At 43.9% G+C, this 448,863-nt stretch overlaps 1 protein-coding gene across 1 annotated transcript; it reads right to left on the bottom strand.

Moving 5' to 3' along the window:
• Positions 1 to 13,154: 13,154 nt before the first annotated feature.
• LOC126334757 (protein singed) lies at positions 13,155 to 344,448 on the bottom strand. The gene is made up of 8 exons (XM_049997327.1): positions 344,239 to 344,448; positions 157,046 to 157,219; positions 153,758 to 154,048; positions 102,265 to 102,679; positions 24,454 to 24,610; positions 19,703 to 19,864; positions 16,094 to 16,230; positions 13,155 to 15,910 (listed from the first exon to the last, which is right to left on the bottom strand). Exons 2-8 carry the CDS (start codon positions 157,208 to 157,210, stop codon positions 15,708 to 15,710), a joined length of 1,530 nt encoding a protein of 509 aa, XP_049853284.1. The 5' UTR covers positions 157,211 to 157,219; positions 344,239 to 344,448; the 3' UTR covers positions 13,155 to 15,707.
• Positions 344,449 to 448,863: the final 104,415 nt, after the last annotated feature.

Raw genomic sequence — 448,863 nt, 5'->3', positions numbered from 1 at the left:
TACTGAAACATAACATTATAGAATAAATTACATTAATGTAAGAGCAGAATTCAGGATTCATATATCTACTACAGATATAGAATCAAATGCATGTTTGTCTGCTATCTTCTCCTGAAACAGTGGATATATTCTGATCGGATTTTGAACACAACATATTGCAATTTCTCTGTAGAATTTAAGGCTTATTCCTACACTGTGTTTCTGTTAAGGGGTAGAATTTTTCTTTGGAGGACTGTGCTGAGAAACAACAATTCTTGCTACACAAGGGCATTTAAAAAATAGTGTGGAATTCGTACAATAGAACCTCGCTAATCTGACCTAGGATTGCCTGACTCCCAGCTTACACCGATGATCCTGTTTTTGGTGTGTGTTTGCATACTCAGGTCACTGCAATAGATAAGTCAGTTTTATTATGAAATAACTTGTTTCTAACTTGATCATTAAGTGTTACTGTGCATGCATTTGTTTTAAAAATTAGTTACAGTGTTGTTCTTACATATTAAAGTGTGTAAAACTAAATTGTGGTACCAAGTAAAGGTAAACATATAACGCTAACAACAGAACATTGAGCCCAGTGATGTAAGTGAGTCGTTACAGCTGATGTTGACTGCACTGTGGAAGCAGGATTTAACTGCCAACCAAATAATTTACACTATAATTCTAAGAAACAATGAGCACGAGAAAGATGGCGACAATGAAGACAACAAACCTGTCGCTCGGGTATCGCATACAAATGCTAAAAATTAAGTATAGCACTTCATTATATTGAGCAAAGCTCTACGGCTACACCAATAGACATTTTATGGATTAAGAAATGGTGGAACATGCAGCAGAATCAAGGTTGTCATCTGCTAAGCAAAAGAAAATTACAGACTTCTTGTGTTCTGTTAAAGAGCAGAACATGTTTTACCGTGTGGTTCCATGTGTTTTAAACAGTTACAGGCAAACCAGTTGCTTCAATGATTACTGTAATAAGGTATGTACAGGTGTTAAATTTTCACTCACAGTTACAATATCTTCTGTATGATACACACTTATTTCACACTACAGGCACTACTGTGGATTACATTTGTGTAAGATTTTTCAGTGTTCTAATATTTTCTATTCTTGGTCAATAAGAGTCCTTACCGTACCTATTTTGTGTTTCGACCATCCTCCCAGTCCCTTAAACAGATTAGCAAGGTTACACTGTAATTTCACATGTAGTATTAGTTGGCTTTGCATGACCACCCCCCCCCCCCTCCCCTATGAACCATGAACCTTGCCGTTGGTGGGGAGGCTTGCGTGCCTCAACGATACAGATAGCCGTACCGTAGGTGCAACCACAACGGAGGGGTATCTGTTGAGAGGCCAGACAACCAAGTGGTTCCTGAAGAGGGGCAGCAGCCTTTTCAGTAGTTGCAGGGGCAACAGTCTGGATGATTGACTGATCTGGCCCTGTAACACTAACCAAAACGGCCTTGCTGTTTTGGTACTGCGAACGGCTGAAAGCAAGGGGGAAACTACAGCTGTAATTTTTCCCGAGGGCATGCAGCTTTACTGTATGACTAAATGATGATGACGTCCTCTTGGGTAAAATATTCCGGAGGTAAAATAGTGCCCCATTCGGACCTCCGGGTGGGGACTACTCAGGACGACGACGTTACCAGGAGAAAGAAAACTGGCGTTCTACGGATTGGAGCGTGGAATGTCAGATCCCTTAATCGGGCAGGTAGGTTAGAAAATTTAAAAAGGGAAATGGATAGGTTAAAGTTAGATATAGTGGGAATTAGTGAAGTTCGGTGGCAGGAGGAACAAGACTTCTGGTCAGGTGAATACAGGGTTATAAATACAAAATCAAATAGGGGTAATGCAGGAGTAGGTTTAATAATGAATAAAAAAATAGGTGTGCGGGTACGCTACTACAAACAGCATAGTGAACGTATTATTGTGGCCAAGATAGACATGAAGCCCATGCCTACTACAGTAGTACAAGTTTATATGCCAACTAGCTCTGCAGATGACGAATAAATTGAAGAAATGTATGATGAGACAAAAGAAATTATTCAGGTAGTGAAGGGAGACGAAAATTTGATAGTCATGGGTGACTGGAATTCGACAGTAGGAAAAGGGAGAGAAGGAAACATAGTAGGTGAATATGGATTGGGGCTAAGAAATGAAAGAGGAAGCCATCTGGTAGAATTTTGCACAGAGCATAACTTAATCATAGCTAACACTTGGTTCAAGAATCATAAAAGAAGGCTGTATACATGGAAGAATCCTGGAAATACTAGAAGGTATCAGATAGATTATATAATGGTAAGACAGATATTGATGAATCAGGTTTTAAATTGTAGGACATTTCCAGGGGCAGATGTGGACTCTGACCACAATCTATTGGTTATGTACTGTAGATTAAAACTGAAGAAACTGCAAAAAGGTGGGAATTGAAGGAGATGGGACCTGGATAAACTGAAAGAACCAGAGGTTGTAGAGTGTTTCAGGGAGAGCATAAGGGAACAATTGACAGGAATGGGGGGGGGGGATACAGTAGAAGAAGAATGGGTAGCTCTGAGGGAGGAAGTAGTGAAGGTAGCAGAGGACCAAGTAGGTAAAAAGACAAGGGCTAGTAGAAATCCTTGGGTAACAGAAAAAATATTGAATTTAATTGATGAAAGGAGAAAATATAAAAATGCAGTAAATAAAGCAGCAAAAAGGAATACAAACGTCTCAAAAATGAGATCGACAGGAAGTGCAAAATGGCTAAGCAGGCATGGCTAGAGGACAAATATAAGGATGTAGAGGCTTATCTCACTAGGGGTAAGATAGATACTGCCTACAGGAAAATTAAAGAGACCTTTGGAGAAAAGAGAGCCACTTGTATGAATATCAGGAGCTCAGATGGAAACCCAGTTCTAAGCAAAGGGGGGAAAGCAGAAAGGTGGAAGGAGTATATAGAGGGTCTATACAAAGGCGATGTACTTGAGGACAATATTATGGAAATGGAAGAGGATGTAGATAAAGATGAAATGGGAGATACGATACTGCGTGAAGAGTTTGACAGAGCACTGAAAGACCTGAGTCGAAACAAGGCCCCTGGAGTAGACAACACTCCATTGGAACTACTGACGGCCTTGGGAGAGCCAGTCCTGACAAAACTCTACCATCTGGCGAGCAAGATGTATGAGACAGGCGAAATACCCTCAGACTTCAAGAAGAATATAATAATTCTAATCCCAAAGAAAGCAGGTGTTGACAGATGTGAAAATTACCGAACTATCAGTTTAATAAGTCACAGCTGCAAAATACTAACGCGAGTTCTTTACAGACGAATAGAAATACTGGTAGAAGCCGACCTCGGGGAAGATCAGTTTGGATTCCATAGAAATATTGGAACATGTGAGGCAATACCGACCTTACGACTTATCTTAGAAGAAAGATTAAGGAAAGGCAAACCTACGTTTCTAGCATTTGTTGACTTAGAGAAAGCTTTTGACAGTGTTGACTGGAATACCCACTTTCAAATTCTAGGGGTAAAATACAGGGAGCGAAAGGCTATTTACAATTTGTACAGAAACCAGATGGCAGTTATAAGAGTCGGGGGACATCAGAGGGAAGCAGTGGTTCGGAAAGGAGTGAGACAGGGTTGTATCCTCTCCCCAATGTTATTCAATCTGTATATTGAGCAAGCAGTAAAGGAAACAAAAGAAAAATTTGGAGTAGGTATTAAAATCCAGGGAGAAGAAATAAAAACTTTGACAGAATTACAATGTCGTCGGCGAACCTCAGAGACTGCAAAGGACTTGGAAGAGCAGTTGAACGGAATGGGCAGTGTCTTGAAAGGAGGGTATAAGATGAACATCAACAAAAGCAAAACAAGGATAATGCGATGTAGTCGAATTAATTCGGGTGATGCTGAGGGAATTAGATTAGGAAATGAGACACTTAAAGTAGGAAAGGAGTTTTGCTATTTGGGGAGCAAAATAACTGATGATGGTCGAAGTAGAAAGGATATAAAATGTAGACCGGCAATGGCAAGGAAAGCGTTTCTGAAGAAGAGAAATTTCTTAACATTGAGTATAGATTTAAGTGTTAGGAAGTCATTTCTCAAAAGTATTTGTATGGAGTGTAGCCATGTATGGAAGTGAAACATGGACAATAAATAGTTTGGACAAGAAGAGAATAGAAGCTTTTGAGATGTGGTGCTACAGAAGAATGTTGAAGATTAGGTGGGTAGATCACGTAACGAATGAGGAAGTATTGAATAGGATTGGGGACAAGAGAAGTTTGTGGCACAACTTAACTAGAAGAAGGGATCACAAATTTAGCATTGGAGGGCAGTGTGGAGGGTAAAAATCGTAGAGGGAGACCAAGAGATGAATACACTAAGCAGATTCAGAAGAATGTAGGTTGCAGTAGGTACTGGGAGATGAAGGAGCTTGCACAGGATAGATTAGCATGGAGAGCTGCATCAAACCAGTCCCAGGACTGAAGACCACCACCACAACAACAACAACAACAACAACAACATGCACGACTTTATCATTGCATTGGTAAGCATATCAGGTATGTATCTGTACGACATTGGGCACTTTGGATATTTAGTATTTTGTCATAAAGTTACAAATGTTTTTGTAGTAACGAAAGTTATTTATTTTGTATGAAAATAGATCAGAGAATTTGTATGAAATTCTGCTATAAGAACAGAATAAAGTGCATCAAAGTTTAAGGAATGTGAAATATTGCTTTTGGTAGTCTGCTGTGAGTAAAACAAGTCATATAAGCATTTCAGACAAGGCCGAAGACACTGAAGAAACTGTGCAAAAAATGTAAGAAATGACTATGAAGGGTAGCTGAATCACAATCGAAGTAGTAGCTGATGATTTTGGCATATCAAGTTGGCTCATGTTGTGACATTGTTTTGGATAAATTTGTTCCAAAATTGTTGAATTCTGAACAAAAGCAAGGGCAAGTATATAAGTTGCTCAGGAATTAGAAGGTGAAGTCAACAATGGTTGACCTGTTTCAGTATTCCTATTACAGGGGATGAAACTTGAGTTGATGGATATGATAACGACTCTAGGGCTTAGTCGTCCTAGTGGAAGCGTTCTGGATAGTCATAACCGAAAGTCACTCAGATATGAAGGTTATGTCAGTGCTCTTAGATTTAAACATTATAGTGACCCATGAATTCTTGCTAGCAGGTGAAATGGACAATGAGTAATACTTAGAAGTTAAATGCAGGTTGCATGAAGCAATCCAGGGAAAACACATCTTGGATTTGTGGCGAAGCAACTCATGGTCTTCGTACTGTGATAACACACCTTCTTGCACTTCATTGCCTGTTTGTGAATTTCTTGCTAAAAATAATACTGTAATGATGCCCTAGCCTCCATGTAAGCTCCTTGTGACTATTTTTCAAAAGATAAAGGACAATCTTTTTGAAGGATAAATGAGAGATCTCAAAGCTGTCCCAGAGATAAATTTCCAGAAGCCTTTCGGGAACTGGAAAAGTGCTGGCAGAAGTGTGTAAAATGTAATGGTCTGACATTTTTCTAAGAGTAACGTTGTCCACCCAAGCTTCATCAAGATAAACTTTCTGCTTTGATCGCTTAATTACCTTGTTTGAATGAATTATTTGCACCACCAGTCAATTACGTCGGTTCCCTCTACCTGAATCTTTCCTTTATTCACATATTTCCCCAGATGAATCCGACTTCACAGTGGCCTGGGCAAAACATCTTTCTGCCATTAAAAATGAGTTTTGTTTTGCACTAAGTTTAAGTTATGTAAAAGTCCACCATTTTTGTGAACGTACTATTTTTGTAAATCTGTCTATGATGATGGGTTTCCTCCCAAAATTCTTAGTGCTCTTAATTGGTGATTCCAGTAAACCATGTGGTTTATTTTCTAATGTGTCCTGTTGTAAAGCTGACTTTTGTATAATTATCCTGTGTGTTTGGGGCTGGCAACATTAGCCACAGGTTATTTTTTTTGTCGACTTTTTTAATACAAGCTGTAATTACATTAGAGATGACTGAATGCTCTTGACTCTGCAAAAAACCCTCTTCTTTGTATTGTGCACATTTTGGTAGGATGTAGTACACTTATCCATCACTTCGGAATTATTAGTTATATCACAAAATATACAAACTGAATTGACTGATTCTGGTAACTAAAATCACATGAACAGAATTGATATAAATCACCACATGCTGCACAATACTGCTGGACAGGAAACAGGCAACTATTTTTCATGCACCTGGAGGGCAGTTGCAGGGCTGTTCCAGTGAAAATCAGACCGAAAAGGACTTCGTGATAGGTGCCATATATCATGAGAGAAACATCAAGCTAATTATTGACACAGGAACACAGACCTCAATGTGGTGTTTCATAGATAAAGGGGTAAATTGAAACCACCACTATTAAAAGTGCAAGGTTTAAACGGAGGAAAGCTACGTAACTATGGAGAAGTTGACGTAGTAGAATTAATTCTTGGTCAAGGCCAAAATGAAGGTGAAAATAAAGATAAATACACAGCAAGGGTGCAAGTAGTTTCAAATAACAAAACACGCTATCACAGTGTACTTGGATTTGATTTCTTGTCCGCTAATGAGGCAGAGATATTTGTCACAAAGAAAGATCAGACTAGGTCGTAGTAACTACATCCTAGGAAATGGTTCTTCAGATTGTACTCAAAGGAGCAGCAATACTGACTTCGTGGGAATGGACAGCCCATACAATGCATTAGTTCAAACCGTCCAAGTCATTGTTCAAATTGATCAGCCTCAGCAAATTCCAAAGGGAGTAGGAAAGACAATCTACATTGAAGTTAAGTTACTCTGATGCAAGGAAGGAACTTTATTAATTGAGCAGTCAGAGAAAAGTGAGTTATTGGACACAATGCATTGTTATGTTGCAGTGTAGGTGTCGCTACAATGGTGAGACAGAATGTCGCAAATGTCCTGGTTACAGAATGGATATGAGCGATGAGGATGTTGTTTTGGTATGAGGAACGAAAGTCGCTGAAGTGTCGAGCGTAAGTAAAAATGATGCAATGCAGATTCCAGATGAGGTAACAAATGTTGCAGTTATAAAAACAGATTTTTGTAACAGTACCTCAAAATTGCAACGAGGAGACGAAGTTAATAATGAACAAAGTGCAAGATTTGGGAAAAGATAGAACATTTAACAGTTTATGCAGATTTATTCCGAGTACATGCAAATTTACCTGCTACTTACTTAGTTCAGCATCGTATTCATACAGGGAATGCTGCCCCAATCACACAGAAACCTTACCAAATACCATTTAGTCAAAGAGAGTTGGTAGAAGACATGGTTAAAGAACAATCAGAAGCTGGAATTATAAAGCCAAGAGATGCTTCAGACCCACCGTGGTGTTCGCATGTTGTAATTGTAAAGAATAAATCAATTTCAGGAGAACCACAATTCCATTTTTGTATTGGTTACTGATCTTTGAATGCTGTGACCACATCAGACATTTACCCTTCATTTACCAAATTTAGTGGAAACCTTGGATTACTTGGGGCAGATGTTGAATTTTTTCAGTATGTGATTTAACAAGTGGTTAGCACCAGTTAACAGTGCATCCAGGTGATCGAGCAAAAACTTCATTTGTAACAGCAACAGGAGAATACAAGTATCTTCGTATGCCGTTTGGACTTCATGATGCTCCAACTACATTTCAACGCCTGATGGATTCAGTTTTACGAGGGTTCACCCCAACACAAGCACTTGTTTACATTGATGATGTAATAAATTTTGGTGAAAACATGAATCAGCATAATGAGAGATTACAAGCTGTTTTTGAGCGTATAAGAAGTGCAAATCTGTCTTTATCAATAGATAAATGTCATTTTGCACAGAGTAAAGTTAACTACCTTGGTCATGTTATAACCAGTGAAGGTGTTTGACCCGATCCAAAATTAATTAAACATGTAAAGAATTTTCCTGAACCACAGAATTTGAAAGAACTACAATCATTCTTGGGGTTGTTGTATCAAGAAGTTGATGGTCATGAACATCCAATCTCATTTGCTTCCAGACAATTAAACAAAGCAGAATGTAACTATACTACTACTGAGAACGAGCTTTGTGCTTTGGTTTTTGGTATAACACATAACAGATGTTTCTTTACAGGAAGAGAATTTACAGTTATTACAGATCATACCGCACTTAAATGGTTATTGAGCTTAAACGATCCAAGTTCCAGATTAACAATATGGGCATTAAGACAGAGAGTACCAATTTAAGGTTATTCACTGACCTGGTAAACAACATGTGAATGCTGATGCAATGAGTTAAAAAGTCAATGTTTGTGTTACAATGAGTTGAGAAGAAGAGTTAAAGGCAGCTCAGGAAGAAGATCCACAATGCAAATTATGGAAAAATGATCAATGTTTTGTCAAAATAGGTGGATTATTGTACAAAATCACTAATAAAGGAAACCGCCTAGTTATTCCAGAAAGCATGAAAGAGCAAATCATGAAGAGCGCAACATGATTCTTTATTATCAGAACATTCCAGTAAATAAGCAACAAACATTAAAATAGCTCAAATGTTTTGGTGGCCGAGTCACAAAGCTGACATTTTCGAGTTTGTTTCACAATGTGATTCCTGTAACAGACGGAACAATGTAGGAAAAAGTAGAGTGTCATTGCAAGAACTACCAGAAACAAGTGAACCACTTTAACGAGTAGGACTAGATGCCGTAGGGCTGTTGCCTAAGACTAAAGATGGAAACAAATACATGTTGACAATGTTAAATCATTTCTCTAGATACCTTCTCATGATACCAATACCTGATCAGAGCGCTGCTACTATAGCTAAGTTTTTCTAAAAGGATGGATTCTTAAGTTTGGATCACCATTAAGCATAATTAGTGATCAAGGAACGAATTTTATAAGTGAAATACTTAAACAGACTTGTAAGCTCATGCAAATAACTCAGTTAAGGACTACACCAGCACACACTGAAGGAAATGGAAGAGTTGAGTGAGCCTACAGAACAATTATTAAAATGGTTAGCCATTTGTGAGCAGCAAACACGGCAATTGGGATGTCTGTTTATAGTACTTGGTAAGTTGTTACAATGCCAAAAGGCACAGCTCAACTCGCCAAAGTCCATATGAGATCGTCTACAGAAGAATAATGCATTCACCCTTGGCCTTTGCACGATTGACTGCCGGAATCAGCAATGGACACGTAAGGGTTCTAGCACGCAAGCTAAAGGAAGCATGGACGGGAGTGAAACAGCGGAATCATCAATCCTTTCGTCAGCAAGCAAGACAACACGACCACCAAGCAGCAGTGCCACAGTATCAAGTTTGAGATCTTGTGTATCTGAACAACTTGGTGTTAAAGAAGAGTCAAGTCAAAAAGTTTAAGAAGTTTTGGAAAGGACCATGTCCAATCTTGGAGGTGTTGTCGCCAGTCACTCTTAAGCTCCAACTGCCCTTTCATTTGATTTTTATTCACGTCAAACATGTAAAGCCATTTCTGGGTAGAATTCCTGTAGTATCGTAAGACAACGAGGACCGACCGAGAGGAAGACCTGCTGTTCTCAAACCCAGGAAGTGAGAATTGTGAGGTCACAGTCCAGACTTCGAGGCAGAGGCATAGTCACGTTCCAAGCGATCCTGTTCCAGACACCACTACCATCTGTGTAAATGTGTGTAGAGTGTGAGAGTGCAATGCGTGTGTTTATTCCAGCCATTTGTTTATGTGAATGTGTTGTGAAAATTAGTATTGAAGTTATTGTACGAGTGCACAAGTGAAACTAAACCTTTTATTCCACAGGTTACCCCAAGAAAGTAATTTATTTTATGTTCATTTTTCAAAACAATGGTTCAAATGGCTCTGGGCATTACGAGACTTAACTCCTGATGTCATCGCTCCCCTGTTCATTTTTATTGTAATGCTTGCTATGATAGCATATTCTGCTAATGCTGTACCAAAGAGTACAGGTGTTTTGTTTGAACCATGATCAGACATGGTAGTTTCAACAAGTAATACAAAACTTTTCCTCAAGTACAATCTGAGTGAAATTCAGCAACAGTTCAATTCTGTAAAGAAGCAAATTGACCTAATTTGTTCTGTTAAGGGTAATGATACAATTTTGGAAATGGGTACATCTTGGTATAGTAACTGAATCACAACCAAAATGCAGGTAGAGTCTACATTTGCTAATTATGAACAAGAGATTTACTCTTTTTTTAAAGCTTTTGCCACATAAAACTTTAATTAGGCATAAACAAGCCTGGTTTGATTTTGGAGGGAGTATCCTTCGAATTGTATTTGGTACTTTAACTAGTTTAGACTCACTGGAAGTTAAAGGCAAAATATTAGCTCTTGCACAACAGTCCAGTACGGATTCAACTAACCTCTCTAATGAAATTATAGTATTAAAGAGTATGCATAGAACCATTACTAACCACACAGTTTTCATTGAACAGATTGTAAAGCTATTTATCTCACATTTGCATGTACTTCGTAAAGAAACGAATGCAAATATCCAAGAACTATTCCAAGTATTAAATGCCGTGAGTGCACACTTAGATTTAAACACTCTCTTGTTAAGGATTACTGATAGTTTATCAAATGCTAGAATTGTTGCCCTTAACTTAAAAACAGCCTTATAAAGTAGTTCAAATGATTGTCTGAGCACCGTACTACTACATCCAGAACAATTTTTACACAACCTACTACCAATTGAACGAAAGCTAGATGCAACATATACCACGATTTACCCTGTTAACTCTTACAATTTATATGCTTACAATAAGTTAACCACCACACACTCCTTAATGACTGAAGATGAATTCACTGTTATTGTTTCTACCCCCTTTGCTAGACCAAACCATAATTTTGAAATATATAAAATTTATACGTACCCTGTGAAATGGAGACAGGCAGGCATTCACGTAAAGTACATACTGAATGATTATCTGCTGATAAGCAAGGATCGAAGATATTTTGTGTCCCTAAATGAAAATGATTTGTGTATGTGTAATGTAGTCATAAGTTAATTTGCCCTGCATTGGCAGAATTCTTAGACTGTAGAGTGTACAGCTGTGAGAAAGAATTGTTTATGAATTTTAACGCATCTTTATCATCCATTTCTTAAATGACGTACTGAATGTATAATTTTCTCATTTAACTCCACCCTTGATGTCACATTTACATGTAAAAACTGTGATACACCTGAGCTACCCTTTACACTAAAATTGAACAATAGTGGATTAATCTTGAAGGCCACACATTGTGATTTATCATGTGAACTAATTGACATGCCTAGTGTGTTGCCAACTACATGTCATGGCAACTGGACATTTGCCATTAACTAGAATGTTATCTGTCTATTACAATGATTCATACATACTAACATATGGAAAGCATTCCTTATCAAGACAATAATTTGATTAATGACATCCACGAAAAAGTAATCTCTTCAAATAATGAGCTAAATTTCATTGAAGCAGCATATAGAATTAAGTCCTTCGATTCATCCAGCCAGTATTGTGTTTTTATTACTTTCATTAATTTGTCTTTATCAACAGCATTTGTCATGTATGAAACTGTCATCTTGAAGGCACGCTTCTCTGTACCAAACGTTACTGTGTCTGCAAATTAAATACATGTTGCAATGCCTTCTGATGCCACAAATGGTGAAATAGATTCATAACGCCCAGGAGGTCGTTTTGAGCCACCTATGGTTGCTCTTTTTCTCTGGGGAGATTGATGTAAGGGTCTACGGGTTGCACGCAGCTGTGCAGTACGTTAACACACACTCACCGGCCTACCTGTTGGAATGCTGATGATTCACTTGGTCAGTAGACGCACGTCCGGTTGCACTGCGACTGGGAGTACGCCACTGGCCACCATCTGCAGGTGGCAGCATTAACTAGCGTGGCCTCGGGTGCGAATACGTCTCTTTTTCTTAGCTCACCATGGAGCCTTATGATACGACTGTAATTAGCTGGTGTTAGGATGTCAGACACAGTGACGATGGGTGTGCATTGTGTGTGTGTTTTATAATCTGCCTTTGTTCATAAAACTGTTTAAACTTACTTATTGTGTTTGCGTATTGCTGTACCTCAAGGACCCACCGCTTACAAATCCTGACAAAATATTTGTGTAATCATCATCCGGGGCAGCAACACAGACTAATCCCCTTAAATATTTAAAATCTTTCCAATTTTTGTTTTTCAATCCTGCCTGCCTTACCTTTTGTACTTATCACAGTAACATTATTGCTTAGTTCTTCCTTTGTTTGTAGTTTTGTGTGTGTTTAGTAACATGAGCTGCAATTGAATTAACAGCTGGAACTGGAATTTAGATCCTCGCTACAGGAAGCACTGTTAAAATGACAGTTATTCTAGGACAGTTGCTTTGCTTGCCCTGTATTACATTTTCTGTCTGAAATATACTTTCCTTTGCAACATCCAATAAGGGCAATCAATTAAGACACAAAATAAAATAATCAATCATCTAAGAACATGCTTTAGCATTATATCTGTAAGGAGAGGGGCTGAAGCCAGAAAAAAAGTTGGTTTGTATAGTGGTGCAGTAGGGAGACGTTACTGTGTGCCAAACAAAAGATGTAAGTACGTGGTTCAAAACTGAAAGTGAAGCACAATAGAGGAGGGTTGTATAGGGTGCTCATCTAAACTGAACATGAAGGAGTAGGCATGTATCAGTACTGTTATACATTAGTGAAGAGGTGACTTAAAGACATTTTCTGCAGGGAGATAGATCCTGAGAAAAGGGTTGTTGTCTTGTGAGATTCATTAGACAGAGCACTGTCCAGCTGCCTATGCTTTTTATTATTACTCATAAGAAATGATGCAAAACAAATGCTGCAGCTGCAAATGTGCATAGGTAATAATTCACTGTACTGATTAAAATGTCTTAACCTTCAATTTTAAATCTTCTTAGAGTGAGGACAGTTAAGTGAAAGATTACAATAAAGAGAATGGATTACGGTGAACAGTGAAATATGTATGTCAATAGCATAATGCTTCAAAATAGAAACAGGGAGAGACACTGATTAGACACATGATTAGTTCACGTGAAGTTAGTAGAACACACATTGTCACATGGAGCCCTAGTAACTTTAACATTATAAAGTTGGTATTTTAAATAAAACAAAATCAATGAGCTTAATTTTGAACATACGTTCATTTTGTTTTCTTTTGCTACAAATATATTACAGTGATAAATAAGTCATTTCTTTACATCAGGAATAACATAAAGTATCTACTTAGACAAATATACTGATATAAAAGGTATTCAGTACAAATTAATAAATAAGATGGAAAACTGTCAGTGTAGGTTGTTACCTGCTACACCGTCTAAATATCAAAGCCATATGACAAGACATTACAAATATATTTCATGGAAATATTAAGATAATTTTTGTTGTGTAACTTTGACATTAACAGTTCATAGTGAAACTCATTTATTGCTGGCAACAGTAACAAAATAGTAATTTCATGGAGTCTCTTATTTTATATTCTATGAATCTGGGACAATGCAAGTCAAACAAGACAGTCTTTCAAGAATGAAAAATAAACAGTCAATTTTTCTTGTACATAAAGCACATTTTACATTACTGTTTTGGAACATGTTAAAGATTAAATTTAGCACACAGCTAATAAAACATAGAATGTATCAAATCTGGAATGCTATTTCAGAATGCAGTAGTACAAGCATACTCTTACATCTCAGAAGATTACAGAAATGGGAGCTTTATCACAGAGTGATATTTAGCCCTTTTATGATATTTAAATGCATGTTCTGGTAAAGTGCAATTTTTCCACTCCCTTCTGTTGTAAATATACATGACTATCATTTAATACTTAGTTGTTAACATAATGCTGATACCTCACTTACATACTAACAGTCCTTATTTTATTTTTTTTAAATATTTTCTACATTTTACTGTAAAGACTTAGCACTTTATGTCTTACAGCAGGGCTGTTTAAAAGGGAGAGTGCTTCATATGTGAAATAATTTAAACCCTAAGCTGAAAAATAGTTCAAACAAATTAATATTACTTTAAAATTGCTAACATTTTCAAAACTGCAAACTTTTTAAATAATGAAACAAATTGTGAATATCCACACAGTTTCAAATAAGTTAGCACATGTCATTGTGGTAACATTATGTTCAAAGACAATATGTTGTCATCACGTCAAGCTGTAACACTGCTGTGTGAATATGCAATTAAAAGACTAGAAGAAATTAAAAATTTCTGTATCCTACAGTGACATAACTAAATTTCACAAGTATAAAATATATCCCATTAAGTTCAGAGGAAGCCCATCGTCTCCCTCAAATACAGCTAGTGCTTCAATGCTTCTCAAATCCCAAGTCTTGACAGTATAATAAGCACGTCACACATACTATTGTTTTTTGGGTATGTACAGGCTTTGGAAAACCATAAAAATTGATGCTTTGTTACATTTTAATATACAGTTTCAATTTAACATTTACTCTCATAATACACTTATATAAAAGACAGTGCAAAGTATAAAAATGCCCTTTTTAATTAGAGCACATGATATAAAAACTGCCAACTATGTCACTATATGCCTGAAATAAATCATTAGTTACTCAACAGCTTTCTTCCACAAAAGCCACACAATATGTGGATCTGTAGAAATTTGGTCATCATCTGCACATTGTAAATCTGATCATTTACCCTGTAATGTATGTTTGTAACTGTAGTCAAATATTAAGGATACTATTTAGCACACTTCAACCTGACCAGCACACCGCACACACCGAGTATTTAGTGGCATCTGCATAGAACTGAAAATCTGGTTAAGTCTAATTAGCATAAACACACATTACACACATTCTTATGGAACAAATGGTAATGGCAGTGTTCATTTGATATCCATAGTGAAAATTTACTCTGTCATTACTTTGTGTACAAATATATTTTTGCATGATTCTACTGCTCCATTAAGTGAATAGTTATATGTGAAACATGCTTCACAATTTCAGTAAATGTCAGTGGTTTGTGCTACATGGAATTAAGATCTGCATCCAATGAATGAATGGTCTACAACCCCTATTCATTACATCAAGAATTATAAACACACACATCCCTACATTATGCGAGGGCATTTCTTCCAAATACAACTTTATAGCCTGGGTTGACCACTTGCAAATACTGACAAATAAAAGATATATTCCTATTCACATTTTAAAAATGTGTGTGTGAATGACATTGTTGTATTATTTTTTAATTTGTGCTGGTAATTTTTTTTTCAACCAAACTTTCCAGGTAGTTTAATTTACTACAATTTCACAGATACCATGAAGTGTGTCATTGGATGGTTATGCATTTTATTCCTACATTCCAAAACGCTAGCGAAGGAAAAAAAATATCTTCTGCCAATAGTAGTAGTAGTAGTAGTAGTAGTAGTAGTAGTAGTATTTGTTAATCTAATTACATATTCCCAGACATTTTATCCAGGAAAGTCATGTGCAGCCCTCAGATCATTGTGACAGATACAATTTATCTGATATAAAAGTTCTTACATTTGGTGTATACTTCACAATACAAATAATTTGAATATGCTAATCAGCCAAGTAGCAATATTGCATAAACACATAAATACCTTTGCTTAAGAATCATTAAGTTAATATTAAGGGAAATTTATATCCCCCAGTACACCAGATTAAAATAGTTGGTGACTAGTATTCCCATTTGGTTGCATTCTCGTAGTCTGATTCCCCAAGACGAAATGCTCCATTTTTGCCAGCAACAAGGTATTCACCACTAGTGCTTTTTATACAAACATGTGTTGGATCACGGAGTTCAATGAAGAAACCTTCTGGTGCATCTGAATCAGCAGTTACAGATTCACCATCTACATGCCAGTATTTTCCGTTCTGACCTGAAACAGAAGTTCATCAAATGTTACTTATTGTTTTATTGGGTTTGGAATGGCATATTTGTCATTGCCTTCCTACTGGGAAAAAATCAATACTAAATAATTTACACAATCATATTTCTCAGTGACAGTATGATCCAATGAATACAGTCATAATGCATGTTTTGTATTATAGAGAATGATTACCTTTAAAGAAAACAACACCCTTTTCGCTTCGTTCAACCAGTATAGTCTCATATGAAGCTTTGTTGCATTCTAGTTTTGGAGACGAGTTGCTCTTGTAGCCAACAAAACCTTGCTCACATTTCAAGACAAGTATCGGCCTGTAAGAAAAACCAAAATTAATTCTAACTCTTATCACAGAAGACACAGATTTTCTTTGTGGTGAGTTTGCCAACTTATGTGGCTGTTCATGAGCTATGGTACCACCGCAGAAACCAGAGTAACTAGTATCTGTTGTCAGGAGGATATATATTTGGTTAATTCAAATATAAACCATCAAATATTTCCCATTTATAGTTTCCAAGACACAAAAATACTTTATTTAGAAAAACTTTTCTACCAGAATTAGCATGCAACAGATTTTCACTTTACTGTTCTGAGGAGAAATATGAAATGGACAGTTGCAAGTAAGAGTAATGACACTGCAGTAATTGTCAAGATATTTAATGTTCAGCCCAGCTTCACTGGTATGCAGATATACTACAGTTTTTACTCCACTGCCCGTAAGTGCAGCAGTATTAGACAAAGTATCTTCAAAGCACCCTAAATCTTTTCCTGGAAAATGCAGTGGGTGTCCAACAGTTTTCTGTCAATAGGACATCAACCAAACCCATATTACCAAGAAAAGTAGGCTCTCTAATACCACCACCTTAGTTAATATACTACTACTACTACTACTACTACTACTACTAGATAAAGTGAGGATTAATTTACTTTAAATACAGTACTTCTCCGAAGCTTTACCAAGCAGGCACTGGCTAAAATTCTGTGTGGCCTTTCAGAACATTTTGTGCTTCTAACACATCTGGAGCACAATTATGGAATACATATTGTATACATACTGTATTGTTAATACTGAATAAATTACAGCAACGACTCTTCAATACATGATACTTAGAAGCTCTCTTCCAGCACTCATGAACACACACAGAGTAGCTCTGTTGACAGTCTTACATTCTTTATTTCTTCAGTTGCGCATTAGACATCCAAAGTGAGTCCATTTTTAAATTGTTGTTTTGTACAGTCCTTTGGGTTAAAATTAAAGAATCCAAAATGACTTATGAACAAAAAAAAGCTTGTGGTGACTACGGATCAGAAACTATGTGCTGTAATGTGACTGGATTCTGGGGTAGCAGCAAAAACTGTTGCTTTGGAGTTAGGAATAGGGAAAAGTACTGCTGGAGACTGGAAGAAAAATCAGATAGAAACTGAAAGCTGTTATGCTTCCCAAGCTAGTGAAAGTAGAATTAATGAAAGGCAATGTTGAAAGGTAAGCATAAAGAAGTTGAGGAACTTTTATTTTTCTGGCACAAACATTTAAGAGGAAAAGACTTGCCTATAACTGTGCCAATATTGAAGCAAAATGTATTGCAGTTTCAATGGGAAACAGAAGAAGATTCAGAATTTACTGCCAGTGATGGGTGGTTGCATTGGTGGAGAAATTATTTAGTTTTCACCAGATTACCTTTAGTGGAGAGGCTTTATCTGCTGACACAATGTGGCATTGTTTAAAGACACTCTTTTGAAGTTAATTGATGACAATGGAATTTCTGGTGAACAGTTCTACAATTGCAATGAGAGTGGCTTAAATTGGAAGGTGCTTCCTACAAAGAATGCTCGCTTCAAAAAAGGAAGCTGCAGCACCCAGATACAAGAAAAGTAAGGTACAAGTTACCATATTGGCTTCCAATAATGCAACTGGCAATCACAAGCTTATGCTTACAGTATTAGGGAAATCACAGAAACCAAGAGCTTTCAAAAACCTGAAAAATAAGGAATCATTCCACAAACTTACATTCATCAAAAGCATAGATGAATTCAGAAATCTTTAAAACCTGACTCGAAAATAAATTCATACCAGCTGTAGATAAATATCAGAAAGACCTCCACAACCTCCTATTGACTAACTCAAAGATGGAGATACCAAAGCATTATTTTTACCACCAAATGTGACTGCTCTTTGTCAGCAATTGACCAGGGCATCCTTGAAACGCTAAAATAGTAGTATTAGCGCCATCTTTTCAGTTCACTGGTATCAGCAATTGACAATAATGAAGACTGTGTAACCACTCTGAAGAGGATTGACTTGCTAGATGTTATAATGTGGTTAGCCGAATCTTGGGAATAGATTCTGAACCACTATAGGGTCTTCAAAAATTCTTTTAGTCCATGGAAGTGGACATTTTTATATTGGAACTGAAATGATGATCTCTGCCCAGTAAATTTTTGAGGAACAAGACGAGGACGTCACAGAATAGATGGCAAATGTTGAAGTTGGTGACCTAAGTGGCAAAAATATTATGGAAATGGTGACGCAGGGGAAGTAACCAAGAGGAGAAGACAAACTTAGATACAGGATAATCCTTGTCTCACATTTGAAAATGTTCAAGAGTATTGACACAGCTGATGTCCTCTATTGATGTAAGTGAATGGATACTGCAGCATGGAAGAGGGCTAAAGAAGGGCAGGAGTTATCTATCAAAGACTTTTTTTTAAAACCTCAAACCTGTGTTCCCTGCCAGGTAGTGTCCATTTCCATGTGTGCCAAAAAGGGGGAAAAATGAAGGGTAAAGTCATGCTGTTGTAGCCTATCTTGGGGCTTCATTTAATGCACATTCTGCATCTTGTAGGGACACCGGTGGAAAATGCACAACTGTTGACCAGGGGAGAAAGAATTCCTGTGACACAGTTCAAGTGCTGGCTGCAGAATCTGAGGCATGTACTGCACCATCAGCTATAGCTACAGCAACAACTGTCATGGGAATGGGCTACCTCCCTCTCCCTGATGCACTACCCAATTCCAAATTGCTCTGTAAATCTGTGAACAGTTCTCTTATCCTCCTTACACAGAAAACTGAACTGTGCTCTTAATGATATGGGAGACCAACTGCTGTGCAAGGGATTTATGATAAATATTAGCTAGGAAAATCGCTAATTCCAAATAGTATTCAATATCAGTTTCAATGAGGATTCTGCCTGGGGCTACTTCTTTATTCACTTTGAGTAGTGCACCTGGCAATGACGGCAACACTATGTCATGTTCACTGCAGTGACAGACAGAGGAAACTACTCAGTCAGAACAGAAAATTGTGCATTATTCTTTTTTGTGAAGATGGTATACATATGAGTAAGCAACAAAGGCATTTTTAGATGACTGAAAACACTGAAGAAATAAGTTATCAATTTAAAACAATTTGTACATGTGCATACATTAATTCTAAATGGATTATTTCATTCTTGCTACTTCAAGCCTTGTTCTGTTGTGTGCATGGAGTTCTATTTATTGAGTGTATTTGACTCAACTGACCATGTTGTTCACTCCAACAACACTAAGTTGCTAATGTGCCAATATCACATCACATTCACTTCAGTTTACCTTGTTGGGCTGTACACACTATAGAATAATAATCATAACAACAAACGTACTGCTACACACCTTTGTTAATAGAATGCTGCATTTGTGCAGAAAGAAAAACATCATGATTATGCTAATTAATCTATTTACATAAGTAATAATTTTAATTACACTATCAACAAAGTTAACTGTAATGAAAGCTGAGAATTTGAGCTTACCTGTTTATAAGGTAAAAGAAATATTTAGCAGTGTCATCAACAGCATCACTGTTGGCATAGAGGTGCCCCGAACGCTTCGTTGTAATGAATTTACCATTATTAGCTCTGAAGCCAACTGATCCATCTCCTTGCCATACTAAATCAAAAAGCGCATTAGAGGACCTGAAATGAGGAAGGACAAAGCACTTATTATACCTTGTTTCTCATACAGATCATAATATAAATTGAGCTAAACACGTTTAGTCCTTTCACTTATCATATAAGCTGTTGTTAATGTAACTTCTGGAGTATCCCATTTGATCATATATATTATCTGAATATCAGAGCACATTATGTATATTTATTATTAAAAGTAGTTACAACTATGAAACAGTTTGTCATGTTTGATGCTGCTCAATAATGGAAAACAAGCCATTTTACTATTATCATTATTACTTGGGAGATTTGTATCAAAAGGAAAATCCATTCAAGAAAACTATAAAAAGTACGAGACAGAATTGCTGGCCAACACTTATCTTCAGCAAGCAAAATAGTTATTATTGACACACACAAAAGAAAACTATCCTCGCTTTCAAAACTCATTTTCCTTCATCTTCAAAGTGGCTGGAACATGTCTCATCATAAGTTCTGAGTGACCTGGCTTTCCTATTTCACCTTCCCCAACTTATACCTCTCTCTCTCCTTGAGGAAGAACTAATAGTTCTGAATGTTAGGATGGTGTTGTGTATATCTATTGCCAATAATAGATATTTCCCCTCCTGAAAGTGATACTGGGCAGCATTTCTGTCTACCAATTACTTCCACTTTAATGACAGGTTCTATTATCTCAAAAGTAGCAACAAATGAGATTATCAAAAACATGAAAGTTCAATCTTTGTTTGTCATTTTACAACTCTAGAGCAGTAACTCAGTGTCAAATGCCCAAGTATGTCTTTTCTCTTCTCTTGCACTTGTATATCATCTAATTTTGTGTGTTATATGTGAATTTCAGTGTTTCATAGATAGTTCATTATTGCAATTAGTATGAAGGTACTTCGACATTTTGAAAAAATAATTTAGCTATGAAAAGGTCAGTGATGAGAAAATTGTCATACTCTCAAAGCCAAATCTACTTGTCCTCGTAAGACATGATAAAGCAAACATATCTCATCTCTTTACAAGTTTTCTCAATGTATCTCTGAATCCTTGGCAGTACTGTACTGAATCTTGTTAGTGATTTGCTGTTCACACTAGATGTTCTAAACATCCAGCATTCATTTTATTCTTTCCAGTTTGATTATGATCTTTAAATTTTCATCAGTACCTCTATTACAGAAAGTGGGTTCCTTAGGAAGCATATTGAGTAAACATTTTTTTTTTCCTCCTATGGTTCTAAAATTTGTGTGTTTAATATAGAAGAGAAATTTGTTAACATCGAATATAGATTTATGTATCAGGAAGTCGTTTCTGAAAGTATTTGTTTGGAGTGTAGCCATGTATGGAAGTGAAACATGGACGATAAATAGTTTGGACAAGAAGAGAATAGAAGCTTTCGAAATGTGGTGCTACAGAAGAATACTGAAGATAAGGTGGATAGATCACGTAACTAATGAGGAGGTATTGAATAGGATTGGGGAGAAGAGAAGTTTGTGGCACAACTTGACTAGAAGAAGGGATCGGTTGGTAGGACATGTTTTGAGGCATCAAGGGATCACAAATTTAGCATTGGAGGGCAGCGTGGAGGGTAAAAATCGTAGAGGGAGACCGAGAGATAAGTACACTAAGCAGATTCAGAAGGATGTAGGTTGCAGTAGGTACTGGGAGATGAAGCAGCTTGCACAGGATAGAGTAGCATGGAGAGCTGCATCAAACCAGTCTCAGGACTGAAGACAACAACAACAACAATATATAATTACACACTTATTACCTTTCAAGAGTTATGTAGTGTAAAATAAGAAAGGTTAAGTGTAATTACACTCTGCCTTTCTTCAAGTGCAGCATTTTACTACTTTGAAATATTTCTTTTAACAAAAAAACCTAAATATTGCATTACGGTATCTTTTAAGAATTTAAAAGATAAGGAAGCCAATATGAAATTCAAACAACTATATCAGGGGTCTTCTAAAGTGTGGATGATAATTCTAATAGCTTCTTTGAAAATAATAAGCTTCATCCTCAAAAGCATCCCTATGTTGTGACAGTCTTTTCTCCATTCCTCCAGCAGTGTTTCTGTTTAATAGAGAGAGAGTAACAGAACTGATGGCAGGTTATGAGTTAGCTCAGTTGGTATGATTATTTCTTCTGAATGACGAAATTTTGGATCTGAATTGTGATGACACACAGTTTTAATCTGTTAGAAAAGGTTAAAACACAAATTCTTCAGCAGAGTGGAAAATTCATTCTATAAAGAGTGGCAATTGTCTCTGCTTCACTTCAAATGCCCCTTTGCCCACATTATCATAGCCCATCCAACTACATGGGAACTGATTCACAAAAAAGCATAAGGTAGAAGAAGTGAAGAAGTTACAGTTGTTTGTGCCATCTGGTTTCTGTACAAGTTGTAAATAGCCTTTTGCTCCCTGTATTTTACCCTTGCCACCTTCAGGATTTGAAAGATAGTATTCCAGACGACATTGTCAAAAGCTTTCTCTAAGTCTAAAAATGCTAGAGATATACATTTGCCTTTCCTTAATCTATCATCTAAGATAAGGGTTTATATTCCAAAATAAGGGTTAGTATTGCCTCTATGTTCCAGCACTTCTAGAGAATCCAAACTGATCTTCCCTGAGATTGGTTTCTACCGGTTTTTCCATTTGTCTGTAAAGAATTAGTGTTAGAAATTTCTAGCCAGCACTTATTAAACTGAGAGTTCAGTAATTTTCACACCTATCAACACCTGCTTCCTTTTTGGCTGGAATTATTATATTCTTCTTGAAGTCTGAGGGTATTTCACCTATCTCTTACATCTTGCCCACCAGATGGTAGAGTTTTGTCGTGGCTGGCTCTCCCAAGGCTATCAAGTCTAATGAATTGTTGTTTACTCCCAGGGGCATTTTTGACTTAGGTCTTTCATGTCAAATTCTTCATGCAGTATCGTATCTCCCATTTCATCTTCATTGACGTCCTCTTCAATTTCCGTAATATTGCCCTTAAGTACATCACCCTTGTATAGAGCCTCTATATACTCCTTCCACCTTTCTGCTTTCCATTCTTTGCGTAAGACTGGTTTTCCCCCGGAGATCTTGATATTCATACAGGTGATTCTCTTTCCTCCATAGATCTCTCTAATTTTTCTGTAGGCAGTATCTACCTTACCTTCTAGTGATAAGTGCTTCTACATCCTTACATTTGTCCTCTATTCATCTCTGCTTAGCTATTTTGCACTTCCTGTCAATCTCATTTTCGAAACATTTGTATTCCTTTTCACCGTCTTCATTTATGTGATTTTTATATGTTGTTCTTTCATCAAATAAATTCAATATTTCTTCTGGTACCCAAGGATTTCTACTAGCCCTCATCTTTTTACCTACTTGATCCTCTGCTGCCTTCACTATTTCATCTCTCAGAGCGACCCATTCTTCTTCTACTGTATTTCTTTCCCATGTTCTTGTCAACCGTTGTCTAATGCTCTCTCTGAAACTCACTACAACCTCTGGTCCTTTCTGTTTATCAAGGTCCCATCTCCTTAAATTCCTACCTTTTTGTAGTTTCTTCAGTTTTAGTCTACCGTTCATAACCAATAAATTGTGCTCAGAGTCTATATCTGCCCCTGGAAATGTCTCAATTTAAAACCTGGTTCCTAAATCTCCGTCTTACTGTTATATAATCTATCTGAAATCTTCCAGTGTTCCACCCCTCTTCCACATATACAACCTTCTTTTATGATTCTTGAACCAAGTGTTAGCTATGATTAATTTATGCTCTGCACAAAATTCTACAAGGCGGCTTTCTCTTTCATTCCTTAATATCGAATTCCAGTCCCCCATGTCTATAAAATTTTCGTCTCCCTTTAACTATCTGAATAGTTTCTTTTATCACACCATACACATCTTCACTCTCTTCATCACCTGTGGAGCTAGATGACATATAGACTTATACTACTGTGGTAGGTGTGGGCTTCATGTCTATCTTGGCTACAATAATGCATTCACTATGCTGTTCATAGTAACTTATCCGCACTCCTATTTTTTAATTCAATATTAAACCTACTCCTACATTACCCCTATTTGACTTTTTAATTATAACCCTGTATACACCTGACCAGAAGTCTTGTTCCTCTACCACCGAACTTCACTAATTCCCACTGTATCTACCTTTAATCTATCCATTTCCTTTTTTAAATTTTCCAACCTACCTGCTCAATTAAGGGACCTGACATTCCATGCTCCAATTCGTAGAATCGGAGTTTTCTTTCTCCTGATAATGACATGCGCCTGAGCAGTCCCCACCCAGAGATCTGAATGGAGGACTATTTTACCTCTGGAATATTTTACCCAAGAGGATACCATCATCATTTACCCATACAGTAAAGATGCATCCCCTTGGGAAAAATTATGGCTGTAGTTTGGCCTTGTTTTCAGCAGTTTGCAGTAACAGCACAGCAAGGCTAGGTCAATGTCTGCTGGTTCCCAACTGTGAATGTAAGTGTGACTAAGGTGGTGTAACTATACATGTCTTCTACATATTTTCTTCCACAGGTTGATGTAATTTTTGATAAATCTATACAGGAAATAGAAAATGTTAATAACATCACAATACATTTATGTACTTACTTTTTGTCACTGCTTGCCTGAATACCGCCACCAGTCTCCAAAGTCCAGTAACGATCTTGCATGGTACGAATGTACCAGCGTTTGGTGGCAGCATCATATTCCAGCTGGAAAGTCTCGTGGTCTGAGATTTCATCTTGGTTGGCTGTTACATCTACACCTGTGGGTACAAGAAAAGAAAAATGTAAATGAATAACTTTTTCTTATATAATTGTCTTGAAATGTTACAAAGGTATCTGAAGTGACATCCAATTTTAAATAATAGTGTAGAAAGTTAACTACAAGGGTTGGGACTTAAATAGTGGCAACTATTTATTCACATCCGATACAAAAGAGTTACATGTTTTCACCTGTTACTGCCCTTCAAAGTAGTCACCAGTATTGTGTAGAACGTGCCGCCAACAATGAAAAGGTGTAGTATACCATTAGCAGAGCCCATTCTGTTGATGGAGCGAATGGAGTGGTCTAAAATTATGGTGATTCTTGTGTACGACTGTGATGGTGTTATCCTAATGCATTACGTTCCTCCATGGCAGACCGTCAATGCACAGTATTACTGTTTGTTTTTGGAGCATCACCTGTGACCAGCTTTGCGAAAGAAGCGGCAATGTGCGGGTGCATACAGTGCAAGCTGTGGCTGCTCTGTTCGGTCCATGCGACTGGGAAGTACTGTACCATCCACCATACTCCCTGGACTTAAGTCCTTGTGACTGATTTGATTCCAAAGATAAAGGAACCACGTCGTGGCATTCACTTCAGAACTATTCCAGAGATTCGACAGGCAGTAGACCGCTCCATTAGCACCAGCAACAGAACAGGCCCTGCTAACAGTATACTACACCTTCCACATCACTGGCAACGGGTTGTACAGAATGCTGGTGACTGCTTTGAAGGACAGTAACAGGTGCAAAACTGTAACTTTTTTGTATCAGCTGTGAATAAATAGTTGCCACTATTTAAGTTCCAACCCTCATACATTTGTTATTTCAGAACAATGTTGATAGAACAGTATTGATGTACTGCACACAAAAGCAAATTAAGAGACCAATAATACATCTCGAACCTTTTTTGTTTCTTGAGTGATATGTGCAACTTATTAAGCTGACGTGGGTTTGTCTGGTGGTTATGTAAGTTGCATCAGTGGTTCTCATTGTGAGATTGTTGCCTCCTGGTGGGGTGTTACACTTCTTGAGGAGAGAATGCAGCAGCTGGGCAGAGGGGTTGTTTTAACATAAAGGAGGCAGCAATGGTGAGTGTTCTGTGGCCACTTTTATTTTATTGTTCTTTTAGTTACTAACACAAAAAATTACCTGAATTTAGTTTCTGAAATATTGGTACTATACTTCATGACAGCTAAAACCAATACTACTGACTAAATTGTTGTTTCTATTAACAGTTGGTTAACGGAATTCCTTTGTCAGATCTATGCCTGCATCTCGAGTCTGAGGTTGTCCACTTCATGCAGACTTACTGTATACAAGATAGAAAACTTTCTGACAATACTGTTACCTGTGGAAGTCATTATTTCAACAGCTTTTAAATACCTTTTTATCTTGTTTTCAAGTTCTTCTGGTATAATTCTTAACTGACTCTGTAACGAAGACTTCTTCAGCAGCAGTGAAGCACAAGTATACACATTGCTTAAGCTGTGTGTATATTGTGGTACCTGTGTTTGGTGGAGCAATATGAAAATCTGTTCAGTCACGTCAGTGTTTGAAATGAGACGTTTTGAAAGCATATTTTCTTAAAACGGTCACATGAATATCTGAAATATGCATTCACCCACCCTACAAATGGACAATTAACGTATGTGAAAAGAAATTTTCAAATTAAGCTACGAGCTTTCTGGACCAAGTGCTGATCCTGGAAAATTTCACTCTGACAAAGTGAGTACATCTGTTTTATTTTTCCAAGCTTTAAAAACAAAGGCTGAGAAACGTAATTGTTTAAAAATTCTACTGTCACTGACAAAGGCCTCCTAGCTTCCTATAAAATGTATCTATAATAGCAAAAACTGAGAACTTCTACACTACTGGGGAAACATTTGTATTACTCACGATCAAGTCTGATGCATGTGCCATAATCACATCAATTCCATCAAGTAATGACTCATAATCAATGAGATGGTTTTTCATGTTGAAGTAAAGGTCTGCACTGTGTTTAAGGACACAGAATTTGTAACACATATTAATGAATCAATAGCTATAGACAATGAAGCATTGTTGCTAGTTCAAAGCGTTCATTAACGAAATCTGCCACCAAAACCTACACGAGTAACCCATTGACCCCCCCCCCCTTTTTTCCAACTAAAAACAAAAGAACACACACATTTCTTTAGCAAATATACTTGCATGTGTAACTGAGGCACCTGCAACCATGGTTGGCCTACATCACAGACTTTTAGCCCATTTAAAATCCACCATACCTGACTATTTCAATCCATCTTTTTCATACCACTTTCCCCATTTTTCTTCAGTCTATTGTATTGTATTGTATTGAAACGTCAAGAAATTGCACATAAGGCCAGAGACATGCTTGCAAAAACAGGCTTAAGAGGCTTTTTACTCAAAAAGAAAAAAAAGCCAGAGAAAATGAGTTCAGTGAGCTCCATTATGTATTTAGATATGAATGCTCACTGACAAATTGTGCTCAAAGAGTGCATTAATGGAAAAGGCTTCAACTTCTACTATAGTTTTAGGAATCTCACCATTAATTAATTGTCACCTAATACTGTTCGCCGCTTCATCAAAGCAATCAATAATAGGGTAGTCAGGTAAGAAATAGCTAATAAATAAGACAATACCTGTCATCATACTCAAGCTACAAGTGTTTTTACCAAGCAACATGTTGTAGTGGTAAAGATAATGTGGTGGTCATGTTAGAGGTACGGGTTCCAGATCATTTTCTGGCCACTCTAATATGGGTTTTCTCTATGGTTTCTCTAAATCACTTCAAGCAAATAACAGTTGTTAAATAATCATGATCTTTTTTTCCTCTGATCGCTGTGTAACTGAGCTGGTGCTTCTGCGTTATGGCCTTGATGACATTGAGATGTTGCTTTTCTTAAATTTAGTGATAGCCTTGTCAGTTGCAAAATGTTTGCATGATATATTATAAAGCCATTCATCTGTACCTATGCACACTTCACGAATTTAATTATTAATTAATTCTTGCAAAAATAGCATGTTTCAAACATGAGTGCCTTAATCATTAGCCATTGTCATTTCAAAATTTTTGCGACTACAGCTGAAATTGTGAAAAGCAGGAAATTCTCTCTTTCAGAATGTTCCTTTCACTTGTTACTCAGTATTTACTTATTAATCAATCTGAAACTTTGTAAGGTAGTTTGAAGTACCCTGCATTTTAGCTGAATGAGCAGACGTATCCTGAAAACACCCCTACAAACTTAACCACCACTGAGAGTATCAATATTAGAGAGGGATTTTTTTTTATGAGGGTGCCATGAAGTATAATTCAAACTGACCAGAATGGATACTTTTACCACTTATTACCAGTTCTGTGTTGTTCACTCACAGTGGTTGAATAGACTGAATCAAAAATGACAAAAAAATTTAAAAACTGAAGCATTTTACTGCAGATACATTTTATCTAGAATTGACATTTTAGTTATCTGACAGATTAACTAGTTTTGCAGAAAGTGCAGTAAATACATTCACTTTCCTCCCAGTAAAAACATTCCTAGATCGAGTGTAGTGGATGTAGTTAAAATCTTCTGGGTTATTAGGCCGTATCATGTTTCTTCTAAAATGATCGACGTTTCGACCCCTCTGCTGAGATCTCCCTCAGGATCTTCTGGTGTCCACTACTGCTAGAAGATCCTGAGGAAGATCCCAGCAGAGGGGTTAAAATGTCGATCATTTTAGAAGAAACACGATGCGGCTTAATAACCCAGAAGATTTTAATTTCAATGACAACGGCCACAAAAGCCTGCAGACTTACGTAGTGGATGTAGTTTTAGTCTCTTGAATATTTTTTTCCTTGAACCTCTCCAGTGGCAGGACATGCACTTCCATGGGTAGTGGTCTGAACATTCTCAGGGCCATTGTTGGAAAGCTATTTCTGATTCTAGGCAGTCTAAAGGATTGGTACATTTATGTTCTCTTTCTTGAGGGTGTTGTGGTTGTGTATCTTGTACCCCTTGCTAAAGAAAGCTGATATGGAACAGGCACAAAAATACATAATGGCTGTAAACAGTCATTATTCCCAAGTTTGTAAATAATGACCTGCAGTGCTCCTTTCCCCTACTGAATCTAATAATTCCTGCTACCTTCTTTTGCAGTAATAGTATCTCCTTGCAGACTAATAAATGACCCCAGAGCTGTAATCCATTTGTAATATGGCTATCAAACAGGACATGATATAATAATGTAATCGAGATTTTTATAATCTCCTAGAAAGTATACTACACTTGACAGTGTCTTTGCATACCTGCTCAATGTATCCATTCCATGTGATTTCAAAGTCCACACAAAAACCCATTAGTTTCACAGTTTCTACATTTTCCAGTTACGTGTTTTTGCTGAGGCTGCATACCATACACTGAGTTCTCTCTGCATTTATTTTCGTCTTATTTGAAGTGAACCTTCCTTGATTTTTTTAAAAAAATAGCGCTTCTGATTCCAGGACTCCTAGGACCAGTTTTTTCAATTCGTGATAAATAACAGTATCATCAACAGATTGTAGTGTGTTACCATGGTAACTCATTTGCAAAATGAGGATGAGGGGGATGGGGGGGTGGGCTATGACGAAATCTTGTGGTACGCTGTGTTCTGACTTCTACTCCCATGGTGCTGCTCCTTTGCCATCTGTTTTCTAAGTAGCACTCAAGGTTAGCAAGAACAGCACCTCCCACACCACAGTATTTTACTTTTTTGATTGTACTGTGAATGTAGTCAAATACTTTGCTCAAATTGCACAGTAACCATCTCTCTCTCCCCTCCTCCCTCCAAATGCCATCTTAATACTTTTTAATACTAGTTGTCAAATTTCCCTTTTGAAAACTATGTTGTGTATCATGGAAGAGATCATTTTCTTCAAAGTAATTCAAAAACTAATGCATCATAATATATTCAATAATTTTAGGTAAGTCTAGAATGACTTGAATTGGCCTATATCTTGGTTCTTGACTGGTTCTCCATTTGTTTTATTCTGTTATTGTCTGTGACTGTTTCAAAAGGTCTGAGAAGGCTTCACTAGAGCCTTTTCTATAATTTTCTGTCCCTAGTCAATATCAGACAGTGGAGCTTTTAATGCATCTCGTTTTCCCTTTGGTCCACCTCTCCTAACACACAATACCTGTATATGAATTTCTGAATAAGTAATATACAGTGTGTATGTGGTTGGGTTACTTTCATTGAATTTTACTGTAGTTTAAGATAAAAGTAGAAATCCCATTCTGTTAATGATTATAGCCATGTTTTCAGAGAAAATTAACTTCTATGTAAATGCACTGATACTTTCCCTGGTAGAATAGTGAACGTCCCCTAACAAGATCCTTGGGATATGCACATAATTAACATGATGGCTGTTGTTTGGCGAGTGGTAGTTCGGTAGCACTGTGCTGTTCAGGGGGCCCGTTAGCCGCTTCCTTCGCCGACCGGTTCCCGACTCCAGGTGTGCTCTGGCATTTCCTCCACGTGCACTTCAGTAGTTAATACGCACGACCTTCTTATTACAGATGATGCTTCTGAGTAGTCTCAACTTGGCGCCGAGCGCTACGGGGAACAGTTATACGACTTCGCTCATTTCTAGTAGGATTATCTTCCATTGCGAAAGTATACCTATAACAGCTAACACTGTCAAAGCCGATTCACACTGGGCAGAGCGGCAGGCGATGTCATCGTCAAATGGTGGTGTGATCACATAAGACGAAACGTCATTTCGAATAACTCAGTGCCACGCGTAAAAGTGAATGATGATATACCTTACGTGACACGAAAATTCGGAAGGAAAAACAATGAACAAGTTTATCTACGGTCAAAGGAAACTTCATAACTTATGTTCTTGACAAATTTTGCACTATAAACTGCTTCGAAATGAAAAAATAGAAAAAAAATGTAGTCCAAACTTTTTAAAATATCGATATTTATGTGCTAGGAAAAATGTATATAAACGAACAAATTTAGGTCTCTCTCTACCTTATCCATTGTGGTTTTTTTTCTTCTTCTTCTTCTGAGTACCAAATTACAACAGAAACAATTATACACTGTGCCTTCAACACAGCTTACTATTTCATAGTTAAAAAGATTTAATTAATACTGCTTCATAAATTGAAATTCTTCTTTATCCATTTCAGACCCTCTGGTTACAACTGTGAACATTAACTTTTACTGTGTCTTAGCTGCAACAGTCGTACATTTTCCCAATCGAAACCTCAGGTACACGTTTTTGAATGTTCAACCTTTTCATCACGCGCAAGTGATGCCAACTGTTTGTCATAATGAAAATAGCAAGTCAATGCAGCAGTGAGCAGCAGCTCGTGTCCCTCAGAATACACTGAGAACAGAGCCTATCTGATTTTTATACATGTTTCAAATTTAATTTAAATTTCTGTTCGTAAAAATGTTTTATATGGTTTCACTTGGATGAGGAGAAAAAACACTCAGCGAAGGTAGACGTTTAATCATCAAATTAGATGGAACACAAATGGTCATTCAGTTTTATTTTCCAAATTCAAAACAAACATGGAAATATGATTTCCACACCTCACATTTTCAACATATATGGAGACACCTGAAATACACAAGAGGGTTGACTGAAGAGTAATGCCTCCACCTTCGCAACTCTTCAACAGTTGGCAGCATTGGTATGCGGCAGGTACTGGCTTGTTCCGTATCCTCTTCTCTACAGCTACATTAAATTGTTGTGTTGTTGCAGTGTGTAGTATGGAACCCCGCGCAGACGGTCGGTCAATGCCAGGAACTCCTCTCGCGTTACGGGAATGAAGGTGACACCTTTCTCCATTCAGTTGTGACAGGAGACGAAACGTGTGTACACCGGAGACTCACCCCAGAAAAATAAATAAGACGCAGCCAGCCGGAAAAATCATGGCCACAGTGTTCTGGGACGCAGATGGTGTTATCCATGTTGGTTTCCTTGATCGTGGGACAAAAATAAATTCAGAGCGTTACGTCACAACGCTGCGAATTCTGAAACGACGGCTAACAAGGGTCCGAAAGGAAAAGGGAAATGCCAAACCACACAGTTCACGTGCCACCATAGCAGAACTTCAGAGACTGAATCTCACCACCGTACGGCATCCTCCATACAGTCCCGATTTAGCACTGTCTGACTTCCATCTGTTCCCGATAATGAAAGACGATATGCGGGGACATCACTATGCTTCTGATGAAGAAGTTGAGAGAACTGTGAGACTGTGGTTGCAGTAACAGAGTGTCGACATCTTCCGTGACAGCTTCAGAAAACTTTTTCATCGTTGGCAGAAGTGTATCCAATTAATTGGCTGGTGATTATATGGAAAAGAGAATGTGATCTTTAATTACCAATATTCAAAGGACTATTTCTGCATTTTTTATTAAAATATTCCCATTCAAACCCAATTAACGAAGGTGGAGAGATTGCTTTTCTTTCAACCCTCGTAGTTGGTTCGCTATATTCCAGTGTATAACTGAATACATGGTAATTACTGAATTATCATTTTACGATTTATTACAATAGAGAATATTTTGTAATTAGTTATTTAGTCCATCAAATGAAGCCAATTGTACAAAGTTTGTTTTGAAACGGTGCACATTTTTGTATAAATCTTGTCTCTAAAATCATTAAAAAGCAGCTAAGAGCAATACCAAATAAAGAAAAATTTTCCGTCTTCCAGAAGGTCACGCAGGCCTGTTATAAAACGTCATTTTCGGGTATCTGGTCTCTCTTGTGAAAGAACAGTCTTGGAAAAATGCCCTAATCATCATACAACATTTATGATATGTCATAAAAGGACGAGATCTGCTGTTGTAACATAAGTGAAGGGGAAGAGCATTTGTGGATTACTGGTACAGAGTTTTAATTCATTACAGAATTGTGATATACTTCTAGACTTTATTTCCAGAGATTCCGCTAAACCTCTGTTTTAGCCAAAAAAAAATGGTAATTGCAGAGTCGTTTGACAAGACTAATGTTCTAAACAAAAATTTAGTTTTTCTACTGTTTGACAATGGAAGACGCTGTTCATTACGTCTATGCACTCTTCGTCTATTTTAATGCACATCGAATCTTCATATGCTATCCAGCACTGTTAACGCAACTTCAGAACTGTTCGTCTCTTGTCCATGCGTTGAAGTTACCAGCCACATCCGCCAAAGCGACGCAACAGAGAATTTAATTTTCGTCGCTTTCATCATCATTCATGAAAGTGGCAAGATTGGACTCAGCAAAGGTTGATAATTTGTCCGGGCGCTGATAACCGCGCAGTTGAGAGCTTCCACAAACCAATCATCATCATCATCAATTTTCGACGCTTGAAAAATTGCTAAATTTAGATGCTATACAGGATCACGAAAACCGAGAAGACATAACAGTTCCTGGCTATTGGAATTTTCAGGCCAGGCATGTTGCAACGTGTTCGTGCAAACTGACAGCAAGGTGTCCTTTGAATATCTTCCTCTTCCTGATCAGTATCAACATTTTACAAAAATAGAAAATTTAAACTAATGGTATTTCAAAGAATGGGAGTCCTTTAGTTGTTGGTCGTCTTTGTTTAAATATTCCGTGGCTTCCCCAGTCTTACTATGGTGGCTCCATGACAACAATATATGATTTGATTCGTAATTCACTTTCTTTGTGACGTAAGATCCAACACGATATTGTTTTAAAAAATAAACATTAAAGTCAGTTGCGATTTTTTGTCTTTTATACGTTCTCTCCCTTCGAGAATTATTCTTAGACGTACAAATATGACCAAGTATTTTGAGCTACGTGCTATCTACGAGCAACTATTGACCATATTGGGCTGTGGCGTTGCACACAGCTAGAGAATGCTGTCGCGGCTGCAGTCTCCATTGTTCCTTATCACATAGAGGCCATTGTGTGCAACCTGGAAACACGTCATGACGTCACCGGAAATAGCCCCGCTGCAACTGGTCTCCAGCCTTCGCAGGCAAACGCACACACGCGCGCGCGCACGCGAACACACACACACACACACACACACACACACACACACACACACACACACACACACACACACACACACGTGTGCGCCGTAGCTAGGACAGGCTTTTCACCTGTAATACGTCATACATGACTTTTCTCGAGATTTGTTAAAATCTCTCTTTAAAAAAAACTAAAATCTTCTGTAAAACCATTTCTTTCGGTAGATATGGATTTGGTACGGGGTTATACCACGCCATCTGGGTCCAAAGGAGCATTAGTTATTGGCCTACTTATCAATTACTGTGTGTGTGTGTGTGTGTGTTTTACGCATTTACCAAAGGAAGTGTTCTCTTCAAATACGTTATATCAAGTAATATAAGCGTCATATACAAAATATCTTTTTTTGCGAGAGCATTTGTCAAAACATATTGCGATTTTGAGCACCTGCCCCCCAACCCGCACCGTGACAAAGTTCCGCCAAAAAAAAAAAATTATTAGAGCTGGGCAAACGATAGTCGCGGTAGAGAGGGCCCAAGATTTCTCCATATGCTGCACGGCTCGGCTCGGTATCAAACGCTGCTCGAACAACCACGTTATGTATGACTCGCGCGAGTGCAAGCGATCCAGCTGAAACTACGACAACAAGCTTAATATCTCACATTGTAGTGGAACAGAAGAGGATGTACAATTAAACGTGTTATACGGTAAGATTTAAAGCCATTCCTTCACTTGTGTTGGCTTTGTGCAGAATAGAAGAGAGTTCATTTTAATGTTCCAATTTCTAAAATATTTAAGATATATTTTAAGGAATTCAGTTATCAGAATTTATAATAATTTCAGTTTTGCTGTAACTGGACATTCTGATGCTTATCCATACAGTAGAATAACGTGTCAAGAATGTTACAACTCTTAATCAGTCTAAAAACAATGTGTGAACACTCAGGTAAAACAAGGAAGAAATTAAATTTAAAATTCCATGTCTAATAAACGTTGAAAATCTGACTGAATCTTAACTAATGTGGAACTTCGTCTCCATAGTTGGAGCAAACATGTCTCGCTACTACACGGAGGATGCAGGTTCGATCCCCAGTGCTAGAATGATGTTTTTCCTTACAAGAAGAACTGGAATGGGGTCCACTTACTTTCCTGAGAACAACTGACGAGGTATCTAAAGGAGACCACTTCGAAAGCCGACATTCCGATTCTGATATGAGTGTTACGGAGACTAAACAGCAAATATGATTATCCTATTAACTCCCCAGGACAGAATAAGTGTACCTAATATGTCTGCGTATAGAGTGTCCAAGTATGATAAAGTGTTCTAAACGGTAGCGTAGCGTGTCTTTAAGGCGGAATATTGAGTCCGGTATTCACCTAGTGGGATAAGGGAAATCGCCTAAGAACCACATCCAGGCTGGTCGGCGTATCTCCCTGTCCCGGAAATGGTCGCGTTAAAACGCGCGGCTATCCTGGAGAAGCCGACGTTAACGGCCGAGACTGCTATGTGCTTCCATTCACATTATATTCTAACAAAGTGGTCGTCACACTGCGGCTCGGATTAAGTATTTATGAGGTCTGCGGTTCACAGACATAACAATTTGTATGTCGCAACTAATAATCGAATCCAAAAACTTCAACTAACGTTAAGAGCTTCTTAAGACTATAATTTTCCTGTTGAGTAAGACACAAAACATGTACAAAGACAATAATATTTTAAGAAGTGCTTAATTTTAATTGATGTTGGTGAATTAGGCCGTGAGATAAGTGAAGCTGCCCGCTTCTCTCAGGGGCAGAGTAAACACGGCCACTACGGGGATAGAGGATGTGGGAGAGGGTACGTTTCCTTGCTTGTCTTGCAGCACTATCAACTCACGGACGTTGGACACTCGCACCAATCAGATGATATGGGATACATTTCAGACGAAAGTAACATGGATTTGTGAATATGCATTAGAGAGGATCGGTCTTCTTCAAACGCGGTACATACTTGTGGCAAGGAACATGAAATCAAATTAAGGATAATGTTATACAACGTAGTAACGGAAGAAAACTAATGCATAAAATATTTAGAAAACAATTGTAATCGTGTTTCATACTGCGTAATGCATTTCAATACAGGTACAGTTATTCAGTTACTGTCATTAATCAATACATCATGCGCTCACGCAGACAACACCAGTTGGTCAGGCAATTACAGGGTCACAACTTTGGGCCGCTAAGGGTGGCAGAACCTAAAATAGAAGACAATCGACACGAAGTGTTCCGAATGGTGCTGACTTTCAATCTGGGGATCATCGGCCAACTTATCGCGCCCTTACTATGTCCTGTCTATGAGGGGGGGGGGGGGGCGGAGCTCATAACATATCAATTTATGTACGTTATCAATTAATAATAAGATCGATATACATGCGGTTCGAAGTGCCGCCCTGCAATGCCAGTACTGGCTCCTGAGCAAAAACGTTTGACGAGCACTGCTCTAACACAACTGTTAACTGTGCTAATAAGTGAGATTTTCCGTAATAACCTCTTTTTTTTCCAATTTTCCTCAACAGCTTGTTCAATCGTAAGTTGCCTTTCATGACAGCTAGATTCCTCAGCGCTGTAGATAGATGCAAGACTGTATCATGCCTTACAAGAAGCAAAGTAGGTTTTCCCTTCAACTGACACCCTCTTCCCTCCCCCCTTTTTTTTTGCTTCTGCGGCGTAATGGTTCCCACTTTCTCACGAATGAAGTCTTTGTCAGTGGTTGTGCCGCAAGAACTATGTAAATCTGTTGCACACAGCGAAACTAAGCCCCCTATTCTCCACTTCCACCTCACTAGAATCTAGCTACAAGTAGCACTAAGTTCTACAAATGGCCACGTCCGTTTCAGACAGGGGAATAAACGTACCGGCGGAGGTTCGAGTCCTCCCTCGGGCATATGAGTGTTTGTTTGTCCTTAGGATAATTTAGGTTAAGTAGTGTGTAAGCTTAGGGACTGATGACTTTAGCAGTTAAGTCCTATAAGATTTAAAGAATAACAAAAAATTAACCTCCGAAAAACACATGGCAACTGCCGACCACAGAAATCCAGTGTGACAGGACACGCAAATTGTAAGGCATTTCGCAAACTGTTTAGATCGTCTAATGTACGCTAAGCCTTCACTGAGTAAGACATGCGGAAAAAAGGGGACAGCGTTCATACAAGTTGGCGCACAGTTATGAAACTGCGATCCCCGGTCTCGTAACAATGTCTGAACGAATTCTCGTATTTCGTTAGAGCTGTCTGAATATGTGTTACTACTCTAGGTCCTGTTAATTATGCATTACTGAAGATGACATAGCTGATTTAACCTCGTTTAGTTCTAACGGTGTGCTACCGTATTCCTTCGTTCCTTCGCACTTAGCACGCGCTCATGACTTTGTACTTCATGCAAAATATATTTTCTTATTTGTCTGACCGTTGATGGTCTAAATCTATATATTCCTACTTCATGCTTATATCTTTTATCAGATCTGCACTTTTGAAATCTGCGTTGATGTTACATACTTAAGCGTTCGCTTTTAAGAACATGACTTTCATTTACTTGTCGTGCCAACGGTGTCTTGTAGACGGAGCACTACTTTATTTTCAGTCAGATGTTCGTAAGGTTTTAAGGCGACGCGTAGACAGACAACTTGTTTCAAATGTTCAGTAATGAGAGATTTTTCGCTTCAAAAAACACAAAACGGGGTATCCTATGCTTACAATATCAAAGAATCACAGTTGGAGTATGACTACTATATCAAAGGGTCAACTCACACAAATACCCAGATGTAACAATTTCCAAGGATGTGAAATGGAATGATCAAATAGACTCAGTCTTCGGTAAGACAGTTAAAAGACTCCGGCTCGTTGGTAAGATGTCGGGAAAATGCCATGAGTCTACAGAGGGAATTCTTTAAAAAACCAGTAGAACAGTGCTCAAATATGTGGAAGTCATGCCAACGGGGAATATGTGGGGATGCAAAGAATACAAAGAAGGGCCACACGAATGGTCACAGATGTGTGTGATCTAATGGAGAGCGTCAGCGATATGCCGAAAAACCTCAGCTGGCAGGCGCCTGAAGACAGACGTTATCTATTCCGGGAAATGCTACTTACAAAGTTTCCAGAAAAAGCGAACCTAGGAATGTATTGAAGTCCTTTAACGTATAGCTCCTGTAGGGAAAGTGAAGACAAGATTAAACTAATCATATTGCACATAGAAGCATTTAAGCAATCATTCTCCTCGCAATCAATAAGCGAATGGACTAGGGGAAAGCAGTGATACGTACGTATTAAAATGAAAAGCACCCTCTGCACGCACGTCACTGTGATTTTCAGGTTGTAGAGGTGGTTTTCCTGTTTTTTGTTTTTTTGTGGTGGTGGTGGTGGTGGCGGTGGCGGCGGCGGTGGTGGCGGGAGGACAATCCACAATCCAGTGCACAAAGAGCGACAAATCGGGACGCTGCACTCTATTCTTACGCAATCCGTGCAAAGCCACATTTTGAAATGTAACAAGGAATACCACAATGCGTACTAGTATTCACTTGCTATACCTCATTTCCAGGGAGTCTTTTTTCTTTTTTTATCTCTCTCTAAAATATGCTCGCACAATTTCTAGTGCTTTGGCTCTCATATCCTTTTTCATCGGTATGAAACAAGGGGGGCAGCGAGAAACGTCGAAAATCAGCCCAAAGCGGATATATCATACAAAGCCTTACACAATATTTTTTCAGTTTTCCGCCGTTCCTTGGTTGCTTCAAAATTCATGGAGATTTGTTCCGTCTTTGCAACTAAATGAAAGTCAGTTTGTTTTTTGCCAAACGCGTTTCGCTTCTCTTATTTATGAAGCATCTTCAGTGGCCTGTAAGTCAAGTCTCTTTCCCTACATATAATAAATGTATTATGTGGGTGGAAAAAAAAAAGCGGAAATCGGCCAGGTAGGGTATGGGGTATTAACCGAATGAACACCTCCAGGACCACATTAACTTCACGAAACTTTTGTCACTAAAGTTGTTTCTAATCCGAAAAAATGAGAAAACATGACACAGTAACATATTTGTAGCTACAAACTAATACATATTTATGTATAAAAGGCCATGTCCTGATTGGCTGACTGATTGACTAATCATCGCGCAGCCGAACCCGCTAAGGACAGAAACTTGAAGTTTGGAGAGAGTGTGAATCTTATACTGTAGGGTCGTTTAAGACGGGATTGTCCGAAAACGAAAACTGGTATTTGGTTTTTCAGTCAGAAAATAAAAGTATGCAATTCAGTATTTTTGGGAAGTCAGCCACTAAGGAAATAAAACAGTGGGTGAAAGGTGTTTGCCGGCCGTTGTGGCCGAGCGGTTCTAGGCACTTCAGTCGGGAACCGTGCTGCTACGGTCGCAGGTTCGAATCCTGCCTCGGGCATGGATGTGTGTGATGTCCTTAGGTTACTTAGGTTTTAGTGTTCTTAGTCTAGTAGGGGACTGATGACCCCAGATGTTAAGTCCCATAGTGCTCAGAGCCATTTTTTGAAAGGTGTTTAGAATATAAACAATTACTAAGGAACTACTAAAGGATTTTTAAGGCTACATCTACGAAAAATTATTTGACTTCTTGGTTAGAAATAAAAAGATGTGTGTTTCAGTTTCTGTAAAGGAAGAGTTGCTAAGGGAGTGCAATAGGGAACGAAAATTTTGAAGAAAATATTTCGTTACATTATAAAAATCTGTAACCTAAATTTATGAGAACTGGTACTTCACATCTCGTTTCGATATAAGGAAATATTTGCTAGGGGATGAAAGTTGCTATGGAAATATCTCCACAAGGAAGCAAAAGGCATGATTAACAAAAACTATTGACTCTTACCAAAATCCCTTTTAGGTCAGAAGTACATTGGGAAACGACCATGCTTATTTGGCCTTAATTAGCGTGAAAAGCTTAGAATGTGTTGCAGTTTGTGAACAACATAAAATTCGACTAAATAAAAACAAAAGAAGTCCCTGCAGCGGTCGCTAAGCTGGTTTGTTATAAAATAAAAATAAACATGTATTACGTAGAAAAATGTGTGTGGAAAAAGCAAGGTGCCTTTCACTTAATTGTAAAAACGGAACATATTTCCATGAAGAAATGTTCGAATGTGTGTGAAATCTTATGGGACTTAACTGTTAATGTCTCAGTCCCTAAGCTTACACACTACTTAACCTAAATTATCCTAAGGACAAACACACACACCCATGCCCGAGGGTGGACTCGAACCTCCCCCGGGACCAGCCGCACAGTCCATGACTGTAGCGTCTGAGACCGTTCGGCTAAACCCGTGCGGCTTTCCATGAAAAAATCTTGTGCATGTTTCGGATGTCCGTACAGAAAAGAATTAGAAAAGGCATCTACACATCAGTTTACTAAGTGTTCAGGTGCCCAGTAAGATACTTCCACAATCGTGGATGTGTTAATCCATAATCGTTGTGTGTTAACAAGAGTGCTACAAAAATGCCACGAATGTTTTGACTATTACACGCGACGTTAGCCGTTAGTTCAATTCTGAGTGAGCGGCGAGCAAAGTTCACGGCCGCGGAGGGCAGAGCTCGCAAACACAGACACACAGACGGGGACCACAACAGCAGCGCTTCTGGGAAAGCGACAATAGCTAGCGGCGAGCGGCGGCCCATTGTGAGCAGGCAGCCATTACAGCGGGACCGCCACGAGCTGACGACACAGTCACGACGCCACTTCACCGTGCAGCAGGGGCCACGTCACGGCCGCGATACTCGCACTTCTTGCGGGCGGCGAAACCGCACGTTATTCCACGACACTACGTCTCCACACTGACCGTCTCTGGGCATTCTTGTCATTCTCTTCGCGTTTTGAGATTTTCACATGATATATTGCGAACCATGGATGAAGGGTATCAGACGGATGCCATATTCCTTGACTTCCGGAAAGCGTTTGACTCGGTGCCCCACTGCAGGCTCCTAACTAAGCTACGAGCATATGGGATTGGTTCCCAAATATAATAGTGGCTCGAAGACTTTTTAAGTAACAGAACCCAGTACGTTGTCCTCGATGGTGAGTGTTAATCGGAAGTGAGGGTATCATCTGGAGTGCCCCAGGGAAGTGTGGAAGGTCCGCTGTTGTTTTCCATCTACATAAATGATCTTTTGGATAGGGTGGATAGCAATGTGCGGCTGTTTGCTGATGATGCTGTGGTGTACGGGAAGGTGTCGCCGTTGAGTGACTGTAGGAGGATACAAGATAACTTGGACAGGATTTGTGATTGGTGTAAAGAATAGCAGCTTACTCTAAATATGGATAAATGTAAATTAATGCTGATGAATAGGAAAAAGAATCCTGTAATGTTTGAATACTCCATTAATAGAGTAGCGCTTGACGCAGTCACGTCGATTAAATATTTGGGCGTAACATTGCATAGCGATATGAAGTGAGACAAGCATGTAATGGCAGTTGTGGGGAAGGCGGATAGTCGTCTTCGGTTCATTGGTAGAATTTTGGGAAGATGTGGTCCATGTGTAAAGGAGACCGCTTATAAAACACTAATACGACCTATTCTTGAGCGTTTGGGATCCGTATCAGGTCGGATTGAGGGAGGACATAGAAGCAATTCAGAGGCGGGCTGCTAGATCTGTTACTGGTACGTTTGATCATCACGCGAGTGTTACGGAAATGCTTCAGGAACTCGTGTGGGAGTCTCTAGAGGAAAGGAGGCGTTCTTTTCGTGAATCGCTACTGAGGAAATTTAGAGAGCCAGTATTTGACGCTGACTGCAGTACAATTTTACTGCCGCCAACTTATATTTCGCGGAAAGACCACAAAGATAATGTTAAGATAGATTAGGGCTCGTACAGAGGCATATAGGCGGTCATTTTTCCCTCTTTCTGTTTGGGAGTGGAACAGGGAGAGAAGATGTTAGTTGTGGTACGAGGTACCCTCCGTCACGCACCGTATGGTGGATTGCGGAGTAGGTATGTACAGGGTGTTTCAAAAATGACCGGTATATTTGAAACGGCAATACAAACTAAACGAGCAGCGATAGAAATACACCGTTTGTTGCAATATGCTTGGGACAACAGTACATTTTCAGGCGGACAAACTTTCGAAATTACAGTAGTTACAATTTTCAACAACAGATGGCGCTGCAAGTGATGTGAAAGATATAGAAGACAACGCAGTCTGTGGGTGCGCCATTCTGTACGTCGTCTTTCTGCTGTAAGCGTGTGCTGTTCACAACGTGCAAGTGTGCTGTTGACAACATGGTTTATTCCTTAGAACTGAGGATTTTTCTGGTGTTGGAATTCCACCGCCTAGAACACAGTGTTGTTGCAACAAGACGAAGTTTTCAACGGAGGTTTAATGTAACCAAAGGACCGAAAAGCGATACAATAAAGGATCTGTTTGAAAAATTTCAACAGATTAGGAACGTGACGGATGAACGTGCTGGAAAGGTAGGGCAACTGCGTACGGCAACCACAGAGGGCAACGCGCAGCTGGTGCAGCAGGTGATCCAACAGCGGCCTCGGGTTTCCGTTCGCCGTGTTGCAGCTGCGGTCCAAATGACGCCAACGTCCACGTATCGTCTCATGGGCACGAGTTTACACCTCTATTAATACAAAATAGAAACGCGGCAACCCCTCAGCGCCGCTACCATAGCTGCACGAGAGACATTCGCTAACGATATAGTGCACAGGATTGATGACGGCGATATGCATGTGGGCAGCATTTGGTTTACTGACTAAGCTTATTTTTACCTGGACGGCTTCGTCAATAAACAGAACTGGCGCATATGGGGAACCGAAAAGCCCCATGTTGCAGTCCCATCGTCCCTGCATTCTCAAAAAGTACTGGTCTGGGCTGCCATTTCTTCCAAAGGAATCATTGGCCCATTTTTCAGATCCGAAACGATTACTGAATCGCGCTATCTAGACATTCTTCGTGAATTTGTGGCGGTACAAACTGCCTTAGACGACACTGCGAACGCCTCGTGGTTTATGCAAGATGGTGCCCGGCCACATCGCACGGCCGACGTCTTTAATTTCCTGAATGAATATTTCGATAATCGTGTGATTGCTTTGGGCTATCCGAAACATACAGGAGGCGGCGTGGATTGGCCTCCCTATTCGCCAGACATGAACCCCTGTGACTTCTTTCTGTGGGGACACTTGAAAGACCAGGTGTACCGCCAGAATCCAGAAACAATTGAACAGCTGAAGCAGTACATCTCATCTGCATGTGAAGCCACTTCGCCAGACACGTCGTCAAAGGTTTCGGGTAATTTCATTCAGAGACTACGCCATATTATTGCTACGCATGGTGGATATGTGGAAAATATCGTACTATAGAGTTTCCCAGACCGCAGCGCCATCTGTTGTTGAAAATTGTAACTACTGTAATTTCGAAAGTTTGTCTGCCTGAAAATGTACTGTTGTCCCAAGCATATTGCAACAAACTGTGTATTTCTATCGCTGCTCGTTTAGTTTGTATTGCCGTTTCAAATATACCGGTCATTTTTGAAACACCCTGTAGATGTAGACGTTCGTACTTGTTCCACAATACGATCACATTACAGTTTAGAATGCAGCAAACTCGTCGAAATCTTATCTATAACTTCAAGTAATAGAAACGTGACAAACTGGGTGGCGCACGAAGCTGAGTGATCAGCGCGACAGAATGTCAATCCTAAGGACCCGGGTTCGATACCCGACAGGGTCCAAGATTTTTCCGCTCACGGACTGGTTGTTGTGTTGTCCTAATCATCATAATTTCATCCCCATCGACGCGCAAGTCGCCGAAGTGGCGTCAAATCGAAAGACTTGCACCCGGCGAACGGTCTATCCGACGGGAGGCCCTAGTCACACGACAACCACCCAACCGGCGCACGAAAAACGCCCCCACCCCACAGTACTATAATGCTCATTGTCGTCCGCCAATTGTGAATCTTTCAGTAATTTCACGCACAGTTGACCCCCAACGATCATATGTATGATCTCTTTGAAAAGGACGGGGCGGCCTGTCACACTTCAAGCGAGTCAGTCTCACAAGTTTATGAAAGATGCAGAGACCAAAGGAACGTGAGTCAAGAAATGTGACCGTCGCTTTCGCCGAGTCTAACCCCTTGCGACTTATCTGTGGGGCAGTCGAAAGGGAAAAGCGTTAGCAAACAGCCGAATGACGTTAAAAGACTTTAGGGACAATATTCGTAATGAAATTTTGAGAATGTAAGCGGCAGAGTTGCGTAAGGTGTATATTAACATGTTAGGGCGGACGCATATGTGCACTGAAGCACAAGGCGATCATTTTCAGCACCTAACATAATGTAAAAAACAAGATCAATTCAGTAAAAATAAACCTTTGCATTAGCTTATTTGTACTTCTTTATTATCTAATTATTATGTCTCGCGGCGGGCAACAATTAGTGCCTAACTTGTGAGCAATCTGTGCTCGGCACAGCACCGGTTTTTCGCGCACCGCCCTGTATTATGGCAGACAGTTACTGAGTATGGTGAACGTTGATGTTTCTAAGTGGTTTCAGGCGGCACGAAAGTACTTCGCTTCCATCCGGTCTCGCAGTTTCTCCCTCTTCCGTAAACTATGCCTGAAGTCAAATAGCACAAAGTGTCTCCTTTTACTTAATGAGCGCAGTTATTCGTCAACAAACTATATAACAGCCGAAACTTGCGCCACCGTTCTCAAACAATGGGCATCTGTGCATAATTATGCAACATTACATGAGAAGCAATCGCTCACTACCCTACGTAACGGGCCACGTAACAGGCCACGCAGAGTGTTCCCATCTGGTGCTACACGCCACAGAGACGCTCTGCTCACATTTTGGATATTTTGACAAGTTATTCATACTAGCGATTTTGTGGTGGTTAATACTGTCTCATGTTGCAAGAACCAATTACAGTCAAAGTATAAGCTGAAGATCTAAATCTGTACTTTGCAAACCAACGTGAGGTGTATGGCAGAGGGACCATCCCATTCCCTTGTGGAATGGCCGCTCGGTTTGAGGCACAATGTCACGGATTTCGCGGCCTGTCCCGCCAGAGGTTCTAGTCGTCCTTGGTGTGTGTGTGTGTGTGTGTGTGTGTGTGTGTGTGTTCTTAACGTAAGTTAAAGTAGTGTGTAAGTCTAGGGACCGATGACCTCAGCAGTTTGGTCCCTTAGGAGAAAAAAAATAATAAAAAACCAATCGCATTGTACCAGATATTAGGGTTTCTTCCTGTTCCATTCATGTATCGAGCGCTGAAAGAATGATAGTTTGAATTCCTCTATGCATGCTGTAATTATTCTAATTTTATCCTCACGATCCCTTTGTGAGTGATATGTAGAGGGTTGTATTGTTTTCCTACAGTAATAATTTAAAGCCGGTTCTTGAAACTTAGATAATAGATTTTCTCGGGGTAGCCTACGTCTATCTTGAAGAGTCTGCCAATTCAGTTTCTTCAGTGTTTCTGTGGCACTCTCAAAAAATGTTCAAATGTGTGTTAAATCTTATGGGACTTAACTGCTAAGGTCATCAGTCCCTAAGCTTACACACTACTTAACCTAAAGTATCCTAAGAACACACACACACACACACACACACACACACACACACACACACACACACACACACACACACACACACACACGCCCGAGGGAGGACTCGAAGCTCCGCCGGGACCAGCCGCACAGTCCATGACTGCAGCGCCCTACACCGCTCGGCTAATCCCGCGCGGCTGCGGCACTCTCCCCGGGATTAAACAAACCCGTGACCGTTCGTGCTGCCCTTCTCTGTAATATCCCTATCTAGTCCTATCTAGTACAGGTCCCATATACTTGAGCAATATTCTAGGATGGGTCGCACGAGTGATGTATAAGCAATCTCCTTTGTAGACTGATTGCACTTCCCCAGAATTCTACCAATAAACGGAAGTCAACCTCCCGCTTTACCCACAACAGAGGCTATGCAATCATTACATTTCATATCCCCACAAAGTGTTACACCAACTATTTGTATGGGTTGGTCGATTCCAAAAGCGGCTCACTGATATTTATAGTCATAGGATACCACGTTTTTTCGTTTTGTGATGTACAAACTTTTACATTTCTGAACATTTAGAGCGAGCTGCCAATCTCTGCGCCATGTTGAAATCTTATCAAGATGGGATTGAATATTTATGCAATTTCTCTCAGATAGTACTTAATTATAGATAACTGCGGTTTCCGCAAACAGTCTGATTTTACAAATATTATTGTCTACAAGGTCATTAATATACAGCATGAACAGCAATGATTCCAACACACTTCTCTGGGGTACTCGCGAAGTTATTTCTGTTATTTCTGTATCTGATGGCGACTCTCCATCCAAGATAACATGCTGTGTCCTCTCTATCAAAACGTCCTCAATCCAGTCAAATTTCACTCGATACCCCAATATGATCGTACCTTTGATAGTAACCGTAGGTGGGTACTGAGTCAAATGCTTTTCGGAAATTAAGAAACACTGCACCTACTGGTTGCATTGATCCAAAGCTTTCAGTATGTCATGTGAAAAAAGTGCGGGTTGGGTTTCACATGATCGATGTTTTCAAAATCGATGCTGGCTGACACTGAGGTGGTCATTCTGTTCGAGATACCTCACTACATTTGAGCTCAGAATATGTTCTAAGATTCTAGAACAAATCGTTGTCAAGGATATTAGACTGTAGGTTTGTAAATCACTTCTTCTACCCTTCTTGTAGTTGGGTGTGACCTGCGCCTTTTTCCAACACTCGGCAGATTGTCATTGGTCTCGTAGTTGCTGGATTATACTGCTATCAAGACTACTACAATTTGTAGCGAACATATAAACAAAATGCTCAGACTGGGATTCGAAGCAGACCCTCCTGAACATAGACTACCGTTACGCCATTATGCACTCTAAACAATGAAAAGTGTGAAGTCGTCCACACGAGTACTACAGCTAAATTTCTGTTAGCCAACACGATCAATCATACAAATCAAAAGGCTATCAATTCAGCAAAATACTTGGGAATTACAATTACGAATAAATTAAATTGGAATGAACACAAAACAAAAGACTACGATTTATTGGCAGAACACACAAAATGCAACGCTTCTTTGGCGTACTGCTGTGCACTGTAAGATCCACATCAGATAGCGTTGACTGAGTACATCGAGAAACTTCAATGACGGACAGCTGATTTTGTATTACGCGAAACAGGGACGAGAATACCACGGATTGATACGCGAACTGGGGTGGCAATCATTAAAAAGAGACGCTATTTCGGCGGGATCTTCTCATGAAATTTCAATCGCCAACTTTCTCATGCGAATGAGAAAGCATTTTGCTGGCGCCCACTTACATTTTGGAGTAATGATCATGGCAATAAAATAAGAGAAATCAGAGTTCGCACGGAAAGATTTAAGTGTTCGTTTTCCCTGCGCGCTGTTCGAGGATGGAACCTCTGTCCGACATTTAATTGTGAATTGCAAAGTAATTATGTAGATGCAGATCGTACGGTCTTTTACATGATGCTCAGTCAAAATAAAATACAACAGTAGCGGGAGGAGGGGGGGGGGGGCGGGGGATGCTTTTTGTCGAAGTCGTTCATGTCACTCAGCTGTTCCATTTGCGACCCGTATCGTCACTAGAAACATTCGCCAAACGTCTGCTCTCAGCTCCTTTTTCACTTTCCTTATCGCGTCACGTGCCCACACCACCACCAGGGGGGAGGGTGGGGGGGATTTAATCTCTGAATGAATAACAAAGGGGTGAATTACTAACTAGCCAGCGTACTTGTCGGCTAGTTTATATGTATACCACACAGCTGTGTATGAACCAATTGTTCACTCGTTCGTCCGTTGTGCTGTGATGCAGGTCGTCATGTCTGCGCGGTAGGTGTTACGTTTGGGGACGGAAACCTCGGTCATCCAGTGCAGGGAGGGCAGAGAGAAAATGACGCAGCCAGCGTTCTTCCGGGGACTACAGCTGTTTGTTTGCGCGGCAGCGACGAAGACCAGGCGCAGCTGTGGCTTCGCTTCCTGTGAGCCTGCTTTGCGTCGCCTAGCGCCCGTATAGCGGAGCCGGCAACCGCGGTCGACCTGCGCAGCATACCGTCCACCGATGCTCCCGAACAAAAATACCGAATCAAGAATGCAAAGGGAAAAATTCTCGATCCGGTACAGTGATGACACTGATACCAACCAATGTTTTAACATATTGTTAAGAAGTTTAAGCCGAGCGTCAAGCCGGCCGGTGTGGCCGTGCGGTTCTAGGCGCTGGAACCGTGTGACCGCTACGGTCGCAGGTTCGAATCCTGCCTCGGGCATGGATGTGTGTGATGTCCTTAGGTTAGTTAGGTTTAAGTAGTTCTAAGTTCTAGGGGGCTGATGACCACAGATGTTAAGTCCCATAGTGCTCAGAGCCATTTGAACCATTTTGAACCGAGCCTCAACTTGTCCTGAAGGACAGGTCTATACGGCTTTCTAAGGCAGTCGCGCTCTGTTAGTCTCGTTCGGATGGAACAATCGGTGTACTGTGCCGACGTGAAATTCTTTCTTTCGTGGGGTTTATCGCCAACAGAGATTAACCAAAGTTGGTGAATGTCTAAATTGAGTCTGCTCCTACGTACTCAATAGTTAACAAATGGGGAGATGAATACACAGATTTCAATAATTTTAGCAAAATGTATTCTATACGAGGGCAAGATGCACGAGGTTAGTTTACTACATAAACTGTACTTTGACACATGATTAGAAGAATTTGGTACAACTTTTAGGCCTGTGCAGAATGTCTGACTTGATTCCTAAACTATGAAGGGACAGGATTTAATGTGTTACGACAGTGGCTGGATCATCCTGGATTCGTTTTTATTATTTTTAAAAAAATGATCGGGCAACTACATTTTTCTGAGCCGTATTTCAATAAATCAGTTACTAATTTTACGTTCTGCATGGTTGTAGGTAGGTGAATTTGAGTGAGAATAGGAGGGAGTGATTGTAGTTTAAGTGAATAAGTATTTTTTGCAGATGAGCATACAGTCAATTAATACAAAAGTCACAATCCCATCCATGATCGAGGAAGAAATCTAAACCCTCTACGACTAGATTATGTTCTCATCTTACAACAAAGTTTAACACGTTATATCAGTAGTTAAAATGGTTCAAATGCCTCTGAGCACTAAAAATGGTTCAAATGCCTCTGAACACTATGGGACTTAGCTTCTGAGGTCGTCAGTCTCCTTGAACTTAGAACTACTTAAACCTAACTAACCTAAGGACATCACACACATCCATGCCCGAGGCAGGATCCGAACCTGCGACCGTAGCAGTCGCACGGTTCCGGGCTGAAGCGCCTAGAACAGCTCGGTGACAGCGGCCGGATTTATCAGTAGTTATAAAGCAAAACACTTTTTTTTTATAAAGCTACCCATTTTTGGCTGACGTAAGAAAACATCGCGATTTTAACTTATAAATACGTTGCTGTGCTGAAACATATTTCACTCCTTCACACTCTAAATGACATAAAACAGCATATCAGTGGCGATCGGATTTTCTAAATTTCAGTGTTTCTGATTACTGGTGTTGGTAGACCACGATAATTAACACGGAAAGTAACAACTTCCAACTCTGACTAAAGGAAGACTAGAGCAAGGAGTCTTTCACCGTTTAAACACCACTCCCTCTTGTAGTGAGATGGTTTTCCGATCATCCGGCGCTCTGGCTATCTGGATTCTCTTATTCTTAGATGTAGAAGGTATCATGTGATCCACTTCACGGAAGAAAAAGGCAGCAGCTGGAAACAGATAAGCGACGTATCGTAAATTCTGACGGACAGAAAGTTAAGAAGATACTTTGTCATATGCCGTTAAGCGACGTCGCCTAACGATATATCGAGTACGTGGGCTGTGTACGCTGGGAACGTTTATTATCAGCAACATGCTAGAAATGGGGCGGTATACAAAAACAATAGGACCAAACGTGGTTCGCCGTACACGATCGGACACGTTTAATTGTGAGCTGGGCGCGGATAGGCGCGCCCAATTATTAGGACCACTTGTGCTAATCGAGGACTGATTGCCCAGCACGCATTCCCACGCCCGCCATGTCTGCCGCGCCGGCTCACAGTTTCGAGAGTTTGTGCGAAAAGGGCCTATATACAGTGTCTCAAATATTCGGCTAATCATATGTCACCATTCCTTAAAATAACTGTGCTCCACCTTTTGCGACGTCTTATGCCGATAAGGACATTAACGTAGAACTGTCTCACTGCTACAAAAGTGCCACCCACGAAATATTCGTGGCAGAGGAGACGTTTAGCCATGTACAAGGTAATGGAAACACATTCGACACTGTGCGTGAAACAGCAGCATTTTTGATGGATAATGGAAAAAAAATGTAAGCTACGAGAAATAGCAGAGAAATGTACATTCCACACAGACGGACTGGAAGAAAATGTTGAGCTTTGCAAAAATCTATTTTAGTTGATACCTTAAGTAGAGTTGTGCTCAAATCCCGTGATATAGTATGTGTCTGAGGCATTACTCACGAAGAACTGCGAATCTTCAGAAGCAGCAGTGTGTCGTATAGCAATGTATGTCTTTGACTTGGATGAGCTTATATATATCAATATTTCTTGTCGAAACACGAATCAGTGAGTTTCTTAAACGTGTAATTCCAATCTTTGCGCTTACTCAGTGTTTTTAACGTTTTAGTCTTGCTTAAAACTGCCACAACGCACCATTTAATTACAGTTTATAGAGAGCATTTTATTATTTAAGTGCAATTGTATAACCGTAATTATGTGTGTTGTAGTTTGCGAACGAATAACTTGTACTGCAATGAATGTATCACTTTCAATTCAATTCTTTGATCCGTGTTACAATAAGCTCCATTGTATTGAAAAAGCTCTGTTTCTGACGCACTGTCTTCGCTTGTAATGTACGAAAATTGTTGCGAAATACGTTGATCACAGTTAACACGAACGATAAGATATTTATTTTGATCGTAAAAAGACTAGTGATAAAATGGACTACAACTAATCTCGTACGTAATGGTTCGACTGCCAACAGTCTCCTAATACATAACAAGATTACAAACACGTACCGGTACACAATATTGAAGTCCTAAAGTAAGCGCTTACAGCACTCGTTGATTTTTGCTCAAATGAAGCTGGTCAGTGTCAAGATAAGACGAACGTGATATCTAACGTACATCGGTACTCCGCTGTACACATTCATTCTAGCCTGCGTGCGACACGGCTCACAAGCGAAACGCGGTGCAGACCATAACCTGCGCGAGCGCATGAAGCTTCCGGCAGGTCCAGCTAGACGAGATAAGTCGAGCAGCGCGGGTAACGAACGCCTCGCCGCGCTGTCCTTATCTGCGTGCCTGCATACTCAAGCTCCATCTCGTTCCGGCCCGTGGCCATTCATTCGTTGTTCTTATGAGCAGGCGGGATCTGGCAAAGGAAAGCCAATTAAAATTTAACTATCTTATCTGACTTCATGTACATAGTAATCAGTCCTAGGGATCTAATGCTAGCACCCATTCAGTGTAGTACGACGAGTGTTTCTTTTTCCTTTTTTTCAAAGTAAGTACTCTTTTATATTAAACCAAAATGCATTTTAAAACAATTTTAATTAATAAATGAACGCCTTTATCTTACTAAATTTTCCAACGTATTTTCCACAAATATTAAGGCTCATGTCGAACAACAAACTACTGAATTTCATTCTCAGAAAAATCTGGCGGCTGATTGCTAACCACTGCTGAACAACCATTTTGACGTCACCGCTGATGTGGTGAAGCTGACTACTTTTTTTTCAGGTGGAGTAACAAGTGGTAATCAAAGGGCTAGAGGTTTATGAAGAGGTTTACAGCCATATGATGCAATGAGATCTTCTCCTCTTGAAGCTGTACATCGGTGGGCATTGTAATGAAGCACAAAGATCCATTTACTGAAGTTCTCACATATTTTGCTTTGGATTTCCTTACACAGTAAGGCTTGGCATTTCTGACTGTGTTCCTTCGAGAACAAAATTTCGCAAGCAACGCCTTCTATCACTAAACAAATCGCACATTATTTTTCAGCCTGAAATGGCTTATTTGAAGTTCACTTTCTGATGGTTTTGAATGGTTCCGATTTATATACAGTTGTTTCGATTCTGATGTATGAGACCCCTAATTTCGTCGCCAGTGACAACTCTACTTGAAAATTCATCGCCTTCACTACTTAACGCTCAAGGACATTCAAAGCACAAGGTATTCGATTGGTTTTTGTGCACACAAGTCAATTCCGCTAAATTTCACGAGATTCTAACCTACAACCTTGTACAAGTGAGGTTTGTACGCCAACTATAGCGCTCGGCTACAACGCTGGGTTTCGTTTGTTACACACTGGTGTTCAAAATTAAAGCAACAAACGGAAATTTTGTAAGGTTGCGTTTATTTTGGTACAGAATAGTATAAACAGGGGATGGTAGAGTAGAAAAAATATAACGAATACAAAACGTAAACAATTGCAACATGCATAACGGTAGACAAAAATGTTCTTCGTTTATTCCAACGTAACGGATTTTCACATATTCCGACAACTGGTTAATGTGCTCAGTATGGGATGTGACCACCTATGGCAGCATCACAGGTCTCGCAAAGACGAGATATGTTGTGAATGATGTCATCAGTCTCATGTTGAGGCAGCAATGCCCTTTCTTCTTGTAGAACTGCTCGCAGTCTTTGAGAGTGGTTGATGAATGCTGACGTGATGAAAGCCGTCTCCCTAGTGCATCCCAGACATACTTTATGGGGTTCAAATCTGGAGAGCTAGCAGGCCACGCCATGCGTGCAGTATCTTTCGTTTCAAAGAAAACATAAATAACCCGTGCTCTATGAGGTCGAGCATTATCGTCCAGCAATACAAAGTCTGGGCCCACAGCACCTCGCAACAATAGCAAATAACGTCCCAAGATCTCGTCACGACACCTGAGAACAGTTAAAGCTTGCCGATTCTTCCGTACAATTTCACAAAGTAGTGAACATAACCTCTGCCCACATAATTAGGGATCCTGCTCGACATTGATCTCTTTCCACAATGTTTGGGTCCCAAAATCGTGTTCCACGTTCTCTCCAGATACGAATCCATCGAGGATTACTCTCCAGACTAAATACGAACTCATCTGCGAAAATAACATTGGCCCACTGTTCGACCGTCCAGATGGCATGTTGCTGACGCCACTCTAGACGTTCCCTTCTGTGAAGAGACGTCAGACGCAGAAGTACAGCAGGTCTCCGACAATAATAGCCGCTCAGCCGAAGCGTTCTGCACACCGTGTGCCTCGATAACACGTCCAGCGGATTCTGCGAGCTCACAGGCCAACTGCTGTGCAGTACTAAGGCGGTACTGTCGTGCCTTACAACCAAATAACGGTCCTCTCTTCTGAAGTCACACGTAGTCGGTTCTGCGCTGGTCTTCGGGGTACAGTTTCGGTCTCTATACACTGTCGCCACATCCGAGAAACAATAGAACGATTGACACTAAGCCATCGGGCCAGTCAGTTTGCGACTGACCTGCTTCCTTTTATTCTCTGGCCCTACACCGCAGTCTGGCAGTCATGTTCTCTGTGCCATCCTGCCTGTGACTGTACACAGCGATTGTGAAGGTGGGGCTATTCGGCAAACACAGCCTCGTTTCGTAGGTGCCCTGACGCCATCGTTGGCATGGTTGTCCATTGAAAGGAGTGTAATTTTCCGTGCACAACACGATCGTGCGGACATCCGGTTGATAGTTATATCGTGAATTAGACACTGGACGTGGAAATAGCGGTTTGTTGACTTACATTTGGACACCAGTATATTTATGGTTGCGGTGACCCAGTCGCAACGATGAACTACAGCCATAAAAAATACAGCTTCACGTATTATTGCGAGAAGCTTATATAATGTAAGCCGAACTCTGTGATTATGACAACTGTATATGCGACGCTGAATCGCGTCTTGGGCGAGAGTGTCTGGTAGTATTTGGTTAGTGCTGTCTATGAAAGGTGTGTCTATGTGGAGGGGTTACCATATGTGATGAAATTCGAAACAGAAGTGCCAGACCCATGATTTGGGATCCAAACATACCACGAAAGAATACCGGACACGGAACTGGAAATCAACTGACCAACTGTAGTGGCAGTGTTCGGAAACAGAACGGTTTGGGCGCGATGTTGAGCACTCTGGAGAAAACCAGGTCCAACGCGTGAACTGTAACGTATCAAGTAATTTTAATCGGACTACAGCTTTCAGTGTGGATATACACAAGGAAATCAACAACACTACGTATGCTATACGCCGAAATTGCTTCTCTATCTCTGAAGATGCACCATCCCGTCGACACTAGTTAAGATGATGTATTTTAATGCTGAGTAGAGGATGTAGTAGCGAACAGACACTGTCGATTGGGAAACCTGCAGTAGGCGTAGACACTAATCCGCGTTCGATAGTAATGCAATACAAGAGCGCGTTATTTCAAGAATCTTGTTAAGACAGTCGGCGTGGGCAGCTGTGGTACTATTCGTACTGCGGAGGCAAGCAGCCGGCAGCCCAAGTTGCGCGTGGGGGCAGCAGTAGCGACAGGAAGTTATTACCTGGCGCACGTGCCGTGTCCGATGGACGGAAATATCGCCTGCGCACGACTCTGCGCTCAAGCCGGTCAATGCCGCACTGCCTGCGCTCGCTGGGCCACACAGTATGCCCACGAATTAGAAGTGGCTTTCTGTACAACATATTTGACGCTTTCGTTTTGTACTCTTGTTCGTGCATGGCTTGTAAGAGAATTAAGTGACTCACACTCTTTCTTAAAGCCCCCGAATGCCTCTACGGAAGTTCTCTTTTTGAGCGGCTTTAACTTTGCCTGTCTGAGCTTACTGGATATCCAAAATATACTCAAGCAGACCTCTCTTCAATCGCAGGATTTCTGGTCTGGCAAGAGTTAGATCTCTTGAGCGCAACAGAAGTCTGAGTTCTCTTCAGGTTTCGTCTGTTAAAAATTCTTCTCGTAATCGGTGGGTTTACCTACTTTGCATAGCATCACCTTAAGCTCCCATGCTCCCTTTAACTGCTTAAACTGTTTTCAGGGGACTTACCACAACACCTCAGTACTATACTGGGATCGCAATTAGTGACTGATGAAAGTGAAGGTGGGCAACTTCGTCTTCAAATGAGACACCTGATATCGTGTTCATCTTGCGGAAGTGTCGAGGGTACACGTGTGTGTGTGTGTGTGTGTGTGTGTGTGTGTGTGAGAGAGAGAGAGGGGGGGGGGGGCTTAAAAGAGAGTTGCACCAACGACCTTTATCGTTGTTGAAAATTCGTCACAAAGCTGTCATTTATCGGATGTGTTGCTCCGTAGATAATGCCCAAATGGTTTCGGGGGTGAATTACATTCTCGTAAATATTTTCCAATGAATCACAGCCTAGAACATATGTCTGCTTTTTCATGTGGTCATTTCACTTTAGCTAGTTGCGCGCAGTTACTGCTAGGTGTTTTACGTTTGTCACTGTGTCCTCCGCTACATCGCGTGTAGTGTAACCGAACAATACTGAATCTCTCCGTCTACTTAATGCTCAACACGTTACAGTTACTTATGTTGGGGTGAAGCTTCACATCCCGGCACAAAGCGTCAATTCTCTCGAGTCTTCTTACAGTTCGCTGTAGCTTTCTGGCGAAAAAACCTTCCTGAAGGCAGCAACATAGTCCAGGAAAGACTCTTAGCCATTTCCAAGCCTTAATCAGTACCAAAATAGAAGTTGATATGTCTCCGTAAATTAGCCCAAATTTTTCCTCGCAAGGCTCAGTCATTCAACCGCGGGAAAATCTTTGGTGATTCCAGGAACAGATTCCGGCCTGGTTCATGTGCTAGCGAGTCAAGTCAGGTTACGAGGCGTAAGATGCTGAGTAAAAATGGTGGGCAATTAAAGCAAAACAATGTTAGCCTGACAACCACGGAACAAGGTAAACAGCCTGATGCAGTATAGCATCACTTCGCGTAAGCGTCTGCCTGACTTTTACACCAACGTTTATTAACTGTACTACGATAATACGGCATGTCAAACGACATTTGTAACTGGACTGACGGTTGCTTGCTAGGAAAGACGGAGCGTATTATACTGGATGATGCGTCATCGACAGATGTATAAGTATCTGCTGGTGCGCCCAGTGAATTGTGTGTTGGGCTGCTTGCTCTCAATGCTGTATATGGCTGACCTGGCAGACAAAATTAATAGTAACCACAGACTTTTGCAGATGATGTAGTTATCTACAATAACGTACTGTATGGAAAAAGCAGCATAAATATCCAGTCAAATCTTGATTGGGCAACGTGGTGCAAAGATTAACATTTGTTTTAAATGAATGAAAATCTAAAATTGTGCACTTCACGAAGCTAAAAAATTTAGTATACCGTGACTACATCACAGCTGGAATCAGACAACTCAAATCGCTGGGTGCCCAAATGGAATGATCACACAGGCTCAGTCGTAGGTAAAATAGGTGGTTGGCTTCAGTTCCTCGATTGGCTACTGTGAAAATTAAATGAATCGGCCAAAGAGGTTAGTTTACAAAACACCCTTTCATCCCATCTTAAAATAATGCACAAATATGGGGGATCCATACCAAATAGGACTAAAAGCGGATAATGAAAGTACACGATAAATAGTACAATTCGCAAGGCTGTCAATTCAACTAAGTACCTGGGTGTTAAAATTAGGAACAACTTCAGTTAGAAAGACGACATAGATAATATTGTGAGGAAGACGAGCCAAAGGTTGCGTTTCATTGGCAGGACACTTAGAAGATGCAGCAAGTCCACTAAAGAGACAGCTTACACTACACTCGTTCGTCCTCTGTTAGAATATTGCTGTGCGGCGTGGGATCCTTACCAGGTGGGATTGACGGAGGACAACGAAAGGGTGCAAAAAAGGGCAGCTCGTTTTGTATTATCACGTAACAGGGGAGAGAGTGTGGCAGATATGATACGCGAGTTGGGATGGAAGTCACTTAAGCAAAGACGTTTTTCGTCGCGGCGAGATCTATTTACGAAATTTCAGTCACCAAGTTTCTCTTCCGAATGCGAAAATATTTTGTTGAGCCCAACCTACATAGGTAGGAATGATCATCAAAATAAAATAAGAGAAATCAGAGCTCGAACAGAAAGGTTTAGGTGTTCGTTTTTCCCGCGCGCTGTTCGGGAGTGGAATGGTAGGGAGATAGTATGATTGTGGTTCGATGAACCCTCTGCCAAGCACTTAAATGTGAATGCAGAGTAATCATGTAGATGTACACAAAGGGCGGCGCGAATGGCCACAGGTTTTTTTGGTTAACGGGAGAGCCTCACCTAAATTGTGAGACGCTTGAAGATAGCAAACTTCTGAAGCTTTAAGAACCACTTTTAAACGAGAACTGCACTACAGTCACTACGGCTCGCTCCTGCAGGGCCCAAAAATACACAATTAGAAGAATTACAGCGCTAGCGGTACTTAAACAATCATTCATTCTGCGCTCCATACGTGAATGCATCGTGGTGAAATCCTAATGTGTGTGTGTGTGTGTGTGTGTGTGTGTGTATCAAATGGGAATAAGCCTCTGCAATGAACTTCAAAATGGTTTTTCGAAGTATTCATGTAGATTGTAGATCGTCTAAAGTAACGAACGGTACTCCTTCAGGAGAAGCCTATATAAAGGCGTCTATGTACACGCTCAGCGGGCAGCGTGTGCCAGCAGGGCAGACGCATGCGCGTGCAGGCGGAATGCGCCGTGAGTCAACGCGTGTGCAGGGGCGCCGTGCCCTTGACTGCTGCTGCGGCCCCTGTCCTTGGCGGCAGCAGCAGCGGCGGTCAGGGACGAGGCTGGAGGGGCCGGGACCACGTGACACCGCCGCCACGCCCGTCTGCCTACTCCCTCACCTACCAGTCCGGTCACCTGCGCCAACTATACAGATTAGCCGCGATACGGGATTGAACAAAACAAGGCCAACACCTTGGCAAAGATAACTAATTTTTGGTGCACTGATGTTGCCGTCTGTTTTTCCCCTTCTTCATCGGTACATGGCAAACCATCGCGCAGAGCGTGATGGAGAGTACATAATGTACCAGTCCACCCCACCCTCACCCCCAGCTTCATAAGCCCACTGTGAAACTGATACGCGTCTTGAGAACACATTGTCAACAGGAACAGTGGTCCGGGCACACTTTAAACAGAACTTCATAGTAAAGCCGCTACTGTTTCTTTGTATTTTTCCATATTACAACTGATAGGGATAGGAGGTTGGGTTGGGTTGTTTGGGGGAAGAGACCAAACACTTAGGTCATCGATCTCATCGGATTAGAGAAGACGGGGAAGGAAGTCGGCCGTGCCCTTTCGAAGGAACCACCCCGGTATTTACCTGGAGCGGTTTAGGGAAATCGCGGGAAACCTAAATCAGGGTGGCTGGACGCTGAATTGAACCGTCGTCCTCCCGAATGCGAGCAGCTACTGCCAAAATTTTTAAATACTAACTGCAAAGAAGTTTCAGACTTCCAAAAAGGGTAAAAACCTACCAGTCAAGCACTTGCCTCCTTGTACAAACCATTTCTCGTCAGATCATCGAAGTTAAGTCAACCTCGTGTTTGGTCGTTACTTGGATGAGTAAAGGCGTGTGTTATCAGCTGCTTTCCCTTTCCGGTGGATAGGGCAGTGGCGTTAAGTCCTAGGATTAAATTCCAAACCTCACCGCTGTGTCATGTGGTGAAGGCATGAGCAATGCTGATGGCGATACGTCTGTCGGATGGCAATGTTAAGCTCGGCGATCCCCTTGGTGCTATGAGATAGGAGTAGGCTCTGTGCCGGCACCCCGTTTCACCCGTCCTTTCTCTCATCACCACCACCCAATACAAACATGACACCACACTACACATAGCCATTAGTCACGTACACGTACCAGATACAAACACAAAGCTCTCACGCTTCACGAAGGGAAGGTGCCCTTGTGCGGGAAGAGCACAAAACAATTACGCAGTTGAACCCGCCCTTCGAGGTCTTCTAGCCAACAATGGCATATGACTTAGTTTTTTACCAGAACTGCCACCCAGCAATACATTGTCCGCTGGCGTATGATATATTTAGGATACGGGGAACACTACAGGAAGAATACATTCTGGTTTCTCAGAACTGTAAAGCAAAGTGGAGGCCGGCAGCGGTGGTCTCGCGGTTCTAGGCGCGCAGTCCGGAACCGTGCGACTGCTACGGTCGCAGGTTCGAATCCTGCCTCGGCCATGGATGTGTGTGATGTCCTTAGGTTAGTTAGTTTTAAGTAGTTCTAAGTTCTAGGGGACTGATGACCACAGCAGTTGAGTCCCATAGTGCTCAGAGCCATTTGAACCATTTGACTAAGCATATAGGAGAAAGCTATATTACTACCTCACGTATCTTCATTAATGTACCTTTTCGTAATTTGTTACGATACTTAAGTAAGGGGAAAAATTTATTTAATGATGCACGAAGATCACTTACCCCCAAATCTATCTGCACTTTTCGTCCTTCAGGGGCTGGTCCAAAAGAAAATGCACGCGTTTGTAAGTGTTACACGCATTTTTTTCTGCATTCCCTCTAAAGAGTAAAACGATGCTACGTGAAAGTGTCATTTCAACAGTGCGCATTCGCTTATCCAGGGGAACTAATAAACGGGAAAGCAACTCCAGAACTACCGAATCGTGTGGCTTGTGTGCACTAGAAGGGATAAAAATTAAAATTTAACGCCCCGACTTCGACGAAGTCATTAGAGAAGAGCCAAAACTTATTGCCGAAGTAAATCTGCCATACACTTTCAAAGGATCCATCCCGTCATTTGCCATAAACGAGTTAGGGAAACCGCGGAAAATCTAAATCTTGATGGTCGGACGGCGATGTGAACCGCTATCTACCGCATAACGAATCCACTGTCTTAGCACTGAGTCTTAACCCTCGCCGAGTGCTCTGGAGAAGCAGCGGAAAGTACAGATCAGTTTCCCTGGATCCAGATCAGTAGACTTCCTAAATACTGGTATGGCATGCGTAATTGCAAACTTGTGGTCTCGAATTACATTCCGCGACGACACGAAGACATTAGACCGCATGCAATACAGGGGTTCTACAAAAAATGTGGGTAGTTTACGGAAAGATTGATCTTGTATGTTGTGCTGTGCGCTTTCCTGAGAAATGGGAACTTCTTGTCCATTTAACAACAGGATATAGGTAGAACGTGGAAAGGGATTTTCGTCCCGCAACACCGGAGGATGACTACCTCCACGATGTCCGCGGATAGCAGCCACCACAAGTCGCCACTCCGACACATCGCTTTATGCCTGCCTGTCGCGCACGCTTCAGTAATTAAACACTTCTCCGCCGTTTTACACCACGGTGAAGTAAATTTTGTGCGCACGAGTATAACCACTGAGCTCCATTTTCCAAGTGTAATTTCCATCCTGCATATGGCACAATTTAGCAGAGGCTGATCTGTAAAATTTCAGCTAATCCGACGGTCCCCTAACTATTTATCAGATGTCAATTCTTTTATATTAGGTTGGTTCATAAGCTCGTAGCGTGCTTCCATAAGTCATCAGTAATTTGTTTTCCTTCACTTTCTACAATAGTCTGCCAACGATGGGGTAACTTTCCTAATCCGCGACTGTAGAAATCAGATGGTTTTGAGGCGAAGAACTCGTCGAACAACGGTCGGAGCACATTTTCATCCAGAAAGTTTATTGAAGGATGTTCGATAGAGTGTCGAAAAGGTGAAAATATGAGGGAGCATAATCTGGTGAATAAGGTGGGTGCGAAATGTATTCCCAAATCCTGTATAGATTCTTTTTTTTTTAGGTCTAGCAAGAAGCGGGCGTGCATTATCGTGGAGCAGCAAAACCTCACGCAGTCTTCCGGCTCATAGCTGTTGACAGTAAATGTCAGCAGTAATGGTCACACCTCGGCGAAGCAATTCGTAGTATATCGCATCGTCGCTGTTCCGCCAGATGCATCACACTATCTTTTGTGGACACGCGCAGGTCTTACCGTTCTGTTAGGGTTGAACCATTCCTTTCTTTCCCTTATGTTAACATTAAGCGACCATTTCTCGTTTCCAGTAACGACACACTGATAGGAATGGTCGGCACTGTTCATATACAAACTAATGACGATCAAGCTACGGCCACCCGCTGATGTTTGTCAGTTTGGTTTACAGCATGCGATTTTTTAAAACCTTCCCAGTTGCATTCAAAAGTCGCATGTTGATGGAATGATCACTATTCACCACACTGCCAGTTCTGGAGTATACTGACGGGGAGCACTGTGGATTAATGCGTTTAAACGATCTTCATCAAACTTCGAAGGTCTTCCTGAATGTGGATTATCAATAATATCAAAACAATCCTCCGTAAAATGAAAAAAAAAAAAAACATTTTCTTGCCGTGCTCCCTCCAATAACTTTACCCCCACCACGGTGCAAATGTTTCTGGCTGCCTGCGCTGCTTCAACCTTCTACTGAAGTCAAACAGAAGAAAATGCCGAAAAATGCATTAAATTTATGGACAACCATCAGCTATATAAGCGAATGACAATTAAAATTTGTGCCAGACCGGGACTCGAACCCGGATTTCCCGCTTATCGCGAGCTGTAGTCGCCTCAGTGTGTGTTCCTTCCGACATGCATTCATGCCCGAAAGAACATTGCATCATAATTGACAATAACACAGGTACTGCAATATCATATGTCAGAAACGCTCCTATATCCCCACTTGGAATTCCATTTTCTGATGTCCACACACACACTACCTTCAAATGGCAAGACGATCGTACGTAAACTAATAACAGTGAAGTACAAATAAAAAAGACAATAGGTAATAATCGAAATACGAACATGCAAAAAACATACTGAGAAATTACGCATCAAACTAATATATTTGAGTTCATTAACGCATATGCCTTCGGCCTCCGTTGCTGTTAATTTAAGTAGTCACCTTGATTTAATGGTTTACTAGAAATGCTATAGTTGCTCCAACTAGCTTATTTATGAATTTAATAGGAGAAATTAAAGATAGATTGGACTCGCCCGGTTGGCCGTGTGGTCTAACGCACGGCTTTCCTGGCGGGAAGGAGCGCCGGTCCCCCGGCACGAATCCGCCCGGGGGATTTATGTCGAGGTCCGGTGAGCCGGCCAGTCTGTGGATGATTTTTAGGCGGATTTCCACCTGCCTCGGCAAAAGCGGACTGGTTCCCCTTTTCCGCTGCAGCTACACTATGTCGGCGATTGCTGCGCAAACACGTTCTCCACGTACGCGTACACCACCATTACTCTACCAAGCAAACATACGGGTTACACTCGTCTGGTGTGAGACGTTTCCTTGGGGAGGAGAGGGGGGGGGGTCCACCGAGGGCCGAACCGCACAGTAACCCTGGATTCGGTGTGGGGCGGTGGAGGGGTGAAGTGGACTGCGGTAGCCGTCGTGGGGTTGCGAACCACTGCGGCTGTGGCGGGGACGGAGCCTCTCCGTCGTTTCTAGGTCCCCGGTTAACATAACATAGACTGACGAAGATTTCTACAATGGAGAACACAGCGTGATATGGTCGCATGTTAAATAATGGCGTTTGAGGAGCGGCAATATCAAGATGTGCGTCTCTGCAGCGTGACGAACGAGGATCGGTTTCAATAGGACAGTTGGGCAACGCTATGAGGTAAGGCGGCACGATACGGTGCCGAGATGATTCCTAGAAAGTGACTTAACGCTTGCTGTAATGCTCATACGCCTACGAATCCGCGGTCTTGCGATGTGTCCACCGGCGGCCGTTTCCTACGGCGCTCAACATTACTTTTTGCTGGCCAGCGCCCCAGGGCCCGCTGGGAATGGCCTGACCTTTCCTACCAGACGCGGGACAGCGACGAGTAGTATGGCCACGCACAGGCAAAGAGTTAAATGCCACATCCACGCCATTAAAGGCCATTGCTTTCTTCTCCTCCTACGCCGTGCAAAATTATAATGAAGCATTGTCTTACCGCGAGACCCCGCTTATTCGGTTCAGAGTATTCCACAGCTAACTTATTTTATACGTGCTACTAGCTTTAGTAAGGCTTTAGCCACTTTCACCATGTCCCTTGAAGGAAGGAGATCAGCTCAGTGTGGAAGTACCAATCTACAATAGTTTTACTTCCCTCTCTTGCAGCATTTCTTATACAGTGTTCCACGGATCGCTGGGTTTCCCGAAACTAACGTGTCGTTCTTTCATAACATTAGAAGAAGCAATAAAATTAACCCATCTAACAAATTAAATAAACCAGTAAACCTCGCGCTCACTAATTTGCATAGTCTGAACGAAAGGGTCACCGACGGCGAATACGGCTGTTATCAGACGACACAATAACCTTGCTGTCTACAAGCTCAACAATGAGGAAAAAAACTGCTCAAATTGTAAGAGTAAGGTGAGCTCTATAATTACTTCATTCAAGAAATACGGGGAAGATCACTGTCTACATAGTATTTCGAAATTAATTAGCGTCTGAGGAATATAGATTCATTTTAAGAATTGAATATCCTCAATCGACACAAAAGGTCGTGCGATAAATAGAGAGGCTGGACAAAAATAAGGAAAGTTTGCGAAAAATGTATGCTTGAACATAAATGCAGCAGCGCGGGATTAGCCGAGCGGTCTTAAGCGCAGCAGTCAAGGACTGTGCGGCTGGTCCTGGAGGAGGTTCGAGTCCTCCCTCGGGCATGGGTGTGTGTGTTCGTCCTTAGGATAATTTAGGTTAAGTAGTGTGTAAGCTTAGGGACTGATGACCTTAGGAGTTAAGTCCCATAAGATTTCACACACATTTGAACATTTTTGAACATAAATGCAGATGCTAGCCACACAGCCGCTTACACTGTCGTATTTGACCAGGATCAGCACCTGTGAAATGTCCTAGGGACGTTGGAAGTGTCAGCCGTGGTCAGAACAGTGTTCTGTGTAGTTGTGAGTCGGAGGTAACAGAATACGAACATGGGCAAATTATTGGTAGTCGTACGGTGAGTGTTCCCGTAACCATCGCAGGCGAAGTGTTCTGTGTTTCAACAGGCACTGAATACACGGAAAGTGGAAAAAAAAACGTCATCCGCTAAATCAACGCGAACGAAGGAGTGTGTTGAGTAATCGTGACAGAGGGTTTTTTGAAGAGGACAGCGATGAGAAATAAGACGACGAAAGCTGTATAGGTCACTGGAGAACTGAATCGGCATTCGTTAACCCTGTCAGCAGTAGAACACAAAGGTAGTTCCGTATGCGAAGAACTGCAGGGCGAGCTAGAATTACAAAACCGTTCATCAGTGATTCACTTGACCGTAACATGAAAACGTGGTGCCGAAGCCATAAAACATGCACTACGGAGCAATGGAGACTGTCATTTGTTCAAATGGTTCAAATGGCTCTGAGCACTATGGGACTTAACTTCTGAGGTCACCAGTCCCCTAGAACTTAGAACTACTTAAACCTAACTAACCTAAGGACATCACACACATCCATGCCCGAGGCAGGATTCGAACCTGCGACCGTAGCGGTGTCGTTTGTTCGCACGAATCTTGGTTCATATTGTTTGCAACTTTTTGTTGAGTTTACTTTTGGCGTATGTCGTCCCAAGATTGGTTACCGCCAAGAGTCATACATGACGGTCGTTCGGCGGTTATTGGGACAGCCATATCGCGGTATTCCTTGGCCCCATAGTTACTCTGCAACGGCGCATTACTGCCAAAGATTGAGTGCCAATTTGGCTGATCAAGTTCATCACATGGTACGGTGTTTCTTCGCCAGATTGGTTTTCTAAACAAGACGATAGATTGTCGCATCTGCCCTTGCCATCACAGTCACCAGATCTCATTATTACTGAGCCTTTGTGGTCGAGATCGAGATCCACTTCCATTATCGTTAACTGAAGTTGCCACTATTTTGCAGAAACGGCGGTATGAGACTCCTTTGAAAACCCTACAGGACCTGTGTTAACCCATTCCGAGATGACTGGAAGCTGTTTTGAATGTCAAAGGATTTCCTGCGTCGTATGCATGGTAATGAGCTCTGTTTTTTGTGTTCCCATACTTTTGTCCAATCCTGTATACAATGCACGTGTGTGTGTGTGTGTGTGTGTGTGTGTGTGTGTGTGTGTCCTGTGGCGACTAGACTGGAGAAACTGGCAGGAAGTCTTGCAGTGTGTGTTCAGGGCCTTCGCTGAGCGGCAGCTCAGCAGGGTACGGACGCGGGCGGATGAGAGCAGCTGTTCGGGGGAAGCCCCTAGGAGGGTGATGCCACACTGCACGCAGCTGTGCAGTCGAGTCGATCTACGTGTCACGCGTAAGGAGGGTGGGTGGACGACCCAAAAGCACGGGAAGTTCGCAGTGTGTTATCCTTCTGTATGTGGATACAGCCTCTTAAAACAAGCGGAAACTACTAGAGGCTCACAGTAAAACTTATCACCCGTGTGCGAACCACGCTTCTGATTTCTGAGTCACTACTTTCGTCCTAATTTCAATGCGCGAATGGTCAACTACTATTTGCAGCGGGTGCTGTAGGGAGGACGCGTGCCATTTCCTGTCCTGATATCATCGGAATTAATTTCTGTGCGAACTACGAAAGTGACGAGATTTGTAAGGTGATAACGCTTGCTCACATACCGCTGTTGTAATCGAACACACTCTACAATAGTCAACATGTTGCCTTGACCTGCTTGGTCACAAGATCTGTTTCCAGTCGAGCACGTGTGGGACATCATCGGACGACAACTCCTGCGTCATCCACAAACAGCATAAAGTGTCCCCGTACTGACAGGCCAAGTGCAACAGGTATGGAACTCCATCCCACAAACTGACATCCGGCTCATATAAGCCACAATGCATGCATGTTTGCATTCAACGTTTTGCGGTTACGCCGGTTATTAATGATCCAGAATTTCACATTTACAATTGCTTTTCTTGCGCTCACATTAAACTGTGCACTAGCTAAGTTAATCATTCAAGTATTTACTGGACAAATGTATTCCTGAAATTACATTACTCCACATTACTTCAGTTTCTACTCAAGACATTTCTTTTCTTTGCTTTACTGCTCGCTCAATGTACAGACTGAATAACATCGGGGATAGGCTACAACCCTGTCTCACTCCCTTTTCAACCACTCCTCCTCTTCCATGCCCCTCGATTCTGATAGCTGCTGTCTGGTTTATGTAAAAGTAATAAAATAAGATTTTGCTCCCTATATTTTACCTCTACTACCCTCAGAATTTCGAAAGGAGTGCTCCAATCAACAGTGTCAAAAGTTTTTCTCCAAGTCTCCAAATGTTATAAACGTATGTTTGCCTTTCCTTAACCTGTCTTTTATGAGAAGTCGTAGGGTCAGTAACGCCTCACGCGTTCCCACATTTCTCCGGAATCCTGACTGATCTTTCCCGATGTCAGCTTCTACCAGTTTTCACATTCTACTATGAAGAAACCGTTTTAGTACTTTGCAACTGTGAATTACTGAAGTAATAGTTCGGCAATATTCACACATGTCAACACCCCCTTTCTTTGGAATCGGCATTATTATATTCTTTTTCAAGTCTGAGGTATTTATCCTGTCTCATACATATCGCACACCAGATGGAAGAGTTTTGTCATGGCTGGCTCTCCCAAGGCCGTCTGTTGTTCTGACGCAATGTCATCTACTCCAAGGGCCTTGTTTCGAATAAGAACTTTCAGTGATCTGTCAAATTCTTCTCGCAGTATAATATCTACCATCTCACCTTCATCTACGTCCACTTCCCTTTCTGTAATAATGCTTTCAATTTCATCTCCCTTTTATGGACGTTCTATGTACTCCTTCCACCTGTCAGCTTTTCTTTCTTTGCTTATGACAGTTTTTCCCAGCTAAGCTCTTGATATTCATACAAGTGGTTCTCTTTCCTCCAAAGACCTCTTTATTTTAATGTAGGCTATATCTGCATTTTCCCTAGTGATACATGCATCTAAATCCTTTAGCTATTCCTGCTTACCTAGTTTGCTCTTCCTGTCAATTTTGTTTCTTAGACGTTTCGTTCAAATTGCTATGGGACTTAACATCTTAGACGTTTGTATTCCCTTTCGCCTGCTGCATTTATTGCATTTTTAAGTTTTCTCTTTTCATGAGTTAAAAACAATATATCTTGTGTTACCCAAGAATTTCTACTAGGTCTCTTCTTTTTACCTAATTTATCCTCTGCTGCCTTCACTATTTCATCTTCTTCTAATGTATTCCTCTTCCCTGTTCTTGTCAATCGTTTCCTAATGCTCTCTATGAAACTCGCAACGAGCCTTCAGTTTATCCAGGTCACAGCCCCTTAATTTCCTAGCTACAGTAGCATATCGAAACGATAAGCACCAACTGAAATCATCTCTCCGTATCATATGTCATCAACAAAAATACGTAACACGTACTCCGGCAAATACCACAATTTGAGCGACAGTGTTGTGGCGTGGATGTCGTGCATTGTGTAGTCGAGGCGTTTCCACGGCCCCGGCGTGTCCCGAGACGTGGACGCCCCAACGGTGAGAGTGCGTGAAGCCCCTGGTGGGTTTTTGTGGCGGGGCGGCCGCCGCTGCGGGGGAGACGCAGACGCGTGCGACGCACGTGCTGAGGGGCCGCGGCTGCACACCGCCTGTCTGCATGGGGCACAAACCTGCCGTCTGCCGCCGCCAAACACGTCGCCAGATTTTCAGCACGGGGGAGACGCCGAATGGCTGCAAACCTCACGAAGCTATTAGGCCAGTGCCCCTAAGTACGTAGCGTTTTTCTAACTTTAATATAAATACAACAGATACGCATAGAAGAGACTTTAGTCACATCATCATGACGAATGCTAGGTGAGAGGGTACTCCGGTGCCTCTACTCCTGATGCTTGACACACTAATGTCGTCATCAGTGCTATGTGAGAGGGACCTCCAGTGCACTATTCCTAGAGCCTGGCGCACAAGTGTCCTAGTAACTGCTGGGTGAGAGGGGCCCTGATGCCTCTGTTCCTCGTGCTTGTTGCGCTAGCATCATCATCACTGCTGGTTGGAGGGGCCTCCAGTGCATTTATTCCTGATCTTTAGTCACAAATAATATATTCTTCTTCACCATTTACAACAGTCTGCCAACGCTGGGGTAACTTTTCGAATCCGCGACTGTACAAATCTCATGGTTCTGAAACGGAGAACTCGTCGAACGATGGTCGGAGCACATTTTCATCCGGAAAGAAAGTTTCTTGAAGGCTGTTCCTATTTAGATTTTTTTGAAGTCTAACAACATGCGGGCGAGCGTTATTGTGGAGTAGCATCACTTCACGTACGCTTCCGAGTTTTAGTTGTTGACAATAAATGGTTCAAAAATGGCTCTGAGCACTATGGGACTCAACATCTGAGGTCATCAGTCCCATAGACTTAGAACTACTTAAGCCTAAGGACATCACCCACATCCATGCCCGAGGCAGGATTCGAACCTGCGACCATAAGCAGCAGCGCGGTTCCGGACTGCAGCGCCTAGAACCGCTTAGCCACCGCGGCCAGCTTGACAATAAATGACAGCAGTAATGGTTGTGGATACCTGCAGTTGAAGTTGCTGCTTTTTTTTGGGATGAACCATTCATTTCCTTACGTCAGCATAAAGAGACCATTTCTCGTCACCAGCAACAATACATGATAGGAATGTTGTTCAGGGCCGGTCGGAGTGGCCGAGCGGTTCTAGGCGCTACAGTCTGGAACCGAGCGACCTGCCTCGGGCATGGATGTGTGTGATGTCCTTAGGTTAGTTAGGTTTAAGTAGTTCTAAGTTCTAGGGCATTGATGACCTCAGAAGTTTAGTCCCATAGTGCTCAGAGGCATTTGAAACATTTGTTGTTCAGGATACAAGTGATGACGAGCAAGCACAGGTGCACGTATGTCCACCTGCTGATTCTTGTGATTTTGGCTTGGATCATGCGGTACCCATACACCCGATTTTTGAGCCTTCCCCATCGTATGCAAATGTTGCACGATGATGGAATGATTACAGTTCACCACATTTGCCAGTTCTCGAGTTCAGTGATGTTGATCCTTGTGGATTAACGTGTTTAAACGATCTTCACCAAACCATGAAGGTCTTCCTGAACATGGAGAGTCAGTAATGTCGAAACTATCCTCCTCAAGACAAGAAAACCATTGTCTTCCCGTGCTCTCTCCGATAGCATTATACCCAACACGGTATGATTCTGGCTGACTCCGCTACTGTCACTGCTCTACTGATCTCAAACAGAAGAATATGTCTGAAGTGTTCCGATTTCTCTACTTGGCGCTCCATTTCATCCAAATGACAAATTGACGATATGTAAACTCAAATAACAACAGTGAATTACAAATAAAAATGACAATCGATAAATAAACCCCATAGCAACCGGAATACCAACATGCAAAACAAAAACGCTAAGAATTATGCACCAACATAATACTTAGGCAACGAAAGAAACGGTAGAGTTTCTAAGTATCGCCTTAGGTACTGATCATTCCTACGATCCCAGAAGAAGTTCTCTGATAATTTTTCAGTGTGCGCCAAGCATCCCTCGGTCACATAGGGGGATCCTATCTCTAAAACAGAATTTAATGTAATCCGTCTACTATCTTTTCAATTATATTTTTACTTCACTAATGTACAATTCCAGATTATCGCTTCATTATTCAGACTTCACTCCACGTAAGTTCCTTCAAAAATTCTGAATAATTCTGAATATATTCCATCACAATTTCGCAAACTGCAATCGAGAACGCACTGTAGCTCCCGGCGTGTTGACATCGCAATGAATGTTCTTACGTGAGCGAACGTGGATAATGACAACGCACAGGTTTTAAGCTGCATTACAGAAGCAACTTCGCAAGCTGATGCAATGGCCCCAATGCAACACATTCTAAACAAGCCGCAACTTAAGGTAACGAGGAGACTTCAGCTGGGCTGGACACTTCCCGTAATAACGTTGTAAATCAGCAACTGGGGAGAGAAAATTTTTGCGATTTAAAGTTATTAGGGTTACATTTTAGAAATATTCCAGAATTTGAGTAACAACGAAGAAAACCTATACAAAAGCTGCAAGCAGATTTCAACAGCGTCAGCAATTAACTTTCTTTAATCACCGGATTCGAACCTTTGCGAGATGCCTCATCACCGCACCAAGTCAAGCGCTGACATACTGATTTCTGTTTTTTTTTCTGCTATGAAACTGTTCATTATCAAATGTTTTTTAAAAATAAAAAATTCAACGAAAGATGTTTTGGAAAAATAGAATAAAGAGGAAAACTCTTTGTTCATAAGCTGTGAATGCTTAATACATCTAAATCATGTACTGACGCATTATAGGATCACCACAGAAGTAACTTCTAAAATTATACAGCCGGTACGGAAATCGTTTGGCACTATATTCATTTACTTTTCTTACCGTGGACTTGAGGCGATTGCATGTACAGTTTCTGTTGCACTAACTTGATGAAGCTTGCAATTTAAGACAACAATTAAATGAGAATCACTAAAATAAAAATGTTCCGACAAAATAATACCGCCACTTTTTCCTCGTTCCTACTTTACAGCTGCTCTCGTGTTACTGTAGCCTTAGTCTCACGAGATGTCACGATGTTCGTGTTTCCATCACTCTAAAATACGGGCTGCGAGCAACAGGGAAAATCGACAAATAACTCGGAGCCCCAAATTTTCAAACGGTTCAAATGGCTGAGCACTATGGGACTTAACGTCTGAGGTCATCAGTCGCCTAGAACTTAGAACTAATTAAACCTAACTAACCTAAGGACATCACACACATCCATGCCCGAGGCAGGATTCGAACCTGCGACCGTAACGGTCGCTCGGTTCCAGACTGTAGTGCCTAGAAAATGTTCAAATGTGTGCGAATTCCTAAGGGACCAAACTGCTGAGGTCAGCGATCCCTAGACTTACACACTACTTAAACAAACAAACTAATTTATGATAAGAACAACACACGCACCCCTGCTCGAGGTAGGAATCGAACCTCCGGCGGGAGGGACCGCGCAATCCGTGCAGGGCGCCTTAAACCGTGTGGCCACTCCGCGCGGCTCGCAGCCCCAGGACATGCTGAATGTAGCGCCATACAACACACAACCGTTGTCATAAATGATTGGGTTGTCTGTTCTAAAAGAATAAGCTTATAATTTTCTTTACACGCTTTTGTTGACTAGGGAACTTCACGAAAGTATATTTTTTTAACAAGAAATAAAAACATCTCCAGTAACAGGAACGCATTCGCAGAACATTCAAATTGATCACGGGCAAAAATACAAGAGTGAATTAAATACAGGAATTTCCTGGCTGAGCAAAGAGTAAATAAATTAGACGTTTTAATCTGAAGTTGCAACGGCCCGCTGTAGTATAATCTCGCATCAACTTTCTATGTCTACGTCTATACTCTGCGAACCTCTGAAGTACAAATCACAGCGTACTTCTCACTGTATTAGTTACTGCGGCTTCTTGCCTTCCATTCCCCTACGGAGCGCAGGAAGAACGATTGCTCAGATGCCTCTGCGTGCATTGAAACTATTTTTGACCTCACAACTCCCAAGGAGCGATGCGAACTGAGTTATTTCTAAAGTTGGTTCTTGAAACTTTAGAAACAGGATTTCACGGGATAGTTTTTGTCTATTTTTACGCGAATACCAATTAAGTTTCCGCAGCATTTTCATGACGGTCTCCCATGGATCCAAAAACCGGTAACCATTCGTGCTGCACTTCTTTCTGTACGTTCATTATCCTCTCTTACTCCAATCTGGTACGGGTCCCACACACTGAAGCAATATTCTACGATGGGTCACACGAGTGTTTTGTAAGCAATCTCCTTTGTAGACTGATCGCTTTATCTTAGTATTCTAGCAATGAACCGAAGTCTGCTACCTGCTTTATCTACTACTGGGACTATGTAAGCGTTCCATTTCATATCCCTGCAAATTGTTACATCGAGGTATTCGTAAGAGTTGACCGATTCCATTTGTGACTCGTTGATACTGTAATTATAGAATATAATACGTTTTCGTTTAGTGAAGTGCACAGATTTAAGTTTCTGAACGCTTAAAGAAAATTTCCGACCTCTGCACCACTTTTAACTCTTACCAAAGTGCGAAGGAGTATTTCCATGCAGAAAAAAATCCAAGAGTTGGATTGCATAACTGGAGCGACCAGGTAATGTGGGAACCTGACCTTGTTTCAGACATTTTTATATACTGAGAGATTGGTTTGTAACTGATGTTCGTTGTCACTAAGTTATCAGATTTAAGTGAGGACATTTCGTTACTTGTATCTCAAGAGCATTAGTCCAAACGTGGCCGTCCGGGTGAAACACCACAATGTACTACAGGGAAACAGAGCCTATACATGAAGACGGTAAACAGGTAGTAAGAATATGCAGTCGCGGAAAAACAGTACTGGTCGATACAGTTTTTACATGTTGACTCGACGAGTGGTCCCAGTGTGAGATACACCCAGTGGGGCAGGGTCTCGCTGCCAGTACAGTACGCAGCAGAGGAACAAAAAGCAACAGCGGAAGACAAGTTTTGACAGTGAGATAGGAGCGGGGGCGCAAGCCGCAAGCCAGGCAGGCACGATGGACGTGCCCAGAATACGAGAGAGAGAGAGAGAGAGAGAGAGAGAGAGAGAGAGAGAGAGGGAGGGAGAGGAGGGGGGGGGGGGGAGGACAGAAGCGAAACGCTGAAACAATCCGACTGCGGCGGCGGGCGGCAGCCACAAAAACTGGCAGCTGGCGACTAGCGAGTGACAACGGCGAGATTAAATGGCGCAAGTAATTAGGGCGCGAGATGAAGGCAAGGACGCAGGCGCGCCGTCGCAGCCAGGACTTCATTAAGAGTGTCCGACCGACCGCTAGCATTCCAGGAACGGCCCACAATGAAGAGGCGGCGGCAGCAGTCTAGAATGGTCCGCCATGGCCCAACCATCATCCACGCAAAGCCACTGGGTTTCCGTCACATCCATTAACCACTCGGAGCTTTCATTTACACCACGTGGTTCGCATCTGCATGTATCTCACGGTGTCCAGAAAAATGACGACTTACAGTAAGACAGTAACTTTGACGAATGGGACGAAAAAGACATGGACGGAATGTGTGTAACTTTTTGGTTTCAGTGGAGATGTGGAATATGCGATAGTAGACTTCGTACTTTCCTGGAAATCTACTCTTTTCTTTCTTGGAACTGATTTTTATAAGGACACCACCCCTACGGCTACCATGCAGCGTTATAATGGCTTGACACAAACGAAACGAGTTTGCCCGCATCACTAAGAACTAAAGTCACAGAACAAAATATTAGCCTCCCCTTAGAAGCAAACAGACTGGTAGCTTTGCAGCGCTACAACCACTTCTGAAGTGTCACGATAATGAAGAGGTGTGGCCGTCAATTGTATGGAATTAGCGAATTAAAACGGGTCGACGTCTAGATATGGCAGGAGGGCAAAATTAAGCCATTCTGTCTGGACGTGCCGATCACCACATCGTGAATGAAATTTGTCCGAATTGGGACTATCCAAAGTGTCAACAACGAATGGATGTACGACTCAGCCTAGTAACAAGGAGGAAGAATGGTGGTCGTAAAAAGACGCTAACCGACAGGGACCGGAACCAGACGATGGCTGCCACGCCTTTCAATGACAATGTTTACAATAAATTGACGGTGTTCCGAATGCTGCAGAGCGGGCTGTATACATCGCAGGGCTCTGAAACATAAGTATGTTCATTAATTGGTGTGTTCTCGGTATGCGTGCTGAAAAAGTAACTACCACTTTCTGCCACCAGGTGAAAATATGGCGCTGTAAGCAGTCACAATGTAAAATGTTTCCTGTTTTGACGTCAATATGCTCTTTATTGCTTGGCGAGACGTGTTGATTTCTTTTGTGGTGTGACTGTGTAAATGACTAAGAAGGTTGAACTTTTCTGCAGTGGCTATTGAGAAGCAAGACCGTGCACTGCTGCTAAAATTGTTTTATCAGTACGGCAGCAGTAACAGCACTGCATTTTGCGGCAATATCGCCGACACAAACAGCTGCTAAAAGGCCCCTTTCCAATAAATGGGCTAAGAAACAGGTGAATTCAGTGGTGCAGCAGGGAGACGATGGCGGCCGACTCCCATGGCAGTTCTCTAGGTACAGCCGATCGTGCATCACACGTCAAAGTCTGCAGCCATTGCTCGACCTATGTCACGGGAATTGTCTCTCCCCTGCGCAGCAGTTCAAAAGATTTTGCAGCGCATTTTGCAATGGTATCCCTACGAGATTCAGAGTGTGCACCAAATGAAGCCCCAAGATATGCTAAAACTCAGTGAGTTTCCCGTTCACTTTTTGGCCCCCTTGGAAATGGATGACGTGTGGCAGTGAAATATTCTTGGGCGGACGATATACATTTTACTCTGCACGGTACCGTGATTACACAAACTGTCGCATATGGGTTTCTACTCAGACATACACCGTACTCAGCATGTGTAACAATGTGGTGTGGTTTCACAAGCTCCTTCATTCCCGGTCCGTTTTTCTTCGAAGAGGTGATATCTTGCGTGAATGTTAGGTGTACAGTAACATCTGCTGGTTACCTCCTCGTGCAACACGTGACTCCAGCATTGTTGTGTCCATACCACTATTTTCATTCAAGGTGGGGCGACACCACGTGTCGCTCGCCAGGTGAAAGATTTGCTTCAAGAAACCTACGGTAACTACAACATTATCTCCAGGCAATTTCATGGCGTGTGGCCTTCCAGATCCCCCAACCTAAATTCATGTGACTTCTAGTTGTGGGGATACCTGAAAAATCGTGTCTATCAGGGATGTTCCCGGACTCTGCCTGATCTGAAGGACAGCATACGATGACACATTGCTGTCATTGCAGCGGATATGCTGCGAGCAACTATCGACCGTGCAATGTTGCGGAAGCAGCATTGTTGCGGAAGCAGCATTGTTGCTGAGTCAGGAGACCACATTCACCACATGTTGCAACTTGTGACCATACCCTAATGAAAGTACCATAATCACCGTTATCGTGTTTCTGATCGTTCCTCCTCTTTTCCTTGCAGCGCCATATTTCACCTGGTGGCAGAAAGTGGAACTTTCTTTTCAGCGTACTTCACGAAACCACCACCGATTAGTGAACATAGCTACTATTTTTCAACGGCGTGCGATGTGTACACGGCAGCACACTGCACACCGTCAGTGTAATTACAACCACACGAACACCACGACGGGTTTCCAAACGAACATCACTAAGAGAACTACACGCAAGGGGCATTTGGAGTAGTGTGTGTGTCACAAATGGTCGTTGCTCACAGTGACACCACGCTGCACGGCCTGAACTATCCAAACAACAAAGAAACTGGGTGGAGGCGACTGGAAACGTATAGTGCAGTCTCAATTTTGCCTCTTTAATAATGATGCAAGGCATTGACTGCATCGAAGGCACAGTGTGGCGTTTAACCCGTATTGTGTGGAAGGGTGGTTCTGTGATGTTTTGAGCGTGTTTTTGATACAATCACTTGGATCTAGTTATAGCACTTACCATGAACATGAACAAGGCTGATTAGTTTAAAATTCTCGGTGACCAAGTCTTGCCCTTTCTTCTAAATCCTCATGATGAGTATGCCGTAGGCATTCACATCTTCCAGGATGATAACACCCCTGTTCACAGGGCCGCATTCATACGTTTCTAGTCTGCTGAAGGCTCATGCACCCGATCTTGATCGCAAAGAAAACGAGCAGTCATCACCCGCGCAATTTGGTAGCTCTACGGCAGTTGGTCAGTAATGGGTGACGTTAGCTCAATATTGCATACCTGAAGAAACTTACTGATTCAATTTCTTGCCAAATTGATACCATGTTCAAGCGTAGAGGCTGTGCTACCCATTATTAGTCTAATGTTTACCAGAGCAATTAATTTTTCTGTGCTGTGTGCTTGTTTGAAGTGGTGTACGTGTGTACTATTATTTTTCGGTTGTTTTTCTACCTCACATTTACAGTATGCCCTTAAGCTGTGATCAAAATCGTTGCACTGAGTAGCAGTGGGCATGTAGTTTCATAAAGATGTTTTTAGTGTCTGCAATAGGCAAAATCGACGAATCTCCAGTTCAGCCTCCGGGCAAACGACACGCCCGAGCTTCGTAGGAGACTGCTACTAGCTGGGAATACTAGCTAAGTATAAAAATTTACAGCATCAGTCCAACGTTTTTTTCGTAAGACCTCGTACACATTTTCGGCTGCAGACCAACGAAACGTCTGCAATACAATGTACGTCTAGTGGCACTGATTTGATAGGTTTTCATGACGCTTGTTACAGTTTGGAATTCCAGTTCAAGGTCGAAAACCAGTCGCACACTCACAATGGCAAATAATACAGTATCAAAACGAGCAGTTACACACCTTTAGTCTCACGACAGTTTTACGTAACCAGGACAGTTGCCAATCGTAACAAAACTTCGTTTTGGTTCAACAGCTTGAAAAGTCTCTATCATCATCAGCAGGTAAGTCAAATGAAAGCCCAACGATCACCACTGACTAGATCGAGGCGGTGAAATGGCACTGATGACCGGGGGTCCCCATTGAGGTAGTTGCGGTGAGAGGAAACTTCTAGGCTCACGAGCTCCACTTCCTCACCAAATCGACGACCTTTTTTCGATTCAGACTGAAATTTTCATGTAAAGAATTGGATTCCATCGCTACAAAATGGGACAAGTCTACAAGTCAGATCATAAGGCAAACTTAATTATCTCTTTAGTTGATACTTAGAAATTTATTATTATTATTATTGCCGTTAAAGAATATAATATACATAAAAAACGACAGTCACTGACACACTCGCGCAGCCTGCATTGGCGGCCCTTTCAGAGTCCGTACAGTCGATAACGTTCAGAGTAACTTCTCCTTCCTTTTCCGAATGGGCGTGGCAGTGAAATTACTCAGATTGCAAATCTGATGTTCCAATCTGGTTATCACCAGAGCTCCAACGCTAATGCACAATTTGTCGTTAACGGTCACATCACGATGGATTCGAAATATTATGTCAGCTAACAGGTGTTCTGCTGTCTAAAAAATGTTCCAACAACTTCGTCTCTTTCGTACTATCCGAACATTGATTATATTACGATTAACTACGAAGGTTAGTGCGAATAGACAAAACGGCAATATTAATGGGATGAGTGGATCGCTTTGTCGAATGACCGGCGCGAAGCAAGAAAGATCAACGTCAGCTTCTATCGCATACACCCGGGTAACAACTGTGTATTCTGACAATTGTATTGTACCGATATCTAGTAAGCAGAGCGCATGCGTGACGCTATGCGGGGTAGTGTCAGGGTGCAGGCGTACGGGGTTATAGTTTTAAATAATTTCCTTGTTTTATTATACTTGGAACAGGAAATGTAATTTAAAAAAAGTGTTCAAATGTGTGTGCAATCTTATGAGACTTAACTGCTATGGTCATCAGTCCCTAAGCTTACACACTACTTAACCTAAATTATCCTTAGGACAAACACACACACCCATGCCCGAGGGAGGACTCGAACCTCCGCCGGGACCAGACGCAGTCCACGACTGCAGCGCCTTGGACCGCTCGGCTAATCCCGCGCGGCGGAAGTGTAGCTAGTTGTGGCTTTTTTCAGGCGTTGCCAGATAACACAAGTGTTAGCGTGCATGCACGACGAATAGCGGAGCGCTCGATGAATCGATATGTCGCCGTAAGCAGCGCACACGTGGCTTGTGTCACAGCTTTAAAGGGACGAGCGCATTTTTCTGAACGTTATACGCTTCAAGAGAAATGCAACGTGCTTGTGCAACTGCGGTTGTAAACGAATTTTTAACAGCTTATTGAGGACTGCCATACCCGTAATATTATGGGCGTGGCAGTCCTCATTAATATACTGTGCCCGATACATTACAGGCATGGTATTCTCTCCAACATCGAAGGCAATATTATATTAGGAGCATGTTACTGTAAGTGTTAATATCAACACGTTTGTTCTTAAACGTAATTCTAGCTTTTTGGACCTACAGTTTAACATGGAGTCCGAACTACGGAATAGCTTGCAATTTTTCCACTTACACTAATCACTTCCGCAGGCAAAAGAAATAATAAAGGACACGAGAAGTTCTAAGTCTGACAGAGGATTCAGCGCCGAACCTCTATATATGTACTTCGATACCAAGTTAACCACCGAACCATGTATTAATAAACAGCTTTGTTTTTTTTTTCTCGATATTCGTTATCTGCTTCGTAAGAGATCAGCCACTCTTATGACTTCAGCTCTAATGTGCTCGTAGAAAAGTAGGAGCTCCGCCTGTACACTGCAGTCAGTCTCGGACGCTCCCAGAGTAACTAGTGTGGGACGCACGTGTGAGCCTGTGGCTCCCCCTTGAGTACCAGGAACAGCGGACGGCCGGCAGCAGTAAAGCTGTCTGCGCCCTTAGGGTACGCCTGCAGCCTGCCTCTTTCTTGGGTGATTGTTTGTTTTCAGTTCGGAGTCAACTCAAAAGTTTCTGAATCATCTCTAAATATTACTTAAAACGATGCCGTGAAAGCTTTTGCGCCTCCCCCCACAAGACAAAGCTGTTCAAGAGGAATGATACGTTATTTCGTGGAGTATGGTGGTTAAAGTTTACAGAGACGTTTCCGCAAATTACCCATAGGTGGCAGTCGAATTACATGGAAAAATCACTTTCTTGCCACTTGTTTAACAACTTATTTATTTTTGCAACCTAGATTTCGGGTTATTAGTCCGTCGTCTAACACAACTGACAAAGATATTGTTATGAGAAATGACACAAACAGAAACATCGAAGATTTGCAATAATCAAATAAGTTAATTGCTTTTACTAAAACTCACAAAATAACACCCTCGCTATCACAGAACACTAAAATATATAGCTGGCAAATCTATCTAACAAAACTGGATTAGGCGACCAGTCAGCTTTGCCAGTATATCAAGAAAAGAAGAGTTACTGATGTTAGTTTGTTTATCCAGTAGCTGTGGTTCTTCTGGTGCTTTCTGACATCCAGTATTACAAGCAGTGGCAGGTTCTGCTACTATCACAAGTTTGTGTATTTAGTAATAACAATTAACTTTTTAGATAATTGTAAATTCGTTGTGGTTCCTGTTTATGCCATTATGCACATCATTATCATTTTAGGTTTTGCTTGACAAACTGCTAATAATTCGGAACCCATGTCGCAAAAAAATTTGTAAAACAAGCGTAAGGACGAAAGAAGATGTTTTTTTCCAGTAATAATATTTTACGAAGTACCCACAGTGAAATCAACGGAAATTGATAGTCCTATTAATTCTGCTCACTGTTCAATTCTATGTAACGCATTTCGTCCCCACAGGTGACACCTGCGACGTGCAGTCTCAGAAACAAGGTTACGTGTCGGCGATTACTAATTCCTCTTCTGCCTCCTCCCCCCCCCCCCCCTCACCCCCCACCCCTGCCCGTAACAATATAAAATCAACACCGCAATGCATTCTATTTCTTGTTATCCACGGGATAACACACACGCGTCGGACAGTTATTCACACAGATAGTTCTCAATGACCAGAATGGATATGATCGCCTGACTTTCAGTAGAACTTAACGGTCTTTCAATGCCAGATGCCTTCAACTATTTTCTTCTTTCCACTCGCACGTGACATGCTGGCTAAAACCGCAGTCGTTAACAACAAGAACTGTCCACTACACGGACATACACTAAGTGGGGCATAAAACGTGACAACGACATTGGAACGCTAGAGAAGCAGATTGATTCGTGAGGCACCTGAGAATGCTCCTTTCAAGCAATGGTTGAAACAAAAACGTCTACAAATTAACAGGCACGACGAACCGGAAATCATGTGGTATGCTTAGAAGCGCCCGGATCTCTGTTTACGATAAAAAGTAGAGTTGCTGCGGTTGGCCGCAAAGAAACCGTCTAAATGGCTGCCAATGGGACGTCAGCAGCAGCGGTCTGCCTCGGGAGCGACGTGTGTACCAAGAAATGACTTGGTGGCTACCGCAATCTGGACCAATCTCTCTCTAATCAAAGTGTGGCAGAATTGCGCTACCGACGGCAAATCGGCCAGCGTCACGGCTCCGGCTGCAGACCATCTGAGATGTTCGCCTTTGCGGAACAGACGAGGATCAAGGTCGATGTCCCTGCAGCCGAGGCAGCGGCAGCCGATCCTAGATCAAAGAGTCGGCGGCGCTGGCAATGGCGAGCTAATGGCCACCGTATCAGCTGTCCCGCTACGCGGCACAGTGTTTGATGCCAGCCCCTGGCCCTAACTGTACACGCTGAGCCGAGGTCGGGCTCTCTGGAACACAGTCCACAGTCCCAAGAGTCCACGGCGCAATTTCCTTACGCCGAGCAACTTATCAGACATTCCATCACTGTAAGGCCACGAGCATGCACGTACTGGGCAGTGGTCTGCCCGTCAATCCAATTTAAAGGAGCTGGCATTTGACAGTCAGCGGACCAGACTGCTCCCGCTATTGATACACCAATGGCACCATGGCATTTACGGCTGCCGCCGTGTTGCCACGTCTTAACACTCTGCAATGCATTGTGCCCGCCAATTCTCACGTTGGGAAGTGTTCCGGACGCATTATTTTCCCCTTTATCAAGAACAAAACGTGACTGCAGCTCTGATTAGAATGAAGCACGTATTTTTGTCATGCTTAAAGACGCTATAGAAAATGCTGTTTTGTCGAAAACTGACTTGTTGGGATAGTAAGTGGTAAAACAGGTTAATTCTTACAATAAAGTAAAAACAGCAACCAGGCGACTACGTCGACTTTCCGGCCTTTCATTCAAACCAGTTTTAAGTTGTACTCTTAGGTTCTTGTCTAACTACAGTCTAGGAAATCGTGACATATTCGAAGAAAAAAAATCGTGACATATTCGAAGAAAATAAAAGCCGGAATACCAATGTCATTAGAACTAGCCGGCCGCTACAGTCTGGAACCGCGCGACCGCTACGGTCGCAGGTTCGAATTCTGCCTCGGGCATGGATGTGTGTGATGTTCTTAGGTGAGTTAGGTTTAACTAGTTCTAAGTTCTAGGGGACTGATGACCTCAGCAGTTAAGTGCCATAGTGCTCAGGGCCATTTTTTTTCATTAGAACTCATTTCATTCGTTTCTTAATTCGACTAAAAATAAAAAAGCCATTAAACGTGCCTACATGATAAGTGCATATGGAGTCCTAATCCTGAATAAAATGTGACGATAAGTACTTATTACAAAACCGTTGGGAAAGCCACGGTAACAGTAGCAGTTTTGCGGGATCGTATTTCCTACTAGAGCCTCCCAACTATTGCAGCTTCTTACGACGGTCGGAAAAGCAGTCACTAAAACATCCGCCGAAGGAAACGCCGCAGAGCCCACCGTGGAAATGTCCACGACGCCATACAGCCACAATTAAGAATGAAATTTACGATGTACAAATAGCACCTTTACCGGTTTCGAATCGACAACCGCTGTTCACGTTAAAAAATTGATATAGCTTATGCCTTATGTGTGATGCGGGCTGATTTTTATTCTGAGGGAAGTTCCTTGGGGTGCTAGTGCCATAAAAGGACCCAAAAGTATCTGTTTAGGAAAACGATGAAAATTCTAATTCCATATACTCCGGATGTGTTTGAACAGTGTCGTCCTCAATGAGGGTCCCATGTTTCAACTATTGCGCCACCTCACGCGACAGCAAACCAACAAGCGCGGCGATGCTCTTCTCACTGTCCAGTTCGTGATACACCTCTTAACAGAGACACGCCAAGTTCGGACTAAGTGAGCAGGTAACTAATGGTACCGTGCTTCATTAAACAATACTTCTGTACTTGGTGAACCCCAACTAGTTCCGAGTACGCATTTTGCCAATGTGCTAGTCACAGATGGGTAATGGCCATTTATTTCTAAGGGTATTTCGTTAAGCCAATAACGAGGGACCCGAGAGATCCATCATTAAGTATCAGTTTACAAGGCGAATATTTCAGGTTCGATCTTCTTTATTCTGGCGATCAATGTGCTCTGCGTATGTGAAACACCAAAGCTGCGCCTCAGTTAGTGACCCATAGTAAAATCCATCAACTGTTCCAACCACTAACTGAGTGACCCTGTTCACATGGTCCACGTAGCCAAGAGCATGATCGTTTCCCATAGAAACAACGAAATTACATTCGAGACTGGCGGAATTAACTCCATCGAGCCATTTACATAAGGGTAGTTAAACTTTTTCATCTACCGCCCACTTTTGTAGCTCTCTTAGTAGCAACTCAGTCTTCGTAATTGGTCAGTGTTCTTCCCGAAATAATTTTGCCAAAGTAAACTAAAAATTCTTCAGTAAACAAAAACGAACAGTCCTATTTCTTCTGGAAACAATAATATGTAATTGAATACTAATATTTCTCATTTCAACCCACTTTGTGAAGAACGTTATTTTCTTTCGAAAATCATTTCGTAGAAGTCTTGATACGATGATTTTGAACTTCACAACAACTACTACTTTTTGACTGCGTCGGTTTGCAATTTTTTGCGTTCCTCTGTCTATTGGACATTTATGTAAGAGCACCCCTTCGACGTTGACATTATGACATTTTTTTAAGGCTACAGTTTACACCACTAATGTACTGTAGAAAATATTAGGTGAATACGGCACAATATTTCAATGATAGCTGCCGATGGGTATCGTAACATGTACTGTAATAGGTCATTCGTCTGTACAAGAAATGTAAATAACGTATTGCTTTTTGCTTTTATCTGGATGATGATTGACAAAAATAAATGTGTAAAATTCAATACAGTAAAGTTAACACGCATTTTCTAAAGCTACATTATGGCCTGGAATTGCAAAATAATAGTCTTACAAATTTCAGTAACTCCCCAAAATAATTCTTTATTATGCTAAGGTTTGAAATAAGGTGTCCATTTTCGATGCGCCGAAAGCTTTTTAAAGGCAAAGACGTCTTTTTTGTTTACGGATTTTGTGGAATTTTGTCATTAATCAAAGATTTTACTGTCCCCCTCCTTTACATACTTTCTAGACAAATTCTGTCTAGTCTGCTGCTTTTCCCGGGCCGGAACATCAGTTAATGTTATACAGTGAAAGTGCTTTAATTTGACGCTAAACTCAGATGTCCTGGATTTAAAATATTTTTTGTCACGTATATCGTGTTTGTTCTAATTTCATCCATCTAATTTTGGTGTGTCTCTGATAACCACCTTAAAATCCCGAAAATTTTGACCGGACATTTACGTCATTAACTTGGAACGAGCCTTGGTTGTGCGTTCTCTGCTTCATTTCTGAAAAGTCTAAGAAAAGCCGAATGGGCTAGACAGGGTGATTCAAAAAGAAAGTACAGGTTTCGACTGCTTATTACGGACAAACCATGAAAGAAACACATTGCGCATGTCACTGGATAGAGGAATATTCGAAGTTTTATGTTCGCACATATACTCCGCATGAGCACCATGCATTGCTCGAGAAACAACGAAACGGTATTCAGTTTCAAACCATTCACTAATAAACAAGTCCCTGAATTGACAACTTCAACAATTCTGTTTCTCAGCTCTCGATGAGTAGTTGCAATAGGTGGGACAGACTCTCTCTGTCGTGTACCAACACAAAAAAAAAAAAAAATCACAAGGTGTGAGGTCTGGTGACCAAGGAGGCCAAATGCAATGAACAAGATGATCTCTCCCTCTTCCAGTCCAACGCTGAGGGATGGTTGTGTAAAGACAACGCCATACCTCAAGAAGAAAGTGAGACGGGGCGGCGTCATGCATAAAAATGGTATCATTGAAATCTTCGTGAAGTTGAGGAAACAACTAATTTTTGTAGCATGTCCAGGTATAACGCGCCTGTCACAGTTACCTCTGCAAAGAAAGAAAGCTCCATAAACATTGCGAACAGAAACGGTACAAAACACATTCAGTTTCGGTGAGTCTCTTCTGTTCGACGACGACGTAAGGACTTTGTGACCCCCAAATTCTTACGTTTACTTTACGCGACAGATTCGTCCGAAAATACGAGAAGTTTGGGAAAAGTATCCTCTGCCACATCCTCGAGAATTGAAACGTAAAATTCGTACCTTCCGTTATGGTCGACGGGACGTAATTGCTGCAGTAATTAACTGCAACTTGTAAGGCTTCAGATGCAGGCGTCGTTTCAGAACATGCCACACCGGTGTGAGGAAATTTTAAGTTCTTGGCCTGCCCGTCTTGTGGACTTCTGAGAGCTCCGTGTGAACGCATCTCGGATACGCTAGACATATGTATCACACGTGCGTCGTCGACCAGTGCTCTCCCCTTTGCATACGCACCCAACCCCCAAGAGTTTTTTACGTCAGTCATAAATCTGCTTGTGCAGAGGCGGGTTCTCTCTGAAATGACGGCGGAATGCAAGTTGCACTTGAACAATGGATTGACTTCGTGCAAATCCCAACACACAAAACTATTTCTCTTGTGGTGCAGTCGCTATGTTCTTCCAAACATCAACAGCGTAGCCTGGAGCCTTCCTCCGTCCAGTACCATGCGCAGTAAGGTTCTATCTTTTATAGTTTGTCTCTAATAAACAACTGAAATCTGTTCTTTGTTTTATTTCTTCATCGCTCGGTACATTCGGCAGGGTACAACAATAAAAAGCGAGACATGTCCACCTAAAACCGGACGGCTGGCAACCCTACCGGCGGTCAACTATTGCGGCCAGCAGTGTAGCTGCTGTGATCCGTATTCCTCGTGTGCTTCGTTTCTGTGTGCCGATAAGAAACAATGTCTGATGTTTGCAGCAGATGTGAGTACAAAAGTGATAATTCAGTTAACGGGGAAACGTACGTGTGTGTGTGTGTGTGTGTGTGTGTGTGTGTGTGTGTGTGTGTGTGTGTGTGTCAGGGGAGGGGAGGGGAGGGGAGGGGAGACTGAGTACAAAACCTTACAGCTGTTTCTGCCGCAAGCATACTGGGCGCGCGGAAACTGGCAAAACTTTTTTCCAGTACCGTCACACCCATACTTCGTTCGCCGAAAGAAAGCCTTGGTAGCAGACAGCGCTGTTGCCAGCATTCAATTGGGAAGCGAAAAGGTTGCTGGCGAAAACAATAGTCGGCTATGTTGTTGTAGTGGTCTTCAGTCCTGAGACTGGTTTGATGCAGCTCTCCATGCTACTCTATCCTGTGCAAGCTTCTTCATCTCCCAGTACTTACTGCAACCTACATCCTTCTGAATCGGCTTAGTGTATTCATCTCTTGGTCTCCCTCTACGATTTTTACCCTCCACGCTGTCCTCTAATGCTAAATTTGTCATCCCTTGATGCCTCAGAACATGTCCTACCAACCGGTCCCTTCTTGTCAAATTGTGCCACAAACTCATCTTCTCCCCAATTCTATTCAGTACCTCCTCATTAGTTATATGATCTGCCCATCTAATCTTCAGCATTCTTCTGTAGCACCACATTTCGAAAGCTTCTATTCTCTTCTTGTTTAAACTATTTATCGTCCAGGCTTCACTTCCATACATGGCTACACTCCATACAAATACTTTCAGAAACGACTTCCTCACACTTAAATCTATACTCTATGTTAACAAATTTCTCTTCTTCAGGAACGTTTTCCTTGCCACTGCCAGTCTACATTTTATATCCTCTCTACTTCGGCTATCATCAGTTATTTTGGTCCCCAAACAGCAACACTCATTTACTACTTTAAGTGTCTCATTTCGTAATCTAATTCCCTCAACATCACCCGATTTAATTTGACTACATTCCATTATCCCCCTTTAGCTTTTGTTGATGTTCATCTTATATGCTCCTTTCAAGACACTGTCCATTCCGTTCAACTGCTCTTCCAGGTCCTTTGCTGTCTCTGACAGAATTACAATGTCATCGGCGAACCTCAAAGTTTTTATTTCTTCTCCATGGATTTTAATACCTACTCCGAATTTTTCTTTTGTTTCCTTCACTGCTTGCTCAATATACAGCCTGAACAACACCGGGGAGAGGCTACAACCCTGTCTCACTCCATTCCCAACCACTGCTTCCCTTTCGTGGCCCTCGACTCTTATAAATGCCATCTGGTTTCTGTACAAATTGTAAATAGCCTTTCGCTCCCTGTATTTTACCGCTGCCACCTTTAGAGTCCGCTGTAGAGATGTGAAAACACTGAGGCGTTGCCACAGAGACGTGAACAACATCGCTTTATGTGACCGGTCGTGATAATTGCGCGTAGCAGCCGCATCAAACCTACTTTAACTGTCAAGGTAGTTTTCCAACCGTAAGGACTTCAGATAAATACTGAGAGAAGCGTGGCAGTCTTCGTGCTGGCGGCCGCTGTGTTTTTTACGTGGGCTAATTACGCGGTGATCACCGCCCGAAGGCGCGCAGGCACGTGGCAGTCGGACACGACCCGTTAGTCGCTCGCTGTCAGGAGGATCAATAATGCATTAGAAGCAGCCGGAACCAGCGTAGCGGGCTGGATAACGATGACGAACGAGGTGTCCTCCGGCCGAGCCAGCGTATATAACAGGCAGTCAGCGGTGCCAAGTCCGAACACCGTCCGACGAACCGGCAGCTTCAGACGGGCAACTGCAACTAAGTTTGTGCGTTTCTATACCTGTCTGGCACGCACTGCAAAAAATAACGATCGTTGTTAACGATTAACGTACCGTCTGGAGCAACGCCATCAGAATGGAGCATCCGCACAGTTTGAACAACGATGCGGGAGATTTGGTCTCAGAATTCGTCGAAAATCAGTTCCGAAATCCTCACGAAACGTAAATTAGGTGGTTCGAACGGAGTTGTTGCTCCGCTCTTCCAGGAAGGATTGCAAGTGACCATTTACTTTAAGACTAACTGCTTCCAGTAACTGTAGAATAGATTATTCTGTAAGGGGATCTGAGATTACTGTTACAGGGGAGAATAATTTCTGCTTTACTTCATTAATAGAATGCTTTCCCCTTCTCGGTTCCAAAATCTACTGGTTCTCCGAATTCTGCAATTTTACTTCTGACTGTTTATACCTAGGTCTAGTGGAACTGTTCTAAGCCTAATATTTATTAAGTTTTGAAATTATCTACGAAGGAAATACAGTTTTGTGCTTCAAGGTAATAAGTGGCAGAATAAAAGCACAGTTGGAGACAGAATCGGCGAGGATAATGGCCGTAGCATATTTACGGAAAGATCCAGATATTGCCCTGGAGAGATTTTCAAACAGGGTTATGAATATGGTTACTTCTGTAATACGTGCGCAGCGGCGTACAAATCGCGCAACCAAGCTTCTCGAAATTCTATAAAAGGTTCATCACAAAATAGCCCTGAGCACTATGGGCCTTAACTTCTGAGGTCATCAGTCCCCTAGAACTAGGAACTACTTAAAGCTAACTAACCTAAGGACATCACACACATCCATGCCCGAGGCAGGATTCGAACCTGCGACAGTAGCGGTCGCGCGGTTCCAGACTGTAGAGCCTAGAACAGCTCGGTCACTTCGGCCGGCTGGTTCATCACACCTAAGTGGGACATAACGCCGTTCTTTCCACTGTCATGTATGTTACCTGCTCGTATTCTCATTCGATCGTGAGACATATCAGGGAGGAACCTCATCTGACATCACATTTTCAGTTTTTAGGCGGTAGACGAAACCATTAGAATAGCTGATCCCTAACATCACTGTGCTGACATTCTGAAGATAATTTGTAGGTTTTTTACACCCAAATGCAAACGCCTCAAAACCTCCTCACGTGTATGTCAGATAGCACATTAAGCAATGTAATACCCCGGTAAGTGGGTTGTGCTTACAAATGGCTTCAGACTGTTCTTACTGGTCGCAACTGGTCAGCAACTGGTATGTTTACTTTGTCCATGTTGATGGTGAAGTATTCTTGTTATACGGCGAACCAGAAATCCACAGACAAATTTTCAGAGAATGGACACAAAAAGAGTCCCTAAAAACATGTGCCCTAATGCGTATCTTAAAGACTTATAAGCACTTGTTCATCATTTTCGCTACTTTGAAACACATCTCTTCTACTGAAGAAGCCTTGGCGACGGTCTTCTGGGACTCTGGAGCGGTTATTCAGCTTGATGTCCTCCCTCATAGTGTAACGATCGACTCTGAAGTGTACTGTGCAACCCTCAGGAAATTGCAGGAACGACTTCAGCGTGTCCGTCGCCACAGAAATGCAAACGAAATTCTCCTTCTCCGTGTCAACCCAAGGTCTCACATAAGTCTGCCCACCCAAGAGCAGCTCACAACACTTCAACTGACTGTTGCTCTTCATCCAGTTTACAGCACGGATGTCGCATCTTCCGATTTCCATCTGTTTGGGAAGCACCGTGGGAAGCATTACGTGGATGAAGGGTAGTTTTCTTTTTTTTTTTTTTATACAGAAAGACGTTGGCTCCGAACGTCAACCAGAAGAGTGGTACCACGGGGGCGTACAGGCCCTCCCAGCAATGCGGTGCAAGGCCGTCGCACTGAGCAGAGATTATTTTCAAAGATAGGGTTTTGTAGCCAACAGGGTGGGAAATAATATAGGGAATTGGAATGCTAAATAAAACCAACCTACTGTCAGAAAAAAAATGTTTTACGTTACTTACGGAGAGCCTCTAAAATAACGGCCGTTCCGTAGCGCGCCTTTTCAACGAGTGGTAACGAAGTGCTCAGGCACACTTGGGACTGCATTTTCCCCTAAATATTTTAACTACACTACTGGCCATTAAAACTGCTACACCACGAAGAAATGCAGATGATAAACGGGTATTCATTGGACAAATATATTATACTAGAACCGACATGTGATTACATTTTCACGCAATTTCGGAGCGTAGATCCTGAGAAATCTGTACCCAGAACAACCACCTCTGGCCGTTATAACGGTCTTGATACGCCTGGGCATTGAGTCAAACAGAGCTTGGATGGCGTGTACAGGTACAGCTGCCGATGCAGCTTCAGCACGATACCACATTTCATGAAGAGTAGTGACTGGCGTATTGTGACGAGCCTGTTGCTCGGGCACCAATGACTAGATGTTTTCAGTTGGTGAGAGATCTGGAGAATGTACTGGCCACGGCAGCAGTCGAACATTTTCTGTATCCAGAAAGGCCCGTACATGGCCTGCAACATGCGGTCGTACATTATCCTGCTTAGGTAGGGTTTCACAGGGATCGAATGAAGGGTAGAGCTCGGGTCGTAACATATCTGAAATGTAACGTCCACTGTTCAAAGCGCCGTCAATGCGAACAAGAGGTGACCGAAACGTGTAACCAATGCCACCCCATATCATCACGCCGAATGATACGCCAGTATGGCGATGACTAATACACGCTTCCAATGTGCGTTCACCGCGATGTCGCCAAACACAGATGCGATGACGTTTTGCCATTCGTGCACCCAGATTCGTCGTTGACTACACCATCGCAGGGGCTCCTGTCTGTGATGCAGCGTCAAGGGTAACCGCAGCCACGGTCTCCGAGCTGATAGTCCATGCTGCTGCAAACGTAGAACTGTTCGTGCAGATGGTTTTTGTGTTGCAAACTTCCCCATCTGTTGAGTCAGGGATCGAGACGTCGCTTGCCGATCCGTTACAGCCACGCGGATAAGATGCCTGTCATCTCGACTGCTAGTGATACGAGGCCGTTGGGATCCAGCACGGCGTTCCGTATTACCCTCCTGAACCCACCGATTCCACATTCTGCTAGCAGTCATTGGATCTCGACCAACACGAGCAGCAATGTCGCGATACGATAAACCGCAATCGCGATAGGCAACAATCCGACCTTTATCAAAGTCGGAAATGTGATGGTACGCATTTATCCTCCTTACACGAGGCATCACATCAACGTTTCATCAGGCAACGCCGGTCAACTGCTGTTTGTGTATGAGAAATCGGTTCGAAACTTTCCTCGCGTCAGCACTTTGTATGCGTTTCCACCGGCGCCAACCTTGTGTGAATACTCTGAAAAGCTAATCATTTGCATATCACAGCATCTTCCTCCTGTCGGTTAAATTTCGCGTCTGTAGCATGTCATCTCCGTGGTGTAGCAATTTAAATGGCCAGTAGTGTATATATGGAATGAACAAATTACTAACTAACCGAAGGTACGCCTTTGAGAAGAAGGCGTGACCAAGTTCAGTCTCTGCTTGGTGTTTTGCTAGCCGTCCTCTATACAAGTAAATGACAATCACTTTGTTATTTTGCTCCAAGTACAAACACCGTGCATTGAAGGATGTTCACTATACGTATAACTTCAGGTACGGAATCTCCCACTCGTCTGGAGAGCTGTGCCATGTCCCGTTCCAGCTTAGCAAGCCAGTGAACGGAACATCTATTTGGTGACGCGGCTTCATCGTAAATGTCTGAGAAACACATGGTTCCTTTTAGGTGCTGATACTAAAAGCACCCAGGATGACGCAGACGCGGTGTTTCTGCCGCTGGACGGGCCCTAAATCCGGCCAGCGGCCACCTGAGGTAGAAACCTGAGAGCACGGTCTGAGTGGCGGCGGATTTACGAGGTAATTAGCGTGAGCCGGCGCGGCCGGAAGCCGCCCCGCGACGCCGGGAGGGAGGAACCGCCTCTGTATTCGGCAGGCGCTGCGCTGCCCCGCCGGCTCCCCTTGACGCACGGCAGAGCGCGCCGCGAATACTGAGCCGGCGCATCCGCTCTCCCCACCTACCTTACAGACGGGCGGCGGTTCTGCGGCCCAGAAGCTAGGGGGGTCGCTTCATGCTCCGACGATATGCTTCATTATTACGTGGACATCCCGCGACATTGTAATACAGGGTGAATCGAAAAGGTTTTTGCAACTTTGACATGATATAGAAATTTACTGAGATACTTTAAAGACTCGGTAGACGTGTCATTTTGGAGCAAACAACCTCACGTTTGGTCCAAGTAGTCCATCAGTACCCCAGTCCTCCAGCAGGAGAGCAAGTATGGTCCACAGTTAAAATGGTTACCTTCATTAGTGCGGAGCGTGCTAGTTGTGTGTTTTGGTTTCATGAAAGGTTAGGTTAGATTAGATTAGTACTTGTTCCATAGATCATGATTACGACACTTCGTTATGATGTGGAAAGTGTCAGGTTAATAAAAGGTGTCTATGCAAGATATTACATTACACAAAATATTACACGACACTTAATATTTTTTTGGGGAGGTTGGGGAAATTACCCACTTACTATATAACACATAAGGTACTGAAACATATACAGCGTTGTAGAATTAGATTCTGAACGTTTATTACAGAATGACTTGTGTTTGTTTGAGTAGATTTCTCATTATTTCTTTACCGTGAGTAAAGACATCCTCGTGCTTCAGGTAGGTAGGACGCTTATATTTGTTACGACAATGGCGACGAGAGATGTGAAGCAGCGAACAAGGCACTGACTTCACGTTCGGAAGGAGTAGGGACCAGTTCCCAGTTCTGTCACCCAGTATTTTTGACATAAAGGAATGCTGATATTCTTACGGCATAAATCTCTTCTAATGTTTCTTCGTGTGGCCAAAGGAACTCTGAAATAACTGTACGGCGTGTATTTCGCACAGAATACGGTAATGAACCTCCAAGTAGGCCTACAATTTACTCTTGGCATAGAACTTTGTTGAAACGGGTTGTTGACAGCGATCTGAAAAATCACCAGCTCGCCCGCGTGTTGATGATTATGTCGAACTGGTTAGGGAGACCTTAGCCCGCAGTAAAAAATAAATAAAAAATAAAAAAATAAGAAATGGCACAGCACATTAGTCATACGGATAATGTTGTTCGAGGGGAAATCTGCGCGGAAACGTTGCATTGGACAGGGGACGACGAGACAAACCTCACTTAATTTCAGCTACGACAGCCTCTCAGGTACACGTCGCTGTTGGTGTAACAGCCGCTATAGTGGCTACGGCGGTTTGTACTGCACAACTCTCCAAAATGTACACTTGGACCAAGATTCCGTAGGATACAATTGGCCTATGAATACAATTTCTGGACGACAGGTCATATTGCACAAGAATTCACACTAATCTAACTTAAAATGACACCTGGATCTCATTTAATAAAAGGTATTCTGCAAAAAACAGCTGAGGTTGTACATATACCGCCGCGCGGGATTAGCCGTGCGGTCTACGGCGCTGCAGTCATGGACTGTGCGGCTGATCCCGGCGGAGGTTCGAGTCCTCCCTCGGGCATACGTGTGTGTGTGTGTGTGTGTGTGTGTGTGTGTGTGTGTGTGTGTGTGTGTGTGTGTTTTTGTCCTTAGGATAATTTAGGTTAAGTAGTGTGTAAGCTTAGGGACTGATGACCTTAGCAGGTAAGTCCCATAAGATTTCACACACATTTGAATATTTTTGTACATATATCTTTTGTGTGTACAGCCTATGGTGTTTTTGTAAAATAACTCATTATTCATGAAGGATGTCAGCGACTGCTGCCAGGAAACTTTTATTTGCATGGCAGATTGAAATGGCGAATGGCAAGCGACTGTGACGTGGTCCCGGGATATCGCTATCGACCAGGCAACGGGTGTTCACAATATCATTGTAAAATCTGGTAATTTGCAAAAGCAAAGTCGTACCATTTCTTCACCATTCTCCTGAACCAGTACCGCAACAAGACTACGCCTCGTAGCTAGTTGTTTGCAATGCTAAAGTTGTTTTCATAGAAAGCCGTCCGTATGGTCGCCCTTGCCTGTCTTTTGACAACAGCTGTAAGGTAAAGCGTTATTTGGAATGGCTGATCTGGGAATTGTTTGATCACCTGCCATAAGCCTAGAATTTTCTCCCTCTGAGTTCCACCACAGTCTATAAAGACAACATTTTCGCACAGACAACGTGCTGCAGATCAGCGAAGAAAATTGGCAGAAAGGGCAAGCTGCTGTCTTCTATGACGAGGGTATTGGGAAGTTGGTACAAAGCTACGACAGGTATCTAAATCGGGGTACCTAGAAGGTGTAGCTAACTTGTAAATAAAACATTTTTTTTAATTTTCACTGTGGTTTCCATATCGCTACCGATCGGACCTTACTTTCCGAAAAGCCCTCTTAAACCTTTATTGTGGCAACGTAGCTATTTTGATTCTTCTACCTCTAATTTGAGTAGGCTTTGTCAAGTGCGCGCCAGTGCTATCAATTTATTGAACATTCACTGATGGTGGTGTTTTTTTCTCCCTGTGTACAAAGGTGATCTACTTCAACAACTGTTATCACATGTCGCCATCGTTACCATGCCCTTTCTTCCTATTACGCATACGCCGGTCATCCACTGTGCGCGAGCAGTATCCATGTATTCTCCAAACTTGACACAGACTAAAAATCAATCAGAACAAGAAATTAAGCTGGATACTGGATCAACATCCACCAAACCGCTTTTTGTTAACGTATTACCTGTAAACCAACAAAAGGAAATTTCTCTATGCATCAGCTTCTCTATGTAAAAGGTACTTTTGTCGGTGGCAAAGTTTGTCCGAGCACTATCTGAAGCGGAAAACCTAATTTTCGAGGCTGCATCTTCAGAGGGGCAGAGAAGTTTATAAAAAGGAGAAGGTGAAATCTGTATCGTGTAGTTTTCTGAAATGCTCACTGAAAAAAGTGCTTACAGTGGATGTGCGGCACCCGCAGTTCGCTTGCCAATTCTCTTCACGTACGTTAAGGGCATACCTCGCAGACTACAGAGAATTTACTTTGCCACAGTTTAGTGATTTGGGTGCTATTTAAGACTCGGGTCAAATATCGGTAATAGTGACAGTACTTTGCTACTGTACACTGCCCCACCGAACGACCAGCTGCTTCATCCATTTAATAAGTGCCGGGCCATCAATTCCGCACAAACGCTCTCCGTTGGCTTTATAAAATAAGCAATTACTCTTCCTTCAAGTATCTTCTGACTTAAAAAGTAGTATTGTGTTTTTGGTGCACTTGAGAGTACTGCAAACATATTAGTCTCCAACAGGCTGTAGAGTTGGAGTGTGCGGAATCTGCACTCGGCAGAAGGCCTCGAGTGGCTGGTGTGTGAAGAAGCAACAGAGACTGAGTGGCTGTCGCGCAGAGTTCTCCAACGCAGTGCTGTGACGAGCACGGCCGAAAAGGGGACCCCTGGGCGCCGGTGAGTCACGACCGCGGCGCCGCGGCCTTGGCCTTGGTGGGTGGGTGGAAGGCGACGCCGGCTCTGCGTTACGCGACGCGACGTGACGTGACGCGACGCGACGCTACGGGGGATCGGGTGGCACATGCCAAGCGGCGCACCTCTGTACCAGCCAACACGCACATACTAAGTGGCGTGTCAACACTCAGCGAAGCACTCTCCCAAAACAGCACGGGGAAGGTGCAGATTTATAGCTCCGCACAGCAAGTCTCAATTTTTTCGGTATTAGCCGGATCAGAACCTTCAGGCCCATTCAGACTCCTCACATTTTACATGATAGGAATACGAATATTTCACTTAATAACTAATGGAAATTCCTGAGGAGTTTATAGCCGATTTACGCTATAACTGACGAGAAAAAAAGGAAAGAAAAATCGAGGAAAGTGCTATAAACGAATTTAGGCTTTTAGTAACAGGTTAAGAGATATTATAACTTGGTCGCCAACGATTAATCTGCTCTCATTAAGCCTCAATAGTGGTGTCGGTGAGGTAATTTTATTCGTCTCACCTCTCCACCTGTTATACCTACTCCAACCGGGGTCTTTGCAAGATCAGGAACGTTATAATCGACAGGTTCAACTATGTACACTACTTGTCATAAAAATTGCTACACCAAGAACAAATGCAGGTCATAAACGGGTATTCATTGGACGAATATATTATACTAGAACTGACATGTGACGACATTTTCACGCAATTTGTGTGCATGGATCCTGAGAAATCAGTACCCAGAACAACCACCTCTGGTCGTAATAACGGCCTTGATACGCCTGGGCATTGAGTCAAACAGAGCTTGAATGGCGTGTACAGGTACAGCTGCCCATGCAGCTTCAGCACGATACCACATTTCATGAAGAGTAGTGACTGGCGTATTGTGACGAGCCTGTTGCTCGGGCACCATTGACCAGACGTTTTCAGTTGGCGAGTGATCTGGAGAATGTGCTGGCCAGGGCAGCAGTCGAACATTTTCTGTGTCCAGAAAGACCAGTACAGGACCTGCAACACGCGGTCGTGCATTATCCTGCTGAAATGTAGGGTTTCGCAGGGATCGAATGAAGGGTAGAGCCACGGGTCGTAACACGTCTGAAATGTAACGCCCACTGTTTAAAGTGCCGTCAGTGCGAACAAGAGGTGACAGACGTGTAACCAATGGCATCCTATATCATCATGCCGGGTGATACGCAGTATGGCGATGACGAATACACGCTTCCAATGTGTGTTCACCGCAACGTCGCCAAACACGGATGCTATCATCATGATGCTGTACACAAAACCTGGATTCATCCGAAAAAATGACGTTTTGCCATTCGTGCACCCAGGTTTGTCGTTCAGTACACCATCGCAGGCACTCCTGTCTGTGATGCAGCGTCAAGGGTAACCGCAGCCATGGTCTCTAAGCTGATAGTCCATGCTTCTTCAAACCTCGTCGAACTGTTCGTGCAGAGCGTTGTCGTCTCGCAAACGTCCCCATCCGTTGACTCAAGGATCGAGACGTGGCGGCACGATCCGTTACAGCCATGCGGTTAAGATGCCTATCATCTCGACTGCTAGTGATACGAGGCCGTTGGGATCCAGCACGGCGTTCCGTGTTACCCTCCTGAAGCCACCGATTCCATATTCTGCTAACAGTGATTGGATCTCGACCAACGCGAGCAGCAATGTCGCGATACGATAAACCGCAATCGCGATAGGCAACAATCCAACCTTTATGAAATTCGGGAACGTGATGGTACGCATTTCTCCTCCGTACACGAGTCATCACATCAACGTTTCACCAGGCAACGCCGGTCAACTGCTGTTTGTGCATGAGTAATTGGTTGGAAACTTTCCTCATGTTAACACGTAGTAGGTGTCGCCACCGGCGCCAACCTTGTGTGAATGCTCTGAAAAGCTAATCATTTGCATATCACAGCATCTTCTTCCTGTCGGTTAAATTTCGTGTCTGCAGCACGTCGTCTTCGTGGTGTAGCAATTGTAATGTCCAGTAGTGTAAGAAGTAGTAATAGGTGCCGGACTCCTCTCGGAATGCAGGTTTCGCCCTTTCATGAAGCGCAGTCTCTTTGTCTCAGTCCCTCTCATTGCAGCCTCTCTTACATTTTCAGCCTTTACTAAGCCAACATTAATTGTAACCTCCTGGCAGATTACAACTGTGTGCTGTGTGAGAGATCGTGACTCGAACCTGGAAACTCGCATTTCGCAGGCATTGCTTTTACCAATTAGCTATCCAGGCAAGCCTCGGAGCTTCACTTTCGCCCGTACCTCTCCTCCTGTACAAGGTTCTGGGTTCGAGTCCCAGTGCACCACAAGGTTTTAAACTCCCAGGAGGCCTCAAAACTGCGCACACCCCACTGGAGAGCTAAATATTTCGCAGTGCTTCTTTGGATTTTATTTAAGGATCATATGTGGAAGAATACTCAAGTTTTGGTATGACGAATTTCGTAAGCTAACTCTTGCACAGATGAACCTTTCGTTCATGGTATTAAGATTGCAATGTACAATGGCGCCCGGGTGAATGCCATCTTACTTGACTTCCAGAGAGCATTCGATACAGTCCGTACTATCGCTTATTACTCAGTATCAGACAGAATGTTGATTCCACACCAGATCTCCTACTGATGTAAAAGAAACTTAGTATGTCCCCCACAGCTTTTGTGATTCATAGAGCCATTACTATTTACTGTATGTATAGGCCTACGCTAGCCAATCGAAAGTATCTGGACACCACCATGTAATGCGGTCGTCGCGAGAGCTATAGCCACCAGTAGGAAAGGAGGCGGAGTATCGAGCTCTCAGTGGAGATGCAGTAACACCAGAATGGTTCGCTCAAGAGAGCTCGCTGTCTTCGAATGTCGATTAGCCAATGGATGTCACGTAGGTAACGAATCCATTTTGGGCATTTTAACCGTTCTAAAGCGTGCGTTGGTTTCGAACCAGCTACCGTTTAAGTCTGCCCTCTACTATGTTTGGGAAGTTCGTATTACAAGAAAATCTGACAGACATAGCCATGGAATTTTAGTATGTAGCAAACAAAAATGACAAAATACGCTACTTTTAATCTAGTCTCTCTGACTTATAATTGACCACATTACACAACCGAAACGTAAATATTTCTGAACCAATCCACTTGTCCTAGATTTATGAATATGCGCCTCTACAAACTTTTCGAATTTCAGCAAGAGAGACGAGTCGAAAATCTAATCTGTATCCTTTAATGCCAGCTGCAGCTTTCCCTGTATTTCAGCTTTTGTGTTTCTACTTAAAACGAACGAGAAGCTTTGCGAAAAGAAGAAGGGACGCCGTTTAAAATTTCTGGCACAATATACCTTAACACATACGAATTAGGTAAAACAATGTGTTACGCAGGTAAGCGCTGCAGGATGGTCTGTACCTGCCTGAATATTTATCATCATCGCTCGCACAGGCAGGGCAATTTCAGTACGTATCTACCGGGCACATGCAAGTACAAACATCGTATCTACATACGTACGTTACAAGAGGACCGGTGAGCGTGTTACGATCTCCGCGCCAGGAGAAGCCGCAGTGTCTTTTACGCTGTCATCAGGCGCGTACACTGCAGCCTGGATTACCAACACTAATGTCGTGTGGCTAGGGCCTCCCGTCGGGTAGACCGTTCGCCTGGTGCAGGTCTTTCGAGTCGATGCCACTTCGGCGACCTGCGCGTCGATGGGGATGAAATAATGATGATTATGACAACACAACACCCAGCCCCTGAGCAGAGAAAATCTCCGACCCACCCGGGAATCGGACCCGGGCCCTTAGGATTCACATTCTGACGCTGACCACTCAGTTACCAGGGGCGGACATTACCAATACTGATGTGCTAACACTGTTCCACATAACACACAACTACTACAGTGCAGCGACACGATTTGCCTCTGGGACTTCTGTACCTGCGCAACGCTTTCGACAAGGCACTTGGATTTCCGTGCCCCACCCATACGACAGTGCACACCTCGTGGAGCGATCAGAGTAAGTCGGAAAATCCAGGTGTCGACCTCGACGGGAAGGAACTTGAAACGTTGAGAATATGGAACGTTCAGCCTCTACTGCGCTGCCCCTGCACTTCCGCCACTTTTTTTTAAACGGCGCTGCCGCTTCCTGTAGCGTCCCCATTTCCGCGGTGAATTCTGCAAGCCGTGGGAGTTTTCCCAGAGGTGGGAAACCGGCAGTAGCTCTTAGCCGCGCCGGCGGCAGCCTGCGGTAGGATCCGAACAGGAGTCTTACTGTGCCGTCGCAAACTGAAATACATTACGGGTACAAATCATCATAAATCAAGAGTTGTGTGGATCTCTATAGAGATATGTAAACCTGCAACATCGCTCTTTTCTGATTTTATTCATCCAGAAAAATCTCTGTTTAGCCTCACGCTACTTTTGTAACCACAAATTCCTCCATTAAATTAGCATTTATCAAATTTATGAGCAAAAAGAAAAATCAGTTTCGCCATTACGGCTGCGAAAACTATTTCTCCTTTGGAGTACAATCGTTTCTGCACGAAGCATACCGATTTCCGCAGCAAGTCAGCGCCAATTTAGGGGATTAAGGAAAAACACGTCTAGAGGGAACATCTGATTATAGAAATATCTGTCACTGGCCAAGGACACAAATGCGCCCTAGTGACGCGGCGTTCAATAGGGAAATAATTGGTTCGATTATTGGTAGCGGGTGACGTGATGGTAAACAATTCCTCTTTGAAAGACCATACTCTAATGTCTTGAACCGATCCTTAGAACTCTTCGCAGTGACTCGTGCAATGAGGGCGTATGACAGCTAATTGGCGTCGTTAATGGGACGAAGACATTAAACACGGCTGTTCACGTAGGAGAGCTGAGAGAAGGGTTTGCACGCAGATTCACCTTCTGTCATCGCCATCGCGAACACAAGTTAGATAACATATTCTAAAACGTACTCATCACAATTTCTGTTCAATAAAATTCTCCTGCGTAGACCGCATTTTCAATGTGTAAAAGTTTTTGACGGGTTGGCCACAATCGCAGTTACAAATACACACAGAGGAAGGCCATTTGCAACAGTGACCGAAACACCGGAGAATTTCATACATTGTCAATATGGTCACGTACCCACAAGAATTTTATTCACTGTGACAACGACCGCGGAAACCTACGCTAACATATATTTTCTGTTGTTTTCTAAGCCACTTCAGGCGAAACATAGTTCCCACAACACCACAAGGGTAATTCTTTCCCCTACCCCTCTACTGAGCTGTTCTCTGTCTGTGACTTTGCTGTACACTACATGAACACACTACATTCCTTCCGTGTCACGAACACCACAAAGAATGTATGGCACACTGGCGACGGCCGATGTTGCTAATACGTAACGACTGTTGATTATGAAATACAGGTAGATGTTCGAAGTCGATAACAGTGGTATCTTAGTAGGTCATATGAAATATTGCGACTATTGGGTTTTTATATGAAATGTCTTCTACCGTCAAGTAGGCAGTTTGGGATGTTAAGAGATTCCACAACAATTTATATTCACTGCCTAGATCACGCTTATAGCAACATTTCTGCGGAAGCTTAATCCTAATTATTCAAACGCAAGAAATGTTGCATCCGCAGAGATTTGCAGAAACTTCAAATGCTCTACCTTCACTCACGGATACTGAGGTCGTCTTTCTTTAACGTTGCAGGACGTGAGTATGGAGCTGTCTACTGCAGTCGTTAACCGCAATGACGACTTCTAGGAAGCGGAGCTAACTTTAGAGTGTCTCACTCGCTAGCCTGTGACTGCGTTCTGGTGCCAGCACCCTTCTAAAAGAGCATGTACGGTTGTACTCACAGCACAAACAACGTGGCCCTCCAATTACGTGAGTTCGTACACACATGTGCAGCTGATAAGCTTTCTTATAGCCCAATAAACAACAGAAAAGTCAAATAAACACAAAATAATCATTGTGTAACATATAGTAACCATTTATTCAGATGATGTAACGGCTTCCGTGGATCATACAGAAGTGTAACTTGCTTCTCTCCTATTACGGTACCAACACTCGCACAGGAGTTCATTCTGTTAAAGTATGCTATAGACGAGAAAATTTAACGACTAAACTGGACACATCTTCGTGTTTATGCGTTGCACGTGACTCACCTGTATTCACAATCGCCGTTGGTGTCACGCAGAAAGATTTCATTTAACATTAACTGAATTTTCCGTAGGTCATTGGCAGAACAAGACAGCAGAAAAGGAAAAACTTCATTGATAGTTCGAAAAGCAAAGTGTGTTCGTTCCACTGAAGAAGCGCTAGTGTTACTGCTTGGTTTCTCTAGATAAACGGTGAGCTAGCTATTTCGCTACTGCAGCCGGTTGACATTCGCCTACTTGGCAGGACGGGACTCCACGGCGCCAATCATGATGTTCGCCACATAAGAAGTACTGTCCCCATAGTTAAAAGCCGTTTTCATTCATTTTAAAAACTCAGATAAGTCACTTCCGTAATTCATGATATCCGTACACTAAGTTAATTACAGGACGTACCGGGTGATCAAAAAGTCAGTATAAATTTGAAAACGGAATAAATCACGGAATTGTGTAGATAGAGAGGTATAAATTGACACACATGCTTGGAACGACGTGGGGTTATATTAGAACCAAAAAAATACAAAAGTTCAAAAAATGTCCTACAGATGGCGCTTCAGCTGATCAGAATAGTAATAATTAGCATAACAAAGTAAGACAAAGCAAAGATGTTCTTTACAGGAAATGCTCAATATGTCCACCATCATTCCTCAACAATAGCTGTAGTCGAGGAATAATGTCGTGAATAGCACTAAATCATGTCCGGAGTTATGGTGAGGCATTGGCATCGGATGTTGTCTTTCAGCATCCCTAGAGATGTCGGTCAATCACGATACACTTGCGCCTTCAGGTAACCCCAAAGCCAATACTCGCACGGACTGAGGTCTGGGGACCTGGGAGGCCAAGCATGACGAAAGTGGGGTCTGAGCACACGATCATCACCACCAAACGATGCGCGCAAGAGATCTTTCACGCGTCTAGCAATACGGGGTGGAGCGCCATCCTGCATAAACATCGTAGGTTCCAGCAGCTGTTTATCAGCCAGGCTGGGGATGATGCGATTCTGTAACATATAGGCGTACCTCTCACTCTTCACGATAGCAGTATTGCTGTCCAGCGCCATCTGTCGGACATTCTGTGAACTTTGTTTTTTGTTCTAATAAAACCCCATGTCATTCCAAGCATGTGTGCCAAATTTTACCTCTCTCTACATTATTCCGTGGTTTATTAAGTTTTCAAATTTATACTGACTTTTTAATCTCCCGGTATATATAGTAATTTCGGTTGCACAAAATTTTTGTCAACTGACCACGGTTTCGACTGCACTAGGGCAATCTTCATCAGAATAAAAAGTTACGTGGAATACATGTAATCACACCATGGTTTAAAACGTCTGAGCAAAAGTGCTCTCCTGAAATAGAAATTTCATGGGAATAAAAACTAAAATATAAAAGAATAACATAACTGTCAACCAGATAAAATTCTCTGAGGAATATAATTACTTTTAGATCGTGTGTGTTATGATCCTTTAGTTGTCTCAGACTCCTAGTTAATTATGTCCCTCCATGCATTCCTGGACGTTGTTTTGGTCCCAGTTCTTCCGGGACCATTTCAGTGCTTTCTTTGATGTCCACTATACAACTTCTACTTAGTTTTCTACTTCGTATTTGTCCTATTATATCGAGTATTACAACTTTTTCTGACAAATCTTCCGCTCTCACCGTATGCCCACAGTACCTTAATTTCACATGGAGTATAGTGAAAAAAAAAATCTTCAGGATCGTTCACCAAACCCACATTCCAAAAGAATCTATTTTCTTGAGATCCACTTCTTTCATTGTCCATAACTCACATCCACACAAAACCATGGAAAAAAATCAGAGTTTCAGCCATTTTCATTTTAGTCAGTAGCGACAGTTTCTTTTCGCTTAATTTAATTGTAGCAGTTTTCACAAGTTGTGCCCTTCTTTTTATTTTCTCAGTCAGGAGTGGCTATTTGTTATCATACATCCTGCAAGGTATATATTTACCAATTTTCAGAGTGATTTCTCAGTCTATCACAACGTGAGTCTTCATTTCTGTTAACATTTTTTGTTTTCTTCAAATGTAGCCGTAGAACAACTTTTTCACCTTTCCGTATTTTTAATGTTTTCTCCACTACATGCCATAAATGTTGGGTGATCAGTACATGTTGATTAAAATGCGTCCTTTTCCAGTTTTTAATTTCTGTTTCCGTATCTGTTAGAACATTAGTTGTTATGTATTAAATACACGAACTGAAAAAAGATACATTCCAGCCCGATTCCTTTCCCTTTCTCGAAAGTTCTTGCTATATTTTTACTGTGATTCTTCGTTTGCCACCACATTTCGTATAATATTAAACACTTGTCCAGCTATGACCAATGCAACAACCGTTATTGCCGAAGAAACCCGTAAGCGACAACGGCGAGATGGAACTTACCTTGCTTGACGGAGACGTATCTGGCGTTGAGGCCGGCGACGAAAGAGGCCTGCGGCAGCGAGTCCTCTAGTGAGAAGAGCTCGTCCTTGGTGACGGTGTTGGAGCGCGACTTGAGAACCGCCTTGGAGCCGATGGGTGCGAGGTAAGCGCCGGTGCAGTCTCGCAGCGCCAGCTGGCCCTGGTGGTACTCGGCCGAGAAGAGGCAGTTGGGGTTGAGCGTCTCGACCAGCTTGCCCTCGCGGGACAGGTAGCGGTTGGTGCACGTGTGCAGCGCGTAGCGGCCGCCCTCGTCGGCGCGGAACTCCAGCGTGAACAACGTGTCCTCGCCCCACGGCACGTTCGCGTCCACGTGGATCTCGTCCAGGGACTCTGACAGGTGTGCAAACCTCTTGCGGCCCACGGAGCGCAGGTTCACCTGCAACAACAAGTTCTTCAGCTGAGCGGCGTAACCTCGTTTGGAAAGTCGTGGGAAAAATCTTAATTTACACATACGAGAGAGAGAGGAAATAGCGATTGTTGTAGGCATGAGAATTAGTTCGTGAAGGGGTGAGGCAAACGGCCACCAAGGGTGTAGTCACAGAAAGAGGGTGACCGAAAAATACAGATCGGAAAAACAGACGATTAGAAAGTGATCAGTGAGAGCGCCAACAGAAACCCAATGGCAGCTCTTGGCTTGGAAAGCACTTGCGTTAGAGGGGCAATTTTAAAGACTACGTGTAGCGCCGCCAGCTATCTAACTTCATGAAACTATAGGGGCTGAAGTGGAAATATTCCGTGTAGTCTCAAAAAAATTTCCGCATTTTTTCAACCGAAATTGGATGAGGAAAAAAAGTGTTGCATTAATTATTGAACGCCATTCGTGCATATCGGCTATTGATCCACCGTCCAACATAGCAAGAATGGATGCATCTAAGTTGCTGTAAACTGTTGCTATTCTAGCGTGAATGAAAGACAGATATACCGTAACATACCCAAAGCCTTAAATTTCTTTGCGTATCACTCTGCTGAAGACCTAGCCCTTGTAGATCTCATATCAAATGTCACTCGACAGTCAGTTCAGCTGCGCTTCATTTTTATTAAACCTACTTACCAGATTTTAACATTTGGTTAATCTGTGTACAAAAAATTGCAGAAAGCTTAGGAAATTTTGCAAGGGGCGCAGAATCACCTCGGTACAACTTTGCGCATTAGACTTTTAAGAATTTTTTGTCGAAGGTAATAATGGAATCGTACGTACTTAAAAAGGAAGGATGGAATTCAGGAGCTCGTTAAAGCGAGGGAATCGAGATCTTGAGAAGAAGAGTACAGTGGTATCAATCTTGTTACATTCTGTGGTGAATCTTTTCGCTAAGACAGACGGACTGACCTAACTTTGCCGGCAGTACAACCGCGATGCCCACTGCGGATCCGTGAGCGCGTGGGTGGGAATTGGATGGTAATGACGCTCCCTCTCTCAAAACATTTAACTAAAAGCATTCATATTTTCACATACACCAATTCTAAATTTCTCAGTTAACTTTCGGCGAATAAAGTAATATGAAAAGTACAGAGGCAAGAAATCCTAAAAAATTTCAAGTTATGTTTAGCGTAGGGTACTTTTTATTTAATTGCCTGAGGGCTGCCCACGTGGATGGACTTATGCTCCAACCGGATACAAGTGGCATTCAAGCCCGGTACAGGCATCCACTCGCAGGTTCATCATACCTGCTGCCAACACGAAGTCAGACAAGATTCCTAGAAACACAGGTGGAACCGGCAGCAAGCTACAGTAGGTGTGTAAGGCAAGACAGAAAGAGACTATTCCACCAAGAAAATTTGGCAGCCTGCCCCAGTCGCAGACGAAAAGAGACACCATTCCCAACACATATACGCTCGAATGAATAGTCTAGTTTGCTAACCTGTCTTCACAATCAAAGTGCTAAGTGAAATAATGACAATGATGAATGCACGCTTCCAGTATATACTGTGTCAATTACACTACTGGCCATTAAAACTGTTGTGATGCCTCTTGTAAGGAGGAGAAATGCGTACCATCACGTTTCCGACTTTGATAAAGGTCGGATTGTTGCCTATCGCGATTGCCGGCCGCGGCGGTCTCGCGGTTCTAGGCGCGCAGTCCGGAACCGTGCGACTTCTACGGTCGCATGTTCGAATACTGCCTCGGGCATGGATGTGTGTGATGTCCTTAGATTAGTTAGGTTTAAGTAGTTCTAAGTTCTAGGGGACTGATGACCACAGCAGTTGAGTCCCATAGTGCTCAGAGCCATTTGAACCTATTGCGATTGCGGTTTATCGTATCGCGACATTGCTGCTCGCGTTGGTCGAGATCCAATGACTGTTACCAGAATATGGAATCGGTGGCTTCAGGAGGGTAATACGGAACGCCGTGCTGGATCCCAACGGCCTCGTATCACTAGCAGTCGAGATGATAGGCATCTTATCCGCATGGCTATAACGGATCGTACAGCCACGTCTCGACCCCCGAGTCAACAGATGGTGACGTTTGCAAGACAACAACCATCTGCACGAACAGTTCCGTTTGCAGCAGCATGGACTATCAGCTCGGAGACCATGGCTGTGGTTACCCTTGACGCTGCATCACAGACAGTAGCGCCTGCGATGGTATACTCAAAGACGAACCTGGGTGCACGAATGCAAAACGTCATTTTTTTTCGGACGAATCCAGGTTCTGTTTACACCATCAAGACGGTCGCATCCGTGTTTGGCGATATCGCGGTGAACGCACATTGGAAGCATGTATTCGTCATTGTCATACTGGCGTATCACCCGGCGTGATGGTATGGTGTGCCATTGGTTACACGTCTCGGTCACCACTTGTTCGCATTGACGGCACTTTGAACAGTGGACGTTACATTTCAGATGTGTTACAACCCGTGGCTCCACCCTTCATTCGATCCCTGCGAAACCCTACATTTCAGCAGGATAATGCACGACCGCATGTCGCAGGTCCTGTACGGGCATTTCTGGATACAGTAAATGTTCGGTTGCTGCCCTTGCCAGCACATTCTCCAGATCTCTCCCCAACTGAAAACGTCTGGTCAATGGTGGCCGAGCAACAGGCTCGTCACAATACGCCATTCACTACTCTTGATGAACTGTGATATCGTGTTGAAGCTGCATGGGCAACTGTACCTGTACACACCATTCAAGCTCTGTTTGACTCAATGCCCATGCGAATCAAGGCCGTTATTACGGCCGGAGGTGGTTGTTCTGGGTACTGACTGCTCAGGATCTATGCGCCCAAACTGCGTGAAAATATAATCACATGTCAGTTCTAATATAATATATTTGTCCAATGAATATCCGTTTATCTTCTGCATTTTTCTTGGTGTAGCAATTTTAATGGCCAGTAGTGTATGATGTTGTCGAAGTTGTGACAGTGTTGTTGTTATAGATGTTAAATCAGCTGCACGACTCATATACTCTAATTTTCGAGTGAATGCTTTTGAAACGATGTAATTCATTTACTTCTCTGAACTGCAATTTCTCGGAACTTATGCTAAGGTGAAGTATGAAGATTTTACGTAAATAAATTATTACTACAATATTTTTTGTAATTTATTACTAATATTATTAAAATCTTGGGCATCTGTGGCACATCAGTAGCTGTAAGGACAAAACGTTATATTAGGATTGTGAGGAGTGGACAGTAACAAACTGTGAATCGCCTCCCCCAGAACGGAACGCTGTATCCACCCCGCACTGCCGAGTAAAAAGATCAAAGGCGTTGTTCCTGGCCAGCCAAGTCCGGCAGTGCTTTTAGTACATCTAAACCTCTACTGATAAAAACTACAAATGTTAAACAGTTGCAAGAAGACTATTCCTTTTGTGTATTCTCGCTCACCCAAGTCCTTGTTTGAACATCTCTAGCAATTTACGAAACATTAATGGTGTCCAAGTTACGTACAACATCGCGTAGACACGATTCTGATGGTAAGTGTACTTATAGAAAAAGTTAACGCATGTGTAAGAACAATTAGCTTTGCTGACACATTAGTGGCAGAATCATTGTTTTTGACAACTACGAGTATGTCGTGAAAATGAAGCAAGCGCTCATAATCCAGTTGAGCAAAAGGAAGGATTTTTGCAACAAGTTCTCCCTGTGAATCAACACGGCCGTATTTTCTTACTGAGACATCACTTACTTCCGGTGCATTAAATGAACTAACATTTCCTCGTGGCCTGTCCCATACAGCAAAAATACCAAGAGTTTGGATACTTAAACGTATAAAACCTTGTAGGCTGAGGGACTGACCGTGTCTTTAATCCTGCAGCCCAAAAGGTTGCGTCTCGAAACAAGCCGACGCGAGTCTACTCGAATTCAAGACGAGGTTAACTGTTACCATCAATCAAATATTTTTTGAACCACCACAATTACTGTTCCACTGCGATATTTAGATTCTCGTACTGAGGAGAGCAAAAGTGCAACATAGATGGCACAGTATGAGGTTTTCCGGCGTCAATGTGCGGTACATGCTGTATGCCATAATATAAGGCTGCATGGACTGTGCGGCTAGTCCCGGCGGCGGTTCGAGTCCTGTGTGTGTGTGTGTGTGTGTGTGTGTGTGTGTCCTTAGGATAATTTAGGCTAAGTAGTGTATAAGCTTAGGCAACGATGACCTTGGCAGTCAAGTCCCATAGGATTTCACACACATTTGAACATTATCAGGCTGCGGTTTGAAGACTACATTCTAACATCGCAACACGTGGTCCAGTCTGCTAACATAAACAGAACAGTTCAGTTGAACCACCAGTCATCAATGACAACGCAAAAAAAGAAAAAGCATTCGTCGCATCAGGCAGACGGAACGTAGGGGAATAAAGATCACAACCCCTGCTGCGGCAGTTCTTTTCACATCTTCTTCCTGTTGTCATGCTTGATCTGTGTTCAGTTTTTGACGGGCTATCCACTGGGCCATCTTACCACTAAATCTGAAGGGGGTGCAACGGGGGTGTTTCTCTTGTGAGCGCTATTTGCTCGCCAGTTCTAGGACGAAAACATTCCGAACAGATGGATCGGCAGAGACAGTCAAGCATTATGGCCACGACGTTCACCAGAAATAACCCCTCTTGACTTTTTTGTGGAGTTACGTTAGCAAACTCTTGCGAAACGAATACAAAAAGCTGCACAGCAGGTGACAGAAAGACGTGTTCGCTAAGACAAGGGGAGAAATTGAATATCGCGTAGACATTCTACGGGCGACAAACGGAACACATCTGAAAGCGTATACATAAAAAAACACTACGAGTAAAGCTACCATTTGCAACAAATCAATAGATTTATCTATTGTAGCACGGTTCCCTGTAATTTTTTAGTCAGGAAATGACTTTTTGATCACCCTGTATTACGGATATCCATTTTTCCAGTTTCTGTCGGAGGCTAACTGGAGCATAACGGCGTCGTTCACGGGTTTCGGATGCTTGTCGATAAGCGACGTAATTAACATTTACATCACGAAGCAGCAGTGAAGCGAGGACCAATATGAAATGCGCGCGGCGGGAGATACAGGAGGGGCAATTACAGTGGACATAAAAATATTAGTGGACGTTTTATGGGCGGGGGCCGGGCAACAGATAACCCGGGCCTTTGTGCTGCCGGCGCCGCAGCCGCGGCAGTCGTAAACACAGCGCGGGGGTGGCGGCGTGGGCAACGCAGGGAACCTAGCTGGCTGGCTTCCCTCTGCTGAAACAGGCGGCATCTGTGTGCGCGGGCTCGTGCCCATCTGCCGTCGCCTGATGAGTCTAATTGACGTGCGAACAACGCTAAACTAAATGGCCAGCATGAATGCACACCAACCACAGAATGTGTCGTCTGCTAAACATGGAATTATATTTTAGGATTGCCCTTGTCAGTCACCTGCAGGAGGAAAATAAAATAAACAAATAAAACTGTTGAAAATACCGGTGTTTCAATAGCTTCAGAGCCTTCTAAACGCGGTGTTCTGCAGTCTCCATACATATTAATGATTTTTTTTTTTTAGTTCTGTTACTTCTATCTTTTCCACAGGCCATAATTTTACTTACTTTATACACACACACACACACACACACACACACACACACACACACACACACACACACACACACACGGCGAACCGTGTAAAACTTGCACCGCAAGCATTGCGGAAATGGAAAGTGCTATTGATGTGCGGTGGTCACAGAATGTGTTGGTAGTCTGGGGCCTGTAAATTTAGCCACTAACCAGACAGTAATAATACTTAGAAATTTTATTTTGTGCAAACATACACTTTTTTTAAACGGAACATTCCTGTTGACATTAACAAACTAAAAATTAGGACAAATTAGAATGTCAGTGGTGTTTGTTACCGGATTCTAGCTGGAGTCATTAACGAGATATCATATTTTGAAAATGGTTCAAATGGCTCTGAGCACTATGGGACTTAACATCTTAGGTCATCAGTCCCCTATAACGCACAACTACTTAAACCTAACTAACCTAAGAACATCACATACACCCATGCCCGAGGCAGGATTCGAACCTGCGACCGTAGCGGTCGCGCGTTTCCAGACTGTAGCGCTTAGAACCGCTCGGCCACTGCGCCCGGCGATTTGGAAACAATTCATGAAGACCTGCTGTACTACTTCGTGCACTATGGGCTGGAGAGCCATTATGCTGGTGTCATAGGTTCCTCCAAGTCTGCAGGGAAGCGTCTTACTGCACTCTTGGAAGATGGTCTGTTAGGAGGCTGCGATACTTATGCTCGTTCAATATTCTGTCTATGGGAAACAGTCCTATCAGCTCATGGTTCACTATCCCACACCACACCTTTACAATCCATGAACGCTGACGTTTAACCTGACGAAGCCAACGGGGATTGTCAACAGACCCATAGAGCACATTTAGGCGGTTTACCTGCCAATGATTGGTAAATGTGGCTTCATCACTAAACAAGATACATGCTACATTTAGCGTATCATGTCTTAATGACCACGTCGATGCGGAATGCAAAGGACACTTGCCTGACTCATGCCACTTCCTCGTGCGACTGCAAGGGAGCTAACGTGCAGATCAACAGTAGCAGAAGGAAGGACATTCCGGACGGAGAAGGATAAATGTATCAATTTGAGGAAAAGGGCCCTGGACCGGAAACGAACGAGTCAAAAGTTACAAGCGAAGATCGTTCTGATGCCTCTGACAATGGAATACATGTACCAGTACCGTTGTTGCTAAGACTGTAGGATAGACAATTTTCAGAGGTGGTAATATGGACCAAAACAAGAAAACGTGTCCAGTAATCGTGGGCTCTAAACTCCGTACTTTAAGAGCTGAGTACTTTTTCAATAGAGGAGATATGTTTCAGAGTTCTCATTTCGTAGTCTGAACTATGTCTGTTCTGCGAAGATTCCCCAGGAACACATGTTAGTAGTTTCTTCAGAATGTCTGGCTATGTTAACGCAAACATGCGGTTCGTGTCTTCCAATTCTTTTAAAGTCACACTGCCTCTTATGCGGGTGACTGACTACTTAAAAACAAGGGTCAAACCATCCACTCGGAGTTACTGACTTTCTCTCCCTCACACTTTACGCTGGAGACCTGACACTTCACAAAATGTTAAAATTACATGTCGCCAGCCGTAGAGAGACTTGCCCTAATGTTGTTGTTGTTGTTGTCTTCAGTCCTGAGACTGGTTTGATGCAGCTCTCCATGCTACTCTATCCTGTGCAAGCTGCTTCATCTCCCAGTACCTACTGCAACCTACATCCTTCTGAATCTGCTTAGTGTACTCATCTCTCGGTCTCCCTCTACGATTCCTACCCTCCACGCTGCCCTCCAATGCTAAATTTGTGATCCCTTGATGCCTCAAAACATGTCCTACCAACCGATCCCTTCTTCTAGTCAAGTTGTGCCACAAACTTCTCTTCTCCCCAATCCTATTCAATACCTCCTCATTAGTTACGTGATCTATCCACCTTATCTTCAGTATTCTTCTGTAGCACCACATTTCGAAAGCTTCTATTCTCTTCTTGTCCAAACTAGTTATCGTCCATGTTTCACTTCCATACATGGCCACACTCCAAACAAATACTTTCAGAAACGACTTCCTGATACATAAATCTATATTCGATGTTAACAAATTTCTCTTCTTCAGAAACGCTTTCCTTGCCCTAATGTTATCATATGAAATACATGAAATATATTTATCGAAAGTTGTGTTTCACAGTCTTCTTCACATATTGGATGATCTCACCGGAGAAGGAAACTAAGCGTCAGTGATCGATGGCCTATTTTTAAACAAGTGTGTACCACAATGTTCCATCGGTATGTGTGTGGCGTGACGTTCGCCACTCCTGAGAGATCGAAGTTTGTTTACCATTCCTAACCATCACCGTTCGTATTCCCACAGACGCATGACCGTTCTGTCCGACAATTAGGTGACAGCGTGAGGAGGCAGTACACGAGTACCCAATGACGGAGGATGAACTGAGCTGAGCGCAGAGGGTCCGCTGGGTCCCGAGGTAGGCGCGGTGTGCAGGCACCGAACACCGGAGCGGAGTGCAGCCGGCACGGTCTTATCACGCGGATGTCCGCCAGCTGCGTGACGCACGGCGGAACACCGGGTGCCCGCTTCTTGTTGACCACCACGCAAGTTCCGTCACTTGTGACACAGATAAAGCCAGATATATGTTGCATAAATACTCTAGGAGATGTCGCGGTCATTTCATTGCACTACAAAAACACTATTTGTGCTGCCCACATTATTTTATTGACTTTATTATACGTGTTCCGACGTTACACCATTTTCAAAGGATTTGCGATAAAATGGGTTTAATCAGCCAGATACATATGATACCATCCTGAATAGTAAGTACACCATGACAGAGCGAATGAAACTTGACACTTAACGAAAAATACACTACAATCTAAGAGACCAAAAATGACGCACCACGAAGGAATTATCCGAATGAGGCGGAATTCTGTAGATCTGATGTACAGGTACCAAAAACAAATAACTACAATTTCAGAAAAAATGGATGTTTTATTCAACTGAAAGAGCTTCAAAAATTTAACAAGTCAATAACGCATTGGTGCACCTCCGGTCCCTACACAAGCAGTTATTCACTGGCATTGACTGACAGAATTGTTGGACGTCGTCCTGAGGGATATCGTGCCAAATTCTTTCCAACTGGTGTCCTAGTCGTCCAAATCCCGAGATGGTTCGACGGCCTTGCCTACACCGTTCCAAACGTTCTCAGTTGGGGAGAGATCCCTTGGTTCATGAAATACTGCCTTGTGAATGAATAGCTTAACCATGACAAGAAATTTTCACAAATCACCTTTCCGAACATAATCTAGATGTTTAAGAACCTCACACAGTTGTTAGCCGCAACAACGTTCGCAAAAAGGTAGCATCGAAGTAGAATAAGCATTTACAGTATACCATTGTAACAGTTTTCGCTTTCAAACACCGCCTCGCAGCGACACAAGAGCGTATGTCAGATCTACTGACTTATTGCTCATGAATACCACTCATTGCATGTTGTATCACCGTACAGCGAGACCTTCAGAGGTGGCGGTCCAGATTGCTGTGCACACCGGTACCTGTAATATCCAGTAGCACGTCCTCTTGCATTGATGCATGCCTGTATTCGTCGTGGCATACTATCCACAAGTTCATCAAGACACTGTTGGTGCAGATTGTCCCACTCCTCAACGGCGATTCGGCGTAGATTCCTCAGAGTGGTTGGTGGGTCACGTCGTCCATAAACAGCCCTTTTCGATCTATAACAGGCATGTTCAATAGCGTTCATGTCTGGAGAACACGCTGGCCACACTAGTCGAGCGATGTCGTTATCCTAAAGGAATTCATTCACAAGTTGCGCACGATGGGGCTCGAATTGTCGTCCATGAAAACGAATGCCTCGCCAATATGCTGCTGATATGGTTGCATTGTCGGTCGAAGGATGGCATTCGCGTACCGTATAGCCGTTATGGCGCCTTCCGTGACCACCAGCGGCGTACGTTGCTCCACATAATGCCACAACGAAACAGCAGGGAATCTCTACCTTGCTGTACTCGCTGGACAGTCTGTCTAAGGCGTTCATATTGATCGGGTTGCCTCCAAACACGTCTCCGAGGATTGTCTGGTTGAAGGCATATGCGACACTCATCGGTGAAGAGAACGTGATGCCAACTCTGAACGGTCCATTCGGCATTTTATGGGGCCCATCTGCATCGCGCTTCATGGTGTTGTGGTTGCAAAGATGGACCTCGCCGTGGACGTCGGGGGTGAAGTTGGGCATCATGCAGCCTATTGCGCACAGTTTGAGTCTTAACACGACGTCCTGTGGCTGCATGAAAAGCATTATTCAACATGCTGGCGTTGCTGTCAGGGTTCCTCCGAGCCATAATCCGTAGGTAGCGGTCATCCACTGCATTAGTAGCCCTTGGGCGGCCTGTGCGAGGCATGTCATCGACAGTTCGTGTCTCTCTGTATCTCCTCCATATCCGAACAACATCGCTTTGGTTCACTCCGAGACGCCTGGACACTTCCCTTGTTGAGAGCCCTTCCTGACTGGCTCAAATGACTCTCAGCACTAAGGGACTTAACATCTGAGGTCATCAGTCCCCTAGAACTTAGAACTACTTAAACCTAACTAACCTAATGACATCACACACATCCATGCCCGAAGTAGGACTCGAACCTGCGACCGTAGCGTTCGCGCGGTTTCAGACTGTAGCGCCTACAACCGCTCAGCCGCTCCTGGCGCAAAGTAACAATGCTGACCTGATCGAACCGTGCTATTGACCGTCTAGGCATGGTTGAACTACAGACAGCACAAGCCGTGTACCTCCTCAGTAGTGGAATGAGTCGAGCTGATCGGCTGTTGGACCCTCTCCGTGTAATAGGCGCTGCTCATTCATGGTTGTTTACATCTTTGGGCGGGCTTAGTGACATGTCTGTAACAGTCAAAGGGACTGTGTGTGTGCTACAATATCTACAGTCAACGTCTATCTTCAGGAGTTCTGGAAACCGGGGTGATGCATAACTTCTTTTGAGGCGTGTATAATACTCCGAAGGTAGTACAATTTTCCGGAAGTGAATGGCCAACGCTCCTAATACTTTTACCGAATGTTACCGCCTACCGCCTTGAAAGTTCTGCCGCAGAGACGGCATTCCTACGAGCAGCAGACGCATCGCCGCACTTGGCGGGAAGCAGTGAGCGCCGCGAGATGGGCCCGCCGTGGGGGAGGCGACGCGCACGACTGCCGGCAAAGAAATAGGCTGGTGAATAACGCGGGCGCCGACCCGGCGGCGAAGCAGGCGAACCGCCACTTCTCGCTCGGCCCGCCGTACTCACTAAGTCGACCGAGTACGGACGAGAAACTGACACTCGTACTTAATAGGCGGCTGTGCTGCGGCTTAGGGTTACACTCTGGATGCACGTCCAAAACAATAACTACAATAAACATCTGAATGTGAATCCAGGATGCCAACCCCTGGAGAGCACCCGGCTATGAGCAGTGACGTCACATCATGGGTGATACTTTAAAATGCAAAACATACGGTTTCGAATACGAGACTTTACTTCTTTGGTGGAAAAAAAAGTTCGATTAAAACTATGATAATTGTATGTAAATAAAAGGAATACACCTTGGACACAAAATGGATCGAATATCCTAAAAACAAGTTCTACAGCAGTTAACGACATCAAGACACACAGTGCAAACTAGTAAATTACTTGCCCGAGAAAGGCAAAGGTCCCGAGTTCGAGTCTCGGTCCGGCACACAGTTTTAATCCGCCAGGAAGTTTCATATCAGCGCACACTCCGCTGCAGAGTGAAAAATCTCATTCTAGTAAGTTACTTATTGTAAACAAATCTTTATTAGTATCGGAAAATACACTTAAGTTAACTGGAGACTGCGACACGCAGTTTCCAATCCATGTACTTTTCAGGAAAAAAACGAATCGAGCATCGTAAAAAAAGCTCTTCGGCTATATAGCATAGCTCGATGCACACTATGAAGTAAAAATAAAATATGTATCGGAAACAAATACAAGCTAGTATTGGAAAATATCATTAGGTATCTAGCACAGTTTCGAATGCACAAAACGTAATCGGTAACTTTACAGCGTTCCACAGTCGTGTAGGCAATGCGGGGCACTGCTGTCTATCAAGCAGGGAAGTAACCTCGGACTAGCTTACAAAACCACGTAAGCCACAGATCATACGCTCCGCGTGAGGTCTTCAATATACTCTCGCTGTCTTAAAGCCACTAACTTAGACAGCTGTTTCGTTAATATTATTAAATTAGACCTTCCTGACAGGGTAATGAAAGAAGAAAGACCTCGGAAAACGTTAAGAAGGCGTTACTTATTTTTACAGTTCTATATAAAATTAATCCTTAGAAGTACAGTACTTCCGTTAGTAGGAGGCCAGACAAACAAAAGTATTTGTTATTTCATGCTCTCAAAACTCAAAATATTTTGAGATAAAATTTACACGACAGTAAATTTTACATTTAGGAAGTACAAGAAAAATAGGTTTCTAAATATTGAAGGAAGATTTTAACCAAAATCTCGTGCGGCTCTCATATGCTGTGGCTTGAGTTGTTTCTGTGGACCAATAGCTGTTCCGAGTTGATACTGTCCTGAATCAAACTGTTTGTCTCGACTTGACCTGCAGCGCTGTGATACGTTGTAAATAGCTATTGCGTTCTCCATATACAAGGGTTGGAACTTAGATAGTGACAACTATCTATTCACAACCAATACAAAAGAGATACATGTCTGCACCTGTTACTGTCCTTCAAAGTAGTCACCAGCATTGTGTAGAATCCGTTGCCAGCGATGTGGAAGGCGTAGTAAACAGGTAACAGAGTCTGTTCTGTTGATGGTGCGAATGGAGCGGTCTACTGCCTGTCGAATCTCTGGAACAGTGCTGAAGTGAATGCCACGAAGCGGTTCCTTTATCTTCGGAAACAAATGAAATTCACAAGGACCTAAGTCTTGGGAGCATGTTTGTTGGTACAGTAATCCCCAGTCCCATTTACAGAACAGCCCAGGCGTTCCTCCAGGATGCGAAGCACAGTCGCATGCGCTAATCCGGTTTCGTGGGCGAGCTCACGAATAGTATGGCGTCGATCACTGTCCATTAACGCGGCAACAGCATGCACTTCTTCAGAGGCTCTAGGGCGACCTGCCCGATTCATGTCTGCCACAGTTTGTCGACCTTCGTTGAAGGCTTTTACCCAGCGTTCCACTGTTCTACACGGCAATGCCGATTCCCCGCACGCCTCTTGAAGACCTTGATGACACTGTCGTGTTGTGTGATCGCTGGAACATTCAATCTTGATCCAACTCCGTTGTTCCTGTTTCGAAAACACAGTAACACCGTTACGTTAGACCGCTCGCTCACAAGTGTGTTTCCCTCGACTGTGCGCACGCGCCGGTGACGTGGGACGGATGAGTCCATTCGATCGGACGTAAGGTGGGTATGTCAACAAAGCGTGCTACCAGCGACAATCCATTGCATAGTGTCTCCACAGCAGTGTTGACACTAAGTTCCACACACAATATATACGGGTATATTGTGTGTTAGTAGAAAGTGTAAAAGAACAGCGATGTATTGACAATAACACCAATCGAGCATCGTTAAAAAAGAGGCCATAGGTGCATTGTGGAAGACAGACAGTGCGAACTCCAAAATATATTTATCGCAAAGAAAAATAAAATCCGGATACTTGTGAGTAGAGCTCCCGCACCGAGAGTCCCACACAAACTTAATTATATGTATAAATAGTTCTTCTATCCCGGGAATTAAGAACCTTGACGATTTTTGTCAGTTATCGATATCGGTACTGTAAGGTAACAGTCTCAGAAATTCCTAGACTTTCGAAAATTCCAAGACTTTCGAGAACGACAAAAAAATGTTTTTCGTGTGATGCAATAATTATTCAACAATTCTCGGATTTTTTCCTTTACTTGTAACCTTGCTTGCTGCCAAATTTCAAATATTGTACGCGAACGGAAATTACACCATGGGGTTTGATTTATAAGTTTGTGAGTATCAAAATGTGTGACATAAATGGCCTTATCTTTTGATTACATTGAGTTAGAAGCTTCATTTTTTTACATCGCCTAGGGACCGTAGACCCCACCGTGAGACAAGAATTGGAGCTTGGCAAGTCAACCCGTTCGTGGGAAAAAGGGATCTTCCAGTCGGTCGGACAACAAACTGAGCCTGCAACAGTTTTGTTTTTGCCGATTGAGGTAGGCAACCCTAAAAAAAGGCTGATAACTCAAATATTATGTATGGAACCCTAAAAAAGGCTGATAACTCAATTACATATTATATTTCCATCTGAAACCGAAAGAAATAGTATTTTGTTTACGATACGCAACAAAGACTAAAAATAAAGCTCGAAAACAACGACAAAATGATAGAAATAGCGCTGTAAAGAAATGAAATTCAAAATCCGCACCAATTAGTGACGTGGTAACCACCACCACCACCACCACCACTTGTGGGCGGCTAGCATCGCCAAACACTCTTGACGCCAAACATTATATACCTGCTTGTTTGAAGGGAATACATCTTTCCCTTTGCTCCTGCAGTGCTAAGAAAGATGACAAAACTGTGTCGCCTTAGTTTCCGCTGTAACTTACGTACACCACGCCATGTCCCATGTGTCGTTTATGTTCCAGTAATAGACCACAGGCAGCTGCAGTCCATGCGGCTTCAGCAGTTCTGTCATCGGACGGGGCGCGGATAAGATGTATTGCGATCCGCAGTCCAGCCCGGCATGGGAATAGCTGTTGCTCAGCAACGGACGAGACAACTGAGCGATTGTTGTACGAACGAGATTAATAAATGGCTCGAGTATAAACAAACAAACGGTTGTATTTAATAGTCATAAACAACCACACGTTAAATAAAATTCAGACTGGCAACAGCATGAAAGTGTTCCTGAAAAAATAAATCTTCTAACCTCTAACATAAATTTATATTGTTAGGAAGTCTTTTCTGCAGGCATTTGTTCCGATTGCAGTTTTGTACGGAAGTTACGTGGACGACAGCGATTCAGACAAGAATAGAAGCTTTTGAAATGTGGTGCTACAGAAGAATGGTGAAGGCAAGATGCGTAGCTCGAACAATTTAAGAGAAAGCACTGTGTCGAGCAGGGTCAAAATGAAATGTATTGCCTAACTTGATTAAAAGAAGGGATCTGTTGCTAAGACACGGCAAGGCACAGTCCATTTGGTAGTAGAAGGGAAGAGTGGGAGGCAAAAATTGCAGAGGAAGACCAAGGAAAGAATAAAAAGCAGGTGCACATGGATGTATGTTGCAGTAGTTATTCGGAGATCAAGAGGCTTGTCCAATATATAGTAGTATGGAGAACTCCTTCGAACTCAAGACACCACCACCACCAACAGAACAACACAGAGCAACAATGCTCAAATGCCAAAGTGCGGGTAGGAGCCCAGAGAGAGCAAGGCAGAGACTAAAGAATCGAACTTGCCTGAGGTCCGTCTAAGGAACGATTCAGAACGTCAAGGGAGTGCCATACAGCTGAAATACCAGGTGTAGCCAGCGAACCTGTGTCGCCCCATATATGCTGGCTAGTAACAGGGCGGTGCATGCAAGCGTGGATGGACATGTGTAGCGAGAAGTCCATCCAGAACCAAATGGCGTATTATATACGAACAACTCAGCTGACATGCAATTCAACAAGACACAGATAGGCTAAAGTCTACAAAAATACACTCTGTCACAACGGATATTCGCTAACAGTCTTCGTAAATAATAACCATAAATTGGCAGAAATGAGCCGGCGTCATAGCTGAAAACGCTGAATTGCCTAACGAAACCTCGAAAGGTACATGTTGGAATACTACACCTATCAGTCGAACACAACGAACTCGCCGAGATAAGATTTATTGACTAAGCTGCTCATCTCGCACGGATGTCTTCCTTACTACGCCGCGGGCGCAGCTACGTAATTATGTGCCCGTTGACGTGGATACAGCGGCACGACTCATCTTCGACCTTTGGAATGACGAGTACGGTTTCAATGTTCGTTTGAAAACGAACGTCATACATTACTGTGTGCTGTACGCACTTTATTTGTAAGCTTTATATATAAAATACTCATTATAATATCCAGCATTCAACAAGCTGACTTTGGAATACATATTACTCAACTTCCAAAGTTTATTCACTAATTTTTTCTCGCAAAGAGCTCCTGTATATCTCTAATACAAATATCGCATATCTCTTTCGATTCCTGCCCGACATTAGGCGGATGTTTCACATGACTAACGATGGCACTAGCACAATATCCCACTGTGATTATTTACTAATCACATGTGTATGACAACACGTAAAGGTATTACAATAAAAGCTGAAAAAAGACTGACAATAAACATATCACCAAACTGAAGGAAGTGTAGTTACAAATGACATACAGGTTGTACCATTTACCTTGACTACCCCAAATAACTTCGTCGAGAAGCAACACAAAAAATGGATCAAGCAACTAATGATGAGCTATTGCGGGAGCACTAACCAGCATAATTGCCTTTCTTGTAACATCGTTGGTCACCAAGACAGGAACAGAAATACATCTTTTTTTTAAAAACAGCACGAGTATTTTTTATTCGGTACTGTCCTTCCTTTCTCCAAGAATGTTCAAAAACATATCGTAGTGCACATATACGCAAATATGACGGTATGTATAACTTAACACAAAACAGAGTGACTTTCCTGCAGCAGCACGCTGTGCAGGTAATCAGGTTATCGTAACTCGTCCGTTTGGAGATGACTGGAAACAAACGGAAACACAAGGAAAATGAACATGTCATTCAGCCGACAGTCTTCCGTTGAAGGCACTAACGAAGACGAAGAGACGATGCAATGGGAATGCGTCGGAGACTGTACTACAGGAATGTCCCAGATGTACCCGTATTATACGTAAGGAAACGTTATTGCACTCCCTGTTATATTAACTTAAATCAACATAGATGAGTAGCACTTACACCATCTCTTCGTTGATGTACACTGTATGAGCACAAATCTCCAACTGAATACGGATGAGAGTGTGACCAATCTGCATTTCCATTTCTCTATTGTCAGCTCCAGCAATTAGACGAGTTACATTCCCCGGGTGTGCAAGCTGAGTATTAAATAGAAGAGATTCTAAGTGAATTTTGTATTACGTTTTTAATAAAATGATTTTTACGTCAATGACACGCTGTGCTACGTTTTTGAACAGGCCTTCAGGAAATAAAGGAGGCTAACGAATAAAAAACAAAGGACGCTATTGAAAAAGAATTACAGCTTTTCATATCTTAGTAACGAATCAAGTTACAAGAAAGATAGTCGTGCTGGTTAATATCCCCTTGGCAATTAAACAGCATTTGATTGATTCATTTATTTTGCTTCCCAGCAAAAAAGTGGTTTGGAATGGTCAAGATAAATGAAACACCCTGTTTATGTATAAACAGTTTAACATACGAAATCCTCGCAACGGCAGAGCGCCTTGCCATTCGTCTGAAACGACTCAGGGAACCTAAATATAAACTTCAGGACACGAATTTGAACCCCATTCCTAACAACAACGACTACACTTGTTCCGTGGCCTCATCAAGACGTACTGCGTGCCTGGTTGGGTGAGGGCCCTGTCCTTAAGAATCCATACGGCCGTCCAATTGAAGTCAGCGACGGAATACCTAAACCACCACGATGTGACTGAGATCCAATCTCTCTCTCTCTCTCTCTCTCTCTCTCTCTCTCTCTCTCTCTCTCTCTCTCTCCCTCCCCCTCTCTGCAGACATCGAGTTATAATTTTCTTCCAAAGTCATCTTTGTCAGTGTATGATTTTGTGAGAGGTCTGTGTGAATACATGTACTGCCGTTTTGTTACCGCAATGCTGTGTAGTGCAGAGAATCGGGTCAACAGAAGCTTCCGATTCCACCCGTTTGCTTTGACCCGTGACGTTATGGATATGTACGTGACGTTATGGATGTATTTTTAGTCGGTTGTGTTTGTAAATGTCATGTTGTTATAGTTGAGGGTGCCCTCTGATGTGGACGTGCTGAGTTTAACGTGTGGTATTGGGTTCATTTGAGTTTTGATTGTCATCGTGCTAACGTAGTTTTCAGTTTAGGTAGTTGGCGCGGTAACGTGGGTGTTTGTGTGCGCTTTGCGTGCGTGCGTGCGTGCGTGCGTACGTGTGGTGGCCGACCTAGGTGGTACTGCCATAGGCTTTTGTTGGCAACTAATGTTTGCTTTGTTTTATTCTATAGTAACTGTGATGTTTTGTCTGTTGTATATTTATGGCACGTTGGTTGTGTTTTAATTCTTGCTGTTAATACTGGGTATTTGGGTTTCTGAGTTGTTGGGGTTTCGGTTCCACTTTGCGGAGTTGCAGGTGGTGTTTTTTGGTATCAATAGTTGCGATTGAGCTATATAGGTCAAGGAAAATGTACGATTCTACTTTACTGGGTTGTGGGTGTTGGTTCTTTTGTACGGACAGTTGCAGCTGAGCTATATAGGTCAAGGGAAATGTCTGATCCTGTGGTTTTGTTGGTGGAGTAGAATGGTGTAACTTAAATTTTTTATATTATTTGTTTTAGGATGGTGCGGTGTTTATATTGTATATTTAGCTCGTCCCCGCCCTAAACCCTAAATTTTCCGCTGTTGTCCCGATAGTTTCATTTTAAATTAGAAGTGAGAAATTGTGTCATTTTTATTTTTGTTCGTGTTTGTTGGCGTGCATATGTTCGTGACTTCATTGTCGCCATTATATAAGCTAGAACTAGCCGTTTCCGCCATATTGATGAAGTCATATGTCAAAGCAAACGGGTGGAATCGAACGCTTCGTTAACCTCGTATGCTCGCCTGCTCGACGTCTTTGTGGTGCAGATTTACTCCGTCGGGTTTTTCTTCGCGAAACTTTACGACAGGTATGAAAAAGTGTCCTCAAGTAGGGACAGTGAGTCCTTGTAAGATCGGTGATATCACGTCGTAGTCCTTTCTACGGAGTAGAAATCTCACAGCTCTAAAATTTTTTGTCAAATTAAACTTAATGTCATGTAGACACGACTAGACACGAGTGCATTGTGGAAATTACGAAAATATCATTACAGGATGCCATGTGCTCTTTGATCATCGGCTGAAGTATATCACAGTGTCAACAGCAGATAATTGTTTGATGAGATACCTATCTCCATGCAGAGGCGACTATGTACCGTCCAGTCCGTAACAATGTAATCTAGATAAGACAGGACTTAGCGTGCTAATACTGCTCGGTTGCCCCCCTGCTTCGTTGTTTGCCTCCCTATCTACTCTCCTCATGTAAAACTGCACTTAACAACAACAACAATAATAATAATAACAATAATAATAATATCATTAGTAGCAGAAATAATGACAATAAAATGCGCAATTATTAAGATGCTTTCTACAACTTATGAGAGTTGTTTTTGAGGTAGGGTTTCCCTCTTTTTCAACCATCTGCCGTGTCAATGTCCTCTTCCTTAAAAGTTCCACATCTTCTTAGCTGTCCCCTTGTTTCTAAATTTCTAATTGCGTCGTACGTTTTCTATTCGTTGTCTCACGCCTAACATCTTTTTGCGACCTCCGATAGAACTTATTCTCATTTCCGAGGTTTGCAACTTTAATCTTTATAATATCATTATAGCTGTTTACCTCCAAGCCTTTGCTCTTTAGCATTTCGTACTACTTTTCCTTGGTACTGCGTTCTTTAATATGACAGTTGACAATGATACCAGCAAAAAAGCGACCTCTGACGCGCTTCGGATAACAGTTAAAAAACCTGCAGAGGCGATATCCCAGCTGCATTATTACTTGATCTCAAGTGCCAGTCATTAATCTTGTGAAATATGCCATATTCCCTATTTCCGTACTCTGTGGAGAATTCCTTTGAAACCTCTTAGCACTTACCGCCTCGTCGGTAACATATTTATTACAAGACAATCTTTGGCTTTGGGCAGTTCCTCGGACAAAGGAACAGAGAAACAATGGCAAAATTAATACGATGCAAATTTCTTCCCTTGACACGAGTAGCTTCAGCGACAATAATATGTTACGCTACTCTTCACTTTTGGTGCGCTTGTTATTTAGCTAGCCTCTTAGCCGTTCACAACTTTAAGGCCACTTGCCGCTGTGACGCAGAGGTTCTGAAATGGCAAGGACGGAAGGCGTACCGAGCAACCCTGCCATACTACAAAACGAAATGCTGAAGTTTATCAATATGTTCACCTTGGGCAAGCTGTCAAGAGGAACCAGGAAATTTCTAAATGTTAACTTGGTTCTTCCTCTTCTGCAGAGGACGTAATAAACACCTGAAAAAACCCATGAAGAAGAAACAGGTATTTTAACCAAAGGTAGTTAAAAGCCTCAGAAGTGGTGTATTTTCTGGCATCGTGGAGTTTGTTCTGAAGGTCTCGGTCTTTGGGTATCTTCAAATGATATTTCCTTATGGCATCGGATGTCTTAAGTTTGTATTATGGAACTAGAACAGTATTTTCAAGGCATTGTCGTGACGCACCTAAAACAGAATCGCATTTTACCGACTTATATAACTGCAAGAGGATTTCATGCAGTTACGGGGCTATAAACAAGAGACTGGGTGGCAATTTTTTAATATTTAATCATTTACAGTGGATCGAATATATCAAATGCATCGTCAAACCGTAGTAGCTGTGTCAACCTTCAATACCAAGTGAGGTGGCCTGCTCGTTAAGACCACCATTCGCGAGGACAGCCATTCGAATTCCCGTCCGAATATCTACATTTAAGTTTTCTATGGTCTGCCTAAATCGTTCATGACAAGCCACGATGATTTCTGTGAAAAGAGCAAGGTCGATATGCTGGCTTGTGGTCCGCCCCTACAACCACAATCGAGAACCAGTGAGATATGCATCTTACGCCGTAAATGTTAGTGAATTATGCAGCGTAATTCTGTGTTTCGGACAAGATCGTTAAGTGCCCTGGGAACAACTGGATTTATTCTTGCTTTGGCAGTTTCTTTTTAATTTGACTGACCTATACTGCTACTGTTCTCTCTTTCGACAAAGGAAAACATGAATTATCTGGTCGACACAAAGTTTTTCATGTCATTTAAAAAAAAATTCTTTTGATTGCAGAACGAATTTTCTTACGACGGCAGGTCTGGGTAAAACCTCAGGCAGCGATCATCATCATCATCATCATCATCATCATCGTCGTCGTCGTCGTCGTCGTCGTCAGGAGAGACTGACGAAGACGGTAGGAGCTGATTATCAAAAGCTGGAGGTTTTACTAAGTTTTGATAGAATTTTCTCATTTTCAGAATACTGAAGAAGCGATCAGCTTTGCTTGCTAAAAACATTCAACAGCCTAGATCGCATAAATATTTCTCATTTAAGACAACCAGTTTCGACAGACGTTGCCGTCATCTTCATGACTGTAACAAAGTGCACACACATGGAATAAGTCTCGTAATATTCGTTAAGACGTGATATTTGATATAAAAGTTTTAGTTTGGCATTACAAAAAACAGAAGTCGAACTGTATATTTACATATCTCAAAAATATTTGTTTTGAAACGTGTTCATTTTACGCTGGACTTCACGCCAACTGTCATGTGGATAAAAATCAGCACGTTATAAAAGCTTTGTCATAACTAAAATATTTAAAAACATAAAGCACCTTGTGTTAATCGCCACGTCCACATTATATATCACTCACAGATATTGTATTCGCATCACAAAAGTACAGTACACAGCAGCACTTCTAAACACGACTTTACACGACCTGTAATGTACAAGTAACAGGTGGTATTGAAAAGATAACATTTATATAGCGTGTTACTGCTACTAGATGGATCTTACATCGGTACCAAGTAACAGACCGTAAATAATTCTCTTTTCCCCATTTAAAATTAACTGGTTTAGTGAGTGGCCTTTAAGAATAGTAACATTTACAGAGCTGTACTGTACTTGCAACTAACACACATTTTTAATTCTCGCAATACCTTTCAAACGTTCTTACTGCTGGACGCATGATAGGAAAATTAAGATCTTTACTCTGCAATAGTTTACTTCTTTGTTGTGGCGCGTGCATGCCACAAATGTGACAGGCGTACAAGTTCGCAGGTTATGTTATCGAAAATGTTTTTCACACTTCTTTCATTTGTGTGTGATCAACTGCTATCTTTTTTTTTTGCCTTGTTTCATTAGCGTTTTTTCAGCTCTGTCAACAAAGAAAACCTCTGTAGTAAAACGAAATGTTTGTATATGCTGGTGGCAGATAAGTAGAGAAATTAAGAAGGTAGGTGTCTGAGAGCTTGGTTACTCCCTCTCGGTTAATCCTCTACGCTTCCGCGCTACAGTACCGCATTAGCCTCTAGCTATTTGAGCTCTCGGGCGGTAGTCGCGCCGCTGTTTGCCGAGTGACGCCCGGAGCGCGTGGCCTGCCAGAAGCCAGAGCCAACACAGATAGGCGGCTCAAACATTTGGGCAGGCGGCCGGCGGCGGCAGGGAGGAAGTGCGGCTAGGGGTCAGCTGCCCCCGCGCTGCGCAGATAGCCCTTATCGCTGCGACCCCGGCCGCCAGCACCCACACAACCCCGTGTGCGCCTTTCCGTCTCTGCCCGTGGCCCGCAGGCGAATCGTCTACCCCTCCATTCTTATAATATTTTTAATAGTCTCCCCTTTTAAGAGCACGCTGCGCATTTACTAGGACTTCTGCTCCCCACGCACATTTACACAGTACTAGCCGCCCTACGACGTGCGGCAGAAGGTACGTCTTACAAGTCGTTTCCCTCTTTCTTGAGCCGGCCGCTGTGGCCGAGCGGTTCTAGGCGCTTCAGTCCGGAACTGCGCTGCTGCTACGGTCGCAGGTTCGAATCCAGACGTTGGATATAGGCGGAGGTCACAACGTGACTCGATCGTGCATGCATATTGTGCAAAATGTGTTCCTGTAACAGTCCTTTTAGGTACTTCCACACCCCTCTCTTCTCGAAATATTTCTCTCCACGAAGTAATAGACGCTATTGCTAATTGGTACGAATTTTTCAATCCAGTAAAAAGTTTGTCTGATATTCCATCCTCTAGTATTTTGTTCATTGGACAACAATGCGGAACTGTATCGATCATCATCTGGAAGGCATGGAAAAAAGAGACATGACCAAACGAGTTGTTGTTTACTGGAGGACCAACAGCCAGAGCTGAGTTTCGCACAGTCTCTGCGAAATATATGTTGATATTCAAAAAGGAGATTTTCGGTCTCCAGAAATGTCACAGAAAAAGGTAGCACTGACATGTTATTCATCATAACGCAGTATTTAATACCTTTGCATGCTACCAACATTGTTCGTCCCATTTCATGTTCCATTCAGAAACAGGGAAAGCGCTAAATGGTAATGAGTTTAAGCGCGCAAATAGTTTTCAGCCGTGTAATCAAGATATGTTGAAGGCAGCACAATCGTTAAAAGGTTATCTTTATTACAATGTTTAATATTAAAAAAAGGTCAAATGTGTATGAAATCATATGGTACTTAACTGCTAAGGTCATCAGTTCCTAAGCTTACACACTACTTAACCTAAATTATGCTAAGGACAAACACACACACCCATGCCCGAGGGAGGACTCGAACCTCCGCCGGCACCAGCCGCACAGTCCATGACTGCAGCGCCAAGACCGCTCGGCTAATCCCGCGCGGCGTTTAATCTGGACAGCGAATATTTTCATTTTTTTTATAAAAAATGGTTTGCTTTCCGCCGTTGTTCATTATGAGATCCACTACAACTAAACAAAATCCCCAATTCAATAAGAAAATAGCTCTTCTCTCGAAAGTAGACACTAGTCTTCCTTAGCTTGGTACTGACTACAGGCGTGATTTCGAGTAGACCAATAAGTTCCGCCTCTGAGTTGATTTATATCCCGTGCTTCGTAGAGATCGCAAGTACAAGTTGCGACGTAAATCCCAATGTGAAACTGTACGTGCTAAGTACTTCCGTGTGTGTTTCTAACCACTCTGGCAAACCGCGCGCGAAAGTTAATGAATGCAGTGCTATCCTTGAGTGGGCATGCACGCACGCGCAGTTCACATACAGTAAGATGCTTTACTTACTGGTCTGCCTATGTTACTTTAAACATTTTCTTCTAGTCCAAGTGTTGAGTCGTATTGACAAGTGATTTCAGATTGTTTCCGTATTTATACATTTCCAGAAGGTTTTTGACACTGTAAATCACAAGCGGTTTGTAATCAAATTACGGGCTTATGGAATATCGTCTGAATTCGTGGTTCGTAGTAACTGACGGTAAGTCATCGAGTAAAATGGAAGTGATTCCTGGCATTCCCCAAGATAGTGTTATAGGCCCTCATCTACATAAGCGTTTTAGAAGATAATCTGAGCACCCGTCCTGGGCTGCTTGCAGATTATCGTCTAGTAAAGTCATCAGAGGAACAAACCAAATTGCACAACGATTTAGAAAAGATATCTGCACGGTGCGAAAATTGGCAACTGACTCTAAATAATGAAAAATGTGAGGTCATCTACACGAGTGTTAAAATACCCAGGAATCACAATTCCGAACAACTTAAATTGAACAGAGCGCACAGAAAACTAGTGAAGAAGGCAAACCCAAGACTGCGATTTATTGGTGGAACAGTTAGGAGATGCAACAGACCTACTACAGAGACTGCCTGCACTACGCTTTGTCCGTCCTCTTTTGGGAGTGTCACTGCACCATGATGGATCCTTACCACATAGGATTAAAGTAGTACATGGAGACAGTTCAAAGAAGAGCAAAGAAATAGGCGAGAGAGTGTCACGGACATGATACAGTATTTTGGGTGGTCACCATTAAAACAAATGCGTTTTCCGTTGCGGCGGGAGCTTCTCACGAAATTCTCACCAAATTTTTCCGCTGCATGCGAAAATATTTTGTTGATGCCGACCTACATAGGGCGAAATGATTATCAAAATAAAATAGGGAAATCAGAGCTCGCACGGAAAGATATAGCTGTTCGTTTTTCCCGTGCGCTGTTCGAGAGTGGAATAATAGGGAATTGTTGTGAACCCTCTGCAAGGCATTAAGTGCGCTTTGCAGAGTACCCACGTAGATCTAGATGTAGAAGATCCTTATTTTGTTCAAACAGCAAGAGTAGCACTCGCGAAAACCAAGTCTCTGGGACTGACCGACCCGACACACCGTTTTAGCTTGTCCCAACTACTTAACGCAACGTTAACTCCAATAAAGAGTGAAAATATTTTATTTCTGGTACATTAATCTGAAGAGTTACTTTTGATCACTCACTCTAATTTTGCGCCTTCCGCTCTACTGTATCCAGCTGGAAAGTTTCTCTTATCAACCGAGTGCCACTACCCCTCTGCTCAATAGCAGTCTATTTAAATGCACCATATGTGCCGCAAAATACGTTACGATATATTTGAGACGAGGAGAAAAAAGATAATTATTTTTGAAAAATCAAGTTAGCCAAAATCGCTAGCAATTCTTTTTATTACTATGGCCGGTTTCGACAGTCCTACGCAGCCATCATCGGACCTTGCAACATTATTAGTTTTATATGCTTGTTACAATACTTTAACAAATCATACAATGATGATGATGCGTCAAATAAAAAGTGGCTGCGGACATCAGCATGTCACATATAAAATAGCACATAATTAAAACATACAACCGTATGTCAGACAACCCGATACTGACAGCGTAGATATGTCGAAACCGCCCACTGCAATAAAAAGGAGGGGAGCAGAGAAAGAAAGAGAGAGAAAACACGGCGGATGCATCACCTACCGCAACATCCGTTCCTTCGGCACGGTGTTTATCTGGGCTAACTGCGCACAAACATGTCTGATGTGTGGACGATGGCTATGCAGCCGATTTAAAACTCAAAAGGCTTAGTCTGGCGACTTCAAACAGAGGGAATCATCTCCGATAAATAAACAGCTGCACGGTTTATAAGATGCTGTTCCGGCGGTACGTTTTCCAGATGCCTTCCACATGCCGCACTGGATGTAACATTTTATTTTCACGCCAAACAGTACTACGACAACCAGTAAACACCGAAGATAAATGGTTCAAATGGCTCTGAGCACTATGGGACTCAACTGCTGTGGTTATTAGTCCCCTAGAACTTAGAACTACTTAAACCTAACTAACCTAAGGACATCACACACATCCATGCCCGAGGCAGGATTCGAACCTGCGACCGTAGCACACCGAAGATAACCGTTACAGATAGCGTGTGTATATTTTACATGTAACTGTTGAAGATGTAGCTAAGACTAACTTACAGGCCCAGCGTAGACCGGTGGCTCCACCACCAGTGATCTTAAGGCCAATAGTGGCAACCTAACGATGCAATTCTGGGAGCTAAGACCAGAAGCGACACTACAGATCGCTCCTAAATTCTTCATTTCAAATCTTAGCGACAAGAGACAGTAGACTCTGAATTTCGCAGTTCAATAGTCGGACACTTAAATTCTGAGGCACCCTATGGAGCCGACATATGCCAGCGATTGATAAGACAAACTATAATATAAAGCATATGGGGTTCCTTGAGTAGTGGCAATAACGCGAAAATTTACAGGTAAAGTTCCACTTCTGGCCTACATCTGAAAGTAGTCCCAGTTGTCTGAAGTAGTTCCTCAATGGCTACAAGCTCACCGTGGAAGTGCTATGCTAGTGTTCAACACAAATCCTAGAGGACAGTTTCGAGATTGGCCAACTTCATAAACATCGTATTACAGCTTCCAAAATACGGATCTGCGAGCTTATTTCAGGTAGAGTAAGGCTCTGTTCTTTAAGCCTTTTAACACATTCATTTTTCTTACAAGACAGACTATTTCTATGTGACTAAATTCGATGTTCGCAATGTTCTTCCATGCTGTCTGCTGGCGATGGAGTCGCTGAAAGAGTCCGTCGTTAACCGTGTAACGTGCCACAGCGTAGATCAAGCATGAGAAGCATCAGCAACATAACGTCTCATTTCCTGGTAGTGCCTGTGTGCCCCTCCGGCCTTTGTCTTACGACAGAGTCATGTTCTAAGAGGAGGGGGGTTTCTTCAGCATGGAGCGGATGGGCCGGTCTTTCCCCAATCCTCCTAAATGGGTTGTGGTGGGAGACTAAATGGCTGGCTCACAGGGAGAGAACTTTCCCCATGATGGTTGTTGCAGAAACACGTCTTAAAGCCCTACCAAGAGGCAACACCTTAAAGAAGGGCTGTAAGTAGCACACAATGGCCAATGAAAATGCCTACATTTAACTCCTGATGCTTATTGGGTGACAGAACTAAGTAAATAATTTGCTGGAGGGTTTGTGGAGCTCGGAAATCGAGAAGTTGGGCCGATAGCCCACATGAGATGTACAAGTGGTGCGTACCCTCTGGGTTACATATGGTATACAGTTCGTATTTCTAGAGTCGGGTTAGGCGAGCCTTCGTGGTCATGCAAGTTACTGAGTGCAGTAAGGAAAACAAAGAATATGAAGTGCGTTCCCAGGTACGGGCGTGGAATTCTGCTTAGGCACTTTCCTGTGTTTTCTCAGCGAATGTTGCGGATTAGGCAACGCGGACATGTTCCGTGATGGTAGACACTCCAGAGGAGAGTGTGAAGGCATAATGTAGACGGAGGTGTTGAATAAAAGTGAGGACTTTGCTAGGGTTATTCAATCACAGTAATTTCATTTGTTTCCACGCAAATTCGAAAGTGATGTTTCTGTGTGTTTTTTCCCTACTGATTCCGTGCTGTAATCCTGTTTTGTTGTGGTTATCGGTGAGAATTGCTAGTGAGCAGTTGGAGGAGCTTTATGACCTGAAAGTAGTTGGATTGCACAGGGCTTTAATTGGCTTTGGAGTAGTGAGCAGTTTAACCCCGTCTCGCCATTCAAAGCGAGGCTAACGACCCTTCTTTAAAATGACTGGTAGTGTAGCGGAGCAGAGATTTAATACAGGGCTACCAAAAGACGTTTCCGCAGTGAGTCGCGCAATTAGTCTCGGACGCTGCACATCGCCAAGGGTACGTCTATTCTGGCTGTGCGGCCACATCGGTGTCCTGCCACTCTCGAGAATAACACAGCTTACTGGAGCCACATCAATATAATGAATATACTAATTATCTAAATTTGAAATTTTCTTAGAGAACAAGTTGCTTGACTATAATGGTATTTTCATGTTTTATTACTGTTATGTCTTCAAGAGTAAGTCTAAACAATTCCGACAAATCGTAGAATTAACGCCAGTTTTATGATTTTCTTTGACTTAACGGACACAGCTGTAGAAGCAAACTTGTCCTGGACGTGACGTGAACTTTAACCCTAAGATACTTAACTAGCATCGTCCTATTGCACGTGAAATGCCGTTTTAAATTTACTTACTCAGACGTTTGCCAGGAGCAAGGAGGTATATTCAAATATGCGGGTCACTGCCAGAGATGACAAAAATAGACGTGTGGCGGGAAAAAAAATCCGCAATCGAATCCCATACCATTGATGTTTCAGTCGAAACACACTCAGCCACCGAATGCTGAATACATTAATGTCTAGAGTCTCTGTTTTGAGACGCAGGGACACCAGGCCCGGACTGGATACGTGTGCCGGATTAAAGACCAGTAGGTTTCCGGCGGTTGGCCATAGTTGCTGATGGAAATGCCGGCTGGTTCCCATATACACAAAGGGGGGCGTCCAAAAATTTCCCGTCTAAAGGAGTTGCTGCAGCGTACACGCAACGGAACGTGACTCCTTTGCGGGTCTATAAGCAAGGCAAGGGATTAGTGCGACATTTTTGTTTTTCCGGCGTACGCGCGGTAAATGCGGAAACGTGAATTATGGCAATGTTATTACGAAATGCGTCCAAACAGGACAAAAGTGATATTTATGGGGCAGCGTGTGTGATGAACACCACAACGGCGCGCCAAGTTCCGGACGGCCCCCATATCGCAGTCGAAATGCAGAAGTTGCACCAATACAAGTGGGAGGTGGTAGGGCACGCACCCTATAGTCCTGACCTGTCCCCATGCAATTGTCACGCCTTAGGTTCCTTAAAAAAGGCCTTGAAGGATAACGATTCCTGTCGGACGACGACGTGCAACACGCATTTACTGACTGCTTCACGCAGCAGGACACGTGTTTTTCGAAACGGGTACGCTGAACCTGGTGCATCGGTGGGACGATTGCCTCAATGCTCATGGCGATTTTTGCCTGATTGGCATACCGATTCTGGCCTGTACGACCTTCGAAAGGAAGCTTTCTGACTGCTCCTTATATCACACCGTTGGCGCTCCTCCCTCTGAGTAACAGACGACTGAGGTGTCAAGAATGCTCTCCAGAGAGATCATTAAAAAGAAATTCTTGAAGAACTGTAGATATGTGGTTATTATTCCCACTACCACAGTCGGGGTAGAAGATGAAAAACAAAGAAGGTACTGTCATACGTCGAAACAGAGGTAAGAAACGTACAGGAATCTCCGAAAATTCTGTATAATCAGCAGAATAATATTGGGCTATGAGGTTATCATACAATACTGACTCGATCAACCTGGAAACGCAGGTGAGTCATAACTAACAAACGCGTATGCGCGCTATTTTCTCAGAACCCGCGCCGCACGATTCACTGTGAGGTACTGGCTTTGGAAAAATTGTTCATGTTTAATTTTGACACTGCCGCGCCGAGTGGTCGCGCCGTTAGAAGCGCCACGTCACGAACTGCGCGGCCTCTCCCGCCGGAGGTTCGAGTCCTCCCTACGGCATGGGGGTGTGTGCTGTCTTAGTATAAATTAGCCTTAGCGTAAGTTAGTTTAAAGTAGTGTGTAAGTCTAGGGACCGATGACCTCAGCAGTTTGGTCCCTTAGGAATTCACACACATTGGAACATTTTGAATTTTTACACTCTGCTGCGGTTTTTACTAGAGCGTGCATGCTCAGCTGAGTATTCGGGCGACGGTACGACGGTCGGCTCGTGCCGGGAACTCTTGACAGGAACGTAAGTGGGCTGCGCTAGAGATAACAGGCGTCGGCCGGGCATTTTGGCAACAGAGTGGGTCCTGTGTGCGGGAGCGCAAAGGCAGGCGCGCGCCTGGATTGTGTCCGCCGCCTCGAGAGCTGCAGGCGGGCTCTTCTGGCGCCGTACACACACTGGCGACTGGAGGGCAAAAAGCCGAAGCGCGGCGAGGCAGGCAGCCAATAACTCTGAGCGGCGGTGCTGCTTAACCCCGAGCTGGCTGCGGGCGATGGCGCCAGCGCGGCCGCAAGAAACGCGAGCCCGCGGCAGCGACCACCGATCGACTCCCTGCTAGCGGCGACTCTCCCTCCTACACTTCTATCTGAGGCCAGCCGCGCACACGTGTTGCAGCTCTACAGGGGAACAGGGGCATCGCTCTAACCGACAAGCAACAAGACGTCTATCGTGCTGACCATCAAAACTGCAGCACCGTGAAGAGAACATACAGAAAAAGTGAAATTGGCTGAAGGATACCACATGCTGGATAAGCAAATGATTAACATTACAACACAATTGCACAAAGTATGCGAGACTACGGCTATCTACAAAGGTCAAGTACTGCAACACAGAGGATTCCAATGCACTATTCATTCCCCACTCTCTCGGTTACAACACCATTTTTTTTTCAACATAATCTTCATTCTTTGCAACGGCTTATCTTACTGGATGGGCCAATCTAATAGTCTACGTCGGAGCGAGCGTCTTGCTACATTAATAACCTCCCCACAATCAACGTACTGCTTCCTGTGGGGTGCAGCGAAACTGATAGAAGTCGAAAGGTACGAGATCCGGACTTCAGGGTGGATGAGAAAGAACAGTCCAATGAAGTTTTGTGAGCTCTTACAGGGCGCGCAGACATATGAGAGTCCTTGAGTTGCCATGGAGAAGGAGAAGTTGATACCGCGCGGGATTAGCTGAGCGGTCCTTGTTCGGTCAGAGGGTTACGTGCCCTCTGTAATAATAATTAAAAAAAACACTGAGTTAATCAATCAACAACGAACTTAAGCGGTCGTCTTACGACGTCCGCCCTGAGCGGATGTAACGAACAAAAGCGAACAAAACGAGATAAAAAAAAGCGGTCTAAGGCCCTGCAGCCATGGACTGTGCGGCTGGTCCCGGCGGAGGTTCGAGTCCTCCCTCGGGCGTGTGTGTGTGTGTGTGTGTGTGTGTGTGTGTGTGTGTTTGTCCTTAGGATAATTTAGGTTAAGTAGTGTGTAAGCTTAGGGACTGATGACCTTAGCAGTTAAATCCCATAAAATTTCACACACATTTTTTGATAAGTTGATTTCAATTTTTATGACAACGAACACGATGAAGTCGTTTCTCCAGTTTCCTGAGTGTAGCACTATACACTTCAGACTTTATCGTTGCACCATGAGGGAGGACATCAAAGAGAATAACCCCTTCTGAGTCCCAGAAGACCGTCGTCTTGACTTTACCGGCCGAGGGTACACCTTCGAACTTTTTCTTCCGAGGAAAGGTGGTGTGGCGCCACTCCATGGGCTGGCGTTTTGTTTCCGGTTCGAAGTGATGCGCTCGTGTTTCATCGCCTGAGACGATGTGCTACAAGAAATTGTTACGATGAGCCTCATAACGCGCAGGCTATTTCGCACAGATGGTCCTTCGTTTCTCTTAATGCTCCTCTGTTAGGCGATGAGGGACACAATGGGCACACGCCTTTGAGTATCCCAAACGGTGGACGAGTCTGTCAGCGTAACCTACAGTGATACCCAGTTGAGCAGCGAGGTGTTTGATTGTGATCCTTCGAACATCTCGAATGAGAGTGTCCGCACGTTCCGACATTGCAGGAGCCACAACTGTGTGCGGCCGGCCGGTACGCGGGAGTTCGGACAGGTTTGCGCAACCTTGTTGCGATGATAATAGAAGCATCGTTCACCGACTCATCGTGCTTTTGTTAACTGCTAGGTGTCCGCAGACAAACCGCAAGCACCTATGAATATATACGATGCTGTGTTTTTCCGCCAAAATAAACTAAATGACAGGTCCCTGCTTGAAACTCATCTCCATTACAGACGCCATTGTGAAGACTACGTGAAGCTCCTCCACCTATCGGAACTTCATGAAACTATAGGGGCTGAAGTGGGAATATTCCATGATGTCCCACAAACAAATTCAGCATTTTTTCAACCGAAATTGTCGGAGAAAAAAAAAGTTGCCTTACTTGTTGAACTACCGACGTACATTCTATATACAAATAAAGATTAGACACTGGGTTTCTGAATCAGAAATAATATTTCAGTGTCAGTTGTTTGTGAGCAGATCGTCTCATGCCTCTCGTAAGGAGGAGATACGTCTACCTGCCTGTATCGGAACTCAAGACTGCGGTTCAAAGTCCCTGTTCTATGTACAGCATCACTACCGACGTATCCATCTGTGGAGGCTCTAAGGAGCATGAACGTTGCCATATTGCATTTGACATCGTCATACGTGCCCATTACATGGCGTAATGATATGGGGGGCCACTGGATACGTAACACGATCACCTCTGCTTCGCACAGCACGTAATTTGGACAGCAGCCGTTACATTTCTGATGTGTTAACACCGGTGGCTGTGTCGTATCTTCGAGGTCTCCCTAAAGCTATCTTTGAACTAGATGTACAGGCTATTCGACAATTTCCCTGGCCAGCACATTCTCCAGATGTCTCAAGTACTGAAACATCTGATCACGGCTTGCCGAAAGACTGGCACACCACTACTGGCCAGCCACTATCATTGATGAACTTTGACACAGAACTGAAGCAGCAGAGAAAGAATTACCAGTATCTCTCATTCAAGCTCTGTTCGATTCCTGGCCCAGCCGAATTATAATCACGTGTTCTTTCTACTGCACTGCATACAAACATTAGGTATAATTTTGTCATTTCCTGCCCTTCCCAGCCATCGTCCCTCTCATCAGATGTTCCGTCTCGGATGATTCCAAAGTGGATGTGACCTTCACCACACTGTCCAGTCACATTAATGTGACCGTCTTATCTTATCCAAAGTCTGAATAACTATTTTTTTCCGGCGCGGACCGCTGCAGGACGTGCAGGAGGGGAGAGTCAATAGGATTCTGAGAGGTACTGGCAGGGATTTGAAGCCATGTCGACTCCAGTGCAGACAACAGATGCGCTATGTTTCTCTGTTGAGGATCCATGACGCGAACAGCCCGATCGAAGTGGTCCCACAGACTCGCGGCTGGATTTAAATCCGAGGATTTTGGTGGCCGCCGGAGTACGGTGAATTCAATCAGGTGCTCTTCGAACCACGCACGTACATTGCGATCTGTTTAACACGTTCCACTGTACTGCTGGTAGATGCCATCGTGCCCAGGAAAAACAAACTACATGTATGAGTGAACATGGTCCCCAACAATAGATAAACAGTTGTGTTGATCCACTGTACCTACCACCCAGAATTTCCACGAAAACGTTACCCAGACCATAGCGTTCACTCCTCCGGCCTGGATCCTTCCGACGATTGTTTTACAATGTTTGCTTTCAAGCGTTTCACGTCGTACATGCCACCGGCCATCTGTCCAGTTGCGGTACTGGCGTGAAAATTCCAGCGTACGTCGCCGACGGTCAGCAGTCGGCATGGGTGCATGAACCAGTGGCTTGCTCTGGAGGCCTACACGCAGTGACATTCGCTAAATGGTCGCTGAAGAGTCTAACAATACCACCACTTGCACAGTAGGTTAGAAATCAGATTAATAATGTTGCTCACGCAGCATACGTTCGCTTTATCGGGCAACAACAAAGTTATTGACTGTGGATGGTATCGTCATAATGGAAATAATGAAGTCACTGTAAAAAAGTCATTAACTTTGACACTTATCTTGAATGAATTCCCACGTAGATTTCGCCGAAGTTGTTATGGCTCATATTGTTGATTCTAGGGTGATTCCACTTTGACTGCTAGAAGGTCCAGATCTGTATTTTAGCAATATTTGAAGACCTAACAAATGCGTTTTTCAGGAAATTCTTAATGATCAAACAATCCCAGATCAGAACAATGGTATGGTAGAAATAATTTTTGACTTGTGTTCATGATCCACATTTTTATTAAACTTCTTGTAAATTCACATATACTATTTCTTAATTTTTACATCGTCAAGGAAACAGTTTTGTATCAATCTTCATATATTTAATTTCCACTTTAACCAAAGAAGACTTCACTGTTCTTTTACAAAGCGAAATAACAACTTAACTTCTGTAAAGTGAAACAAAGACTCCTCTGTGCGCACTCGCACCAAAACGGTTACAACTAAGCGTTTAACATGCCACCTTGACCACATCGTCATTTCAGCCTGGTGTTCAGCTTCTTTCCATGCATGTCCTACAGTTCCCTCGTTTGTAGTTTTGGACTTTACATACCATTCGAAAATAGGTAAGTAGATATGCAACTTTTTGTGGTAAAATAAACGACGAGAAGCAGAGGCGCAAATTTACACAATTAGTTACATTTATCCCAAAAAAGCGGAGAAAATTTCAATGAACATCTTCGACCAGCTTCAAATTACGATTTTCGCGAAATGACAGCACATTGTGAAGGAAACAGAGAATCAACGGATAGATGGGTATCCTCCATGCAGGTAGACAATATGACGTTGCTTTGTGGATGTCACATCTTCTAATTAGAAAAAGGAGATAAGTAGTGAGCAGAGACAACTAGGAATAAGAAGATGATAATTAAAAGACAGTAGTAACGGAATAACACGCTTCAAAACACCTAAGAGATTACTAATGTTTCAAATACAGGCAAACCGCTTTGTCTCTCATAATTAATGACTTTCGTTGACTAAGTCTTCAGTTGTTCCCGTTATACGCAGAGAAATTTTACCGGATCATAAAGAATATCAGTTTCCGACTGAGATCTGATACATTTTATGAATGTTTAAGTAGTTCGCAAGTAAAAACACAAAACAGCCAAGGGGAGAATAGCGTACGAGTTTAGTAAAGTTAGTTTGACGCTGCAAGAGTTGAACAAACTGCAATCCCTGCAACGGAAAGAGGAAATCTCGGTAATTTCGCCTAGCCGCGTCATTACAACTTTCGCTTTCCTCGAGATTGCATGCAGCTAACTTTGAGCTTCACCATTACGAAACAATACAAATGACAGAAACACGACAATTTCCGACGATTTGCGGTAAGAAACAACGTTATTATGAAGGAAGTGAAAGCTGATGAACACCTTCGCTGTCCCTGTCTGCAAGAGATGTTCCGGGATGAGCCAATGTTTCAGTTATACACAACTACTCTCTAGGACACCGCTCCTTTATTTCTTGTGTCTCCCTTTGCTTTGTGTAGAAACTGCAGCCTTAGCGGGGAACCAGTTGCTGATGATTCGATGCGAGAGACACAAGGAAAATCTGCTTATTAAGTGAAGCTCCACGTTGACTGCTCGTAGAACCTAGCAGGAAATGTCCGTGCGGTTTTAGAATAACGTTAAAATCTCTCAAATTAGTTTGACAGACTCTACCCTGCGTTGCTCCATCACACTAGACTGGCTTGTTACCAGACACTAGCTTTCGTCACCAATATATTGTTTGCACAGGGAACTGAATTGCTGTAAAAATCTAAGATAGTTTTAGAGAAAAGCGATGAACCTATATGACTCTTGGCTGTTCTCAGCATAAAGTAGTGATAAGAGTTGCACACCAAAATAAGTACCCGTGATTTGAAAAAGAAAAGAAACAGAAGGAAAAAGAATGAGAGGGAGGAGGCAAACCCACATGTCTTTGTGGTGCCGTCGGCAACACATCCAAGCCGTGGCACTTTGTGAGATAATTAATGACCTTCTAGAGATCAGAGTCGCATGCCGCCAAAGAATTAATTTTTTCTGTCAGGAAGAGCTCTGGGTTATCGTCGTTTGACTCTTATAAAAAAAGTCCCTTCAAATTGAAAATGCAATTTTTTTGCGTAAACTTAATTGACCTATCTAACTTACAGAGGATATTAGTAGACTAATGAGCTAGTGGGGAAGAAATGTCTTACTTATCGTTCCACGACAACAAGGTCATTACGAACGAGCAAAATCATTCTCGAATTATGACGCAAGAAGATATCTGCACTAGGTTTCCGAAAACGACAACTCAGTATTCACTTGTAGAGGCCTCCAGAAGCCACAAAATATCCACCCTTGTCCAAGGAAAGAGTCCTGCATGTCCCCTTTCCGATGGCGAGACGGGAGGGAGGGAGAGAGACAAGGATGTTTTTAGGTTTTGTGCTGGCCGCTGGAGTGACATTTGAACGAGAGATTTTATGGCCGCATGCACACTGCCAACACACACTCGACGCACCAACAGAGATCGCCTAGATTAAATGCGGCACGGTACACATTGGTAAACATCGACGGAAGCGTAGGAGAAAGTCAAAAACAGCACGAGGCGATGCATCCTACTTCTAATAAATATCACCGTTTAGACAGTGGGAATTATGCAGGATGCTTACATGTGATATAGAGGAGGTCCGTGAGACGTCTGCCATCATCTCTTACCGAAAACGATAATTTTCATCCATTCGTTCGCCTACAGCATTTCGCAGACGACCTGCATTCTCAGACAAGCAACCCCCATCACCCACTTGCTTCCGAATTACGTCAGAATTACGTGTTATTTGAAGAACACTGTTTGGTCATGTAAGTGCTTATGTGGTCACCCAGATTACCCGATCTCAGTTTTATTTATCACATCTGGGTCTCTATCGAACTAGGTGTGCAGTTCTTGCACACAGGTGTAACCGATATTCCTGAATCGAGGGCGGCGGTTGAACGATTGAGAATCAAGATCACTGCCCGACGATTCCGATGTCACGTGTGTCCCACATCAAGACGCGTCACAGCCCGTCATCAGAACGAAAACAGATGTTACCCATTACCAGTTAGGAACGTCCAATCCAACAGCTCATATGTGTATATGCGTATCGGTCATTCTCCATCCGCTTGACTGAACTTACGCGCGACTCTTTGTCAAGTAACGAACAATAAATAACATTCACTCCTTTAGACATTTTACTTTAGAAGTTGAAAGTCCATTTTGAAATGATACGAGATACAGATATTGAAGTTATCCAATAAACACTAATGAGTTAAGTATTGTGGCTGTCTGCTTAATAGCGTGTTGGTCCACCCTTGGAACGCAATGCAGCACCGATTCTGGGTAGCATGGTTGGGCCAGTCCTTGCGGGACATGCAAATCGATTAATTAGGGGCCAATGGTCTGTGGGAGCGGAGCTGGCCTCCCAAATAGGTTACACCTGGCTCAAATTAGGCGAATCTCTGGTCAATACAAGAACATGAGTTCACTAACATGCTCCGCAATCCATTCTAGCCCGACTCTGGCCTACTGGCATGTACATCCTGCTGGAAGGTGCCATCACCGTCGGGAAAGACACCACATATGAAGGGACACAGGTGCTCGGTAATAATGCTGACGTAGTCCGCAGCTGTCATGGTGCACTCTATTACTCACGCCGGCCGCATGGAAGCCCGGTGAACATCCGTGTAGCACAATACTGCCTCCACCAGATTACGTCCTTGGCCGCGGTGCATGCTTTGAGGGACAGTTCGTCTGGATGGCGACATATCTGGACACGACCATCGATGTAGTGTAACAAGAAACGTGAATCATCCGACCAGGCGGTTTTCACTGATCCGCGGTCCAATTCCGATTATCCTCTGCCCACTGTAATCGTCACGTGGAAACACGTAGGAATCATCTGCTGCGGAACTCCACGTTCAATTAAGTGCGATGAATGGCGTACCCCGAAACAGTTGTGTGTGCACCAGCAGTGTACTCTGTCGTCCGATTTGCCACAAATTGCCGCCTATTCTGCTTTACAGAGCGGGCAAGCCTTCGATCTCCACGTTCCGTTCTGAGGCGTGGACGTCCAACATCTCGTCGCCTATTCTGAGGTTTACCGTCTATTCAAGAACTTTCCATAGACGCTTACGAGTGCAGCACGATAAAAGTGGACCAGCTTCGCAGTTTCTGAGATGCTCGTTCTCAGGCGACGCGCCGTAACAATCTATCAAAGTCGCTTAGAATATGTGTGGATTTCCCAACCTACGGCCCGTAACGTTGCTAGAATTATTCCCAATTCGTCTCTGCACTCCTTACACACTTCCCTTAGCGCGTCACGTGCTCGCAACACCATCATGTGCTATTCACTCTCGTTGTAGGTAGTGATCATAATATGTTGATTCATCAGTGTACACTGATCAGCCGAACATTATAACTACCGACTTGCTATCGATTCAAACCCGTCCAGACGATAGCAGCGTCACCTGGCGAGGAATGACAGCTAGTCAGACGCACGGTGCATGCAGTATCAGTGAGCCTGGAGGCTCGGCACGAGCATTTTGGAAACTGCACGACTTGTCGAGTGTTCGAGGAGTGCTGTGGTGAGTGTCTTCAATACATGGTGAAACTACTTCCAGACGGTGCTGGGTTGGGTGGCCTTTCCTCATTACAGAGGTCAGACGTCATAGGCTGGGCAGACGGGTACAACAGGACAGGCGGCGAACTGTGGTGGAACAACATCAATATTTAATTCTGGGCAGAGTAGGAGTGTGTGTGAACACGCAGTGCACCGCATGTGTCAATGTTTACACTTACGACACTGGCAACTAGAACTGAAACGGGCGCGTGACCATCTGCACTGGACATAGGTACAGCGGCAGAGCGTTTCATGGTCTGATGAATCCCGATACCTTCTTCATCATGCCGATGTGAGGGTGCCAATCTGTCGTCTTCCAGGGGAACAGCTCCTAAACACCTCTATTACGGGACGGAAACACGTTGATGGTGGCACCACTGTGCTCTGTGGAACATTCACGTGGTCATCCATCGGTCCAGTGGAGCTCACGCAAGGAACCATGACTCAGGCCAAGGAGTATTCCACACTGGTTGCAGACTACGTATACCCCTTCATGACGATCATGCTGCCCGACGGCAGTAGCATTTTTCAGCAAGGTAATGCACCGTGTCACAAGGCCAGGAGTGTCATTGAGTGGTTCAAGGAATACAGTGACGAGTTCTGATTGAAGTGCTGGCCCCGAAACTCGCAAGATCTGAAACCGATTGAAGACATCTGGGATGTGATTGAACGTGACGTCAGTGCTCATCGCCCCCCTCCCCGGAATTTACGCGGATTAGGTTAATTGTTGTGTAAGTGCGGTCCCAACTCCTTCCTGCAACCTACCAAGGCCTCATTGCTTCCACGCCACGACGCGCCGCCACTGTCATCCATGCGAAATGTGGGCACACCGGCTATTAGGCAGGTGGTCGCAGTGTTCTGGTTGATCAGTGTACGTCACTGCGTGGCAACAAGCGTCACTACGTCAGTACGTTGGTCGTCACCTTGTAAACAGCTCTTAGAAGTACCTCTTGTACGCAATTTGAAATGAAAAGCGAACGGACACATCGCATACTCATACGTATTACCCGGGAAAAGCGAACTGAAAACCAGGTCAGCGTGGATGCAACGTCGTGTTTGCGCCCGAAAAGCAGGGAGGGGAGGCAGCAGCACAGCGTACGTTCCAGTATTCGCACAGGAGCAGCGCTGCCACACGCCACACTTCTGTAACGCTACTGCTCTGTGCAGAACAACCATTAAATGTTGACCGGCACTTTTTGTTGACAATACTCCTTCGACACTGTCACCTTGCCAGCATTTATTCCCATTGTAAGTTGTGTGAATCCACGTTTCGTCTAAAAAATTAACTGATTTAACCCTGATGCTTCATTTCTGGTAAAAATTTAATGTAGTTGGCCTTTTGTGAAAGAGTGTCGTAACGTTCGATGTGAAAAATCTTTTATTCTGGCACCTTTTAAGGCCAAATCCCATACACGGAACAGTTTTTCTGTCAGAGATTCCTTAACGATCTTCAAGTCGAATTCTCTGCAATAAAAGCTGCGAAGTTTTTGCAAAGTCTCTATTCCTTGCATTTTTTATAATATCTCAGAATTTTCTGTCTAATAACATCTGTATTGTCAATCGGATATTTACGGTGTGTACTCTGCTAGCAGATACCTGAACACCAATCAGTTCAGAATTGTGTTCTTCCAACCGTAACTGGCGCACTGCCGACTTGCTCAATTTTCAACATTTTGCTTCCACGGCCAGTCGCCTTACCTATCTGCTCTGTTACCCCTTCCTCCTCGTCGTCATCACCAATAAATTTAATGATGTTAACGGCCACCTGCGCTGCTGATACGCGAAGGCATTTTCCGCGATCACTTTCAGTGTTTGCACTTCGAGGTAACTGCACTAAGGGAGGGCTGGGTATTTTGTGCGTAGCAAGTAATCATATGCATTAAATATTTGAAGATCTCCCTATACATGAGAACTTCCGATTACTGATCCCGTCTTCTGCTTTCTGTGAGTAAAACAGGAAGAAGCACACAATCGTCATTTGAACTGTTGAGTGCGTAACTGAGGCAAATAAAACAGGACAACTTCTCGTTATTTTCAGCAGACCGAAAATAATCATACAATGAAGACTTTCACGAACGGATGTCATAGCTCCTGATAAGTCTTCCGGGCTGTGGCCGAGGTAGAGGAAGCTATTGGATTTCTGACGTTTCGTCCAGAGCTGACTGAACATCGTCGGCGGTGCTTCTGGCAAGACTCAGCGTCGCTAGGAGCATCTCCGAAAATTTCAGTGCAGCTCTGGAAGAAACGTCAGAACCACAAAAGTTTCCTCAATCAAGGACATGCAGCCCGGGAGACTCTTCAGCAACAACGTGTCAGTATGTAATGGCAGATTTGGGCACTGGTGCACTGAAAAGGAAGAGGAATGCACTTCCTTGAAAAAGAAAGCTGCAAGACGTTGAAATGACGGAGAAAGCAAGAAATGAAAAGGAAGTCTGGAATGGTTTGAAGAACAAGAATGGATGAACTCTAAGTGTGTGCTTTATAGAGAAGACAGAGAAGAAAATGAAAACAATAAGTAAACAGTAAGACCAGAGTCATCGTTGGTATCTAATGTTTCCAATAACGACGATTAAGATAACCATTTTACTGGCGCACCGAAATCACTGCCTGCGCGTAGTAAAGAACGAAATGAGTTACCGTGAATCTGTGGAGAAGTAGGTAAAAGCAAAAATTGTAGTACAGTTGTGTTGGGGGTGCTCGGCTCCATGTACGGAGAAAGACTTGCGAAGAAGACATTAGTCACTAGTGCTTATCCAAGAAATAAACCTTCTAACAATTTGTGAAAGACGAAAGTGATTAAGAATTTCATGTTAGTGTTTAAATGCATTTCAAAATTCAAATCATCCGGCACAAACAGGCAGATAATTTAAGTGTATATATGTGGACTGAAGTGGCGATAGAAAATTTGTTCAAATGGTTCAAATGGTTCAAATGTCTCTGAGCACTATGGGATTTAACATATGTGGTCATCAGTCCCCTAGAACTTAGAACAACTTAAACGTAACCAACCTAAGGACATCACACACATCCATGCCCGAGGCAGGATTCGAATCTGCGACGTAGCGGTCACGCGGTTCCAGACTGTAGCGCCTAGAATCGCACGGCCACACCGGCCGGCTAGAAAATTTGTACTAAGGGTGGGATTTGAAGCCCGGTTTACAGCTCACAAGGCAGATGGGCTAAGTACTAAGCCACAGTGGCTTTACATAACTGTAGTCTGCCGCAGCACGCCTCCTTCTTCAATCCAAATTCCTATTTACGCCGCAATCCACTTGGTATTCCCCTTAAACCAACTGCACTGCACAGGCTATCCACTTGTACTGGAATTGCCCCTCACCATCGACCATCGAACCAAACTGGGGATCCTGCCCGAGATCCAGGCACTGGTGCTTTAGTCTAATGCAACTTTACACACATATACATCATAGATGTTTGAGATTTTGGGAAGATCTCTGAAACCATGTAGTTCCATTGAATAATTTAAGTGGCGATAATTTTCAGTGATGTATATCTTAAAGTTTCCCTTCTCAGGCGGACTGTTCTCCTCTGCGAACAACTACCACATGTGGCGCAGTGGCCGCGCGGTTTGAGGCGCCACGTCACGCCGGAGATCAGAGTCCTCCCTCGGGCATGGACTTGTGTGTTGTTCTTAGCATAAGTTAGTTTAGATAGTGTGTAAGTCTAGCGACCGATGATCTGAGCAATTTGGTTTCTTATTAATTCACACACATTTGAACTTTTTTTTGCGCAAACACATCTGTCATATTTGCTGTTAAACTTCACAGTACTGCTTTCTACAGTATTTTAAAAGTAGAGAAACTACAGGTCTCTTGTACACAGTTTGCTTTAAGCTGCTTATTGTGAGTGACTCAAAGAATAATTCCACCACCTGCCGCTACGTCGACCTGGAACGGCGCTTTAACGTCACTTGACCATAGTTAGTCCCCGCTACAGCCGGGTTTACGGTTGGCTTAGTCGAGCGATACCTAGAATACATACGTTGGAGACAGAGAGACGTAGCCACACTGCAGGGGCGTGTGAGGGAGGTTTCCACACAAGCTACGGAGATGAGTCACCGGCCACGGCAGCAGCAACCGCTGCGCGGGTAGGAAAGCCGGTAGCGCAATTACGCAACCGACTCCCTTCCTCCAGTCCTGCCAAGAGCCCGTGCCAGACGCCTCGCCCACCGCTCTCCTCGGCGCTGACCTTTCTCGCGATTTGTCCCGCTACTAGCTCTCGATGCGACCTTTACGGAGCTAATTTGTGTCTGCGAGCTCACAATTAATCTCTCCTCACGTCGATGTAAAAAAGCTATCCTTTCACCAGCACTTTTCCACTACACTGAAGCTGGTACAGCAGTTCGTTAGAGAAGACTTACGGCCTTGGGCTGCCGCACTGTTTAACTACTACACGCACTAAGTCAGGTAGCGTAGTGGTAGGAAACCGAATTCGTTTCGAGAAGGCCGTGGTTCAAATTCTTGTCCTAGCGTCCAATTTGGGTTTCGGTTTTCTTTCTAACTCGGTTAAGGCAAATGCATGGTTGGCTCCTTTCAGAGGGACACGACTGGTTTCCATTTCCATTCATACCCAATGCGAACTTGTGCTCCATCTCTAACGATCTAGTGGTAGACGGGACATCAAACCCTAATCACCTTTCGCTAAACTTAATGCCAGTTTCTGCCTAACGCTAGAATTCTTTATAAAGTCTTCCACAGATCTGATAAATGACATTTTTATGTACACCACAACAAAGGTGCTAAAATCTTCATTATCGTAAAATTAGTTTTGACAATTTATTTTATGAGTCGTGTTCTTAACTAGATGATGTCGTCCTATACTCAAGGCCTATTTACTTCGACAATATTAACTATACATGTGGCATGCATTGGCGGAATAAAAAAATTGCAGCGCTAAGAAGGAAATGTGCGAAGTAAACAAAAGTTGGTACATGTATTTCTACACCTGAAATAAGACGTCTACTCAAATTTCGCGCCAGTTTCGCAATTAGGATGCAAATCAGGTTTGCTTCATATACACGCTGTAACGTTCGTGGGCTTGTTATTTACCTTTGGGACTGGACGTGGTGAGTTGATGTTTGTCAGGTATCCCTTTACGGCGACAAAGACGACATCAATACATCACTGGGTTTGAACGAGGTCGTGTAATAGGGCTAAGACAAGCTGGATGTTGCTTCAGCGATATTGCAGGAAGACTTGGCAGGAATGTAGCCACTGTACATGATTACTGGCAGCGGTGCTCACGAGAATGTCAGGTCGCAAGAAGACCAGGCTCCGGAAAGTCACGTGGTACTACCGAGAGGGAAGACCGTAGTGTTCAGCATATGACTGGCGCATCGGTTACTTCAAGGGCTCTCCTGCAACTTGCATTTCACTGATCCCAAATCATGACCATTTGTGACTTCAGCGGTGTCAAGCGAGAGCTTACTGGATGTCTGTTGAGTTTTCTGATGAAAGTTGGTTCTACCTCGGTGCCAGCGATAGCCGTCGAGGAGGAGGCGGGTTGACAGCCTGCAACCTGTGTGCTTGCCAGGCACTCTGGACCTTCACCTGGAGTTACGGTTTGTTTCGTATGGCAGCAGCAGCAGCACTCCCATGGATATCCCACGCAACATGACTGCAAATTAGCACGTCACTCTAGTGATTCGACCTGTTGCACTACCATTCACGAACAACATTGCAGGAGGAGTTCTTCAACAGGATAACGCTCGCCCACATAATGCTGTTGGAAGCCACTGCGCTCTACAGTTGTCGACATGTTGCCTTGGCCTCCTAGATCCGCAGCCGAGCGCATTTGGGATATCATCAGACGACGACTCCGGCGTCATCCATCACACAATGCATGTACGTTTGCATGCTTGCATTCAACATTCTGGATGTTACACAGACTATTAATGTACCAGCATTTCAAATTTGAAATGGTTTATCTCGCGCTAACATTACGCTGTGATCTTGCAATGTTAATCTCTTACATGTTACCTATATGAATGTATTCCCGAAAATTCATTACTCTACATTAAATATTTTTTGGCGTTGCGATTTTGTTTTCATCAGCGTATTTTAAATTAACTGGCATTTGATAGGTATCATTTTTAAACTCTACAGTTTGCCAGAAGATGACAAATCGTCGAATCTAGTTACAACATAACAAAGAATTTAGCATCTTTGTAGTGGTGTGGCTATTGGCTCATTAAGTAGCCTAAAATCTTTTTGTGTTATTATTTTCGTGGGTCGAGTCTAAACTGTGGTAAAAAAATAAAATCTATTAAATGTCTAGAGTGTTCCTCTTGCCAGATTAGATACGGTGTTAGTCGTTTGAACTCCTCGACGAGTGTCATTCGCCAACACTGCACGACCTGCCACATTGGTCAACATATTGACGTCGTGTTCAGGAGTGGTGTCGGTGAATCTCCACAGGGTAATACAGACATACGCAAACGTTCGTGATAATTGAAACACGCTGGAATACGAAAAACCCGAACTAATTCAAAGTCTGATAAGGTTTAACACGTGGCAGTCGTGACGACTGATGAAGACTGCATAGAGATCGTATATACGATAGCTCTTTCGTCTGCCGCGAGGGCCAGTGTTACGATGGCTGAACTCATTAACGAACCGTGACTACTCAGCCGAAAAGTAAAATCAATTGCCATTATGCTCCGCGACATCAAAGAACGCAATACAAAATTCAAACATGCAAAATGATCAGACTGAGGTAATGAGTCTAATGTACCATCACATGTAAACGTGTGCAGGTCATGTTGCTGTAACAGTGATTCGTAATATGCCAACAACAGCAAGAAATGACTGCTATTCAGTCATCACGGCCATCACAGACTGTATAGATTCTGCCTCCGCACTTTCTTTCCAAGAAGGTTGATCGTAAACAGCTATTACACGTTAGGAGGCGCATAGAAGCCTGAAGTGATTTTTCCATGTTCCGGTTGCTGACTGGGAAGGAAGAACAGTGAAAGCTGCAGATAACAAATAAGTTGTTAAGTGGACAGTGGTACTTGCAGACGTTGTTCTGACGTAATTATGTGTACAGTAAACCAGGTAATAGGCTTGGGAGATCTGTGTCAGAGTGGCAGAAATCTGGAGCTAAGGGGATCTGGGTAGCATTCTTCAGAACAGGCTTCTTTGCAAGTGAAGCTTCAAGCTCCTCCTGCGTTGCTACACGCGGCAATTCGCATTGCAACTGCAAACTTTCTCGTTTGGCGTGGACAATTATAGCCTAGATTGGATTCTCGCAGAAAGCTTATTAATACCAGCCGCTCAGGAAGCGTTTGTCCCTTAGTTTCATGAATTAAAAAGCTTGGCGATTGCTCTCTCAAAGCCTTGGATCCCTAACGCATCTATTACAAGACTGCAGCACGTCTAAAACCAATGTGCTTTTTTATGCTGAGGTATTATTAGTGCAGCTGTTGACGTTTTCCCGATACTACAATAAATCACATTTAACAATGTTAGATATGTGCACAAGGTATAGTTTTATAATCAACTAGTTTGTCAGAAGTCGGAATTTTGTAAGTCCATGGTTGCACGGTAATAAGCACTGATGGAAAAAATCTTAACACCAAGAAAAAAATTGTGTAACAAAGGGGAGTTGGTAGGCGTGTTTCTACGTCTGAATGACGATGTGTATTCAAATTTCGCGACAGTCGCGTAAGTTGCCTTAATAGCGGCACTGTGAAGATGCGTATCAGGCTTGGTTTAAATACACGCTGTAACGATTGTGAGCTTTAATTACCTTTGCTATTGGATATGGTAAACTAATATTACTTAAGAATGCCTTTAACGACACAAAGATACCACTTCCACCACCTCACCGAGTTTGAACCTGATCGTGCAGTAGGGCTACGAGAAGTTGGACGCTCCTTCGGTGTCACTGCAGAAAGGCTTGGCAGAAATTTAGCCACTGTTCATGACCACTGGCAACGGTTGCCACGAAAGCGTACGGTCGCAGGACACTACCGAGAGGAATACCATCGTCTTCAGCCTATGGCTCCGGAGAATCGTACTGCATCTGCAGCGGCAATTTGAGTGTCCGTGCCTCTCCTGGCCACAAATTGTCAACAGTGACCAGGACAGGCACGGAAATGGAGGCACCCCAGCGCGTCACTACGAGACTGCCACGCCAGAAGACAAAAAGTGAGTGACCATTACAAAACATTTTCGTGCAAACATGAGTCCAGCTTCCAAAGTGACAGCACCTCTTACTAGCTTTCTCTTCTTCCACAGGATGACCACAGTATTTACGAAAAGATTATGTAACTTCAGTATAGCCTTACTTTAAAGTTGTTTTTGTAATGCCATTTAGCCTGAAGATGAGGTTTACCTCGAAACATGTCGCTAAAATAAGTAATACAATAGTTGACAAAGTTTGTGACTGGTAGCGCTAATTTTAAAAAACCTTTACAAATTGCAAAATGGTTATTCCTTTTTCAGTGATAAAGAACTAGTTTACTCCACAGATTGCCCCGCTGAAATCGACTGTATTTCTCCATGAGCAGTTGGCCGTCAGATTATGCGGCACGGGAAAACAGGTGACTCGCATCAGCGTTTTCACAATCTCTGCCTCGTTTGCGATAAGCATTGTCGTGTCCACTGATTGCAACTTTCACTGCTATGCTTTGTTCCCAATGTGGAATTAGTAAGATTTTTTTCACAAAATTGCAATTACACATGGTTCAGAGTGTTATATATTAACAAACATTAGACTGGTCTAAAGACGCAAGATGCACCTCCTCGCGTATACAAGCCCGTGTTACGTTGTGGCATCTGTTTGAGCCTATGGCGATAGTGAGACCCTGTGGTCTCGACGAATTTTCGGCGCAACTCCACAAATTATGCTCTCGGGACTTTGTTATCCAGCAGGTGCCTTGAGAAAATTATGTATTTACAATGAGAAAACTTACGACGGCCGAATTATTTTGCCTGTACTCAGAGAGCAATTGAAGATTGCTGCTCTCAACCAGCCACCCAGGGAATTATCGGGGTAACTTGGGAGTCCGTTCTCCACGAGACACGTAAGTCACAGGATGCAGACCACAGTGTAAATTTTTACACCTACGCGCGTTTGGTCGTTCACGTCATCCTACAGCCAGAGATACGGTGCACCAAACAACCCTCGTACACTCTGAGCTAAATTTTATGGGTAGCTAACCGCTGCACATATTAGCTGTTAATACATAGTTACCCTATTACATCAACTCAAAGGTCTGAGTAATGCTGTATGATCCAATAAACGGCTCCGGGAAAAAATTGTAATCGCGTGTTTCCCGCCAAACTTGCGAGCCTGACAGAGGTTTGGCATTTCAGTCAGTTAAATTATGATAGAAGGAAAAAAGTTATTCTCACCTACCGCTTGGCGTACACCACATTTTGTTCACCGGTATCAGCATACCGCGTCGTCCTTGAATACCGTTTATATTCAGGATAGTTACACCAAAAGAAATCCTTTCCCTCGGCATGGCCTCTAACTAAGCAGAAAAACGTTTGCCGCTTTACTGTCATGTGGCGTGCTGAACACGAGAACGCTTCCAATGAATGTGTGGCAAATTGTGCGCAAAGCCTTGTAGTCCTTTGTCACACAGCACGCGCCCTGGTAAGTTGCTGCACTAAACAGAATCTGCTTACTGTTTGCCTGATTCCAGACGGGTAAGAGTAGAATATCTGGCGCGAAAAAAATTACCAAGGCGTTCAGTTTCTGGTTTTGAAATTATCGCTCCTGCACTCTGGGTCTTCCCGTAAGTTCTCATATAGGCGACTTTAAGGTCATGAAGTTGATAGGGAGGATACCAGTTATGCATATGAGAAGCCATCTGTATTTTACAGACGGTTGTTATTTCTTGTGTGTATTATATAATTCAAGTAGTGCCAAGTGGCCGTCCGGAACCCGGTCTCCTTGCGACCGTACATCCTCGTGACCACTGCTGCCAGTAATCATGTACAGTGGCTACAGTAGTGCCAAGTTTTTCTGTTGTATTGCAGAAGGAACATCTGACTTCTCGTAGTCGTATTAAACGACCTCGTTCAAACTCAGTGATGTGTTGCAAATGGCGTCTTTGTCGCCATAAAGCATTCTTGATCAGCAGCAACTCATCACGTCCAATTTCAAAAGTAAGTATCGATAACGACCGCTACTGCGTGTATTTAAAGCAAATCCGATTTGCACCCTCGTACCCGCGCTATTAGTGCCACGTTTATACGACTGGCGCGAAATCTGAATAGAAAGCATCTTTCAGATGTAGAAACACACGACTACGAACTTTCATTTCTGTCGCATAACTTCTTCCTACTGTTGCGACTTTTTTCCGTCAGCATAGTAAGCAGTCCCGATTCTTTAAAGAATCTATCTCCCACGAAGAAAACAGCGAGGAAAAAGTTAGGAAAGGTTTCAAATTATGTTTACAGTTTTTTGGCAGACGCTAAGTGCTCCCATTATCAACAACTGGATGAGTACGATCTGGGTAATTTCCGGTCCGTTTCAAGGAAAAGCTAGGTTTTCAAGGATGACCCTGTTTATGACGTATTTCGCGTAATGTGTGTCGTACAATGGTATGATTTTGCAGGTACATTCAATGGCATAGATGGATACTATCAGCAAAATGTATTATGGTTGTTCCATCGGAGAGATTTAAAGCCTATATCGACTTCTGTGGGTGTGTTTTGAACACATATTTAGTGACTTGTCTCATATTTCCAGTTGCTGACACGTTCTTTGTATCTATTTTTAAAATTTCTACAGTTTTGTCTTACAGGGTGGCGCACGAAATGCGTTACCAAAAAAATGGTTCAAATAGCTCTGAGCACTATGGGACTTGACATCTATGGTCATCAATCCCCTAGAACTTAGAACTACTTAAACATAACTAACCTAAGGACAACACACAACACCCAGCCATCACGAGGCGGAGAAAATCCCTGACCCCGCCGGGAATCGAACCCAGGAACCCGGGCGCGGGAAGCGAGAACGCTAGCGCATGACCACGAGATGCGGGCAAATATGTTACCATTTTGGTTTGAATATAAAGTTTATTATGAATACAATCTGAAAGAAACATATACTACAATGCAGAGCCGTGCATGGAGATTTGTTCTAAGTCAGCACATGCTGAATATGTCCAGCACTTCGTTTCCTAACTTCCTTCAAACGAACACTGAAGTTAGTGATTATCCTACAGCACATGTCTTCCGTAATTTCATTGGAAGCTTGAAGAATAAGTCTTCTGGGCTCCATTAAATGACGTGGAAGTTTCGGGAAGTTTTTTTCCTTTAGGTACCCCCAAAGAAAAAAGTCACATGGATTGAGGTCTGGACTATTGGAGGGCCAATTTTGTCCATCATTGAAACCTGAGTGAAATGATCCGCATGTCGAAATGCTCGTGTAAAATCTCCAACACAGTGTTTGCAGTACGTGGCCTTGCTCCATCTTGCATGATCCACTGCGTGTTAAAGGGCAAGGCAGAAGCAAGAAGCTGTGGAATGAAGCTATTGCGAAGCATGCTCAAATAACGCTCGCTGTTCACAGTTTCTTCACAGGAAAAGGGTCCAATAAGTCCGTGACTAGAAATTGCTGCCTACGCACGCTGTAATGTTGTCGTTCATGAAGCACTTGTGGGTTTTCAGTGGCCCAAAAGCGTACATTTTGTTTGTTAACCACACCGTCTAAATGAAAATGCGCCTCGTCTGAAAACCAAACGTTGCTGAGAGTTTCTTCCCTATCCTCCGCCCACAGAGCAAACAGTAGTCTGTGCACAGGTCATCTTATATGGGTATATATGGAGGTCACTTTCAAGAATTCGTTGAACGGAGCGTCTGGATATTCCCAGTTGCACTGCTGCCTTTCTACACGATTTCCCGGGACTTCTCTCTACAGCAACATGTACCGGTAGAATATTCTCCGGCGAACAAACAGGCTTAGGCCGACGTCGCTTCGCTTCCAATAATGTTCCTTCCTGTGCAAATTTATCGTACAACCTGTGGATGGTCTTCTTGCAAGGGACCCATCGTGTGTTAAACTGTTGTCGAAAACGCCTCTGAGTCACATCAAGGCTTTTCGTTTCATGAACAAGAAACACAATTGCTGATCGTTGCTGTGTCGTCAGTCTTCCATTGTCAGCCATTGCTGCTTACTAGTCTCCCAGCGCCAGCATCGTGATTACACGTCATTTCGTAACTCATTTGTTTTTCCAAGCTCTGTTGGTACTGCTGTAGAGTTCCCAGCGGGATATCTAATGTGCGTCGTAAATTATTTATTTATTTATTTATTTATTGTTCCGTGGGACCAACTTAAGGAGAAGTCTTCATGGTCATGGAACGAGTCAATACATGAAATTATAACACGATAGTAGAAACAGATAAAATGAAATATAAGTAACATATTCAGGCGACGATCAGTAAGTTTAAATAAGAAATTCAACAATGTAACACTGGAATTTGCATAATTTTTCAGCTCTGCCAGCTGCTCCTCGACAGAATAGGAGTGAGCCATGAGGAAACTTTTCAGTTTTGACTTTAAAGTGTTTGGGCTACTGCTAAGATTATTGAAAATGGATGCAGCAGAATACTGCACTCCATTCTGCGCAAGAGTCAAGGAAGTGCATTCCACATGCAGATTTGATTTCTGCCTAGCATTAACTGAGAGAAAGCTGCTAACTCTTGGTCATAAGCGAATATTGCTAACAACAAACGTCATTAAAGAACATATATACTGGGAGGGCAATGTCAGAATTCCCAGACTATTGAATAAGGATCGATAAGAGGTTCTCGAACTTACAACACCCATAGCTCGAACAGTCCGTTTTTGAGCCAAAAAAACCCTTTTTGAATCAGAAGAATTACCCCAAAAAATAATACCATATGACATAAGCGTATGAAAATATGCGAAGTAGACTACTTTTCGTGTTGTGAAAGAAACAGTTGGTAACACATTTCGTGCGCCAGCCTGCACGTAACGGCTTTTGCGATGTTTTTCTACGAAACGAAAACAGGCGGCAGCGGCAGGGGCAGAGGCGTACCTGCGGCCTGGCGGCGAGGTGCACGAGCCACAGCTCTGCGTCGGCGGGCACCTTGGCGGTGCAGGTGAGCTTGTCGGCGCAGGCGCCCAGGTGGTAGCCGCGCGCCACGTTGCGCAGCGCCCAGCGGCCCGACCCGTCGTCCGCCACCGAGATGACGAACTGCGTGCCCGGGTCGCGCTCCTCGCTGTCGCACGCCACATTGCCGAACGAGTCCACGGCCAGGTACTTGCCCAGGTGCGACCGCAGGTACACGGTCGAGCCGGCGTCCTTGCTCGGCTCCAGCGTCCAGATCTGCAACACCACCGTCCACTTGCTGTGCGTACTGGGGCATCCGAGTCCACACTTATACATAAAACGAGGTTTCGATCCGAGTCTCGTTTGATTGCTGAAGGCAATCATTATACGCTGCTACTGGCTTTCTAGGCCTGAACTGTGTCGTAACAGTCGAGACAAAATCAGTATTGTTCAGAGCACAAAAGGGTTCGACAAAGAAGTGTGCTCTCACCAGTGCTCTTCAATGTTGTCATTGACAACTTCGTAAGGAAAGTTCGTCAAGGGTCACCAGCAAATGACATGAAAATCATACCATATACAGACGCTGTGATGATAGCCGGCCGATGTGGCCGTGCGGTTTTAGGCGCTTCAGTCTGGAAACGCGTGACCGCAACGGTCGCAGGTTCGAATCTTGCCTCGGCCATGGGTGCGTGTGGTGTCCTTAGGTTAGTTAAATTTAGGTAGTTCTAAGTTCTAGGGGACTGATGACCACAGATGTTAAGTCCCATAGTGCTCAGAGCAATTTGAACCATTTTGAACGACGTGATAATATGGCAAGATAGTAAGCAGATTCAAATGGCTCTGAGCACTATGAGACTTAACATCTGATGTCATCAGTCCCCTAGAACTTAGAACTACTTAAACCTAACTAACCTAAGGACATCACACACATCCATGCCCGAGGCAAGATTTGAACCTGCGACCGTAGCGGTCACGCGGTTTCAGACTGAAGCGCCTAGAGCCGCACGGCCATACCGGCCGGCTGATAAGCAGAAACTGGAGGAACAACTGAAGACCTGGCAGAGGGTAACTGCACAAGCAAGCACTGAAGTAAATGAGGTAATCAAAATCAGCAGAGGAATGAAGGATGCAAGTTGCAATAGAAAAAATTATTAAAAACTATGTTCTTTCAAATATCTAGGAAATAAGCTAACTTACAAAGGAAATGACAAGGAACAAATTTCAAAGCGGATAGAAAATGGTTCAAAATTTTTATTATTGTGTATCACACATAATTAGCAATTGAAAAGTACCTGTTACAGGAAAGATTGTGATATAAAAATCATACTATCTACCATTTTTAACTTACGGATGAGAATGTTGTCCTGGACGGTGAAAGATCGGACTACAATAGAAGCGACAGGGTGGTGCTTTCTACGAGAGGGTTCGACGAGAAAGGACAGGGTAAGAAATGAAACAATGCGAAACACGCTTCAGATCATATCCGTAGAAGGAACTATAGAGAAACAGGACATAAAGGTTTCGCCACTTTTTAAAAAAATGTTCAAATGTGTGTGTGAGATCTTATGGGACTTAACTGCTAAGGCCATCAGTCCCTAAGCTTACACTCTACTTAACCTAAATTATCCTAAGGAGACACACACACACACACACACACACACACACACACACACACACACGCGCGCACACGCACACGCACACGCACACGCCCGAGGGAGGACTCTAACCTCCGCCGGAACCAGCCGCACAGTCCATGACGGCAGCGTCTTAGACCGCTCGGCTAATCCCCGCGGCCCACTTTAAAACAATGGGAAGAGCATTACTACCAAGAACAACTCTGGAGGCCGCATGAACGACCATCGTAAGCAGAAGCGTTTCAGGAAGAAAATGAAAGAAAACATTAATAACAGACAAGTCTTTCTTAAAACGATAAGGCAATAATTCTCCTTCATGGCCACAAACAAAAAATAAAAGTTTTACCTTCCACGATGGTATGGGGATGAATATTATACCCAACAGCAAGGATTTCTGACATGTCCGAAAGAACAGACACCAGTCATTTATATAACTCATGCGTCTCGATGGGCAATTAATCCACAAACTTCAGCGCGGATGCGCAATTACATTTGACCTCCAACGGGCATCTAAAATTTACCAGCGTGTAGGACATGGACGGGGACTGTGGACAGTTAGCTCAACGTTGGAGTGTGGGTCAGCCAGGGAGCGTGTTGAGATAGTCCGCTTCCCCGGTGTCGGCGGGAAATACGACACTACAGTGTTTTTTTTTGTTCTGAAGTACGATGCAGTGATCCTTCGGACGTACTTCAGAACAACACAGAAACTGTAATGTCATATACTCGCACACTACGGTGTCACATCATTAATGACACATTGAACAAGAGTCTATTTGCATAGAGGCCATTTACATTGAGACCACTGCGGACATTCTGAATTGATATTCACAGTTCTTTTAGTGATCGCTAGGCTGCTACAGTTCATACACCTTGCACCGCCTATTCCTCTGGTCTGTGAGGGAAAGGTAACGTTCGTCTTTGTCTGTAGCTGCTAGTGAATCATGTCTTCAAAATCCTTGCACACTTACGTTAGTTTTAAAGTGAGGCTACACACATGGATCATTTTAATGGCTCGCCACATCTCTGAGATTGGCATAAATCATGCTCTAATGCATTGGCACGACCTTTATTCGTAGGGTACTGAATACTTCACAGAATTGCAATGATTTCTGGAGCGCCCACATTGGACCGAATAATCATTCTAGGTCGGAGTACCGCTCTTAATACTCGGCGCTTGTACTCCCAATTAACGCACAGTGTGTCTGCGCCACGAGACGTATGGTAACTTCGAGATGGTCGACGGGCACAGTAAGAGGTAAGTGTTCTGTGTGCATACGCAGTACGAGTAGCGAAGTGCTAACGGGGAAGTCAACCGTCTCATTGTTAGCGCTCAAAGTGAGTCAGCGTTGGCAGATGACAGTGTAGCATCGCTGCCACCTGACAGGACTAGAAGCTGTAGCATCTTGCTCTGCCGCGGGGAGAGTAGTATTCACTCTCAATCAGTTTCGTGCTGTTCTGATTTCCTGCTTACTTTCGTTGGCTACGCTGCAAGGATCGAAATAAGTGCCCTTCTGGTCACGGAAACACTACGCCGTTCCACACAGAAATCTATTTACGTACAACAGTGTAAAAGTACAGAACTTCCTTACGAGCATTACTGCTCGTGCGTCATTCAGGAGAAAACATAGCTTTGGCTTACCTGCTTCTTTTTAAGGGAGGTGCCGTTAGCATTGATCTTGAAGCCAAAGCTCTCTGCGGTGAGGTAGCGGAACTTGGAGTTGATGAGCCCAATGGTCCACGAGCCCTTTGGAGGAGCCAAGTCGCCGCCACCGTTGACATCGTGACCGTTTACGCTGCCGTTCATTATGCTGAACTGGAACACAAACAGTTCACACTGTTACACGGCGGATTTAATTCATGACAGAAAGGAAAGTAAAAACTAAGACAGCGGCGTGAAAAAAACAGTTGCTGTTATTGCTAGATAATAGTCAGGTGTGGTTCTTGGGATAAAAACATATGTGAGACCCCAGACAACTTTGAATAGTGAAGCTAAAAATAAATGGGAACGTAAACATTTCAAAATCGACTGTTCATTTTCTCAGGATGTTGCTTTTTTAAATTTGTTCACAAAAACGCCGTGAGGCTGATACGTGAATTTGTGCATTAAGCAGTTTTCTTGGTAACAGTGAAGAGGGACATTATCGTCCTATTTCGTATGTTATTCATTTGGTTTCGTGCTTTCCATTAGTTCTGTAGGATGAAAAACTAAGTGTGGGAGGTACAGAAACAGTAGTTTCATTTATCTCATAAAACATTTTCTGCTACAAGTCACGAACACACACTTCTCTTTTAACACGGCAGTATCGGGGAATACTTAATATTGTTAAATGTAGTTTCTTCTTTGAAAATATTTATATACCTTACACATTGTTTTTGTAGCTTTACCACATGTAATCTTTTACCGTTAGTGATTTTTTTATCTTATAGATTGTGAACCGCGTAAGTAAGCGTGTTTACAGAATTTGAATATCCTGTAATGAGTTTCGACATTACATCTGTTTTTTTTTTTGGGGGGGGGGATTGTTACTGTTGTTGTTGTTGGCGTATACAAGCGATTTTTTTTTTAGTTGTGGTTGATTAGAATGTTCGTGTTTAGACATAACACCGCACTCTACACCACGTAAGTAAGGTCACCGAGCAAAAAATTTGTCAGTCCCCACAGAAATCATTACAAGCATCATTGAATACCGTTTAATTCGACCCTTGGTCTTGATAACCTCCTGGATTCGATTAGGAAGTTACTCCACAAGGTTGCGCAAGTACATCGCAACCAGGTTAAGCCAGTCGCTGAGAATTTGATCGCAGAGTTCCACCAAATTTTGGGGATGCTAATGTCGGCATTTTACACGCTGTTCCAACATGACCCACAGATTTTCTATGGGGTTTGAGTCAGTTTATTTTGCAGGCCAGTCGAGATGGAATAATATGTGGGAGTGTTCAGAAAATAAGTCAAATATTCTTCCTGCTCGATGAACTTTGCTGTTTTCTTGATGTGGTTTTGCGAGCAATGGTCTTTCGCGACGTGACCGATTCCAAACGTTCACTGCATGCAGTTTCGGTCGCAATGTTCTATCGGTAACAGGTTGGGATGGACCTTCATTCATTGCCTATAGCTATTACTGTCGGATTTGGATGTGATTTTGATACACAAGCCGTGAAACACGTCTCCGGTCCCTTTTAGTCAGGATCGTTTCCCGAGCACAATCCTGCGACGTATTTCGTGGCCAAGTGTGCTACACCACTAATTGTAGGCACGTTGTACAGTCCGCTGCGAAATACAAACAAATCCAGCAACGTCACACATCTTATGGCCACAAGCATGGCTAAACACGATTGCCCCTTTTTGCACTCCGTCACGTCCTTACATTTACCCGTGTTTATGTACAATGTCTGCTTGAAGTATGTGTGTCTCACTGACTGGTGTTGTCTTATGTTCACGTAGAAGCAGTGCGCACGAGGCCAAGTACGTAACTCGGTCGCTGCGTCATCTGCAAAGGCTTAACGATTCATCTGAGCGGCGCACAGGAGTGACTAATTTTTTGTCAGGTGACCTCGCAATTACCTCCTCATTTACCAGTAGCTAGCCTATACGACAAGAAACATCAATAACGATAGCTGAAATTCCGCTTCCTTGAATCACAATGCGATTACCAGTACTTTGGAGTAGATCACGCACAACAAAAATTAAATTCAAGATAGCATAATGTAGTAAATAAAAATCAAGCTTGCCAGTGGAAATAAGTTCCCGAAAAGCATGGCGCACAAGAAGAATTATATGTAAATCTGAAGAGCGTCAGCATCAAATGTTTTTTACATAAGAAACTAAACAGTTTTCGCAATCTAAGGCGTTTAATAATTGTTGCAGCTGAAAAAATTCGAACAAAAGCAGATTTCTCCAAAAATTGTAGGTTTTATGACGCTTCACCGTGTGTTTCTACGCTTTTATGGCACGAGAAACGACGGTGAGCGAACTGCCGCTGTATTGTGACTCCCAAGCGTCACTGCGCAAGTAACGCAGCACGGAGTCCCCCGGGGGCGTGGACTTCCATAAAGAGAGTCGCAATTAAGTTGACAGTTGTCGGGGGGAACGAGAGCCTGCAAGCAGCAGGGGGGCTCAGATGCCACGCGGAGGGTGAAATGGAATCAAGAGACCCTTTTTGTCGGAGTTTTAATCAATTTCCGCGGCGACGCCAACTGAGCGAAAGCAGCAAGCCCAGCGTTCCCGCTGCTCTGAGGGGGTGGGGACTTTGGCGAAAGGTGCGGAGGGGGGGGGGGGGGTTGGTTGTCCACCTGCCATTATCGGCGGAAGCAGTGACACGGCAAATGCTAAACATAAGTTATAAGATTTCAAGCAAACCTGATATTTATAGTGATTGAAAAAATTTAAAGAACACTAATGCACTGAAACTGACTATTGCTGATTCGCAACACAAAGGTAGTCGTAAAATTTGAAATATCACCTGGAAAAAAATGAAGTTAGGTAATTACTTTTTTGTCTGATGGCAGGTGCATGTCTGGAGTTACGGCACACACTAAGACCCCCATCTCAGTAACGTAGGCCGTCGCTACAGGAGCCAAAACGAAATGGTGCAGCCACTGATAAAATCAAGTGTGTGCGGTGTTTGGCGTTTTTCATTTGCAAGGGAACAACGTCGCAACAATCGATGATGAGTTGATGCATTGCTGCCGTACACTACCCCCGTCATATGGCACAGAGGTTGGGCCTAATAGCAAGAGAGGTGGATACCTATAAGCTCTAAGACCAACGTATCACAATCGAAGCGATGGTGGAAAAAGTGAAAAATTACTCATGGGTCAGTTTCCAACATCTTGCATGGCAGTTTAACCCTCCTACTACTAGGAGTTTTTTGGCTCACTGAGTATCATTGGGGTCAAACAGAACCCAACTAATTTACACCGGATGTATTGTCAGTATTTTAATGAACTAATGTAAAAAGTATTTTACTGAACTAACAAAAACATACATTACAGCTGTTCAATGTAACAGTAATGATTCTATTTTCGTAAGCATTAAGTTCAAGAAACAAAAAGGAATTTAGAGTGGTGTCATATTGACTGCCAGTGGTACCAGGAGGGTTAAACAAAACAAATATCGCTCTCCACTGGGTTCCGCGACCGCTCAAACCCATTTAATGTTCCCGCCTAACTGTGGCAGCAGCGCAAATGCTGCATTTGTGCATGAGATCAATCCAGATGATGTCTTTAGCCGTCGAATCAACACAGACGAGGCAAAGGAGCAAAGCAAGCAGTGGAAACATGTGGATCCATCGGCGCCAAAAAAGGCGCGGACCTAACCATCATCGAACAACGTGATGCTGAGTGTTCTTTGCGTCTTCGATGGTGTGTCGCTCGAAGGAGCAAACCCCAGAAGGAACATACTAGCGAAATCTCACGAGGTTACGGCAAGCTGTCAAAACGAAATGTCGTAGGAAGGAACCGCGCGACCGCTACGGTCGCAGGTTCGAATCCTGCCTTGCCCATGGATGTATGTGATGTCCTTAGGTTAGTTAGGTTTAAGTAGTTCAAAGTTCTAGGGGACTGATGACCTCGGATGTTAAGTCCCATAGTGCTCAGAGCCATTTGAACCATTTTTTTGTCGTAGGAAACTGAAAGGCGATGTTTTGCCCCACGACAACGCCCCAAATAATTCTGCACGGGGCACAGTCACACTTTCAGATTCGTTAGGCTACCAAATTTTGACCCATTCCCGTATTCTCCTGACTTGGCTTCCAGTGACTACATCCTCTTTCCTCGGATGAAAGAAAACATGCGTGGCCGGCGTTTCCAGAATGACGACGGCGCATTCTAACTTTCAACAAACGTTACAAACTGAAAATCAGACTTCAACAACCAAGTGTCAACAAGTCATCCATTGTTGGGATAAATATGTCGCACTGAAGGCTGCATATGTATTGCGCGACCGACATCATCGCCGAGTTACATGGTACCAGCCCCCCTTTTTTTTATGTGACAAAAGACACCGACGGACTAGCCGATAAACCTCGACATCTGCTCTAATTCCTCGGATTTTCTCAACTTTATCACTTCACGACTAATATCTGAGAGGAAATAACACATTCAGGTGCACCCAGAGAGAAGAAAGAACAAACGCGAAACTTGGCAAACAAGTATAGTGAGATCTGATACGCATGTGATCCAAGTTTGGTGTCAGCGTGCATTCCCACAGACTCCGCAGTGACGCTGCAATCGGGCACGAGGCTACATTTAAACGGCGCATAGTGGAAAAGTCATACACGTCATGATCACATCCCAACTCGAGGAGGACGTTGGTAGGCGCAGAATGCCAGAAAGACGTGTTACACATTTCTCAGGTTTAATCCAGTTTGAGAAGGACTTAATCATCGACATGAAAACCGCAGCATGACAGACACCTTATTGTTCGCCGGGTCGATTTTCGGAGTGGTCCGTCAGAGCCCGTTGGGTGCCGTGGACACGAGATGGCATCCATGTGCGTCGTACCAGGGATCTGGAGCGAGCAGAAAGACGACGAGGCAAGAGGACCGAAAGATCGTGCGCCAAGCGACCACGGATCCTACACGATTCGCTCCATGATACAAGTGGATGCACGGGTGCCAATTATTCCACAAACCATTTATAAACGCCTTGCAGATACGAATTTGCAATCCAGACGCCCTTGTCGAGTACCACCGTTAACACCGAGACATCGGCAACTCCGTCTACAGTGGTACCAAGCCAGGAGGTGGACCATCACAGACAGGCAAAACGCTGTCTTTAATGATGAATCCAGATTCCTTTTGGGGACGGATGGTAACCGCATACGGATGCGGAGGCAGCCTGGTGAACGGTAGAGCTCCACTCACGCCACACCGCCCACAAAGGTCTGGGAGGGGGGCACAGACTACGATAGCCTGCCCCACTAATTGTCGTACGTGGTGCCCCTATCTATCGGCGTTACGCAGACGACATTCTTCAACCTCATGTGGGACCTTTCCTACACGGTCTATTGAGGGCACTTTTCCAGCAATATAATGCTCGACCGCGTACAGCTCGAGTTGCTGAAGACTTCCTACACCATGTTCTGACTCTTCCATGGTCAGCCTGCTCCCCAGACTTGGCTCCGAGAGAGCAAGTGTAGGACCAGCTGAAATGCAGATGCTGCCGTGTCAATCTGAACATGATCTGCAGCTGACTGTTCCAGATTTGTGGGCCAATCTGCCTCAGTACAACATCAGGCCTGTAATCAACTCGATGCCAGACTGTCCTGCGTCATGTATTGCAGCAAAAGGTGGTCCGATGTGTTAATGATGTTGCACTGCATTTGTTTACGTGTCTTGGTTCTGGAATCAAGTGAATTTTGTCATCTACACTATTAGGTCTAATAAATTTCATTTTGATTTGATGATACCTGCTTGGTGCACTATTTTCAATGTTCCTGAGTATATGCCGCCTGACTCCTCTTCAAACATCAGAAATGTCAACAGTAAACAGTAAACGTGACTGACAACGCCTCTCTTGCAGCGCCTACCACTGGTGTGAGCTGAGTATTTCCGTATTGCTCTCGTGATTACAAAATATCCTGTGGTTCCTTATTGCAATCCTGTGGTGATACTATACTATCCAGGAAAAGCAACGTCAGCGAAGAATTTAAAGAATGTGTTCCAGTGCTGCACGGGAAGGCACGAGGAACTTAGATTTTAGCGAAGGTACCGACACCACTAGGGGTAAGATTGATACTGCCTACAGGAAAATGAAAAAGACCTTTGGAGAGAAGAGAACCACTTGTATGAATATCAAGAGCTCAGATGGAAATGCAGTCCTAAGCAAAGAAGGGAAAGCAGAAAGGTGGAAGGAGTATATAGAGGGTCTATACAAGGGCGATGTACTTGAGGACAATATTATGGAAATGGAAGAGGATGTAGATGAAGATGAAGATGAAATGGGAGATACGATACTGCGTGAAGAGTTTGACAGAGCACTGAAAGACCTGAGTCGAAACAAGGCCCCCGGAGTAGACAACACTCCATTGGAACTACTGACGGCCTTGGGAGAGCCAGTCCTGACAAAACTCTACCATCTGGTGAGCGAGATGTATGAGACAGGCGAAATACCCTCAGACTTCAAGAAGAATATAATAATTCCAATCCCAAAGAAAGCAGGTATTGGCAGATGTGAAAATTACCGAACTATCAGTTTAATAAGTCACAGCTGCAAAATATTAACGCGAATTCTTTACAGACGAATGGAAAAACTGGTAGAAGCCGACCTCGGGGAAGATTAGTTTGGATTCCGTAGAAAAGTTGGAACACGTGAGGCAATACTGACCGTACGACTTATCTTAGAAGAATGAGTAAGGAAAGACAAACCAACGTTTCTAGCATTTGTAGGCTTAGAGAAAGCGTTCGACAATGTTGACTGGAATACTCTCTTTCAAATTCTGAAGGTGGCAAGGGTAAAATACAGGGAGCGAAAGGCTATTTACAATTTGTACAGAAACCAGATGGCAGTCATAAGAGTCGAGGGGCATGAAAGGGAACCAGTGGTTGGGAAGGGAGTGAGACAGGGTTGTAGCCTCTCCCTGATGTTATTCAATCTGTATATTGAGCAAGTAGTAAAGGAAACAAAAGAAAAGTTCGGAGTAGGTATTAAAATCCACAGAGAAGAAATAAAAACCTTGAGGTTCGTCGATGACATTTTAATTCTGTCAGAGACAGCAAAGGACTTGGAATAGCAGTTGAACGGAATGGACAGTGTCTTGAGAGGAGGGTATAAGATGAACAACAACAAAAGCAAAACGAGGATAATGGAATGTAGTCGAATTAGGTCGGGTGCTGTTGAGGGAATTAGATTAGGAAATGAGACGCTTAAAGTAGTAAAGGATTTTTGCTATTTGGGAAGCAAAATAACTGATGATGGTCGAAGTAGAGAGGATATAAAATGTGGACTTGGAATGGCAAGGAAAGCGTTTCTGAAGAAGAGAAATTTGTTAACATCGAGTATAGATTTTAAGTGTGAGGAAGTCGTTTCTGAATGTATTTGTATGGAAGGTAGCCATGTATGGAATTGAAACATGGACGATAAATAGTTTGGCCAAGAAGAGAATAGAAGCTTTCGAAATGTGGTGCTACAGAAGAATGTTGAAGATTAGGTGGGTAGATCACATAACTAATGAGGAGGTATTGAACAGGATTGGGGAGAAGTTTGTGGCACAAATTGACAAGAAGAAGGGACCGGTTGGTAGGACATGTTCTGAGGCATCAAGGGATCACAAATTTAGCATTGGAGGGCAGCGTGGAGGGTAAAAATCGCAGAGGGAGACCAAGAGATGACTACACTAACCAGATTTCAGAAGGATGTAGGTTACAGTAGGTCCTGGGAGATGAAGGAGCTTGCACAGGATAGATTAGCATAGAGAGCTGCATCAAACCAGTCTCAGGACTGAAGACAACAAGAACAACCGACATTTGGAGCACGGTTTTGCGGTAAGGGACCTCGCGTTGCGCCAGTCCACTAGGAATGGCGGATGAAGCGATAACGCGCTCCGGTCACGAATCCGACTGTGGCCGAAGCGGCATTGATCTTGGCCACGGTCCACGGGCGGCGGCGTGAGGGGGGCTCAGCTGGGCGTGGCGTCGGTGGCGACTGCCGGCGGCCGCGCCTGCGAGCGCAGGCCCGCTCCGCGATGCACGTTTGCCCGGGCCGCGGCCGCGGTGCAGCGGTCGATGCGGTGCGCGGGAGCAATGACCCCGCCATTCATGCTGCGCGCTGCGACGCCTCCTATTGATCGGACTGCCCCAGCCTCCGGGCTCGCGTACGCGCAAGCGCTCCTCAGGTGAAGTCCCGCACTCTGCCTCAATGGGACTGCGGTCGCACGCGCCCGGTATCGCCGTCCTTGCACGGGAAGTGTTTCTCACGCCGAGTGTGGTTGCCATCGTGGTTGGTGCACGCTCATAAAAGACCTGCTGCATCACAGAGACCGTGTTCCTCATCATTTGCGACCACAGCGCTTTATAGCGGCTATATCTGAAGCGCTACACTGTTTGTGGCCGCACGCGAGATTCCTACCTTAGCTCTATTAAAACGCAAGTTTGCTAGCTATACTGTTTCATCTGTAGTACAAACAAATAAAAACTTTAGTCTTGGTGAACGTGATACAACGCAAAAAGAAAAGCTCCACGTACACTCAGTAAAAACAAGTTTTTAAAACTTCGATTACAAATAGTGCGATACAAATTTACAACAGCCTTTCACATAAGATAAAAATTATTTAATCATTTTCGCGTTTCAGTAAAACCCTGTGAGTATTACTGTTTCTGTTCAGTAGTTGATTTTGTTCAAAATCAGAAACACAAGAGACTCGATAAGAAAGTGTATAATCTCCTGCTACAAGTATGGAAGGTCTCTTATTGACAGACATAAAGAAAATCTTGTTTTACGATGATAGTACTGTTAACTACTGTGTTCTCCGTGTAAGAATAACATGCTGAACTGCAAGCGAATCTGGCAGTGACAGACAACAATCTTCCAGTTCATTGGTCCACGTTGCTCCACATATTCACAAAATAAAACGAACTCGCTTCTCTACGGAGAGACCTCTCACCTCTACGTGAAATCGAATATTACAGTACACACATCCATTAAATTAATAAAAAAATCCAAAATCTTCTAGCAAACAAAGATAAACAAAAATTTAAGCAAGTAGAAAGCCATTCGGATTACAACTTCATCTATATCGATAAAACTAAAGTTAATAGAGCATACCTCTTTGACGTTACAATGCGTTTATACCCTGAAGAGCCAAAGAAACTGGTATACCCGCCTAATATAGTGTAGGGACCCGCGAGCACGCAGAAGTGCCGCAACACGACGTGGCACAACCTAGCGCGGTGGCGCTGTGGCTAGCACACTGGACTCGCATTCGTGAGGACGACGGTTCAATCCCGCGTCCGGCCATACTGATTTAAGTTTTCAGTGATTTCCCTAAGCCGCTCCAGTCAAATGCCGGGATGGTTCCTTTGAAAAAGGCACGGCCGTCTTCCTTCCCCGTCCTTCCCTACACCAATGAGACCCATGAGACCAATGAACTCGCTATCTGGTCTCCTAATCCAAACAACCCAACCAAACGACGTGGCATGGACTCGACTAATGTCTGAAGTAGTGCTGGAGGGAACTGATATGAATCCCGCAGGGCTGTCCATAAGTCCGTCAGAGTGCGAGGGGGTGGAGATCTCTTCTGAACAGCACGTTGCAAGGTATTCCAGATCTGCTCAATAATGTTCATGTCTGCGGAGTTTGGTGGCCTGCGGAAGTCTTTCAACTCAGATGAGTGTTCCTGGAGCCACTCTGTACAAATTCCGAACGTGTGGGGTGTCGCATTGTCCTGCTGGAATCGCCCAAATCCGTCTGAATGCAAAATGGACATGAATGGATGCAAGTGATCAGACAGGATGCTTACGTACATGTCACCTGTCAGAGTCGTATCTAGACGTATCAGTGGTCCCATATCACTCCAAATGCATACGACCACACCAGCTTGAACAATTCCCTGCTGACATGCAGGGTCCATGGATTCATGAGGTCGTCTCCATACCCGTACACGTCCGTCCGCTCGACAATGTCAGTTATGACGGGCCCAGGCGTGGTGTATACCTTTGTGTCGTGCAGTCATCAAGGATACACGAGTGGGGCTTCGGCTACGAAAGCCCATACTGATGATGTTTCGTTGAATGTTGCGCACGCTGACACTTGTTGATGGCCCAGCACTGAAATCTGCAGCAATTTGCGGAAGGGCTGCACTTCGTCGTTGGTGCCGCTCTTGCAGGATCTTTTTCCGACCGCAGCTATGTCTAAGATGTGATGTTTTACCGGATTCCTAAGATTCACGGTACAAGCGTGAATGGTCGTACGGGAAAATCCCAACTTCATCGCTAACTCGGAGATGCTGTGTCCCACCGCTCGTGCGCGGACTACATCACGTCAAACTCACTCAAATCTTGATAACCTGCCATTGTAGCAGCAGTAACCGACCTAACAACTGCGTCAGACACTTACTGTCTTATATAGGCGATGCCGACCGCGGCGCCGTATGCTGCCTGTTTACATATATCTGTATTTGAATAGGCATGCCTATACCAGTTTCTTTGGCGCTTCTAGTTTTAACCAACGATATGTCGACGAGTCACATTTAATTATAACAAATTGGACCAATAGCGACGCGTTTTCGAGAAATCCTCACTGTGCCAGTGCTTCGTAGCGAAATATATTCGTAACCACTAAACTATGTTTTCAACTGCAAACGACGTAATCAAACACGTCGTCTCCCAAATTCTCTTTGTGACGTACAAAGCCAGCTTGCATCTCACTGACCATGTTCCTCCCCACGAACGTAAAATATGACGTGCCTGATACTGGGTTTCACGCACGAGAATACTATGAAACTTGAAATTCCACTTTCTGACTTAACAAGTCTACCAGCTGCATGACCAAGTTAGATTTCACGTCCCAAAATATAAGTGGCAGTTAAATCAAAACGATACCTATGAAAAGAAAGAAAGTAAGTAATATTTATTAGTTAAAAAGTAATATTCGTAACTGTTAATAAATCATTTTACCCCATTGTGAGACAAGACGGTTAATGTCTTCACTGAAAAATGTTTGCGCTTGCCTATGGAAACATGGTTGTAACCAAGCGTGCATTTCTTCGCTCGAAGATTATCGACGGCCACACATGTATTTCTTCAGGGCTCGAACAACACAGAACCCGTATGGAGAGAGATCGGGACCGTACGGAGGACGTGTAAGGGCTTTCCAACGAAACTTCTGCAGCGTAGTCGAAACCACGGACACGCGAACTCCAGGAAAGTCATTATGACCTTTTTCTTTGACTGAAATGGCCCGCTCCTCATTGACTTCCGGGAACACGGCACCACAATTAACGCACAGCGATGCGGAACACACTGCAAAAACCGATGAGCGCCATGAAGTCCAAACGAAAAGGAATTTTTTAGGACGGCATCTTTCTGTTGAAGGGATAGTGCCCCCCCCCCCCCCCTCCCGCCACGTCACATGTTGCCATGTTACTTGGACTACGTTGCAGAAGCTTCGTTGGAAAGCCCTTACACATCTTCCGTACAGCTTCTAGTACTCCCTATGTAATTTTCATATTTTTGGAGCCCTGAAGGAAGACATTCGTGGCTGTCGATTTGCTTCGGACGAACAGGTACGCCTGCGTACAATCATGGTTCTGTAGGCAGCTGCAACCATTTTTCAATGACCATCTTTCTCACAGTGGAATAAATGTATTAAGCCGTCTACTTACTTTTTTCCATCTGTCTCGTTTTCATTTCCTTTTATACATCACGCCAATGGATTATTCGCGCACTCCTTGAAGACACTCGGCGCAGTGGCTGATGGCTATGTGAAACGACAAAAATCGACCGGCATTGACAGTTTTCTCCAACTACCAATCTAGCCCGACTTCAATGGTTGACAACACCGAATTTAGCTCGTCGTCTTCTTTTATATACAGAAGAAGACATAGTACACGGAGACAACGACTAACAAACAAAATTCTGCTCAGCTAAGACAACGCACTGATCCAAAGCTGTACACCATGTTGCTACTTCGACTGATTCTGATACTTCCATCAGCGTTGCGCCGAGCGTCTTGCGGAGTGCACGATTAAGTGTTCAGAATGTAACGTTACCTAAAGGAAAATCACTACGCCTCAGAAGTTGTTGCAGTAGTATGTATTACGAGATTCGCATAATTAAATATGGAGCTACAAAACATGTATTGTAGCGTTTATTGAAGCGTTGTAGCAACAGAGCGTTCCATTCACCTCTGCAGTTCGATCGAGCGAGGTGGCGCAGTGGTTAGCACACCAGACTTGCATTCGGGAGGACGACGGTTGAAACCTGCGCCCGGCCATCCTGATTTAGGCTTTCCTTGAATCACTTCACTTCAAGCAAATGCCGGGATGGTTCCTTTGAAAGGGCCGATTTCCTTTCCCATCCTTCCCTCATCCGATGGTACCAATGACCTCACTGTTTGGTCCCTTCCCCCAAATCAACCAATCTGCAGCTCGGAAACAGTGTGTGGGTGAGTTTATAGCAACCTAGTTCCTCGTTCTACCCAACAAGGAAAAGTCAATTGGGATTAATTGGGAGCTACATGGAGCCACAACTTTTTGAAATTACGTTTCGATGAGGTCACTGATCAAGACAGCGCATGTTTGAATCACGTATACCGTCGCTGGTCTTTAGGTGTAGTGTTGACAAATTGTTGCATTATCTGTATGTAGCGCTCGCTTTACACTGTCCCATGAAATAATTTAATAAAAATACGTCGTACTACAGCATAAAAATCCCATTTTTGTGCAAGCAGATCGGACTTGTGTAGTTGTTGTGCATTTTCTATTCTTCCATAACACGCGTTCCTTTTGAATAACCTAAGATTCTCCCTTTTCTTCAAGGTTTCTCCCGCCTGCCTTGCTGGCTCCGCTAATAACGGCCATTCGCCCAATCATGAAACGTCAATTACTGTATTTGAATTGTCTCACCAGGTATCTTTCCTGTGGATGCCATCGTCAGTTGCCCGCATCTCGTGGTCGTGCGGTAGCGTACTCGCTTCCCACTCCCGGGTTTCCGGTTTCGATTCCAGGCGGGGTCAGGAATTTTCTCTGCCTCGTGATGGCTGGGTGTTGTGTGATGTCCTTAGGTTAGTTAGGTTTAAGTAGTTCTAAGTTCTAGGGGACTGATGACCATAGATGTTAAGTCCCATAGTGCTCAGAGCATTCGAACCATTTTGAGCCATCGTCAGTTAGCGTAGAGGAGAAAAGTCGTATGTGTCATCTGTGAGCGTTCCAGTTGTGTGTAGAATGCGCTAGAGGTGGCTAGAGGGAATCAGCTGGGCAGCTACGTAGACAAGCGTGGGAAACAATTTGAACACTCTCAGGCTGTACCGGGTCTGGTCTGACCTTCCTTCCTTCCTTGAAAGCTAGGGTCCTCCGCGTTAACCTGTACCAGTAGTTCACAGCCACAGAGATCTCATCACATTTCGAACAATATTCACAATCTTGAAAGAAACGTTACCAGCGTACTAAGGAGTACGGAAACAGTAACGAAGTTAAAGAGTTATGTCTTAGACCTAGGAAACTTCACATTATGGGCTACACAACACGTTAAGTAAAATAAAACCTTTTCATTTCTTCGGAATGTAGTTCCTTTTTTCTCCTAAAAGCATCCTTTTTACAGTGTTTTGCGGCGTCTGTATTAGTTAGAATGTTGCGCATAGATCCGAAGTCTGTTTCATATGCCAACCAATACAGTATAAGATGGCGAAACAAGATTTTATAATTTTCATCAGACTGTCGTGAAATAATTGTTGCATCCAGCAGCAAAGCACCAAAAGTCTTACAGTTGTACTTTTCCTTCATATGTTTTCTGTAATGCGTCTGTTCGTTGGTGATTTCTTCATCCAATCGATTTTGTTTAGGTCTTGTAGAACATTTGGATCAGAGAGAGATAAGGAAGTGTGTAGCAAAATTTTATGCTTAAACAACTCGAGGTTAAAAGTTTCCATAAGTAGTCGTTGATCTTGGCATTACTTCCTGTACCGAATTCTCTAATTTTTCACGACGTCATTGTACTGAATGTCGGCCATTCAGAGCCCGACTTCTGGGTGTAAGTAAGCCACGTCAGAAAAGTAAAGAGTCAGCTGCTACTGACAATAAGGAACAAGTCGATGAAAGCTCCAATTTTTACAGAGATATAAAACCTCATTACGATCTCTAATGCTTCACCCCAAGATTTTGACGTCAGAAATTTCATTTCCTACGTAGAAATTTTTGCTATTTTCTCTTGCATGAGCACTTCAGGAGAAAATAGATGTTGGTACTATGTGTAAAAATATATTTTAATTTTCATTTTTGATGTGAAGTAACACAGAATTAATTACTTCCAAGTCAATACACACATGTAAACATTTTGATCTGTGATTAGCTGTTACAGATACAATTGCGTTACAAGGGCGAAACGCACAGCACGATCGGCCACTGATTTCCTTTGCTCTTCTTCCACGTAACTGGCCTAGCTTTCCAGGCGAACGCGTGCTGGCGCTTTTCTAAACTGCCACGGTAGGTTTGTGCCCCGTCTTCTAGCAGCTCAGGTCCCGTTACTTTGCGTTGTCCGTCCTACAAGAAACGACGGCAATTACTCAGCCCTGACACGGAAAGACGTGCGGCTCCAGAAGAACGTTTCTAAGCGGCAGTAGTGGCACTTCAAACAGGAGTTGCTGGCGCGAGGCAGATTTGTGCGCGGAGGCATTACTGGCATCGGCCCGTGGCAACGCCCCCGCGGTTCAAGGTCGGCGGCAACCAAGCGCAGAGGTCACGGGCAAGGAGGCGCGCTCAGTGAACACCAGTCCGGACATCGGCACTGATCATTCCGCTGGGCAAGTCTGGTGAAGCTGGCAACCGCCTTTCGAGAAATACACATTTCTTTCACTGTTTTTCACAGATATGCTCTGTTTAGAGCTCCCTGTACAGAATATGAATAGTTCTGTAGAATTTTGCGAGGAAAACAATGTAACTACAGGCACCGGAAGTTTCGGATCGCTCATTTGTCGGTGGGGCGGTCGCACCAATCCTCCGCGATTATTAAAAGCCCTGCAGTACTCCCTGACAATAGCCTTAATATATAGACAGAAGAAGGCGGTGGGAAACTAATTTGTAACATGTACGGAAGGAGAATGTTCGTATAACAACAACAACAACAACAATAATAATAATAATTTCGTGTGGTTCAGTGTCTTGGCGCAGTTGGATATCACTTCGCACACTTGTGTCACCCTAGCCATTTATACAAGCGGGAAAAGATGACCTACAGTTTAACGTGGAATCCGAAGCACATTCCGTTTCTGGCGAATCTCTAAATCATTTAAAGGTGATTGCTAGGTTAAAAAAAGAAAGATAAAGTCTGTGGTCCGACCGGGACTCTAAGCCATGATGTTTCGGTTACCATGCTTGCTCTTTACTGTCTTTTTTAGGTTCTTACCTACTTGTTTCTGCGTCATTGTTCATTTAATCGATGAAGACTTCATTTTTTTAAAAAAATATTACAGAAGTTATCTTGTCCCCTGGCCGCACACGCCTAATCGATGAAGCACCAAACGCGATTTCGATTCCACTCTGGGAAAATGAGACCTACAGCTTAACACAGATTCCGAAACATGTCTCACTTCGTTCGAATGTCCATATCATTTAGAGGCAAATGCCAGGTTAAAAGACTGTGAATAATCCTTGGTCCGACCAGGATCGATACCGCGACACTTCGGTTTTGAGGCACGCGTTAGACGACCAGGCGAGACTCAAGCTTCCCTGCTATCTGAAGTTGCGATGGCTGTACCAATTAGATGGCAAAGCCATTTTCACAGTGGCGACAGACTTAAATTCATCACAGTTCAGCAAATGTCCACAAAATGTTTATAAATTAGATGCACAGACCTTCCTCGTGAAACATTCTATCTATTAGTCAAAACCAGATCAAAATTCCTCCAGTAGTTCTTGAGATTAGCGAGGAATTTCAGTTTATATATACGAAGAGACGTCGTGGCCTCACATCAAGAAGAACGTTATTGATATAGGAGATAAAAAAAAGAAGCGCGTAAGTGTCTCACGGGTTTAATCCACTTGAGTTTAGCCCATATGAGAGAAAATGCCAAAATAACCTAGACAGACTATCTGCTTTGTGCAGTGAAGGGGGGATACGCTGTGACGCGGGTAGCGAACTAGCTGGGCGTTAATCCAGCGTGAATGGTTATGCTGGAGCCGCAGGGGAGGAAGATGCGACCCCGCGGCTGCATTGTTCGGCAGGAAGCTGCGCCGAGATAAGGAAACAAAGCTGGCAGTGGAGCCTAATTGTATGCAGGCCGGCAAGCGGCAAAAAAACCACTGTGCCCTGTGTCAGGGAGGAGCCACCGAGAGGGGAAGCTGGAGCGACAACAGCAACTCTGCTGGGCCACACTTTAGGTTTGGTAAAGCACGTCTTACGCTACACCATGAGCTGCACTTCCACAGTATTCATTTGCAGACCAGTCTTCTGCCCCACAGTCCACCATCTGTGGCATATATTATGCACGTCTACGTCACACGACGTGCCTGTCAAGTGTAATATCCTTGTCATAATTTGTGGTACTCAGATGGCTGCATATAGATTCTATAAACTGCAAAACGTTGAGTGAAATGAGAAATACTATTTTTTCAAGGAGCATGTACTCGTAAACGCTACGACCATGCAGTTTCTTCTATCTGCTGTGTTCAAGTTCAACGTGACTTGTTTCAGCCAGACTTCTACGTGACGACTCGTAGAAGAAATTGCCTGTTGAAACTTGCTGGTAGATTAAAACTGTGTGTCGGAGCGAGACTCGAACTCGGGACCTTTGTCTTTCGCAGGCAAGTGCTCTGCCAACTGGGCTACCCAAGCACGACTCACGCCCCGTCCTCACAGCTTTACTTCCGCCAGTTCCTCGTCTCCTACCTTCCAAATTTTACAGAAGCACTCCTGCAAACCTTGCAGGACTAGCACTCCTGAAAGAAAGGATACTGTGAAGACAAGGCTTAGCCATGTCTCCACAATATCTCCACAGTATCTCCCCATTGCCCGCGAAAGGCAAAGGTCCCGAGATCGAGTCTCGGTCCGGCTCACAGTTTTAATCTGCCAGGAAGTTTCATATCAGCGCACACTCCGCTGCAGAGTGAAAATCTCATTCTGAAATTGTCTGTTGATCGTGCCTGTGTTTATTTTTATTGTCTCCTTAGGATACGCCACAGCAATTTTATCAGCGCGACAGACGCATTGGGGTGTTTACGCCTTACTTCTTCAACTGAGGCATTACATTCGTTGGGCACTGGGATAGTAGTGGGTGGTTATAATTAAACGGAAGGTGTACCAGGTGCTGCAGTGCGGGCTCTATACATCACAGGACGCTGAAATATCGTAGGTATGTTCATTAATCCGTGTGCTCGTGCGGTATGCTAAAATAATAATACAAGTACAGGGGAAGATCGGAAAGTAATGCACAATAATTTTACTACCAAAAAGTTTAATCGGCAACAGAACAAACAAAAAAATCACCGACGAACTTACATCTTTTACCTACTTTATACATAGTCACCACCGTTCTCAGTGCATGTCTCCCATCGCGGTACCAGCTTCAATACGCCCTGGTCGTATAGGTCCGTCTGGTTGGAGAAAAGCCCATGCGGACTGCTGATTTCACAACCGCATGTCTCAACGCGTTGGCCGGTCAGGAATTTATCCATGGGACCAAACAGATGAAAGTTCAACGTGCAAGGTCTGGACAGTTTTGTGGATGTTGGAGTACCTCCCCACAAATCTGGCGATTTTCTCACGAACAGGAGCAACAGCATGGGGGCGGGCATTGTCATGAAGGAGTCTGGTGCCGTCAGCATTAATGTTGTAGAGTTTGTCACGAAGGGCACGAAGCAACTTAACCGATGTTTTAATGTAGGCTGCAATGGTCCACGTTCAGTGAAGTCGACCAATAACACACAATGCATATCCCTGACCACTGAGCAAGCACTTTCCAAGCAGATTGAGTCACTCTGAATTTTTTCCGTGTTGACAAACCAGCATGTTTCCACACCACCAGTGACGATTCCTTTCAGAAAGTCATGCCATTCTGCGGCATAACGCGTTAACTGATCCAAGCGTGTCATCATTCGCTAGCCCTCGTGGTTGTCTGTCAGTTTCTTAGGCATCCAGCAAGCACTAAATTTACGAAATTTCACCGTGTCATGGACAATATCGTACACCATGACATAGGAAATTTTGATCTGCTGCGATAAGGTTCGCAGGTGCACACGTTGGTCGTTCAAAATTGCTGCCTCAATGGCTACGACATTCTGCGGTGTTTTAGCTATCATCAACGGCCCGGAGCGTGGTGAGTTACTAAGATTAACACGGCCCCGGTGGAAGAATGCACACCACCTGGAGACAGTTACGGTCCAAGCAGTAGTCCCCATACACGCCACGCAATACTCGTCAATTTTACTCTGTTTATGCCCTTTACCCCAAGAATATCGAACTAAACTTCGCTGTTCTTCGCAAGTTGACAATAACGTGCGCGCCATGTTTCTTTTGTAATTCAGGCTTCTCTCATTAGAGTTGCACATGAAAACAAATTACTCTGTACCGCAAAGTTCAAACTATGTCGTCGTACAATTTCAACATTCCAGCTGCAATACCAGGGGATGAAAAGATTATTGAGCGTTACTCTCCGATCTTCCGTCGTCGTTACATTTTGAACCACCAGGTGAAAATGTGGCGCTGTAAGCAGTCAGAATGTTGTGTGGGTGCAGGAACACGATAGAAACGATCACACACATGATATCGGTGGTTCTGGCACTTTTATTAGGATACGGCCACAATTTACATGTGTTCAATATAGTATCCCGATTCAGCTACAGTCTGCATCTGTAACAGGGCTTGGTTGGCAGTTGTCCGCAGTTTATTCTGTTTAGTCAGAGCGATATGTCATCGTGCGCTATATCTCAGGTCCAGAAGAGTCTGGGTAAATCGCTGTTAGACACTATCGTTCAGATACTCTCACAACCAGAAGTCGCATGTTTTTTCAGGTTGGAAGGATATGGAAGGCCACACACCTCGAAATTGCCTACAGATGATACGGAAGGTTGTATGTATTGTATTGTACGTTAACTGGGGCTCTACAAACGACGGAGAGGCTCCGTCCCCGCCGCAGTCGCAGTGGTCCACAACCCCACGACAACTACCGCAGTCCACTTCACCCCTCCGCCGCCCCACACCGAACCCAGGGTTATCGTGCGGTTCGGCCCCCGGTGGACCCCCCAGGGAACGTCTCACACCAGACGAGTGTAAACCCTATGTTTGCGTGTTAGAGTAATGGTGGTGTACGAGTACGTGGAGAACTTGTTTGCGCAGCAATCGCCGACATAGTGTAAGTGAGGCGGAATAAGTCAACCAGCCCGCATTCGCCGAGGCAGATGGAACACCGCCTAAAAACCATCCACAGACTGGCCGGTTCACCGGACCTCGACACAAATCCGCCGGGCGGATTCGTGCCGGGGGACCGGCGCTCCTTCCCGGCCGGAAAGCCGTGCGTTAGACTGCGCGGCCAGTCGGGCGGGCATATCGAAGCTTTCTTGAAGCAAATATTTTCACCTGGCAAACGAAAGGTGGTGTCACCCCATCGTGCACGAAAATGGTATTGCGGGCACATGTGCGTTCTTGCAAAGACGGAATCACGAGTTGTACAAGGTGGTTCTTAAAACGTGTAGACGGAGAGAGAAAGAAATTGGCGGTGTCGTTTCAAAAAGAACCATCCCGCCATTTGACTTAAACGATTTAGGGAAACAGGGAAAATAATTCTCGATGACTGAACTGTATTTTATCCCTCCCCATCTTCCTTCAGAATGGGTGTCCAGTGTCTTAACAAAACTGCCACCTCTAACGTTACGTTCCTTACAAGGGAACCTCACCATCGCACGCCCTCAGATTTAGTTATAAGTTGGCACAGTGGATAGGCCTTGAAAAACTGCACACAGATTAATCGGGAAAACAGGAAGAAGTTGTGAGGAACTATGAAAAAAAAAGAAGCAAAATATACAGATTGAGTAGTCCATGTGCAAGATAGGCAACATCAAGGATACTGTAAGCCCAGGAGCACTGTGGTCCCGTGGATAGTGTGAGCAGCTACGGAACGATAGGTCCTTGGTTCAAGTCTTCCCTCGAGTGAAAATTTTAATTTTTTTATTTTCAGACAATTATCAAAGTTCAGACACTCACACATAATCAACTTCGCTCTCCAAAATTCCAGGTCATGTTCAGATTTGCTTGGACATATGCAGTATTTGACGGTCTACACACGTAAAAATTTGAAAACGTTAAAAACAAGTTTTTACAGAGCACAGGGAAAACAGTGTGACTGTGAAACTGTTGCATTCATTTGTTGCAGTTTATGTGACAAACTCTTACGTTTTCATCACCTTTTTTTGAGTGATTATCACATCCACAATAAAACCTAAATCGGGCAAGGTAGAAGAATCGTTTTACCCATTCGCCAAGTGTACAAGTTAGGTGGGTCGACAACATATTCCTGTCATGTGACGCACATGCCGTCACCAGTGTCGTATAGAATATATCAGACGTGTTTTTATGTGGAGGAATCGGTTGACCTATGACCTTGCGACCAAATGTTTTCGGTTCCCATTGGAGAGGCACGTCCTTTCGTCTACTGATCGCACGGTTTTACGGTGCTGTCGCAAAACACGGACACTAAACTTATTACAGTGAACAGACACGTCAATGAACGAACGGACATATCATAACTTTGCGAAAATAAAGTAAAACTTTTCACTAATGGGAAGACTTGAACCAAGGACCTCTCGTTGCGGAGCTGCTCACGCTAAGCACAGGACCACGGCGCTCCTCAGGTCAGATTCTCCTTGACGTTGCCTATCTTGCACATGGAGTACTTAATTTGTATATTTTGCTTATTTTTTCATAGTTCCACACAACTTCTTCCTGTTTTCTCGATTGATCTGTGTTCAGTTTTTCAAGGCCTATCCACTGTGCCAACTTATAACTAAATCTGAGGGGGGTGCGATGGGGAGGTTCCCTTGTTAGTACTGTAATATCATTGCCGATTTTGAGACATTAAGTTGATACGACCCTCCCATCTTCATGTTGTCACACCTTTCAGGGACGACCTCAGCATGTTTTTATCTACAGCTTCTACCGTACTTGTTGAGGGATGTGGCAGGCGAGTATCGCACGGAAACGTGTGCCGCCGCTGCCTGCTTTAATCCGTGATGTGGGTCGCGTGCTTTGGCGGACGCGGCCGCATCCCGGCAGGAAGGCGGCGGGCGCGCTTCCTGTGCCTATTTCCGATAGCGCGGCAACCCCTGTCGCTATTTTTAGGCGGTCACTATCCCTACGAGGAGCGCAGCTGAGCCACCGTGTAGTGGGCGTCTCCGCTCTCTTCCTCCTGGAATGAGGACGTGAAACGCCTGCAAAGCGAGATCGCAGGTCACGGCACGCAACAAAACAACGTCCATTAGCAGCAGGATGGAAAACACACTACGATGGGAGGTCGAAAACAAACGAACGTTGAACGTAGCCAGAGCGAGCGAGAGCTATACGAGAAGGATTCAATTAGTTTCAGTCGGTCGCTCAGGCACCGTTCTGGCTCCGACACAAAAGACGCCAGAGAAAGTCGAAATATTGAATTCGGTCTCCCGAGACTGTTTCATTGCGGCAGATCGTAATACGGTTCTTCCTCTCAATCATCAAACAATTGCCGAAATGTCCGATATTGACATAAACAATCGCAGAATAGGGAATCAATTAAAACTGGTCAGCAGTGGGAAGGCGCTGCACCCGACAAGATTCTTGTCATGTTTTACAGAGATTATCCGAAAGAACCATCTGCACTTCTAGCAATCTTTTACCGAAGGCCGCTGAATCAACTAGGATACCCAGCGAGTGGAAGAAAGCAGTCATTCCCTTTTTAAAGAAGGGCGATTGGAGATACAGTAGAGCGTCGATTACCCGAACGTCGGTCAACCGAACGCCCGCTTAACCGAACTGTGTACTCGCTCGCACCTGCTACTCTCCCACCCTACCGTCCATCATCCCCCTCACTCCCAAACCAAGCAATAGATTGCCACGAATGTCATGAAGAAGACGTTCATGAATGGATGAATATCGATGATGCAGATCCAGGACATCAAATCATGCAGGACAGCGAGATTGTAAACGTCGTCACTGATGAAGATGACGGCGCCAGCATCTGATCAATGAGTGCGCCAGAAAGTGAAGATGAAAGTATACCAAGAGCTTCTGAGGCGTTCACTTGTTTAGATACTGCCTTGCGATGGTTTGAAGCCCAAGATGAAAGTGACCAGTTTCAGATATCTGTAATGAAAAAGTACGTAACTTAGCTGCTCGTAAGCGTGTAGGCTTGCTTAGGCAGACCAAAATAAAGGATTTTTTTAAACGTTAATTTTGTATACGTGTGTATTCTTCATGCAATTAGTAAACTGTGCCACATACTATATATTCCTACTGAAGTTGCCTTTGAATGTTACTTTGTAATAATAAAAGAGATGTCTGTTTTTATGAATAAATTTACTGTACAGTACTTCTTTTTGACAAACATGTAGAGTTCGATTATCCCAACAAACCAGTTTTACGAACACCCATGTCCCCCAATTACTTGGGATAATCGACGCTCTACTGAATGTGCATAATTATAGGCCTCAATCGCTGGCGTCAGTCTATTGTACTGTGCGTTTTTAGAGAACGAAAGTCTTCCATATAAATATCTGTATGGAGTCCGTAAACAGAAATGTTGCAAAAATTCAGCTCACTCTGCTCCTCCACGAGATCCATAGCGCCGTCGACCACGGCGCTCAGGTTGATGCCGTGTTCTTCGACTTCAGGAAGGCATTTGATACCGTCCCGCACCGCCGTTTAATGAAAAAAAATATGAGCTTACCGAGTATCGGACCAGATTTGTGACTGGATACTACAAGGCTTCCTCACAGATAGATCTCAACCCGTTGTTCCTCAAAGGGACAAAATCGAAAGACGTAAAAATAATTTCCGGAATACTCCAAGGAGTGCGATAGAACCGTTACTGTTTACAATATATATAAGTAATTTATTGGAAAGCGTCGACAGCTCTATAAGACTGTCCGCAGATAATGCGGTTGTCTGACAGAAAGGTTGCAACGGTAGAAGACCTCTAGAGAAATGCAGGAACAGCTGCAGAGGATCGCCGATTGATGTAAGGATCGGCAGTTGGCCCTGAACGTAAGTAAATGTAGCGTATTGCGAATAAACGGGCGAAGAGTACCAGCACTGGTAGATTAAACTTTTGGCGACAAATCACTGGAAATAGTATCTACCGTATAATACCTAGCAGTAACCATCTGGAATGACCTAAGGTGGAATGACCGAATAACAAAATTATAAGAAAAACAGATGCCAAACAGATTCACTGGGAGAATCTAAAAGAAATGTAACTCCTTCACGAAGGCAGACGCTTACAATGCACTCGTTTTTCGGACCGATTCTTTAGCAGTGTTCATGAATGTAGAATCTACACCAAGTACAATTAATAGAGTGCGTAGAGAAGATCCAACAAAGAGTAGTGCGTTTCCTCACAGCGTCATTTACTCGGCGCCAAAGCGTAAAGGAGATAAAAAAAAAGAGAAAGTGGCAGACGCTGCAAGAGAGGCGTTGTTCAAATGGTTCAAATGACTGAGCACTATGGGACTTAACAGCTATGGTCATCAGTCACCTAGAACTTAGAACTACTTAAACCTAACTAACCTAAGGACATCACACAACACCCAGTCATCACGAGGCAGAGAAAATCCTTGACCCCGCCGGGAATCTACCCCGGGAACCCGGGCACGGGAAGCGAGAACGCTACCGCACGACCAAGAGCTGCGGACAGAGCCGTTGTGCATCACAGAAAAGTTTACTGTTGAAATTTCAAGAGCGTAGGTCCCAAAGAGAGTATGGCAACGCATTACTTTATCTCACGTTTGCCACATTTGTCTCGCGAAATGATCACGATAAGAAAACCAAAGAAATTACATGTCACACGGAGGTTTACTGCCAATCGTCCTTTCCATGAGGCATTCGTGGATAGAACAGGAGACAGGGGAAAGGATAATGGTACCAGAACTACCCTCAGCCACACATCATAGGACATTAGACTAGAAAATTAAGACACTAAAATAGTAAACATCCTGAGACATAGCTGATTTGTCAGTTAGGTAAGGGAAGTGAGTTTGAGGGATAAAAAACCTTGACTACGGTAAGCAGATTCAAGTAGATGTAGGTTGCAGCATCGATGAACAGATAAAGGAGCTTGAACAGGACTATAGTGGAAATGTGCATCAAGTCTGTTTTCGGACTGAAGACCACAAAAAAACATTATGGACTAGCTTCAATGGTGGAAAAATGGTGCCGGAAGTCGTGTCCGTGTGCCGAAAACACTAAAGGAGGAGAGTAAATCGGGCAATACTATGACATTGTTATGGATCTTTTAACACCACACCTACAGACATGGTAATTATATTAGTGAGCGTATGTGCTTTGGATTTCTAATGAAACGAGCTCCCACACAACGACTTCAGAATAATAACAAAGAAATTTTATTAATTTAGTTGAAAGGCGAACTATGCCTTTCTCCCTAATGGTTATGAAAGATTTCAAACAACGCATTTCGAAACAGGTGACTGGGTGGCGCACTCCCTTATGAATGAGCCCCCTTCCTTACTAGTGAGGACTACATCCAGCGTGTTCCTACAGGATGGTAAATAAACAATCACCACGCGCGTCTGGTGAACTGGAGACGCCAGATAACGTCTTCTGTGAGCGGCCCCCAGTTAAGCTAGTTATGGGTTGTACCAAGTAGTGAAGGATAGGCTAAAGAGTAACGCACCTGTCTATTATTATATCAATAGACATAACTTTTACATACTACGTATTATACCAGAAGTAACTTACGCAAACTCAAATAAAGTCAATGTTCAGTATTAAGCCAGGACTACAATAATCACAACAATTTAGGAAGAGATCAGCGAAAAAGAAATACATCTTCCGCCCCACGTTTCATTGGCAAGGTAGCGAAGTATACGGGCATACGAGCGTTACATGAGAAAAAAAATGATCAACAAACCTCTGTGAAACGAAAATCGTTCTGTTCTCGTGCTTTGGATCTGCATGTAGCGTACTATTGCTGAACACGAGGGGATGCCTTCCGGTGAGATGGTATCTGTGCGTGGGGCATGGGGTGGGGAACTATGTTACAGGTGGACGAACTATGAAACTGTAACTCTGTTGGCGTTTGGAGATGATATCGAACATTATCACTTAGGTATAATAAGTAATCTTGTCAGCTTAACATGAGAATTCCCGACAACGGATAATGCGTCTCGTATACGAAACATTTCAACAGGAAATAGCTATCAGACAGTTGAAGTTCCAAACCTGAATTTCATAGAACATATTTACAAAGCTCTCGGGAGGCACGTTTCCTCTCTTAGTCCTCTTCCCCCATCGCTGCCGCGATGAAATGGAAGAGGAGACTTCCGTTCTGATCGAGCTGCTATCACCTCCCCCCCCCTTTCCTCCCTTATCACCATCATTACTAATACCGCACAGCGCTACATGTGATGTACAACTGTTAGGGATCATTTCACTCTGTCCTTAAATTACTAGTACTATGAAAACTCTCACAAACTTAGTGCATTTTCAGCGTATCACATACCTAACAAATTGTTGAATTAAAGTATCGAAACTTCTCTCATTCTGCAGCAGTTTAGAAGTTTCATTTTGGGAATTCTGGATTATTTTTTTTTTCGTATTTTATTTACGCTGTGTCATGTATTCGGTATCGTCGAGTTGGCGCAGTAATTTAGGGCGCTGAACTCTTATTCGCAAGGACCGAGATTTACATTCCTTCCAGCCATGAAGGTACAGATTTCCCGTGAGTTTCCTAAATTACTAAAATTATATGCCAGGACGGTATCTTTGAAAAGGACACGCCTGATTTCCTTCCCCACAACTGTCCAACCCGAACGTGGACTGTATCTCTTAAAACCTAACTGCCGATAGGGCGTTACACCCTAATCTTGCATCCTTCACATTTGCCGCCTGACTTCCTCTGCCGGACTCGTGTATTTGAGTTTAGTGACACAACATATTGGTGATCGGGGTGTTTTTGGACGCGGCGTGAGTAATGGCGTAGCGCAGCGGCAGATAAGAGCGTCGCGATATGCGAGCAAGCCTGGCCAGAGCCTCGCCACGCGGCGCTGACAGACGCTATCTGTCGACGCAAAAATGCGCCCCCCCCCCCCCCCCCTCCCGCTTTAATGAATGCTGTCGCGTTATCTGCCGGCCCACGTTCCGTGGAATGTCTGCCATGCCCCTAGCCGGCCGCAGCGGTCTTAATCATATAGCGTCCGCCTGCCACACCAACGCCTGTAACTTAGAGAACCAATTCTGATCGAAATGAGTCAAATATTGTACAATTATTAGATTGGTGCGTAAGTTCGGAGCGCTTTTGTTTTGCATGTTGGTATTCCGTTTGCTATGGGTTTATTTATCGATTGCCATTCTTTATTTGTAGTTCACTGTTGCTACTTCAGTTTACGTATTATTATTTTGTCATTTTGTCAAATGGAGTACCAGGTGGAGGCATCGGAACATTTCAGACAGATTCTTCTGTTTAAGTTCAATAGCGGGATAACAGCAGCGGAGGCAGTCAGAAACATTTGCTCGTATGGGGTTCATGCCATTAAACAGATCACAGGGAGAAAATGGTTTTCTAGTTTTAAGGAGGGTCGTTCCGACAATGAGTCTTTACGTTCAGAAGACCTTCGGGGTTTACAGAAGATCGTTTAAACGCATTAACCTGCAATGATCCACGACTGTTTACTCGAGAACTGGTAAATGTTTTGAACTGTGGTTATTCCACCATCGCGCGACATTTGCATGCATTGGGGAAGGTTCAAAAATCGGGTGTATGGATATCGCATGCGCTAAGCCGAAATCACAAAAATCTGTGATTGGTCATATGTGCATTTCTGCTTGCTCGACATCAACTGGCTCGTGAACAACACCGACCATTCCTATTCTGCATTGTTACTGCTGATGAGAAATGGTGTCTTTATGGTTACACAAGGAAAAGAAAGGAAGATAACGATTCAGCCCAAACAAAGCAGCAACTCCCCGTACAAAGACTTGTGCGCACCCACAGAAGTTAATGGTAATGTATCTGGTGGAACAACGACGGTGTGGTGCACCACGAATTGCTTCCGCGAGATGTTATCATTGATGACATTGGTGTAACCAAACCAATCGCTCCACAATTATTCTTTATTGTTTAAATTTCGACCCTGAGAACAAATAGTGGCTGCGTTTGTCAACTACTGCGAACCATTTATTTCCCGCCTTCATTAACGCTTCATGTCATTTAGAGGCTAATCCATGTGCATCTCCTAGTAACTTAAATGTGCGCTTTCAGATGAATCAATAATTACCTCGAAGGCTATTCTGTCCACGAACGATTCCCCCCCACCCCCTCGCCCCCCCCCCCTCTCTCTCACACACACACACATATATATAGCATGCTTTCCGCATTACTGTCTACACGGAACTCTTGACCAGATTCACCCTAACGTCTACCCTGGAACTATTTTCAAATAATTAAAAAAAAAAATTTTTTTTAATTTATTTTGCTTGTTTTATGACGGCAGAAATTTCAGTCTGGCTTGTGCCGACCACTGCCATCTTCCCAAATGATAAATTCTTATACATCGGGGAGTGTAGGAGATGTTTACGATGGTATTCCTTATCCCCTTGCAATGCATGACTTAAGCTTCTGTCTGGACGCTGGTAAATTTCTCTTAGTATCAGTGAGCATTTTCTGCAACGGTTTCCCACATTTCACCAATATATTATCATCATCATCCGCTAACTGCAGCATGTTAATTTTATAATCGTTATTTCAAACTGCTGCTATCTAACAACAGAAAAACCTATTTTTTAACCATCTTTTCCACGAGGCCCGTAACTTATGCAGGCATTTTAGAAGTCTTGAAAGAACCTACATTTCCTTGTTTCTACATTCATAGTTCTTGAAACGTCCCCTTAACAATTTATACACGACTGTGCTTAAGCTAACACACAATATTTTTAGCGCAACGCAATCTGACTTCCAAAAATCCCTACGAAAGAATGGCCCTGACTAACATGAACCTGTATGTTTCACAAATCGCTTACCTCACAAAAATCTTCGTTACTCGAACTACTGCAATATAGCGAGCGCCACTACTGCCAGCTAACTAAAAAATTCAAACTACGGAAGCCACTAACTAATGATAGGCACAGTTAGCAAATGAAAGATTTTAATAGAGAACAAACAATGTATTTACCTTTATAGTATATACATATATATATATATACATATATACATATATATATATATATATATATATATATATATATATATATATCTCAGTTCATGACACCAGTTCTTACAAATTTCAAAACTCCGCCATCTCTCTCCCCACGTCCACCACCGCTGGTGGCTCACCTCCAACTGCGCAACGCTACGCGCTGTTAGCATACTGCTGCCGCTGCCCAACACTACAATGGCAGACAACAATGCAAACCAGCCACAGACTGCACACGGCACAGCCAGTGATTTTCATACAGAGCGCTACTTGGAGGCGGCGTTACCAATAAAAAACCTAAACAGCCTACTTACAATCTACAAGCATACGCAATCTCCTCCTAAAGTTATCTTCTACGCAAAATTACCCTCAGCATGCTTGAAGTCGGTTTAAATCTTTCTGCCATCCCAACTGCCGGACGCATGGGGGCGAGCTAAATTGTGGGCGAAGTTGGTGCAGCAGCGACTACAGAGCACTAATGAAGGCCGCTCGGCGGGTGGGGTGGGAGCTGCGCCGTTGCCATGGCGACCGCCCCCCGGCGCCCCTAAACTCGCGAGAGTGCAGATTAAACAGCCGAGAGCACTCCCACCGCTGTTTTATCCGCTGGCAGCCCCGGGCCTTCCAAACAAATCACGAACAGCCCGGTCTCAAGCACTGTCCGGGCCTCTCGGGGACAAAAACCCCATGTCCCGGCGTACACCCCAGCCCAGCCCTAGAAATGCAAAACTTTCAAAACACATCGCAAACAGTACCGTGAAAGACAGCAGCTGTGCGTCTAGACTGTAAAGGCTTTTACTTCGTTTAACCCGTCGGGGCATGCTTCCTGACGTTCACTTGCGGGAAGACTCGTGAAATGCCAATCTTGCAGTGACGCGTACATGTCTTCTTCTCACAAATCTTAGATCCTTGCATCACGAAAATGTCATTCACAGTTAATTTCTTGCATCACTGCAAGAGGAAGGTGTTGAAAAGTTAAACACTAAAATGCAGTACAGTATAACCTCGTTAACACGAATTCAAAGGGACAGAAAATCAAGAGTTCGTGTTAAAAAAAATTATATTAAGTGAAAAACAGATTTTAATATGTATACATGTACAGTAGTACAGTAATTCATAACACACTACAATATCAATCATTTAACTTTACTGTAGGCTTTAAACACTATACAGTGGCTGTAAAAGTACAAGTTATAATTTTACAACCAATTGTAACTATAGCGCCCGTAAACCCTGGCGGGTAGGTAGAATAGTATCTGTATTCTGCTCGTCCTCATCTTCTTCTGATTACCCTTCTTGCACCTCGATCATTGCTTTTGGCACATAAGCAACACGGTCTTCTGCACTAATGAATTCCTCAAAACTAATTCCAGGGTTAGCGATGTCTTGCGGAACTGTTATCAGGTGAAGTGGTCTTCTCTAATTCGTGAACGTATTCAGTTTTGCTATGTCTCCAGGCCCTGCTAAGCACTTCTGTCTATTATGTGGTTTCTATGAAATACTAAAAGAGGAAGGATATTGTGGGAACAGTAATTAAGTGAAAACTTAACAATTCATTCACGGCAGTTATTGTTGTTGTTGTGCTCTTCAGTTCAAAGACTGGTTTGATGCAGCTCTCGATGCTACACTACCCGTGCAAGCCACTTCATCTCCGAATAACAACATCCTTCTGAATCTGCTTACTGTATTACCTCGTCTCCCTCTACAAGTTTTTGCACCCGCGCTTCCCTCCAATACTAAATTGGTGACCCCTTGATATCCCACAATGTCCCCTATCAACCAGTCCCTTCTTTTAATCAAGTTGTGCCACTAATTTCGTGTCTCCCCAGTTCTCTTCAGTATCTCTTCATTAGCTGCGTGATCTACCCATCTAATCTTCACCATTCTTCTACAGCACATTTCAAAAGCTTCTATTCTCTTCTTGTCTTAAATGTTTATCGTCTATGTTTCACTTCTACACATGCCTACACTGTAGACAAATAGCTTCAGAGAATGACTTCGTAACACTTACGTCTATGTTCGATGTAGAGATATTTCTCTTCTTCAGAAATGCTTTTCTTGCCATCGCCACTCTACAATTTATATCCTCTCTACTTCAGGCATCATCATTTATTTTGCTGCCGAAATAGCAAACTTCATTCATTGTCTCATTCGCTAATCTGATTTTCTCAGCATTACCAGATTTAATTCGACTACGTTCCATTATCCTTGGCTTGTTTTTGTTGATGTTCATCTCATATCCTCCTTTCAAGACAGTGGCCATTCCGTACTGAATTTTCTTCTATTTGCCTCTTTTCATGTGACATTTTGATTCTATTATCTTGCAACTAAGTGAGTCAAAATTTTTCAACCTTTGTTCGATTTCTACATTACAGGAAATAATCGGAATAAAAAACCTAAAATCAGTTATTTCGGAAGCGTGTTATTAGGAACCGTTTTCACAGTGAGGTTACATTGGTGTGAGGAAAAATGCGATATAACCGAAAACCGGTTGTTCCACCGATAACCGACATCCCTGCACCATAGTAGTCAGGATGGCCACCCACGCCGTGATCACGTCCGCAGGCGGAGCCTGCTCGCCCGGCCGGGGCCGTAACTTATCCCGTAATCCAGTACAGCCGCCTCCCGTCTCGGGGGGCCTTATTTATATGGCACACCCAGGCAGCTAGCAGCCCCAGGAGGTGCGCTTGTAACGCTGCGCCAGCACACCGTTACATATTTACATCAGTTAATGAGTAGTTGATTTTTAGCATTTATAATTGCTTCGTGACACCATCTTACCCATCCTCGTCCTGAATCTTATGCCTGGCCCGGTGCTTTCTCAGGAACTAAGATCAATTGGTTTTGTTTCACTTCGCAATATGCTCTGGTCTGACTTATGTATGACATGTTGTAACTGCATTGAATGCGGTAAACACCCACGTTGCGCAAAAAAAGATCATACTTTGCTGAACTTAAAAGGGCACTCTTAGATCGTGGTCGGAAGACACACTTCACAGTGCGTTTCTGGAGAACAGCCCTGTCTTGTTGGAAATGGTACCTGAGTAAGGCAAATAGATCGTAGACTATGGAGCTGAGTTCTTGGTTTCATCACATATCTTATTTACGGTTCATCGATAGCGCAATGTTTTCACTATAAACCTTTCGTCGAAATGAGACGTAAATTTTTACTTAAATTCTAGCAGTGTCGTGAAAAATAACATGTACCTGAGTGAGGCGAGTACTTGATGACGTAACTAAGTATTTGAGATGCCGGCGACAGGTTAACAGCTAGTCGAGGAAGAAACGCATAAGAAGGGCCCTCAGAAGTTTCTAGAACCATCAACCCCCTAAGCGTCTTTGGTCGGTGGAAGTTCTAAACGTTTCGCCCAGGAAATACGAGGATTTGCGTCTGCGACCATGGATGTTGTTCACCAGATAAATGATTGCCCGCCCAGTCTCTCTCTCTCTCTCTCTCACACACACACACACACACACACACACACGTGAAGTAGCTTGAAATTCGCGAAGTGATGCGTACAGCACGAAGCTCCATGACATAGGTAACACTGCGTGCAGTGGTGCACTACACATGCGTATACAAACGCACTGACACGCAGGGCTTATGCGCTTTTCGCTCATTACTGTCAACCGTAAAGGAAGCGATTTGTTCGAGTTTTAAAGGGGCAAGGGGGACGTGGACGTCAATATTCGTGACGCGGCGAAGCGTGTTAACTATTGGCGTGCCTCGGTGGTGACAAACAACCGTGAGTCATGGGACCATTGTGAAAAGCTGGACGTAGAAACTTTAGAGCATCATGTGGAATTAATATCGGACTTAAACGTCGACTACGGCGGTACGTGAAAGCCAACTGACATGACAGAGCGAAACAGCTCGCTGCTGAAGTAAGCCAGGAATCTAGCAGAATCGTGTCTACAAGCGTTCGTAGGATCCTACGGCGCATGGCGCTTCAGAGCCAAAGGATTGCGTACGAATTCACGCTAATGACATACACGGACGGAAAATACTGAACGCACTCAGAAAGAAGGAAATTGTCATCAGGTAGATCATTATTTCCGACTGACTGGTCAGATAGACGTTGGCATACCCAGTTACAAATGTCGTAGAACAAAGAAGGGCAGTCTTTGATATCTTCGGCGGAAGAAAATGGCGAGGACAGTACAACGTCCATGGACATGTTTTCTTGGCGTACCCTAGGGCTATGACGACTTGCCTTTTTCGGGCAATTATCTTCCAGACTGAGCTATCCAACACGAATAACGACCTCTCTCTCTCTCTCTCTCTCTCTCTCTCTCTCTCTCTCTCTCTCTCTCTCTCCGCTGTTCCGTTCTATCTGTACCTCTCTCCTAATTCCCAAAATTCGAACTCCATAGAAGCTCGTCTACGTATTTTACTGGACTAGTTTTCTTTTATCAAATGAAGTTCGGAATGAAGAGGAAATATGGCAGCAAAATTAAAGCTGGGGCATTCCTGGAGATTATAGTCGGTAACGCTGAGGCGCAGTTCAGCATGCAATTTCGATCTAACAGACTCATCGCAATAGTGCACTCCGCTTCAGAGTAAAAAAACTAATAATAATGACCTTCTATAAAAATGTATTTTATTTGATATCTGCTCTCTTTAACCCAAGTTTCTTCTTCATCCTTGTGGAGAAGAATGCCACATTAAAGCCACCGAGAAACACAAACTGGATTTTCCTTGAGCTCTAATTCAGATCATGCACGTACGGCCTACCAATAACATCACTTACCGCAATGTAATCAGCATGGCTTTGTAAACTACAATATTATAGGTATCACATTTCAAAATGGTTTCAAACAACAACGACAACAAGGTACTCTCCTTCACGGACCGTCGGTGGCTTGCGCAGTATCAATGTAGATGCAGAAGTGCATTTTTATCCGGAACCGCGCGACTGCTACCTTCGCAGGTTCGAATCTTGCCTCGGGCATGGATGTGTGTGATGTCCTTAGGTTAGTTAGCTTTAAGTAGTTCCAATTTCTAGGGGACTGATGACCTCAGATGTTAAATCCCATAGTGCTCAGAGCCATTTTTTGCATTTTTATGGGTGTACACCGCCAGACTTTGAATTTTTATCGGTGTACACAACCAGACTACTGTTTTCTTTTTTTGGTTCTTATTAATGTCATAGATCACAACTAACGTTCACGACCACTTAAATGTATCGCCTGAAAATGATATATGCTCGAAACTAGTAGCAGAAAACTATAACGAAATAGAAAATAGTAAGTTGTAACTCAGTGGAAGACTCGTATAAAAATACATTTCCTTAAAAATGTTTAATAACAATCTAACCAGAGAGCGGTGTGCAAATGACATTTAAACCCTCGGTAGGCAGTGATACGTCGATCAGAAACCACAATACGTCACATGCAGAAAACAACAGGCGCCACCGTGCTTAACAAGATGACCAACATAACAATTATAGATAGTGAACATTTATTACCATCTTCAGAGCAAGCTGTATTAACTCTGTTGTTTGGCCAGGGTAGAGCAGGTTCCAAAGCAGAATTTAAACAAAAACCTCCGTCTCTATAAGGGAGCCCATGTGTTTAATCTTAATTACTTTCTTAATAACATTGGCCTAATAGCTGAAAGTGCACGCCGGACTCATTCTGTTGTAATCCATGGGATGATCGGTACCCAAACAATGTTCCGCAATAACACATTTGCCCAGCTGTTATAAGCTTGGGTGACGCTTATGGTCTATTCACCGATGCTCTGGTCTGACTTATGTATGACATGTTGTAACTGCATTGAATACGGTAAACGCCCACGTTGCGCAAAACAAGATCATACTTTGCTGAACTTAAAAGGGCACTCTTAGATCGTGATCAGAAGACACACTTCACAGTGCGTTTCTGGAGAATAGCCCTGTCTTGTTGGAAATGGTACCTGAGTAAGGAAAATAGATCGTAGACTATGGAGGTAAGTTCTTGGTTTCATCACATATCTGATTAACGGTTCATTGATAGCGCAATGTTTTCACTATAAACCTTTCATCGAAATGAGACGTAAATTTTTGCTTAAATTCTGCTTGAAATTTTGTTCTCTCCCCCTGGTCAAGCACGAAAGCGTCAAAACTAATGCAGATTCTTCACACGTTGGTAAATAATGTTCTTTATCTGTAACTTGTAACGTTGGTCATCTTCGGTTCTCTGGAGGCACTAGTTGTGTTTTTGCTTATATTGCTGACGTACCTCCGTTTACCAAGGGTAAACAACGATCTCTCTTTGCATTTATGACTTGGATACGACGGAGTGCTCGCCTGTCAAAATATACACACATCAAAAAAAGTTTTGCATCACCTCAGTTCCGAGAGTTCCGGAATCTGTACACAAAATTGGAGTAGAGATCAGCATAAACATCATTTCCGTCCTTTTTATTGCTTATGAAAACCACACATTGCATGTTGTACCAGCATACAGCGAAACCTTCAGAGGTGGTGGTGGTGCAGATTGCTGTATACAGTGGTACCTCTGATACCCAGTAGCACGTTCTCTTGCATTGAATCATGCCTTTATTCGTCGTGGCGTACTATCCCCAAGTTCATCAAGGCACTGCTGGTCCAGATTGTCTCACTCCTCAACGGCGATTCGGCGTAAATCCCTCAAAGTGGTTGGTGGGTCACGTCGTCCATAAACAGCCCTTTCCAATCTATCCCAGGCATGTTCGATAGGGTTCATGTTTGGAGAACATGCTGGCCATTCTAGTCGAGCGATGTCGTTATTCTGAAAGAAGTCATTCACAAGGTGTGCACGATGGGAGCGTGAATTGTCGTCCGTGAAGACGAATGCCTCGCCAATATGCTGCCGATATGATTGCACTATCGGTCGGATGGCATTCGCGTATCGTACAGCCGTTACGGCGCCTTCCATGACCACCAGCGGCGTACGTCGGCTCCACTTACTGCCAACCCAAAACAACAGGGAACCTCCACCTTGCTGCCCTCGCTGGACGGTGTGTCTAAGGCGTTCAGCCTGACTGGGTTGCCTCCAAACACGTCTTCAACGATTGTCTGGTTGAAGGCATACGGTGAAGAGAACGTGATGCCAATCTTGAGCGTTCCATTCGGCATGTTGTTGGGCCCATCTGTAGTGCGCTGCATGGTGGCGTAGTTGCAAAGATGGACCTCGCCATGGACGTCGGAAGTGAAGTTTCACAACATGCAGCCTATTGCGCACAGAGTCGTAACACGACGTCCTGTAGCTGCACGAAAAGCATTATGTAACATGGTGGCGTTGCTGTCGGGATTCCTCCGAGCCATAATCCGTAGGTAGCGGTCATCCACTGCAGTAGTAGCCCTTGGGCGGTCTGCGCGAGGGATGTCATCAACAGTTCCTGTCTCTCTGTATCTCCTCCATGTCCGAACAACATCGCTTTGGTACATTTCGACACACCTGGACACTTCCCTTTGCTGGGAGCCCTTCCTGGTACAAAGTAACAATGCGGTCCTATTCGAACCGCAGTATAACCGTCTAGGCATGGTTGACCTCCAGAGCCGTGTACCTCCATCCTGGTGGAATGACTGGAGCTGTTCGGCTGTCGGACCCCGTCCGTCTAATAGGCGCTGCTCATGCATGGTTGTTTACGTCTTTGGGCGGGTTTAGAGACATCTCTGAACACTCAAAGTGACTATGTCTGTGATACAATATCCACAGTCAACTTCTATCTTCAGGAGTTTTGGGAACTGGGGTGATGCAAAAAAATATATGTCTATAGTAGTGGAAATCCATATAAAGGCAGGGTTACTACGAAAATAAGATACGATATCTGAAGCATACATTTATCGCATTTATTATGAAAGTAGTAGAAATATAATAAACAAACATTCATGACAGAATTACATAGTTTCTTTCCTCAAGCGAGGAACAAAATAAGGCGTTTGCATTTCCTGGATGGAAATTGGTATAAGCCATTTACTGTCCAGTTGTGTTATTGCATTCCCAATCTCCGTTCTTCCTAATTGCCTCAAAAATTCTCTGCGGCATAGTTTCGTAGTGTTTGCAGTGAACTTGGTGCCCCCTCTTCTCGTATCGCTCTTTTCAGCTCACATGCGGCCTCAAATTGTCTTCCACTGCGATAAACACGCCTTGCAAGGATTACCCAATGGTTTTCCACGGAGTTTAAATCCAAGATACGTGCAGGTCAGGGCAAGAAGAAATCGACACCCTTACGCTCAAACTATTTCTTGGTTATATCAGAACCATACACTAGTGTTGTTGGAACAGACTTTCGTCCTCTGGGTCCTCGTGCATTCTAATCAATTCTGTCTCTAGATCTCAGTGTACATGTTATGTTCATTGTAGTGTTCAATCAAGCAATGCGTGATTTGCCTTTAGCGAAGAGGGCTGCCCAAATCTTAACACTTACACCACCACCATTACTGCTCATTCTTATCTGTTGATCTGTTCTCAGATCATGACGTTTATACTGAAGTTTTTCTGCCAATCTAAATTAAACTTCTCATCAGTGAAGATAATTTTACCCCATCCAGTAGCACAAGACATATGTATTTCAGCAAACTACAATCTAGCCTGTTTTCGTTTGAGTGTTAGAGCAGATTTCTGCAGTCGTTTCTTTAATGCAAGATGTTTGTCATTTGATAAAATTTGTCGTGCACGTGTAGCAGTTACTCGCAAATGTAAATCAGAAACATGTTGAGAAGAATAACGGTTTGTGGCCCTTGCTTTGCGCGAAAGTTACCGTTTTGATGCCTTAGATAATCTTGTATTTTGCCCATATATTTCGTTCCGTCCGTATGTGCACCCAATCTAACGAAGTTATCGATCACTGTACTTGACCAGTTCAACTTCTTGGCTGTGTGACGATTGGAGTGTCCCATTTCCTTTTACATACAGATTTTTGCTTTTCATCACATGGTAGCTGTCTTCTACATCTACATTTATACTCCACAAGCCACCCAACGGTGTGTAACGGAGGGCACTTTACGTGCTACTGTCATTACCTCCGTTTCCTGTTCCAGTCGCGTATGGTTCGCGGGAAGAACAACTCCCAGAAAGCCTCCATGCGCGCTCGAATCTCTCCAATTTTTCATTCGTGATCTCCTCGGGAGGTATAAGTAGGGGGACGCAATATATTCGATAGCTCATCCAGAAACGCACCCTCTCGAAACCTGGACAGCAAGCTACACCGCGATGCAGAGCGCCTCTCTTGCAGAGTCTGCCACTTGAGTTTACTAAACATCTCCGTAACGCTATCACGCTTACCAAATAATCCTGTGACGAAACGCGCCGCTCTTCTTTGGATCTTCTCTCCTCCGTCAACCCGTCCTGGTACGGATCCCACACTGATGAGAAATACTCAAGTATAGGTCGAACTAGTGTATTGTAAGCCACTTCCTTTGTTGATGGACTACATGGCTATGTCACAATCGTGGTTTACGTATACAACACGCAATGTCGCTAATGGCGTGTCTTTCGTAGCTGCAGTAGAGACACACAGGCAGACACTAACACCACAACAAGCCGGCTGCCTTTATACCGAATTCCACCCTCTACCATCTGAATCGTTGATGTTTTGTTATATTAATATACTGGTTCCCATGCTTACTATTGCGCATACACTGTGCGCAACTATTCCAGCCGACAATGTTAATTTTGCTACAGATATCAGTGATTTTACACTGTATCGATGGTTATCGAAGTCAGCAGCCGGCTGCATTCCCGTAAGTATCTTGAAAACCGTATACGCGGGGAGAAACTCAAACAGCAGCAGAGGAAGGCGTTTAGTGGAGGTCTCGCCATTCTCGTTGTCTTAGGCTACAGACAAATGAATCGCAGTTCGCTATAGAGAAGTAGCAGTGAGGCGACGGACAGCGGGAACGTCCGACAGCCAGATAAAGGGCGGAGCAGGACTTAGGCAGCGGTCAGCGGCCGGTGGCCAGTGGGATTTGGTGGGGTCGACGTTCTACGGGAGGTCAGCACGGCGGGCCAGGGTAATGACCCAGCCGACACGCGACGCCGCCTCCGCCCCTGCCGAGTGCCGGCAGGTCCTGCCTCATTCCTGGGCTGACCTCGCCGTTAACTGCCGGCCCGCGGCGCTTCACCGCCTGCAGGTCACCTGCAGCAACATGCGGGTTGTAAGTGTTCTGCTGGAAACAGGTTTGCAAAATCCGTACACCCCAATCTTGCACTTGGTTTCAATCTCAAAGAAGCTTGTCTACAAGATGTTCGCAGATGATGCTGTAATTTACCGTCTAGTAAGGTCAACCAAAGACCAGTATAAGTTGCAAAGCGATTTAGAAAAGATTGCTGTTTGGTGTGGCAAGTGGCAGTTGACGCTAAATAACGAAAAGTGTGAGGTGATCCACACGAGTTCCAAAATAAATCCGTTGGCATTCGATTACTCGGTAAATAGGACAATTCTTAAGGCTGTCAATTCAACTAAGTACCTGGGTGTTAAAATTACGAACAACTTCAGTTGGAAAGACCACATAGATAATATTGTGGGGAAGGCGAGCCAAAGGTTGCGTTTAATTGGCAAGAAACTTAGAAGGTGCAACAAGTCCACTAAAGAGACCGCTTACACTACACTCGTTCGTCCTCTGTTAGATTATTGCTGCGCGGTGTGGGATCCTTATCAGGTGGGATTGGCGGAGGACACCGAAAGGGAGCAAAAAAAAAAAAAAAAAAAGGGCAGCTCGTTTTGTATTATCACGTAATAGGGGATAGAGTGTGGCAGATATGATACGCGAGTTGGGATGGAAGTCACTTAAGCAAAGACGTTTTACGTCGCGGCAAGATCTATTTACGAAATTTCAGTCACCAACTTTCTCTTCCGAATGCGAAAATATTTTGTTGAGCCCAACCTACATAGGTAGGAATGATCACGATCATGAAAATAAAATAAGAGAAATCAGAGCTCGAACAGAAAGGTTTAGGTGTTCGTTTTTCCCGCGCGCTGTTCGGGAGTGGAATGGTACACAGATAGTATGATTGTGGATCGATGAACCCTCTGCCAAGCACTTAAACGTGCATTGCAGAGTAATCATGTAGATGTAGATGGAGATATGGCGGCATAGCGATTGAAATTGTGAAATGGTTTACTGTCCCGTCCGGTCCCTACCGCCTCCCACTGAATGACCAAATAAGTAAATATATAAAGCAAACCGAATCGACCGGAATGTTGTATACGCATTCCGTATACTCGTATCTCATAATGAACAGGGAAAGCACGGGGTAGTAACTAGATGTCAAAGTTACATTCTGAGAAAAGATCTAACTCGTGTGCTGAAGATGAGCATGAATTCAGAAGAACGAAAATATCATTACATACAATCAAATAAGGAAGAAATAAGTTGCTATTGGAAAGATGGTTTCTTTCTTTGGTCTCTTGAATCTCTCAGATCAGGCAGGTTGTCTATTTGAGGTTTTGTTTACTTTATTAGTAGGAAAACGATAGGGTTTTGTTTCAGACACACACACACACACACACACACACACACACACACATTGTAAACAGTATTTCACTCCAACGTTATCCCAAAACTAAGAAAACTAATGTTTAACAACAAAAGTACAAGTTTTTGGTGAATCGGACATAGGTTGCTGAGGTTTCCTTGTAACTGGCAGGGCATTCCTCAGACACACAAATTTCGAAAGAGTGGTTTCTTTTTTATGTTCGGAATCTTAACCGAATGGCTTTCTGCAGTTCTGTATGACTTCTTCAGTTTATGCTAAATCGTTATGCAAGCTGCCAATTATTATATCGTATCCTTATTGACAGTTCAGACAAGAAGACAACAGAGAAATGTGGTGCTAGAAATGAATGCCAGGTCTCTTGAATCTCTCAGATCAGGCAGGTTGTCTCTTTGAGGTTTTGTCATCTTTATGAGTCGGAAAACGATAGGGTTTTGTTTCACACACACACACACACACACACACACACACACACACACACAAATTGTAAACTAATATCTAACGAGGAGGTGCAGAATCGAATTTATGATATCACATATCGATACCACCACATGGGCGTCATAGCAGTGGAATTGCAAGTTTCCGTGCGATGCCACACTTCTGGCGACTCTGTAGCACGAGCGCCCTCTGCCGCCTCGATACAGCATGGCCAGCAGCAGTGACTCAACCATTCACACCTGGAGCCTCATCGCACCGACACCGTAGTTACTGCCTAGTGCAGCGAGCTTCAGTCATGTTGGCATTGTGATAACTGAACTCTATTTCTTGTTGCATCATTTGCAATGAGTCTCCGTACGTTTAAGTAAATCTTTTGTTTATTGTGCTACATGTTCACAAAACATTTTTGCCTCTGTCCAGCTCTAGTACGACAGTTGTTGCACCGCTCTGTAGCTCACCTCTCCTTACCATTGTGTACCAAATTATACATAACAGAACTGGGGAAAAAAGAAATTTACGGCATAAGTTGGTTACAAGAATGGGTCGATTGGGAAGACCCATACTCAGGCGTTAAGGAATCGCTCATTTGGTAATCGAAGGAAGTTTGGGTAGAGGATGAAACTTTTAGATGGTCACCAAAGTTTGACTACAATAAGCAGCTTCAAATGGATGTAGGCTGTAACAGTTATGAAGAGGTGATGAGGCTTGCACAGGAGAGACTAACGTGGAGCGGTGCCTTAAGACGACAATAGCAGTCTTCTTCACGAAACACAAAAACTTTGTAATAAACGAATGAACAGACTGCAGTTCACGATCGAAATAGTTTCATACTGTCGCAACCCCTAAAATATCCTAATACGTTAAAGATATCGACTCCAAGGTAGGAAAGTCGCTGTGGTATTAGCTAGGCGTGAATGATTGCAACATCGTGGCCCACTACACGTTTTTCCAAGTGTAGAGCGAAAGAGCCACGAGGCGTTAATCCTAACGGCTGTCTGCGTTGCATAATAATGATACGGCATTATCTCAACATCCTGCCGCGGGCTTGTAACCATTTTTACAGCATGCTTCGCCAATTACGGTCGGAATTACAGAGTCTAAAAAGTGAGCGCGCATGCTACGGGTGTCCTTACTGTGCTGCTTCTGCAGCCGAAGCGAAACGCTAATCAGTGGTAATTACGTTACGCTCGTGGATCACTTAGTACGCAGTGGTTTCTCACCAGCGTTCCAGCGAAAGTACGGTCGAGGAGTAACTCCTACACACCAGCTAATTCGCGCACAGTTTCGTAGAAAGTGAGCTAGTGCTACCATCGCTCATGAAAATAGGCACCCCGCATCATAATTGTCTGCTGAATCTCGATACATGCTCAACATGTTTTTAGTTGTTCCATTGTCATCTTAAAATCCTTCGTTTTGGCAGTCACAATTTTGAATAAAGGTAAGTAACGAGCTTCACCCGTTATTCAATGAAAAGAAGGAAGAAATGTAAGTGACGAGCACTAGTCAAGTGGATAAGGAATGGGAGAAGTGATAGACTGTGCCACTGCTGAAGGAAATACAAGCGCGTTCGCCTGTGCAAGAAAGGAAGCAAGGTGGGGTTTAACGTTCTGTCGACATCGAGGTCATTAAAGACGGAGCACAAGCTCGGATTGTGTCAAGGATAGGGAAAGAAATTGGGCGCGCCCTGTCAAAGGAACCATCTCGGCATTTCCCTGGACCGATTTAGGGCAATTACGGGAAACCTGAATCAAGTAGGTCGGACACGGGTTTGAACCGTCGTCCTGCTGAACGCGAGTCCACTGATCGATTGTGGATATAGGACTGTAACTGAAGAGCCATGTAAACAACATTCCTTCCTACGACAAGACTAATACGTTAACCATTTCCGCAGCTCAAATTGTAAGAAAGCGCACACTCTATACAGTACAAAAGAACCCAAATTGCTTCCGACTGACGTGGCGTCAAACAAACAACGAAAACTATACAAGACGTGCGTAATTGTCAGATAAATGGCTCCGAGCACTATGGGACTTAACAACTGAGATCATCAGTCCCCTAGAACTTAAACCTTACTAACCTAAGGACATCACACACATCCATGCCCGAGGCAGGATTCGAACCTGCGACCGTAGCGGTCGCGTGGTTCCAGATTGAAGCGCCTAGAACCGCTCGGCCACAGAGGCCGGCTATCATTTATAATTCGGGATGGTGGGTAAACAGACACTCAACCACAGAGAATTCAAGATGTTCATCCAATCTCGAAGACAAAAAGCATACTTTTGGAAGATCATTCGAGATAACAAATTATCTTACAATATACTTACTTTATATTTACTGGAGTTCCACTGATACCTCTATTCTAACAGAACATTCTGAAACTAATGCACAGGTTGAAAACCACGCAAGAGGATGAAGTAATACACTGATTCGCGTAGGAATGGGAAGAAAAAATTGGAGAAAACTATAAAGTAGAAGCCATGTGGTGAATTGAGAATACGTACAGTATTCTTTACCAGCAATATCAGTAAGCAATTATGGAACCAAGTTGGTTTTATTGACGATTTCAATATTCCATTTATTCTCCACTCTTTTGGCTACAAAACCCTATTTTCAACACATTCTCCGCGCAAAGGGACGGCCTTACATCTTACTGAGAAGGCGTGTATGCGCGCTTGGTACGACTCTACAGGTCGACGTCGGAGCCAACGCCTTTCTGCATCAATATGTCCATATCATCCACGTACTGCTTAACGCGGAGAGCATCCTTCATTGGGCCAAAGAGATGAAAATCTTTGTTAGGTGGCGAGGAAACCAGCGGGCACACACCTCTGAGAACCCCAACTGGTGGACGGATGTGTCAGAACTATTAACAGAGACGTCCAGTTGAGCAGCGAGATGTTTGACTGCGATCCTTCGACCATCTCGAATGAAAGTGTCTGCACGTTCTGATGTCGCAGGAGTCACAAATGTGTGGCCGTTTGATACGCGGGAGATCTGATAGGTCTACGTGACCTTGTTGGGATGACGACACACGCCTCGCCCAACGAATCCACGTGTTTTTGTTCACCGCCAGGTCTCCGTAGACATTCTGTAAGCGTCTATGAATATCTGCGATGCTCTGGTTTTCTGCCAAAAGAAACTCAATGCCAGCTCTATGCTTGGAATACACCTCCGTAACAGACGCCATTTTCAATGCAATGTACTCGTGGCCACCTATAGGAGCTTCATTAATCTATAGGGGTTAAAGCGGGAATATTGCACGATCTACCGCAACAAACTATATTTTTTCAACGGGGAACTGGCCGCGAAAAAAAATGTGTTGCATTACTAATTGGACGCCCCCTCATATTTCTTGCTTCCTTTCCCGAGTCAGAAACTCAGGTACTGTACAATAAATTGTAGTCCCCGACCTATCTTAATCTGGCATGCTGTAACACTGCTTCCTTTTTGTGATAGTTAGTTTGTCCGGCAACAGGCTTACTTCTCGAACTACTTTTTAATAATGTTTCGACAAGAACATTAAGGGAGATGTACCAGCTTTGTAAAAATGCAAGCCAGTGACCTAATCGATCGCAGCCATTAATTATGGAATCCCTTTGACGCAGGTTGAAAGCGGACGTTTCGGGATTAGTAGACTGAACCACAATCACATGTTTCCCCGAAAGCAGGTTCCGTCAAAAGAGAGTGAAAATGAGAGAGCACACGTGTGAAAGATGTAGGGCATGGCTATCGTACGGGAGCTACCACTCCCACATCGATCACAGGTGCAACTGATGTAAAAGGTGACTGTGCTTCAGTCGCCTATCAACGAGTAAGAAATCCCTTGAGGGCATAAAATATGGTACTAGTCGCAGTTCACAGACAGACTTCTGTGGTACAGGAATACAACACTTGATCCCACGGGAAGCGCATGAAACGTCCGATATTTCCAAGTAGATATAAACGAACGCTGCGTGTGTTCTAACGGAAGTTTTCCACGTAGAGTATGCTTTCTTTCTGTCGCTGCATAGTACAAAGATAACACCGTATTAGGTAAGTCATAAATGCAATGGACATTTTTGTTTCTGTATATTTAAGACTATCAGTTGTGCTGCTAGTATGTTTATTTTTAGGTATATTTCTGTTTCAAAATTTACATTTTATTAGACTTTGTAAAATATCTGTAATGCTGGATACGCTTTGTGAGGGAGGGTGAAAATATTGCAGCTGTCCATCTTTGCGTGGGTAAAAGCTTCCGGAAGACTTAGCACTCTTAATTGTAGTGGTGGCAACAATAATAACAATAACAACATTAATAATAATCGCTGGTCGTGATACATGTGATGAGATTAAATGATATGGGTAAATTTCGATGCACACGTATTGAAGCACGTGAGCCCGTTCTACTAAGTGCTTTCAGACTAAGTGACATTTAACAGTGATCATTTGCGTGCTACAATCCTGAAGCAGAATTTTTATGGAGTGTTTTGCATATTATGGATAGTGAATAAGAAGTGGTCTGTCAGCGTCATGCGACTCCTGCTAGCTTCTGCGCCCAGGAAACTGACTTTTGTGGCTAAGTAACGGGCGTTTCCAGCACCCAAATTAAATGTGCGTTACTAAGGTACCAATACTAAGGTAAATGCACATACATACCACGCACGCTACATGGTGACCACTTAAGAGCCCCATCGTAGGAGTTCGTTACTCATATGATACGGGTGACAACTTATAAATGGTTTGGGAACACACACTTCGAATTAGATTGTCACATTTTTTTAATTTAAACATTTTGTCCCTTTTGAATAAATGTATGAATATTCATTATTGTTATAGAGCAGTAACCTCCTTTCCTTACTTAAATGTCTTGTATTCGTGAACGATTGTCAGTGTGTCAACATGCATAGTGATTATTCACCTCAGAAAGTAAGTTACACATGTCGTCCCAAAGCACTGCACACCTAGAAGAGAGTACACGTTCGGGGTTTCCCGCAGACACTGTTCTGCTGCTGTATGGGTAACAGGTGCGTTACAGCAAGCGACTGAAATGGCAAGGCAACTGGAAGCTCAATCTAAAACTGGAGCACGAGTGCCAGTACGATTCTTGAGGGGTAAAACTCTACACTGCACATAGATTCACCGGCAAATCCTGGCGATATATGCAGTAAATGCAGTCTCGCGTCAACGCGTATAGCAATGGTGCGAAAATTTGACCAGCGCCGCACAAACATGGCTGATGCTGATTGAAAAGTAACGCTGTCGACATCGATCTTGCACCATGCTATTTCTGTTTTTTCGCCAAGCTGAAAGAACATCTAGAAGGGCAAGATGAGGTTTTGTATCGACGAGGACACTCAAACGGTGGTTTTTGAATGGCTCCGTGAGGGAAGAACGGATTTCTATCGTAGATGAAGTGACCGACTGGTAGAACATTCCGACCGCTGTTTACAAAGACTTGGTTACTTTGTACATTTACCGGCATCTACATTCTGGGTGACGTGTCCATATGTAAAATTCTTAGACCTTCGCGTGTGACACATTCTCGACCTGCATGTATCATTTTCAGTGTGTCTATGTTCCGTTCGTATTAAATATGCCTTCACTAAAGCGGCCACCAATCGCAGAGCTGAAGAGAATTTCTCACCGGCGGAAATGTCAAACCGACCGTAATACAGCAATTGGATTTAACAGCTCCATGGTGACAGTATAGTTGCTTTACATTTTGGACATAGCATATGTCAGACTTTTCGAGTTTGATTGGTAACCTCGTACGAGTCTTCAGTTAACCTAGACATTTGAACACAAATGGGTGTGTTTTACATAAATTCCGATAGCTTTATTTTTTTTTTTTTTTTTACGATTGGAGTCATGGGACACTATAATGGATTATATTTTTTCCTGTTTTAGAAGCTATTGCTTTAATTATGGGATTAATTTTTGCATGCAGGTCAAACTTTAATGATGAATGGAAATGGGGACAGGCTGATTCCATCACAAAAAGAACGTACTTTCTGGCTAAACCCCATAGTTAACGAGGCTCGCTGTTCAGGATAAGCCGGCCGGGACGGCTGAGCGGTTCTAGGCGCTCCAGTCTGGAACCGCGAGACCGCTTCGGTCGCAGGTTCGAATCTTGCCTCGGGCATGGATGAGTGTGATGTCCTAAGGTTAGTTAGGTTTAAGTAGTTCTAAGTTCTAGAGGACTGATGACCTCAGAAGTTAAGTCCCATAGTGCTCAGAGCCATTTTTTTATTGAGGATATAGACCACAGCGTTTAGGAATTTTAAAGAACGTGTCTAGAGTAAGGGGTAAACAGATGTAGACAGTTAAAATATACTGCTAGAAAAATATTAGCACTCCTGGAAAGACAACGCCGATTGTGATCCGACGACAGCATCTGCCGCCTGGAGGATAGTAAATTACTGATAATGGTTTCCACGTCGTCCGCCAACAGTCAGTGTAGTAGCATAGCTACCAGAGCGCCATCTGTGTCTACCTTCCAAAAGAGAATGCTCACAGCCAGAAGGATCAATGTGGTACAAAAGTGTGAAGCAAGCGGGCAACATGTCACGGAGACGCACTCTTACTTCCTGCAGACAAATGAGCGAGTTTGATAGTGATCAAATTGTGGGATTGTCCTTCCGAAGACTTGCCACCAAAGTTGGACGTGCTGCGCCAGTTGGCTCAACGACGCTGGTATCAGTGGTCACGTTAACATTCTCACACCTCTAGACGATATTCTGGACGTCTACGCAGCACAGAAGCTCCCAGGATCGTCGTATTATATGGGCAGCAAAGGCAGATTATACAGCTACCACAGCACAGATAAGAAGGCCTGTGAGCCCAGACGTGACAACACGAACAGTTGCGAACAGTTTATTATCAGTGGGACTACGGGCACACACACCTTTAGCCAGTCTTCCATTCATGCCACAGCACCGACGTGCACAGCTCGACTGGTGCCGTCAGAGAATCACTTGCAAGATGGATGGCGCGCCGTAGTCTTAGCGATGAAAGCAGATTCTGCCTGCACGCAAGTGATGACCGTTCATGCGCGGGATCTAAAATTTGGTGAGCAATGTCTCCTAGATTGCATTCCTCCAAGACACACAGTCCACGCCCCCAAGCCTTACGTCCGGTGTGCGATAAGGTAGAACTCTCGTTCAGCTCTGGTGATTCTGGAGAGGTCGTTAGCCAGCGGTCAGTACGTGCAGAATGTTGTTCGACACTTTCTTTTGCGTTTCTTGCAACAAGACGGTGACGGGTTGTTCAAATAGGATCGTGATCGTCCACACACCACCTCTGAAACTAAACGTCGTCTGCAAGACGTTCAGCAACTTCCCTGCCCAGCACGATCTCCAGAGTTGCCTCCAATCGAGAACGTGTGGGATATGATGAAACTGGAAGCGACACATGCAACTCGTCAACCAAATACTCTCAGAGAACTAAGAACAGGTGTGGCCTAACATATCCCAAGACAGTATACGCGGACTGTGAGATCTACTGCACGCCAGAGTCAGCGCCTGTATGGCCACCCGTGGAGGCTATCCCACATACTGATATGGGAGCATGAGCATGGGCTGATACCTTGTACCTCAGAACCGCTTCCGCTACTGATCTGTAAATGTAGTCATTTGATGTACTTCATACGGACTACTACAATTGTGAAGCTTGAGTGAACTAGGAACCTCTAAAAGGGTGTACTAATTTATTCCGGATGTGTGTTGTTGTTGTGTTCTTCAGTCCTGAGACTGGTTTGACAAGCGACTCTATCCTGATCAAGTTTCTTCATCTCCCAGTTCTTACTGCAACCTACATCCTTCTGAATCTGTTTCGTGTATTCATTTCTTGGTCTCCCTCTACGATTTTTACCCTCCACGCTTCCCTCCAATACTAAATTGGTGATCCCTTGATGCCTCAGAACACGTCCTACTAACCGGTCACTTCTTCTTGTCAAGTTGTGCTACAAACTCCTCTTCTCCCCAGTTCTATTCAGTACCTCCTCATTAGTTATATGATCTACGCATCTAATCTTCAGCATTCTTCTGTAGCACCACATTTCGAAAGTTTCTATTCTTTTATTGTCCAAACTATTTATCGTCCATGTTTCACTTCCATACATGGCTACACTCCATACAAATACTTTCAAAAACGACTTCCTCACACTTAAATCAATACTCGATGTTAACAAATCTCTCTTCTTCAGAAACTCTTTCCTTGCCATTGCCATTCTACATTCTATATCCTCTCTACTTTGACCATCATCAGTTATTTTGCTCCCCAAATATCAAAACTCCTTTACTACTTTAAGTGTCTCATTTCCTAATCTAATTCCCTCAGCATCACCCGACTTAATTCGACTACATTCCATTATCCTCGTTTTGCTTTTGTTGATGTTCATCTTATATCCTCCTTTCAAGACACTGTCCATTCCGTTCAACTGCTCTTCTAAGTCCTTTGCTGTCTCCGACAGAATTACAATGTCATCGGCGAACCTCAACGTTTTTATTTCTTCACCATGGACTTTAATACCTTCTCCATAGTTTTCCTTTGTTTCCTCTAATGTTTGCTCAATATATAGATTGAATAGCATCGGGGAGAGGCTACAACCCTGTCTCACTCCCTTCCCAACCACTGCTTCCCTTTCATGCCCATCGACTGTTATAACTGCCATCTGGTTTCTGTAAAAATTGTAAATAGCCTTTCGCTCCCTGTATTTTACTCCTGCCACCTTCAGAATTTGAAAGAGTATTCCAGTCAATATTGTCAAAAGCTTTCTGTAAGTCTACAAATGCTAGAAACGTAGGTTTGCCTTTCCTTAATCTAGCTTCTAAGATAAGTCGTAGGCTCAGTATTGCCTCACGTGTTCCAATATTTCTACGGAATCCAAACTGATCTTCCTCGAGGTTGGCTTGGGTAAAATATTCCGGATGTGTACTACGTTAAAAAGAGATTCCAGTGGCAGCACTTTATTTCTCTTTCCCTGGTAGGGACGCCAGGTTGCGCGCGTTGGACGGCGCTGGGCAGGCAGCAGTGGAATTCGGGTGGGGAGCCACAGATGTTAGCGACGCGGAGTGTACTACAGGGCGGTGGCATTCAGCGGCACAACCTCCCCCTGGGGCGAACCAGTAATGTCGAGGGTGGCTGCGACGCAGCCGGCGAAGGGACGCGGCGCTGCGGCCGGAGGGTGCGAAACAACACGCCGGTGTCGGCGAAATTCACCAGCGCCGATCCTAATGAGCATTCTAAACAGCCCGGCCGAGCCTTCCGCAGGGGACGCCCACGTCTGTCTGCGTGCACGACAACTCACGGTCAGGCTTATGCAAAATTATCTCTCTGCATGTACTGCGTTAGCCAAAATCTACAAATCACTTGAAACTTCCTGGCACGTTAAAATTTCGCGGCCAGTGCTCTTAACCGAGTGGGCTATACGTACAGGACTCGTGAAGCGTTCTCCACAGAAAATAGGAAATGCGTACTGGCAAAAGTGAGGTGGTTTGGTGTATGGGGGGAACCTCGTTAGCCGTTAAAATCATTTTCTCCGAACTGCAATATCGGGTTCGAATCCCAGTCTGGTACACAGTTTTAATCTACCACGAAGTTTCTTAACAATGCACAGCCCGCTGCGGAGAGAAAGATTCCTTCGGCTACTGCAGCGCAGTAACTGCCACCGTAGTCTCACTACTCACTAAGACTGAATCTATATCTGCCTTTATTCCCGAAGTTTAGAGCCCTTTGAAATGTCATAAATTTTCAACTAAAAATACAATTTAAAAGCCCCTAACACTCCTCCTCATCCCTTACCTCCGTTAACAGCGTTCCTCTAAAACAGTATCGTCACTCTCAACTGATGTGGACAAGAACCGCTATCCACTAAGTAAAAAATCGTCTCCAGGAGTTCCTGGTTTATAAAGAAAGCAGGCTGATAATCTTAGGAGGGCTTCAGTTCATGTTTACGGTTTCTTTTCAGGCGTTTTATCGTTATGTCAAGTCAGTTCCTGCCACAATAGGACGATGAAGTACGTAACATATCGACTTTCAGAAGATTTCATTATATCACAGTACAGGAGTTTCTGTAACATATCTGCCCCTGAAATTTGACGATAAAACGCTCCGCAGGTTCGTGACATTTTTAAATATTGCCATTCCCCTTCAGGCTGTTAAAACATTATGCATTGCAACCACAGTTTCAACAATTGGTTATTTTCAAGCATTCTGAAAGCAATCATTCGTCAAACATAAAACACGTAATTACGAAACTGAAACGTTGAAGTGAAATTCTGAAAGCTGTATGTAACCCACTCAGTAACAAAGCTGTGACACGCTGTATAAGAGCAGTTTCCTGAGGTACTGTAAATTTATCTGCTGCTCCATATACTACGGACGTTAAAAAGCTGGTGAAATAATGACATAAATACTTAACTCTCGTGTAGCAGGTGTGGTAAACGGATCATAAAGGCGAAAAGGACGTAAACATACAATAAGTATGAGCTATGGAGTACAACAAGGTAATATATGGAGTCAGTATCATGTGATTTGTGAAATGTGTACACAGAAAGGAGGAAAGTGTGGTAAATAAATATGGAATTCACAAATGATACTGAGAATGTAGATTAAAAGTAGGTAAAACGATGAAGTGACTAACAAGGCACAATAAAACAATACCAACAAGATATAAGATGTCCTGAGACAATCTAGGGGTTTCATACTATTAAGGTCATTCTATTCATTCAAAATGTATTTTCTAAACGCCCGCTACATGAGATTCAAACGTAAGTGTTTATATCATTATTTCACCAGCTTTCTAACGTTTACGGTATATGGAACAACAGATAAATTCACACTATCACATTAAACTGGTCATACACAGCATGTCAGAGCTTTATATTATTGAGTGGGTCACAACATCCCACGTAAGGAGATTTCAAAATTTCACTGTCAATATTTGTCAGTACATAATTACGTGTATTATACTTGATGACCGTTTGCTTTCAGAATACTTGAAAATGAGTACTTGTCGAAATTGCAACCGCAGTAAGGAAGGTTCAAACAGCGTACAGCGATATGATTCTGTTTAAAATTACCTGCTCCTGCTCGCATGCAGCAGCACTATGGGAAAGTAAATACGAAATTATTGTGAGCACCATTACGAATTACGCGCTTCGCCTGGCAATGATCAGGAGCGGGTGTGGTTGCTGAAACAGGAAAGCCACAACATGAAACTGGAGAAAAGTAGCCACCACGGAGATCCCTTTCATCCCGACGTTAATGGGAGTGACTATTCCCTGCGCGGTGACGGCTGCTGCGGGAAGCAGAGCCCAGAAATAACCGCGGCTTTCATCCCGCTGCTCGCGGGGGTGTATGGGGGCTGCCGCCCCGCCCCGCCACGCCGCAGTCGGCCCACGCTATCCTCTTTCGCCTTTTTTGCCGGCCGCCCTCATCGCCCGTAGCGTCCCTCTGAAGGGAGACTTCCAGCTGGAGAAGGGTCTGCATTTTTGGAAGTTCCGGAGCGGCTATGCGGCGAGGGGAGAGCGCTGTCACAACCTCTCACAGAGCAATGCACAGGAATTTATGGAGCCACATCGGACGTACTGACAAAAAGGGCCAACAAATGCGGAACGATCGGAGAATGGCCTGCATTCTCAAGTATACGTCTTCTCCTACTATCCTTTATAACAAGGTGTATCGGTTACTTACTAGGCAAACCAGTATGAGGCGAGGTGTTTTGGGAGAAGAATATTCCGAAATCGCCTCGTGGATCAGTTTACAGACCTGACCTGTCACCAATTTTTTCCGCGTTGAACAAGCTACGTATACTGACTAACCCATCTGTCTTAATAGTGGTCGGTACTGTAGCGTCATAATCGGGTCTCTCACTGCACGATACCGTGAGACTGTCACTACCTTTCGAACGCGACATCCTAAGTTAAACCCCATAACATTATACAGGGTGTTCGGAACTTCCCGTTACACACATGTAGGACTTGTAGAGGGGAAGGAGTACATGATATTTCGAATAGGAACCATGCCCGAAACGTATATTCTATGATGGTTTCAATTCAGATGTGTAGCGCGTCTACTTCTGATGAGGAAAAGAGAAGGGTCTCAGAGTTGCTTGTCCCGGTATGCAATACAGTGGGCAGGATGACGTGTACTACGTCTTGTGAAGTCGTATGCAAAGTTTAATTTACGAGACTCCTATAGAGGCAGAGGAACATCCGCTGGCACGAGTTCTGGCCGCTGCGCCAGAAATTGAAGAGACACCAGGTGGGATGGGGAGAGAGTGCTAAAACATGCTTCGTAGATACAATGCAAAGTAACAACGTTCGTGGTCTCCACACCGACCCGCTGCTGTAATGCGTCAGTGTTTTTCTGTACGTACACTATGCTGGGTTTTTTATAGTCTTGGAATAATAATAATAATAATAATAATGTGACCACGTAATGTTTAAGCGTTAATACAAACAAATGTGCTTAAGTGATAAATGAATGTTCCGTTAGGTTTCCTTTCGAATTGTTACCTAATATTTGTACTGCGTCACGCCTAATTCAGTATCCTTAAGCAGAAGTGGATGAGCTAAACATGTGAACTGAAACTGTCGTAGAATGCAAACAGTACGTTTCCGGACATGGGTTCCTATTCAAAATACTATGTAGTGACTGCCCTCTACAAATCCTAGAAGCTTGTAACGGCAATTTCCGGACACCACTTATACACTATCTGATGAAAAGCATCCGAACGTCTTCTACTGGACATTAGTATGGAATGTCTCCACTCTTCTCTTTTATAACGACTTTAACTCTGCTGGGGAATTTTCAATGAGGTATCAATTTCTGCGGAGGATTGGCAGCCCATTCTTTCCCAATGGCCGAAACCAGAGTGAAGATATTGATGTTGGGCGCTGGGGTCTGGAGCAAAGTCGACGATATAACTCATCCCATTGAGTTAAAAAAAAATGGCTCAAATGGCTCAGAACACTATGGGACTTAACAGCTATGGTCATCAGTCCCCTAGAACTTAGAACTACTTAAACCTAACCAACCTAAGGACATCACACAACACCCAGTCATCACGAAGCAGAGAAAATCCCTGACCCCTCCGGGAATCGAGCCCGGGAACTCGGGCGTGGGATGTGTGGCTCCACGGTCCATTTTCATCATCTCAGATCTGATCACTCTTACATGCATATCAGCAAAAATGTAACTCAACGAAACACTATTGTACGACAGTAATATCTATTTTCTTTCTTTACATGTCTGCTTACAACCTTTACCTGTTCTTTTCTTTTTCAGGCTGGGAGATGTGTGAATAACATTAAGACTCGCATAATTAGTCGCCATTGCTACTGCTTTGTATCAGTCCTGACGAATGGTAATCCGTTTTACATTTGTATATATTACTGTGTTTCGCACATATGCCAAGCTGGATATCGTAATGCCAGTTTACTGTGGAAAGCAACATCAGAAAAAACTGTTTGGCGCTTCACCACACGTCTGCTCCTACCGACAATCTGTAACATTGCTTTTAATGACTCGCTAATATTCACTTTGACTACGTAATTAAAAAAAGTGCATGAACTTTCTCGATCGTGCAATTTGCAGAGATTTGTCTAGGATGCGGCACAAATGTATTTGACGAGACTACATGTCTAAACAAGTCCTTTTCTCCAAGAGAAAGTAATACTTACATATGAATATGATACGACTGGTTAAGTCTATGGAGAATCAGACGGTAAACGAATACTTTGTAGTTCAAAGACGAGACAACATACTGCCACATTATATGTAACCAAATTTCCACAACTCGGGAAACCTTACCTTCTTTTAGCCCAATATGGACAGCCAACCAGGATCTGTATCACTAAGCCGAGGATGTGGTGGAGAGTGTCTTTAAATACACATCTAAATCCGGATCGAGACTCGCGTGAAAGAAAATATTCAAGACAGCTTGTAGCCCTAGTGAGCAGGCGCCAAGAGCACAGTACGCGGAGGGTGACGGGAACTCAAGACGACACCGGCTGCCAACTCTCCTCGCGTCTCACACAGACACAGACACACACAGAAATGATTCTCTCCTCGGGTTGCAGGCAAGCTACCATGACCGCTGCGGCAAACACGACCTAGTCTAATCCTGTAGTTCAGTCACATTACATTCATGACATTATTACACTCTCTAGTTCTTAGGGTTTGTAGTTCTTAAATTTCACAGATCCACAATTTTTATATTTTGATCCACTGAAGATTCTTCAGAGTATTACTTCCAAGCCTTGCGAACGTCAAAGCTTTACGCCTTTCTAGTTGAATCCAATCCGGTACCTTGCATGTAAGATCCCTAAGTGTAACTTTTGATACTGAAGGGAGATGTGATGAGTGTATGTAAAGTGTTGTATTACTGATGACGGTGACACGAAGGAGGAAAGGTGAAATTCGGTGCCGGCTCGAAGCTTACTCGTCTCTATTTGCTAAATCACTGTGCCAAGGCTAGTGTTCCCATACGACGGGTGTTAAATGCACTCACCTCAATGAGAGATTGCAGATATATTTCTGAACATAACCTAGAAAAATCGCGTTACTTCAGCGGACTATCAAGGTCCGCCAGCAGGCCACAAAATTGTGAAGAAGTTGTTTTTCGCAGTTGCGCCAACATTCGAACTGGCTACCTCACTGATTCAAGCACGCGTGGGCGATCTCTCATACGCAGGAATTCTTGGCAAAGAGGGGGAGGGGGGGGGGGGGAATTAGTGTTTAACGTCCCGTCGACGGCGAGGTCATTAGAGACGGCGCACAAGTTCGGGAAGGATGGAGAAGGAAAGCGGCCGTGTCCGAAGCAACCATGCCGGCATTTGCCTTAAGCGATTTCGGGAAATCACAGAAAACCTAAATCAAGATGGCCGGACGCACATTTGAACTGTCGTCCTCCCGAATGCGAGTTTAGTGTGCTAATCACTGCGTCACCTCGTTGTGTGGTAGGGCATCGAGACAACTGTCAATACTGAAGGTCGGGAGCTCTATCTTCTTATCTCGTGTTTTCTACTGAAAACCTCGTGACAGTATTCTTGTTAGCTTTATATTACAGAGATCGCCTAAACTTTATTTATTTTTTATTGGTCCTGTGCGCAACAAATAACTTGGTTTTTCCGCCGCCACTGCTTGATCTGTTGCATTCCATTATTTAACAAAAACATAAAAAACCTATTATTCATGATGAGTGCAATGCATGTTCTGTATGGCGGCTCCTGCTGCTGCTGCTGTTTACTGCAACTACATATAATTCAAGGGGAAGGATTTGGTCAAATCTAAGCTCGATAAATGATAACCCAAACAAGTAATTCCTTTTTCTGAAAAACTATATTCTGAAAGCGATTCTTTCTCATTCAATTAACAAAACGCTAGAAGCTCTTTGAACAATCGCTTCATATGTAAATCTGCCTCCAGTGGCATTAAAGCAACATTACAAATTAAACTCTTGAGACAGACTGAAATACTTCTCAAAAACATAGTGAAATAATTCCCTGACAATTACAAAAGAAATCAATTACAAAAATCAATACTTAATCTATTCGCCTGAGAATGGTTGCCCTTTAGAATTCAACTCCTATCATTATCAAAATTACCGTCTGCATACACAAACCCTTTTCTTTAAATTAATAAGCGCGCTGCAAATTATAAAAAATATCAAACCCTGCGTCGCTGCTGGCGGACACGCCAGTACGGCAGCTCGGTGACGACCCCTCGCCCAACACACGTGCGAACCACAGCAAGCGGCCTGCTACACTGGCTTCCAAACTGCCACGTGCCACGTGCCACGTGCCACGTGCCGGCGCGTTCACAGGAGCTCTGTCCGTCAGTTCACCTGATGATGGCGACATGTTTGATCGCCGAAATATTGTGCCCGTTGGACACTATAGACCGGCAGTACACTCATTAATTCGTGCGCTGCGAAGCGCGACAACAATATCTTAGATTCCAGAGCTTGTGTATGCGCGCTGTAGCCAACCTTTAAATCCCAAGAGAGTATTGCCAACTCTCAATACAAACTAGAACAGGATGTTTGCCACAGGGCGAGAAACTTGCAAGGAAATGAGCCCTCCGTTGCAAATCAGACTGTGTGGTGATTTGGAGATCCAAAACGGGTCTACAGCTTTCGTTAGCCGTCTCTCGAACACCGAAATATTCGAACAAGGTAGACTTAAGCTAACATATCATGTATCGAACCCCGTCCTGATAATAAATTTCCATTTATCATTTGAATTTGCAACGAAGGCATGAAATATCAGACATCTGTTCACCGGAAGGGCTCTGAACACGCGAAAGATGTCACTAACACAAATTCTTGTTCAAAGAAGCATTGACCACTATACCATCGGTCACGAAACCTTACCATGGAACGTCTCGAGAGAGCAAGCTCGTAACGAACAACGCTATTCGTACTGTGTTTGCTTAGACGAAGCGACAATGTGGCTTGCACACAAGAAATCGCATCTACCTACAAAGTGAGTGCAAGCTGATTAAGTTAGAGATGTGACGGTACATAAAGCGGCCAACATGCAATGGTTTACTCCCTCACCACACGTGAAATGAATGGTGAGGAGGAATACCAACATGAAGTAAACAAACACTCAGTACAAAACCCGTTGTTGTGATTCAGTGTAGTTCCAAGCCTCTTACTACCGCTCGCTTGCGAGAATAACCTCAGTAAATCTTTTACGAACTGTGGACTGCATGACGTCACAACAGAGCGGCTAATCTCTCACACAGCAAAGGGGCTGGAGAAGTTCCGCCGGAGCGTAAGCTAGTCAGGGGGAGTAAAAAGTATACGACAGCTGAGGTAATAGCCAGGCTACGGTAGGATCGGCTGACGGCAACGCAATTACCCGGAGACAAACTGCTAGCACTCTGCTGCTGTTCCCTTCCTTCCTTCTGCTTCGTTTCTTGCCGGCTCATTAATACCTCTTTCCAGCACTCTGACAGCAGCAAAACGTCGCCGCGAAATGTAACACAAATTTGAAAACTCGTAACGAGCTTGACCGTGAAATCTTGCGAAAAAAAAAAGTCGTGGCATAGTACCATCTCTTACGCTGAAGCCGGCCGCGGTGGTCTCGCGGTTCTAGGCGCGCAGTCCGGAACCGTGGGACTGCTACTGTCGCAGGTTCGAATCCTGCCTCGGGCATGGATGTGTGTGATGTCCTTAGGTTAGTTAGGTTTAAGTAGTTCTAAGTTTTAGGGGACTGATGACCACAGCAGTTGAGTCCCATAGTGCTCAGAGCCATTTGAACCATCTTACGCTGAAACATTATTTAGCTCTCCTCCGCAGTTATCTTCGTTGTATAACGCTACCTAATCGCCACCACCCCGACCCCAGAAAACAGACACACACAACAGAACAAATGATCCATAATAGTTCACCTGTTATTAACTGTCATTTGTGCCTGTGGATTTTATCATGACTAATTCTTATATTATGCCGCTCAATAAAAAGAACTGGAAACTCTTTCCGCTTCTGAAAAGCTCGATATCATAGGCCAAACTTGGTACAGACAGATTTTGAATATGGCACATGATACCCAAGGTTGATGAACGCTGTGACGCAGGTGACGTAAGCTATTTTAAAGAAAACAGTATGGATGCTAATATACGAGGTAACAGGCTTCTTACGCAACAAATGTGGTTACGGTACGCAAGGCAGTTGTCACTATATGACTCTGAATGCTGGTAATAAAAGTTGCGACTGGAAGACCCTCTCCATGTCGTGCAAATGCGCATATCCTCTGATAAGGGGGTTCGATACTTCATCCCATGGTGTTTTGCTTTATCTGGCAACTACAGCGGAAATGACAAAACTCACTCTGTCGGTATGGACACACCCGGAGAACAGCACATCTTTTTGTGGCCTTAACTGCACACACATGTAAAAAACGGTTGACCACTACATCAGCAACCGACGCGGAAACGGCAGAACGTCATTAACAAGGATTTGAACATCGTAGGCCTCTGGTCAAGAGAGGCCTAAGTCGTGAACAGTAGTATTTCAACACCTGAATCAGCAGAACCTGTCAGGAGCTAGAGATCACGAAGAAGGAGGAGAGGATCACAAGGAAGATGAAAAAAGAAGGATGCCACAAACATACATAAACCCGAGACGTATTATTAATAACAACAACCCGAAGTAATAGTTGACTGATTTTTAAAACTGGATATCAAATACTTACAATGAATGACAACACAAGACATTACTCTGCACCACGAATGATCAATGACTGCTTCGCACGTTAATTTCCCGTTTAACGGTGTGGGCTCAGATTCAGTTGTCTCGGTGAAATGTGTCGTTGGATGCCACGCTAAGTCTTGTCATCAGTAGAGACAATGGAGACCACGATGTTGGGTTTTACGCGTCTATCATGTAACTGATGTATCTGTGCATAGGTGCCGGATGTTAGATTTCATGGTGTTCAAGTGGTTAGCGTTCGAGCTTAGGAAGACGAACGTGTATTGAAGCAACGGTTACACTTCCGCGCAAACCTTCATTTTTGTAGTACAAGGGTTATTTCTGAGATATTCAAAAAATTTGCACCTATACTAGTCGTTCTTGCTACATTAGCAACGTCTCATCGCTACGCAGGTTACTGCCAAATGGGGCCTGCCTCTGTCTGCAGCTCCAAGTGTCGAGGGGCAAAGTAGTTCCGGGCACATCACCAGACTGCATGTACAAGGAATTTCGCAAATCATGAGAGCCACACGTTTTCAGGAAAACTCTATGCCTATGCGGTTCTTCACTTACTTGTCGATAGTTATAAAGATGTTTGTTCTAATAATTAAATTTCATTAAAAATAGTACGTAGTTGAAAGACATATTTACTAAAACATCGTGCAAAAATACACGTGGTTTCTTTTAAATTTTTAACTCTCCAATGTCACACAAATGGCCAGTGATGAAATTATAAATTAAAAATTAAATTTCAGCGGGAGTCGAAACATCGCTTCATCCACGTCCGTGTTTCGACTCTGCAACGTTAATCAATTTTTTCATCTTTTTTTTCATTTTTTTATTTTTTTGCACTTTCTATTTTTTATTTTTTCAATTGTTATTAATTTTATTTATATATATAAAGAAAGAAAATTACCTTTTCCACTTTAGGCGTTAGCCCTATCACCCATACTACCCCCAAAAACCTACCTAACTTAAAAACAAAGCTAGTGACACCGTCACTTTCATCCTAAAGCTAAATAGGAGGGCCGTTCGCCCACGAACAAAAATTAAATATGTGTCTGAACATTTTTTTAAAGAAAAGGGGAAAGGGTACAATACTTTATTATATTTTATTTGCTGCTCATTTTGTTCTTATGTATTTATTTGTAATTTTTTTTCTCGGGGGTTGTCCACAGCAGCCAGACGGCGGGATGTGCTGGTCGTCTTCTCGTTCAGCTAGGGTGAAACACCCTATAATTACCGTTGATGACTCATCAGTCCATCATGTTCAATCTCTCAGTCTCTTATCACACCTGGAACACCCCAATGGTCTGGAGGGCGCGTAAACAACTACCCCAAGTAATTCGCAAATAGCGTACCATACGACGCATTGCGCCGTAAAATCGTGTAGTTACTCGTTAAATAATGCCAGAAATGTAACAACCCTGCAACGCTCTCGTTAAAAAAGTATGACAATGCCATACCCTTAACCCACACCGTGACGTTATGACGAGTAGCAGGAAGTAAGTGACGTCGGGACGGATCAGCTCGGTGGGCTCTACGGACTGAGGCGTCCGTCGCAGCAACAATGCCCGCCGTGTGACGAGCCGGCAGTTGGCAGCCGTACCACAATTGAAACTGTGCATGTCGCTGTCGACAGTGGCGCATCTGGGGGCAGAGAGGATCCTCGGCAAGATGGATCATGTGTAAACGTTGTCGGGTGGGGAATTTTTCGGTTGTTATCACATACCACAGCACCCTGACTGTGGTGGGTAGAAAAGGGGAGCGTGTGTTACTCCACACCCGTCTCCAGCCAGCCGATTACTTGACCACCACGAAGTCTCAACTTTCCGCCCCTACGCACAGATACAGCACTTACGTAATAGTTGCTTTTTCTCTTAACTGCCAGAGTAGTGCACCATACTACCAGCACATACGTTGTTTTGATGGTCTCCTCCCCTTGTGAGAGTAAAGGAACATGCTTTCAATGAAGTCCGCTTAGTGATGTCGGCGTCCTGAAGTTAGTATTCGTATTAGTAGCCGTTCTGTTCGCCATTATACCGTCAGTGACACTGATATGGGAGGTCCCTGAGGAGTCTGTCGACAGCGATGCTGGGCTGGGCTACACTGCACTGAGAGGCAGGGAGCGGAGGCCGGAGAGAGCGCGTCAAGGCCGCGCCGGGTCTTGCTGCGGCTGGCTGAGCCGCTGTCGCGGGCGCGGGACCAGTTTTAAAGAGCCGCTTACTGTTTTTCCGGGCTCCACGGCGCCGCACTGCCTGCCTGGCCCACTGGCACCGATACTTCCGGCGCGCTACCCGCGTCCTCCGCCACAAGTTTCAGGCCACAGTTTAGCTCTTCACACACCGTTAAAGGTACAACAGCGACGACCTGCTGCTCACATCGTACGTCAGGCGATGTACAGGCGGTACACAAACGTATGGAAACACCACACACTTGTGTGTCTAATTCGGCGTAGAAACAGTTTTCATTGAAAACAACTTCCAGTCATCTCGGAATTCATGACCACAGGTTTTTCAAGGCAATCTTTCTTACACCATTCCTCCTTCGAAATAGTGGCAGGTTCAGGTACGATGATGGAGGTTGACAGCGATTACGCAACCTCCTCTCCAAAGCAGACCACAAGGGCTTAGTAATAAATACGTATAGCGACTGATGGCCAGGGGTGATGCAGTACTTCATACTCACGGCCCTATCGTCTAGGAACACAGCGTCAACATTGGGCAACAAACATAGCACCGTGCGGTTGACCTGATCAGCCCAAATGCGATGCAACATATCATTTCCTGGCTACCCATGTACGTTTTGCCTCTTTCAGTTTTTAGCTACCTCGACCAGTTTCCGCTCGCAAGGGAAATGGGGTTTTTGTTCGGGTGGGTCGTAGTTTTCCTAATTCTGCCAAATGGTGGTGTCTGGAGCCTACGTGGTGAAAAATGTCCCTATACTGGCCTTTGCAGAAACGTTTCTAAATGTCCTGTCAGTGGGCAGCTCTTCCAGGAGCGCTGTAAGCACTAATGGGCAATGGCTTAAAGTCCATATTTTGAGCAATTACGTGGAGTGATGGGAAGGCAAGAAATCGAGGAAGTCTGCCGTCGGCGCTCGTGCGGTTGAAGTAACAGGTTGTGGGCTTTCCTAGACCGGAGTTTGTGCTTTAAGTAGTTATCATTTCGGAGTTCTGGAGTGAGAGATCCTCTGAGATCAATGGAGGTACGTCTCCGGTACGGAAAGTCGACAAAGTATGCGAGAGTACCTTCCCAAGCGCGGGCGTCGATTACCGTTTAGGCATTTTCCTGTTGCTGTCTGAGACTGTTAGTGAGTAATGAGTGTGTGCGTCTTCGGTGGTTTGAAATGCTGAGAGGAAACGTGAAGCCAGAAGCTGACTTGGCGGTAGGGCTTTAGTGAACGGAACTGTTCCGGCGTAACGACAAGCGCCAACACGAAGATCAAGAACGATACAGCAGAGAGGCCTGAGAGACGACGCCAGCCAATAGCTCACTGACTGACACGTCACCACGACAGGAGCGGCCTCTCCACGAAGAGAATAAAAGCAACGCATTGCGTAGTCGCGCTGGACACTAGCTGACTCGGACTAGAAGAGAGGACTAGAAGAGCCGCAGTGATATTAACTACAGCAGTGATTTATGAACTTGTGTTATTAGCTTGCATGGAAATTGTATCTATCAAAGGACATTGATTATTTGTATGTCGCCAATTGCTTGCGACTCATCATGTAGAAGCGAAAGTTTTGTAAATTCTGTTACTGTAGTAAACTCCATTAATGAGATTTGGTTGTATGTTGTCTGGCTATCCCAAAAAACAGCTTCCTAGGCACCCTATAAGACACGAGTGGGCAGGATTCCACAGAAACGGGTTTTGTGACTGACCATTTCCCTGTCGACATTGAACTGTATTCCCTTCTGATCGTAACGTAATTGTGAATGGCATTCGCTAATAAGCAAGCTCATGGTGATTTACAGAACTGTTAGCGACGACTCTTTCAGTGCAGTGATCATATCTAGAAACCTTACCTGAAAGTAGTTAGGCAGCAACAGGGTTTTTAATGTAAGCCTGTCCTGAGGATGAATGCGAGGGTGATGATTCTTATTTAATCTTACGGCGCAGTGCTTGTTCCTTCGGACATGCATGCATGTTCCAATCAGTGACACTCTTGAAGCAGGGTAGTAGTCCATGGCTTTCCTCGGCGTGATACTGGGCAGAATATTAATGTGACATCCTGATGGCCTCTCGATATTTATCTTGTCCGGTAGCCGGTGCTCTTCAATTTAGCCCACCTGGGATGCGAGTACTGTGGCGGCCAGTTTAGGAATGTTAACGCATAGTGTAGCAGAGTAGTGAATTAACGTGGGTCTGCCGAAAAGTTTCCGATTAAATTGGCGGAGCACTAAGTCGTTTTACTGACCTCGCACGCCGCACTCAACAAGAGTGCGCGGAGTGAGATCCCACGCGACGGCAGCGAATGTTCGAGGTCGGCCAAAGGAACGTTTCACACTTTCCATGATGATAACGGGCATACTACTGTGCAGCAACCGTCCTACACTGAGACGGTCGGGTGAATGAACGTCAACTGCCGCTAGAGAGATGGACAGGCAGCGGGCCCCGTGATGACACATCGGCGACAGCTGTTTGGGGACTCAGCTGGGGCGCCAGATGCGAAGCGGCGGCCTCCGGGAAGTGTGCCGAGCCGCAGCCGGCGGCCGGCGGCCGGGAAGAGCGTCGCCGAGGTCCGGAGAGCCGGCCGCAGCCGACTGGTGTGTGACTCGCCTGTAGTAACGGGAGAGCCGCCACAGCGCCGCCCGTTACCCAAACAGCCCGCAGCGCCGCCGCGGCTTACACGCTCGCCCGCTCTCGGGCACAAATCTGGTTGACGGCGCCGGAAATGTCATCTAGGTCGAAGTGGTGCCTCCGCGCGCGTGACAGGCACTCAGTCTTCCAACAAGCGTAACACGCTTCCACGCGTTCGAGCGATATTAACCCACATTCACAGCCGAGCTCACTAATGAGCGCTAGTACGAATCCTGAAAATGAGACCTTTTCGTAATTAACATTTGACGGGCAAGGGTTAAGAGAGCTGGTGGCGTCCAGTTTCTGATTACTAGGCTCAGGGAGTATTTCAGTTTATTGGTTTTCGGTTAGTGCCCGTTCAGCCATCCCAGTAAAGGAAAGACGATACCGCAGCGTACTGGAAACGATTTTCTTGTCAGATACGAGGATACGAACACCCGCCAGGGTAGCCGAGCGCGCTAACGCGCTGCTTCCTGGACTCGGGTGGGCGCACCGACCCCGGATCGAATTCGCCCGGCGGATTAACGACGAGGACCGGTGTGCCGGCCAGCCTGGCTGTGGTTTTTAGGCGGTTTTCCACATCGCGCTATGTGAATACCGGAATGGTCCCCACGTTCCGCCTCAGTCACACGATTCGCAGGCATCTGAACACGTTCGCACTATTCCACGACTTACGCTAGACGCCAAATCCGTTCCTAACAATACCGACCCTGCGTCAGCGTGGGACATGGAACTAAATAAGGGAGAAGATGCAAAGATACGACCGTAACGACAATACAACACACAGTTCCTGAGCGGAGAAAATCTTCCACTCGGCCGGGAATCGAACCCAGGTCGCTTAGGGTAGGTATCTACCACGCTAGCCCCGCAACTGCCAAGACGGACTAGGCTCTGGGTGAACAACCTGCTTTAAGTGTCCAACTTCTCCATCACATGTTACGTAGTAATGCATGCGACACAATCAACGGTGATTTTTGCGTCGTATGGGGACTCTGCAGCCGTCGTAGCCTGCTACCCTCTAAGAGCATCGCGTGCCGACACCTGGTTCAATCCTTAGCTCTCCTTTGATTCCATCACTATCTGTAGCAGCACACGTGCCAAACACAGTGACCATTCACTAAAATCATTCACACAATACAGTTACAATAACACAGCAGGGAAAGGTCACTTACAAACCACCTACACTACGACTTTGACAGGAGCGTACACGATTCCAGCATTATTTCCAGTGTTCACTGTCGCATATTCAGTGGCTCATCGCCTGGTGCATGCTTTTCAAGTTGATGCTAATGATTACGTTGTAGAGGAGGTCCTCCAGTTAACTTCGTAAAAATACGAGAAATGGAAATCACAAGAAACAAGAATTAGCAATGAAAAGCCTCCGTGTGTTCAGGGCAGGTCGTTGGTTCGGAACAAGCCTCTGGGATGAGTGTAGGCAGTAAATATGCCGCTGTATTGTGTCAATGTTCGTCCATACAGATGCAGAATAAAGAATAGTAGCATCAGTATGCAGAAAATTCAGTCTTGTTTATGTGGTGGAAGGACCGTAGGAAAATTAAAAAGAAAATTGCCGTTAAATTTAAGGCAATTGCGATGACTTCACTGCTTCCACATTTAACCGTTAAGTGTCTCCAGTAGTTAGAAAAAGAAACTACCACGACGTAATCTCACATTGCACCACAAGATTACAACAGCACAATAATTTTAATACACATCACAAACATACACGATTGGTTTCATCACGTCTATAAGGCGAAGTTGTGAGCGGCCGTACTGGTATCCAAAAGATGAGGTACTGGCGGAAGTAAAGCTGTGAGGACGGGTCGTGAATCGTGATTGGGTAGCTCAGTCAGTAGAGCAATTGCCCGCGAAAAGCAAAGGTCTGGCACACAGTTTTAATCTACCAGGAAGTTTAATACTAGTATCAATCATCTCTAGATAAACCGCCAATCATGTGCGCTTCTCGCAATTAATATCTCCATAAAAATGGTGAACTGATCGTTCAGAGTTTTCGTTATGATATAGATACTGCAATATATCTCCAAAATTCGTATCAATGGCAAATTTACTTGACATGACACGACTATCATCTAGTTTTAGGGAGTGGATATTTATTAGATGACTCCAAAGGTAACCGTCCCGGAATTTTGGGTAGTTGAGGAAAATATGAAGAGCGGAGAGAAGGACTAGCATATTAAGTCTTCAAGTCATGCTGTAAAGTGGATTCGGATGGTTCACCTGGTAAAACGTTATCCGCTAAAGGTAAAGCTGCAGAACAGAACATCCACCTGGAGCGTAGTATTTTATTGCTTATCTATCGATATATTTAAGGGGCAAGATTAGTCGATCAGGCACTGTCTTACATCTAACCAAGCTTTTCACATATTTTAGATAGCATGTATTGTGATGTGCATCTCTCGAGTTACATCTAGTACAGATTACAACATTTAGAAACTGCTAAAGTGCAGATAAAGAAACACAGTTTACTTACGTTCAAGAGGAATATACCAAGAATTACAAATTGTGTTGGAGTAGATATAAATTATGAGGGCTACAGAAAGGCTGGAAACGGCGGGATTGGGGGGGGGGGGGGGGGAGAGAGAGAGAGAGAGAGAGAGAGAGAGAGACTACAATAATTAATCTAGCTAGGAGTAATAACCTGTCAACAACATTCGAGTTACGATACCACCTGTGGTCAGTCTAAGTGCAGCGGACTATTTTGTAAGTTTCCGTATTGATTGTGGTACGCCAAATGACATTACGAAACGCAGCACTAATATCTGTAGCGCAATGCCAACGACAAAATACGAGTCATTTTCAGGTGTTAGGGCTTCGCTAAAGCACTAGGATCATACTGAATGCACGAACTACCAACAGGATACAACTAAAATAGTAGTTATGTTCCGATATTTTGCTCCTTCGCCGGTGCTGATGTTGATCTTTGGTACTTATATGTTGGATAAGTTGATACATATTTTGCAACCGTTACAAGTTTAAGAGCGAATTACATAAAGTTTAGACAACCAGTTGACAGGAGTCCTTCACTGTAAGTTATCCTGAGAGGTAATGCAAGATAACAGAAAATGCAACAAGCATGAAAATGAAATGAAACGACTCCCACCAACCCACTGCCTCACTTCACATGCTTAACCAGCTACAATATCCCTTGTGGCAACCTCCTGGTCCATAGTGGTGACCGAGCGACCGCTACGGTCGCAGGTTCGAATCCTGCCTCGGGCATGGATGTGTGTGATTAGTTCTAAGTTCTAGGCGACTGATGACCTCAGAAGTTAAATCGCATAGCGCTCAGAGCCATTTGAACCATAGTGGTGAAATGGTATAGTCATACCAGTGTACTATCAATCTCACCGAACTGGCAGCAACGTACGGCTATTTATTTGGACTGACCGCCACACTGGAGTGTGGTCCGGGAGGACGACCGTTCAAATCCCCGTCAGAACACTCCGATTTAAGTATTCCGTTATTCCCCTAAATGCCTAAGGCAAATGCCGGGCTGGTTCCTTAGAAAGGACAAGGCCGATTTTCGTCCCCTCTCCTTCCCTAATCCGAGCTTGTGTTCCGTCTCGAATGACCTCTTTGTCGACGGAACGTTTAACACTGATTTCCCTTTCTTCGGACTAACGCCGAGCTTGACATGGAGAGTTTTCGATAGCCAGTTGCCAGTTTCTTCTGGCAGATGTCCCGCCACCAGACGTGTGCCAGTCAGGATGTTAACGCGAGTGCCGCGGGCCCCTTGGTGCCCAGACAGGGTGCGGAGTGTTTCGCGCTGGCCAGGCAGCTGGGGGTCCTCCGTGGGAAGCCCTCGGGACAAAGGGGCTGCCGGCATCTGCATTTTCAATGCGCCCGTCCATGAATTATGAATGAGGCGCAGGCGGAGGCGCGCCACCAGTCTACTGCCTGCTGCCTACTCCAGGCGCTAACGAACTGAAGCTCTGTCCACTGCCTGCGGGGTACTGGGCAACGCCTCTGCCCTGTATCCGAACTATCACGGTGAAAATTAGTACTGTAGCGTCGTCACAATCTCACTGCAGAAATATTTCTAATTTAATTTAGGGGCATGTAAACAAAACGTTCTCATCAAACTGAAGTCAAATCAACGGCCTCGGCGTAGTGGTAACACCGGTTCCCGTCAGATGACCGCAGTTAAGCGCTGTCGGGCTTGGCTAGTACTTGGATGGGTGACCGTCCGGGTCTGCCAAGCGCTATTGCCACGCGGGATGCACTCAGCTTTCGTGAGGCCAATTGAGGAACTACTTGATTGGGAAGTAGCGGCCCCGGCCACGAAGCTGACGACTAGGATGACCCTGTGCTGGCGACATGTACCTACAGATCGACATCCAGTAACGTCTTTTGCCTGAGGATGACAAGGCGGTCGGTCGGTATCTTTGAGCCTTCCGACTTTTTGAAGACCACCACCTCGGATTACTGCGCTTCCAAAAATCTAAGTGATACTTGCGATTCCCCGGTTTCCTAAAAATTTCCACAGAAATAACAGCTACACGTTAGTATGACACTGGAGCCGGCGCAGGCGATAAGAAAAGCGACAAATACGGCAATGGTAAGCAATTGCGGTGCTAGCGGTGGCCTCACTGTCTTGACTACCAGTCCCGACACGGGCAGGGTACCTAACAACATTTTTGAGACCGATCGAGCAGCACTGATTATATCAAGGCACAGCCTCACAAGATGGGTGTTCAGGCCGTACACCGAGGTTGCAGCAAACAGATCGGCGGTAGGAATGAATCTCGATTAATGGGACATAGAGACTATGTTATTATTCCCTTAATTTCTGCAATCACCGTAGAAGGTGGGAACAGTGTAGTCAGTATGGGAACGTATCAGGCACCACACAGGAACAGAAACTTGTGGCGCAAGGCCTCTCGCACCCTCACAATAAAGACAGCACGTAGGGGTCAAGTAAGGGGAAGGGTAACAGTTAGTTTACAAAATTGAACAAGTGCGATTAAAATTCGCGCTCTGAAGGTTCTGTACAATCTCAATTACGTATACAGATACCTCATCCAAACACGGTAATCAAGAATATCGGCAATTTCTGCCTGATAACTCTATACAGCAAGATATCGGTCCTGGAAATTTCAAGACTTTTGATAATGTTTTAATTTTAAGTTTAAATTTGTTGTGTAACCACGCACTTTATGTTATTGTAATTCCTGAGAAGTAAGGGGTCTTAACAGATAGACGGATAACAAATGACAAAAAATTTTCGTACGATATAATTACAAATTAACAATTCTCGGATTTTTTCCATTAGCTGTACTGTGAAACCTCACTGCTTGCCAAATTTGATGATTCTACGTCAACGGGAAGTATCCCATTGGGTGTGATGACTGAGTTTGCGAATATCAAAATATGTAGCATAAGTAGCAGTACTTTTTATTGCGTTGACTTACAGGCTTCCGTTTATTACACAGCCAAGGTCCACAGTCCCTGGTATGTGAAATTTAAAATTGATAGGTCTCCCTGCTCCTTAGAAAAAGAGTTCTTAACAGTTTGACAGACAGAAAGGACGGACGGACAACGAAGCGATGCTATAAGGGTTCAGCTTTTACCGCTTGAGGTACAGAAGCCTACTTGAGGGAAGAGGGGTTAAAGAAAGAGTTTGACTCGAGTTTTTGTGAGATGTGGAGAGAACGATGTAAGTGGTCGTCTGCCTGCGTGACAAATTGTTTAGACATTAATATTATAACCGAAGATACAGGATTGAAGAAGTAATAGTACAATAAAGGAAAAACCAAGAGTAAAAGTCAGTGGTGATGAATATGTGAATTTAACAGTGTTCTGAGGCCCCAGGGATATAGATTTTTTGTGGTTGTATGTATCACTAAATTGAGTCTTTTGACAATGGAAGTGGATCTTCTCACAACAGCCGTTTTTTTGTAGGTAAGCTAACGGTCTGGTTGCAATAGTAGCGACATCTGCCTGATATTCAGTTTGGATTGTGCTAGTTCTAGCTTAATGCCGAATTCCTAGCAGTCTGAGTATTTGACAAGAAGGTGTCACACCGCCATAAACTAGATTACTGTTCTTGTCGAAGGATATATTCATGTGCGAGCTTAGTGTGTGCAATGCGAATGCGACATAGGGAATAGTGACGAGGATTTTTAAAATTTAGTGGTACGTTTTACCATCCCGAGTTTAGTTTGTTGGTTGCTGCTCTTCCTTCTATTTATGCAGAAGACGGGATCGATGGGAGCCAAAGTCTCGTCCGGCAGATTCAACACGATCGCTCACGCGCACACAGTTTCGCAATGTTTGTATGGTGCTATTTAGTACACAGCACTGTACTCAGCTGTTTGTGGCCGTGCTGTGTTCTTCGTATTTTTATTTTGTTGAGTAAAGTAACTACTCTGGCTCGTGACTTCAAATATGATTTTGCTTATGACTTGGACAGTGGAGTTATCCTCTCCACCTGTTTGGCATCGCCTTCGCTGCAGCCAGCAATGACTTCCCGTTTGAACTATAGCCTTGCGTAGTAAAAAACGGCAGCAGACACTGTCCTGAAAACAAGAATGGTAACAGGATACCACTGAGCAATCAGGTTTTGTCTCTAGATGTAGAGAACGGTGTTAGTATTTTTCTGAGGCTGAAATTTCGAGTTAACGGATTATGTGCTAAGAAAGTTTCACTAATATGTCAACAAAAAATTAATCTGAAATGGAGTTAAAAAGTCTATGAGGAGAGAAAGGCACAGTATTACAGAAAGTACTTCCCCGCGTAGTGAGAAACTGGTATTTAATGTGAGAGATCCATATTTATTTTTGTTTCCCCCCCCCCCCCCTCGTTCCTTCCACATACACACTTTGGCAACACGCTATAGTAAACTGAAGTGCCAGCTAAGTTAGCCGTTGGCTTAGAAAAGCCTCGCGAAATAATTGTATGTGTAGCTTACGAACTGTGCGTTTGTTATCTCTCCAGCAGTGTACGTTAATAATCCCGATGCTAGCAGCGTTGATGAAAATCATCCCGATTGTAACAGTTGTGCGCTACAGCCGACTTCGCTTCTTTAATTTATACCTCTCAATTATAGTTCACCCTTTCAACAGAGCTCTCTCATGGCACACAGGCTGAATTTACCGGACGCTGCTAAATCTATCGAAACACTTCAGATAAAATATATTAGACCGCAACATTTTTAATTGCGAGTACGTAAAAAGCTATCAGTCCTGCTTTTCCAAACAGGTGGAGTCAGTTGCATCATAGTCGTGATTTCGCCCCACACTGGTGGAGACATCAATTTATACGTACCCCGTCCAAATTTATCAGATTTACAAAAAACATTGTGTAAATGCCAAGGCTGCTTACAAATAAAGTCTGTGGGTATCCCCGGATTAATGTGGTGCCCTGATCACAGCAGCTGCCTTCCCTCGCAATCTTGCTCAGCTTCACCCGAGACAAATTACCCATCATAATCTTTAGTTCGCCCCCATAAAGAGTTTCTATATTAGCGCGTATGAAGAAACGTTACTGCAACCTGAATCTTCCCTTCACTTTTGAGCACGACGGTAAGCCGCGTCTGGCGTTTTGTCTGTGCGTTAAGAAGCGCAGCAGTTTATGGCGAGGGAAAATGTGACTAACGGCAGAGATCACACACAGAGGAACAGAAGGAAAGATATACTACTACCGGCAGAACATTCTGCTTGACTTAGTTCCGGAATCTAATTCCCTGTAACAGATAAAAAGAACCTTGCACTTTTAAAAAAAATAATGGTACAGCCATTTAATGTGTCTTGATTGAGAGTAGCACAACTCCTAATTGCTTTGAATTGATATTTACTACGCATTTTAACTAAGCAACAGATTTGCACCACAAATCTGCTACATTTCTCTCAGTATGACAATAATTATGAATTCGATGGATGGAACATATATTATTTTCGGGGAAAAGATTAAGGCTTACCGGGGATATTTTTTCACAGTAGTTTCACATGACAACCTGAGGCTTAAAGAAAAATATGTTCATGTACTTACTGTTTAATTTCTTCTATATTACCTCGGAGCTTTGAAGACCTCGGTGATAGCAACATATCACAAAATATGAAAATAAAAACAATCCAAAAATTTAATTCTTTGGTAACTTGGTGTGGTATTTCAGTGTGACGTGCTACTAGTATAACTTATTTTAACTGATTTGGATTCTGATAGTACGCACTGAATACTAGAATCTAAGCGTGATAAAACTGAAGACTATACACACTTTATTGACTGTAATATACAGTGGTGTTATAATACGACTAGCGCTGCCTGAGACGGCCTCCATGAAAAATAAGTGATCGTACGACAATGGAACTTTGTTGAAACATTTGTAAGGACATGCGGAAGACACATAATGAATATGACGTTGAAAGAAATGCATCTTATTTTCCACATGAAAGTGCACCATTTCTTAGCTGCGCACAGCGTTTACGTTACAGGTTACAAACACTGCTCAGTGAGACGACCATCGGCATCCACGACAGCCTGGAACGGCACAAGAGATTGCTCTACTGCTCTCCGAAACATCTCTCCTGGGATATAGGCTGGGGTTGCAGAGCTCGTGCACTGGCCGAAGATCGCACACTGCGCTCAGCCTTATCAGCTACGGTAACAGTAACTTCTTCAACAATTCGTGGCACAATTGACATTCCGCCTCTACCAGGAGCAATTCCCAAATCGCCAGTTAATTCGAACTTGCGAGTCATGCGAAAAGAAGACATCTCTGTATTTCTTTAATGTGTCGAGACTTACGAAGAGCAGCAACACTATTGCTGTTTTTGTAATATAACACAGCATTAAGAGTAAAGCACTGTCACCTTGTCCAGAGCCATGTTGATTGACTGCAACTGTAATGCACACTAATGCTTGTGTTAATCCTCTGTCACCGTACCGGTAGCGACGCCTAATGACATGACATTAACACTGCTAAAAACGCAAATACTGCATCGCAGGGTCCGAACATTATTCCTATGAAGCCGCGTACCCACACCATAAGAAGTTTTCCGTCTCCACTGGCTCACGTAGCGGAAGATTAATAATAACAACCCTCCAAGTTACCAACGACATGTATTCTGTGACGTTGTTCACTTCGAAGAATGACTAACCACGTTGATGACTCAATTTTCTTCGACGACTTCGTCATTGTTCGCTACTAGGATTCCATCAAGTAGAAAACGAATCCTCCTTGACAGGCAAACATGATCTGTCAACGATACAGGGCTAATCTTTAGAGTTGTATCATTAATTTGTTCGATTAGTGCAGCAGCAAGACTCATGGTGTTAACAAAACGCAAGGTTGTGTGATTGTAGACTTTCCTAGAGAATATTACTGTTGGAATGCTCTCTGTTTACGTGACAGACGGCAGTGTTGAGGTAATGTGATGCTTCGACCAGTATCACCATCGTTAGCTGAAAATAGACTACGGAACTTACACCACTATGAATCTTCTAACAAACCATCTATAACCAGTGATGCAATTAAGCTCTTCAGCGAGGGGCTATCGACGGGCATGTCATGTTAACGCGATGAACATGTGAAATGAATTAATTACTTAAATAAAAATGAATAGTTAATACATCAGGTTTTTAATTCTGCTAAAAATGAAAAAAGCATTGTTTTCAATATTTTCAATATTAAGGATTATTTTCTTAATTTAGTACTATTGTTGTTGTCTTCAGTCCAGAGACTGGTTTCATGCAGCTCTCCATGCAACTCTATCCTGTGCAAGCTTCTTCATCTCCCAGTACCTACTGCAACCAACATCATTCTGAATCTGTTTAGTGTATTCATCTCTGTCTCCCTCTACGATTTTTTCCCTCCACGCTGCGCTCCAATACTAAATTGGTGATCCCTTGATGCCTCCCTCAAAATATGTCATACCAAGCGGTCCCTTCTTGTCAAGTAGTGCCACAAACTCTTTTTCTTTCCAATTCTATTCAATACCTCCTCATTGGTTATGTGATCTACCCATCTAATCGACAGCATTCTCCTGTATCACCATATTTCGAAAGCTTCTAGTCTCTTCTTGTCGAAACTATTTATCGCCCATGTTTCACTTTCATACATGGCTACACTCCATACAAATACTTTCAGAAACGACTTCCTCACACTTAAATCTATACTCGATGTTAACAAATTTCTCTTCCTCAGAAACGCTTTCCCTGCCATTGCCAGTCTACATTTTATATCTACTTCGACCATCATTAGTTACTTTGCTCCCCAAATAGCAAAACTCCTTTACTACTTTAAGTGTCTCACTTCCCAATCTAATTCCCTCAGCATTACCCGATATAATTCGACTACATTCCATTATCCCCGTTTTGCTTTTGTTGATGATTTCAAGACACTGTCCATTCCGTTCAACTGCTCTTCTAAGTCCTTTTCTGTCTCTGGCAGAATTACATTGTCATCGGCGAACCTCAAAGTTTTTATTTCTTCTCCATGGATTTTAATTCCTAATCCAAATTTTTCTTTTGTTTCCTTTACTGCTTGCTCAATATACAGATTGAATAACATCGGGGACATGTTGCAACCCTGTCTCACTCCCTCTCCAACCACTGCTTCCCTTTCATGCCCCTAGACTTGTAACCGACATCTAGTTTCTGTACTAATTGTAAATAGCCTCCCGCTCCCTGTATTTTACCCCTACCACCTTCAGAATTTGAAAGAGTATTCCAGTCAATATTGTCGAAAGCTTTCTCTAAGTCTATAAATGCTAGAAACGTTGGTTTGCCTTTCCTTAATCTGTTTTCTAAGATGATTATGACAGCGAAAGGCTGCATTAACACTGCCACTCGGCTGGAAAGCCGAGAGGTTTTTAATCAATATGCCGAGAGTCTTCTGCAGAAGAAACTGAACGTTGAAATGCCTAAAATAGTGAAGAGTTCTTTCTACGGATTAATTCAGGCTAAGATGACCGCGTTCTGAGATGTGTTAAGATGGTCTTCATGACTAAACGACGGAATCTATCACACAGCTTAGTTTGGGAGTACTATCGGGTGTGCTTCACCAAGCTGCCGCCGCTATAGTTGGTACCGGTGCAGGGAGATTTATTTTTGTTTGGCGGGGCCTCACCCCAGAAGCGCAATCAAGATCTCCGGCGTGCCCTCACAGTGTATACACGCGAGGTCAGCCGCTGCTGATGCCAGGCTGCGGGTATACCGGCCACCTGCACGCCAAGCAGGGCATCGCATTACCCCAGGCGACCTCGGCGTCAGGTGGCGCACCAACATCCGCCGCTGTACTCAAAGTCTGCGCAGCCTGTCGTGTGCCAAACTGCCTGACTCCACGGAACGAGGCCACACGTCTGAGACCGCTCATCAGGAGCCACTGTGTCCGCCTGCTCAGCTGGGTGGCCGGCATGGTAGCTCAGCGGGTTCGGTCAGAGGGTTTAACTACCCTCTGTAATAAAAAAAAAAAAAAAAAAAAAAACAAAAAGAAACGGAGTTAACCAATCAACGGAACGGGTTTTGCTGGACGTCCACCACGAACAAATTCAGCGAACAATGTAGAACGAAATGAGGGGGGAAAAAGTGGTAACGTGCTAGCCTCCCATTCACGCGGACCAGGGTTCGATTCTCCTCTCAGTGACTGGGTGTTTTGTCATCATCATTTCATCCTCATCACCGCCGCGCAAGTCGCCCAATGTGGCTTCGACTGAAATAAAGACTTGCATTTGGCGGCCGAACTTCCTCGGATGGGGCCTCCCGGCTCATTTCATTTCAAGCCACTTTGTGCCGCCCGTTGACTCATAAGTTTTTTTTTTCTTTCGTTGCCGATACAATACTACTCAACTGAACGCAGAGATCCGGATTCAGTGCGACTAAATCCTTACCAGGTGAGATTTATAGAGATCTAAGTAATGGCAGCATGTTTCGCTACGCATTTGCTTGAGAGTGTGCGCAAGGGTAAGGGTAATACTCATCCAACTCCGGTGGCAAGCACTGAAACGTAAGTCGTGTGTCACAGAGAATTCCGAAAGCGCACGTGATAAGAAGTGTGAAGCGGTACATTACTTCCTCTCACATTTACCCCGTGTAATGTCACACCTGCCTCGGCTGTGATAAAAGGCAACTGTTTCGTGGTAGTAATAGTGGCGTTATAACTTTCTTTTGTTTATCTGTTACAGTCGATTAGGTTCTCACTTTAACAAAATATATCTTTGCTGCCAAGTCATTTTCACTTGTCGCGATGTCGCGAAAAGAAAGAAGAGTTGCGATCTTTTTATTGTCTGGCAGCAGTTTTATCGAGAGGACACACATTTTGAAATGGGCATCAAAGAGCAAAATCTCTCTCGTATTTTCTTTTCTTACATCAATGGGAATTAAATCATTCAAATTTATATATTTCGAAAGAGAAGTAGAAGCAGCCAATTCTACAGCCTAGAAAGAAAAACAACATTGGTCACCTCAGACAAATGGACGGGAACAGTTTGACCAAGAAGATCTTCACCGCAAAACCCTAGTGCCCTGGTGTAGAAACAGCAATGAAGACCTCCAACTGCTGCAAATCAAACCAGAAAATACCTGTGACAGATCTCTTCCGTAAGAAGATAGTGACGCATGGGCTACACCTAGACAGGCAGTCAAAAAGAAGAAGCGGTGCCCCTTGGACGGAGAAATGCAAGCAAGCCCACTCACAAAGATTAAAGGAAATCTGGGCTTCAAAAACAGCGAAGTTCAGTTCACATAACAAGACTTACAAGATTCTAGATGGCCTCAGATTAGAGGGTAGATAATGTCGGAGAAGTTCAAGAAATCGGAGGAATTAAAGCTCATATGAAGGCATACTGGCCGCATTGCAGCCACACACCATTCGCGAACGCATCAGGTAATGAGGAACATGATAGTGGTACAAGAAATTACTTTGCACCACACGCTCTGAGGACTCGCGGAGTAATGGTGTGGACATGAAGTCTTCATCTGTAACAAAGATCTTTTTGGCACTTAGTCCAGTTCACTGTGATACATTTCAGTCTACAGTGGACGTATGTTCTCGTTCCAACGTGTTAGTACTGCAAAATAGAAAGCAATCGATGATTTCATGAGTCTCAGCAATTTATTGTAGCAGTGAGAGTAACATTGGATTTCAGATGCATGTTCGCTTTCTACACAAACTATTATTCTTTCAAAAATGACATCTTTTATCAATTTTCCCACAGGCGATTCACAACTAAACCGTAAGCATCCCGGAAACAATGTTTGTAATTTGTGTCTCTAAGTTTACCGACATATTGTGTTGACTGATGACTAGGAAGTATTGCATAAACGAATCTATCGTGAAAACTGTGTATCACGATCAGAAATCTTCATAATTTGCCCCTAACTATTTCGCCACTGTCGCATTCCAGTTTATTCTTCACTGCTTTTTCCTTCTCAAGATCTAGATGATATGTTACGTTAATTCTAACCTTACGCATTTGTGACTAATTTGTTTCAACGAAATTACCAAGAGATGTGATGTTAAAATATGATTCAATGTACGTATTACACATTAAGTTTTGAGACACGAAAAGTGCTTGTGAAATACAAACATGATGACAAACCGGGAATTGTTTTCAAATAAGTGTTTCCAATAATTTGCCATTTAGCAGATATCTAGGATCCACGTTCGTTGTCGGATCGTATAACTTTGAAGTATAATGCATAACGACACTGAGTTTTCGGTTCCCAAACCTACGTATAATGAATTAATGAATTGAAAAGTAGCCATATGAAATTTCGAAGGAAGTCCAAGATTACAGAATCATATTCGACTGTGTATTTTTTAAATTTACTACAAACTATAAGCAAACAACCGCCCGCTGTGGTCGAGCGGTTCTAGGCGCTTCAGTCCGGAACCGCACTGCTGCTATGGTCGCAGGTTCGATTCCTGCCTCGGGCACGGATGTGTGTAATGCTCTTAGGTTAGTTAGGTTTAAGTAGTTCTAAGTCTACGAGACTGATGACCTCAGATGTTAATTCCCATAGTGCTTAGGGCCATTTGAATCATTTATAAGCAAACAAATATCGAAGCAGCCATCAGATCAGGAGATTCGATAAGTGGTCAGCAAAATATGCTGAATTGCGCACAATGGTACAGAAGTCAACTTACTGTCTTGTTTCTGGCACACCGTAAAAGCCTGCGGTATCCTCAATATTCTAGGAAAACAATTTGACGGCTTTGTAGGTATCATGGATTTCCACGATGGAACACCTACGTCGACCTTCGTCATTTCTCCGTGTTCCAGAGCAGCATACTTCGAGTTCAGTTATGAGTGAACGCACATTTTGTGTGTTTTTGATATAATGAAGAGTCGAACAAGCGCTGCACGCTGCAGCTGAAGGTTTGAAGTCGTTTAGAATCGTCTACGTGCTAACATGGAAGCTATGACAGTTTTAGTTGATTTAAGATATTTCTGTCTCTGTCTTCGTACCGATAGCTTTCGTCAAACACAATAAAAGATGTCACAAATCATCTTCCTGTAGTAAACAGCCCCACTCGTAGGTCAGGATTAGTAATAAGCACGGTGTGACTGGTGCAGGCGCCGCCAGGGCTGGAATGAGGCAGAAGTGGCGGCGCTCGTGAGTATAGGGCTGTCGTGGGAGCGCGGGGCGGTCGTAGAAGTTGGCAGCGAATTTCCCCCGAGTACGGCAGCGAATCAATAACTGGATTTCCCCCTTGGCGGTGCCGCGAGCGGTTCCCATGAACCACCCCCCGGCGCCCTCCACAAGTCACCGCCTGCTGCTGCTTCCAGCTTACTGGAAGCTCTTCCGCTACCCGGCGAAATAAAATACCATCTTGACGGATGTTCGTCAATTGTTTTGTAAAGCAGGGAAACATACGGGAAGATCGAAATTACTGGACCACGAGCCACAAAGTGCCCACTCCCCAACGCGCTTGCACAGTGCGTTCAAACACGACGTTTGGGAGGCAAGATTTTGTAACAGTAGTTATCAGCATATTTCTGCCCTTAGCAATGAGATTTTCCTTAATTGACATGTAAAACAGAGGGCATATCTTCAGCGATATTGACAATTTTATTAAAAAAACCTGGTTGAGAAAAGTACAAAAGTAAAGTATTTTAAGTTACTGTCAGAAAAACTAACTGTGACGCTTATAACTTGAACGTAAGCAGAGGTATCGAGAGCAATTGAACTTTAATCGAAGCACCGCGATCCCCGCGTGCTATTTACAGCATACTCTGTCCCTCAACAGCCGGCCTCGGTGGAAGAGCGGTTCTAGGCGCTTCAGTCCCGAACCGCGCGACTGCTATGGTCGCAGGTTCGAATCCTGCCTCGGGCATGGATGTGTGTGATGTCCTTAGGTTAGTTAGGTTTAGGTAGTTCTATGTTCTAGCAGACTGATGACCTCAGAAGTTTAGTCCCATAGTGCTCAGAGCCATTTGAACCATCTGAATCTGCCTCTCAACAATTTAAATTTAAACAACTTCGACCTCTTTTTTACGACTTCCACGATCATTAATAATTGCCAGGAAAAATAAGAAATTACAAAGGCAATTCGCGTGCCCTTTCCCTTAATCTAAAGCATTTCGTTCACCTCACAACAAGTTGTAAAACGAAACAAGTCAAAGGTTTTATCAAGCAGTCAAACTACCATACGTACACAAAGCGATGGCAACAAATTTAGCCAATTTTACTGAGATCGATTCAACACTTAGGTCAATAAATTTATCACGCTTTCTCATGCCGCTCGATTTCCTGTTTTAGCTGTGGTTTCACCAGAATGCGAACGAACGCCTTCCAACAATGTACCCAAAAAACTGACTAAATCTTTAGAAAACATGAGGATGCAGTCACACAGACTATCATTACTCGAAAGACAGTAGCTTCAAAGTGTCAGGTTAAAAGTCGATTATACCTGGTCATCGATGGAAAGCATGCTCTCGTATCGAAAATATATATAGCGGATAAAAAAATACGAAAGAGAAAAAACAATGATGAATTTTACAACTCTAAAAGTTCTACCAATAATTTAATTTCCATTTTGTTATTTCTGCTGCTCAGTTTTAACTATTTTAATACAGCGGCTGCGCAACTGGACAACACGAGTTAATGGGTTGGCTTTACAACGCGATAATTAATTGCAAAAGAGGTTTCGAGCAGCAATATTATTGAGGAATCGCACGGTATAACAATGAGTCGCGCTTGGTCTTAAATTCAACTTTTTGATGGCAACTGCGTATCTGTTGACAGGTAAGTCAAAAATCTTGTAAGTAGATAACATTAATACATATTGACCATAAAATTTAATTAACGTTAGCACCATTCCGAAAAAATGGACAATAGCTGAGATATTAACACGATATTCGTGGCTGCAGACAAATTGGTGATAAACGCACAAGATGAAAGTATATGCCAGCATAGGGCCATCATCATTACGAAAAAGAATTATATATATATATATATATATATATATATATATATATATATATATGCGGGCGGGCCCTTCGAAGTATCCTATGATAACACTACATAAAATGGAACAACACCAATACTGGATATGCTGACCCTGAGATTAGTACCGCCTTATCAATTAACAGATATTAAACGAACTATCAGCGCTGTCATTCCAAGTTGGGTTTCTCCAAGATATCAATTTAACCACGGCTAAATAGCCAGAAATATTAGAACAACTGTAGAATAGTTACTGATGTCACTCAGACCAAAAGAAATACGCACCACTCCGCTCAGGAAACAAGCTAACATGTAGGACAGTATTCTACTGCCATCACAATCAGTAGCAAGTAGCAACTTCAAGCCGGCCGGAGTGGCCGAGCGGTTCTAGGCGCTTCAATCTGGAACCGCACGACCGCTACGGTCGCAGGTTCGAATCCTGCCTCGGGCATGGATGTTTGTAATGTCCTTAAGTTAGTTAGGTTGAAGTATTTCTAAGTTCTAGGGGACTGATGACCTTGGATGTTAAGTCCCATAGTGCTCAGAGCCATATGAACCATTTGAAGCAACTTCAACAAATGCAGTAACTTCATGTGAATCGTCAGATAGGAACATCACACTTTTCATGTGTACAGCCTCCATATACACTGGCAGAAAAAAAAAAAAAAATCGCAACTCCAAGAAGGTGCTGTGCGGCATACAAGAAAGTTGATGGTGTGTTTCTACATCTGAAAGAGGTGAGTCGATGTCAAGAATGCCTTCAAGGCGATAAAGACGCCATTATCCACATCCCACTGAGTTTGAACGAGGTCGTGTAATAAGGTTACGAGAAGCTGTATGTTCCTTCTGCGATAATGTAGAAAAACTTGGCAGGAATGTACCCGCTGTAAATGATTATTGTTGACGGGTCGCAAGAAGACCAGGCTCCGGATGGCCAAGTGTCACTACTGAGGAGGCAGACCATCGTGTTCGTCGTATGGCTCTGGCACATCGTACGTCGTTTGCAGCAGCAATTTGAGCAGCAACTGACATCACAGTGACACAACGGACTGTTATAAATCTGTTACTTCAAGAACAGTTCCAAGCCAGACGCTCTGTGGCGGGCTCTCCACTGGCGCCAAACCACGGCCATTTGCAACTTCCGTGATGCAAAGCGAAAGGAATTGGGGAGCGAGATGGAGGTCTGTTGTGTTTGCTGGAGAAAGCTGTTTCTGCCTCGGTGTCAGTGATGGCCGTGTGTTGGTTAAGAGGAGGCCAACCAATTTGCGTGCGTGCTAGACTCACAGGACCTTCACCTGGTGTGCGATTTCGTAAAAGAGCAGGAGCACTTTCGTGGTAAAGCTACGCGCCTTCACTGCAAACTTGTATGTCAAGCTAGTGATTCGACCTGTTGTGTTGCCATTCACGAACAGTATACATGGTGGTGTTTTCCAACAGGATGACGCTCGGCCACATACCGTTGTTATAACTTAAAATGTTCTACAGAGTCCTATCTGGATCCAGTGACGCCTGTGGGTGAGGATGAAACGGCGGCCGGTCGGTACCGTTGGGCCTTCATGGCCTGTTCGGGGGGGAGTTTTTAGTTTTTAGTTCTACAGAGTGTAGCCATATAACTTTGGCCTGCTCAATCACCAGATCCGTCTCAAATTGAGCATATATGGGTCATCAACATACGACAACAGAAGCGTCATCCACAACCAGCATTAGGCGTCCCTCTAATGACCGAACAAGTGCAACAAACATGGAACTCCAACCCGCAAACTGACATCCGGCACTTGTGCAGCACAATGCATCCACTTGTGCATGCTTGCATTCAAAGTTCTGGCGGTTACACTGGTTATTAATGCACCAGCATTTCACGTTTGCCATGGCTTATGTCACGCTTACTTTAACTTGTGATCTTGCTACGTTAATTACTTAAATATGTTGCCTAGACAATGTATTCCCGAAATTCCACTGCTCTGCGCTAATTCTTTTCGCGGTGAGACTTTTTCCGTCACTACAAAAAGAATGGACAGGCAGAAGGACTGCGGAGTTCCTCCGGCCTTTTGTGGGCATGTTGAGGTGAACGGACGCAGCAGATCGGAGTCGTGCCGTCACGCATAACGCCACCCCAGCGGGTCGTGCTGCTGGCCTTAAGCGGCAGCCGGCAGCGACGCTCGGGCCATTCCGCAACGCAACGCCGGCTGCGGACACGGCGCGTTGCGCTGATTGCTGACGCGGTCCGTCGCCGCCCCCTGCCTGAGCATCGTCCGCTTCTTCTGGCCAGCCTTCACCTCTGGTGGCGTACAGTAGCGGGAGGCCGCGTGTGGCAACACCTGCTACACGCGTATTACGCAAACCACTGGGGTATGTGGTGGTCGATCTTCTTATCGCACGACTCTCTCCAATTCCATCCATACATGGAGCGTCGAACAAATTACTGATATTAAAGGCCCTCTGCAGCACATCATTCAGACAATTTGTTTCGTTCAGTATCTTAACGCCAACAACATGACGGTGGTTGTAGTTTGTGCTCCGAGGAAAGTACAGTCTATTTTCTAACACTGTTTGTACGAAATACTACGTGCCTTCCTTTCCAGTGTCTACCAGCTGAGATTTTTCATCATTTGCTTTGAGAAAAACTAGACTCAACGTTCTTGTTGTCCTTTCTTAGTGTAACACAGATTGGCGAGCTCTGGCAGAGTTGAAGCAGCGTGGACTGGCGTACACTCATTCTCCTCCAAGTTCAGTTCGATTCTATTTCAAGCCGGGTTAGACCCACTGCTGTTCTACCTACAACGTTAATAGTGTATTATCCCGACTACACTGTATATGCACAGCACCTAATATTGCGTTATTTGATATCCTTTCCGATGTTGTAATTTTAATGGCCGGTAGTGCACTTTTACATCACATGAATAGATACACTCCACGAAACGGCCATGCAAGGCTTTCGTTGCTAAATCGCTAAGATACGACCAATTACTGGTTGGTTGGTTGGATGCTTAAAGGGACCAAACTACTAGGTCATCAGTCCCTTTTTCGGAAATTTGGAAATTTGTGGTAAGGGAACAAACAAAACAAGGGTATGGGAACAAACTGCTGAGATTGTCGATCCATAAGCTTACGCACTACTTAATCTAACTTAAACTAACTCACGCTAAGGACTCGAACCTCCGATGGAATGAGCCGCGTGGACCGTGACAAGACGCCTGAGACCGCGCGGCTACCCCGCTACGCAGTCCCTTTTTTTTCCCCTCGAACACACAGGTCTACATAACTGTACATCAGAGATGGCGCACCGCGCAGAACCCAAGGGAAGAAAACCCCAAGGTCTACCAAAGGTCAGTGCAGGCTAGATAAGGGACAATAAAAAAAGAAAGGGGAGATACAAGAAGAAAGGCAGAAGAGATGCTATACCTAGGGAGCAGCCGGAAGCCCCTGGAGGCAGAATGCAATGAGGGGACATACATCCTACTCTCCCCAGCACTTACCAGAGGTAACCCACACAGAAATTGCCTAGGAAAGACTATCAACACGGACAGGGCAAGAGGACATACAGTCAAAAAAAGAAAAAGTTGACAGATCATGCGAGAGGGTGGGAGAGGGAGTACAAGAAAAGGTAGGGTAATAAGACTAATTATTGAGCATACTATTTGACACACCCAAACCTGAGTCTAAGTTACCATTCGCATCATATACCCAAACATGGTTACTATTACGTATCCATATGATATGAATAATTCTAGTTACCGATAATTTATCGTGGAGCGAAATCTACTACTTTTCTTACATTTCGTAAAGGACATAACTTCATACTTCTCTACGTTTAAACCCAGCTGGCAGTCTCTGCAACGGATTGATATTCTGTGTGGAATCAACGGCAGGGACCCAGTTACCTTCCATGTCTTGCTTAGTTTTACTGTTTTCTTTTCTCTAAGAGGGTGGCAATGCATGCGACGTGAAGGTAGAGCAGCAGGACTGCAAGAATGCTTCCAGAAGTCTTATGTACAGAACTCAGTCCTGTTTCATAAAAAATATACATTCTCAAGAATATCTGCCAAGGTACAGGACTAGACTGGCGAATTACTTCCTTGGAGCAGAAGCGCCTTTGTAGGATGAAAAATGTCACCAAGAAAAGCAGATGGCATGGGTAGGTGTTTCTAAGTCTCACCTTTACGTATTTAGAAAAAAAACAGCTAATTATTTCTTGAGGGGATGACTGCAAGCGATGTTGCTGTTTTCAGTGTGGCGTTATTGTGAGAGAAGTAGTGTGGAATAAAAGAGGAATAGTTCATGCTGCTGTAACTAGCAGCTGGCTAAATGCTAAATGGAATATACCAGTAATGCGCTTTTAAGAGCTTTCAAGACGGACAAATCGAGGGCAGGGTCGGATTCTTTTCGGACCCCTGTCTTAACGTAGGCAGCTCTTTCTAGCTGGGAAGATCTCACAGCCTGACGCAGCTTCAGGCTCCTAATTTCCTACACACCACACAGGTTCCACCGGATGCGTTAGATACGAACTACCGAGCGAGGCGCAATATGGCGGACAGTGGCTTGGCTTAGAGACTAGTGGTTCATTTCAGAGTCAATCATTCACTCTGCAACAGACTTCTATTGCAACTAAACTTCTCAGCATGAAAATCTGAGAATAGCAACAGGTTGTAGCTACGCAATTCTACTACACATCTTTTTTCCTAGGAGTGCAAGTCCACTAGCACAGATGAAAAATTATTTAAGGGTTTGTAAATATATGACAGATGTACTGTGATATTGCTGCTATGGGTTAGGTCATGGCGTATGACTTCCTATAAGGCACACTTTTAATACGTGAAGAAGTTCCACTACAGAGAAGAGTCGGACGCGCTGTGAAGATGGCGAAAACCCCGATAGTACTGACCTGCACTACCATTACACCGATCGAGACAGTAATGTGCTAAAATGTAGAAATAAAAGTAAATACTGCAATGTACAAGAAGACAAATTACAGACAGTGATTATTTGAAACAAAAAAAAAAATCCAGGAGAAAGCCCGCATAATGTACTGTCGTTTAAATCTACTTTACAGCTTATGTGACACATATGGAATAACCTCTGGCGGCAGGATGGTTTTATAACTTTTTTATTACGTGATCGAATTCGGAAATCGCATTCCCAATTTCACATGCACCTATGCACAGTTCTCATTTCCTGGTGTAGAATATATATAATGCCCTCTTAGATATCCATCGTAATGGATGGTGGTTACGCAGCCGTATACGATTGTTGTTGTTGTTGTTGTTGTTGTGGTCTTCAGTCCTGAGACTGGTTTGATGCAGCTCTCCATGCTACTCTATCCTGTGCAAGCTGCTTCATCTCCCAGTACCTACTGCAACCTACATCCTTCTGAATCTGCTTAGTGTACTCATCTCTCGGTCTCCCTCTACGATTTTTACCCTCCACACTGCCCTCCAATGCTAAATTTGTGATCCCTTGATGCCTCAAAACATGTCCTACCAACCGATCCCTTCTTCTAGTCAAGTTGTGCCACAAACTTCTCTTCTCCCCAATCCTATTCAATACCTCCTCATTAGTTACGTGATCTATCCACCTTATCTTCAGTATTCTTCTGTAGCAACACATTTCGAAAGCTTCTATTCTCTTCTTGTCCAAACTAGTTATCGTCCATGTTTCACTTCCATACATGGCTACACTCCAAACAAATACTTTCAGAAACGACTTCCTGACACTTAAATCTATATTCGATGTTAACAAATTTCTCTTCTTCAGAAACGCTTTCCTTGCCATTGCCAGTCTACATTTTATATCCTCTCTACTTCGACCATCATCAGTTATTTTGCTCCCCGAACAGCAGAACTCCTTTACTACTTTAACTGTCTCATTTCCTAATCTAATTCCCTCAGCATCGCCCGATTTAATTGGACTACATTCCATTATCCTCGTTTTGCTTTTGTTGATGTTCATCTTATATCCTCCTTTCAAGACACTGTCCATTCCGTTCAACTGCTCTTCCAAGTCCTTTGCCGTCTCTGACAGAATTACAATGTCATCGGCGAACCTCAAAGTTTTTACTTCGTCTCCATGAATTTTAATACCTACTCCAAATTTTTCTTTTGTTTCCTTTACTGCTTGCTCAATATACAGATTGAATAACATCGGGGAGAGGCTACAACCCTGTCTCACGATTAGCAATTATAAATAAACTTTATTATTAATTATAAATAAACTTTATTTATACTTGCAAATAATTTACGGCTGCATTTCCACAATCCACTAAAATGAATAGTCAAGTTTGTTTATGTAAACTGAAATCGTTATACATATGAAACGCGTGAAGAAAAACAGAAGTGCCCGGAGACCAGAGTGTTTCGCTTACCGTTTGTTGAACACAACTGCTTCTGTCAACGAGAAGGGACGCTGGTACAGCCACAGTGTCTTAATTCGTACGATAAAATGGAGCAGTTAAAAAGGTAGGTATTTCTTCTACACTGTTCATGAAAGCAGTTCGAATGCAAATCGAGACGGAGGCAGACAATTTACCACTGGATTCCCGTCACAAGCACCCAGCGCGTCCAGTTAAGGTAGCTAGCTATCGTAGCAACGGTACGCAGACGGAGCATGGCCGTGGTTTCTGGTTACATTATAAGATTTCATCTGCGATTTTCCGCGACATACTAGCGAATAGCGAGAAACAGCACTTACAAACACAGCGGGAGTTGAAGGCAACGGCGCCTCATGCAGGAATGTGTGCGCAGGCACTAAGTTATTGAGGATTCGCAGTTCTGTTTGCGGATAGCAACATAAGGGTTCACTTAGAAACCAGTTCACGCCAGGATGTACACAACTGCTTCTCGTGATAAGTGGCAGTGAGACACGAAACTGATGTCGCGGCAGGTAGACGGTGCAAAAGTCGACTTAACTACTTTTCGGCTTCCACAGCTGCAGACAGCACCGTTGGATTTATAACATACTCGCCAATTAATGGCAGCTGTTAAAGAGCCCGTTTCGTAACTAACTGCACATGTTGAAGAGCATTAATAACGGTAAGAACGTACAAAATCTCCGGTATAGTGTACCGTTACACACAATCCGTTTCACCGAAGGATCACATGTCTTACGACGTTATCATAAATAATGGTGGCGCTTCAAATTCAATTGGCTATAAGCACTATGGGACTTAACATCTGAGATCATCAGTCCTCTAGACTTACAACCACTTAAACCTAACTAACCTAAGGACATCGCACACATCCATTCCCGAGACAGGATTCGAACCTGCGACCGTACAGCAGCACTGCATTGACACCAATGGTCATCAATTCTAACACCTTCTGTAAATGGACGTTCATGGCAACTTTGTGACCTTCGTTGACCTTCAAAGACCTTAGTGTTGCACATCATTGGACTCGTCTCGATACCCGCTATCAGAAAATAATTACCAAAATATAGCATCCCATAAAAAAAAAAAGTCGGCCTTCATATCTCTGACCCTACCCCACCTAACCCACCAAGCAACAAAAATTCAACGTCATATTATAGACCCCGTTGTCCCATGGAACATGTCTCTCAAACTTTTCAGCTACTATCATACTTTGGAAGTAATTCTAGGTGGGAAGAGTTAGTGTACCACCCTGTATTTTACGTACATAATGGTCTGTATGTTTCGCGAGAAGAAAAGTTTAAGCTCATACGGAGGAGTGGCTGTGGTACACAAAGTACGTTTCGTCCATCTAAGTAATACAAGGAATCCGCTAATATTCGGTTACGCGACAAATCACACAAACCTAAGGGCTCCAAGGGCTGTGATTTGGACCAAGTACCTAGGAATAACAATAACAATTAGGAACATCTTAAATTGCAACGACTACAAATATAATGTTGTGGGGGAAGAGGAACGAAGACCGTGTTTTATTGCAGAATACTTGAAGATGGAACAGGTCTACTATAGAGACTGGCTACACTACGCTTGTCCGTCATTTTCTGGAATTACTGTGCGATATGGGATCCTTACTAAATAGCATTGACTGAGGACATCGAAAAGAATCCAAAGAAGAGCAGCTCGATTTGTATTATCGTAAAATAGGGGAGTGTGTGGCACAGATACGATGCGTGTGTTCGGGAAGCAGTGATTAAAACTTAAGTGTTTTTCATTGCAGCGATATGTTTCCAGGAATCTTCCATTATCTAGTTTGTCCTCCGAAGGCCAAAAAATTTCTTCTCGTCCACTTACATAGGGATAAATGATGACCGTAATAAAATATGAGGATCAGAACTCACACAGAAAAATTTAAGTGTTCATTTTTTCCACCCGGTGTTCGAGAATGGAACGGTAGAGAAATAGAGTGAAGAAAGTGACTCCATGAACACTCTGCCAGGCAGCTCAGTGTGAGTTGCAGGGTAGTGTTGTAGATGTAGAAATGGGAAAAAGGAGAGCTACCTTTTCTGCCATACATCAAGACTATCGGGATAACCACTATTGCACTACTCTTCGAAAAATAAAACCACAACCAACTAGCTGCTCAGGTTGAGCTGAACAGCGCACCAAGCGGATATATGGGACTTAAAAACATTTGAATGAAAACAATACTTCATCGCTGATGAAGGTAAAACAGCCAAATCAGAATTAATGAAACAGAGGGGTAAGCAGAGAAAGTATGTCTCATGAGTATAGCGTATCGCAACTGATTGAAGTGCTCCAGTGCGTACGTAAATTAAGTGAACAAATAAATATCGCTGTCTACGTAAAGTTACGAATAATAAACGACACAGTGACGGTCGCTACGTAATCATTTTGGCCAGATCGTGTGACGGTACCGGCCTGAGTGAGGCACTGTTTCTGAGGCTCGCGCTGTTAAGAGATGTAAGAGCGGCGCCGTAGAACGGCGGAACGCTTGTGGACTTGTGGTTACAAATTACACGTCCTGGTGACCAGGGGTGCTGGTTCCGCGTGCCGTGACAGGAGGTCGTATCTCACGAGACGGCAGGCAGGCAGCCGAGTAACGGCGCTCTCCAATTAGTGAGCGCCGCGCCAGCTGGCCAGCTGGACTGGTGACGCGCTGCCCACGCATCTTCCGCAGCTAATGGCCGCACGGCCTGCACGCCGCGCCGACATCTGCAGCCACCGCAAGTGGCACGTGGCACTCAGCTAGGCGTCTCACTCACAGCCTGTCGGCCAGTGGCAGATTGCCGAACCCGACACACTTGCCAGTAACTTTGTGTGGTAACGAGGTGGCACAATGACAGTCCTCCACACCCGGAAGTGGTTCTCGAGCGTATCCTGAGATGCAGGAAACAGCCGAGGTAAAACGAAACTTGTTAACATAACGGCAGTAATCAGCGGCTACTTGGAACCGACTGCCAAGAAGACGCAGGCTTTGAAGTACTTCTAATCTTTCCTTGTGCAGTTCTGCTGGAGAATGGTGTGGCACAATTCTTCCCACGTCAGGAAACTGGACCATAATTAGAAGAACATGTAAAGCCAACTTTTCTACACAAATCCACAACGTTACCGGCAGGGAGGCTCCTGTAGCCCACCGAGAAGTTTGTCAGCCAGCAGGAATGAAAACGCAACCATAAGGGTCAACGTCATCTGTTACACCGCCACGTTTCAGCTCATTAGCAAGCGCACTGCAGGAACAATTTTTACACAGAACCACGAAGCCCCTAACTAACGGCTCTGAGACGTAGCATGTGGCAATGTAGTGGTAAAGACGCTCACTAATAACTTATCGCTCGGATAGGAAACACTCTTCTGGCTACTGAGGGCTTTGGTCCAACTGGAACGCATTAAACAGACTGTCTTTTGAATGACCAACTCCCAACACTTAAACTACCAAATTGATCTACGGTGCTTTTTTCATGCCGAGATAACAACGCCACACTTGGTGCAGTGTTCCGAAGTTTACCCTATGTCAGGCTAATAAATTTTGTGGCAGCGAAAGAATCACAGCAGAGCAAAGCATGAGACATAAATTAAACTCCGCCCGAATAGGCCTTGGAAGGCCCAATGGTATTGAGCGACAGCCGTGTCATCCTCGGCCTACAGGCGTCAGTGGATGCGGATATGAAAGGGCAAGTCGTCAGAACACGGCTCTCCCGGTCCTATGTTAGTTTCCGAGACCGGAGCCTCTACTTCTCAATCGAGTAGCTCTTCAGTTTCCCTCACAAGGGCTGAGTGCATCCCGCTTCCCAACAGCGCTAGGCAGATCAAATGGGCACCCATCCACGTGCTAGCCCAGCCCGACAGTGGTTAACTTCGGTGATCTGAAATGAACCGGTGTTACTACTGAGGTAAGGCAGAGATAGGGAGAAAATAATGACTTTCAGCCGGACAGGGCATTGCGGCGCTGCAACGGCGAGATCTGAAAATTTGTGCCAGATTGAGACTTTAACCAAGATTTACCACTCCTCTAGACCGGCTGCCTTAACCGCCTCGGCCATCCGACACGCTTTCCGTCAGACACAAATTCCCAATTTCCCGCCCGCCGCATCGCAACGACCACCACCCATTGACCCCCAACTCGCAGGTTTCTGAGACCCGTAGGCGTTCGGACATTGGTTGTACATCCGCACTGACCACTGATATCTACAACTCTATAGGCGCGACGGTTGTCTGATGAAAACGCTTCAGTGCGGATGCTCCACCAATGCCTGAACTACTACGGGAATCAGAAATCTGAGAGTAGCGGGTTAATGGGCAGGAGTCGTTGCGGTGCGGCTAGCGCGAAGTTGAGAATTTGCGTTTGACGGAAAGTGTGTCGGATGGCCGAGGCGGTTAAGATAATTCCAGAGAAACGGAGCATCCGGGTTCGAGTAGTCCAGGTCCGGCACAATGTTTCAACTCTCGCCGCTGCAGTGCCACAATGCCCTTTGCGACTGGGAGTCGTTATTTCCTTCCTATCTCTTTCCCATCTCGTTTCCTTTCCATTTTTCACTCCAGTTATTCATGTCTATCTCCCGGCTGCTTCATCCCGAGTGGTGCCAGACATACCCGACATATCCGACAGAAGTTGCAAACTAAGAGAACAGTGTCGCTTAGCCATCAAACGTGTAAATTACGAGGAAGCAGTCACCAGAGGAACGTTTCCCATCCATGAAATCTTTTGTCTCCGCTGTAAAGAATACTTGGAGGTATCTGCCGTATTCGCCAACGATGCACATCCAACGAACTGCTATTATCGCTGAACACAATGCCACACCATTCCGGTCACGCAACCGCTCCAAATGTGGCCGTTTTTGTTGCAGTACTAACGGCAGCCTACGCATGGATTGGCTGATTGGCTACTCCTAGTCTCAAACCAATGGTGCAGGACAACAGACTGTTGCAAGGAGGCCATTGCTGCTTCTCCGACGGCAAGCGCAGATGTGAAAAGATTAAGACGTGACTGATGCACTATACGGTGATCACCTCTTGTGGTCAGATGTGATCCACCTAAACCTTGCTGATAAGTACGCCAGTGCTCACGTTCAAATGTTGTCCAATATCGGGCACTGTCACGTTCGCAAGACCAACAAGTCTAGAAATTGCACGATTCTACCAGCCGCCCAATGAAGATCCACACCAAGGACTCTTTCAGAAACTGCCAGCTGCTGATAAAACTGTCTCTCCCGAGCAAGCGACATCTCCGCGTCCTTCGTAGTGATCAATCACATGGCTCTAAGCACTATGGGACTTAACATTTGAGGTCATCAGTCCCCTAGGCTTAGAACTACTTAAACCTACCTAACCTAAGGACATCACACACATCCATGCCCGAGGCAGGATTCGAACTTGCGACCGTAGCAGCCGCGTGGTTCCGGACTGAAGCGCCTAGAACCGCTCGCCCAAAGCGGCCGGCAGCGATCAATCGAAATGTGATGCTGTTCACGCCCCTTATATACTCTACCGCGATTTACAACACTAAACACTAACAACACTACTGGGTTATGGTGGCCGTTCTACCTTTCCGAATTGTAACCGATGGTTAGTACTTCTACGAAATTACATTAACTTCAGCTCATGTGATTTGGGTGCTTCACTTTTTTTTTTTCAAGCATTGTAGTTTGTGAGATAGTGTACTCTCCTGTATCGTCCCTAAAAATCTGAATTTTCATTTCAGGGACGTCATGTAGGGCGAATGAATAATCAAGAACGGCAAAAGTCACGGACATTATTTTTTAAATCGAACCTTCTACATAATATTTCGTAATAAAAACCAGCTGCGTTAGTGACATGTGCGCTTACCCACTTGGTCAATTTTAAACTAGAAACGCCGATACTTCTTTCTTCCAAACCGTAGGATTACGGCTCTGAGTACTTAAGAAACCTCCGAAGAAAGACGTCAGCCTGCAACGACCGAGCAAGAGTGCTAAAACAGTTCCGTCATTGATGTTGAAAAGAATAAATTAAAGACTTTTTAAGAAAACCATTCCTGCAAACACCCTTAGTAGTTTCATCAGGCATATTGCATAAAATGTAAACGAGAATAGCCACACCGGGTTCTTGTCTAATATGACTTCAGTGTTTCGATATTGTTCCATTTCGCTGTGTACAACAGTTTTTATGCACGGAAGAGACGTAAATAAAAAGAACACAAGGGACCGAACCCCCTCCGTCGCTGTTTGCTTTGCCGAGAGCGCCAGCCGCGCGCACCTGGCCTTTCCGCCTCGTTACGGAAGGTAGGCGACACAGCCTGCTGGCTGCCTCGTGGGGAGTACCGCACGCCTGTCTGAAGAGCTCTTAATGTGTTGGCTTTGAAAACACAACTTCTCTAACAAGCGAGTCTTGATCACACGACATTACTGCAAAACGTAATTTGCAATTGATATACAGGGTGTTACAAAATGGTACGGCCAAACTTTCAGAATACATTCCTCACACACAAATAAAGAAAAGATGTTATGTGGACATGTGTGTGCGGGAACGCTTAATTTCCATGATAGAGCTCATTTTAGTTTGTTTTTCCACCTACGCTCAATGGAGCACGTTATCATGATTTCATACGGGATACTCTACCTGTGCTGCTAGAACATGTGCCTTTACAAGTACGACACAACATGTGGTTCATGCACGATGGAGCTCCTGCACATTTCAGTCGAAGTGTTCGTACGCTTCTCAACAACAGATTCGGTGACCGATGGATTGGTAGAGGCGGACCAATTCCATGGCCTCCACGCTCTCCTGACCTCAACCCGCTTGACTTTCATTTATGGGGGCATTTGAAAGCTCTTGTCTTCGCAACCTCGGTACCAAATGTAGAGACTCTTCGTGCTCGTATCGTGGACGGCTGTGATACAATACGCCATTCTCCAGGGCTGCATCAGCGCATCAGGTATTCCATGCGACGGAGGGTGGATGTATGTATCCTTGCTAAAGGAGGACATCTTGAACATTTCCTGTAACAAAGTGTTTGAAGTCACGCTGGTACGTTCTGTTGCTGTGTGTTTCCATTCCATGATTAATGTGATTTGAAGAGAAGTAATAAAATGAGCTCTAACATGGAAAGTAAGCGCTTCCGGACACATGTCCACATAAAATATTTGCTTTCTTTGTGTGTGAGGAATGTTTCCTGAAAGTTTTTGGCCGTATCTTTTTTTAACACCCTGTATATTGCGTAGGTGGTACTACACAGCACTTGCAGAAAGAAGACGTGACAGCCGGGAAGCTGCAGTACGACCTTAAGTTTATTCAAAGATTTGTATCGACAGCATTATCTCGGCAAACGTAATTCAGTTAAATACGATAACTACGGTGAGGCACTGTCATTACGTGCCATGAGTCAGTAAACACTATTAGCATTTTTACGAGGGTCATTCAATAATTAAAGAGACAAATTGGTCTGGGGAAAAAACTGTTAGTAGGGGAGTTTGGTACTTTCATGGCTTTAAGTTGGCACCACTGGGATGAACACTGATCAGCTGATGTATCAACATTGTTTTGTTTATAACCTCAAAAATACATTTAAATATGGCGAGTCCGTTTGAAATTGTTTTTTACTTGTTGAAAGCGAGAAACCAGTGAATGTAGGATATACTGTAGAATGTCTAAAGTTTATGGTGAAGGTTGTATGATTGGTCCAAATTTTTACAAGTGGGTAGAGCATTTCAAAAGTGGTCGCGACTCAGTGACTGACGAACACCGTTCAAGCCGACAAGTTTTAACTCCCTCACTTGAAAGTCGAAAAAATGGTTCAAATGGCTCTGAGCACTATGGGACTTAACATCTATGGTCATCAGTCCCCTAGAACTACTTAAACCTAACTAACCTAAGGACATCACACAACACCCAGTTATCACGAGGCAGAGAAAATCCCTGACCCCGCCGGGAATCGAACCCGGGATCCATTTGTTTGGTGCACTGAAGGAGGCATTACGTGGGAAGAGGTTCCAGGGCAGCGTGGACGTGAAAAGGTCTGTGGCAAACATCACGATGAAGAGTTCTTTGCAACAAGAATAAAAAAGCTTGTAGCTCGTTGGAAAAAGTGCATACATGTTCAAGGGGATTATGTTGAAAAGTAGAAAAAGTATTGTCTTACAAAAATAAACGCTTTTCTCTCCAGACCAATTTGTATCTTTAATTACTCAATGACCCTCGTGTATGTACTTGTAAAACTGTCACAGTCCAACTTCGTGAATTTTGCGATACATTTGTAGGGTTCACACAACAAACTGCCATCGTAATTTGCAATCGTTCGGGAAAGACCTATACACGATGCCACACTATGAAGAATGACCCAACTTAATCTATAGCCTAGTACTATATAAAGATAAGTTGTTTAACATAGTTGCCAAAAAGCTCGAAAAGTACTTAACCGATTTATTTCAAATTTTTATACGATACTCCCATGAACATTCTCTCAGGCATAAAGTATATATTCTTTTAATATATGTAATGTATAAAGGGGCAATGTCGTTTCCAAAAAATCTTGAAATGTTCTTGACCTAACTACTTCAAATTTTTACATGATACTCTAATGAATATTCGGATAGACGTTGCCAACACATTTTTTTAAACGGACTAGGAGAGGAAAAATGCTGTGCTGTGACAATATGCGATTGGACAGCAGGTAAACGATTACACAAATAAGAACTGTATACACAATGTTTTTTTTTCTGTTTTCCTTCTCGCCTTGGGTTGTACTAAATCCAGGAAAGTTTATATTTATAGCTTATAGGTTTATGATTAGAATAATACTATGCGATCTGAATCGTCCGAAACTTCGTAATTCAACCCGTTCGCAAATTAAATCTAGGTAAAATAGTATCACTCAAGCTACTATACTTACAGATCCAGCAGCTGGAGTGATGCGTCTCATACCCTGCGCATCAATGATCTCATCGAAGTTTCCTTTGCAGTAACAACAAACAAGGCTCAAGGTAAAGGGGGGGGGGGGGAGGAGATGAACAGAAAGGGGGAGAGGGTGGGAGGAGGAGAGGAGATGGGCTGACAGGAGGGGGAATAGAACTTTAGAATATATATATATTTCCCATACATATTTAGCAATCTACATCTACATGGATAGTCTGCTAATCACATTTAAGTGCCTGACAGAGGGTTCAACGAACCACCTTCACAATTCTCTATTTTTCCAATCTCGTACAGAGCGCGGAAAAAATGAACACCTATATATCTCCGTGCGAACTATTTCGAAGCTTTGCCGGGTTCGGCAGTTACCTTACATTTGGAAGTTACTTTTGCGAAGTACGGTGTACTTCTGTCCTGTTCCGTTTCATTATATTTTATTCCCATTTAGATGAATTTACAACCCCGTTGAAGTTACATGTTAAGTTCCACAGCTAAGTATGGAAAATTGTATGACAATGTCTACAGCCTATCAAAATGTAATATTTTAGGTAGCATTGTCGAGCAAGAAGTTGACTGTCTGATACATCCCAGGGCAGCAAGAAGTAATACTGTATGATAGAAGAAAATGTTTTGGAGCCTGATTAAACAGAGTACCTGCCAAAGGGGGGAAACAGGAAATGCTAGATAAATTCTTTAACAATATTGTAGTTATAAACGAAGTAATGACGGAGACAACTAACAATCTGCTCTTTGAAAGATAAAAATAATACACACACGTTCATTAATGAGAGTCTTCGAGACCTATGAAGCAATAACAGGCACGCGATATCGGGTGCACCGAAAGGTTCCATTACAACATTGCGATACGAGGTAAGTTAGACTTGAGTGTCGTTTGTTTGGGGGTTAAGGGCGCTTAGCGACTTTGTTAACAGCATCGTTTTGAAATTAGTAGAAACGAAAGTGGTTAGAACGTAGAAAATGCGAAAAAATAACATAAAAATCAGTCTGAGACAAAACCGCACTCACTCTCACCCATGATCACCAGCACAATCATACTAACTCGCATCATGGAATACAGCGTTAAATGAGTTCAGAAGGGCAAATCTACTGGCAAATGAGATGCCGCCCCCTTTGGTCCGAAAGGGAAACACAGTCTAGTAAACTTGTGGCGCACTCTCATGTGTACGCCACAGGCACCTCACACTGGAGGGTCCTCTTGCGGAGCAAGAAGCAATGCGTGGCAGGGCTGTAGCCAATGCTAAGACGAGTAAGCAGGACATCATCCCGCCTTCGTGGCTGGAAAGAGGTAGGCCACGACCGTGTTGTGGGCTTTATTAGACGCAGCTTATTATCTGTCACTTCCAGCCATTCTTCCTCCCATCGATGAAAGACTCTGTACCTTAACAGCGAAGCGACAGATGCAGGAGCATAGCACATTGTACTGACTGACGATCGTGACACTTTCGTTCCCCACAATACCCAGCAGACACACACCCCCTTTCCCAACCTTTGTAGTTGGAGGAGGGCATCCTTGACATTGTGGTCTAGTTTATTTGCTAGTTACAACCGTATTAGATAGTTAAGGACACTCAGGGTGTCCGAACAAGAAATTTAGCACCCGCAACACATCACATCTGCTTCCCGCAACATCTCGTATCATTCCGCGTCGAAGACAGGTAAGTCTTCAGGCAGTCGTGTCTTGAGGACACGACCCGGAAAAACAGAGCAAACAACGAAGTCCCTCAGATTATTATCCGCAAATACCGTAATGTCGGTCGTTGTTGGTACCTACCACGTGCAACATACAGAACGTCCACACAGTGTGTGATACCCTCCTATGGCTACAGAGCTGCACAACGGCCTCCCAAACCGTAAACTCAGGACGACAAGCATGACCTGTGGCAACGCCCAGCCCTCCTCCCCCTTTCGAGCACGGACCCTCTGGGGATCGGCAACGGTCTGAGCTACAGATCTTAGGGTTTTAATTCTTTAACGCAGAGCGCCCCACGCTCTTTCAGTCAGACTTAATTCTGGATAGCGAGTTTACCGCTCCAAAGGAGTGAAGAACGTATCCGTCCATCAAACCGGCCCTGTATAGTGGGACAACACCAACCATCAGATGGAACCCAGAACCACGTGCATTACGTGACATGGGCACATACATCAGCAGAATGTCACCATTATACACTAGACTCTTAACAGTTATCCTCTCAAACACTTGCAGTGAAGAATGTACTTCTAACATGCCACCTCGCCGGTCGAGGTGGCCGAGCGGTTCTAGGCGCTACAGATTGGATCCAAGCGACCGCTACGGTCGCAGGTTCGAATCCTGCCTCGGGCATGGATGTTTATGATGTCCTTAGGTTAGTTAGGTTTAAGTAGTTCTAAGTTCTAGGGGACTGATGACCTCAGAAGTTAAGTCCCATACTGCTCAGAGCCATTTTAAACATGCCCCCTTCCCATCCTAGAACACTGCTGTCCTCAAATCGGTCCCTTTCCACAGCACCGACGAGTCTGTAACGCGTTCTGGTCGGGCGCATCATGAAGACGCGGAGGGGTTCATTATCCACGTTACATTCCTGAATAGGTCATTACATGCCCTTACCACTTGTGAGACCCTGATTGTGGCTAGGTACTATACTCGCAGAGGGCCGTGATACTCTTGTGTGAAGGAACTGCCATTTACTGGTAGACAACCATACACAGCATCTTGCGAAGCTGATAATGCACTATGAAGGCAGATGTGGGATCCAGAGGGTGCTGCGAGGTCTCTAGCCGACGCAAGTCCTGTGATACACATCTCTGTGTACTTTTGGCAAGGTAACGCTCGTAGTCCTGGATTGTACCATATGGTCGTGCTTGCCTGCACTGTCGCTGAATGCTTCGTTGGTTGATTGGTTGATTGGTTGATTGGGGTTGAAGGGACCAAACAGCAAGGTCATCAGTCCCTTGTTACAAAGGCGGTCAGTTCCGACAGAGGGACAGCTCAGAAGAGTCAAAAACGATAAAAGGTAAAAGGTAAAAGGCTAAAAAAGTGCAGTTGTGTCGTCAATGATAAAAACACAAGGAGGGAAGTCAGTAAATGGGCAACCTCAAGAGAGGAAATATCCCACCTGCGATGCAGTACAAGCAAGACCACATGCTATTTAAAAGCGTTCAACCGCCAGAGTGTAAAAGGGCGGATTGTAAAAGGGATTAAACAAACCTAAAAGGCGATAAAAACAGTAAAAGGGAAAAAAAAGGAACATGGCCAGGGAGGGGAGTCAGGAATCTCCAAGCACAGCCTACAGTGGGAGACATCCCAACCCTCACCGCCCTGCCCCTACTCCAGAGGGAGATGAAAATCCTTAAAACTGAGAATAAAAACCACTTTCACGGAGGAAACTGAGAACCAGTTCAACCATCCGGGAATCGTCTGCTAATATTAAGGGTAAAGTGCAGGGAAGTCTGTACTTAGTACGCAGAGCTAAAAGAAGGGGGCATTCCACCAAAATGTGGGCCACTGACTGGAAAGCTCCACAACCACAAAGTGGGGGTGGCTCACCACGCAAAAGAAAACCATGGGTCAGCCTGGTATGGCCGATGCGAAGACGACAGAGGGTGGTTGAGTCCTTTCGCGAGAGGCGTAAGGAAGAACGCCATGGGACAGGTGTCACCTTAATCGCACGAAGTTTATTAGACAAGGAGGTAGCCTCCCAGGATGTGGCCCATGATTGCGCAAAGTGGGATTTGAGATGAAGCCGTAAATCCGCCACAGGAGGGGTGACAGGGAATGGGGGGTAAGTGACTGCTCCCCCAGCCAAACGATCAGCAAGCTCATTTCCTTGGATGCCCACATGGCCAGGGACCCAAAGGAAGCTAACAGAACAAGCAGCATGGTGGAGATCAGCGAGATGGTCATGGATGGAGGAGACCAAGGGATGACGGGAGAAACACTGGTCAAGTGCCTGAAGGCCACTCATTGAGTCTGTACATAACAAAACGCGATTGAGCTTGGACTGTTTAATAAAGGCCAGGGCCCGGGAGACCGCCATCAATTCCGCAGTGAACACCCCACATGCATTTGGCAGGAGATGATTTTCCATGCCTACAGAGGAGGTGAAGGCATAGCCCACACGATCAGCAGATTTAGAGCCATCAGTGTAAAAAACAACAGCATCCCGAAACTCAGATAAAATGCGGCGGAAAAAACAACGGAACACCATCGGGGGAACGGAATCTTTCGGACCTCGGCAGAGATCCATCCGAACTCGGGGCCGAGGAACTAACCAAGGAGGTGTGTTGGGGAGGGAACGTGGGATACAGGAAAAGGAAGGAAGCTGAAAATCACGGCGAAGAGACGCTAGGCGGAGCCCAACCGGTAAACCCGCCCGAGGGCGGGAGTCAGGTGGGCGACTTCCTTGGGCAGGGAACAGGATAGAATAGGAAGGATGAGTGGGAGAGGAACGGACAGCGATTGCATACGAAACCAGAAGCTGGGAGCGCCGAACGGAAAGGGGGGGGGGGGATCCCAGCCTCAACCAGGAGACTATCAACAGGGCTAGTCGGGAAGGCACCGATGGCCAAACGGATACCACGATGGTGGACCGGATCCAAGAGGCGCAATGTAGAAGGGGCAGCTGAACCGTAAACTTGACAACCATAGTCCAAGCGAGACAACACTAAGGCCCGATAAAGGTGGAGGAGAGTGGAACGGTCAGCACCCCAAGAGGTGTGGGCAAGGAAGCGAAGGACGTTTAGTTTACGGAAACATCCTATCTTCAGACGTCTGATATGAGGCAGCCAAGTGAGCTTGTTGTCGAAAAGAAGGCCAAGGAAACGAAACTGTGGGACCACAGGTAATCGTTGTGCATTGAGATAGAGCTCTGGATCGGGGTGGACTGTCACACGGCGACAAAAGTGGGCCACTCGCGATTTTAAAGGAGAAAACTGAAATCCGTGTGAGATGGTCCATGCAGAGGCACGCCGTATAGCACCCTGGAGCTGCCGCTCTGCAGCGGCCATCGAAGAGGAACTAACCCAAATGCGGAAATCATCCACATACAGAGCAGGAGTGACCAAAGGACCGACGGAGGCCACAAGTCCATCTATAGCAACGAGGAACAGAAGTACACTCAATACGGAACCCTGAGGGATGCCATTCTCCTGGGTTCGCGGAGAACTTAAAACTGTACCAACCCTAACCCTAAACGAACGATGAAACAAGAACTGGCGGATAAAAATCGGGAGTGGGCCCCGAAGACCCCACTCATGAAGTGTAAGTAAGATATGATGGCGCCAAGCCGTATCATAGGCCTTGCGAAGGTCGAAAAATACAGCAACCAAATGGCGGCGCTGGGAAAAGGCCTGCCGAACTGCGGATTCCAAGCGAAGTAAATGATCGATCGGAGACCGTCCCTCTCGGAAGCCACACTGGTAAGGGGACAACAGACGCCGAGATTCGAGGACCCAAGTGAGCCGACGGGCTACCATCCGTTCAAGTAACTTACAAACAACGTTCGTCAGACTAATTGGCCGATAGCTGTCGACGAACAGGGGGTTCTTACCGGGCTTAATGACGGGAACCACGATGCTATCCCTCCATTGAGAAGGGAAGTCACCCTGGAGCCAAATACGGTTAAATACCCGGAGAAGATGTCGCTGTTGTGGAGCACTGAGATGTTGAAGCAGTTGGTAATGAATGGAGTCTGGGCCAGGGGCCGTATCATGAGAAGAGGAGAGTGCGGAAAGAAGTTCCCATTCAGTAAAAGCGTCGTTGTATGATTCTGACTGGCTGGGGGTAAAACATAAGGCGGAAGCTTCGGCCCGCTGTTTCTGGGGAAGGAAAGCAGCCGGATAGGAGGCTTATGCCGACGCTGTTGCAAAATGGGTCGCAAGGTGTTCCGCGAGAATCAACGGGTCCGTGCAAAGGCCATCCGGGAGGTGAAGACCCGGGAGGGTAGACTGCCGATGGCAACCTTGGAGAGAGCGAAGTGTAGCCCATACCCGCGACAGAGGGACAGCAGAACCGAGGGAAGAAACAAAGCGTTCCCAACACATCCGTTTGCTCCGTTTGATTAAGTAACGGGCTTTTGCGCGAAGGCGTTTAAAGGTAATAAGATTGGCAACGGATGGATGCCTCTTAAGGTGTTGCAAAGCTCGACGGCGATCACGGATGGCAACGGCAATGTCCGAACTCCACCAAGGGACCTGCCGGCGGCGAAATGGTCCAGATGAGCGCGGGATAGCAAGGCTAGCAGCGTGAACAATCGCGTCAGACATGTCACGTATGACATCATCAATACCATCCGACAATGAGGGAGAAAAAACGACCTGTGCAGTATACAGAGACCAATTGGCACGTTTGAAGGACCAACGAGGTGATCTGTCCATAGGGGAGCGGGAAGGGAGCGAGAGAATCAACGGGAAGTGGTCACTATCGCAAAGGTCGTCGTGCGGTGACCATTGTAGGGAAGGGAGGAGGGAGGGAGAAGAGAGAGAAAGATCAATGGCAGAAAAGCTACCATGACCGGCACTGAAATGGGTAGGGGAGCCATCGTTAAGAAGGCACAAGTCGTGGTCGGTAATAAACTGGTCAATGAGATGACCCCGACTAGATGGAAATGCACTGCCCCACAAGGGATGATGTGCATTAAAATCGCCAAGTATAAGGAAGGGAGGAGGAAGTTGCTGAAGGAGGGCACTTAAGGAGGCAGGTGTAGGAGTTCTGTCAGGAGGGAGATACAGATTGCAAATTGTGACCCCAGAGTCCAGGTGGATCCTAACAGCAACTGCTTCCAATGTAGTTTGGAGAGGAATCCACGTGCTGGCAATGTCCGTTCGGACCAACGTGCAAACTCCGCCAGACGCCCGTAGGGGGCCGACCCGATTTCGACAGAAAGCACGGAAGCCACGGAGGGTTGGTGAGTGACCACCAGTAAAATGAGTTTCTTGTAGAACCACACAAGCCGCAGAGTAAAACGAAAGAAGGGATTGCAACTCCGGTAGGTGACGGTAATAGCCATTACAGTTCCATTGGATAGCCAAAGAACGATGAGTCAATTGGGGGGTGAACAGGCTAATGTCAGTCATGCCGGTGGGTCACCACCCGTCACCGACAAGGAGGGGGCGACATCCATGAATAACAGGTCAGAGTCAGGTTGTGAAGATGGGGACGAGACCTCTGGCGACACCAGAGACTCCTTGTCCCAGGACTTGTGCTTCTTCTTTCTTTCTGTTTGGGATCGTGGAGGGCTGTGCAACAAAATGGAGCCAGCCACAGCAAGATCGGGAACAGAAAGAGAGCGGGCGATCTGGGGGCCCGCAGACCGTGGTTCTCGTGGTGGCCGCGTGGCAGCAGACCTTTGGCCTGGAAGGTGCCGGGAAGGGGGATCCCGCGAGGGGCGCCCATGACCGGCAGACGCCGAAGAAGCAGGACACTTCTCCAGCCGGGGAGAGGAAGCGGTGCCCGGAGGGGATGGTGTGGGAACCGCAGGGGGAGGGGGGAGGAAAGGGGTTCGGGACTGGGGTAAGGAATGAGGAGGAGGGGGTGAAGATACTACTGAAGCATAACTAGTTGTCAGGGTCACTGGATGAAGGCGTGTATACTTTTTACGGGCCTCGGTATAGGTGAGACGATCAAGAGTCTTATACTCCTGTATCTTTTTCTCTTTCTGATACACTGGGCAATCCAGTGACCGTGAAGAATGATTCCCACGACAATTTACGCACACAGGAGGGGGAACACAGGAACTTCCCTCATGGAACGGATGTCCACAGTCACCACAGAGGGGGGCCTGCGAACAGCGCGAAGACATGTGGCCAAAACGCAAACACTTGAAACATCGCATAGGTGGTGGGATGTATGGCTTCACGTCACACCGATAGACCATAATCTTGACCTTCTCAGGGAGGGTGTCCCCTTCAAAGGCCAAGATAAAGGCACCAGTGTCAACGCGGTTGTCCTTCGGACCTCTCTGAACCCGCCGAACAAAGTGAACCCCCCGCCGGCTTAGATTGTCCCGAAGTTCCTCATCAGATTGAAGGAGGAGGTCTCTATGGAAAATTACACCTTGCACCATGTTCAAGGAATGGTGTGGGGTAATTGACACAGGAATCGTACCAAGATGGGTACAGGCACGGAGAGCTGCAGACTGGGTAGCTGAAGCGGTTTTAATCAACAGCGACCCAGACCGCATCTTGCTGATAGAGTCCACCTCGCCAAACTTGTCTTCGATGTGTTCAACAAAAAACATAGGTTTCGTATGAGTAAAAGTATCCCCATCAGTTCTGGCGCAAACCAGATAGCGAGGGAAAGGTTTCGCCCCCAGCCGACGAGCCTGGCCCTCCTCCCAGGGGGTAGCCACGGAAGGGAAGGCGGAAGGGGCAGAGGAAGCAGCACGTGAAGAATCTTTTCAGTCAAAGAGACGGCCGGAGAACGGCCAGAGTTGTGGACTCTTATGCGTTTCATGAGCATAGTGTCCGCCCTGATACCACCCACTCCGATCAGGGGCTCTCCTCATGGGCGCCACCCAGCCACAGCAAGGGCCGTCTGGCACGGCGGCCATTGCTGGGAGTTCCGATGCTCCAGGACGACAAGCAACCACTCCTAGGCTTACATGAGGAGGTCACAGCTCAGGTATCAGACGTGTGATCCCTGTGTTTTCAGGGGGCTCAACCAAAAGGGTACATAGCGACCCCACCACACGGGCTGGCTACCGTGCTGGCTATGGACCCTAGCGTCAAACAACGACGTAAAGGAAACGATGGAATCAATGATGATGGCACACGCCGGAGACACTAGGTAAGGTACTCTTCCCCAAATAGCTCACACTACGGAAGAAAATTTAGTGATGGAGGTCAAACCCCAGAGGGGACCAGAGAATACCAAAAGGATGAAGGAATTACAGAACAAGGCCGAATTTCAAGGTCAGCAGAACCAGGAGAATAGCAGGGCCAACATAAGGAGGGACACCATAAGTAGGGACACCAAGAGAGGGAGAGGAGAGGTCGGAGGGAAGGATGAAGGACAGGAAAGGAGGGGAAGGGAAAGGAAATGCAGCCCGGAAAAAGAAGGAAGGCTGCAATAGCTCGGGGCCCCGTGCTCGCCACGCACGTACTCACGAAAGGACCGCGAGCCCCCTGGGGGGTGAATGCTTCATTCTCCCTATAATCTCCAAGGCCATGAAATGACACTACGAGCGACATCCAACTCATGGCCAAACTCTCACTTGCTGCGGTTGACCTCTATCCGCCTATGAGAATATCATCTAAAAGTGCTGTCCAAATCTTCTTCCCTAAGACTCCAATACTGGGTGTCAGATGCACATCACAAGCAGTGAGAACCACTGCAACCAAGCTACTTGCTCACATGGACGGCTCCAGCCGCATTAACTACGTAACGTGCATCTGTGTCGACTGCAACAGTTTATTCCACACGCTGACGCCATCTTTTTTTGGTGGATCTCGAAAACCCCTTAAGATATGGACATAATTATATTTCTGTTTTCATCTTGATTGTTTAATTGGTCCTATAATATCAAACGTCGCTAGTGATGCTGAAGATTTCGAATTAATCATAAGCGAGAACGGAACACCCTGGCTTCATATTGACCGCGTGAAGCTGGGACGCAGGGCCGAGTAATGCTCGCAAACGGACCCCTGCTCCATATTTAGCGCGTGAAGCTCATACGCGTGACAACTCACAGAAGAAACGCACGTTCCGGTGCGCCACGCGCCACGGACGTGATCGACATTCTTGGTTGGTAGAGGCAGAGACAGTGACAGCAAGAAGCACTCATTGGGACGTTAACTCCTGGGAAGTCGCCTGCGTGGAAGAACCGGTGCGGGATTCCGCGAGGCACGTGCTCCCATATAAAACAGTTTCGCGCCCATCCATCCTGTGGAGGCGACATCTTTATGTCATCCGCACTGTGTGGCATCGAGCGACGTTTTTAGCGTCTCTATCGGACCCTGTCAGTTAGGAATTCGAATATGACGCACGTTAAACAGAAGGACAGAATGCTGCGAAGTGTTCGCTGAAAACAATAGCGTGTGCACACACACGGTGTCCTGAAAACCATTCTTAGAAGAAGCAACAAATGACACAATTCTGTTCTGTCATTAACAAGTAAAACTTTCTGGGTCCCAGAATGGACAAAGGAGGCTTTTTGGGGTACTCGACGGACAGTAAAACGTGAAACTATTATCTCAGTCGAACATGCCTCCAACTTCGACACCGAACCATGCTTATAGTATTATATGTTGTCGATGTTTTCACTGACTGTGTAGAAGTTTGATTAACATGATGTAGCATATGCAGCCAGTACGGTCAGTGCCGGACGGAGCAATTTGGCCTCGCGGAGAGCAGTGGACGGTCCTAGTGAATCGCTTCATTCTATAGCAATGCAGGTAAGTCATTTCATAATTATGTTTAAAGAAACTTATTGTCCCAGCACTTGCCTGCGTTTCGACATGCAGCACACATCTTTGTAGATACCGAGGTGTCAGACACCGAAGGGAGAACCGATAGAGGTACTCAAAGTATCCTCCGCCACACACCGTCAGGTGGCTTGCGGAGTATGGATGCAGATGTACATGAAGACACGCCAGAAAGAGTCACAAAAACTAAGTAGCTTCCGAAACACATTAGCACTCGCACAAAACTTAAAAATATTCAAAATGTGTGTTAGCAAGAAACTTATTAACATCTTGAAATCATCTAAATCTTGTTACTTGCAAGAAGTGGCCGCATTTTATTGCCAGATCATTTAGCACAAGGAACAAATCTACTGAAGAGACACTACATCTACGCTTGTCCGCCGCCGTCTGGCGTGTTGCTGCGCGATATGGGAGCCTTACCAGATAGAACTGATGGTGGACACTTAAAAAGTTCAAACAAGGGTACCTACGCTTACATTGCGGCCAAATAACGGATAGCGTCACTGAAAAGCGCGAGTGGGTATGGAATTCGGTATAACAAAGACTTTTTCGTTGCGGCAAGATACTTTCACGAAATTTCTATCACCAACTTTCTACTCAGAACGCCAAAATGTTTTGTTAACTCCCGCCTACATAGGGAGAAAGGATCATCGTAAGAAAGTAAAGACATTATAGCTCGCAAGGAAATCTTTAGGCGTTCGTTTTCTCCGCGTGGTATTCGAGAGTGGAACGGTCGAGAAACAGCCAAAATGGTTCTATAAACACTCCGCCAAGCACTTAAATGTGAATTAGGTAGTAGTCATGTAACTGTAGATCTGATAATTTGCTTATATTTTGTAGTGCTGGGAGGTACGACGATGTGTGACGCGGCAGAAATTAACTGATCGTAAACTGATCTTCATTACGTGTAAGGGAGTGGTTTTGGAAAAATATTTTAACTGTGTGAATGTGTAAATGGTTCTTAAATCTACCGATTAGGACGTAATTTTTTACGCTTACACAATGTGAACATCGTGACATTTTTTGTTCTTTTTCGCAAATATTTACACCTTGCTACGCCGCTGAAATGTGAAGCGTGTTTTCAGTTATAACCGGGGATCGGGTTTTGGAGGATAGCAACAGCCGTTTGCTGGCTGTAGAAAAACACGCTCCGTTGCCAGTTTCGTCACGGCAATAAGCGCCTGGAATGCGTCGCAGAGCAGTGTCAGCTCGCCACATAGCGCCAACTTCGAGTAGTACACGTCCAAATCTTTTCCAGAACCCTCAAATTTTCTCAGCGGCGATATCATTCGCCCCCATACAGTCTTTGCGAAAATTAGATGTTTCCATCCTTTCTGTCTTGTACAGCTAGGTCAAGGCTTAAATTTTACACAGCGGCCAAAGTAACGGCGGAGGACAAGAAACACTTTGCGCGCGGGTTCTCTCTCTGTGTGCATTTCTTTGTTTTTGTAGCAGTGGAGGTATTCCGGGAGAGGAGGTGGTCATAGGTTTCTTGCTGGAAGACTAGCGAGCCTCTGCGCTGGTGAACAGGTTCCGTTATTCGCAGGCACGAACATCGCGCTAAGCGCAGTAGCCAACGTCGCCACACTCATGCTGTCGTCTGAACACCAAGCAATTTACACATTCATTTCCTGACTGCGAATCTGCATGCGTTGGATGCAAAGAAAGCATCTCGCGGAGATGTGTAGAAATCATTATAAAAAGAAGATATCTCACGACTTTAAATATGCAATTAATTTAATTACGGGAAGATCAGGACTAGATACAAAATCATCAAGACAGCCATAGTTTTGAAAAACAAACCTATGGGCACGAAAGTAAAATAAGCAGTTAGCACGACATCACTGACAAAACTGCCACATACGGCTAACGGCACTGCAATCCACTCGCTTCATCTGTATGTTGCAGACGACATCATCTTCCGGAGTATGGCGCTGATACTTCCATGTAAGTCGTCCTGAATGTAGTGTAAAATAGTGGGAGGCATAAATAAGCAACGACGAGGCAGGGACGCGTAGCATACCAGCGGTCAGTCACACACGGGGTAACGGACGACTGCCGGAAAACGGGTTACCCGAAAACTTGTTTAGCAGCGCCGGGGCAGGAAAAGGCTCATTGATGTGGTAATGCCACACCCGGAGCGAATATTAAGTCATTCTGACGCGGCGCGCGAAAGATCTCAAACTGGTGACGACGAACTTTTCTCTATTTATACTCATTGAAAAGCCACGTATATCTTTCGCAGGTAATTCTTTAACTGGTGTCCGAAGTATAATCGACATGACTGCTCCTGTTGAATTTTCAGAGGTTTTTTTGTGCTGAAGATATATATATACTCTGTCGTACAAAGTGATGACACAACAGAGAAACGTGGTTTCTGCCACTGCACATGAGACATTAAATAAATAATGCTTCATTCCATAACCGATATCGCTTGAAATGCAACAGAATATATGAGTGACCTTCGAAGTAATTTCTAATAGCTCCGGCCCAATAGCGCTCAAGGTTCTCAAAGCTCAAAAAATTAGGAATATTGTAGTTTTGAGTTCGTGCCACTATGTCCCGAATCAGCTTCGCTACACGAACCTGATATTGAGGTTTTGAGACCCACCTTAGGGAAAGACGTGCGTTTTAAAAGTTTCACTCTGCCTATTTTCTCTATGTGTATCATCAATACCACTAATAATCTACAGCGTTACGGAATAGAAAAAAATAACAGTAATTAAATGTGATACCGGTATGTAGGCAGAAGTTTTTAAAAAAGCATTTTTCCCTGAAGCCACTGAACGTCCTGTTTCACAGCGGGATAAATGTATTAACAATTATGACGAGTACTATTGAAATTATAAACATTTTTCTTACTTTTTCTCCACGTGTCTTGTTCACTTTTGCCCCTTATACACGGTCCAGTTGCATTACTAGGCCACTATCTCTATGTTCAGCGTCAACGTGCAATACCCACTCAAAGACGACAGGCCGCAGCATTAGCAATGGAGGGTATATAAGCATGTCGGGGAGATGCGGAAAAAGAGTGCGGTCGTTGTCGTAATGCAGAAACGGACCGATACATCTGACGCCCGAAAGGGCATCACCATGAGCTTTCGGCCAAGGGTAGAAGGATTTCCGAAATGGCAGAGCTTTTAAGCTATTCGCATGCTGTCATGGTTAAAGTACGCGGTGCATGTAAAAATGGCGCTATCCAAATCCGGCATCGAGGCAAGTGTGATGTACCACAGGCCACGTGCAACTGTTGAGCAACTAACCGCCCAGATGAACCAAGGGGCTACCAACAGTGTTTCCGCAACAACAGTTCAGCGAACGTTGCTGCGTATGAGCCTCCGCAGTGAGCGCCTGGTTATGTACCCATGCTGACTGGTGTTCATCGGTGACGAAGGCTGTAATTTGTACGTCAATGTGCGTACACTGAGTGGCGACAAGTGGCTTTTTCAGATGAACCACGTTCTGTTCTCCGTTGGACTAAAAGCAAACACAATGCAAGAATGTCCGCCCCGATAGCTACATGGTCAGCGTGACGGACTGCCGTCCTAAGGGGCCCGGGTTCAATTTCCGGCTGAGTCTGGGATTTTCTCCGCTCAGGGACAGGGTGTTGTGTTGTCTTCATCATTATTTCATCCCCATCCGGCGCGGAGGTCGCCCAATGTGGCGTCGAATGTAATAAGACCTGCACCAAGGCGGCCAGACCTGCACCGCAATGGGCCTCCCGCCAATGACACCAAACGCCCATTTCCATTTTCATTGCAACAATCGTCAGAAGGGTCCACACCGGAGGAGCGAGCGTTATGGTCTGCGGAATGTTTTCGTGGCATTCCCTGGATGATCTCGTCATTCTCGAACGTAAAATGGATGGACACAAGTATGCATCTATCCTTGGGACCATGTCCACTCTTACTTTCAGGTTGTTTTTCCTCGGTACTGTGACATCTACCAGCCGGACTATGAAACGTGCCACACAATTTCAGTGTACGCGCGTGGTTCTAAGAGCACTAGCAACGCTTTTGCCGTACTCCGCTGTCCATCCAACTCCCCGGATTTACACCCAATCGAGAATCTGTAGGAGCATCTCGATCGGTCAGTTCGCGCCATGGGTCCTCAAACAATGGGGTTGGGATGGCTCCAAATCCCCGTCGGTACCTTCCACAACATAATTTAGTCTCTCCCTGCATGTCCGCCCTGCAAAAGTTGGCTATTCAGGCTTCTGACAGATGGTCACATTAATCTGACTGGACCGTGTCGAACAGGTGTTACTGATACACGCCATTGTTATCCGTGATTTAAAATGAATAGTGTGCTAAAACATAGAATGGAACCAATGATTAATTTTCATTCATTATCATATGTTCTTGATTACGTTGAGTATCTCGTTAAAAAGCTACGAATTTTTTCAAACAAGTTACTGCCTCACCCGCCATAGGCAGTCATCAAAATTGAAGATTGAATATGAGGTTTATTCACAGAAACAAAACTGACAACGATTAAGCGACCGTGTTCTTATATGCTGGTATTGGCTATTAATGAAGAATCGATGTTCCGATTCCCAGTGATTGCTTCAAATTCTGGTTGATCCAGATTTTCTTTTGCGGCACCCATTCAATTTCGTAAGACTAAGAGGATAACTACACAAATAGCGAGGCTGCTACGTTTACACACAAATCGAATGCGTGTCAGACGGAATTCCTATCAGGTAAACGTGTATAAGGATCATGCAAAGCTGAAACTTGCCCATTAATCTCAGAGGAAAAGTGGTTGCTTGATAGATAATTTGAACCTACTCAGGTCGTGCACGAGTGCACGTAGCATGACAAGAGGATATGAGGATTCCACGCAAAAAAATAAAAAAATAAAAAATGAATTACTTTTAGTAAATGGTGTGAAAATTAATGTACTACAACTCCAGAAGAGCTTAATATGAAACTCTACTATGAATCAAAAACAGCATGCGGACGTCGTAAGTAGTACGTGTTTCGTTCTGAAGCAAAACTGTTTAAGTATCACATATTCAAAACAGACGATTATGTGACAATAAGGCGAAACAAGTCTGGTGAAAAACTTACTTTTTTGTAGTATGTTTACGACGAAAAAAGGAACATAATGACTGAAATATGGTATTATTTGGAATCTTACACTGAGTAAAAAAAAGTGTCTTAAAATGATTAAAATCAACGGAAAACCATAAGGAAACTAGGAGCTACGGGCAGTGAACCTCAAACGCAACAACTGATTTTCATGAAAGTTATATTATAATGACTGACAACGTTTCGTGGCAGCATAGTTTAATAAGGAACAGGTGTAGCCCGTGAAAAATCACTTGCAGCCAGCTTCGCGAGTTCTTTTCCTTTGCGTGTTGTTTGATCCCACACCAGACAAAAAACTCGGAGCGATGCTTGCAGTGGTAGTTGGCTGTCACCAAGGCGGGAAAAAAGCGTTCCTCTTGCTTTTCAGGTCGTCCGACTACAGAAGGCTAATTTTCCCGGAAACGAAACCAGAGAAGAAAAGGAGTCTGTTACCTGAAGCTTTCTTTGTGCTGTCGCAGCGCGCGAGTCAGCAATTCTCTGACGTATAGGGGCGAGTCTGCTAACGGTAAACGTGTTTAAAGGCTTTTTGAGGGCAGAAGCTCCAAGCAGCGAACAATCCGTGGCATACCAGGCTGTGACGGCAGAGTAAGTTATTTACCTGGAACAGAAAGAGAGAAACGCAATTTGTTAAAATTATCTACCAATTAACAGTTAACTGTAGAGCGATACACACTGTTTAAAGCGCAGCATATTAATGACTTTTAGATTAATACGTTACATGGTTATGCAGACATTGATATGTACGAGCCTAGCATTTTACGTACAGGAATGGACATGGCCAGCATAAAAAAGTGTGTATCGTGCGCGAGATACATAATAGTATACCATTTCTTCTTATATGCGTAAAATTACAACTTCAACAATTCCACCTCTCCAGTCAAGTAAAGCAGCAGATCTTTATGAAAAAATTGTGTCTCCCTCCAAAACTAATTGTGGAATTACATACAGCGACACTTTCTCTGCAGAAAGCAGGTATATATCAGCTACAGTGTAACACTTGTTATGGCAAATACATAGGGCAAACAGGGAGAACATTTGATGTCAGATACAAAGAACACATGAGAGCCTGGAAATATGGGACAAACCACATTTGCAGAACACCTAAGAGAAAATGACCACAAACCTATTACTAGAGAAGGTGACATGAAAATAATTAGAATCAACAATAAAAAAACACCTCCTAACCATGTAAGGAAATTACCACATACAGAGAACCAAATCAGATGGGAAAATTCTGTTGAATGATCAAGTACACATGCCAAGCAATTGATTATTTACACTAATAGATAAAATAATAGAATAACGTTCGCAAAAATATTAATATAATAATACTGTCCAATATAATAATAATAAAACCCCAGATCTTAACACTCACTCATCCACGAACCCCTCCACAGAATATTGAAACGAAAAGTCAAATGAACTGTCACCAAAGTTTTCAACCACTGCCTAACAGCTAGTACATTCCCCCTCCCTCCTCCTCCTTCCCCCCCCCCCCCGCCCCCCACACACACAGAAAAGTCTTGTCGGCTCTGTACCCCTCTCTCTCTCACACACACACATACACACACACACGGCATAAGCATCATAAACAGAAGTTAGTCTCGAACATATACTTCATTAGGTTGGCAACAAATAGGTAAACATACCAAGGAAGATGAAACACGTAATGGAATCGCAAAACTTACGTTGTGAAAAACAGCGTACGACGAAATAATTGTATCGAGTGACAAAAGAACAACAGTCCAGCAAAAAAGTGAGAAACAGGGTGAACAGTGTGTGGAAGGCGAGAACACAAAGATGTGATTATATGGCAGCGATAGAAGTGGTAGTGCGACCTCCAGACAAGATGTGTGGAAACGCAGATCAGCAAATCGTATGTAATTACTTTTTTTTTAGAAAAAAACGGAAGTGAACGGTTTAATGATATAAAACTAACTAAACTGTTTCGTTATAGATCCCACTGATGATGCCGTAGAACAGGATCGGCGAAACGCGTATGGGATAAATAAAGTAACTAGTAGCCGGAAAAGGCAGTTTTATTTACACAACAAGTACGGAACAGCTATTCGATGGGTGGAGCAGAATCTTGCGGGATGGCGCATACCAGTGCTTTTTCAACTTTTTGTTCCTCTCTCCCCCATACTGAAGAAGCTGTTACATAAATATACGTACAAACTTCCCCGGTCCTTCGGATCTCGGTACAGTATATACATTTGAAAGACCCTGAGCCTAATAAAACGCATGTTCAATGTTACTGTCATATGGTATCGTTTTAAGTATGGGAAGGTTAAGTAAATTAAAATCGCATGGCGTGAATGGCTGGCAGATCCCGAAGGTCAGGTTCAGTCGCCTAATTGGAAAGGCTTCTCATTTACGTCGAGCCACAGGAACCTTTCCCTTCGCGAAGAATGAGAGCTGTGTGTAAGCGTATCTATGAATAAAGTGTACTAGTGGTGTGTGTGTGTGTGTGTGTGTGTGTGTGTGTGTGTGTGTGTGTGTGTGTGTTTTATGTTTGAGTTGAAAGATGATGATGATGATAGAAGGGAGATGGTGAAACCCAGTGCCCGCACATAGCCTACTCGTCTCGAAGAGCACCAAGGGGAACTCCCCAATCGACGGACGGATCACGATGAAGAGTCAGAGTGATTTGGGGCTGAGCACGGGACATTGGCGCAAAGACGGGTGATCAGGGACATTACGTTGCAATCCCTCCTGTTCCCTCTGCCGTAATTGCCAACAGCGCGCGGCGTAACCGGATCGTCGGCCAAGTAAATACTATCCCCGCCCACTGGCGCTTAACTTCTGGAATCTCAAGGAAACCGGTGTATTCACGTCGACACGGCAATTCACTATAGGAAGGCTAATGTCTCAGTACGTGTGTGGTTTCGACGTTGACTAAACATGGAAAGAAATTTCTGGAGACGGGAAACTACTGCTAGCTAACTGCGAACCAATATCTGATTATTTACAGAACATGTTTCTGGCGTTTATCTTCTTCCCTACAAGAACTGCTTCTGTACCATCTCCCACGCATATTCACAAAAAATATTGAGTCACGTGAGACTTTTTTTCAATTTCAGTTCGTTATTGTTTCTATCGCAACGACAGCAGGAACAATATGCCAGCTAACCACACAGGACAAAAAAAGGGATCCCCACGAAGTAGACGTTATCAGAGAGTAACGCTGCCAGCACTCTTTATAATTGTTTCGATTCTGCGAGGAGGAAGGTCCACACGTTTGTTCAGGCATGCCATATCCAGCTGAAGACACTCACTGATGATCAGGCCCCACAGAAACTACAAAACCTGCTGGCTGGTTGACTGTTACATTTCATCCGATGTCGCAAATCGTATGAAATATTTTCTATAGGATTAAGGTGGGGGTGATTCAGCAAGAGGCTGAGGTGCGGCAGGGCGCCTGAGTGTTCGTCAAGCCAGGAATGTGCTCCCTGAGGTCCCGTAAACACGGCCGTTTTCAGCTTGGAAGATGACAGTGTCTGCAGAAGAAAGGGCAAAATCGTGAATATTGAGTAAACATCTTGCTTGATACGTAATACGGAATTTTGGTTCTGCCTTGAGCAAACAATTTTTATTGGTATTACTACCCATACATGTTTTGGAGAAGTTCCTCCATCTTTATTATCAGTTGAACAATATTATGTACATACTGAGGTATTACTTTATGAGACAGATTTTGTTGAATTTTAAATTGAGTAGAGTCTGATTGCAGTTTTTCTGTTGTGTCTCTGAATTTGTTGCACAGCTTGCTCGGAAATGCCTGGCACGGCGTTAGATAATCATTTTCTGTTTGGTTCCTAAACAAAGAAACTACGTCAGACTATATTCAATAAAAAAAACTCAACAAAATCTATCGCACCCAAAGTAATGCATAAGTATGAAGGGGAAGGTGGGGTTAAGTGGACGCCGTAAGTGAAATTGAATTTTCATGAAACCATGGCTATTAACAGAAGCTTTGTGGCATATACATCTCGAATCTACATACTGTAAGATATCACACCAAATATTTATAGGTACAGTAAAAATATATTTTAAGGGATATAAAACTTTTTCTCAAGGCTTACCCAGTGGCCACTTTTCCCTAACTAACGGGGTAAAGAGGTCAATCCTTTGCCACCAATCACAAATAGACTGTTTATTTAAAAACAATGGGTAGGCTTATAGCTTTTATTTCACCATTGAATATTATTAGGAGAAGAATAATACAAATAAGAAAGAAACGCGTTACATGGTTGGCATAAAAAGGTCAACAAATAATAATTATTCCCAATGATTTAAATAGGGAACTCAACGAATACCTATGGTTACTATTCCACTCTAATTCATTCACAATTATCCGCTCGGAAATGAACCCAGACTCTGCGTTGTTTGGCTCAGTGAAGACGTGCAGTACTATGTGTCGCTTTAAGCAGTGACCTCTGCGATGTTCCAGACTCTAAATGCCAGTGCACACAATTCCATTCGCATAGTTCGGTCGGAAACTGGATGTCTGTACTCACAGACAACAGCAATTCCAGTCAGGTTTGAAGCCGAGGCGTGACACTTTACTCCTGTCCCTGTCATTTAGGACGTTTTTACAACATTGTTCATTCGCCGTGTTACATGGCTGCGTGTGGTGCAACGTTCATTTTACTCACTTTGGACAATCCGCTTTGATACACCAACAAATCGGGCAACTTTATTCACGGTGTAATAATGGGTGCGTCCAAACTAGGACTGCTGATATTTTTAAATTATCGGGTACCCGATATTTCGGTATTAAAAAAATATTGTTATCTGGTCTTGATAAATCGACAAGAAATATCGATATATCGAAGGACATGAATTAGACGTAACGGCCTGTGAAAATTCGGCTGCACATTGTCAATACACTGCCTGGTTTAGAGTTCTATATTTAAGTACTGATTTATTATTAGATATTCTGTATATGAACAAACTAGCAGCATCTGTAAGTCAATAATGTGACTTTACGCAGATAGAAAGCTTGTATTACAATGCTTTTTTGGTCGACAGTTTTGTTGATAATTAACAACTGTGTACATGGTGCACTAGCATGCGATATTCCTTTCCGGTCAACCTCTGATACATTATTTTCTTAATATGTCATTGGCTACGTGACGAAATAAACCTTTTTTCACTCTAATGTAGGAAAAATGCGTAGTGAAGTTAAACGTTGCAGTTTCTGTCGGTAGCGCCAGAGTTTCCCCTACACGTCTCCCACCTGGTGTGCTGTTTCTTCATATCGGAAATCGTGTAATTCCATTCACACCACCACCTTGCAGTGCAATCGGACTAATACATTTGTGCCACCTACGCTTGCTTCATAGAAAAACAACAAAAAAAACTGGACGTGATGAAGCTCAAAAGTCGTAAGGCTCCAGTGAAAGTAAAATTATGTTCTACTACGATTTCAGAAGAATCACTTCGAATGTTTACCACATATCGCGGAAAAAATGTAAAATAAAAATATCAGGATTCGATGATGATGTTTGGTTTGCGGGAGGGGGGCACTCAACTGCGCGGTTATCAGCGCCCCTACAACCTTTGCTCAGTCCAATCTCGCCACTTTTGTGATTGATGATGAAACGATTACGACAACACAAACACCCAGTCATCTCGAGGCAGGTGAAAATCCCTGACGCCGCCGGGAATCGAACCCGAGACCCCGTGCTTTCTTTTTCCCTCTACTGAACCGCTGCAGGAGCAGGACGACGGGCAGGGCAGGGGTCGACACCAGAAGCCTGGCCATCCCGCCGCCACGCCCAAGCTACGTGTTCGAGTTCGAGGATCGAAGGATCAGGAAGAGGATGTAGTGAGTTTGTCGACGTTGTTTTATTTATTTATTTAATTTTTATAACATTTTTATTTTTTAAGTTTTTTTTAATTTTGTATCGTATTTATAGATTTATTTCTGTTGCATTACAAAAAAAGATCCTACAACTGCCGTAGCCGAGCGTTCGAGTCGTCTTCTCGTCTGTTGGGAGACATTTGTTGGGGTTCCGCCCGGGAGCTAACCGGGGACCTTCTGCGTGTAAAACAGACGTGGTAACCGCTACACCACGGAAAATGACACAGAGCCAACAGCAGCCGGTGTTCCCAGGCGGTCACCCAGCCAAGTACTATGCTCGGGAAGCGCGAACGCGACCGTGAGACCACGAGCTGCGGTCTCATCATTCTATATTGGCCTTTTGATATTGATATATCGGGAAAGGAAGACCGATGGTTATATGTCGATATTTTCCTTGGGATGTATCTAATATCGATATTTTATAACAGCCCTAAACCAAACGCAACAGCACACAGTGTACGCTGCCTGGCCCGGCAAGGCGAAAAGTTGCGAGCCGCACCACGCAAAACGAAGAGCGCGACCGCCCGTGTGAAAGGCACCCTTTGCGACTTGGCACCGCGCCAGGCGGGACATAATTCGCAGAGCTGTTGGCGCGGACACGCTGGACCGGCCGATAGACGGCTGCGGTCGTCGACTGTTGCCGACCCCGGTGACCACAGCGGTCCGGGTTCCGCGCTGCGGTACTCTGCAGCCGTGTAACGGCCGCCGCTGCCGGAAATTCCGCAGTGAAAAGCTCCGACACACAGACTAGCGAACCGTGGGACAGAGAACATCCTCCACTTAGTTGGCGAATTTTTTGCACGCTGGTCAATTCTGCCAGTGCCACGAATTTCTGAGACCAGAATGTGTGAATTGAAAACGGAGAAAAATTAAAACAGCGAAGTGGTAATTAAACTAGACAGCAACATTTCTTAAATTATACTGACAGCCTCCTGAAAAGTGTTCTCTTACTATTACTTAGATGTCACTGCCGTAGGGGAAGGGGGATGCGTGCGGATATGGCAAGAGAGGCGAGACTGATGACTTGTTAGTATGTGATGTACAGTTTTTCGTGTCCCCCCCCCCCCCCCATCGATGGTTGACACAATATTAATTTAACAGAACACATGCTGCTAGACAGGGTGGCTCTGCCACAATGCTAACTGACATTTATCATTGACAACATGACAACAGATGATTCAGCAAACTAAGTCAGGTCTACAATACGGGAGAAACTCTCACGGTATAAACAATTAAAACAAAATAAAAACCCTAGAGCAAGCTGTGAGAAATTTCGTATCTGAGTTTAGCGCACGCTGACGACTATGTCAGTACAGACGGCGCAAAATCTCTGATCGATCACTTACAGGGAAAGAAAATCGACGGATTCCATTTCCAATTAAGCAATCCGGCACTCTGCTTAATCCATTTAGACAAGCCACTGAGACATTTTATCTGGATGGGTGGACGACGATTTGAACGCCGCTCGTTCTGAAGAATGTCCACTGTCTCAACCACTGTGCTACGTCCCTCGGTGGTAAGCCATGTGAAGATAGAAGCTAGCTGCATCGCGGAAGCTAACATTCAGTATGCAGTGACCATCAACAGATTTCGCGACTGTGTTCAGTCAACGAAATGAACTAACGCTAATAGCAAAACAAAGAAAGGCATAAGGTACGCACGACGAACAAGAATCTGCGACCTTATAGTGCTATATTACACCTTACGTTGCTAGAGGCATAAATCAACGCCACCACTTTTCGAGGCGTTTTCATCCCTAAGCAAGTAACAAACCCTCTTTCAAAGAACGCAGCTGCCACACTACTTCGAACTTATCAGTCGGGTACTAGATACAGACATTAATCTAGACTACGCTGAGCATCTGGTATTGAATAACAGCAACTCAGAAAGCCCTCTCAATAAATGGCCAAGTGGCACGCATCTGTGTACTGACTGGTCTAAATACAAAGACATAGTTGGCCGTGCCTATGGTAATACTAAAAAAAAACAAGAGTTAACTATTTCGTCTGCCGAAAGAGACGTGAATTTACACTGCTGAACTAGCCATTGACAGAGCATTGGGTTAAGGCATGACCATGGCGGATGACCATCGTTTGACGCTCACAGACTTAATTCCGCGCCGAAAGCACTTTCACATACAAGAGCGATGCATTCATGCACAAAATATCATTACTCATTTCTGTGGTTGGAGGCTTGACTAGAACGAGATATGGGAGATTGGAGATCTAAGCAAGGGCACTTGAAGCAGCCGAATCTATCCGCATTTACCGAAGACCAACCGGTATGTTGCAGAGGAGTTTCTACAATGCAACTTGCCTGGCACAGAGACAGCGGGAGTGTCTGTAAAGATCACTGCTAAATTAAAATTCAAACGCAACTGTTCTTTCGCACGGCCGGTATCCTGATTGTTAACTTAAGGGGCCTATGTGTATTTCAATATTACTGTAAGACGTTCTGTGTGACTTTTAATATTATTCACGATATAACTGAAGGTTTTAACGACACAGTATGTTTTGGGCTGGCTGTGTGGATACAACCGAAGGGCACTAAACACACGAAAGAGAGCACACGTTTATGTGACTAGTTCCGTCTAATTTCTTACATAGAATGGTTATAACTTTATTTTATGTATCTGGCTGTCGACAAATCAAAAATCTGCAAGCGTAATTCGAGCAGATCTCCAAATAACATAGAAAACTGAACGCAACTATAAACGAACGTACGCTGAAATCACAAACCATAATCTCGTAATCTGAAGTTGCTACATCGAACTTCATGTAAAGTACCATCGCAACTGTAATGTCAAGTGATAGAATCTTAGCCGGCCTGGGTGGCTGAGCGGTTCCAGGCACTAGTCTGGAACTGCGCGACCGCTACGGCCGCAGGTTCGAATCCTACCTCGGACATGGATGTGTGTGATGTCCTTAGGTTAGTTAGGTTTAAGTAGTAATACGTTCTAGTACCTCAGAAGTTAAGTCCTATAGTGCTCAGAATATTAAGAAATTTACAGGTCAAAGCAGCGCAATGTCAACATACCGAAAACATTGTTGGTGGGCCAAACTCTGATCATAACTATCAATTAAGCGAGAGAGAGAAAAATATCAGTCCGTTACTGTCGTTTCTGCACTGGCTTGGTGGCTTGTCAAGGACGAAATACCTCGCGAAATGGGTCAGATCCGGTTCGTTCCATGATTGTTCTGCCTAGCTGTAATATTGATCAGATTCCGGGTTTTTTGTGCAACTGTAGAGTGAAGGAAAGGGAATACTAATTGAGACCACATACCACGTTATGTTATAACTTTTATGTAATGGTCTAATAGATAACGTAGTAACGTAAATAGGCACAAACACTCATTGTATGATTACACAAATGCAGAAAAATCAATGGAATCAGTCTCATTTACAAAATATCGAGGAGTACGTGTACGGAACTATTTAACGTAGAATTCTCACATAAAACTAATCGCAGGTAAGGCAGACGCCAACCAGATTAATTTGAATAATTCCCAGGAAATATAGTCCACCGACAAAACGAAATAGCGCATAAAAGCTTGCTTCGACCAATACATCAATAGTGCACATCAGTGTGGGATACTACCAAAAACTGGTTCACATGGCTCTGAGCACTATGGGACTTAGCTTCTGAGGTCATCAGTCCCCTAGAACTTAGAACTACTTAAACCTAACTAACCTAAGGACATCACACACATCCATGCCCGAGCCAGGATCCGAACCTGCGACCATAGCGGCCGCACGGTTCCAGACAAGCGCCCAGAACCGCTCGGCCACAGCGGCCGGCAGATGCTACCAGATAGGATTGACAGAGGAAGTAGAGAAAATCGAAAGGAGAGCAGTACGTTTCGTTACAAGTCCATTTACAATGAGATGACAAACGTCATGGGATAGCAATATGCATATATACAGGCGGCGGTAATATCGCGTACACAAGGTGTAAATGGGCAGTGCATTTGCGGGGCTGTCAGTGATACTAAGGTGATTTACGTGAAAAAGTCTGCGACGGGAATATTTTTCCCACGGCGGGAATTAACAGACTTTGAACTCGGAATGGTAGTTGGAGCTAGACGCATGGGACATTTCATTTCGGAAACTGTTAGGGAATTCAATATTTCAAATATTCAATATTTATGAGAATACCAGAGTTCAGGAATTATCTGTCAAAACGGACAGCGCAGTGGCGTATGGCCTTCACGCAACGACCGAGAGCACCGGTGTTTGCGTAGAGTTGTCGGTGCTGACAGGCGATACCGAACATATCCATTAGGACAGTGCGGCGAAATTTTACGTTAATAGGTTATGGCAGCAGACGAGCGACGCGAGTGCCTTTGCTAACAGCAGGTCATCACCTGCAGCGCCTCCCCTGGCTCGTCACCACATCGGTTGGAGCCTAGACGGCTGGAAAACCGTGACAGTCATACGAGTCCCTATTTCAGTTGATAAGAGCCGATAATAGGGTACGAGTGCTGTGCATACACTACGAAGCCGTAGACCCAAATTGTCAACAAGGCACTACGCAAGCTGGTGGTGGCTCCATAATGGTATGGGCTGTGTTTACATGGATTGGACTGGGCCCTCTGGTCCAAGTGAACCGATCATTGCCGGGAAATTATTATGTTCGGTTACTTGGAGACCACTTGTAGCTATTCATGGACTTGATGTTCCCAAACAACGGTGGAATTCTTATAGATGACAGTGTGACATGTCACCGGGTCACTATTGTTCGCGACTGGTTCGTAGAACATTCTGAACAAGTCGAGCGAATGATTTGGCCACACGGATGCCCGATATGAATATCATCGAACATTTATGGGACATAAGCGAGAGTTCAGTAAGTGCAGAACATCCTGGACCGGCAACACTTTCACAATTATGGACCATGCCACGTCGAGTTGCTGCATTACGCCGGGTAAAAAGAAGCGCGACACGGTATTAGGAAGTATTCCATGACTTGTTACCTCAGAGCAGTAAGCGCGAAAGCGTCAGGTACATGCTACGCCTACTCCAGTGGCGTTTTGTGTCACGGTGCGGTCTAGTGTCAAAGGTCTGAGAGCGTACCAGTCGAGCAATATAGTGCTCCCTCGTACGTATATCTCGTGAAAAGACAATGGAGGTAAAAAAAGCCACACAGAGGCTTACCGGCACTTGTTCTTTCCGCGAATCATTCGCGACTGGAACAGAAAATGGGGCAAGTGAAATGGAACACGAAGTACCCTCCGCTACACACCGTAAGGTGGCTTGCGGATTATAGCTGTGGATATATCACTATTCATGTAGCAGATATAGTAGCGAATTAATCTTTTTGACCTATCCTGAACGTTACAAGATCTATGATTTTTCAGATCAGACGATAAACACCCCCTCTTTGCAGATGCGTGTTTTGAGGTAGCCGTGAAAGACGTCAGTAGCACATGAGGGATGTTAGCTCCATGCTGATAATCGTGTTGGCTGGCAAAGGTGTTGAGACGTGATGCACGATAGCCTCAGTGGCGCTTGACAGACCTTGACGCCGCCAAAGACTCGAGACGCCTAACCGCAAACTCAGCTGTACGTCTGTCCTGACACAGCTTAGCTGCGGGCCTATAAAAGGCGACACGTCCTGTACCTTCGCACGCCAGTCAGCTGCCCTAGAAACGTGCCGGTGCAATGTGGACAAGGGGACTATCAGCAACGGCTAGGTTCTCACTGCAGTGGTTGCTACTTGTATACATCACATTGCATTTTAACAACAAGAGACGTGGCGTAGTTGTTAGGACACAAGATCGTATTCAGAAGATACAGAGTCGAAATCCACACTTTACAATTTTAATTACAGTTTCCGGTGTTTTTCTTTAATCACTTCAGGCAAAGGCTGGGGATGTTCCAACAAACCCACGGTCGACAACTGAGCCAATGATTCGTCTTTGATGACTCCAAAGTCGATACCTTAGTTAAATAATTTTAATAACTTCTATTTTTTCGGCGAAACACAATTTAGTTTTTCTTGGGGAGTAATTACCCGCCGCCGTAGTACGGCTGCAGTGCCCGATAGAGCAGTATCCGTAACTAATACTGATAGTGGATGGATCTCCACCACCACAAATTGACTGAAAAAAATGAAAGGTTGCCCCCTGTCAGATCCTGGTCTCAAGACTGTTTCACTGGCGTCACGGTAGACACGTCAAGCCACCCTCTACTTCTTACGAAATCACGACAGAAGATACTATAATTGGTCATTCGCTCATGCAAACATCGCCCATTTTTTCATTCCTTTGCCTACAGCAACAGGTTGTTATACTTCATCCACACTGATTTATTACGGGTGTGGTTTCGTGTAGAGGTCACAGAGTCCGTGAGGATGAAAATGTCCTACTTGTGAAGCGTTCGGAAGCCAGATCGAGAATCTTTCACCGCATACCGCGCAGAATAATTGACTCTGGCGGTGCGAAGATCGGAAACGATCTCTGCTAAAACTGTTCGTTGTTTGCGTTCATATTCCACCGTTTCGTTCTAACCGAATACGGTGGATGCATGGCGATAATGTTTTCTGATGGCGCAATGAAAATTAAGTTGGTAGGACGAAATATATACTACTACATTGCGGGATTTAACGCTTCGTTACGCGTTTCACGATTCAGCTAGTCGGCAAGCCATTGTTCAGAACAAATTAATAAAAATTTCTGATGTCAATGATTTAACAAGTTGTGAGCTGTTGCGGATGTTTCGCTCCTGGTATTTGTTACCTAATGGGTAAAAAATTAAAATTGATACAAAATCCACGTTTGTAAACATTTTGGTGGCTGTTACGGTTTTGGCCGACAATGCTGTTGGCTGCTACGTTGCCCACTCCGTTACACGCTGGTGTGCAGGCAATTTGGTTCTCTCTTGCACGGTACATTTTCATACAAACGCACCGAGATGTATATACGGCTGGATTTTGAATTTATATGGGTGTACTAGCGTGATGTACCTTCGAATACAAAATAATCATATTTTTGTTGTTTGACTTATATGGTGACAAACCATAGCGTGGAGTGAACTGTTAGCATATCTGCAGTTTTAAGTTTGCAACAGATAGTAAATCTTATTCCTTTATCTACTATGCAACAAATACTTCACGAATAATTAGTGTGAGGCATCACAAGTGGTTCGCAGAATGACAAGACACTGGCGTTGCGAAATTTAACTAAGACTGGGAATGTGTGTAGCATTTTCAATCGTCCCCTAATGATGAGTCTATGAAGAAGAATGTATGTTTTGTGACAGGTAACGGCTTCGTAAATAATTTACTAGTATTTTAAAACACTATAATGAATACTGGAAGAAAACGATCAACGGATAAGACAATGTACCGCAGATAGGGGGGGGCTCTCGACAGTCATATACTGCATTGCAAAGCAGGAAAGGGGGGGGGGGGAATTTGCACGATTTAAAATCAGTTGACTATGAACAACTAAACTTCTTGGAAATTTTGACGTTTATTTCAAGTTCCTCTCAGCTGGTAAGAATTTAAACTAGCCATTGGAGCACTACATTAAATAGCAGTCTCAGACACACACAAATTACATGGTTATTGACGTCAGGAGAAAACCTCTCGGCAAACAGTGATACAAACCCCGGAGGTTATCGAAATGTTTAAATGCCTTATGATCTGTCGCATTAAAAAAAATTCCTGCAACAGAGAGATGGTGTTTTACGGTGAGGAGGACGTTGGAGGTGACATGTGAAACTAAAACGAAAGAGAGAATGCTGGACTGATGTGATGAAGCAATACGTGGATCATTACGGGCCGTAGACAGCAGCAGTCAGCGTTTCCTTTTTTTTTTTCCACCTTCCGACGGTGGCTGTTCCTCCACCACCATTTCCGGGAGTATGAATAGCACCGAGGCATTTGAGCGCTGCGTCTTTCAAGCGTTGCATACCGACGGTGCGGTGGAGTCAAAGGAATTACATCTTTGGGGCTTTAAGTGACAAGTAAAAGCGGGGCCGACTGACGAGCGAGGAGACGGCTGACAGTTAATTGGAACGGGAACCGGTTCCCGGAACCGGCCGCCCGTCATCCCTACAAGAAGACTCGCTTCTCTGATATGCGAGGCGGCAGGTGCTCCTGTGCTGCGTCGACGAGCTCAACCGCAACGCAGTGAAGAACATTTGAAGGCTGATTCAGCAGAAGTGGCGGGCGTCAGTCACAAGCAGTTAGGTCAGGCCGCCTTGCGGTACTGCACTTGCCGCTGAGACCAACTTACACGAGTCGGAACTGAAATTACAGAACAGTATCCCAATGACTCTCAGATGACCTTCATTTTCGGTAACACTGTAATGTGTTATTGACCGATATGTTAACCAAGTCCACCCTGTGGTTTATGAGTTAGCAATATTAGGTACGTGTTTGCTTTATGGAAAAATATGGATCTCTCTCTCTCTCTCTCTCTCTCTCTCTCTCTCTCTCTCTCTCTCTCTCTCTCTCTTCCCTCCCCTCCCCCCGACATGGAGCAGGAGAGGCACCACAAGACATTTTAATTTCCACTGTCTATACTTTTACAAATAAATTCATAAAACTTTGTCAGCATGACCATGAAGGAGTCACAATTCACACTCGTGGCAGTGGAAGTTCGAAAACATAACGAAATGATTTTCTTTTTTTACATGTAAAATTTCATCATTTTGTTCACTTACTAATGGCAGTATTTGTTGCTCTAGGTACACTTTTCTTCAGAAGTAAGAGATTCTTCGATGAATTTTGCACAGCATACAAACCATACTTAAAGGTGTATGAAACTCTAGACTTTTCCAAATCTATTAAAAACTGTGGTAAAAATTGAGGTAATTAACTACAAAAGTTGTGTTTTTCGTAAACATGAACTTAAAAAATATAACAGTTCATTCATTTTTTCATAAATTCTAGAGTTTCGTACACCTGTAAGTATGGTATGTATGCTGCCCAAAGTTCATCGAAGAATCTAACATATGACGAAAAGTGTACCTATAGCAACAAATGCTGCCATTAGTAAGTGAAAAAATGATGAAATTTGACATGTAAAAAAAATTACTTCGTTATGTTTTCGAACTTCCACTGCAGTAAGTGTGAATCCTGAATCCTTCCTAGAGATGCTGACAAAGTTTAATGAATTTATTTGTAAAAGTGTAGACACTGGAAATTAAAATGTCCTGTGATGCCTCTCCAGCTCCAAGTCGGCCCGTTTGGCGTCCTACCCCCCTTAACACAGTCCAACTTCGTTACCATTGTCACAGGATTAGCGGGCCCTGTAAGTGCTGATATGCTATAACGAGTGTACTATCTAGTTACAGGTGAATCCATCGTATCTTGGACGAGTATTAAAAAAAACCTAACAAATAGATGTGAAAGTGACCTGCAAGTTCTTTTCAATATCCAGTGTAAGCTACAAAGGCCATGTCCATCGTGTAAATACCATTACAAGTCTTTTAACAATGCACACAGTGTGCCCCAGTTCCGTTAGGACCGTGCCTACGAAAAATAAAAGCCATGGGTTCCTTTCACAAAATCACTGTATGCATTCAAAATAGTCTCCTCCTGAATCAAAACAGCTGAAATCGTTTTAAAAGTGTTTTGAAAGAGTTACTGTAGCCCTCTTTTGGAGTTGCATTTAGTACTCCGGTACAATTTTCTTAGACATCCTTAACTGCGCCATAACAGTGTCATTTCATTGCCGTCTTCAATTTGGAGAGCAACTAGAAGTCGCCTGGGACCAAGTCCGGTAAATACAGTGGGTGATCGATGACCGTGATCCATTTGCTGGCCAAAAACTGCGCTTTGTAGGCTGGGGTGTTGTCACAGTGGAGCAACCAGAAACCTGCCTCTCGCTGGAGGACTCAAAAATACGTGTTGCCTGTAAGATGCCTACCCGTTTATTTGTATCCATCAAGGCCAGCTTTTTCTCTTAAACTAGCTGCGTCGACATAACTCCGGCGATCGGAACTATGTTTATGCTGCACAGCTTAGAGCGCGTATCTTACTCCAAAGGAACATGCAACTGAAGGCATTGTGCCTACCGGTACATGCCCTACCGAAATCACCATTCTTGCTATTAAAAATCATGGTCCTGACAGATATGAAAGTCATTTTTCTGATGTAACTATTCCTTCTACCAGTCTTTACTAACGACTAGCTTCTACTAACTGCAACATTTCACGGATTTATTGAACTTCTCACGTCACGCGGCCATGTGTCGTCCAACCTAGTCTGACATCGAGCCATGACTCCCCACTACTACTTGCCCTTCGTGCCACCCGAAACGACTGGCGCCAAACCGAGCTTCTCCATCACTGGGAGTTCCCTTGGCGGCAGCGCTGCTGCGCTACGCCGCTACGTGTAAGGTACAGATATCGATACTCAAGGAGTAACAATACCTGTAACCTTACATGCCTCACTGCTCCACTGCCATTTTCCAACGATTTGATCGCCATGCCGCAACTCGCCGCTAGACAGCATTGTAGTTTGGAATAACATACAAGTGTATCTTTTACAGTTAAATAGCCTAATGGTCACAGTACTGCAATACAGAAATCTGTCTGGGTGAAATTAAGAAAGAAACTGTTTTGCTACTAAGTAATGAAATGAAATGTCGTGTGACGAGGGCCTCCCGTCGGGTAGACCGTTCGCCTGGTGCAAGTCTTTCGATTTAACGCCACTTCGGCGACTTGCGCGTCGATGGGGATGAAATGATGATGATTAGGACAACACAACACCCAGTCTCTGAGCGGAGAAAATCTCCGACCCAGCCGGGAATCGAACCCGGGCCCTTTGGATTGACAGTCTGTCGCGCTGACCACTCAGCTACCGGGGGCGGACTGCTACTAAGTAAAAGAATATGAAATAACAATTTTGTGTACCTTAACATTCAGCCAGAGACCGCATTGATATACACGATGGTTATAACTAAACTTTCGCTACTTTAGCCAGTGAGGACAGAAAATTATTTATCGTATGGTTACCAAATTTTATAGGGACGATGTTCAGACAGTGCGCTTCAGGATTTACGTCGTTAGTAGTGTTACTGCCATGTCCTACCGTCAGGTGCCATTACTGGTACGGCGACGTAGGACAAACTCTAAGCATGAGTGTGCAATACAGTTGCACTCAGTCAATATGGGTCTGGACAAGGCGAATAGGTCTTCATTCGTAAAGCTGTTTTATGTAAACAACAGCAATAGCTACTGCTCTTAGCGAGTATCGACGCATCAGAGGAATACGGAGAGGCCCCCTTTCCGCACTGGGGTTGAAGAACATGATTCGATAGTTAAAATTAACCGTCGACTTGGGAACTGTTGCTGGGAGAGGCAGGAGGCCAATAGCGCCACAAATTTGTTGAAGTTGCCATGTCTGAGAAAGCTGGGCGTAATGTGCGATCTTCGAGCAGTGCACTAACTGTGTCACAACCAACATCTCACAAGAGATGCTTCGGGCAGCAGTATAGCAATCAAGCGCTGTATGGGATGCAGATGGGCGTCACATTGAGAACGGTAAATATGGTAAGCAATTAACAAACGTTACAATCTCATGCGGATATTAAAAAGTCCAAATGGCTCTGAGCACTATGGGTTTAACTACTGAGGTCACCAGTGCCCCTAGAACTTAGAACTACTTAAACCTAACTAACCTAAGGACATCACACACATCAATACCCGCGCGGTTCCAGACTGTAGGGCCTAGAACCGCTCGGCCATCCCGGCCGGCTATTAAAATGTGTTTCTTTCAATTACGTATTCGTTATTTCTCTTCCTCGGGTTCTTACAAATGTTTCCGCAAAGTTTCATTGTACTACGAGCGGTCGTTTGTCATGGCGGCTCTCACCCCTGTACGTCTAAGTTAACACATAACCAGTCTCAGTTTAGTAGTGGCAAGCCGGCAAGTTTCCAACTATTCCTCAAGCTTCCAAATTCAGCTCACGTTTTTCTTTTTAACACTTAAATGCAGTCAGGCTTGTGCCTATGTTGTCCACTAAATTTATTTTTGTGGTCTTGTATGACCAACTCATCAGCAGATGTGGTTTAGGATCTCCATACATGATTTTCTACTCGTCTCAGTCAAAATACGCTGTCTGACAAGAAGTATCCAAACACCTATTAGTGTATATGGGGCGTGCCTAACCGTTCGCTTTATGATGGCTGTAACTCTGCTGCGGTCGCTCTCAGTGAGGTGCGTGTATGTCTGGACGAATGGCAACCCGGAAACCAGGCCATAAAAATCACATTTTCTTGCATACCAATAAATTTATATTTTAACTACTTTTTGTTATTGCAACTATTTCTACTAATACAAGACTACAAAAAAAGTTACACAACTGCTAATACTACTATAAGTGGTAGTGATGTTGGACGCTCCCGTCTGGAGCTAAGCCAATTTCCAACTCATCTCAAACGTGTTTCATTGCGTTCAGTGCGGGAGCCTGGGCAGGCAAGTCCATTTCTGGAATATTATTATACAAATACTCTTGCCAAACAGATGCTGCTATGACAAGGTGCACCGTCATACTGGTACAGTCATCTTCACTGACGTGTTCCTCAACTGTATGCTGTACTGTCAAATGTGTTCACGTCCTTCCACGATGATGGAACCACACCCTAACCACGAAAAAAAACCCCATTCTCGTACGGTAACACCACCATCTCCGTACTCCACTGTTGACACTACACATGGTGGCAGGAACGTTCTCCTAGTATTCCCCAAACCCGAATCCTTCCATCGGTTTGCCACAGGCATAGGGTGATTCACCACTGCGAATCGCTTCTTTCCTGTGATCCATGGTGTGACCTACGCACAGTTGTAATAGCTAGACTGCTAGTAGCACTTCGGGAATAACGAGTGACTTCTTGCGCTGATTTCATGCGATTATTTTTACATCCACCTCCAGCTTAGCTCGACGGCCAGCGTCCATCAGTACATGATGTCTGTCTGGTCTTGGTTTAGGTGGGGTTGTTCCTTTGCCAATGGTGGTGGTAGTTGTGGTGGCGGTGGTGGTGGTGGTGGTGGAGATAGTGAGTTCCTATGTGACCAAACTGCTGAGGTCATCGGTCCCTAGGCTTACACACTACTTAAACTAACTTACGCTAAGGACAAAAAACACACACACACACACACACACACACACACACACACACACACACACACACACACACACAAGTTTTAGGGAGGACTCGAACCCCCGACGGGGGGAGCCGCGCAAATGGTGGCAAGGCGCCAGTGGAAATGTCGCTGACATATTTGATATCCATGCGATGTCCAATGAGTACGCCACCTTTCAAATCAGTCAGCTCTCCCGACGAACCCATTCTGCTATTACTGCTTCTCAAATGACAAAACAATACTTCCCCCATCTTCTTTTCTCGTTACCTCTTGTGGTCAGTTCCGCATTATCAGGGGTGTCCTGATAGCTTTCGATCAGATAATGTAAATAAGCAGATTAAAGAGTTTGTTATACATGTAAACAATTGCAAAATGATAGTTGCAAAATGTTAGTTGCATAAAAGCGCTGTCAGCGTTCAAGACGTACATTCTACAGAAGGAGTAAATTAATAACTGTGAGATGCCATAAACAAACTTATTCCACAATGTTAATTTCTGTAAATAGGAAAATGGCAGTTTCTCGAGTCGCGTGTTGCACTTGATACCCAATGTTAGCTGCTAGTCGATCGAATACCTCTCTTAGAGCAAAAGTTCGTTTCGTAGAGGAACAGAGACCACCAAACAGATACAAATTTGTTGATGTTTGTTGGAATCTTTTTCCTCTTGCAAAGTGAAAATGAGCTGCGGATGTAACCAAGGCATCTACTACATGGAATTGCATGAAGAGACAGAAGGCAACAAATTTTCCCCCCTACTACAATAAAGAATATGAAGCAACTAAATGACAGCAATCTCAGAGACCATCAGGTAAAAATGTATTACGCATACCGGTTTCTGGGAAGCCATTTCATCCAGAAATGGAAAAGTAGTTAAGAAAATTTACTTTTAACCTCACACTATTCATCCGCACGCAGCAGCGTTGTCCGTCCCTCCGTTACGGCTAATAAGTTAACGCCAAACACCGTAGCAATGCAGGTTAAACTCATGTTGACGAAAGGAGAATGGAAGACATTTAGAGGCAGTAACCCTGTACTAAAAGGCCGGTGAAAGGCAGTGCCATTTGAATCGGGGAAAATACAAAGCTGTGACTGCGGCTGCGTACCTCGTTACGACATAGTTGTGACATCATCCCCCAGTGTGCTGCCAACACCTACTTCACTTGCAATAGGCGTCGCACCTCCGACCGATAAACTCTCGTTGCACGCACTGCAAGTGGGTAACTGCCCAGCATAATCTATCTGACGAAAAGGAAATCACGGGAGACTTAGTTACAAGGCAGCTGGCACACCCATGTGCCGTATGCCTCAAGTAATCACGGGGGAAGGGATACCAGCTTTTAAAGACAATGCGACTAATACTGAAATACTAAACACTGATTAGCCAAACAAGACACCCAGCGGGTGTACTTTCTCACTAATGCGTACTTCTCTTTCGTATTCACTTCATGTGTGCAGTGATGTTATAGCATCCAAAAACGGAAGGTTCGGTTTACCCTGAAGTTTTGAGAGATGGCGTTATCGGAGTTAATGTGCTTAGCTGGAATACTCTGCAATGGAATACGATTTCTGATCGGGCACAGCGAATTTTTGACTATTGAACCTTGATGTGCAGCGTACCACGAGTACTATTATGACAACTCTTAATTAAGCAATAAATCTTTAGTTGGGTGCCGCATACTCTGATTCCACTGACTGCACTAAAATACACAAATATCACGGACATTCCTTATGTCTAGCTAAACTATGGCATATTTTAGGTCTGTGTATCACTACTGCAACATTAGCCCTGAGTTAGTTTGCATTTCGTTATCATCGACATCCAATATGACTAAAATGGGACATTACAACCGTTCGTCTCACCAGCTCCAAATGTAAATGTAGTCTTTCAATGTAGACCTCGGGCTACGCTTCAGATCAGGCTGTCAGCGCAAACTACATTTTAGACAAATATAAAAGCGAAATCAATATTGACAGTGTTGTGCTCTCCCTTTCAGTTCGCTCACATATGACGTCACACGCCAGAACACTATTACGTCACGGGTCAAGGCCAACGTCCGGCGTAGATAGGTTCAACCCATTCCAAAATACTTTAGATACCCTCACAGGGCTATGAGGATACGAGCGGGGAATGTTAAGTCACAGAAGTTTCTATGGGATAGCTAGAACTTTCACAGAGCGGCATCACCTTTAGTGTGATGTGTGCGGTAACGTTGCTCAGATTTCAAACAATTGTTTCTTGACACTTTCCTTTAGTGATTTACCTCAGGTTTCTTAAAACACGTGTGTGTGGGGGGGGGGGGGGGGGGGGAGGGGGGTACAGATATAAACAGACCGCGCACGCCCCCCTCTGTGCACGTGTTATGACTTGAAACCAACGTCTACATCAAGTGACGGAGGGCAAAAGGATAGAGATTCGGTCATTACGAACTATGCCAAGTGTATCCGACAGTTACAGATTTTCGTTTATAGCTGAAATCAAGCTCTGATTTTAAAGTTTTATTGACTTCTTACATTAATATTACACATGCAGTATCGTGCACTTAATTTAATTTCTCCGGAATTTCCAATATTAATGCAATAGTCACTGATTTTACATTTAGTGATGTCAACGGATAGCAAAAAGATTGAAACATTCTATTGATAGTTCTTTCTTCCTACAAACTACAAAACTACCGTTCTTCAGTAAATTCCAATTTACGTCGCACTGTGAGCAATTAAATAATATACATTTCTATCTATACTGTTCGGCTTTTACACAAAATAATCGTTCGTGTTTTAAGACTTTGCTTAATCCAGCACATGTACCGAAATAATATGAAGATACGAAGTATCGTAGAAAACGTTGATTACACTGAACACTGTAGTAGTGAATTACATAGTAACATCCTTTAGTCTCAAAATTTTCGTCATTCATCGCGTTTTAGATCTGAAGACCAACAAACATCTTAACTTTCAACTAGTGCAAATGTGCCCGCAAGAACTTTTATGCTGCATAGCTCTGAGTAATCGTTTGGCTTAAAATTGTCACTTTTTCGAAGTAAGGCACCAAACATCCCTTCTTACTTGATTGTAGGGAAAATGTAATTAGTTTTGAGGTTACGTAAACCCAAGTGATCGAGTTGAACAGACAACTGCAAAGAGAAAGGCCTCTCAAGTGGTATTTCATAAATTTCGATAAATATTTTTTACGAGATATATAACGACCCTTGTCATTCAATTCGTAACATTTAGACACAAAACCTCTTAAGGGTATAACGGAACGCCCTATGCTTACAATGTTAAATTGAGCTAAAAGTTAGGAACATTTTCTCATTTGTTATTTGGACGATACTCTTAATTTTTTTCACAGAACGCAGAGATGTTCTGCTTTTATGCTGAATTCTTAATTAATAATGTATAGTTTTTCAGATATTTTATTTTTTGTAAATGTTACAAAAGTTATACATTTAACAAGTCTTTTAAAATTTACATCCATTAATACAAAATAATTCCACATATCTTTTAATTCCGATATATTAGAAGGTCTTAAGGAACAACTACAGAAAATTTCATCTTTCTACTATAAATAGGCCCTGAGAAAATGTACCTTATACACAAAAAAACTAAAGTTACGGGAATTTAGCTTCAAAGTTTTTACTTCAGTACAAGCCTGCTCAATGGTTTGTATCATCAGAATCGTCCAACAGCTTCCTCTTGATGGCTCTGCTATGCTGTCTAGCCATCTTTGAATATACGTTTATAGTATTATCTGAAGACCTGAGCCGTTCCTTGTCCAAACAAGCCTAGCTGCGGCAGTTCGTAGTCCTAAACAGAGCCCCAACTTCTGCAGAACTTTGCACTTTGTTATATTGCCCTGATTGAATGATGAAACAGCATCATAAACGCCAAAGTGAAGTGTGTTTATATCCACAAACACAGTTTTAGGTAGTCTATTCCATATCACATGGTTCACACACTCATTTGGATTTTGAGTCTAGCCATGAAGATATTTCTTTAGTAGACTAATATCTGCGAGGTATCGGATTATTGGTTTTATTTCATCCATTATGGCAGGTGATGAGGGCGATTGTATTGTTTCTTCGTTACCTTGTTTCTGTTATACTCGCACCAACTATCGTCTCCTTTTGGACATAGCCCATGTTGGTGATTCTCATTGTTTGAAGCTGTATGAAGAAACAGAGCCCAGACTGCTCTTCTCATTAATTCTGCATCTGCTGTATTCTGTCTTATTGCTAGACCATAGCACTTCTGAATATGATCTATTGTAGCATCTGTCAGTCTATTTTTCCCATCTAAAGTTTTTCCATCGCTCATTTTCTTGCCTTTCATGCTAGCCTTGAGCCGTCGATGTCTTGATCCCATCCTTTTCTGAACATGGCCAACACACTCAAGTTTGGAAATTTTCACATCGTTACCATAGGGTCTCAGTTCTTCAATTTCTTTGAAAGCCTTTGAGTCACCATCTCCAAGATAATTTATGTAACTAACGTTGTACCATTTACTGAGCATTGATAAATACTCCTTACACCAGCAACTTCCATACCACCACTTGACCCATAGTAATTTTCCATGCACTCCTCTTCATGTTTATTTTTCATTTTCTCCTTGCATCTGCAATGCTTGGAAAGTATTGCCACAGCAACTACCTTACCAGTGTCCACACTTGTAGCTGTTACTACACCATTCAGATATGTATGGCCTCTCTTCTGCCAGCTTCCATCAAAAGCTATGGGCAAGTCTCTGCTATCATTATTTTCAACAACTGCTTCCTAAACAGCATCTTTCACGTTTTCCTGTGCCACAGCATCTACAGCAGAGCCTATTGCAATTATGTGTTTGTTAAATTTTGAAGGTGGAGGAGGGAGGTTCATCACACCACACAACATGGCACCTGCAGCCCTGCCCTTTCCTATACATCGTAATCCGTAAACCAGTCTAATGTTTATATCGTATTGTTTGGTTCAAATGGCTCTGAGCACTATGGGACTCAACTGCTGTGGTCATTAGTCCCCTAGAACTTAGAACTACTTAAACCTAACTAACCTAAGGACATCACACACATCCATGCCCGAGGCAGGATTCGAACCTGCGACCGTAGCAGTCGCACGGTTCCGGACTGCGCGCCTAGAACCGCGAGACCACCGCGGCCGGCCTCGTATTGTTTACCTGTATCTGCAGTAACATGTGAGGAATTGAAGGAAGTAACACTGTGTTTGGAATAACTGCACATCAACTCTAATTCACAAGCAAGTCCTACATGTAAGTTTGTTTTCAATGAAACACCACATTTTCCACATTGTTTGCAGCACACATTGTTCTCCAAAACATCTGATAATAAAGAGACGTTAATTACCTCATATTTTGTAGTCCCAGCATTTACTTTCTTGTATTCTTCTTCAATTCCAGCTAGTTTTCTTCTTGAAGCACTTTTCGGTGTAGTGGCAGCAGCATCACTCAATGTGTCACTACCAGTGTTACGTTTGTCGCTACTGGGACATCAGATACTGATAAAGATGAATCAGACGAATTTTTAGTACACTTTACTTTCTTGCGCCAGTGTACACGCTTTCTAAATACCTTCAGACTAGGTCTTGGCATGTTGAAGGAAAGAAAACTCAATGACTTCTCCACATACGACTTTCACAACAATGACATGGATGTACTCACAAAGGAAATACAAATGGTGCAGAATCTATTGTCAACTGTCTAGCAGTGTAGCTAACAGAAAAGCTAACTCTCTTGTGCTCAATTATATCTCTGGCAAGGCTGTCTATATCAGGTATATTTCGCGTCTCATATACAAGGTGCGGAACATCGTGTCGAAATTATTTTAAAAAATTATTTAGAATAGTTCTATTCACGTCATCCAAATATTTTATACATGGTATTAAATGGGAGAGTCTAAATTTTTCGAAACTGCATTTACCCAAAAATCGATTTTTTTTCATCGCAAAGCTCATTCCGTATACCCTTAAACAGAATGCCATTAGCATCTTCTCGGTGAACATATCAATCCTTAAGTTCGGCCAGTAACTTCATAGACCATCGTTAAAAGTGAGTTCGCAGTCTGTCTTCTATTTCTTAAAACAAATTTACCTGTGGAACGACATATTACGACGTTGCACAAGATTTAATCATTATACAAAAAGAAACTTTCACTGTGAATACAATTTAATTAAATATCAATTGAACAGTGTTCCAGAGGTCGCTTGCAAATTGGTGGCGCCATCAGTGAGGTGACGGAGAGGTTGGTTGTAATATAGTGACGTCAGACAGTCTGTATCTTCTGGAGTTGCAGTCGTGGGTCCCCAGGTAGTCACCTGGCGGCTGTCCTGTGCTCACTGCCTAGCCTCGTGGGGGATGGCGGCGGCTTTCAGTGCATGCCTGCAGTGGTGAGTCGATAACAGAGGGGGAGGACCCCGTCAAGGCAGGCACGCACGCATGCACGCACGCTAGCCGGGCCTGCAGCAGTGCGCGCGATCAATGCCGCAGGTGCGTGAGGGTGGGGCCTCAGCCTGCAGCTCGCCACTTTGGCTGTCCGCACATCTCTCACCCTGAGTCCCCATCGTGTCACAGGTATGCAGAGCAAATTGTTTCCCGCTCAAGCTGGAAGTACACTATCTGATCAAAAATAGCCTATTGTCTAAGGCGCTGCAGTCATGAACTGTACGGCTGATCCCAACGGAGGTTCGAGTCCTCCCTCGGGCGCGGGCGCGCGCGCGTGTGTGCGTGTGCGTGTGCGTGTGCGTTTCTCCTTAGGATAATTTAGGTTACTTAGTGTGTAAGCTTAGGGACTGATGACCTTAGCAGTTAAGTCCCATAAGATTTCACACACATTTGAACATTTTTGAACCTACCTATTGGTAGACTTTAAGATGGCGTGCGTCGACCCTTCCCCTTTCTGACGGCTTGAACTCTGCTGAGGGCACTTACGATAATGTGTTTGAATGTCTGTGGAGGGATCGGGTCCCGTTCTTCCTCAAGAGCTGAAACCAGAAAAGCTAGCGACGCTGGAGTCTGGAGCAAAGTCTACCTATTAACTCATCCCAAACGTGTTCCAGTAGCTTAACTAAACTCTGGATATACAATGCCCCGTATTATTCATTTCGTAACATTTAGACACAAATCCTCTTAAACAGAATGCCATTCATATCTGCTCGGTACCGTGTACAAACCATTGTTTCACATACTGCTATATGACAAGTGCATTATCAAGCTGACACAACCTACCATCGTCTCCTTACTACTACACGCAGTTCAGAATTCTGTAAAATGTGTTCGTATTCTTCGGTATTTTCTGAAGCACAGTAATAGGACGACATCCTTAACTACGAAAAACACGCGAACACTGTAACATCACCTCCTTTCGTACATTACTGTTGGCATTATACAAAATAGTAGGTAAGGTTCTCCAAGCATTCGCCAAATCCAAACCCTTCCATCGGATTACCACAGGCTATAGTGTGATTCATCATTGCAAATCACTCGTTTCTAGCCATTAACTGGCCAGTGGCGTTGCTTTTTGCACCGCCTCAAGCGTCGCTTAGCAATGACTACAGAAATATTTGGCTTACGAGGAGGATCTCGAGCATTGAATCTCATTCTTCCTACGCACAGTCACTGCCCTAGCTGGACTGCTAACAGTCTTCTTTCACGACTGATTTCTTCCTTTGATTTCACGCTCTTTTTTTTACCACTACCCACCGCAGTTCTCAGCTGTCCTTGTCTAAGTGCAACAAGTATGCCTGGTTTGATTTACCTGCGGTTATTCCTTCGCGTTTCCACTTCACATTCACATCACCCACAGTCGACTTGGGCAGTTTTAGAAAGGTTGAAACGTCCCTCAGATTTGTTACTCAGTTCACATGAAGTGACTGGTTCACAGTCGAAGTCACTGACTGAGCTGTCCTGGCCGACCCGCACTGCTGTTACTACTTGTGTACTGACAACACAAATCTCCCGGCACCCTTTTTTACTAACAAGTCTACCTCTCGTGACATCTGGCGGTCAATTTCGCATTACATAGGGGTGTACGGATACTTTTTTCCGAGTGTAAACTTCGTTGACTGCTGTCGGAGGAATGATGAGAAACTGAAAAGCCTGCTGCAGGCGGACTAAAGCCTTGCGCGTTGTGCTAAGAATCCTAGTCGGAATTTCACGGTATCGAAATCTGAAATGTAATGCTTTTAAAGTATTCGAGGAACACTATAAATCTGTTTAAATATCTGATGACGCATTCGTATCAGGTACTAACAGTTCTATCAGTACTATACAGTACTGCAATTATACAGGCCTCAAAACAGCTAAACTACACTTTGGACAATCTAAAATTAATGTGCCATGAAGTTCGTACCGAATGGCACGACACGTGCTGCCGACCAAATCACTCTAATGCGCGCGTAACCGATACTTTTAATCTAAAATGTAAAAACAAATGCCACATAAAACTCTAAATGAGACTGCAATTTACACTGGTCAATAAAATTCGTCATTTGTTACTATCTATTTCAGGGTCAGGTCACTCAGATGGTACCATTAACGATTTCGACTTATGACAGTCTTCATCATACGATCTGTTCAAAACTAGGTAGTAAGATACAAGTAACTTTAATGAAAAATTAACTTTAAGTACGGGAGTTAATTTGATTTGTCATTTTGTTTGGTTCAAATGGCTCTGAGAACTATGGGATTAACTTCTGAGGTCATCTGTCCCCTAGAACTTAGAACTACTTAAACCTAACTAACCTAAGGACATCACACACCAATGCCCGAGGCAGGATTCGAACCTCCGACCGTAACGGTCGCGCGGATCCAGACTGTAGCACCTAGAACCGCTCGGCCACTCTGGCCGGCTCATTTTGTTTCCTAGTGTTTAACTATCCCTGTTTTCCTTAACTGTTGGACACAATATTATCTGCTGATGAGATTGCAATATCTCCAAGTCGGAAATGATACACTTTGTGTGACCTGAGACTGAAATAAATAATTAAAAAAAATGACAAGACAGTCACTGTGTTTCCGATAGTACACCTAGAATTTGTGAAAATTCGCCGGCCAGAGAGGCCGAGCGGTTCTAGGCGCTACAGTTTGGAACCACGCGATCGCTACGGTCGTAGGTTCGAATCCTGCCTCGGGCATGGATGTGTGTGATGTCCTTAGGTTAGTTAGGTTTAAGTAGTTCTAAGTTCCAGGGGGCTGATGGCCTCAGAAGTTAAGTCCCTTAGTGCTCAGAGCCATTTCAACCATTTTTTGTGAAATTTCTTAGCTTCTAGCAACGATTCAACAAGAACTGCTACGGAACTTTTGTTTAAAGATCGATTTTTTTTTTGCTTTTGATTTAAGAGTGAAAATAATCCCCTTACCAGCTTTCCATAATGATAAATTTTCATAGCATGGAAAAATAGACTACCTTCAGGGAAAGACTACGGAACTTACACCACTATGAAGTTTCTAACAAACCATCTACAACTAGTGATGCAATTAAGCTGTTCAGCGAGGGGCTAACGACGCGCACGTCACGTTAACGCGATGACCACGTGAAATGAATTAATAATTTAAATAAAAATGAATAGTTAATACATCAGGTTTTTAATTCTACTAAAAATTAAAAAAGCACTGTTTCCAATATTTAGTATTTTTTCTTAATTTAGTATTTTTGTTGTTGTGGTCTTCAGTCCAGAGACTGGTTTGATGCAGCTCCCCATGCTACTCTATCCTGTGCAAGCTTCTTCATCTTCAAGTATCTACTGCAACCTACATCCTTCTGAATCTGTTTAGCGTATTCATCTCTTGGTCTCCCTCTACGACTTTTACCCTCCACGCTGCCCTCCAATGCTAAATTTGTGATCCCTTGATGCCTCAGAAGTTGTGCTTCTTCTAGTCAGGTTGTAGTACAAATTTCTCTTCTCCACAGTTCTATTCAGTACCATCTCATTAGTTGCGTGATCTACCCATCTAATCTTCAGCATTCTTCTGTAGCACCACATTCCGAAACCTTCTATTCTCTTCTTGTCCAAACTATTCATCGTCCATGTTTCTCTTCCATACATGGCTACACTCCATACAAATACTTTCAGAAACGACTTCCTGACAAATCAATACTCGATGTTAACAAATTTCTCTTTTTCAAAAATGCTTTCCTTGCCATTGCCAGTCTACATTTTATATCCTCTCTACTTCGACCACCATCAGTTATTTTGTTCCCCAAATAGCAAAACTCATTTACTACTTTAAGCGTATCATTTCCTAATCTTATTCCCGCAGCATCAATGCACAACGAAATGATGCCACATATAAGTGAACATTCCCGCAGTTATGCAGCCGAAAGAAGATATAGTAATGCTTATACGAGACACCTTTACTAGGATCTAGTGCAAGCGAGATTCATGCAAGACACTTTGATCGATGACAGGAAGTGGTGTGAGGTTTATTTTTTCGAGGACAGCCCCGGACGACGCGCCTCGTTGCCACCGATAAAGCAGGCGCGCATGTATCGATCTCGAACGAGCGACGAGCGGTGGCGAAGAGCTTGAAAAAAAAAAGTCCTCTGCTATAAATAAAACGAAGTAGAGAAAAATAACTAAACAAGCGCAGCGAACTCTATACGCGAGATTGCGCTCTCTGAATGCGTGTATATCCACCTCACCCGACAAAATAAAGCGGCCAGGGATATCATGTTTTTGGAACGGTCCGCTGCTCCGTCATTAAAGGGCGACGCATTATCTGGCGGCGCATTAAGCACCCGCGGCGGCGCTCCTTGTTTTGTCGCGGCAGTGGCAGGCATAACCGGCTCGCTATCTAAACACGCCGCTGGCCGGCCGGCCACGTGTTGAAGGCGTCCCGTTTGGAAACATCCGCTGACCGCCGCCCGGAACATTCCAGGCGCGCACAGCTGCCGGCCAGGTAACACCCTGCAGATCGCAATCTTCCTATGAAGGGATATCACAAACCGCAGGAGGATTTGCGAGAATTAATACAGGAATCGACCTAGGTTATTTTCCCACAGGTCGTAATGCGTCGCTATTAAATAGATCTGTAGGATGTTATTCGTCTATGGAGGTGGACGAAGACACTATTAGATAACTGTGGATCAAGAATCGATTACAAAAAGGCAAGTTAGTAGTCAAATGCCTAGCCTTGGCAGGGAAATGAAATGGTTGTACAGCATTATGGAGTTGCAAATCTTTCTATTTGTCGCCACTTGGCGACTTGCGTATCGATGATGATGACGGTAACGAAGAAGATGAAGATGATGACGATGATGATACGAAATAGTTAGGACAACACAAACAGGAAGTCACCGAGTGGAGGAAATCTTCGACCCGGCTGAAAATCGAAACCGGGACCTAAATCTAGGTGTAGCAACGCCCACCACTATTTCCCCCTTTTCGATCTCTTTTTTTGTCGTACACGAGGTGTCAGGGGAAGAGGGATCTATATTGTTATCACTGGTACCTTAACATGCAGCCCTTCAGTGCTTTAGTAGTTTTGTCTCGCAGCGTAACTGTCTTCCCAGGAAAGTGTAACATAATTTACCAGGTGATTTTTTTTTTTTTTTTTTTTTTTTTTTTTTTTTTTTTTGCAAGGTCGTAGACGCCCGCAATGTGGACTACACCTGTCAGTACAGACTCTCCGTTTTGCGTCCACAGTTCAGTTCCAGACCTGCTGTACAGAGGAAAATAATGGCTTGCTTGTGCCATACGTACTTGGAGGTAGTCCGTAAAAGAAGTAAATACTGACGTAATGTTGTTCGGTACCTTGTCCTCAGTCATCCACAGATATATCTCCACTTACACCCTAACAACTTTTATTTCAGTCGTACTTTGTGGATATCGCAGAACACCTTTCACATTCTGTCGATGAGAAGTAAACTCAGTGTTCTTTTGCTAGTCTCCTGTCCGAACACGCTGAGATACGATGTCGGCGACAGTCCCCGAGCTGTAGACTGCCTTCCCAGGTGACTTCACGCTTCTAGCACCCAGTAACAGCAAATCTCGTCCGTCAGTCACATAGCAGCCAAAGTCGGATTGAAGATCGCCATCAACAAGGTACTGTACATTATAAACTTACGGTATGTACCGAACATAGTCCCATCAGGTAACACATTGATACAAAATACCTCTTAGATGGATATCCCCGAAAATTAATCGGGATCTAGTACCAAACTGGAAAAAATTTACCACCTCTGTGCGAACCTTTTAACAGATCTAACTTCCTTTCCCTGAATGTGAAACTCCGACATCAGAGTGCTGTAATGAGATCTTCAGCATCCCGTGCCTCAGAATGCCTGAACGTGGTCACAAGGGATAACTCAGGAAACTAGAAACAAAGGACGATGGTAGTCTTCTCAAAGAAGACGACGGTGGTGATGTTTGGTTTGTGGGGCGCTCAACTGCGCGCTTATAAGCGCCCGTACAAAGTCCCAATTTTTTCACAGTCCAGCTATCACAATCAAGTCGAATCACTGTCACGAATTATGATGATGATGATGATGATATGATGAAGACAACACAAACACCCAATCCCCGTGAGGAGAAAATTCTCAACTCGGACGGGAATCGAACCCGTGACCCAGAGACAGCAACGCTAGCCACTAGACCACGAGCTGCGGACAAAGAAGACGGTGAATACAGTAATCATCTACGGCCATAAGCTGATGACAGAAAACATTATGACCCCTACCCACCGCGAAAATGAATACCGCCTGGTGAAGCGGGCGCGTGGCACATTGAGGACGTACATGGAGCAGAGACGAATGTTGAATCGTTCTAGCAGCGATACGGCTGCAAATGGAGAAATTCACTAACAAAAGCGACTTTCACAAAGGGCAGATTGTTATGGTCCGGCGTCTGGGAACAGGCATTTCGGAAACGGCGAAGTCGAGCGACTGCTCACGTGCTACTGTCGTGAACATCTGTGGCAAATGGTTGAAGGATGATGAAACCACAAGCAGCCGGCAAGATGTTCGACGTGCGCGCTTCATCATAGAACGTTACGATGGGAGGCGTGCCCGCTTTATAAACCAGGACAGGCGGCGAGCTGTGGCAGATCGGACGTCAGAGTAGAATGTTGGTGCAGCTGTCAAGTGTTTAGAGCACGCTAATCACCGCACATTGTTCAATATGAGTATCGATGTTGATCCAGCTACTGCAGCAGGCATAGGACATTTGAGACTGGACCGTAGATCAATGGAAATATGTGACCTGGTCGGATGAATCACGCTTCTTGACCAATGACTGCTCGAAATTGGGCTTCCATAGGATCTGTGGTTGTAATGGAAGGCTTAGCGACAACGGTGCACTATCTGAACATTATTGCTGACCAACTGCATCCTTTCACGCTTGATGTTCTCCCCGTTGGTGATATTTTCCGGCAGGACAACTGTCCGTGCCACAGGGCCATTGTGTTACAGTAGAATGAGGAGCATGATAATGACCACATGCTGATGTCTTGGGCACCACATTTACCTAATCTGAACCCGATGGAACACACCTAGGACCTCATCGAGCGTCAGCTCCGCGTTCGCGAATTACCAGGCCATAAGTTTACGGGAACTGCGTGGCCTGTGCGTCGACATCTCCTGCGGAAACCTACCAAAAACCTGTACCCACGCTAAGCAGAATGGCTGCTATAATACGATCCAAAAGCGGACCAACGCACTATAAAGTAGGTGGTTGTCATGTTTTGGCTCAACAGTTTAGATTCAGGATGGAAATTGGAGACTCCGATCAGCTTTTTCAAACTGCGCACGGGCAGCGACAAGTGGACAAGACTTCTTAGGAAAGACTGAGCATCTAGAAATTGATCAAAACGAAAGTCACGACTGATATCATAACAGAATGCTGATGAGAACACGAGACTCTCTGCAGTCACTCACAGAAGTGAAAGTGTGTCCGGGAACTGGAGTGAAATGGACCCAGGAACAGAAAACACGTATAGCGCCAATGTGTCAGTGTACTGGGCCAAGATAAAGCGCTCCACAATTAGGAACTAAGTAGCCCAGTACAGGCCTACACGGAAAACAACTACACGAAACAGCGTTTACGACTGGTAGATTTTGATTATTTGTGCCCATAACGTTTCTATAGTAAAAAAGTAATTAATCACAAGGATAAACAAACTATTTAAAATAATCATATTTAACGATACTCCTGCTTGACAGAACAACATGGGCGCTAATGTCCCAGCAGTCGTGCTCCCTTGAGTCGAATTCATCTGCACAACACGGTCCATTAGCGACAAATCACACAGGTAACTTATTAAACACACTACTAGCGATTAAAATTGCTACAACACGAAGATGATGTGCTACAAACGCGAAAGTTAACCGACAGGAAGATGTGTGATACGCAAATGATTAGCTTTTCAGAGCATTCACACAAGGTTGGCGCCGGTGGCGACACCTACAACGTGCTGGCACAAGGGAAGTTTCCAACCGATTTCTCATACATAAACAGCAGTTGACCAGCGTTGCCTAGTGAGACATTGTGATGCCTCGTGTAAGGAGGAGTAATGCGTACAATCACGTTTCCGACTTTGATAAAGGTCGGATTGCGGTTTATCGTATCGAGGCATTGCTGCTCGCGTTGGTCGAGATCCAATGACTGTTAGCAGAATATGGAATCGGTGGGTTCAGGAGGGTAATACGGAACGTTGTGCTGGATCCCAACGTCCTGGTACCACTAACAGTCGAGATGACAGGCATCTTATCCGCATGGCTGTAACGGACGGTGCAGCCACGACTCGATCCCAGAGTCAACAGATGGGGACGTTTGCAAGACAACAACCATCTGCACCAGCAGTTCGACGACGTTTGCAGCAGTATTGACTATCAGCTCGGAGACCATGGCTGCGGTTACCCTTGACGCTGCATCACAGACAGGAGCGCCTACGATGGTGTACTCAACCTGGGTGCACGAATGGCAAAACGTCATTTTTTCGGATGAATCCAGGTTCTGTTTACAGCATCATGACGGTCGCATCCGTGTTTGGCGACATCGCGGTAAACGCACATTGGAAGCGTGTATTCGTCATCGCCATACTGGCACATCACCCGGCATAATGGTATGGGATGCCATTGGTTACACGTCTCGGTCACCACTTGTTCGCATTGACGGCACTTTGAACAGTGGACGTTACATTTCAGATGTGTCACGACCCGAGGCTCTACCCTTCATTCGATCCCTGCGAAACCCTACATTTCAGCAGCATAATGCACGACCGCGTGTTGCAGGACCTGTACGGGCATTTCTGGATACAGAAAATGTTCGACTGCTGCCCTGGCCAGCACATTCTCCAGATATCTCAACAACTGAAAACGTCTAGTCAATGGTGGCCGAGCAACTGGCTCGTCAGAATACGCCAGTCACTACTCTTGATGAACTGTGGTATCGTGTTGAAGGGCAGCTGTACCTGTACACGCCATCCACGCTCTGACTCAATGCTCAGGCGTATCAAGACCGTTATTACGGCCAGAGGTGGTTGTTCTGGGTACTGATTTCTCAGTATCTATGCACCCAAATTGTGTGAAAATGTAATCGCATGTCAGTTCCAGTATAATATATTTGTTCAATGAATACCCGTTTATCATCTGCATTTCTTCTCGGTGTAGCAATTTTAATGGCAAGAAGTGTATTTGCTGTGGCAGCGCCGAAAAAACGTAACTGGAGAAACCTGCGTCTAAATATGGGGGCACAATCAAAAATGTCACATTGTACATGAAGATGAGCAAGTCTGACGAAGTTAGCAGTTCTAGTTCAAACCCTTAATAAGACGTTTAACTGCCTAGCTGGTGAGAGCTGGAGCGAGGGACTATTTTTTTTTTCTTCAGTAGCGCTTTAAACGATACGCCTGCATTCGCACGGGAGGTGGGGAAGCAAAACACAGGGACGGAGACGGAGATGGTTAGTGGGCGAGACGCAGCCGGCGGGCGGCGCGCAGCTGGCAACACGGCCGCCGCCACCGCCGCCGCCTGCGCCAGGTACGGCTGCAGCTGCAGGCCGCCGGCACTCGTGTGAGACCACCTGACAGCTCGTGGGACAGCCGAGTCCATCGTGAATTTCGCAACTTCTTTCTGGTTTTGCTTAGTCGGTAAAGGTGCCGAATGCCACCGAGGAACTGATCGACTTACACTTAACGGAAATGAGCGGAATGTTTGAACATTCCACTATACACAATTTTAATTCTAAGCACGCTTCTAAGTTTGACTGCTTTTATTGTTAGAATAGCCCTATTTCGGATGAAATGTCATCATCAGGTTATCTATAAGTAAAAATACGTACAATTACAACAAAGAAAATATATACTCCTCGACGTAACACGCAGAAAAAGTGCGACAATAGAAAATATCAAAGCCTACATACAGGTAACAGCAGTGATTACCGAAAGAGAAGAAATGGAAAGAAACTACTGATGTCAGCTGCGTCAGGAGTTTGTGTGCAATCAGCGGCGTCGAGTGAAAATATGTTGGCTCTGAGCACTATGGGACTTACATCTGAGGTCATCAGCACGCTAGAACTTAGAACTACTGAAGCCTAACTAACCTAAGGACATCACACACATCCATGCCCGAGGCAGGATTCGAACCTACGACCGTAGCGGTCACGTGGTTCCAGACTGAAGTGCCTAGAACCGCTTGGCCACACTGGCCGGCTGAAAATGTGTTCCGGACGGAGATTCGAACCGGGGATCTCTTGCTTACTATGCAGTTACGTTAACCACTGCGCCACCTTTTTTTTCTGGTACTATTGATACGATTTTGTTTGTTATTGTTCGTTCCACTTGTTCGGGGCGGACGTCCCAAGACGCTTGTTCAAGTTCATGAATGATCCATTAACTCAGTTTTGGTATTACTGAGGGCAGCTAACCCTCTGACCGAACACGCTGAGCTACCGTGCCCGCATGACCCGGACGCAGTGTTTATCTCAATTGTGCGGACTATCTTTGGTTCACATTTTCACTCATCGCCGCTGATTCCGCATAAAAAAAGTCCTGATGCAGTTGACATCAGTAGCTCCTTCCCTTTCTTCTCCTTCCACTTTCAATTTATATAACTAACAGAACTGCCTGTAGCCACACAATTTCGATGGATAATTTGTTAAATGAGCTGCCACGAAAATACTAATATAAAGAATATGATCTGGTAACTGCATGCTGGCCGTTGTGACTGAGCGGTTCTAAGCGCTTCAGTCTGAAACCGCGCTGCTGATACGGTCGCAGGTTCGAATGCTGCCTCGGCATGGCTCTACGTGGATGTCCTTAGATTAGTTAGGTTTAAGTAGTTTTAAGTCTAGGGGACTGATGACGTCAGATGTTAAGTCCCATATGCTTAGAGCCATTTGAACCACGAACGAGAACACACTGGGCAGACAAGAGAGAGATTACGGGAGCACTCCAGGAAAAGGCAACACTTCTAGATTGGGAATGATGTGCTTCTGCTTTTGGCAATGTTAATGACAGGCGGCGGAGTGGAAGGAAGAAGACAGGAGCAGAATCATGTGCCAGAGTCTCTGCTTCGACTGAATGATTTCCTATGAACCCGACACGTAAACCCGTTCCGGAACTCGGTACACCGGAGGCAACAACCTGAGATCACATGAAAAAAGATCTACAGTCCGACCGTTTCGACCAATGTTCCTAAACAAGTTATCGAAAACAGAACGGAATGAGCGCTTTTTAGCACCCTGCTTTGTTGACTCAATTTCCAATGCAATGAACCGTGCCTACCTTGTTTTCAGAAGAATGTGCTTTTATCGCAGCTCATGTGCTAGAAATATTGCCGTTTGGCAAGAGAAGCCTCATTACATAGTCGAGTTAAAAAGGAACCCGCCTCGCGTAATGAGATAGGTAGCGAAGACGTCACAACATTTGCCTGGACTGTACTTTTTTGAAGAAACCGTGAATGGAGCAAATTATTTACCACAGGCTACGAGTGCCTAAGTGAACACTTTCCAGGACAGAGGATTGCTCGTGGTTCATTAACAATACCGTCATTCATTTACAAATACCCACCAAGAAGCCCTAACCTCACCATACCTCACGACTCGTTATGGGGAGTGATTAAGGCGCCTGTTTTGCACGTCGTTATGCTGCAAATGATGCACTGCACAATTTTGTTGAGGATGCATTCCGCACAACGCCTGAAATACGCAAAAATATGTTAAGAAGAACATAGTGACGTATGCAAATGTCTGAAGCTTAATGGAAAACATACCGGTATACTGGACACTTCAAACGTAAGCAAGTACTTGTCCTAAAATAAATCCAGTCAATCAGCATTCGATAGTAGGGGGTACGCGGAGTTCTCGTTGGTCCTGTATGATGAGAGGTATCCCATAACCTCATCTTCACCGTTCGGTACTGGGCGGTATGAGGTTTTACTGACGTTTGGAAATAACACCAACTGATGTGACGTTCGGCTCCGCTCCGTTGAGTTAATGTGATTCGACCTTCAAGTTTCGTTCCCTAATTCCGGAAAACCGCTTATTTTCACTGTCCGTTTGCAGAGAGGGAGCGCACTCAGCAAGGTAACGCTCTCATCGGTTCGGATATTCAGGCGTTCTTCATAGACCGACTCAAAGCTTGTCCGATATGATCAGTACACATAACTTACAGATTTAAAATTGATACACAGAGGTAACCATTTAATAATTCACATAATGGCAACTAGGCTATAAATTTAAACAGAGGTCTAAATTTCTGTCTATGATGGTCTAGAGGTTCATTCACCACTCTGTTTTGCATAGAATACTCTACGTGCTTCTACTGTGTTGCAAAAACGATTGATCAGTGGTTCGCAAGCACATTATTTGTCCGAAGTCTTCCATTTTTGTGTCAATTCCGAGCTAAGTACCGTGCAACGAACAGAAGCAGCAGGAGTACAACAGTCTAGATCTCTTATTTCCTGCGAAGGTTTATTTTTGGAGCAATAAACTAGTCAACAAAACAACAGCACCTAGGAAGATTCCCTTGATCAGAACCGCCATAGCATTCCCAACATTTTAACATAAAGGAACCTGGCGTTTCAAACATTGTCACTTCCTAGGACGCGTCGTCTATGCACGTGCACGATTCCGAGCCGTCTTTGGTTCTTATCTGTTCCACTTCTCTTTCCGACAAAGGAGCCTGTAAGATTGAAAGATATATTTTCGAAAATTTTCTCGCCTGCTGTTTTTTGTCTAAGGTAATAAATGGTTTTATGTCGAGTCGGATACGGTTACGATGATATTTTGGAGTATAGATGACCAGGTCACATTTTTTCCTCACAGTGGATCACTTTTTTTTTACCATAATCTATGCTTTTTACCAAGCAAGGCGGCCGTCGAACATAACCTCTACTAAAACCGACATTCCAGCTGTGGAAACGGCATCACAGTTTCAACGAGAAAGTAGTGGCGATTAACGGCGGAAGACTTAACGCTTTTCATTCAGTGCTCGTCACGCTATTCCCGCGTGGGAGGTACTTATGAGGGGTCCATTTAAATAGCGTCTCTCTCTCTCTCTCTCTCTCTCTCTCTCTCTCTCTCTCTCTCTCTCTCCGCCGCGCTATCAATGGCCCTTACTATCCAAAGCCTGGCTCCCGGAAGCGATTTAAATTTGAAAACGGCTAATTGACAGCAACCCACAGTCAATTACTGCCGTTACCGGTTGTTCTAGGATATCATCAACAGAGGCCACCGAGTCCCAGAGAACAAAATTTATAAAACCGCGCTGTTGATGAGGCACGGCAGCAAAAATAAAATCCGAGAAATTTTCGCTTCTGTTCTCCAGTTTTTTTTCCTTTTTTTTTTTTTTTGCAAGGGGGCGTAAAAGCAACAGACCACAGTGGGCTTTCCTGTGGTACCTCGTACGAAAGATGATTAGATTCAAAAACAGTAGGTCTTTTTTCATGTCTACGAGTTAACGAATTGATCGTAACCCACTAACCGGTGCTCAGCTGACAAAAGAAAATACACTCGTAGCGAAGTTCAAAGCGGTAATACGTTGTTCATTTTGTGAGGAAAGGTTACAGATGACCGTCACTCCAGTGTTAAGTTGCATGATTCGATATCCTTTACTTCGCGAGTAATCTTGCTACTTCCGTTAAGGCTTGAATTCACTATTCACAACGTCAGCGTTTTGAAGCTAACTCTGTGGGTAATATTGGAATGTTGATTTATTGTCTGAATACATCAGCGCATAATACACTCCTGGAAATTGAAATAAGAACACCGTGAATTCATTGTCCCAGGAAGGGGAAACTTTATTGACACATTCCTGGGGTCAGATACATCACATGATTACGCTGACAGAACCACAGGCACATAGACACAGGCAACAGAGCATGCACAATGTCGGCACCAGTACAGTGTATATCCACCTTTCGCAGCAATGCAGGCTGCTATTCTCCCATGGAGACGATCGTAGACATGCTGGATGTAGTCCTGTGGAACGGCTTGCCATGCCATTTCCACCTGGCGCCTCAGTTGGACCAGCGTTCGTGCTGGACGTGCAGACCGCGTGAGACGACGCTTCATGGAGTCCCAAACATGCTCAATGGGGGACAGATCCGGAGATCTTGCTGGCCAGGGTAGCTGACTTACACCTTCTAGAGCACGTTGGGTGGCACGGGATACATGCGGACATGCATTGTCCTGTTGGAACAGCAAGTTCCCTTGCCGGTCTAGGAATGGTAGAACGATGGGTTCGATGACGGTTTGGATGTACCGTGCACTATTCAGTGTCCCCTCGACGATCACCAGAGGTGTACGGCCAGTGTAGGAGATCGCTCCCCACACCATGATGCCGGGTGTTGGCCGTGTGTGCCTCGGTCGTATGCAGTCCTGATTGTGACGCTCACCTGCACGGCGCCAAACACGAATACAACCATCATTGGCACCACGGCAGAAGCGACTCTCATCGCTGAAGACGACACGTCTCCATTCGTCCCTTCATTCACGCCTGTCGCGACACCACTGCAGGCGGGCTGCACGATGTTGGGGCGTGAGCGGAAGACGGCCTAACGCTGTGCGGGACCGTAGCCCAGCTTCATGGAGACGGTTGCGAATGATCCTCGTCCATACCCCAGGAGCAACAGTGTCCCTAATATGCGGGGAAGTGGCGGTGCGGTCCCCTACGGCACTGCGTAGGATCCTACGGTCTTGGCGTGCATCCGTGCGTCGCTGCGGTCCGGTCCCAGGTCGACGGGCACGTGCACCTGCCGCCGACCACTGGCGACAACATCGATGTACTGTGGAGACCTCACGCCCCACGTGTTGAGCAATTCGGCGGTACGTCCACCCGGCCTCCCGCATGCCCACTATACGCCCTCGCTCAAAGTCCGTCAACTGCACATACGGTTCACGTCCACGCTGTCGCGGCATGCTACCAGTGTTAAAGACTGCGATGGAGCTCCGTATGCCATGGCAAACTGGCTGACACTGACGGCGGCGGTGCACAAATGCTGCACAGCTAGCGCTATTCCACGGCCAACACCGCGGTTCCTGGTGTGTCCGCTGTGCCATGCGTGTGATCATTGCTTGTACAGCCCTCTCGCAGTGTCCGGAGCAAGTATGGTGTGTCTGACACACCGGTGTAAATGTGTTCTTTTTTCCATTTCCAGGAGTGTATTAATGTATTTACTAGCACACACAATCAGAATTTGCTCAGTGTGATTGACGACATGAGCTAACGAAACCGGAAGGGGTGCTTCAGTACTTACGGCACTGGAAATTATTTGGGAGGACGGGGTCCTATCCCATTCCGCCGTTTTGACTTAGTTATTTCACTATTTCACTAAATAGCTTCAGAAGAATCAAGATAGGGTTTCCAACGTACTTCCCCAGCCATTTCCAACCGCACAGTGCCTCGCGCCTGACCATCTAGACGTCGACGAAATATACTATAACCAGCCTTCCTGGTTTCTTCGTCTTTTAAATGGTTGTATGACACAGTTCGCAGATTAGTGGATGGCTAGGGCATGCCATATAAAGACGGATCTTTACTAGCGCAGCAGCGCTAGAGCATTAGTAAAGTCTGTTGCTTTGCATCTGAATTTCTGACAAGCAAAATAAAGGCTCGTTACCTGCCAATAACGTCTAACAAAATATTTGGCGTGCTATTAAAATTACTTCCTATTTGTATCGTAAACACTTCACATACTGTTACCAGTCTACAAATATCTGAACTATCTCTATTCTCTTCGTCTTGCCATTAAAGCAACTGAGTAATGTATGTCTATCGGCGACTTTACTTCTTTCATGTAAGTCTAGCTCGATAACCATATATGCTACATGGAAGAACGTAAGTAAGTACGGGAACCTACTTCATAATTATATCTGAAAGCACGACTCAGATACTGATTACCACCAGTCACGTCAATTGTTCAATGCACTTCGTCCTTCATGGTTTCTGCAATCTCCCTCGCCCACCTGCTGTGTTTACAAGCATCCAATTTCCGATCTTTGCTCGCGACAAAGATGGAAAATATAGATTAATGTATGGTTTGCTGTTCTCAGAAACGTATTGTTTGGCTGTCACGCAGCACAGCGTGACGTCTCCAGGACGACCGAAAACAGATTGTTCGGAGCGGAGGGTGCGTGAACGTGCAAACAGTAATCATCTCCACCACTCGTTGTGCCCGTGTCAGATTAATTCCTTGTCGATAATAGCACACTGGCGTGATTCGACAGCCACTTTAAATCGTGACGAAGCGTTTCGTTGACTTTTTATCGCTGTTTGTAGCATACCCGCCAGCTTAAAACACACATTCTTACAAGGGAGGTTACTATCGACATGCAACGCTCGTTGTTTGACTGCTTTCAATGTACAACGCGTAGGCTTTTTGTCCTCTTTCGAACTGCAGAACACGCTTCGTTGGATGCTTATTGCAGAAGCGAGATTTTTTTTTTTGTGCTCTTGTCGACAACAGCTGAGCGACATATCACAGTTCATTCTTCCATCTGAATACTCCTGACATTCAAAGTGGGATTTTTTACTTATCTGCAACAGTTTACGTGCAAAACACCATATTCCACCCCGGTTCCCGATGTTCCATTAAACTTTATGTCTGCTCTGAACGATCTAGTGAGACAGTTTTTAGTTCCAAGGAAAACAGGGCAGTTTGTGAAAGGCAGGCAGTGCCAAGCAAAACATTCTTAGTCGTTAATCCAACCTCTTGGTTGAGTTTTTAAAACCGAAACTTAAAGAAAATAAGCGTTCCTATCTTCAGGATCGTCTGTCTTTAAATACATTCTATTATTTTACACCGAACGAGCGCTGCGCTGGCTGTAGTACAGACGGTTGAGAAAAAGCACACATTTTCTCTTGTTCTTCACCCACCTTGAACTTTTGTGAAACTTGCAGTATTATGGGCGGTCAAGCACCGCAACGACTGCGACTCTGCTGGCTGGTACCACGTCGTAAGAAGTGCACCGGGCTTTGTACACTGTTCTTGGGATCAAGTTCTTGGTGGGTGAAATCAGCACCGCCGCCTTACTGACTTTCGCATCGACCTTTTTCTAATCTCACTGGTGAGAAAAGTGGGTGAGGGAAAGAGTTTTAAAGTCGCTTGCGGAGTGTCATCACCACAAACGAAAATGGCATCTGGTCTACCTCAAGGTTAATAGATCCGCTGCCCTTTACGGAGTACCGAGCGAGATGGCGCATTATTTAGCACACTGGGCTCGCATTCGAGAGGACGGCGGTTCAAACGCACGTCCGACCATCCTGATTTAGGTTTTCCGTGATTTTCCTAAATCTCTTCAGGCAAATGCAGAGATGGTTCTTCCCAAATGGCACGGCCGATTTCCTTTCCAACCTTCCCTAATCTGAGCTTGTGCTCCGTGTATAATGATCTCATCGTCGACGCGACATTAAACACTAATCTCCTCCTCCTCTTTCACGGAGTATGTAAAAGACCTGGTGGCTAACGTCAGTAGTTTTATTAGACTGTTCACAGACAACGTAGTAGTTGTGTACAGGGAACAGGCATCGCTAGGAATTGCCGCTAAATGCAGATGATCAGCGGTGATAGTAACTGACTAATCATCTACGATGTAATTAATGCGTTTAAACAGACAGAAACACGCGGTATCATTTGACTACGCGATCGATAATTTGTCACTGGAATCTGTAACAAGCTTCAGTTATCAATGAGCGTCTTTACGGAGCGATTTAAGGTGGGGAGACCACACAAGTCTCAGACAGAGATGTCAGAGCCAAATTTCCTGTAACAATCCCAAAGAAGTGTCCGAGTAGTACACACAAGAAAGAGCTCCTGTACACATTTCTCGTTCGACTAATTCTTGAGTACTGTTGAGCAGTCTGAGACCCAAACCAAACCGAACTGCCGGAAAAATTAAAGTTTCAACCAAGAGCTGCAAGATTTATGGCATTTTATTTATTCAGCGACAGATTGCCAGAGATTGTGAGCAAATTACAGTGAGATAAGAAATGCGTTGTTCATAGCGGAGAGCATTAAATACAAAAATCCGAGAGCCCACATTTAGAAAGGATGATGAAGTGTACCCAGTTTTTCGAAATGAAAAGGAAAATTGATTTTTCTTTTGTGTGTGTGTGTGTGTGTGTGTGTGTGTGTGTGTGTGTGTGTGTGTGTGTGTGTGTGTGTGTGTGTCACAGAAAGAACATCCTGATGATAGACTTCTGAGGTGCTTAATTATAAATTATATTCTGCATATACTTTATTAATCCCTACCGTATATTTTAAGAGAGTCCGTAGAAAAATACGCAAATAATGTAAATAAATAAATAGAGCAATAAATTTGAGCATTCCACCTTCATGAAACAGTTTCTTCCTGTTCACTATGTAGGAGGGCAAATGGCTATAAAACGGGTTAATTAAATTTTTTGCAGCACCGATATAAATTTGGTACACCCTTACAGATTTTTTTTGTCTATAGGTGAGGCTCCCGCTGCTTTGTAAACAGTACGACCAATGCACAAACGCACTTAACTGTGAGTTTCGTGCAACTTCGCTCACAAACAAAGTCACTGCTGCTTGCCATTTTCGATCTCGACGGCTCAACGTAACGATTTAGGATTATTTGACATAGTTTCACTACTCTGTAATCGATCTTGATACGCTGCGTACTATATTAAAAAAAAACTTTGCACATTTATTTTTTACTCTACATGACAACAGGCAATTCCGCCTCCTGCTTTTACCAAAGACGCACTGCTTACCATTATCAACATTCTCTCCCCAAAGACGTACCTGCGGTCTCTTGCCAAGTTGGAAAGGGGGAAAAGTATCGTTAGAGGGTGCTTACAGCAATTTCCCCACACATGGTTTGGTGCTGTTACGCGATCCTCACGGGGTTTCGTTTATTTTACAGCAAGAGATAAGCATTGTCGAACAACCAAAAACATAAAAGTTGGGTTATGGACAGTAGAGTCAATGTCAGTCGTTACAGAACCTGTACCATAGCAACACAATTCACAGTGCGTGTTGCTGTCTGCTTTCTACATTTGTTGCTAAATTAAGTTCCGTACACATTTTGTTTGGGCAATATTATAAGGTTCAAATGGCTCTGAGCACCATGGGACTTAACATCTATGGTCATCAGTCCCCTAGAACTTAGAACTACTTAAACCTAACTAACCTAAGGACAGCACACAACACCCAGTCATCACGAGGCAGAGAAAATCCCTGACCCCGCCGGGAATCGAACCCGGGAACCCGGGCGCCGGAAGTGAGAACGCTACCGCACAACCATGAGCTGAGGGAATATTATAAGGAATTAGGTTGTTCTCAAGGCGGGACCATCAAAAATTTTTGTTGTTGTTCAAGGACACAAGGACGCAAATGGTGAGTTTTGAGAGTCAAGCAAAATTGATGGCTTTGAGTACCATATAGAAAAGGGTAAAACGCTAGTTTCCCTAATTGCAGGCATTTCATAATGCAGTGTCCGCGACTGTAGTTTCTAGGTTAGAGATTTTCTGTTAGTAACGCTCTGTGTTGAAACTGTCTTAAACATCAGTTGATCATGAACAACATTGTGTCATCATTTGAATTACATAGTATGGCCATAAAAATGTCAAATCATTTGAAATGTACACGAAACTGTGGAAGTTTTTGACAATTCAAAAGACTAACATTTTGAGGCGAAATTAAGATAACCAATAACAATGCCTTATCTGCTCGTTAATCTTGTCCGAGACTCTTTTCTCTCTAACAACTGAGTCGCTCATTTACTACCAGGTAGTAAAATTAAGTAGGTGCAACATCTAGAATCTCGACGTAGGCCTTGGAAACGTACTTGTAGCTCCGGAACGCGAAACAGAAAATTAAAATGATGTGACTGCGGACGGATATTACTAATAAAAATATCCGTAATACTAATTTCTGCTTTTACAACCATGTCTCAAACAGAGGCTCACAAACGTCGAACTTAGGCGGCGTACAGGCTTACACTGACTTCTCCCTCACGCTGCGCCACTTAAGGATTCTAAGGGTCGGCGAACACGTGCCGTGAATCCAGACAGCCATGTTTCCTGATGAGTCACAGCCCTCCCGTCCACTAAACATATTTATGGCTGTCGGACCTTACAATATGCTAAGTTCTATATAACAGCTTAGCGATCCGTGCAGGAGATGCTTGGCTGAGCGGGAGAGAACGTGACGGCGCACGGAGATGGGGGCTTGCCTACAAGGGCTGGGCGCTAACAGATAGCCACACACTTCCGGTAGCTCACAGTGCCCAGTTTCTCGGTAGTTATCGCTTGTCACGCTATTTTACTCTGCAATATACTATTTATTGCGTCACAATGGTGCAGACTCTGGCAGTTGACCCTGAACGTAAAATAAATGTACATATTGCGCAAACAGGAAAAGAAATCCACTGCTGTACTGATGACAAACCGCTGTAAACAGTATCTACCGTAAAATATCTAGGAGTAACTATCCTGAGTGACCTTAAATGGAGTGACCATATAAAAGAAATAGTGGGAAGAGGCGATGCCAGACTCATATTTCCTGGAGATTCTTCCTACGAATCTAACTCGTCCACGAACGAAGTGGCTTAAGAGGCGCTTGTTCGACCCACTTGAGTGTTGTTCATCGATCTGGGGCCCCTACTAGGGAAGACTGATAGAAGAGAGAGAGAGAGAAGATCGAACAAAGAGCGGCGCGTTTCGTCACGGGTTCGTTTAGCCGGCGCGAGAGCGTTACGGAGATGCTCAACAAACTCCATTGGCAGACGTTACAAGAGAGGCGTTGTGCATCACAGAGATATTTAAAAAATTGAAATTTCGACAGAGCACTTCCCGGGAAGAGTCTGACAACATATTACTTCTCCCCCCCCCCTCCCACACACACACACACACACACACACACACACACACACACACACACACAAGTCTCGCGTAATGTTCACGACAAGAAAATTCGAGAAATGAAGAGCCAATATAGAGGCTTACCGACAATCATTCTTCCCATTCTATTCGCGAGTGGAGCAGCGTTGAAGGCCTCACTTAGGGGTACAGAAAGTACCTTCCGCCGCACACCATAAGGTGGCTTGTGGGGTGTGACGATGATGTAGAATAACCAGGAGACAACACCAAATGACAAATGCACACTGCGTAAAAACAATGTCTTCTGAGACTAGGTATCATAAAATCTTTTGGTTTCTTTCAGTTTTTTATACTTTATAACAGTGAAGCAACACAAACGATACATGCAGCACGAAGTCTCTGACGATGCACTTGAGGCGGCGACAAAGATATTCGGTGGCGTTACCTGATGCAGCCACAGGAGATATCAGTCATTGGTTCTAATTAACTTGTTTGACTCTTGGCCTGGAATATGCCTTTCTAGATGACGCCTAGGAACTTTCTACCTTGCGATAGAGAATTTCTAAGTTTTCTCCGAATAAAATGTTGGTTACACGTCTCTGCAAGCACGTCGCGTTAAAGTTGTGCACTGAGGTACTTATGCAAGTTTGAATACAGCGCCACCTGATCATGCTTTCTTGTGTACATATTCACAATGTATATGTTGTGTAGCAGTGAAGCGAATTAACTGCCAGGATTAGTTCTACTGTTGTACCGGAAGTCGACAACGACCATTAAACTAACCGTGACCCTTTAATAAACTGTCTAGGCTGTCACCTCGAACAAGCAGCCTAAATGTACACTGTAAATCACATCTACATTTACACTCTGCGAACCATTATTAAGTGCTTGGCAAAGGATATCATATTGTTCTATTTATTAAGACTTCTTCGCGTTGCATTTGCGAACTGAGTGCAGCAAGATTGAATGATCGCTCAAATGCCTCTTTGACTCGAGGTTACTATGGCAGTGACACATAGGGTATTGTAGTACATTCCTACTTTCATCACTTCATCATGGTTCTTGAAATTCTTAGAACATCTGCCAGCTTACGTTTTACAGCATCTTCGTGACGCTCTCTCATTGGTCAAACAAAGCTGTAACCATACGCGCTGTCCTTTGTATACTTTCAGTATCCCCTGAGGATCGTATTTGGTATATTTTGGGATGGCAGTCGTCTCTACCTAGGATCTGGAATGGACACTATTAATCATATTTGCCGGACTGCGCTTCGAATCACAGCTACCCTACTAATAGTCCGAACTCTCGCCGTTTTACTGTCTTGTGTGCTATGGCCAGTTCCTTACCAACCTTCGTGCTCTTTAGTAGCATCGCTGACCTATGAACTGGAGGTCTTGCCTCAGGCATGAGTGTGTGTTTTACGTATGCAGTTACTACGACAGGTGTTCAATAAACAAAGTAACACTTTTTTCTGAAAGCAGGTTGGTTTTATTCAAGACTCCAATACATAATATTATTCCCCAATCTTCTGGTTACAAAACCCTATTTTCACCATAATCTCCGTTCAATGCGACTAGGATGTCCTGTATGCACGCACGGTACCACTCTACTAGTCGAAATTGGAGCCATCGTCTTGCTGCATCAATAAACTCCCTACATCCACGTGCTGCTTCCCGCGGAGTGCAGTTCCGCAGAGATGGTCCTTCGTTGCTCTTGAAGATTGTGATCCGTCGATCACCTCGAATGACAGTGTCCCTGCGTTCTAGAGTCCGGGCTGTACGCGGCCGGCCGGCACGCGAGAGATCTGACAGGTTTGCGCGGCGTTGTTACGACGATGACAGACGCCTCACCCAGCGAGGTAACAGTGCTTTTGTTCACTGCAAGGTCTCCGTACACATTCTGCAGCAACCTATGAATACCTGCAATGGTATAGTTTCGCGCGAAGCGAATCTGCATGACAGTTCTCGTATAGCGCTACCCCAAATCGGAACTCCATGAAACTATAGGGGGCTGAGGCGAGAATATTCTGCGATGTCTCATAACACAATCCAAATTTTTTCAATCGACAGTGGCCGAGAAAAAATTGTGTTGCGTGACTTATTGAGCGCCCCTCGTTCAAGTGTGTGCCCCATACTTGAAAAATTCGAACGTACAAGTGTCGATTGCAAAGCAAATAACAAAATACATTGGAACAATTAAGATGAATCTGTGGTTGCGAAAATTTCTCTGGGGCTTGCTACTGACCTTGTTGTACTGCATAGTGGATGAGTACCAATGTGACATGATAATAGCCGGCCGGGGCGGAGCTACAGTCTGGAACCGCGTGACCGCTACGGTCTCAGGTTCAAATCATGCCTCGGGCATGGATGTGTGTGCTGTCCTTAGGTTAGTTTGGCTTAAGTAGTTTTAAGTTATAAGGGACTGATGACCTCAGAAGTTAAGTCCCATACTGCTCAGAGCCATTTGAACCATTTTTTGACATGATAATAATAATAACAAGCTAACAGTTTTTGGTACTTGACAGCGTCGCGGCACACTATTCTTGGGTGGGTGAGTTGTGTGAAATATGCAAGAAGAAACTGTACTCTACATTCCATTTGGGTCTGCATCTTCTACAATTAGATGCGAGAGAGGTAATCGGCCACAGCTCTCCACGACAGCTTTGCTTGTTTAGGAAAGGGAAAGAAAGTACATTTTTTCCGATATAAAATTTGTGTTTGTTAATACAGGTAATCTACCATACAGATTGATCTTAAGGGGGGAAAAAACCAGGAGAGATTAAATGGGCATATGTCACTTGCATAGCTGACTTGTTAAGTAGGTCCCGCGAGACCCCACACAGAGAAGCAGCGTGTTTCACCTGTTCTTCTGGAGGGATGTAAAACTGTAAAACGGGTGATTGCGCTATTTTCGAGAACTGCCCTCAGACAGGAAGTGTGGTAAACTGCAAAAAAAAAAAAACGACTTAGTTAAAGCAGAAAAAAAGTCAACGTTGCAACGAAAACAGAGTAAACCCTCAAGGTGAAAATAATGGAAGGGATTAGGATTGCATTTCAACAGTCCTATCATATCAATATTATTCAATTTGGAATATTAGCTCAATTGTGTAACAGTCGCAGAAGGAATCTTAGTGCAGCGATATTCCAAGAAACAACCTCGAAAATTACCGGAAATGATTCAGAAAAGTCACAGAAAAATTAAATTAGGGTGGATCGATGGCACTTTGAATCACCTCATCAAATATCCGGACTACCAAACAACTTTCATGTCTTAAACACTGTACCGTTCAAGCGTGAACAGATAATAGCACTCTTTGTAACACAAAACATTTCGAAAAAAGTCTAGAGATTAATTTTTGAGATTGTGAACAATTTGTTTAACTTGGTCCGTGAACATAAACTAATGCTTCTATTAGATCAGGAGGAATGCTGCTACTATTACAGTCCATACTGTCCTCTTTTTTCCCTATTCGATTATCCGCATATCCCTCATCGCTCTGTCGCCAACGATCTTTGGTAGCCGCTGCTAATAATGTCGAATTACAGTTACAACGTAAGCAAGCCCCAGTTGTGCCACTATGTCTGCAGCAAAATGTATTTCCGCTCTCACTGAGACACAGCACAAGTACTTAACAACACTAGGCACCAACGTGACAGGAAAGCTATAGCTAGAAAAGGCAGCCAGCATACCATATTTCTCCAACTCCTCAAATTCCACTATAGTAGGAAGCAATACACGATACAGCGTGTGGTTACAGATCTGACAGGCAACAGCAAGATCGGAACAGCCGCGTCTGTCGGTCCCAGCTCCTGTCGTTAATTGGCACGGCCAAAGAACGCACGAAACATGGTCGGTAATTAAATTAGCGCAGGAGTCGTGCCACGCAGTGTATGGGAACGTCGCAGCTCGGCAGGCCGCACAGAAAAACGGCTACTCGTGGCCTGCGGGCTGTCTCACGGGCAGAACAGCCAATTACGACGCACCACAATGGCACGAACGATAAACATGACGGATATGGGGCGTGAACTTCACAGATACTCCCAGGACCAGCTGTACAACTGCGAGTTCTCCAGTGTCTCTGAACCGTTCCGTTTCACATGCTACCACACGCACATAGAGACGTACTACAGAACCCAAAGACATTGTAAGGTGTGTGAAGGACGTAATCGAGGTCTTCTCTGGTTCTGCAGAAAAACAGCGTGCTATGTGCTGCGAACAGAATGCAGTCTTATTAATTCGCAGTTAACTCTTGCGAACAAAAAGATTCTGCAATATGAGATTTACTTAGTATCACGCTCCTCGTAAATCATTCCAGATGAATATGGAAGTCCTTCAATTTGGTTCTTAGATCACTGTGTGTTAACTACAGTTCCTTGTTTTATTCCGTTACAGTAGTGCCCGTTGTGATCAGGGAGTGTAGCTGTTTAGCGCCTGACAGCTGTGAAATGGCCGGCGACCCATGTAGTGCTGAGACCCACATCAATTTCGACATCAGTGATTTTATAACTGACACGCACATCGGTTGATACTCCCGTGAACAATACAGGGTGTCAAAAAAAGTATAAACTCTTTTACAGTTCGTAACCACAATACTTTTTTCCTATTTTCAGGTGTAACGGTTTGAAAAAAGCTGAAGGCAGGCTGAACATTGAGCAAAGAAAGCTTATCCTGAAGTGTTACTGTCAGACAGAGAAAGTAATTGAATTACAAAGACAGTTCATAATGAAGTTTCAACGAGGTGCATCAACGCGACTCGTAATTACTCGTCTGCAGGTACCAGGAAGAAGGATTTTGTCCGCAATGCCCAAAAGAGCCAACCCGGAGGATCGCGATCATCGACCGGCCCCACAAGAGGAAGAGAAGTCATCGAAAGGTTTCAGTAATCTCCTAGAAAATCTGTGCGGCAAGCGGCTCGTGAGACAGGAGTTCCAAAAACTAATGTCCGTCGTACCTTTTGAAGCGTGTCGGATGGAAAAGTTTTATTCCTAGAGTACTCAACTTCTGAATGAGGATCATCATGACGGGGGAAATTAACTTTGTGAGTGGTATCAAGCAAGATGCAAACAGTTCCCATAAAAGGTTGGTTGGAGTAATGAGGACGCTTCTACGTTAAATGGTTGAATTAATCGTGACAACTGTACCGACAATCAAGGAGTTGAAAGCGGCCATTGAAAACGAATGTGTCAAAATACCAACTGAAACGATTTGGAAGTACTGGATTCCATCGGTCAGTGTTATCAGCTGTGTCTGGACACAATGACCAACAGTCTCACACTTTGGTTACTAAATTTGTTCACATTATCTACAATTTTGACTTTTTCCGTAGCTTAATATACATAAGTGTTCAGATCAAAAAAGTGTATACATCTATTTGGGACACCCCGTACATGCCACTGACAATGGGGGCTACATTTGAAAACCGTTCTTGCAATTATATATTTTACATGTAATGCTTACTGCACAGTAAGATGTCTTAACAACTATAGACTGATTTTGGTTTTACGATGTTCATTACTCTGTCGACAACGAAAACTGCATTTTCGTATTTCACACAAAACATTTGATCAAGCGAACAAGCTCGTGTTCGAGTTTTCATTTCTGCATGCTCATACCACAAACAACGATTCATACGCAAGAAGAGTGAAACAACTTTTTCCTATATGAGTTAATTATTGCAGACATAGCTTCCTGTAGGTTTAGAAACCAAGTTTTAAGTAGGGTTTACTCCTGTTTTACATCGTATGCTTCCTAATAATTTTGTAACACTGGATCTTAGAGAAAGCACGGTTACTATTCTTCTTGTTGAACAATGGCTTTGCACATTTAATGCAGTTCAGCACGCTTTTAGTGTATATGTTTAGAATGTGTTAGTTGCTTATGCCGCTCAAACACTTTTGCGTTTACATGTACTACCTGTTGCTTTCTATCACTGTCATATAAGATCAAATTTTCTTGAATACGAATACTGACCTTAATTTTTCCGCCATCTTTTACCATTCTACGTACCGGATGCAAAAGGGGGAGGACGAATAACTGGCTGCTGTAGTTTTAATAAGCGATGAATAGTCTCTACAATCGGTCTTTGAAGTCCCCGGTCTCACGGAAGGAATGAAGGGAAGGAAGAAATATTTGAGTCTAACGTCGCGTCGAGCACGAGGTCATTAGAAATGGAGTAATAGTTCGGATTGGGAAAGAAACAGGCTACGTCCTCTCAAAAGAACAAATTAGGGATTTGCGTTAAATAGTTTAGAAGAATCACTGAAGGCCTCAATTTGGCTGGGCGGACCGGGGTTTGGACCGCCGTCCTCCCGAAAGCGAGTCCTGTTAGTTACCACAGCGTCATTTCTCTCGGTCGGCCCTTAACGGTCACTGGTCAACTGCAAGCAACCGGTACAAATTCTGCGGTTACCTGTTGTAACATTTCTGTCTCTTTATTCTCACAACGAGAATAAAATTCTAATTGAGCGAAGATACAGCAGTTGGTGCATGACGTCATAAAGTGGAGTTAGGAACTATAGATGCTGCTACCCAGCTACAGCAGTCTTGGAAAACTGCTTCAGCTAAATCGACTTGTGTTTTGAGTGGTTGCTGTAATAGAGGTGGCCTGCGCGCCGAAACTGTTAATTTCACTTGCCAATTATTGCTACATTTTCTGTTCATAATAATATGGGAGAATCTGATAGTATCGGGCTATCATTACATAATGAACACATTTTACTGTAAAGTATTAGAAAATCATTGATTAACTAGAAACAGCCGAATCACTTCGTGAGTCATCAACTTCGCGCCGAATGACCAGCTAGCGAGATGGTTCTCGCCGATCTGTAAGTGTCAATTGAGGGGCCGAACAGTTAGGTTATACGGACTGCAACGCGCGTCTAAAATCGCAAATCTGAAAGCAATGTAGTTTATAAATTAGTTTTGGACATATAACTTGGCATATGAAATGTTAACAATATTTGCCACTCTGTTGGAAAGCGAAAAGGAATTATATATTGACAAATACGAACCGCAATCTTTTTGCGCGCGATTTCTGTACGCATACGTAAGAAATTGGCATAGTAAAAATAGCCTACATCCCCATAAACTGTGGACTTTATTATTTCACTAAGAGAGAGCCTGTAGTCTCCGAAATACTCCATGTCTTCCAAGTCAGAATGTTAGCACCAGGAAAAGCTTCAAGGCCACCATAATCTGCTTAATTGCCCCACACAACAGCAAGTGTGAGCCAACTACTACCTCCAAACACTGCTTGTACATCACAGGTAAAGTTCAGATGGAGTCCACGAAATACATTCGGACCTCCAATCAACTGCTGTTTATTAAATTGACCAGGAAGGTCAATATCAATAGCCTTCAAACTGCGATAGACAGGTACACTGCGCCGCCAGCGACGACGCCATGCACGTCGCAGAGGCAGTTCGGTTCTACACGTGTGCCTATTTCTTGGCAGTTCCATTAAAGCCTCACAGCAAAAACAGCGGACTCAAGATCTGCGTGCTATTCTGTGCTGTAACGACGATGTCATTAGAGACGCCAAGCTGGTTGATATTTTAGAAATTGTGTGTTTTGCTTTCATGCGGCAACAGAAAAGTAGGTCCCTTACACGTCCTGCTATCCCAGTACAAATGGAAACCGTTAAGTGCCATCTGTGGTAGCAAACGTGAGAATCGCATCGTGTTGGTGGATGACAGTTTTTCCCAGTCATTTGCGATGGATTTCTGTTACCATCGCCGTACTATTCGGAAATGCTGTCCGAAATCATCTGGACCACTTCCCTGCTACCCGCATACTGAAAATGTGATGTCAGTACGCTCTGCTGAAGTAAATTCAGTTTGGTTTATGAAGACCATGTGGTGGAGTCCAAAGCGTAGTGAACTATAGTGCAAACCAACAGAAGACTGTGACGAATAATATGTAACGTATAGTACATGGGGCTAATGGAAACGTGACATTTTGAACAACCCAGAAACAAAATGCTGTCAAAGACAGGTCATCTAGAACAGCTGTTGATGATTCCCAGTGTACTTTATGTAGCAAGTTGGCACTGCTTGTGCATTCGTTTAGTCGCACGGTTTGAGACGCTGTGTCACGGATTGTGCGGCCCCTCCCACCGGAGGTTCGAGTTCTCCCTTGGCCATGGATGCGTGTGTTGTGCTTAGTATAAGTTAGTTTAAATAGTGTGTAAGTCTAGGGAGATCCCTTAGGAATTTACACATATTTGAACAAATTTTGTATTCGTTATGATAGGCTGTAGTGTGAACTACGGGCAATCATTTTCCGCCGACAGAATTCTAGCCATCTGCGAGAGACCGCAATAGTTCCTCCCAAATAACTTTCGAAGTTACCAGTATTCGATGCTTCACGGAGTCTGCTGGAGATGGCAGTTCTGATCACCACTGTTGCTGACAAGGTTAAAAGCCTCGTACTGTCAGTAATATCTGAATACTTTATCGACCCTCTAAGCAATTACAAGAAGAAAACAAAAACGCTAGAAGTGCCTGAGGCCTCCCGCAAGTGTACAACAGCAGCACTACAGACGTTGACGAGTAATTAAAGTAAACACGCTGTGTGACGGTGAAGAGCTGGCAAGCAACCAGCGGGGAACGTGAGATGAGCACGCTTGTCACGGAACAGCCACCAACAGGTAAAAAAAGCCGTCACAATGGGCGTAGCAAACAATAGCTGGCCCACGGACATCCACTCCCCGCGCCGCGGCGTCACTGCCTGCTGTGAAGCAGCGCGGAACGGTCCGAGCTGAGCTCCCTGTCCACACAGAACGTCGAGAGAGAGAGAGAGAGAGAGAGAGAGAGAGAGAGAGAGAGAGAGAGCGTCTTTACATCTCGGTTTGACAATAAAGCAAACAGTTTTAACTATTTTCCCTATCGATTACCACCACCACCACCACCACCCACCAACGGAACAGTACTTTGTAATCTCTATTTAATGGTACTTGTACTGGTTTCATAAAAGGATGCACTGGCCGGCAATGTTTAATAGAGCGACTACGCTTATCAGAGAAAACGTAAACACCACTCACGGATTAGACTTTAGACCTGTTTTCGACTGGGTGACTGGTGCCTACAAGGCAGTAGGAGGAGCGCTCTGTGATCGTGGGACATGTTCAAATGTGTGTGAAATCTTATGGGACTTAATTGCTCAGGTTACCAGTCCCTAAGCTTATACACTACTAAACCTAAATCATGCTAAGGACAAACAGACACACACACACACACACACACACACACACACACACACACACACAGACAGACACACACACACAGACAGACACCCCCGAGAGAGGACTCGAACCTCCGCCGGGACCAACCGCACAGTCAATGACTGCGGCACCTAAGACCGCGCGGCGATCGTGGGGCATGTGATAAGCATATCGCCAATCCCCCCCCCAGCCGTTACTGCCAGTAGAGGAATTACCACTTTGCCACAGCTTCTTTACCCAAGCAGCTGTTCATCTGGCCTCACAAGGGTTGAGTGAAACCCGTTCCAGACCTCCCCGCTTCATTAAAAAAATTGAGTTTGTTCCGGTAATCGAACCTAGGTCCCTCCACATCGAACGCAGTGACACTAACCATTTGAATACAAAAGTGCTCATCAGGTAACACAAATGCTTTAATTAATAAGGAGGCTGATAATTCGAAAGTAACAGATGACCTTTATATATGAAAGTCAACCTCTGTATTCGAAAGGCAATTTCCCGACTGACGGACTCACTGACTCATCATAGTCCATTCCGAACAGCTAAACATAGAAACTTGCAATCTAGAGTGTCGTTTAAAATTTACTTTTTCGAAATTCAGTCACCAAAGGGGATGAAAGTATGTCGGTATGAAGGCACTTTTGAAGCCAGACTTGCGAAAATTGGTATTTGGTATCTTAGTTAGAAACGAAAAATTTGTTTCCGCATTTTTGGGAATTCACCATTAGGGGGGTCAAACAGAAGGTGAAAGTTCTTTTGGAAAGAAATCATCATTAAAGAACTACTAAAGCATTTTAAAGCTACATCTATGAAAACTGCTATTTGACTTCTCACTTAGAAATAAAGATACGTGTTTTTGGAAATTCAGCCCCAAAGGGAGCGAAATAGGGGATGAAACTTTCATAAAACTATTTCCATCAGGAAAGGCTAAATCTGTGAAAATCTGTATTTGACGTTTCTGCTACAGTAAAAAAATACGCTTTTCACTGTTTTTGGAAATTCAGCGCCTTAGTAGGTGAAAATTTTCAAGACAAAATTATATTTAAAAAAATTAAAGCTAAATCTATGAAAATTCTCATTTCACGTTCCTGTTAGAAATAAAGAAATATGTGGTATAGGATGATAGTTCGTATGGAAATATCACCAGGAGAACGCAAAAGGCATGATTAACAAAAATCTTTGATTCCAGCTACAATAATAACTTTTTGGTGAGAAGTACATTCGGAAAAAACCATGCTTATATGGTCTCGATTTGTGTGAAAAGTTTAGAAGATGTTGCAATTTATGAACATAAAAGTTCGATTAAAGAAAAGCAAAAAAAAAAAAAATCTGTGCAGACCATACAGACAACGCGAGCGAAACTCATTCCTCCAAGACGTATTCAGAACTAATTCAGTTCGGTTCTACGCGTGTGCGGACCCTTACTCATTTGTGACACTGTAGGTCGCATGTTGATAAAGTGCCGTGCTTTTCTGATGATTCATACAGGGTCTCGCAAGGTTTACAGCCAACAGCGCACCTACGCCGAAGGACCGGAGTGCCGAGTATTGCTGACGCATTACTCTGGAATCGACGACAGTCTTGTGGTAACGAGGACCGTGCAGCAGACACAAAGATCAATACGGCGGCTGTTGGGGTATTGCCTCTCCCCTCCCCCATCCCTCTTACGCAGCCGTGCTCGCAAATGAGGGGGACGAGAATTGGGCGTGGCCACCGCTGGACCTGCGGCGTCTGCACATAGGTAGAGAGGTAGAGAGAGAGAGAGAGAGAGAGAGAGAAAGAGAGAGAGAGAGAGAGAGAAAGAGAGAGAGAGAGAGAGAGCGCTCTAGCAAGCGGTTGTTCCACACTTCCATTTAGTTGTGCGGATCGTTTACATGTGGCACCGTTCATTGCCATGATTTACCCTCTCTCTACGGACACACTGGTTAGTTGCGCTTTAACATCATCAAATCAATATTAAATACAAGGCAAGTTGTTTAGCCGCGTTGTATCCGAGGCTCGTGTACTTACGTCATTGCAATTGCCAGCAATACACGATTATACATATTTTATCGGCTACTTGTGCTTGCAGTCACGCCATGCCACTGCTGAACTTTGCTGAACAGCTGCGACCTATACAACGATCCACTGGGTCAATGAGGGCCAGGATGCACAGTCTACCGCGTCTTATTACATTTTAGTATGTTTGAAGTACTGCTATCTGTGTAATTACAGATGATATTACTGCTATAAAAGAGAAACTCTTGCCAATGCGTCCAACTTGTCCAATAGGTTTCGATACGAGCATCTTTATTTGAGTCTTCATCATCGCTGCACAATCTATACACCTCCTTCAGCTACGTGTGCTATGGTGTCCAAGTAAAATTGCTACGCAATATGAAGTCTCTGTTTCGCAGAGGCGTGTTATCATTTACGCTCTCGAGACTTTTCTTAAAAAAAAAAAAAAAAATGGCTCTGAGCACCACGGGAGTTAACATCTATGGTCATCAGTCCCCTAGAACTTAGAACTACTTAAACCTAGCTAACCTAACGACATCACACAACACCCAGTCATCACGAGGCAGAGAAAATCCCTGACCCCGCTGGGAATCGAACCCGTGCGTGGGAAGCGAGAACGCTACCTCACGACCACGAGAGCCGGCCGCGGTGGTCTCGCGGTTCTAGGCGCGCGGTCCGGAACCGTGTGACTGCTACGGTCGCAGGTTCGAATCCTGCCTCAGGCATGGATGTGTGTAATGTCCTTAGGTTAGTTAGGTTTAAGTAGTTCTAAGTTCTAGGGGACTGATGACCACAGCTGTTTGGTCCCATAGTGCTCAGAGCCATTTGAACGACCACGAGATGCGGACAGACTTTTCTTCTTTCAACACAAATTCTGTTCTGCAAGTTTTAAGGATTTATATCTCTAAACTTGCTTGGTGATCAATCAATCCTACCTTCGGGTCTCAATGACTGCTTCTGGATGATTTTACGAATATTCAGATTAATGACACATTTACAGTCTCATTGGTAAACATCCCACTTTGTCCATAACTTGTAGATAAGTTTTGCAGAATGATTGGTAGCAAACAATGTTACCCATTGTAAGAGGTAGTCGATCTACAAAAGTCACAACAGTGCACTTAAGTCCTTGTACTTGCCGCGCGGGATTAGCCGAGCGGTCTCAGGCGCTGCGGTCATGGACTGTGCGACTGATCCCGGAGGAGGTTCGAGTCCTCCCTCGGCATGGGTGGGTTTGTTTGTCATTAGGATAATTTGGGTTAAGTAGTGTGTAAGCTTAGGGACTGATGACCTCAGCAGTTAAGTCGCATAAGATTACACACACACACACACACACACACACACACACACACACACACACCCCTCGCACTTGTCCGCCCCCGGTAGCTCAGTGTTCAGCGCAACAAAATGTCAATCCTAAGGGCCCGAGTTCGATTCCCGGCTGGGTCGAAGGTTTTCTCCGCTCAGGGACTGTGTGTTAAGTTGTGCTCCTCATCATCATTTCATCCCAATCGACGTGCAAGTCACCGAAGTGGTGCCAAATCGAAAGACTTCCACCCGGCGAACGGTCTTCCCAACGGGGGGGCCTATTCACACGACATTTACATTTACCTCGTACTTCTTGGGTTCTTAGTAGGTACCAGAATGCAATTTACGAACATTCTCGCTTGAGCAAAGAAACTGCTTCTTTAACTAGAGTCTTGATATATTGGCTTAGTTTGGTTAAGACTCATGCAGGAGAACAATCCAATACTAAGGTACGGATTTGCGCAGTAGATGTGGAGAGCTGTTGGCAGTGCACGGAAAAAGATCCTCTGCAAAATGAGTAACAAATGTTCAAATGTGTGTGAATTTATAAGGGAACAAACTGCAGGGGTCATCGGTCCCTAGACTTACACTCTACTTTAACTTATGCTAAGAACAATACACACACCCATGCCCGAGGGAGGACTCGAACCTCCGGCAGGAGAAAATGAGTAACAGGTCCTGCTTTTGTTCTTAGAGGACCCACTAGAGAATTGCCATTAGAGACTACAGAACGGCATAAGTGAGTAACAGACTAACCAACGTTTGATCGAAAAGTTCACTGACGCTCCTTAGCACGACCAGCTACTTCACTACAAGCACCGGATGCCGCGATCCCCTTCCTGTTACACCACCCGATGAGAAGATAAACACGCTCTGCAAGTGGATTCCCAAACCGGCCAAACACGTCCTTCATGGAGGACCACGAATACTAGCACTTTAAAGTACGGTGCACTTGGAGACAGTCTCCGTTGCCAGAGACTGAAACGCGTGTTACTGCTGTGGGACCGAATTTGAATGCCAGTGGTGGAAGAAATTTGGCAGGCACGAGGAGGACATGTACTTTTTCATTTCTTCCCGGCAGTATTTTACAAAATAATTTGCGGGTGTACTGGCAGTTGCTGGTGTCCAATGGACAATATTTCAGAGACCTATCCTGTCGACTTCATCATGATAGTGGCAGGATAGATCGCCAGGCCTTTCAACACCAGCAACCGCCATTACTACCGCGGATTATTTTATTACGTGGCCTAGTTGCTGAAGGGCCACAAGTCTGATGGGTGGGATAAGCTCAGCGATCAACCGTCAGCTACACTTCCCGATGCGAGATTTGGGTACAGATTTTTTATTCATTACAGAGTTCTCATACGTCATGGACAACCATCAATTCCTTAGGATATACACTGAGGCGACAAAGTCATAGGATAGCGATATGCACATCTACAGGTGGCGGTAGTATAGTGTACACAAGGTAGAAAAGCGCAGTGCACTGGCGAAGCTGTTATTAGTACACAGGTGATTCATGAGAAAAGGTTTCCGACATGGTTATCGCAGCCTGACAGAAACCAACGAAATCAAAATGTGTGTGAAATCTTATGGGACTTAACTGCTAAGGTCATCAGTCCCTAAGCTCACACACTACTTAACCTAAATTATCATAAGGACAAACACACACACACACACACACACACACACACACACACACACATGTGCGCGAGGGGACTTTGAACGCGGAATAGTTGGAGGTGGAGGTATGGGACAGCCCATTTTGGAAATCGTTTGGGAATTCAACATTCCGACATCCACAGTGTCAAGAGAGTAGCCGGCCGCTGTAGACGAACGGTTCTAGACGCTTCAGTCCGGAACGGCGCTGCTGCAGGCGCAGGTTCGAACCCTGCCTCGGGCATGGATGCATGTGATGTGCTTAGGTTAGTTAGGTTTACGTAGTTCCAAGTCTAGGGGACTCATGACTTCAGATGTTAAGTCCCACAGTGCTTAGAGCCATCTGAACCATTTTGTCAAGAGAGTACCGAGAATACCAAATGCCAGGCATTAACTTTCTCCACGGACAAGGCATTGGCCGACAGCCTTCACGTAACAACCGACAGGAGTGATGTTTGCGTACAGTTGTCAGTGCTAATAGACAAATACCGTTGCGCGAAATAACCGCAGACGTCAATGTCGGACGCACGACGACCGTATCTGTTAGGGCAGCGCGGCGAAATGTGGCGTTAATGGCTATGGCAGCAGACGACCGCTGCAGCGCCTTCCCTGGGTACGTGACCATATCGTTTGGACCCTAGACGATTGGGAAACCGTAAGCTGGTGGCTCAGTAATGGTGTGCGCGCTTGCCGATCACTGGAAATGGTTATGTTCGGCTATTCTGAGATCATTTGAAGTCATTCATGGACGTTATGTTCCCAAACAACGATGGAATTTTTATGGATGACAATGGGCCATGTCACAGGGCCACAATTGTTCGCGACTGGTCTGAAGAACATTCTGGACAATTAGAGCGAAGGAAAGGAACATCTGAGAGAAGGATGGAAACAGTAAAACATTCCGGGATATTATGTCGTGGCTGGATGGTTTTCATATTAAAACCCAACGTTTCGTCCCCATCTGCGGAGTTCATTTTCAATGGAAATCCATTCGACCACAGAATAATAGTCCGGAATATTTTATGAGACATTTGCGGACGTGAAAGTTTATATTTTATGGGGGTAAAAATATTTTCCAAATTAATTGGCTGGACAACCGCTTGGTATTTCTCAGCGTTTCACCCATACGATTCCGCTTTTTGAGGTAAAAGCTTCTTATTTTAAAATGCTTAAAATATTATTCTCGCAGTTGTCTAGCACACTAGTTTATTACAGCTTTTGAAAACACACACAACATGATCTATGACTGTTTTATTGTAGATAATTCTTACAATGAACAGACATCAAAAATCTAGTACTTATTGTGATCTTTATAGGTGATCAAACATATAATTGGCAAAGGTAATCAACTATTCCCCTGTTCTTGACCGCTCTTAGCCGACATGGCTAACAGAAAGTGATCGAATGGTTTATTAAAAACTGCGAGTCTCACACAAAGTAGTCATTCACACGCATTGTTCCGGTCTATAAGTCTACTTGCAAATGGTCAATTAAGCTACATCCACTCCTAAGGATATACTGGTCATGATTTCAGTGGCTCTCGTGTACATTACGGAGGGAAATCTGATAGATTTTTTTAAAATTTTTCCCCTGTGTCTATTCTGGTGAAGACCTACAATTACTATATTTTGGTAATAGTCTTCTTTTGCAAAATTTCTGTGACTGTATTATGCATACAGTCTGTGAGGACAAATAACTTTTTTATTGTGAGGCAGCGTGTTCCGCCCTTCTGCTGATTACATTAGTCCTGAACAGGGTTATGCCACGAAATAAGCTGCGCTCACCACCGTAAACGGAAGGCGAGCTGGTCTTTTACCACGCAGCGGCACTGTATTTAGTCGACATAAACGTAAGCCCTCGCACTCTGCCGCCGCCTTTGTTCCGGCGGCGACAATACACAGGGGCACTGCTGCCTGCACGATGCAAAGCAAGCCTGTATTGCGGTAACCTCGGGACAAAACACACAACGAATCGCAAACAGCATCAATACGCTCACGCAGTCTTCCATTTTATCTGGATCTCCAATAAATACTTGTAATACATATAAAAGCGCTGAGATTCAAATAATTTATACGACGCTGCAGCTTGGTTTAATTTTTTTTTTTAAATATAGCGATGACCATGTAATACGTGTAGTACCAGTTGTCTTTTTAAGAGCTTAGTCTGACATGGGCTTTGCCCCTTTGCTTTCAAACCCTGCTCCGGCTCTTCCACGGTGCTACGAGACTAGTACTGCTGAGAGGAATGATAGAGGGAATTTGGTTGATTCACAAGTCGGATCGTTGCAGACAATTCTTTTACTCCACGGAGTAGATTTCACAAAGAACTCAAAGACTCTAGATTATATCCTCTTTCGAGTGGATGCTGGTCTCACAGCACTGTGGGAATTTGAAAGGAAAGAGGGGCGAGTGCTTCTATGGGGGTGGCGTGATACGTGTAGAATGGATTTATTGGTAGCTCGTATCTGCTGAAAAGCAGGGATCTGGGTTCGTCGCGCAAGTAGCCGTTCTGTTTTAAGCGCCTTGTCAGCGGCTACCCTCGTCGGAGGCTCGAGTCCTCTCTTGGGCATGGGTGTGCATGTTGTCCTTAGCGTAAGTTAATTTACGTTAGATTAAGTAGTGTATAAGCCTAGAGACCGATGACCTTAGCAATTTGGTCCCATAGGAACTTGCCGCCAGCACCACCGGATCTGGGTTCAAATCTCGGCGCCGCCACATTTTTAACTTGGCAAATACACTTGTTTATCCGTTCCCATTTCTACCGGTTTGGAGGTTTTCATATACAGAAATTTCCTAAGAAATGTGTATTGCTCAATTTCAACTCCGCTGAGAAGTCCTCTTCTTGTCGTGTGTGTCTTTCACAGTTGCCGCCGCATTCCACATCTCTGTCGGCAAAAGCCAAGATCTCGCCATTCTTCGTCATGCTCTTCCCTTCATCGCATCTTGCATATCCATTAGCCACCCTTTTGTGGTCTTCCTCTCTTTCTCCTTTCAGGGGGTTGCCATTGAAGTACTCTCTTTGGCCCTTCTTTTGACATGCCACAACCACCCTAACTGTCTTTCTTCTATTTTACCCGTAATACTATTTTGGATATGCGTCCTTTTTCTTATTTATTCATTTCTTACGCGGTCAAATCGGGAAATTCTACATGTTGTTCTAGAGTGCTCCATTTCTAACGCCGCAATACTTATTTATTTCTGTGCGTTCCCAACACTCTGTCCTAAACTTGTTATTAGTTCTACGTTGGCTTTCTTATCGCATTTATAACGACCAAGATCCCAGTCAAAAGCTAAAAAGTCAACACGCAAAATGCGAGAAATGGCTCTGAGCACTATGGGACTAAACAGCTTGAGGTCATCAGTCCCCTAGAACTAAGAACTACTTAAACCTACCTAACCTAAGCACATGACACACATCCATGCCCGAGGCAGGATTCGAACCTGCGATCGTAGCAGTCGCGCGGCTCCGGACTGTAGCGCCTAGAACCGTTGGTAATTGTCTTCTTTTGCAAACTTTCTGTGACTGTATTATGCATACAGTCTGCGAGAAATACCTGACAACTTAGGACTGGCAGTCCACTCGTCTGTTACCGAAAACCTTTACACAAATGTGAAAAGCCAGCAAAGTACAGAGAGCTTGATGTCTAAAAACAGGCATCCAAACACCATCACAGGAAGCAAGTCTCTATTAGTTCGATGAGGTTTCGGGATTGCAGCCGTCACGGAAACTCACCTGAAGACTGCTGGACGATTGCCAGCCGAAATAATGTGGAAGCACGATCCGGCTCCAATCCGGAGACCTCATCGACCATTCAGTACGCCGGGAAAACTTAACGAATCACAAGTCTATTTGTACAGGCGCAAATTAATGATACCAGCTGAAGATTGTGGATGAGACGCGAAATCGCTACATTATTATTGTAATACCGTTACAATAAAACATTTTATGCTCTCTAACAGCAATAAATTTATCTGAAAGTATGTGGAAAAAAGTCGCATCGCTATAACAACACACAATATTGCCCTCAAGCGGGAATGGGAGGCTGCGAGTGCGATTGTACAACAGACGAACGGAATTTCTTAACGGTAGAAAATGACGACTTGGCAGTAAATGTTAATTGCAGAAGGGGTGACCGCCTAATTGCGAGGGTCTACTGGCGTGCCACAGTCCAGAGACGATCATTACCGTGTCGCTAACTACGCTTGTTCCCTGGTTTAACTCTCAACGATTCGTTCCGCTGCCTAGCTCACTGGTATCAAATGGCGTCTTCTGCGTTATATTCACCGATATAACGCACGCTTTCCAACAGGATTCGAAGTAACGCCGCCAGTCGGAAGCATTAACGGTGATCATAAGGTCGGCACTCTGGCGACTAGAAATATCTTTGCAATAAGTTTCCTTTAATTCACGACTTTTTGTTAACAGTTTACCGGTTTCGCTCTTTAATGGCCATCATCGGATCTGTGATATTATTTATATGTATTTGACGATGCTGGTGCTGCTTCCCCATTTAACATTTGACGATGCCGCTATGCCTGCAGTACATTAGGACTTTGTTTTTATGAAACAGATCCGATGATGGTCATTAAAGACTGAAATCGGTAATCTGTTAATAAATGGTTTGTGACCATAGACGTTAAAGGAACCTTATTACATATACGGGTCACTGTTTTTCGCGACAATGTCGTAGCTCGTGATATCTTTGCAACATGTGGCGATAACGTGTCCAGATGTATAGTCGACGAAATGTGTTCGTAGCTCTGATATACATATAGAGCTTTCAAATTACCTCACAATGGAACGGAATGTTCAAGACTGTAGGTCAGAAAAGACCTTCTGTAAAAAAAGCTTGACAACAGTGGATACAGATTCAGATTATACGCAAACATGTCTTCATATATCTGTAAGTTTCTCTCTTACATCTAATCAGGCACTCTTCATATCTTACCAACTTACTCATTATGAAGTAAGTTTTAAATTTGACATGGATAATAACTTTTAGAAAGTATAATATGAGGACACCGTAAAATAAGTAAGAGCTCCAAAGAGGAGAATAATAAATATTATTATATAGGTGCGTAGATTGTTGCTCTCGCGCAAATAAACTTGAAGAAAGAGGAGGGAGGGAAGCAAGAAGGAAGGGAGAAGTACATGGGGAAACGACGGACAATAAATAATGTAGATGGGGAAAAACAATATGTAGCAATTTAAAAAAGCAGAAAACCCATGGAAGAAGACACGGAAATCTGCTTAACTTCACTGGGCAAAAGAAAAAGGAATTGCGTTAATTTCTTTGACAAATTACGGGGATGACAAAATGAAAAGTCATCTTTCTGATAAACGCAACATGGTGTTGTATGCTTCGAAGACTGAGGAGCAGATTTTTCAATGGGCGGCATCCTAACGAGATTCATGAATAAAATTATACAAAAAAACTAAACTCTGCCCGAACAGACATGAAGGCCCAACGGTACCGACCGGCCGCCGTGTCAATCTCAGCTCACAAGCGCCCCTGGAAGTGGATTCGGAGGGGCGTGTGGTCAGCACACCGCTCTCCCGGCCGTATGTCTGTTTATGAGACCGGAGCTGCTGCTTTTCAAATCAAGTAACTCCTCAGTTTGCCTCACACGAGCTGAGTGCGTCCTGCTTGCCAACAGCGCTCGGCAGACCGAATGGTCATCCATACAAGTGCTGTGCCCAGCCCGACAGCGCTTAACTTCGGTGATCTGGCGGGAACCGGTATTACCACTGCGACAAGGCCATTGGTTGAGTAAAATAACAATGCATTAAAGAGCAATGAGGTAGCGCCGAATAGTTGTTTCTTTCCTGAATCATTAGTGAGAACTGAAAGGTGGTATCCCTGTCAACGAGGACACTGATCCCGTCGGTGGAACAGTAATCAGTCGCGGCGCTCGTTAAGAAACTATTAAGATAGTGGCTAGGTGATAAATAAATTACAAGGGAACCTGCAGACACTGCGCTACTGAAAGCGAAAGAAATGCAATGGGCGGCATTGGGACGCATGCGCCCTTCCAGATCTGAGTAACGTCACTGTTTTTATAAACCTTGCTCATAACGTCTCTCGAGCTCTTGTATACGGAGAAGCCAAAATGGAACTACACCGGAAAATGTTCATATACCCTATGCGAAATACGTCACCTTAGTTCATGAAAAGGATAACTGGTTTTTGCAGACTTTGTCTGTCCAGTTTCCTAATAATCTCTCTGCTATTCAAATTCCGTTGTCAGGAACCCCAGAAAACATTTTTCGAGAAAGTTTTATTCTGAGCGTCATCTGCAGTTTCCTGTAGTAGAACGCATCATATTATCTGATATAATGCACAGAAAACTGAAATGGTAGAATTTTAAAAGACGCTAAAGTCGAGCTACTGCACTAAATTGAAAGATGACCACAGAAATACCTGCACAGGAGTAATTACTGTAATTGAAGTCACGCTTATTCGTATACAGTGAATGGCGAACCTCTTTATTGGAAGGTAGTGCCTCAACTTACGAGACGATTAGGACGGTGTGCGTGAAGTCGGCAGCGTGTTTCTGAACTAATGCAACTCCACAAAAATTGTTCCAATGGCTCTAAGCACTATGGGACCTAGCATCTGAGGTCATCAGTCCCCTAGACTTAGAACTAGTTAAACCTAACTAACCTAAGGACATCACACGCATCTATACCTGAGGCATGATTCGAACCTGCGACCGTAGCAGCACCGCGGTTCCGGACTGAAACGCCTAGAACAGCTCGGCCACAGAGGCCGGCAATGCAACTCCACGTCATTAACGTTGAACGTAACCACTGTGAAATTCTGTACCTTTTCTTTTCCGCATTTAGTATGATATTCAAGTTTTTGCATGAAGCGCCAGGGTCCACCGCTTGCACCAGTTTTGACGATTTCTGTGGTGACTACCTAATCACCAAGACACCAGATATCAGCATCCGTTAGTTTCATCTGTGCGGTTCACTGGAGACAAGATCGTCATCACTGGGAACTGCACGTAACATTGAATCAACACATCCTACATTAACTCAGCAACTCTGCAGTCTTCAGCAATACGCTGAGTCGTGTGCAGACAGGCCCGCTGGTCTAAGCACCATTTCTAAGTTTAAATGCCAAATTTTTGATCGGATATCTTCTTTCTAGACATGTTCAATAACCCACGGTATTAAATTCGCATTAGTTAGCGTCTTCAGGTAAAAGTTTTGTTCTTGCACAGTGACGCACTGCATCTGATTGGAGTGGGTTTGGGGAGTAAGGGTCGCTTAAGTTATACGAGTTATATGAGGCAATGTCAAGAAGCAGAAAATTCGTTTCTGACGACAGCGTACCAGAGGAAGGTGATCACCGTGCTGTATGCTGTAACAGCTGACTCGGCTGGCAAACGTACCGCACTTGTTACTTAAATCTTCATTGCTGATGGGTAATACTACAAGTGATAGTTACAGTCGAAGTTACCCGCAGGTAATGCCAGAAGTCGAGACACCTATGTCCTATTGTGAGTTCTGGCAACTGCATCGAAATAATACGCACCCACGTCACAATTCCAAGGAATCACAACAGGCCGGCGAAAATGACGTTCTTCGGCTAATCTGTCAAGTTATTTCTTTTCCATGTTGGATAAATAGCACCAGTTGCACCTTGGCATCTCATTTGAAGCGATACCTCACACTGAGCCAAGATGAGAGAAATAACTGCTATCCTGTGTACATAACAATTCTGGCAGTCGTAGGTTCTGACTAAGAAAAACCTTGGAGTCAATGGTCGTAATTTACAGTCGATTTTATTTATCTCAATATTTCCAAATATATACGCGTCATGTATTATTTGAAAACTACTGTTTCCTTCAAAAATCAAAAGTTTATATTCTCCTCAGCGTATAAAAACTAAATGTGAGTTGTTTAAGTAGACATTTAAAAAAAATATTTTCGACCTATGTCTGCTAACATCTCTGACAAGAAGCAATGCTATCTTACCTCTGACGGTGTATTTGCAACGAATGATAATACTGACGAACAGATAACTATGGCAACTACGGTATTTACGATTGGAAAACTGTCCTGTGTGACAAAACTAGCTCGCGAGTAGGTATCAGAGAGAAGAAGAACCACGTGATACCTAAGAAAAATGTGGAAGAATTGCAAAAGGTAATAATGCTTAATTCGTGAACAGGACGGAGATGATGATGTTATGAACATGAGAAGGAAAGGAGCCCTAGTAATTCTGTATTATTGTTGCCAATATATCTGAAGCTGACCGGGCCGTACCCTGGCAGAAATCTAAACGCCTGGAAAACAAGATTGTTCCTTACAAGGCTGCATTAGGAGGTGTAAAAATTGTTTAAGTATGATGTGAAGTACTCTACTGTCGTGACAACTGTAGGGTAACCGAAGCTTGGTGCCTGATCAGGAACACTGGGGCGCAGTCGAACCCCACATGTAGCGACCTCTTCAAAGAGTGGAGAGACTTCTCGTGCATCTTTGTGGTTGCTTTGCATCTATATAGAACGCACGTGGACCAAGATCGCCTTTGTAATCTATAGGTTGGCGTGGGCGAATACAGACGTTAGACCGATTCCTCTTGACCAAATCTGATTTTCTCCAGAGTATGTAACGGGGTCCATTCATTCAGACTCAAGACACCAAAACTAGCTTCTTGCATAAGGATGCAGCGACAGTTATGTACAAGTCGGTGAAGTGGCGAAAAATTCGAGGGCCTGAACCAAACCTCCTATTCATGCTATCGGCGGTGAGACACTTGACTCGGATTAGGGAGGATGGCGATTCAGGTATCCATTCGACCATCCTGATTTACGTTTTCCTTGGTGTGTGTACGTAGCTTACGGCAAATGCCAAGATGGTTCCTTTGAAAGACACGGACGGTTTCCTTCTATATCTTTCCCCTTGCGTTCGGTCTCTAATGACCCCGCCGTCGACTGGACGTTAACCACTAATTTTCCTTAATCATATACGGACTACAAATCTATAATTTTAGACGATTAGTTCATGTCAAAGTTTTCAGAAACAATGGTAAACAGCGTTACATCTAGGCACACCTGCAAGCAAAACATGTTACGACCTGGCCATAGCGGGAGGACCATAGCGTTAAACGCCCAAGAAAAAGGAGGCGTTGCAATAACAGCGCACACTACAATATTCCTACAAGGGGGTGCTCACACGATACACATCTGTATGTCGATGTCCAGAATGAAGCGACAAATAACATTTACTGGCCATTTTTCTACAATACTTGTCATGTACTATCACTGTGACAATTATCTGTCCACAATGTAATACGTATTAATCCATGTTTCGTGTGAATAAACCCCTGCCCTCAAATTCTGATGCTTAAATATAAGGTTGTAGGTCTTTTTCTTTTGTTTTGAGATCGTGTAGACTCTTTCGTACATCATAATTCTTATTCTGGCAGCTTTTCAAACCAAATCCCACAGTAAAACGTTTTCAGACTTTTCTCGCTAGCCTCGTGTGAGTTTAAATATGTGGAGTTTTTTTAAAGTTGATGTTTCTCTCTATTGTGATTCGAGGGCTCAGCAGTAAAGTGCCAAAGAATTTTAGGGAAGTGAGGTTCATCTGTAAAGTACCCAGCGTACGGCACTAGTGTGACACATTCTTGAGTACCGCTCGAGTGTCTGGGATCCCCACCAGGTCGGATTAAAGGAAAACGATGAAGCAATTCAGGGGAGGGGGGGGGGGGGGTGAGGTTCCAAATTTGATAACGGTATGATCAATCAACCCGTGATTATTGCCAAGATGCTTAGTGCACAAAAGTTGGATTCCATGGAGGGAAGAAAGCGTTCTTTTCGCAGAATACTATTGAGAAAATTTAGAGAACCCACATCTGAAGCTGACTGCAGAATGTTTCTACTCTGCCCCCAACGTACATTTCACGTAATGACTACGAAGATAAGAGAAATTAGGGCTTGTACGGAGGCATATAGACAATTGATTTTCCCACGCTCTATTTACGAATGGAACTGGAGAGGAAATTACTTACAGTGGCACAAGGTAGACTCCGCCATGGAACGTACGATGCCTTGCGCAGTATGTATGTAGAAGTGGACTACAAATTTAAAGGTCTCGGTTTCGACCCTCTGACAATCCTAGGATTTTTTTCTGTCACTTATTTTTTTCAGCTTTGTCAGTGTTTGCTTGACGAGAAAAATGCCGAGTTGCACCGGGTTCGAGATCCATGTGAAACTGGAGGTGAAATTACTTACAGAGGACTTGGAAGACCAGTTGAACGGAATGGACAGTGCCTTGAAAGGAGGATATGAGATGAACATCAAAAAAAGCAAAACGAGGATAATGGAATGTAGTCGAATTTTGTCGGGTGATTCTGAGGGAATTAGATTAGGAAGTGAGACACTTGAAGTAGTAAAGGAATTTTGCTATTTGGGGAGCAAAATAACTGATGATGGTCGAAGTAGATATAAAATGTAGACTGGCAATGGCAAGGAAAGTGTTTCTGAAGAAGAGAAATTTGTTAACATCAAGTATAGATTTAAGTGTCAGGAAGTCGTTTCTGAAAGTATTTGTATGGAATGTAGCCATGTATGGAGGTGAAACGTGGACTATAAATAGTTTGGACAAGAAGAGAACAGAAACTTTCGAAATGTGGTGCTACAGAAGAATGCTGAAGATTAGATGGGTAGATCACATAACTTATGAGGAGGTATTGATTAGAACTGGGGAGGAGTTTGTGGCACAACTTGACAAGAAGAAGGGACCGGTTGGTAGGACATGTTCTGAGGCGTCAAGGGATCACCAGTTTAGTATTGGAGGGCAGCGAGGAGGGTAAAAATCGTAGAGGGAGACCAAGAGGTGAACACCCTAAGCAGATTCAGAAGGGTGTAGGTTGCAGTAATTACTGGGAGATGATGAAGCTGGCACAGGATAGAGTAGCATGGAGAGCTGCATCAAACCAGTCTCAGTACTGAAGACCGCAACAACAACAACAACTATTTCCGAAATGGAATGTCCCATGCGTCTAACACTTACAACCAGTCCGCGTTCAAAGTCTGGTAATTCTCACTGTTCGGCCATTATCACGTTGGATACCGTTTCACGCGAATCACCTGAGTACAAATTATGGCACCGCCAATGCACTGCCTTTCTATACCTCGCGTACTCGATAATATCGGCATCTGTAAATGTGCACATCGCTATCCCACGACTTCAGTGGTCGTGCGTCGAGTGGACAAGGACAACGGCAGCTGCAGCTGCGGTGCGCGACCTAGCCCACGGCACCTTGTGCGTAACGGTGCGCCGGCCGCAGCTGCAGGCAGCTGGCTACCGGCGTCTGCACGCCACGCAAATCGGTCGTCGCCCGCCGGCCGGCCGGCCAGCAAAAGACGGCGGCACCGCCACTTTCGTCCGACACGCTACGCGCCGCGGTCACTGACCACCTCCCGCTGAGCCGCAGTGCTTCCCAGGACAGCACAAGGCGCTCACAGTAAACGGTCTTCCGCAGGCACGAAATAAAGAAACAAACGGTCTACTGAGTTGTTCTCACTGCTACTGTGTATCTCACAAGACGTTCCGCTTGAGCAAAATTTTCCCGCGTAGTGAATAAAGGATTTTATATCTCATTCTGCTGTATCTAGTTTTTGCAAGGCGTCTCACGCGTCTTTGACACTTAATAATCCATTAAAAAAGTGAGATATCAGAAGCAGCCTTCTGCAAGTGACAGAACGAACGCAAATGGAGAAACTTGTTTAGTTAGCACTCTTAACACGTCTTGTGCGAAATGTGTGTGAAATCTTATAGGACTTAACTGCTAAGGTCATCAGTCGCCATGTCTTGTGCGAGATTTTAAAGCAACCAAGTTTCTCTCCTAATAAAACGATATATATTTTTAATGCCATCCGGTAGCTGTTGATGCAAGGAACATATCAAGTTTACAAAAATGGAATGCCTTAGTCCGAACAAGATAGGGAGATTACGGTTTCAAGTCCCCTCAACGCAGCAACAAGCCCAGAATGGACAAGGTGATCAGCCACGCTATAGGTGGATGTCTATTACGTCCATTCTTCACGTGGAGTCTATTACGATGGGAAATTTGAAAACTGAGGGCTGTTCAGGAACACGGGCAACACTGCAGTACCACTTTTTATTTGCGCATACATCACATAAAGAAAAAAGATGAGAGCAAGTTTCATTAGGGACCGAGCACAAGCTCCGATTAGACACTGTGTCCTAATTGTTCCATACTACTACTACTACTACTACCACAATGAGAAGTACTAAGCAAAATTGGCACACGCCTTGCCTTTTAATTAAATTGAGAATCAAATCCTCCAAAAATCCACTACTTATTACTCAATCAGTAGGTGGTGGTGGTTAGTGTTTAACGTCTCGTCGACAACGAGGTCATTAGAGACGGAGCGCAAGCTCGGGTTAGGGAAGGATTGGGAAGGAAATCGGCCGTGCCCTTTCAAAGGAACCATCCCGGCATTTGCCTGAAACGATATAGGGAAATCACGGAAAACCTAAATCAGGATGGCCGGAGACGGGATTGAACCGTCGTCCTCCCGAATCGAGTCCAGTGTGCTAACCACTGCGCCACCTCGCTCGGTCAATCAGTAGGCAACGTCGCAAGTGACAGATGTCCAATTTCGTAAACAATAGCAATAGCTAATAATTTCACATTTGACTATCAGGAAACAGAGAAACTGAAAAAAGCCAAGACACAGGAACAAATAGGAACACATGTTAGGTGCAGAGTAACTACGAGAATTGAGGTGATTATACCGGCTAATCAACCGAACAGTGTAAGGAAAATCAGAACTTCCTCCACAAGGAGGAGGAAACAGTGGTCCATCCGCTCGCGTGAAACATGTAACTTGAGTTTCCTTCTGCTGGCTTCGAAATAGTTACTCAAACCGAATGTAACCTAAAATCACGCAACTGTCTTTTACTGTGTGGCCCCACAAATATGATTTGCCTGTTTTGTACAGCACGGAAGGAAGACCATGACGGACACCATGGGTTAATTTACGTGCCATCTCCGTCAACATCGCTCGACAATTGTCCGCTTGGTATGAGTGACAGCTGGCCGTCTCACGAACACGTAAGAATCATTGGTGTTACTTGTAATGTCTGTCACCACAGAACGATTTCCAGGGTGCAACGAGATATTCTACTATTGTAATATTCTGTGGCCATTAAATCGATTCCGAAGTTGCGTTAACTACAGAGGAAAAATGAAGTAAAGAACCAATAACTGCAGCGAGGGACATAGATAAGTGCTGTGACGATGTCGTGGCAAGGACTTGGGTAAAGTGTACACATACGGCAGAGGACAGACAGTACGAGATCCTTTCATATAGAACTCGGTAAACATTCTCCTTTCTTCGAAAATTACACCCGGAGACGATGTTACAAAATTAAGATGACACGTAGACACTTACGAGCATTTTACCTTTGTTTAATTACCCGAAGAAGCGATTATGGACCTAAAGGATTATCTGGAACAAGAAACCGCAGCATATACATCTCAGTAAGGAGAGAATCCCATTGGCGCCACGAGCGTAGTTCTGTACATAAACCGACTGTACCACGAACCTTTGTACTTTTGGATGAGACCGTAATAAGTAATTACAAGTTCGCTGATCGCTATTTAACAATTACCTCACTTTATAGCAGCTAGGTCAACCAGATACTGAGCAATTTTCCGAGGGAGCTCACTAAAAAAAACTTAAACCAAATGGCACTTTATTGATTATTGAGTTGTACATATTTGAAGTCCCAAACCAATCGTCACACTCGCTTACCCATAAAAAACTATAGATGAAAACAGGAAAAAAGGAATATCACACGAAGAAATGAGGCCCGTTATCAACGTCGGTCAGGAGTGGAGTAGAAGCTAGTCGCGAGTTTAAGACACTACCCATCATTTGCCTGAACTGTTTAGGCAAATTACGAAACTGCTGAGTGGAAGAGGATTTGATCCCGAACTTCCGAATACTAGTCGGAAGACATCTGCCATTATATCGCCTCGCTCGATGGGAATCAGTATGGTTTATTCTTTGTCTCCCTTTCTTTTTCGGGAGACGTTTTGATCTTATGAACTGCTCCATCGGGCAGTAAAAAATTATCAGCTGGGTGTCTTCAAAGATCCAGCCCTACTCGTGGGGTTTAGGGACTATGGTGGAAAACCTAAATCAAGGTATATAGGACGGAATCAAAGTTTCCCCCCTTGGCACTGATCACTGCCGTAAAACTTACAGCCGAGCATGGTGGCCGAGCGGTTCTAGGCGCTCTGTCTGGAACCGCGCGACCGCTATGATCGCAGGTTCGAATCCTGACTCGGGCATGGATGTGTGTGATGTCCTTAGGTTAGTCAGGTTTAAGTAGTTCTAAGTTCAAGGGAACTGATGACCTTAGAAGTTAAGTCCCATAGTGCTCAGAGACATTTTAACACCTAAAATTTACAGCCTACCTTAGTTGGTCCGTCCCTTATTCGACTGATGTAGACCGCCCGTCAAGACGCAGCGTATGAGCCTGCTCCACTGTAATATTGAATGGGAACCAGAGTTTTAGGCCACCTCAAATAATGAGAGCGACGTGAACGCAGATGCACGAAACGGGAAGCACGCCTCGTCATCCTCAGCTGGCTGTTTCCGCCCGCCGCAGCTGTCGCGCCTGATGACTGATGGCCTAAACCGAGGGGTAATGTTCTGCTACGAGCTGTGTGTCCTACTCTAAGGGCACACAGTCCAGTTAACGCTTCGTGCCAAGGCGCTCAATGTGCTCTTGCTCCTAATATTCAGGCGTCCATGAACAACCTCGAAATTCTAACTTATCGCTGGAAAGTTTCACACATTGGTTACCTCGGCCAACTGTAAAATGAATTGCGCAGGGTATGTCTACAGTGAGCTTTATGAGCAGTCGTCTACGACCGCCGTGGTAGGCTTGTTTCACAGTGTTGAAACTGTTGTTACATTAACCAGCAAAGCTATCAGCCCTAGCTGTAAACATAACATTGGGTATCTTTACACACACACACACACACACACACACACACACACACACACACACACACACACACATAATCCGATGTCGTTCATTGATAACTACTTCCAGGAAACAAAACAAATGCCTACGGAAGTAAACCGTTTCTGTCACACTCTATAAATAACCGCCGTTAACCATACTTCATTAAACTGCCACAAAAAATCAACTCTTACGGCGGTTCAGCATATCTGTTTCGTTCCTTGGAGAAGCTGTTACTATACATTGTGTGTTTTTAATACGGGGTGGTCAAAGTAAAACTTTCAGTGCATTGTTCTCCACTACCTTGCAGAAGATGAGACGGCAATGAAATGCATGAATGCAGCTGAGACTGGGATCACAAGTATCTGAACGCAGCCAAAGAATCTTTGGGTGAGTCCGTATTTTACGACCATGAGTCAACAGCCACCCCTAACAGCGTCCGATCACCCGCTGTGTGCCCACACCCTTCCCCAAGTGTGACTCACCTAATGGTGCCTCCTGTCTGCGGTAAATAAACGCCTAACTAGTAGTCACAACTCTTACAACTGTCACTGAACTAGATTACAGTGTAAGTACTCTTCTGTGGCAAACAATGAGCGTCGCTATGACGAACACTTAGAAAACGTATCTCTAAACGAAACAAGACGCGTAAGACACTGATTTGTTTACAGAACGCTAACACGTTGAACAATGTTGCCAAAGGCTGAGTTAACATGCAGTAATACAAAAAATAAATAAATAAAACAGGAAAGAAGCAACTGAAAATAATCGTTACGAATTATTTCTCTCAGGTGCACATTTGCAAACTCGCTGTAGCTTATGGCGTAGACGCATTCATGTATCTGGCTTAGCACTTCTTTGTGTGCACTAATAATTGATGATAACCATAGCACAAACATTCACAAAACCACAACGCCAGGCACCTTCAGTGACAATGCTAGAACGCGCTTTCAGTTATCAGCAAATAACGGTGCAAAGGAACAACTGATCAACATTAAAGATCTACTCGTATTGATCAGATGACATAGCTACAGTTCCTGTGGTCACAACATCTGATATCTCACCAAGCAAATGTTGTTAATTACAATTGTTTGTATATTTACATTTGCTTACATCTACAGAGCACTTCATTTTCTGGAAGTTTTCATCGGATTTATATGCAAGTATAACAAATCTCTATTGGCAATGCCACAAGCAGTCAAATTTTTGCAAGAGCACGTAAACACACATTGTAAACAATGGAAAAAGACGATGTTTTCGCTCACCTTAAAAACACGTGATGTCTCCTGAAAGCTGATTTGGCGGCGTCCCGCTAGCAATTGTTGTGTGAAGAGGGTACCGAAACGACTTCGGATTACTATAGGCTTCGCACGACGATTTCAGTCATCCACACGAACTCTCGGCACAGAGAAACAGCCGCCACCACAGACCGAGACGCACTACGCTCGCTCACCGCCAGAGATGCTACCAACTACCATGTCCCCCACCATGGCGGCCGGCGTCTCGCACTTTCGGCCAATAGCGGCGCAGCTTTCGGTCAGCCAATGGCTGACGCCGTTGCATCGCTCACCGCGCGAAACGCTCTACAGCGCAAGTAAGACGCGATATCTTACTCATCTTCGTTATGCTTTTAATTAAAACTGAATTGATAACAAGGTCGTCTGGAGCTCTATTAACACTGCTAATAAACTTAATGACGTGACAGGCAAGTGTCCGATACATTCTAAAAATGGAAAGGAGATTATGGTAACGTCCCGTCGACGACGATACTATTAGAGGCTTAACACTTACTTGCTTCTGTTGGACAAGTGTGCAGACGGAAATCGGCTGCGTCCTTCCGAAAGGAACCATTATGTGATTTGCCTTAAGTGGTCAGTGGAAGGATAGAAACATTAAATCTGGTTGACCGGATCGAGATTTGAATCTGCTCCTCCTGAATGCGAGACCAGTTACGTAACAATTGCGTCACATCACTTCTAAGAAACCGATAATTCTATTTTGAAAATGTGTAGGCCAAACCACCCTCATAACTTAACATTACTATCAGATAATACAGGAACTGATTTGGAATTAAAAAGCGGCATGTTATACAAATATTCATTCATTTAATGAATATTTTAGCGACTGCATTTCCAAATTTCCTGATGATTGAAAGAACGTCTTCCAGAATCTGCAATAGTTAACTAATTTTGTTTTGGCGACGTGAATTAATAAATTCAAATTGGTACGTTTGGTGTGGTTATCGACCATCGTAAAATGTAGAACTTAAATTCACCATGTGTTGCAGCTTACGGCTGCTTTGACTGTAAGTGTCTGTGATCACAAAAAATCAAAATAACTGTACACAGAAATAAATAGTTTCAGGAGAATTAATAAACCATTGTATAAGAAAACGAACACGTAATATGAATTAGACAATACAAATGAGACCTGAACACACTAAAGAGCCATGAAGTTGATTTGAAATTTAAACTTGTTGAGTTCACAGATGAATACTGCAGTAGATCTACATGAGTAAAGGGAGGGTAAACGAAACTGAATTTGTTTAACAAAAAAGAAATTGGCCAAGTGCCTCGTTTCTACAATGGAGAATTTTGAAATAGAAATTCACGTACAAACATTGCAAAATGTACAATGCAAAATGCATTGCAAAATGCATCGTTACAGGTATGATTGTTTACTGTTCGATATTCGAAGTAGATTCTGCAGATACTCAGTTTACTATAAAGAAGTGCCTGAATTAACCCAATGGCTGACGTAGCGGGTCTTCTTTATATGTGTCTGCATTTCTTCCGTTTCTGTATATATCCACAATGCTAAACAACAAACAAATCCGTAGCCAATAAGTTATCATGATGATGTTGGCATTTGGCGAAAGGCACCTATGATTTCATAGTAGACTAAGGCTAAGTTCACATAACGGAAATCTGACGCGCATTTCAAACCACGTGTTTAGCTATCTAACATTCGTCTTACAACTGATAATATCAGCGCGCGTCAACGCAGCACTCACTGAAAAAAAATCTTTAGACGCAGACGAACGGGCGTTGACGCGCAGTTAGAAAGAAAGATGGCGCCCGTATGGGCTGTTCAGTTGATCACACGTTTCCGTCGTAGTTAGATGAATTTTGTGCGAGTTACTGTTAATTTCCTTCGTTAGACGTTGTGAAAAATAAGTGAAACGAAGTGTGAAAATATTGACATCGAGCTACTGATTGACGAAGTAGAAAAAAAGGACAGCTTTTTTGAATATACCATAGGAATTGTATAAAAATAAAGTTTTGATACGACGACCTTCGCAAGAACTGGTTTTGATCTCCTGTGAGGGAACTGACGCAAGAAAAAGAAAAACATGAGTAAGAAAAGTGTCAACGTTAATAAGTATACGGTCTGGATGTTCTTAATTCTACCTTCGTTAACAAAATGGTTGGTAAAATTAGCCCGAACGTTATCCGGCAATGAAGTGGGCCCTCCATTGCGCGTAGCATTTATACTTGTGAGATTTTCTTCTAAGATATCTTTGCGTTTAAATCCATCAGTCGATCCAACATAACTGTAGTGAACTATAATCGCTCTTACAATGTATTCGGCACAAACCACTCAAGCATCTAATGTCCGATGTGGTATTCTGCACCTATTACAAGCTATATAGAAAGTACACAGAACTTACTTAAGTGCTAAAGTTAGTCGATAGTTAAATATCTTTTTTTACACAGTATAAGTCAGCTGCTTTCCGCTGTAGGTTCCATTAAACTTTTCATCACCAAAAAGCTTCGTCATTTAATATCATGTAAGTGCTTCGTCGAACTTTTCTGTTAAAGGTCTTTGTTTTGGTATATGTAAAGATTTTCCAGTGTGTTTTTCAGGGAGAATGGAATCTCTGAACATTCTGTCTTTTCCATAAGCGCGAATGTCTGTCCAGGTAAAGGGATGGTCGGTCACATAGCACCAAGAACACTAGAGGGAAAAAAAGTTTATAAGTGAAGTATAAGAATTTGAATGTTCTGTATTTTGTACTCTGATGTGTTCACCATCGAGAACTCCGGTGCACTGAGGAAACATTGCGCACTATTCAAAACCATTTTACTCCATTTTTCTTCATCGGGTGTTTATCATCACACTATCCTTTACATTCAACGAGATAACTTTGAATGCTTGACGAGTAATGCCAGATATAGTCGATTTTCCAATTTTTGATGATTGGAGTAGTTCCGCCGTTGAACACTGTTTGCAAGGTATCTGAAACCGCCAACAGACTGCGAGAGGTCTACTGCAGCGACTAATGCGCTCTACCGTTCGTCATCCGAACTCTCTTGAAACTCGATCGCGAGATAGCGGGCGTCAACGCGTGTTGTATCTGAACTTAGCCTAATTGCATCTACCTTGAAACTCTGAGTTTCTTGCGTTGTTGACGCCCCGTAGTGAAACTTCTAAAAAAAGAAAATGCACCCAATTTGTGAAAACCGCAGTATTCGGAGACAATAGAGCCAAAGGAACAAAATGTACTCGCATTGTTTGGCTTATTTGGGGCGAAGAGCATATTTCGTTTTATTTGAATAACTGGATTTTACACAGTATTGGTAACTCTACTCGCACAACAAGATACGCATCTGTCCGATGCGGCAGTGACAATAACAGAATATGTACGAGGTGTGATCAAATAGTAACGGGAATTTTTGTTTTTCTTAAAGAATCATCGTTTATTCATCAAAATCGCTTTGTTCCCTCCAAAAAAATACTCACTCGGATACAATGTTCTTGTGCCAGCGCTTTTACCAATTTTAGAAGCACTTATGGAACTCAGTTCTCGTTATGGTTTTCAGTTCCATCAGCGATTCTGTTTTTACCTTATTAGTGATGGCAGAACGAAGTCATTTCATTTTTCTGTTCAGCCTTGGGAATAGAAAGAAGTCGCAGGGAACCGTGTCCGGTGGATACGTTGGCTGAGGCAACAAAACAGTTTTGTTTTTCTTAATAAATCACGTACAAGCATTGAGGTGTGAGTGGGATCATTATCATCACTGTGATGCAGTTTTCCACGGTTCTGGTAGTTTTTATTTGGACTGCTTCGCGCAAACAGCGCATAACTTCCAGGTAGTATCCCATCTTGACCGTAAGACCACAAGGCAGGAACTCATGATGCACGATCCCATTGTAATCTAAGAATACAGTCAGAAAAATCTTCACACGGGTCGAACTTGTAGATTTTTTTCTTTGGGGGGGAGGGGGGGGGGGGGAGGGGGCTCTTCAGGCTGTTTCCATTGGGACGATTGGGCTTTAGCTTCGACGTCTTACCTCTATAGCCCTGTTTTGTCACTTGTTATAACCTTCCGTAGAAGTTCTAGATCGTTGTATACTTCATTCAGCAGTTCCTGAGCAATGTCTACGCGACGTCGTTCGTGGCGGAAATTCAACAATTTCGGAGCACACTATACTGCTACACGTTTCATCCCCAAAACACCCGAAAAAACTGCTTGACATGAACTAAAGGATATGTGACATCATCAGCAACCTCTCTGATGGTGATTCGGCGGTTTTCCACAGCGTCGTCAGTAATTCATGTGCTACGATGTGCAGGGTGGTCGCCGTATTCAGCATCTTCTCGTACCTTCTTTGAAACATCCGTAAACTCTTGTCTTATTCATCGTAGATTCGCCAAGAACCACTGTCAACATTTCGAATGCGGTGCTGCACTTTATTCCATTTTTCAAGCACAACTGATTGCCAATTCTATGATTCATGTTTTTGGAAAGTAAAAATTCGCCGAGGATTCCGAAACAAGTATAATATTTTCGACTCTCAATAGTAAATTAAATGTTCGAAACATCCGAAAACGCAAACATACATCAGGAATATGTATACCAACAAGATAAAAAATTGAAATTCGCATGTATAAATCCTGAGAAATTAAAAAAAATCCGTTACTTTTTGGTAACATCCCGTATATCCGCTTGCGGTACGGTTCGGTACGCTGTACCAGTCACGAGGGCAAAGTTTTTGTCACTGTGTCACTGTCAAGCGTCGGCGGAAGATGAAATCACAACAGAAACTCTTAACCACCATAAAAGAAATCACCAAAGTCATGCAAGACATGTGACAAACAGAACAAGTTCCAGAAGATTGGAAAATGCCTCAATTCACCCACTGCACGAGAAAAGAGACAGAACAGCTGTAAATAACTACAGGGGAATCTCACTAATATCAGTTGCATACAGAATTCTACCCTAGTGTTGTCTGTACAGAGCACAGAATTATCTAGAACCGAACATTGGAGAACATCAGTCAGGATTCAGACCAGACGGTTCACGTCCATAGCAAATCTTGAACGTAAAGCTAATCTTAAGACACTAGAGAATTTGCTGAAAAAACGTGGTCTGCACATTTGTTGAAACTTTCCTAGCAGGTTAAAGCAGTGTGCCAGACCGAGACTTGAGCACGGGACCTTTGCTTTTCGCGGGCAAGTGCTCTACCATCTGAGCTACCCAATCACGACAAACGCCCTGTCCTCACAGCCCTACTTCCTCCCAGGCTGTGGGTAAGCCACGTCTCAGCAATATCCTTTCTACCAGGAGTGCTAGTTCTGCAAGGTTCGCAGGAGAGCTTCTGTGTAGTTTGGAAGGTAGGAGGCGAGTACTGGTAGAAGCAAAGCTGTGAGGACGGGGCGTGAGTCGTGCTTGGGTAGCTCAGATGGTAGAGCACTTGTCCGCGAAAGGCAAAAGTCCCGAATTCGAGTCTATGTCCGGCGCACAGTTTTAGTCTGCCAGGAAAGTTTATATCAGCGCACACTCCGCTGCAGAGTAAAAATCTCATTCTGCACATTTGTTGATATCAAAAAAGCCTATGACTCAGATGAACGCGACTCACTCTTCAAAATATTAAAATAACAAACTCTAGATGTGAAAACAATTGCAGTCATAAAACAGACACTAACCGATACAAATTCCAGGGTTAAATTTCCTTGGCAACTCTCAAAGGCCTTCGATATCAAAAAGGCAATAAAACAAGGAGATGGGCTGTCTCCATTACATTCCAGCTGTTGTCCCTGAGAAAGTGATACAACAATGGCGCGAACGGAAATCAGTCCTCAAATTTGACCAACAAATCACTGCAGGTAGAGGCAAGTTGTCTGAAGATTGTCTAGCATTTGCAGATGATTTAGCTACATTAACTTGCGTCATTTCATCAGCCCAACATCAAATTGTATTCTTGAACGACACTGCAGCAAAAGTCGCTTTCCAGACATATTTTGAAGAGGCAGAATACATGCTATGTAACATATAAGCACCAAAATTCATGGAGAGGAATATGGCAAAATTAAACGATCTCCACAATTTAAATATTTGGATATAAAAATACAGAAAAATGGAACTGGAACAAAGGCAAACGAAATTAGACGCCAAAAGATGGAAAATGCATTCCGACTTATCCGAAATAAATACAACGAGAAATGTACCTCCAGGCACACAAAACTAAGTTATTACAATACAGCAATTCAATCACAATGCCTTTGTTGCTCAGAAACACTAATTCTGACAGGAAAACTAACATTCAAAACATAAAGAACGAGGATCCCAGACTCTTAAGAAAAATTCTACTCCCAAAACATGTAGCTGAACAATATCGACTCAAAGCAATCAATAAATCGATCAAAACATAAACACTCACAGTGGATTTAGTAAACGCTGGTTACGATTCTATGGACAGATTAAAAGAATTAATCCAGACAGGCCTACAAAATAAATAATCGATTTATTGACAAAAGGAGAAATATAGTAGTTAAAAGGCTATCTTGCGAAACTTTGAGAAGTAAATGTGCCATGCAGTTAATTTAAGAAGAATAATATCAAGAAACTTGCGGTGGGGCGGTTTAAATGTCGCGTTACGTTGCGTAATTGATTGATCATTTATCTTCGGTGTACCATTCCGACAAAAGTTCCACCTACCTCAGTACGGCGTCTGATCACCAGCCCGTTTCTCTGCATACGTAGATACTGTCCAGACGATGCTAAAAGCATCGTCAATACTCACGTTTGCAAAGTCCGCCTAAACTCTGGTAGCAAGATATCCTGTAATATCTTATAACGATTTTCGGGTGGAGGGCGATTGCTTCATTCTTCAAGAAAAATATTTCAAAATTTCGCAACAAGTTCTTTATTTCTTTAGGTTCAAAATTAAAGAATTAGCCATCAGATCGTATTTATTTAAACGACTGATATCAATTTCCTCAGCTCACAGTTCATACAACCCAGGATACACGCAAGACAGCCAGAAATGTACTTAAGTTCGACCCGAATTATTACGTGATCTACAGTCAATGCTCTAACTACAATATATGAGATTCACATTCGGTCTTTTTTTTTTAGTGGATTTCTAATAAAGAAACTGATCGCCAACTATTCCATAGATGAATATGAAACACGAAACGCGGAATTTTACAAAGGCCGAAAGTTCTTTCCAACTTAACACTTTACAAAGCACAAATTTCCACAATCTGTCCGTAAATGCAACTGTTTTCACGGCAATACAGTCCGGACGCGAGAAACCAATAACTTCTTCATTTACTCATAATGTAGACGGACACGTCCAACATGACCTGCATGTCCGATAGCTAGCCAGCGGCCCTCTCACTGCCGTTCCTTCCAGGGCCTATAACTACTTGCAATGCGCGGGAAATGTTTAACTCTGATTGGTTGTTGAAAATGACCAGCCAATCAAAACAATCCTTCGAGTTCTTTCTTGCGCTAAAACTGTCTTTCGTCAATCAACATTCACAGATGCATTTACGTCACTTCATCATGCAAATATTAATGAAATGTCTAACAAAGCCAACGAAAAGAAAACTAATCTTGAAATAACTTATGAAAAACTTTAGAAAACTATTATTCTAAAAATGGCTATTCTGGCCGCCTTCTTATGAAAGCAAGTACCCTTGGACATACGTCATCAGCACGGTGTGGAAATTACATGTTTCATTGCAACTTGCTTGCTTAACTCTTTCCCATGACATAGTTACGTAATGTTTAACTGAATTTTTCCGTATGTCCCACATACACACTCTCACTCATTCTCATATACTCACACAACACATCAAATAAATACTGATCTTTTCTGAATTTTATATTACGGAAATGAAAAACAGTCACCGTTTTTAATTATGAAAATTCAAACAAATTGACCTAACAGCCGCGCGGGATTAGCCGTGCGGTCTGAGGCGCTGCAGTCGTGGACTGTGCGGCTGATCCCGGCGGCGGAGGCTCGAGTCCTCCCTCGGGCATGGGAGTGTGTGTTTGTCCTTAGGATAATTTAGGTTAAGCAGTGTGTATGCTTAGGGACTGATGACCTTGGCAGTTAAGTCCCATAAGATTTCACACACTTTTGAACATTTGACCTAACATCTTGTGGACTTCAGTAATGATTCCAAATGATACTAAAAGACAAACTATTATGAATCCTAACTGACTTTAATCTTACAAGTGTCGGTTTGGGGTGTTTTAGGTAATTTTCTCTAACTCTGAAAGTATGCCAGCTAGAAAGCTGAGATTTTTACACAATCTTCTAATTAATAACAAAGGGCAGTATATTGACTTTTAACTAAATTGAATAATATTTAATATAGTTTGTTTAGATTCTTAGGGGCTTGAATATTCTGTCGCTCAAATTGACACAGGTACCGCTTCCCACAGCTAGGCTAGCGACAGGGGTGAATGAGTCACGCTAAAATCCAAGCGGCTGTGTCTATCACCGCCAACGGCTCCAAAGCTACGAGCCGGACTGCAAAGTAGTGCAACAAATGCTATTGCGTATTGACTTGCGACTTTAGAACTTCGACAACTTCATAATTTCCACAATATAAAATAGAAGTTAACATGGTTTTACTAAGCACTATGATTATGGTCGCAGGTCTGTAGAGTATGGTTATGCGAGAGTGTAAACGAGGCGGATACTGCTGCTTTCAGTCGTTTCCGCGTACGTTTCGGAACTCAGTTTATATGTTGTTTTTTTTCCCCTTGGCAGAGGGTCTTTCCCTATCATCTTCCCACGGCCCCGCACATGCATTGATGCATTGCGCAATATACCCAGGAAGAATAAGAGCTTTAAAAATATTAACTATAGCTCAGTGTACTGTGTAATATATTGTACCGTATAAGGTGTAAGTAGGCTGTTTAGGTTTTTTTATTGGTAACGCCACGTAGCGCTCTGAAAATCACTGGCTGTGCTGTGTGCAGTCTGTGGCTGGTTTGCATTGTTGTCTGCCATTGTAGTGTTGGGCAACGGCAGTTGGCTGTTGGCGGCGCGTAGCGTTGCGCAGTTGGAGGTGAGCCGCCAGCAGTGGTGGATGTGGGGAGAGAGATGGCGGAGTTTTGAAATTTGTAAGAATGGATGTCATGAACTGCTATATATATTATGACTACTAAGGTAAATACATTGTTTGTTCTCTATTAAAATCTTTCTTTTGTTAACTATACCTATCAGTAGTTAGTGCCTTCCGTAGTTTGAATCTTTTATTTATCTGGGAGTAGTGGCGCTCGCTGTATTGCAGTAGTTCGAGTAACCCAAGATTTTTGTGAGGTAAGTGATTTGTGAAACGTATAGGTTAATTTAGTCAGGGCCATTCTCTTGTAGGGATTATTGAAAGTCAGATTGCGTTGCGCCAAAAATATTATGTGTCAGTTTAAGCACAGTCTTGTACAATTTTTCTAAGGGGATGTTTCATAAAGGGTGGGACTGTGCATTACACGTCAGGTCCATGGTACACTCCAAAGATCATAGCGCCATACCAAAGTAGGCATCGCACATCGATACCACAGACGTTACTGATATCTCACTGCAATTAATGAGGACGAAGCGCTCTTGAAGACACGCCCTCTCTATCAGCAATCAGCACCTTAGTGTTCTCGATATAGAGTCGATGGACTCGCACTCCCCCCTCCCCCCCCCCCCCCGGTCATGACCCCTAATGATGCAGTCAGCATCATCTAGTTAGGACACCAGTGCTATTAAAAAGAGTAGCTTTATAAATGTCGAACTTACACTTCAAGAGAAGAATTTGTAATTGTTTGTATTAAGTGACGCTTTACTGTTCAAAGACAGTTGTAAATATTCGACACACTCCTGTGGTAACAGATTATATAAACTAAGGTAAATATTTTTATCATTCGTGTAAGAAAGTGAAATAATTTTTCGTATGTTGAGTTCCGATCAGTTATCTCCCAAAGCTGTAAGAACCCATAGTTATGCCCGGACGACTGTAATTACGTCATATCATAACAAGTTCCTGAATGAATGAGTGACAAACGAATTTATGCAAATAACTGAAAAAAATAAACGACAAAAATCGGGAAGGGGGCTGGAAGAAGGATGCGAAGGCATCAAGTGGCACTTTGAAGAAATGAAATTCCTGACCCAAGGAAACGGCAGATATCTCTTTGTACTCAGCGGTAGAGGAATTTGAAGATCATGATCAAGTCAGAAAGGAGGAATGTTTATTTTGGTTGTAGCAGTTCTCAGAATTGACAAATAAGTTCAAGTCATTTTTTGCAGTGAGAATACACGGTCCAATCACATTAATGCGACCACAGTCCACGTCGACGTCAGCGTGCAATAATCACTCACTGAAGGCAAGTGACAGTACCAGGAGCGGATGGTATATAAAACTTGTCAGGAGGCCACAGAAAACAGTGCAGTTGTTCCCATAATGCGGAAACGGAGCGATTTGGCTGGCGTCCTAAAGGCCATGATTATTAGCTTTAAGACCAAGAATGGAAGCATTTACGAAACGGCTGAGTCTGTTAACTGTTCACGTGCCACCATGGTTAAAGTATACAGCTTACTCCAAAACTGGTGCCGAGGTAACTGTGGAGCACCACGGGAGTAGTAGGAGAAAATATGTACCACCCCACATTGCATTGCTGCAAATTTATTCAAGATGGCGGCGATAAACATGGCAACGTCGCAATGACTTCATGATGGGAAGTTCAAATTTTGGAGGGAAGATAGATCAATTGGGCTACCTCCACTAACCTAACCCTCTTCCCTCCCCTCCCCCAGAAAATGGCGGGAAGTTCAAATTCCAGCAGGACAATGCAACATACCACAGCTACCTTCGCTAACCTAAGAAAATGGCGGGAAAATAGGTCACTTAGGCTTCCTCCACTAACCTAAGTCATCCGACCGCCGCCTCTTCCTAGGAATTGGCGGGAAAAGAATTCAGCCTTTGCTGGATAGGATGCACATAAGTCTTTATTTTCAGTCTTTATTTAAACAATTAGAGGCAGAACCGCCACCAAGTGTGCAAATGAATAATTTTTCTGATCGGGAGGCGTAGTAAAGCTCTGTACTCGATTGCATCCAGTCGCTTCCACCCACGTATTCCACATTTACAGTGTGTTTGCTCTGTTTTACGTATGTCTGTGTATGTGCATGTGTCTCGGACAACTTCCAGGAGCAGGTCCCGCCGCCGGTGTACTCAACTTCGAACACAGAACACATCTTCGGACGTAACGTGTGGTTGGTCCACTTGCGAGCCTTATCACAGATGTGACGTCTGGTGGCTCCACCTCTGAAGAGCGTTCTGGATGTATAGTGCGCCGCAGATCCACAGTCGATTGCTAACTCGGATGTAGTATATTGTGGATCTGCATCCCAACATGGCTCCATACATCGTGCGTGGCTGATCCACCGTCAAACCCTATCCCGTATGTGGCTCATTTTGGATCCACTTCCCAACATCGCTCCTGATACAATGCGTGGCAGATCCACACTCGAACGCTAACTCAGGTCTACTGCAAGACCTGGGAATCGTCTGAGATACATGCACATACACAGGCACACGTAAAACAGAGCAAACGCACTGCAGTTGTGGAATATGTGGGTGGAGGCAACGGGATGCAATCAAGTACATTGCTATACTACACCTCCCGATCAGAAGAATAGGTCATTTGCGCTAGATGTTGGCAGCCGTACTGCATTTACAAGGAATTTTAGAACACAGAACGAGAGGTGATGTCATGAACGCATTGATAGAAAAGAAATAAAAAATCGACAGAATTGCGAAAAATGACTGAAAATACGTATAAATTGAGGGAAAATGTACTGAAATGTCTGGAAATTGAGGAAGCACTTGCGTGTCTTCTGATTGGCGCAGAACAAATCTTGTACAAGGGAACAAGTATGCGACTGCAAGAGGAATCCCCAAAAACGTCAACATGGAAGTGAAGGGAACCAGGGAAACAGTCACATTTTTTTCTGTCGAGGCAGCATTCTACTGTATGTCTATTGAGGTAAAAGTGATACACTCGAGTTGACTACTGTATTTGACGCTTTTCAGGAAAACAGAGAACCATCTGCCTCTAAACTTACATGCATCTGCATTAAAGGATAACAGAGAGAGAGTGTGGACGGGGTGATCGATTGAAATGAAGCTGTAACAAGGTCGATTTAATGGCAGACTGATGATGCATTCTAGAGAGGGAGACGTTCTGTCAGGATGCAACGGTCGCGTGACACAGCCTGCGGTAGAGACTGGAATAGAAGCGAGAACCGATAGAGGTACTCAGGGTACCCTCCGCCACACACCGTCAGGTGGCTTGCGGAGTATGGATGTAGATGTAGATGTTAGACTCCTATACAACCACGTGTCCTGTATGTGACTTAAAACACTGTCTGCTCGTGATCAATAACAGTAAACTTCTCGGTCATTAGAGGACTTCCATCTCATGTGCGATGAAACGTGATCCTCATGTTTCGAAACATTCTTCTAAATGAACGAAGATTTATGAGATATATTCCATTTCCCTGTCACATCTTGGGTATAAACTCGAGAATTCAGTTTCATAACTAAGATGATTCAAAGTTGGCGATGGGTGTTTGTGAGAAACTGCAATCCCCATGTATACATCTGCTTGAGAGATGTCCTGTTTACAGAGTTAGTGGCTACATGACGTGTAATTTCACATGTTGGACGCCGTTTATATGTTTCCTTCTAAGAGGTAGTCTCTGTTACTAACGATCATTTTATATAGGACTGATGCGATCTTAGTACAATTTCTGAACCGTGATGGAATGTGAACAGTGGACGCTATGCATCTCTGGAAAGCTACATTATGCAGGTATCACACAGAATCGATATTTTAAGGAAGTAGTTTTTTCATTTTACAGTTTTTTACCATAGTTGCCTGCGAAAAGGATGTATGTCATGTGCAGGAAATATATTTCTTACATTGGAACATTAACAGCGCTGCATTCCACATGACTGATAGGTCGGAAACTGAAGCGATCTAGCATCATAGCCTGTTTTAAGTGCAGAACCGTTTAGCCTTAGGGGTGCGTGTGTTTATGATCCCTCTTACCAGTGAGCTTCTGGTACTGATCCCAGACACTAGAACAATACTTTAAAATTGATAGCGGAGTTTATTTACGTAAAATGCTTTGAACTTCATCCGTCTGGAGCTCCATCATGCATAAAAACCGCACCTTTCTTGTTCTTCTTAACCGTCTGCTATTACATCTCAGCACTTTCAAATCTACTACTATACAGCGCTAAGGGGAGCTAACCTCCTCGACATGGGAACGTCTGGAGAAGTCTTGTGCACTTGGATGGGTGACAAGCTCCTTTCATAAAACACAAGATGAAGCGGTCTATTTCTGGTCAGCTGCAGATTAAATCGATAACGGTGCTGCAGAGTGGGTTGGTCAAAAACTGTGCGGAGGGGTTTTTCACTCTCTAATTTTATCCTAAGACTGCGAGGATGCTCTGTGACACCTATCCGCATAGAGTTAGATCGTAAATTATGCACTACGATCGAGGTACCAGAAATACGTAGAGCACTGTCTGGTATACTTTAATGATGTGTATGTTCAAGAATTAACAATAACTGGATGTATTGCATTGTCATCTATCTAATTCGCAATATTACTCGCAAAGTAGAGAAGGGACGGTTTAGCAATTATACGGAAATTGTGTAGCATGCTGTCGCATCATTGGTTGGTGTTGAAATTCCAGTAAAATTGCTAAAACGCAGTTCTCTACCTGTGACAGATGAGTTTAAATGTAGAGGTCGTCAATCACCTTCAGCAGTTCGGAAACGCTCCACAATGCGGCCAAACTCTTCCATTTTCCTTATGTTGTAACTGTCTTTTATTTAAAAGCATTCAGTGTATGTGGTGTGTTATTGTAGCAGTGGTAACAACATGACTTATACCGTGCAACGTCTAGTTTTCTGCAAGAGGCAATGGATCAGAACATGTTAATGTCAGTTTAGAGCCTGACACAGACCTCGAAGTAGTGGTGCAAAAACAAAATTTATGGCAGTGTACAATGTGTGTTACGGTAGAAAAAAAAACAATGTTTCAAACAATGACAGGCAGGGTCACAGTGATGGACTCTTTGACTTATTGTATAGTTTGTAGGATACGGTCATCCTCCTACAGTACAGGCGACGCAACTTAACACTGGTCTGTGCAATGGATCAATAGCTGTATATTTAATAGGATCGTCACATGTGCTCGGTGCCGGCATGCAGTCGGTATTTGTTTCCGATATATGGGGGCAGAGAGAGAGAGATGAGGTAAAAATCGTGTGGAGTTATCTATCAGATAAAGTTAGTGGGGCTTTTATAGTTGATAATCTTTCTCTGTTGCATGGTACAGAATAATGAAGATAGCATGTTGGGGTGATAGACGTGAATGGGCCCTGAGGGACGCAGATCTGTAGTACTTGTTTGTAGTTTGGAGAAGCACCACAATGCAGTAGCAAAATCCATGTACTTCGCCCACTACCCATACTGTCTTTTGTACTACCTAGTGTTAAATCAGCTTAGCCATCGAGACAGAATGCTTTACAAATATTGGAGAAATATCTAGCGGCGGCGGCGTGAGGGAGTTGCAAATACTGATTTCATACCACGCTCCTTAGCCGAATCACTTTCAAAATTCGCTCTGGTCACGCATCGGGAGAGAATGACCGCCTGACCACGTGGGAAATGTCTAATGCAGCGAGTAGTATACCTACGGTGTGTGTGCTTATGCTGTCTGTCTTCGTGGTATATGTACGAGTGTCTGGTGGCCGACAGCTATATGAATGATGTAAAATGGGCGATTTTTTTGGGCGCAGGATACGAATTGTGTGTTTCCTACAGCGACATGGTACGTGGTGATATATTGCTGGGTTGGAGATCGGTATCGCGCTCTAATATTCAAGTTCCTGTGCTCAGAGGTAGAGCAGTGTAACTGAGTAAGAGTCTTTCCGTATTTGGCGATCTGTAGGCCACTTCACAGGGTTTAATTGTCGGTGCATTATGGTGATCTGTAGAAAATAGTTTTTTGCTGCTGAACGTCTTGTCTGCAGAAAAAAAGGCGGGTGGTGCTTCCACACAAGCAGCATCAGTAATTCGGCGGGTAAGTTCAATAAGAGCCAATCATAATGTTCCCTTCATACACAAGACATCCTTTGTTTTGGAGATGATTGATGAAAGCAGGACTTAATTATTTCCAGGAAGGGTAACACGTAATGGACAGTGTGCCACGCTACGACCATGAGGGAGAAAGCAGTCGATGCTATTCTGGGCTATTTTCGTGAACAGGTCCTGTTAGGACAAGAATGTCCATGCAGGAAAGCTGGGAGATCACAAAAGCTTCTTAAAAAGCGACTGTTAACTATTACTGGAACACTATACAATTTCTGAGAGGTCGTCTTGGCTCTTATTTTACATAGCCTTTGACATCAGTATAACATTGAGAACCTTCTACATGCGTTTGCAATGGTGAATCACCACGCGGACATTTTTCAGAAATGCGACAGCCATGCTGGGGAGGTAAACATGCATGTTTGGCTAGACACAGCTCACGTGTCCCATTAGGATCACTAGGGAGAAAGCAGTCGATTTTATTCTGGAGTAGATTTCTATAGCGTGACCTGTGACATCAGTATCCACAGGTATCACGCCAGCAACGGTAAACACGTGCGCCCAGAGGTGTCTCGCATATGGGACCAGCCTGAGCGCACCACCCGGCGTTCTGTAGGGGAGTAGTTCACCGATACGTTGCAGTTAACTATAGTTCGAAAGCGTTATTTACGTGCACTGAGTGTTTGTGCAGTGCATTTTTTCGGCTGTTTAAGCATTGCGAGAGTGTTGGCAGAGTGTTATATATGCATTATTTCGGTGATTTATGAGTTGCTTTTGTGTATGTCACATTATTTTGTGAACAGCTCTGCAGGCTGTGCAATGTAAGATTTCGACAGCTGACAATTAGCAAGCGTGTTTGCAGAGCCTTTTACATGCATTATTTTGGCAATTTACAAGTTGTTTGCATCTTGCACACCCTCTGGTGGCAGAACTGTGTATTAGGTCAGTTGGACTCTAGACCTCATGGTGAAGACACTGGATGGAGCTACTGCCTCTAATTGTTTAAATAAAGACTTCATGCAACATAAAGATTTACATCCATCCTATCCAGCAGCAGAGCATGGGCTGAGGCATTTTCCCATCATTTTTCCCCTTCAGACCACCTTGTTGGATTACATCACGGGAGGGGCGATGGTGGTCTCTGGTGGCAGTGCTGTGTACTAGGTCAGTTGGACTCTGGACTTCGTGGTGAACACACTTGATGGTGGTACTGCCTCTAATTGCTTAAATAAAGACAAAAAATAAAAACTTATGTCCATCATATGCAGCACAGGCTGAGTCCTTTTCAGCACAGGCTGAGTCCTTTTCCCACCAATTCCTAGGTAGAAGTGGCGGTCGGATGACTCAGGTTAGCGGAGGTAGCCCAAGTGATCTATTTTTCTGCCATTTTCTTAGGTTAGTGGAAGTAGCCGTGGTGTGTTGCAAGGTCCTGCTGGAATTTGAGCCTCCCGCCATTTTCTGGAGAAGGGGAGGGGAAGGGGTTAGGTTAGTGGAGGCAGCTGAATTGACCTGTCTTCCCGACAATGTTTGAATTTCTCACCGTGACGTCATTGCGACGTTGCCATATCTACCATCGTAATATTGGATCAGCCATTTTGAATAGATTTTGCAATAATGCAATGTTGGGTGGTACATACTTTGTCCTACTACTCACGGGCCATAGATGACCGGGGTGAACGACGATTGTGGATATATGTACAGGTGAATAGATGTGTAGCTGTTGAGCGATTAACCACCCATACAAACCAAGTGGCTACCAACAGTGTCTCCTCAACGAAAATTCAGCGAACGTTGTTGAGTATGGGCATCCGCAGCAGGCGCCTCGTTGCAACCACGCCAACTGCTGTTCATCAGCGACGAAGGTTTGCACGCCAGTACCACAACTGGACGCCCATCGAGTGGTGATAGGTTTGCTTTTTAGATGAATCATGTTTTATGCTCAGTCGGACAGCTGGCCGTTGGTGTGTACGGTCCTGCAACAATCGTCGGAGGGGTCGAGTGGAGGGAGCATTCCAGTGTAGGGTATGTTTTCTTGACGCTCCCTGGATGATCTCGTCATTCTGGAAGGCACAATGAATCCACACAGGTATGCGTCTATGCTCAGGAACCATGTCTACACCTACATGCAATATGTTTTTTTCCTCAGCAAGATGGAGTTCAGAACCGCGATGCCCAGAGTTTAATTCATGCGTTTTTCTTATGAGTGGCCGAGGAATACATTCGAGAAGCACAGCCGCTCAGAATCGGCACGGGAAGGCCGCAGCGGGTGGCTAAAAGGGCGTCAATGGAAGCACTCCTTTCCCTGGGGCGTTGATTCCCACACATTCGCGGTCGAAAACGACAGTTCGCAGTGTGAAGAAAACCAGGAAGAAGTTCTTCACAACCTTTGACATACTGATAGCCTCGGGCGCTTCTACCCTTCTCTAAGGACATTGTGGAGCTGTATCCCCCCTGCGATCGTGATTGCACGTTACGAGCATGGTGCGACAGCAGTTTTTACTCTCGTGATCAGCTACATCGCTAACCCATGAAAATACCATACACATACATTTGTTACTTGTCGTATGACACTGATTGTGAAATCCAGTTGTAATTTTACAATTAATATAACGCACGTCTACACCATAATTCAGTAAGAAGCATTTGTGTAGTACGGATATGGGTAGGTAAACGAAAAAATGCTAAAATAGAAACAAAAAGCGGATCGCGTAAGTGTTACGCCGCGAATCTAGCCACTGTACCACCGCTTCGGTTGCAGATACTCCGCGCTAAATGGCATATTAAGTACATCGGAAACTTTGACCGTCATTTTCTCACAAACGGCCATGTATCTGCAGATAAGCCGAGACACGTTTTCGCTTATTTTGACTCCTCTTCCAGTGAGCAAAGTTTATGGGAAATCGTTTGATGGCACTTGCCGTTTTCTCCTCTGTATTACCGCGAGGCGATATGTGACTGTTCTGTCACAAGTCTCGTGATGAAAAGTAATGTAGATAACCCACCCCCTTTCATTGCATTTGTTTCTGTTTAAAAAGATGACGAGATTATGCCGATGAACTGTACTTTAAAAGTTGTGTTTATCAGACTGTGTTAGTTGGTTTATTATCCACACAATATGCATGTAGCACACTAAACAGCGTGTTCAGGTCAATTGCGTTGTAGCACTATTTTATATACGAAAGTGACGACTGTACGAGTCAATAAGCTGTACTGCTACCATCTTCAGGTTTTACGTCTATTCTGCATCGGAAGCCGGTGTTCTCTTGTCTTCCATTCTGCCTGTTGCTGCAATCCACTAAGGAGACATGTGAGAAGACTTTGCAGTCGACCGACAGAGGGAAATGTCTCGGTAACTGAGACTTCGTGGCAATTTAAAACTGTGTGCAGGACTGAAACTCGAAATCGGGACCTTTGCCTTTCGCTGGTATGTGCTCTGCCAACTGAGTTACCCGACCACAACTCAAGACCCTTCTTCACAACTTTACTTCCACCAGTACCTCAGCTCTTACCTTCCAAGCTTTATAAAAGTTCTCCTGCGTTACTTGCGAGACTAGCATTCCCGAAAGAAAGTATATTGCGGAGAGAAGGCTTCATCGCAGCTGGGGTAATTATTTCCTCAATGAATTTTCGTTCTACAGTGGAGAGTGCGCTGATTTGAAACTACTTTGCACATTAAAACTGTGTCAAATGGAGAAACGAACCTGGGACCTCTGCCTTTAGCAGCCAAGTGATATACCGACTGAGCTATCCAAGCAAAACACGATCAAGATCCCAAGTGCGAGTGTCAGTCTGGCACACAGTTCCAAATCAGTGCACACTCCGCTGCAGAGTAAAAATTCATGTTTGAAGCAATCCCCAGGCTGTGGCTACGCCATGTCTCCACATTATCCTTTCTTTCAAGAGAGCTAGTCTCGCAAATTCTGTGAAGTTTGGAAGATAGGAGGAGAGGTACTAGCGGAAGTAAAGCTGAGAGGGTGGGACGTGAGTTGTACTCGAGTAGTTCAGTTGGTAGAGTACTTACCTGCGATAGGCAGAGGTTCTGTGTTCGAGTTCCAATGCCGCACACACTTTCAATCTTCCGTTAAGTTTGAAATCAGCGCACACTCCGCTGCAGAGTGAAAATTCATCCCAATCTCTATAATTATTTTGGTTCGGTGTGTCAAGATTTCTGAGAAGCTAGTGAATCGATGTAGTTTCCTGGTCTATAGATATAACTTCACTCTCTCGTATAGCCACAATGATGTAGTCATCCTATCATGTGTTAACCTCCGATATTGAGCAGCTCAGCCATTACGCCCCTTCCCCAAGTGCTTTGTTGTTTTTGAAGTTTAGTATGCTAATTCCTGTCTCATCACGTGTTGATGGAATTGAACTCTGGAACTGTTACAGGAGTTTCACAGCTGTGTAGACCGTCAAAGAAATGTTTCGAGATGTGACACTTAGCCTTTGTGCTTGTCTCGTAAAGATAGGCTTGGTGTGTGTATACGGATACTGGGTAATTTGTCACTTGCTCCTCGCCTTGCCTATCGCATCCGTCTCGCCTTCCCCACACGGATCCTGTATGACCTTATTCCGTTCCTCCACCTCCTCCTTTTCCTCTAATGGATACGGATCCTCTACACCTCCTGTAAACTAGATACCCCTCACCCACTTGTCTCTCACATCCTCTCCCACCCCCGTCTGCTGCCGCACCTGTATTTCCACGTCCCACCTGCTCTCCATCTCTCCACCCTCCTTACCTTTTCCCAAGGTGTCTTCCGCCAGCTCCCCCTCCCTGCTGAGTCCTCCTCCCCTCCATCTACCCCTCCTATCAACTTTGCTCCTCCCCTCCCACTTCCTGTGTTTTTTCCTCAGGGCACCCTCTCTCTCTTCTCTCTCCCTTCCCTCCCTCCTCCCTTCCCCCCCTCCTCACCCAGGCTTTCCCTATCCCCCATACCTTCATTCCTCCCCCCATCTCCTCTGCCATTGGCATCTCTGCTCTCCCCTCTCCCTCCCCCACCACCTTCTTCCCCTCTTGGCAGGTCTGCAGACTCGCTCACGTTAAGTGGACATTCGCACATCGGAGATCATCGCCATCAGTTAAGTGTGTGTGCTGTCATGTTTGTGATTCAATGTTTTTCACCGCCCAAACTGCTTCGTTCATGTGTGTCTTCTAAATCATCAGTGTTTGTGCACAGTGCCGCCAGTTTTCTTGTTTTTCGTCGAGTGTGAACGACTTCATGTTTTTTATAATTACTGTATCTACTGTTTTTTAACCACCATTATGTTACTTTTATGTCTTCCTTAGTTTTTTCACTTATTGTACTGCTTGTGGCTGAAGAGCGGTGTAAAATTTTCCGCTGCCAGCCCACCTTGTATGAGGTGCAAAATGACAATAAAGGAAAAAAAATTGTAACTTGTTACTTCTTCCCTGAAAACTTGCAGAGATTTCGCATACTGTTCTGTTTCAAACTATTATAGATTTCCTCAAACGTATTGAAGTGATATGTATATTTAATTAGTCTCATTATTTTGAACGTTTGCTTTTCTTCGTTTTGCCAATGGCATTGTACTGTTTGCCTCTGGTGCAGAGACATTTCAGCAACAAGTGGAAGAAAGAAACGGAACTAGTTTGAAAGATGGCCTAAAAATAAATTGCAATCAGATCAAAATAATTTATAATTACCTTGCAGACAAGAAGCAGTACAAACTAACGATGAATTCAGAGACGCAGTTGATGAGTTCTTTTATCAGTGCCAGGGACAGTAAAATAATACACAAGTCAGTAAGAATCAGTTAGAGTGCTTTTGATAAAATAAGCAGAATTTTCAAAACTAAGATTTCCATGAGTTTGAAATGGTAACCTTACAATCAGTGTGCATTACCACATTAGGTTAACATCATTGTACAAACTTTAAATGTGAAAACTATTTTAAACCTAAGGCTACTGAGCAAATAATAGAGAGAGAGGCATGATTGTAATTACTAGCAGAGACATGAAAACTAACAAATGACTAAGTGAGCAGACTGAAGCTCGTTTCGACAAATTTCCCCTAATGCTAATAAGTGAAGATCGCTATGGCTCCTCAAGCAGCACCTCTTATGATTTCCTTCACATTTTTAGGTTACCGTTGACCTATTGTCCCTTTGAGATCCCACCAGAGCCTAATAGTGCTTAAAAGGAAATCATAATCATTCAAAAGGACATCATTTGTGTCACGAATGTAATTTATGTCTCTTCAGGTCTCACTGTCTTTCATAGAAAGCTTGCTTTCTGTGCCAGTATGAGAATGATAGGATTTCGGTATTACATATTACTGGAAGAAATATATGTTTTGCTAGATATCCCGATGTAAGACAGTACTATTGTTGTGATCTTTAGTCCAAAGACTGGTTTGACGCAGCTCTCCACGCTAGACTGTCTTGTTCAAGACCATAAACTGCCCTCCACTAGCGAACTGCCGATTCCTTGATGCGTCAGGATGTGACCTACCAGCCGATCCCTTCTTTTAGTCAGGTTGTCCCATTATATTCTTTTCCCCCCAGGTTCTATTCAGTACCTCTTCATTAGTTACTCTATCTCTCCACATAACCTTCAACTTTCTTTGTAGCACCACAATCCAAAAGCTTCTGTTCTCTTATTGTCTGAACAGTTTATTGTCCACGGTTCACTTCTGTGTAGATTATGTCCCAGGCAAGTACCTTCAGGAAATGTTTCCTGACATTTAAATGTATATTCGAAGTTGACGAATTTCTCTGTTTGGGAAATGGTTTCCTTCCTGTTGGCAGTATACTTTCATACCCTGTATACTTCGTCCATCATCAGTTGACACTCAAAGAGTGATACTCATCTACTATTTTTAGTGTCTCATTTCGTATTCTAATTCCCTCAACACTACCTGGTTTAATTAGACTGTATTACATCATCCTTATCTAACTTTTGTTGAAACTCATCTTATAACTTCTTTTCAAGGAGATATCTATTCTGTTCAACTGAGCTTCCACGTCCTTTGCCTTCTCTGACAGAAGTACAATGCCATCAGAAAACCTCAAAGTTTTTGTTTCTCCTCTATGAACTTTAATTCTCTTTCCAGATTCACGTACTAGCAAAGCATCTCTTGATGCACGAATGAACAAAATGTTCTCTCGAGGTACAAGATTCAATACTGACAAAAGTATTTGTCCACCTGAAACTTTTATGGTCACGGTCCTACTCGATGATGTTGAATTCTGTAGCTGAGGTCATGAAGTGATGTAGAGATCTTACTAGCTCGACACTGTATTCACCTCAGAGTGAAGGCGGTGCTATGCGGAGAGAGGAGATGTGATTTCACGAGCGCCTCACATATTTCGTTGCGGATTGCATCAAGCGCTCGTTAATGTCTTTGGATGGCTCTGAGCACTATGGGACTTAATTTCTGAGGTCATCAGTACCCTAGAACTTAGAACTACTTAAACCTAACTAACGTAAGGACATCACACACGTCCATGCCCGAGGCAGGATTCGAACCTGCGACCGTAGCGGTCGCGCGGTTCCAGACTGTAGCGTCTAGAACCGCTCGGCTACCGCGGCCGGCCAATGTCTGTGGTATCGATTCAAGTTGCCAACTTTGGTGTGCCAACACAATCTCTGTACGATATCACAATTACCAATGATTAAAATATTCTGCGTGCAACATCCCACCAGGCAGCTCCCCCTTCATTCCTTTCCCTCAGTCCACACCGTACTACTACCTTCTCTTCTCTTCCTTTTCGTACCATGGCATTCCAGTCTCCTATCACAAGTAAATTTCCGCCTCGCTGAACTATCTGAATAATTTCTTTTATCTCACCATACATTCTTCGAAACTCTTCATATGCAGAGCTAGAAATCATATAGACTTGTACTACTGTGGTGCGTGTTGGCATTGTGTCTGCCTGGGCTGCGATAAGGCGTTCAGTATGCTGTTCGTCGTACCTTACCTACATTGCTATTTTGTTATTCATCACCAGCTTCAGGTTCGTGCTTCGCAAAGGAAATTAAAGAAAGGTCTTTGAATACCGTCGTTCTTTAGGCTTCAGTACCTCGGTAAAACGGAAGCCCTATAGGATCACTTTGTCAACAAATTCGTTTTTCCTAACCAAGAAGTTAAAAATAAATAAAACCTATCAAGAGAAGCAAAGAAAATTGGTTTTTACTACACAAAACGAAATCAGTAAATTTGTATATCCTAGACAACAAAATTCAATGTTAGTTTGTATTCGTAAAGATAAAATTGCGGCATTTAATTCTGTCACAGAATTAAAATTTCGACAAATCTTGAGTCACATAGGTAAAAGAGAAACACTGCCGTTTATTGGTTCTTTAGTGTACTACGAAGTTACATCGTGATGATCATGTCATAAAGGTAAACATCCGAACTACAAGAATGAGGTTCGCAGGTGAGCTTCTGTATAGTTTGGAAGGTAGGAAACGAGGTACTGGCAGAAGTAAAGCTGTGAGGACGGGGCGTGAGTCGTGCTTGGGTAGCTGAGATGATAGAGCACTTGCCCGCGAAAGGCAAAGGTACCCAGTTCGAGTCTCGGTCCAGCGCGCAGTTTTAATCTGCCAGGAAGTTTCATATCAGGGCACACTCCACTGCAGAGTGAAAATCTCATTCTGGAAACATCCCCCAGGCTGTGATTAAGCCATGTCTCCGCAATATCCTTTCTTTCCGGAGTGCTAGTTCTGCTAGGTTCGCAGGAGAGCTTCTGTAAAGTTTGGAAGGCAGGAGACGAGGTACTGGCAGAAATACAGCTGTGAGGACGGGGCGTGAGTAGTGTTTGGGTAGCTCAGATGGTAGAGCTTTTGCCCGCGAAAGCCAAAGGTCCCGAGTTCGAGTCTCGGTCCAGCAGACAGTTTTAATCTACCAGGAAGTTTCATCCGAACTACTAAGTTGAACAGACTCATAGAACTTTAAATGACGGTATTTTTTTCCTTTTTCTTTTTATGTGGTCCGATTTCTATGAAATAAAGCCTATATGTTGCCCCAAGCTACACTCAAGTTACCTGTGAAAACCCCATGAAAACTCGTTTAGTGTCTTTGGAGATTAGCGTGTTCAAACAAACAAACAGACAGAGATGACGATTTTAGATAAAACTTTAAATCATAATGTCTCCTTTGGTGAAATAAGGCCAGTACGTTTTCCAAACTATGCTCACCTCTTACCTGTGAAAACCCCATGAATATTCGTATGGTACTTTTGGAGATTAGCGTGTTCAAACAGACAAAGAGAAGGACACAACGGCTTTACTGTTTTATTATTAGTACAGATAGGCCTGCTCCTGCATTGCCCCTTTTCGATTTTTTTTGTAACTCTGTACTTATCTGAAGAAAATCCTGTTCCTCCTGTCATCGCACTTCACTAATAAGACAACTGCATTCCCGTTACACATGTCCAGCATTCAAATCATTTTGCTAATGGATTTCCAAAATGCGCTGTAAGTTATGGTAATAATTCAGAATAAGTCGTTTATTGTTTCTCGTAGGTATTGCTAATTTGTTTCTTAGTGTCGAAGTTCTGCCGGTGGTTTGAAGAGCAGCTTCCTTGTTTTTCTGTTTCTTCGGCTAGTGTTCGCTCTCTCCTGCCTGCTTTCTTATCCACTTGACCACATTCATAAACTGGCCTTTGAGACTTGCTTTATCCCCCCAAAAAAGAATTGTCATTTTAATGTATATATTAAAATTATCGGAGTTGAGAAACAATAGCAAGTTTTCGATAGTAACAAGCTCTCTAGAAACTGTACGAAGTTCATGAGTTAAGAAGCTGCTATTCCTCAGTGAAAGAGTATTATTTGACAGAGTTCAGTAGTATCGAGCTCTCTGGATGTTATATGTCAGTTCGTGAGTTCAGAAGTTGCTATCCCTCAGTGAAACAGTATTACTTGTACATGTTCTAATGACCTCATGTCTTGCCAGAAGCTCTCACATGGAAGAGAGGTGTATCTGGATTCTGCACAATAGTCTGAAGAGAACATCTAGTGTATGTTTAAGATATCGAATTTGTTCATGATTATCACTGACTAAACATAATGTACTTTCAAACACCTTTGTGAGTCCTAAATGTTCTGAACTGTAACTGCAGATTTTGCTGAGAGGTAGTTCTGGAAGTTTTTGTATGCTATTCGGACAGAAAAATAATCACTTAATGTGGTTATGACTTGTTTCAATGTATTAAAACAGCTAAATCTGTCATTAGATAAAAGTGTCTGCATTTAAGTTCTTCTTCTTTCAGTGCCTATCCGATTCGGATGTTGACGATCATGATGGCTGTTCTTCTCTAGTTGGTACCAACACGGAATAGTTCTGCTGAAGACATACTGAACCAGCATCTAAGGTTGTCAAACCAAGACATTCGTCTTCTTCCAGGACATCTTTTGCTGCCAATTTTCCCTTGAAGTATTTTTTGTTGCAAATCACATCTATTCGTCCTTGATACTGCAACTTTCGGCATTTTACCATCTTGATTAATTTAGATGTAGTGTTTATTCTTCTCAAAACTGTTACGTTTGTCACTCTCTGGGTCCAAGGTATTCTCAGGATCTGCCTATAAAGCCACAATTCAAAGATTTCCAGCTTCTTCTCCGTGTTTTTATTTAAGGTCCATGTCTCTACCCCATATAGGAGGACAAAATATACATATCAGTGCAAAATTCTGATTTTTGTCCTTAAAGCTAGGTTATGCCTTTGAAGACCGTAGATAGCACACATTTTCTGAAATGCGCTAGTTGCTTTCACGATGCGAATCTTGATTTCTTGCGAGTTATCCAAACTTCCATTTATTTTGGTTCCAAGATATGTATATTGTTTTACACCCTTTCTATAGTTCTTAGGTTTATGGCTAAGCTCACTCCTGTAATATTTTCCCTACTTACGACCATGAGTTTTGTCTTTGTGGTGTTTATTTCAAGCCCTTACTGTCAAATTCTCAGTGTGTATTGGTTTCTCAGACATCAGTTCGTAGTTGTTAAGTACTAGAAGTACTATTAAATGTCCCCGATAGACAATCATCTGTTGTTAAGTACTAGAAGTACTATTAAATGTCCCCGATAGACAATCATCTGTCAGCGTTTCATTCTTACTTTGTTTCAGATGGCATATATACGAAGTCTCAAACAGATATATTTAACAGAATATTTAACAGTTTCTTTACTGAATGAAGAAATTTAGGATATGGTCCTAGTCTCTTTTGAAGTATACCCGCGCTTACAGAAATTTTGATTTTATGCGTCTCAAAAACCTGTTCGGAACCTGATATGACGAATAATTCGTTACGGTACTAAAAGCGAAATGCGATCTTTAACAAATATTTCGGGATTAAAAAATTTCAGTGCGCTAACTGATATATTTTTACATTTGGTCTCAGTCACACCAGATGTGTGCTCCAAGAGCTGCATACGAGAAGCATTCATTAAAGCAACTTTCAGGGGCTGTGTGCAGAAATGATAATTGTGTGCGTCGACTTACTGAAACTATCGCTAGTATCAACTCCAATACGAGTTACAATACTCTAGAAATACTTCATATAATATGACTTGTATAGGTGTATATTTTAATAACAGCAATCAGACGGTTTGTGACTTGATACAAACGGATATACATGTACACCATGAGCTCTACATACAAGTAGAAAAGCAAAGAGGAAATTAAGGATTGATACTCTTGGTCGCAATTTTTGTAGATACGTGCTATAAGCAGCACAAAAACAGTTTTATTGGTCTCCGCATGCTAGATTTGATGAGGCTCAATTATCCTCTAAAGTTTTAAATATAGCGAGGTGTTATGTAACTGCACTGTAAGCCAGAATGAATCTTGAGCAAAAGCTAACAAGCAAAACAATTTAATTGATGCGAATGCCCGTTTAATTGGTCGCACTTCATAGTTATGTATAATGCGAGAAACAACAAAGCAGTCAGACCTTATCGGCATTCTCAACGGCGCCGTAGATCATAAGTCATTAGTGATAAGCGATTTATGAGCCGTGCGCGACATAGTTAACAGCCCTTTTTTCCTCTATTGCACTTCTGTCACATTCGTAATTTCTTGAGAGTCTAAAGAAGATGAAACGCCAGGATAAAACAAGCAAATTTCAAAACTCAAGCAAATTTAAGCTATAAACGGAAAACAATAAGAAATGCCTCCAATAATTTGCACAGATAGGTGAATATATGAAGAAAGCAAGCGAGTAAATGTGCCATCTAAGTACAATGGTAATAGATTTCATGCTAATCGACCATCTTGTATAAAATAGGGCAAGAGAAATCGAAGTGTTATAGTGATATCTGTGATACGATGAAATCCTTTCACGTGGCTTGTGCAAAGAGAGCCCAGGAGCCGATGTATGCAGTTCTTCTCCATCAAGAGTTGCTTCGCTGTAAACGGTATTCGACATGGTCAGAATACTAGAGTCGGCCATTGTAAATCATGTTCACTTGGTATTTTAGTATTTTTTGTGTATAGGTCGTCGTGATATAGTGCAATGCTTTGCGTCTTCCTAAGAGATAGTTTCGGACTCGAAGAGGACGTCTTTGTCTGTGTTTCGTACGTTGGCCCACAGCTCGCCTATTGCGACCACCCGTCAGAACTGTGGTTCTCGAAGAAGGAGAGCGCATGCACGAAGCTACAGTTGCTGCCCTTCGCCTCTTCGGCTGCTGCCGCTTCCTCCTCGTCCTCCATGATGCTGTAGCAGACGCGCCTGCTGCCGCAGTAACACTCGTGGAAGCTGCGCTTCTCCGACTCTGGCCCTTTGCTTCTGCTCCGCACTTCCCGTCGGCAGGCACTGCACCGATCGCGACTGCCCGCTTCTCGCTGAACGCTCTGCTGGGCTTGACAGCAGCACGGCGTCTCGGAAGCGGACGCGGCAACGCCACACTGAGCGCGCTTCGCGACATGTGTGGCTTGGCGGCCGGAAACATCCGGCTGGAAGCGATGCCGTCCAAGAGTTTTATGGCACCCGCAGCAGCAGCTAGAGCGGCAGTGAGTGATATCCTCGTCGCGCGAGTCGTTAAGTTCGTGCGGGGTTTTCTGTTCCATTCGGCAATCTGCGTTTCTCACGAATCCCGCACGGGGCTCTCTCTGCGTAGCACAACTCCGCGACTGATCGGTACTTCGTCGACTTTCCCACATTTCTGCCTTCTTCCAAACGGGAACAAACTTGCAGACGTTGCATTGCTTGAAAGATGTAGCTTGTGCTTGTTCCCTGTAACAGTGGCACAACGATGACGTACTAGATTTATTGATGCTATCACTAGAATGTTCAGTGCTTCCAATCAACTCGTGAGCATCGTCACTGGTTTCATCTTGTCGTTGGTCTCGAACTACTCTTTTGCTGTGGGCGTTGTGTATGAAGTGACGTTTGTTATCACCTTTACTGTCAGACTTAATGTCAGGCAGTAACACGTCGTCCAATTTATCAGAACTGTACTTCCCGCGGCAACTATTCCTCAGATCCGTTTCTTTAACCACACGCTGAGGAGACTGTACCCTACGTTGAGTGATTCTTCCGGGCTCTGATCCTCTGTCAGGTCCGGCGAGTTTTTCTTCCTGTTGTGTCTTTCTTGAGATGTTCTTCTGACGCCAGGAGTGCCGGGGATGTCTAGGAGCGAATCGCTTGCGGATTTTCTCACGATGGGGCTGGTCTGAGTGGTGCTCAGCCTTTTTTTTAGTTTCTTCTTCCCTCGAAGGATCGACCCTGTGATGCAACTCGTTTCCGTGAGCATTAGGACTGGAGTATTGCATATTTCTTCCTTCACCGACATGCGAGAAGCCAGCAGGAAGATCATCTAATGATACCCTACGATTTTTCTGATTAGACGTAGTCAGACTAACAGAGTAGAGCTCCTCTTCTGGTGTTAGTGGCTCTTTATCAGAAAGTGCAACTCGTTGCGTCGAATCCACAGTTTCTGCGTTGTTTTTGTTGCTACAGCAGAGCTGGTCAGTTTTGACTCGCCCTTCATTCACAGGAAGTTGCTGGGGTATACTGTGGAATACTGGGACAATCTGCCGGCCCCAGGCAGATTTTTTGCCCTGCTTATCCTCCAGAGCCTGATAGGCTCCTTTGTCATGATCACAGCTCCTTGCTAGCATCAACTTAGATGCGGTGTTGCGATGGTGACTTCCACTATTTACTTCTGATAGCGGCTTGAGAGCTAACCCACACGTACGACCAGAACTCGTTGAATCCCCGCTCGTGTGACTGGCTAACGACTGTGCCATCGATGAGTGTCTGCTGTTATGAGAATCGGTTAACACGATGTCGGGAGAGATCCACTGTGCGCTGGTCCCAGGGCTGTGAGAGCTAAGGTCACTGTGACTGAGTTGTGATGCGCAGCCGCGTGAGGGGGGAGGCCTCTCCAGCACCAGGTAGCTGGGCATCCGCTCTCCATCGGGCAGCCCGGCGTCGGCTCCGACCGGTGGTCGCGATGGACTGCCAGGCGCGCCGGTGGTCATGACCGACCCCACGCTGCCCTCATGGCCGATCCCATAGTACCTGCGGAATAACAACAATGTGCATGTCCTACGCAGCTGTTACAGTTTACTACTACTAATGCGATCGTTCATCTCGCAATATATCATTCCTCAACCTCTAGAAATGTGAGTTTGGAGGGACAGCTGTGGATTTTAATTGGGGACAGACATTTTATTCTCTTGGGACTGACTCGAAGGATGGCCGCAGGATGGCCGCACGCTGCAGTTTCACGCTCTTGGCTGTATCTGGCCGAATTTGGCATTGTCCAGCATGAAGCTGATTGATTGCATTCCCCTAATACGCTTAGAGTACACACTAGAGAAAAAAAAACCTTAGTCACCCTCAGAAGAAATCATACTAATACTACATAACAACGCCCCTCGTCTTCAGAATGCCTAAATTAGGAGAGGAAGAGAGATCACAAATTTCTTCAAGTATGCAGAAGCCGACCTCGGGGAAGACCAGTTTGGATTCCGTACAAATAATAGAACACGTGAGGCAATACTGACCCTACGACTTATCTTAGAAGAGAGATTAAGGAAAGGTAGACCTACGTTTCTAGCATTTGTAGACTTAGAGAAAGCTTTTGAAAATGTTGACTGGAATACTTTCTTTCAAATTCTGAAGGTGGCAGGGGTAAAATACAGGGAGCGAAAGGCTATTTACAATTTGTACAGAAATCGGATCGCAGTTATAAGAGTCGAGGGACATGAAAGAGAAGCAGTGGTTGGGAAGGAAGTGAGACAGGGTTGTAGCCTCTCGCCAATGTTATTCAATCTGTATATTGAGCAAGCAGTGAAGGAAACAAAAGCAAAATTCGGAGTAGGTATTAAAATCCATGGAGAAGAAATATAAACTTTGAGGTTCGCCGATGACATTGTAATTCTGTCAGAGACAGCAAAGGACTTGGAAGAGCTTTTGAACGGAATGGATAGTGTCTTGAAAGAAGATATAAGATGAACATCAACAAAAGCAAAACGAGGATAATGGAATGTAGTCGAATTAAGTCGGGTGATGCTGAGGGAACTAGATTAGGAAATTAAACACTTAAAGTAGTAAAGGAGTTTTGCTATTTGGGGAGCAAAATAACTGATGATCGTCGAAGTAGAGAGGATATAAAATGTAGACTGGCAATGGCATGGAAGCCTTTCTGAAGAAAAGAAATTTGTTAACATCGAGTATAGATTTAAGTGTCAGGAAATCGTTTCTGAAAGTATTTGTATGGAGTGTAGCCATGTATGGAAGTGAAACATGGACGATAACTAGTTTGGACAAGAAGAGAATAGAAGCTTTTGAAATGTGGTGCTACAGAAGAATGCTGAAGATTAGATGGGTAGATCACGTAACTAATGAGGAGGTACTGAACAGAATTGTGGTTAAGAGGAGTTTGTGGCATAACTTGACTAGAAGAAGGGATCGGTCGGTAGGACATGTTCTGAGGCATCAAGGGATCACCAGTTTAGTATTGGAGGGGAGCGTGGAGGGTAAAAATCGTAGAGGGAGACCAAGAGATGACTACACTAAGCAGATTCAGAAGGATGTAGGTTGCAGTACTTACTGGGAGATGAAGAAGCTTGCACAGGATAGAGCAGCATGGAGAGCTCCATCAAACCAGTCTCAGGACTGAAGACCACAACAACAACAACCAAGTACAACATGTCATATCCAGCTGACACCACTCATTGATTGTATCCCGAAGAGCTACTAAACGGCAAGAATGTTGATTACCAAATTTCACCCACTGCTCCAAATAACTCAAATTTTTCTATGGGATTAACAATGGGCGACACAACCAGCCACCCGACATGCCTTAGTGTTCATCAAACCAACAAGGTATGCGTGCCGCCATGCAGACATGCTTTTGTCATAGTCGTACCGAAAGACTGGAGTGTACACAGCATGCTCATCATGAAGATGATGAATGAAGGGCAACCCTTGGTCACCGTGAATGTAGAAATAAATATCGTTTCTTATAAACGCCTTTTTCGCTTCGCAAAATGCGCTGAGCACTATGTTGTTGTCTTGAAAACGCAACAACGTAGTGCTGACCACGTTTTGTGAAGCGAAAAGCGGTTTATAAGAAACGAAATTACACAAAGTACATTAATATGTGTGTGCAGTGCCCTCAAAACGCAAAAGAAAAAGAATCAGTCGCAACAAAACACGACAAGCTATTAGTGTAGGACACCATACAGTTGGTCCTGCAAGACCATACGATGTAAAGTCACATTTTCAACAAACAGATCCCACGATGGCACAGAGGTGCTGAAACGTTTTTGGGTAAAATGAAAAAACAGTGTGTCTGCAAAAAGGCGGAACCTATATCCTTTAATTCTACACATACTTTTACATACAGAAAGCAATCCTTAATGTATGTTTATTTGGTGTAGTTTTTGCAGCATCTAGATGAATTTTTAACTTGTAATTTAAAGCTTCGTTCGGATTTTCTAATTCCTTTCCATCCAGTAATCCGACAGTTACAAAGAAGATATGTCTCGAATTCCAATACGTACATAATTTTTTCCCTGTAAAATATCTATTCTATGACTTTAACAGTTCCGATTTTTCCTGCAAATCTTCTAGCAGAGGATATTCTGACAGTTTAACTTTACCTCTTATTTTCCGAATAACATTACTGTTATATCACTCCAGATCTTCATGAATGTATGTTACCAAGTTCCCTGCTGGACATTCTTGTGGAATTACAGTATCGAACTTACAGCTTTCGCAAACGAATTACCATTAAATTTTGTTATTCCGTTGGTTTTTAATTCTGCAGATGGTTGTTCTGTTGCTAGGCGGATAACTTCCGTTTCAGCACATTTATATACAATGTAACCAGCTTTTTTTAAGCAAACGTAAGTGGGAGCGTAGCTATATAAAAAGATTTTTCGTGTGTCCTTTAATGTAACAAATATGCTTCGATTCGTCTGTTTCGGCCAAGACTCCAACATATGGCCACTTACCATTACTATCACCACTAAATGTAGATCTTGTATAGTCTCCAGTTGTAGCCAGATTTCTCCGTAAGTCTGGTGAAGCATGCTTGGACACCTGCGATGACTTCCTCCTTTTCCAGTTGCAGTTCGTATTCGCCCTTTATCGCAACTGTCTTCACTACGTACTCCAGTTATGGTTTTTTGTCGTCGCTATCTTCCATTTCCAGTTTTCTTTTTCGTACACGCACACATTAACTAACAAGCGGAATAGCTTAAGTTTGTGTGATACATTTATTCTTTTTTTAGGACTTGTGGTATAACATTGTTTTAAGGTACCAGTCCTAATTCACCAATATTTATATCCGACAGTACTGTGGAAAACAGTGTCCGGGGTTGTAATAAATATTTTATCCCCACTTTACTACAGCACTTCTGTGTAATACTTATATCATCATTGTTGGAGTCAGTGTTAAGAATCTCCAGACAGAACATAATTTATAAGCTTTTTCTCTGTCTTTAGTGGCTGGCCCTAGTGGCCGAGCGGTTCTAGGCACTTTAGTCTGGAACCGCGCGACCGCTACGTCGCAGGTTCGAATCCTGCCTCGGGCATGGATGTGTGTGACGTCCTTAGGTTAGTTAGGTTTAAGTAGTTCTAAGTTCTAGGGGACTGATGACCTCAGAAGTTAAGTCGCACAGTGCTCAGAGCCATTTGAACCATTTGTCTTTAGTGACAATGCTCAATTTTCATGTATTATTATTAGCACAGTAGACAAACTGCAGAACTTTGCTTAACACCATACATCAGCTGTTCTGAATGTTATTTATTAGCTGACAGCACAGGGCTGTGATTGGCACAGAGTACAGAGGAGAACATTGTATATATTTGTGTTAGGGCTTAAAACGATTAAACAAACTTGCACAGTGTCAAACAGGCGATCCATTTAGTAGTTGTATATTGTAGCCTCCGGTCTGGTAATACCATGGCCTTTAGACAAGGAGGACACAAAAGCTTTTCGCAGTTGCATACTTGGACACTTTATAAAATCTATCAGGTGGTTGCTGATAACTTTGTTCATCCCCACTTGCTGTTTGATATATAAACTTATTACATATATCTTTATTCTACAATTGGAGGCCATCCACTTTAAACATTCTATTTCAAATGTCTCATCATTGTCAAAAATCACATTGCTCTTTTTCCTGTTCCCTGGCAGTCGTGGTCTGATATCAGGTAGTCGCAGATCCCCACTTCATTAAACGTTCCAGCAAAAATATTGCGTCATGTCCAAATCCGAAAGGTAATAGTCATCCACACAAAGCTGCTTCAATATTTTGCGCAGCTCTTCCATTAGAACTTCCCTTTTAACGTCGATTATTTCCACTTTAAATGGCATAGCCACAGAGCTTTTATATCTCTTCAAAACCTCATCCTAGTCCAGACTGTCCACTCCTTCCACACCAACAAATACCTGCTCATGAACACCCTCTCCCTCCACCAGATCGACACCTTCCTACTGAACGAAACCTTTCTCCAGCCCCACCATCTATCTGCACCTCTCACTATATCCTCCTCCACACTGATGCTCCTGGTCCTCGAGTGCAGGGTCGAGTCACCATTGGTCACCTTAGGCATATCCCCATCCGGCCACAACCCCTCCTCAATGGCCCCACTGAACACATTATCCTTACCGTCTTCTTCCTCTCCCTCACCATTACCTGCACCACCATCTATGTCTGCTCCAGTGCTCCTCTTCCCTATGACTTCATCTCCCACATTGACTGCACCTTCTCCAACTATCGCCGCCGACATCAACATCCATAGCCATCCTACCTCCCTTCGGTGGTGGCATCAGTTCCTCCTCACAATCCAAAGTGTCCTTGTTCCTCTTCCCCAGCACACTCATCCAGAAAGCAACACCACCCCCAATGTTGTCATTGCCTCTGTCAACCTCCTTGGGCATATTGCCGTCGTCATCCTTGACCCCACAGGTAGTGACCACCTCTCTCTCCTTTTCACCATAATGTCTGCTCACCACCCCACTCGAGCTTCCCAGCCTGCACCCCCTCCCTTGGTATCCCATGACTACCATCGTGCCAACTGGGATGCCTACCAGGAATCCATCGCCACCCAGGTCGAAAGCCACCCTCTTACCTATCACCATCCTAATGACATCATCCACACCTTGTCCTTCCTTCAGAAGGCCATTACTGACGCTGTGGAGGCCCATGTCCCTACTAAAACCATCCACCCCCACTGTACCACTCTCCACACCCCCCGTGTGAATCCCGCTGCCTCTATCACTCCTTCCTGTGCACTTATGACAGGGATCATTCCAATGCCACCGGGAAATACAGCAACACATATGGAACCTTATTACAGTTAAGTACTGGTGCACCTTCCATTGCCGTACTGGTTCCCATTCTGCACCCCATTACCCCCTTCTCCATAACAACTGCTCCCTTCCCGACAACCTCAGAAAGGCCAACCACTTCACTTCCCACCTATCTGAGGTCTTCTCCATACTTGATGATCCCCACTTTGATTATTCTCTTTTCCCCGCCATCATGGAATGCGCCAATACCTCAGCTGCTCCACTTGCTCCTAGTCTCCAGTGCTCCAACATCCACACTTCAATCACAGCACAAGATATTAAACTTATCCTCCAGTCAAAATGCAACATGGCCCCTGGTCATGACTGGGTCACCTAACGCCACCTTAGAGAAAGCCCCTTCTCCTCTCTGACTCTCGTTGCAAATTTATACAGCATCCTCTCTACTGGCTCTTCCCCCGATCTGTGGAAGACTTCTGGCGTCCTATTATTCCTCAAACCCAACAAACCCCCTTCCATTGCCTCTTCCTATTGTCCCATCTGCCTCACCTCTGTCTTCAAATGGTTCAAATGGCTCTGAGCACTATGGGACTTAACTTCTGAGGTCATCAGCCCCATAGAACATAGAACTACTTAAAGCTAACTAACCTAAGGACATCACACACATCCATGCCCAAGGCAGGATTCGAACCTGCGACCATAACGGTCGCGGTTTCAGATTGTAGCACCTAGAACTGCTCAACACCCAGGCCGGTTTCCATCTTCAGTAAGGTCTTTGAATCCATCCCCTCCCATCATATCCATCAGCACCTTAATCAACACCACCTCCTCCCCCTTACCCAGTGTGGCTTCGAACCCTACTTCTCCCCCAAAGACCAAATCCTTAATCTCCTCCACCATCTCTCCCTCCAGCTTAACTCCCATACCTTGACCTCCAAAACGCCTATGACTGTGTATGGCATCCCAGTCTCCTCTTTAAACTCCAAACCTACACCTAGCCTATCAATTTTGTCCGTCTGGTTGCTTCCTTCCTTCTCACACCATCCTTCCTATGTCACCCTCCACAACACAAACTCCCATATCTTTTACCCCACTGCTGGCGTCCCCCAGGGCTCTGTCCTCTCCTCTGTCCTCTAACTCCTGTACACTGCCGATATGCCCAAGCCACCACCACCTGTCCACCTCCTCCAACATGCTGATGACACCGCCTTCCTGGCTCTCTGTTGTATCCTTCATTGGTCCCAACGCACCCTCCAAACACACCTTGACCAGTTCACCACTTGGTGTAACCAGTGGTTTCTTTGTATCAACCCTTCCTAAACCCAGGCAATCATCATAGGTGGCACCACCCACTCTTTCCGTCTCCCCAATTTATACCTCACCATTTATGGTCATCCTATCCAGCTCACCCACTCCATGAGATACCTTGGCCTCATCCTTGACCATCACCTCACCTGGACCCCTCACCTCCTGACCATCCAGCAGAAAGCCCATTCCCTCCTCTGCCTACTGAAGCTCCTGTCTGGTAGGACATGGGGACGCATGCTTCCAGCATCCTCCACACCTACAAATCCCTCACCCATCATATCCTCTATTATGCCAGCATTGCCTGGTTCTCCACCCCTCTCCCTCTTTCACAAGGCCCTCCAAATCCTCAAACGCCACACACTCTGTCTTGCCTTATGTATCTGCCTCCCTTTCCCCACATATCTACTGTATGATCTCATTCCCTTCCCCCACCTCCTCCTTTCCTTTACTCTGTCCTTTACTCTGTCCAGCTGCTGCCCAGGGACTTTTACCAGATCGCCTTCACCTCTTGCCAGAGGGGCTGCCGCTCCCTCTTGCTGAAGGCTCCCTCGCTGTTGCTGCCGCCGCCGCCACTGCTGTTGCCACTGCCACTATCCTTCGGCCCCACCACTTCTGTCCTCACTGCCACCACTGTTACTCATCCTTGCCGCCGTCGCTGTCACCACCATCACCATCTTCACCCCCCACTTGCACAGCACCACCATGTCCCATCCCATCACCTCCATCATCTTTGCCTCCCCCTCCATCCAACCACCATCACATGGAGCTCATCTGCCATCCCCACCCCCTTCCTCCCTTCCCTCCCTGTCCACCTCATTTTCGGCTGTCACTTCACTTGACTCTTCCTCACCCTTAGCTGTCACCCTATCGACATCTTCAGACTTCCCACCACTTCTTGCACCTCCTATGACAGGCTCCCAGCCAGCATGGATTTCCACCCACCGCACCACAGTCTCTGGGACACCCATGCCCCTACCCCCTGCATCACCCACCTCTCAGGCAGGACCTGCTCCCTGCCACCTCCCCCTGACACCCATCGTTCAGCCCCCTTTGCACCCTGCCCTGTCCAAAAAACCTGCTAAACTCCTTAATGTTGACCCTGCCCCATGACCCACCCATCCCCGTGGATGCGACCCCAGCCCCAACACCCACCACCCCTTCTACCCACAACTGCGTCCTCTCCAATCTAGACACTCAGTTCCTCGATGCCTGCACGTTCACCATCTATAAATACTTCCCCAATGCCCCCATCTCCCTTCTCATTCCTCAAAAGAACTCAGCCCTCATTAAATCCCCCAGTGCTACCTTCCACACTGCTCTCTTCTCCAAAATCCCATGTATCAAATTTGAGCCATTGGCCACCATTACCTCCTACCACAACCCATCCTCTCCCCAACAGCCTCAACCTCCCTGACTTCTGTTGACCTTCACCACTGTGATCATGAAGCTTAGCCCTATGGTCACAGAGGCTGAGGTGTTAGTGAAACCAAACTCCCATCTTGACATTGAAATCTGCACGGCCAATAGCATCTTTAATGATGCCAAGCCGATTTACCTAATTCACCTCTTCACCGAATCCTCCTCCTCCACTGACTGCCTCCTTACAGAGGGAGCCCTAATCTACGATAGACGTCATAAAGTGGACCCCTCCCATTCCCCCCTCCAATCCTACTGCTGCCAATGCTGCCTAAAGTACAACAACCTTGTCACTGCCAGCTGCAAGAGCCCCACTACCTGCCCCACATAAAAGCTTACCACCTCTTGAACAACTGCCCCAGCCTCGCCTCTCCCCCCTCGTTTAATACCTGTAATAAACCACATCCTACCTATTGCTCAAAATGTGAAGCGAAACCTCCTCTCGTCACCCCTGAGCTCACCGTCCCTGTCTGCCCTGTTAATGATCCCATCCACCCCAACAACTCGCTCTGCCCTCCCCCTACTGCATAAAACATCATCTGCTTTGTCACCATAGTCCTCCAAAACACTAACCTCTTCTAACACCCCCACACCCTTTCCCAAATCGCCTTTGCTGCCCATTCCGTCTTCCACTTCACCACCTATGCCAACTACTGCCAAAACCAGGCCCACTTCACCTTCAACCCCCTCACCACCCTCATCTAAATCTCCCATACCATGGTGCAACAACATTACAGCAACCTTTACCATAATATCTGCTCCCCGGCCACCCACAGACTCCTCTTTCTCCACTCCCTCCATCGACATTGCATGGATGCCTTCATTCAAAATGAAACCTTCCTTCAACCCCATATTTCCGTGTCCACAGCTCCTTACACCCTCCACCACACCAATAACCCATACCCCCTGGCATGTGCCTGGGTTGCTGTTGGTTACCTCAAGCACCTACCTGTTTATCCCCAACCTCTCCTCAACAATCCTGCTGAGCATCTCACCCTCAGCCTCTTCTTTCCCAACCTTACCATCACTTTTTCTGCCAATCGTATCTGCCCTCGTACCCCCATCCTGTACAATTTCCTGTCTCACACTGACCACACTTTCTGCACCTATGTGATTGCCGCAGATCTCAGCATCCACAGCTGTGCTCCTGCCGAACTCCAGTGGTGGCATCGGTTTATCACCACCCTCCAGGGAGACCTAGTTCCCCTCCCCCAACACACCTGCCCCAAATCCAACACCACTCCTGACATGATCCTAGCCTCTCCCAACCTCCTTGGGCGCATCACTGCAGACGTCGTTGACCTAATTGGCAGTCATCATGCCTCCATACTCCTCACTATCTCTAATGATCGCCATCCCTACCCTGTTCCTCATCTTGACATTCCTCCTATATTTGTCCACAACTACTCCCTTGTCAACTAGGATACCTACTGGGACTCCATACACACCCAGGTCGAACGCCACAATCCTACCCTCCAGTCTCCCGATGACATCTCAAGAACCGCTGTCTTCCTCCACCAGACCTTGCTGACGCCATCGCCACCCATATTCCTACCAAAGCTATTCACTCTCACCACCCAGCCCTGACCCCACAGGCCATCCTTCTCCTTCATGAATCCTGTCACCTCTACTGCTCCTTCTTCCTCGCTTGTGACTAGGACACAATCACCCACCACCAGCAATTACAATGCTGCACCCGCAACATGCTTACTGTGAAGAAACGCCGATGCCTGGCGACAGACATGCACACAACTCAACACCACACTCGTGCTAAACTCTTCCCAAGTATTGGTCTGCTTTCCACCGCCTTACTAGGAAGTGCCCTACCCGACAGTACCCTCTGCCCCCGATGACCACCCCTTTCCCGAGAACCTCAGTAAGGCCAACCACTTTGCCTCCCACCTATCCGATGTCTTTTCCATTCCAGATGATCCCCAATTTGATTATTCCCTCTTCCCCAACATCATCGAACATATGGATACCTCCACTCCTCCCCTTGCTCCTAGCTTCCAGTACTTGGGCCACACACCACCATCAGGACTTAACATTCCCATCACTACACAGGAGATCTGCCTCACACTCCGCACTAAATGCAACACTGCTCCCAGCCATGGAAAACCTCCTGTATCCTGATGTTCTCCTTACCCAACAAGCCTCCATCTGATTCCTTTTCCTATCGCTCTATATATATCACCTTAGTGTTCAGCGAGCTCTTGGAATCCATCCTTACCCGGCGCATCCATCAGCACCTTTGCCGACACCACCTCCTCCCCAACACCCAATGTGGCTTGGCGATGACCAACTCCTATGCCTCACTCATCTCCTGTCCCCCCAGCTTAACTCCCATCGCTCCATCATTTTTGTCTCCATAGACCTCAAAAGGACCTACGACCATGTATGGCACTCTGGTCTCCTGTTTAAACTCCACACTTATTCTCTTCCTATCAACTATGTCCATCTGATTGTCTCCTTCCTCTCCTGCCCCTGCTCCTATGTTACCATCCATAACGCCGATTCCCACATCTTCTACCCCTCCATGGATGTGCCTCTCCTCTACTTTCTGTACATTCTGTACACGGTAGATATGCCCCAGCCCCTACACCCCCTTCCCCCCACTCTCTGGTCCACCTCCAGCAATATGCTGATGACACCGCCTTCCTTGCCCTTGCCCTTGCTCCTACTCTCCAACAGTCCCAACACCTTCTCCAGAATCACCTTGACCTTTTTACCACATGGTGTAACCAGTGGTTCCTCAGCATCAATCCTTCTAAGACCCAGGCAATCATCATAAGTTGGACCACCACTCGCTCCTTCCGGCTCCTTGATTTTTACTTTACCATCTGCACTTGTCCTTTCTACCTCTCCCCCACCCTCACCTACCTTGGACTCACCATTGACCTCATCTGGATCCCTCATCTCTGCTCTATCCAATCCAAAGCCTGCAAATGTCTCCGTCTACTTAATCTCCTCTCTGGCAGGACATGGGGGTTGAACCCCTCTACCATCCACCACATCTACAAATCCGTCCCATCCTCTGTTATGCCAGTCCTAACTGGATATCCACCCCCCCCCCCCCCTCAAATTCTATAAGTCCCTCCAGATCCCTGAGTGCCACGCACTCCACCTACCTAGCCTTCCGTATATGCCTCCCATCCCCTTCGTGGATCCTCTATGACCTGATTCCTTTCCCCCATCTGCTCCTTTCCCTTAAACATGTCTGTGTCCTCTACACCTCCTGCTGACTTGATCCTCCTCATCCCCTGCTTGCTCCTCTCCTCTCCAACCCCTGCCCACTGCAGTGCCTTCACCACTGTGTCCCTGCTAACCTCCACCTCCACACCCTTCATCTCCTTTCCTAAGGTGGCTTCCATCAACTCCCCTCCCAGATGATGCCCTCTCTCCCTCCATTTATCCCTCCTATCAACTATGATCTTCACCGCCCCCTCCCTCCCTCTGTCCTTTTTTCGGGCTCCCTCTCCCCCCGTCCATCCTATTTTTTCTCCACCTTCGCATTCCTTGACTCCGTTATCTCCCCCTGAGTCCTTTTTCTTTTCCCTCCACTGTCTTCCCCACTCCTTTCTCGCGTCCGCCCTGCTCACGCCATTTTTCTATGCTCCATTCCCCCCTCTTTTTTCTTGCTTTTCCTCTCCTCCCCCTTTTTCCCCCCTCTGGGTCCTACTCCCCATATGCCTTCATACTCTGTAGAGCAGTATTTCTGTGAGTGTTAAGTGTTGTGCGTCTCCTTTTTAAGTGTTGCGAACAGCCACCATAATGTTTGCTAGGTGTGTTTTTAACTGTTGCAAACAGAAACCAGACTGTCACCATGTTTTTTCATTGTGCCTGTCTATTTACTTTGTGTTTTCATCAGCATCACCGACCCTTTGTTTTTATATTTTCTTGGCATCTCTTTCGCCATGTTTACGTTTTTAAAACTCACAGTTTTATCGCCTGCTTTTATTGTTATGATATCTCCAAATTCTGTTTTTTTAACTTTTCTGTAGGCTACAGAGCGGCGTATTGTGCTGCGGCTGAATCTAATCCAATAAAGAAAAAAAGGAAAAAAACAGCTCACTGGCAGATGGCTATGTTACTGTTTCTAAAATAGCAACCATCTATTCCAAACAAATTGTTGTGGTGAATTACAAGCATAGTACTTGTATCTAATTTTTTAGTCCTGAGCCCCTGTACAAATGTTCACTGCCAGAAGGACAAATGTGCGGCTCTTGATTTTTCAGTCTGTAAGCAGAACGAAAATGTCGTATATACGTTATTTTCGTGTGGTGCCACGGACTTCTCAAACGGTCTGGCGATCCAGAACTTCACCACCTCAGAAAGGAGGCTAGCCCAGTGGGAACACTGGCTGCAGCACCTGTATCCCGGCCCCTTAGAGCAGCACAGAGATTCGCGGTATCCAGTCAGCTACCATGGATAGGGCGGCATGTCCAGAGGGCCCTATCCCTCCCTCCAGTGTTTATTTAAATAAAGACACAAGTGGGAAGATCCAGACTTAGAGAGTTATGAGAAGCAGTATGCAGTGACTGTATTCCTCTGGGCGACTAACAGCTGAGGGGCGGGAGGGGGGGGGGGGCGGTACATGTTAAGTTGGGCAGCCTTCCTTTGTCTTACAGACAGGCCTGGACCTGCACAGACACCTTTTGTCTCTGGAAATCTGACGTTATAGAAAATGTCCTTTCATAGCTATCTTGGATTCAGCCGTCATAAAGCCAGGGCCAGTATCCCAGACATTGTAATCTGAGGTCACACAGTCAGGGACAATATGCAAAGACCGACATCTTGAATTCTAACATGACAATTGCACGGATTCTAACGTCATACAGCTGCACTGGTATGCCTCGTTCCATGTTGTATCACCCTCTTGGATTTTTAAATTTCCGTCGAGTCACACTTACGACAACAGCCCGACTTACACAAGAGTAGAGGAAAAATTCCACCAAAATTCGAATTTGGCACGAAGATTTGAATTTTCTGCTGTTTTATACGTAGGGTAATTGGCCTTTGTTAGAGGGGGAGGAGTGTGAATGGGAAATCCCAGGACTTCATTGGTGATACAATCTGCACCAGGACATCCACTACCTATTTACTATGGCCCTTAATGTTTTGGGGCGTTTTTCGCACCACGTACAAATGTTCGTACCGTGAACATAAATCATAACGTTTACCTGTACATTCTTGGTGACTTAATGTTGCCTTTTCTTCTACATCTTATTGATGAATATGCTGTGAATACTCCCATCGTCCAGGATGACAACAGCCACATTCTCAGGGCTTCATACATATGTTAATGTTTGACAAACACTCGGACACTCTGTCACGTCTCGACTGGTCTGTTTAATCTTCCGATCTTAATGCCATAAAAAAGTCTGGGAATGTTTGGACAGCACATGAAATGCAGCAATAAACATCCCTACAATATGGTAGCTCTACTGGATGATATCATGAATGTCTTGTTTTAGCTGCGTGTGACATACCTCAATAAGCTTTCGGACTCCCTTTCTCTCAGAAATGAGGCCACAATCAGGGCTAGAGGCTGTGTTACACTGTAACAGTGTGATGCCCCTTGGGGCGACTCGTATATGCCTGGTCTATTTATGCATCAATGAATGTAATTTTTGATTCTGTAACTGTGAACCATTTAAAAAACAAAATAAAAACAAAGACAACTGATGGGTTAAATCGTTATTATTCTGCAACTATCCTTATTAAGAACCTGCACTCCTAATCATTTCTAATGTCACTGGGTGAGTTCCAGTGTAAAAAGAGCCTAAGTAAACGTCGTAGCAGTGCCAACAACTGCACAGCTTATCCTGGCCTATGCAGTGGCGATACGTCATCCTCATAGTCAATAATCGACCTTGACGAATGATACAAAATGAATTTGGAAACAATTCACAAGTTGTATGCAAGCGTTCCACAACTAATTGTAGCTTTTGTACAACATAAATTAGGGTCAATCCTGTTTTAAACATTTTCGCTTAGCTGTTTCTATTGGTCTGACAGGCATCTGTACTTGTGTTACCTGAACGACCGTAACACAGAATAGCACGTCAGTTTATAGTGCTCTAAAACACTAGGAAGCGTTGCAAATAGATGGAATTCACTTATTATTTAGACCACCGGTCGTTCAAAAAAAATGGTTCAAATGGCTCTGAGCACTATGGGACTCAACTGCTGTGGTCATTAGTCCCCTAGAACTTAGAACTACTTAAACCTAACTAACCTAAGGACATCACACACATCCATGCCCGAAGCAGGATTCGAACCTGCGACCGTAGCAGTCGCACGGTTCCGGACTGCGCGCCTAGAACCGCGAGACCACCGCGGCCGGCACCACCGGTCGTCAAAGTTTTTTACTCAAGAGCGAATGTGGGCGGGAGGCGGCACCTCGATGTACCTATCTTATTATTAATAGGTAATCTACATAAATTAGTGTGCGGTAAGCCGCCAATAGACCAGCTATTGTAAGAGCACTACAAGTTGGTCGCCGAACCCCAGGATCAAGTACTGATCGTTAAAAGTGTGTACCATTCAGAACTGTTCTCTGTTTCAGATTGCTGCCACCCTCAGCGGGCCCAAAACTGTGAAACTCTAATCATCTGGCGAGGCGTTGTTGTGTTGTCTGAGTGACTGGATGATTACTGACTGACAAGAATAATTCTCTTGATATTGCACAATACATTTAAACATGAGACACAATCACAAATGCTTGCTAAATATATTGAATGGCGTTTTTCTTTCACTCGATGCATTGTGTTGCAACAGCCTTAATTAAATTTCATATTCTTTGATAAAAATAAACTGACGTAAAAACTTGCAACACCGAGAAAGAGTTGTGTGACATAAATGAAAGTTGGTAGGCGCGTTTCTACGTCTGAAAGATGATATCTATTCAAATTCCGCGCCAGTGGCATAAGTGTGGCGCTAGTATCGCCACTACGACAATGCAAATCAGTTTTACTTTAAATACACGCTGTAACGGTCGTGAGCGTTAGTTACCTTTGAGATTGGAGGTGGTAAGTTGACGTTAGTGAAGAATACCTTTAAGGCGACAAAGACGCCATTATCAGCACCTCACTAAGTTTCAACGAGGTAGTGTAATAGGGTTGCCAGAAGCTGGATGTTCTTTCTGCGATACTGCAGAAAGACACGGCAGAAATGTAGCCACTGTACATGACTGCTAGCGTCGGTGGTCCCGGGAATGCACGGTCTTCTTGCCCGGGCAACGGACGGCCACGTGGCACTACTTAGAGGAACGACCATCTTGTTCGGCGTATGGTTCCGACGCATCGTATGCTATCTGCAGCAGCAATTTCAGCAGCGGTTGGCACCACAGCGGCAAAACTGTTAAAAAGCGGTTGCTTCAAGGATAGCTCTGAGCCAGATGCTCTGTAGCGTGCATTCCACTGACTCCCAAATCAACGCCATTTGCGACTTCCTAGGTATCAAGCGAGAGCTCATTAAGGGCAGGGTGGAGGCCTGTTGTGTTTTCTGAGAAAAGCTTATTCTGCCCCGCTGCCAGTGATTGCCGTGTTTTGGCTAGAACGGGGTCAGTTGAGGGCCTGCGTCCAATCTGACGCATGCTAACTAAACACTTTGGACCTACACCTTGAGTTATGGTCTGGGGTGCGACTTCGTATGACAGTAGGGGCACACTCGGGGTTATCCATTTACACCCTGACTGCAAGTTTGTACGTCAGTCTCGCAATTCGACCTGTTGTACTGCCATTCATGAACAGCATTCTAGGGCGTATTTTCCAATAGGATAACGCTCGTCCACATACCGCTGGTGTTACCGAACATGCTCTACACTGTCGAAATGTTGCCTTGGCCTGATCGATCACAAGATCTATCTCCAATCGAGCACATATGTGTCATCAACGGACGACAATTCCAGCGTGATTCACAAACAGCGTTAACCGTCCCTGTACTGACCGACCAAGTGCAACAGTCATGGAACTCCGTTCCAGAAACTAACATCCACCACCTGTACAACACAAGGCATGCAAGTTTTCACTCTTGCATTCAACATTCTGGTGCTCACACCGGTTATTAATGTACCAGAATTTCAAATTGGCAATGTCTTATCTCGCACTAACATTAACTTCCGATCACGCCATGTTAATCGCTTAAATGTGTTATCCAGACAAATGTATTCCGGAAATTTCATTACTCTTCTTTAATTTTTTGTGTTGCAAACTTTTTCCGTCAGTGTATGTACTACACTCCTGGAAATAGAAAAAAGAACACATTGACACCGGTGTGTCAGACCCACCATACTTGCTCCGGACACTGCGAGAGGGCTGTACAAGCAATGATCACACGCACGGCACAGCGGACAGACCAGGAACCGCGGTGTTGGCCGTCGAATGGCGCTAGCTGCGCAGCATTTGTGCACCGCCGCCGTCAGTGTCAGCCAGTTTGCCGTGGCATACGGAGCTCCATCGCAGTCTTTAACACTGGTAGCATGCCGCGACAGCGTGGACGTGAACCGTATGTGCAGTTGACGGACTATGAGCGAGGGCGTATAGCGGGCATGCGGGAGGCCGGGTGGACGTACCGCCGAATTGCTCAACACGTGGGGCGTGAGGTCTCTACAGTACATCGATGTTGTCGCCAGTGGTCGGCGGAAGGTGCACGTGCCCGTCGACCTGGGACCGGACCGCAGCGACGCACGGATGCACACCAAGACCGTAGGATCCTACGCAGTGCCGTAGGGGACCGCACCGCCACTTCTCAGCAAATTAGGGACACTGTTGCTCCTGGGGTATCGGCGAGGACCATTCGCAACCGTCTCCATGAAGCTGGGCTACGGTCCCGCACACCGTTAGGCCGTCTTCCGCTCACGCCCCAACATCGTGCAGCCCGCCTCCAGTGGTGTCGCGACAGGCGTGAATGGAGGGACGAATGGAGACGTGTCGTCTTCAGTGATGAGAGTCGCTTCTGCCTTGGTGCCAATGATGGTCGTATGCGTGTTTGGCGCCGTGCAGGTGAGCCCCACAATCAGGACTGCATACGACCGAGGCACACAGGGCCAACACCAGGCATCATGGTGTGGGGAGCGATCTCCTACACTGGCCGTACACCTCTGGTGATCGTCGAGGGGACACTGAATAGTGCACGTTACATCCAAACCGTCATCGAACCCATCGTTCTACCATTCCTAGACCGGCAAGGGAACTTGCTGTTCGAACAGGACAATGCACGTCCGCATTTATCCCGTGCCACCCAACGTGCTCTAGAAGGTGTAAGTCAACTACCCTGGCCAGCAAGATCTCCGGATCTGTCCCCCATTGAGCATGTTTGGGACTGGATGAAGCGTCGTCTCACGCGGTCTGCACGTCCAGCACGAACGCTGGTCCAACTGAGGCGCCAGGTGGAAATGGCATGGCAAGCCGTTCCACAGGACTACATCCAGCATCTCTACGATCGTCTCCATGGGAGAATAGCAGCCTGCATTGCTGCGAAAGGTGGATATACACTGTACTAGTGCCGACATTGTGCATGCTCTGTTGCCTGTGTCTATGTGCCTGTGGTTCTGTCAGTGTGATCTTGTAATGTATCAGACCCCAGGAATGTGTCAATAAAGTTTCCCCTACCTGGGACAATGAATTCACGGTGTTCTTATTGCAATTTCCAGGAGTGTATATTTTAAGATTAGTATCGTTATGATGCGCACTGACGAATCTCTGTTCCTTCCAGTTGAAATTTATGCTGTAGCAGCTATTCAGTACGAGCTACACACGCCCGTTAGTTGTCAGTACTGGAAAACAAACAATAAAACAATCCTTCCGTCACATCCTTTAACGCCACATTGGCCGCGCTACTTCCCTCTCTGCCCTGAAGTAAGCGGCCAACTCTACTTGTTATTTGCTCGTGTCCGAATTGACCAGCGTCAGTTAAAAATTAAGTTCCTCTTCAGGTATTACTGAACCTACAAATATTTCTACATCTAGATCCATACTCCGCAAGCCACCTGACGGTGTGTGGCGGAGGATGCTTTGAGTACCTCTATCGGTTCTCCCTTCTATTCCAGTCTCGTATTGTTCGTGGAAAGAAAGATTGTCGGTATGCCTCTGTGTGGGCTCTAATTTCTCTGATTTTATCCTTATGGTCTCTTCGCGAGATATACGTAGGAGGGAGCAATATACTGGTTGACTCCTCGGTGAAGGTATCTTCTCGAAACTTCAACAAAAGCCCGTACCGACCTACGGAGCGTCTCTCTTGCAGAGTCTTCCACTGGCGTTTATCCATCATCTCCGTAACGCTTTCGCGATTACTAAATGATCCTGTAACGAAGCGTGCTGCTCTCCGCTGGATCTTCTCTATCTCTTCTATCAACCCTGTCTGGTATGGATCCCACACCGGTGGGTAGTATTCAAGCAGTGGGCGAACAAGTGTACTGTAACCTACTTCCTTTGTTTTCGGATTGCATTTACTTTGGATTCTTCCAATGAATCTCAGTCTGGCATCTGCTTTACCGATGATTAATTTTATATGCTCATTCCATTCTAAATCACTCCTAATGCCTACTCCCAGATAATTTATGGAATTAACTGCTTATAGTTGCTGACCTGCTATTTTGTAGCTAAATGAGAAATGATCTTTCTTTCTATGTATTCGCAGCACATTACACTTGTCTACACTGAGATTCAATTGCCATTCCCTGCACCATGCGTCAATTCGTTGCAGATCCTCCTGCATTTCAGTACAATTTTCCACTGTTACAACCTCTCGATATACTACAGCATCATCCGCAAAAAGCCTCAGTGAACGTCCGATGTTATCCACAAGGTCATTTATGTATATTGTGAATAGCAACGGTCCTACGACACTCCCCTGCGGCACACCTGAAATCACTCTTACTTCGGAAGACTTCTCTCCACTGAGAATGACATACTGCGTTCTGTTATCTAAGAACTCTTCAATCAAATCACACAAATGGTCTGACAGTCCATATGCTCTTACTTTGTTCATTAGACGTCTGTGGGGAACTGTATCGAACGCCTTGCGGAAGTCAAGAAACACGGCATCTACCTGGGAATCCGTGTCTATGGCCCTCTGAGTCTCGTGGACGAATAGCGCGAGCTGGGTTTCACACGATCGTCTTTTTCGAAACCCATGCTGATTCCTACAGAGTAAATTTCTAGTCTCCAGAAAAGTCATTATACTCGAACATAATACGTGTTCCAAAATTCTACAACTGATCGACGTTAGAGATATGGGTCTCTAGTTCTGCACATTTGTTTGACGTCTCTTCTTGAAAATGGGGATGGCCTGTGCTCTTTTCCAATCCTATTGAACGCTGCGCTCTTCTAGAGACTATCGGTACACCGCTGCAAGAAGGGGAGCAAGTTCCTTCGCGTACTCTGTGTAAAATCGAACTGGTATCCAATCAGTTCCAGCGGCCTTTCCTCTTTTGAGAGATTTTAATTTGTTCTCTATCCCTCTGTCGTCTATTTCGATATCTACAATTTTGTCATCTGTGCGACAATCTGAAGAGGGAACTGCAGTGTAGTCTTCCTCTGTGACATAGCTTTGGAAAAAGACATTTAGTATTTCGGCCTTTAGTCTGTCATCCTCTGTTTCAGTACCATTTTGGTCACAGAGTGTCTGGACATTTTGTTTTGATCCACCTACCGCTTTGAGATAAGACCAAAATTTCTTAGGATTTTCTGCCAAGTCAGTACGTAGAACTTTACTTTTGAATTCATTGAACGCCTCTCGCATAGGCCTCCTTTTACTACATTTCGCTTCTCGTAATTTTTGTTTGTCTGTAAGGCTTTGGCTATGTTTATGTTTGCCGTGAAGTTCCCTTTGCTTCCGCAGCAGTTTTCTAACTCGGTTGTTGTACCACGGTGGCTCTTTTCCAACTCTTACGATCTTGCTTGGCACATGCTCATCTAATGCATCTGTTTGTTACTGAGCACTCCTAAGAAGCTCTTAGAATTAGTTGACAATTTTCTGTTCGGCAGTTAGTTGGTAGATGTATATTATTACAAAATATGACTGGGAACCGCGGGCCGTACGAGCATCTGATTGGGGCCGCACAGTGCCCGCGGACCGCAGTTTGATGACCACTGCCTCTGTCGGGCACTGGCGAGGGCGGCCTATTTTTGAGTTGGAAAAACAAAGTACAATTTGGTACTCACCTGGTCAGGCCTCCACGGTGGTCTATTTCAATCTTCGGAGCGAACTCGAGCGGCGGCTCGTCTACGTGGGTGAGCCTCCTGGAGACGTGCACCGGCAGCGTCTGCGTCTCGACGCTCTGCCTCTCCACGGGGTCCCTCCAGCTGTGGATGCTGACGTCCAGCTGGTTGACGGTCCTGCGGAGGGGTCCTATCCGCGGCCAGCGCGGCTCGCTGTCTTCGTACTTGAAGTAGCCACCCAGGAGCAGCTGCATCACGGCATTGTCCTTGCGCAGCAGCGCTCTTCCGGCAAAATCGCTCGCCGTACTGCTCTGATCTGAGACGTTACCTTCTTCAGCATTCCTGCTCTCTAACTGCTGCGAGTCGCATTGCGGTGTCTCTGCCCCGAGTTCTTTGATATCGTTAAGGTCACTTTGACCAGCTTGCAGCAACATATTGTCCGGTTCGTTTTGTTCTTGTTTTCGCACTCCTTCCTTTTCACCGTGCCAGTTACGGACAACGGCACTCTCCTTTTCATTCTGTCGGTATCTTTTATCCCTGCTCATCACTGTCTGGAATTCAGATGCATCATCTCTTCTACTAATCGTTTCTGTTCCTCCATAAGCATATTCCCATTCATTAGGTATGCCTCCCTTATCCGCATCCCTTCTTTTCTCTTTTGTATGATTTAGACGCGCGTTTGCTTTATGCACTTGATCCTTTTCAGTTTCATAAGTTTCCATTGTCAATTTTTTTGAGAAAATGTCACATATACGACGTTGTTCCTGATTATTTTCCAGCTGAAGAGGATTTGCACTGTCTTGATAGCTGTTTGTGAGCATATCATTAGGATACTTGTCCAGTGGTTCCCGCCTACTAACTGCAGTGATGTCATCTCTACCACTGTGCGTTGACTTCCTGCCTTCGCTGTTTTCAGATCTACCTTCAGCCGCCGAAGAACTAAGAAAGCTACGAAGCTCGGAACTATTGCTTCTGTCGGGGCCTTTGTCCCCACTGGTAACCCACCAGCCACTGGGGCGTCGTCGAAGCCTACTGCGCGGCGCAGGGACCTCGCGGCCGACGCTGGACGCCAGCCGTTTGCTGACCACGTTATCCATCCGCTCGATGGCCAGCAGCCGGCGGCGGCGATCTTCCTCCGTCTGCAGCTGGTAGCGGGATTTGATCTCCTCACAGAAACGCCGGTGAAGATCGCTTGGGAGTTGATCTTCGCGAACGCCTCGTACCTTCCAGGGTGGAGGGCGCGGGCTCTGCGGTTTTGTGCACTGTTCTCCCTCACAATTATCATGACGACTCTGCAAAAACACATTAAAGTCATCAGGTTCATCGGCTTAACTAGAGAACATGACTTCAACGGGCCAGAGAGAGTGATTGTATTATTGGTTATATCCTTAGTGGTAGAAAGACGCAGACTGATGTGCCATCCTAAACGATTATACATTTTCTACAAAATCAAAAGATATTGAATGCTTCACGTGATTCGTGCACATTATTATTTCATTACCATTATGAGACTACAGCCGGCCGGAGTGGCCGAGCGGTTCTAGGCGCTACAGTCTGGAGCCGCGCGACCGCTACGATCGCAGGTTCGAATCCTGCCTCGGGCATGGATGTGTGTGTTGTCCTTAGGTTGGTTAGGTTTAAGTAGTTCTAAGTTCTAGGGGACTGATGACCACAGCAGTTAAGTGCCATAATGCTCAGAGCCTTTCAACCATTTTGAACCATGAAACTACAGACGGCTCACAACAGCATTCTAAAGCGAGTAAAGTAGTCTGCAATTCTAGAATTACGTAATAGCTATAAAAGCACCCTTCTGTTACAGCGAGAATGTGCAGGGACTTCCTTGCTAGGGGCAGCCTCCACGGAATCTCCCGCGTAACTTACTCTGTACAAAGAACAGTCTTAGCTAGAAGTTCAGGTCGGCAGTCGAAATCTTCGGTATCAAGGTGGAATCGCCAACCAGGCTGGAAGACATAAAATGTACTCCAATGAAACATCATAGAAAATTATTTTTCGAGTATAATATTCTATTTTCTCTTACTGGGGATGAACTTAGAAAGAATTTTTACAGAAAGGCATAACCACTTCCACACAGGCTATTATGTTGAAATAAATACTTTATACATCAACATCTACACTCGGCAGTCCATGTTACGGTCTGTGGCAGAGGGTACTTCTAGTACCACTAGCATTGTCCCTCTTTTCTGTTCAATTTTCGACTAGTACGGCGGGAGAACGACTCTTGGCACTCCTCCATATGAGCTCTAATTTCGCTGAATTCCACTTGTTCATTTCCCGAGACGTATGTGGGAGGAATTAATGTGGTGTCTGACCCTTTTAGGACTAAACACCCTGGTAGTTTCAAAGGTAAACTCCTCTGTAATGCACATTGCCTCTCTTGTAGCGTCTGTTACTGGAGTTCTACGGTCTCATGCTTACCAAACAAGCACCTGACCAAATAGTCTTCTTCGGAGAATGAGAACTTTGTCTGACAGACTTTTTGTAGGTAAATTACATTTATATGGGAGTCTTTCAATGAATCTCAGGCTAGCGTCTGCTTTTCGTACAATTAGTTTTGTGTGATCATTCCACTTTAGATCACTCCGACTGTTACTCCTACATATTATACGGTTGCAACTATTTCCGGTGATAATCGACGGTAGTATAATCGAAGAGCAGCGTATCCTGCCACCTATTAATGCATAATACAGTCCATTTATTCACGTTGATGGTCAACTACCAGTCCCAACAAGCAAACGTTGACCCTATGCAGGACACCCTACTCTTCGAAGATATCTTTATAGCTGACGATTTCACTCCTCTAAGAATGACATGCTGAGTCAGGGAGTCTTGAATCGAATACTTCATTCTGTTGTGTAGTAAACTGAGATGTAAAGCATAGAAATTAATGTGCAAATGACCTCACACTGGGCACCATAAATTTAATACATTCAAGATCACGTCGATGTAATGTAAATGACAATGTTATATAAACAGCACAAACATAAATCAGGGGGCCAGTTTCAAACGGCTTAGACAAGACTCAGGAATTGGGAAATTACGAGGATGGGGAGGGGGTTTGGGGGCGGAGAGAGTTAATTACCTCATCTTGCCACTCAACGGAGACAGTCTTGCGTGAAGGCATGTTTGGCAGACGCGAGGTCGGCGTGACGCGTCGATCATCCCTCGACGTTCGTGTGGCGGCGAGTTGACAACCGGCAGCATTCATGTTCCATGTTCTGCAGATTTGCGGCGACGCCCTGGGCTGCTTCGCCCTTTCCTTCTTCTTCGCCGGCTGACTTAACCCCCCCTAGTAGCGTGAGCGAGGCCAACGCAGTGTTACTGAGTTTGCGCTCCTGGCGGCTATTGTCCCCGTAGTCGTACCGCAGGAACAGTGTTAACGTAATACAAAGACGCTGACGGTAAAGAAGGAAAAGCAATCTGATGCTTAATGATCGGTGCATCGGACCGGAAGGTAAATCCATTCAACGCGGAGCGAGAAATGATTGAGTTAGAAAGCGGTGATAGACATTGGAATAAATTCAAGATCTGTCTCGAAGTCTGAAGACTGAGTCGCCAGCAGGTTTGGATGCCTCCAAAAGGCAAACTCATTGTCTCTTCTGATTCCTCTGACTTATCGATCACCATTTCATCACTGTCATTTTGTAAGGCCGCGGTCTGTTCCTGGCTTTACCTCCCACATTATCCTACTCGGCATATCCGATCAGCATATCAGACTTTCATTTCTTCAATTTGCTTTCCGAATCGTTCTGCATTTACCATGCATTACTCGTAATTTGACGAAAGTAATTCACGGGTGATTAGGACGTAGTTGCTAGCAATGTAGATGAGTGATTATATTGGATTTTGCTATCAAGCTTACTTCTGGTGACGTTCAGATTTCTCTGTTCACATGTGCGCTCGGCACGTGGGTCATCCTATGTCTGTTGAATGACAACCTTCTTACGCTCTGAAGAGTGACACGTCAGTCAAGCCCGGTTTTCCCTAGTAACTGATTATCTGCTGGCCACGTCTCGCCATTGGGAGACAGACCTGAACGCGCCTAGGCGAGCTTTATGTACAATAACAACCAGTACCTCACAGGTATTTCGGTTGAGACCCAGTCCTCGTTAACGCTGTCGACGGCCGGTTCTGACCGTCCACAGAGAAACTTCCTGCTGTGTTTGCTGTAGTAGCGGTGTTTCGCTAAGCCAGAAGTAATGCTACACGAGAACTTCGAAAATCTCCCCAGCGCTCCTACCATGGGAATGATGCTGGTAGCCTTCCTAAACTTTGCAGAATTTTCCATAGTGGAAAACCGGCCGTGGGAATCTTCGCCCAGTCCCTGTCGGCTAGTGAGACTACAGTTGTACCTGGCTAATGCGTGTTATATTATATTGTGAGGGGATTGGCAGTCCACTTAGGTCTTTTTGCTGATTAGTCTCGGAGGAGTTTTCTCATGTGCTGTTCCGAGATGAGGAAATCTCGCGGGCTGGAATGCACAGTTCTGAAAAAAAATGCAAGTTTATTTTTCAACTCTTTCATGACTTTGAGATTATTCGGCCGCGTTGGTATCGACAAGATGATATTTTCAGCTTTACACAGTCAACACGCTACAACCAGCGGCATAGTCTATTAGCAGTTCTCGCGCTTCAGCGGTCGCCACTACCACCTTGGATTACGATTACCGTAGCCACGGTTAAGACTGCAAATTGCTATGAGCGCTTTCAATTTCAGGTTATGCTGCAGAGTGGAGAAACAGAGGCTTAAACACGATTTACAGCTCAGTTAGTGTCTCTGAGGCAATGCTTCAATTACTCGAAGTCATAGATGTTTTTTTTCTACGAGTCAACTTTTCTTTTCTTGCGGGTTTTTCACTCGATTGCCACTCGTGAACTAATCAACTGACGCTGTTGTCAGCTCTAGGTCTTGCCACTATTCTAACGATTTTTCCACTTTTTGATTGCAACTTCCATTCCGGTTGTGTACTATGTTGATGTCATGCTGATTTGGTACTTTTTCTGCCACGGTTGAAATTATTATTTGTGTGTCTGCAAATATTTTGTGGCCACCATTTTAGTCAACTTGTCCTTTATAATACTGTTGGCGATCCTTTGTAATTAATTACTCAATATACATCTCGTTACAGAAATCCTTATTTCAATAGCTCTTGTTTTTACAGTCTATTCGTGAAGTCTTCTGATTTACCTAGCTTCTTACTGAATAAAAATAAAACCTTACCTTCTCCAACGGTTCCAACAAGTAGTTATTAGGTTACGCTTCTAGTTGATTGCCCGAATCCTCAACCTTTAGCTACTGGATGAGGCTGCCTGATAGTTTCAGGGATTTATTTCAGCGGTTTTGCATACCCCTAGTAAATTCGTTGAGGCGGTGTCTGCTCACAGAAGACTTACTTCTGGCAACTTCCCTGTCAGACATCTTTAACTCATCACCGTCTCTCCACCGTCTCTCCGCTCGACGGTTTGATTCTGACTGACTGCCTCGGAGAATGTGTTTTCGCTGCTCTTTCTTCGCAGTTTTGTAACTGGTATCTCTTCCCCTGTGCCCCAGGACTCTGAATTTTCCGTCATATCAGCTTTACAATCGAACCCAGCCTTTGTGAAGAGATACCAGCCTTTGGGAAGAGTGAAAATTTCCAATTTTGCTGTGACTGGCATGTAAACAGGGAACTCTCATCTCTTTCTCACGCTGTTTCTCACTGTGGAAGTTCCCAGTGCTGACTGTGATTTCACGAGTGATTCGTTTCACGTGTTTGTTTGCAGTCCTAAGTTGTCACGAGAGAAACCAAACAATAGCAAACCCCACTTGTTTGTAACAGGAATGGCTGTGTTTCGCTCAAGTATTCACAGGTTCACGTGACTTGCCGTCCTCCAGACTTCACATGCGGCAGCCCTTTCCTGTGCGAGGGAAAAACTTCAGTTAAGCCAACCCTGCCTGGCTTTTGAGAAAGTCTCACGCACTCGTTGCAGCTTAAACTTCCCCCTCGGTCGCAGCGTCCAACGGCGAAGCATTACAGTACTATTGGTTCAAATGGCTCTGAGCACTATGGGACTTAACATCTGAGGTCATCTGTCCTCTAGAACATTGAGCTACTTAAACCTAACTAACCTAAGGACATCACACACATTCATGCACGAGGCAGGGTTCGAACCTGCGACCGTAGCGGTCGCGCGGTTCCAGACTGCAGCGCCTAGGACCGCTCGGCCACACCGGCCGGCTTACAGTACTATTGGCCGGTTTCGACGTTAGTTCGTCGACGTGCACACAGATGGATGTAAAAACATTCTCATAATAATTACACAGCACAGATGACATTGCATGAAAGTTTATTTCGGGTTTGTGCCTTTTTATGGTTTCTCACAGTAAACTTGCATATCATATGACTTTCGAAATGTACGTACAATGAGGATGTGCCCGCTCCATCTGCGTGCTTGACAGTGACGTAAGGTGGAAACTAGCCAGCAGGCGAAAATAATTATTTGATCCAGGCACACTGTGTGGAAATGTGTATGCCTTCCTTTGAATTTATCGAGACTGTAGTGACAGCGGAGAAGAAATTAAAAGAATTTTTAGTTTAGCTTCTACTAGTACTGAGAATAGTGGTGTAATTAGAGTAACTGTTACCTCAGAAAAAAACTTCACCTTTGATCCTTCACCTCCTCCCTCCCTTCTCCTTCGACGTATGTTTAATCCTCGTCACTGTATATTTCTTTATCAATATCAACATGACGTTACAATAGGGTGACCAAATTATTTTCGGTGAAAACCGGGACACATTCACCTGGGTGCCAATGGACACCTCATTACACATGTACCCAGATTTCTCAATTTTAAACATTAATGTTTTGTTGATACATTTTGTTAACGTGATTATTATAACTAATATGAGGATACAAAATATTGATATAATCTATTTTATCTGTATAATTAATGACATTTAATAAACGTATACAGTAATAAAGAAATTTATTACGATTTTACAAAATTCTACAGCCATACAACTTTTAATCAATTAATATTAACATGAGCTTTAATATTACTGAGCACTTGTAAATAGAATTAAACTGTCCTTGGAGAAAAGGGTAATTTTCACTGCCTCAAGCCTTCTTGTCCATGTCTTTGTTCTTTGAGACACAGTGATAAAACTCTGCACAATCCATTTTGTAGTTGTACAGGATCTGCAGGATTGCTTCAAGAGAGTCCACCTCCATTCTGTTTCTTTCATCAGTCCACTGGATATTCATGAACGAAAATATTCTTTCCACATTGGCATTATGGGCTGGGATTGCAAATAAATACCTTGCAATTATTACCAACTCAGAGTAATGCTGAAGACAGTCACAGCTTTTAAAAAACTCACCCACTTCTCATGATATTCCAATGGTGTTTTTTTTTTCATCATTCCACTTGTGAAGATTTTCTTCAACAAAATTTGTCAGTATGCCGAACTGATCAAAGAGAATGGAATCATTGATTTCAATCTCTTTACTCTTCAAATAAGAATCTGTCTCTTCAACACTTTCCCATTTTGGTACTCTCTTCAGTAACATCCAATCAAACACCGGCGATGAGGGTAAATATGAGGCGCCCCACTTGCTGAGATATTCTACACAAGTGTCATAAAACTTGTTAACTTCTTATCTAAAACTCCTTTCCACTGCTTCTGATACTTCTGCTCTTGTAAGGACAGATTTAACAGTAAAAGAAACGAACTGCTGTTCTCTCCTCTTAGTAACATTTTCCAGAGAATTTTTCAAAACATCATGTACCTCTATTCACTTTTCGTGCTTCCCCCAATTTCCTTTATCCCATGCTGCAAAGTGCTAAGTTGACTGTGAATGAACCAAAAGTAGGCTTCACTTAAAGGGTTACTGAAAAACTGAACCAATATTTTGCGGGCTTTGTCTTCATTTAGGAAAAAATCTTTTAACAGTTCAAAGAGGCGGATTACTCTTTCAACTGCTGGAAACAGTGATAAGCAGCGGGTTTTCGAGTGACACATTACATTCATATATTCAGTTCCCACATAATCACAGAACTCCTTAAGCCTCTCTGTTCTAACAGCATATATGTAAAAGTGTGTGTATACCTTCATGACGATAGTTTCAACATCACAGCTTAAACTGTCAGCAGATGTCTGCACGCTATTGTGTAAAACATGTGCAGGGCACCCTATGCCTTCAACGTTTTCATGCAATGTTGCCTTTAATTTGGTAAATACGTTGTATTTGCCTTGTCTTTTTAAACCAACAAAGTTTGTGTTGGTGTTGCCTCTACAAAATGCCACACATTTATTTTTCTCAAGATCAAACATTTCAATAGTATTCATTAGTATTCATACAAAATCTTGACATTTCGTCAGATGTTTCATTAGGTAGGGAACTCACCTTCAAAAGTTTGGTCTGAATTCCCTGATTAATATCGAAAAACTGAACAACAAACGGAAATATTTTAGTGGTCTTATGATTGCTGGCATCAGTGGATATCCCGTAGAAAGAAGACTTTTTGATGTATTCAAAGCTTTGCTTTACATTCTGGGGAGCAATAACTCCTTTCACTAAGGCTGACACTAGTTCTTGCTGAACTAAACTTTTTTTGCAATGGAAGAATCATAGAACATAATGTTGTTAAGCTTATTAGTACAATCACTAGGTCTATAAGATTGGCGATGATTTACCGTGTGGTAGGCTAGTGTAAGTTCGGCTGTTCGACCTTTCGTCTCTTCACTTGACTGATGTTTCACAAAATAATTTTGTAGAGTTTTACTGCAGCTCGGTGCACTGTATCTGTTAATGTGTTTCTTTGACCTGATGTGATCAACTATGTCGGAACGTCCACCATGACTTATACTAATAAAACAGTTTCATACGGAACACTCTGCTTCGTAATCAAAACGACCTTTCTTAATGAAATTCCATTCCTAGGAATAACAGTCACTGAACTTGCAGTCACGTTTCGGCATTGCGTTTCACAGTACTGCAGCAATAATACCACTAATATGAGAAAAAACTATTGCAGTTTGTCTGACAAAACATCAACTACTACACTGTTCTAACAATGAGTGTGTGAGTAAGTGGCTCGACAATCGGACGGTTTCATAGCTCTGTTACAATAATACAACTAACTACTTGTTCACCAAAGCACCGCTCAAAGTAAATTATTGCCTGAGTGTATCAATACTGATACTGTGATTACTAGTATGGGACAATGGAGGTTTTAGACAAATAAGCTAAAATATATTAATTTCTTGTGTTGTATTTCCTTTAATATGGTGAAATCCCAAAAATTTGAGAAAGTTTCATGAAATGTATTTAAAAACTGAATTCCGGGACTTTCGAGCGCCCCAAAACAAATTTTCGGGACACCGAAACACAGGGATGAAAACCGGGACAATCACGGTTTTCCCGGACGTTTGAGGATAATGGAATGTAGTCAAATTAAATCGGGTGATGCTGAGGGAATTAGATTAGGAAATGAGACACTTAAAGTAGTAAAGGAGTTTTGCTATTTAGGAAGTAAAATAACTGACGACGGTCGAAGTAGAGAGGATATAAAATGTAGACTGGCAATGGCAAGGAAAGCGTTTCTGAGGAAGAGAAATTTGTTAACATCGAATAGAGATTTATGTATCAGGAAGTCGTTTCTGAAAGTATTTGTTTGGAGTGTAGCCATGTATGGAAGTGAAACATGGACGATAACTAGTTTGGACAAGAAGAGAATAGAAGCTTTCGAAATGTGGTGCTACAGAAGAATGCTGAAGATTAGATGGGTAGATCACGTAACTAATGAGGAGGTATTGAATAGGATTGGGGAGAAGAGAAGTTTGTGGCACAACTTGACTAGAAGAAGGGATCGGTTGGTAGGACATGTTTTGAGGCATCAAGGGATCACAAATTTAGCATTGGAGGGCAGCGTGGTGGGTAAAAATCGTAGATGGAGACCAAGAGATGAATACACTAAGCAGATTCAGAAGGATGTAGGTTGCAGTAGGTACTGGGAGATGAAGCAGCTTGCACAGGATAGAGTAGCATGGAGAGCTGCATCAAACCAGTCTCAGGACTGAAGACAACAGCAACAACAACAACAACAACGTTACAATGAAGTAAACAGAACTCTTTCAATAATTATTGCTTGTATGGTACTATTCAGTATAAGCTAAACAGAGAGTCAAAAGGTACAATGTTTGCTACAATAAAGCGATTCGTTTTTTATTGTTTCCTTGTTGAATAATACATAGCCGTAACAATTGGAGAAATGCAAAACATACTAATAGCCCTTTTGCTGCGTTGTCTCCCTTATGAAAATGAGAATGGCTCCATCTAGCAGCCGGAAGAAAGACACAAGCCTCTACATACAAGGGAGAGGCAGTCTTAGGCGGCCCTTGTGGCCGTGCGGTTCTAGTCGCTGGAACCGCGGGACCGCTACGGTCGCAGGTTCGAATCCTGCCTCGGGCATGGATGTGTGTGATGTCCTTAAGTTAGTTAGGTTTAAGTAGTTCTAAGTCTAGAGGACTGATGACCTCAGATGTTAAGTCCCATAGTGCTCAGAGTCATTTGAACCATTTTAGAGGCAGTCTTAGGCCAGGCGCACACAGCACCTGGCGACGAGGGGTAGGTCATCGTAGTGTAGCGCAGGAAAAGCTAAATGTTCAAATGTGTGTGAATTCCTAAGAGACCAAACTGCTGAGGCCATCGGCCCCTAGACTTACACACTACTTAAACTAACTTATGCTAAGAACAACACACACACCCATGCCCGAGGGAGGACTCGAACCTCTGGCGGGAGGGGGCGCAGAATCCGTGACATGGCGGCCACTCCGCGCGGCAGGAAAAGCTACATGCCACATTATGAGTGTACAGTGGGGAACGGTTTCCTAGTATCATGTAGTATTTCGTCGTGAAGCAATGTCTGGGCTCATGGATCTTCTTAGTTCAGAAATGGATTCTTATGAGAAAATTGATTCGCTGATTTTATTATATGAAATTTAATAACAGAAGTCAAAATGGGAAAGCACATACACGAACAAGATAAAAATCGCCTTTAGGTCTGAGTTTCCTGATTTCCCTTTAGATTCGAGTCAGTTCCACAATGTTAGCGAACTTGTGCCGAATTCTTTCTTTTCTGAAGGTTGCGACCCCCAAATACCAATTGTAAATGAGGGAAAACTGGCTGTGTCTCTGAGGTAACTTGTATTTATATAAATGACAAATATAACCTAACAGTAAATTTAATTATTAAGATACTTCATCAGCTAGAAAGTAAGAAGTCAAGGACCGCGTAACTACTTTACAAAATTAATTAAAATGAGTGCTGACAATGTTTATGAGTCGAGCTTCAAATCCAGTAGTGGAAGTAATTAAGAATGAATTAAGAAGTAATTAAGAATAAAGAATAATTAAGAAGCGTCCAGGATGAACTGCTGTTTTCTGTAGAGTAACAAGGAGGTCTTACTACTACTCATATATAGCTGTGCCTGTGTCGGTGCATGCATGTCTGAAAAAGCAGGTATTGCTGCAATCGTCAGTTGCATAAAATACAAGGATTATATTCGCATATGGGACTATGGTGAAACTCCAGCTGCACAATCGATTGGTGACAATAAAAATTTGTGCTGGACCGGGACTCGAACCTGGAATTCCCGCTTTACGTGAGTGGTCGCCTTAACATATTTTTTTTTATTATTTTTTTTTTTTAATTGGCTTAACGAAAGTAGAGGGGTCAGTTTCAGGCTGTTGGAGACTAGGGTGAGCGGAGTCCTGTCCAGGATGCCTCCTCTTCCCGTCGCGGAACCACCCCTTCATTTTTTTTCGTGGAACAGGAAGGCAGGGTAAACAAACAATCTTTATCCATACAATTGTGCTCTCCTCGGGGTAGAGAAAGTATGGAAACAGCAAAAACAAAATTAAAGCATGAAAACAACGTAAAGGCCGGCCTTCTTGCGGAACCAAAATGTGACACTACACCCGCAGCCACTAGTGACAAGACGTCCGTGGAAACTCCTAAACTGCCATTGGGTACGGGCACGTCTTTACACAGAAAGGGTGCGTATGGTTCTGTCATTTGTTTCGGTCTGTAAAACTGACACGCACTTTACGTTAACTTCTCATACCAGGCACTCCTCAACTGCAGGGAAGATCCAAGAAGTCACTAGCCAGATAATTGGTGAAGCGGTAGCTCGAGTGGCGTCGGAGACGAGTGAATCGTTCTGATGGGAAGATCCAAAAATAGAGAAAATGCTCGTCACTATCCCAGTTAAGATACTATATGGTCAAACCATTGATCCACCTCTTCAGCTATCCGGGCATGCTCCCGGGACAGACCCAAACTTCCATGAGTCACCACTCACATAAAGGGAGAAATCCAGATTCAAGTCCCGGTTCGGCACAAATTTTCACCGTCATCAGTCAACTGTGAAAAGACGGAGTTCCACCATATTTGCAGATGCGAATAAAATTCGTGTAGAACAAGAAAGTGTAGCGTAGTACGACAGAGTGATGTGGATTGTTGCGCTGGAGGACTGTGAACGTCCAGGAGAGATGCCTCAGCGACGTGACGCGCGAGCAGTAAACTGTATCTTCAGCACTACACGACGAAGGCTAAAGTACTACCCCAACTTTATCCTGCGTCGCCTGCGTCCCAATGCGAGTCTGACCTTAAGTAACTGTTGCTCAGCACAGTCCACCCCAAATCTCCATAAACTTTCATTTCATATATCTCCGCTTCCTCCTCATTTTTTGGCCTCCAATCAGCTTCCATCTTTTTAATTTTTTTCCACTTCTACTTATTCTCCTAAGCCCTCCTATTTCGCCCGCTCTTTTCCTCTTCGTGGTGGAGTGGTTAGCACATTAGACTGGCGTTCGTGAGGACGACGGTCAGTTCATCCTGATTTAGATTTTCCTAGATGTGGTGTGCGTACTGTAAGACCATCAGTACACACACCATCAGATTATTTGAATTGTTGCTCTCGAAGTAGGCGAGTGTCAGCGATATGTCTCGTGGTCTTATCGTGGCGTGTTTATCTTCTGCCGTTAGGTCAGAGACAGAAATGACACTTGCACGCTTAGAGTAGCAGATAGACGCTGACCAACTTTAAACAGAACTTGATTAATTTTCACACACATTTATTAAAATAACAACAAGTATAAAAATTACTTAACTTGGTTCTGGATGATATTTAAAACTGACAATCTGAAGTTCCTTTGGTATTGGTACGTTAATCTTATTCTCACATATCTCTGATACTTGACGAAAGTGTCTATACATTTATCTTCATGGCTATATACAGGACTATGGTAATCGTAATAGGCGCAGACTGAAACTTGACTATAGACTGGTACATACAAATGTAGAACTCGGACAGACTGGTACAGACTAATGCAGACTGGTGCAGACAAATGCAGACTGACTAATCGGAGGTCTGTACACTCGTTATAATACCTCGCGTGTTCATGTATCACTGCGCGAGTGTGATCCGCGAGGAGAAAAGGTTCTATGCTAGCAGCAATCTCATTGGCTGCGTTACATATTAATACGCGGTTCGGTGGAAGCAGAATTTGGTCCGTCTCTATGGCAGCTCCTTCTCGTAGTGCGGAGACGGACGAGCGCTGCGCCTGCGCTGTTGTGCTTAGCAGAGCGCACTCTAGTGGGAAAGTTGTGTACGCGCTGACTACACGGAACTATGAACACAACACTTGATATCCATAAATCGCTTCAGGCAAATGCCGGGATGGTTCCTTTGAAAGGGCACAGTTGACTTCTTTGCTCAGTCTTCCCTAATCCGATGGGATAACGAACTTGCTTTTGGTCCCTACCCCCAAATCAACCAACCAACCAATCTTCCCCCCCTAGCTACATAACTGACTGAGGCTAGCATACGTTTATTTCTGTTAATTTAAAGATCAACGATTCGTAAAGCAAGGAGGCGAGCGAGCAAACCCACACAGAATGATAGGAAACAGCACAGACTGACTCATACCTCCAGTGAGGACGAGATGCCAGAATCGCCGGGGGCGGGGCTGGAACGCGAGCTGGTGCTGGAGCCAGCGTAGGACGCCGAGACGTCGTTGCAGACGCGCAGCTGGGGCCCGGCGTTCGGCCTGTGGGCGGCGACAGGTGTCGGCGGCTCAGAAGGGGGCGCGGGAGGCCTGCCGGCAGCGTTGGGGCTCCGCTCTGCCACGTGGCCTACCGCAGGGGCGGCTGCTGGCGCCTCGGGCCGTCTCGACGAACGAGGCCGCGCAAGCGGCGACGGCTTGTCCATTTTCTATGCAGAAATGTCGTCCGAGGACGGTGTTTCCAAAATACAGGGTGGTCCATTGATCGTGACCGGGCCAAATATCTCACGAAATAAGCATCAAACGAAAAAACTACAAAAAACGAAACTCGTCTAGCTTGAAGGGGGAAACCAGATGACACTATGGTTGACCTGCTAGATGGCGCTGCCATATGTCAAGCGGATATCAACTGCGTTTTTAAAAAAATAGGAAACCCCATTTTTATTACATATTCGTGTAGTACGTAAAGAAATGTGAATGTTTTAGTTGGAACACTTTTTTCGCTTTGTGATAGATAGCGCTGTAATAGTCACAAACGTATAAGTACGTGGTATCACATAACTATTCGCCACTGCGGACGATATTTGCTTCGTGATACATTACCCGTGTTGAAATGGACCGTTTACCAATTGCGGAAAAGGTCGATATCGTGTTGATGTATGGCTATTATGATCAAAATGCCCAACGGGCGTGTGCTATGTATGCTGCTCGGTGTCCTGGACGACATCATCCAAGTGTCCGGACCGTTCGCCGGATAGTTACGTTATTTAAGGAGACAGGAAGTGTTCAGCCAAATCCGAAACGTCAGCCACGACCTGCAACAAATGATGATGCCGCCCAAGTAGGTGTTTTAGCTGCTGTCGTGGCTAATCTGCACATCAGTAGCAGACAAACTGCGCGAGAATCGTGAATCCCAAAAACGTCGGTGTTGGGAATGCTACATCAACATCGATTGCACCCGTACCATATTTTTATGCACCAGGAATTGCATGGCGACGACTTTGAACCTCGTGTACAGTTCTGCCACTGGGCACAAGAGAAATTACGGGACGATGACAAATTTTTTTCACGCATTCTATTTAGTGACGAAGCGTCATTCACCAACAGCGGTAACGTAAACCGGCATAATATGCACTATTGGGCAACGGAAAATCCACGATGGCTGCGACAGGTGGAACATCGGCAACCTTGGATGGTTAATGTATGGTGCGGCATTATGGGAGGAAGGATAATTGTCCCCCATTTTATCGATGGCAATCTAAATGGTGCAATGTATGCTGATTTCCTACGTAATGTTCTACTGACGTTATTACAAGTAGTTTCACTGCATGACAGAATGGCGATGTACTTCCAACATCATGGATGTCCGGTACATAGCTCGCGTGCGGTTGAAGCGGTATTAAATAGCATATTTCATGACAGGTGGATTGGTCGTCGAAGCACCATACCATGGCCCGCACGTTCACCGGATCTGACGTTCCCGGATTTCTTTCTGTGGGGAAAGTCGAAGGGTATTTGCTATCGTGATCCACCGACAACGCCTGCCAACATGCGGTAGTGCATTGTCAATGCATGTGCGAACGTTTCCGAAGGCGAACTACTCGCTGTTGAGAGGAATGTCGTTACACGTATTGCCAAATGCATTAAGGTTGACGGACATCATTTTGAGCATTTATTGCATTAATGTGGTATTTACAGGCAATCACGCTGTAACAGCATGCGTTCTCAGAAATGATAAGTTCACAAAGGTACATCTATCACATTGGAACAACCGAAATAAAATGTACAAACGTACCTACGTTCTGTATTTTAATTTTAAAAACCTACCTGTTCGTCTAAAATTATGAACCATATGTTTGTGACTATTACAGCGCCATCTATCACAAAGCGAAAAAAGTGGTCCAACTAAAACATTTATATTTCTTTGTGTACTACACGCATATGTAATAAAAATGGGGTTCCTATTTTTAAAAATCGCAGTTGATATCCGCTTGTCATATGGCAGCGCCATCTAGTGGGCTAACCGTAGGGCCATCTGGTTTCCCCCTTCAAGGTAGACGAGTTTCGTTCTTTGTAGTTTTTTCGTTTGATGCTTATTTCGTCAGATATTTGGCACTGTCGCTATCAATGGACCACCCTGTATAGCGTGTCTCAAAAATAATCACCTGATTTCAAAACTCCATATTTACTCATCTGATGGAGTCACATTTTCGTGCAAATATATGAATCTCAGCTTTATCTTCAATAATGGTAGAAACTGAAACAATGAGTTAGAACTTGAGCCACAGCTGTGACTTGAACCTAGGTCTGTTGTTTAGGAGGCAGATGTACTAACCACTACACCACTACACGGACTACCCAAATCGAATGCCCTTCCTAACACAGACTTCAGCTCACACCTTCAGCCCATTTTCCTGTTCTCGAATCATCAGTATGACGAGGCTCTTCGACATTGGAGTAGCACCCCATCTTTGTACAGCTAGAATTTCCCCATTTCGTACAAAGCTGGCTAAAGGTGTAAATTGAAGTTTGTGTTAGGTAGGGCATTCGACATCGGTATTCCATGTAGGTCTAGGAACTGTGATGCTACGGTGATGTAGTGGTTAGTGCAACTACATCGTAAGTAGGCGACCTGTATTCAAATCCTGTTTTGGCACAAAATTTAATTCGGTTCTCCAGAATCTATCTTTATCGAAGACAACGTTGAGACTCACATGTCTCCACAGGGCTGTAATTCCATCAGATGAATAGATCACCTATGCTTGAGGTATAGGCAGGATTTCCCCATTATGTACAAAGCTGGGGTGCCATTCCAGTGTTGGAGAGCCTTGGCAACACTAATAATTTAAGAAATGGAAAATTGGCTAAAGGTGTGAATTGAAGTTTGTGTTAGGGAGGGCATTCGACTTAAGTAATCCGTGCAGGTGTCGCAACCACGGTGCTACGGTGATGTAGCGGTTAGCACATCTGTCTGTGTAAACAGAAGGCCTGTGTTCAAGTCGTGGCTGTTGAGCAAATTTTAAGTGATTGCTTCAGCTTCTATCCATATCCATATTTATTGATAAATACGTACTCCAAATATGGGATCAATTTCAAGAAACTCACAAAATCTTAAAGTTTTAGTTATGCAATTACAAATGCTCTGTGGATCCAACAGCAGCCGCATGAACAACATCCAGACGATACCTAAATTCGTCATATGCTTTACACAATGTATCTGCTGTTACAGAAGCTATGGCAGTTGTTGTTCTGTTCTTCATTTCTTCTATGCCACGAGGTAAAGGGGAGATGAACACTCTTTCCTTCATGTCTTCTCACAGGAAAAAATCCCATGCGGTCACGTCTGACGATCTTGGAGGCCGAGAGTGCAGGGCAGTGTGTCGGGGTCCCGTGCGCCCTACCCAGCGTTGAGACAGTGTGTCATTGAGAAACTGACATACATTGTCGTGGCTTGTGGTGGAGCTCCATCCTGTTGGAAATGAAGTCATCGGAGTTCTCTTGAAGTTGTAAAAAAAAAAAAATCAAATTCTGCGCATTTGAAGATAGCTCGACCCTGAATAGCCCACAATAGACCCCGAGACATTGCCCTACATTATTGGCCTCCAATATCTCCAGATATGACCCCATTCGATTTTTTTTCTTGTGGGGGTATGTGAAAAAATATGCGTTCATCTCCCCTTTACGTCCTGAAAAGAAAATAACAGCTGCTATAGCTTCTGTAAAAGCAGATAAACTGTGTAAAGTTTATGAAGAATTAAGCTATCGTCTATATGTTGTTCGGGACAGTTATTTTGCTCTACAAACAGCAAAATTTATCTATCACTCTTTGTGTCTCATTACCTAATCTAACTCTCTCAGAATTGCCCAGTTTAATTTGACTACACTGCATAACACCTTCCTTACTTTCGTTCATGTTCATCTTATAATCCTTTTCCAAGAAACTATCCATTCCGTTCAACTAATATTCCTAGTCCTTTGCCATCTCTGACATTATTACAATGTCATCGACAAATCTCAGTTTTTATTTCTTCACCTTGGACTTTAAATAACCTTTCCAGGCTTCTCCTTGGTCTGTTTTACTGCTTGATCAATGCGCTGATAGAATAACATTGGGTGCAGGCTAACCCCTGTCACATTCCGTTCTCAACAACTGTTTCCCTTTATATCCTTCGACTCCTGTTATTGCCGTCTGGTTTCTGTACAAGTTGTAGATAGCTGCTGGTAGCTGTATCTAATTTCCTCTACTTTCATTATTAAAAAAAGTTATTCTAGACTGTTGTTGTTGTGGTCTTCAGTCCTGAGACTGGTTTGATGCAGCTCTCCATGCTACTCTATCCTGTGCAAGCTTCTTCATCTCCCAGTACCTACTGCAACCTACATCCTTCTGAATCTGCTTAATGTATTTATCTCTTGGTCTCCCTCTACCATTTTTACCCTCCACGCTGCCCTCCAATGCTAAATTTGTGATCCCTTGATGCCTCAAAACCATCTAATCTTCAGCATTCTTCTGTAGCACCACATTTCGAAAGCTTCTATTCTCTTTTTGTCCAAACTAGTTATTGTCCATGTTTCACTTCCATACATGGCTACACTCCATACAAATACTTTCAGAAACGACTTCCTGACCATTAAATCTATACTCGATGTTAACAAATTTCTTTTCTTCAGAAACGCTTTCCTTGCCATTGCCAGTCTACATTTTATATCCTCTCTACTTCGACCATCATCAGTTATTTTACTCCCTAAATAGCAAAACTCCTTTACTACTTTAAGTGTCTCATTTCCTAATCTAATTCCCTCAGCATCACCCGATTTAATTTGACTACATTCCATTATCCTCGTTTTGCTTTTGTTGATGTTCATCTTATATCCTCCTTTTAAGACACTGTCCATTCCGTTCAACTGCTCTTCCAAGTCCTTTGCTGTCTCTGACAGAATTACAATGTCATCGGCGAACCTCAAAGTTTTTATTTCTTCTCCGTGAATTTTAATACCTACTCCAATTTTTTCTCTTGTTTCCTTTATTGCTTGCTCAATATACAGATTGAATAACATCGGGGAGAGGCTACAACCCTGTCCCACTCCCTTCCCAACCACTGATTCCCTTTCATGTCCCTCGACTCTTATAACTGCCATTTGGTTTCTGTACAAATTGTAAATAGCCTTACGCTCCCTGTATTTTACCCCTGCCACCTTTAGAATTTGAAAGAGAGTATTCCAGTCAACATTGTCAAAAGCTTTCTCTATGTCTACAAATGCTAGAAACGTAGGTTTGCCTTTTCTTAATCTTTCTTCTAAGATAAGTCGTAAGGTTAGTATTGCCTCACGTGTTCCAACATTTCTGCGGAATCCAAACTGATCTTCCGCAAGGTCCGCTTCTACCAGTGTTTCCATTCGTCTGTAAAGAATTCCTGTTAGTATTTTGCAGCTGTGACTTATTAAACTGATAGTTCGGTAATTTTCACATCTGTCAACACCTGCTTTCTTTGGGATTGGAATTATTATATTCTTCTTGAAGTCTGAGGGTATTTCGCCTGTCTCATAAATCTTGCTCACCAGATGGTAGAATTTTGTCATGACTGGCTCTCCCAAGGCCGTCAGTAGTTCTAATGGAATGTTGTCTACTCCCGGGGCCTTGTTTCGACTCAGGTCTTTCAGTGCTCTGTCAAACTCTTCCCGCAGTATTGTATCTCCCATTTCATCTTCATCTGCATCCTCTTCCATTTCCAGTACATCGCCCTTGTATAAACCTTCTATATACTCCTTCCACCTTTCCGCCTTCCCTTCTTTGCTTAGAACTGGGTTTCCATCTGAGCTCTTGATGTTCATACAAGTGGGTCTCTTTTCTCCGAAGGTTTCTTTAATTTTCCTGTAGGCAGTATCTATCTTACCCCTAGTGAGATAAGCCTCTACATCCTTACATTTGTCCTCTAGCCATCCCTGCTTAGCCATTTTGCACTTCCTGTCGATCTCATTTTTGAGACGTTTGTATTCCTTTTTGCCTGCTTCATTTACTGCATTTTTATATTTTCTCCTTTCATCAATTAAATTCAATATCTCTTCTGTTACCCACGGATTTATATTAGCCCTCGTCTTTATACCTACTTTATCTTCTGCTGCCTTCACTACTTCATCCCTCAGAGCTACCCATTCTTCTTCTACTGTATTTCTTTCCTCCATTCCTGTCAATTGTTCCCTTATGCTCTCCCTGAAACTCTCTACAACCTCTGGTTCTTTCAGTTTATCCAGGTCCCATCTCCTTAAATTATCACCTTTTTGTAGTTTCTTCAGTTTTAATCTACAGTTCATAACCAATAGATTGTGGTCAGAGTCCACATCTGCCCCTGGAAATGTCTTACAATTTAAAACCTGATTCCTAAATCTCTGTCTTACCATTATATAATCTATCTGATACCTTTTAGTATCTCCAGGATTCTTCCATGTATACAACCTTCTTTTATGATTCTTGAACCAAGTATTAGCTATGATTAAGTTATGCTCTGAGCAAAATTCTACTAGACGGCTTCCTCTTTCATTTCTTCCCCCCAATCCATATTCACCTACTATGTTTCCTTCTCTCCCTTTTCCTACTGACGAATTCCAGTCACCCATGACTATTAAATTTTCGTCTCCCTTCACTACCTGAATAATTTCTTTTATCTCATCATAGATTTCCTCAATTTCTTTATCATCTGCAGAGCTAGTTGGCATGTAAACTTGTACTACTGTAGTAGGCGTGGGCTTTGTGTCTATCTTGGCCACAATAATGCGTTCACTATGCTGTTTGTAGTAGCTTACCCGCACTCCTAATTTTTTATTCATTATTAAACCTACTCCTGCATTACTCCTATTGGATTTTGTATTTATAACCCTGTATTCACCTGACCAAAAGTCTTGTTCCTCATGCCACCGAACTTCACTAATTCCCACTATATCTAACATTTCCCTTTTTAAATTTTCTAACCTACCTGCCCGATTAAGGGATCTGACATTCCACGCTCCGATCCGTAGAACGCCAGTTTTCTTTCTCCTGATAACGACGTCCTCTTGGGTAGTCCCCGCCCGGAGATCCGAATGGGGGACTATTTTACCTCCGGAATATTTTACCCAAGAGGACGACATCATCATTTAATCATACAGTAAAGCTGCATGCCCTCGGGAAAGATTACGGCTGTAGTTTCCCCTTGCTTTCAGCCGTTCGCAGTACCAGCACAGTAAGGCCGCTTTGGTTAATGTTACAAGGCCAGATCAGTCAATCATCCAGACTGTTGCCCCTGCAACTACTGAAAAGGCTGCTGCCCCTCTTCAGGAACCACACATTTGTCTGGCCTCTTAACAGATATCCCTCCGTTGTGGTTGCACCTACGGTACGGCCATCTGTATCGCTGAGGCACGCAAGCCTCCCCACCAACGGCAAGGTCCATGGTTCATGGGGGGAGGCTTCTAGACTACAATGTCAAAATTTTTTCTGAATATACGATTGCTGTACATGTATTTTCGTCTTTCTTCAGTTTATCTTGGAAGAATCGTCTTAGGATCAGTATTGCCCAGCGCGTTTCTACATTTTCTCGGGATCCAAAAGTATCTTCCCCGATGGTTACCACTCTTCTTCAAATAACTCGTTTTAGTATTTAGCACACTTTTTTAGTAGACTGATGGTGTGTAATATTGACATCAGTCGTCACCTGGTAAATTGAAGTTTTGTTTACAAAAGAGACTGCATACAAGTCATTTATACGGCTTACATTAGAACACTGCTGAAGTTTATGGGACCCACTTCCTCTCGGACTACCAGACGACGTCGAGCGTATACTGAGGTGGAATCAAAAATATATTGCAATAAATTTCTTTTCATTGATCCATTTCTTGAACTTTGGTATTATTTAGACCCATACTATTAAGTGCCTTAACAATTTTTTTAGTCTCCAGCTGTGCTGACGATTTCATTTCTATCTGCAGTATTTCGACAACTGATCTAATCGTCTTCGCCATTTCCGATGTATTCTGCGTGCTTGTACAGATACGAGGCAACCCGCTCAGGCTCAACGCCTTAGACACACTGTCCAGTGAGTGTAGAAAGGTGGAGGTTCCCTACTGTTTTGGGGTGGCATTATGTGAGGCAGACGTGGTGGTCATGGAGGGTGCCGTAACGGCTGTACGATACGTGAGTGCCGTCCACCTACAGATAGTGCAACCATATCGGCAGCATACTGGCGAGGCATTTGTCTTCATGGGCCACAATTCGCGCCCCAATCGTGCACATCTTGAGAATGACTTCCTTCAAAATAACATCACTCGACTAGAGTGGCCAGAATGTTGTCCAGACATGAACCCTTTTGAACATGCCTGGGATAGGTTGAAAAGGGCTGTTTATGGACGACGTGATCCACCAACCACTCTGAGGGTTCTACGCCGAATCGCCGTTGAAGAATGGCACAATCTGGACCAACAGTGCCTTGATGAACGTGTGGATAGTATGCCACGACGAATACAGGCATGCATCAATGCAAGAGCACGTGCTACTCGGTATTAGAGGTACCAGTAAGTACAGTAATCTGGATCACCACCTCTGAAGGTCTCGCCTTATGGTGATACAACATGCAATGTGTGGTGTTCATGAGCAATGAAAAGGGCGGAAATGTGTACAGGTTCAGGAACTCTCGGAATGAAGGTGATGCGAAACATTTTTTTTTTATGTGTGTAGAAAGATACGCCATGACTTCAAAAACTTCACTGGAAACAGTACAAAAAATTCTGCACATCTGATTTCACCCTTAATAACGATATGGTTCGATCAAAGATAGACTCCATTAACAGTTAATATGCTCATCGTTGTAACTGAATCCTACGAGACATCAACGTTTAGGATTTGATATCCACCTGTGTGTTGCAAATCTCTGTGAAACTCGTGGCAGAGACTATATGTTATACTCAACCATTAGAATGCCGTGTTTTTCAAGGTTATTTTCTAGAGGGAGGCATATTTATACTTTACACCGCTCAAACTGAGTTAATGCTCCATGTCTAAAGATCCAGGTATTCATGTGCCGTTGAATTTCAACAAAAAACGCACGAATGGGACTGAAGATCTCAAACTGCGCCCTCTATCGGAAATACCCAGCGGGTCTCTGATCTCGGATACAAGTCCTGTTAAAAGGGCACAGACATCTCCCTTGCCATTTTCGTCTACTAACGTAGCTGATAACGCTCATCCTTTCACTCTGCGTAGCCAACAAACACTCGGGTGACGGTATATGGTTATATTGTAAAAGCACGCAAAAAGGTTTTAATTTTGCGTTTGCTTTAAACCAGTCAGAGTCGTACAGCATGAGCTGGTCAATTTCGCATCCACACCTTTGTTTAAGTTATCTACCCCTGTGCATGAACAAATATTCCTGCAATGAAGCTAAGAAATGATGAGGCTCGCAGAACCGCCTGAATGAAATTTTTAATTATTCCTGTACCGTCACCAGGGACATTTCGTGTTGTATGCAGAGTGATTATAACTTAAGTCCCAGATTCAATACTTTGAAAAAATGAAGTACTGCTCAGAATGGACCGAATGTTATCGAATAAGGGGGAAACGTAAGGGAAACAAAAATATTTATAGAAAAATTTCCCACTAGATGGCGTTGTAAGCGTCAGAACGTAGATGGATTCGACTACAAATGACAGACAGATCGCAATTCAACAACTATGGTGTATCATATTAAACTAGTCGTACTATGTAATGTGTATGGCCGCACAAGTATGGCATACAACAGTTGTGGCACTGTGAGTTAGGAAAGCCCATCCACCACGGCAAGGCCGTACTTCATCGGATAGAAAAAAGCTGTTTTTAATTTCCCTGGGGCCAAAAACTGCATATAAAAAAACAATGAAATAAATTTTTAAGTTTCATGAGACTGGCGCAAGACATTTTCAATATTCAGTCCACCGTTATCTGACCCAAGTTGAAATCGAGAAACGGGATGAATCATATTAGATCGGAGTGTCTCTAGGATCACATTCAGAATGGGTTGCGCAATGCGTGCCTTCAGTTATGATCGTTGTACTACACGCAGCTTCTTTCAGAATACTCCACAGCCGTAAGTCACACGAATTAACATCAGGTGATCTGAACGACCAGGCTGTAGGGAAATGTCGGCTGATAGTTCCAGCGTTTACCAATGCCTCTTTAGCAGCTGCTTCACTGACTGCAGAGGAGCGATTTCTTGCATAAAAATGATCTTACCCCCATATCCATGAAGTTAAAGGGTTGGAATGATGGTGGCGCACTAAACACGCTCATGGCGTTCACCAGTTACGGTACAAGGTAACAGGAGTCGCAGAACCCATCTCCTCGAAAAAACATGACCCTACGATAAGCGGTGCTGTCGACTAACACCACACAATTACCTTTGCAGAACGAAGCGGTACCGGCTCGTGTGCGAACGGTTTTTTCATTCCCCTAATTCTGCAATGCTTTGTACTGATGTGTCCTTACAGTTGGAAATGGCCTTCGTCTATCCACAGAATGTTGCATGGGCATTCATTGTCCACTTCTGTGCGTGCAATAAATTCTAGAGCAAACGTTTGTCTTACTGGCAGGCCAGTACGAAGAAGCAACTGCCGAACATGTGTAATTTTGTATGGATAGGAATGCAGGATGTTTTGTCGAATTTTATGCACCATCCTGAGAGGGATGTCCGAACTTTGTGCAATTCTGCCGGTACTGCATGTTTGCACAGCCACCGCTCGATATCTCCTGGAACACTGTGGCCACATCTTCTACTGACGTCGGATCGATTGTTTTCCTCCCTCTGCCATACTATACTTCAAAAGAACCTGTTGTTTTTTTCAAATATCACAATATTTTCTCCAGACCCTTCGCATACATTCGACCAATAGCTTTTTACCTAGCCTTGAGTGTCCGGAACTTCTGCAGAGCTACTAGTTGACAGTCGACATTCTTGTTAATGAGCTTTGTCAGCTACGCGCTATTCTGCACTGAGACAGTCATGCCGAAAATCTCAAACGCAAACTGACATATGGCTGTGTACTACACATCTTTTATTTTGCGTATTCTGTCGCTTACAGTGCCATCTAGTGGGAAAACTTTCGTTAATTTTTTTTTGTTTCCATAACCTCCCCCCCCCTTCTCCGATAGTATTCCATTCAAATTTGACGTCATTCTGAGCAGTAGTTTGATTCTTACACGGTTTTGAAGTTGGAACTTTAATTGTAATCACCCTGTATTAAAGACTCGTCAGCGGCGCTGTTCTTCAAAATTTAAAAAGGATCGACTCCAAAACTATATCTTATCTCAGTGAAACCAGTCCAACAGTAACGATGCTTACATACGAGATGCAAAATGTGTCTTTCTCTTTTGCTTGTGGCTTTGATCTACATCGGTGCAGAGTCAGCATCGATATTAATGGATTTCCACGGTTAGGTTAAGGGGAGGCCGAATAGCTTTCCTGTCATCACGCCCTTAACCTTCTGGGACAGAACATGTGTCCCACAATAACTTCGTTCTGTGTTATTCATGTGAAAATGCACAAAAGTTGTCTAAATGTGTGTGAATCATGTAACTGAGGTGGGACTTAGGTAGCAGCAAGCAGTGGAACAAAGGGGTGATAGAGCATTTTGTTTGTGTGGGTTGCATTATTCAGGGGCAAGCATACATTTAGGGGCAAGCATACATTTAGGGGAAAGTTACATCCCTTCTCCTCCCCTTAACCTATTGTTATGTTAATTGGTATTTGACCCCCTGGGGATTTACTTGTTACCCCCCAGGGATAATATGTCCTTCTGAGAAATCCCCAGCTCTTTCCTACCCCTTCCATCACCCTTCAGGGAAAAGGGATGCCGATCCAGGGACACTTTTTTTTGTCGCCCACTCTCCAGTTGAGTTCTGAGCCACTTGTCCCCCTCTCCCTCCCCTTTCCTGACCCATACTCCTGGGAAATACCCAGCTATCCCCACCTCTCCCCCCCCCCCCCCACCCAGTCCCCATCCACCTATTTTCAACATTTGAGAATCGCATACGCACAATTTGCACACCAAGTAATTGCATTTCTGCCCCAAATGCATTGTAGTGCTAAATATAACTGAGATCTTGAAGGTACTGACGTTTGAGAACACAAGCACCCTCCCCCACATGCTGCCCTACTCACCACCACCACAATGTTTCCACCTTACACTAAACTTACCTGGCGAAAAAATCTTCCACTCACACACACAATGACGATCTTGAGGTGTGCACCATTTGTCGACTGTAGTGTAGCCAAGAGCCAAGTCTCCATCAGCCGGGAGTGAAATACAGAGCTGCACATGCATCAGCCATGCTGGCAGTTGTGGGTCCATCTCCTCGTATCCACACATTGGCCATACCAGATGCTCAGAGACTGGAGAGACTGTCACCTTGACCATCCAGCCATCAATTGATCAATTTACAGGGTGAAATAAATGTCCAGGGCAAACACTTGCCATATTGAATCTTCTCAAATTTCCACATACAAATTGGAGAATAACCACAACTCATATGTTCGTTTCTGTTGCTGCTCAACCAGCATGCTGATTTATTCACTATTCAGCCACCCAGAAGGCCATGTGAGCAAAGCACCAGGACTTCTTCCCATAGCTGAGGACAAGAGTTGACTAGAAGGAGCCTTTCTTTGTATCTAACATGTCAGCACAGGCTAAGCTGCAGCTTACTGTCAGCTAAGCCTCTGTGATCGCCCCTACTGCTGGCTGCAGATGGGCGGTGCTAAGCCCTCAGCACACTGCGAGACAAGCTGGGGCAGCTTGGGAATAGAGTTCTAACTGCAGTTCCATCCCTGACGTAGACTCTTCCTAGTTTAAAAAATCCACTGTATCCAACCTGAGACAGGGATGTTGTCCATACACGACGAATTTCTCACGCATAATGTATATTCCGTTCTTTTATAAGAGCTTTTTTCGAAGACAGTAGAAGTCGGAGCATACAAGCATTTTCACATTGGTAAAGTACCGTTTATTGCTGAGAAAATTCTGTGTTCGGTATATATAAAATGGCTGTGATTCGTCATGTCTGCTTGTTCTGCTCTAAAGCATCTAGCAGTCTTCATTTTTTTTTGTAGAAGGAGGAGTCCAACTGGCGAACACTTTCAAATGTTTGTACTGGCTTTAACAGTTATCTACGTGGTAAATTCGTCAAGTTCATCTATGCCAGGGCTGAGAAACCATGTCTCCTACTTGTGAATAAGAATGTGATGCCAACAGGAATACTAGGTAAACGTGAAAACAGCAAGAAAGCATCTAAAGACCCGTGATCAAAGCGTATAAATTGGAAATGACTGATGCTAAAATTGCTGTTGTGCAGCAGTCTGGAAAATCACAGTAGCTACCAGTTCTTCCAATTCTTTTTCCTATAGCTTATGCTTATTTTCTTAGGCTTTCAAACATCTGTTCACCACCTCACCCGAAATCCACCCTCCTGGCGTCGACTGTGTCACAGACTCTTCCAACTTCTAAAGGAATGTGATAGGAAGATCCTTTATAATGGTCATATGTTAGAATGTCCGCCGTCGGTAGCTGAGTGGTCAGCGCGATAGAATGTCAGTCCCAAGGGCCCGGGTTTGATTCCCGGCTGGGTTGGAGATCTTCTCTGCTCGCGGACGGAGTGTTATGTTGTCCTAATCATCATCATTTCATCCCCATCGCCGCGCAAGTCGCCGAAGTAGCGCCAAACCGAAAGACTAGCACCCGGCCAACGGTCTACCCAACGGGAGGCACCTAGTCACACGACATTTACATCTTTTTTTATATGTTGGAAGAAAATACGATAAGCCATACCAGAAAATATAGCTCTAAGACCTTTCAGAGGCAGCGGTATAGGGGTGGATGTACATCAGAAACAGCATGCTTCGTCTAAATGTTTGGAATGTCACATATGAATAGTAACCTGGAAAAAGTTATAACTCTGTCTGCCGTTGAAACAACTGAACTGTTAAATTCCACCTCAAATCAAATGTGGTAGCAAGAAAGAGAGTAAAGACCTGTGATCAAACCATATAGCTTGGAAATGGCTGACATTAAAATTGCTGTTCTGATGGAGCAGCAGTAGCTACTAGCTCTTACGATTCTTTCTCCCATAGCTTATGCGTATGTTCTTAAAATTTCAGACATCTAGTCACCACTTCATCGGAAATCTACCTTCCTGGCAGTGTCTGTGACACAGACTCTTCCCGCTTCTGTAGGATCTGACAGGAGTATCCCTTCGCTTTTAGCGTTTGGTATCCATGTTGCAGATACATGGTTTTTAAGCCCTGATTTACAACTACAGAAATGGACTGTTAGAATTTGATCCTGTCTACAAGCTAGCGATATGGAAATACATTTCAAAAATAAGTATGGGATCTATATGTTGCAGAAGACTATAGTTTGAATGAAACATTTGTTAGTTATGGAAGCGAGTACTCTACAAAGAATCACTGTAATTAAATAGCCCTGCCAGTCTTTTCGGATCTAAGTTACACACACCCGATTCTATTGCACAAAAATATTACTGGGTATTTTTTCTTTGTAGGCAAATTACATTTCGAAATTAGAATTAAGTCTACATGCATGTATTTGACACGGAAGACTCTAGTTTTAATGGAACATTTGCTAACGGCAGTAGGGAATACCACATATAGCATCATTATACTTAAATAACCTAGGAAAACCTTTGAAGATTAAGTTACAAGCATCTCATTCCATTGCACCACTGAACTACTGCGTATTTTATCCTTGCTAAGTAAATAACATTTTGAAATCAATGACGACCTATATGGTGTACATGGCATTGAAGACTGTAGTTTTAATTGCATATTACTTAATAGTCGGAGGGTGCACCACACACAGCATCACATTACTAAAGTAGCCCTGACAAATGTTTTGTAGCTGTGTTGCAGATATCTGATTCCATTTGCATGTGGGTTTGAGATAATTCAATATGAAAAATGTTTGCACTGGACGATTGTAAATTGATTGGCTGATGGCTGGGCGGTGATGGTGTCGCTCTCTCTGGTCTCTGAGAATCTGGTAGAAGTGGTGTGTGGATATTGGGAGATGAGCACGCAACTGCGAGTATGGCCGACATATGTGCTGGTCTCTAGTCCTCTTTCGGCCAGTATGGCCATAGCTCCTGGCGCTCCTGCAGTCGGTGAATGGCGTGCATTTAGCGATTATGAGTGTATGTAATCAGAAGATCCTTTTCGCCTGATTTGTTTAGTGTAAGGTGAAAACTTTGAGGTGGTGGAAAGTAGGGCAGCATATGGAGAAGGGTGCTTGTGTTCTCAAGGTGCTTGTGTTCTCAAACGTCGGTGCCTACAAGACCTCAGATATATTTAGCGCTACAATGTATGTGTGGCGGAAATGTAATTACTTGGTGTGCGAATTGTGTGTGTGTAATTCTCGAATGTTGAAAATAAGTTTTATTAAGAAGAAGAAATATTTTACGGTGGTTGTGAGGTTTTTAAGCGATCTATTTGACTTACACACTCCACATATTTTTTCACTACCTAGTCTCCTGTTAACTTTTAAACAATTAATTTGATAGGGTAGTGCAAATGGACTATTTCCTGCCATTTCTGATATAGCAGTTGTAACATCTTAAGACTGGGCCACTTTTCCCACCCAAATAATGAGAAGCAGCATTTCCCACCAATTTAATTAATTAATTTAGTTAATGTTTAAATAAATAAACGCCATTTTGCTCGAATTTACCACCCATTTCGTGACATGAGATCCAGTCTGGCAACTCAACACAGATAGAGTCTTTTCCTATCAATTCAAAAGTAGAAGAGAGGGGAAGTAAGAGGGGGAGGAGGGTGAGAAAGGTTGTGAATTTACCAGGAGGAGGAGGAAAAAGTAGCTCAGAGCTGAACTAGACAGGAGTGGCATCACTTTTCTCTGAGGGGTGGGGGAGGAGAATGGGGAGTGGAAGGGAGGGAGTTTCTCATAAAGCTGAATTATCCCCAGGGGTCATAAATCAACTCCCAGAGGTCATAATCAATTAATCAATTAACATAATAGTAGGTTAAGGGCAGCGGGAGGAAGATAATTTGCCATTGAATGCTAACTTGCCCATGAAAGTACACAACTCTGAAACTGTCTAAAACCACATCCAGGGAACCTCTTCGATAATCCGCTAGATGGATTCAATCCAGGGCCAGTGCATCTCCCTGTCCTGAAAGTGGCATGGCTATCTGGTTGGCCTTAGATGCAAAATCACATCTGTTGATAATGAAAGAATAATAAAGCAACTAAACATAGATACTTCTCCTAACTCATAATGCAAATAATAATTGTGGAAGATGGCCACAAACATATAGAAAAGCTGCAAAATATTTACAAGCAATTGATCTGGTGAAATACTAGACGTCCGAATGCGAATACTGATATTCCCACTTGCAATCAGCTCAGTTACACAAATGCTTGAGAAAATTACAACACCCATAAAGAATGTCCTAAAAAAATTTAAAGGCTGAGCATTGTATAACAGTGTACCAACTGTAAGTGGTTCACATTCCAAAGAGATGACATACATATAAGTAGGTAGTCTAGGAGAGAACAAGCATAGTTTGCATTGTTGCCATATGTCTGATGACATCATCAATGATGTCATATGCTTTTGGCAGATGTCCCCCCTCTAACATAGGCCAATTGCCATATGTATAAAATATAACCTTATGATGTCACTGTGGGAGTAGGGCTCGTGTCCAAAGTATAAATTGGTGGGAAATTTAGAAATCCAAGTTGTTGTATTGTCATGTTGGTGTGAAGTTAAAAAATTCTAGATGGCGATCCAAGATGGCTGACATGGAATATGAGCACAGACAGCATTGTTGCCACATTTACTGGGTTTTTCCCTGATGTCATTAACCTGAGATAAAGAATATTCGTTTACGCCTGCAGGTCCAAGCCAGTCTGGTAGACAAAGGAAGCCAGTCTGAGCCTCATGGCTACATATGGATGTTATTCACGCTACAGGTAGCAACCAGTCTGAGGACCTACCCAATATGTCCCCCCCCCCCCCATCTATTATTCAGTCAGACCTGCAGGGCTATTTTTATAATAGTAAGGTCAGTTAGTAGAATTAAGAATATCTTCTGATGTCTCCTATGTTAAAGTCCAATCCCTCCTAAGTTACGATTCATTCATTTACGTTATGGTGGGAAAGTTTGTCTTTAACATCACACTGGGGGAAGGTCCTCCATGCCAACACTGCTGCCCGTGCCATTTTATCAGGCTTCAGACGCTGTAACCACTGTCCAAGTATCATCACTTGCCACGACATGCCAGGACACTGTAGCATCACCAACTATAGCTGTGCCAGGCATAACAGCCACTGCTGCTGCCATTTGCTTGTGTGCAGACCTAGCACTGTGTCCTCTCGTCAGTCTGATGTTTAACTGTGAGTGTTCATATTTCAATGAAGTGCAAGTGTATTCTTCCTTACAGTAAGGGCGCGTGCAATCTTGATGTCTCTGCCTACTGTAAAAATTGAACACTATATAAAGGTGTGTGCAGCTACCTTCAATAAAAATACTGAAGTGTAAATGTGTCCATTTTTATAGAAAAGATGCATGCAATTCAGATGTAACTGCATGTTGTAAACAATTATCTATACATATGAGAGGGCCGAATGAAAGAAAACGAACAACTAGAGTTTAACAAACTAGATCTATTTGAAATAGATTGCAGATAATGTTTTCGTACAAAATACATGTCCCACATGTTAGAGTAGTTCATTTTCGTTTTATACATCTATATAAACAGTGTGAGTGGTCTGTATTCGAATCGAGAGCTTGCGGACATGGTATTGTTTTGCTGTTTGTCTGAGACAGAGTTGCTTCAGGAAACAGCAAAATATGAAGAACATACCAAAAATGTTCAGACACCAGACTTGGAGGAAAATGTGATTAACACTGTGGAAGACGACTGCCGTGTCAGTACCAGGCAGTTGGCCTGCCAGTACAGTGTAAGCCAGACGACCACATAGAACATTCTTCATGACAATTGTTACTATCGTTATTACTTGAAGTGTGCAGGGGTTGCTATCGACAGACTTTCCACATCAGAAGCAGTTTTGTCACTGGTTTCTTCATCAGGCACCCACGATACTGGGATTTGTGTCATCCATCCTGTTCACAAATGAGGTCATCTTTACATGTAGCGGTATCTTCAACTTCCGTAACAGTCATCTGGGGGATATTATGCAGACTCCCGACGGCATGGTGACAGTGAGTCATCAGCATCAGTACACCGGAATGTATGGGACGGGATAATTGGCGATCATATTTTGGGACCAGTCTTCCTTCCACGTCGCCTAACAGGCCGGAACTATCGGTGTTTCTTGCACGCCGGAACTATTGGCGTTTCTTGCAAGTAACTTTGTCTCTCCTACTAGAAGAAGTGCCATTGACGATCCGAAGGCTTACAGATCGTGCTCCAGCCAACTTTTCCATTAAGGTCCGGACACATCTAAATCATGTCTTCCCTGGTCGGTGAATCAGATGAGGGGATCTAGGTGCATGGCCTGCTTGTTCACCAAATCTCGACCCGTGCAATTTCTTGTTATGGGACCATCTCAAAAGTATCGTGTATGAAGAGCCTATTCCAGATTGGAGACACTGGAGCAGCGTATTCATGCTGCCTTTGACACTGTTCGGATGCAGCCTGGCCCATGTGAATGTGTCAGACAAAACATGCTATGGCACATATACACATGTGTTGAGGCACGTGGAAGCCATTTTCGAAACAACTGTAGCTATGAGTGCGTGGTACAGTGCATATCAGACCTCAGTCTTGGATAATTGGTCTCTAGTACGGATACCATGCATTTCTGGACATAAGTGTATTAGATCCTTTTCGTTCCGTATCCTCTCATTGATCAGTCCCCATGGTTTGCACAAGGTGAAAAAATCGCCCTGTATAGATGTTTATGTAAAAGTAAGATGATTGGTAAATCCTAGAATTTACAGGTGAGACCTAACATTTACCGTTATAGTTTGGTGATAGATGCAGATTTCGAACTTTTTCCAAGAGATGTTAACAAATCTTAGAATTTTCCCATGTATACTGCTAAAATCGCATTCATTAAAAAATCAACATAGCAGTTATTGAAATAGTTTGTATTGATGTAAAATTACGATATTTAAATATTATTACATTCCATTGTGATTCTATATTAAAATTAGCGAAAAATGATATAGTTATACAAAAATGTTATCTTGTGAATGTTAATTTTTGTTACAGCGAAGGTGATGGTTGTCACATTTAGAATTACGTAACATGAAAGACGATTTGCATAAGCTTTTGTTCGTTGAAGAGTTTTTAAACAATTGTACTTTTTTTGGATCCTTGTCCTCCAATGAACGACACATTGGCAAGCAAGGTGTCTGAATGTCTGTGGAGGAATGGCAGACCATTCGTCCTGAAGAACCGAAACCAGAGAATGTAGTGATGTTGGACGCTGAGGTCCGGAGCGAAATCGACTTTCTGATTCATCCCAAAGGTGTTCCTTTGGGGTCAGGTCGGGCAGGCCAGTCCATATCAGAAATGTTATTGCCCAAAAACCATTGCCTCACAGATGTTGCTTTACGACAGGAAGCATAGTTATGCTGATACTAACAATGATTTTCTCCGAACCGCTCCTCTATTGTACACAGTACACAATGCTGTAAAATATGTTCATAACCTCCCTCATTTAGCGTTTCCTTAAGCGTAATAAGGAGACCACACCCTAACCAAGAAAAACACTCCCACACCGTAACACAATTTCCTCCATAATTCACTTATGGCAGTACACATTTTGGCAAGTAACATTCTCCAGGCATTCGCTAAACCAAACCCTGCCATCGGATTAGCACAGAGTACAACGTAATTCATCACTCCAAATCACTCGTTTCCAGCCATCTAGTGTCCAATGGTGTCGCTCTTTGCGCCACCTCAAGCGTGGCTTAGAAGTGACTACAGCACACATCTCCGCAGCCGACATTCACCTGTGTTATCTATGGCCCAAGGTGCACCACAGTTGCCTCTGGCCTGGTTTTGGATAGCGCCATTTTCCCATGCACAGTTTACTTTAATCAAAAACACGAACAGTTTACAAACTTAACCGTTTCGGAAGTTCCTCCACTCTTGGCCCTAAAGCCTTTGGTCATGGCTTTTTGGACGTCTGATAAATCGCTCCGTTTCAGCTTTGCGACAACAACGCACTATTTTCTGTATCCCACAGAGACATTTTTTTGTACCCTCCACTGCTAGTGCTGCCATCTGCAGCCTAAAAATAGCAATCGCATGTTGACGTCACACATAAGCGGCGAGCAGATTAATGTGACTGGACCGTGAATAATAATTTTTTGTACCACACCCAGTCATAATCTTCGTCGATTATTAATAATATGGCTATTGATTTATTGGCAATTCTTCACGAGGCACAAGTAGTGATCATCAGGTATCAAGGCACACAAATCATTTAAATATTATTTGCACTACTAATATTATTTGCTAGATTATCGGTAATTTTCTTGCGTTGTCGGGACCTTCATTAAATGCGCAACATATGCGTTCCTATATAGAAATGTAAAATAAAGTATTCTTCTTCGTGCCAAAAGACGTGCTGCCAACTTGTGAAACATTTTCAAAGCATCTGGTGTTTGTACGGCGCCCATCTTATGTTCTTGTTGTGTTGGTCTGTGAAATATAAAGTACAAATTTTCCATAAGTTGTGAAAAGTGAAACGTGACATAAAACAGTGTAGAAAAGTGTTACAAATCCGACTACAGATGCTCGATCATTGCAGCAGCCAGTGGAAGGACCTGCGGTACGTCACCAACACAGTATCGCCAAAAACACTTACATTTACATGATTAGCACGGTTTTTGGCAAGAACTACATCAGATACGAGGGGCTTTCAGTAACTAATGCAACAATTTTTTTTCTCGGCCTATTTCGGTCGAAAAAATGTGGAATATGTTGTGTGACATAGTGAAATATTTCCACATCAGTCCCTATAGTTTCATGAGGTTTCCATAGGTTGCTGCGCTATCGTAGCCTTCAAAATGTAACGGAGGAGCGTTCCGAGCAGAGAGCTGTCACTGCGTTTCTTTTGGCGGAAAACCAGCATTGCAGATACTCATAGACGCTTGCAGAATGTCTACGGAGACCTGGCCGTGAACAAAACCACGCCGACCAGGGTCGACGAGCGGTTCTAGGTGCTACAGTCTGGAACCGCGCAACCGCTACGGTCGCAGGTTCGAATCCTGCCTCGGGCATGGATGTGTGTGATGTCCTTAGGTTAGTTATGTTTAATTAGTACTAAGTTCTAGGCGATTGATGACCTTAGAAGTTAAGTCGCATAGTGCTCAGAGCCATTTGAACCATTTTTGAACAAAACCTCGGAGAGTCGTTGGATGAGTTGTCTGTCATCATCACAACAAGGTGGCGCAAACGTTTTCCGATCTAGCAAGACTTTGTCTCCGACATTGAGCAGTAAAGCGGTACCATACAGGCCCTCCCAGTAAGGTGGATTAAGGCTGGCGGACTGAACGGAGATTATGTTGGAAAACAGGGTTTTGTAGCCAAAAGAGTGGGTAATAATATGGTGTATTAGAATCCCTAATAAAAACAACCTGCTTTCAGTGTTGCATTACTTATTGAATGCCCCTCGTATTTTTTCGCTTTCTATATAATGATGATCCTGACAGCGCTACAAATTAGAGGTAATCTAACGAATAGTATTAGAAGCATAAATAATATTTAAGTGATTGGCACTGACGTCCGATGAGGCTCTAAACGCGACGCCAGTCACTGAGACTGGTCGGCTCTATACATATACCCTAGAGTCTTTGAATATAAAATGCTTGCTCGTAAGTTGAATTGGTTATTTTTCTTATGACTTTATTTACCTTTCTGTTCCCAGTGGACAACTTCATATGATACACTACGGCCATGACTTAACACAAGATATTTTGGTAGTTCTAAGATGACGATTCACCATTGAACATTTATTTAGCTGTAATAATGAGTTAATGAATGTGTTGTGATATGCACGAGGAGAAGAGAAAACGTTGAGTGATACCTGCTTTCCAGCTGTCAGACGAGACATCCCGTTGATGACACCGTTGCCCGAGCTCCAGAGGAAAGAAGCGTCGCCACGGTGGAGGCACCGTTGTCTGCCAAGGCCTTCATGCGGCCTCAGTCCTGCAGTCTGTGGCGTGGACTTCGGCCATAAAATGTCTCCATACCCCTGGAAGGACTCGCATCCTGCTCGCAGCCTCCCTATTCCCACTTCTCCCTTTCTGGGAGCCGCGTTCTTCTGTACCGCTGCCCCTCGAAACTGTTGCTGAGGTTTTGGCGGCCCATGGCGGCATTTAGGCAAAACGATCCCCGTCCGTGCCTGTCTCCTGGTAGGATCCAGACAATGAAGACGAGTGCTGGGAGGCGATCGGTGGAGCTCCTGCGCAGATCTGCTCCCTGAGCTTCCCATGTGATCGACGACACGACGAGGTACTGTCTTGTTTGTTTGGTGCTATAGCACAGCGTATTTGACTGAAAAAAAAGAAGTCGCCTGGATTACTTGAAGACTGTGATGAGCATACGTACGTGACAAACACAGGGTGCGGCAGAACCGCCTAAGCACTTTTAAGGAGCAATAAAAAGTAAATCTGGACCTATAGAGAAAAAACGTTTTTATTTTCAAAATTAGTACAATATACCATTTTACGTTCATTTAGTTTTGAAAATAATGTCCTCAAGGTGGCGGCAGTTAGCAACAATACATTGTTGTAGACGATCCCTCAAGTTTCGAGCAGGTCTTGCATAGAAATCGCGGGATATGACATTCACTTCTTCAATAATCCGTTCTTTTAACTCTGGTAGGGTGTGAGGGTGGCTTTTGAAACCTTTTCCTTCAGATATCCCCAAAGAAAGTAGTGACAAATGCTGAAATCTGGTGACCGCGCAGGCCACCCGACATCACCCCTCAAAGAAGCGAGGCGTCCTGGAAACATTTCTCGCAAAACATCGAGTGAAATTCGAGCTGTGTGAGCAGTAGCTCCATCCTGTTGGAACCATAAGTCCCCATGTCCACGTTCTTCAACAGTCTTGTCCATTCTGGGTTTTCAGAAAATTTTGCAACATTGAAACATAACGTGTGGAATTCACTGTAAAGGCCACTCCTTCCTCCTCAAAAAAAGTAAGGACCTACTATACCAAATTGTGATATGGCGCACAACACTGGCACTTTAGGAGAATGTTGCGGTCTTTCATGAATAATTCGGGGGCTATTTTCAGCCCAGTAGCGGAAGTTTTGCTTATTCACGCACCCACTAATATGAAACTGTGCCTTGTCACTACTGAAGAAAGCTGCATTCGGAGGGATCTGAGCAAGCATTTGCTCACACAGATTTTCACGGTTGGTGTAGTGTGCTGGGCGTAATTCTTGAGCAATCATTATTCTGAAAGGATGGCACTTCAAATCGCATTTCAGGATCCTTCTTAAACTACGATCTGAAATCTCCAATGCCACGTCGTGTCGTCGAGCAGAACGCTGCGACAATTCTTGAACTGTTGTTCTCACCCGCTGCACATTTTCTGGCATTCTCATGGATTTGCGACGGCATGTATATCTATTCTTGGTGTGTTACCAGTTTCCTCCAACTGCCGAACCCAGGACCGGATTGTGTTTGCATTAGGAACGGCATTGTTGCGTCGAATGTTGAACTGTCGCTGAAAAGCTCGTTGTGTAGCGATCACAGATCTGTTGTTTTCATAATAAGCGCGAATGGCAAAACCACGATGTGCGCTGGTCCAGACCATGATGGCTACTGAAATGGTGTCAACGACTAAACAAAGGCAGACCACGTGCAAATGCCTACCCCCACCACAGTCCCAACGGTAAATGGAAATGCCCTGTGGCTAAGGCCTCCCGTCGGGTAGACGGCTCGCCTGGTGCAAGTCTTTCGACTTGACGCCACTTCGACGACTTGCGTGTCGATGGGGACGAAATGATGATGAAAGACACACAACACCCAGTCATCACGAGGCAGAGAAAATCCCTGGCCCCGCCGGGAATCGAACCCGGGACCCCGTGCGCAGGAAGCGAGAACGCTACCGCAAGACCACGAGCTGCGGACAGCCCCAACGGTAATCGATACAAACTGTTTAGTCTGTTCCGCCGCACCCTGTATTTATTCCTTCACTCGCAGATGCTTACTTTTATTGTGCACTGAGGTGACAACAGTCATGGGATACCTCCTAATATAACGTCGGGCATAGTTTTGGACGGCATAGCGCAGCAACTCGACATATCACGGACTCAACAAGACGTTGCAAGTTCCACGCAGAAATATTAAACTATAATGCCTGTACAGCCGTCTATAATTACAAAAAAGTTGCCGGAGTGGGATTTTGTGCACGAACTAACCTCGCGATTATGTCTCATAAATATTCGATGGGATTGATGTCGGGCGATTTGGGTCGCCAAATCAGTCGCTCGAAATGTCCAGAATGTTCTTCAAACTAATTGCGAACAGTTGTGGCCAAGTACATGGCGCATTGTTATCCACAGTAATTTTGTCGTTGTTTGGTAACATGAAGTCCATGAATGGCTGCAAACGGTCTTTAAGTACCTAAAAATAATGATTTCCAGTCAATTATAGGTTCAGTTTGACCAGAGGACCCAGTCCATTCCATGTAAACACAGCACACACCTTTATGAAGCTATCATCTGCTTGCACAGTGCCTTGTTGACAACGTGGGTCCATGGCTTCGTGGGGTCTGCGCCACACTCGAACCCTACCATCAGCTCTTACAACCGAAATCAGGACTCATATGAGCAGGTGACGGTTTTCCAGTCGTCTAGGTTCCAACCGATATGGTCACGAACCCAGGAGAACCAATGCAGGCGATGTCGTGCTGTTAGCATAGGTTCTCGCTTCGGTCATCTGCTGCCATAGCCCATTAGCGCCAAATTTCGCCGCTCTGTTCTAACGGATACGTTCGTCGAACGTCCCACGTTGATTTCTGCGGTTATATCACGCAGTGTTGCTTGTCTGGTAGCACTAACAGTTCTACGAAACACCGCTGCTCTCTATAATTAAGTGAAGGCCGTCGGTCACTGCGTTGTCTCAAGTGAGAGGTAATGCCTGAAATTTGATATTCTCAGCGCACTCTTGACAATGTGGACACCACAATATTGAATTCTCTGACGATTTTCGAAATGAAATGTCCCATGTGTCTAGCTCCAACTACCACTTCGAATTCAAAGTCTGTTAATTCCCGTCGTGTGGCCATAATCACATCGGAAATCTTTTCACACGAATCACCGGCTACAAATGATGGCTCCGCCGATGCACTGTCCTTTGATGCCTTGTGTACGCCCTACTACCGCCATCTATATACGTGCATATCGCTATCCCATGACTTTTGTCACCTCTGTGTATTTCCAACATCTACGACTTTGAACACTATATTTTTCTTTCCAAAGGGTCCTGAATTTGTCACCTGATTTATTGCTTATTAATTCTCGAAAGTAAAGCGCTCAGAGACTCATCGCACTTTAAAAGTACGCAAAGGGCGGTCATCTTTAATGGATGTACGTACTCGTGAGTTCTTGGTTTGGTATGTCTTTCTAATGAACATCGCTTATGCGGCATGCACGTCAGGTAGAATGATTGTGTTTGTAATATAACGTCGTATTTGTATTGTTAATAGTGATCAGAGGAGGAAAAAATAAAATCCAGTGCCAACACGTATCTTACGTCACTCGAGCAGCATTAAGGCGGATCGTTGAGCTTACGTTTTCATTTGATGGGCGGATCTCCAACGATAATCTTAGATCACCTCACTCCGGGAGACACTGCGGACAGGTATGGGATTTCATCCAGAGCCTGGTGGTATGGAACTGCACGCTACCGCCTCTCGTAGCGCTGCCGAAAAAAAATGAAACTGAATAGTTTGTCACTCACGACACATTTCAGTGAGTACGTTGTCGTACCATACAAAATAAAAACGTTTGGCAGTTACGTTTGTACAAGGAACATTAGGTCTCACGAGAAACTCTGTGACTATTTCTGAACCGAATTTTTAATTTTATGATCTGACGAGGAAGTTACTGAAAACAGTCACTGGGAATTTTAATTAAAATCATAAATTTACACAATCAACACGGAACATTTAATAAGTGCATATATATTGCGGACGTGTACACGGAGTTTGTAGTCTATGCAGTAATAATTTTTTCCCTACCAGAATTTCGACCGGTCACTATTGAGTCGATCACCAATGCATAAATGTACGTTAGCGATCTCGTCTATAAATATGGGTCTCTTTGGGATTACTAGAAGTTAACAAACCAAATTAAAGGTCATCTTAAGGACAAGAAGGCGTCCATCGCTGCAATGGAATTTCTCAGCATAAAATAAAAGTGGTAATAATCTCAAATCAGTTGTGATGGTCAGTATATTCCAGGCATTTTCCTCGTGAATTAACGATTGTAAATACAGTACAAGTATAAAGAAAACTGAAACACCAAATGAAAAATATTCCGCATAATGAACGATTATTTCTTTTATTTATACGACCGACCGATTGTAAGATGTGACATATTTATCATCATGAAACTACAAGTGAGATGGGTGTGAATACATGTTTGAAGCAAAGATACGCTTTTGTTTAGTTAGAAGTTTCTTAGATGACGTTACGACTATAGCAAATTCTGCAACGGAGCTAGAAGTAAGAAACAAGGAAGAATTTAATGTGATTAATCTATTATATTACGCGCTGTCCATGTCGCATAACAGTTATGGCAACAATTTTTAGTCATTGCTGTGCCTGCAACATATTTCTTTTTATTATGTAAAATCTGGCTTTTAAAACAGTACAAAGAAGAAATTGTTTTTTTTTTTATAAAACTCTCTATGCGACGATGATAAATGAGCTAGTCAGACAAAGATGTCTCAGCGGTTGGTTACTTAATCAGGATACTGGCCGCGTAATAAGGCGTCAAACTCCTGCTTACTTTCCCGCTGTGATAGGCCAACTTCGGTCAGTACCTGCTGCGCCAATGGCATGCATTCTTTGGTGTGCAGCATACATGATATAACAAAATTAACGACTGGAAATCAACTCAGTTAATATACTGCAATTGACTGTGGGCCGAGAGTAACGTGTATGGCGCGCAGCGGAAGACGAGCTATTAAAAAACTGTTTCACGTCGACGACTACCGGCAAATGAGAAACCTATTTGTAAAGTGGTAGCACACTATCATTATATAGGTATCATATGGTAATTAAAGTAATCATGAGTAATTTACTGAAAATAACGACCAGAAATTAAATATTTCTTCTGAGTACAAAAAGAGAACAAATTTACGGTAAATGTTGCAGTTCCTTCAAGCACTCGTCTATATCTATACTCAGTGTAACCATGGTACGTGACACATATGGTATTTTATAATATATGATATTCCAAAGTCAGCTCCCGTTCCATTCACGGATAAAACATAGGAAGAATGACTTTTCAAAGGACTCTACCGACAACTGAATGTATGTGGTCATTCCACCTACTTTTCTGCATTTATTGGTGCTCTTAGGTGTTTATATGACTTCATTAACCCCGCAAAACTTGCTTACATTAAGAGCTTTTTTAACAGTGTCGGACTCTCCTGGCATTTTAACTACGTTTCACGAGCTATTACTGTAATGTTTTTATAATGTGGCTGTAAACGGTACATCAATGGTGCTTCTGGCCCACAGTACATGTTATTATGACATCAGGTGGCAGCAATTACCCACATGCAGGCGAATTTTGGGTTGGTGAGGGTAAAAGTAAGGGACGAGAGTTAGCACAACTGTTCATGTGCGCTCACACACACACACATGCAAACACACACGAGCACTATGGCACTGTTCAGTACACCATATATTTCCTTCTTTAACGTTCTATGAGAAATAATACAGATGCAAGTTTAATTATATGAACAAGTCTTGTCTTGTCTGAGTCCTCACTGACTAAGCATATGTTCAACACAGTCATCTAGGCGTCACAAGTCCTGACTCTCCCTTTTTGAACAATAACACAGGCAGTCTAGACGTGGAAATAACGTGATTGACACTATGCCTTGCACCATGTGAGGTGCAAAGATCAAACTACAGTCGTCACCAAGTATACCTTTATGTGTAAGCCATATCAGTGGTGTCAATAAAGTGAATCAGATGTGTTTTGTACAGTTATAGAGAACAATAATACAGATATTTTAGAACGTGAGAAAACACTTTGACAGTTAATTTGAGGGTAAACAGTTTCTTTTTGGACATCAAGAGTGCATTAGCTTATAAGTTACACCAATAGTTTCAAAGTTTGAGCCAAATGTGTTTTCTGCTCTTATAGAAGAACAATACAAATAATTTAGACATGGAAACAACACTGTGATACTTAATTTGAGAGCGCATTGAGTCTTGCACCAAGTGGAGTGAGAGATCGAACTACAGTCGTGTTAGGGGCATCAGTCGAGATACAGAGAACAAGATGGTCAGCTCTAGGGGGTACATACTGATTGTCTATTTCATTTTCAATAGCCATATGAAGACTGGATTGTGACTGGGAGAGCAAAATGTGTGTGTGTGTGTGGGTGGGTGTGTGTGAACAAGGGAGGGGGCTGAGGAGATCTCTGACTGGCCTTTTTCCATGAAAAGCGGTATGACTTAAGCAGGAGTTGCAATATTTGTTTGGGAGACAAAAACACATGAGTTTGTGTTTGCTTAGGATCTCTCCGTTTGCTCTGATTCCACGGAAGAAGGCGTGGGTTAAGAATGAGATGAAAAATGTGATTGGAAGAGCATCATTTGCGTGTGTGTGTGTGTGTGTGTGTGTGTGTGTGTGTGTGTGTGTGTGTGTGTGCACGTGTGTGTGTGTGTGTGTGTGTGTGTGTGCGCGTGCGTGTGTTTGTGTGTGTGTGTGTGTGTGTGTGTGTGTGTGTGTGTGTGTGTGTGTGCGTATGTGTGTGTGCCCATTCTCCAACTACCGTCCCTTCCTCCGCCTCTCCCGTCGCCACTCAGGCTGCCCACGCACGTACACAATTGGGCTCTGTAACGTCAGTTACAAATATCCCTTGGGCTAGAAGCCTCAAAGATACACTACTGTACTGGAAATGGCTGTAACTTAAATTTTTTTCTCACAATACATTAAAATAAGATTGAAAGCTACCATATGTTTGAGACACTTGCAAGGTTAACACAAATATTTAGGTAAGTACTGCTCACCGTAGTTGTACCGAAAACAGAAAATATAGCAAAGAGCCAGGCACAAATCGCCACATACACTGCACCTTGATAATCAGGCTCTGGACGCCAGTATTGCACAGGATGTTCCACGTACGATGCAAGCGCTGTGTCCAGCATTGTGTTGGTTGTTCGACAAAATCGTTGCCTCATTTAGCACTTTAGACTAGGTATTAAATGATTCTGATAAATTGACTCTTCAGTATATAATTCAATACAAGATACATAGAGTTTCCAGTATAAAGCATTGACATTATCGAAAAGAGATGATAAACATCTCATACTCTATGATAAAGTAAGCACTGTAGTATGAGGATAAGACTCTGTGTGAGCCTTGAAAGCTGGACACCAGCTGGTCACAAGTCTATACAATGTAAATTCGTTGGGTACAAAAATCGAACTACAAGAAGTAAGATGGTAGAGCCGAAGGTCATACGTTGAACTCCCATTCCAACATCTTTGAGGATGTGACGTCGAACGACGAGAACTAAGATGGTGGAGTACGGATACATAGATCGAACTATTGTTGTAACATATTTCGGGTCAGAGATCGAAGATGGCGGATCGGAGGGTCAGGTCGCACTACAACGACAGCGATAGTAGCCAGAGATCAATCTAGCACATCAAGATTACGGCTCTGAGCTGCATACTGACTGAATGTTTCATTTTTTATGGCGATAAAATACTTATATGCTTTACTTGGATGGAGGAAAATACACGGAAGGTAAAGATGCAACAACCTCAAGGACTGCGTTCAGTGAGATCAGGGTATTGGTATATAGAGGCTTTATAGTGCTAGTGATTCATTTGTCACAGCCATTGGCGATCAGATGGCGCTTAGGAGGCCTGTATGTGCACCGCCGTGTTTACTCATCAGGCAGCAAGTGTGCTGAGTTTAGGTGTGAACAGTGCTTTCAGCATTCATTGTAGGGTACAACCAAGCCCCACCAACTAGTCTGTATTCCTGCTGAAAAGCTTGAGCCATCTGAAGAGGGTCGCACTGTGGGCCTGCGGAAAGCTGTATATAGGGTGGTCCATTGATAGTGACCGGGCCAAATATCTCATGAAATAAAGCATCAAGCGAAAAAAACTACAAAGAACGAAAGTCGTCTAGCTTGAAGGGGGAAACCAGATGGCGCTGTGGTTGGCCTGCTAGATGGCGCTGCCATAGGTCAAAAGGATATAAACTGCGTTTTTTTAAATAGGGACCCCCACTTTTTATTACATATTCGTGTAATACGTAAAGAAATATGAATGTTTTAGTTGGACCACTTTCTTCGCTTTGTGACAGATGGCGCTGTAATAGTCACAAACGCATAAGTACGTGGTATCACGTTAACATTGTATTTGCTTCGTGATACATTACCCGTGTTAAAATGGACCGTTACCAATTGCGGAAAAGGTCGATATCGTGTTGATGTGTGGCTATTGTGATCAAAATGCCCAACAGCCGTGTGCTATGTATGCTGCTCGGTATCCTGTACGAGATCATCCAAGTGTCCGGACCGTTCGCCGGATAGTTACGTTATTTAAGGAAACAGGAAGTGTTCAGCCAAATCCGAAACGTCAACCACAATCTGCAACAAATGATGATGCCCAAGTAGGTGTTTTAGCTGATGTCACGGCTAATCCGCACATCAGTAGCAAACAAACTGTGCAAGATTCGGAAATCTCAAAAACGTCGGTGTTGAGAATGCTACATCAACATCGATTGTACCCGTACCATATTTCTATGCACCAGGAATTGCATGGCGACGACTTTGAACGTCGTGTACAGTTCTGCCACTGGGCACAAGAGAAATTACGGGACGATGACAGATTTTTTTGCACGAGTTCTATTTAGCGACGAAAAGTCACTTACCAACAGCGGTAACGTAAACCGGCATGGGCAACGGAAAATCCACGATGGCTGCGACAAGTGGAACATCAGCCACCCTGGTGGGTTAATGTATGGTGCGGCATTATAGGAGGAAGGATAATTGGCCCCCATTTTATTGACGGCAATCTAAATGGTGCAATGTATGCTGATTTCCTACGTAATGTTCTACCGGTGTTACTACAAGATGTTTCACTGCAAGACAGAATAGCGATGTACTTCCAACATGATGGATGTCCGGCATAGAGCTCGCGTGCGGTTGAAGCGATATTGAACAGCATATTTCATGACAGGTGGATTGGTCATCGAAGCACCATACCATGGCCCACACGTTCACAGGATCTGACGTCCCCGGATTTCTTTCTGTGGGGAAAGTTGAAGGATGTTTGCTATCGTGATCCACCGACAACGCCTGACAACATGCATCAGCACATTGTCAATGCATGTGCAAACATTACGGAAGGCGAACTACTCGCTGTCGTTACACGTATTGCCCAATGCATTGAGGTTGACTTACATCATTTCGAGCATTTATTGCATTAATGTGGCATTTACAGGTAATCACGCTATAACGGCATGCGTTCTCAGAAATGATAAGTTCACAAAGGTACATGTAACACATCGGAACAACCGAAATAAAATGTTCAAACGTACCTACGTTCTGTATTTTAATTTTAAAAATCTACCTGTTACCAACTGTTCGCCAAAAATTGTGAGCCATATGTTTGTGACTATTACAGAGCCATCTATCAGAAAGCGAAGAAAGTGATCCAACTGAAACAATAATAGTTCTTTACGTACTACACGAATATATATAAAAAAATGGGGGTTCCTATTTAAGAAAACGCAGTTGATATCCGTTTGACCTATGGCAGCGCCATCTACCAGGCCAACCATAGCGTTATCTGGTTTCCCCCTTCAAGCTAGGCGACTTTCGTTCTTTGTAGTTTTTTCGCTTGATGCTTTATTTCATGAGATATTTGGCCCGGTCACTATCAATGGACCACGCTGTATACGTATCCATGGATTGCTACACAAGTTCTGCACAATTTATTGGCGGTTTCTCGCTGATTTTAACAATGGTCTGTGGAACATTCCTACATTTGTAGACGAGGCCCTGGACGTCCTTGGAGTACGGACGCACATCAAGATCGGTGCATTTTGCGAGCAGCAGTGGTCAATGAAATTCAGGCACATGTTACACCTGTTGTGTCATCAGGGACCATTGGGAACGGTCTGCTTGCAGCTGGATTAAGATCATGTGTGACTCTGGCCAGGCCACCACTGACACCACGACGCCACCAGCATTGCTATTCTGGTGTCGTGAAAGAGATGACTGGAGAGTGGAATAACGCTCTGTTGTCTTCAGTGACAACAGTTTTTGTCTGTAAGCGAATGATGGATGTGCACGTGTGTGGGATAGATTTGGTGAGATGCCTATTCCAGAGTGCATTTGCCCACTAGTACACATGTCCAAGCTCAGGTTTCGTGGTGTGTGGGGCCACCATGTATCATTCGTGCTCACATCTAGTGCTTTCGCAGGGTCAACTAATCAGTTCTCGCTGTTATCCCCATGCAACTGCTATTTCGTCGACAGGAAGGAGATGTGCTTTTTCAGCAGGAAAATGCAAGTCTACATACGGCTGCTGAGACGGAACTTACTCTACGCAGTGTACAACTACCCTGGCTAGGAAGATCATTGGACCTCCCTCCAGTTGAGTACTTAAGGCGCATCATGAAGTGGGAACTTACTCGGTCTTCAGGATCTACAAGAACCATTGCCGAATTGCAACATAAGGCGCAATATCTTTAGCACAATTTACCGCAGGATATTATTCGACGCCTTTATGATCGTCTGCGTTGCTGCCACAGGGGCATACACTGTGTTTTCCTGCGACTGTTTGGGTACCCTTCACAGTGACGTGTGTGTGTGTGTGTGTGTGTGTGTGTGTGTGTGTGTGTGGGCGCAAGTGCAACTGCAGTGTCAACTGCTGCTAACCCGCCGCCGTCCTTGCTTTCATTCTACCACAATGATAGGAATAGCAGGACGACATTCTTGGTCCAAAAAGTGCTACTACCCTACTTCTGTTTCAACTTTTTAGATTGAAAAAAAAAGAAGTCTCTGATTGACTCTTGTTATTTTTGTTTCTGTATGGTCTTGGGAAATACTCATGCTCCTGAAATAGAATACATTCTCCTTCGTGGCCAATTTTCTTCTGAAACAAAGATCAGGTCCATGTTACAAAGCGATAATACAAAAAGACACTCATTTTGTTGCAGTCTCCATTAGGAACTACTAAATTAGAGTTGCTTAATTATTATATATTTTCTGTCTGTTTAGTTGCAATTATTTCACCTGCAAGATTAGGGCCTTCAGGTCCTCTTTTTACATCTGATCAAACTTCCTCAGTGCGTAAATACTACAGTTTGTATGATATACGAGCGATATATAAATTTTTAGTAATAATAATAATAATAATAATAATAACAATAATAACGACAATATGTATAGTATTGAGTATGTGGACTTTAAGGAACGTTAGTCTTATTAACATTAAGTAATTCCCTCATTACGTTCTTGTCGAATCCGATTACTCACATCTAAAAGAAACTTACAGAAGGAATGACTGCGAAGAAGAAAATGAAGGGTCCGAGGAAAATCAGGAATAAAAGGGTGAGTTTATCAAATGATATCTAAAGAAGAAAACAGAAATAGCAAAAGATGAGATAAGCATAAAGAATTTTAAGGATAAAATTTTTTTTAAATGCAAAGCGGTTTTGGATAAGACCCAGGTTACAGTGTAATTTGTTCTATGGTTGTATGTTTGAAATGCACAAGGACACAGAGAAAGATTTAGTGCTGTGGAAGAGCACAGCCGAGGCGCTGAACATATCCGATCTGATAATGCAGGACAACAGCAACTACGAAACCGACGAGGTAAAGGGAGAGAGTGACGTCACACCTGTCCGGTCGCTTCCAACCTTAATGTAGGAAGGAAGCAAATGTTGCACACACATCTTAAGCAAAGGTTCATCGCTAGATCGGGACCTGTAGTTTCCGCTAATTTTAGCTACAAGACAGCACTAACCATATATTGAGGAAACAAAAGTCATGGGATGCCTCCTAATATCGTGTCGGACCTGTTTTTGCCCGGCGTTCGGCAGCAACTCGACGTAGTATGAACTCAACAACTCGTTGGAAGTCCCACGCAAAATTGGCCGTCCATAACTGCGAAAGTGTTAACGGTGCAGAATTTTGTGTACGAACTGACCTCTCGATATGTCCCATAAATGTTCAATGGGATTCAAGTCATGCGGTCTGGATGGCAAAACCATTCGTTCGAATTGTCCAAAATGTTCTTCAAACCAATCAGGAAAAACCGTGGCCTGGTGACATGGCGAATTGTCATCCGTCAAAATTCCATCGTTGTTTGGGAACATAAAGTCCATGAATGGCTGCAAACGGTCTCCAAGTAGCTCAACGTAACCACTTACAGCCAATTATCGGTTCAGTTGGACCAGGGGACCCATTCAATCCCGTGAATCCCAGTCCACGCCATTATGGAGCCACAACCACCTTCCACAGTGCCTTGTTGACTACATGGATGGGTTCATGGCTTCGTGGAGTCTGTACCAACCGAAATCGGGACTCATCTGACCCGGCCAAGGTTTTCCGGCCGCCTAGGGTCCAGCCGATACAGACACGAGCCCAGGAGAGGCGCTGCAGACTACCTCGAGCTGGTAGCAAAGGCCCTCGCGTCGGTCGCCTGCTGCCATAGCCCATTTAACGCCACGTTTCGCCGCACTGTCCTAAAGGAAACGTTTGCCGTACGTCCAACATTGATTTCTGAGGTTATTTGTCCGTTAGCACTGACAATTCTACGCAATCGCCGCTGCTCTCAGTCGTTCAGCGAAAGCCGTCGGCCACGGCGCGTTGTCCTTTGTGAGATGTAATACCTGAAATTTGGCATTCTTGACTCTGTGGATCTCGAAATATTGAATTCCCTAACGATTTCCGGAATGGAACGTTCCACGCGTTTAGCTCCAGCTACAATTCCGCTTCCAAAGTCTGTCAATTCTCGTCGTGAGGCCATAATCACACCTTTTCTAGTGAATCACCTGAGTACAAATGACAACTCCGCCATGCACTGCCCTTTTATACATTGTGTACGCGATACCACCACTACCTGCATAAGTGCTTATCGCTATCCTAAGACTATTGTCACCTCAGCGTACAGTTCTAGTTAGTTTCGAAAAAAACACGTGCCAATACACGATATGCTTTTTACGGATACTTTTCATTTTCAATACTGTATAGATAATATGCCGTATAAAAACTAGGCGGTCTTCCATCCGACTGAATTACTCCAGAGTGACTTCATTCTGGGTTCGGAATGTGAGGAATGGTATCGACATTGAATGCAGACATGCCAACTTTCAAAAGTGAAAAATCAGAAGAATTTTAGCGGTGTACTATTGTCAATTACGACACATCCCTGAAGATTAAAGTTGCAATAATTCAATAACTGAAACAATTCAATTACATTTGCTTTATTATTTAACATGTAAATACTAAATAATGGACATACCTGAGCCTTCGGACTGTATAATTTATCATTCAACGTGCTGAAGAATATGAACGATGAGCTCTGCAGGTTCCTTTGGATTCACACACATTCAAATGAAGCACTCTCGAGAGAACTACAGTTCTAAATTACGATCCGAGGAAACAAATTAACGTATATTAGATTTCTGTTTTGACATTAGCATAGTTTTTGCATGAATAAATCACTGTTAAATGATCACACGTTTTCATTTCATAAAGCAACCCATATTTTCATGGCATCTTATATCCGTAAGACATCTTTCCCAAATTTAAATCAATTTAATACAGGCCTTTTAGACACAATGCTAATCACTTCGCTTGAAACAACTATCGACTACTCCTTGTACACGATAACTTTACGATTGCGCTGGTGCTACCAGAAGCGGAGGAAATTGGCACTAGTTGAAAGATATTCATTTGTCTCCGAACGCTGCCAACGGAAAGTTCCTTACTTCCTTGTAGATACGAAGCGCAAGGTACGCCTACTGCCGCTCCCGACAGCCACCGCACCGACCTACCAAGTTTACATTGACAAGTAGCAGCCATACCTTGTCATCCACCAATATATCGAACGCGCAGGATTTTCAAATAGTAAGGAAAGTATTGAAACTATTCTGAAAATCGGGAGATCGGTCTTCACTGTCGAGAGATCGGGAGGAAGAATGAAAAATCGGTAGTCTCCCGCTTAAATCGGGAGAGTTGGCGCGTCTGCAGAATGGCTTGTCCAACATCAAATATTCAGCAAGCTGCTATGCTGGTTCAGATTCGTTTGAAACTTTCTGAGGTACGTTACTTTACAATACAAGCTCGCACACCCAACGTTCTATACATACAGGCACACGTGTTCGTACACCACATACTCACACACACACACACACACACACACACACACACACTCATACACTCACAGCAATGGTGATGGCGGTTTTGGCAGCCTAACGGTGATACTCGTGAGGCCTCTCTAAACATGAGCTGCGAGGCGCGAACAAAGGCCAGCAGTTATCGGGAGAAGAGTTCGATCAGTGAGGGCGGACGTTGGGGCTGGCACACGGCGCGGGGATGGACGCAGCCGGCGAGATCAATAGCAGAGGCACGCCCCCGCCGGTGCTGGTGCTCGCCCAACAGCGCTTACAGCGATCTCTCATGTGCGCCCCTGAACACACAGCGATAGTATCTGCCTGACGGCTCCACAGCCCATTCATACTATTTTACGATGGATTAAATTGTGGAAGGCATAACGTGTTGACTAAAAACAGACCTAAACAGTACACAAAATAAAACTTCCTCTGACTCTCTCTCAAGAATCATAAAGCAAGTTGAACTAATGGATTACCAGCAGAGACGTTTAAGTCTTGAGAGTAGTGGAGTGAAAGAGTTAACATGTCTATGTAATAAGATACATGAAAAAGGTGAATGTCCGAATGACTTTCTCTCGGCGTAACGATATCGACTGAGAAGAAAAGGAATGCCAAGAAATGTAAAGATTTTAGAACTATAATTTTGATTTATCATGCAGCAAAAGTTTTATTAAGGGGAACAAATAGAAGACTTCGTGGAAGACAGGAAAAAAGTATTGCAGAGGAACAGTATGGATGAGGGAAAGGTACAAGAGATGCAATTGGACCGCTGAGAATTATAGATGAGATATACATTGATAGAGGAAGAGACGTTTATGCTGTTTTCATTGACTTGGAGAAATCCTTTGGAAGAGTACAGTGAAATAAATTAATGGACATCCTAAGGAAGAACTGAGGAGATAGAAGGATGGTTAAAAACCTATACATAGATAAGATAATACGAGTGCAAACTGGGAATGAGCTGACAGAAGAAAGCACAGAAGGGCAGTGAGGCAAGGCTGCTGTGTCTCCCCAATACTGTTTAACATCTATTTCTAGCACATTATTCAAAAATTTTTGAAAGAAAATAAAGGAGTGCGTGTTGGGGTAGGAGGATAGAATGTATTCGATTTGCGGATGATATGGTGTTATTGGCAGAGACTGAAAGAACTATGACTTGAATGTTAAAAGAATTAAATAAGACCTGTGAGGAATTCAGAACGAGAATTAATAAGAAAAGACAAAATGTGTGGTGATAAACGCAAGAAAAGTAAGAATAACATAAAGTTAGGACAGTACGATACAGAACGACTTAATGCTTTCAAATATCTGCGAAATATTATGGTGGACATTGATGTAGAAAGGAGGTGAAAGCACGTACAACAATTGCCAAGGAGGCACTTAATAAGAAGAGGGGACTTCTATTTGGGTGCTTGGACAGGGACCTGAGGAAGAGACTGGCGAAATGTTACATGTGGAACGTGGTATTATACGGAACTGAGACATGGACACTGAGGAAAGAGGAAGAAAGAAGAACAGAAGCATTTGAGATGTGAATTTGGAGGAGTATGGAAGGGACAAACGGGGGAGACAACATGCGAAATGAGGAAGTGTTGAGAAGACTGGAAGGAACGCTGAGTACAAAAATGAAGAAGACGCAGAACATACCACATGGTGGACAGTATGAGGATAGAAAAAATTATGAGAAAACGAAGAGGGTAGCAAATGACAGGACTGCATGGATAGCTAGAAATGAAGATGATGATGATGAGTCTCCCTCGGTACACGAAATACACTAATATTCCTGTTACGGCTAACTATTGGCGTTTCTAGTTAGTAACGATGTGAGGTGACGTAGTAACTAAAACATTGACTTCCAATTCGTTCAAATTTCCACTCGGACAAACTGATACTTTTCGTGGTTTTCTTAAATAATTTTAGGCAAATGCCAAGAGCGTTCCATGAACAAGGCTACAGCCGATGATCATCACTGTCAATCTACATCAAAGGTGTACAACTTCTCCTTCCGGCCTGCCTGCTCCTATCTCCGCCGCAACCATTAAAGCAGCTCAACCTGCCACAACGGAGACACAAGAGTTCATGTGTACTTAGTTAAAGCAGGCTAGCTTGTGTTTCGGCAAACCTGGAAGGAAAACAATCGATTGAGGAAACAACCAGTTAAAACCTGGGCTGCCGTGGCAGCGCAAGCTCCCACGAAGCCCAAAACGACTAGAGATACCATAGATAAAGTGACTAAGAGGCCAGATACGGCAGTTTTCTTGAGGACCCTGCCGGGCCAAGACACAAGTGTCAAAAGAATCCAGGAGCTATTCACGACTACTGTGGACCCTGTAAAAGAGAAAATAAAGATCAAAAGAATCAAACCCAGCAAGAATTCAGTAATAGTGGAAGTCGCATCCGAAGAGGATAAAGAAAAAATATTGAACAACCACAAATTAAATTCAGTAATTAAGTGTGAGCCTCCAAGGAAAAGGAACCCTCTCGTGATTCTGTACGACGTTCCAACAGTAATGACCAATGAAGAGTTATGCGACACAATCAGGAAACAAAACTTTGAGCATCTGAGTGAAGAAGAGTTCAAAGACTGTTTTAAACTCAGATTCAAGACAGGTCCACGGGGTCGAGATGTGGTACATCACGTCGCTGAGGTTACAGCGCGGATGTGGAAAAGCATTACGACAATGGGCAAAATATATGTTGGCTTCCATGCCATCAACACTAGGGACTATGTCGTGGTACCTCGTTGCCACAACTGTGGCGACTTGGACCACATTCTCAGGCTGTGCACCAGGGAGTCGGCCTGCACAAAATGTGGAGAGAACGGTCACAACCGTAAAGACTGCAAGGCAGCAGCAATCTGCATACCATGCAGGAACCGAGGCAAGAAATCATGCGGAGCCACAGGTCGAAACTGCCCAACATACAGGATGCTTGAACAAAGACTGATTTCCAGGATTGATTATGGGTGAGCCCGGCATACTGAACAGGATGCCGAAACATAAGTCCCCGAGCAAAAGGAGGAGGGATGCTATGAGGGCTAACAAGTTTAAGTTGTTCTTACGGTCGCTTACGAGCACCAAGAAAACTGAAAATAGAGCCACACAGACTGAGATCTATATGATAAATATGGCAATACAGACAGATCCCCCCATAGCTGCAGCTCCCTCCTCCGAAAGCCGGGGAGCAGAGCCGACAGAACACCAGAAACGGCAAGGGCATCCTGTGGCTGTGGCAGTTTCCAGAAAGGAGCAGAAAAAAGTCATTCAACCGATACAGGAAAACTTGATAACCAGTAGCTCTAGTACAAGTTCTCCCACACAGGGTACTCCAGTAGTTAGACTACCACCTGTGGACCCTGTAAGAGTGTACCCCAACTTGGAGTACACCATGCAACTAGCAAGACTTGAGCAGCCGGCTACCCTGACCACTGCCCTGAGACATGTGGTTCGTGTAGGACACGAAGAGGGACGAAAGATAACCTTCTCGGTGATGGAGGCTGTGGACAGAATTCAACTAAAATCAGTGAATCTCCCCACTGACTTTGGAGCCCTGCGAGACTTGTTAAGAAAGGTGTTTGAAAGAAGGGGCGAGAAATTCGACCTAAATGACATCTACGAACAGGCAGTTTTGGCGAACGGACGAATTGCGTTCGACTGGACTAAGACCTGGCCACATGACCGAGTACACACCTACTTTCCATAATGACCAAAATAAACATAGGACAACTAAACACTCATAATAGTCGACTTGTGATGCAGGAACTCCGAAGGGAGGTGGAGGAGAGGAGATTGGATGTGCTCTGTCTGCAGGAGCCGTACTCCCAAGCTGGGAAAGTCGCATTTGCTGCCGCCACATGGCAAGTAATAAGCAGAGGAAAAGACCCAAGGGCGGCAATTATAATTACAAACAAACTCGTGAGAGTAACCACACTCTCTCAGTTTACAACTCCCCATTGCAACGTCGTGGAGCTCCAATCTCCAGCAGGAATCATCACCATCATTAATATGTATTTCCAGTATGGAGATGACATTGAAATACACCTAGACCACCTGATGAGGGTGACCACGGCGTTGCGGGGAAGGAAAATTGTAATAACAGCTGATATTAATGCCAAGTCCCCCCTATGGTTCAGTGGCACAAGAGACGCAAATGGAGAAAAGG

This window comes from Schistocerca gregaria, chromosome 2, assembly GCF_023897955.1.
Source record: "Schistocerca gregaria isolate iqSchGreg1 chromosome 2, iqSchGreg1.2, whole genome shotgun sequence".
NCBI classification, from domain to species: domain Eukaryota; kingdom Metazoa; phylum Arthropoda; class Insecta; order Orthoptera; family Acrididae; genus Schistocerca; species Schistocerca gregaria.
Note: the sequence above shows the minus strand (reverse complement) of the source record. Positions and strands in the feature narration are given on the sequence as shown.

Coding starts and splice junctions, on each gene's coding strand:
- LOC126334757 (XM_049997327.1), bottom strand. CDS start 157,210: ATGAACGGCAGCGTAAACGGTCACGATGTCAACGGTGGCGGCGACTTG. Junction 154,049..157,045: donor CCTCCCTTAAAAAGAAGCAG/GTAAGCCAAAGC, acceptor GTGGTGTTGCAG/ATCTGGACGCTGGAGCCGAG. Junction 16,231..19,702: donor TTCTTTTACCTTATAAACAG/GTAAGCTCAAAT, acceptor TTTTTCTTACAG/GCCGATACTTGTCTTGAAAT.